We start from the raw sequence: 576,716 nt of genomic DNA, 5'->3' as shown, positions 1-576,716 counted from the left end.
GTGTTGGTAATGTGCTAGACAATATTGACCTCCCATGGGCCAGCAAATTCTTCCATCCGACACTCTGACGAGAGAGGTTCAACCTGTACTTTATTTTTTAATTCTCTCTCCAACACTGAACTACTCTGAAGAGTTTGGGGGTTTTTTTCACCACAGCGCTACTGATTTCAGTGTAAAAACTGGAATACTGTAGTGTTGAATCAGGACCTTTGTATCTTTTGGATTTTTGAGGGTTTCTGAAAATGTTGCCTAGCAAGTCCACAGATACCTGCTTTATATCCGCAGATCAGTTTTACAGGTCACGGACTGAATGCAAATATAAATGCAAATGTAAAAAGTGTGCATGAGTGGCTGGAGTGGGACAGATAGACTTTTCTCAGTCAAGAATGCCACAATAAAGCTAGAACTTTCAATAATGGGAACATTATTTTGGCATCCCTGTACTCCTTGTTGCAGGAGAAGGAAGGGATGCTGTGAAATAGCACATTATTTCAATGCAGAACCAAATGCCGAAATAGTCTATTTTGAAATAAACTCAAAATAAGATACACAATTTGATATCTTATTTTGAGTTTTGGTTGCCGTGTAAGCGTAGCCTAATAGTCCTACTTCCAACAGCTTCATTAATATGTAAATTAAGATGCAGAGCTTTAATGTTTAGGTGGTGGTGTTAGCATTAGCTGGCTTTTTGTCAATCCACAGGTGGCATGGCTTTGAGCAAGCTCCCGGCTGCACAGGGGAGGAGGGGCAGGACCGAGCTCCCACCTCATGTGCCACTGTGTGCTGGGAGTTGCTGACTCTGCATGTTAATGCCATAAAAGTTTGAAGGAACTCATTCATGTTTGCAACAGTAGGGTTGAATGATAGTGTATGAAGAATATGCTCTAGTTTTTTTAATTCTTAGAAAGAGCATGACCATGAAATTCCTTTTACTGAGACCAACTCATCACTGCTAACAGGGTGTGGGCAGTTTTGTTTTCTGGGTACTCTTAGTGCCCTGCCCTACAAGTTTTCAGATGTCTTCCTGATCCAGTTATGCTTAGTTTGATTTCAGACTTTTTCGTTTCTTGTTAAAATCGTTCCTCCCCAGTTTTCTATTGTTGTGCTGCCCCATAACCATTTGCTACTAGCAGCAGTGCCTGGATATCAGATGGGCTCCATTTGTTTGGTGCAGCATTCCTTAGTCTTTGACAGAACAAAACATGCTCGCAGCCCTTAGAGTAATATCAAACAGGGACCTTGGCGCTAGGATTTTGACAAGTTGCCTGCCCTTGCTCAAGCTCTATATCTCTGTGAGTACAAGGCCTATTGGAACTATGGAGGCTGTCATTTTCTTCCCCTGGGCAATCATGTGTACAATCACTGGGAACGCTTGCCATTACCATTACTGTACCTTCCAGAACACAGACACACACTATGTTACTCCACAGGAAAAAATGTAACTTAACAAACAGTGCCAAGGCCTGGAGCTGGGTCCTCAGAAGCTGAGAATTGCTGAGCCACTAATTTATCAGAAATGTCTCTGTCAAAAAAAAAAAAAAAAAAAAGAAGCCACAATATATTGACATCAGCATGATATTTCCTGAAAGCATCTTGAAGAGAGAGTCTCTTTTAATATACTTTGATGCAGCTGCTCTTGTAAAACTGAAATTGAATCCCTCATTTAAAAATAAAAGTGTTGTGTTTAAAAATACATTTTGGGATTAAAGGGGACAAAATGTCCACTTTTGTGACTTTTGAAGACACAAAACAAAAAAAAAAACACAAAAACCCACAACTTTTTAATGTGAGTAGTGTCCTGTGTTTTTCCCTTGAATATTTTCTTTTGAATTTGCCATTTTGCTGTTGCAGCTGGGCTTGTCAGTTCGCAGCACTAATGGGTTGTGATATGGTGTCAAGGGAAGTCAACAATCAACATAGGAGAAAAGGGCTATCTCTGCAGACATGGCCAAGGATGGGAACACAATGGTCTTCATTTGTAGAGAAATAGAAGAAAAAGTCTCAGTTTGTCTTGCTTTTTAATATTAGGAGAGATTTACCTCTTGATGACCAAGCTGTTGCCCCTCCACACCACCAGCAAGCTGCTAACCCTATCCTGCATCTTGCTCCAAACGATAGATTTTTCAGTTTAATTTTTAAAAAAAAACCTTTTATAGCCAAGTTAATAATGTTATAGTTCACATTTATGGCTTATAAGTATTATTTTCAACTGAAAAATGCTGGGCGCATACAGTGTATACTTAACCAGAAAAAGCAGTATTAGATGCCTTGATTTAATGCAGTGGCCTGATTTTCAGAGGCGTGAGCCTCAGAGCTCCAGGTGAAGTCAACAAGAGCTGCAGGCACTCAGCACTCCTCAAAATAGATCCTGCAGGTCTCACTGAATGACAGGCTTACAGCAAAACTATAGTAATCCTGGGCACTTCCGTTCTACCTTTTATCCAAAGATCTCAGCAAACCTTAACTTCAAGTCTCTCAGTACATTTGTGAAATAGATATGTGGTCTTAGGGAAACTGAAGCAGACACATTACTAAAGGTCTCACAGTAAGCTACCAACAGAGCCAGGAATGGAAACTGGGAGCTTTGGTCCTTAATTCACATCTTAGATATCTAGGCAATACTCAAAGGTGACCATCCGTCCCATATTGGCCAGGACAGTCCCATATTTAGGGCACTGGGAAGGCATCCCGATTTATTTCTAAAACAGGGCTAATTGCTCCGTATTTGCTGGCTCCTGGCTCCCCGAGCCGTGGGGAGCCAGAGCCCAATCAGCATAGCTTCTGCCAGGTTCCCAGCTCCCCATGCCTGGGGGCGGAGCTGGGAATGCTCTGACGTTGCTGCTCCCTGTGGCTTGGGGAAGCCAGAGCCAGATCAGCGCAGCTGCTACCTTGGCTTCCTGCTGCTGGGGGGAGCCAAAGCCCGAGCAGTGTGGCTGCTGCCTGACTCCTGGCTCCCCACAGCTTGGGAAGCCAGGAGCTGCTGTAGCCAGGGAGCACCCCTCCCCAGTAATGCTGCAGTCCCCACAAGGAAGCCACTGCCTGACTGGTAAGGTGACCATCTGTCCTGTTTTGGCCAGAACACTAGCTCATCTCCCTGTCCTGTATTTAACCTGAGGAGGTATGGTCACCCTACAGTACTGCCTTCCCACCCAAAAATGTAGTGCATCTAGTTTCATTACTGAACTCCTGCAACCAATGAACAAAATGTAAATCAGTGCTTTCTTCATCCTTTGTTACAGCTTTGTTCATCCTTCCAGTAGAGGAGCCAAAGATACCCAGGTATAGGCTGCACCTCTCCCCAAGCCTGGTGGGGGGGCAACTCCCTCTTACCTCCTTTTGGCAAATAAATTAGCTATTCCGAAAAGACTTTGTCCTGAAGCTTCCATCTGCACATTCCCACCATTATTCTTTTTCCTTGGAGCAACCCTCAATGTCAACCCACTTTCACTCCTCTACATATGAGCTGCCCACATCAAAAGCCAGAGCTAATGTTAGCCAGAGACAGTTAGAATGGGCAAGTATCCCTGTTCGACTAACCAATGTGGGATGAAAAGGTGCTGTGAAGGAAATGCCTGTCCGCGGGAGGAAGGGAAGACTGGAAAAAACACTGCGAAAGAATAAGCCAGGCTAGGCGTAGCCTAGCTTTGTAGCAATTTTGAGAACAAAGAGGTCTGCTTTTCCACAGAGCCTCTGGACAAAGATGGTAGCTGAAGCTGCTGCTTGGAGAGGCAAGATCCCCAGCCTGTAGCCAAGCTCACACTCCAACCCTGCTCTGACCAGTCCCACCCCCTCCCTGTTCTCACAGCTCACCCACCAAATTCCTGGACCCACATGTAGCAACTGATATTTGAAGGAAAAACATTCTTTTAAAATTTCTTTCTAATGGAGCATGTTTTCCACCGTATGCCAGATTATGAAGACTGAACATGCAGAAGGTACATAATTAAAAGCACTAAATTTGGGAATAAAATGTCAGTCACAGGTTTTTGATATACTTTGAAATTTGTCAGATATTTATTTGCAAAAACCTTGTAGTGAGGGAAAGTCAGTTGTCCCACTGAATATAACATTAAACATTATGCAATACACGATGCACCCCGTCTGTGTTTTACTTTTTGTTCATCAGTATTTATAACGTGATTCTATGTTTTAAATATACTCTTTAGTCTTCATAAAGTATTCATTCCAGATTACTACATATTTCACACACTGAAACAAAGGTTTTATTTTAAATTAATCAATCACAGCAGTTTGGTGTGTTCATAACAAAGTTCATTGCTTTTAGAAAAAGGGAATGCTAATTTGTGTGATTTTCACAACAAGAGATGTTTATGAAAATTCACTAGGGTCACGTCTACACGGCCTGGGGTCGTCAGCTCCGCTGCCAGCAGAGCCATGCTAAGCAGGTTTCTGGAAATTGCAAATGGCTTTCCATTTGCACACTCACACAGCTAATTAGCATAGCCATGTGAGATTTCGCTCTTGGCAGACGGGTCTGCTGGCCAAAAGAGGACGTGTGGATGTGCCTCTGCCAGCTAAACCCCTTTCCCCTTGCCAGTCCCTTATGTCTGACTGGCTGACAAAGGCACGTCCACACGGCCTCTTTCCTGCCAGCAGACCCCTCTGTAAAGAACAAAATCTCGTGCGGCTATGCTAGTTAGCCATGTGAGTATGCAAATGGGAAGCCACTTTAAATTTCCAGAAACCTGCTTAGCGTGGCTCTGCCAGCAGTGGAGCTGATGACGCAGGCCTTGTAGATGTGGCCTATACGTTTATGTTAAAATATGTTTCCAAAGATATTAGGAATATCAAAGGATGTTATATCTTAGTAAGATGGAGGGTCCTCTTAAAACTAGTTATTCAAGTAGTCAGAAGTAAAAGGGAAACTCATTTATCTGCTATCTGGAAGAAAAGAAATGTTGTCCCTTTAAGGACTCTCTTCAGCAGTGGGGAGAAAGGAAAGTAGGGGTGGTTAGAAAGGACAGGAATACTTTGAAAGCAAATTTTTGTACTATAGTAATAGTATGGTCCCTTTTCATCTCAAGAGATGGTGGTTAGCAGTGGCGGTGAGGATCTATGGGCAGTGTTTGAGTCTGCAGCTTCTCTCATGGCTTATCCATCCAATATTGGATTTGCACAGTTGATTGCAATAACCGCATGTCAGTCTATTTCCGAATTCTTGAGTCTGAAAGCTTTTCCTTCTAAGACGAGGTCCTTTTGTGTGGCTTGCACATACACTATCAAAGGATGATGTGCCCTGTCGTAGCAATCATCGCCAGGTATTTCAATCTGATGTTGTAGATTCCCAGGATTGTGGATCAATGTTGAACTTTTTCATGGCATTTTTGCATGTATCCTTGAATCTTAGCTTTGGTCTTCCTCTTGTTCTCAACGCACAAGCCAGTTTACCGAAGAGGATTTCTCTGGGAAGATGTTCGTCGCCCATTCTTCTCACATAACCAAGCCATCATACTCTTCTGCTGCTGAGGATCGCAATGATGCTGGGTATGCCAGATCTTGACAGGACATCTGAATTTGAAACTTTATCTTGCCGGTTGATAGTCATAATTCTGCGCAGGCAGTGAAGATGGAAGCTGTTCAGTTTTTTGCTCGTGGTTCGAGTAGGTGGTCCATGCATCAGAATCATATAGCAGGATGCTCAATGCACATGCCTGGGAGATTAGTATCTTTGTTTTCACTGTCAGTTTAGGATTGCTCCATGCTCATTTCATAAGTCTGCCAAAAATAGTAGCTGCCTTCCCCATTCCGATGTTCAATTCTTTGTTCATGGATAGGTTTGTAGTGACAGTAGATCCAAGGTAAGAGAATTGGTGAACCACATCTAATGGGCTGTTATCCAGAATGACATTGTGTCGCTGAGGTATACCTTGAGTGAACACAACAGTTTTCCTCATGCTTATGTCAAGGTAAAACAACTTGCAGGCTCTGGACAGAGAATCCATCAATGACTGTAGCATGTCATCATTATGAGTCACGAGAGCTATGAAAATGCATATCTTAGATTAGGATGGTCTTTTGAAAAATTTATTTAAACAACTGACAATCCAAACATTTGAGCTTAAAGCTGAATACTCAGATTGTGCATCCAAATATCTACAAATAGATTTCTGAAGATGTGATTTTATAATCTTCAGCCACAAACTAATGAAATATTTACAGCAAATTTTAAACTTAGGTCCCATTGGCATAGTAATGTACAACTGTTTTTGTCACTAAATACAGGGTTGGCACATACCTGTTAAATGGTTGATTTTACCACTTACTGGCTCTTTCACAGGTTCAGTGTTATGCTAGTAAGTCCGGCAACCTGAAAGCCTTTAACAGATCCACTTTGGGAGAAGAATTTTCAGTCTTTAAGCTGCAACAACCTGCCCTGGGAGCCTTCAGGAACTGTCAGAACCTGGGTAAGAAGAGACGAGCGGTTGAGCACTAAGACACAGGGGAGGCATTGCCTCCCCTTGCCTCTTATACCCACCACCCATTCTTCTGAAGTCAAGGGTTAATGCACTGAGAACCTGATCCAAAATTTGTTCAAGTTAATGAAAAGATCAGGCCATGAGTCAATCAAATGACAATACAGTCTACAGTGCTATTTTGTAATACTTTTGTTGCTGAGGTGACCATTGGGACCAACAAAAGCATTCCAAACTTGACCCATTTTATATGGGCCACCTAACCATCAAATGAGTTTTGATAACTCTTGTGATGAATTGGGGCTATGTCTGTACAACTTATGATTTCCGTTTGCTATTATAAAGTCGTATTATGGAAAACTGCTGAATGATGAATGCCAATATATATGTGGATTCACTGTCACAGAGAGGTTCTGTAGTAGGGACCTACAGACATGGACAATGGAAAATATTTAAGGTTAAGAACAGCACTTACCCCTCACAAAGAATATGCTAAAATGCATCTAAGGCCATGGAAATTCAGTTTTATCTTCATTCCCTGAAGGAAGGGGGAAGGTAATAATGATAGAAGCTTAACAGGAACCGAACAAGATAGACCAGGTGGCCATGAGCAGGTTAAATAATTAAACCTGTAGGAACTGGGGAACTAATACGGAAGAAGAAGAGTGGGGTAAGAGAGAGCAAAGGCACAGAAGCTGGGTAAAAGGCTTCAATGGGGAAAGGTCACTCGTCATGTAGAATCCGCATGGAGCATGAGGTCCCTGCTTGCTTTTCTGAGTTCAGATGGCTCCAAGGACTCTGGACAACCAAGGGACAGAACCTCCTCTCAAAGAATGCTTGGGAAAGCTGAGAGAACAAAGGCAGGGGTATTAATTTAGTATTTGTTGTTTTGTATGATCTGTACTCTCCTGTACTTTATATACTTAAGAATGAAAGAGCATAAAGGTGTCAAGCAGTGCAAAGGTAAGTGTGTGTGTGTGTGTGTGTGAACTTCTTCACAGCTAGTTTTGTGCTCCTTACAGAATTAACTGTAACCCAACGTTTCCCACCTTTCGGAGAGTACTGTGGAAGAGGGTAATGGCTTAAGTACTGGGGAGTCTGATGGGTCAGTGATATGCCCAGAGGGGGTAGGCAGCTGGACAATGGGTTCCTACATGTCAGGGGGTGTCAGACAGAAAGCATGCACCCTTAGAATTTCCCTAGGGCCCCATGATTGGATCAGTGGCTATGCAGACACCAAAGGTTTTACACAACCCAGGGAATCCAGAGCAGCAGAGGCTTGAATTCCCTTCACAGCAATCCTCGTAAGAGGCCAGGAAGGGGTCTAGAATCTGTCACAATTATGAATGTGTTCTAAATTTACACTAGTGTCTCCTGTATAATTTCATTCTCTGGTGATTCTTCGGTACACTTTCACAGCCTACAATGGAGCAAAAGATTTCTTCCGTGGAGTAGCCCTGGCACCACGGATCAGGGATCAGAAAAGTTTTATGAGAAAGCTGTGACTATATCCTTCTCCCTACAACTGCCATGTGTCAAGGTGCTGGCAGGAGCCAGAGGGACCAGATGGCAAAATGGAAGCCTACAGATTCCCTAAGATAACATAGAGGAGATTGGATTCTCTAGAGCTCATCCAAATCCCATTCTAAAGAAAAAGGTTTGGTGGAAGGAGGTAGGAAGAAAGTTGGGGAATTTGAAGAAGTCTGGAGAACTCCCATTCATTAGTCTGATTTTCTTTTCTAAAAAAAAAGAAAAACAAGCAGATTCAACTTCATGAAATGCTGCTCAAAAATGTCAAGGTTAAAAAGCCCTCCTGTTGGAAACAGGGAAAGGGAAAATAAAAAATGCAGCCTGTTGAACCTTGCAGGGAGGAGAGAAATTGGGATAAAAAATAAAATCAGGCACTAACAGTAGCCAAAGGAGATAAGGAAAATATGAAGGGCTTTTATAAATATCCAGATGGAAAAAGCAGCATCAGAAAAAGGAGACCCATTAATCAAGGAGGCAGTAGGAAAGGAAATTACTGATCACTTAAAAATTGATAGAACAATAACGAGTAGAAGTCATCTCTGAGCTGCACATCCCATTCTGTCCTGCTTGTCAATCATCCAGAGACAAACAAATATCTCCCCACTTCTTCCTCCTTGCCTATTATGAGAGAAGTGGCTTCTCTGGCTCAATCCCTGAGAACAGAAAGGAATAGCAAGTAAAATGTAAAACTCTAAAATTGTAGAGAAAATTGTAAAGGAGCCTCTCATGAAAAATCTAATTTAAATTGACTTGGACCGAGTACTATGACATGGACTGAAAACTGGTTAAAGGACTGTGTGCACAAGGGACAGTCCTAGTGGAGGGTGATATATTGAGGTGGGTTGTGCAGGGACATGTTTTAGGTCTGATTTTACTTCACACCTTGACTAATAATCAGGAAGAGGAGGGAAATGGGACATTAATGAAATTTGCAAATGACACTAATTAGGGGGAAGAAGGCTGGGAATATCAGTGCGGACAGCCGTAATACAGAAGGAACTAATGAGATTAGAAATGTAGGAAGGAAATAAAGGTGAAAGTCAAACTGGAAAAATAAAAACTAATGTGAGGAAAAATAATCAGGAATGTAGATATTCACAGAGAAGGAGAAACCTGGAAAGAGGTAATGCTGTGAGAGACCTAGAGGTGATAGTGAACAACACATCAAATATGAGCTTACAGTGAGATGTTTTAGTATAAAAGACCAAAGCAACCTGGGATGGTATATGCAGCCTCTCTCTCTGTGAAGCTGGTGAGACTTCACGTGGAATATTGGATTCATTTCTGAACACCTCCATACAAGAAAGATGTAGTAAAATCGGTCCGAGTTCAAAGAAGAGCAACAAAACTGATTAGTCAGGTGGAGGGACTGATTTATAAAGACAGGTAATAAAGGCGAAATGATAACTGTCCACAAATATATGAAGGGTGAATGGAGAGAACAGAGAGGAGTTTAATGGACTTTTTCAGAGTAGTAGAGCTCAAAGTAATGGGATGAAATTAAGAAAGGGAAAATTTGGGCAAAATATCAGAAAACCTTCCTAACAGTTGGATGTACTAGACTGTGGAATAATCTTCCAACAGAAATGATAGAAATCCCATCAAGGCTACGTCTACACGTGCACGCTACATCAAAATAGCTTATTTCGATGAATAACGTCTACACGTCCTCCAGGGCTGGCAACGTCGACGTTCAACTTCGATGTTGGGCAGCACCACATCGAAATACGCGCTGTGAGGGAACGTCTACGCGCCAAAGTAGCACACATCGAAATAAGGGTGCCAGGAACAGCTGCAGACAGGGTCACAGGGCAGACTCAACAGCAAGCCGCTCCCTTAAAGGGCCCCTCCCAGACACAGTTGCACTAAACAACACAAGATCCACAGAGCCGACAACTGGTTGCAGACCCTGTGCATGCAGCATGGATCCCCAGCTGCGGCAGCAGCAGCCAGAAGCCCTGGGCTAAGGGCTGCTGCACACGATGGCCATAGAGCCCCGCAGGGGCTGGAGAGAGAGCGTCTCTCAACCCCTCAGCTGATGGCCGCCATGGCGGACCCCACTATTTCGATGGTGCGGGACGCAGATCGTCTACACGTGCCCTACTTCGACGTTCAACTTCGAAGTAGGGCGCTATTCCCATCCCCTCATGGTGTTAGCGACTTCGATGTCTCGCCACCTAACGTCGATTTCAACTTCGAAATAGCGCCCAACACATGTAGCCGTGACGGGCGCTATTTTGAAGTTGGCGCCGCTACTTCGAAGTAGTGTGCATGTGTAGACACGGCCCAAGTGAGACATTTAAGCAAGGCTGGATTAAGATGTACTGCAGAGAACAACTGTCCATTTGTATGGGGGTAGGTTAGATGACCTACCAGGTTTTTCTATTTTTAACTTTGGTGAATTTATGATTGCCTTGATGTGGTGTTCTGTAGTACATTTTCTCTATTACTACCAGCATAAATAGGAACGTACTTTGCAAGAGACTACTCCACACAACACATCATATATGCCACAGTCCATGTGCAAAGTACAACTCTACAGTTAAAACTAACTGATTTGAATGTCTGTGCTAATTATACTACTTGACAGAGAATAGATTCATGAGCTGCTTTCATACCAAATTATGACCTTTTAAACTATATCTTTTAGTATAAAGCATTTGGTTTACTGTAAGGAAAGTATGTTTTTCATTTATTTGCTTTTTTCACACAAACCACTTATGTTGGTTTTCACATTCTGCGTACTCTTAAACCTTTATTCATTAAACTGGAATACAATGGAACTTGTTTATAGTGAGTGAACTTAGGCTATGTCTGCACTGCATGATAAAGTTGATTTTCAGGCAATTAGCTTGATTTTACAATGTCACTGTCTTCACTAAATACCTAAATACCACTAGGTTGACCTTAGAGAGTGTTAAGGTCAATATTATTACACCCCCAAAGCGAATTAATGTAGTGTCAAGTTTGAATTTAAAAGTTCAAATTAAGGCTAGTGTGGAAATGCCATGTCTTTAAATTGACTTTATTAGCCTCCAGAGGTGTCCCGTATGTATCCCACAATGCCCCATGGTTGTCTGCTACGGCTGCTTCCATCTCCGCCGCTCTCCAGGTGTGCAGGAATTAGGTAACAGGAAGCCTGCGAAGTTGAATTTGGCACCAGGAAGCCAGTGGTGGCTAGGCTATGGGGGTCATGCTTTTATGAGAGGCTAAGAAACTTCTCCCTTTATTATAAGCGTGGTGATTGCATCCACCCATGAAAAAATAGCCCCATCACAGAGTGGTGGCTTCTTCCCTGCACAGGATATAGCAGGAGAGGTTGAGATTTTTTTTTTTTCAGCGCTGGAGGCAAGTTATAGTGAAGCTCCATTTAGAGTGAAATGGAAAGAAAGCTCTTTCTTGGTTTAGTGCATTGCAGTTTACATATATTATAGCAGGGGTCGGCGACCTTCCAGAGGCGGAGTGCTGAAATTTGACCTTTTGACCTCTCTGTATGGTCCGAGTGCCAGTGATACTTTTTAAAGTCACTAATAGTCCTACTTACAACAGCTTCTTTAATAAATAAATTAAGATGCAGAGCTTTACTGTTTAGGTGGTGGTTTGTAGCATTAGCTGTTCTTTTGTTAATCCATAGCCGTCATGGCTTTGAGCGAGCTCTTGGCTGCATGGGGAAAGAGGGGCAGGGTTGAGCTCCCACCTTGCATGCCGATGAAAGTCAGTTTATGTGCCACTCTTGACATGCGTGCCAGAGGGTTGCTGACCCCTGAAGTATAGCATTTGGTGCCAGAAAGCAATAGGGGGAAAAACATAAATCAGTGAGTAAATTAAGAAAAAAAATCACAATATTTTGTTTTCTTGGAAAAAGTTACCTTATTAACACACACTGCAATACGCTTTTAGCAACTTGGCCATCAAGGCAGAAAAAGGTCCCCTCTTCTGAATATTTAACTTGGTCTTCACACACAGACACTGTTCCCAGATTCTTCCAAGGAGAACAAAGGGGTGAAAGGTTTTTCAAAGTTTCCTGTCCTTCTCATATCCCTTGGGGACAGATACACAGCTGAGGAAGGAGAAGAGCTTATAGAGAAGAAAGACACTGTTTTCCTTTAATAAAAAGGTGGCAATCTTATCATGTATAGATGCTCAAATGATGTATAGACAAAGGGTGTTTGCAGGGAAGATTGCCATAGGCAAAACAGCAGATCTAATCAAAAGCTCTACACGCATGGATGTAGCCTGCCTCTGGGAAAGGAGAGCACTTGGCAGCACAGAACCTGGATATTTTATCTTCGGTCGTTCAGTGAGGAAGACATTGTAGCACAGAAAAAATGTAGATTTTTTTGTACTTTGGGAAGGAGGGGATCTAAATACCACTGTAACCCTCCTTGGCTATGCCTGTGATGTTACCCTTTAGGAGACTGTGTTTTTACATTAGTTTTCTGTATTAGTTCACAAACATGTACCACCCACTGTCTGACATTACTGAAGCTAGGAAAATCTTATGACTTTACGGTCATACGAAAACTACTGCAAAAACAGGTTGGTTGTATAAAATAAATTACATAAACACATAGGTTAAAAAAATACAATTAACCTTTGGAACACTGGCATTTGCAAAAGGGTGAGATGAATGAATGTATATATGTCCTTGAGTGGCAAAAGATTAATAAAAGTTGAGACACAAACTAATAAAAGCAAAGATATTTTCAGTTACAGTTGCTACAGAGCTCTTACCTCACTCCGCTACACACAGTGCATTAGCCCAGGTGTCTCAGAATAGCTGGTGTTCTCCCACTCGCTGCACTGCAATAACTGGAAACAATGAAGCCCTGCTAAAGGTACAATGGCAGCCATAACTCATTTTGTTAATTTGTTCTTCAGCCTTTGGGGGCGGAGGGGGGGATGTTACCTAGCTGCATAGGCATTTATGCTGCACTCATTGCAGGAGCAGTAACAGAACACCCCCCAACCTCTCCTGACTGATAGTTGCACTGTCAGGTTACCATCTAAAAAAAAAGGGTGCCCCTGGGAGGGAGTGTGTCTGTATCGGTATCTATCAACTCACATTGCATTAATGCATTATAGCAGTGGTGCACAAAGTGTGGGGGCAGGCCTCTTTGGGAGCGTGTGAAATTTCGTAATGGGAGAGCAGCACGACTGGCTGCAGGTCTCAGGCTCACCCATCTCATTAAAAATGTTGAAATATGCTACTGTTTTATGTATGTGTATTCACATTTATGTACCAATTAATGAAGTTTTAACATGCTACAGTCTTATTTTCTTACACGTGCCAAAAGGTATTTTTTCCATATGAACATAAGCAAAATATCTGTCAGTTTGGATTACATTAGACAGATGGGGGGCTGCTAATTGGTGGGATGAAAAGTGGAGCCCAACATAAAAAGTTTGCTCCCTCCTGTGTAATAGTATATTTACTACATTAATGCAAAGATACTGAAATATACTGAAAGAGATACACTGCCTCTCAGGGCTGTCACCTTTTTTGAAAGGTCAAATATGGTAACCCTAGGTTGCAGTCTTTCACCACAGTCTCCTTTTCTCCTTAATGTTCCCACTGGCAGTCAGTGCACCGTGCTTGAGGCCAGGTCCACACTAGGAGACTAAGAGAGGTAGCCGTGTTAGTCTGTATCTTCAAAAACAACAAGAAGTCCCTATAGACTAACAGATATTTTGGAGCATAAGCTTTTATGGGCAAAGACCAGCTTTGTCAGATGCACGCGAAGACTTATGCTCCAAAATATCCATTAGTCTATAAGGTGCCATAGGACTTCTTGTTGTTCACTAGGAGAATAAGTCAATTTCAGATACGCAATTCTAGTTACGGAAATTGCGTAGCTAGAATCAACGTATCGGAAATCAACTTATCTGACTGTCTTCACTAAGGAAGGTCGACAGAACTGCCAACACCAGACAGACTGATTTTGTGTGTCTCTACCAGATGCGTGAAATGGAATTCCAGAAGATTGACCCTGACCAGGTTGATCTTCCACATACTATGGACAAGCCCCCAGTGTCAGCAGGACACAGCTCCTGTGATTGCTCCCTGGCTTTGCAAGTCTCTTCTTCTTCCAATCAGGAGCCAGTTCATGTTCAAGTGAGCAGAAAAAGAAACCCCACCAACAGATACGCTGCTGAGGCCAAAAAAAAAAAAAAGGCAAAAAGAGGGAGATCTTCAGAAAGTGAGAGGAGGACTGATGAAATGTGCCTATGGCCAATGGTAAAACAGGCATGCAGTGAGTGATAAGGCTGAATAAGGGCTCAAACAAAACTTCCAAAACCCTCATGAGAAATGTGGCTTCAGGAGGGAGGCAGGAAGGAGCAAGCAGCCCCAGATGGTGTGCTCTTGGTAGTCAATTTTCTTTTCCATTTTCTCTATCGATTGTGGTATCTAGATTGAAAACAGTGGTGAAGACTGGGGTACAAAATAGCCTAGGGAATTGTCATAGAACCTTTTACTTCCAGATAATCTAGTCCAAGGTGGGAACAACAAAAAGTAGTTACCACTTGAGGTTATTTGCTGGCCTCTCAGAAATGAGTCAGTGTCTCATTCCTGTTCCTAGCAAGTTCATATAAAAATAAAATACTAACCACTATAACTAGCAACCTTGGGACCAGTCTCACCAGGTACTCCAGGACATATTGAGACTCTGGGTATATCCACATTTGCAACTAAAGACTTGTGAGTGTAGGGCTTAAATTCAGCCACTGCCTATTGGAACATAGTTCTAGTATATAATTTTACAACTGAAGGAGGCACAGGAGGTTTGGACTCAGGGATTTGATCCTGCTGTAAGTGTTGGGGCTTAGGTGCGCATCAGGGCTGGCACCTGGATGTGTGCCACAGGGGCTGAAGTGGTAGCTCAAACACCTGCCAACTCCCACAGGCATAAATCCTGGAGCCCTGAATGGGGGAAGGGGCTCTGGGAAATAATCTTAAATAATTTAAACCCATGCCAGCTCATTTAGGCTCAGGGCAGAGCTGGCCTGTTCACAGGGTGGGTCAAGGCAGCTGCCATAAGCCCTGCCCTTGGGGGGGCCCCATGGTGGTCACCTCAACCAACCTATGCATGGGACAGTCTCCCATTTTGACGGAAGCCCACAGACTCAGAGTGCCTGGGTGATTACCGGGGGTACGGGGAACAAACTGATGTGGGTCCCGCCCCCAACTACAGCAGCATGCTGCTGTGGCTCTCCAGCTCCCACTGCCACAGTGAGTGTGGGAGGGCAGCCCTGCTGCCACTCTGTGCCTGGTCCCCCAAGTAATCACCTAGGTTGTGCAGCTCCAGGCAGGGGGCTTTGGGGATGGAATAGAAGGCAGCACATGGGGGACAGAGCAGAATTAGGAAGAAGTTTGTGGTAGGCATGAAAAGGAGGCCAAGCAGTGGCCTGAGGAGGTGAGACGGGGGTTTCCCCAGGCACCACACTCCCACCCCAGGGACAGCCCTGCTCAGGGACTTGGACTAAGAGAATGTTTAATTGAGGTATAGGTGCAGGCGTGGGTTCCAGCTTGAGCCTGAATATCTAGTATGCAAATAAACAGCCTGTTACTCTGCAGGCTTTTAATTGCAGTGTAGACATACCCATGGAAGCCTTCTACGGCTATTGCACTGACCCTGCAAAGATTTACAGGCTTATCTTTATGTACTTCTGGAGTCAAACTGGTTTCTCTAGGACTGCTAGCCGTATAGTACGTTAAGCAAGGGGTAAACAGTTGCAGGATTGTGGCCCAATTGTGTTTGCTCAAAAAATGGTTTGAGACAGTGAGGAGAAAGCTAGCATGTGGGAAAGATGCCTCTGTTAAATCTGCTCTGTGGATAAAGGAAGCCCTTCATTCTGTAGTACTATTAATCCGGCACCTTTCTTGAGCACTAAAATGGGAGGGAAGTTTAAAAAAATAAATAGTTCATTTTCTGCTGCCTACCACTTCTCCATAGTAATAAGTGGTCTTTAAATCTAGTTTTCTATGCGTTTGTTAATAAGTGACAATGTCATCTCATTATATCCTACTTCAGTTTCTTTTGCAGAGAGCACCAATTATTTATTCAAGTGTATTACTATTGTCATCATCATTTTAAAGAAAAGGAATTACATGTACTAGTTCCTCCCTTCCTTTGTATAAGTAAATTACTGTTACCCTCAACTATAGTATATCGTGCTACTTAACAATGTCCTTCCTGACACAAATTCTCAGTAAAGATTTATTGATATATAGATAAACATTGTGTGCAAGCAGGGAGGGGTTTAATAAAACAGGTGGGAAATGCAGCCTCTATAAACTAATGAGTGGGCCACACGAGTGATCCTCCATTTCAGTGGCTGCAAGATTGTTGTAAACAAGATGGTCTCCTGGCATAGGGTAGTTTTGCTAACTACGCTTGAATACCTAGAATGTGCGGTGTATGCTGACTGAACCGCAGATGTGCTTTGATTGGATTCAAAGAGAGCACGCAGCTCTCTCACAGTCAATGTTGTGTGCAATCGATATGCACCTCACATCATATGCCCTTGGTTTTCCTGTGTGTCACTTTAGTAATACCAGTAGGAAGAAAACTGTGTGGCTGGAAACCAGCGGACCCTGACAACCCTGCATGGGCAACAGTAAACAAAATGTCTTGCAGGTTACGCAGAACCCTGAGGGCTCCAGGTTGCCCATCACTGCTCTACAGCACTAAGTGGTCTTTGTATCTAGAAAAAAAAATGTTAGAGAAATTGAAAGAAATTAAAAGTAAAAACTAACGTGTGCGATCACCAGTGGGAACGCCAGGAGGTGTGCCTGTAAGCAGGGCTGCTGGCGCTATTTTTATAGAAAGGATGCTGAAGTTATTGAACCAAGCAGTGACCCCCACATATGATAGAAACTGTTTCGAGCCAGAGTGTTTGGCAGCACTTCCAGCACTCCTAGTTCTCCCAGCTCCAGTGCCCAAAATTGTTCTTGGTAAGAACGGACTGGCAAAAATTGTAAAGTATGAAGAAAATGGCCTGCTATATATTTTTCCAGGATGACTATCACAATTACTGCTCCAGGCAATTGATAGGAATGCTCAAAAAGCACTCATGAAGCCATGTGGCCTAGTAGATGTGGCATTAACCGAGAACTTGGGGAGATGGCTGAACTCTGCTGTGTGACCTGAGACAAATTGCCTCCCCTTTTTCCTCTTTCTTCCCTCTGTCTGTTTTGTCTGTTGTAATTGTAAAACTGTCTCTTGTGTGTGTGTTACAAACATGCTAGCACATTTAATACAAGTAATTATTAATATGTGTATTACACTAAAAGTAATGCAAATAATTATTAACCATGTTCTGAGTTAAACTAGTGAAGTCTTAGCAGAGGGTAACTAGAACCTCAGGAGAAAAAGACAGCAAAGATTATTGATCTAGATAATTATTTTTACCTTACAAGAAAACTTTCCCTTGGGATGAAATGCAACCTCAGTGGGACAACAATCCCCTCTCCCTGTGACTTCAGACATTATGTCCTACTACCAGTCAACCCTCTGGACAACAATTTTTTTCCACTGTTAGTTTCCATTTCAGTTAGAATGTGTGTGCATGCTGGTACATTGGCCCTTTTAATTGGGGGTTCATTTTTTTTTTAATGCAGAGGCAGGTGAATTCAGTCTGAGTTGAGGGTGACTTAGCTCTTCCTAAACATTGGCTGTTATTTTAATTCCTGCTGGGTTTTTTGTTTGTTTGTTTGACTAGGTCAGGCAATTTCTGTGCCATCATTCAGCTCAGTGTTTCCTAAATAGTCATAAAAATTCTGTTCAGAAAGTTTAACTGTAAAAACGTGTGAATGGAACAAAACACACGACTTCCCCCTTGTGTCAGTTACTGTGGTCTCCTGCGGCTTGGAGGTGAGGGGTGGGTAGCAAGTTGTCGTTTTGTTTTTAAATAATGCACAAGTAAAAGGGTAAAAGTAGAAATGCATTTGCCATAAGGATTTATGATGTCGTTTGGAGCTGACTGCTTTAAATTTGCGCGCTGTAGCTTGAAGCATTGCACAAACTCTTGGTCTGCTGACTGCCTTCCTATCTCTGAAACCAAAGCACACAGAGTGATTTCTCAGTCCCTTTCCTCTCTTTCTGTTTTGCGAGACACTAGCTTTTGGTGTTTTCGGGTTTTTAAACGAGGCGTGTACAATAAAAAAATCACATAGCATTTTTAATCAACACGTATTTCCTTCTAGGACCCTATGATCCTCTATTGATTCCCATTAAAATGCTTGTCTTTTCTTTGCCCCCTTTGCCGATCGAATTTCAGATCAGCCAGGATATGCAACTAACCTTCCGGCACAACTGAACCCAAGTGACTCAGAGAGATCAAAAGGCTTGATGCATTCATTAAAATTTAGCACAGGCTAGGCAGGATCTTTCATGCAGGCGCTCCTTTTCCACTGCAATTAAAGTGGGGGGAAGGGATCCTTATTGTTTTATTTTTATGTTTTGCAAATGTTCGTGCTTTTGATTTGCATGGGGGGACGAGAGTTGGGGGGGGGAATGAGAACAAAAGAGACAGTTTTTTTTTAACCCAAGGATGACGTCAGTTTGATTTTACTGACAACTATTGATGCATGTGGAGCAATTGCAGGCAGATCTCCCACCCCCTGCCTCTGAGCACTTTAAAGGGGAAACTATTGTTAACAGTGCGAAACAGGCACCATTGCAAATCTTGGGGCTTCGACACTCAACTCGGTCAACTCCTGGTGACTTTGTGAGGGGGCTTTAAAGGCTTATTTTTCTGTGTGATCTTTATCAGGGCGGAAAACTAGCAGCAGAGGGAGGGAGCTGGAACAGCTAATAGGCACACAGCAGAGAGAAGGCTTCAACCTAGGAATGTTGTTCATTACACCAGGCTAGGAGAGGACACAGTGAGAGAAAATAGTCCCTGTTTCCCAGCTCCCCCAGGGTGCCCTCCTCTCCCTTTTGCCTGCCAGGGCAGGAATGTTTTTGAGATGCAGGGAGTGTCGAGGAGAGCGCCCTGGACTGTGGGGAGCGGGGGAGGGGGCGCTGAGTCCTCCCAGCTCGCTTGGTCTGTGCCTGTGAGTTAATGGTGTAAGGATCCACTGATCCTGTGATTGCGTGTGATTCTGCCTCAGTCACTCTCCGGGGCTGCAGCAGAGAAATAGATTGAACTAGAGGAGCAGCCCAGCAACGCGCAAAGCCCGGCCTGGATATCTCTGGCACACGGAGCGCAGGACTGGGCTGCTCTGTTCTCTGGCAGTGAAGTGGGTGGGGGAATTACTCCCTCTGAGTTACCGTGAACTTTTTCATTGACCTCAGGGCGAGGTGAGGGAGAGGAAAGCTTCGTTTTTAAAAGGGAAACTAGCCCAACTAAAAGCAGGAACAAATTGTGTCTCCACCCATTGAGAACCCGCAACAGCTTCAAGAAGGGAGCCCTTATCCTGCCAAGCCAGCAACTTTTCCCATTCATTCCTTCATACTTAGGATTCCTTCTGCACCACAAAAGGGACCACACTCCCCCCATGTGCTGAAAAGGAAGTAATTGACAGCTGAATCCACTGGCCTTCCCCCCACTTGACAAAAATAGTCTGAGCATGCCAAAAATAATGCTAAAATGATGTTTTAAACACAAAGTCAGATGATGTAAGCTTTATCCCCATACAGTGCACTTGTTAAAAGACATCTAATGGCTGGAAGGGCAGTTCTGTCTAACAGTGGGACCACAGGGCGACAAGATATGTGTTCTGTTCCCACCATGTTGCTGACTGACTGGCTATGTGTCTTTGGGCAAGTCACATCATCCTTCTGTTCCCCACCTACCTTATCTGTCAAGCTGGGATCATTTTACCCACCTACTCAAATTGCTTTAAGCCTTTGGCTGAAAGATGCAGTGTAAAATTCCAAAAATTATACATCTCTCTCTCCAGAGAGAGACAGAGAGAGAACAGAGACATTCCTATTTGGATATCATGAATTGTGTATTTTTACAAGTTGCGTAAAAGATCTGAACTCCCACTGACTTCAGATAAGGTCACTCATCATCTCTCAGGATCAGGCCTTTTGTGCTTGTAAAAGATGCAAGCTTCATAACTAGGGCCTTACCGAATTCACACTCCATTTTGGTCAATTTCACAGTCATAGGATTTTTAACTGGTAAATTTCATTATATCAGCTATTTAAATCTGAAATGTCTGACCCACAAAGGAGCTGTGTATGAGAGGGCTGGCAAGGTTATTGTATGGCTACTCTTATTTCTGCACACTCTTGTAAGAAGCATTGCCTTCGGAGTTGGGCATTAGTAATGCAAGCAATCCCACTGTCTTGCCATTCTACCCCATATCCAGATGCCATCTGGAGGAATTTCCTTCAGGAATAAAAAAAATTTCAGTCTTTATAGCCTTATGCTCCTTATTTAGAATGCAAACAAGAATTCCAGTTAATGCCAGTAAGCTCTGTGACAGCAGACATCTAACCACTACAGCAATGGGTAACATAAGCTAGTGGGTGGGCCAGATGAGCGACCCTCCTTCATCTCAGTGGGCTGCAACTACATAGTAACCAAGGTAGTGTCTGGGGATAGGGTAGTTTTGCTAACTGCACCTGTGTATCTTGAATTTGTAGCCGCACTTTGGATGCAGAGGGAGCACACAGCTATCCCATTCAATGTTGTGTGCAATCAGCACACACCTCGCTTCACATGCCCTTGCTTTACATATATGCCAGTTTAGTTACACTTGTAGGGAAAAAAATTTACAGATGGAAACTAGTAGAATCCAGCTACTCTATGTATGGGCAATGGTAAACAAAGTGTCTTGTGGGCCACACACACAACTCTGATGGACAGCAAGTTGCCTGCCACAGGTCTACAGGAAACTGTAGCTAAACTACCAGAGCCATGATCCTGCAAAGACTCATGCACATGCTTAACAAAGTTAAACACATAGACATATATCTCTGTCATACTGAGTGGCCTTCCTGATTTCACTATAACTTCGCAAGTGGGCTTGAGGTGGTAGCCAGTTTCAGTCACCACTGCCCTGTGCTGCATCTGAATTAGAGACCTAAGATGTGGAACCTTCACCTCTATTACCATTCACTTGAGGCATTCTTTGGTTATGCAGCATATTCTACATGAACTGACAAGAGACCGTGCCTGGTATTTTACCACTTTTCACAGCTAACATATGTGGGTCACCTTGGATCATGTGTATTGGTGATTTTGTCAAAGGTTAATTTTACTAATTATAAAGAAATGTTATTTGTCCTAATTTTCTTAAGCAGTACTGCCATCTCTCATGATTTTATTGTGATTTTCATTGTATTTTGTGATTTGGTTTGGGCTCTCCCCCCCCGCAAGCTTCAGCTGGGAGAAAAGTGATTACTATGAGGGAATCTCAATTCTCATTTAAAAGAAAAAAGTACATTGCTAGCTCTTATGGTTGCAGGAAAAACTTGAAATGTGTAATATATAGGCTCAGAAACTAAAAACACTCCAAATATATAAAGATTTTAAAATCTCATTTTTGATGCCTGACTCATGATGGGACTGACAATTTTGCATATGAGGTGGGCACAAACTGACTTGCACAATTTAAATAAGTCCTTATTCCGCTCCCTATAAAAATGCACCTGATGTATTTTCAGGGCTTACCAAAGTACTGCTATGGCTGGCCATAAGTAATAGAGGGAAGAATATATCTGTCTTTACTAAATTACTGTTTTCTGCAGTGCTCCGTTCCACTTTTTTGCATAATATAGATGTGGTTTTGACCTTTTTGTGCTTCCATAGTCATTTTATTCATAAAGTATACATATTTTATCCAAATTATCACATTTGTGCAAAATATGTATTTTACAGGATTTACAGACCAATGATTTGATAGAATAATATGTTGTAAAGGAAAGACCCCATTTTCCCTTGCTATTTGCAATAGACTTCAGCCGTTTCAATTCTTTGCAGTAAGGGAGATCTCCCAGAACTTTTTGATCTCTGTTTTTCAGGCTCGTCCATGCAGAATATGTTGTTATTCTGTTCACTGTGTGAAGGAGGAGTTAGCTGTTTAAACAGGTAAACTGTGTTTATTGTTAGTTGCCCATCATCACATACCCTATTATTTTTTCTCTCTCTGTTGAATGAATTCAGTTCTCCCTGTTTTCACCATACAAGCATATCCGTCCCGTACAGAGCTGCGTCCACAGTCTTGCTGTCAGAGCCACAGCAATGATTCCCTCCCCATCAGGTCTTTCAGCACTTACTTGCAGAGGGGATGGAGAGTGAGGATGTTCCTATACCGTAGGCTTGCACTGCTGACATAAGCAGTTTGAAGCATCTGTCTATTGACCACCTGGAGCTCTCTGCCATTGCATTCATATTTCCCACTCTCTTGCACCTCCTTATTTACCTGTTTGCAATTTCTTCTTTTTAACAGGTCAGCTAGTTTTGTGATAGGCGTTCCTTCCCTTGCTGCCATAGCAGCAATTTCCAAAGGTGCAGTAAATGGGTCCTGTGAGTTTTTCAGGAATGCTATTCCATTTCAGAGCTCTCCTGCTGCAGTCTTACTTTTCAGAGGTTTTGTCCATCCTGTGAAAAAGCCCTGGTGTAAGAAAACACATTAACTAACCCAGTATAAATGCAGGTTTGCTCTTAGCCTGGATGAGAACAGCTATGCTTAAAACAAGGAGGCTGCTTTTAAATATTTTAAGAGCTTGAGCTCTAGAGAAAATAAAACAAAGACCCCAGAAAGGGGTCCCGTAGTTCATTTTATTTCTGTTGATGAGGAATTGTGTCACGTTAAAAGGTCATAATATTAAAAAACAAACATCATTACCTATGTTACAAGTAACACCTTAGATTGCTAAAACTGAAAGAATATTTTAAAGTTGTAATGTACTTTTCTCTCTTTTAGTGCTTGTTTACTTTTTACTGAAGTTGTAGTGTTGACCCCAAACTCCATACATGAAGACCTACAAACCTTGGGGAGGTTTTCATGCTTATTCAAACTCTTTGGTTCCTTAGCCTTCACTCATTAATAAACCAACCAAAGTCTCCAGTTCTGTTTTCAACTTTTGGAAAAGTCCAGATGTAGATCTGAAATTGTATTTGTACATTCTAATATTATTTAAGATTTCATAAGTTTTTATGAGAACTAGAAGTATGTGAGATAAAGCACATATAATAGCACAAATAAAACATCTTGAACCAAAGAGATCTTTCAGAGGAGGGAAAATACTAAAGCATTTTAAGGCCTCATCCTGCACTTACTGAAGCCAATAGCAGAACTTCCATTTACTTAAGTGGTGCAGGATCAGTATCTGTATCATTCATTAGATATTAAATCAGAAGGATCTAATACTTTGGACTCCTGGCAGGATATGTCAAACCCTGTGGCTACAGTTACACTACAGCAATCTGTCTACAGAAGTTACTGTCGGAAGAGATGTTCCGACAAAACTTCTGTTGACAGATCATGTCTACACATAAAAGCAGATCAATCTTTTGATCCGCTCTGTTGCCAAAGAGGCTCCCGGAGAGTCTATTCAGCTTTTTTGTTGACCGTTTCTGTTGACAAAATGCATTTTTTGTGTAGATGCTGTGCAAGTTTTGTCTACAAAACTCGCTAGTGTAACCATAGCCTGAGGCTGCAAAACTTGCGGTGCATCTACACACAAAATGCATTTTGTTAACAGAAACGGTCTACAAAAAGCTCTGTAGGCAGTCTGGGAGCCCTTTTGTCTACAGAGTGGATCAAAAGATTGATCCATTTTTATGTGTTAACACGATCTGTCAACAGAAGTTTTCTCGGAACATCTCTTCGACAGTAACTTCTGTAGACAGATGCTTCTAGTGTAGACATATCCGAGATGTGTATGTATTTCCTGCAATTCCCAGACTCTGAGGATTGAGTCATATCTCTGTTTTGAATTTCTCTTGAGTTGGACAATAAAAATACATTAATGAGTTTAATTTATTTCTAATCTATATTCTGCTCAGATTTTCATGCAATAACATAATATGCAGACTTTGCTTTGCAGGCACTACAGGGAAAGATTTCTTTCTTAATAAAAATTGTTTCCATTAGAATTTTTTTTTGAATGGAAACATTTCTATTATATTTAGGTTCTGTAATGACTTAATTGATGCGGAACCTACATTTTGGGCCATACTTAAAATAATTGCAAAGAACTTAGGTTATCAAACATGTTTTCAGCTGTTAGAAATAGGAGTGTTTTTTGCCCTCTCATTCAGATTCTAAAACACCAACTTATTCAGGTAAAATGCCCCTTGTAGTAGCCAATACCATTGCTAGCTTACTGTCTGGTAGGCTAGAGATGTGGCTCATATTGATTATTTCTGCTATAACCAATTTTATATATATATATATATATATATATATATATATATATATATATATTTTAAGTAATAAAGAGAATTTGTTTTGTTACTATAGTGCATTTCAGATTTCACCTAACTTGTCAGTTTCCATAAATCTCATTATATTCATCAGCTTATTCACCTTTCATGAGAAAAACAAAGTTAAACCTTGTTTTCATTTTATAAAAATGTGAAGATGTTATAATTGGTACATCTTATAGTTAGCCAATACTGTGACATTTATTTTTTCAGTTTTCACATCTCTCTGTTCAGGATCACCATGTCTCTTTTAAAAAACAAGGATCCACTTATGTGTGCTAGGTTGCCAGGGGGGCTCTTGAAAGAGAAATTACCTTTTAAGGCCTTTCCAAAAGCTGTAACCAGCTGTGGTGTACACTGGTCATATCTAGTTCAGATGCTGTGTTTTGTGCATCGTGCCCTTTAGACATACTTGACTACCAGCCATGATTTAATAGGTGTCTAAACACCTTCAGCTGGGTTATTGCAGCAACAGACCAAATTGTAAATGTTGTCAGCATCTGCATTTTCATCTTACTGGTTTTCTATGTATGATGTGATGCTCTTTATTTAAATCTTCCATGCAGATGTCATCTTGGGTTAATTGCAAAAGCAACTGGATTTGATCATAAATACAGCACGAACATTCATTGGTTCCTGGCACTGTGCACATGTAAATGCCGTAATCATGGTGTTATGATTCTTGATGTTAAGGGATGAGTAAGTCCCTTGCACACAGTGTAAATTTAAGATGCCCAGGCATGAGTTTTACCTTATGTGCTAGTTTTGTCATTCTTTGTAGGGATGGAATACGATTGGCTGTGAAAAGGTTCTCCATGTATCTGAGTTGTTTTGGAAGAGCATGGTTTTATGTTGAATTAACAATATACTATTAGAATCAATACCAGTGTAAATGGAACCCACACACCTACTGGGTGTGGTTCACTGTCCAATTTAGTGGCACCTAGACCACTTACACAAAGAAAAAATCAGTGTTGTCTACAGTATGGGTTTATAGGTAGATGACTTTTAGCTCAGACTGTAGAGACCCATGCACTAAGCTCCAGGGGTCCCAGGTTCAAGTCTGCCTCTAGGTGGTTGCAAGTAGGGACTTGGCCTGAGATTTCCAATCTCAGAATGCACTTTCCTCAACTAGGGGAAGTGCATAACTCACACACCTAGGGTGTGGTTCACTGTCCTGTGTAGCAGCACCTAGACCACCTACATAAACACAGAAGATGATGGCTTTGCATTGCTGACTATGTTATGTCCTGTTTCACAGTTGTTGAAATCATTTCATTTTTAATCCAGTTGCTTTGGCTTTGTCAGTCTACCAGCTAAGAAAAAGAGAAATTCACAGCTACTCCAAATGAAAACTTACAACTACCCCAGATTCTTTCTATGCAGACAGAATTCAGTAACGGATTAATTAGTTGTTTGCTATTTTCCTTTGCTTCTGTTGCTCAGAATTATATGACGAAGTTATTTGAACATATGCCAGTCTAAAATCAGAGTAAGAGAGTGAACTGTGGAGAAAAGAGAGAAGGGAGGGCATCTAATGAAGAAAGAGGACTTTAAAAGATGGAAAAGACCAAGTAGTAAGGAGAGATGGGAAGGCTATAATGAGATGAGTTAAAAAGTGAAAGAAGAAGCACTGGAGGAGCAAGATGTGAAAGAAGATAGAGAGGAAAAAAGAAAAGAAATTGTACAGAGGAGACAACAATTGGAGCAAGAGGGAAATAAGAGTAAGAAATAAAATGGGGACATAAAGTATGGAAGAAAAAGGAAAAACAATATACTAGAAGTATCATTCATTTCTTGTAAGAATATGGTACGCTGAACTGTAAATCACCGTGTTGGACTTACATCTCAGAAGTGCACCTCTCTATAATGAGTTTTCTCCTTTCATTCTGGCACCTGGATCACACTTGGATAGGACTAGGCCTCCAGAGGTCACTATGGAGAATTGGTGTCAAATAAAGCTTCCCCATACATAGAATCGTGAAGCACTCACACACAATATAGAATACAATGAAAACTGAAGCCACCAAATGAATTTCGTTTCGCTTCCACTTTTTGTATTGTTTGCTTTCCCCAAAGCTTTTAATCAAGACTGGCTCTCATTCTGAAAAATCAGCTCTAGGAATTATTTGAGGGGAGTTCTATGGCCTGTGTTTCACAGGAGGTCAGGGTGGGTGATCACAGTGGGCCTTTTTGGCTTGGGAATCCATGCTTCTATACAAGGGATTGTTTTCTGCATTACATTAAACACACAATTTGAAAAAGTAAACTGAAAAGATACGGTTAGTGAGGTAGAAAAAACATACCACATTGTACAAACAAATTGTTCTGCATGAGCGTAAGCCCTCATGTAGCCTTTCCACTACTCTAAAGAATTACATGAGTTGCGTGGTCAGAGGTGTTTGGCACTGAAATGCAAGAGGAGTGGAAAGGGAGGAAGCAGGCAGATTTATTCTTGTTAATAGTTTTCTGAACTGGGAGCAGAGCTGATAAGATGGGAGGAGTGGCATGAAAACCCACTGGATTTTATACAGTTATAGAGACACTACTGAGGGAGCAAGCAAGAATCTCTCTATAGCTAGGTCTACACGTGAATGCTACATCGAAATAGCTTATTTCGATGAATAACATCTACACGTCCTCCAGGGCTGGTGCCGTTGATGTTGGGCAGCACTACATCGAAGTAGGCGCTGCAGGGGAGCGTCTACACACCAAAGCGGCCCACATCGAAATAAGGGTGCCAGGAGCAGCTGCAGACAGGGTCACAGGGCGGACTCAACAGCAAGCCGCTCCCTTAAAGGGCCTCTCCCAGACACACTTGCACTAAACAGCACAAGATCCACAGAGCCGACAACTGGTTGCAGACCCTGTGCATGCAGCATGGATCCCCAGCTGCGGCAGCAGCAGCCAGAAGCCCTGGGCTAAGGGCTGCTGCACACGCTGGCCATAGAGCCCCGCAGGGGCTGGAGAGAGCGTCTCTCAACCCCTCAGCTGATGGCCGCCATGGCGGACCCCGCTATTTCGATGTTGCGGGACGTGGATCGGCTACACGTGCCCTACTTCGACGTTCAATTTCGGAGTAGGGCGCTATTCCCATCTCCTCATGAGGATAGTGACTTCGACGTCTCGCCACCTTATGTCGATTTCAACATGTAGACGTGGCGGGCGCTATTTCGAAGTTGGCGCGGCTACTTCGAAGTAGCCGGCACATGTAGACGCGGCTTATATGACTTAAAAAAATCCATACTCTACTTCCGATATAATTATGATAATGTCCCGTTTCCCTAGCAAGGCTCTAGTTCATTGTTCTTCTGGTTTAGCTACTTTTGGTTATTACCTAGGTAAAACAGGCTAACTCCTCTGCCATTATTCCCTACACATATATGAGCCAATAAATTTTGATGACAGAAACACTCAAGTGTGAACTTTAAATACGAACTAATGAAAGAAGTAAGTGTATTGAAACAAAGAGACATCCACAATAACAGCAAGTAAAATAAAAATGATCTGACATATTTAAACATTTACATTTCAAAAGCATAACAAGAGTGTAAAGGATTAACTTCCAATAGCCCCGTCTGTTGTATTTTTAGCAATTAGCATTTTGGCCTCTCCTCTTTTTGTAAACCAGGAGGGCAGAACTCTTGTCTGGAGAAGAAAACAATTTCAGCCATAAGTCAGGACTAAAATACTAAAGTGTCCAAAGGTGACAATTCGTGAGCTGCCAATTTGAGTGCTTGGCTCTGCATATCTTTAAAGTCAAAGGAATTCTCAGTCTGAAGTGAGAAGGTTTGGCCCATTTTGTGGGCAGGGCACCCAACCTGCCTGAGTGCTCTGACAGTAACTGCATGTTGAAGCATGAAGGTTTTCAAAAGTCTTATTAGATCATGCTACCAACCTACTGCTGTGCAGAGTTGTTGCTATATGCAACATTGTTCTTGGACCCAGTCTCTCAGCTGAAAGACTTACAGGGCTTATTCAGTGACAGTTGGGGAACACAAAAAAGCAACATGGACCCAGGTTAATATGCAAGATACCACACCTGCAAATACTTTTTGGAATATTAGGCCTGCTGAGAATAGCTGCTGGAGAAAGCCTGCAGGAGGGGACCATCACCATGTAAGGAACCAGTGTGGCAGATTTTCACCATTTGATTTAAAATGACTGACCACATCAATAAATATTCGTGGCACTGGCGTTTTAGAACCCTGAACCTAGTATTGGGCCAAGAGACATACTCATCTGGAGGATGGTAAGTTGTTCTGTGCAATCTGCCAGGGGATAGATAAATGGTGCTTTCTGTGAGATACCCACTTAATGAGGCTCATGGACACCCCAACAGCATTAATCAGATACCTACAGAGAACTTGGCTCTGTGGTCCCCTATCTATAAGAAATCAACCTGGTGCTGTTTACAGTGCGCTACCCAGTCATAAGTACCCCGGAATTGTTTAAGAAGCTGTGGCAATCCATGTCAGAGCAGAACTCAAGCACAATGCTAGCTAGCACCCAAGGCAGCATAAGAAGGAATACCCTTACCAATGCCATGAAATATCCGTTGGCCATCAGAATATTTCAGAAGTTTACTTATCATACAGCAGTGAAGACTGGACTAAGAACAGAAAGAAAACCAATGTGTTTTTGAGAAATTACATAGTTGCTGTGTCATTCCCCGCAGTAAAAGAACTGCCACACACCCATGTGTAGCAGCCATTGGCCAAGAACAGGATGTGGCAGGGAGCTTTTGGTTGAAAATGCATCAGATTGCTCCTCCAGAAAAGGGCTGCTGAAGAAACAGTCTGTAAAAGCTGCTGATGTTACGATATTGCAGTTCATATTCTGCTATCCTTGTGAATTTGGAACCTCTGAAAGGACTTTACATAATAAACAAGGACATTATTCAAAGATGGAGTTTAGACTGTCTACGCCACCAATGGAAAAGGATAGAGTAGTGAGTGATGAGAAACAAGGATTTTTATTGGTAAATCATGCAAAATGGAGGCCTCTTTATTTTGGAACGTAGTGGCCTGGGAAACTAGAGGCCAAACATATTTTGTGGTGTCTTATCACAGAATGCATGGGAGCTCAGCTTTGCCCTGGAGATCCGTGCCAGATCGTTACACTGCTGTCTCTTTCAGATGTTTTGTTGTCCTCAGCAAGCACATGGTAGGTTCCGTGGTGATAGCACTCTTCCTGCTGAATTTCACATACCTGCCTGTCAGAAGCCCCTATGTTGCTCTTGAAAGCGCTGAGACACAACTGCCCCCCATTAAGCTGGTGCATCAGACCATATTATACCACAGATAACCTTTTTCAAATGAGAAGACAGCTCAGATAGTGGCCACTGCTCCAGGGCATGCAAACATAATCAACACTAAAGATATGCTGCCAGTGCTACTGTGTCGTGGCTGCTCAGCTAGGGGAAGAGCACTGAAATATGTATGGCATTTTTAAAGCTAGATAAGCAAATACTTCTGGAGTGCCATCCTGCACAGTTCTGCTCTCATTAACCCGCTTTGCATATGTAAATGCCCGTTGCCATATAATAATGAGGTCTGCTCATGCAGAGGTGCACTGCATACAAAGGAGGGGTTTACAGTGACAGTGTGAGTGTTTTGGTTAAAGCAGCTGGTGCAGGGCAGGAATATGGCTAGGGCAAGGCCTACAGCATGGGAATAGGAGCAAGGTCCAGTGGTAACACTAGTGATGGGAGGCAAAAAGAGGTGACCCAAGAAAATCTAATTTTACAGATGCCTGGCACTGCTGGTAATTCTACATAATCATGAGCTGCTGGCTCCCGCTGCCAAAGAGCTCTGCATCAGCAGTGGGGCCAAATCCCTAACAAGATCAATGCACTAGAGGTGGGGGGCAGCTGGAGGGCAGTAATAAAAGGGAAGAGGCCTGTGGCATAGAGCTAGACAGCCTGACACCTGGCAACCTTGCAAAGAACAGCCAGCCAATGCCTTTGTATTCATTTCACAAGATAAAGCATGCACACAGGGCATCTCCTGGTGTACCATCTGTTCACCCTGGCAGTGGCCAGATAGACAGCAAATGAGTATCCTCCACCTTTCATTCACCACCACTGCTGGACAGACAGGTCCCCACATCAGCAATCTCTTTTAGGGACCGCTTGCCAGTGGGTCCATCCTCCACTATGAACATTGCTGACTGTGACACAGTCTTAGCAATGGTGTGTTGTGAAGGCTGAGCCCTTACCCTGCATGTATTAGCGCTGTGAGGCCAGAATTCCAACCGTGTTACTATCACCCTTTGCTAGTGAGCTGTTTGCAGAGACATGACTGTTTTTCACTTCAGACTTCTATGTTCTTATTTCCCTTTGGGGCACTCAGTTCATTCACTCAAGGGTCTTCTGATCCTGGTACTCAGGTATATGCAGAAGAGGGGGAGGCTGTCATGCTGGGATCAGTAGATATACCAACTGTTCAATTAGATGGTCTTCCCAGGTACTTAACCTCTCCAAACCATATCATGAGTACTGTGGGGCTTGATCAACACCACTCAGATACCCCCTGCCCATCTTCCCAGCAGGGAATGTACCTATTGCTTTATGCAGTGGAGGCCAGATCTCCTCATGGCCACCCAGGAGTCAGTGTTGCCACACAATCAGTAACTACTCTGAACTAGGAGATAAAATGAGTGATAGTGAATTAACTTGTCTACACTAGATTTTTTCTTAACCTCCCATTAGTGCTTCCCAGTTAACTCAAGATAGGTCCAGATTCACAAAGGCATTGAAGGATTATAATGTCAATTGATTTTAATGGCAGTTAAGAGCCTAAATAGCTGTGTTGATCTGTACTAACCTTTTGTGATGGCTAATGTAGACTTTCTCATCTGTTCCTTCCAATCTATTATTGTTTTTTTCTTTTACCTTAGGGTTAATGTTTCTAGTGTGGGTCAAACTTACAGGGAATGTTCACGCCAGTCTTCACAAATTGGTTAAATACTTGAGTTAATTAATGGAGGTAAAAGTCTAACTCACATGTATCCTGGGAGACCTATTCATCTCAAAGGGACATTTGGGTCAGTATGGGGGTAAAGAAAATGCGGATTGGACATAGAGGCTACATCTACACTAGATTTATTTTCAAATAACAGCACTTATTTCAAAATAACTTTGCTAGCATCTAAATGACACATGCAAGTGTGTTATTTCAAAATTGGTAACCTTCAATGCAGGAGGAATAATGCCCATTTTGAAATTGCTGTTTCAAAAAGACACAGAATACTGCTATTTCGAAATAAGCCATAATGGGCTCCAATGGCACTATTCTGAAATAGCGCGATGTGTCCAGAAGTGCTATTTCAAAATAGATTTTGGCTGCGTCTACACTACAATGATCTTTTGAAAGATAATCTTCTGGAAGATCATCTTTCAAAAGAGCGCATCCACACACAAACAAGTGGATCGAAAGACTGATAGGCTCTTTCGACAGTGTCCATACAGCCTCTGCTCTTTTGAAGGAATGGGCCAGGGATCAAAAAATCTGGTGCCAGGAGGACTGCATCTTTTGAAAAAAGGTCCACAGAGCATCTACACACACTATTTTTCAAAAGAAGCTTTCAAAAGAAGGCGCTTTTCCTGATGAGGGACCGGAAGAGGCTTCAAAAAGAAGAGCCGCATTCTTTCAATTTCAGATCAATAGAGGTCATTTTGTGTGTGGGTGCAGTGTGTGTTCTTACGAAAATGGGCCTGATTTTCCAAAAGAACTTGCTAGTGTAGATGCGGCTTTTTTGTGTAGTTGTGTTATTGTGAAATAACTATTTCAAAATACCTTATTTCAAAATAGGGCTGCAGTTAGCCATAGCCAGAGAAATCTAGCTGTCTCCCACTGCATTAACGGGTGTGTGGCTGGTTGAAGTGATATGCAACACATAGTCTTCAGTGGGCCCATACCTCAGATTGAGTCCAGGATTTTCAATGTCCTTTCTGCCCACAAGCAGGTAGTTGCTGGAGCAGCCATTGCTGCAGGTCCTATTCCCCCTCTATCCACCTTTCCTGTTGTGGTAATAGACACAGGTTTGCAGACAGGCAGAGGCATAATCCTTCCCTCCTCCCCATCAAATCCAGTTCCATGCCACTGCTGAAGTGAAATCCAAATGGACTTTTCCTGTGTATGACACTAGCCAGGAGTACCAAATAAACTCATCTTTTCCGCACCCAAAGAATCTCCAGAATTTGACCCAACCCCCTCTGACTCTCCCATAGCCACATCTCCAGGGGTTGTCACCACTGAGCTGCACAGTGCTTCCTTTTCAGCATGCACAACAGAGTCCTGTATACACTAGGGCTGCTAATATCCATTATTTAACAAGGCAGGGAGTGAATGATGTGCAGAGCAATCAATGAACAAGCCTGAATTAAGCCTGAGCAGCTTAATCTGTGCCTTCTGGTTTATTCATGTCCCTGACACAAATAAATCAGTAGCATCTGGGTGAACACAGGGGGGCCTTAGTACTTCTGTATATCCTGATAGTTCAGGCAGCCCTTTAACCATACCATTGATCCTGGTTCTGAGCACACTTAGTCAGTTTGGGAGCAACTAATAACCTGTCCTAAAGATCTACTGAGCACCCCCCTTGTACCTCCTCCCCCACCCCAAAAAATGTGCCAAGCCCCATTTGGAGACTGAAGCTGCCCAGTTGTGCCCAAAAGCTTAGAAGTATTCCACCTTTAATTCATATCCAATGCCATGTTTAGAATTGCACACCCTTAATTATCTCTTCAGCTCTTTTGTTGGCATATTTTATTTTCTTGTTTATAAGCCTTTTAGTCAGAAGAAGAGAGTCTGATTTTGTTCATGCTCTTCTATTAGTCTTTAATTATTTCCAGTCTTTCCTCCTCCTTCCTCTTCTATTCAGCTTAGTTACACTGTCTATTCATTATAAAAGCAACTGAGAGCAGGAATCCTGCAAGGTTTCTGAAAAGCCTTGCTCAGATCACAACAGAGCTGAATCATGTACTCAACACTACACGTTTTCTAAACTGGCCTCGTTCCAATCTCCGTAGCATATACATGTGTGTGTGGTAGGAAGGCTTCAGAATATGTTAAGGTTTCATTATGGGCCTCATTCTCATGTTTCTTACTATTGCTGCTGCTCAAATTGCAGCATATACATATCACTTGTTGCAATATACATGCCACTCTGCAGATTTCCAAGCCAACTCCCGTGAAGACTTTCACAGCTGACCCAGATTTGTTGTCATGCATTTAAATCTGATGCAAATTTATCTGCAAAACTGAGAACACAATGCTTCTTATTTTCTATAGTCCTTGATCCATGACTTTTTAATTGACTTTAGGCCTTTACATGGCTCCTTCCGCAAAATCAGGTGACTTGATCCTTCACCATGTCCACATTGTTGAGAGTTTGTCTGACCTGTATGTAAACCATGCCTACCATTAAGAACCACAAAAGTCAGTTTTGAGGTCCCTAAATCATAAATAAACATACTGTATTCCCTTCAGGTTCTCATTAATAATCCCTGAGGATGTTGAAAAGCAGTTTCTAACATTAGACCCTTTTGAATCAGCAGATCCAGACACCTTGCATCCATGAGTTTTAAAGAGCTGGCTTTGTAGTTTGATGGACCATTCATGTGGATTTTCAATATCTCGGAACACTGAGGAAGTTCCAGAAGATTGGATGAAAACTATTAAGGTGCCAGTATTTAAAAATGTGGAATGAGATGTCCTGGGTAATTATAGGCCTGTTAGTTTGACATTGCTACTGGGAAAAATAGTAGAGCAGCTGATAATGGGACTCCATTAATGAAGAATTAAAGGAAGTTAATATAATTAATGCCAATGAATGGGATTTTATGGAAAATAGATCCTGTCAGACATTGTTTTTGATGAAATGACAAGTTTAATTGATAACGGTAATAGTATTTCAGGTAATATATTTAGACTTCTATACGGCATTTGTGTTGAAACTTCATGACACTTATTAAACTAGGAAGGTACAAAATTATCATGGCATATATCAGTGGTAGGGAACTCATAGTCCATGGTCCAGATCTGGGCTGCGGCTTGCCTGGATCCAGACCCCGAGGCTTGGGAATCCCCTTCCCAGCATCTGGCTCGGGGTTGGGTGGGGAGCCCTAAAACTTGTGGGTCAGATCAAGTAAGCACTCTTTGGCTGGATCTGATCCATGGGCTTTGTTGGGGAGTCAGGAAGAGGCTCCATGCAGTGCCACTGCCGCTCATTGGTGTTCTCCCAACTGGAGAAAGGGAATTCCTGCCAATCAGAGCAGCAGAAGGTGGTGCCTGGGAGCAGTGGGGGAGGGCGCAAAGCCAAGTGCATCCAGAGGTGTTGCACAGGCTAGTACCCCCTCACTGCCCAGACCCCATGCCCCCAACAGCACCTCCACCCCATCTCAGCCAGATCCCCCCTCCTGCACCTGCCCTCCTGCCCAGACTCCCTAGCCCCATCCTGTTCCTTTCCCTTCCCTCCAAGACTCCTCACCCCCCACCCTGACCCCCCCCTTCTAGACCCCCTCTCCAAAACCCTTCTGTACCCTTCCTCCCACGCAGACCCCGCACCCCTCAATCCACCCACTCAGCCCCAGCTCACTCCTTCACCCTCCCTCTCGTCCAGACCCCACACCTCAAGCCCAACTTCCTGGCAGCCCTCTCCCACATTGAACCCCTAATTTTGAGCCCCACCCCAGAACCTAGAGGAGTCCACAAAATGTAATAGCCCTGCTCCCTGCCAGACTAGTGTGTGAGGAGAATGATGGGAGTGTGTCCTTTTTTTTTTTTCCTGAGTCAAGAACCACATCAGTGAGATGAGGGAGGTGGGGTATTTTTTTGTTTGTTTGTTTGTTTTGTTTTGTCTGTGGGTCTGTGGCCTCTGACCCAAAAATGGTTCCCCATTGCTGGCGGACATTAAATAAATTAAAAATTGGCTAACCAGTAGGTCTTAAAATGTAATTACCAGTGGGGAGTCTTCATTGTTTCTAGGCGGGGGTGGGGGCGGGGGGCGGGCCCTGCAAGGTTTGGTTCTTTGCTCAATGCTATTTAACATTTTTCTCAATGACTGGAGGAGAACATGAAATAACTACTGATAAAGGTTGCAAATATTGGGGAAGTGGTAAATACTGATCACAGATCAATAATGATCATTGGGGAGGTCACTGACATAGAGCGGTTTGAATTGCTTGATAAACTGGGCACGGGCAAACAATATGTGTTTTAATGTGGCTAAATGTAAGCGTACACGTCTAGGGACAAAGCAAGTAGAACAAGGGAGGCTGACCCGCGGCTCTCGAGCTGCATGCGGCTCATCCAGGAAAGAAGCGTGGCTCCAGCTGTGGAGCCTCATACCAGGAGTGCTTTCCACCGCCCTGCGCACATGCCCTGCTTTTGAAGGGAGAAGAGTGTGGTGGTGGTGGCAGTGGCAGTGGCTCTAGTGAGTTGCCGACATTAGGTTAGGGCGGGGGCGGGTGGGGTTGGGGTGCCTGGGTCTGAGGGAGGGGGAGGTTTAGGGTTAGAGCTAGAACTGGGTTGGGGGTGCCTGGTTCTGGGGGAGGGGAGAAGAGGAATATTGGGGTAGAGTGGGAGCTTGCGGATGCCTGGCTGTGGGGAAGGGGGAGGGCATTGAGCCACATATGATATATTTATTTTTATTTATCTATCTATTGATCAATCGATTGATAAAAATAGATATATAATACCTGGCTCTTTCCACTTTACCCACAGGTACTTTGGCTCTTCTCCTCTAACTGGGTGTCCACCCTAAAGTAGAACATACAGGATGTGGAACTCTCCCAGGGACCACTGACTCTGAAAGGACTTGGGGGTAATGGTGGACAAGCAGCTGAAGGAGAGTTCCCAAGGCAGAGCTGAAGCCAAAAGAGCTGAAGAGATCCTTGGATGCAGAAACAGGAATCTTGTTTAGAAATGGGGGGGTGGTTTTTTTTTTTAATATCTCTGACGTTTGGCACTGGCTTGAGTGCAAGGATATTGTGTCCAGTTCAGATATCTACAGTTCAAAGGAAAGATGTTGATAAATTGGAGAGGGTTCAGAGAAGAGCCATGAGATTATGGCATTATAAAGGGTTAGGATAATTTATAGGGACTGAATTTTTTCCATCGATCTATTTAGCTGAACAAAGAGAAGGTTGAGGGGTGACCTGATTGCAATTGGTAAGTACCTAAGTAGGGAGCAAATATTTGTTAATTGGCTCTTCCTTCTGCCTGGCAATGGTGTAACCAGATCGACTGACTGGAAATTGAAGTTAAACAAATTCAGACTGTATATAAGGCACACTTTTAGCAGTTAGGGTAATACCAGTTGGAACAACTTGCCAAGGACGATGGTGAATTCATTACTGGCAGTTTAATTTGAAGATTAGTTGTCTTTCTTGGAGGAGTTCTATGGCCTGTGTTTTATAGGAAGTCAGACCAGACTAAGATCAAAGTGGTCTTTTGTGGCCTTGTAAGCTACTCTCGTACCCTATATGTGAAGCTACTTGCTGTAATGAGGTCATAGAAAATATGGACAACCAAATTCAGTACTGGCCTAACTCTACTAAAGTCAGTAGAGTTACCTCTGCATAAAACAAAGTTGTGTTTTGACACCTATTGAAGAAGTCATAGCCATTGTGCCAAATTCTGCTGTTAGTTTCATGCATGGAAGCCTGCTTATGATACTGTATAATCATAATGTAAACTGCCATTTGACAGGAACTACAGTGTCTATTGATGCTGTGTAATTGTGATGATTTTATTACAGATGCTATGATGAGCTATTACTGCCCTCTAAATTGTTTTAAATTTAGTTTAAAATGTTGCTGATAACATAGATATGTCTCTTGAGAAACACTGCATTTTAATGTTATTGACTTTATTCATTTATTCATCTAGGGGCCAGCTTCTGCCCCTCTTACATTGAATAGTATTGAGTAATCTTTTTGAAATGTGTAGCAATACTGGTGGAGTAATATACAGTATCTGGACTTTAGTACTGGTGACAGTTGAAGGACTTAGCCTATTAATGGTTGAAATCTACAGCTTATCTAAAGGGCAGGCACAGAGGAAGAGTCACATTCTGATCTCATTTACAACTCTGTAGGTCTCAGATTTTCACATACTGTACTTTCACAAGATGTTATAACATAACTGCCTCATTTATAGGCTCCATTTAAATTCTAAAGGCATTTCTCCTTCCTGAGTTTGGTGCACATGTGGGGGAACGTGGTCAAAAAGAGAGATGAGAAAAGAAAAATAGACCCGGCATTGGTCATAAAAGGAGCCAATTACAGATGCACTCCTCTTCGGACATTGTTTAGAAATCTTGGGAAAATAGGTTTTGTATCTCAAAACATTCCACGAGTACCTTTTAACTTGAGAAACCAGCATTTCTACAGTACATCACCACGTCTCACTGTCCTTGGCAGTTTTAGGCCGTGTCTACACGTGCCCCAAACTTCGAAATGGCCATGCAAATGGCCATTTCGAAGTTTACTAATGAAGCGCTGAAATGCATATTCAGCGCTTCATTAGCATGCGGGCGGCAGCCGCGCTTCGAAATTGACGCGCCTTGCCGCCGCGCGGCGCGTCCAGACGGGGCTCCTTTTCGAAAGGACGCCGCCTACTTCGAAGTCCCCTTATTCCCATGAGCTCATGGGAATAAGGGGACTTCGAAGTAGGCGGGGCCCTTTCGAAAAGGAGCCCCGTCTGGACGCGCCGCGCAGCGGCAAGGCGCGTCAATTTCGAAGCGCAGCTGCCGCCCGCATGCTAATGAAGCGCTGAATATGCATTTCAGCGCTTCATTAGTAAACTTCGAAATGGCCATTTGCATGGCCATTTCGAAGTTTGGGGCACGTGTAGACACGGCCTTATAGGACAGGTGGCTCATACTGTTGCTATGACTAAGCTGTACTTCAGTTTCTCCAATGTGATAAGCCCAAAAAGGTAATTCATTCTTCTTCCCCTCCCTACCTCACCATGCATACACAATTTTTATGATAATAATGATTCCACATATTTTTACAATGTCTTTTATCCGAAAAGGTCCCAGAACACTTTACAGGCGGTGTACAAGAATCATTTCCCCCAGCGGTGAAATGTGGTCAACTCTGCCATTGAATGTAGCATCTGTTTAGGACAGGAAACAAAGAATATTTTATCCAATTTGAAACTGTAGGAGGAATTTGCAGTCATTAGGCAGGATGCAATTCTTAAAGTGGCATTGAATTAGAACACTGGGGCAAAAAACTCCTATTCTTGCAAAAACATCTAGAGAAACTTTAATGACCACAAGTGGTCAGGAATAAAGCTGTGCGAATAATTAACATTTTGGTTCACTGGTCCTTCTGAAAAAGAAAAGAGCAATTTTTTTCACATTGGCCACAAGCATTTTTTTAAATTTCTCATAAATTGAAAGTTTAAAAAAAATCATTTTCAAGCCCTATTTAGAAAATTTCAGCCAGTGTATAATACTTTAATATATTAAATATATATGTAAGTCAATGCTGTACTTAATAAATATCATCTCTATTAGTTAACTAATAAGTACTATTTCAGCTGGCCAGGTAAATGTTTGCTTTTTGAGAGCTAGCATTTTTTTTAAAAAATATCCCTAGATGATTTTCACTTGATTGTTCAGGTACACTTGACCTGATAGAAATGTGTTTGTACTTAGCCCATTGGATCTCTGTAGTTAGTTTATACTTGTGCCACTTACCAATAAAAAAGAATCTGCATGAATCACTAGGTTTCTTTGTTGTAAGTTAATTGATAGTGTTTCTGATGGAAGTAAAAGAGCCTCTGTAACCAATTAACTAGAATTAGATAGCAGCTCAATCACACACAACTGATCTATATGTATGTGCTGGATTTTGTCACCTTTGACCTTTACCGTGCACCCCACTGCACTTAATTATAAATCAGTAATAGCTAGGGTGACAGACCTAGAGTTCTTCTGTAAGAACTGATGAGACTGTACCTTGACCTGGTTATTGTGATGTTTACTGAGTGAATATGTTTATTTGAATACCAGACTGTAACAAGCACAAAGAAAAACAATGATAGAAGCTAACCCTCAGTAAAACACTTACACATTGTGTCACCATTCATGCTGGCTCCTTCTCTGGGTCATTCTGGGACTTAGCCCTTGAAGCCGTCGCCCCCTTCCACAGCTCTGCTTGGTGGCTTCTCTCATGCAAGGATCCTCAGCATCCCTTTTGTGACTTAGCCCTCCAGCTAGGTTACTTAGCATGCCCTCTGCCAAAGTTCAGTGCATCAACATTCCTGGGCAGTTTTCCATCTGCCTGCCACTTCCCCAGTGGCTTGAAGGGAAACGTGGGCCTGCCCTCTAATCTGGACCAGATATCCTCAGTTTAGCAGCCCTGGGCTTCCTCACTAATCTGTCCCTGAACTGCTTCCTGCACTTCTGGTTCCCCTTCTGTCATGGGGTATACCAGCCCCAAGAATCCTCTTCCCAAGGAGTGACTGCCTTTTAATATTTTTCCACACAGCCACCTCTCTCTGCAGTCAGCTACCTGGCTTTGTTATTGCACAGGTTAGCCAGTTTCTCAAATCTGGGCTTTCTTCTTAGTCTCCAGGCTACTAAGGGTCAATTGTCCCATCTAGCCTCCATTAACTCATTTTATTCCTGTGTGGAAATCCCCTCAAAGGTTGTTAAGAGACAACGTTAGATAGAAAAAGACGTGGGAACACAGGAAAATCAAAAGGACTATAGGGCTACGTCTACACGTGCCCCAAACTTCGAAATGGCCATGCAAATGGCCATTTCGAAGTTTACTAATGAAGCGCTGAAATGCATATTCAGCGCTTCATTAGCATGCGGGCGGCAGCCGCGCTTTGAAATTGACGCGCCTTGCCGCCGCGACGCGTCCAGACGGGGCTCCTTTTCGAAAGGACGCCACCTACTTCGAAGTCCCCTTATTCCCGTGAGCTCATGGGAATAAGGGGACTTCGAAGTAGGCGGGGCCCTTTCGAAAAGGAGCCCCGTCTGGAAGCGCCGCGTGGCGGCAAGGCGCGTCAATTTCGAAGCGCGGCTGCCGCCCGCATGCTAATGAAGCGCTGAATATGCATTTCAGCGCTTCATTAGTAAACTTCGAAATGGCCATTTGCATGGCCATTTCGAAGTTTGGGGCACGTGTAGACACGGCCTAGTAGTTTAAAGAGGGAATGTCTCAAGAGAGAGCAAGTTAGTTGCTGGGGAGTTGTTCAAACTGACACAGGCACCCACTGGGATATCTGAAGATGTTAGGTCTGCTTAGGCTATCATCAGGGAATGGTGAGTCTTTATGTAAGACAGACATTTATTGATGTTAGCTGCTTTAAAATCCCTTCTCTCTAACTGCTTTTTTCCTCCAGATAATATTAAACAATATTATGGTATGGAGGAGGCACTCTATGCCATCAGTCAGAGATTCCTGAAGGGAAAAACCCAGCTGTACTTTCTGGATTAGGAAGAATTGCAGAATTCCACCTTGGGACTGGTAAAGGCATGAGGGATTGCATTCAGAGAGACCAGGAAGATGACAGAGGTGCAGCTAGCTTTGCAAACAGGACACCTGGTACTCAGTTGTGGTCTCCATGGAAATCTCATTATCCCACATACAATTTAGGGTTGTTGGCCTGTTCTCTACTGGCAGCTTACTTTACTTGGTATTTAGGCAGATGCTCAAAGGTCTGGTTTAAAGAGATCCAATTAATCAAAAAAAGGCTTGTTGTTTTTTGGGTTTTTTTTTCCAAAATATAAAACAGAAGCTGCCTGGGCTGGCTGCTGTATGGAGTATTCCAGCTCTGTTCATCAATAAGGGGCTTGCTAGTTTCTTTTTTCTGAGTACCCTTTTGAGACTTCATAAACTATAATAATGTTTTAACTAAAAAAAAAAGCAGCCCTGTAGCACTTGAAAGAGCTACAGGACTGCTTTTTTGTTTTGTGAAGATACGGACTAACACAGCTACCTCTCTGTGACTAGTGTTTTAACTGATGAACAAACCATTCAGCCTGTGGAGGGTGGATGTCTGGGGCTGCAGTTAATGTGTGATTCCTTCTGACATCATTAATTCCTAACATTCTGATTAGGTAAACTTATGGGGATGGGAAGTAAGTTTTTCACCCTGCTCTGGGGTCTCAACCACTAGACCATGCCCAGACACCACCCCTGTCCTCCCAGGTTCCAGCTGCCAGCTCCAAGGGGTCCTGGTAACTGCCTACTGCCTATGGGGAACCCAGCTGCCAGCCCCATGTTCTCTGCTGTTGTCTCTGGGGCCCTGGTTGCTGGGGCCTCTGATGCCACCTGGAGTCCCAGTGGCTCCACTGTTGACTCCAGGACCTCGACCGTTGGGCTCATGCTTGGGTCTTTGCAGCTGCCCCCCCTTGTGGCCCCAGCCAGGGGAAGTGAGGCTCAAGGACAGGGAAGGACTGGGGGCACAACTCAGCACCTTGATCTAAAAATTATTCCAGCATCACTGATGAGCTGCTCTAGGAGACCAGTTCTTACAAACAAGATGAATGTTACTCCATCGTTGTCTGGTGCTATCATTAATAAAATGCAGATTCCTCCAGCCATTTTGTTTGGCACCGATCTCAGTATAGCACATTTAGCCTTAGAAGGATCCCATGAAATTTGTTATGTTAGTGGAGCTACACTGCCATAAAGCTGAGTAATACATGGTACCTTCCCTCGGTGCCAAGAATGGCTTTGTGGCTTTCTCAGCCCTTCCACATATGTGCTAGTGGGCACCATGTGACAGAAGCACTGGAGACAAATATCTTTGGATAATAGCTATAATCTATGCATAGGCTTTCATTTTTCGTATTACTGGTGCTATGAGCATGCTCTACTGTCTGTACCTCTTGCTTCCCATTGGGCGCTAAAGGGATTGCATCTCTGTTATCAGTTAAGATAAACTAAACTGTTTTAGCTTTTCTATTATGATTTCCAGTCCACACAGGATTCATTATAAGGATTCAGGGGTTCATGACAGCTAGGCATTCTGTCAAGCCCCAGAAAGATCATCAGTGCTAATTAAAGTACAGCTTCACAAAATGGCTGCTTTGATTTGGGAAGTGTTAGCCATGTTATGTTATTTAGGAATCCACCAACAGGTACATGCATGTGTGCACACGCACACAGAGTGAGTTTTGAACTAACTTTATTAGCACCAAGCAGAAAAAGTGGTTCAAAAGAACAAGCAGTTTCATAGCTTTCCCCCATTAGAGGAGCCCCATTACTCATTCCCAGACATTGTACATAAAATGGTATAATACAGAAAGCTTTGCAGAATCTTATTCTTCCTTCGTGTCTATTCCCTTGGATGAGATTCCTCTTCAGGTGTTCATTTCTCCTTTCCAGCAGTATTTAAAAATAGATTTTTGCCAGATGCAATGAGAAAATGGAAGCTTTTTCCCCCTCCTTTTTGCACATAAATATAGGAAGTCAGCCATGGTCCCATTTCTCATGCAGAAATTTAAATCTTGAACCATGGGAGATCTTTCTGGGGGACACTGGTCCTCTGTTCGGAGAAGGGTTGGAAAGAAAGTGAGAGAAATATTATTCTTCATCGAGTGTCCCCGTGGGTGCTCCACAATAGGTGTCGGGCTCGCCCGGCGCCTCAGATCGGAAACTTTCCAGCAGTTTCTCCTGGATCGCGCATGCGCCGGCGCACGCCACTCCCTTGCGCGTCCCCGGCCACGTGCGCGATCCGGTCCCCGCCAGTTCCTTCTCAACCGCCATCAGCTGCAGACGGAATCCGCTCAGGCTACGGCCAGAGTCAGCTTAGTTAGAGTTTTTTCGTGTAAATTGTTGGGTTTTTTTCTTGCAAAAAAAAAAAAAAAAAGAAAAAGAAGAAAAAAAATATAAATATATAGTAAAAAGAGAGAGAGGAGCGGAGAAGACGCGGGGACGTGAAGGCCAGTAGGCCTCCTGCCACGGCGGGCTGGGGTCCGCGAAAGGGGAACAAGCACGAATCTAGTGCTAAGTACCCTATTAACAGCTCAAAAGACTCACCGCGATGTCCTCTTCAGGATTCAAAAAGTGTGAGTCCTGCCGTGAAGCTATGCCGGCCTCCAATGGGCATAGTCAATGCATTAGGTGCCTGGGGGAATCACACGTTACCCAGAAGTGTTCCCATTGTGCTAAGCTCACAGCCAGGGCCAGGAAAGACAGAGAAATGCGGCTGAAAATGCTGTTGTTTGATAAGGCCCTCCAGCCCGACGTGCCGGAGAGGCCTCAACCGGAGGGACCCCCTGGGCTCCATAAAAGGAAGGCGGCTTCCCTCACCCCCTCGGTGGAGAAACAGAGGAAGCTCTCTCCAGCCCGATCCCTGCCAGCAGTCACAGCGAGCAGGACGGGCGTAGCACACAGCCCCCAGCCGCATACCCAAACAAGCGGCAGCGCAGCAGCGCACATGGCAGAGTCTGAGCCTCCGATTACTAAACAGCCAGCACGCGCAGCACTCAGAGTGGCGGCCAGGCAAGCGCCGGAACCAGCAGCACCGCCACAGGCGGCACCGACCCCTGCGGCGCCAGCGGTGCAGGGCCAACAGGCACGTAGCCTGCAGGCACTGGAGGATGTTATCCGCGCGGCACCGCAGTTGAGCGTGCCGAGCGCGGCGCCGACAGCAGGGCCGAGATCCCCAGCACAAGAGAGGGCGGTGCCAGCCCCGCAGGGGAGGGGAAAGGCGAGAGCAAAAACCCGGCACCGCAGCCCCTCTCCGGACAGGGCTGCAGTGCTCCTTTCAACAAGCCCTCCCCTTATGCTGCGCACGCCACCCAGAAGATCTGGATCTCTTCCAGCCTATCCAGAGCCTCCTCCTCCATTCCTCCAACCAGCGTCACCATGGCTTGGACCACCTTCGCCCTTTCTGGGATTGGATCCCTTGGAGTACTATCACAAACCAGTTTCACCACTGTCTGAATCATCGCAGAGATCTTGCTCTCCCAGACATCAGGGGTACGCACCCCAAGAGTGGTCCAGGTCTCCATCCCCGGACCCGTGCCCGTGCTGCCATGGTCACTCTTACCATGCTGGACACAGACACCCCAGGCATACACCTAGGGGCAGGTGCCCCCCGACCGTCCAATACCCCTGTGGACACTCTCGGCTGGGGACGGAAACAGCTGTCTCAAGGGGAGTTAATTTTGGAACCCCGAGACTTTCCTTCGCAAGCCTCTAGCGAGCGGGTGTACCATCGACCGCAGGAACCTGAGAGTTCGAGGGAGGCTTACCCTAGTGGTTCTTCCTTGTCCTCCCCCAACAAGGCTACGGCCCCCGGGGACGTTGCTCCCCCGGACGACCTCAAACAGTTTCAGGAGCTGTTTAAAAGGGTGTCTTTCACGCAAGGCATCCAAACAGCAGAGATACAGAAGCATCACAAACTCCTGAAAAATCTGAGACCCCCAGCTTCATCCAAAATTGCTGTTCCGCTCGACGAAGCCATCATGGAGTCAGCCACCACCATATGGCAGACCCCAGCTTCCGCTCCACCTATAAACAAGAGAGCGGATAAGAAATACTTCGTCCCGGCGAAGGGCATGGAGTTCCTCTTTAGTCACCCACAACCAAATTCATTGGTGGTAGAATCGTCTCAGCAGAGATCAAAGACTTCTCAGTACAAATCGGGGGGTTCAGACAAAGATGCCAAGAAGCTAGAGCTGTTTGGCAGAAAGGTATATTCCTCCTCCACCCTGCTGTTGAGAATGGCAAATTATGCAGCACATTTAGCAAACCATAATTTTGACAATTACTCCAGGCTTACTTCTCTCATGGATTTGCTTCCGGAAGATAAGAAGCTGGTGTTGAGGGCGATTGTGCAAAAGGGCTACGCGGCTTCGAGGACAGGAGTCCAGATCGCCTTTGACGTGGCGGGCACGGCAGCACGCTCAATGGCTACAGCAGTGGTCATGCGCAGAGAATCCGGGCTTCAGACATCGGGTATCCCGAGGGATCTGCAGGCGAAGATTGTTGATCTCCCCTTTGACACGCAGAAGTTGTTTGCAGATTCAACCGATTCGGTCCTTCACTCCAGTAAGGACTCCAGAGCTACACTTAGAACCCTGGGCATTTATACCCCTCCATATAGGAAGAAAAAGTATTACCCTCAGCAAAGACGATACCCGTACCAACCACAGCGTACTCAGTACCAACGGGGCTACGACCAAGGGCGACATCAACAGCAGCGACAGTACAGAACTCCCAGGCGACGTTCTCAACAAAGCCGCGCATCCTCGGGGCAGGCCCAAAGGCAACAAGTTTGACGGGCAGGTCGAGGGCTGCACTATCACTACCATCGTGCAATGCCATCCACAGCTAATGTTCCATCATCGCCTCCGACCGTTTCACCCCCAATGGCAAAAGATCACCGCAGACAAATGGGTACTGGAGATCATAGCCACGGGTTATGCGATCCCCTTCCAGTCGCTCCCACCACCAAAACCTCCGCCCAGGCCCCACCTCAGGGACGCTTCCCACAAGGCGAGACTCAAACAGGAGGTGGACCATCTTATGTTCATAGGGGCGGTGGAAAGAGTGCCGGAGCGATTCCAGGGGAAAGGTTTTTATTCACGCTACTTCCTTACAGAGAAGAAAACAGGAGGCTGGAGGCCCATCTTAGATCTTCGGGGCCTCAACCGGTACTTGCACAAACAGCGTTTTCGGATGATCACAGTTGCCTCTATACTCACGACACTGGACGATGGAGTTTGGTTCGCAGCCCTCGATTTACAAGATGCGTATTTTCATATAACGATCCACCCGGCACACAGACGCTTCCTCCGTTTTATGGTCGGCAAGGAGTATTTCCAGTACAAGGTTCTTCCGTTTGGCCTCTCCTCGGCCCCCAGAGTCTTTACCAAAACCCTGGCAGTGGTGTCAGCCTACCTGCACAGACAAGGGGTATTTATATTCCCATACCTGGACGACTGCCTATTTAAAGGGACCTCGAAGGCAGAGGTACTACGCGTAACAGCAGACACGTTTTTTTCACTGGGCCTGGTCATCAACCTCGCGAAGTCAAAGACTGACCCCACACAAGACATAGAGTTTATAGGGGCACGTATAAACTCTATTACAGCAAGGGTCTATCTACCCGACGCCCACTTTCGCGCCATCAGTTCGCTGGTGCAAGTCATTACATACAGCCCCAAGGTGCCAGTCTTAACGTGCTTGCAGCTGCTAGGCCACATGGCAGCGGCAACATTCGTGGTGCAGAATGCCAGATTGCATATGCGCAGCCTGCAACATTGGCTGGCGAGCGTCTACAAGCCGGCATCCCACACAGTCCGCAGGGTGGTGTCGCCCACGACAGAGGTGCACAGATCCCTGCAGTGGTGGGTAAACCCCAAGAACATGCTAACAGGGTACCCTTCCACCAACCACAAATCTCTATTTTTCTTACTACCGACGCTTCCCACATAGGATGGGGAGCACACATCGGCGACAAGGTGACGCAAGGACTATGGTCCCCTACGGAACAGTCACTGCACATAAATATACTGGAGCTCAGAGCAGTGTTCAACGCCTGCAAACACTTTCGAGACCACATACAAGGCAAAGTAGTCGGGATCAATACCGACAATACCTCCACCATGTTTTATATAAATCGACAAGGAGGAGCTCGATCCCGTGCCCTACGTGCGGAAGCAGTCCAGCTGTGGAACTGGTGCGTTGCCAACAATATAACTTTGAAAGCCTTGTATTTGGCGGGCGCTCACAACATGAAAGCAGACCAGCTGAGCAGGCGCTTTGCACTCACTCACGAATGGCAGATCCGCTCTGATCTGCTACAACCGATCTTTCACACTTGGGGGTTTCCTCAGATAGATCTGTTTGCCACTCACCACAACAAGAAGTGCCCCCAGTACTGCTCCAGGGCAGGATTGGGGCGTGGGTCCCTGGGGGATGCATTCGCAATTTCATGGAAGGGCCCCCTACTTTACACGTTTCCCCCCACAGTGCTCATCCACAAGGTCTTGCAGAAAGCCAGAAGGGAGAGAGCCCGCATGATTCTAATAGTCCCAACGTGGGATTGACAGCAACGGTTCCCCTTACTTCTGCGCATGTCGGACCACCCACCGCTCCCGCTTCCGGTGGTGCCAGACCTACTCACGCAAGCCCAGGAGTCCATAGTGCACCCACACCCTCAAGGCCTGCGCCTACAAGCATGGCTAATCCATGGCTCAGCTCCCTGGAAAGCACATGTATGGAGGGAGTACAACAAGTCCTGGAGAGTAGCCGAAGGACCTCCACCAGGAAGACCTACAAGCAGAAATGGACTCGATTCACTGCATGGTGTTCGGCCACGCAGCTAGCTCCCCTTGACGTTCCTATACCTGTAATACTAAAATACTTATTGGACCTCAAGAGGGGCGGGCTTTCCCTATCCTCGCTAAAGGTCCACCTCACCGCTATATCTGCTTTTCGGCATGAAGAGGAGGGGCCCACGGTATTTGCCCATCCTATTGTTACCAGGTTCCTGAAGGGGCTGGTAAACCTGTACCCCCCTCGGAAACCGCTTCCACCATCGTGGAACTTGGACCTGGTGCTCAGTGTGCTAACAGGCCCACCATTTGAACCCTTAGCCATGGTTCCCCTACGTCTCCTTATGATAAAAACAACCTTCCTCCTTGCAATTACGTCAGCTCGCATGGTGAGTGAGCTCGCAGTAGTTATGGCAACACCGCCCTGCACAGTATTCTCAAAGGAGGCGGTAACTTTATGGCTGCACCCAGCCTTTGTTCCGAAAGTTTCTTCAGAGTTCCACCGTAACGAACCCATAGTTTTACCCTCGTTTTACCTGAAGCCTCACAGCTCCAGCAAGGAGGCACGCCTGCACCTCCTGGACGTGAGGAGGTGTTGGCCTTCTACATAGACAGAACTAAGTCCTTCCGGAAAACGAACAGACTTCTAGTCTCTTTCGCTCCCAGGTCAAAAGGAGAGGGTCTCTCTTCACAGAGAATCTCGAAGCACATTGTGTCCTGTATAAAAATGTGCTACGAACTTCAAAAGACTCCTTTGCTGGCCCCACCTAGGGCTTACTCCACCAGGGCGGTGGCGGCATCAACAGCCTTTTTCAAGAGCATCGCGTTAAAAGACATCTGTAGAGCGGCGACCTGGTCATCCTATGACACCTTCGCCAAGCATTATGCCCTACATTGGGTATTCCAAGAGCATACCCGCCTCTCAACAGCGGTCCTTTCGGGGGCAAGCTGCACATAAACCGATTACCTACCTCCTTACTTGGGTTACTGCTGGGTAGTCACCTATTGTGGAGCACGCACAGGGACACTTGATGAAGAAAGAGAAGTTACTCACTGTAGTAACGATGGTTCTTCGAGATGTGTCCCCGTGGGTGCTCCACCACCCGCCCATCCTCCCTGCTTCGGATCTCTGTTTAGCGTTTTTCAGGAGCTTCCGAGGCGGTTGGTCAAGGAACTGGCAGGGACCGGATCGCGCACGTGGCCGGGGATGTGCATGGAAGCGGCATGCGCCAGCGCATGCGCAATCCAGGAGAAATTGCTGGAAAGTTTCCGATCTGTGGCGCCGGGCAAGCCCGACACCTATTGTGGAGCACCCACGGGGACACATCTCGAAGAACCATCGTTACTACGGTGAGTAACTTCTCTTTTTTTTCTGGAAACTACTCTCTCTTTTCCATTTCTTCTTGTGAGAACAAGTTGTATTCAGTGATTCCCGACCCCCTCTCAAAAATGTGCATTAGCTACAGCAGAGCGGATGTGGAAGGACTTTGTAGAGTAAGGAGGAACCAGGAATCACCTGCACTTACCCTTATACTAAAAGCTCTGCACTAGGTTATTCTAGTTTTACTGCTTCTCTCGAACAAGAAAAAAATTAAACAGAGTTATCAGAATTATGATGAAGCATATAAAGATTTAAGAGTGTGAGGGAGACATCAGGAAGAATTCATTACTTTAGGGCAGGTGTGTCCAACCCGCAGCCCGCGGGCCGCATGCGGCCCTGGACAGGTAGTAATGCGGCCCCACAAGATCGTAAACTTTTAACATTATTATGTGATTTATATACATTAACTATATTATATATTTTATATGCGGCCCAAGACAATTCCTCTACACTCAATGCGGCCCAGGCAAGCCAAAAGGTTGGACACCCATGCTTTAGGGTTTGCTCAACCTTATTCAGCAATGTAGATGCTGACTTTCTTATGTTGCTTTAACCCTCAGCATTCTGCTCTAGTGCTCATTCCTTCTCTGTTGCTTTGGATTTCCTTAGTGTTTTCATTTCTCACATAGAAGTCGAGACAGTAGCCATTTTTTTTAGCTTGCGCTGAAAATAGCAATAACTTAAGAATGAACTTTGATATCTTACGTTGATCCATTGTCCCTTATTCTGTCCAGATTTTCTCTTTCAGAAGGGTGTTGTAGAGGAGAGTGTCCTTGTGACAAATGCTGAGGAGATCTGGACTCTGTTTCCAGTTATTATCTAGACTTGCTGTGTGATCTTAAGAAAATCATGTAATTAGTGCACCATATGTGACCCTGTTACAGCCTTGGGGTGACCCTCATGATTTTCCCATGGGAGGCCTGCCTCCAGTGTCTGCCAGCTCATGGAAAACCATGATCTTTCATTCAGAGGCCCTTTGTTTAAGGGTTTCACCTTGCCATTTTTTCACTAGCCTGGCTGGCTTGTGTACTCCCTTACTGGTTAAAAGATTTAATGTGCTGACAGGTATTTTTTTACTCGGAACTCATTAGAGCACTCTGCAGTTCACAACCCTGTAGTCCACATTGCTGCCCCATAGTAGGATAAGGTGAGAAAAAATGGTAAAATATGATAAATATAAATGGTAAAAAATTGTGCATATATATATATATTGTGCTTTGTGTATGTGTATATAAAACTGGTTTCTAAAACATTTTAGTAATAGTTAGCTATAGCCAGAAGCAGAGCCCTTTTTGTTGGAGCTTAGAGGTGGCCAGGGGTTGGTTTTTATGGAACCAAAACATTGAACCTTTTTTAGACTGTAAACCTCAAGGCAGGGCTGTGTTTCTTTGTGTTTACTTGTGAAGCACTGAGCACACCGCAGGCACTAAACAAATAATGGCTGCCTATCTTTTAGTCACACTATAGCAAGACTGAGCACCCAGACATTTCTGAAATAGGAAAAACAGAGTGATTAGGCACTGAGAAGTTGGACTGAATTTATCTACTGGCCTCTCTCCTTTCTTGCTAACACACTGTCTTGTTCCAAGCTACTGACTATTGGCCACTGTAACATACCCCATCCTGGGGCCAGGCATTCGGGGCTATACACAGAATAGCTACGTCTACATGTGAATGCAACATCAAAATAACGACATCAAAATAAGCTATCTCGATGAATAACGTCTACACGTCCTCCAGGGCTGGTGCCGTCGACGTTCAACATTGACGTTGGGCAGCACTACATCGAAGTAGGCGCTGCAGGGGAGCGTCTACACACCAAAGTGGCCCACATTGAAAGTGGCCCACATTGGTTATAGGACTAATGAGAACCACCTGACTCTTCAGTAGTACAGTAAACTCTTTCACATCCAGCATTCTGTCACCTGGAACTCTCAAGTAACTGGCATTTTAGCCATAAGTTTAGTTACATTTTCCATAAGTACAGTAGAGTGAAAGTAAATACAAACAAATACAGGAAATACAGTGTACACTACAACTGTTGATAAATGGTGTACTCTGTATACATTTTTGTTTGTTTCATAATATCTGATCTTGTTTTTCTTTGGTGTTATGCATTGCTAGGTATACAGAATCACAGAATCATAGGACTGGAAGGGACCTCAGGAGGTCATCTAGTCCAGCCCCCTGCTTCAAGCAGGATCAACGCCCACTAAGTCATCCCAGCCAGGACCTTGTCCAGCCAGGACTTAAAAACCTCGAGGCATGGAGAATCCACCACCTCTCTAGGTATACCTCTCTATTATCCAGAATATTTGAAAACTTGGCAACCTCTCAGTCTCAGGGCTTCTGGATATAAAAGAGTTTACTTTAGAATGCCAGTTGCCTGCAACTTGAGATGTCTTCCAGAAAGGTGGGTCCCTGTGCAATTTGCCCAGTGTTGCAGGCATTCAAGGCCCTGCTTGAGAGTCGCCCAGAGCTGTTGAGGAGCAAGAGGTCCACTTGAGCTACGTTGCCTCGTGCTCAGATAGAGCGTCAGATCTCCACCTCGCTGCTCCTCTTGTCTGAGCTCTACGCCCCCACCATACATCTCTCTGCTCTTTAACACATGCACACCCTCTTCTCATTTTTCTTCATTTTCTCCAAGAGCTACTCAAAATGTGTTGTATTTTCCTTCATGTAAGTGGTGTGAAAAAGTGAGCAAAGGCAACTTTGGCTCATGTTCAACAAAGATCCAGAAAAAAATTAGCAAGAACTTCAAACCTAAATTAGACAATAAAAATCAGGCTATGGATTGTACTTCAGCAGCATACACCCAAACTTATCAAGATGTCATTTACGATGTATTAACTGTTGAGTAACAGAAAAGGCATAAATAATAACAATGGCTGCTTTACTACATTTCTTTTTTTTGGGTGCACCATCTGACAACCTGAGATATTTAAAAAGGATGTTATAATTAGAACTGGTTGGGAACTTTAAATGGAAATGATTGAATTTTCTCAGTAAGATTTCTCAGGATCAGGATGGAATTTCTGCTCAAAACCAGAGACTAGGAGACTCATCCCAGAATCCGCTGGTGGTCAGAACTCTCACTTGGGATGTGGGAGGCCCAGGATTGTATTCTTGCTCTGCTTATCTGAGACTTAGGACAGAAGTGGGCTCTGCACTTCCTAGGAAAGACTCCTGCTGAGTTGGCTATTGCCTATTCAGTCACAGTCTCTCTCTCTCTCTCTCTGTTTTTTCATGAAATGGAATTATTGTTTTCTGGCAAGCCTTGGTTATAATCAGACACTTTAGGCTTCCTTAGCAATGTATTTTACTGCAGAGTCTGGAAATACTCAAGTTAAGCCCACTAAAGCCTCAAATAAATGTGCACAAAAGAGAGAACTTTGCATGTGGTACTTCAAACATTAATTTTTTAAGAAGGTGTACGTGAGCCAATAATATTTGGGAACTGCTGGTCTAGATAGGTAGCAGTAATGATATTAGGGTAGCCCATCCTCTAAGAGTGGAAGTCACCTCTATTTGACATGTGCATTTTTAAAGAGTCAACACAGGGCTTACATCCCTACAGTGAGAGCTTTGTTATACATTCCTGCTAATGATCTCAAGGACTATTCACTTGCTGTGCAAGAAGGGAAAATTAATCTTCGCCACAATTGTTTCATTTCTCAAACTTTTTTTTTTCAAAGATAGAAATTGTGCCAAATATCTATCAGTTTTATGATGACAAGACCATCAAACTTGCTTCATTAAATACCCTCCCCACTCTTACAACTGTCTAAACAGCATTTTCCCATTCAATGCCCTATCAAGTCAGAGTTATGATTATTTAGTAATTTGTGGTATCTCTTGCACTTAAATATTAATGTTTGTGTAGTTATTATAGTATTTGATGATTTATCCAAGGGCACTATAAAATTAAATATGGCATGTCATGGTAATACAGGTAATAATAAAATATCTTTTTAGTTCAATTTTGTGGCTGTTTCCATATGCTCCTATAACTCCTTATTGGATGGTTTGGGGTATTGCATGTTTTTCAGTCCTTTCAAATGTAAGGTGTCAGAGCATATTGTGAGGGCCAATAAAAGATTATCAGACTGAATATGACCTTGTGTTTCTAAGTAAGAACTGTTTGGGTTAGCAACAGTAATAAAGAAGGCACCAATTCAAAAATACTTACGAGATATAATAACTAGAGATTGGGCAGTGTTCCTTTAAATAATTGGTGAGCCCTCTAGTGATCCTCACTGTCTTCTATGCATGGCCCCCACCCTCACCCCCACCCCAGGACTGCCCAAGCTTCAAACCCCAAATGCTTCAGGTGCCTTTTAGGGAGAGCAGAGGATTGGAAGGTGGCTGAAGTTCACCCTCCCCCCCACATTCATACAGGAACATTGCCAGGTCTGTGTGCAGGAATTTCTGTGGGGAGTGCTTTTTTTGTAAATGTGGACCACAACTTTTTAAATATAAAAGAGTTCAAAACAGGCACGCAACAAGTGTGCATAAAAGAAGGTAATGAAAAATTTGAGTGGAAACAGTGATTGGTAAAATGATTTTGCTATAACATACTAAAATTGTACAGTAATAAAGGTTTTATAGAAATTATCTTCTGGGACCTTGCTGTAATATTGTAAGTGAAAAACAATATTCATTCATTGTCCTCCCTTTTCTGTTGCTAGCAGCCAAGGGCATGCTGGGAAATGTAGTCCCTTCCCTACTCCAGAGCCAACTCTCTAGTCAGGGAGCAGGCCAAGGAACTACAGTTCCTAAGGTGCCTTGGGATCGCCCATCATGCCCTGCAGGTTCTCCCTGCATAGCAGCAGGGAGGAAGGGAGAGAAACCGGGCATGGAGGGGTGTTTGCAGCCTTTGCACACACCCACCTGTGTACAGGTGTGATTGATAACTGTTCTTCTTTGTCAGGATGCTAGGGACAAGTGCACAGTTTGAGGCATTCTTCGCTCTGGTTGGGAAGCTCAGGAAGCAGATGAACTTGAACTTGCCCCAGCTAGAGGACATGCATCCATCCCCGGCTGTGCCCACTGGAGTGGCAGCGGCCATGGAGATGCACTTCTTACTTGGCTCCAGGTTGCCAGAGTGACGGGGGCTGAAGTAGTCCTCTCTCGCTGCAGCAGCCTGCATACTGAACCCCACATCCCCATTTCCACACCAAAGAAGTGGTTTAAATAAAGGATGTACATTTTCATTTTATTTTCCAAAACCCAAAAATTAATTGAGTTACAGGCCCGAGCAACCAAGTGAATCTTCTAGTAGCACATACAGTTGCTGAGACCCGGACCAGGCTCTATCCATTAGGCTATCCCATTTACCTGATGTTGAAATGTAAAATTAGTTCAAAGTCTTAGAATCACCAACTTTACAATGAAACAGGAAGGACTTTTGATTGAGGTTTTTTCTTTGGCTTTTTGTATAGGTCAATGTGAAGAGAAGCTGCTGATAATAAAGGGCATCTGTCATGGCATGTACAACAATGAAGCAACGTACAAAATATTTTAAAAAATATTTATTTGACAAAATGAACACAGATGGCCCAGTACCCATAGTTAAGGTAGGGTTATTATTTTCAATCTGTTTCTCTTTTTAAAGTGGTTTATAACTTGCTGAATATATATATTTAATGGAAAAAAATACAGCAAAGCAACACTGTTGTTAAAATTGCATACATGTAAAACTCAAGAAATTCGCAGCCACCGGGCTAGACCCTTTTGGGAATACACAATGTGTTGCATATTGTACGTGGCACTAACTGGTAGTGGGATCCTGAGTGTCCTTATTTCTACTGGATTAATAGGAGACCAGTATGTAAACAGAAAGGGCTACCACCCCATGGTGCTCCAGGTCCTGGTGGCCAGCAGGGGCCAGTTTCAGGACATTTACATGGGCTGGGCGGGCCACATGCACAATGCACGCATATTTAGAAACCCTGGCCTCTGCCGGCACATGGAGGCAGGCACCATCATCCCCCAGAGGGACCTCCTGCTTGGGGACACCACCCGTCAGCCCTGACTCATGCGGCCCTATGCTGGTCACTCCAGCCCCAGCCAGGAGCTCTTCAACTCCGGGCTCAACCACGCCTGCAACATGGGTGAGCGCATGTTTGGGCATTTGAAGGGCCGGTGGCTGTGCCTCCTGGCATGCCTGGAGTGGGACTGCACAACGTACCCCGGCTGGTGGGTGCCTCCTGCACCCTGCACAATATTGTGGAGAACAAGGGCAAGGCATTCAGCCAGAGATGGGTGGCCGAGTCTGGCCTGGGGTATGAACAGCTGGCTGCTGCCCCTAACTGCCAGGCCCACTGGGATGGGGTCCACATCAGGGAGGCCCTCTGTGAGCACTTCTCTCAGGGGCTCCACTACCCATGTCCCCGGCCACCCCCAGCAGGCTCCCCATCAGCGTCCCCTGCACACTCCCCGTCCCAGTCACCCCACCCCCCAAACACACAGCACATGGGGATTAAGATCAAATAAATTATATTATGTAAAAGAATAATGTGTCTTTTTAAAAAACTATGCACAAGACTATCTAAAGTGGGGAAGGGGGCTGAACTGTGTACATTGGGGCAGGGGATATGGGAGTACCTTAGCTGGGGGTAGGAGGGGCTTACTGCAAGGCAGGGGTGGAGAGCCTTGAGCCCTGTCGGCCCCAGGATCCCCTTCTGCCCCTGGTTTAGGGGCCCTGGTGGGGCTGGGATGGGGTGGGGAGGACAGGGAGGTAGGGCCGTTGGGGAGCCATGTCAGGGGGGTTGGCCTCAGCAGGGGGGACAGCTGGAGGGGGAGTCTGGTCCAGGAGCTCCCAGAAAGTGCCTGCCACGTCCTGGAGGGTTCCTATTAACTCCCCCTAAGGGGCTCAACACCAGGTCAAGTCCTCCTCCTCCAGGCAGAGGCACACTTTGCCACCTCCACCTGGCGACGGATGTAGGCTGTGTGGAGGATGTCTTCTGTGCTCCGCCCCCATGGCAGCAGCCCCCTTGCGAAATCCGGGCCTGCCCAATCCCTTGCCCTTGAGCAGCCTGTGGTGCTGCCCATGGGACGGGTGCTGAGTGTTGCTGGTGGCCGTTACAGCATCCCAAGGGCCATGGCCAGCTGGGCTGTGTCCTGCCCCGAGTGGCCCTCTCGTGGTTGGGGTGCCCCCACCCAGTGACCCAGGGTGTGCACCCCACCAGGTCCTTACCAGAAGGTCCCGTGTTGAGGTCTGGTGATGCGTGGCTGGTTGAGGCATGGCTTCAGGACCAGGTCAATCACCAACTCAATCACCAACTCCCCATCATCGCTAGACCAATCACCAACTCCCCATCGTCGCTAGACCACTCTGTTCCTGCCTCCGTGCCTAGCATGGTGGGGATGGCTGGGGGTCCTGGCTCCTCCTCGTCCCCAGGGTGTGGCTTGTCGGCCACACTGTCAAGGAGAGAGGGCAGTGGGGAGCTGTCCCTGGACCCCAGGAAGCTCTGTAGCTCTGCCCTGCCACATCTCTTTTACTTTACTCTTGACTTGATCAAGTGTGTGGGCAGGGTGTCCCCAGGAGGCCAGTCTGTTGGTGAGCCGGACAGAGGCAGCTGTGTTGCAGCACTTGATGCCTATCTTCTTCAGGACCTCCTCCTCCTACCAGAGGCCCAGGAGGCCCCTGAGCTCTGTGTCGGTCCAGGAGGGGGACTGTTTTTTTCATTGCCTGGCTGGGCCCCTGTGAGCATTGAGAATGCTGTGGTGGGAGGAGAGGGGGACTTGGCTCCTTCAGTAACTGGCTGCTGGCCATACCTGGCTGTTGTATTCGGGGGGTGTCCCTGTGGTGTGCTGAGGGAGCGTGTGCGATGGCTGCTCCTGGCACACTCTCAGCTTCCTGCCACGGGCTTTAAGGGCTGCTGGACACACAGGCCGTAGAGCCCCACTGCTGCCGGCCAGCACATATCCGCGTCACAGTTGGCTGGCACCATAGAGGACCCGCTCTTTCAAAAGGGTGGTGCACAGAGCATCTACACACACTTTCTTTTGAAAGTCCCTTTGGAAAGGGGGAGCTCTTTCTGCTATGGGTTAGGAAGACCGAATTCAAAACCTGCGGTGCATTCCTTTGATTTACTTTTGAAAGGGAGTGCTTTGTATGTAGATGCTCCACACTTTCTTGTGAAAGAGGGCCAGAAATTTCAAATGTACTGGCTAGTATAGATGTGGCTTGAATGTGTGAATGAGGTCTCTTCAGGGAATTGTAGGAATGTCAGAGTGTGAGGGGAACAGGGAGACTGAATGGGAGTTCTAAGAGGGGGTGGTCTCCATACAGTCTCTCCCTCACTCTGCATTTTGACTGGCTCCAAAGGCACTTGGGCAAATACAATGAAGATATGAGTTACTTGAACATTCACACTTTCCTTTAGGCTCACATGTGCAAGCAAAAGCACCATGGGGCAAGTTGTGTGTGCCAAGAAATGAAGGAACTGAAGAGCAGTGTAATTGCTTTGCTTAGGCCAGAGCAAGTCAGCACAAGAAGATGCTGCACCTATTGGCTACGTCTACACGTGAAGCCTACATCGAAGTAGCCTATTTCGATGTGGCGACATCGAAATAGGCTATTTCGATGAATAACGTATACACGTCCTCCAGGGCTGGCAACGTCGATCAACATCGACGTTGCGCAGCACCACATCGAAATAGGCGCAGCGAGGGAACGTCTACACGCCACAGTAGCACACATCGAAATAAGGGTGCCAGGCACAGCTGCAGACAGGGTCACAGGGCGGACTCAACAGCCAGCCGCTCCCTTAAAGGGCCCCTCCCAGACACACTTGCACTAAACACCACAAGATCCACAGAGCCGACAACGAGTTGCAGACCCCATGCATGCAGCATGAATCCCCTGCTGCAGCAGCAGCAGCCAGAAGCCCTGGGCTAAGGGCTGCTGCACACGGTGACCATAGAGCCCCGCACGGGCTGGAGAGACAGCGTCTCTCAACCCCCCAGCTGATGGCTGCCATGGAGGACCCCACAATTTCGACGTTGCGGGACGCGGATCGTCTACACGGTCCCTACTTCGACGTTGAACGTCGAAGTAGGGCGCTATTCCAATCCCCTCATGAGGTTAGTGACTTCGACGTCTCGCCGCCTAACGTCGAAGTTAACTTCGAAATAGCGCCCGATGCGTGTAGCCACGACGGGCGCTATTTTGAAGTTAGTGCCGCTACTTCGAAGTAGCATGCATGTGTAGACACAGCTATTGTGTGCTAAGGAACGTGTACCAGTCAGCCACACAGAGAGGGAGCTTAGTAGAGGGCTGCAAGAGAGATGGTGTTTGGTTAATGGGTTTGCAAATTGTATGGCTGCTCCTATAGCCTAGAAGCTGCAGTAGTGGCCATGGACTATCTTTACAGCTACACGGCTTGTCACTTCAGTCATATCCCTCCACTGGCTCTGTCTTTCCAGCCCGTCAAGCACAACTAATTGTCTTCCTTTTTAAGACCCTTCAGCCACGTCTACACGTGCCGGCTACTTCGAAATAGCCGCGCCAACTTCGAAATAGCATCCGCCACATCTACACAGGGCGAGCGCTATTTCGAAGTTGAAATCAACGTAAGGCGGCAAGATGTCGAAGTCGCTATCCCCATCAGGAGATGGGAATAGCGCCCTACTTCGACATTGAACGTCAAAGTAGGGCACATGTAGCCGATCCGCATCCCGCAACATCGAAAGAGCGGGGTCCGCCATGGTGGCCATCAGGTGAGGGGTTGAGAGACGCTCTCTCCAGCCCCTGAGCTCTATGATCGCCATGTGCAGCGGCCCCTTAAAGCTCCCCGCCCCCTGCCTTCCTGTGCAGGAAGCTGAGAGTGCGTGCAGGCAGCAGCATTGCCACACAGCTAGCCTGCACACGCCTCTGCACCCCAAGCCACCCCCCCGCTGCAATGGCCACCCGCCAGCCCCCCAAGTGCCCCCAGGGCACCCCCCCCAAGGGGAACCAGGGCTTCCAGGCATCCAGCCAGCCTGGGAAAAGGCAGCGGGGCCCCTCCTGGACGGAGGCCGAGATCCAGGCCTGCTGGGGCTCTGGAGCGTGGAGGAGGTGCTCCAGGTAATGGGGAGCAAGAGGCGGAAGGCGGATGCGTTCACTTGGCTTGCCGAGGGCCTGGCCGCCCAGGGTCACCCTGCCTGCACTCCTGACCACGTCAGGCGTAAGGTCAAGGAGCTGCGGCAGGTTTACGCCCGGGCCCAGGATGCAGCCAGCCGATCTGGGGCCGCCCCCGCCACTTGCCCCTTTTACAGGGAGCTCAGGTCCATCCTGGGCCCCCAGCACACCTCCTCCCCGCCGGCCACTCTTGACACCTCGGCCAATGAGCCCCAGCAGGCCCCGGAGGCGGAGTCCGCCACGGAGGCAAGCCCCGCACTCCAGGGGCCCCCTCAGGAGCCCACCCCTGGGGCACCGGAGGAGGAGGAGGGGGAATCCTTCTCCAGCGACAGGGGGCTGCAGATCGTCCTACCGTCCCAGAGCTCCAGCAGGGCGTCTGCCCAGAGGGTGTCCCCCGACCGTGGGAGCGGACTGTCAGGTATGTACCCCCCCGGTGCACACCCCGGGGGTTGAGGGGTGGGGACAACAGACATGACCAGGGCTCTCCACATGCCCAGATGACCATGGCCCCAAGGACAGCAGTGGCATGTCCCTCAGAAGAGTGCATCAGCCCCTGCCCCCCAGCACGACAGTGCCATGCCCCATCCCCGGGGCTGGGGGGAGCAGAACCTCTAGGGTCCCCCGGGGGGAGGGGGTGGGACACCCATCAGCATCAGCAGCAGCATCTCCCGGGGACGGGGATGGGGAACCAGCAGCAGAGGGGTGGGGGGACAAGGGCCATGGCTCTGGGCCCACACTAACGGCTGTCTCCACTCTTCTTCCCCCCTGTGCTCCGCAGCTGCACCATCGGAGGGCCCGGAGAGCGCCGGCGAGGTGTCCGTGGTCCCGGAGAGCCCACCGGGGCCATCCCAGCAGGTCAGCCCCTCGGCGGAGCACCAACCAGCCCCAGGACGTGGCCGACGGCAGAGCCACCACCACCAGAGGACGGCCACGCACCCCCTTATTTCGATGTGGGCTGCTTTGGCGTGTAGACGCTCCCCTGCAGCACCTACTTCGATGTGGTGCTGCCCAATGTCGACGCTGAACATTGACGGCACCAGCCCTGGAGGACGTGCAGACGCTATTCATCGAAATAGCTTATTTCGATGTCACTACATCGAAATAAGCTATTTCGATGTAGCATACACATGTAGATGTAGCTTTCATGGTGTATCCCTGCCCTACCTACCACCTCTGATACAGCAGTTGATTAGAACCACTGATTCCTACCTCTGCTCTGCCAGTGGTACAGCTTTTATTGCCCATTAGTTCAGTTTTCCCATAAGCACTTTCTCCTGTGCCTCCCATGTGTGTGGGAGGTGTTCCCTGTGAAATTCTGCCAAGCCGCTACATTAAACTCTTTTAGCTATCTCCTTGCTGTGATGCCCACAACACACTTGACAATGGCTAGGCAGCTGGTGTGCTATGACCACAGCTTATTATACTAATCATAATCATCTCTCCATTGCCTCATACTCTTCCTGTTTGCTTGTTGCCTCTATGTGTTCTCTCTCATCATATACTTAGATTGTAGCTCTCTGGGGTGGGAGCTGTCTGTTTTATTATACGTGTGTATAAGCCTAAGTACTACCAATATGAATTTGGACTACTGTGCCTTGCACAGTGGGGCCCTAATTGCTGACTGGGGCTCTTGAGTACCACTTCAGTAATAATAATAATAATAATAATAATAAATACATCATTTAGGCTAGTTCTTGGCTGGCAGAGAGGATTACACCTTCCCCACCTCCTCTTCCTGCCAGAGATGTGTGTAGCAGATTTATGTAAAACAAACATGAATATACAAACAATTCCAGTGTATCTGACGAAGCGAGTCTTTGCCCATGAAGGCTTATGCTCCAAAATATCTGTTAATCTATAAGGTGCCACAAGACTTTCCTTTGTAATTTCCTGTCTGGTGCAAATGTTTTTTGCCCCTCTTTCAGTTCCTCTGCTCAGACATCTCAGAACTGATCAAGTAGTTGTTTATCTGGCTTTAGGTGGAGTATTAAAGAAATGGAGAGTCAAAAACTGAAAGCCTTCAGCATCTGATTCATGCTAGTAATCTGGGCTACGTTAAGGGTTAAGCACCAGTGAACATCACTTGCAACTCCAGATATTGGAGTCACATGATGAGTTCAGTGTCAGATTTAATTTTTTTAAAGAGAAACAGTGGCTGGCCCCACAGCAGATAGCTCTGATGGGGATGGGCATTACTACTGCGACTCCAAGTGGGAAGATGGCATAGGGCAGGGTCACAATGATTCTCTTGCCATGATTTTGTAGGGCTGTGCATTGCTTCAATATAGCCTTGGTCTCAATCTACATGTCACTGCAGGTTTTTTGGGCACTGGCTCTTGGGCACCATTGTGTTACAATTTTGAGAGGCCTCAACTACAAGAGTTTATTCATTATGAGGAGGTCATGGGGTTGGAATTCTCATTCCTCAGCCCCACACTGGAGGCATTGTCCAGGACATACATTAGCTGGGTTCACCTAGGTACAGCGGAAGTACTTAGATGCTTTTCCTCAATGTTCCAACATAGATTTTGGCCCATCTCTGCTCAGAATGTGCATGAACCATTTGTTTCAACCCACAATCCCATCTCCACCCATCGCAGAGACTCCATCCACAGTGCGAATGGTATGCACAGTCCCAGTGCAGGTTCTCCATTGCTTTAACACCCTGTGCCACAGAGACTCCATTTTAATTGCCTTTGTTCCATATTAATTTGAATAATGTTCCATAAAATGAAGTGGTAAGAAACTAAAAAAAAAAAAAAAAAAAAAAGTAGATGAAATTTGCCTCTGACGATGTGCCGACCTATTCTGGGTCCCGTGCGTGCGTGTGGGGTTTGATACAGCGGGGGGAGTCGGGTGGCCTGGGACCAACCACCCCACCTCTATAGCAGCCTTATATAGTGTAGCAGCAATATGTGATTCAGTGTATCTACTTTAAAACCTGAGCTTCCTCAGTATTATGAGTACCAGGAACAATAACACTCTGATTGTGAACACCACAATGCCCTGTGGCTGTTCTAAGTCCCAATAATTCTCTATACAGCCCCAGCTAGTCCAGCTAGTGGTATTTACCGATAGTGACTGATTCATTTATTCGTAACTACAACTACTTAACACTTGTCTGAAATATATGTATTTATTTGGCATAGGCTAAACACTAGGTTACATACAGCTGTATATGATTGCATGTGATTTACCAATAACATCCAATGCTCCCACATCTCACCAACAACTACGTTACAGCGGCCCTTCAAGTCAGAGATACGGCTTGGATGGGACCTTTCGTGGTGGTGACATCCGGGTGATCAGGCCGGGGTCTGCTGTCTGGACTGGAAGTCGCTAGCCTCCGCCTGGTGTCCAGGAGCCCACACCCTTGTCCCTGCTAAATCACCTTTTATAATGTTTCTTAACTGGGGGTTCGATACCTGGCCAATTAAAGCGTTTGTTACCTAATTTGGGCTTTCTATCCTCCCGGCCTGTCAGAACATGTTACAAGATTTCCTCTGTCCTTGGTCATTTTCCAAACCTCCCCCTGGGACCCTCTGATATTGCACAACCAAGATATTCTCTTTGGGGGGCTTCCAGCTACTTGCCTCAGCTGCTCTCTTTGGGGACTTACTATCTACTTGTCAGGCTGTTCTCTTTGGGGACTCTCCAACTACTTGTCAACTTTCTGATTTCTTTCTCCTGGCCTGGCTTCAGACCTTCCCGCCGTTGTATGATAGCGTTCCAAGATGGAGTGTATGGTCATTCTGCCTTGCGAGTGAGGCCCGGCCACCAGGTGCTCGTGCTCCCACAGCGTCCACAAACAGAAATCTACAAAAGACAAACAAATATAGGATGGGAACAATGTAGTTTAAGGACTTGTTGAAGACAAATTTAGAAATTACATATTAATCTTCACATGAACAATGAAAAGTATATTGATGACCTAGTAAAGGGCCCAATTGAGTAGTCCCTCTCTCTATGCAAATAGACTCAGTAAGAAGCATTTCATGCATAACAAAGCCAGGGGTCTGCAACCTGCAGCTCTGGAGCTGCATATGGCTCTTTAAGGACTTCTTTGTGGTTCCCAATGCTATAATTGCAAAGTAAAAAAAAAATCCTGACTATTTTTAATAAACAGTGAATATCTAAAACCCCTAAAATAAACAACTGATATAGCAAATAATATGTGGTCTCAAAACGATGAATAACTCCCCCCTAGCATCCTGCAGAGAGAGAGAAATTTTGAGAGGGAAAGTCAGGAAGACAGTGGTACAACCACACATGTAAAGTGTGAGGAAATAGAATATGTAAAAATTTGCAAACTTCCTGCGGTAAACATGTATTGCATTACAAATCATTGTGTGTGCGCCGTTCTTAAAATAGGGGTTACAAAAAATAAGGTTTGACATTAATTATTAAGGACCATCTCTTATTCACATGCATTGCAGTTCTTGAATTATTGAGTTTTTTCCTACCAAATTTGAAAAAAATGTCTCTTCTTGTTATTTTGCTTGCCAACCTGTGGACAAGGCCAAGACTGAACTGAGACATGCATTATTTTCAGTGAAGTGTGTCCAGCAAAGAATGAGGGTCAGTGAGGCATGTAGGAATTCCATGTGGGACATACGTCTCGCCTCTGATTGCATTTAAATTCTAATGAAAAAAATATGTGGGACCTCTATCCCCTTGCTAGACTTTGGATGGAACTTCTAAGATAGTACATTTTACCATGTTATTCCATTATTTAACTGGGTAGCATTTGGTATCATAAGATATCAGTAATCTACTCTAGAGTACAGTTCAGTGCTGAAAGAAGCTAATGAAATAAAGTATATGGATTAAAATGACATATTCTGTCTTATCACAAACATATCAGGACAGGATTATATTGTAATTTCCATTCATAGGCATGACACACACATACTGCCAAATAGAAAGTTAGAAAACACATTGGAGGGAAGAAATGGCTAGATAAACCAAATATTGGAGTGAGGACAGAGCAAATCATACCAGATGGAAAATTATGGATTGGAATGAAGAAACAGCCCATTTAACATTCAGAAAATCTTTGGAATATATATAAAATCAGCAACTAGCAGATGTTTTGTGACACTGGACATCTGCATTAAGTTGAGACATATTCCATTCATATTCTATTTCACAGGAGCAGTGGGCCAGGCAGGAATAATGGCAGGGCCTGGCCCACCAGCTAGACGAAGGCGACCTGCTCGCCATATTACTCTGATGAATGATTTGTGATACGGAGCCCTAGGTATGGACAAAGACCTCTGTATGCCAGCAACTGTAAAAAGCAAGTACAGTGAAAGTATAAGCATTCATTTGATTACAAATAAGGAACAGCTGTCCCATCTATAGGATAGTTTGGACTGGTTGTACCAGGTCCCACGTTGTGGTAGCCCTATAGAGGCTGGCAGTAGTGCCACAGTTCCCACTCCTCTCCCTCCTGCCTCTGCCTCAGAAGCACACAGGGTCTGAGAGCTCAGGACCCAGAGCTAGTGCGACCAGTCCCACATGGCTCAGCACCACCCAGCTTCAGGGGAACATGGGGCCTGGGTGGCACAGGGGCAAAACCAGCGGTACTGGTCGCACTCTGCTTCACTGGCTCAAGGCATCGCTCGTGAGAAGAAGGGGCAGGGGCTTGAGGGAACTGACAGAATAGGGACAGAGCCGGAGTGAGGCCTTGAGAGAAGGGGTGGAGTGGGGACAGAGCATCATGTCGGGTAAAAGGTATCCCAGGCCCCATGCTCCCCTAGGGACAGCCCTGAAATAATGTCAGGTAACAAAGCAGTTCCAGTGACAGTTTCCGATTTTCATGCATTCATAATATCTTGTGAGAAGTTCACCGTTGGCAATAAAATTTTTCCATTCTCAGTCTCTGGTCAAAGGTGACCTTTTCTTTTATACCTAAGTAAAATGCCCTCAGACATTTTAAATCTGCCTAGGAGGTGGAGGGTCCCCACCCCCGCTGGAGCACCCCAGCCCACAGGGTTGCCAGGGACACCATGGACCACAGCTGGTCTGGCGAGACTGGAGCACCCCTACCCACAGTGGGCCCCATGGGGCTCAAGCAGCCCGCCCCACCCACCATGGCTGGAAGGCTGCTCCAGTCCGCACCAGTTAACTGTAACTGGTAAGCCTCATCCATTTGGGGCATGAGTGGGCAATAATTTTGATGGGCAGGGCCACTCCAAGATTATGGTAAGTGGTCAGGGGGCCACACTTTTCCATAGAGGGAGTCATGACCTGGGGGAGAGGGAGGTGCAGAGGCAGGGAATTGCGGGGGAGGGAGAGACTGGGGTGCCAGCAGCAGGCTTTGGCCAGGAGGCACCTACCTCGGTGGCTCATAGCCAGCAGCTCTCTGAGGCAGGCTCCCTGCCTGCTGCAGCCCCAGGTGGATCAAGGCTGCTCTGTCTGGCTCCGTGCTCCAGACGCATAGGGGTGGGGGAGACTCTGCATGGTGCACCGGCTCACCAGCACAGTCTCTCAGCTCCTATTGGCAAGAAACCAAAAAATCAACCATTAGGAGCTGAGAACTTTTTACTGGGGGATAGGGGCAGCGCATGAAGCCTCCCCCTTCCTCTGAGGTCCGGAGCAGAGAGCTACATGGAGAAGGAAGCTGTCTAAAGCAGTGTGTGGACATGGCCTAATCAAGGGTTCCTCAACCTGTGGGTTGGGAACCAAAGATGGGTTGCGATTACATTTCAAAAGGGTTGCCGGCTGGGCTGGGCAGCTCCACAGGTGGCCATTAAGAAGCCATTCACACTCCTGAAGTGGTTCTCAATTTCTTAATCCTTTAACAGCTGTCAGGCAGCTAAGCCAATCAATTACACTGACAACCATTTCAGGTTCAGGGCAGAGAACTGCATGTCTGAGGAGCAGCCCCCAGCTCAGGGAAGGTGGGGGCCTGAATCCGAGGTTGGGAGCGGGGGCAGAGCTGATCAGCTCCCTGGCTTCCAGCCTCTGCAGGAGATGGGGTTCCCTGAGACCCCAGCAGGGTTCCTGCAGGCCGGCTACCACCTGCGGGCGGGGGGGGGTCTGGATCTGCCCCCCATCCCCAGTCAGGGTTCCTGCAGCTAGCTGTGCCAGCCAGGGCTCTGCCCCAGCTGTCTTCCAGCTGTGGGGATGGGGGTTCCCCCCCATACTGGTCAGGGTTCCCGCAGCTGGTGCTGCTGGTTGGAGCTCCACACCCCAGCCAACTTCCAGCCGTGTGGGTCCCTGTGCCTCCCCTAGCTCCCTCCAGCCTGTGAGTGACTCTTAGCCCCTGAGTGTGACTTCCCTAGCCCCCTTCAGCCCGAGTAACTCCTAGCCCCTCAGTGAGACTTCCCTAGCCCCCTTCAGCCCCTGAGTGACTCCTAGCCCCTGAGTGACTCCCCTAGCCCCTTCTAGCCCCTGAATGTGGAGTTTAAACTGTGGGGAGCAGTTTGGGGATGAGTGTCTTTACACAACCACAACTCTGACTAACCATAGTAAATGTAGTGTTATTATTTTATTAATATATTTCCCCTTCTCGATGAAATAACTGTTATGAATATATAAACCTGAGGGGACACAATTTTATATTCTTGCTTCAGGCACAAAATTAGCTAATTATGGCTCTGGTTCCCCTCTCTTCCCCCCATCCTGTTTTTGAATTGCCTTGGGTCATCAAGTCTTCCTGAATTGTCAAAATGGGTCCCTGTCTGGAAAAGGTTGGGAACCACTGGCCTAATCAATTGCAATAACTACAAAGGCATTAGTTTTATAAACACTCCTAGCAAGATATTCTGTAGAGTGATTCTCAGCTGAAGGAAAGGGAGAGGCTAGGAAATTCTTTCTGAGTCACCAGCTGGCTTTAGACTGGATGTTCTACCACACATCAGATATTTGGTTTTTGTCATATCTTAGAGAGACACATAGAGTTCAACAAATCCCTGTTTTGCACACTCGTGGACTTGAAGAAAGCATTTAACTCTGTTAACGGAGAGGCTCTGTGGAACGTACTCAAACAGTACACAAGTTTAGCACCATACTGATTTAAATACTTTCGAGTCTGTATAGCCTAGCTTTGCATGCCATACAAGTCAGTGGTGAGCACACAGAGTGGTCAGAAATGAAATGGGGATGCATATTCAACCCAGTACTTTTTGCTCTGTATTTAAATAGTATCTTGTCAAACATGATGGAGGTTATATGATGTTGGGGGAAATTATCAATCACCCAGACTTTGCAGATGATATTGTAATGATAATGGCTATGGAGGAACACTACTGAAAAGCAGCAACTAACCCATCAACAGCAGCCACAGAATGTGGATTTAAAAGGAGTGAACAAAAGATCAAATTAATGGTAACATCAAAAATCAAGAAACAGGCATTAATTGTGTATGTTGGGCAAATAGCTTCTGCTGCTTGTGTTCCATCACAGCACATGACAAGCATTGTGAAGATGACATTCCGAAACTGATAGCTACTGCCAACAGAACATTTGCATTCCTGAATAAAAATGTTTGGAATCTTAAATAAGTGTCTACAACAGCTACAACCAGATTACATGCAACACTTCTTGAACCCACATATCTTTGTAGTTGTGACACATGGATAATGATCAATTGTCTGGAGCACAAGCTGTAAACATTTGAAATGAGGGCCTGCACCATAGCCTAGGCATGAGAAGGCTGGATAGACTAAGGATAGATCTACACTACCCAGTAGATCAACCTACTCAGGGTTGATCTTCCAGGGTTCAATTTCACATTCTTAGTGGGGACACATGAAAAAAAATTGTGTCCTGTACTCCTCAATCTTGCAAGGAGTAAGGGAAGTCAATGGGAAAGTTTTTCTTGTTGACCCTCCTCAGTGAAGACAGCCAGGTAAGTTGATCATAGATAGGTCAATTCCAGCTATGCCAATACATAGCTATGATTGACTTTAAGGTCTAGTGTAGACCTGGCCTAAGAAATTACAATATCTGTAGATGACCAGAAGTGTAGTGCATGACTGCAGTGCTATTTACAATGGTTTTCCATGTTGCTAAATTGACTGCACAGCAATTGGCTAAAACTGTTCTCTATGGAAGAGTACCTGGTGAAAGAGGCTGTGGACATCCGAGGAAACAATGGTATAATATGACTTATAAAAGCATCCAAGTAACTCTCTCACAGGCTACATCTACGCTAGCCCCAAACTTCGAAATGGCCACGCAAATGGCCATTTCGAAGTTTACTAACAAAGCGCTGAAATGCATATTCAGTGCCTCATTAGCATGCGGGCGGCCGCGGTGCTTTGAAATTGATGCAGCTAACCACCGCGCAGCTCGTCCCAACGGGGCTCCTTTTTGAAAGGACCCTACCAACTTCAAAGTCCCCTTATTCCCATCTGCTCATGGGAATAAGGGGACTTCAAAGTAGGTGGGGTCCTTTCAAAAAGGAGCCCCGTCGGGACGAGCCACGTGGCGGCGAGACGCATCAATTTCGAAGTGCCGCGGCTTCCCGCATGCTAATGAAGCGCTGAATATGCATTTCAGCCCTTCATTAGTAAACTTCGAAATGGCCATTTGCGTGGCCATTTCGAAGTTTGGGGCTAGTGTAGACATGGCCACAGACTCAAATGGAAGCTCAGAACAGATGTGAATAGAATCTGGTCATAACTAGGATCTATCTAGTCTTGAGTTTGGAAGAGGGAAGTGGTGGTGATTATGATGATTATATGACCTGCTTTCTCACTGCACCGTTAATGTTTGCAACAATTCTTTAGTAAGACTTCTTTCTAATTGCCAGGTGGTTTGCTGATAGAAAGTGGGAATGATCTTTACTGGAGATATTTTATTACTATTGAGTTGTGATTTACTGTAGTATTATTGATAGGAATTCATTGACATGTAGGGGAATTTAATAACAACCAGTGAAATGACTGTCAGGGAAAATGTTTCTCATCCTGAGCAATATTTGGCAACATAAGCAAATTAGTTAGTAATGAGTAGGTTTTATTATTTTGCAAAAACAAAAAAAATTACCAGTACAGGACCTGCCATTATTGATAAGGCCTTTTATTAGAAGTTCAATAACCTCACCTAAACATTACAACTTGACAAGAATAGCATGTTTGCACATAAACTTAGGAGTTAAAGGTTGCATTTAAAACATTTTGAAATATAGTGGTTGAAAATTCAAAGTGGAAGACCACTTGTGACCAATGGAGAAGATGGGTATTTTTCCTGTCTTGCCCTGTGCAATCAAACTGATTTCATTGTGGAGCACAGAGAGACTATTACTAAAGTACAAGTAAAGCAGCAAGTCAGCTGAACAATCAGTTGCACCATGGAATGATTGAGGGGCTAAACAAACACTCAAAGAAGATAAGGCTATTGCAAGGAACTACTGCAGAACCTCAGAGTTATGAACACTTTGGAAAGGGAGGTTTTCCATAACTATAAAATGTTCATAAATCTTAACAAAACATTTTGTTCTTTCAAAAGTTTACAACTGAACATTGACCTAGTACAGCTTTAAAATCTTACTTTGTGAAGAAAAATGCCATTTCACTTTATTTTAGTAGTTTACAGTAAAAGCAGTACTGTTTGTTTTTTGTTTTTTTGTTTTTTATTTCTGCTGCTGCCTGATTGCATAGTTCTAGTTACAAATGAAGTGTTTGGTTGACTGGCCAGTTTGTAAGTTTGGTGTTTGTAACTCTAAAGCTGCGTCTACACGTGCACGCTACTTCGAAGTAGCGGCACCAACTTCGAAATAGCGCCCGTCGCGTCTACACGCGTCGGGCACTATTTCGAAGTTAACTTCGACATTAGGCGGCGAGACGTCGAAGTCGCTAACCTCATGAGGAGATAGGAATAGCGCCCTACTTCGATGTTCAACGTCGAAGTAGGGACTGTGTAGACGATCCGCGTCCCGCAACGTCGAAATTGCTGGGTCCTCCATGGCGGCCATCAGCTGGGGGGTTGAGAGATGCTCTCTCTCCAGCCCCTGCGGGGCTCTATGGTCACCGTGGGCAGCAGCCCTTAGCCCAGGGCTTCTGGCTGCTTCTGCGGCAGCTGGGGATCTATGCTGCAGGCACAGGGTCTGCAACCAGTTGTCAGCTCTGTGGATCTTGTGTTGTTTAGTGCAACTGTGTCTGGGAGGGGCCCTTTAAGGGAGCGGCTGGCTGTTGAGTCCGCCCTGTGACCCTGTCTGCTGCTGTGCCTGGCATCCCTATTTCGATGTGTGCTACTTTGACGTGTAGACGTTCCCTCGCTGCGCCTATTTCGATGTTGGGCTGAGCAACGTCGAAGTTGAACATCGACGTTGCTGGCCCTGGAGGACGTGTAGACGTTATTCATCGAAATAGACTATTTCGATGTTGGCTGCACGTGTAGACATAGCCTAAGGTTTTACTGGAAATAAATTTATTGTATCAGTCTTCACTGCAGAAGATGTGAGGGCATTTCCCACACCTGAGCCATTCTTTTTAGGTGATAAATCTGAGAAACTGGCTCAGAGTAAAGCATCAGTAGAGGAGGTTTTGGAACAAATTAATAAATTAACATTAATAAGTCACCTGGACCTGATGGTATTCACTCAAGAGTTCTGAAAGAGTTCAAATATGAAATTACAGAACTACTAACTGTGGTTCATAACGTGTGTTTTAAATCATTTTCTGTACCAGCTGACTGAAGGATAGCTAATGTGACACCAATTTTTTAAAGAAAAGTTTAGAGCATGAGCTTTCGTGAGTTAACTCACTTCTTCAGATGCATCTGAAGAAGTGAGTTAACTCACGAAAGCTCATGCTCTAAACTTTTCTGTTAGTCTATAAGGTGCCACAGGACCCTTCGTTGCTGCTATAGATCCAGACTAACACAGCTACCCCTCTGATACTTGACAATTTTTTAAAAAGACTTCAGAGGTAATGGCAGCAATTACAGTCCAGTAAGCCTAAATTCAGAAGCAAGCAAATTGATTGAAACTGTAGTAAACTACAAAATTTTCAGACATAGAGCTTGGCATGATTTGTTAGAGAGCAGGCAAGGTGGTTTTATAAAGGAAAATCATGCCTCACCAGTCTATTAGAATTCTATGAGGGGATCAACAAACGAGTGGACGGTGGTGATCCAGTGGATGTAGTGTATTTGAACTTTCAGAAAGTCTTTGACAAGGCCCCTCACAAAAGACTCTTAAGCAAAGTAAGCAGTCATGAGATAAGAGGGCCCCACCCCCAGCCCCGGTCTGTACTGAGACCAGCCCTCTTCAATATATTCATAAATGATGTGGAAAAAGTGGTAAACAGTGAGATGGCAAAATTTGCAAACAATAAAATATTATTCAAGAGGGTTAATTCAAAAAGTAGATGGTGAGGAGTTACAAAGGGGTGATAGACAACAAAATAGCAGATGAAATTCAGTGCTGACCAATGCAAAATAATGCAAATTAGAACATACAATCCAAACTATACATACAAAATAATAAGGTCTAACTTGGCTGTTACCATTCAAGAAAGAGATCCTGAAGTCATTGTGGAACAGCTTACCTATAATACTGGGATTTTTCAACTTGGAAAAGAGACAAGCAAGAGGTTTATGATATAGCTCTATAAAATCATGACTGGTGTGGAGAAAGTGAATAGTGTTATTTACTCCTTCACATATCACAAGAACCAGAGCCATCCAATGAAATAAATAGGCAGCAGGTTTAAAACAAGCTAAAGAATTTACTTCTTCACACAACATACAGTCTACCTGTAGAACTTGTTGTTAGGGGCTATTGTGAAGGCCAAAACTGTACTGGAGTGTTAAAAAGAATTAGATAACTTCATGGAGAATAGGTTCATCAATGCCTATTAGGCAAAATGTTCAAGGATGCAATCACATGCTCTTGTCTCTGAATTCCAGAAATTGGGAGTGGATGACAGGAAATGGATCACTCAATTATTACTATTTCCTGTTAATTCCCTCTGAAGCATCTAGTATTGGCCGTGGTCAGAAGACAGGATATTGAGCTAGAGGGACAATTGGTCTGACCCAGGTATTGCCACTCTTACGTTCCTTCAACTAAAACGAAAGTTGACTCTTTTGTAGTCATTTACAGCTGTGCAAAGTGGCTATCAAATACCGCCCAATCAAATTCTTTGCTTGTGACAATATTTTACACCCATTTTATACTCATTATGCATTAGATTATGTGACTACAGAAGATAAAAAGCAGCAGAGAATCAGACATGAGGCCCAAAAACAGGCATTCCACATCTGGCAGGAGCCACAATAAAGAGATACACTTTGATTTGAACGGTATAACAGTGCAACATACGGCGCAAGCCTTCAGAAGAACATCTTGGTGTTGATGTGTTATCTTGAGAGACATCACAAGTAAAATCAATATTTTACCAGAAGACCTTTGCATGACAACAAGATGGAGTGCTTTGAAAGCTAAGAAAGACATTATTAAGGCCTAAGTAGTGTAATGTAGTTTTTTGTGGATGGCCACATCCTATAGCAGAGGAAGGGTTTGTTTTTAATTGTCATTGAGATAGTTATCAAGTTTTAAGTTCAGAATGATTGTTGTCTCTGGAGTATATGTGCGGCGATACCCAGTGACTTGCAGGAGAGGAAACTGGTTAAATTCTGCAAACACCAAGGCATAGTAAAAATGTTAAATGTCGATATATGTTTGGTGAGCAGACACAGACTAGGATACAAAGGGAAAAGAGTCAGAGTGAATTAAGTAGTTGCTGAAACATTCCAGAAATTGATTAACATCATCTATGGAAGTGAGCCACTAAACTCTGACCTAAATTGATTTGAAGAAAAAAATTATAACAATCATTTAGTTGTGAGTTGTTCATTCTATTTTCTGGATCCTGTATCTTTAAATGTAAGGGAGCCTTCCTGCTTGCTACAGGAGCTGCTGTGAGGTAGTTGCAGCTTTGTGTTTCAGTTCCAGTGAAGAAGGCTACCTGGAGTCTCTATTTGTACTTGATTGCTTTCCTAAATAAAAATATTATAGACTAAAAACAGTTTTTGTTTTTCATAATTGGGAAAATATACTAAAATCCAGGGCTAAACAGACAGCACAGAGAGCTGAAGAGGATGCCTCTCACATACAAAGAGAGGAGAGGAAATGTTTGGCCCTGGGAATACATGAAGATGAAGTAGAATTTTATCAGCCAAGCATTCTTCATAACACAAATTTTTCTGGAGCTAGAAAAACATCAGGTCCTATCCCTAAAAGAAATAAAATAATATGAGACTAATGTATATAATATATAAAAAAAATGGATTACTTTGAGATTGGGAGAGAGAAAAGATTTAAAAGAAGGACAAATGTTCTTTGTAGCACTCCATTATTTTCAGGATGGCACAGTCTCTGGGTTGACAGTTTTCTTGCTCCAACTCTAGCTACTGATACTAATTCACCACCCAGCCACCACCTCCTTGTTTTTCCATTTTTGTTCACTCCAGCCATTAGCCATTATAATAGCTGTCAGAAAACATGAAGATATTCAGGGTAGAGAGAAAAGGAAAGTGCTCATGAACTATCTCAATATGCAGATGACTATGTGTTGTTTTTCTGGTATCGGAGTCATTGTATCAGCTGCCTCACACAGTAAGTCACTTTGGATCCTTCTTGAGATATGCAATGCAGTGACACAGATCAGATTCTTTTCTTTTGTGGGTTTGCTTCCACCTGATCATGCAAGTGGAGAGTCTTGCTGACATTAAATGCTTCAGGACTGGAGTTACATATTTAGAGGATCCAGACAGGTGAACTACCTGAGATGATCACAAAGAAACAAATAGTTAGCTCCATTAAGTATCTGCTACTTAGTTGCAATTCTCTGCTGTTAGCTGTACATAGATAGATCTCAGCAGAGCAAATGATGTGGAATCTCTGTACTGCCTCAGTTAATATATTAGAGAAAAAGTCATTCTCCTTCCTGTCCCACTAACCTTATTAAAAGATCCCTTCTTGATTGTTTCAGTGTTTATTTGCAATTGGAAAGCCTCACTTCTGCAGCTAGATGTTGGTGTTTTTCCACCTGAACTGATACAAGGTGAATTAGAATGCTAGCTGTAAGCGGTGTGGTTGCCTGTCTCCCCTCCAACTACAATCACCATCAAGCAGAAGGTTCTGATACAGAGGAAAATATGGGAGTTCTTTTTGTTTCAGGCATCACATGCCATATCAAAGATGCCTTCACTGTACATTACTTATCAGCAATATGGTAATTCCAGGTGTTGTAGGAAATTCAGTGTGGGTTACAAGTCTTTTTTTCAATGTGTAATATAAGAGGAATCAATATGGGGAAGAGGGATTTTGCTCCAGCTCTTAAACGCACTTGCAAAGGTAGAATTATAAAATGTAAGGCTTCTTCGGGTGGCTTTTTTATTTCTTCTGAGCAATGAAGAAAAAGCTTGAACTTATTAATTTTTTTCCAATAAATGTAGTCAGGAGTTGAATGTAAACTCAAGGAAGTAGTTATATTTCTTAGCATATTAAGAAATGAAGGATTATTGTAAATATTTATTGGCATAAACTTATATCTAGAATCTTTTTGATCTCTTTCATTCTGGGAATGTTTCTCTTTTTGCACGTTCAGGTATCTTTACATGAGGTTTTGGTTCGAGCAGTAGATAGACCTAATACTGACCTGACATCACATAGGTGAATACCTGCATTAGATGGAACAGCTATATCTTTACTGTGCCAGGAATTCAGGCTTAGTCCATATTTTCTCTGGCCAATCTACCAATACCAAAATAGCAGTGGCTATTCAGGGTCAAAGAATGACTGCTGCCTCTCACTGGCCAACGATTGGCATAAACTAGTAGCTGACGGTATTGCCAAGCCAATGCTTTCAAAAACTGAGAGTTGTGTGCCCAAACCACATTATTGGCTTTAAAATCATAAGATAAAAATCAAAAACTTTAATACATTTGGGTCCTTTTAATTTGCTTTCTGGCTTTTAAGCCATTAAGGTGCACGCAGGTTGCATTTTCATGCTTTTTCCACTAGCATGGAGGCTAGACACTTAACTTTAAAAAAATGAAAGCTGCAATTTTTACTTGATGTCAGAAGCTGGGACATTTTAGAAGAATTACCAAATATCTCAATAAAATGACAAGGGATGACAAACTGAGCAGTTTATTTCCCCCTGAAGTCGCTGGAGAGCTGGGTAGAGAAGTATGACTTTCAGAGTCACGCTTCTTTCGCATGTTGGCTCCTGAGACGGTGCTACTAAACAGTATCACTCATCTGGGGCATGTGGCACAAACACCTTTTTTTCCTGTGGGAGTAGGGGGAAAAAAGGCTCTGTTGGGATATGGCTGGGTGGTATTTGCAGAGATCTGATAACTGAATGAATGAGGGGCATGTCTTGTTTGTACAAATAGAGGATACATAGAATCATAGAACAATAGAGCTGGAAAAGACCTAAAAAAGCCATCGGGTCCAGCCCCCTGCTCTAAGCAAGACCAAACCCATCAGATCAGCTCTGCCAGGGCTTTGTCGAGCTGAGACTTAAACACCTCCAGGGATGGAGACTCCACTACTTCCCTGGGTAGACCATTCCAATGCTTCACCACCCTCGTAGTGAAAAAGTTTTTCCTAATGTTCAACCTGGACCCTTCCAACCACAACTTGAGACCATTGTTCCATGTTCTTCCACCCGCGACCACTGTGAACAGCCTCTCTCCAGCCTCTTTGCAGCCTCCCTTCAGTAAGCTGAAGGCTGTTATCAAGTCCCCCCTCAGTCTTCTCTTCTGCAGACTAAACAGTCCCAATTCCCTCAACCTTTCTTCATAAGTCATATGCTCCAGCCCCCTAATTATTTTGGTCGCCCTCCACTGGACCCTCTCCAGTGTATCCACATTCTTCCTATAAATTGGGGCCCAGAACTGGACACAGTACTCCACATGTGGCCTCACCAAAGCTGAATAAAGAGGAATAATCACTTCTCTGGATCTGCTGGCAACGCTCCTCTTGATGCAACCTAATATGCCATTAGCTTTCTTGGCTACAATGGCACACTGTTGACTCATGTCCATCTTCTCATCCACTACAACTCCCAGGTCCTTTTCTGCAAAACTACTACCGAGCCAGTCGGACCCCAGCCTGTAACAATGCTTGGGATTCTTCCGGCCCAAGTGCAGGACTCTGCACTTGTCCTTATTGAACCTCATCAGATTTCTTGCAGCCCAGTTTTCCAATTTGTCTAAGTCAGTCTGGACCCTGTCCTTACCCTCCAGCATATCTACCTCTCCCCCTAGCTTAGTGTCATCCACAAACTTGCTGAGGGTGCAATACAACCCCTCATCCAGGTCATTGATAAATATGTTGAACAGAACAGGACCCAGAACCGAACCTTGGGGCACTCCACTAGAAACTGACCAGCATTCCGACATCAAGCCATTGATCACACTACCCTCTGGGCCCAACCTTCTAGCCAGCTTTCTAGCCATCTTACGGTCCATTTATCCAATCCACATTCCTTTAACTTGCCGACAAGAATATTGTGAGAGATCGCGTCAAAAGCTTTGCTAAAGTCAAGATAAATCACATCCATTCATTTTCCCCTATCCACAGAGCCAGTTATCTCATTGTAGAAACTAATCAGATTGGTCAGGCATGACTTGCCCTTCATGAATCCATGCCGACTATTCCTGATCACTCTCCCCTCTTCCAAGTGCCTCAAAATGACTTCCTTGAGGAGCCCCTCCATGATTTTTCCAGGGACTGATGTAAGACTGACCGGCCTATAGTTCCCTGGATCATCCTTCTTCCCTTTTTTAAAGACGGGCGCTACATTTGCCTTTTTCCAATTATCCGGGATCTCTCCCCATCTCCATGACTTTTCAAAGATAACAGCCAAGGGCTCGTCAACAACATACACCAACTCCCTCAGAACCCTAGGATGAATTAGGTCCTGGCCCATCGATTTATGGACGTTTAGCCTTTTTAGATAGCTCCTAACCTGTTCTTTCCCCTCCAAAGTCTGTCCACCTTCATCCCACAATGCATCACTTACCGCATTAGTCCAGGAGCTGTCTTTGTCCGTGAAGAAAGAGGCAAAGAAAGCATTAAGTACTTCAGCTTTCCCTACATCATCTGTCACTGGGTTACCTCCCGCATCCAGTAGGGGTCCCACGCCCTCTCTGATCACCTTCTACTTGTTAACATGCCTGTAGAAACTTTTCTTGTTATCCTTCACATTCCTCGCGAGTTGCAATTCCAGTTGTGCTTTCGCCTTCCTGATAACTGCCCTACATTCTCAAGCTATACGTTTATACCCCTCCCTGGACATCTGTCCCAGTTTCCACTTTTTGTCAGCTCCCTTTTTGTGCCTAAGTTTTCCAAGGATTTCCCCATTAAGCCAGTCTGGTCTCCTACCCTATTTACTTCTCTTGCTGCGCATTGGGACAGTTTCTTTCTGCACCTTCAATAGGGCTTCCTTAAAATACTGCCAGTTTTCCTGGACTCCTTTTCCCTTCATGGTAGCATCCCAGGGGATTCTGCCCATCAGGTTCCTGAAGGAGTCACAGCCAAATCACGACTGCCTTTATTTCTCTACTTTTTAAATAATGCCATACCTTGAACATTTCGCTTTTGTGCTCTTCTGGGTCAGTCACCGGCACCAATAGGTGACCAATAAGGGGAGGGGGGAGGTCTGGCTCTGTGCCCCAGAAGGGGAGGTGCTAAGGGCAGAAAGGGCAGGGCCTCAGGCATTCAGCCCTCAACACTGCCTGGACCATAGTGCTGCTCCTTCCCCAGACACTTGCAGCAGGACTGCTCTGGCAATTCAAAGGAGTTGGAAGCTCTAGGGCCCTCTGAATGCTAGGCTGGGGGACAATTGCCCCCTTTGCCCTGCCCCCTGTCAGCAGGCCTGGGGTCAGCGGTTCTGCTGTTTCCTGTAAGCTGAGTGCTTGGGTGGCCAAGCAGGAGAAAGTCTAATGCTGCCCAGCTGATTAGCATAGCACCCACAATGCCAGCAGCAGGTGTTTCTACTGGTGCATTTCTTCTGAGCAGTGAAGATAAAGCTTGAACTTATTAAATGCACATCCACCCATGCAGCAGTGCACATAACGAATTTTTTTCCACACACAAATAAAAAAATTATAGGAAACGTTGATGGCATCCTGAGTCAAGATGTAACTTAGACCTTTTATTATTTTTTTTTACTATAAACTGCCTCAAAATGAATGTGAGAGCAATTTAATATGACCCTTACTTCTAGAAATCTTTTTCTACGTATAACAAATTTACAGAGTCCCATGATGTGTAATTTAAATTTCATATATTTTTTAAAAATGGGTATGGGGAGCAGAATGATAGACAACTTTTGGTATGGGGGAAAGGTATGTAAAAATGAAAAAAATAATGAGAGAACATCCTCAGCTGGTGTAAATCTGCATAGTGTCATTGTCTTTAATGGAACAAGTAGATCTGCCATATCTCAGGATCAGGAAACAAGGCACTAATTTAGTACTAGAGGATTATGATAGTTCTTTGAACTAGAGCAGGATGAGGATTGTGTAAAGTGTGAATAAATCACAGACAGAAGCAGAGACAGATTGCACACGCAGAACTTCTTTCCTGTTTCTCACACACCCAGAGCTTCATGACATGGCTGTTACTCCCAGCATGCTCTTCAGTAATTACCTCATCTGAACAGAAGGTGCTATTAGAGCAATTAGGTTATTCAGCCACTAGATGGCACTTGACAGGATATAAAAGTACAGAAGTCAAGTGCACTATAAACTTTTATAACTGTGATTGACACAACTGTTTCGGTTAATTGATTGGTTTCATAAAGTGGTCTTGGCTTATGAAAAGCACCATATTTGGTGTTTTTATATTGCACTGTATTGAACTAATTTAAAAATACATGTTTACATATACGTATTTTTGCGTATGCTCGGTATATTATGTCAGTTTGGACTCTGTGCTGTGCATGCCCCCACAATCTATTGCTGAAGCCCTTCTGACATTTTTCTTGAGACAATTTACTATAGACCCCTCAGTTGATATTAAAATGATTAATTGCCTCGGCTGTTGTTACATTTTTTTTAAATTGTGGCTTTTGTAGTTATGTAAAACATGTACAGTTATAACAGCATCAGAACTGTTACACTGGTTGTACTGCCCTGGTCCAGCACCCATGGGACCTGACCGGTTCTGAACCTGGGAATTTACCGGACATGGGGAGGTCAATGCAAGCCCCTCTGCTGCTGCCAGTTGTGGGGCTCTGCTCTGGTGGCAGCAAAGGGGCCAGCATTGACCAAGCAGGGGCATGAGGACACTGAGTGGCTTGGGGGAAGACACCAAGTGGCTGCTAAACCCCATAGCCAGGGGCCAGGTGTTTAGTCCTGTGGGAGTGAACTGAGCCCCACGGCCGCTGGGTTGTGCTCCTGGTCCCTGGCTTCAGGGATCTGCAGCCACTCTGCCGCTTCCCTCCTACTCGAATGTCCCCTGCCACCCTGCCCTCTGTTTCCCACTCCTCGCCCTCCCTCCCAGAGCTCAAGCGATCTATCTGCAGTGCTCTGGAAGAGTAGGACTGGTGTTGCTGAGTGCGGGGCCTGGGTTTTCCCTGGGAGTGCTCCAGGCCAGGCACACCTAACAGGATGCCAGACCACAGATGTTGCCAGGCAATGGAAGTTCAGACTGTAGAGGTCCAACCTTGAGTTAAGATAGAGCCTTATATTTTGTTTAGAGATGGATTGTTCTAAGTACTTTAGAGTCTGTATGCTGATTTAGATTGTCTTGGTGTTTGCTGTGCTTCCTGGGAGGGCTGAGTAGAGTCAGTGATTCAAATTTGGAGTCACTTGACACAGAGGATTCCTGAGATACAACCCCCCATTAACAAAGCCAGCATTTTACAAAATAATGTCATTGTTTTGACTTTTCTTGCATGCACCCAGGTCTCACGCAACAGCTGTGACCCTCCTCAGACTGATCTCAGTTGTTCAGGATTTATCTTTCCTAGTGACAGCACCCGCTGCTCATGTGGGGAAGTAATACTGAAAATGTTATTAGGAGTGAAGTTTCTAACTTCAGGCTGGCACACACTACACTTGAGCACACAATAAATGAAATATACGTGTGCAAGAAAACTAGGGTCTTGTTAAAGTGAGTGCTCTCAGACACTCTACTGTCACAGGAACTGGTAGCTGACAATGCTGTGATCAATGAACATCAGCTGCAACCAGGCAGAGGGCTTTTGAGCTCTACCCTTGGCAGTTTTCAGGGTGTTGTGATCCTTTGTTTCTTTCTGCTTTCCTTCTCCAGACTCCTACTCTGACAGTTTAGCCTTGAGACTAAAATTTCTGGTTTAAGAGCAATATTTTAAAGTCCTCTAAACACCACCTGCAGACTCTGATTTTATTCAGTAAGGATTGTCAAAGAAATTTTAATGAAATAGTGGGAAAATACTCCAGTAAGCAGTTAGGATGTAATAATGTTTCCCGAATAATGGATCTGAGCAGGATCAAAGAAAAGCAAATCATTAGGCCAAAGGGTTACTGATACCCTGCCCTCTTAATATGAACTGCTCATAACAGTTTCATATTCTTGCAGCTTTTTCAGTGCTGAGCTAGGAAATATGGGGCTGATGGAGTAGTGAGCGGGAATAGAAGGTAGGATAGGAATAACACATTGGCCGTGTCTACACTAGCCAAAAACTTTGAAATGGCCATGCAAATGGCCATTTCGAAGTTTACTAATGAAGCACTGAAATACATATTCAGCACCTCATTAGCATGCGGGTGGCCGCGGCACTTCAAAATTGATGTGGCTCACCGCCGCGCGGCTTGTCCAGATGGGGCTCCTTTTCGAAAGGACCCCGCCTACTTCAAAGTCCCCTTATTCCCATCTGCTCATAGGAATAAGGGGACTTCGAAGTAGCTGGGGTGCTTTCGAAAAGGAGCACTGTCTGGACGAGCCGCGCGGCGGCAAGTCGCATCAATTTCGAAGTGCCGCGGCCGCCCGCATGCTAATGAGGCGCTGAATATGTATTTCAGCGCTTCATTAGTAAACTTCGAAATGGCCATTTGCATGGCCATTTCAAAGTTTTGGGCTAGTGTAGATGTAGCCATTGGGTATGGAAAGTAGGAGGGTGCAGGGAGGGGAGGAGTGATGCGGCAGAGGTCAGATCAGAGGAGTACGGGGGAGGTATTGGGGTAGTGGTAGAAGGATGAGCTGTTAGGAGAAGAGTTTCATTGGGGGTTGGGGTGGAGCTCAAGTTCAGGGAAGGTGGTGGAGCTTAGGTGGAGTGGGAAGGGAGACATGGGAGGTAGTAGGCAGGGTGAGGAGTAGTAGGAGTCAGCCCCACATTTTTCCCTCCTGTTTGAAACAGTGGCATGGTGAGGAATGGAAATTTGGGTGAGCCTCAACTTCTGACCTCCTTGTGCCAACTCAGGGGACATAACCCACTCCTACTACAGTAATTGCAAGGCAGGGATCTGCACTGCCCCACAACCTGCCACAGTATAAGCCTGCTGCCCATTGCAGGGACATAGGAAGACCCATCCAGAGACCCTGACACAGTGTGGGCGCAATGATTGATATAGACACCCCCACATGAGTGTCTGGAGGGGACAGGCATCAACCTTAGAGAAGTGTAGATGCTTCTTGCATAGCTGACCCCATGTAGAGGTCAATGAATTTTGAGATCCCTTGCGCAAATCTACAGACTCAGCTTGCAAAAAAAGTATGCATATACCTCCCCTCATATCATATGGTCACCATTCTGCCAAGCTGCATCATCTTACTTTTCCCCCAGTCAATATAGACACACCTAACTCAGTGATTGCAGCTGGAATGCATGCAGATAGCTGCTGCTATCCAAATCAATGGAACAAACAGGGAGCCTTCTATCAGTCCTTCCTCAAAGCTACGTGTCATAGACTCTTAGAACTGAAGGTCAGAGGGTTCAGTTAGATAATTTAGTCTGTCTTGCAGAACACGGGACAAAAAAATTCAGCCTTTTACTCCTGTACTGAGCCCAACAACTTATGATTGACTAAAGCATCTTCCAGTAAGACATTCGGCCCTGCTGTCCTTCGTTTCCCTTACATCATTCTTACTAAACTTTCAGTGTTTTTACCAGCTTTGAGAGAGGAAGGGGAAAGAGTTAAGGTTGTGCAGTGGGAGTGGTGTATATCTTACCTTTGTATTTCCTGGTTTTCAGAAATCAAAGTTTAGCCACTCTCCAGATACTGGAAGGGTACAAGACACCAATGGTAAGCCCTTAACTCTGAGCTAATGAAGTTTTGGGACATTTACTATATTTCAATCTTGATAAACTTATTGCAAGATAAAGCAAATGAGAGTTGTTATTGTTTCCATGCAAGCAATTATTTATGTGTCACTTTAAATCCATTTTACTAAAGTTGATAAGAGGCGTTAGAAAAGTAGCCTTAAAAAGAAGACACCGAGAACAAAAAATTTTGTGTGTAGTTGGGGGTGGGAGGCTTTGTAATCCAGTCCTTAAAGCATTGCTGAGTGGTTCAGTTCACGTACTCCTACTCTTACTAAGTAATCAGCAAAAGAACATATTGTATATGCAATTACAATAGACACAGATTTCCACGGTACAGCTGAGCAGATTTAAACAGATTTATAAGGCTCCAGGCTTGCCAGACCCATTCCAATATTTAAAAAGTCAGAATTTTCCAGCTTGTGCAAATAACTGTATGAACACCCAATAACAAAACTGTATTAACATTCAATTTTCTGTATGTTTAAACCTCCATGTTCAAATGTCCCTATGTACAATATTCTAGAGTACTTAACATCAGAAAGCAAGTAATTTTCTCAATGTGATATATAACAAGTGACTTTTATTGGGATAATTTAGGACAGGGACTGGAGTACATGTAAAAGCATTCTTTGCTGGGAGCAATCTCCAAAATCTATCTGAGAAATGGCATGCAATCTTACTCAGTTTCACAGTTGTTTGGTGCTATTGATTTACAATTTTATATTGCAATTCTAGCAGGTTAGTTGAAATAGAACATACACACGCGAAGGACATTATGAGTCCAATACTTCCAGCTCAAGAGAATGAGATAGTTCCCTTTCCCATTTAATCATAAATGTTTCTTTAGTGGGCAATAAAGAGAAGGCAATGGCTTTATACAATCACCCCACAATGTTCTGCGATTCATTGCTAAGGAATAAGATTTGCTCAGATAAATAGGTTCTCTTACACAAGTAGACTTAACATCGGATTAAGTAAAGGAACTCCTGAACTGGAAGTAAAGAAACAAAGGGTAGTCTAGCATATTCCACTTTTGTTGTACTTCTGAGAGAAATGTGTATTTGTTTTTAATGAATAGTTAAGATAAATATTGCAAAGCAAGTGATCTCCATTCTGTTATTCCAGTCCTCCGAGACAGCCACAGTAAAATGCACATTGGACCAAATACATGTGAAAGGAAACAGATTACAGTTAAATTGGCACATACCTTTCTGCAGAACAAGTGTCAGAGCTGGGAGTCAGATATTAGATTCAGTCTGGTCCAAAGAAGCTTGTAAAGGTTTCTGACACCAAGCAACACATCAATCATCTATATTCAGATGTTAACTGGAATACCCGTTCTCACTAGTTAACACATACACAAGTCTTTCTCTTACTGTAACAGTGACCAGCTTACTTGAGTGGTTATACATATAGCACTTTTCATTATAGCTGGATTACCTCTTTTGCCGAAAGTTAATAATACATCTATTAACAAGAAAAAGCTCCTGAATGGTGACTATAATGGTAAGATTCAAAACATGAATAAAACCAGTAATTTTAATTCATTTAGGTTGGACCAGATTTATTAATCTGTGGTACCCTTCCAATATACTTCTGGCTAGAGTTGTGCAAGTATGTCAGGGAAGTTTCATTTATGCAAGGAATGCACATTAAGGTGGAATTTTCAGAAGTGTGTAGTATTGGCCTAACCATTGAAATCAGTGGGAGATTGCCTTTCATTTTAATTGGAGCAGAATTAGGTCCCCAGTGAGCGGTTTTGAAAATCTCAATCATTATGGGTCACATCTTGGAGCCACAAAGAACATAATTACCATAGTGGGTCAGACTAATAGTGCATCTAGCCCAGGATCCTTCCAACAGGAGTCAGTGGTAGGTTCTTCAAAGGGAATGAACAGAAGAGGGCCATTATTGAGTGATTCATCTGTCGTCCACTCCTGGTTTCTGGCATTCAGAGGCCAGTGACACCCAGAGTATATGGTTGTGCCTCTGACCATTTTGGCTAAAACCCATTGATGAACTTATCCACTGTGAAGTTATCTAATTCTTTTTTAAAATCCAGTATAGTTTTGGGCTTCACAACATCCCTTGCCTACAAGTTTTACAGGTTGACTGTATGTTGCATGAAGAGGTACGTCCTTTAGCTTGTTCTAAACCTGCAGCCTATTAATTTTTGTTGAGTGACCTCTGGTTCATGAGCTATGTGAAAGAGTAAATAGCACTTCCTTATTTACTTTCTCAACACCAGTCATGATTTTATAGAACTATATTGTATCCCCTCTAAATTGTCTCTTTTCCAATTTGAAGTCACAGTCTTTATAATCTGTCCTCTTAGGTAAACTGTTCCATACCTGTAATCATTTTTGTTGCCCTTCTCTGTACCTTTTCCAGTTCCAATATATCTGTTCTGTGTGGGCAGAGAGCAACCATAACTGCTTATAGTGTTCAAGGTATGGGCATCTCATAAAATATAATGTGAAGTGGCATTATGTCTTATTGTCCATCCCTTTCCTAATGGTTCCTAACAGCATTAGCTTTTTTTTGACTGCTGCTGCACATTGAACAGATGTTTTCAGAGAACAACAATGACTCCAAGATCTCTTTCTTGATTGGAACAGCCAACTTATACCCCATCATTTTGTATGTGTAGCTGGAATTATGTTTTCTAATGTTCATTATTTTGCATTTATCAACACTAAATTTCATGAGCCATTGTGTTGCCACAACTTCTGTTGTGTGAGATCCCAAATACCCAATAAGCTGTTGGCCAGAAGTTGGTGGTATGGAACTGCTGTGGGGTTCTTCAAGGGGCAAGAAAAGTGAGCTTCTGTGCACTTCCAGAGTAGTAGAAGACACTTGTAGCTGGATCAAGATCTGATTGCATGTCAAAAATATGCAAATATTTAATTCTGAATAGAATCCATTAAAAGGAGAAGTCAAAGCCGGGGTGTCTCAGCAGGTCATGATAATAGTTGAAACAGTTTTCTGTTAACCCACAATTTTTCTAAAATCCATATTAGGAATGGAATGTTCGAGATCAGTAACTAAACCAAAAACAAAGGAAGCTTCTTGTCAGTTTTCAGTTCATTGATGATTTTGATCATAGCAGCTTGATTCATCATTACAGTTCAAGGCATTGTTTGTTTGTTTTCTTATATAACTAGGTGATATTCTGGATTAGTAACCTGGTAATTTATATTTTAAATCAACTTCATTCTAAGCTTAAATATGAAAAACAATCATTCTAAGGGCCCAATCCTGGAAAACCTTATTCCCACTCAAGTTCTCTCAATTACTTTAATGGAACAACTCATGGGACTAAAAATTGCCCACATAACTAAAGACTTGCAGGTGTTAAGTTTGAAAAATTGATGTTTTAAATGCCCATGTTGTAAAATTATTCACTTCCATTATTTAAAAGCGCTTTGAAGTTTTGAAACAAGGGACCAATATCATGGAGGATGCTTTTATGGAGAAACGTATTGCCCCTCTAAGAGTGGTTTGCTTGTTGGCTTTGAGAGACGCTTATGATGTGACAGAGGGAATGTAAAGGGACCCATTCTAAGGTCAGTTGGTCGAAGCTCTCTGTAGAGGAGAGAGACAGGCAGAATGCCACCTTGGAGAATACAGACTTACCTGATAACTACAGCACCCTTTAAAGAGCGTATTGTGCTTTAGTGCTGTGCCAGCTTTCATTTACTAGCAGGTGCACAGAGGACAAAGCTACGACTATGCTTTCTCCATTGGGTATGTGGATTCTCTTCACCCACATTGAACTCTGCCCCCTCCCCATATATTTAGAGAATGCAGGCATCAGCATTTTGACTGCCTTTTATGTAAGTGCACAAAGCAGAGTGAAAAATCAGTCTAGACTTCCCATCTCACATACTTATGGGAGAACTGCCACAACCTAGTGATTGGATTCCACATTTAGGGAACCCAGCTACTCCATAAGAGTAAGAAGGATTGTCCAGTGATTGGGGTACTAGTCTGAGATTTGAGTCCAATTTCCCATGTTATCTTGGGCAAGTCTGTCTGTGTCTCAGTTCCCTATGTGTAAAATAAGGGATAAGACTACTTCTCACAGAGGCGTGGTGAGAGCAAATACACAAAGATGGTGGGCCAAATAAGAACCTACCATACCTAGAAAAGGCAATCTGAGGTGGCACCATAATTGTGTGATATTCTGGCTTGTGGTTCAGGAGTGGTTACTTCTAAAGATAGCCAGAAAAAAAAAGTCTCTAATTTGTGAAAGTTAAGATTTGTTTTCTTCATTTCAGATTTAATTTAATTCCAGGAATTCATGGCTTTAGAATATGGTACAACCAGAGGAAATTTCGTAAGTGAAGGTGTGGAGGTTACAATAATATCCTTCATGAAACAGCAGTTCATAACCCTCATGTAGAGCAAGACTATTTATGCTACTTTGAAATATTAAATCTGATGACAGATTTAATATCAGGTTAATGAAGAATGAAAACTATGCTTTGACCAGGAACTCTCTCGTGATCCAAAAAGTTTATGACAGAGGGGAAATATGTTTATTCTCTGACTAAGGGCCTGATCCAATGACCAGTGAAGTCAATGGGAGTCTTTCAGTAGTCTCTAGTGATCTTGGGATCAGGCCGTAAGCCAGGAGGGGTGAAGAGCTGTGAATAAGGTCAGACAAAATGATCACAATAATCCCTTTTCGTCTTTGTAATCTATGAATCCATGTTCAGTTTGGAGTTATACTTACCAGAAGATTGATGCGCTGGCATTGATCTTCCAGAGTTCAATTTAGCATGCCTAGTGTGGCAGCGCTAAATCAAACCATCAGGGCACCGCCATCAACCCCAGTAATCGCCGCAGTCACAAGGAGTAAGGGAAGTCAATGGGAGAGTTTCACTGGTCAACCTCCCGCTGTGTGGACAGCAAAAAAAAGTCAGTTTAAGATACATCAGCTCCAGCTACACAATTCTCATAGCTGGAGTTGCATCTCTTAAATTGCTTTTTTTCCCCTAGTGTAGAACTGACCCCAGTAAATGTTGCTATATGAACTTTAACATTTTATTACATTATTTTTGTCTTTAAATTCTTAATTTTAACTTTGCATTACGATACCTTTTGGTATTTACATATTTGTAAACTTGAGTCATACATGGTTTTAACCTCTTCCATTCTTAGTTAATTACTCTCTTTACCTGGGTGTTGCTGATGGGAATGGTATACATCTTTTTCAATGCACCCAGGATTACAAGAGTTTATAGTAAAGACATGCCTAAGTCCCATTCCTATAAAGTGACGCTTTCCTGAATCTGAGCCTTGCACTCTAACGTAAGTACAAAGAACATAAGAATGGCCATACTGGGTCAGACCAAAGGTCCATCTAGCCCAGTGTCCTCTCTTCTGACAGAGGCCAAGGCCTGATGCCCCACAGGAAGTGATCAGAACAGGTAATTGCAAAAGCAATCCCTCTCCTGCCATCCATTTACAGCCTCTGACAAACACAGGCTAGGGACATCATTCCTACCTGTCCTGGCTAATAGCCATTGATGGGCCTAATCTTCACGAATTTATCTTGTTCTTTTTTGAACCCTGTTAAAGTCTTGGTCTTCATAACCTCCTCTGGCAAGGAGTTCTACAGACTTACTATGTACCGTGTGAAGAAAAGCTTCCTTCTGTTGGTTTTAAACCTGCTACCCATTAATTTCATTTGGTGACCCCTAGTTCTTTTGTCATGGGAACGAGTAAATAACTTTTCCTTATTCACTTGTTCCACATGAGTCATGCTTTTATATAACTCTATCATATCGCCCTTTAGTATCCTTTTTTCTAAGTTGAAAAGTCGCCGTCTTTTTAATCTTTCTTCATATGGCACCCATTCCAAACCTCTAATCATTTTTGTTGCCCTTTTTTGAACCTTTTCCAGTGCCACTCTATCTTTTGTGCAATGAGGTGACCACATTTGTATGCAACATTCAAGATGTGGGTACACCATGGATTTATATAGAGGCAATAAGATAGTCTCTGTCTTATTCTCTTTCCCTTTTTTAATGATTTCCAGCATTCTGTTTGCTCTTTTGACTGCTGCAGCACATTGAGTGGCTGTTTTCAGACAACTATCCACAATGACTTCAAGATCTCTCTCTTGAGTAGTTATAGGTAAATTAGTCCCCATTGTTTCATATTTATAGTTGGGATTATTTTTTATAATGTGCATTAGTTTACATTTATCAATATTAAAATTCATTTGCCATTTTGTTGCCCAATCACTTAGTTTTGTGAGATCTTTCTGAAGATCTTCACAGTCTACTTTGTTCTTAACTATTTTGAACAGTTTCGTATCATCAGCAAATTTTGCCACCTCACTGTTTACCCTTTTTTCCAGATCATTTATAAATATGCTGAATAGGGTTGGTTCCAGTACAGACCCTTGGGAGGACACCACTAGTTACCTCTCTGCAATCTGAAAACTTACCATTTATTCTTACCCTTTGTTTCCTGTCTTTTAACCAGTTTTCAGTTCATGAGAGAAGACTTCCCTCTTATCCCATGACAACTTATTTTACTTAAGAGCCTTTGGTGAGGGACCTTATTAAAAGCTTTCTGGAAATCTTAGTACACTATAGCTACGTCTACATGTGAATGCTACATCGAAATAGCTTATTTCGATGTAGCGACATCGAAAAAATAACGTCTACATGTCCTCCAGGGCTGGCAACGTCGACGTTCAACTTCGACGTTGGGCAGCACCACATCGAAATAGGCGCTGCAAGGGAACGTCTACACGCTAAAGTAGCACACATCGAAATAAGGGTGCCAGGAACAGCTGCAGACAGGGTCACAGGGCGGACTCAACAGCAAGCCGCTCCCTTAAAGGGCCCCTCCCAGACACAGGTGCACTAAACAACACAAGATCCACAGAGCCGACAACTGGTTGCAGACCCTGTGCATGCAGCATGGATCCCCAGCTGCAGCAGCAGCAGCCAGAAGCCCTGGGCTAAGGGCTGCTGCACACGGTGACCATAGAGCTCCCCAGGGGCTGGAAAGAGAGCGTCTCTCAACCCCTCAGCTGATGGCCGCCATGGCGGACCCTGCCATTTCGATGTTGCGGGACGCGGATCGTCTACACGTGCCCTACTTCAACGTTCAACTTCGAAGTAGGGCGCTATTCCCATCCCGTCATGCGGTTAGCAACTTCGACGTCTCGCCGCCTAACGTCGATTTCAACTTTGAAATAGCGCCCAACACGTGTAGCCATGACGGGCGCTATTTCGAAGTTGGCGCTGCTACTTCGAAGTAGTGTGCACGTGTACACGCGGCCTATATCCCACTAGATCCCACCTTGTCCACATGTTTATTGACCACCTCCAAGAACTCTAGTAGATTAGTAAGGCAAGATTTCCCTTTACAGAAACCATGTTGACTTTTCCCCAACAAGTTATGTTTGTCTATATGTCTGGCAATTTTATTCTTTACTATAGTTTCAACTAATTTGCCCAGTACTGACATTAGATATACTGGTCTGTAATTGCCAGGGACCACCTCTAGAGCCCTTTTTAAATACTGGAGTCACATTAGCTATTTTCCAGTCAGTAGGTACAGAAATTGACTTAAAGGATAAATTACAAACCATAGTTCATAGTTCAGCAATTTCACATTTGAGTTCTTTCAGAACTCTTGGATGAATGCCATCTGGTCCCAGTGACTTGTTACTATTAAGTTTATCAATTTGTTCCAAAACCTCCACTAATGACACCTCAATCTTGGACAACTCCTCAGATGTGTCACCTCAAAAGAATGGCTCTTAAGCTTTGGGAATCTCCCTAACATCCTCAGCAGTGAAGACCAAAGCAAAGAAATCATTTAGTTTCTCTGCAATAACCTTATCATCTTTGAGTGCTCCCCTTAGCATCTGAATCATCCAGTGGCCCCACTGGTTGTTTAGCAGGCTTTCTACTTCTGATGTACTTAAAAAACATTTTGCTATTACTTTTTATGTTTTTGGCTAGCTGTTCTTCAAACTCCTTTTTGGATTTTCTTATTGTGTCTTTACCCTTAACTTGACAGAGTTTATGCTCCTTTCTATTTTCCTCACTGGGATTTAATTTCCATTTTTTAAACTATGCCTTTTTATCTTTTCACTGCTTCTTTTATGTGGTTGTTAAGGCCCGGTGGCACTTTTTTTGGTATTCCTAGGGCTTGTCTACACTTGACCCCAACTTTAAAGGGGGCATGTTAATCAGGGTGATGGGAGATTTCTGATGAAGTGCTGCGGTGAATACGCAGCACTTCATTAGGCTAATTCTCCCCTGCAGCAACTTTGAAGTATCAAACTTCAAAATGCCAGCATGCATGCAGCCACGGGCACTTTGAAGTGCCCACACTACTTCAAAGTGCCTTTACTCCTCAAAATTTTGGGCAGCAAAGGCACTTCGAAATAGCTCTGGCACTTCAAAGTACCCGTAGCTACACACATGCTGGCACTTCGAAGTTAGACACTTCATTGTTGCTGCGGGGGAGAATTAGCCTAATGAAGTGCTGCGTATTCACCACAGCACTTCATTAGTAATCTCCTGTCACCCTTTTTAATCTGCCCCCTTCGAAGTTGGGGGCAAGTGTACACCGAGCCCTATTGTGTTTTCTAATTTGGGATATACGTTTAAATTGTGGCTCTATTATGGTATCTTTGAAAAGTTTCCACGCAACTTGCAGGGATTTTACTTTTGGCACTGTACCTTTTAATTTCTGTTTAACTAACCTTCTCATTTTTGTGTAGTTCCCCTTTCTGAAATTAAATGCCTTAGTGTTGGGTTGCTGAGGTGCTTCACCCACCACAGGGATGTTAATTTTATTACCCTGTGGTCAGTATTTCCAAGTGGTCCCATTATATTTATCTCTTGGACCAGATCATGTGCTCCACTTAGGACTAAATCAAGAATTATGTCTCACCTTGAGGGTTCCAGAACAAGCTGCTCCAAGAAGCAGTCCTTGAAGGTATCAAGAAATTCTATCTCTGTATCCTGTCCTCAGGTGCTGTGTACCCAGTTAATATAGGAATAGTTGAAATCCCCCATTATTATTGATTTTTTTATTTTGGTAGCCTCTCTAATCTCCCTTAGCATTTCATGGTCACTATCTTACTTCATTTGATTCTACGTTTTCTTTTACGTATAGGGCCACTCCCCTACCAGCACAACCTGTTCTGTCTTTCCAATATATTTTGTACCCTGGTATGACTGTATCCCATTGATTGTCCTCATTCCATCAAGTTTCTGTGATGCCTATTATGTCAATATCCTCCTTTAATACAAGGCATTCTAGTTCACTCGTCTTATTATATAGACTTCTAGCATTTGTGTATAAGCACTTTAAACATTTGTCACTATTTATCTGTCTTCCTTTCCAGTTGGCTTGTTTCTCATCAGATTTTACCATATTTTATCATCTTCAATCCTCTCCTCCTTAGTAGAACATAGAGAATCCCTATTTATAGGCCCTCCTATAAGGTATGCCTCTGTCTGATCCAGGCACTCCTCTGTGTTCATTGGCTTTCCCCCAGTCCTTAGTTTAAAAAGTGCTCTACAACCTTTTTAATGTGAAGTGCCAGCAGCCTGGCTGCATCCTTCCTTCATAGGCTCCTTCTACTCCAGTTGAATGTTCTCCTTCCCTGAGCCTTTCACACGCCTCAACAACACAGGGCCTGTCTGAGTGGCGGTGGGCAATTCTACAGTGTCCCAGAAAGCCTGAGGTGTGTACCTCTCTGCCTCCCTTAACTCCTTCAGTTCAGCCACCCTACCCTCTAAACCCCATAAGAGGTCTCTGAGGACCAGGAGCTCCTTGCATCGAATGCACACATAAGCCACCAGTTCATAAGGCAGGTAACTGTACACGCTGCATTCAGTGCAATAAACAGGAAAATCCCAATGCTGCTGCTGCTGGGCTTCTGCCTGCTTTCCTCCTATAGAATATTGGATTTGATAGGGTTTTTATTTAAATCATATAGTTTTTGTTTTAGTTTAATTTGAGATGTTTTAAAGAATGTGAAATGTATCTAGCCCCTTTCAAAACTTCTCTAAACTCCCACAAGAACTCCCTGTTAGCAGGTCCTGTTGGCACAGCCCCTCCCACATTTTACTAGCAGGCTTTATATAGACCTGGCCTTCCTGATAGCCCCACCCAATGGTTCAGGCTTGATAAATGAACAATGGGTTGGGCTTCAAAGCACCATTAAGAAACTCACAGCTTTCAACTGCTGGAGTCGGCACACAGTCCTTCAAACAAACAGCTCAGAACATGGATCTCCAACCAACAGACAAACCCACGCTCAGCACACAGTATCTTTAAGGCAACCAGCAAGTAACCCCAAGCACACATACCACAGACAGCCACTTACCTCAGGGGGCTCCTAATTACTCCTCCTTCACCTGGAGAACTTCCTGTTGGAAGCTCCTGTTAGCTCAGCTCCCTGGTCACAAGCTAAGTTCTCTAAATCTTAAAAACTTTAACGCACAGTATGATCCGGACAGGATACCAGTGTTCCATGTAAGCTGAGCACTTGGGCAGCCACCCAGCATAGATTCAAATGATAGCCAGCTGATTAGCAGAGGGGTTATAGCTCCTACGGCCTGATTCTACTGGTGGTGCATATCTACACTTCTTGGTGCACATAACAAAATTCATTCTGCACGTGGATGGAAAAAATTAGGACTATAGCAGGATGCACTCCCTTTTCTCTTTCTGTCTGATGTAGCATATGTATTGTAATGTTTATGACCTGTTTGTTACCATCCTGCAAAGTATAGACTTGTTTAAAAGATATTTTTACCTCTGTTTAAAACTAAAAATAGTGGAGTGAAAGTTTGCATGTCAACTTTCAGCCTGGAGCAAATTCATTTTGTAAACTGTGTTAATGCACCAGTAATTACAGTATCAAAAACCCTGAAATGGACAGGACAGCTGCAAATTATAAGAAAATCTTCAACAACAAGAACTAAAATCTATAACCAAATATAGGGAAAATAAGAAAATAATCAACATAAGAATGATTTTTGTGATGAGCATCCATGGCATTAACACTGATTTATGTTTTTTTGTTTGTTTTTGTTTTTGTTCTGTTTGGAAGGTGGTGGCCTAACTCTGACACCTTTAATCAAATTGGATACGGCTACACTAGAGAAATTTGTCGACAAAACTGGTGGAGCGTCCATGCACAAAATGTGTTTTGTCAACTGTGTCAACAAAATTTGACACTTTTGCCAAAAATCTTTTGCCTCTCCCAGATGAGGAACAGCACCTTTGTCAACAGATTCTGTTGACAAAAACGCTGTGTGAATGCTTTGAGAGGCCTTCTGTTGACAAGGCTTCTGGTTCACTGGGCAGCCTTGTCTGCTGAGCTTCTGGTCTGCCATTCTGTCGAGAGGGGACCAGGCAGTGCAGCTGTTCTCCGTTGATAGAGTGGATCAATCTTTCAAAATCCCCTTTAGTATATGGCTGAACTCCATCAACAGACATTTTGTCGGAAAATCTCTTCTGAAAGAAATATTTGTTGATAGGTGCTTCTACTGTAACTGTAGCAAATTAGTCCCATTTTAATTAAATCTGCTCTCACACTCTACCTCCATCAACCTTGTGAGATCTTATCTACATGGGAGGAAAACTGACCAACATAGTTATCTACCATGTATTTTTGAGTACATCTGTCTGTCAGTGCTACATTTGTTTAAGATCTCTTTTTAAACCATAACAGCTACACCCATAACATTTGGTACGCCGCTGCCACTTACCCTAACTTAAACCAAGGTCAGGGTTTGGTAGTGCCTGGAAGGTGGGAAATGCCTGAAATCACACGATTTCTCAGACAATGGAAAGGGAGTGGAACCAACTGGAGGGATGACATATTTCAGACTCACCAACAAGGGTAACAAGCGCGGAGAACAGCAATATTACACAGAGGCCATTGCAGGCAGCTGCATCAGGAAAATGGTGGTCATGCAGAGACAGGACACCTTAGTCTGCTGGGAGAAGTAAGTACCTCTCTAACCACACCCCCACACCCCAGTGTCATGCATGGGGAGCCCTGCCTCCCATGCCCTACTCCCCCACACAGTTATCCCCCCATGAGATGCTGCAGCCATGAACCACGTCCCTCCCCCTGCAAGCTCATGCTGGGGCTGGGAAAACTGCTATGGCTACAGACCAGGTTGCCTCTTGCCTCTGGGAAAAAAAAGCCACAGCCCCGGCCTCATCTCTGGCCTTGACCCCTGCTGCTGCTGTGCCAGGGCTGGGGAAAAAAGATGCAGATGTGACCCCGGGTCCCTCCCACACCGCTGCCAATATGCTGGGGCCAGGGAAAAGAGTGTCTCTCCTACCAGGAGCTATACCTGGGGCTTCTGAAGCTGACTTGGCCCACTCCTCCCTTCTTACCTCCCCCAAGATGCTCGGGCCAGGAACTGCGACCAGGACCCCCACGAGGATATGCCAGAGCCAGGCAGTTTAGCCTTGCCACCCCCAATGGAGCAGCTCCTTCTTCCCCACTGTGGCCAACCCTGTAAGCCCCTTGAGAACTCACAACTCACTGCCTAAGTCTCTTGCTTTGTGACCCCCTCCCCACCAATCCCTCTGTTCTCAACCCCCCACCCTCTGCCCTGACTCCACTACTTTCCACCCTCTGCCCTGAACCCCTCCCAACAAAACTACCATTGTGACATCTGCACCCCCACTTTCCACCCTGACCATCCAACACACTGCCCTCAGCCCCATTGCCTACCCCTCACCACACCAACCCCATATTTATCGCTAGCTTATTAACTTAAATACCCAAGAAATGCTGGCTCAATTTGCTAATTCTGGTGTAATTTAGCCATTCTGGAATAACTCTCCCATATGGACAATATTCAGGAATAAAATCCACTCTGTTCTGGAACACTTTATTCTTCAATAGGTGTGCTGGTCAATTTCCCTTTCTCGGTAAGGCCTTAATTTTAAATCTGACTTAATATTTTCTCATTAATGTGAAACTAATTTAAAAGCAAAACTTATCTGAAACGGTTTAACTTATTTGCTGGACATAACGTACAAGTTTACTGTAACATACAGGGATTAGTGAAAACTATTTTTGTTCCGATTCTTTGTGAGTTCAACATTGGGTATAGTTCATTTGTTTTTTTCACTGTGCATCAGTCAAACCCTGATTCTGTTATTGGCTCTATAGAAGTGGACTCCTGAATCTGCATGAAGGACTTTGCAGCCTTTTCCCCCTTTTGTTTGTTTGTATAGGAAAATGGAAAACAAATGACAAGGGGATTTGAGGGCTGATATAGTACCTCAATTGCTTTCCACTTAACATAAATAAATAAATAAATAAATAAATAATCCACCAGCCCTGATTAAGCTAACATGACCATAAATTACCATTCTTTTGAAGACAGGATGTATGGCCTTCTCTTACACTCCCAAGAAATACAATACTGTTTTCAAACAATGGCACAGGAAACAGAATTCTTGGGGTGTTTTATCAAATGGTCATAGATTTCAGAGTGAGTGAACTCCGCAGTCAGTTATGTCCAGAATTACTGCAAAATGTAAGAATAGTAACAGAGAGGAAGCCATGCTAGTCTATATACTATCAAAACAAAAAAGCAGTGAAGTAGCACCTTAAAGACTAACAACACAATGTATTAGGTGAGCTTTTGTGGGACAGACCCACTTCTTCAGTCTGTTCTGGCATGGCTATGGTCTGAAGAAGTGGGTCTGTCCCACAAAAGCTCACCTAATACATTATGTTGCTAATCTTTAAAGTGCTACTTGACTGCTTTTTTGTTTTGCAAAATCTAAGACTGTTTTGTTTTTTAAAAATTGTTCATGCTGTTTCACCAAAGTACAGCACCTCAGAATCTGTTCATTATAAAGGCCTCAGTTCAGCAAAGCCCTTTAACCAGGCTCTTAACTTTAAACAAGTGAATAGTCTTGGCGATTTCAATGGGATTATTTACATGTGTAGAATTAAGCACATATTCAAATATGGTACTGTATTGGGACTTAAATCTTTCAGGAAAACAATTGGTCATATAAAATTTCTTTAGTGAAATAATGAATGAATGTCTTGAAATGAAGATGGTAATGTTTTGAAGTCCTTTTTTGTTACACACAGCTAGAATAAATTGATTAAACTACTCACTATGGCTAAATCTACACTAGCCCCAAACTTCGAAATGGCCACGCAAATGGCCATTTCGAAGTTTACTAATGAAGCGCTGAAATGCATATTCAGCGCTTCATTAGCATGCGGGCGGCCGCGGCACTTCGAAATTGACGCGCCTCGTCCCGATGGGGCTCCCTTTCAAAAGGACCCCTCCTACTTCGAAGTCCCCGTATTCCCATGAGCTGATGGGAATAAGGGGACTTCGAAGTAGGCGGGGTCCTTTCGAAAAGGAGCCCCGTCGGGACAAGCTGCGCCAATTTCGAAGTGCCTCGGCCACCCGCATGCTAATGAAGCGCTGAATATGCATTTCAGCGCTTCATTTGTAAACTTCAAAATGGCCATTTGCGTTGCCATTTCGAAGTTTGGGGCTAGTGTAGACACGGCCTATCAGTGGCATCTGAAGAATGGATTTTAATCAAATGCAGAATGTGTTACTCTCACTCAGTAGGCTTTTGGTAAACACTGTATACTTCACAGCTTAAGATCAAATAAGATGGAGTTATTATATTAAAGTAAACAGGTTATTCAATATTGGCCGTTACTCAATTGTAGTAGTTCATTCATTCTATTAATTACCAATATATAAAATCAATATAAGTAATAAAAATAAGTGATGTCTCATTGCATTTATTCTGACTTACAACACAGCCCTCACCTTGAATGTCATGTAAAGCTAAATCCAAAGCACTATGCTAGCTCTGTACAGTACTTGTGTCTGTGCAAGTGTGTTTTAACTCCATTTTTTTTTTTTAGGTTCTGATCTGTAGCCTAGTGAAACCAGTGCGTTGATTTCCATATGATTTGGATAGGGCCTTTAACTAGTGAAAGAAGTGATAATATAAGTCTGAATTTTTAAATTTTGGTTGTTTATGGTTTTCTCCCCTTAAGTCATCACAAATCTACAATAACAAGCAGAGAAAAATATGGTGAATTTGTGAACTGTGTAACCTAGATGTGTACTAGAATTAACTAGAAAGCCAAACTGTTAAATCCAAACAGGGACTTTATGTAAAATAATTGAGCAGAGTACAGTGGTTAGCTGGGTAAAATACATGGTTGTAAAATTCTGGTTAGGCCAGAGAGTTTTAATCATTACTTAAATAAAAAAAAAAAAGTGTGGGGGGGGGCAAAAGAAAATGGCTATATTCCCCTCCCTTCTCTAATAGCAATAAGACTTTACACTGTCAAAATATTGGTTTATACACTGTATATCTGTTTACTGCTACCTTTTATGACATTCAAAAGCCACTGTTCTGACCAAACAAAAAGATGGCTGCCTTATTGCTGTGAAAAGTATATGGCTTTCATACTGGACCAGCTATATTTAGATATCTTATGAATCTATACAGATATCATGGTGTAATGAACTGTATATTTAGAAAATTATTTTGTTAATCCTGGATATTGATCCCAAAAAAGGAGTTTTTAATTTATCAGAAAAATCAACACCAGCATATTACAGAGCAGTAATATGAAAGAGACACTGTTAAATTGGTAGATTTATAAAAAATTCAGTTGAAATATAGCATTGAAAAATGCATTTGTAGTATTAAACATTAGCTTTCATAATTTTGTAACTGACTATGCATGACAATTACAGCTTTTTATATTATATGCATATATATCTATTTATAATTTATGCACCAGAGAGAGGTTTTGGAAAGGATCATTTGAATTTAACATACAGTACCACTCATCATCTGAGGAAAGATGGTACAAGGTATTTCAACATTATTTGTGTTCTAAAAAACAAAAGTGAACCATAGTTGCTTTGTGTTGTGCTTCACTTACACAGACTGCAGTGCCTTCTGTCTGCTTTCGGGTGTGGCATCTGCCATTGGGGAGGAAAAACTGGCATGTGTTGCCTTTTATAGCAGACTGATTTCATTGTGTTGAGGGCCTCTATTTTCGAGCCATAATTCCAATCTTGTAGTTGAGTTGTTAAAACAAATGTTATGAAAAAGACTGAATAGTATAAACTTTTCATTTTGGGGATTTATAATTTTCCCCAGGAAAAATATTTTAAAAGTAAATCTGCATTAAACTTTATAGTTTATTTTTCTGTTCAGAACTAGTGAAATGTGTAAGAAAGTATTGAACTTGTCAAGGGAGCTTCCTTCAATACATCTTTTATAGATATATATATATCTATATATATTTAGATATATATAGATATATATATATATATTTGCTTTAATATAAATGCCCAAAAGCATAAACGTGTAATTGATTTTATATTTTATTTTAGACTACACATATAAATATCCACAACTAGACATCTATATTTATATTTGCATATGAAAGCCTTAAAAATCAACCTATGTGGTTTAATGTGTATAATTAGTATGTGTTTGAATTAGAAAAGAAAAAAAATCCAGGAGAAAATGTCAAAAAGGCTCACTAACAAAGATGTAGTATTCTCTTGGCAAAAGCTGATGAATGATTTGGCATGAATTCATTTTACAGTTCTGTTACTCTCTCTTCTACAAAGATGATATACCCCCTTTCTAGTAGTTTGCATAGAACTGCAATTTGTTGTTGTTACAGTCTGTAATGACCCTTGGGTACGCACCTGATTCCCCCCACTAGAATTACTCACTGATTTTTTTTCTACTCTATCAGTTTCTATTAACTATATACCATTTCTGCACTTGCACAGAGTGCAAAAAATGCCAGTTGAAGTAGAAGCAATATCAACATGTAGCTGAAAAATGTTAGGACTTTTTACAAGTTAAAGCCATACTGGAAAATTCAGTAAACATTGGACTCTCATTGTTCATACATTTATCAACATGATGTCAAGAAGTGTCTGTTCTTTAATGTTTTCACAACCCAAATATAAGAAAGCTCCACATCCTACTCATTACATCTCCATTTTTGATATGAGTGTTTTATGCTTTGTAAAGCTATTTAGTGAGATGAAAATCTTAAAATGCTGCTATTTAGCAAATTTTAATGAAATACTTATTTCAAATAATCAGTTTTATATTCATATTAAATTACCTAAATATCATTAATATCCTATCCTGCTTGTGTCCCTGGAAGAATATTTATCTTCCAACTGCATTTATTAGCTGAATGTTGTGTTTGACTGTTACATTTGCATGACCAAGTTCTTAACTTGTATTATGACAATTATTTAAAAAGATTAACTAGCAATCGGTGCTGAAATCTGATATATGTGTCATTAGGAGTCATGGCTGCTTTGATCATATATTTTATAGTATGACAGTTTTATAAATGTCTTGGATATACTAGAAAATAATGTTGTTTGGGGACACAATTATAGGACTTTCCTTGGGAGCCTCCTTGATGCACATATAAATACAAAACCATGTTCCAAACAGCTCCATATGCAATGCTTACAATAAAAGCATCATTAGCACAAATGATCATTAGAATTTTGAGACAGCTGGACACAACAGACAATTGCAAAAATGATATTACTGTTGAATTTTGTGTTAATTTTTACAAGCTGCTCCACTTGAGTCTTTTTAAAAAGTATTTTTATTTTTCCATAAAACAAGTTGCAGGCTATGCATTTGAGTGTCATAAAATTAGTGCGCCTCAGACTGTTGCATACTGCCTTGAAAAACAAAGTATAGATTTTGAAAGTGTGACCAATTTATTTTTAATCCAATAACATCTCTTACCAACAATGCACTGGGATTTCTCTCTTTGTCTACTAAACAGACACAATAAGCATTTAGACCCCCTCAACCCAGGAATACATACACAGAAAGCAAATTCATCCCTGATGTAGCAACTTTTACTTCAGTTGATTTACACCAGGCCTGAATTTGACCCACCCAGTGATGCTTAGTTGGCCTTTTTGGTTGATTTGTGACACCCAGCTTAATATTTCATTCTCTGAATTTGAAAAGGAGTGACTTATAGGTTTTCTCCATCTGTACCCACTACCATTTTTGACGGGCAAAATATACTACAAAAGGGGAGAGTGCATCCTTTCGCATTATCAGAAGCAGCTGCCCTGGTTCGGGACTGTTGAACATCTCGCTCTCTGACTCCGCCACCGCTAAAGCTGCTGCAGGAGGAGGAGGAGGAGGGGAAAGTCCAGTCCACGTTTTCCAAGTGCACAGGAGTAATCAGAGAGAAGTGGATAATAGTTGTTAGAGCTCGCTCGCTCTCTCATGCCATGCTGGGCCAGATAGGCTCAGTCAGACGTGTATTTACCCATATCCGGGTTAGAGAGGAAAAGAAAAAAAAGTTTCATTTAAACCTGAACAAAAAACTTTCAACATGCAATCACACAGCAGGAACAGGCACAGAGCGTAAGGCATTCTTACCCTTTCTAATCTCAATCCCGGACTCGGGGAGGGGGATTTTTATAGCTGTATGTTTTTGTGTGTGGAATGACCAGGAGGGCTGACTGTTTGATCAAATAAGTTGATTCGTCCCCCGTTTCTCCTTCTGCCCCTCTCCTCCCCCTCCGCGGCCCCCTCCCCCCGTTTCGCTGTGAGTTTATTTTGGAGGGGGGCGTTGGATATTTTTCCCCCTTTCGGACTGGCAATGTTGCCATGATCATGGCCGCGCAAGTAGCAGCGGCTCCGGCGGGGGCGAAGAACAACAAGGGCAAAGCCCCGAGTTTGCCGGGCAGCTTGAGCCAGGATCTCAGCGCTGGGGGAGCAGCCGCCGCGGCCACCGGAGCAGGCTCCATGCTGGGGGTCGGAGATGGGACGACCGGCGGCAGCCTGAATAATGTAGATCACCCTCTCCTCCACCACCATAATGAACTGAACATGGCCAATAGTGCAACTTCTGCTGCTGCTGCTACTGCCGCCGCCGCCACCGGGAATAACAGCACCAACGCGAACCCCAGCGGCGGCGGCGGCTCTTCCTCGGAGTCGGCTCTGAAGGAAGGTGGGAGCTCATCGGGGTTACCTTCTTCTTCTCCTTCTGCTTCTTCCTCCGCCTCCGCCTCCTCCTCCTCCTCCAAGCCGGGCTCGGCCATGGAGACGGGGCTGCTCCCCAACCACAAACTGAAAGCCGTTGGAGGCGATCACCCCGCCGCACCGCCCCACCACCACCATGCCCACCACCCTCACCACCACGGCCACCACCACCACGGCCACCACCACCACCATGCCCTGCAGCAGCCGCTGAACCCCTTCCCGCCGCCGCCTCAGCACCATCCGATGCAGAATAACAACAGCCTCGGCGGCGGCGGCGCCGGCAGCAGCAGCAACAACAACACCGGCGGTGGCGGCGCTGCTCAGCCCAGTGCAGACATGGAGCAGCAGCAACATGGAGGAAAAGACGGTGTTTTGGGGAACCAGGCCGAGCCCCCGCCGCCGCTGCTGAATAAAGGGGGCGAGGAGGAAGAGCTGCCCGGCAAGTTGGGCGAGCAGGTCGGCGGCCGCTACGAGCACCCCAGCCTGGGACCTTTGGGCGGGCAGCAGCCGCCGCCGCCTCAGAGCGCCGGGAGCGGCGGCGGCACGAGCAGCCTCGGCGGCGGGAGCGGGGGAGGCGGCGGCCCCTCAGCGGTGGGTGTCTCGGAGTTTAATAGCTATTACGGTAACCCTGCCCCTGCCAGCAGCGCTACCGCCAGCCGAGCCGGGCCTTGCTTTGATCAACATGGCGGACAACAAAGCCCCGGGATGGGGCTGATGCACCCCACGGCCGCCCCCAACAGCATGGACCCCCTGCAGAACTCTCACGAGGGTTACCCCAACAGCCAGTACAACCACTACCCCGGCTACGGCCGGCCCGGCGGCGGCGCCGCAGCGGCAGGAGCGGGCGCGGCGGCGGCGGGAGGAGGTGGAGGAGGAGGCGGCGGCGGCGGCGGCTATGGGGGCTCGTCCTCTAGCTACGGGGTGCTGAGCTCCCCCCGGCAGCAGGGCAGCGGCATGATGATGGGCCCGGGCGGAGGGGCCGGCCTCGGCAAGGCTGCCGCGAGCTCTGGGGCCGGAGGCTTCCAGAGGTTTTCCGGGCAGAACCAGCACCCGTCCGGGGCCACCCCTACCTTGAACCAGCTGCTCACTTCCCCCAGCCCCATGATGAGGAGCTATGGCAGCAGCTACCCTGATTTCAGCAACCCCAGTGCCCCGCCACAGCAGCAGCCGCAAGCCCAGGCAGGAGCGGCGGCCCCAGGAAGCCAGCAGGCAACGGCGGGCATGGGCATGGGCAAAGACATGGGCGCCCAGTACGGATCTGCAAACGCAGCCTGGGCAGCAGCAGCACAACAAAGAGCTCACCCAGCTATGAGCCCTGGAAGCACTGGTCAGAGCATCAGCAGAACCCAGGTAATCACCAGAGGCCCCCCGCCCCAGACAGCCCTTGTGTATTTGAAATGCGTGTCTAGAGCTTAACTCCTCACCAATTTACTTTTTTCCTCTGCTCCCACCCCCACCCCCGGGCCATCTAAACTCCTTGCTGCTTCCATAACAGGGCTTGGGTAAGGCACAGTGTCCGGCTGATTAGATGGGAGGCATCCGACAGAGGGTTTCACTGTATAAAAGGACACGCGATTCGGGTGCAGAATTGAACAGCATAAAGTTTTCCTCCAGTTTGAAATAGAGATTTTGGAGATAACTGGCCCCGAGGAAAAGCAGTTTGGGGTGAGGAGGGAGGAACTGCTTTTGTAACTACACTGGCAGATTCTAGAAAATAACATTGACTGTCCTCTATTAGATTTTTTTTTTTAAAGACAGAGTGGTTAACTTTGATATCCTTTTAGTCACTTTGTGTTGCTGATGAAGATAGTGTGGTGAAATCCCACCAAAATAAGCCAGGTTGCTTTGGCTAGTTGAAGCCAGAGTCAGGAAGGTTCATTTGATAGGCGTGGAGAGGCCTTAGCTATGCCTCATTCTTTTTTGTATGTCCCAAACATCCAGCGAGAATGACACATAAGTAAATGTTATGTTTAAAGTGAATATAATACTCAGATATTATTATTCCCTCTTTGAAATAACCCATACTTGGATGAAAGAGACTGCAAAAGCCCTTTTTTTTTTTAAAGAAACAGATCCAGATATTGAGGGTACTGATTGTTTTGACTAATATATACACATCCCTGATAAATTAAATCCACTACGTTACAAATCAATATCAGATCATTGTTGGATTATGTTTATGTAGATTGCTTGTTTGCCATCATCAAAGTTATAGGGGTTGGTTAGGAAATCGTCTGCACTCCATCTTTCTTGCTAGCAGTCTAAGCCTAAAGAGTGACTTGATCTCCTTTGCAAGGTTTGGAATTTGAATTGTGGAGGTAAACTGGCTGTAATAGTCTCCAGACAGCTGCCTCTGAGTTGACATCTAATCTGCCATCTGATTGGCTCCTCTCTCACCATTGGGCATTTAGCACTGCTGATGTAAATAGAAGTGCTGAGCAGTACAGTCACAAAAATTCTTGCCACAAATAATAACTGAGCAGTATCACTCGCAGATGCAAAAGTTAAACATTGTTAGAAGAAGCTGAAACAATGAACAACCATATTTATACAGTGGAGGTTTTATGTGCCTCAACAAAAATAATGCTTGTGAGCAGTATAGTGAACAGCCAGTGGTGTCTTATTTATTTTTTTAATTCAACTGTGAGGTGGTGTTTTTTCTGGGTGTTGATTTTAGATTTAATATACCTTTATTTTATAGCAAATCCAGACTTGCATACAAAAATATAATAGCATGGCTTGGATGAGGATTCAGTAATTTCAAGTGGTATTTATTTGAACCTTTATGCCTCTTACTAAATGTATTTTAATTTAAAAATGTTATTCTAGTTATGAAATGAAACAAAGTACTTTTGTGATTTAATCTAAATGTAAAGATCAGTTTACATTCTCAGTTTATTTCAGTGTCTAACCTTTATAGTGGACATAGACCTGTGTTGTACGTTGGGTTTATTTATTTATTTGTGGTACCTTGTATCTGACGATAGCATATTATCCAAAAGGGAGAAGAAGCCATTCCCACTATCCGTGTTTTTCTATCACTGGTGTGAATCCAGATATTTTAGAAAAATCTGTTTTACATTTGAATTGTAGGTAAGAGATCTCAAGAATAATTTTAATCTAATTATTTTGTGTACACATATAGAATGAGCTTATGTGTGAATTATACATAAGAAAGTAAATTGTATTTAAAAAGGAGTGATAAAGCATTCACGTTTTTGGGGTTCCTTCTCCCTCAACAAGATTTTGTTTTTAAGAGCTGTTAAGTCTTTTACTAGGTTTTAATAATTAAGACTAATAGAAAGACGTATAGGTGTATACTTCTGGGGATACCAGTCAGTTGTATTTTATTGTAAATGAAATTTTAAAATGAGCATGTCCTACAGCAGACATTAGTTTCTGTAGTGAATGATGGGGCTGACCTTAATAATGTGAACCTTGGACAGACAGAAAATGTTTGTCTCTTGTCTACGGACCATTACTGCAGTGTTTTTACTTTCTATTGCATTTTTGTCCTTGCTATTTCTGATGGACAAATAAGAATTTCACAAGTGTTTAAATTTTTTCCCTTTTAAAATTTGGACTGGTAAAAGGGTCATAAGAAGCCATAAAATAACTAAGCTTCGTATGCATAACCTCTCACAGTTAGTTCAACAAGATTTGCATTGTCAGCTTGCTTTTAAATATAGGTAGTTTAAAATTTATAGCTTTAAAGAGTAGGAAAAATGTATTGGGACAGATGTAGGCACATGGTACTTCTAAGTGCAATTTTTTTTTAATGGCAGAAATTGTCCAGGTTTTTTTAAATTGTAATTGAGATTGAATTCATTATGTCTTCAGTGTGACCCTTGTTAATACTTTTTTATATTTATGAGTCTCTTGTTCCAGTGTTACACATTATTTGTTTAATTTTGGTATTATGCACATTTTGTAGCAACATACCGTTCTTTGATATTTCCTATAATATTTGTAATGCAGAGAAGACCTTCAATAATATTTTTCTTCCTTTTTAATTACAGTTTTTTATTGTATGTGTCCTCTGATCTGATGGTAAAAGCAAATTTTCTGGATTGAATTTTTTTAAAGGAAAATAGATTATGTTGAGTAGAAAATTTTAGTTGTTGATAGTTATTTCATTTTATATATCCTTAATTCCCTTGGTGTCTTATTTTAAAAAGAGTACATTTTTAACAAGTGAGAAATAGAACCTTTCCTCTATCATTTGTATGTAGTGTTTCTTTGATTTTTTTAAACAATACTCTGATGCATATATGTGTATACTACTAATATGTGAGTGTGCCTTAACAGACACAAGCTATTGCTCTGTGAACAATGGGCTACAATACCTGAAACAGCATGCTGAGGAAATTATTGCCTATAGAAAGGTACTTCTTGTAGTGTCTAGGGCAATAGATTTCCACTATGAGATGAAATGTCTGCCTGTCTAACCTATTGAATCATTAAGGAAATTTTTGCTTCTGCTTCATTTAATCTACTTGCCTGAAACGGAGATGAGACATGCGGCTTGAAGTGAAGGCCTCTCATTGCAGATGAAGGAAAGAAGCACAAATATTTAAAGCTTCTGGATACTGTTAACACAAAATTAATGAGTTATGAATAATAATTTCTATTGTATCACAGTTAAGGGGAGTGATGACATTTTGCCAGTCATGTGTTTAATTATTGACCAGTTTATTGACAGTATAACTCAAATATTTGTAGTCATATGACCCTATTTATACTATATTTTGAGTTCCATTACAGGGGTGGTGTGTGTGTCGGGGAGGGAGACATCTCTCTCTCTCTCTCACACACACACACACACACACACACACGTTCAGCCCTAGCTTTCTCTTTGTGTGCCTATATTAAAATATACATATGTATATGGAGAGAGACGGAGAGAGAACTTGGCCTTTACAGGATTATCTGGGTTGCACTTGATACTTCCCAGTTGTTAGGAAAAAAAAATCCAGTACAATGGAGCAGCTGATTGGTTTGAAGATTACTAATTTCTCTGTCTATGGGAAATTTTTCCCTAAAAACTCAGAATGAGCCTGAATCTTCAGCTTCTTTATGCCAATTGCATTGTCTTTAAGGAGGAGTATCGTCTGAGTACGGACTGTGGCACGGGGCTCTATGTCTGGGAGCCATTGGACAAATGTTTGTGTAGTGCATGGATTCCCAGTTCATTAATGGATGAATAGATTTCTTTCTACCTGTGTGTTTATTGACAAACAGTATTCTGTTAAATATTCTCTACTAGAAACAGAAGAGAGCAGCTGTGTGAATTAGTAGCATCTTTTTGTATTGCAATTGTACATTTGACACGGTGTGGTTTGGTGTTCACTTATTGGTTTCTGTAGTGGTCATTATGCTTGCAAATTAAAAATTAGGACTCCGTATAAGGTACGATAAATAAAAAGTGGTGCATACCAGTAAACTCTATTACCTTCTCCTTCACATTAGGCTTGTACAGCTGAACAGTCAATTAATGCGTTTCTGGCATTTTAATCCAAGTCTGTGGGAAACAAAGCTAATACACACTCTGCTGTATTTTTATTTCTGTATACATATATAATTACTATTTGAGATTGCCAACTGAATGGATTGTTGATGGTCAAACATAGAATACCTGACATTCTCATTTAAAATACATTTTTTTAAAAATAAAGTTAAAACTAAATTAATTCTGATGGCTAAAATAAGTTTTTGGTAATCCGAAAGTTCTATTTTTTTTCTTCTTTTTTTATTATTGTATCTGTAGAGCACATAAAATCCAGTTTGGGAATCCTGAAATTCTTACCAGTAATATTTTAGGAGACTATTTTATTTATACTTCAGTCCATATAACTGTCCTCAGCTTGTTAGAACATGGGTACAGTCTTACATTTCAATACTTTTTAAAAAATGTGCCATTTATCAGGGACTTTAGAGGTTCTCTATGGATATGTAAAGCAGTGTTACTACACTCAGTGTGTATGCACGCTCAAGACTTGAAGATTTCAGGTCCCAGTTGTATTTAGCTGTGGTGAACTAACTTTCTAGAATATATTTCAGCATTGTCTTTATGGGAATAATCAGATTTTTTCTGGAGGGAGGTATTTACATAGTACTAAGTAATTTTTGATTGGAGTGGATGAGGCCTTAAATGAATTAAAATGTAAGTTGCCATTTACCTAGGTGGTTTTCAAATCCGTTTTGAAAACTGATCTAAAAATAGTGTGGGTATCAAGCTCTAGTTTAGTATGTCTTCACAGACACTGTTCAAGCAATAGGAAAGGAAAATGACTTCATGTCTGTATAGTCACCTTGAATTCTAAATAATAGTGCCTGTATATCAACTATTTTGTACTTTTTATGATTGTGCCCGTATTCATGTCTGTGCAAAACCCTAAGATTGGAATGGCTGTCACAGAGGGCAAAATCTGGGGAAATTTGAGTTGAACAGGTATATTTTGAGGGTTTAGTTTGGCCTATAAAACTTCAGTTTTTTTCATGATGTGAAAAGCAGAAAGAATCCAGTATACCTTTCAGAGTTCCCAGTGAGTTTATGGGCTGTTGGTTTGAAAACTAAAATGTAAAGTGAACAAACATGGTACAGAAATTAGTGAGAGATGGTTTACTCGTAATCCCATCTTCTAAGTTATTTTTCAGTTGCTGTATGTATTGTAACTTGGTTTGCTGAAAGCCTGACAGAGAGTTTTAAGTTGTAGATAATACATGTTTTTTCAAAGGGTAGCTTTTATTTAATTCTTAACAACATCCACGGGCATCTCATTATGCAGATGAGTTTTCCTTTCTTCCCCCTCTGCCTTCTACTCTAACTTCGGAGATTCCATCTTTTTGTACATACAAATTGCAGGAGCTTATTTCATATAGGAGCTTTACTTACCTAAAATGCTGTGGTCCTAGGTACCTTTCCATCAAAAAAAATCAGTTCTTCCATTTAAAGATCCTTAATCATCTGCAGATGCTTAGGAAAGTGTGAATTCATATTGCACAGTCACTGTCCAGAAGATAGTGCTCAAGGGTTTTACCTTTACATCTTTATTAATATTCTTGTTAAATCTTTGCTTGATATTTTTGTGTTCTGGAAATGCCAGCTATTGTATCTTATACCAGACCCAGAGATAGCAGTGGTGATGCTATTAGCACTAAGTTTCTAAACAGAAAGTCTAATCTGTGATATGAATTTAGTTCTTGATTCTCCAAGTATTTGAGGGGGTCTGTATTTAGTGCAGAGTTACTAGCAGTTAGTGTAATTTTCATATAGCATCTTGCATAGTGATTTTGGCTGTACTCATCGTTTTGAGAGAGTGAATATCTATAGACAGATGCAACTTCTTTCCCACTTTCCATTCTTTCTAATTTGGGCATTTTTGGTCAGATTAAACATATGTTTCTGGACTTGGTAAACAGCATTCTGCACAAAGGAACTAATTGCTGTCCTTTTTTCTGCACCTCTCTCTCCTCTTAGTAACATAGTAGCTCATTTCCTTAAATCATTTTGCATGGGATTTTTTCCCTGAGAACTGTTAGAATTCTGTTTAAGCATCTTCTTATTCATAAGCATATCTATCATTGTAGGGGTATGTGTGTACAGGTTGATTCTCTCTAGTCCAGTACTCTTGGAACCTGGCTGGTGGCAAACCAGAGAATTTGCTGAATCAGAGGAGGTCATTGTTGTTTAGCTGCATTACCAACACTTCCACTGCTTACTGGGCTGTTGGAGGCTATTTAGGGGTAAATTACAGCTAACTAACATGGAGAGAAGGAGCTGGTGGTGTAAACGGACTTTATGGAACCACAGGAGACTTGGCCACACCCATGATAAGCAGTCATCTGGTTAACTAAAACCATGCTGGACCATAGACATTGCCTGAAGAGAGTCTGTCAGACTAGAGAGGTTCAATCTGTATTTGGTTCTGTGGTAGACAGAGCAGGGGCTGAACTACTGTAATCATTTAAGAATGGCCAGTGCAGAAGGGCAGATTGCATTCAGTTCTGATATAGCTCTTGGTGTGAGACAGTAAAGAGAATCGGGTCTGAAAAGCCCTGCAAGCAACCACCATTTTAAAACATGAGGTTGTGTTATTACAGTTTCATTACCCATGTGGAAATAGCCTACTTCTTTGTTGGCATAAACCAGTGAAGTTCACATTGATGTTACTGGAGTAGTGCTGATTTACATGAGTAATGAATTTGGCTGATTTGAACAAGTTCTTACAATTTTAGAAAGGTGGTAGTAAATAGAGATGGAGTCAGATGTCCTGAGTTCTGCTCTAAATTCCCCACGTAGGCTGTGGCCACACTAGCATCTCCTTTTGGAGGGGCTATGCTAATGAGGCACTCTGGCAGATGTTCATGAGGTGCTCTCATGAATATGCATCTCCCCATTAGCATAATGACAGCCACACACTCTTTGAAAGTGCTGCTTTCGAAACACACGCCGCCTGTGTAGCCAGAGGCCTTTTGAAACAAGCCCCTTCTTCCCATTCGGTTTTGGGAAGAAGGGGCTTTCAAAATCGGGGTCATTTTGAAAGGCCCCCAGTTACATGGGCAGTGTGTGTTTTGAAAGTGGCACTTTCGAAGTGCACGCCGCTGCCATTATTCTAATGAGGCACTGCATATTCATAGCAGTGCCTCATTAGCATCTGCTAAAGTGCCTCACTACCATAGCCCCTCCAAAAGAAGGGGTTAGTGTGGCCACAGCCTTGCTGTCTAAGGAGAGCTGGGTTAACATCAGCCTGCCTCAGTTTCCTCAGCTATAGAAAGATATTTACTTGCTTTTATGAAATGCTTTGAGTTCCTTGGAGTAAAGGTGCTATTTAAATGTAAAATGTTACTTATATAAATATTAGCATAATCTAGCCAAATAATTTCATATTTTGCAACAAGAGACAGAAGCTGGGTTGCGGACAGGACTCTTGCTTTCTTGAAAATTATCTGCAGCCAGTTGTTCCACACAAAGTTATTGTATTAGTTGGTTAGATTGTCTGACTTATTTGTGACGTTCTGAAACATCATCTCTGAGTATTTATTTTGAAAACAAGACTGAGTTGTACTGCCTAAATTGTATTTTTAAGTTTTAAAAATAGAGCTAAAGAGGTTTGTTTAGACAGTGTTTAAGGAATTTTCTGGTTTTATTGGAAACTTCTTGATTCAAATGGAAATATGGATGGAGCTGTGTATTTTGTGTTTCTTGCAAACATTTAAATAGTCTTTGTTTTATCTGAAATACTAAGTACTGTGGTTTTACATTACCTTCAGTCAGGGTTCTTTGTAGAAAATCTGCTTTTCTGATCCTTCTCATTATTCTTGACTTAAGCAAATAAGAAAATTCCTGACTAAAAGAAAATAAAAGTAGCACAGACCATTTTACAGTATTTTTAACTTTATTTTCACTATTATTTGTGGATATAGATAATACAGCCTCAAATATAAAATTACTTTGCATAGCCTATGAAAAATAAATATATTTGTCACTGAAGTTCAGCAAATTTCAATGGAGTACTAGTAATGAAAAATTAATTGTGCTTGCCCGATTTAATTTTATTTTATAGTTCTTGTAATAGATGAAAAGGTGCAGTAGACTTCATAAATAGTTGCTTGCTTTCCTGTGTTTGATGGAGATGAAATCCACTAATTACGTGTAGTTAATAGTCACCTAGTTTTAAAGGTTTGTAATATGTGCTGTTAATATGATTTTTTTTTTAACGTGGCTTCAAGATTGTGTATTCTAAAATCATGCTAATACAACTTACAGTTTTTACAAGTAGGTAACGTAGCCAAAGAAAGTAGGCTGGAATCTGGAGCTGATTCCAAATTTGGTATTTTGTAGTGTACATAAAAGTTTCACACATGAAGCAAACCAGCTAGTTTGTATGGCATCACATGATCAAAATATTTTCCCCCTCACTGCTGCCAGAAGCTATCTATTGCTTTTCAACAATTTCACTTGTTGGGCGCTGCGCCAAGATGTTTAAGACAGCCCCTTACGTGAACTGTTCCATTCTTAACCTCTTTGACTGAAGTGCCATGACCTTCACATATGTAGATTAGCCATGTGCTCTGTGAATTGAAACTTGCTGCCTCAGGAAGAAAGGGTTTTTCTTTTTATTCCTCAGGGAATTTGACAGCCATTCATCCCTGACCTGGGCAGAGGTAATGCAAGGAAATTGGATTCAAATGGAATGCATATAGATAACACACAGAGGCAATATATACAGAAAGGCAGCTTTCTTACCTTGTAGAGAATGAAAAAGTACAGTGGTACCGATAAACTGCTGATTTAGATGCTATAAATAAAAACAAATGTAAAGAGATAAGTTTGGGAAATATTTTATTTTGAGCATAATAAAATTTTATTTTATTATCTTTTACTCTTGTTTGTTCCTTCTTTGTATTCTATGCAGAATTTGATTTTAATTGTTAAAATCATGAATATTTGAGTATTTTAAAGATTTTTTGACTCTCCTTTAATTTTTAAATTTGTAAGTATTGCCTTCCCCATGTAAAAAAAAAAATAGGATAGTTTACTACCAATTAAGAGATACATATGCAATTGCTTCGTGTCAGGAATAATTTTCTCTCTCTCTCTCTGCTTTAAAACATGAAATTAACATGTATTGTATAATTTGTGATCTCAGCCTTATGCATTGTGTAAATTAAATTTCCTGTTAATCAGGCAGAGCTGATACTGCACAATAGAGATCTCTGGGATTTTGGTTGATTGCACATATAGCTCAAGTGCATGTTCCAGCAATATGTAAATATAATGAAATATTTTAGTACAAAAATTTACTATTTGGTGTTTTTAGTGTTTTACCTTGCTAATAAGCCCCATAATCAGACTTTAAAATAAAAGTTCTGATAGGATCCTGGTCCAAGGCTAGGGATTGTAGGTGCTATAATAATGCAGATAGTAAATTAATATAAATAGCAAATACAGTAATTGATGTAATAGTGAAAAAGGAAATACTTTGGGCTACTAGTGTTGCTCTCTTAGGCTGCAGCTGCACTGTAGCTGTAACTTGAAATAGCTTATGCAGTTTGAGTAAAGTATTTCGAGTTTATTTCAAACTTGATGCTGTCCAAACAGCATTTAAGTCTGAAATAAGTGGCTATTTTGAAGTTTCCACTACCCCTCTCATGACAAGGGGTAGCAGAAATGGAATGCTGCGCTTGAAATATAATATTTATTCGGTGTTTAGCCTCGGAGTTGCTATTCTGGGATGTGGTTGCTATTTCAGGATACATATGTATTCCGAAATAGTAACCACAGTGTAGCCATAGCATTAGAATGTTGTTTGTGATTCTTTTTTTTCCTGGTGAATATTTGTTTGGCAAATGTCTTGGTTCAGAGCTCCAGAAGATTATAGGTTTAGATAAGTATTTGTTCTTATTTGTAATGCAGTTATACCTAGGAACTGTAGCCATAGACCAAGATCTCCATTGTTTTAGGTTTTGACTAATCATGTGACAAGAAGTCATTCCCTTCCTAGAGATCTCACACGTTTGGAGGCATAGCCCAACCCATGGGTACTCTCCCATTCTCTGGACTGATCCATTTCCATGACTCTGAAGGTTCCTGCCTAAAGCTCTTTATAGGGGAAGACTTGTAGTTTGTTACGTTCATTTACTGTGTTTGGGGGAAAAAGTGGTGTGTCCATTCCTCTTGTTGGCATTTTCCAGGAACGCTGCTGTCTGCCAGCCTTGCTGTGGGTTGGGCTGGCACAAGCCTTCTCCCTTGATACGTGTCCGTTTCCAGGGATTTAACTTGTTGATTGTCTTCATCTGTCTCTTTCCTTTCCTTCCCAAGGTCATGCTATTTTTCTCCATTTTGGAGGCTTATTTTTCATTCCCCTTTGTCTTTCCTAATTTTACATCTCTGCATTTCTAACCCCACTTTTTTTTTTTCTCCTCTCCCCCTTGAAATTAATAGGAATGGTGAGCCCCTTCTCATACTCCACCTGCATGATGCTTGCTGTTATATCTTTGCAGTCATGAGTTGCGTTAGGTAACCAAACCTGCCATTAAAGTATCAGGCAACGATGGGGCAATAAGTCTGTATGACTGAGAGGGAAATATGGTTTGTGACTGTTCCTGAACACCTTTCCTGCCTCTGACCTGCCTTTTGTCTATGCTCTTCCATACTACAGGGGAATCAGCAGGGGGCACAAAAGCGGCTGAGGCATGGAATTAGTTTTTTGAGGCAGGGTATTTGCGACCTACCTTCTTACAAAACTCAATAACCACTTCTAGTGGTGGGAGGTCTTAATGACATCACGGAAAGGCCCTCAGGCAGCAGGAGACATAATGCTTGAGATTTCACTATGGCAGGTGTCTGAAAATGTAAATAGTCTTAATGCATACGGGTCTGTCAGTAGGTCTGGGCTTCTGTGGCTCCACTGTGCCTGTACTGGCTGTGACAGAGTGGGAATCGGAGTATTAGAGTATTAATTACATGTTCTTTGGACGTGTAAGCAGACCAGGTGATATGATTCAAATACAGGTTAACCTCTCTACTCTGGCGCTCTCTTGTCCAGCAGCATCCATAATCTGGCATTATTTTAGTTAGCCAGACAACCACTTACCATGGGTGTGGCCAAATTTCCCACAGTCCCATAAAGTTTGTTTACATCCACCACTTCTGGCTTTCCGTGTTCTGTGCTGTTGTTTAGCTTTAATTTACCCCTAAATGTCTTGTAAGAGCCCAGTTAGCAGTGGAAGTGCTGGTAATTTGCTAGAAAGATGACATTGACCTCCTGGGGTCTGTTTCAAATTCTCTGGTTCTGCACCAGGGAAGTCCTGAGGGTGCTGGACTAGAGATGTGCAACCTGTAGTTAAGAAAGTACATATCTGTGGAAGTATGAGTGGGATGAAGATTTTTGAGAAGACAAACAATGGAATGAAGAGAGAAGGAAAATAAAAGGAAATGAGGGGAGAGTGAAACAAAAATCAAGGATAGATGTGGATGTGAGAGAGACATTTAATTTTATCACAAGTGGCAGTGTGTCATTGACACTTCTTGTCTACATATGTTTTAAGGAGAAGTTAAGAAAGGCAAGAAAAGCTGAGCCTAATTTAGGAAAATTAGGAAAATGTTGCAGGGGGAGAGAAGCAAAGTAGTGAGTCTGGAAATGAGGAGACTAAAAGACTGATGCATGTTTTCATTATTATCTGAGTTTCATAGTGTCCACAGTGTGTTTTGTATTCCGTGCATGGACATACCTTCAGAAGTTAGGCATTTAAATGTGACTGTTTCTGCAGAGGGCTACTGGATTTCTTCTCTACTTTCTTCTTTATATCAGATTTGGAATTCAGAACCTTAAGCAAAGTCATCTGCTTCTCACTCTCTCTTTTCTTCACTCTGTTCCTTAAATAACAGTTGCCTAGATTTCTGAAAGATGAGCAAACTGGCCAAATATGTTTTGTGTTTCTCTGTTCTAACTTTTTTTTTTGGAGACCCTAGTTAAGTTGCTACAATGCACAGAGTTTATCAGATTATTTTGTTTCTCGTTGTGTGTCCAGGGAATACTAGTAATAGTAATAATAATAATAATAATAAAATAGTTCCAGCTGTATAATTAAACCACAGTTTCCTCTTACAATCCTAATTTCTTTGCAGGACTCAATACTCTTCCATTGTACCCTTACACAAGACAGGGAATTTTAAATGTACTTTACAGGAACTCTTCAGATAGTCAAATAACAATGAAAAATTAAAAAAACCCCAGTTCTCATGGTTTGTTTCCTAATCTTTCTCAGATTCCATCTCTTTTTTTTTGGGGGGGCGGGGAGAGGGGAGGTTTACAGGAGGCAGCAATTATTGTACCTACACTCAGTCCCAGAAGAAGTGGCCTTTACCTTTTGATGATGATCAATCACCTTTACTTCCTTTTTTTTGTGTGTTTTCTGCCTGCCTCTGCTTTCAGGAAAGGTTTTCCTGATTTGGTCACATAGCTGGATTGGTGTCAGGGAAAGATGCAAGGTGGTTTTTTGTTATCTCTAGATCTCTCTGCTGTTGAATACCCTACTTACAGGATTTGCCCTTGCTCTTAAAAATCAGACATTGTCTTCAAAATTTTGCTCATATTAATTCTGTTTTTAAGAGTAATTCTGTGTCTTTCCTCCTCTCATTTTGTGCAGTATTTATTTTTTCCCCCTCAGTTATGGCTCAGAATGTTTCTTTCAATTTATATTTCCGGTAAACTTTATTTTTGTAATGCGTTTGACTCTTCAAATGTTATACAGTCCTTTTTGATCTCAGAATGCTCATGGACAGGGATTCATTGAGTAGATGAATTACTCGCCTTTTGGCCTGAAGTGTCTAGTCATACTTCTCTTCTCTTTTGTTAGTTGTAAATAATAGAATTATGGACACTGGTGATTAAGTGCAGTGCTGTCGTCATATTTAGTATTTATCATTTTCATCGCTTCACTGGAGTCCTGAAAAGGAGGAAGAGTAGAAGGCTGGACTGCAAAATGGAGCTGTCTTGTGGTGTTGAAACAAATGCCTTAATTAAATCTAGCCTTTTGGTGTTTCTATATTTTTGCATTTAATCTTTCTTGAAATTTGTAGGTCAAGGTGACTTTAACACAGTTGCCCCCCAGACAAGGTGCCAAAGTTGGGAAAATTAAGCTGAATTTCTTTTTTCAGAAGTTAGGCTAGAGCCAGCCTTTCTGATGCCTGCCATGCTGTCTCTATCCCTCACCTCTTTTTAAATCCTTTCAGTTGCTCAAACTGTCAGCCCCTACCTAGCAGCCTGTAGCATGTGTTGGCTGTCACTTTCAAATTCAGTGCTTGGGAAAATGTAAGAAATCTTGAATGTGTTTGAATTTTTTTAGCTTGCTGTTCAGACATTCCGCAGAAGATCTAAACATCTCTTTTACAGAGTCGGCAGCTTTGTTTGACTTCCTAGATTCAGCATTTGAGCTCGTGGTAGCAAACCTTCTAGTAATAGGAGGCCAGCAATGGAGGAGCTGAATCAAGTGAATGTCCTCCATTACTAATCAGTGTAGAATATTTATTTGTGAACAGTAGCAAATACTATTAAACTAATTTGAAATGTATGCCCTTTGTGTGGTATCAAACTACAGTCCACCAGAAGAAGAGAACTTTTGTGGGGCAAGATGGATGAAGCAATATCTTTTATTGGATCAACTTTTGTTGCTAATTAGAGATGAGGTTTGATGATGCATGTAGGCTTTGTCTACATTATGCAGCTTTTGTCACTACAGCAATGTTGTTAAAAATTGGGTAGCATAGCCACTGTTGTATACTTTTTTGCCAGCAAAATATTTCCACCCCCCCGCCCCACAACTAGTGGCGTTAGCTTGGCTGACAAAACCCTGTGGCACTTGTTGACAAAATGTTGCCTTTTCTGGGTGTTTTGTTGCTCAGTTGCCGGTGTAGACATAACCATAGCTCTTTTTCAGCATATGTGGGGTTTTGTTTCGATAAATGTTAATTTTGCTTATCTTTGTGGCCTTTTGCCACAGTATCTGGGTGCTCAGTAATAATTCTTTGCACTGTTATAACTCCTTATATCCAAGATTCTAAAAGAACTTTACAAATGTCAGTGGGCTTAATCTTCAAAACTGCTGTGGGGAAGGGAGTTGTTATCCCCATTTCATAGATAAGAAGGCAAGGTACAGAATGTACAAGATCCTGAGCACCTGGAATTCTCATTTGCTTCCCTGGAATTGCACGAATTAAGGATTTTGGAAAATCAGGCTCAAAATGACTTATCCAAGGGTCACAGAGTAAGTCTGTGGTATAGCTGGCATCAGAACCCAAACCTCAATCACAGTTCACAAAGCTAACCTTCCTTTGAACAGTATCCTCTTATAACATTGAAATGTATCTTTTTTTTTTTTTTAATGGCTGACAACGCTTCAGGCTTTCAATAAAACTGGTATAAAAAATCTCCCTCTTTATAATACCCACTCAAACACACCTATTATTTTTTCATCCTTTTTAAAATTTCTTTCTTTGTTTATTTTTTTAACCAGCGGTAAGCAAATTTTCGTTTTTTAAAATGCAGAACACCACAAGATGGACACTTACAGCTTAGAAAACACAGGTTTTTGATGAATTTACTTCTGGATTTGTTTACATGCATTGCAAGATTTAAACTTGCAAGTGGTGATAGAAAAACTGTTTCACATCGCATATAATTCATTGCTCATTCTTCATGTAACAATTTGTTGGTCCACTTCTACTGGCTTTAACAAACCATTTTCAATGGCATTAGAGATATTATCCAAACAACAAAATCAATATACACAATGTATTTCCTAAAGATAAAAATATTCATAACATAATTATTAAAATGAAAATAAATCTCTTTGGGGTAGGCATTTATTTTTCTGCAAAATGGGTCTAATAATGCTTAACTACCTTACAGCTTATTGTAAGACTTACTTATGTTGCTTGCAAATAAAACCCCTAAAATTCAAGCATCATTATTCATTGTAATCTCTCTATATATATATTTCATAATTATGGTGAAAGTAATAGGTCTATGCCTTTCCACATTGTAGCTGGAATTACTGTTAAATGGTGACACATTTAATTTGGTTTTAATTTTTTTGATTACCAGATAACCATCGTTGTTAGAGATGGCAGAATTCTGTAAAACCTGTTTATTGGTTATAATCAAAATTAAAAAAAGAAGCAGTCATGTAGCCCTTTAAAGGTGAACAAAATAGCTCATTAAGTGATGAGCTTTTGTGGGCCAGACCCACTTCTTCAGATCGGTCTTTTAAAGTGCTACATGACTGCTTTTTTGTTTTGTTAAGATACAAACTAATACAGCTACCTCTCTGTTTCTAGTCAAACTAGCAATACAGTCCTTAACAATATATGTCTTCTCTGTGGGGAATAAAAAAGGTTGGGTTCTCAAGGGTGACTGAAATATTTTAAATTTGGTAGCAAATGAGGTGTGACTCAAATTGTCAAAAAGATGGAAACCAAATTATTGCAGCACTGACTGTTTAAACTAGCTGGCAATGTACTTCTGTAGGTGTTAGCCTAACAAATAAATGTGTAAACGGCACCTTCCTCATTCACTTGTTTCTCACCATTTGCTCTTTGCTATGAGGAACTAAATATGTGTAGGGAAGATCACAGTCACTCTCTAAGTGTTAGTTTATGATGATGCAACCAGAGGAATAATTTAATACTGCAAGAAATGGCTTTGGAGGAAAAAAATTGCAAACAGTAAGATTAATTTCAGTAATTCATCCTTCAAAAATAAAGTATATCAAACAAGGGTAAACTGTGTTTTATGTGTCTGTTCATACTGTTCTAATTCCTCGTGGTAGCCCATTTATACCAGAATGAGTGTGGCTTTTTCCAGTTAACTTACTTTGCTTCCAGAGCAACAGAATCTAAACTGGAATAAGGTCTTTTTATACCCAAATAAGAGTTTCCATACTGGGAGTTAAACTGGTATAATTATACCAGTAAATATCACTGTGTAGAAAAGCCCATAGTGATACCGCTGTTTTGAAAGAATTTCTTGGTTATAAAAAGTGTCTTGGAATTTTGGTAGCATATTATCACAGTAAGACTTCAGTATTTAACGCAGGAAGCCTCAGAACAGTAGGTGATAGAGAGGGTGCTTGAGTGGTATTACAGCCTTTCTGTAGTGGAAGAATGCTTTAAGAAACCCAGTATCCCAAACAGCAGGCAGAATAATCTGTAGCAGTGTAATTAAGCTTTGTCTTATTGGACATTTGGTCTCCCCTTCTGTTCCTCGCTATCTCCTGAGTTTCTTGCTGTGGCTATTGCAGCTATAGTTTTTTAGACCTAGCTGTGCAGACATAGCAAGACGACTTCTCTGATGAAACAAACCAGCAGAAATGTAGCCCTTTAAAGACTAACAACATTATTTATTCGGTGATGAGCTTTCATGGGGCAGACCCACTTTTTCAATCTGAAAAAGTGGGTCTGCCCCATGAAAGCTCATCACCGAATAAATAATGTTGTTAGTCTTTAAAGGGCTACATTTCTGCTGGTTTGTTTTGTTGGAGCACAGACTAACACAGCTACCTCTCTATTACTATTCCCTGATGAAGTAGTTTGCAGGGGGTGTTCATTGACCCAAACCTGTTTACATCTTGCCTAAACTAATCAGGGCCCAGAACCACATGCAGGAGTATGTTTGTTTGTGGGAGGAACAAGAAATGCATAAAACTGACTGACTGTCTGTGGGTTAAGCCAAGTGTAGGTAGGTGCAGGATGTTTTTGGGGCCCTGTGTAGTATGGTGGCATGGAGTTAAATAAGTGGGGGAAATCGTGTAGAGTCCCCCTTTCCTGGATGCTCAGTGCAGTCAGACACAGTAATGTGGAGCTGAGCCCTTAACCAGTCAGGTAACCAGTGCCTCTGCTTAGTGACTGCTACTCCTCACAGCGCTGGTTCCCTCTTGATCTCTCTCATGTACCCTGATTAGGACGTGGTCCTGCTCCTACATTTGCCTAGCTTCCCACTATCTCTTCTCTCTGCTTTTCTCCTTGACATGGGCTTCTAATTGTGATGGACGCTGATTGTTGCTTTGCCTGTTGGAGAAAAAAGTATTTGCCCTTCATGCCTACTTCTGATTATTTATAAAAGCACAAGAAGGACCCAGGCCTAGCCCTGAACTTTCAATCTGAGTTTTTGTCCCTTGAATGGAAAATAATTGAACATGAGAGAGAGAGAGAGAGAGAGAGAGAGAGAGAGGACAGTTTGGAAGGAGACAGAACACTGGGACCAGCTGGTTGGGTGGCAGCTGGACAGGAAGAGGAAGAGGGGTGTGGGAAAGGAACAAAGACACAGTTCAAAATGATATACATTCTGAATAAAAGACCTTGTGAAAATGGCATTGTGAGATTCCATATTAATTTTGTTGAAATTGAAATCGGTAAGGTGGAAGATGCAAAGGAGAATAAAGATGATATGTTCTGCTCTTGTATTCTTCAAATAAATATATTGTGTATTGGTCTTACATGACTACTTAAATTGTTCGGTACGAAAACCAAACAATGATGATATTTTGAGAATATTTAGAATGTAGTTGCACAGAAATCATGCCATTGTTAAACAAAGGGGCAGAGTTGCAAACATAAGGTGTTAAGTTTTAAGCCTTGTCACTAGCTAAAGCCCATGGGAGTCACTGGTGAAACCTTTGACAAATCTCTGGAAGTAGGCTTTTAAAAAGATGTCTTTTTGTAATGTGACATGTCTGAGTATTACACAGGTGAAATATCTCTTTAAGGCAAAAGAATCTTGCACTTTTGCTTCCATTGTTTTTCATGGATTTCACTGCATGCTACAAGTGTTGGCACAGTGAACTGTAAGCTTCTCTGTTTTAAGAAGAAACTGTGATTTGAACAACTCTGAAAAAGACCCCAAGCTCTTTAGATGTTTAAGTATTGCCACGTGTGTGTGTCTGAGTATGTATGTTAGTATATACAAGATACTGTAATTGTTTTGCTTTACAGTTATACTGATAAACATAACCCCTCTTTCTTTTTAAAGGGAAATTTACAACTGTATATTATTAGTTCTTTTAATTTTAAAATCCAGATGAAGTATAATCCCCAGAGTGTTGTTTCACTGTTGCAATGTAATCTTTTCAAATGATACATGGTTTAGTTGGAAACAAATTAGCAGCTATGCATGCCTAAAGAAAGCAATTTAATAAACAAGATTTTAGTAAAACCTAATCAGATTTGTAAAATGATACTTAGAAATCAGTTACTTTATATAAAAGAGCTGGTGGGAATGTAGCTGTCTTTAAGTGTGAGTGTAAATTCAAGGTTTCCTCTCAGTGTGCTCTAAAACAGTTTAAAGACTTGATTTTCCTCAGTGTTTTCATTTGTTCAGATTTATTACTTCATTTTAAAATGTGAGAAATTAATACTGAAAATCTCCTCTCATGCCCATTTCTCTTCACTCTCATGATTGCCTTTGGTTTTTGAAGAAATCCACTTCCTGTCTATAACACTTTCAACCACAGTGCAATTTGGTGTGATACTTAGCTGCTTTTGATGTTTTTTGTTCTTTGTCTTTGAAAGTTAGTTTGATAGCCATGGCTGGTGCCAGCATTGACAGAGTTAGGAAGAACATGGGAAGCGCAGTCAACAATATCCAGTGCTTAAACATTGCTCTGCTGGGCCTATCTTTGGAATCATTATCTTTGCCCATACAGTCTCTCTCAGCTGAGACTGCTAGTATAGTTAATTGGGTCAATAAGGTTTAGTGATATGATAATTTGTTCACTAGAAACTATACTAAGATCACCAACATATTATTATAGGGTACAGAACAGCCAACAATCGGTGAAATGTGCCATCTCACCAGTTTTGACCTGGGCCAGATATGAACCAAGGACAGATAGCAAACACTATTTTAAACTTTAAAGTTAGAGGGGCAGCCCTATTAATCTGTAGCTTCACAAAATTTAGCAGTCCTGTAGCATCTTAACGACCGTGAATCAAGGAATTTAGCAGCTTTATTCTTGATGTTTTTTTGTTTTTTTTTAAATATAGTGTTTAATCTTCTTGAGTGAAATAGTAGAATATATATCCATGAAAGTTTAGGAAACTTCCTGAAAAATCACAGATAAGAGATTTTGTGAAGGAAGAGTTGTAAATTATATATCTGTTCTTTGTGTAATTTTTCATATTCTTTGTTTAATTTAAAACAACCTTGTTAGAAAAATTGAATATGCACAAATCTCTCTACATTTGAAAGTTACATACTCTGTACTCCACAAACAAAGTACTGATGCCCTTATTAACACCCATATCCACCAACAACTCCATTATACCCATACACAAAACCCTTACTAAGGCTATGTCTGCACTGCAACCTAAATTTCAATCTGAGGCACTTAACTGTATTTTAAATTGTGACTCTTCACACATCAAATACCATTATTTTGAATTTAGGGGACACTGTGGCTGATATTCTTACTCTGGCAACCCCAGCAGGTTTAACAGGAAGTTCGAATATAGACATTCAGATTAATGGTAGTGTGGAAACAGCTTCTGTTTAAACCAGTTTTGTTGGCCTCCAGAGGAGCCCTACATGTATCCCATAATGCCCCCGCAGTTGTCTTTTCTGGCTGGTTGCATCTCCAGTGCTCTCCAAGTGTGCAGGAAGTAAGGTAACAGGAAGCCTGTGAATTTAACATTTTGGGGGCTGGCTGTCCCTGGGGCAGGGGAAGTCTCCCCCTTGTAGCAAAGATTGTGGGGACTGGCTGTCACCCGGGGATAGTCTCCTGGAAAAATGGTCATTTGCTTTCCACGGGAGGGGAATGAGGGCAGTGCAATGTGGAAAGATGACATCACATACCCACAACCACTTGTGGGGCATTTTTTCCCCATATTGCACTAGTGAAAATACCCAGAATGCTACGTTGCTGAGGGGACTGTGGGATAGATTCCCACAATGCACTGCTGCAACAGATGAAGTTTGGCAATCTGGTGGGGCAGCACTAACTCAACTTTGTGGGGAGGTGAGATACTCAAATTCTAATTTATAAAACCCAGCATTACAGAATCGATTTTAATAAAATTGAATTTATCTCATAGTGCAGATATAAGCATAGTTGACTTACATAGATGTTGCTCCTGAATACGGAGTGCTGAAGCGTAGTTATAGCCCATTAATTCATTGGAAGGAAGTCTGGGAGTCAGTCTAAAACTGTCACAGAATTTTTTTTTTATACTGTCTTTCAGACCAAAGAGAAACTCTGTGAAATCACTGTGTTTGTTTTCACCCCCGCCCTTAACTTTTAAATAGAAGTGCCTTTCATACTGTCAGAATTCCATGTTGTGACACCCCTACTCAAAAGTTATGACAGCAGTGTAATGACAGCTACTGCCTCTTGAGAATCAATCAGGCAATTAATTTTGTAAATGAAATGCTGATTATACAAAGCTTCACATGAGAAGCCCAGTGATTAAAATCAATTTAACAAATTGTTTCAGGTGGGACTTGATTAATAATTTTCCATAAATGCTGAGGATATATGACCAGCATACTTTTTTGTGTGTGGTAGTAAAGAACTACATGTAACACTCAAGAGTAGAAAATCTGCAGATAACTGTGAACTTGAGGTTTATGACCTAGTTACTATAGCAGTACCATCACTTATGTGGGTGTGCTGTTCTCCCCACTATTGATGTCATCATTTCCTCAACTAGGCTTGTTTTTTATTTCCCTTAGTAAAAATACATTAACCTTTTACATTTTCCCCAATAAGACCAAATTGTTAGGCAAATACCCCAGATGTGTTTACATATCATTTGATTATGACAAGGGTTTCTTTAAAATGTGATATAGTATTTTTTTTCTGCACCTCTCATTAGCTGGTCAACATTTGATAAAGCCTTCCTTTTATGCTACTTCTTCCTTGTAGGATCTTCTCTTTAGAGGGTATGAGTTCCTTTCAGCCTATGGTAGGCTGCTGTCTACCTAGCAGCCATCACTCTTAGGGTTTGTCTACATTTGCGGGAAGATCCACCGAGTCAGTGTCAATCTTCCAGAGTTTGATTTTGTGTGTCTGGTAAAGATGTGCAAAATCGATCTCTCTGGGGTCCACAGTCAATTCCTGCACTCCTCGCTATCATGAGGATTAAGGGAGGTTGATGGGAGAATTGCTCCTGTAGACCTCCCTGAGAAAGGACACACCTTATAGTTGACTGCAGATACATTGATTCTAGCTACGCAATTTCCATAATTAGAATTGCATGTCTTCAGTCAGATGTAAGGTCTAGTGTAGACGAAGCCTCAGTAAATGCTCCTGCTTCCGTAGCTTCACTGTGCAGTAAGTGAAGTAATTCTAAGTTCCAGATAAATTTGCCATTTTTGGTTGGATCTGTTACTGGAAATTTCATCACATGACAATCTTTAATTCAAGATTAATCTTTAATTCCTGGAGGCTCCTGACCAATTCTGGAGGTTTGGCAACCCTAGTTCCAGATACCAGGCAGAGAGCACAGAGCAGGCTTATGTAGTGGAGAAGGCATTTACTTGGTGGAGAGGCTGAGAACCTCATCCGCAAATCAGCTAGAAAAAATAGAATTATCAGATGAATTAGGCCACTGATGTCTTCCATGAACCCATTTATGTGGATATGCTGGTAGCAGAGAGAAATATGATGCCACAAGCTCCAGTTTAGTCATTGGAGTCATTGGCCAAGAACTGTGTCATTGGCCAAGAACTGAACATTACTGTTTATATTACTGTAGAGTTTACGATCTTCCCCATTGGGCTAGGTGGGGATGAGGTGCTCAACCTCTGCACCATGTAAATGCCTTCTCCACTATACAAGCCTGCTCTGTGCTCCCTGCCTATCCCACAGGTCCCTGACCCCTGTACCATTCTGGATATTTTCACTTGTGCAGCATGGGATAAAAATACCCCACAAGTGGATGTAGGTATCTGATGATATTTTCCCACATTTCATTTCCTATACTTCATTTCCCTCATTCCCCTGCCGTGTTAAACAAATGTCCCTTTTTCCATGCAGTTTCTGGCTTGCCTGTATAAGAGAGATGCTTTTTATAACTGAGAGGATGGGAGGGATAGTGAACCGCTTAGGAATGGTTAGAAAAAGAGATGTTTGGTTTCCCAAGTGACAGGATTTCAAAATGAGATGCAGAAGCACTGGATCTTTGCAGGCTTGGATTTGGATTTAGACCTCCTGGCAAAGAAGATCCTCAGATCAATAGTTTTGTCTCAAAGGCCCAAGAGTCAGCCTGGCGCACCAAGCGGCGGGTCCCTCCTGGACCGGGTGAAAGGTGCAGACCCTCCTGGCTCTGTGGGGTGGGGAGGATCTACTGCAGTACCATAAGGTGAAGCTCTGTAATGCCCAAGGCTATGATGAATGGCCACCACCGGCTGCAGCATGGAGGAAGTCCAGGTGAGGGTAAAGGAGGTCCAGCAGTGCTACATCCATGCCCCTGATGCTGGCCGATGCTCTGGGGCAGGACCCACCAGCTGCAACTGGATTTGGACCTCGTGGAAAAGAGGACCCTCAGAATAAGAATTTGCACCTGAATTGTATGTTCAAGTAGACACGTATGCTGCACTGAAAATGCAATGGATCATTGAATCAGTGATGTCTGCTTTGGTTGCTTGCCAACACTCCAGGGAAGGAACCACCACCTGCCCCTGTTGTCAGTGGGCTCAGGCTTGGATCTGGCTCTCTAGACCTCCTGGCAAAGGAGACTCTCAGAACAGGAATTTTCATCTTTGCAACCACTGCAAAATGCTTGCACCCAATCCATAATCTAGAAGTACCTATGGGCGTTACACTGAATGTCTGCCTGATCACTTTCAGTGGCACTTTCTGTGCCTGAGGATAACAGGGAACCGGGATTTAATTACAGAGAGGGAGCCCAAGAAAGGGCTGCCACATTGGAATGAGTATAGTTTAAATCCTTTAATGGTGATCCATTGGAGGGCAAGTCTGATTCCAGCCCCTGCCTCTGGGTGCTTGATACTCTGCTACCCCCAAACCCCGACTGCATCAGCCACTGGAGACTTTCCCCAGGCAGCTGCCAGCCCTGAAAATCATGGCCGCTGATGGAGTCTTCCCCTGGATGGCTAAAAGAACCCATACTACAGCCAGCACCAAAAATTGTGACTGCCCAGGGAGACCCACCACCTGCCTATATTGCCCGCGTGCCCAGGCTTGGACCTAGGTTTGGACCTCACAAAGAAGACTCTCAGAACAAGAATATGTATCACTGCAAGCCTTGGTTCGAGAACTGAGATAATTTATAGAGCTGCTACATTGCCTTCAGTGGCCTTTGTAAAAAGACCACAACTATAGCCAGCCCCAAAAATTGTGACCACCCAGGGAGACTTCCCCCAGGTGGCTAAATCAACACCGGTGCTGCACTGAAACTGCAATGAATCATTGAAACACTTACGGCTTGGGGCAGCTAAAAGACCCCCACTAAAGCCAGTCCTTGGCCTTTGGATGAAGGTCATACAAGAATTTCCTCTGAGAGGACAGCCACACTAGTCACAGAGAATTTTCTTCTATTGCCCAAAAATCGTGACCACCAGGGAGAGTTCCTGTGGCTGGCTATGGAACCCATACCACGCACAAGTTGCCTGACACGTTGCACAGCACATTCTTTTATTGGTTTGGGTCAAGACACGTGAGGTGGCTGGGAGCTGGAGAGTTCCAGAGTCTGTGGCACCTCCAGGTGGACGGAAGGGAGGGGATGTGGGGGTCAGGAGAAAATGTAAGTGTCTGAAAAGAGTTTCTTGTCCAAGCACAACCCCCGCCCCCCCACAGATTAGCTGCTATATGATGCGAGCAAGAGGAAGTTCTAGAATACATGGAGCCTCTTGGGGAGGGAAGGAAGGAGATATTGGTAGGTGGGGCAACATGTAAACGGCTGAAAAGAAGTTTCTCACGACCCCCACCCACAGCTGCCACATGATGCTGGGGGTGGGGGTGGGGGGAGTGCAGCAGCTGGCACCAGGCACTGCAGGAAAAAAAAAAAGGCAGCCTCAGAGGTAGACGCAGAAGCACAGATCCCACAGCCCTGCTACTAGCAAAGAAAAAGAAGACTTTTTAGCCTCTCATGACCCTGCAGCTACGGGCTTCCGGGTGCCGAACTGAAATGATATTCCTGTTGCTTATTTCCTCTGCACCTGAGAGCAGTGGAGATGGAAGAGGTCAGAGTGGAGAACTATGGGGCATTGTGGTGCACTTATGGGACATGTCTGGAGGCTGATGAATTTGAGTTAAAGACATGGCACTTCCTCACTACCCTACATTTGTAATTTTAAATTTAAACTGAACGCTACACCCGTCAGGTTACTGTGGTATTATGATATCGATTATTACGTTGATTTTAGTGCACCATAAATTGCGTTAGTGGAATTTACAGTGAAGACAGGCATTTGGTAAAATTGGGCTAAATGACTTAAAATTGATATTTTCTTGTAGTGTAGACACATAGCCTAAGAGCTAAAATAGTTGTGGACAGAGTGTGAAGAGATCTGTACAGCTAGATACAAATAAGTATATAATACATAGCTCAGTGCCCTCCTTCAGAGCGAGGCACCCCCACCCTGCTGCTCTAACCCAATCGCCCTCCCCACCCGAGAGCCAGGCACCCCCAGCCCCAGTATAACTCAGTTCCCATTATTCCTGGGACTTGCCAGAGTTGCAGCAGCTGCTGCAGCCATGTGCTTCTTCTCCCTTGGGGTGCTGGGGTGTGTACGCAGAGCATCAGTGGGCAGTCTAGGCTCGAGAGCTACAGGTTGGCCGTCCCTGCTTTGGAGCAAAGAAAATCAGTGTTTAATTGAGGAAATATGGTTATAAGGGGAGGAAGGTAATTTTGGGTCCTCCTGAATGCAAGGTGGAGGTGATGAGGTGATTGGGGGTGGGGAGGGTGAAATGCTGAAGGGAGAAGGTAGATTTCTGGATTTTGAAATCTTTGCCTCATTGAAGCTAGAGGTAAAACTTATATTGTCTTCAATGGGGCCAGGAGTATGCTTATTGTTAAGAGTTGGGGTGGTGTGTGGCTTTTTTTTTTTTTTTTTTTTTTTTTTTTTTTTGGGGTAGCAAACAAATTAAAGCCTACCGGTGCTGAGCTGTGTTGTCACATGCACTTGTGACAATAGGATTGTCTTGGCCGTTGGGTGTGATAAATGTATATAATTGCTTTTTAATGTTGTTTTAACCTTTGCTTACACTTTCAGTGACAACATGAAGAGGCAACTCATATGTGATTCATTAAAAACAGATTTCTTTTCTTCGTTGTTGCTGTGATTTGTTCTCTCAGTAGGCATTATAGCTTTATCTGCCTCCAAAATAATAGCTAGGAAATGGTTGAACCCCCTAACCCTCCTGTAATATTAAACGGTTTTAGGAGAATGTCAGGGAAAATCCCTGTAGCCCAGTGTAAGCAAATGTCCTGTATTTTAAACTTATATGATAATTTTTTGAGGTAGCAGAGGATTTTGTGGGGTATGTTTGTATTGGGGTGGGTATCAGTTTTTCCTTTACTGCCCCCCCCCTTTTTTTCTTCTGCCTAGGAAGAAGTTTGTGGATGGACCTCTGCAACTGAGATTGTGCAGTAATCAGAAGGGGCAAGAGACATGAAATAAGATACTTTTGATTATCTTACTGATTTGCCTTCACTGATAACCATTGGTGAATTTGGTCTCTTTTTCTTTTGAGTGACATCTAAGTTTCTGTATGCACCTGAGATTTTTGTACTTTTTAAAAATTTTAATAAGGGATTAAATAAGATATTATGACACATAAAGAGCAGATGTTTTCCTGCTTAAGTAGTTTAAGAATGTAAAGTCAAATTTTTAAGGATGTACATAAAAATATTTTTGCAATACATTGCATTTTCCAAGCTTAATTATATAATTCTAAACGTTAACCTAATTTTTAAACGCCCATTTAAAAAATGCACACTTTTATATTTTGAGATCTTCCTCGCTTTAGATATGTTATTTGGGAAGTCTTCATAAGTAACCGCTTGAGGTCAAGCCATGGTCTATGAATAGGCTACCTTTTCCCCATTTGCCTCCTCCTGCCTCCTGTGTTATTTTTTTTGTGGTGAATTGTTGTAATTCTCACTCAAGGGTTGTAGCTGGGACCTTCATGATGGCTTATCTTGGAATGTTGGTAGCTGATTGGCAACTGACTTCACTGTTAGGTTTTGCAGCTTCAAGTTCTGTTACAAATGGAGAAGCAGGTTCTTTTTAGTACAGAGGCAGAGGTTGTGGCTACAGATCAGTGGAGACCAAAGACTTAGCCCATGTCTTCACTCCAGCGTTGAAGAGCAGTTTATATCAACAAAACACTGAATATGTACATGCTGTGATGTGCTTTTTGTTAGCAAAAACACCCTGTCTCATCACCAAAATAAAACTAGCCTGATGAGAGACATAAGACTTTCCATACAAAATTTTGTGACAACGTGCCAGTATAAATACCATGCCTGAATTTATTGCTCTACTTGGCTTCAAGGAGGTGTTCCATAATGTCCAATCTGACTGCTCTCATCAGCAGTTTGAACCACATTGCCCCGCAGCCAGGTAAACAGCCATCCACCTTTCGCCTTAGCATTAGTAATTCTTGAGATTACGTTTCCTGTTGGTTTATTGTGGACAGGTCTCATTCCATTTTCCCAGGTGACAATGGTGTAGCAAGCATTCTCCTCCTTGGACCAAGGCATAGTTGCTGGATCTTCTCAGTACGTGGGGAGAGGAGACTGGGCAGTCCCTGCTGTGCATGAGCCATAGAAATTTTGATACCTCCATGCATCTCTCTTGAGACTAGTTTGTAAAGGGCTATGGTCGGGGAAACACTGCAGTTCATAACAAAGATAAAGGAACTGAGGAAGGCATACCATAAGGTGATGGAGGTAAACCTTTGGGCTATATTTAGATTGCAAAGAATTGTCAGTAAAAGATAGGCAAATTGCAGTTCTGTCAGGAGAGGCATTTCCAACATTTGGCCCATGCACATGGGACCGAATATCGGGGGAAAAAACCCTTTGCTGAGACATCTCTCCTTCCTCATTAAACAAGGTATAAAAGGATATCAACAGAATGCTCTTGACCGGCAGATATCTGCTGACAGATCTGCAGTCTTGGATGTGTGTCCTGTTGATAAAACTGCTGTTGGCAGAAGCCTGCAGTGTTGATGTAGTCTTCGTGCTGCACTTTATGCCTGCCAGGTTTATAAGAGGCTGGACACTGTCCTTGGTGGTGAGCCCATTTCCACTGCCAAGCGTCCCTTGGATATTTCATAGTAACAGAGAGGAAGCCTTGCTAGTCTATACACTATCAAAACAAAAAGCAGTCAAGTAGCACTTTAAAGACTAGCAAAATAGTTTATTAGGTGAGCTTTCGTGGGACAGACCCACTTCTTCAGACCACAGCCAGACCAGAACAGACTCAGTAGTTAAATATTAAATGCTGAGTCTGTTCTGGTCTGGCTGTGGTCTGAAGAAGTGGGTCTGTCCCACGAAAGCTCACCTAATAAACTATTTTGCTAGTCTTTAAAGTGCTACTTGACTGCTTTTTGTTTTGATATTTCAGTAGCCTTTGTGGGAGCAGGAAGAGAACCTAACTAAGAAGATAGATGATAATGTGGAGCTACCAGTGTGACAGGCAGCCAGAAACTTGTTCAACACTCTGGACTTGCCTCGGCAGTTCTCTGGCCAGTAAGCAACAGGAGAGAAGATGACTGATAAGTGGCTGTGGTTTGTGTAGAGCAGAACTGAGTTCAGAGTATAGAAATGTACAAGGCTGGCTGTATTTCTGTGTCCTGGAAGTTTGCCATGCATCTAATCAGTACAGCAGAAGAGGGCATTGATGTATGCTGAAATCTCATGAGATCTGTCTGGTGGAATCCCTAGGAAAGTTTGCTGGAGGTACTTGGCAGTCCTCTCCCACTGGTTCCTTAGAAGAGCTGCTTTTTTCCTTGCTCCTTTGTAGGCAACTTTTCCACCCTGTTTGATAATTACTCATGCAGGGACCTGAATAGAATATGGGTGAACAGCACATGGACTGGCTGGGGGCCGCAAGTGTGTACTAGAGTTAACCTCACTTCCCTGCTTCCCCTCAGCACTGAGGAGTGTGCTACGATGACCCTGCCTGTGGAAAAGTTTGGGAGAATTTAGTATTTCTTTTCCCTAGCTGGCTGCATCACAGCTTCTTTTCTCTATCCAGAGCTCTTTCCCACTGCCTGCCAAAAATCGCCATGCTTTGGACATTTGGTGAAATATGTGATTACCAAGGGTCTGTGAGGAAGTGATTATGTTATTAGAGGTGTATTTCACTGAAAGGTTTCCATCATGTACATGAACTTAATCATGCTTCTGAGTGAACGTGGAAAAGCAGAATAAAAAAGTGAAACAGTAATTTGTGAAGGATACTACTGGGGGGCGTGATTTAAGTAATGTAGGAGCAAACACAGAGACTGGAGTCCTTAATAATACTGCAGACTAAGCATATGCACGCCTGCCCTCCCCTGCAGCGTATTTGGAAAAACTCCACACATAGATTCCTTTCTACTTTCCAGGACTTCTCAGTTTCCCCTTCACTCCAGACCTTGGGCAACTTTTAAACCAGTATCCGAGAGATAGCTGTGTTAGTCTGTGTCTTCGAGAACAACAAGAAGCCCTGTGGCACCTTATAGACTAACAGATATTTTGGAGCATAAGCTTTCGTGGGCAAAGACCCGCTTCATCAGATGAAGATGAATCTGATGAAGCAGGTCTCTGTCCACGAAAGCTTATGCTCCAAAATATCTGTTTAGTGTATAAGGTGCCACAGGACTTCTTGTTGTTTTTAAACCAGTAGCTGGGCATACATACAGCTTGGAAGGTCTGCCCTTCCCTGGTACCTCCCTTCCAGCAAAGCTTGTGTGTCTGTGCTATTTCTTGTTTAATATAAACAGAGTTTTTGAACAGTAATTCATCTTTGTTTTCTACAAATTGAGATAGCAGACACCAACAATATGTACACAGGCATTGTAATTATTTGCTTACTGGAATGTAAGGCCCCAACTGTCACCATTGCTTCCTAAGGAAACTACATGTAATGTAAAATTGCAACCCCAATCACAGAGAGATATGTTGCTGGTTCTTATTTTCAAAGTGTTGTCTCAAAGCTTCTCTGATTCAAACAGCCCAAGCAGTCAACTTCTAGACTCCAAATTGATTCACGTCCGACCAGTAGCAAGTCTGGAGTTGTTTCAAAGAAGTACTCCGGATTATTATTATTATATGTGCTCTTGTTGCAGTTGAAGTCTGGAAGTCATGTACAAGCACATAATCTGACACTGACATAAGAAGGACATTATAATAAAGCTGCTGTATGCTCCACTACCTCTGAAGAAGAATGCAGAGAACAAGATTTTACATTATGGTGTGATGAGTAGCTGTGTAAATATCTAAGGTTTAAAAGAAACCTACACTAGAAATTGCAAAGAGGATAGAGGAAATTTAAAAAATGCAGTCCATGAAGGCTTGCAAGAAGCGTGGGCAGTAGACAAGCAGAATGAGAAAATATTAGCCAAAGCAGTAGAAAGGTGTAAAGGTTGTTTTTATTCCAAGTATTGAGTGGAAAAGTAGGCTCGGAGAGAAATTAGGTCCATTGATTGTGGAGGTGAGATGAGATTAATGAATGCTAAAATACTGTATTTTCATTTATAATTATTATTATTTTTATAATAAAAAAGAAGATGAGTTTAGCCAGTTGAGAAGTAATGAAGGCTTTGATGGAATGTGAGTGAATACTTAGAAAGTGTGAAAATGCATACCTCTATATCTGAGGCTACGTGCTCCTGAGTATTTGGAAGAAACAGATAAACTTATGGTATAACTGACAATGACTTGAAAAGTGTTAGAGAACTAATATGGCTAAGAACAGAACTTTCTCTGGTCTTTGGAAAATGAGTGATATATGTAATCGTTTTTCTGGTGCTGTAACTTCTGTCTTCAGCAAACCAATGGGATAAATGTTAAGTTGGGTGTGGGGTGGGAGACAGGGACTGAACACCAAGAGGGTAAAGGAACCTTCAGTATAAGTTTGTAAATGAACAAATCTTGCTGGACAAACTAGGTATTTTATATTAGTGGAAGAAGGGGACATGGACTTTAGGTACATCTAAAAGCATATTAATAGAGCGAATGCTTCATTTTGGACCATTACAAAGACAGACAAAAATCATTTTTTTATTAATTAATTTTCTATGGCATTCATCATAATCGTATCCTAAGTGCTTTACATACATTAATTAACTGATCTTTACAACATGCCTGTGCAATGACAGGGTAATGTTATTTGGGTTTTTATGTAGGGAATTGAGGCAAAGGGATGCCCACTAGTTTGAGGAGTTCAGTTTAAGAGGCTTGTAGCCTGATTTTTCTGCCCCCACCCCACCCCAGAGAGTGTATCTTTACATAGCACTTTATGGGTTCAAAGCCCGGTTCTCACTGATTTTAGTCGCACCAGTGAGCGTTCAGTGATTTTGTAAAGCAGAGCCCAGGATTTCACATCACTCAGATTAAAAGGTACATGCAATTATTGACCACCTGGGAAGAGTTTGATTTAAGTGACATCACATTGGAACTCAGTGTCAGGGGCAAGGTTAGATACAAGTGTGCAATTTAATGTGGTAGAAAGACAGACTAATGTACTTTGAAAATAAATGTGTAGGGTCGCGTATTGTAAAGAAGTAACAGGTCCCGTCTACACCACACAAAGAATACTGCATTCAGTTCTGGATACCTCGCTGTCAGAAAGAAGCTGCCAAATAGGTGGGATGTTAAAGAAGGCCAGTGATAAAAATTAAGGGTTTGTGTGACTTATTAATGAAGAAAGAGTTGAAAGTAACTAAATATATATGGTTAGCTAAGCAATGACTAATTTAGAAGGGGCATACCCTGCAGATTTTTGCTGGATGTAGAAGGATGAAAAAATAGTGTTTTACCAAACTGTAAGTAGCCATAGTTGGATAAAATTATTAAAGAAGTTTAAATTGAACACCAGGAAAAACTTACTGGTGTCATAGCATAGTAGGCTATGGAATTGTCTTCAAAATCCCCCATTTCATGAGACATTTAAAACTAGATTGGGCAACATCTGCAGAGAAGTCCTACACACACAGGGAAATGAGCTAGATAAACTAATAGATCTTGTCCTTTTCTAACTTGTATGAGTGTGTGAAAACCCTGCTTTAATTAAGCTACTATTATGTTAGGCTTTTTTTTTTTTTTTTTTCTTGAAGTGTAGCTTGTCTGTACCTTGGACTAATGCACTTTGGGGGTAGAGGATAGTTGCTGTAGCTCAGCACTGTAAAAACATAATAGGGCTATACCTGACAGTTTTTAATCTTGTTCTGATTCAGTTGGTCGCTCCTTAAAAAGCTGAGAGTAAGATGTCGCACACTGGTTGACACCAGTCATGAAACTCTTCAGGTGCATAGTACATCCTGCCAAAAACCAAACATTTCCTCCCCCTACCCCCATCTTCCCAACAATAACTAAATAGCCATTCCAGTCCTGGATTTTCTGAGCTCTGGCAAGGAAGCAGATTGGCTTTCATGTGAAATGTGGCTTATGACTCACATTATGATTTGGAAGCTTAATGTACATGATTGCAGTGCAAGGGCTCTGAAATGTAATGTACCATACACTTAGTGCTCCTTCAGAACTTTCTTTTTCTTTCACTATTTCTTTTATTAATTTGAAAACTAACCAGCTTCTCCAGGCTAAAGTTTTTGTGCAGGACAGTGTCTTAACACTTAAATATAACTGGCGTAGCTGGAAGAGTATGTTAAAGGCAGTATTACTAATCATTATGTGTATGTTTAGTGTGCTTATTGATTTTTTCCCCCCATCTCTTACAGCAGTAGAAGAAAATTTGAATGCTATTTCTCTCTCTCTTTTTTGCTGACGGGTGCAAAATCTTTTTGTCGTATATCTGATTTTAAGTCCCATTTGCATATTTCAAAACACATTTTTAATTAATAGGAAGTTTGGAACATGCTGCATTTTTTATGTAGAATTGTTGTAGGATGACTTCAGAATAAAGGTCCACTTGTGCTGAATAAATGCTATAATAAGGTGTGTCTGATTTCTTGCTACAGTATGTTTAATGCAGATTTTGCTTGTTTTTGATAACAGGGCAGCCCAATGGATCCAATGGTAATGAAGAGACCTCAGTTATACGGAATGGGTAATAATCCTCATTCTCAGACACAGCAAAGCAGTCCATATCCAGGGCAGTCATATGGCCCTCCAGGACCTCAACGATATCCAATGGGAATGCAGGGACGGACCTCGGGAGCCCTTGGAGGAATGCAGTATCCACAACAACAGGTTGGTGGAGGATTTTTCTGTGTTGCTTTGGCTTGCTCGTTCTCTCTTCCCCTGTGCCATTCTGCTTAATGCTCAGGCCAGAGGAAAATGCTCAAATCAAGAGCATTCAGAATGAAGGTAAGGGGATGTTTTAAAAGTTAATAAAGAATGATGATAATTTATTTCCTTAAATTTCACACCATCTCTAAACTATTTAATGTGCTGCAGGCACATCTTTTTAGAGGAACATACTGAAAGCGAAGAGTTTTCTTTGGTTGACATCATGGAGCTCTGTACTTTTCTTTGGGTTTTGGGGATTTTGTTTTGTGTTGTTTTTTAGTCAGCATAAGTACCTATTTCTCTTCCTTTCTCCCTTCCTCTAGTAGATTTTCTCATCCAAAAAAGAAAAACTCCGGGCTTACACTTACACAGTACTAGTTTACTGGAGCGAGACCAATATTGTTCAGTGTGTGAGTCTGTCATGTCTTTGCATCAGGGTTGATTTTTATCAAAGCTTTTTGTGGTTTATTTCTCTTCTTTCTCAGTCTCTCTTTTAAAGTCAAAGGTGGTGGTGGTGGTTGTTGTTGTTGTTTTTCTCTTTGTATCAGAGGACATATAAATGTAACAATCTCCTCTGGTCTAGTTGGATTTCATTGTTGATGGTGACCTCCTATGCCCTTTACCACCCCTTTTGAAAACAATTAATTACCCACATTCTCAACAGCTATTAGTGGGAATGAAGTATTTGTTTTCTGAAGGAGATAATAGATTAATGTTATCCAAAAAGCAAGTTTGCAGATTTCTGCCAGAACTCCAATAAAAGATGTTACTTCAGACTGAGAAATTTTATATTCAATTGCAAGCACAGTGATTTTTTTTTTTTTTTTTTTGGATAATGGAAAACAGTGCCCACATGTAGGGTTAACTAGTTTCAGCTTTCTTTTAGTTTATTTTATGTTAAATATGGAAGAGGACAGAAAAAATGATCTACAAAACAAAAGTATTTATTTTAGTATAATCCTAAACACACAAGTGTCTTATTAGTTTAGAATTTCTAATGCACTGTTCTGATGCATTCTCAGCAACTTCATATAACCATGTGTTGTAGCATTTCATCATCAGACTTTATTTCATTGTCCTTATTAGATTATTTTTAAATCAATGTTTACTTGTTTGTAAGAGGCAATTTGGTTTAAAGATGGCCACCACCTTGCTTTGTTGCCAGCTTAATACAATCAAGGCATTTTGCCAGTTTAATAAATGGTACTCAGTTAGAATGGGATGTGGAAAAAAGGAGCTTTCAGTTTTCTGTGTAGCTGCAGCCGAAGCAAAGTTATTAAAACATATTTTTTATTTTTAAAAGAATTCTATGTTATTGAGAAATGGGTGTTTGAATTTTTCACTTCATTTACTAATTGCTTGATAATTGTACATTATCTGTCAACAGGCAGTGACCTGGCACAGTGATTGGCTGCTGGCCCTATCTGTCTTCTCACAACACTAATGTAATTGGCTGAGCAACATTACAGTTATGATTACTAATACTCTTCAGGGAAAAAAAATGAGAGGCCAATTAGGATATTGAGTTTTTATTGAATGGACATCACCACCTAGGCACAATTTTATTTTGGGCGACCTCCAGAGCTTCATATGTTTGGTTTGTGAACCTCTAATGATTTGAATCCAGTTCTCTTCATATTGTGCTTGTATTACCATCTTTCTTCTAAGGATTAAAATACAGGAATGCAGGTTTGGCAAATGAATTGCCAACTTACCAACTGAGTGGTAAGTTGGCTTTAGCTCAGGGTGCCGCATTTTCATTTGTCATTTTTTTTTCCAACTTCTGTGACATAAATATGAAGCAAGAGGACCCCAGTCACGCTTGTTAAAATTGACTGGATGGTAATTGTATATAAATATATATTATGTAATAAATAATATGGCCAATGTTATCAGAGGGTGTGTGCTTAGCACTTAATGGAAATTGGAGCACTTTACAACATCTCTGATTGAACACCCAGCAATTGAGGTACTCGGCAATACCATATACTTCTGAAAAGCTGATGAGTTTTGAGGGATTTTGACCTAAAACCTTTGAGTGCTGGTCCAGTTTGAGAGAGGGTGTGTGATGCTTTGGAGGCAGGGAAAAAACCATGTCTCTGGGAGATTTTTTTTTCTATTTTGTTTTGTACTGAAGTGTTGATTTTATGCTGTCCAAAGGTTTTGGAATATTAGAGTGAATCACAGGAGCAATTAGAAAGTAGAGATGGTTAAAGGTGCACGGTAAGTGCTTCTTCTCTAACAGTCTATCCCTGTGCAAGAATCTTACTTCTGAATCTCAGGTCCATAGCAAGAGACAAGCAAAAGTCCTCAAAACTTTAAAGATTTTAGGGACTTGAAGGAGAAGTCCTTGGAAGATAAGCCTGAGTTGACTTCAGCCATTGGATGACAGGGCTTGGGGTTAGAGCAGTCTGTACTGGCAGATTTTAACTTGGTGTATTTCTAGATGCTGCAGATGAAGACCAAAGAGGAAAAATTAAAGAGTAAAAATCGACATTAATGAAGACGTTTGGTCAGACATGAGAAATGATCCTGTAATTGGCTATAAGCATACATACAAAAAAAAAGTGTGTTCCTGTTGAATGCCAGTGATTCTGTCTCTTTTAAGAAACTGTAGAAAGTTGTACGTATATTGATGATGCTATCCACAGATACGGAGAAATGTATGACAAGGACGTCTCTGCTGTTTCTTCAGACAGTGAAGTTAAAATGAAAAAGATGAGAGAACTTAATCTGGCACAGGCAGCCTAAATATCTGACATAGAGGTGTTCAGCATGTCACATAAAACTTGTGAAGAAATCTAATGCAGCAGAAGTGTTTAAAAATCTTCCATAGCTACCATCTGCTTCATGGCTGGTTGATTTCAATGTGAGAATGATGTACCTAGCTTTCCCACAAAGGCTGGTAGAAATCTCGGGGTAATAGTGTGCCTAATAGGGTTGCTTGGGGTGCATTCTGTGAAACTGCTAGAAAGGACGACATAGAGAGAAACTGAACTTAACAGTGCTTGAGAAGGTTTTGAAGAAACTTGACTGGTTACATACAGAAGAGGTGGGGAACATTTTTTGGGCTGGGGCCAGTGACCTACAGACAGATGAGTTGGGGCAGGGGAAAGAAAAACAACCCCAAAACCCTCACTAATGCAGTCCCCTTGACTGAAAAACTGAAAAAAGAGGACACGCCGCTCCCCTTATTCCCTTACACACCATTTTGAGGGCCAGTCCCTTTTGTGGGCCTCTCTAGGCCCTGGGGTGGAGCCAAAAATGAGTGGTTCGATGTGGGAGGGACTGCTAGGAAGTGGGCTTGGGGTGTTGGGTCTGGGTGGGGGGAGGCTGCAATAGCAGAATGCAAATTGGAGGCTCTGGGTGGAAGGGGCATGCAGGAGTGGGCTGGGACTGGGGAAGTCTGACTAGGAGGGGGTGCAGGAGCAGGGTGGAGGTTTGGGCAGGAGGGGGTGCAGAAATGGGCTGGGTGTATGGGGTCTGGTTGGGAGGAAGGGTGCAGGGTCTGGCAGGGAGGGGGCCAAGGGCAGGGTGGGGTGGAGAGTTGAGATGGGAGGAGGCAGAAGCAGGGTGGGAATGGGAGTCTGGGCAGGAGGGAGGGTTCCGAAGGAGGTGTGATGCGGTCTGGGTGGGAGGAGGTGTAGGAGTGTTGGGGGCACGAAGTCAGAGTGACAGAGGTGCAGCTTACCTGTGTAGCACCCCTGGATGTACATGAGTTTCCCCCCACTTGCAGGCATTGCCCTTCACTGTTCTGATTGGTCAGAATTCTAGCCGGTCAGAACAGTGGGATAAAACCTCCAGGCAGCATTGCTTCTGCAGCTGCTACTCTCTTTTTTTCCTGGGGTGGAGGAACAGTAGTGAGCATTAGCAGCACCATGCGGAGCTGCTTCCCTTCCCTCCACCCTGCCCCTGCTCCTCGACAGAGCACGTGGGCTGGATCTGGACCTGTCTTGCTTAGCTCTGTCTCACAAGGCTCGGCCTCCCCACCCCACCATGGGCTGGATGCTGGGGAGGGGAGCCCTAATCCTTGCAGTCTGGATCCACGCAAGCTGCAGTCTGGATCCACAGCGTGGGCCGACGGATTCCACAGCCATGAAATACAGGATGATGACATCACTGTCCCAGTCTTGGTGAAAATGTAGGTTGAATTAAAAAACAAAACCAAACAAACAAACAAAAAAAAACCCTAGACCCATACAAAGGACAAAATTTGATATATAACACAGAGGACCTCTGCATTACTTGCCAGTTTTAGTGATCCTGTATCCAAATGTTGAGTGTAGGCAGAGCCCAGAGCAAGAGGGAAAGCAGAAGTAAGGCTGAAGGAATGTTAATCTGATTTCCTGGCTCACTTGACTTCTAGATTTCTAACCCAGTTTTATGTTTATAAAGGAGGTTGTGTCACAGATTTTTGCATAAAAATGATAGAAAATTGTGGAAGTAAAATCATAAAAAGGCAGGTCATTTTGATTGATAATTTTATCAAGTTTTGAGAGACTCCTCAGTCAGCTTCGCATGAATTGAGCAGATATTTAGCACATTTGGGCTACGTCTGCACTAGCCCCAAACTTTGAAATGGCCACTCAAATGGCCATTTTGAAGTTTATTAATGAAGTGCTGAAATGCATATTCAGTGCTTCATTAGCATGCGAGCAGCCGTGGCGCTTCGAAACTGATGCGGCTCGTCCCGATGGGGCTCCTTTTTGAAAGGACCCTGCCTGCTTCAAAGTCCCCTTATTCCCATGAGCAGATGGGAATAAGGGGACTTCGAACTAGGCGGGGTCCTTTCGAAAAGGAGCCCCGTTGGGATGAGCCGCGCGGCAGCGAGCCGCATCAGTTTCAAAGCGCTGCGGCCACCCGCATGCTAATGAAGCGCTGAATATGCATTTCGGTGCTTCATTGGTAAACTTCGAAATGGCCATTTGCGTGGCCATTTCGAAGTTTGGGGCTAACGTAGACACGGCCTTGGACTGGTCTGGTCAAATAGTTATAGTAAGACAAAAAGCAGTCAAGTAGCACTTTAAAGACTAGCAAAATGGTTTATTAGGTGAGCTTCACCTAATAAAGTGCTACTTGACTGCTTTTTGTTTTGATAGTGTATAGACTAGCACGGCTTCCTCTTTGTTAGTTATAATAAGGTGAGTGCTGAAAAATTAAAAAGGTTAGTTTTAAAAAAACCCTGTACTTCAGTGCGAATATAGAATTGGGAAGTATTACTAATCAGTTAACTGGGGAGTCAATTGTGTTTTGCTTACCGAATTGTGAACCTTTCATTTTGGACAGTGTGTCCCTCTTTTATGCTTGAGGAATAATTAATATAACACGAATTGTGTAGGGCAGGGGTGGCTAACCCATGGCTCTAGAGCTGCATGCAGCTCTTTGAGCAAAGAAATATGGCTCCTACTCTGAGCCACATGTCGGGAGTGCTTAACACCGCTCCCGCTTGGAGGGAGAAGCTTGTGGCAGCGGTGGAGGTGGCGGCTCCAAGAAATTGTTGGCATTGGGTTGGATGGGAGAGTGGGGGTACCTGTCTCTTGGGGAGGGGGAGGATTAGAGGTAGAGTGGGGGGGGACTGTGGGGGTGCCTGGTTCTGTGGGAGAGGAGGGGAATTTGATTATATTGGAAGGGAAGTGGAGGTGTCTGGCAATAGGGGGAATGGGAGGGCATTGAGCTGCATATTTTATATTTGTTTGATATATGAATATATAGATATATAATACGTATCTCTATAGATATATATTATCTATATTTATAATATCTCTACAGAATCTTTACATTCTGTCCACAGCTATTTTAGATATGGAATATATATCTCTGTCTCTATAGAGATATTATAAATACAGATAATGTATATCTATGGAGAGAGAGCTATATGTATAGCTCTTTACATTCTGTCCACAGCTATTTTGGCTCTTTGACTCTAACTGGTTGGCCATCCCTGGCATAGGGTTTTCTGTTTTTTTTTTTTAAATACGTTTTTGGTGTTTTTAGTGGGCTTCTTAACCCATCATTTCAGGAAAGGAGAGCTTGTTGAGAGCTGTCAGCACAGTCTGAACACATTGGAATCTTAAGGCTGAAGTCTGTACCCCAAGATTATGAAGCATTCGCCATAAATATTGGTCTTTATACTGGTATGCCTGATGCTTCGCGCACTGAATGTCCTATGCAGTCGGTATCTATGCCTTTTTGAACCCGAACTGATGCTCTAAGCTATCCTGTCAGTATACCATGAGCAATTAACTGTGAACCCTGTTTTGCTGGTCTTCATACCATCCTCCAGCAGGGAGTTCCAAAGGCCTATCCTGCACTGCATGAAGAAAAACTTCCTTTTGTTTGTTTTAAAGCTGCTACCCATTAATATTAATAGCTAATGCAAGATTATAACTTCAGAGAAGCCTAACGACAAGTAAATAATTTTCTCATCTCATATGGATATCAGAATTACTTACTCTTCTGAAGTTCCAAATATCTTCAGTATAAACACGCAGATGATGAATTTGTATCAGATGGACACACACGAGCCCAAAGACTGTAGCATTTGAAATTCTGCTTATATTACATACCAAGACTTTAAAAATACCTTGACTAAAATGTTTTTAAAAAGCTAAAAATCATTTAAAATAATTTTTGGATTAAATATATTCCTACAGGAAACCGTGACAACAGAGTCTGCAGACTTTGCTATCTGTAGTTTCAAACTTTTTTTCTTGGGGCCTGATTTTCTACTTCCTTGCACTTTTGTAGATGCAAAGCAGGTGTACAAGGCTACCAAATCAAAATAGTAATGTTTTTCATATTAATTTTTCACAAGTGCAGACTGGTTCGTAAAGTACAAGCAATAGAGGAGACTGCCTGTTATTTTTAGAACTCTTGCTTGATTTTGTTCCATCTCCTTCGAGACCTCATTTCTGAGCTGTCTTCTGGGGTGTCCTGTGTGGCACCTTTATTCCTTCACACAATCTCTCCATTCTTGGGGTGGAAAAAATACACCTGTGCTACTTGCACCATGCAGAACAGACCCCTGTGTCTTTGTGACTAGCAGTTTCTCTGTGGGATTACAAATAAAGGAGAAGTAAGTTTTGTCTTCATCTAGGCTTGCTAAATAAGAATGTGATTGGTTTATAGATCCTGTGCTTTTTAAAAAAAAAAAAAAAAAAAAAAAGGCAGTCCACAGATAAATATTTAATGTGTGCAGCAGCATGTTTCATCCCCAGTTCAGGACTAATTTGTGTTTTGAGTAAAGTTGTAAGATGTTTGCACAATTTGAGCCTTAACCTAAACACCATTTTAGATACCTAAGCACTAGTGGAATGTATTTAAAATTGCAATGTAAATTCATTTTGGAACAGTCTTTGACATTTTTTGTCTTTTGTTTACCTAGAAGAACCTGAGTTCACAGTTTTGCATTTCTGCTTGAGAGAGAGTGAGTGTACTGGTGTCATAACCTACTACTAGGTCTGTATAAAGAAAAGCTTTTGCCCGGATATGATTTATTGATTCTAATGTGATAAACTGTTCCATTAACTCCCAATTCAGGCCCTGGAAGATCAGTAGAAAAAAGAGGTGATTTTTCAAATACTTGAATTTAAAATGTACTTATATATCAGTTTTTAATTCCAGCAATTAATTTTGTAAATGTTTTGGAGTCTTAATAGATTTTTATTTATTTAAACTGATTGTACCTCATTATGAAAATGACATGGGTGAATTTTTTTAGTTTAAATAACATTTTCCATAACTTCAGTTTCATGGTTCTGCATTTCTTATTTAAGTGACACATGAAAGTAGGGACAGTTTTCTGTGTGGGACAGATGTAATTTTAAAAACATAGCGATAGGTCTGGTTCGGCAGGACTTCTGAGAGAGATTATGTTGTACATTGGAAGACATAATAAGAACTTTTTTTTGTCTTATGTATTTCCTAGGATTGTAAAGGGACAATATCAAAATAAAATTAATTGGTCTGAAAGTGGTTTTTCCAAATATGAAGTCCCAGGCCAAATATGTTGATAGAACATATTTTTAACATCTGATTCTTGTGCAGTTCTCTCCCCCCTCCCCCCTTTAGCACTTTGATAATGAAATTATGCTGGTCAGTTTCACTTTCTCATTCCCATATATTTGCAAATTACTGTCTGGCTTCCAAGCTGAGTAGGAAAATGTATAAATTAAGTTTTAATTGAAATAAAAAACATACGGACATTTCTATTAAAATTAAGTTATGTTTTATTAACTAAGCATACAGATACACGCAGAGTAAAATTTACCTACTACAGTGTCACTCAGTCTTATATATCTATAATACCTTGCATTCTTTGGCTTAAAAAAAGGGAAATAACCTCTCCCAAAAAACTAATGAACCATATAATAGTTTGAATGGCTGGCTATAAGAGTTTTCAAGCAAAACTGAAAGCCTGAATTTATAGGTGAATATTTTGAAATAATTAAATGGTCCTTTCAGTGCAGTGATGGGCATTTATAATCATTGGATAGTTGATGTTTGGATGTGTTAAAAATACTGATGTACTTGATGGACTGGAACATCTTACGGGGAAAGTTGGGGGCTGGGGAGGGAAATGGAGAACACAGGAAACCCCTGCCAGCTCTTGAAGACAGCCACAGGTCTCAAACAGCTCTGTGGTTGTCTATGGATCGCATAACTGGTTGAGGGCACCCATTAACCCCTTCTAGCATAACAGTACCTCTGTTTCTCTCTCCTCACCCTTGCCAATAGAGTTTAACATATATATACCCTGAATAATTTCAGTCAGAAAGCAGATTAATGATGAGGAGAATGGGACACACACAAACCTGGAGAGGGGATTGAGGAGCCCTGTTATAGTGGGAAGGGTACAGACAGATCCTCTAGCATGGGGAGAATGTAGAAACAAGAAGGAGGTAATGAGTTCACATATAATCCTTGCCATGGGACAGGAGAGGGAATGAAATGCACATGGAACACATGCTATGAGGGATGAGAGAGGGTCTTTGAAATGGGGGGAGGGATTAATGGGAGGGCACACAAAGCCCTGTCATGGGGAAAAGAATGGGGTTCCTGGTATGGGGGGGAATAGGAGCCACTAGAATGAGGGGAAGGCAGAAGAGAGCATCCAGCCCTTGTTGGAGGGGGATGATTGGGGAACACTGGAACGCAGGGCGTGATTGGAAAAAGGAGACTAGGGAGCATACAGAGTTTCTTCCGTGGGAGGGAGAATGGCAGAACCTGGTGTGAGGGAAGAGAGCTCCACACGTACACACAGCCTTTGGTATGTCAGTGTGTAGGTGGGGAACAGATGGCGTGGGAAGTGAGCAGCACACAGTCTCTGTTATGAGGGGAGATAATAGGGGATTCTGCTATGAGGAGACGGGTATGGGGAATTCACCTAGCCACTGGCATATGAGTGGTTCATGACGTTGCAGAAGGACTTTTTGAAATACAGTCAGGTGACAGAATGGTACACAGGGAGCTTTTGAGGAGAAGCAGAATGGAGGGATTCAAGGAGCCCATGTTGTGCAGAGTAAGCTTAGCTTATACAAGGTGTCTGACCCCCTAATACTTAAAAAGGCAGAACTTTAAGCCTTCTGAGACCAACTTATTTGTTCTGGTGTATATACTTTTTTTGGGTGGAGTAGGAAAAAATTGTTTCTGGTTGACAGGGTTCAACTTTTGGAGTAAATTTTAACTGCTCAGGAAACGTTATCAAACCTCTGGGAAAGTACAATAAGACTAGTATAATGGAAATTGCAAGTCAACCTGAACTATTGCAGCGCCAATATGATTACCTGTTCACACTGCTCACATTGGATAATGTGCCTGTGGGGTACCTGGCATGGGCCACTGTTGGAAGACAGGTTACTGGGCTTGATGGACCTGTGGTCTGACCCAGTATGGCTGTTTGTAATGTCCCAGGTAGAAATTATTCAGTTTAAGCCAAGGAAATCACTTCGCTCTTGACTTGGCAGGTAGTTTTTTTTAAAGCTAGCAAACACTAGTGTACTAGTTGCTGGGTGACTGGTATGTATCTTACTGTGTGGAATTATTTTAATTCCAGAAGACTGAAGTTTGCCAAGAAGGTGGGGTTCACAATGATAATTTGCTTCAACATAGTAATAGGAAGCTAATGCATATATACAAGGAAAACTAGTTCAGATATATATAAATTTCCTTCACTAGTGTATGTATTGTCTTTATCCTTTGACAGAATTGTAGCTCGATTGCAATTTATGTTCTGAAGTTGTTTTAGTAGATATAGTGGTGGAGATGTAGAGGGAATGAGGGAAAAAGAATTTTTGCTGTTGCTTTTTTGGAAGAAATGTAAGAATGACTGTAAGGGGATGGGACATTCTGGTTCTTTATTTTCTATACGTAATATTAATTCAAAGGAATGTGGTCAAATCTTTAAGAAGGTGACTTTTCCTCCTTCCCTTTGTTTGCATTTGATGTCTATTAAAATCAAAGCATTGTGAATAGTTTGAGTAAAAATAACTTCTTCACTAAAGATTTCATTTCCATGGCATCTCAGTCATTCTAGTAATCCTTTTTTTGACTTCCGGGAAATGCACGTCGTAGACAAAATAATAAGTAAGGGGGAGGTTGTGGGAGGGAAAAACTTCTTTGATAGGGGAGTCTTGCAGATTTCCCTTTATGCATCTTAAAGAGAGCTGGGGGAGTGCCTGGCCCCATTTGTTTTCCTTTTCAGGTCATATTTCAGGGTAAATCTTTTGATATTCAACCATTAATCATTGCAAAATCAAAGTTTCCGCTTTCTTTGTCTTGTAAAGAAATAGGATTTTATATTTTAGGCTTGTAGAAACTCTAAAGAGGGTGTATGTGTGGTGCAGACTGCTGGTAAGTGTTCAGTGTTTTTCTTTCTTTCTCTCTGGTGCTAAGCCTCATTGACTAAATTGAAAAAAGGCAGCTACTTTAGTTCATGGTGGGATAAGGCTTTATGTGCTATTGTCTTCTTTAGAATTATCCCTTCCATTGAATGTAATTCACTCCATAGAGGGAGGTGAGCATAGATTACAGATAATCGTGGAATCAAATTTGACATAAGTTGTGGTCTTTATGGTAGCTTAGCTCTTCATTTTAACACTGGTCATCTGACAATGTTTACTGAAGGAAATCCCGTAAGTAGCAGAATTGCATTATCATGGAAAATAGAAATCATTGAAATGTTTCTGTCATTTCTTTAGAACTGTGTAAAAAAATTGTAGGTTAAGGAGAAAGTGTCAGCTGCTTCAAGCAAATAGAATTGTTCTTTCAAGTGGAGGATAGAATCCTGTCTTTGTAGGGAAACAGGGTCCAGAATTTCAGTCTCACCACTTCTTCAGAGATGTTTGTTAAATGCTCATTTTAGTTGGGATCACTGAGAGAATGGCAGTTGAAGGTATGAGTATAATAAATATATTTTCTAATTGTTTTGCTTACAGTACTGCTAATTTATTGTACTTTCATCTGAACACCTTGATGGATAGAATAACATTTGTTATGCAGCTAGGGCAAATTTGAATTGGTGCTGCTTATGGAAAGTGTGAAGAGGGAAGAAAACCTGCGGAAGTGTTTGTTGGGGATTTGGAAAGGTTGCTCTTTTTGGAGAACGCAAGGAACAACTCTTCCCTAGATATGCTATTTTGTTGTTGAGAATTTTGTATATGAAAAGAACAAGATGTCAACCAAAGACGTATTTAGCTAGTAAACATGAGTTTTGATTATCAAGCAGTAGGGGGCAGGTCAGTTTTCTTTCTGCTGCGTGAAGAAGGGGAAACATTTTTGCACAGTTTGAGACATGAATTAAAGTATTTTAATCCATAGGCTATGTCTGCACTTGCCCCCTTTGAAGAGGGCATGGTAATCAGGGTGATGGGAAATCCCTAATGAAGTGCATTAGGCAAATTCTCTCCACAGCAATTTTGAAGTGCTGGCATGCCATGAGCACTTCAAAGAGCACATGCTGTGGTGAAGTACCTTTACTCCCTAAAATTTTGGGAGTGAGGGCACTTTGAAGTAGTGCGGCCACTTTGAAGTGTGTGGCTACACGGCATGCCAGCAATTTGTAGTTTGATACTTCAAAGTTGCAGCTGGGGAGAATTTGCCTAAGAAATGCTGCATATGCATCACAGCACTTCATTAGTAATCTCCCATCACCCTGCGGGGGAAGTGTAGACATAGCCATAGTGAAAGAAGTATCTTGTTTTAAGTATATTCTGCTATGGAATTATGTGTAATAGCTGTACATTAATGGAGGTTTAGGTTAAAGATAATTAATTAGCTGTTACTGCTTGCATTTTTAACTTTAGCTAACAGCTCTTTGTTGATCTTATTTATCAAAGGAAAATTTTGTACTCATAGGCTATGTCTACACTACAGCAATCTTTCAAAAGATGATATTCTGGAAAATCTCTTAAAAAGTCTTTCGAAAGAGCACGTCCAGACATAAAAAAGCAGATTGAAAGATTGATCCACTCTTTCAATAGAGCACGTCCACATAGTCCCTGCTCTTTTGAAAAAACAGGCCAGAGGTTTTAAAGAAAAAAAAAAAAATTCTGCACCATGAGGACTGTGGTTTTTTTCCGAAAGTTGCTTTTGAAAGGGCGCGCTCTTCCTGATCCAGGAGCAGAAGAGGGATTCCAAAAGAAGAACCACATTCTTCTGATTTCGGATTGAAAGCACATTTTGTGTGTAGACACTCCATGTGTTCTTTCAAAAAAGGGCAAGATTTTTTGAAAGAACCTGCTAGTGTAGACTCAGCCCTAATGTTTGAACTAAGTACAACCAATATATAGGTATAAGTTAAATGCCTCTAGTTCGCATCCTAGGGCCCTGACAAGTGTGGAACAAGAGAATTTGCTGGAGCACAGGAGGTCAATATTGTCTGGCACTATAACCAACACTTTCATGGCTTGCTGGGCTCTTAGAAGACATTTAGGGGTAAATTAGAGTTAAATAACAGCACAGAACTCTGAGAGTCAGGACTGGTGGCTTTAAACAAGCTTTATTGGAAACTTGTCCACATCTGTGATAAGTGGTTGTCCAACTAGCTAAAATCATGCCAGATTACAGTACGAGATTAGAGATATTCATCATATTTCGATAGTACCCAGTTATAGCTGAAACATGTTTTGAAGATGTTATATATAGCTGATTAGAAGTTTATCAACAGATTATCAACTGTCCGTAAATCGGAACTAGTGTTGGGGAATCATTGGTGTTTGAGTTTTAAAATGAGGAGAGTCTGTTTCCCACAGCTAAAAGTTGTGAACTGTGGCTAAGTGGTGAAATCCTGAAGTCATTGGGAGTTTTGCCATTGAGTTAAGTGAAGCCAGGATTTCACTCAAGGGGCCTGATTCTGATCTCATGATGTTGGAGTTTAGTCAAGTTACGCTTGATTGACATTATTGTAAGCATGATCAGAATCAGCCCCTAGAGATCAAGTAGGCAGAATTCCAGTCTGGCAACAGTAGAGCAGGTCAAATGGAGCCTGTAAAGCATTTGTCATTGTGCTAATTAAATGCTGTCTATTCAAAAGGGAAACAAATGTTGTTGTTTTTTAAAAAAAAAAAAGCAATTCTAAACTCTTCTGTAATCTTCTTCTGATTTTTAACCTATAAATTAAGATTATTTAAAATGTAAACTGCTTGGCAAAACTTTTTAAAAGCATCCTAAGTGATTTAGGAGCCAAAACTGTATTTTTGAATATAGATGTTGAATTCTCACTGTAATTCATTGGGATGAAGGCTCTTGAGTGTGTAACTCTTGAAAAAGGACCTCAGCTCCTGTCATTTGGGTAATATTTTCAAAAGCACCAAAAAGCTAAATATTGCACAAAATAAGCGTATCTTTTCCCTTAGATAAACATACAACTTTAAAGGCAATAATGTTGCTATTTCATTGTACTCTGAGAGGAGTGGGATTATCCAGATATGTGCAGGGTACTCTTGGGACCTAAAAATGAAGGAAATAAATTTATATAGCAAAATGTAAGTGCTATGGCTCTTTTGGTGCTGAAATGCCTTTTCTACGGAGTGTCTTCTGAAGTACTCCAAGAGTTCACTGTATAGTTAAGACTACCATTCCCTCCACACCCCTCTCTTGCCTTTAAAAATAGCCTATTCACCTAGAATCAATTAAATAAAATTCTTTTAAAAATGAGACCTTTTTGATTTGAAAAATAGTGTGTGGTGAAATGATAAATGGTACAGAAAGTAGCAAATCTTTGCCAACCCTCTTTTATGCAGCTGATTTTGAAGAGCATGTAAATTCATGAAGTAGAATCAAACCTGCTCACCAACTTGAGTAAATGCTTTATTAGACTTCATTTATTAAGAATATAAAATCTGTGTGTGTATTGGGGGAGAGGGTTGTTTTTATTTAAGTTCCTTATTTCTTTCACTTGAGTAAATTTTTTTTTTTACCACAGAATTTCTATAGCTTTTATCAGCTTTGTCATATATTGCTTTGCTGCTTTTAACTTTCACTAAATGCTGGTATTTTCCCCCCATTTTTTTGGGCGGGGGTGTTGTTTGCTTCTTTTTAAGGAGTACTGTTTAAAGCCTATCCACATTTTACAGGCTTTTGTTGCTTTACAGGCCTGAGTGTGACTGCTTCTTTCATTGGAGGTGCACTTGCACTTGCAGTATTTACTTTTTGTTTAAAATAAACCAAGAGTATAAACTTATGTATTATTGGTTATAGTCACTGACTGTATCAATATTCAGGTACTTTAAAATAAATAAGGAAGAGTGTGTGGGGAAGAATCCATGTCTTTTTCATTTTTTGTATATGTGTTATCCCTTTTTCTCCTTTCTCTCTAGTTTTATTTAGCAATGTTGTATTTGGACTGATGCTTTTAAGGATAAGACACACAGGCATTGATAACCAGATTGTTATGTCTGTCTTGTTTAGTAACTCCACTTCAGAAAATAAATTCAAATTTATTCAGTAAACTCTTTCATATCTGGCTGCCCCGGGACTGGGAGGTTGCCGGATATTGAAATATTCTGGATAATAGGAAGGTATACCTAGCAATGCATAACACTAAAGAAAAACAAGATTAGATATTAAGAAACATACAAAAATATATACAGAGTACTTTATTTACCAATATTAGTATTATTGGACACCGTGAACTTGTACTGTATGTGCTGTATTTGTATTTACTTTCACTGTACTGTACTTATGGAAAAGGTACCTAAAATTTTCTGATGTTTAAAATGCCAGCTATTTGAGAGTTTTGGACAATAGAATGCTGGATGTGGAAGAGTTTACTGTAGTTTGAAAGGTGCCTTTCTGGGGAAAAATACGTGACCTCTGGCTTTTATATTTATGTCAAAGGGGCAAATCGCTTTCCTTGTTATCCTTTTATTCCATAAAACAGGGGTAGAGTTCCCATCTAGGTTTTGGGAATGTTCTGTTTTGATACAGGATTCTGATCAAAATGAGCTAGGTTTAGGTTGCCAGTTGGGGAAGATGATCTTTTAACTATAAAAACAACTAATTTTTGTAGTGCTCTTTTCTGCCTCTTTGAATAACGTCTTGTGCTGCTGCTCCTGACTTTCCCAGTAAGGAGCATAAAACATTAACATGATTTTTGTGAGCTGTGGCTCACAGCATTCTAAAACAGGAGTGAGCAAACTTTTTGCATTAGGCTGCACCTTTCATCCCTGCTAGCAGGGCTCCCCTCCACTGTGTAACGTAATCCAAAATTAAGGAAATTTCAGTTATGTTTATATGAAAAAATGATTAAAAAACCCTTTCAGCACATGAAAATAAGTATGAAGAGTATAAAAACTATTAACCGGTATATATACATACATAAAAACGATAATGTATTTCAACATTTTTCATGAGATGGATGAGCCTGAACCCAGCAGCTGATTGGGCTGTTCCTCCTTATGAAATGTCATGTCCCCCCAAGGGGGTCTGCCCCCCACCTTGCACACCCCTGTGCTGAAACACCAGTGAAAACTTAGCGGGGTGTATCTAGTCAGTTTTCACTTTAGTTCTGCATGGCATATCCATAAGTTAAAACAAAGGGAGAAATGTATTCAGGAAGACAGTGTGTGATGTGTTTACGCTCCCTTTACATTTGGAAGTATCAGAGAGGTAGCCGTGTTAGTCTGTATTTTCGAAAACAACAACAAGTCCTGTGGCACCTTATTGACTAACAGATATTTTGGAACATAAGCTTTCATGGACAAAGACCTGCTTCGAAGCAGGTCTTTGCCCATGAAAACTTATGCTCCAAAATACCTGTTAGTTGACAAGATACCAGAGGACGTATTGCTGTTTACATTTGGAAGGTTGTCTTAGTTAGAAATTTTATATTTTACAGTGAAAGCTTAAATTCTGTAGAAACTGATTGCTTAAGCCCCATGCTCATGAGGGAGAAATCTTGTGTGCTGCTGAATAGCAGGTGAATGGAATTCTCAAGCACTGAAAAAAGATGCTGTGAGAAATCCCATATATCCTCCACAAATTAGAGATTTGTAGATTCCATGATCTCAATAAACACATAATCTTGGACCGAATGGTAAAAAACACACTTGATAAATGCCATCTCTGTGCAGACATTTGGTCTTTATTTTTGCAGGTTTATGACATTGTTATAAGAAATAGTACTTTATGCTGTCGTGATGATTCTGTCTTTCCCCATTTCGTTAATCTCCCTTTTACAGCTCTGATACCTTGTTGAATTATCTTTTGCAATTTAATATTTTCTGTTTTCTGTATTCTGATTTAGTTTTTCCACAAGTGCAAAATCAGAGATAGTAGTATTTGTCCACCTTTTGTACAATGCCTTTAAGAGCCTGTTAAAAATAATATATAACATTGTAATTGTTTCTGCTTGAGTCAGTTTCCATGTGCTTACAGGGCTTCTGTAAAATTAGAGAAAAGAATACTCTTAAATTCAGAAAATAAAATCAAACATTATTTTCAAGTAGTTCTCACTGTTTTAAAGAATGTGTAAAACATGGAAGTTATGTTTGATGCTTTCCTTAGTGAAGAAAACACATTTTTTAGTTGAAAAAATATTTTTAAAATCAGCTGTAGCTCGATATATCCCATTTACAGCAGTAGACAGAGGTGTCTGAGTTTTAGATCCTTTTAAAATTGTTTATAAAAAGTACCTAAAAATGTATAGACAGCCGCTGTTGGAAAAGACAAAACATTTTAGACCCCACTAATCCATAAAGTCATTTAGTAGTAGAGTGCTGTAAAATATAGCTTGCATTTTTACCAGATAATTTTTCCTGTCTGTGAAGATAACAGAACTATACCAGAACATTTGCCATATTCAGTCTTGGTCCCAGTGGAGGGAGGTAAAAAATCTTCAATGAAGAGGTTAGGAGATGTGTAGAAAGGATTATGGATATCTAGAAAAGCAATTATCAGCTCTGCTGACAAAGATTGTAGTAGGAATGATCATTCACTTCTTGTGTGTCAATAAAAATGCAGGAGAGCACCTTCCTTGACACGGGGTTTGCTGAAACATCATTGCTGTCTTTTTTTTTTTTTTTTTTTTTGTAATACTCCTGTGGATGTTTTCGCACAAAGTGGTATCTGTCAGAGCTTGAAAGATTCTTGTGCAGTTACCTTTTGAACAGGTAGCACAGGACAAGTTCCAGCATATAGTTACTTGACATGGGGCCACCTACCACCGGGAAAGAATGTCTTGCTTACGTATATCTAAGTTGATGTGCTAAGATCTTTGCCAGTCATTTTACAGTTTACATACTGAGTTGTAAATAATTACTGAGCTTCCATTTTGAATCATTTTTGTTTTCTTTGAATAAAAGGGGAAGGTAGCAGTGGGACATCTTGAGGATGCTAGAACAATTTGTGATTAGCCTGGAGATAGTTTTATAGTGAATCCTGTATAAATCTGCACATTTTTATTATTGTACTGTCTTGATTTTGGACTAGTATTTTCTTTCTGTGTGTTCAGCACTATGACTTATCCAATAATGCACACAATGTGCAACATGTAAAATTGCTTTTTTGTAGATGAGTGAAAATGGTTCAATGTCTACAAGAGTCACATGAGAATTAACGCTTTCCTTTATGAGAAAACTTCTCCCTAAAATTCAATCATTAGTTCCATATAGTTGGTGCAAGTGTATCATAAATTATTTTTGAACAGTGGATTTTATAGGTTTATGAAACTGTTATGATTTATTTTCACTCCCACACTGATCTCCCCAACTCTACTAGTTGATCCAGAAAGAATAAGATGCTCTAAATCAACCTTGCAAAAATGTCATGAACATTTGCCACCCTAGGCACAAATATATATTAACTCCCCCTTTCACCAATGGTGATGACAATACTGATTTTATTGTGCTTGTCTATGAAAAGTACAAATTGACAAGTAGAATTTTGAAAGGTTGTCCTAGCTGCTAGCACATTTTCACTCCTTTTCTCTCATTTCCCACTTGCCACCTCTGTGGGGGTAGCATTTGCCCTGGTCATTATAAAGAAGGAGGAAGAGTTTTTGTTTAGGAATGTTATTTGTGGTCATTAGCTCTCCTATTGGATCTCTGAGTTGCAGTGGTGTCAGTCTCAACATTTTGGCCTCTGTGGCCAGCACTTTACAAGTAGATTTGCAGGAGATGTCCTGTTATTTGAGGAGTGCATTATTCACAGTTATGGAAGACACTAGTACCTTCTTTTTGACATCATCTCCACTCCCTAGGTTCATCAGCGAAAGGTTCTGTTGGTTTAAAGCTGAACAGCCTCAAAAGGACACATGATCTCCTTTTCATCTCATTGACAGTCTAATTAGAAATAAAGTGACAGAATATGCAGTGGAAAATGTAAATCCATATTTGACTTACATGACCTGGCTCGGAGGCAGAACCTGAATCATTTTATTGTGATGCATTTTGACAACTGTTTAGAAAATGAAGAATTATCTAGGAACAAAGGAGTAAATATTACAGAAGGGACCAGTGAGCCTTTTCCTCAATGTAGTTGGTGTCAATAAAGCCTTTTGACCCTGTTTTAATGGCCTTGTGTGTGGGCTGTACTCTCATGCTCTCTCTACATCTTTAAATCCCTACTGTGCCACTGGTGTCAGAGTAATTGATTTCCTACCACACTCTTCTAAGTATTGAGAGGGTGACTTTTCAGAAGAGTACAGAACAATTGAATGTCCTGGCAGGGCTATTAATAAGACAGTAGGGTAAGTAGAAATATTGGACTGAGTCTACTATATAGGCTTGAATGCCTTCTTGAAGGTACATTCCCTAAATATCCGTTCTGGCGAGTGAAGACAGAAGGATTGGGGAAGTGGTAAATCAAGATTGCTTGGTAGGTTGAGTTCAAGCAAACAGTGAGTGTTTTAATATGGGCAATTTTAAAGTCATACTTCTTGGATTAAAGCATGCAGGCCATACTTAGGGAGTACAAGGCTCTGTAGTGGGAAGTACTGATGAGAAAGACATGAGAGTCATGGAGGAGGAACTGCTGCACATGAGCTCCCATTGTGACTCTGGCCAGACTTACTAATTTTTGTTTATCAACTGTAATCAATTTACTCTTGTAGCAGTAAATTGGTTATGGTTGATAAGCAAAAATTAGGGAACAGAAATCTGATGACAGAGAGAATCTTCACTCCAGTAGACAAGGTATGAAAAAAGATGCAATGGCTGGAAGTAGAACTGAGACCCTTCAAACTAGACGAAAGGAATCGGACTATATGGTCACAGTAGTCCTTTCCGACTTGATAATGTATGAATCTCTGCTCTACACTGAAGCCTGTACCAATCATGAAAATACTGACTCTAGAGCTGAATGCTAAGTGTAGGCCAGTCTCTACTAACTGGTGTTGCACGTCAGACCTGAGAAGTTATCACTGGGTACGAATGTGAACTTCTTTCTGAAAGAAACTGACAGAAATGTTATAGTCTGCTTTTTTTAGTTCTCATTTATACCATCTCAATTCCAGTAGTTCCAACTGAAATGTGGTCCAGATGTTATATACAGTTTTTGTCTAGCAGCCAATTTGGTAAGGTCTAGAAGTGATTTTTTTTCTTCTCTAAAACCTTTGGTTCTGCAATTGGCATTTCATTCCTTTTGAACCCTTGCCATCAGGGTACTCTTTCCTCCTGCTTCCTACAAAGAATCCCATTTTGTGGCAAGATGTTCAGCCTGAACTAGAAAGGAATCTTGTGCCTTCAAAACTGTTCATGATGTTTCATAAAGGTAAAGTAATGGAATTCTTTTCATTTTGTTGTGCTAAGGAAAAGGGTTTTTTTCCATTCCTTAGATGCCAGACAGTTAAACTTATATAGAAGGGATCAAAATGACCACAAATAGAGTAACTGTTCTATCATCTACGGTGTTTTATAATGAGAATTCAGATGACATGCAAAAGTAGTTGTGGTGTCGTTTTGTGTTTGGCTCATAACAGCGAGGAATTAGTAGCTTCCTGGGAAGAAGCTTGTCTCACACAACTGTAAAGTTGCAGCTTGGTCTTTGTGTCCTTTACATCACTGTAAAGCAATAAACAAAAATCCTGATTTTTAAAAGTCATGAACACCTGCCTGTTGTAGGAGGGTCAGCGACAGCTGCATCTCTGAAGATTGTCTCTTGAATTCAACGTTTGGGCCCTGTTGACTGTGTCTCAGGACACATCCTTTCCTCTTCAGTGATTTGGTACAGAAGATGGAGAGTTTAAAAATGTATGACTAGTACTTGGGGTCCTTATTCTGACAAAAGACCTGCTGAAGTTAGTGGGAGTTTTACCTCAGGATTTCAGGATCTTAATTCCTTCAGGTTGTGCTGTGTGAACACGGGAAGTTTTCTTCTGGTGATTATGATAGTTTGTAGATTATCTGATGTGGAATTTAGCCCACTGTATTTCTTAGAGGCAGTTGTTCTAAGAGGCACCAAAGAGCATGCACCACTAAGTTGTGGGAGAGGAAAGCAAACCTCATGTCCTTTTCATGCAATGATATGTGCATGTTTTATTCTCTCAATTTTTTCAATTTCTTTTTTTTTTTTTTTCAATTTTTTCATTGTTTTTACTAGGTTTTTTTTTGTTAATCAAAACCATTCCAAAACTGACCACAAGGAAACATGTTACAGTTAACTCATAAAACTATACAGTAGATTAAATCAGGATTTAATTATAACAGTTTTCTCTGGGTCTGTTAAGAGCTAATGTCTTACATTATATTTTTTAATGCCTGGGAGCCATGTTACAATATACTCCAGTTTTCAGATATTGTCCCCTACTTTCTCCAGACAATGGAGCAGACAGTTAAAGTCCTGTCTCCTGTGTGAGATGTAAATTTTCACATAAAACGTCTTCCTTTTTTGCTTTGGGGAAGAAATCAATTGTACTTAAAATTCACAACACTTGTTCAAATAACTATTTATTGCAGTTCACTTACTGCTTTTTTCAGAATTCCTGCAAACCCCACTAAGTCTTTAAGAAAGCTATTTATGATAATCCCAATCTTCAGAAATTATAATGTGTTACATAATAGGAAGAAAATGTCTCCCAGAAGCAGGTTAGAGTGTGGAACATGTGACCATCAGAATACCTGGGTACTAGACCTGGCTTTGCCACTGGCTTGCTGTGTGACCTTAGGGAAATCATTTAGCCACTTTGTGAATCAGCTATAAAATGGGACTAGTAATGCTAATGGCGAAATAATACTTCCTTCCCCCTCTGAGCTCATGAGTGCTTAATTAATTTTGTAGAGCACTTTGAGATCCTTGGAAGAAAGATGCCATAGGAGTGCTAAATATTTTTAATTTATTACAACCTCATGATTGCTTGCAAATAACTAAGTACAGTGTCTGCTTGGTATTGACTGTTCAGTACTGCTTAATCTGAGAAGGTTGTTCATCCATTGGGAAAAATGCTTTTAGAAAGTGAAGTGGAAGTGGAGTAGCCTTCTTTTCTCCATGTGTTTCTTTTTAAAAGAGGTCCAACACAGTACCTGCTAACAAAGGTGAACATCAAGTGCAAGTACTTACGAAATTTATGATGGAATGATTAGTGGTAGCTTATCACAGAGCCTCCTTTGACTTTCCATACAATCCAACCAACAAAGTCGTACCATCTCAAATAGAATGACAGATGATATTTTCCATCACATTTCTTTGGGAAAGAATGAGGGGCTACTTCTTCATAGCACAATGATCCTCGATTAGTTTAGTTAGTTGGCTTTATTATATTACATGTACATTAACAGACAGTGTTGGCTATTTTTTCTTCACAGTATTTCTAGAATGCATTATTTGTGTGTATTATAGCAGCCCCTAGAGACCAGGGGCCTCTTGTTTTGAGGCATTGTATAAACACCTAACAGTTAGACTGTCCCACATGGAAGACCTTATAAACTCAATGCGAGACTGTAGATAGCAGATGGATACAACAAAGAGGTAGGGGAGCACAAGAAAACAATGAAGTGTTACTGGTTAGGAATGAAAAAACAGTAGTTATAGATAACCAACTGCCTGAAAAACATTGAGTTGTTCAGCAGCATCAAAGCAGAGCAGTGTTGAAAAGAGGGATTTGAAGGAAATCAGCTGAGGTAGTCATGCAGATATTTCTGAGGAGCTTCTCCAGTATGTAAGGGTTCAAAAGATGCCTGTTGGAAACAATGTTCAAATGGACAGTCAGTCAAGATTGGCATGATTTGAAGAACAGAGATGATGATTGCTGTCCTGATACCATCTATGCAATGATAGATAAGCCACAAAAGGCCTTAAAAGCGAAGATGAGTAGTTTGTTTTTGATGTGTTGCAGAGGAGGAACCCAGTAGAAAGATATAGAGTGAGGGTTAACAGGATCAAAGAAAGTGGTCTTTGCCATAGCATTTTGAATTGGTGTACAGTAAGTGTAGGAAAACAGATCTGTTAATGCCAGAATGGAGGATGTTATAGTTGTAAAGATGTGAGGCGATGGGGTCTGGATGAGAGACTTCGCAGTATTGAAAGGCTGGATTTTAGAGATGTTATGTAGGATGAAGCATCAAGATTTAGACATTGTTTAGATGTAGGTACCTAGAAAAGAGAGTTAGGTTACATATTTTTCAGATTTTTTGTATTTCTGTAATTGCTTATGTACTTTTAAAGGTATCGGAAAAGGGACATAACTAGTTGCCTTGGGCCATGTCTATGCCAGCAGGGTCTTTCAGAAAATCAGGACCTTTTTCAGAAGAACACATGGAGTGTCCACACACAAAATGTGCTCTTTTGATCTGAAATTGAAAGAATGCAGCTCCTGGATCAGAAAGATCACCTCCTTTTGGAAGCTTCTTTCGGGGGAGTCGGGGCCCTCTGTGGGCCCTTTTTTTTTTTTTTTTGAAAGAGCAGTTCTCATGAAGCTGGATTTTTTTGATCCCTGGCCTCGTCTTTCAAACAAGTGGGGCTGTGTGGACGTCTTTCAAACAAGTGGGGCTGTGTGGACATGCTATGTTGAAAGAGCAGATTGATATTTTGGTCCATTTTTGTGTGTGTGGATGCGCTCTTTTGAAAGATTGCTGTAGTATAGATGCGGCCTTGGAGTGTAAAAGTAGAATGCTACGACTACAGTTACAGTAGTAAGTTTTGCCGGCAAATCCCCAGTTTTGCAAACCAAACTCATGGAGGATGCACACACGAAATGGGATTTATCAACAGTATCTCGACAAAACATAGCACTTTTTCCACCAGCATTCTGCTCCAAACCTTTGAGGCATAACGGTGCTGTTGACAGAGGCTGTCAACAAAAAAGCTGTGGAAAAACCCCCAAAGGGTCTCTCTCTACAGACAGGGTATCCACAACCATGGGCAGCCCAGTCTGCTGTGCTTCCAGGTGTCTGAATGTTGAGAGTGCAGCCGATTTGCTTTTGTGTGTGGCTGTGCTTGGTCAACAGAAGATTCGCTGGGAATCTCTTCTGTTGACAGAGCACTGTAGTGTAACCATAGCCTATGTGACAAATATCAGAGGGGTAGCTGAGTTAGTCTGTATCTTCAAAACCAACAATCAGTCCCGTGGCACCTTATAGACTAACAGATATTTTGGAGCATAAGCTTTCGTGGGCAAAGACCCACTTCCTCAGATGTGTCTATTTCACTCATAGGTTATGTATGCACTGGAAGCATTTGTCTACAGAAGTTATTGTTGGAAGAGGTGTTCCAACAAAACTTCTGTCAACAGATCCTGTCTACACATAAAAGCGGATCGAACTTTTGATCTGCTCTGTTGACAGAAGGGCATTGCGGAGCATCTACACAGCTTTTTTGATGACAGTTTTTATCGACAAAATGTATTTTGTGTGTAGACATTCTACTAATTTTTGTCGACAAAACCACAGTTTCTTCTTTGAGTGGTCCCCGTGGGTGCTCCACAATAGGTGTCGGGCTTGCCCGGCGCCGCAGATCGGAATTCTTCTAGCAGTTTCTATTGGATCACGCATGCGCCGACGCGCGCCGCACCCTTGCGCGCCCCCGGCCATGTGCGCAATCCGGTCCCCACCAGTTCCTTCTCAGCTGCCGTCGGCTGCAGACGTAATCCGCTCCGGCTGAAGCCAGAGACAGATAAGATAGTTGTTTTTACATGTAGTTTGTTTGTTTTTGTCACTATCAAAAAAAAAAAAAAAGAAGAGAAAGAAAGAGACTATTAGACAGCAGAAAGAAGAGGAACGAAGGAGAGAGGGGCGGACAAGAAGGCTAGTTAAGCCGTCCGCTGCCCTGCAGGCCGGTGAATGTTATTTTGGGTTAGAAAGCACTGATTAGTGGCTAAGTACCCTATTAACAGTAAAGACTCACCGCGATGGCCTCCTCGGGGTTTAAGGAGTGTGAGTCATGCTGCGAGGCTATGCCGGCCTCTGATGGGCATAGTGAATGCATTCCCTGCCTGGGAGAGTCACACGTTACCCAGAAGTGTTCCCACTGCGCTAAGCTTACAGCCAGGGCCAGGAAAGACAGAGAGATGAGGCTCAAAATGATCTTGTTTGATAAGGCTCTCCAGCCGGAACTGCTGGAGAAGCCTCACGCAGAAGGGCCCTCTGGGTTGCATAAAGGAAGGCAGCCTCTTTGACCCCCTCGGTGCAGAAGAGGAGGAAACTCTCCCTGGCTCGATCCTTGCTGGCAGGCCCAGCGGGCAGGACGAGCGGAACACAGAGCCCCCAGCTGCGAGCTCATGAAAGCGGCAGCGCAGCAGCGCACGTGGCAGAGGCTGAGCCTCTGATTATACAACAGGCGGCACGGAAGGCGCCGCGAGCGCCAGCAAGGCAAGCGCCGGAATCGGCAGCGCCGATGGTGCAGGGGCACCCGGCACAGAGCCTATCGGCACCGGAGGAAGCTACCTGCGCGGCACCGCTGCTGACTGTGCCGAGCGCGGCGCCGACAATGGGGCCGAGATACCCAGCACGGGAAGGGGCGGCGCCCACCCCGCAGGGGAGGGGCAATGCAAAAACAAAAACTCGGCACCTCAGTCCATCTCCAGACAGGGCCGCGCTGCCCTTATCTCCTAGGCCCCCCCCGAGATACACACGCCACACCGACGGGCTGTAACTTCACCGGCTTATTTAGGGCCTCCCTCTCCGTTCCTCCAACCAATTTCGCCGTGGCTTGGGCCACCTTCACCATTTCTGGGCATGGATCCCCTTGAGTACTATCACAAACCAGCTTCACCACTATCTATGTCGTCGTGGAGGTCCCGCTCTCCCAGACATCATGGGTACACTCCCCAATCGTGGTCCAGGTCTCCATCACTGGGCCCTTGCCCATGCTGTTATGGTCGTCCTCATCATGCTGAACACAGACACCTCAGGTCTAGATCCAAGAGCAGGTCCTCCCCTGCTACTCGTCAATACTCCCGTGTACACTCTCGCTCTGGGACGGGAACACAGTTGTCTCAGGGGGAATTAGGTCCAGAATCCCGAGACTTCCCTTCACAGTCCTCCAGGGAGCAAGTATATCACTGAACTCGGGAGCCAGAGGATTTGAGGGAGGTGTACCCCAGTGGTTCCTCCTCATCCTCCCCAGATGAGGCCATGGCCCCCGGGGATGTTTCCGCCCTGGATGACCTTAAACAATTCCAGGAGCTGTTCAAAAGAGTAGCTTTCACGCAGGACATTCAAATAGCAGAGGTGCAGGAGAAGCATCATAAATTCCTGAAAAATTTGAGACCCCCAGCTTCATCTAAAATCGCTATCCCGCTGGACGAAGCCATTATGGAGCCAGCCACTAACATATGGCAGACCCCGGCCTCTATTCCGCCTACAAACAAGACAGCGGATAAGAAGTACTTCGTCCCAGCCAAGGGCATGGAGTTCCTCTTTAGTCACCCGCAGCCCAATTCTTTGGTGGTTGAATCGTCCCAGCAGAGGTCGAAGACGTCTCAGTACAAGTCGAGGGGGTCGGATGAAGATGCTAAGAAGCTAGAGCTGTCTGGAAGGAAGGTGTATTCCTCCTCTACCCTATTATTGAGAATGGCAAATTACATGGCACATCTATCAAACCACAACTTTGACAATTACTCTAGACTCACTCCCCTCATGGATTCACTCCCAGAGGACAAGAAGCTGGTGTTAAAGGCGATTGTCCAAGACGGCTATGCGGCGTCGCGGACGGGAGTCCAGATTGCCCTGGATGTGGCGGACACAGCGGCACATTCAACAGCTGCAGCCATGGTAATACGTAGGGAATCCTGGCTCCAGACGTCTGGTATCCCCAGGGACCTGCAGGCGAAGATTGTGGATCTTCCCTTTGGTAAGCAAAAGCTGTTTTCGGACACAACCGACTCAGTCCTCCACTCCAGCAAAGACTCGAGGGCCACACTTAGGACCTTGGGTATTTATACTCCACCATACAAGTTTGACAGGTATGTCAGGGGCTGCACTATCAACACCATCGCTCAATGCCACTCTCATCTCATGTTCCATCATCGCCTCAAACCGTTCCACTCCCAATGGCAAAAGATCACCACAGACAAATGGGTGCTAGAAGTTATAGCCACGGGTTACACGATCCCTTTCCAGTCACTTCCACCGACGAAGCCTCCCGCCAGGCCTCATCTCAGGGACCCTGCCCACGAGGCGAGGCTCAAGCAGGAGGTAGATCACCTCATGTTCATAGGGGCAGTGGAAAGAGTGCCAGAACAATTCCAAGGGAAAGGTTTTTATTCACACTACTTCCTAACACAGAAGAAAACAGGAGGCTGGAGGCCGATCTTGGATTTACGGGGCCTCAACCGTTACTTGCGCAAGCAACGCTTTCGGATGATCACAGTTGCCTCCATACTTACGGTATTGGACAATGAAGACTGGTTTGCAGCCCTCGACTTACAAGATGCTTACTTTCATATAACAATCCACCCGGCATACAGATGCTTCCTCCGCTTCACGGTCGGCAGGGAACATTTCCAGTACAGGGTTCTTCCGTTCGGCCTGTCCTCGGCCCCCAGAGTCTTTACCAAAACCCTGGCAGTGGTATCAGCCTACCTGCACAGATAGGGGGTGTTTATTTTCCCATACCTGGATGACTGTCTGCTGAAAGGGGCCTCAAAGGCAGAGGTCTTACGTATGATATGCGTCACCGCGAACACGTTTACTTCGCTAGGCCTACTTATCAACCTCGCAAAGTCAAAGACCGAACCCACACAAGATATAGAGTTCATAGGGGCACGCATAAACTCTATCACAGCAAGAGTATACCTGCCCGACGCCCGCTTCCGCTCCATCAACTCCCTGGTGCAAGTCATGACGTACAGCCCCACGGTGCCGGTCCTAACGTGCCTGCAGCTGTTGGGGCACATGGCGGCAGCGACATTTGTGGTACAGAATACCAGGTTACACATGCGAAGCCTGCAGCATTGGCTGGCGAGTGTCTACAAACCAGCATCCCACACTGTCCAGGGGGTAGTGTCGCCCATGACGGAGGTGCGCAGATCCCTAGCGTGGTGGGAAAATCCCAAGAATCTGCTAGTGAGGGTGCCTTTTTACCAACCATAAATTTCTATCTTTCTTACTACCGACGCCTCCCACATAGGATGGGGAGCACACATTGGCAGCAAGGTGACGCAAGGGCTATGGTCCCCCGTGGAACAGACACTGCACATAAACATACTGGAGCTCAGAGCAGTGTTCAACGCATGCAGACATTTTCGAGATTACCTGCATGGCAAAGTAGTCGGGATTAGTACCGACAATACCTCCACTATGTTCTACATCAATCGACAAGGAGGGGCACGATCCCGTGCGTTATGTGCGGAAGCAGTCTGATTGTGGAACTGGTGCATTGCCAACAACATAATGTTGAAAGCCTCGTACTTGCCGGGCGCTCACAACGTGAAAGCAGATCAGCTGAGCAGGCGCTTTGCACTCACGCACGAATGGCAGATCCGCTCCGACTTGCTACGGCGCATATTTCGTACATGGGGGTTTCCCCAAGTCGATTTATTTGCCACCCAGTACAACAAGAAGTTCCCCAATACTGCTCCAGAGCAGGAATAGGGCGGGGGTCCCTGGGGGACACATTCATGATTTCATGGAAGGGCCCTCTACTCTACGCGTTTCCCCCCACAACGCTTATCCACAAGGTTCTGCAGAAAGCCAGAAGGGAGAGAGCTCGCATGATACTCATAGTCCCAACTTGGGACCGGCAACAATGGTTTCCCTTGCTTCTGTGCATGTCAGATCGTCCACCACTTCCCCTACCGGTGGCGCCGGACTTACCCACACAGGCTCAGGGGTCCATAGTGCACCCGCACCCTCAGGGTCTGCGCCTACAAGCATGGTTAATCCATGGCTCAGCGCCTTAGAGAGCACATGTACGGAGGGAGTACAACAAGTCCTGGAATGTAGCCGAAGGACCTCCACCAGGAGGACTTATGAACAGAAATGGACTCGATTTACAGCCTGGTGTTCCGCCAAGCAGTTAGCTCCCCTTGACGTTCCTATAACTGTAATACTAGAATACCTATTGGACCTCAAACGAGACGGGCTTTCTCTATCCTCGCTAAAGGTCCACCTCGCTGCTATATCTGCTTTTCGGCATACAGAGGAACGGCCCACTGTATTTGCCCACCCTATCGTCACAAGGTTCTTGAAGGGGCTGGTAAACCTTTACCCCCCTTGAAAACCGGTTCCGCCATCGTGGAGTTTGGACTTGGTGCTCAGCACGCTATCGGGACCACCCTTCGAACCATTAGCCACGGTACCCCTCCGACTCCTTACGATGAAAACAACCTTCCTCCTTGCGACTACGTCAGCCCGCAGGGTGAGCAAGCTCGCAGCAGTGATGGCAATGCCGCCTTGCACAGTATTCTCAAAAGAGGCGGTAACCTTTCGGTTACACCCAGCCTTCGTTCCAAAAGTTTCCTCGGAGTTCCATCTTAATGAACCAATAGTTTTACGCTTGTTTTACCCGAAGCCTCACAGCTCCAGCAAGGAGGCGCGCCTACATCTCCTAGACGTGAGAAGGGTGTTGGCCTTTTACATAGACAGAACTAAGTCCTTCTGGAAAATGGACAGGCTTCTAGTGTCTCTTGCTCCCAGGTCAAAAGGGGAAGGCCTCTCTTCACAGAGAATTTCAAAGCACATTGTGTCCTGTATAAAAATGTGCTATGAGCTTTGAAAGACTCCTTTGCTGGCCCCGCCTAGGGCTCACTCCACCAGGGTGGTGGCAGCGTCAACAGCCTTCTTCAAGGGCGTTGCGTTAAAAGACATCTGTAGAGCGGCAACCTGGTCATCCTATGACACCTTCGCCAAGCATTATGCCCTACATCGGGTATTCGAGGAGGATACCCGTCTGTCGACAGTAGTCCTCTCGGGGGCAAGCTGCACATGAATCAATTACCCACCTCCTTACTTGGGTTACTGCTGTGTAGTCACCTATTGTGAAGCACCCACGGGGACCACTTGAAGAAGAAAGAGAAGTTACTCACCTGTAGCAATGATGGTTCTTCGAGATGTGTCCCCGTGGGTGCTCCAGCACCCGACCATCCTCCCCGCTTCGGATCTCTGTTTAGTGTTTTTCAGGAGCATCCGAGGCGGTTGGTCAAGGAACTGGAGGGGACCGGATCGCGCACATGGCCGGGGGCGCACAAGGGAGTGGCGCGTGTTGGCGCATGTGCGATCCAATAGAAACTGCTAGAAGAATTCCGATCTGCGGCGCCGGGCGAGCCCGACGCCTATTGTGGAGCACCCACAGGGACACATCTCGAAGAACCATCGTTACTACAGGTGAGTAACTTCTCTTTTATCTACAAAACTCTCATGCCCATAGGCTACAGTTACACTGCAGCGCTCTACCAACAGAAGTCACTGTTGGGAGAGTTTTCCTGACAAAACATGCACAAAAGCCAATTGTGATAGTGCTCAGCTCCCTTGACAAAGCAGACGGACGGCCTGGCTGCTCTCTGGGCAAAACAGGCACCTGGAAACATAGCAGAGAGGGCTGCTCATCGTTGTGGATACCCTGTCTGTGGAGGGAAGGCCCCCCCTCCCCGCCCTCAGAAGACCACAAGGCTTTTTTGTTGACAGACTCTGCTGGCAACAGTGCTGTGTTTTTGTCCAGATACTATCGACAAATCCCATTTTGTGTGGGCACGCTCCACGAGTTTTGTTGACAAAACTGGGGTTTTGCCAGCAAAACTTGCTAGTGTAACCGTTGCCATAGTGTTTTGTACAACAGGGCAGTGTAAAGTTTTGTGTTAATTTTCGCAGCAGGCAAACCATTTTCAGCTTTAAATTTTTACACAGTTTTCTCCTTTTGACAGAATAGTACCTTAAAAAATGGTTTCTAGTATTTTGCACGGTTTTAAATGGCACTTGCTAGATAATCCATTTCAAAATAGACAACAACTGTGGAAGGATGACCAGGCAGGAAAATCATCTTGACATAAAGTATATTCTGTGAGCGTTGGCAAAATTTGATTTTGATTATTTGTTATAGTTTTGAAGGATGATATTTATAAGGTATATTTTATTCCTTTTTTATCAATTCAGCTTTTTCACAGTGGAACAAAATTATGTGTTTCAATATTTTAATTGTCTTGATTCACATTTTTACAGTTCCAGGAAATTATGAGGAGATCAGACTATGGGAAGTTACACCATAATTATTTAATGACCATAAATGTTGAGAGTGAGGAAGTTAGTTTTATAACCCTTAAAACAGAAATTTTAAACACAAAATGCCAAGATATAGGAAATAAATATTAAGTGAAACTCCAATACATTTTCAAGAAACCATTTGTCTTTTTTTTTTTGCCTGTCTGTAAATTTCATTTATCATTGATTGAAATATTTTTTCGTTGTTTGGAGCGTCTGTGTATGGTGGAATTGACGTTTACTGACATTTACCAATAGACGTTTAATCCTTCCAAGCGTAAGTATATACTTTGTCGTGACAATCAGAAATAGACTAAGACCCTACAAATCCACCTATTTTATGGCCACAGACAAGTGACTCATCTGCTTGGACAAGTGGAAAACCGCCTAGAGTCATTTACGGAGCAGGCAACGGTTTTGAACAAACAAGAAGATTTAAAAAAAAAGAAGAGCCCTCTCACTTTTAAATCTCATTACCTCTATAACTATTTAGAGTTTCAAGATAAGCTTGATGTCATATTATATCTCTAGATTATCACACTATGCAAATAAATAAGTACTGTGTCCTTAACTGCTTCTAATGAGACAAATTTTCAGTCCCTTTGGAGGGAAAAGGGGAAGATGGAGGAAAATATTCAGAAGAACTAATTCTAAAAGCCACTTCTCCTGAAGGAACTGGAGTCATTTTAGGTGATGAAGATCACTGTACTCTTTCGGCTGCAAGTTCCTTGGAGTTGTTTATTAATATCAATAAATGTTAAATAGGTGCTGGCCAAAGCGTCTTGACCATCATGTGTCGTTTTTGCATAATTCCAAAATTTAGCAAATCTAAAACAATGTCTGTTCATGTCACATGTGCTGTTTGTTGTTTGTTTTCATATGTAAGTGTCTTGAAAAACCTGGTCTGAATGTACTTGAAAAGTACCATCTGTTCCCCCGCAGTATGGATAGGGCATAACACTACTGATGTGAAGAGCTGTCATAGCAAATATTTTTATTGTAACTTTCACACCTTTCATATCTAGTTACATAATTGCTTGTAGTTCAGTGCAGCCATTGATTCTTGTCCTTTCAAAAAAAAAAAAAAGTGATCTCCATCACTTGCCTGCTGAGAATTTATGTCCAGCACTGATGCAGGTTTGATACAAGTCTGATGAGCCAGGGGGAATAAGGGGTCTGGGTTCCACTCCCTGATAAGAAGACTGCTGTTTTAGGTCAGAGTGTAAAGTTCAGGGAGATGAAGAAGGAAGGAGAAACAGTGCACATTCATTCCACAGTTACAGTGCCCCATGTGTATTATAATAATTTGCTGCTGATGTTGACTGTCCTTTTCTGTGTTATTCCCTCTGTTAGGCAAGTGTGCTACTTCAGCCAAATAAGAACTGCAGCTCAAGTTTAAATATATATCTTGTGTTATTTAGGATTCATTGGAGTAATATTTTTTTTAGGCTTTGCTTTTGTGTTTGTGTGTGGGGAGGAGGTTGATTCAAGGAGTAGGGAAGATGGAAATTACCTTCAAAATGAGAATATTAAAAATGTTGGACAGATCATCTTTATTCACGGTGATGGTCTGTGCTGGGTTTGATTGGAAAAAACTGACAAAATATGGTGTTTGGAAATGAAACATGACAGAAAGCAGTTAGAGGCTGCGCAATAATTTCTCATAAGTAGGAACAAGAAGCCTGTTAGAAAATGGGATTTATGCCAATAAAAAGGTAGTAAGACAAACTGATGGTCTTCCTTTAGGACTGGGCTGTAAATTTGGCTCCTGGTAAATATATCTACAATATTGTAAGTACAGTAGGGTCTCAACATTCACGAGGGTTCTGTGTTCAGAACCCTCGTGAATGTTGATTTTGGCTAATACGGAGCCACGGGGAAGCGGCGGCTGCTGGTAGTCCAGCCCTGGGGAAGTGGCGGCTGCCGGCACTCTGGCTCTGGGGAGGTGGTGTCTGCTGGCGCTCCGGACCTGGCACCTCAGGGAAACGGCAGCCACTGGGGCTCTGTGTCCCGGAGAAGCAGGGGCTTCTTGCGCTCCCCCTTAGCCTTAGGGAATCTGCATTTGCGAATAATTGAATTCATGAATATCGCACTCGCAAATATTGAGGCCTTACTGTTCCAGGTCCAGGGTTGTAGATTTTACCTTCTCCTTCCATTAGGAGGAGACAGACAAAATGAAAGTGAGAAATCATAGACCTCTGGTCTCCCAATTTCACTACTGTTTCTATTTTCTTTATAGAGCATTCTTTTCTCTGTATACATCTAAATGTAATAGAGCCCCATTCTGTGTGTCTCTCACCTCGGGTGTGTTACAGTTCAGGATTTTGGTAGCTCGAAATGCCATCTCATTGGTCAGACTATCAGAAGGAAGGGTGCATTTCTTAAGCAAGTGTTTGACTGCTATCCTTGATTCCTGTCTCTGAGAATGAGATCAGAAGTTCTGGCAGCTTCAGCCTTTTCCACCCAGGTAGAAAATTGTAGTGTTCTTTGTTTTGGGCTGTTTGCTATTACCTCTCCCTGAAGTAGGAGAGGTAATAAACACATTTAATTTCTTCAGCACAGTGACTGATGCATTATTGAGTGTAAATTCATGGCGCGAGGCATTTTAGCAGAGACTGTTGCTGCGTTTTCTTAGTTAGCAAGAGAAATAAAAACTGTCAAAGTTGTCTTTGTCTAGCTATAAGTTGTAATAGATTAACAAAAGGAGATGTGGAAGATGGCTTGTATTGCTTCAGCATTTTTTCAAGTAGTGTTGCTTTGAGCAGTTTTTCTGGTATCGTTTGCCTCTAGCTCTTTGAAATCTTCAGCTCTACAACTGCAGATTATTAAAGACTTTTAGAGCTTTTCTTGTGGATGGGGAATGACATTGATCTAGAGTCAAAGCTTTGTTCTCTTATGGAAGTTCTTCAGAACCCACCAAAGCTGCCATTTCGTTTGAACTCAGTTCTAATTTCTGCTATTTGTCACTTACTGTGGTTTTCTTTGTAGTGGAGACTTAGCTATCTACACTCTTTCTCCAGTCTGGAGTTACTGTTTCAGCACCACGTGAGCATCATTTTGCCTAAGATGTTGCCACATTCTGTCTCAAAGGTTGTTGTGTACTTGCAGTACAAGCCATGAACGTCCTGTCCTTCTGCAAGAGGAGCAGAGTGGAAAAATTATGTGTTTAGCCACTGTAAATTGGAAACCACATATGAAGATTAGTTTTGTTTCCTTAAACCTGATCTTCCACCTTCTAGCAAGGCCTTGTGTACTAGTAATAATTGAATGGGCCACAGGGTACACTGGGAATTGTAGTTTTTTTCAATTTTTTTGTACTCTGAAGATTAATAGTCTTGCAACCCTCTGTGGGAGATAGAGAGCTTGCTTTCAGACAAACTTGTTACCTTGGCTTTCAGAAGTCTGCCTTGAGCACTGAGTATGCCTTCAGTTCATCCCTTTTGGTTTTTACCCTTGATCCATAGTAATGACAGTATATTGTTGTTTTAAATATGGTTTGGGGGTCTTTCTTTATAACAGTGAAGTTGCTCTGATAAATTGACCGTATATTTTATGTGGTGTTTCTAAAGTGTAAAAGCATTAGGCAATAAATATTTAAAATGGATTGTTTTGTTTTAACCATTTAAATATACAGAAAGAAAATTGGGGTGGTGAATGTCCACTTTGATTTACCTTTCTTTACATTGACATGTCAGAGTACAGATGGTGTCCTAATGACAAAGTTTGTAAGAGTACTTTTTGTAAGCTCTTTCGTACCTTTCAAATAATTTCTAGTTTTTGCTCTGCCCATGGGTTTTACAATCGTTTGTTATGGAGCCACGCTTCTTTTGTAGACTTTTTGGCTGTGTCTACACTTATGAAATCTTAGAAATGGCCATGATAATGGACGAATTGAAGAATACTAATGAGTCACTGAAATGAATATTCGGCACCTTATTAGCATGCCGCCAAGTGCCGCGGTTCGCTCACCCATGGCTTGTCTACATGGGGGTCCTTTTCGAAAGGACCCTGCAAACACTGAAATCCCCTTATTCCTATCATCGGATATGTAGAAGGAAAATTCGGGTGGTAAATGTCCACTTTGATTTTGCTTTCTTTACTTTGATATGTCAGAGCTGATAGGAATAAGGTGATTTTGACAGGCTGCGTCTCATTAGTATCTTCGATTTGACCATTAGCATGGCCATTTAGAAATTTTTCATAAGTGAAGACATAGCCTTTCTATTTAATCTAGTGAGGTATACTTTTAGTATCAGGTTAAGCACCCTAATCCAATTGGCAAGAACAATGTAACTACTCCACGTTTTGGACATTTCACTAAGAGTTTACACTAGCTGGATGCGTAGAGCTGTTACTGCATAGTGAATAGCTAAAAATGCAAAAATATATTTCTTCTGCTTTTATGTTACATGTATTGAGAGGAAAAGGAAATTAGCATTAAGAATATTTACAAGAATGAATTAAGTACCCACAAAGTAATTTTACTCTAAGACTTGCTGGCTTTAGCAAATAGTATAGCTATTTTTAATTTAAATAATTTTTCACAGCCCCTTTCACAAACCTAAAAGTACAGAACTGCAAACCGCATTTTTATATACATTATATAAATTATATATAAAAATAGGCAGGGATTACTTAAATTCACCATCTGCTCATATGTGAAGTATAGTGCAGCAGCAGTTACAGTGCAACAGAGTTGTTGAAGGATAGGAAGTGAAGGCAAATGCCTCAGCAACCTAAAGTAATACAGGTTGAACCTCTCTTGTCCAGCACCATCAGGGACTGACCTGTGCTGGACGAGAGAATTTGCCAAACCAGTGGAGTTCAAAGTTGTCTAGTAGCATTATCAACACTTCCACTGCTTACTGGGCTCTTGGAAAACATTTAGGGGTAAACTGCAGTTAAATAACAGCACAGAACACAGAGCCAGAACTGGTGGCTGTAAACAAACTTGTTGGGACTGCTGGATACTTGGCCACTTCCATGATAAGTGGTTGTCTGCCTAACTAAAATTGTGCCGGATTATGGATGTTGTGGGACGAGAGAGTACCAGACTAGAGGGGTTCATTCTGTAGTGGAATTGAGCTAAGTAGTAGTGTGGCTCTGTTATAAATTAATTATAGTATGGCACTGACTCTAGTCTTAGCTTTGGTGCTGCTTTGGCAAGGAATTTAACCTCCTTGTTCCTCAGTTTACACATCTGTAGCATGGGGCTTGTTTAGTCTACCGCCTTCATGGATACATAGGGCGACCATCTGTCCCGTATTGGGCAGGATGGTTCCGTATTTGGGATGCCAAAAAGGCGTCCCGACTTATTTTTTAAAAGGGACGAATTGTCCTGTATTTGGGCCATTCTCCACCCCACCTTTTCCACCAGCAGCTGCGCAGGCACAGCTGCTGGCGGAAGTCACTTCCCTGAGCCTCGGGGAAGCAGGGGGAGCATGGGCAGCTGTCCCTACCTCGGGGCTTGGGGGAGCACTGGCAGCTGCGGCTTCTCTAGACTCCCAGGGAGGCTGGCAGCTACAGCTGCTCCAGGGCAGGGCCAGCGGCTCCAGCTTCCCCCGGGGTTGCAGGGGAGCACCGACAGGTACCGCCTCCTTCCTGGCTCCCTGGGACTTGATGGAGACAGGAAGAGCTTCCACTCCCCCCATATCACCCTATGGATACGTTATAGCTTAATTAATACTTTTGAATTACTTGAATATTTTTAAATGGAAGTTTATTTATTACTACAGCTATGTGTGTCAGATATGTAACAGAATTTTTCCAGGGAGAACTAGATATTGTCGTTATCATCTGCATCAGTTAAGGTAAAACTTCTGTGAAAAATGCAAAAGAAACTTTTGACTGCAAGTGTTCACTGTCTTTTACAACCAAGCCAAAAGACAGTACTCTAGTGTACTGTATTGTCAACTAGCATCATGATAGGGTGTTAAAATCTAACAAGTACCACATATTGTGTGCAATGCAGTTTGCAACATACAGGATTTTCTTTAGTAAATTGTGTTCCATTTGCGAGAACTAATGAAATCGCAACACAAGATGTTAGGGCCATACTTGGCACCTTGTTAGCAGTCTTAGCAGAAGACTTGGTTTTGTAGGCATGCTTATTTGTGATGCTAGCAAACCGTTCTGATTCGTAAGCTGAATGTGCTCTGTCTGTGCTTATTTGAGAAGAATCCTGAGGCCTTGTATGAATTTTGAGCTTCCATATGGAGCCATGTTGTGCACTACCAGTCAAATTACTTGTCTGCATCTGTACTGAGGGGTTTCTGAAAGAGAACCCTAACATAGATCAACTGGGCTAGATGACATGATGGTAAAAAAAATCCAGTATCTGGACCAAAGTATGACTCCCACTGTTTTCCAGGGCTTTGAGAAAGCCGTGGTGGGCCCCCAGTAAATAAAATCTCTGACAATATTTGATGGTAATAGAAATTACCAATTGTGAGCTCACTTAGACAGAGATGTACTTCTTCCTGACGTGTAACATGTTATAAGCACTACTACACAATGTTTGGAAGACGTAAGAATATTTGGAAAATTATTTAATTTCCCCCTTCAATCCTCCTTAAATATCAGTGTGTCTGTAGAGGTTAGGCGTTGGAAAAAGAGAATGCTTTTGGTATTAATTTGTTGTAATAAATATTCCAGATCGCTCTTGTAATTATGGCAGAAAGTTACTTCATAAAGCTGCCTCTTGCTCCTCATTTGTTTTATTAAATGGCACCATTTGAAATGGAGTCCAAAGCATGACTCATTGATAAAGCAAGTTGTCTTTTCAGAAAAGACAGATGGAGAAGTTAAATGTCTTTAAAATGTAATGTCCAAAAGTAGTGTATGCATTAATAGTAGCTATTTTTTATTTTAATTAAATGGTACAGCTTTTTTTTTTAATTTGTTCTATTTTGTTTTCTGCTCCTCAGTGCTCCTTTGGAGGAGGAGAAACTTGCAGTCTTGCAATTCTGTTGTTGTGATGGTACCATAACAGTATGTTGTCATAGAACATCTCAATTAAATAGCAAATCACAAGGCAGCAGCTTTTTTTAAAAAAAGGATTGGAGCAATTTTTAAAAAATTCCGGGTATCTCTGGATATGTTGAGAGACAGACTGTTGTATTTTTACTGTACAGTAAACTCTTTTTTATATCTAGCAGCCATCGGACCGGAAGGTTGCCAGATATTCAGATATTCTGGATAATAGAGAAGTCTACCTAGCAATGCATGACACTAAAGAAAAACAAGATTAGATGTTAAGAAAGAAACAAAAATGTATGCAGAGTACTTTATTTACCAATAATAGTTGTATTGTGTGCTGTAAACTTAAACTGTATTTATTTTTATTTACTTTCACTAGACTGTATTAATGGAAAAAGTGACTAAAATTTACTTATGGTTAAAATGTTGGCTGTTGGAGAGTTCTGGGTAAGAGAATGCTGGATATGGAAGAGTTTACTGTGTTTTAAAATTGTAAGTCTATAAAATGCTGGAGTATAATTAAATTAATGGGTACAACTAAACATACTGAGTTGTTAATTGTATACTGAGTAGGCCTCTGAGAAGTCACAATGCATATTTGAAGGAAGGGCTCATTAGTGGGACTTATCTATATAGCCAAAATATTATTGCTTTCAACCAGAAATATTTTCAATAGCTATTTCCAATATATAAGATAGTATCCTGCTTTTATATTACTGTGTTTAAACACATTAAATTAAAAATAGGATCAGATTGACTGAAATAATCGTTTTTAATACAGATAGAGGCACTTGTGCACAGAGACTGAATCTTTTATCCACCAAAGAGGAATACAGATAGATCTTTATGGCGTGTGAGAAAATACATTTTACTTTTATTTCCCCGGAGAGATTTCCTTCAGCTTGGTTGAAGTAAGGACAAATATGTGCTTTCCTGTAGATATTAAACCTAGTGTCTCACCTCTAGAAAACTGTAAAGTTATGTCTTTTTAAAAGAATTTCAGATACCAGTCTTTCAGAAGTTTGCTTCCAAAAAACAGGGCCTCCCTCCACCTATTTCTTTGATTTCATGTGTATTCAGGATCCATCAGAGTGATATAGAATTTAACTCAGTTTGGAGGTTGGGTGTCATATGAGAAGTGTCAGTTTCTAATTTCCCTACAAATTTATACACCATATTCATCCCAATAACATTTTATATATTTTAACTTTAGCTAAATACATGTGCAAGGATAAGGAATTTGTCCTGTGGATATGAATTCACAAAGTCCAATCCAGAATGACTTAACTTTTAGAGCCTTATTTTAAGTTTCATAGTGCTTAAGGTTTCCATTTTAGCATAAAGCTATGTGACAAACAATGTATAATACACGACAGGATGAGCTCTTTGCAAACACTGTTTAATCTGCAGGTATATCCAGTCGTTCATCATGATGACAATTAGTAGCTATTGAAATAGGAATTCAGGTAGTTCATTCGTTTAAATAATCCCATCCCAGCCTTATGATAATAGCCAGCAATTGCCATCTAGCCAAGTGTTCTTTAATCATGTCTATCAAACTATCATTAACTTTCTACATGTCCTGTGTTTTCAATGTAATTCTTATATCCTGATACCTGAAACCTTTCTCCTTCTGAATAAATGCCTGAGATTGTTCTCTTCCTCAGAGGGCTTTGGTGTTCAACTCATTAATTTGAGAACCATAAGTATAGTATTTTTGGTCCTATTCCTAACCTAGAAGCAGTAGTATTACCTTTGTTTAGATTTATGATTTTTTTTTAAATTAACAGGACATCATTTTCTGAGTGATAATTTATTTAAGATAATGTCATTACAATTCCCATGTTCAAAAACTGTATACCGGTCATTCCATTATGTACAGTGCAACTACCAGTGGAAGAAGCAGGGGAGATGAAGGGCAACTCACTCTTTTATTCCTTTGTTCCTTCAGATCATGGACAAAGGAAATCAGTCATCAGAGTAAACTTTCACAAGAGCATTACACAGCTCTGACCATTTTAGACCAATGCAAATTGAGACAAAGGGCAGGAGAGGATGTCAATGAGCGTCGCTCTTAAAACATAACAAAAACTCCAACCCACTTTTATCAAATGCTTTAAAATGTACATTGGTGTGTGTTAGATAAGCCATATTTATTTATTGTAATTTCTCTTTGGTCAAGGGGAGTTCAGCTTATTTACTTTAATGGACTTGCTGCCTTGTGGGGATGAGCAATTGCTTATAAGTTTTTGCTTCATTCAGAGTTCAAGATTTGGTTAAAATCTCTTCATGGAAAAATGCTGAAGCATTGTAGTTCAAATTTTAAGTGTTGGACTGACCTGAAAGTGCTTTCCCCAGTATTTTCAAACTTCCACTTTAGTTTCCTGAATCATTTTAAACAAAAAGGCAGTTTTAGTATTATAGCCATATCTCAGTTTTCATTCATTTTATATAAAAAGTAATGATAGCGAGCCTCTCCCTCTTTACTTGTTCATGTTCTTGAGTAAAAAAACAGTGTCTTGGAGAAGTGCAAGAGCACAGTTTAGAATTCTGAAGGGTGGGGGAGATAACATACTCTTCCTTATTAAAATCCACTTCATATCAAAGAACACTACTTTGGACTTAGTTCAGTTCTCTCAAGGTATACAAAGACCCAATGAAACAAAAGATAAGTTACCAAATATTATCTATCTCAAAATACTTGCTTGCGTTTTCCAAAGCTGCAAGAGTTTTAAACCCCTATTAATTCAGAGCACTTGTGTACTTCATTTGTTCTGATTTACAGATCCTGTGATTCATTTGCATACTGTGACATGATCACATTTTCTGAAGAGACTTTTTCAAAACCAATAATAACCCTGTTTTCGAAAGACCTCTTCTTCCTATTTTATTTAAATTCTTTTTTTTTTTTTTTTTTTAGAAAGAAGGGTTCTTTCAAAACTGGGATTTATTTTGAAAGAACCCCCATCAACATGTCTGTTTTTAATTTCCAAAAAGTATCTTCTGAAAATGTGATTTTATGAGATTAAGCAAATGAAGCATGGGATTTGTAAATCACCACTTCACTTGCATTTTGACCTCCCTCATTTGCATTCCCCTTTGGAAAGGGGAATGTAGTGTAGATGCAGCCTTTGTGTGTATTTATTAGTTCAGATGATGTTGGAATGTCTTGTTTTTGAAATTTTCAGAACAAAACATATTGTTCCATTCAAAATGATTCCCGCCCATAGTAATTGTTTATTTTGTATTATATATTACAAAAAGTGTTTTTTTTTTCCCCTGGAAAAAAATTTTAGTCAAATGGAAATTAATTTTTTAAACAGAATTTTCTTCTGTAGAGAATTCTGAAATTTTCAAATTCCATTCCAAATCCAAACTAAAACAGGTTTCAAAATTTCAAAATCCTCTGCAAAGTGAAATTTATTTTCTCTGCTCTGTGCTGCTATTGTGTAAAAATCCCACCCAAACCTTCAGAATTCCTCTTACCTTGAAAACAAGCAGTGAAATCTATATCTATATCTAATCCACATGATTGTTTTAGCTTCTAAGACACATTCTGATTTCCTAAAAGTTGACTTTATCAGCCATAAATGTCTGTTTTATTAATTTTTTCTGGTCTCTGCCAAATGCATAATCATCACCACACTGTCATCAGGAGAGTTTTCATGCAGATTTACTAAACCCTTTGGAGAGGTTTCTTGGGTTTTGGTTTGTGAGCTTAGCCTGAGTTCGCCATCTGTTGTAGCATGGAAGAGACTGGGAATAAGGACAACTGTTCCAAAGAGACTTGGGGCATGTCTGTACTTCAAACTTAAGTTGACCTGTTAGCATGACTTACAGCCACTGCAATAATTACTGCAGTGGTGCATGTCAGCACTTTTCTCTTTCCATTGATGGTGTGCATTCTTACCAGGAGCCCTTCCACTGCGGTGTGTGTGTGGGGGGGGGGGGGTGTTAATGTCGACCCTCTCAGCTCTGTGTGAAGCTCTGCTCTGCCTCCGTCCCCCATCAGTCTACTCCCTGATTGGCCAGCTAGGCTTCTGACTCCCAGCTTGGAGCATAGCAGCCACCAAGAGTGGGGAAGAGGGAGCATGGGCAGTTACCCAGTGGGGATCTAGAGATCCCAGGAAGCAACCCAGTGGAACTGGGATTTGGGGACCTGGATAGCTGCCCAGAGGGGAGCTGGAACCACTCAGAGTGGGGCCCATGGGTAGCACCTGATTCAGAGTGCTGAGCTGTGATCATGGAAGCAGAAGGACTCACTGTAGGGGTTGGTGAGCCTGAGCAGCAGCTTGGGTCAGAGTGGAGAGCTGGGAGTCTGAGTGTCCACATGGCAGGGAGTGGGGACACCAGGCAGTAGCTCTGCAGGGAGTGGGGAGCTCTGAGGGCAAACCTGCCAACAGCAGTTCTGGGTCCCAGGGCAGAAGAGTCCCTGGGCCTACATGCATGCACAAGCTGCACCCGCACGGATGCAGTCTGCCTGGCATTTGGGCAGTGCTGCATCCTTGCTGGCTAGTGCCTAGCAAGCTGCTGTCTGTGCTGCTGTGTCCACTTATAAAGCATGGCCAGGGCATGTCTATGTGGTAAGGTTGCCAACTGTCTAATTACACAAACCCAAGGGTCCTTGCCTTGCCCCTTCTCCAAGGTCCCATCACCACTTGCTCTCCTTCACCCTAACTTACTTTCACCAGGGTGGGGCAGGTGGTTGTGGGACAGGATGATGGGGTTGTGGGGTACAGGCTATGGGAGATTGTTTGTGTGTGGGAAGGGGCATAGGGTGCTGGCCCTGCAAGAGAGTTTGGATGAAGGAGGGATGCATGCTGTGGGAGGGAGGTGGTGAGGCCTGAGGGAGGGGATTAAGGTACAGAAGGAGGTTGGCGCTTACCTTGCGCAGCTCCCAAAATTGACCAGCGCAGCCCTTTGGCAGAGGCTCCTAAATGGGGGGAGGTGTCTGGGGGTCTCCATCTGCCCTGCCTGTAGGCACTTACCCTGCAGCTCCCATTGGCTGCCGTTGCCTGACCATGGAAGCTGTGGAATCAGTTCTCAGGGAAGAGGCAGCGTATGAAGACCTGCAGCCGCCATCAGAGGATTCAGAGATGAGCTGGATGCTTCTGGAAATGGTGTGGAGCGAGGGTGGCTAGGGAGTATGACATATCCCTACTGAGCTGCCAGTGGGAGCTGTGGCAGTCGGGGCCTCAAGGCTTTTTTAAATCACCATGGGCCCTGAATGTTTTCCCTGTTTGTCTCCCTCAGCAGTGGGCCTGCCCAGGTGTGTCAGGCCTCTAGCTGGGGTGATAGCAGCGTTCCCTGTAAGTTGGGGGCTTGAGTGGCCATTCACGAGAGATGCAGGTGCCACCCAGGTAACTCATAGCACGCCCACGTTGTCAATAGCTAGGAGCATGTGATTTTACTCTGCATGTGCCTCAATGCACATAACCAAATTTGTTCCACACCCAGATGGAAAATATTAAGGGATCACTGGGTGACAGCCTAAGCTGTGAACTTTCTGAGCAATGTTTTAGCTCTGGCAGTGGCTGCTAAAGTGACAGGAATGACTGCAAACAGCCAGTGTGAGGAATTCAGTGTCTGCATGGACACCATGCCACCCTAACTATGCTAACACAGCCCTACACCTCTTGTGAAGGTGCAGTATTATGTTGATTTAATTGGGCACTTACATCAGCGGAAGTACGGCTGCAGTGTACACACTGACATAGGTAGGCCCATGTAAGATACCATAGACTGACCTAACTCTTTAGGGCTGTGGCCACCCTTGGCCAAACCGTCTCGAAGATTACTAATGAGGTGCTGAATTGAATATTCAGTGCCTCATTAACATTAGGATGCTTTCAGCTGCAGTGCTCCCAAAGCGCCACTTTCGAACGCACAACTCAGCACGGCTACACAGGTCTTTTTCGAAAGGACCCTGCACCTTTTGAAATCCCCTTATTCCTCTCAGCGGAGGGGAATAAAGGGATTTCGAAAAGTGCTTGGTCCTTTCGAAAAGGGTCCCCATGTAGCCGCACTGAGCTGTGCACATTCGAAAGCAGTGCTTTCGAAGAGCCACAGGTGGGAAGCATCCTAGTACTAATGAGGCGCTAAATATTCAATTCAGCGCCTTGTTAGTAATCTTCGAAATGGTCATTTGCATAGCCATTTCGAAGTTTTGGCCAAGTGTGGCCACAGCCATGGATAGGTGAGGCTGTACTCTTCCTATGTGTCTAGGGACTTCTGTCACTTAATTTGGCTGCTTTCATTTTCTTTGACTGAGAGGGGAAATCTTTGATGGATGTTTTAATATGAGGGTCTAAACCTCCAAGACAGAGAACGGGAATGGATTATCCTAGAGGGCATGGGAATGATACTTTTAGTATTTTGAGAGCATCATTGACTATTCTGCTTTCTTCACCCTTTTCCCCCAATCGTGTGACATCATCTTGCATTTGGATTAATTTCCCTTGTATTAATTACATTGAAATAATTTGTGCAATTAGTCAGAAGTTAGCTGCCTAATTCTCAAGTTTGTGGGTTGACTTTTTTAATTAAAACCATTTTCTTAAACTTTTGAAAATTAATTCCATTTTCTTAAATTGGAGTTGTGTGTGTTCGGCAGGACTTGGGGGTTTTATTGGTAAGCGTGTGTTTTTGCAACAAAAGTAGGTTGTTTATTCTCTCCTTTCTTTCTTTTTTTTTTTTTTTAAAGAGTTAGACTTACTTTGTTTAATATTTCAGTGTTGCTAGTCCAGAAAAGATATCCCTAGTAATTAACCACAGAGATAAAGTTGGGAAAAAGATTGAGGTGATCATTTTGAAAGAATGCTAGAATAAAAAGTAACCAGAGAGAAACGAATGAAATACTTCTTGATAAAACTTGGGGCATAACTCTTGTGGCAGTTTATGCCAGCTGAGGATCTTTGCCATGGAGTTCATGTATATAGATAATGTGTGTGTCCATGTGTGTGTTCCCTCTAATTTTTTCCATCCATGTGTGGAATAGATTTTATGTGCACCAGTGTGTGTGAATATGCCCCACAAAAAGAGGCATGTGCTGTCCACTGTGGGTGGCTGTGAGCAGTTTGCTAATCAGCTGGGCAGCACCTGAATATCTCTTGGGCAACTGCCCAAATGCTCATCTTAAAGTGAACACTGATAGATATATAAAATTCTGTTTCAAACCAATATGATGCACAATAGATCAAAGTATAAATAATGTTTACTGTTATCCTCTCCCTTCCTTATAGTCTCTTTCATTACTCTCAAAGCCAAATAAATTCTTCAAAAATTTAATATAACCTTTTGTTCTTTCCATTATTTGCATGATAAATAAAACAAATAGGGAGAGGCTAGAAGAAAGGGTGGAAGAAAAATGGAAGAGATGGGGTGGGGGGAAGAAATCCCATGTTCTATAATGACATGAAAAAAACCATGTATAGAAAGACATCTGTAATGGTAGAAATGGCCATAGTGAGACGTATAAATCTCTTAGTTTGTCAATTGAAGGAGTTCCTTGGTTCAGACTGTATCTTTAAAGTCCTTTAGCAGGTTGCAACTCAATGTGTGGTGACAAATTCCAGTAGATATACAGTGAAAAAGCTGTTAAATGCATAACCTTGATGCTCTAAAAATGGTTTCTTGTAATGTTTGTTGATACAGGATACGCTACAGTAAGAAAGCGCATGCCAGGTTACCTCTTAGAGAGTTCTCTAGTGAAAATTTGCCATAATGTTAAAAAAAGGATTTTAAGCGGTGGTACATAATGCTGGTAGTTTCTTCTTGTCTTTACTTCAGTGCAGGCTGTCTATTGTATAAGTTCAGCATTCATTCTGCAAAATTAGGTGAAGAGAGAGTGTATTTTTGTGTTTTGATGTAAGTTTTAAAAGTGTTAATTGAGCACCTTATGCTCCTGAATAGCCAAACTGTTCTTCCAAGCTGCTGGCTTAGTCTGGTTCACTCATCATTCATTGCTTCACAAATTGAGAGGATAGCTCATGTTTGATATGTTTATTATATTTAATAATGCTGATTTCTACATGAGATTTTTAAACAAAATACCTGGGCTGTGCTGTGAATGGCAGTGCACTTTATGTCTCAGTATCCAGAGAAGGCCAATTAGGACTTCAATTGTCAGTTTAAATGATCACCGTACACGTATGCCAGCTTCAGCCTGGTGAGAGATTGGGTTTTTTGGTATTGCCCAGCCTACAACCTGCCCCCAGCCTCTCAGGGTGATGTGTAAACACAGTGCCTCTTCCACCTGGTTCTGCCACTTCTTTGCCCAGTCCTTTGCTTCCTATGTGCTACTTTTCTTCCTGCTAGCCAGACAAAGGACCCCCCGATGCAGTGTGGTTCACACATTTTTGCATGTATACTGATGATGGGGTTTCCCTCTTAAGACAAGAAACCAGAACAGCCTGGAATTAAAACAGCAACATTTTCCACTAGGGAATTGCTTTTTAAAATAAATCCGTCTTTTTTAAGATCTCTGAGTTGTTCAGTGGATTTTTCTTTCTTCTTCAACACGCGTGGCTTAATGCCACTTTTTGTTAATATTACTGAGGTGTTTTACAGCAGCTTTGATGGTGATTACAAGACTACTACGTTTTGGCTAACAAATGCAACAGAAATCCCCTGTGTTTTACATATCACTGCATAACATGTTTATATAACAAGTTAAACACTTCTGTCTTAGGAATGGCTTCCCATTCAGGCAAAATGTATTTTATGCCTAGCTTCTCTACTGTAACAGCAAAAAACTGTACTGAAATCCCCAGCTTCTAAATGTACACACTTTTCAGCATTTTAAGACTTGTATTTTCTTATAGTATTTTTTTCCCTTCATGGTTTCATTTCTCAATGTCTTTCAGTTTTGTGAAGCCAGAGTTTGTTTATTTGTAAGAGGTAGTTTTCATAATACTACAGAAAACTTGAAAGTGTAGTGAGGAAAAAATTGAGGTCTGTATCAGAGTATGTGGTTGTGTGAGTGGTAATTTGGCTTTTTGTATTCTTGTCCTGTCAGTCTGTGATATTTAATGTTCAAACATCTCTCTGGTTGGTTTAATCCATATGTCATTCAGATGGGGACCCGTGCTTTGGCACTGGCCTGACAATCAGTCAGCCATGGAGTAGAATAATAAAATTATGAAAACTGTGTCTCTGTTCACTGGACCAGTGGAATTTACAAGCATTTTTCCTAGATGTGCCTAAACACTTTATTGATACGCCTTGGCTCACATGCAAGGGTTTTCTGGGATATAAGCCTTGTCAAGAGACTGAAGACTCACTTTCTTCTCTGTGTCTCTTTCTTGTTTGCCACCTCACCCTCCCTTTTTAAAAAAATTCATAGATGTTGTTTTCTCCCTGCAGATGAAATATTTAAGTCAGCCCCTGAGTGCTTTGATGCTTACAAAAATAACAATGTGTTGTTTAAAAAAAACAAAAACAAAAGCTAAGAAAAAGGGAGAAGTATTTTTGTGATGGCACAGCATTTTGTTTCTTCTGTGTTCAGTCACTATTATAACTGAATGTGATGAGAAATTTTGTTTACATGCAAATTCTGGTTAATACAGATTTTTTTTATGTAGCAATTTTACATGAAGGTAGCTTGAAGGCAAGACCCTGTTTGTTACATATGTTACTTTTTGTGACATGACGTATTCTGCATTCGTACAATTATAGTACACATTTTATATTTGACGTAAAACAGAGGAATAAAACTATTTTTGAATAAGAAGAAACTTTCTCATATGCATGTAGGTAATTTGCAACTAAATATTGCTCAAAACTAGTGAACTAAAAAAAATTCCTCAACCCAATTTTTCAGCAGATTCGCTAGCAGTGAAGTCATGTTATTAATAATCCATTACTTTTATAACATTTTTACTGTTTGCAATACTCAACTTTCCAGTGTTGTTGTAAACTAAATTAGTATTCTTAAAATAGCATAACACAGTGTATTTTGTGGTGACATATCCTTGATATTTTTCTTGTTTGCTCTGTTGCTAATATGCACACTTCACTAATTCATGATAGGACTCCCAGACTTCAGTGCAAATTAGTAAGATTTTACTGTACATTTGTATTACAATAAAATTTTCTGTGGTTTCCACGTGTGAGGTGTAAATCTATTGCTTCAGCATAAAAAATGGTTTTGATAGTGTTCTGCTGTGTATGCGCTAGTGTAGCAGAGCAAAAGCTGTTGAAGAGTTAAGGAATTGCTTGATTTTTCTGAATGGTGGGCTTGACAGAACTGCATAGTTCAACTCTCTCCTCCAAATTTTTCTTCTTTTTATGAGTATGTGCGCACCACAAGAAAATGAGGCTAAAGAAAGAAGGGCTTGTTATCTCAGTTGAAATGGCAGTACTCTGTTATAACAATTTTAGGATTCTACTTTTATTTTTCTTGGAATCAGAGCTCTGCTTGCATGCTTTTTGTAGTAAATAAGATACAGACTGTGTAACTTAAATGTTCTCTGACATGAATCTTATGAAAGAAAGACAAGGGGGTCTCATTTGTATTTGTTTTCTCAGAAGGGCTAGCAAGAAAAAGCAGTGTCCTGGGTTCTGTTGTTCATATATTCTTTCAAAAGTTGCTTTTTTGTTGTTTTTTGTTTTGGTAGCCTGTAGAGTGCCAGACCTAACTTTACAGTCATCAGAAAGTGTTTTGGAGATCCTTCAGTTTGACTTTGTCTCACAGCTTGAGCTATACTTATTGCCATCCTATTTGAGCTCTGTGGTATTGAGAGATGACAGTCCATTAGTATGAATGGTGAGCAAGCTCACAATTTTGAAGCCTGGATGATTGTTTGTGTATAATATTGCATGGAATATAAAAAAAAATGCATAGTCCTCACCTTAAACTACAAGTCTGTAGTCCTGCAATGCTTAGCTGTACTCAATCAAATTAGTCCCATTGGCTATGTCTACAATACAAGGTTTGTCAACAAAACTCGTGGCGCGTCCAGGTTCCCAAGGCATTCTGTCAACAATAAGTCAACAGAACGTGGGATTTTTGTTGACAGCTGTATCCTGCTCCCCACGAGGAGTAAGGCCTCTGTTGGCAGAGATCTGAGGGGCCCTCTGTCAACAGATGGGGCTTCCAGGACACTGGGCAGCCTTGTCTGTTGTGCTTCTGGTTGGCCTTTTTGCTGATATAGCGGCCAGGCAGTCTAGTTGCTGTGTGTCAACAGAGCAGGTCACGCTTGTGATCTGCTTGACAGTCTGGCTGCGTTCTGTCGACAGAAGTTTAGTTGAAAGTTATCTTCCGACAAAAATTTCTGTTGGCAAATCACTGTAATCTAGACATAGCCATTGGTATCAATGGGATTACTTACATGAATCCAGTTAAGAATGCGTGATAGTGTTTGCAAGACGAGAGCCTAAATAACAAGTAACTTGTGGTGAAAGATGTAGATATTTAAAACAAACAAAAGGTAATGTAGGGTGAAAAGATTACAAATGTGCCCACGAGTTAGTATGGTTGTGCATCATCTTCCTCACCCCTTGTTTCTCATTATGCCATTGTTTTATTGCAGTTGATAGAATTTTCACCAGCTACTAGGAACAGAAGCTGAAGAAGATCTTTAGAGAAGCACAGTAGCTGTCATTTTTAAATGCATAAATATCTACCTCCCAAATGAGAAAGTGAATGATTTACAATGTATCATAGGGATACATTTTTATTAATAAAGTGAAAATCTTCTGAGTTCCCAAAGCTTCTCTCCATGAAATTTGGCCGATGAGCCTCTCCATAGTGGTAATGTAACATGGTGTTTTCTCTTTACCTTAAAGATGAAACAAAATTATTTTCAGGCCTGTTGCAATTAACAAAGTGGAAAAACATGCTCATATTGTTTCTCTCTTCGGTAATGGCAAGTGGTTAGATTAGGTGTCAATTATTGCAAGTACTGAGTCAACTGCCATTGCCTTACTTCAGGTGGCTGTTTGTTCCTCTGACCTCAGTGAGAGTATGCAAAGGAGTGCATTGAGCAAGGTTTAGCCTACTGTCACCTGAGCTTCTAAATACCAGTCACCTTTTTAAATTTTGCCATCATAAGGATATACAGCATTGTGCCCAAACTAGCCCAGCTCAAATGAGCACATACATATAAATTTAAAGATGGCATCTCCTGTTAAATTGGCCATTTTAGGGCATTCAGCAGGTATCAGGACTGTTGATAGCAATGGATTGTAGTGGTAGGTCACCTTTAACAAAACAACTGTTAATTTATTTTTCCTTTTTGCATTCCTGCTGCCTTGAAATATTGCTTTATGAAATGTTGTGATATTTTATCAGGTGTTTCTGCTTTCAGTGCAAAAATATATTTATTACTGCTTCCTCTCTCACAGTTATGTGATCTTGTTGGCTTCTGTCATTGATTTATGTTAGGAATAAAGCAAAAAGGATACATTTTTGCATGCCTATCACTAGATGAGGTCATGGGGGGAGAGGTTAAGGAGGGGAATAGCAGGGTGTTGGTAGAAGTGGTTCATATCCCCACCAAATTTAAAAATCTCTGTCATTTATTTTTTCCAAGTGAGAATTTCCCTTTTAATATTTTTTTATCGGCGAGACCTTTAAACTTTGTTGTTGTTGTTGTTGTTGTAATACTAAATCTTAGTTTGAAAAATATAAGTTTTAATGTGGTACCATGGCCTTGGGGGATAAAAAAGTATGATATACAAAGTACATGCTATTGATATTTAATTTAATCCTCTTTACATAAAATCAGGCAGTGAAAGATTCCTGATAATTGTGAATTGCAGAAAGTGTTGAAATGGAAGAAATACACAGCCCAATGCACTTGAAAGAATATTGTGCATTTAAAATTGCTGTATTTTCTAATTTTCTGAAAGTTGTAGTCTTTAAAAAGTTGTTCCAGGGTTCAGTTTGATCCTATGGGTTTAATGTCCTGTGCAGTTAATCATGTTTAAATGACATTATAATATGCACATAAAACACCACATCAGCTTTGTGAGAGTGGAAGTGGTTATAAATAAATATCCAAATCAAAGGTAACTTTCTCTACAGATCTGTTCTTTCAGAGTGAACTTGGTCTGTTTTTTGAGCCTTAGTCCTATTAACATCACACAGTAACGATTTCAGTGTGTGCTGTTCATGTTTTTTCCTTTTTCTTTCTTCCAACTCCCATAGCACAATTTTTTCAATCCAGCATTCGCTGCACATGTTCCAGTCATGAGGTTACAAAGCTGACATTGCAGTCTCAGCAGAGGTTATCTCTTTAAAATTCCCTAAAATTCCCCTTTGGCAAATCCAGTTTGGCAGCTGTGTTTCTGTAGGAGAGTGATGGAGCCACCTCCTCTACTTGTGTCCTTTATAAAAATAGAAATCTATTAAAACTCTGGCCAGAAAGGCAGATGGGCAAGTGGCTTCCTCCAAAACAGACATAAGTTTTTCCTGAGCTTTTCTCTTCCTATTCCATATTAGAGAACAAAGTAACGTTACTATCAGGTCAATTAAGTAGTGAACATTGCAGCTTTAAAATAGAACATTGAGGTTGCCTCTTACTTCTAAAGACTAAATATGAACCTTCTGCTTTTAAGTGTGAATAAATCAATAAAAAATACTGACTCACGCTTTCAAATATTTTAAATATTTTTTAAGACAAAAATTAACCTTTTGCCCCTTGTCTGGAAGTATTTTGGATAAATAAAGGAACAGATCTGGAAACAATGCAAAAACCAAGCTCAGTCCCAAATGGTGCAGTAGCCAATGAAAAGAGAATTGTTATTTTGAATGAGAGTATTGTTAAACCATACTAGAGAGAGGTATCTGTGTATCTATAAAGTTCACTGCTTATTGATAGTGTACAGAGCAAAATAAAGGCTACATCTACACGTGCACGCTACATCGAAATAGCTTATTTCGATGAATGTCTACATGTCCTCCAGGGCTGGTGCCGTCGACGTTCAACGTCGACTTTGGGCAGCACCACATCGAAATAGGCGCTGCGAGGGAATGTCTACATGCTGAAGTAGCACACATCGAAATAAGGGTGCCAGGAACAGCTGCAGACAGGGTCACAGGGCAGACTAGTGCTTCCGGGGCAACAGCTAGCCGCTCCTTTAAAGGGCCCCTCCCAGACACACGCAGCCTGCACAGCACGCGGTCTGCAGAGCCATAGGCACGCACACCTCGAGCGACGCAATGATGGACCCCTAGCAGCAGCAGCAGCCAGAGGTCCACACACCCACCCCTGTAGGAACAGTGCTCACCCTGCACCATGCCATGCAGGAGGCAGCTGAGCACATCCTTGCCACAGAGGAGGAGCTGCCCGCAGGGGAGGAGGATGCAACCCCCAAACCTGCAGCACCCCGCCCCCCCTCGCCTCATACACCGCCGGCTGTGGAGCTACCCCACCAGCACCAACTGGTGGGAGTGACTGGTGCTCGGAGAGTGGGACGACGACTGCTGGCTTCAGAACTTTCGCATGAGCCAGCAGACATTTCTGGAGCTATGCCAGTGGCTCCCCCCCGCACTGAGGCACCAGGACACCGCCATGCAGCATGCCCTCACTGTGGAGAAACGGGTCGGCATCGCTGTCTGGAAGCTGGCCACTCCAGACAGCTACCGATCCGGGGGCCAGCAGTTTGGCGTCGGCAAGGCCACCGTTGGGGCTGTCCTCATGGAGGTAAGAGGACCCACGGGGGGAAGGGGAGGCAGCCCTGGCAGGGGAGGGGAGGGGAGGGGAGGGGAGGGGGCCCTGGCAGGGGAGGGCCACACACACCCTGCACACCCCTCATTGGTGCTCTCCCATGTGCTTCCCCTGCAGGTCGTCCGCACCATCAACGCCCTGCTCCTCCACATGCTCGTGAGGCTTGGGGACCCGGATGCCACCATCACGGGCTTTGCCACCCTGGGCTTCCCCAATTGCTTCGGGGCTCTGGATGGGACCCACATCCCCATCCGCACCCCGGAGCACAGTGGAGGACGCTGCCTAAACAGGAAGGGCTACCATTCTGTGATCCTCCAGGCCTTGGTGGACAGCCGGGGCCGTTTCCTGGACATTTATGTGGGCTGGCCTGGCAGCACCCACGACGCCCGGGTAGTCCGCAACTCGGGCCTGTGCCGCCGGCTGGAGGCGGGAACCTACATCCCCCAGCGAGAGATCCCTGTGGGGGACACCACCATGCCCCTCTGCATCATTGCAGATGTGGCATACCCCCTCCGGCCCTGGCTCATGCACCTGTACACGGGCCACCTGTCAGCCAGCCAGGAGCGCTTCAACATGTGCCTGAACCACGCGCGCCAGGTGGTGGAGCGCACATTTGGCCGCCTCAAGGGAAACTGGAGGTGTCTCCTCACCCGCCTTGATGTGGGCCCCACCAACATCCCCCAGATTGTGGGCGCGTGCAGCGCCCTCTACAACCTGGTGTAGAGCAAGGGGGAGGCCTTCTTTCAGGGCTGGGCTGTGGAGGCCGGCAGGGCCGATGTGCAGCCACCCGCTGCCCCCAGTCGCCAGGTGGACCCCGAAGGGACCCATGTCCGGGAGGCCCTGCGGGCCCAGTTCGACGAAGCCGCAGGGTGACTGCTGGCAGACCCCCCACTGCACCCCCCCCCCCCATCCTCCACAACACTCCCTGCCCCTACGCCCACACCACAGAGCACCCAAGAGCACAGCCCCCCACCACTTTTCTTGTAAATAAAAGCAGACATTTGTTCGTCAAATCAAATATCTGTTGAACTCTTATTATTATGATCATGACTAACTATTTACAGGCAAAATCAAAATTATATATGTGTATTATAAATAAGATAAGATGAAAGGGGAAGACAAGGAAGGGGAGAACTATGTACATGGGGGGGCAGGGATCAGCATAACAACAGGGGTCTAATAGAAACTATTTACAAAAGAAGATTAAACAGAAGGGGATATATACAAAGGGGGGGGGCACGTCCTGGGCCCCACACCCCCTAATGTTCAGCGCTGGGGGTGGGTGGCCGCGACCCACGCCTCGGCCTCAGCCCTGGCTGGGGCTGGCTGGGGGCCAGGCGGACCGGGAGATAAGGCCGGCGGGTGTCAGCTGGCCCCAGGTCCCCCTCGGTGGAAGGGCCCTCGGTGGTGGGTGACGGTGCGACGGCGGATGGCGCAGCGGGTGGAGCAGGCGGGGGGGCACAGCGGTGGCCAGCGCGGCATGGGGGGCCAGGTAGTCCGCGATACGGTCGAATGTCCACATAAACGCCCCCCATGCTTCCTGGCGCCAGGCCAGCGCCCGTTTCTGGAGTTGGAGGCGCTGCTCCTCCACCCGCAGCCGCTGCTCGGCGACCTCCAGCTGCCGACGATGGATGGCCAGCAGCTGGGGGTCCGTCACCATCGGGTGGTGGTGCTGGCTCCACCGTTGTCCCCGCTGTGGGGCTGGTCAGTCCTCTGCCGAGGGGCTGGCCTGGAGTGATGGCCCCGGTGGGCTCTCTGGGACCACTGACACCTCGCTGGCGCTCTCCGGTCCTTCCGATAGTGCAGCTGTGGAACACAGGGAGGGAAGAAAAGTGGAGACAGTCATTAGTGTGGGCCCCGAGCCGTGGCCCTTGTCTCCCCACCCCTGTGCTGCTGGTTCCCCATCCACGTCCCCGGGAGATGCTGCTGCTGATGATGATGATGGGTGTCCCACCCCCTCCCCCCGGGGGACCCTAGAGGTTCCGCTCCCCCCAGCCCCGGGGATGGGGCATGGCACTGTCATGCTGGGGGGCAGGGGCTGATGCACGCTTCTGAGGGACATGCCACTGCTGTCCTTGGGGCCATGGTCATCTGGGCATGTGGGGGGCCATGGTCATGTCTGTTGTCCCCACCCCTCAACCCCGGGGGTGTGCACCGGGGGGGTACATACCTGATGGTCCACTCCCACGGTCGGGGGACGCCCGGCTGGCAGACACCTGGCTGGAGCTCATCGAGGCCATGATGATGTGCAGCCCCCCGTCACTCGAGGAGGACTCCCCCTCCTCCTCCTCCGGTGCCCCGGGGGTGGGCTCCTGGGGGGGCCCCCGGGGTCTGGGGCTTACCTCCGTGGCGGACTCCGCCTCCGGGGCCTGCTGGGGCTCATCGGCCGAGGTATCAAGAGCGGCCGGAGGAGAGGAGGTGTGCCGGGGGCCCAGGATGTCCCTGAGCTCCCTGTAAAAGGGGCAAGTAACAGGGGCGGCCCCAGATCGGCTGGCCCCATCCCGGGCCCGGGCATAACCCTGCCGCAGCTCCTTCACTTTACTGCGTACATGATCTGGAGTGTGGGCAGGGTTACCCCAGGCGGCCAGGTCCTCGGCCAGCCGAGCGAATGCATCCGCGTTCCGCCTCTTGCTCCCCATTACCTGGAGCACCTCCTCCTCACTCCAGAGCCCCAGCAGGTCCCGAAGCTCAGCCTCCGTCCAGGAGGGGCCCCGCTGCTGCTTCCCCGGCTGGCTGCCAGCCTGGGAGCCCTGGTTCCCCTTGTGGGGGGGTGCCCTGGGGGCGCTTAGGGGGCTGGGGGGTAGCCATCGCGGCGCTGGGGGGGTTTTCTGGCTGCAGAAGAGCATGCAGGCTGGCTGCGTGTCTGGGCTGCCGCCTGCACGCTCTCTCAGCTTCCTGCACAGGAAGGCAGGGGGCGGGGAGCTTTAAGGGGCTGCTGCACGCAGCGACCATCGAGCTGAGGGGCTGGGCAGAGCGTCTCTCAACCCCTCAGCTGATGGCTGCCATGGCGGACCCCGCTGTTTCGATGTTGCGGGACGCGCAATGACTACACATTCCCTACTTCGACGTTCAATTGCGAAGTAGGGCGCTATTCCCATCTCCTGATGGGGGTAGTGAGTTCGACGTCTCGCCACCTTACGTCGATGTCAACTTCAAAATAGCGCCCAACACGTGTAGCCGTGATGGGTGCTATTTCGAAGTTAGTGCCGCTACTTCGAAGTAGCCAGCATGTGTAGACGCGGCCAAAAACTGATATATGTGACCTGTATTTCCCACAGTAATTCTGCTCACAGCTAAACACAGCCCCTCTCCTCAATATGCATAGTTGTTTGTTACCCTTTTCTGGGAAGAAAGAGAGAGTGACGGTTATTGTCTCTCTTTAATTCTTGGGCTGCACTGATATATTCTGGTGATGGGCACCATAAAATAACCTAGACACCCAGACTGCTATTTGAAATAGAGTCTGCTGTGTAGTACATGAATGCTACAAAGTATTTTAAGTGTTTGATTATTTGATGTTGGTTTCTGTAGAGAAAAATTTAGTTCAGCAGGCCAGAATGACCTGACTAGACAGGAACTTGAAAAAAAGTTTGTCATTTACTTCTATTCATACCATGACTACTTAGCAGTAAACCCCTGGCCTGTTGTGTGATCTATATTCACACAATTCCTGATTTTTTTTCATTCATCCTCACAGAGATTTTTACGTTGTTGTCGTGGAAAATAAGTCTGAAATGCTAACACTTTACCATACAGACTGCTGTAGGAAAGTTCTTTTAAATATTACTTTAACATAAGCACTGCAAGACTGTGGCACCTTTTAACATTACAAGAGTTGCCTTAGTTTTTTATATGGCTTTGACTGACTTTATTTTTCCCACCATATAGTTAAGTTTTCGAAAGCATGAAGTTTTGTCACTTGTGTTCCTAATTGATCCCCATTTTCTTTACTAAGGAAATAGTGTTATACTGGTGCTGTCCCCCTGCGAAAGGATATATTGTGAAGGAAACAGACTTGTGTTAAACAGCACTGTTGCCGTCTGGGTCGCAAGACAGCCTCCTAGTCTAGATGGCAGGTCATGAAACCTTGTAGAACTGACGTTCTTAGACTCCTGTGTGAGAGGAGAGGGAGGGAATTGTGTAGTGCCCCAAAGTTCTGGCACTACTAACGTCTTGACCAGTTTGTTTTACCAGAATTAAGCATGAAGATGTAGGATTGAAACAACTGAGTATTAAAAACTATGGAGAGGGTTAATGGCGTCTCACAATGAAGGGAGGAAGCAGTTAGAGCCCTCTCTTGTATGGGTAACATCCTTAATCACTGGTATGAGGGACTTACGGCCTGTCCCAATGTTAGGTCAGTTAAAAAGGGCAAAAGCCATGCTTGAAAGTTTGGGTCAATTTCATTGCACAAAAGAATGAACATTTCTTTCCTCATCCTACCTGTTCACTTACCTCTTGTATGGTGGAAGTATTGCTAATTCTTACAGCTTCATATATGTGCGTATCTATTAATGATATAGCAAAATAAAATGATCAGTTTCTTTACTCTTAATGGAAAGATTTTCCCTTCATACAGTTGTCTTGTCAAAAGGCTCTATGTAGACTTTATGGCGCTGAGTATTGAATGCCCCGATGGATTCTTGTAAAGTGTTTTAAAGTGCATAATTGGGGCACTTGAGCATAAAACTACAATTATATGCTTCTCTGTGTTAATTTTGTGTACAGTTAAACTTGAATTTAGCACTGGCCATAAATGAAAGGGAAGCCCTTTATTATGAGTGTCAAGAGAGTGTTTAGTGAGTGCTTTAGCAAAAATGTTATTCATGAAATGACCTGAAATGTGAGGTAGAAATATTTCTGGTCAAGAAGTGGGGAATAAGGAAGGAAAGCATGTAGTTGCACAATAAATAAGTAAATGCACATTGCATCAAAAGAATAGTAAATACTCTAAACATAAATAATGATAGTGTGTGGTAGATGACTTAAAGCTAGTGTAAGTACTTGTGGGGAGAAGTCCTGCTAATTTGACCTTGGGTAAATGGACTTGATGATTTACATTTCACTAATTGGAAAAAAAAAACCTATAATTTAAGAACAACTTGGGAATGGCAGGTTTTTAATGAGTAATATTTTGACTGTAATTTGTCGTGTGTGTGTGCATGTTCTGTTCTTGTGATCTCTCATATCTTGACAGTTTTTCTTTATTTATAGGTAGTTAAATTCATTAGTTGGTATGCAAGAGTTATTTGGGATAACTAATATGAGGAATAATATACTCTTAGGATAATATGACTATTGAAATAAAACACTGAAAGTTGTTGTAATTATGCAAGGAGTGATTATTGTACGTTAGCTAATAAATCTGACTTAAAAGGTGTTTGTTTGGAATTTATAAGTGTTAATAAGTTTCAATTAATAAATAGAGTTTGGATAAATCGAAGGGCAAAATTTTGAAATTACAAGGAGTGTGGGCTCTTGGTTTAAAAAAAAAATGTTCTAAGTGGTGGTGGGATGGGGCAGAGGATCTGGGTCCTGCCAGGGCTACAGTCCCGCTGCCCCTGTGGGGCAGTGGCTGCTCTAGGCCAGCTCTCTGCATCTGGTTATCCACCAGAATGGTTAACAGGTTACTCAGTAAGCATTCTGATAAACCTAGTACTTACTGGGTAACCAATTAACCTTTTCATCCCCAGTGGTATTGTTGTAAGATGCAGTGTTTCAGATCTGTAGCTATGTACTCTTAAGATAAGATAGTCCTTCTACCCGCCCCCTGTAAAGAGAAGAGTTGGGAGTGTGAATATAGGAAATGTACTTTTTTTTCTCTTCTTATTGCTGATGTTGTGTGGCCTAACCCGGAGGCTGTGGCCACACTAGCCCCTCCTTTCAGAGGGGCTATAATAATGTGGCACTTTGGGATATGCTAATGAGGTGCTGCCATGAATATGCAGCATCTAATTAGCATAGTGTGGCCACACACACTTTGAAACTGCTGGTTTCAAAACGCAGCTACCCGTGTAGCTGGGGGGGGGTGCCTCTGAAACAGACCCCTGATTTCGAAAGCCACTTATTCCCAAATCCAGATGGGCCTAAGGGGCTTTCGAAATCAGGGGGATGTTTTGAAAGGCCCCTGGCTACACGGGCGGCTGTGTTTCGAAATCAGCACTTTTGAAGCGCACGCAGCTGCCATTATGCTAAAGAGGTGTTGTTGGCCTCAGAATTCCTGCTTTGAGGTATTTTTAATCTGTCACAGCATGAAAAGTATGTTTTTTATCTTGACATGATTTTAGAAGTGGGCAGAATTTGGACTCTAGAAATTACCAGATCTGTCACAGAGATCACTAAACCTTGACATGGTACTCAAGAAAGTAATACCTCTTCCTTTTGTATGTTGACTTCCTGTGCTGTTAGAACTAGCTGGTAATTGAAATCCATAATGAAAGCACAGAGATTTTGTAGCTTTTTACTTTTGGTTAAACATGTGGCAGGTTCTCAGTGAGTGAGTTTAATATCTCTAAGGTTGCGTCTACACTAAGAAACAAATTCGAATTTAATTCAGGGAGCTTGATTTTTACTACGTGACTGTCTTCACTGTAAAGACCATTAGCTCAATTTTGGGTGCACTAATCTCAAGATTACAGAATCACAGTTACCTGACGGGTGTAGTGTCAAGCTTGAATTCAGAAGTTTGGAAGCGCCATATCTTAAAAGCGAATTTATTAGCTCCAGAGGTGTCCCGTATGTAACCTGTAATGCCCCTCTCAGTGCTCCGCTGTGGCTGCTGCTGCTCTCCAGTAACAGGAAGAGCCTGAATTTCCAAGTGGGAGCAGCAAGCCTTTAGCTGTGGGCTCATGTTAGTTTATGACAGCCTCAGAAATGGCTTCATTCTTTCTGTGCTGTTAGTGGTATGTATACGTCTATCCATTCAAATAGCCCCTACAAGGAGTTCGCAACTCCATCTGTGCTCTTGCTATTTTTGTCTGCGCTGCCTGACATCAGCCCCTGCCCTGCCATACCACGTGTCAACACGGCTGTGCTGGGGGTCATGCTTGCGTAACAGCTCAGCGGTTTACATTTGTGTTTGAACCCCCTTCCCTCACCACAGGTGCCACAAAGTCTGGGTCTTTCCTGCGCTCAGCCACATCATATGGGTAGCCCCTTACCCAACCCAATAAAAGAATGTGCCCACTGTTCAGTGCTGGCAATGCAGCCAGTCATGTGGGAAAGAGAGGGCTTTGCTGCCGCCATGGGGAAGTCTCCCCTGTGGTTGAGATACTGGGGGCTTTGCTGCTGCTGAGGGGAAGGAATAGCTCAACTGGTCATCCACTGACCCCCTCTGCCTTGGCCAATACCTGGGCTTGTTGCTGCCACCAGGGAAAATTTTCCCCTGGTGGCGAAGGGGCGTGCTGCCAACGGAGAGGAAGGCTACTTCAACTGGTTATCCAGCGATACCCTTCCCTTGGCCCATACCTGGGCTTGCTGCTGCCGCCAGGGAAAAGTCACCCCCAGTGGCTAAGGGGCTTGCTGCTGACGGGGGAGGATCATTTCAGTTGCTCAGCCAGTGATGCCCTCATGGCCCATACCTGGGTTTGCTGCCACCAGGGGAAAATCAACAATTCTTTTTTTCTGTGATGATGGGAGGAGGAATGGATGGCCAATTGAGAATATAGTCACTGCACCCAGGTTGGCAATGTAGTGTAGGGGGAAACCAAAAATTCTTTCTTCCTACATTCTTCTCAGTGTAACAAGAAACATTCTGGGCCCCTGCATTATTTTCAGAGATCCCATTTCGGCAATGATGGGAGGTGGGATGGATGGCCAGTTGAGAATACAGTTGCTCCACGTGTGTTGCCAATATAATGAAGTTGGAAACTAAAAATTCTTTCTCCCTACTTCTTTCTCAATGTAGGAAACATTCCGGGCCCCTGCGTTGTTTTCAGGGATGACATTTTGGCAGTGATGAGAGGTGAAATACTCAGTGATGGCTAGTTGAGAACAGTCGGTGCACAGAAGCCGTATAGTGCACTGGAAAGCCAAAACCCCCTTCCATTAACAATAATGTATGGGGAAACCAAAAATTATTTCTTTCTTCCTACATTCTTCCCCCTGCATTATTTTCAGGGATCACATTTCTGCAATGATGGGAGGAGGGATGGATGGCCAGATGAGAATCCAGTCACTACACCCATGTTGGCAATATAGTGTAGGGAGGAAACCAAATTTTTTTCTTCTAATTTTGAGTGTCTTCTGCATTATTTCCAGGGATCAACATATTTTCAGGGATCAGGAGGGGAATGATGAAAATGCAATGGGGAAAAGTGACATCAAGACCAGCGAGTATACCCAGAATGCTATGGGGATGAGGGAACTGTGGGTTAGCTTCCCACAAGGCACTATTGCAACAGTCGATATTAGCAAATGTGTGTGTGGCAGCAATGACTCGACTTTGTGAGGAGCGCGGTGTGAAGTGAGAATGATCAAAATTGAACTTTTGAATTCCAGAATTAGAAAATCGATATAAATAAATTGGAATTTATCTCATAGTGTAGACTCAGCCTTAGGCTATGTATACACTACAAAATAAAATCAACTTTTAATAAATTTGACTTTTTAATCTCAGTCTTAAACTCAAAGTTGGTTGTCCACAAATTGTCTGGAAAGTCGATGTTGGAACAAATGTTTACTCATGCTAACTGGTTCCTGTATTATAGGATTATAGGCCTACTCCGGACTTTAGGAACTGAATAGGGGGTCTTTAGCACAAACCCTGGCCTGCCTCAGGAATTTTCACCCTTCAGTTGACCTACCTGGTGTTGACTTACCATGTCTCCATTGTCTCATCCAAGTTCCACTGCATGAGCAGTGCATTATGGGTACCTATCTCGCAATGCTTTAGCCCTGTTGCATTCAGGGGGTTTTGTACCACTGGGTTGTGGAGGAAAAAATATTGCTGCAGTTGCTTGTGGGTATTTGAATCACTATCCTAGAATTCAGAGCACCCACTAACCACATGAAAAATGAACGGGAGATTGCGCCATTTTCTCCAACATAGTGCTAATGCAAGCATGGATCCTTGAATCCTTGTAACTGTTACACAGACCATTATGGCAACTTCCTGAAATGTTGTATAGTTTATCTTTCGACTACGAAGGCACTGAACTGAAGTGATGATTGAGGATGTTGATGAAGATGTTGGAGAAAAAAAAATCACGCAACTGCAGGCCAAGAACTTAGAATTGTTGGCCACCCTGGGTGCAGTGCTTACGGTGGAGTGGCAATTTTGAACTTGTGAAATCAGCACGCACTGGTGGGACCACATCAGTTGAAGTCCTGCGACAACCAGAAATGGGTGCAGAACTTTTGCATGCACAAGTCCACTTTTATGGAACTTTCTGATTTGATGGCCTCTGCCCTGAAGCGCAGCAATACAAGAATGAGACTGGCTTCTAATGGTTCACAAGCGAATGGCAATCTCTCTATGGAAGTTTATAACATACGACAGTTACCAGTCAGCAGCAGATCAATTTGGGATGGGCAAATCTGCTGCAGGGGCTGTGGTGATGCAGATTGCCAGTGTAATCTGTTGGCATCTCCTGAGGAAGACTGTGATCCTGGGAGATGTACAGGCCATAGTGGATAGCTTTGCTGCCATGGAGTTTCCTAACCGTGGTGGGGCTATAGATGGCATGCACATCCCCATAATGGCCCTGGACCACCTGGCCTCTGAGTATATAAACAGAAAGGGGTACTTTTCGATGGTGTTGGTAGATCACACAGGTGGTTTCACTGACATCAGTGTGGGATGGTCAGGGAAGGTTCATGACAAGCCAGTCTTCAGAAATTCTGGTATGTACAGAAAGGTCCTGGGTGAGACCTTTTTTCCCAGACTGAAAAACCAAGATTGGGGATGTGGAGATGCCTATAATAATACTGGGTGACACTGTTTACCCTCTGCTTCTTTGCCTCATGATACACAGGTGCCCTGGACCGCAGCAGTTTCAGACTCAGCATGCACAGACTGGTTGTGGAATGTGTTTTTGGCCATTTAAAGGAGAGGTTCAGGTGCCTATTGACCTGTTTGGACCTTTCAGAAAGTAATGTCCCAACCGTGGTTACAGCATAACCTTTGTGTATCCAGATAGGAGAATTTCACGAGTGCCTGAAGTGCAGAGGCTGATGCCATGAACAGGGCTTATTCACAGCAACCAACAAGGACATTCTCCAGTGCGAATGCAGAAACAGTGGCAATCAGGGAGACTTTGAAAAATAGCTTCATGAATGATTGGACACACGCGTGATTCTGCTGTATTTGACTGTTGTAATACCACCCCCCATTTCCCAAAATGATTTGAGCACCCCACACTGATCAGTAACACTGTGGAATAACCAGTAAATCAGAGCATGGCTTTCACAGGAAGAAGACTTTTATTTGAGGGACAAGGGGGGTCAAGGTGCAGGAAAAGGAATTAATGTAAAGGGAGGGTTGTTGTTACAAAAACGATGTTTGTACTTGGGGGGTGGGGGGGATCGAAAGGCTAATGTTGTTGTTTAGCTGAGGCAAACACATGTGAAATAAGCCATGTTTGGCACTCTGGGCATTGCCTCCGGGGTCTCACCAGCCCCATTGGCTTTTGCAAACCCCTCCCCCCCACCTGAGAGTCTCTGTGGACTTTGGCGTAGGAGCGGGCAGCTGTGCCGTCAGCCCTCTCCACCATCTCCTGGGTCCCTCTGCCACAAGTCATCTGTGGATCTTGATGTAGCAGCGGGCAGCTGTGCTGCTATGAGCCCTCTCCACCCAGGTCCCTCCGCTGTGAGTCCCCAAAATGATTTGTGCACCTCACCACACTTGTGAAACGTGGTTATCAAAAAAGAATATGTTTATGGGGTTGGGAGAAGGTTAAGCGGCAGGGAAAAGAAGGGGTGTCAGGGCACGTGGAACTCTTTGCAGTGGGTCTTGGGGTGGAGCAGCAGACTGTCCTTGCTGTCCCACCCTGCCTTCGGGGACTGTGATGAGCAGGGTGGGCAATCTGGATTCTGGGGAGTCTGGGCAGCAGGAAGTGTAGCCTGCAAACTGGATGCTGCTTAAGGAGTCCTTGAACAGCTCCATCATGAAGAGCAGGACCTCTGTTTGGTCTGTCACAGCCATCATGAGCTGTGCCTTGTCTTCTCTCGGGTGCGCCGATTACTCTCTTGAACTCCAGGACAGTCTGCCACCACTGTGCTGTGTCCCTCTGGCTGGCAGTGGATGCTGTTTCAGTTCGCTACAGGTGCTTCAGGATAAGGTCCTGTTTGGACCTTTTTCACTTTCTTGCCCTGTCTCCCACTCTGAGGATGCCTGTTGGAAATGAAGGTCAAAACTCAGATACAATTGACACAGAGTGCTCACCCATGTAATGAATGGGTCTCTATCTTTACGATCAGTTAAACTTTCTTTTTGCAAGGCTGCTTCTGCCTTCTTAAGGATGACAGGGAATCAAATTCTTCGTTGCCCAAGTCATCACTTATCCAGACCATTTAATTGTGGACATGGTAAGCTATTGTCTGCTTAACTAGAGGCAGGGCATGGAGTGCAAAGCATGGGAAGCTGACTGGTGTGCGTGAGCAGTGGAAAAAGATTTTTGGCTGTTCCCTGGAGCAATCATCCTCAAGGAAAACTTGCCTGTGCTGGGTATGCCTGTGTCCAGGAGCAGGGTCTGTAGAAGATGGCAACCACTTGGCGAGGGGGAAGGGTTCGATTTCAGCCACATGGATGGCTGGGTGGGGAGGGATGTCTGTAAAGTGCAAAGAAATATGGGGGGAAAGTTTTCCAGCTACATGATTTGGGGGTGGGGGGAGGAGGTTTTTCAGCAGTCCCCGGAGCAATCCTGATCAGGCAAAAGACCATTTAAAACAGGGAACGCCAGCGCTGGACATGCCAGTGTGCGGGATCAGAGGCTGCAAAGCCCGGCAGCTGCATGGCGAGGGGGAAGGGGTCAGTTCCAGCTGAATGAATGGCTGGGTGCAGAGTGATCCCTGTGATGTGCAAAGAAATTTGGGGGGAGGGAACTTTCCAGCTGCATGGTGGGGGAAAAACATTTCTTGGTGGCTCCTGATCAAGCCAGCTGCATGATGGGAGGGGAGAAGGCCAGGGGAGCCTGCCAGTTGCACAGAGGTGGGGAAGATAGGGCACCTGCCATCCACATGGTGCAGCAGTGCTGTCCAGGAAAATGTAAAAGGACAGCAATCATTGCAAAGAAATCCAGTGCAAATTACCGTCCTGTTTTAGGTTGCCAAAGAAGACATCACCCTCCTAAGAATAACAGATAATGAAAAAAAAAAGAGTTGTTCATCTTGTATGAGCATAAGCCTGAAAATTTTGCTAAAATGCTGTGTGGCGCCATGATACCAGATCATTATTGGTTGTCTGGCATGGCAAGGTGTGCTATCATAGAAGTCATAGTAAGTCAGGCCTTCCCAAAAACCTTGTGCAAAAGATACAAGAGTACCTGGATGAGGCCTTCCTGGAAATCTCCAGAAAGGATAAGCGTGCCATCTTCTGAAATATTAACATGCTGTTCTGAGGGGCATAAATCCATAGAAATCCTATACTCAGCCGCAACCCACTTGTAACATTAAAAAAAAAATTACTCACCAGAACAGCTGGGCCCTGGTATTTTGGGGATTAGAGTAGAGGGGACTGGTTCAAGGTCAAGGATGAAGAGCTCCGGGCTGTTGGGAATAGCTTCCTCGGGCCCCTGCTAGTTGCCCCTATCCTCTTCTCCATTGGACTCTTCCTCCTGCCCTCTTCTAGGCTCAGCTCCTCTCAACTCACCCTGAACTCCAGAACAGGGCCTCCTGAAGAGTCCCAATTAAGGTTGGGCAACGTGGTCAGGCCCCTCCCAAGAATCATACTCAGCTGCTCATAATACTGGCACATCTTTAGAGGTGACCTGGACCACCTGTTTGGCTTCCTGGACTTTGTGAAAGGTTCTGTGTGTTCTTTCATCTTCACCCAGCGTTGCTGAGCATTCCAGTAGTAACTTCTGTCGATCCTCCCACATGAAATCTTTTCATAAATGTCCATGTTTCACTTGGACACTTGAAGTCTGCCTGCCACTGACTCCTCTCCACAAACAGCAAGGAGATCCATGATTTCCTAATGGGTCCATGCTGGAGCTCTCTTGCGACCCTGAAAACTCAGATCACAAGCCTGAGTACTCGTGATGGCAAGAGATGGCTACCAATGTGAAGCAATGCTACCAACACAATGGCTAAAAGAAGTTCAGGTTTCAGGGTACCTTTTAAATTTCTTGGGCTTGCTGCTGATGAATTCAAATTTGCGGGCTTCCTGTTACTGACTTCCTGTGTACCTGGAGAGCAGCAGAGATGGAATCAACCAGAACAGACAACCATGAAGCATTGTGGGATACACGGGGAGGTATCTCTGGAGGCTAATAAAGTCGATTAAAAGACATGGCATTTGCACACTACCCTTAGTTTGAACTTTTAAATTGGACCTTGACTCTGTCTAGAGTCGCTTCTCACGGTTTTATATATCAACCTAAGTGCTCCCTAAAATCAACCTAATGGTTTTTACAGTGAAGACAGCAACATTGTAAAATCAAGTGAAGTGCCCTAAATTTGACTTTATCATGTAGTATAGATATAGCCTTAGAGAAGTAGAGGATGAAAACCCGAGACAGCCTACTCTGCTCTCAGCAAGTCACATTGTGCTCCATCAGATTGAGGCACAGATGGCAGAATTAGGGGTGTTAGCTAGGACATGTTTCTATATTTGGGCTTGCTGTGGCAAAACCAATAAGATTTTTTCTTGCCTTTATTTTTAGCCTTGAACCTGTATATTGAGCATGAGTTTGAACTGAGTGTTTGGATTGTTTGACTCCTATACTTCTTTCTCCTTTGCATTTCCTGTATTTCCCAGGAGTATATGGCCCGTGGGCTGTGGAAAAGGCAAAACCACCTTCCTCATGCACCAGAGAACTTGAAGCGACCCCATAATATTGGAAGGCTATTCTTTCAAGGGCACAATCAAGCACAGTCTTCCTTGTATGAAGAGGAAAACTATGTTTTGCATATAATTTTTATTGTCATTTTATTTAAGCAGTAATAATCAAAGCATGGGTCATTTTCTGGAGATTAATGATTAGCTGGGAGGAGTTGATAGCCAAAGGTTGTGCCTTCAGCTGTTAATCACAGCCAGTCATTAACACCCAAGAAATGCCCTGTGTTGAAATCTTCTTGCTGTCACCAGAGAAAAATGAAAATAAACAGAATTTTTATTAATTTTTAAATGACTGTAGTTTTGTTGGATGTGCACATAATATTTCTAGAAAATAAATGCCCTGTACTTAAAACAGGCAGTTTTTGACTCTTCTTCATCTTTCCATTCAGCTTATTAATAAAAATAATTAAAAAAAAAAGTCATCACAGGAGTGTGTAGGAGAGCTGATATTTTAGCAGAGTCACCATGTAAAATCCATTTTAATACACAAGAAAGTGAGTTTTTAAGATGTGGTTGATTGTAATAGCTTTTCCGAAGGTTTTATGAGGGTCTTTGACAGTATTGCTCTAATGAGAAGTATTATATCAGTCAGATGGATATGGGCATAAAAATTATGGAAATGCCCTGCTATGTTTGATCTGATTTTCAGTAGTTGGTAACATACAGAAAGGAAGCAAAATTTCTCTTTCAGTAGTATTAGTATAAACGGCAATACAGCCCATGAAGCAACTATGTTAATGGTCTTATAAGAAAAGGATTTTCTTCAACTGTTTTTAGACTCACCTGCTTTTCTTTCTCTTCCTAAGTAAGTTTCATAAATAGTCAAAGGTTTTTTTCTGGTTTAAAAATAATAGTTCAACTGTATGTCCCTGTGGGTGCTCAGCCATAGGATGCTTACATGCCTTGATCAAAGAATGTAAAGCAGTGTTCATGGGGTCATACCAGTGCCGAGGAACACTTGTGCTCCCAAAAGAGGGCATAGAAGTAGGCATCAACTGGCTGCCACTCAACTCCTTCTCAGTTGCCTGAAGCTTGAGATGGAGTAGTTGTGTGTCTGCTCTTCTCAGCTGCCAACCTTTCTTATGCAGACAATTCTGAGTTTTTTCTGTAGTTTATCCAGGTGTTTTATTTCTCTTTTAGTTCTAGTAGTATTTGGCGGGGCGAGGGGGGGGAGGTATATCCCCCCTTTGATTTTTCTGACCCTGAGTTTTGGCCATTAGCACATACCTTAAGCCTTTCTCGGCCTGCCCTCTAGTGAAGGACATTCAAGCTGCTTTGGAGAGATACACCTCTTGTGAAAGGATAAGGTCTGCCTGGGTTTAAAAGCAGCTCTACTAAAAACAGGCTAGAGGGAAGCTCCTTCTAATGGAACAGTCACAAGCCCTGTTGGCATCCATTTCTCCCCCTGAACATCAGCCTCCATATCCCAGCCTTCTCTACTAGCTATTGGAGCTCCAGCAGCACCTCTAGAGGCTAGGACTTCAAGGAAGAGGGAATCTTGTTTCTCCTGCCAAGAAAACAAGGAAAAGGGATAAGTGACCATGTAAAGCCCACTCCAGGGAGACTTGGATCCTGAAGAGGTACAGCTTGAAGCTTTGTCTTGATTCTGGTACCAAACTGTAGGTGCTGCATGAAAAGCAGCATGCGGAGAAGCCCTCTTATAGACAGCACAGGGAGCCTCCAGTATATTCCCCATCTTTGCCTTCCCTCTCTGTCCCTCATCAGTCACCCCCTCACAAAGAGCTCCCTAATAGCTGTCTAGTCTCCCTTGCTCTTGACAGCAATCAAATCTCTTCTCCCTGAGTTTGTCAGAAGTGGATGCTATTTCAGCTATTTCCTAGTCTCCAACAGGGGCAGAGGAGACAGACGAGTCCTCAACTTCAGAAACCAAAACAAATGCCTTTGTCCTGTCACAGTTTTTCATGGTGGTGGTACTACACGTTCTTCCTCGAGTGTCCCCGTGGGTGCTCCATGATAGGTGTCGGGCTCGCCCCGGCGCCGCAGGTCGGATTTTTCCAGCAGTTTCTGCCGGACCGCGCATGCGCCGGACCGCGCCGCTCCCTTGTGCGCTCCCGGCCACGTGTGCGATCCGGTCCCCGCCAGTTCCTCTTTAACCGCCATCGGCTGCAGGCGGAATCCGCTCAGGCTACGGCCAGAGTTTAGTGTATTTAATGTTTTTAAAGTGTTTTAGAGTTTCTTTTTCAATCTTTTAGCTTAAGTTAGCTTGTTATTGTTTTCAAAAAAAAAAAAGAAAAGAGAGTAAAAAGTAAAGTTTTACAGCCTTAGTAGCAAGCGGAGCAGCGGAGGCCCGGGGACGTAAGGCCATTAGGCCTCCTGCCGCAGCAGGCTGAGCCCGAGAGGGGAACAGGCACAGAGAAGGTGCTAAGTACTCTATTAACAACTCAAAGACTCACCACAATGTCCTCTTCAGGATTCAAAAAGTGTGAGTCATGTCGCAAAGCGATGCCAGCCTCCGATAGGCACAGTCAGTGCATTAGGTGCCTCGGGGAATCTCATGTCACCCAGAAGTGCTCCTTCTGCACAAAGCTCACAGCCAGAGCAAGGAAGAACAGAGAGATGCGGCTGAAAATGCTGCTCTTTGACAAGGCCCTCCAGCCAGACGCGCCGGAGCGGCCTCAGCAGGAGGGACCCGCAGGGGCCCATAAAAGGAAAGCTGCTTCCCTAACCCCATCAGCGCAAAAATGGAGGAAGCTTTCACCAACCCGATCCCTGCCGGCAGCCACAGCGAGCGGGACGGGTGGAGCGCATAGCCCCAAGCCGCAGTCACAGCTGAGCGGTAGTGGCGCGGAGACGCATGTGGCAGAGGCTGAGCGGCCAGGCAAGTGCCGGAACCGACGGCACCGCAGCTAATGGCACCGACCCCCGGGGAACCGGCGGTGCAGAGCTTGCAGGCACGCGGGGGAGACCACCTCAGTGGAGCGTGCCGAGCGCAGACAGCGGGGCCGAGATCCCCGACACGGAAAGGGGTGGAGCCAGCCCCACAGGGGAGGGGAAAGGCAGCACAGAAAACCCGGCACCGCAGCCCTTCTCCAGACAGGGCTGCAGGGCTACTCGCTCTAAGCCCTCCACTTATGCTGCGGACTCCAACGAGGCGGCAGGGGTCACCTCCAGTATACCCTGAGCCCCCATCCCCGTTCCTACAGCCAGCATCACCATGGCTCGGACCATCATCGCCCTTCCCGGGCTTTGAACCCCTGGAGTACTACCACAAATCAGTCTCTCCATTATCTCAATCACCCAGACGATCTCGCTCCCCCAGACGCAGGGGATATGCGCCTCCAGAGTGGTCCAGGTCTCCATCTCCGGAACAGTGCCCGTGTTGCCATGGTCGCCCCTATCACGCGGGGCATAGACACCATAGGCATACTCCCAGGGACAGATCCCCCCCCAGACGGTTCAATGTCCCTGAGGGCAATCGTGGATGGGGACGGAAACGCAGATATCTCAGGGGGAGTTGATTCTGGAACCCCGAGATTTTCCCTCGCAAGTATCTAGCAAGAGGATGTATCACCGTCAGCAGGACCCAGAGGGGTCCAGAGAGGCTTACCTTAGCGGTTCCTCACTATCTTCCCCCGACGAGGCCACGGCCCCAGGGGACGTCCATCCTCCGGACGATCTCAAACAGTTCCAAGAGCTGTTTAAAAGGGTGGCCTTCACACAAGGCATCCAAACAGCAGAGGTGCAGGAGAAACACCATAAGCTCCTTAAAAACCTGAGACCTCCGGCCTCTTCCAAAATAGCTATTCCGCTTGATGAAGCAATCATGGAGTCCGCCAGCACAATGTGGCAGACCCCTGCATCCACTCCACCTATAAACAAGAGAGCGGATAAGAAGTACTTTTTCCCGGCGAAGGGCATGGAGTTCCTGTTCAGCCACCCGCAACCAAATTCTCTGGTGGTGGAATCATCTCAACAGAGATCGAAAACTTCTCAGTACAAGACAGGGGGAATGGACAAAGATGCCAAGGAACTAGAGTTGTTCGGCAGAAAGGTCTACTCCTCCTCTACCCTACTGTTGAGAATGGCTAATTACGCAGCGCATCTAGCGAACCATAATTTTGACAACTACTCCAGGCTGACTTCCCTCATGGACTCACTTCCAGAGGACAAGAAGCCGGTGCTCAAGGCCATCGTGCAGGAAGGCTACGCAGCCTCGAGGAGAGGAGTTCAGATCGCCCTAGACGTAGCGGATACGGCAGTACGCTCAACAGCTACAGCAGTGGTCATGCGCAGGGAGTCCTGGCTCCAGACATCGGGTATCCCGAGGGATCTGCAGGCGAAGATCGTTGATCTCCCCTTTGACACGCAGAAGCTGTTTGCTGAATCAGCCGACTTGTTCCTTCATTCCAGTAAAGACTCAAGAGCTACTCTCAGGACCTTGCGGATTTACACCCCTCCATACAAAAAGAAAAAGTATTACCCCCAACAAAGATGATACCAGTATCAACCACAGCGTCCCCAGTACCACAGGGGCTACGAGCCAGGGCGACATCAACAGCACCAACAGTACAGAACTCCCAGGCGACGTTCTCAACAGAGCCGTGCGTTCTCGGGGCAGGGCCAAAGGCCACAAGTCTGACACACAGATCGAGGGTTGTACTATCACTACCATCGCGCAATGTCATCCGAAGCTACTATTCCACCATCGCCTCTGACCATTCTACCACCAGTGGCAAAAGATCACCACAGACAAATGGGTACGGGAGATCATAGCCACGGGTTACACGATTCCCTTCCAGTCGCTCCCACCGCCACGACCTCCACCCAGACCCCACCTAAAGGACGCCTCCCACGAAGTGAGACTCAAGCAGGAGGTAGACCATCTTATGCTTATAGGGGCAGTGGAAAGAGTGCCGGAGCTACTCCGAGGGAAAGGGTTCTACTCAAGATACTTCCTCACAGAGAAAAAGACAGGAGGCTGGAGGCCCATCCTAGATCTTTGAGGCCTCAACCGGTACTTGCGCAAGCAACGCTTTCAGATGATCACAGTCGCCTCTATACTTACGGCACTGGACGATGGAGATTGGTTCGCAGCCCTCGACTTACAAGACGCGTATTTCCACATAACTATTCACCTGGCTCACAGGTGTTTTCTCTGGGTTATGGTAGGCAAAGAACATTTTCAGTACAAGGTTCTGCCATTCAGCCTCTCCTCGGCCCCCATAGTCTTCACCAAGACCTTGGCAGTGGTGTCAGCCTACCTGCACAGACAGGGGGAGTTTATATTCCCATATCTAGATGACTGCCTACTGAAAGGGGCCTCGAAGGAGGAGGTACTTCGCATGATACGCGTCACAGCAGACACGTTCTCTTCGCTGGGCCTGGTCATCAATCTGGCAAAATCAAAGATAGACCCCGCACAGGACATAGAGTTCACAGGGGCACGTATAAATTCCATCACAGCAAGGGTTTATCTACCAGATGCCCGCTTTCGCGCCATTGGTTCCCTCGTGCAAGTCATCACCTTCAGCCCTACGGTGCCAGTTCTGACGTGCTTACAGCTGCTGGGCCACATGGCAGCAGCAACGTTTGTGGTACAGAATGCCCGATTGCATATGCGCAGCATGCAGCACTGGCTGGCGAGCATCTACAAACTGGCAGCGCACACCGTCCACAGGGTGGTGTCGCCCACGACAGAGGTGCGCAGATCCCTGCAATGGTGGGTGAACCCCAAGAACATGGTAACGGGTGCCCTTTCACCAACCACAAATATCTGTTTTTCTCACTACCGACGCCTCCCACATAGGGTGGGAAACACACATGGGCGAAAAGGTGACGCAAGGACTGTGGTCCTCCATGGAACAGTCAATGTACATAAATATACTGGAGCTCAGAGCAGTGTTCAACGCCTGCAAACACTTTCGAGACCATATACAAGGCAAAGTAGTCAGGATCAGTACAGACAATCCCTCCACCATGTTTTATATAAATCGGCAAGGAGGAGCTCGGTCCCATGCCTTATGTGCAGAAGCAGTCCGATTGTGGAACTGGTGCATCGCCAACAATATAACCTTGAAAGCCTCGTATTTACTAGGCGCTTACAATGTAAAGGCAGACCAGCTGAGCAGGTGCTTCGCACTCACACACGAGTGGCAGATCCGTTCCGATCTGCTACAACTGATTTTTCACACATGGGGATTTCCCCAGATAGACCTGTTTGCCACTCACCACAACAAGAAGTGCCCACAATACTGCTCCAGGGCAGTACTGGGACGGGGGTCCCTGGGGGATGCATTCACGATCTCGTGGAGGGGCCCCCGGCTCTACGCATTTCCTCCCACAGTGCTTATCCACAAAGTCTTGCAGAAAGCCAGGAGAGAGAGAGCCCGAATGATCCTAGTAGTCCCAACGTGGGATCGACAGCAATGGTTCCCCTTACTCCTGCGCATGTTGGTCCGTCCACCGGTGCCCCTCCCAGTGGCGCCGGATCTGCTCACGCAAGCCCAGGGGTCCATAGTGCATCCACACCCCCGAGGCCCGCGACTGCAAGCATGGTTAATCCATGGCTCAGCTCCCTAGAGAGCACGTGTACGGAGGGAGTGCAACAAGTCCTAGATAGTAGCAGGAGGACTTCCACCAGGAAGCCCTATCAGCAAAAATGGACTCGATTCACTGCATGGTGTTCTACCAAGCAATTAGCCCCCCTTGCTGCTCCTATACCTGTAATACTAGAGTATTTACTGGACCTCAAGAGAGGAGGACTCTCACTATCCTTGTTAAAGGTCCACCTTGCCGCCATTTTGGCGTTCAGACATGAAGAGGAAGGGCACACGGTGTTCGCCCATCCCATGGTTACCAGGTTCCTCAAAGGGCTGGTAAACAGATACCCCCCTCGGAAACCGCTTCCACCTTCGTGGAGCTTGGACCTGGTGCTTAATATGCTAACGGGACCACCGTTTGAACCCTTAGCCACGGTTTCCCTCCATCTCCTTACGATAAAGACGACCTTCCTTCTTGCAATCACGTCAGCTTGCAGGGTAAGCGAGCTTGCGGCAGTTATGACGACGCCACCCTGCACAGTATTTTCCAAGGAGGCGGTAACCTTACGGCTGCATCTAGCCTTTGTTCCCAAAGTTTCTTCAGAGTTTCATATTAACGAACCTATAGTTTTACCCTCGTTTATCCAAAGCCTCATAACTCCAACAAAGAGGCGCGCCTACACCTCCTGGACGTGAGGAGGGCGCTGGCTTTCTATATAGACAGGACTAAGTCCTTCCGGAAAACGGATAGACTCCTAGTCTCTCTCGCTCCCAAATCAAAAGGAGAAGGTCTCTCTTCGCAGAGAATCTTGAAGCACATTGTATCCTGCATAAAAATGTGCTACGAACTTAGAAAGACTCCTTTACTGGCCCCGCCTAGGGCTCACTCCACTAGGGCGGTGGCAGCATCAACAGCCTTTTTCAAGGGCATTGCGCTAAAAGACATTTGCAGAGCGGCGACCTGGTCATCCTATGACACCTTTGCCAAGCATTATGCCCTACATCAGGTATTCCAAGAGGATACCCGTCTCTCGACAGCAGTCCTCTCGGGGACAAGCTGCACATAAACCGATTACCCACCTCCTATCTTGGGTTACTGCTGGGTAGTCACCTATTGTGGAGCACCCACGGGGACACTCGAGGAAGAAAGAGAAGTTACTCACCGTAGTAACGATGGTTCTTCGAGATGTGTCCCCGTGGGTGCTCCACCACCCGCCCATCCTCCCCGCTTCGGATCTCTGTTTAGTATTTTTCAGCAGCATCCGTGGTGGTTGGTCAAGGAACTGGCGGGGACCGGATCGTGCACGTGGCCGGGAGCGCGCAAGGGAGCAGCGTGCGCCGGCGCATACGCGGTCCGGCAGAAACTGCTGGAAAGATCCGACCTGCGGCGTCGGGGCGAGCCCGACACCTATCGTGGAGCACCCACGGGGACACATCTCGAAGAACCATCGTTACTACGGTGAGTAACTTCTCTTTATAATGCCATCTCTATATCTGGGAGACTGGTTGATCTCCAGGATGCCTATGTTCATGTAGCCATCCACCTGTCCCACAAATGGTTCCTACATTTCAGAATAGCCTGAGAACAACACCAGTGCTGAGTTCTTCCCTTTGGGTTCTCCAGGGCCCTGAGGGTTTTTATAATGCTTCTCTTAGCAGTGATGGCCCATTTACATCAGCATTGCCATACCTGAACAGCCGGTTCCTTTAAGTTTGAGTACTCTACAAGTTGAGTTGGCAGCCACAGAGACTCTAGCCATTTTTTTTTAAATTTGGTAAAAAAAAATTAATAATGTGGCAATGCATGTAAATACAAGATGTTACTTTATAAATAACCTCAAACCATAGATTCTGTAACCCCTATTTTAAGAACAGCACACACACAGTGATTTGTAATGTGATACATGCTTACTGCAGGATGTTCACAAACTTTTTACATATTCTATTTCCTCACACATCATGTGTGTGTTTTGTACCATTATCTTTCTGACTTTCACTCTCGAACCTAATTTAATTATGCCAACTTTACTTCACATTTAATTTCCGTTTTCTTTCTTAAAATGTGTGGTGCCCTTCACAGCAGGTATGTTGTAAGATTTCTTTTGAGAAAATCAAGACTTCATTAGCAACGTGACCATAACACAGATACAATATCCTTTCCCACACATATTAAAGGGGGAGTTATCCAGTGTTTCAAGAGCACATATCCTTTGCTTTTGAGATATGAGTTGTTCATTTTTAGGCTTTTAGACATTCACTGTTTATCAAATAACAAAGAGAATTCTGGTTTTTTATGTTTAAAATTTTGCAATTATAGCATCGGGAACCACAAAGAAGTCGTAAAAGAGCCACATGTGGCTCTGGAGCCACAGTTTGCAGACCTCTACTTTACTCTGTTTCGGTCTCTGGGCCTTCATATCAATCTGAAGACATCTTCATTGATTAACTTCAGTTAAAAGAATAGATTTAATCAGGGTGCTGTAGACACCCTGATTGTCAGAGAAGTTCTCCACTCTGTCCACTCTAATTTTAATAACCCAGCACAGCTTGAAAACAATTGAAAACACTGCCTGCAATTCTTTGGTCTCCACATTCATTATGTCTCACATAAGACTGCACTTCAGGTTCCTTTGACACCATGACTAAGGAGAGCATACATCCCAAACTGACAGTTGGTCCAAACTCTTCCAGGATTTCCACTCAGACTGTTGAAGTGGGTTTCAGGTTGCATTGTAGCCTATTATGAATTGCTGGAATGCATTGTGACAGCTCACTCCATGATGGCTCAGTTGATATCTGCAGCTCTACAGACAGATGTTCCAGTTGCAAAAATATATAGGACTGCAGCATGCTCTTCGATTCACACTTTGGCCCAGCATTATGTCATCATACCAGGTTCCAGGGATGCTACAACCTCCGGTGATGCAGTGCTCTGAACCATCTTGTACTTGCTTCTTCAGTACCCAGATGTGTTTTGTTACTACTTCGGAATCTCCTACAGCAGGAGCACCCACAGGACATGTACTAGATGAAGTAGAAGATACTTACTTTACAGTAACCTCAGTTCTTTGAGATGTTTTGTCCTTATGGATATTCCACCTCCTCCCCTCTTTCCCATCAGCTGCGGAGGCTCTGCTTTACAGTTGAGACTGAATTGAGTGGCAGTGGGTCCATGCTTCCTGATATGCCATTGTTTCGGAAGAGTAAGGTGCTGCAGATGCTTCTTTGCATTTTTTAGTCGAGTCTCCACAAGTGTGTGCACATCTTGTGGTGGAACAGCTATAGGGTCAAAACATCTGGAAAAACGCAAGTTACTGTAAGGTAAGTAACCTCTTATTTTTAACAGTGATGTAGATTATATTTAGCATTTATAGAAGAGGCAGTTTTCATAAATTCATGACAAGTGTGCTTTTTAGAAGGAGAAAGATTTCCTTTCTATAGACACGATTGATTATTTTGTGGTGGTAGTCTCCCTCTGATCATGAAGTACAGCGAAAGTATTCAGAATCTCAGTACATCAACAATATGTCAAGTGTGAGTAGTATTCTATAGTATAAGGACATGCACAAATAGGTTAATATGATATGAAGTTTTTGCATCGTAAGAATTAAAAAAACATAAATGCTCAGGTTCTGGTGTGTGCATTAACTCAGTCACATTTCAGATACTCTGTATTTTATGGAATACATTTTGCAACATAAATCAGGAATAGAAGTACTATGTATGTGGAACATGGCCCAGTTAATGTGTCACTTTGAACGTTGATGTTCATATGTCTTGACTGCACATTTTTTAGCTTCAACCTTGATTTTTTTTTGACCTCTAATTTTTACAGTTTCTTTTTAAAAGAGGAAAACAGTATGTACTAAGAATAAGTAGGCTCAGGATATTTTGATTAAAAAGAGTAGGGAAGATTACATGACTGCACGTAGGAAGTACTTTATGGCCGTGTACATGTTCAGTGCAGCATATAGTCCTCTAGCACACTGGGCCCTGAACAGTTTCTTTGGAAGCAGGATGAACACCCAGACTGTCAAGGCTCCATCCTGTCTCAGCCACTTGTGTAAGTGACCCTGCCAACAATGGAAGCAGCATAATGGTTCACCACCATAAGGGACTGCCTTTTACATCTGTAGTTCCTTGTGCTGGTCAACAGCATGGGCCATAATCTATCTGAGTGTTAAAATTCGAATGGTTCTGATGAGACTTTGAAGCTCATACCTCAGAGAATTAAGGAGTGGCAAATTCCCACTTTTGGAACTACAGTTTATTTGATGGCAATATCATATTTGGCTGGTCTAGAAATACAGACTCCCATTAATTAATATTGTTACTAGTTTATTGTCATAATAAAGGTAAAATTTGGAATGAAAGGTTGGCACTTGTAGATATTGCAATATACAATGAAAAAGTTACACAACCTTGATCACTATTTTTGGTTGTCTGTGCCTTAAATATTGAGTCTGTTCTGGTATGGCTACGGTCTGAAGAAGTGGGTCTGTCCCACGAAAGCTCGCCTAATAAATTATTTTGTTAGTCTTTAAAGAGCTACTTTACTGCTTTTTTGTTTTGATAGTATATAGAATAGCACGGCTTTCTCTCTCTTACCTGTAACCTTGGGGTGTGAGATTTGTTTCACGTACCACTGATGTCAACACAGAATTTTTAATTAAAACTATTTTTAGGATTTTAGTGTGTGTTCTTCAATGAGATGTATTTGCAGCCTTTATGAAGTCAATACCTGTATCTGCCGTCATGGATTAGATATTGTGAGGTCACAAAAGAGACTGACTGAAACGGTTTTAGAGTCTAAGGGTAGGTCTACACCACGAAGTTATTTCAAAGTAATAGCTGTTATTTTGAAATAACTACCCTGGCTTCTAAACAACACAGCTGCTATTTCAAAATAGCAGTTGGCTTATTTTGAAATTGGAAAACCTCATTCTACGAGGAACAGCTCCTATATTTAAATAGCTATTTTGTAATAAGTGCTGTTAAGACAAGGGCTATGCCTGCACTAGCCCCTTGTTTTCAAAAGGGGCATGATAATGAGCGAGGTCACAATATGCTAATGAGGCACTGTCATGAATATTCAGCACCTCATTAGCATAATGGCAGCCTCGGGAATTTGAAAGTGCCACTTAAAGGACCTCCCCCCAAGTCTTCTAAAGCCCCTAACTCCTCTTTGGTTTTAGGAATAAGGGCCTTTCAAAGACTGGGGGATCCTTTTGAAAGGCTCCTGTCTGCATGGAGGGTGGGGGGACTTTTGAATTGCTTTGGCAGCCAGTGTGCTAATGAGGTGCTGCATATTCATGGTAGTGCCTCATTAGCATCTTCTGACCTCGCTCATTACTATGCCCCTTTCGAAAACAAGGGGCTAGAGTAGACATAATCAAGGAATAGAGCTTATTTTGAAATGAGCCATAGTGCATCCAGTGGTTCTATTTTGAAATAGGTTGTATGTGTGTAGACACTTACTTTGAAATAGCTATGTGCTATTTCAAAATGCATTTTTGTGTTAAGCAGCATTATTCTGAAATAAGCTATTCTGGAATCCTTAGTATCCTTAGTAGATTTCCACTGAGCATGTTTGTAAAATTTTTTTTCTCCATAGTAGCTAATTGTTTTACTATTTATATATAAATCAAGTGAAGACACAAGATCTCTCTGCAAGGCTGTGCTTACGTTGATTCTCAGTTTTGAAATATTATTTATTCATGGTATAAATAAATAAAATCAAAGTAGTTAATTTTTTTTTCAATTTTCTTCTTTCTTTACTCAAAATGGACAGTTTGGCTGGTGCTCAGACTTTTAGGGAAAAAAATTCGTATTGGCAGGTTTCAACACTGGAAATTTTAGTGTAAGGAAGATTTCAGAACACTACCAGTATGTGAAATCAGAGGTTTATAATGGAAATTATTTGAAAATCTTAATTATAATTGTCACTATTAGTGGGCATTGTAAAATAAAAAGAATGAACATTTTGTTAACCATGGAAATGTAGCAGTGTGAAATAATTGGACATAAACAGAATTTTCCTTTAGTATACTATGGTTAAATTATATAAATGTATAATTCTGGTATCCTAGAAAATAGGAAAATAGAATATTTTGATGGGTTTATTTCACTGTTCCTGAGTCAGACGCTGAATCAGTCACTGGCACTCCTTTCTTGCTTGCTACAGCCCTGTCTTCAGGATTGAGATTTTCTCTTGCTTCAGAGATACCTGAGAATAGCTAATTGTCTTAATTTATTAACCAAAAAGTCTTACCCGACAAAGCAGAAAATGTACAAGTTGGAAATAACCAAACTGCACCACCATTTTGAAACCAATCTGTTCATCCAGTAGATCTGTTCAGCGTCTGAAAACACAACTCCTAGTCATTGAGATTCTGCTAGAACTTCCTCTCCATTGAGCACCCAAATTGGAATTCCATGTGAGATCCAAGAGAAGAACAATGCCTGGTCTTACTAGGCCACATCAGACACCCTCAGCGTGGGCATTGGTTTCAAGACAGGATGAGACATTCAGGTAGAACTCACTGTCTCTGTGGACAGGACTTTATGATGACGAGGCACTGAAAAGACACTTCCACTGTAAAGAGGGGTGAGAAATCTAATAACGCTTGGCTAGTACTGTTACGCTATTCTATTAATTCCTTTACGTTTATTTTATAAATAATATCCATACAGCTGTCTAATTACCCTTCACCTACCACTTTGATTTCAGCTATGGATTGTGCACACAAAAATCTCTTGAAACTTCAATTACTCTCAAGGTATTGCCTGGACAAAGAATGCCTGTCACAAGACCCCTTGTTCAAGCAAGGATGAAAGATTATGGCTGAGTTATTGGTTTAATTGGATTTCTCCCACCTCTTCATTCTAGCTGTCAATTTAGTTTATCTTATATTCTCACTTTTTCTTTTCTAGCAGCCAAAGCAGTTTAATCATTGATGGTCAATCACACTCCTCCAAAAATAATGCTATTTGCACTGTGCAAGTCAGATAAAAGGGGTCATAGTATAATTATTACAATGTCTGTGCTCCCCTACAAACAGATTAAAGTGCTGATCTCCTCTCTCTGTACCTTCCCAAGAATTCATGTGCCAACGTAAGAGGAGAAAAGCTTTTCTGAATTTTGATCTCCTGAGTTGTGAAGGCACAAAGAATGTGAGTCTAAGAGTGCAAGATAGGGGCTTCACTGGAAAGAAGGCTGTTGCTTAGGTCATTCACTGCAAGCAGAGCAAGTAATTGGCTTCGGCATTGTTTTGTTCTGGGGAGAATTTAATTACATTTTTTTTAATGTGTTGTTTAATAAACATTGGTCCACAAGCAATACCTTGTGATCCCTATCTGTTAGGCAGGGGAATTAATTTCCATGTTGTTGTTGTTGTTGTTTGTTTATTTAAATAGCAACAGAAATGTTGCTAAGCATTTAACAGAACTTAGGGCAGTCCCTGATCTGAAGGGTTCAAAGCTTAAATGATTATGCTGTGGAGAGGCGAAATAGAAGTATTGCATGAGTAAGCTCCTGGGCTTGCATAGGTTTGTTGTGTGTGCAGGTGGGGTAGGTCTACACTGAAATTAAATACCTGTGCCTGGCCTGTGCTAGCGGACTGAGACTCGCCAGGTTCGGGCTAGGGGGTTGTTTAATTACAGGTAGATGTTCAAGCTTGAGCTGGAGTCTCGGCTGTAGGACTCTGGAGGGAGTAGGAAGACCCTACAGATGAAGTCTGAATGTCTACACTGTAATTATGGCCTTCAGGACTGAGCCATCTGGGACAGGCCAACTGCAGGTATTTCATTGTTGTGTAGGCATATCCCTTGATGACTGTAGTCTTGTTTTAACTGAGGTAGTAAGTATACATTCTGAGGAGGAGGGGGAAAGTATGTGAGAACATAGATTTAAAAAAAGGGGTGATTGTGTAGAAATGGTGAACAAAAGCTGAGTGCAAAGGTAATGGAAAAAATGAGGAACAGGAGCGTAGGCACAAAAGCACTGGTTACACTGGTACAGTGCAGTGGGGATGGCAAAACACAGTCATATGGCAATGTGGACAGAACATCTTCTAGCAAAAATAACAGAGTTTGTAGTTGCTTTCATTGCCTACCTTAATCATATTGCTGCATTAGTGTTACCGCTACTGATCCTGATGTACTAATAAGCTCAGTAAGCAAACAGTATAGCAGAGAAGCAATGCATGGACAGTAGTATGAGCTTGTTGAAACTCTACCTATTCACTGCAAATATATCCTCAATGTTTGCAAGAATCCTTACACCTCAGAGCCTACCGATACAGGACATACAAGTTCAGTGGTGGTAACACGGAAATGATACCTCTTGCACCAATCGTTTGGGGAGGTGTAAATGACTTGATTTAGTTTGTAACAAAATGTCTGCATAGGCGTGATCTGTTATGTGCAATGCTTTGTTTATCATAGCACCTGTGACAAAGTTGCTGGTGTATATTTATATATTTTATATTGCCTGAATCTGTGTGGGTTTTTTCCATAATTTTACTAGATCAGAACAGTTCTTGCAGTATGTTAGCTTTGTGCCTAGTCAGAGTACATGCCTTGTATAAAAACAATTTCTGTATTTATTTATTTTGAGACAAAACATTATAGAATTTTGACAATCACAACAGGATATGCATTACTAAATTGTAATAGTTGACATCCGTGCACATTCTTTTAGAAAAAACAATTCCATTTGCAAAGTGTCTTGGGTATTAGAAGTGATACTTTGCGAAGTGTATCTGAACACCTCTGCTAATTGCTTGCTAAAAAGATTGGTAATATTGAGCAAGGTTTATGTGTGTGGACTCCACTTCTGTTCAGGTTAGTGTGTGACTCTTTACCTTGCTAGATTTTATATGATTCTACTTCCTGACTCATATGTCTGCTTTGCTTGGCTCTTCTAACAGATGTTGCTTGGCTCTTCTAACAGATGCCGTCTCAGTATGGTCAGCAAGGCGTAAGTGGCTACTGCCAACAGGGTCAACAGCCATATTACAACCAGCAGCCGCAACCTCAGCATCTGCCGCCCCAGGCCCAGTATTTGTCGCAGGCCCAGCAGAGGTACCAGACACAGCAGGTAAGCGTAGTCATAGCGACAAAGTTGCTCTAATTTTTTTAAAAAACGCAACATGTAGAAGACGGTAGATTGAAAAAACGATCCCTTCCTCTCTCCATCCCCATACTGTGCAGTGTCATCACTCTGCATTTCACTGGAGTATGATCCCTGAGGCATGGTTACTAGCATACCAGGAGAATACTGGTGCTGGGAAGAAATATTTGCTGGTGATAAATATGCACCATGAAACAAACTAACAAACTCCAAACTAGGTTGCAGTGCTCTTGCAAAATGTTGTCATAGACCGGTATGCTTGTTTTAAGCTTTTCTTGCTATCTGTCTGAATTGAGAATCAAGTCAGTCATGCATTCCCCTTCAGTTGTGCCCCCTTTTTAAAAAGAGGTACAGTAAACCCTCAGAATGCATAAAGAGAAGTTACTCACTGTAGTAACGATGGTTCTTGGAGATGTGTCCCCGTGGGTGCTCCACAATAGGTGTCGGGCTCACCCAGTGCCGCAGATCGGAAACTTTCCAGCAGTTTCTCCTGGATCGCGTATGCGCCGGCGCACGCTGCTCCCTTGCGCGTCCCCGGCCATGTGCACGATCCGGTCCCCGCCAGTTCCTTGACCAACTGCCTCGGATGCTCCTGAAAAACACTAAACAGAGATCCGAAGCGGGGAGGATGGGCAGGTGGTGGAGCACCCACGGGGACACATCTCGAAGAACCACTGTTACTACGGTGAGTAACTTCTCTTTCTTCCTCAAGTGTCCCTGTGGGTGCTCCACAATAGGTGACTACCCAGCAGTAACCCAAGATAGGAGGTGGGTAATCGGTTTATGTGCAGCTTGCCCCCGAAAGGACCGCTGTCGAGAGGCGGGTATCCTCTTGGAATACCCGATGTAGGGCATAGTGCTTGGTGAAGGTGTGATAGGATGACCAGGTCGCCTCTCTACAGATGTCTTTTAACACGATGCCTTTGAAAAAGGCTGTTGAAGCCGCCACCGCCCTGGTGGAGTGAGCCCTAGGCGGGGCCAGCAAAGGAGTCTTTCAAAGTTCGTAGCACATTTTTCTACAGGACACAATGTGCTTCGAGATCCTCTGTGAAGAGAGACCCTCTCCTTTTGACCTGGGAGCAAGAGAGACTAGAAGTCTGTCCGTTTTCCGGAAGGACTTAGTTCTGTCTATGTAGAAGGCCAACGCCCTCCTTACGTGCAGGAGATGTAGGCGTGCCTCCTTGCTGGAGCTGTGAGGCTTCGGGTAAAACGAGGGTAAAACTATGGGTTCGTAAAGGTGGAACGCTGAAGAAACTTTCAGAACAAAGGCTGGGTGCAGCCGTAAAGTTACCGCCTCCTTTGAGAATACTGTGCAGGGCGGCGTTGCCATAACTTCTGCGAGCTCACTCACCCTGCGAGCTGACGTAATTGCAAGGAGGAAGGTTGTTTCTATCGTAAGGAGACGTAGGGGAACCGTGGCTAAGGGTTCAAATGGTGGGCCCGTTAGCACGCTGAGCACCAGGTCCAAGTTCCACGATGGTGGAAGCGGTTTCCGAGGGGGGTACAGGTTTACCAGCCCCTTCAGGAACCTGGTAACAATAGGATGGGCAAATACCGTGGGCCCCTCCTCTTCATGCTGAAAAGCAGATATAGCGGTGAGGTGGACCTTTAGCGAGGATAGGAAAAGCCCGCTTCTCTTGAGGTCCAATAAGTATTCTAGTATTACAGGTATAGGAACGTCAAGGGGAGCTAGCTGCTTGGCAGAACACCATGCAGTGAATCAAGTCCATTTCTGCTTGAAGGTCTTCCTGGTGGAGGTCCTTCGGCTACTCTCCAGGACTTGTTGTACTCCCTCCATACATGTGCTTTCTAGGGAGCTGAGCCATGGATTAGCCATGCTTGTAGGCGCAGGCCTTGAGGGTGTGGGTGCACTATGGACCCCTGGGCCTGCGTAAGCAGGTCCGGCGCCACTGGAAGGGGGAGTGGTGGGCGGTCCAACATGCGCAGAAGCAAGGGGAACCATTGCTGTCGATCCCACGTTGGGACGACGAGAATCATGCGGCTCTCTCCCTTCTGGCTTTCTGCAAGACCTTGTGGATGAGCACTGTGGGGGGAAACGCGTAAAGTAGGGGGCCCTTCCATGAAATCGCGAATGCGTCCCCCAGTGTCCCCCGCCCCAATCCTGCCCTGGAGCAGTACTGGGGGCACTTCTTGTTGTGGTGAGTGGCAAACAGATCTATCTGAGGAAACCCCCAAGTGTGAAAGATCGGTCGTAGCAGATCAGAGCGGATCTGCCATTCGTGCGTGAGTGCAAAGCGCCTGCTCAGCTGGTCTGCTTTCACGTTGTGAGCGCCCGCCAAATACGAGGCTTTCAACGTTATATTGTTGGCGATGCACCAGTTCCACAGCTGGACTGCTTCCGCACATAGGGCACGGGATCGAGCTCCTCCTTGTCGATTTATATAAAACATGGTGGAGGTATTGTCTGTATTGATCCCGACTACTTTGGCTTGTATGTGGTCTCGAAAGTGTTTGCAGGCGTTGAACACTGCTCTGAGCTCCGGTATATTTATGTGCAGTGACTGTTCCGCAGGGGACCACAGTCCTTGCGTCACCTTGTTGCCGATGTGTGCTCCCCATCCTATGTGGGAAGCGTCGGTAGTAATAAAAATAGAGATTTGTGGTTCGTGGAAGGGAACCCCGTTAGCATGTTCTTGGGGTTTACCCACCAGTGCAGGGATTTGCGCACCTCTGTCATGGGCGACACCACCCTGCGGACTGTGTGATGCCGGCTTGTAGACACTCGCCAGCCAGTGTTGCAGGCTGCGCATATGCAATCTGGCGTTCTGCACCACAAATGTTGCCACCACCATGTGGCCTAGCAGCTGCAAGCACGTTAAGACCGGCACCGTGGGGCTGTATGTAATGACTTGCACCAGCGAACTGATGGCGTGAAAGCGGGCGTCGGGTAGATAGACCCTGGCTGTAATAGAGTTTATACGTGCCCCTATAAACTCTATGTCTTGTGTGGGGTCGGTCTTTGACTTCGCGAGGTTGATGACCAGGCCCAGCGAAGAAAACGTGTCTGCTGTTACGCGTATCATGCGTAGTACGTCTGCCTTTGAGGCCCCTTTCAATAGGCAGTCGTCCAGGTATGGGAATATAAATACCCCTTGTCTGTGCAGGTAGGCTGACACCACTGCCAGTTTTTTGGTAAAGACTCTGGGGGCCGAGGAGAGGCCAAACGGAAGAACCTTGTACTGGAAATGCTCCTTGCTGACCATAAAACGGAGGAAGCGTCTGTGTGCTGGGTGGATCGTGATATGAAAATACACATCTTGTAAGTCGAGGGCTGCGAACCAATCTCCATCGTCCAGTGCCGTGAGTATAGAGGCGACTGTGATCATCCGAAAACGCTGTTTGCGCAAGTACCGGTTGAAGCCTCGGATATCTAAGATGGGCCTCCAGCCTCCTGTTTTCTTCTCTGTAAGGAAGTAGCGTGAATAAAAACCTTTCCCCTGGAATCGCTCCGGCACTCTTTCCACCGCCCCTATGAACATAAGATGGTCCACCTCCTGTTTGAGTCTCGCCTTGTGGGAAGCGTCCCTGAGGTGGGGCCTGGGTGGAGGTTTCGGTGGTGGGAGCAACTGGAAGGGGATCGCGTAACCCGTGGCTATGATCTCCAGTACCCATTTGTCTGCAGTGATCTTTTGCCATTGGGGGTGAAACAGTCGGAGGCGATGATGAAACATTAGCTGTGGATGGCATTGCACGATGGTAGTGATAGTGCAGCCCTCGACCTGCCCGTCAAACTTGTTGCCTTTGGGCCTGCCCCGAGGATGCGCGGCTTTGTTGAGAACGTCGTCTGGGAGTTCTGTACTGTTGCTGCTGTTGATGTCGCCCTTGGTCGTAGCCCCGTTGGTACTGAGTACGCTGTGGTTGGTACGGGTATCGTCTTTGCTGAGGGTAATACTTTTTCTTCCTATATGGAGGGGTATAAATGCCCAGGGTTCTAAGTGTAGCTCTGGAGTCCTTACTGGAGTGAAGGACCGAATCGGTTGAATCTGCAAGCAACTTCTGCGTGTCAAAGGGGAGATCAACAATCTTTGCCTGCAGATCCCTCGGGATACCTGATGTCTGAAGCCAGGATTCTCTGCGCATGACCACTGCTGTAGCCGTTGAGCGTGCCGCCGTGTCCGCCACGTCAAAGGCGATCTGGACTCCTGTCCTCGAAGCCGCGTAGCCCTCTTGCACAATAGCCTTCAACACCGGCTTCTTATCTTCCGGAAGCGAATCCATGAGAGAAGTAAGCCTGGAGTAATCGTCAAAATTATGGTTCGCTAGATGTGCTGCATTATTTGCCATTCTCAACAGCAGGGTGGAGGAGGAATATACCTTTCTGCCAAACAGCTCTAGCTTCTTGGCATCTTTGTGTGAACCCCCCGATTTGTACTGAGAAGTCTTTGATCTCTGCTGAGACGATTCTACCACCAATGAATTTGGTTGTGGGTGACTAAAGAGGAACTCCATGCCCTTCGCCGGGACGAAGTATTTCTTATCCGCTCTCTTGTTTATAGGTGGAGCGGAAGCCGGGGCCTGCCATATGGTGGTGGCTGACTCCATGATGGCTTCATCAAGCTGGATAGCGATTTTGGATGAAGCCGGGGGTCTCAGATTTTTCAGGAGTTTGTGATCCTTCTCCTGTACCTCTGTCATTTGGATTCCTTGCGTGAAAGCCACCCTTTTAAAGAGCTCCTGAAACTGTTTGAGGTCGTCCGGGGGAGCAACGTCCCCGGGGGCTGTAGCCTCCTCGGGGGAGGACAAGGAAGAACCAATAGGATAAGCCTCCTTCAAACTCTCAGGTTCCTGTGGTCGATGGTACACCCGCTCACTAGAGGCTTGCGAAGGAAAGTCTCGGGGTTTCAAAATTAACTGCCCTTGAGACAGCCGTGTTTCCGTCCCCGGCCGGGAGTGTCCACAGGGGTATTGGACAGCCGGGGGGGATCTGCCCCTAGGTGTATGCCTGGGGTGTCTGTGTCTAGCATGGTAAGAGCGACCATGGCAGCATGGGCACAGGTCCGGGGATGGAGACCTGGACCACTCTCGGGGTGCGTACCCCCGATGTCTGGGAGAGCGAGATCTCTGCGATGATTCAGACAGTGGTGAAACTGGTTTGTGATAGTACTCCGAGGGATCCAATCCCAGAAAGGGCGAAGGTGGCCCAAGCCATGGTGATGCTGGTTGGAGGAACGGAGAAGGAGGCTCTGGATAGGCTGGAAGAGACCCAGATCTTCTGGGTGGCGTGCGCAGCATAAGGGGAGGGCTTGTTGACAGTAGCATTGCAGCCCTGTCCAGAGAGGGGCTGCGGTGCCGGGTTTTTACTCTCGCTTTTCCCCTCCCCTGTGGGGCTGGCACTGCCCCCTCCCGTGCCGGGGATCTTGGCCCCGCTGTCGACGCCGCGCTCGGCACGCTCAGGTGCGGTGCCGCGCAGATAACGTCCTCCGGTGCCTGTAGGCTGCGTGCCTGTTGGCCCTGCCCCGCAGTGGTCGGTGCCACCTGTCGCGGTGCCGCCAGTTCCGGTGCTTGCCTGGCCTCCGCTCTGAGTGCTGCACATGCCGTCTGTTTAGTAATCGGAGGCTCAGCCTCTGCCACGTGCGCTGCTGCTTGTTTGGGTATGCGGCTGGGGGCTGTGTGCTACGCCCGTCCCGCTTGCTGTGACTGCCGGCAGGGATCGGGCTGGAGAGAGCTTCCTCCGTTTCTGCACCAAGGGGGTGAGGGAAGCCGCCTTCCTTTTATGGAGCGCAGGGGGTCCCTCCGGTTGAGGCCTCTCCGGCACGTCGGGCTGGAGAGCCTTATCAACCAACAGCATTTTCAGCCGCATTTCTGTGTCTTTCCTGGCCCTGGCTGTGAGCTTAGCGCAATGGGAGCACTTCTGGGTAACGTGTGATTCCCCCAGGCACCTAATGCATTGACTATGCCCGTTGGAGGCCGGCATAGCTTCGCGGCAGGACTCACACTTTTTGAATCCTGAAGAGGACATCGCGTTGAGTCTTTTGAGCTGTTAATAGGGTACTTAGCACTAGTTTCTTGCCTGTTCCACTTTCGCGGACCCCAGCCCGCCGCGGCAGGAGGCCTACTGGCCTTCACGTCCCCGCATCTTCTCCGCTCCTCTCTCTCTTTTTCCTCTATATTTATATATACACACACATATATATATATATATATTTTTGTCCTTTCTTCTTTTTGTTTTGTTTTGTTTTGTTTTGTTTTGTTTTTTTTGCAAGAAAAATCCCAACAATTACATGAAAAAACTCTAACTAAGCTGACTCTGGCTGTAGCCTGAGCGGATTCCGTCTGCAGCCGATGGCGGTTGAGAAGGAACTGGTGGGGACCGGATCGTGTATGTGGCCAGGGATGCTCAAGGGAGCGGCGCGTGCCGGTGCATGCGCGATCCAGGAGAAACTGCTGGAAAGTTTCCAATCTGCGGCGCCGGGCGAGCCCGACACCTATTGTGGAGCACCCACGGGGACACTCGATGAAGAACTTCGAGTTGTGCTTAACTTACATTAACGTGAGTTAAGCGCAATTCAAAGCTGCTCTGCAGCTGTCTGCCCACTCGGCTCCCCCAGCAGGGAGGAAGCCAGGCAGGCAGAGAGCCCTGCTGCTGGGGGAAGCCAGGGAGAAATGGCATCTGGCTCTGAGTGGTGGGGAGTTGGGAACTGCCTGGTTCCCCGCTCTACACCACTCTGGGAGCCAGGAAACTGACCTTCCCACCAGGGCTGGTCAGTTTCCTGGCTCCCGCAAGTGGTGGGGAGATGGGAACCATTCTGCCGCCTGGTTCCTGCTCCTTGCTGCTCAGAGAAGCTGGTCAGTTTCCTGGCTCCTGCAAGCCCAAGAGCCTTTCTCCTTTCTCCCCTGACTTGCATGAAATTTGAGTTACGGGGGGTTGCAAGGAACACAACCCCCACATAACTCGAGGGTCTACTGTAACATCTTCATGTAAAGATGGATCATAAACATCCACATGTCTTGTTTGAAAATTTTTGTAGTGGGGGTCTGTTCGTGCCTCCTCCGGTTGATGCGATCATTGTTGATTTTAACGAAAGAATAGGTGGAGCAGCTTCTTCAGGCGAATTGGTGGGGAAGTGACTACATTTCAAACAGCACTTCATATTCCTCGTTCTGACTATCCATTGAGCTGTGCTAAGTAACCCTGATTTCCATGCCAGTGACTGTTTTGTATTTATTGCCAGCCACGGCACCCATAGGAAACATTTATTTTCATCAAAGCTGCTGCAAACACGGCATCATTTGTTGGCTCTTTTTTTTTTTTTTAAAAGACAGTCTTGTTTTAAATTAAAATCAGGAGCAATAATGGATGGCTTAATGTTCACAACTTGAGGAATGGCTGTGTGAGGCCTCCTGGACTGAAGAGACCTTGGGTGCTCTTAGTTCCTGTATCTGCATTTGTAGACTTAAGTTCCAAATGTAGTCCTAGCAGTGTTAACCAGGATGGACTGCCTGCCTGGGAAAGGAAGGAAAACGTTCGGAAAATGAAACCAAAATATATCCTCAGTCCTCGGGGATCTAACTAAATTGAGCTGTTAAAGACTAGGTGCCACTGGAAGAACTGTGCAGTATCATCACTCTTTGCAGTTCACGGGTGGACGATCCCTCAGGCACAGTTACTTAGCATGCCAGGAGAATAATGATATAGGGAAGAAATATTTGCTGGTGTTAAAAATAAACTGTGAAACAAACTAACAAAGGAAGTCATATGTAGCTCTACTGCTGTTGTCCTCAATACTCAGATTTTAAAGTAAGGCTAAAATACTTCACTGGTTTATTAAACTAGGACAAACAGATTGTTTAAACAAATTGCATTGGAAATAAATTTATTTTAATTAAAATATTGCCTCATTTATGACCTATAATTCTTTCTTTGTCATACCAGTTGTGCAGTTTTAAGCAGCCCCACCCCTGTATCATTAAGGTTACTCCTAAATGTGTAACTGTGGTTTCAAATATGAAATTATAGTTCTGGGTTTGTTAAATTTAATTTTCCTCTCTCTCTCCATTTTCATTAACATTTAAAAGACCTCTGGTGGGAAATTGTGTTTCTGTTAGGACAGTTAGGAGGCAGAGCTGTGGTAATACAGTTCATAGTGATGTGTGTCTTGAAGTTAATAGGAACACTGCCAAGAAGGGCCCACAGTTCTGCATGTCCACAAAGTCTCCAACCAGCCTGCCAAACTAAATCACTTTGCAGGTACCTAGACACTTGATCATATGTTGAATTGATATCACTTGTTTATATAACTTGAATATTTTAACCTGGTTTAAAATTGTGGGCTTGTTGACTGTCTTACAAAGTGCATATGCCCAATAACAAGTATTATGGTTATTCGGAACGTGCATGGCCTATTGATAATCCCTATCACTCTGTCTAGTGCCGTGGAATTTGGTGCACTTGTTTTTGTATACCTCAGTAAAGTAAGGAGGTTACAGAGAAGAAGGTTGTAGGAATGGGATGCGTGGAAAGAGGAAAGGCATTCAAACCAGGATGATGCTTCTGAATGAATATTTGGTTGCAGTGGGGATTCAAACTGCTGTGTAACTCAACAGCTTGGGGCAAGTTTTTCCAATATGGCTTCTGTGTAGAACAGTAAAGTGTGTTTATGTTTCGATGTGGTACCTACTTCACACAGAAGTTAAGAACTTTTGCCTTGAATCACGTAAGGGATTGATGCCTTTAGATAAAGTGATAAAGGCCTGTGATTTTGGTACTGAAGTTTGAGGATTCTGTCTTCACTGAAGACCTCAGGTGGGTTGTTACAGATTCTAGCAAAACAACTTGAATGATGTAGTATAAGCATTCCTGGAAAAACATCTCAGTAACTAATTTTTTGAAAGTGTGACTTTAAAGGAAGAAATACAGCTTTTTTTGTTCTGGACCCTCCATTTCTTGTGCATATCCTTGTGCATGTATTCTACGCTCCTAAGAACAGAGATTTCTAACAAGGAGTATCTGTTGGTCAGCTCCTGCGTGGTTGCTCTCCTCATGCTATGTTGTAAATTGTTTCTTTTAGTGTTCTTTGTAATGTTATATTTAGATCTCATTACAGTAAACCCTTGATTCGTCAGACTTCAGAAATAACAGATGCTGTCTGACGACCCCTGTATCCCCTCCTAAGTAAATGCTGGAGACGCTGCTGGAGCTGCCGGGGCTGGAGGGCCACTGTAGGCAGGGGTGAGGCTGAGGTGAGGCGCAGGAGCTCTCCTCCCCCAGCCCCATGTGCGTGGAGCAGGTCGGTGCCTGGCTGCCACTTCGTGCAGTGGTGCTGAGCAGCCGCCATGGTGTTGGAGGCTGCTGCCCGCTGGCAGGCTGGGGACAGCTATGCTCTACCTTCGTGGAGGCAGCTAGGAGCTGAGAGCTGCAGGAGGTGGAAGAAGCCAGGCCGGCATTCAGCTCCTCTTCTGGTAATTGGGAGAGGGAGATGGAGGTGTGAGGGGAAGAATGGGCTAGGAGGGGGAAAGGGAGGAGAGGAATCAGAGGACAGGAGTGAGTGATGGGCTGGGAAGGTCAATGCATCATTATACAACATAACCATTTGGATCCCTTCCCCTGCCCTGTACAATTTAAATGAATGGTGAAATATGACTTTTACAGATTTGAAAAGCAACAAACTTCTTTAAACACAAGGATATATCGTAAAGAAATACTTTTATTGCCTGTTAGCAGGGAGGAGCCATATCCAAGAATCTATTATATAGAAATTTTAAAAGAAAGGAGAATAGGAAAAAATCCCATTGTTTGTACCTAGCACCTAAAACTTCTATCAGTGAAGGAGCTGGCTTGCAAACCTCAGGTAGGCATGAAGTGTCTTGCAGCATGCCTAAATGTAAGTTAGGCCTTGGCAGAATATGTCCTGATCAACTGCATCAGATTCTGTGACTTGCATAGAAAGAACTCCAGCTTTAGTGGATGACATCCCTGTGTACATTAGTCTCAAACTAGAAACTGCAACTGCTGTTTGCAACAGCAGTCTTCCATTAGCTGTAGGTATATGGGTGTTTTGCATTTGTGAGATGGTAAATAAAACTGTGTTTTAAATTGCACCATTTGCAAATGTGAGTGTGATGTAAGAGTTAGGATGGGGAAAAAGAGAGACTTCAGGTGAAAAATAATAGCTATTAATTTGGTTTGTTGTAGTCTTATTTTCCCTGTCCTACTTCCCTCTCTTCCTCCTGTGTTCAGTTATGTAAACATATTTATTTGGCAAATCCTCAAATTGTAAAGGGTGAGTGAAGCTAGTATTTATTTTGGCTAGGTGGTGGATATTTTTCCCCTCTTGTTTGCTTCTTGGTGGAATCTTACAGTACAGTTAATAATGTTTTATTGCAAGAAGGAGAAGAGAAGAAAATTGATCTGAAATTACTGATAAATATTTTCTTTTTTTCCTCTTCCAATCAGAACACAGCTGAGCCAGGTTTAATGCTTAAGGTTCTGCTTTGGAATTTTTTCTCTTCTTCACTTCTCACATGTTGGTGTGAAAGCATTGATCCTTTGCTCAGGTGTCAATTCACTCATATGTAACATGCAATGTCATTGTTAAAAGTAAGTGGTTTAAAATAACTGGAGAAGCATCTTCATGAATGGTGACTTTGCGCTCTCTGGCCATGTCTACACGGCTCTGGTCATCAGCTCCACTTCCAGCAGAGCTATTGCTAAGCAGGTTTTTGGAAATTGCAAATGGCTTTCCATTTGCATGCTTACATGGCTAATTGGCTTAAATGCGTGAGATTTTGCTCTCAGCAGAGGGGTCTGCTGACAGGAAAGAGGCATAAGGGACTGGTGGCAGAGTGGGGTTTATCCAGCAGAGACACATCCACAAGGCCTCTTTCCTGCTGGCAGACCCCTCTGCTGAGAGCGAAATCTTGTGCAGCTGTGCTAATTAGTGGGGTGAGTGTGCAAATGGGAATCAATTTGCAAGTTCCAGAAACCTGCTATCATACTTCTGCCGGTAGCGTAGCTGACAACCTGGGCCATGTAGACTGGCCTCCCTCTCTGTATGAGGAGGGATGTCGGGAATTTTTCTTAACCGTTTAAGAACAAGTTAGTTAAATCTTAGTGAGGCTGATTCCTTTTGTTTGTTTGTGATGAGGCAGATGATTTGAAAGTAATATCACCCTAGTTTGTTGTATGGCGATAATGTAAGACAGCATCTGAAATGAACAGGTAATGATGATGCTCCAAGGAAGTTTTTTGTTTTAATCCAGTTTATTGTAGGTAACAGTTTCATTTATACTAGATATTGCCAGTTGGCACACAGGAGGTCTATTTTTACGTTTAGTACGTTTTAAAAAATATGGGAGGGGAGAGAGGAATACACTCAACCAATACAACTGTTGCTCTTGGCAATGTTATTTGTTTTGAAATGGTATATAAGTGAAAAACTGCTGCAGCTGTTTATGCGGCATTAAATCATTTGAAATGAGTAAAAGTGATATTTTGCTCAAGAATGCCTTGTAAATGATGGTTTAAACTCTAGCAGTTAAGCATTATTTGGTTAAGGTAGTGCAGTGTATATTTCAGATTACTGTGGTTTACAGCTAACTTTTAAAACCTATTTTTATTTATATATATATATATATATATATATATATATATATATATATATAGATATATATTCTTGTTTATGTAGCATGTGTCTGTGGAAGAGATCATGTCTTTGTTGTGGTTTAGACTAATATTCTAATGAATTGGGTGGGCACTGGGAGGGATAACATTTGACAGAGGGAAATAGAGCCATGAATTAGTATTAGACTCACTCTTATTTGAGTTAAAGCAACAATTTTATTTTACACTTGTTGGCATATATAATGTTGTATTTTGGCAATGTATGTGAATTTCTAAATAGAATAGAAGTAAATTGATCCTTTTTCTCACACTGAGTCTTATTATTGTCAAGAAAAAAAGTGACAGGTGTACACTATTCTTGCCAGACACACTATACCAGTGATTCTTAAACTATGTTCCACAGAGTGCTGGTGTTCTGTGAACAACTCGCAGGTGTGCTGTGAACATGTGATACTTTTTGATATCATATACTGATGGTATATATGTTGTTTTATTAAAACCAGTTACAATGTTACTTCTTTACTGCTGTGACACTGGATTAAATTACTGCATTTGTTTTTGCTGTATCTGTTTTAGTTTGTTGAAGGTTTGTTTATGTTTGTTTGTTTTGGTGTGACAAGAATTTTGGAAGAAAATGTGCATAGGTGTTCTGCATAACAATTCGTTTGGTGTCCCATGGTCTCAAAAAGTTCAAGAAACATTGCTTTAGATAATTAAAACCAGCTGCCATTTTTGTTCTTATGATCATTGTAATTCAAAACCTTTAAGGTACTAATCAGGCTCAACATTAGGCTGTTTATTTTAAAAAGGAGGAAATTATAAAATCTAATTTTTTCATACAAGTTTGTTTAAATTTAAGCAAATACAGTTTTTCCCCACATTTTAAAAACTCTTATGAGTTTATAACTCGTTTTATGTTTTTTTAAATCCAAATTTGCAATATTGTCCTCTTGCATGAGAACCAAAGGGTCAAAATTTCATATTTATACAAATACATTGTAAAATGGCACTTGGTTTATCCTTGCAAGTGTGCTCTATAAATGTACACATGCGTGTGTAGACACCTTTATTGTGTATGGCATGAGTGTAAATTGGGCACAGAGAATATTGTCCACTTTAGCACCTATTTTTGAAAATTTGTCCCAGAATGTGACATTGCATATTCCATTCTAATGCTCAAGCTGCATAATTAAAATAAAATAACATAAATCATCAGCAATTAAAATGTAATTGGTTTTAATACTACATGTTAGGAAATGCTTGTTTTTAAATATTAGTTTTAATTTTTCTTGAATTGTATAATTTGTGGGATGTTTAACTCTGTTTTAACTCTTTCAGCTGTTTTATGCATGTGTGTGAATCGGGTGGTGAACAGGTTGAACCTCTCTGATTTGGAACTCACTCATCTGTTAAACTGTAACCTACCATGATTTTAGTTAGCTGGATAACCACTTATCATAGTTTCCTGTGGTCCCATAAAGTTTGTTTACAGCCACTGGTCTTGGTTTTCAGTGTTCTGTGCTGTTGTACAGTTGTAATTTATCACTAAATGTGTTCTAAGAGCCCAGTAAGCAGTTGAAGTGCTACTGATGTACTAGAAAATATTGACCTCATGTTGTTCAGCAAATTCTCTCGTCCAGCACCCTTTAGGTCCTGAGGATGTCAGCCGAGAGAGGTTCAACCTGCAGTAGAAAGGTTTTGTTGCCAGGAGTTGCATTACTCACAAGTGTCAAACCCATGACTGAGTTATGCAGCTCATTCCAAAGAAGTCCAGATAAAACCTTTTTACACCTCGTCATGTGTTTTTTGTTTTTTTTTTAAAAATCCTCTATTTTTTGTAATTATTGGAAGTTATCACAGAAGTTTCCAGTCCTTTGCACTGCCTGAGTTGTGCAAAATTTTGATTGTTTGTTTCAGAATACAGTGGGGCTGTACATGTACTGTATCATTTGAAATCGTCATAAAATCAGTTTAACCCATTGCGCTTTTCACTCTGCATGTGTGTGCATAAAATCATCAACTACAATGTGTATGGTTGTATTTCATATTTGGTGTGGTGTTAACCACAAAACCTTCATGGTTTTGCTTACTTGTTAAATGCAGGTATTTAAAATAACCACAAACCCTGACATATATTACTGTTATGAAATGTTGAGGTTATACATAAGAGATTTTGTTAAAAAATAAAATCCGTACACAAAATTTTGTTTAATTTCAGTATAGGGATGTACGGAGTAAGACAAAATAATTCCTTTAAGGTATTCATTCTCACGTGCAAAATATTCAACGTTCACTTCTTCCATACTTTCTTTGAGTTGTTTTTGTAAATCATCTCTTCTGGTTCAGGGGTTCTCAACCTTTTTCTTTCTAAGGCCTCCTCCATTACTCCCCAACCCCTGCTGTCAAAAGTCCCTGGCCCACAAGTGCCACCACAACTACTTCTTTGCATGTAAAATCCAGAGCTGGTGTTAGGGGGTAGAAGCAGAGCAAGTGCCTGGAGCCCCATGCCACAGGGAGTCACATGAATCTAAGTTGCTGAAGCTTTGGCTGCAGTGGCAGGTAGCAGGGCTTGGGGTTTGGCGTTCAACCCCATGTGGCAGGGCTCTCTGCCCTGGCCCCAGTGAGTCTGTCACTGGCACTGCTTGTTGGACCCCCAAAGCCCTGCAGTCAGCCCCCCAGGGATGCCTGGATCCCTGGTCGAGAACTGCTATTCCGGTGCCTAACAGGCAGACTACTGTCCAACAGCTGAGTGGCAAGGTGAAATTCTCACGGAGATCTTTATACTACTGCCAGTGTTCCCAATCTCACTTTTGTGGAAATTGAGCTGAAGCAATGAAAATATGGTCAGGAGAACTTTTTATAGAAACATTATTGTTGCCAGTCTAATGTTTTTGCAGTAAAGGAGAGGTATGAAACTCTGGATGAAACTTCAGCTCTGTTGAAGTTAATAGTAAAATGCCCACTGAATTCAGCAAAGCCTGTGATTTTCTCTGTTGACTTTTATATAGCTGCTTTCACATGCCTCTGATTTTGCTTACAGAGAAATAGGGTTGGAAAAACCACTCTTAATCAGAATCTTTGAGCAAGAGCTGTCACCTTGGTGCTGACTGGCTTCCTGTTGGCTGAACATTAGCAGTCCTGTTTTTTTTTCAAAAACTAACCACAGACTTTTAGGGGTCACATTAGTGGCTTATATGTGACATTAAGTTAAGCTTTTTTTTTCTTTATGTTCTTGGGAGAGTGTATTGATTTCAAGGAGGACACATTTTTCTGTTGAGTTTAAACTCATTCAGTTTGATTTTTTTATCCAGCTGGAGGCTTTGTCTTTCAGTCGAATTTCTCGTTGTGTATTACCTGTTTCATAAGTATTGGAGGACTTGTAAGGCTATCTATTAATGTCTGTTTATTCCACTAGCTAAAGTTTTCTATTGGACTCCAGTTGTGCTGGGACTTCCCTTGTTAGTGGAAAAGGCTGACTCACTATCTATTTGGGGTTGTTCTTTTTAAATAACATTTTCAGTACAAGTATCGGAGGGGTAGCTGTGTTAGTCTGGATCTGTAACAGCAACAAAGGGTCCTGTGGCACCTTATAGACTAACAGAAAAGTTTTGAGCATGAGCTTTCGTGAGCACAGACTCACTTCATCAGATGCTGGTCATGGAAATCTGCAGGGCCAGGTATAAATAAGCCAGAGCAAGGCTGGGGATAACAAGGTTAGCTCAGTCAGCAAGGGTGAGGCTTACTACCAGCAGTTGATCTGGAGGTGTAAACACCAAGGGAGGGGAAGCTGCTTTAATATTTAGCCAGCCATTCACAGTCTTTGTTTAAGCCTGAGCTGAGGGTGTCGAATTTACAGATGAATTATAGCTCAGCAATTTCTCTTTGGAGTCTGGTCCTGAAATTTTTTTGCTGTAGGATAGCTACTTTTAAGTCTGCTACTGTGTGCCCTGGGAGATTGAAGTGCTCTCCTATGGGTTTTTGTATATTGCCATTTCTGATATCTGATTTGTGTGCGTTTATTCTTTTACATAGAGACTGTCCAGTTTGTCCGATGTATATAGCAGAGGGGCATTGCTGGCACATGATGGCATAAATTATATTGGTAGATGTGAAGCTGAATGAATCCACGATGGTGTGGCTGATCTGGTTAGGTCCTCTAATGGTGTTGCTGGTGTAGATATGTGGGCAGAGCTGGCAACGAGGTTGGTTGCATGGATGGGTCCCTGAGTTAGAGTGACTGTGGTGCAGTGTATAGTTGCTGGTTAGGATTTGCTTCAGGTTGGCAGGTTGTCTGTGGGCAAGGACTGGTCTGCTTCCCAAGGCCTGTGAAAGTGGGGGATCATTGTCCAGGATGGGTTGTAAATCCCTGATGATGCGCTGTAGAGGTTTTAGCTGAGGACTGTAGGTGATGGCTAGTGGTGTTCTGTTGGTTTCTCTCCTCGGCTTGTCCTGTAGTAAGAGGCTTCGTGGCACACGTCTGGCTCTGTTGATCTGTTTTTTCACTTCCTCAGGGGGTTAGTGCAGTTTCAAGAATGCTTGGTAGAGATCCTGTAGGTGTTTGTCTTTGTCGGAGGGGTTGGAGCAAATGCGGTTATATCTTAGTGCTTGGCTGTAGACAATGTACCATGTGGTGTGTCTGGGATGGAAGCTGGAGGCATGAAGGTAGGTGTAGCGGTCAGTGGGTTTACGGTACAGGGTGGTATTGATGTGGCCATCGTGTATTAGCACCGTGGTGTCCAAGAAGTGGATCTCCTGTGTAGACTGTTCCAGGCTGAGATTGATGTTGGGGTGAAAGTTGTTGAAGTCCCGGTGGAATTCCTCCAGAGTCTCCTTCCCATGGGTCCAGATGATGAAGATGTCATCAATGTAGCGCAAGTAGAGGTGGGGTGTTAGTGGATGAGAGCTAAGGAAGCGCTGTTCCAGGTCAGCCATGAAAATATTGGCATGTTGAGGGGCCATGCGGATACCTATAGCTATGCTGCTGATTTGAAGGTATATATCGTCGCCAAATCTGAAATAGTTGTGTGTGAGGATAAAGTTACAGAGCTCAGCCATCAGTTGTGCTGTAGCATCATCAGGGATACTGTTCCGGACAGCATTTATTCCATCTTTGTGTGGGATGTTGGTATAGAGAGCCTCTACATCCATGGTGGCTAGGATAGTGTTTTCTGGTAGGTCATCAGTTTTCTCAGGAAGTCAGTGGTGTCTCAGAGGTAGCTGGGAGTGCTGGTGGCATAGGGTCTGAGGAGAGAGTCCACATAACCAGACAGTCCTTCAGTGAGAGTGCCAATGCCCGAGATGATGGGGTGTCCAGGATTTCCAGGTTTGTGTATCTTGGGTAGTAGGTAGAATAGCCCCAGATGGGGCTCTAGAGGTGTGTTGGTATAAATCTGTTCTTGTGCTTGTGTAGGGACAATCCTGAGCAGATGGTGTCGTTTCTTAGTGTATTCCTTGGTGGGATCTGAGGAAAGTAGCCTGTAAAATCTGGTATTGGAGAATTGTCTGGAAGCCTCCTTCTGGTAGTCAGACCTGTTCATGATGACAGTAGCTCCTCCTTTATCTGCCTCTTTGATTATAATGTCAGAGTTGTTTCTGAGGCTGTGGATGGCATTGCGTTCCGCACGACTGAGGTTGTGAGGCAAACAATGCTGTTTCTCCACAATTTCTGCCTGTGCACCTCGGCGGAAGCATTCTATGTATAGGTCCAGACTGTTATTTCTACCCTCAGGAGAAGTCCACGTGGAGTTATTCTTCTTGTGCTGCTGGGAGGGTGTCTGTGTAATGGTGTGCTGGTCAGTGTTGTGTTGAAAGTATTCTTTGAGTCTGAGACGGTGAAAGTAGGCTTCCAGATCACCGCAGAACTGTATTGTTTGTGCGGATGGTGGGGCAAAAAGAGAGTCCTCGAGAAAGAGCAGACTCTTCTGCTGAGCTCAGGGTGTAGCTGGACAGATTGACCATATTTCTGGCCGAGTTAGTGATACCACTGCTGTGGCTCTTTGTGGCAGGCAGGGGTTTAGACAGCTTGCAGTCTTTTTTCCTCTGTAGAGTAGTGAAGTGTCTAATGTAAATCTCCTGCCTTATTTGAGTAAAGTTCAGCAGTGTGGAAGTTTGTGTTGAAGGTTGTTTTTTTATGAAAGACTCCAGATTTGAGAGCTCTTTTTTAATGTTCTGCTGTTTGTTGTACAGGATGCTGATTAGGTGGTTCCTCAGTTTCTTCCAGAGTGTATGGCATAATCTCTCACTGTAGTCTGTGCAGTATGTTGATTGCAAAGGATTTGTCACCTTTAGTCCATTTGGTATGATGTCCATTCGTTTGCATTTGGAGAGAAAGATGATGTCTGTCTGAGTTTGTGCAAGCTTCAGACAAACTGGACAGTTTCTACGTAAAAGAATAAATGCGCACAAATCAGATATCAGAAATGGCAATATACAAAAACCCGTAGGAGAGCACTTCAATCTCCCGGGCCACACAGTAGCAGACTTAAAAGTAGCTATCCTACAGCAAAAAAATTTCAGGACCAGACTCCAAAGAGAAATTGCTGAGCTACAATTCCTCTGTAAATTCGACACCCTCAGCTCAGGCTTAAACAAAGACTGTGAATGGCTGGCTAAATATTAAAGCAGCTTCCCCTCCCTTGGTGTTCACACCTCCAGATCAACTGCTGGTAGTAAGCCTCACCCTTGCTGACTGAGCTAACCTTGTTATCCCCAGCCTTGCTCTGGCTTATTTATACCTGGCCCTGCAGATTTCCATGACCAACATCTGATGAAGTGAGTCTGTGCTCATGAAAGCTCATGCTCAAAACTTTTCTGTTAGTTTATAAGGTGCCAAAGGACCCTTCGTTGCATTTTCAGTACAGTAAACCCTCAGTTTTTACAGACCCCTATTTAGCGGATTTCATGAAGAATGGATATCTGCCAGACACTCCTGCCCCATAAAATCCTAAATCCCACCCCACCATCCCCGCTAAAAAGTAAGGCGACTTGAGCTGCCACTGCTGCAGCTGGAGGGCTTGTCGCTTCCAGCTGCCATTGTCCACCACAGCTGAACCCTCCACCATTTCCTGGACCGCTGCTGCCAGACCTGCCATGCGTTCCTCCCACCAGAGGTGGAGCACGTATGCGGGTACTTGGCACTAACATACGTGCCCTGCCCCTGGTGGGAGGAGCGCATGGTGACTCCTCCAGGCTACAGTTGTGGGGCTTCTCCAGGCTGCACAGTGAGCTCTGGTGGCTCCTCCAGCAGCAGCAGTTCTGGTGAGTCTCAGGCATTTTTGGAGGGGGTGGGAGCGGGAGCTAGGGCTGGGGGAGCCTGGTGGGGTGGCTGGACAGTAAGCCCTCATATTTAACAGACTTTGAGGTGTAATGGACACCTCTCCCCCCATTAGTCTGTTAAATCGAGGCTTTAGTGTATATCCTGTATGATTTTAGTTGTGTCTCAGTGTCTGCATTACACCCCACTTGTACTTCAGTGATTTATATCTCCATTATAACATCATATCAATTGCTAACGTACTAGACTCCACAGGCAATCTTCCGGAATCAAGTAACCTAAAGGAGTACAAGCAGGAAGAAGTCAGAGTAGTGAGGAAAACCTTCCACAGATGCAAACCTGATCTTAAAGACAAGATTGCGGTGATATTATGGAACAGTAGACATAGTAATGGAGGTTTGTGGCAAAGTTTTCACTTTGCGGAAGGCGTGGTGTGCAATCTGCTGCTTTTATAATTAAAAAAAAAGCTCAGGTCCACACTGACTGATTAAACAACTAGGAATTTACTCCACAATGTTCTTTCTTAAATTGTTTGTACCAGTATTGAAAGAAAATTGAGCTGTAGGATTTTTTTTCTCTATTAGTTAATGTCTGTATACTGATTTGAAGGAGTAAATTATTGTACGACTGAACATGTTATTATTATGTATTATTATTTATTATTGCTATTGTTATTATTAATTGGAAAAGGCAAAATATTCTTTATCTGTGCCAAGAACTAGGAAGTGGAATCGGTGGATGCTTTATAAATTGCTGCACCTTAGTGTCCACTTAACTCTACATTATGCTCATTGAGAAAGTACTGTTGTCAGTGTAGTTAATAACTCAAGTTTAATTCTACCAGATTTTTTTCAGATCAGGGTCCCATATATGGTTATAAGTTGCTTTCTTAGCCTAAGTTTTCTTTCACTGTGTTCAATTATTAATTCTTACTTAGTAAAACAAGACATTACTTCTTGGGACTTGAAAGGAGGAGTTTAACAGGGTTGTTCTGTTCTGAGAAAGTAGCTGATAAATTTCTCCAGACATCTATTAGTGGATGTGGGTTTTATTAGATCTTGGTGGATAGTCTCAGATAAGACTGATCACAGCAGAATGAGAGCCTGTCTAGCAAGGATTGTTCGCCACATAGCTGTATCCCAGTGATTTTTTTTTTTAACTTTATCTTTTACTCCTTTTTTCGTGTGCCATTGAAAATGGGGATAGCGATACTGCTCTTTTCTTGTAAAACACTTCGCCTGTGGCCACACTTGGCCAAACCTTCGATATAGCCATGCAAATAGCCAAATCGAAGAATACTAATGAGGCGATGAATTGAATATTCTGTGCCTCATTAGCATTAGGACGCTTCCGGCCAAAGTGCTTCGAAAGCGCCGCTTTCAAATGCATGCTGCTTGGTGTGGCTACACAGTGGTCCTTTTGAAAGGACCCCACACATTTCAAAATCCCCTTATTCCTCTCAGCTGGGGGGAATAAGGGGATTTTGAAATGTGTGGGGTCCTTTCAAAAAGGACCCACGTGTAGCCACGCCAAGCTGTGCACGTTCGAAGCATCTGGAAGCGTCCTAATGCTAATGAGGCACTGAATATTCAATTCAGCGCCTCATTAGTATTCTTCGATTTGGCCATTTGCATGGCTATATCAAAGGTTTGGCAAAGTGTGGCCACAGCCTTTGAGATCTCCTGGTGAAAACTGCTATTATAATTGGTATTATTATAATTGAATGACAGCTTTTGGATTGTCTCTGGTGCAAGTCTAGATAGTGCTTGTACTGTGGCTTAGTACAATGGCACCCCAATTGTGATTAAAGTCTTTGGGTACTACTGCATATAAATAATATTAGGAAGCCTTGATACTGTGAAGCTGTTTGGAGTAGAAGTTCTGTTGGCTCAGAAATAAATAAAGACAGAGGGGAAAAATATCTGAAAATTCTTAACTGGTGCATTTTCCTTTATGGATATGTAGATAGATACTGTTTATTGTTTGTAGGTTCAACAGACAGCAAATGGTCCTAACCTGACTAAAATGTCTCCTCCTGGTGTGTGTTGAAGCAGAGATCCAGGGCCACTGTATTTGATTACTTGCCTTTAGAAAAGTATGGAAAATTTACAAATGGTTTAGTATGGTGCACTTAGAAGAAAACCTTGTTACAAGTTGAAACATCCAGTGAAAATATAGTCATCCTAAATTTTAAGAAAGCATACAAATGTATTTCTCAAAGGTCAGTAAATTAAAGTTCTCAAATCATGTTGGTGATTTGGATTTGATCCAAAAGCATTATTGTTGTTATTATGGCATTGTTGTTATAAATTTCTAAACTCTGATTCCCAGTATTTAAATCACAGAAGGTTAATTAAAACAGCTCTTTATTCTGGAACTGCTTGAGCGTATTAACCTTGCAAAGGCTGTGTTAAATCACTGAAGTGATAGAATTGCATTTGCTTTATAAGATTTTGCTGCAAGAGCAAAGACAGTGCCATTTATAGTTCAGTGCTGTTAATTGCTTAGCATTTAGATATTAGCACAGGAGTCTATTAATTAACTTGATAATAAAACTATTGGAATGTAGGCTGATAAAAATGATTTTGTTTTAAAGAAGATTACCAATCAAACCTACTTCTCCCTTCCTTTGTCTCTCCCTCTACTTCCTTTCTTTTTTCCCTTTGGCAGTAGGCATCAGTGGTACTGTTTTTGATTGAGTGCCATTAATATCTAAAAAGCAACTGTAAGTTAATTATTGATAGAATTTGAAGGGCTTGGTAAACAAACTAGTGAGTGTTGAAAGGTTGCTTGCCCATATAATAATAATTTTATTCTACTGTCCTGATTCACTTATCTGATTGTGAAGTACAGCTATAGCTCTCTCTTTTTTCATCCTAAAACAAGGGTGTTTAACACAAATCACAGATTTTTAAATATAATTTCAATGCTGATAAAATCAGATCATGGAATAAATAGTAAAGAAGGAACATTTTTATCAGCTTATCTACATCATTCATTTTGTGAGTTTCAGATTTCAGTGGTCTTGTAAATTATACCTTATGGTCAGCAACTGCATAATATTCTTTTAAGATCTTTAAATTAACTTTCACCATTTCCTCAAATTCAGAGATCCCGGTTAGGGGTTTGTCTGCTAACCTTGCCTGGCATAAGACTTACTACTGCCGTTTCCCTGTCTTTATTTCATGTCTAATTGGAGATATTCAGTGAAAAGATTTCTTTTAAGTTTATTTTTGTATGTGGAATCAAGTTCTTGGTTGCTAATACGCAAGGTTCTGCCGGTATATGGGCCAGCATACATCACATATACACTCATTTCCCACTGACTTGGCTGCAATGTACATGTGAGTACATTTCCAAAATGTCCTTGTCTTTTGTTAACAGTTGCAGTTAAAACTAAACAGCAACAATTGAAATGGAACAGCAAATTAAGGCCAATAATAAAAGCAAATTTGCTTACAGAAATTATTGTGAGATGACTAACCAAATGTTTTCATGTGTTTTTTAATGTAGAGAGCGAGGGGTCGCCTACTTCTTGTTCTTTACAGTTCAAGCTCTGGGAGAATGATGATGTAGTCTGTGTCCCTGTCCTCCTCTCCCTCACCACCTGATCCTCTTTCTCCAACCCTCTTCAAAATAAAAGACACAAACCAAACAAACCCACTATTTCTGTCTGCAAATAGAAAATCAAATAACTTGGTATAATTAAGAAATTTGCAACTGCAAAGGGAGTTGGAAGGACCAAATTTGCATGCGTTCCCATCTTATAAGATGGGTAGGTGTTCTGCTGCCTTATTCAACAACTCTTCTACCCATTTTCAACAAAAAGGCTGTGACCTAGATTATCTACAGTGAGGATCAGTGTCACAAGATAGCTCTTGCCTGGGGATAGACTAAATACAGCTCTCCTGGACCTGGGTAGGAGAGCTCTGTCTTGCTGATTAAAGGGAGCTGGGCTGCACTGGGGTGTACAAGGGGATGCCAGTGTGCTGCTGGAAGAGAAGGAACTGAAACAGACTGAGCCCCTGGGGTGGGAAAGCCACACTAGAGTGGAGGTAGCTCCTCTTTTGGGCCCTTAGAGCAAGGGGTTAGAGCTGTGGTATTCAGCTAGTTCTGTAGCCAGTTAGCTACATGATTCTGAAAATAAGTGAATGAAAATGCTCAAATATATGGAAGTTTGTTGTGGCTAATAGCTAATGTGTTGGACACCCCAGGGATAGAGGCTCAGGGAGGCAGGCCTGGGACTGCTGCTCTAGGAAGGGAAGAGAGCTGACTGAGTCTGGGAAACTGCTGGGAGCAAGCATGCCAGAAACCCCTGTGCACATTGGCCCTGCAGCCTGGGGCCAAGGTTTGAGCTGAGACTTTTCTCTTTGGTGTGCGAAAAGACTGGCAGTAGCGGCATGTGCTTTGGAGCTGGGGAGAAGCATGGCCTGTAAAAACCAGTAAAGATCTTAGATTATTTTAAAGTTTTCAAACACCACATCACATCAGTCTTTTCCCCAAAGATCTGAATGTTTTAGTTTGCATATATAAAGGAGGTGGTAGTGATGATAGTGAACGACTCTTCGGCTATGTCTACACTACAAAATAAAGTCAAATTTATTAAAGTCGCCTTTGTAACACTAGATTTTATAAAGTCAAAGTTGAGCATCCGCAGCTGCTCACAAAGTCGACATTGTATGTCCCCGCTAAAGTGCCAGAGTTTGACTGTGGCAGTAGTACATTGTGGGCACTTATGCCCCAGTTCTTTCAACCCTTTTTCATTCTGGGGTTTTTTGCTGGTGCATTATGGGAAAAAATGCCCTGCAAGTGATATCATTTTCCCAGACTTCATCACCCTCATTCCCCTCCCATTGAAAGCAAACAGCAGTTTTTCTGAAGGAAGGAAGGAAAACTAGGACACCCCAGTCGAAAGAAAACTAAACAGGTGGGCTTCAGAAGTCAGCTCTGGGAGCACCCAGCTGACTGCACCATGGCACGCACCCAGCTGTCAACAGATGCTGATCATGTCAGCTGGTAGCTCAACTAGCTTTCTCCTGGGGACTCCTAAGGGGGAAACCACCAAACAGGTGGGATTCAGAGGCTGAAGTGCCCTTCACAAATGTGCTCTGGGAGCACCCATCTGATCATGCCTTGTCAACAGGTTGCTCAGCTGGTCTCCACCATGAAGCCCATGCAACTTGGGAAAGAAAGAAAAGTAGGGAGCGAATGAGAAGGTGAAGCACCGAAATGAGCAGTGGTAGCACTTATCTGACTGTACCATGAACCCATGATGCCCAAGTAGAATGAACTGGCTCCATGCAACTCGGAAAAGAGCTGTGGGAGCACCCAGCTGACTGTGCCATGTCAACAGGTTACTCAACTAATTCCAGAGGAAAGAAAAAACAGTGACTTCTAAAAAATAACCTTAGCTGACTGTGCCATGATACCCATGCAGTTTGGGAAAGACTTTGTATAATTCTCAAGCAAAGCAGGAAGGAAGGAAAGGAGGGAATCTGAGGGGAAAGAAAACCAGTGACGTTTAAAAATAAGAGAGCACCCAGCTGTCTGTACCATGTCAACAGGTCACTCAGCTACTCCCCCACCCAGTGAAAATACAACAAACAGGGCATTGCTGAGACTGTGGCTCCCCTGAGCCACATGCTTTGGGAATGGAGAGTACTGGAGGAGGGCATGGGGGCCAGCTCCCCAAAGAAACCAGCTGACATGGTTCAATCTGTGGGTGCTGAGGTGGGGGGGGGTGGGTGAGCCCTTGGAAATATTTGTTGCTGTGGGAGCCATCCCCCACAGTGTGTTGCCTCTTAGGGGCCAGCCAGCCCCCGGCGATTGGTGAGCCCTGGAAAATGTGAAGTGCGGAAGCCTTCTCCCCATGCATGGCAGGACATGCTGTTGTCTGCAAGGATGACCCCCACAGCCCAGCCACCACATGAGGTAGTGGGTTGGGAGCTGTGGCCCTCCAGCTGCGTGGCACCTGGGGGTAGGTGGATGGGTGGGGACTGTCCCATACAAATGTGAAATGCAGAAAAGAAGTTTCTCAGCCTCTCCCACTACATCCTATGCAGGGATGATGCCTTCACCATGTGCAGGGCAGGGCATGCCACTGTCTGGTCCTCGCAGCAAAGCCAAAATGTGGTGTGATGGGATGGGATTTAGCCTGCCAGCTGAAATGAGATACTGGCTGTCCTGATGGTTCCACGCTGGGGATCTCCTTCAAATTGCCAGGCTTCCTGTTGCTTACTTCCTGCACACCTGGAATGCAGGGGAGGTGAAAGTGGACAGAACAGACATGTTTTGGGCGTTTGTGAGATACCTCAGGAGGCCAGTAAAATCGATTTAAAGTAACACTGTTTCCATATTACCATTAATTCGACCTTTTAAATTTGAACTTGGCATTACGTCATATTGGACAGTTGGAGAGTTGAGCTTAGTGTCCGTTAAAATCACCCTAATGGTATTTTCTGTGAAGACAGTTGCACTGTAAAATTGAGCTTAAGTACCTTAAAATCGACTTTATGGTATGGTGTAGACATGGCTTTAGACTGGGCTCATGTGTTTCTCATTTTACACGTGCCTTGATGCGCAAAAGAAAATTTATTCCACCCACGGATGTTAAAAATTAGAGGGAACTCTGCCTGGGGTGATCAGTTATTTCGTGTCAAGGTTCAAGTTTCCTGGTCAAAGTACAGTCAAGATTCAGACTCCAGAGAAAAACAACAACAATGATGAGTAAGTAAAAATATGTCATGGTCCAGTCAAAAGATATGGCAGTCTGCATTTGGTCTACCTATTGACTACCTCTGTCTTAGACTCACAGGCTATGTCTACATTATGACATCATATCAATTTTACGTCAGTTAGCCTGATTTTTCCAAGTGCCTGTCTTCACTGTAAATTCCACTAACTTGATTTATGGTGCCCTAAAACTGACATAATATCGAAATTATCATAGTAACCTGACAGGCGTAGCGTTCATTTTGAGTTTAAAACTCCGAATGAAGGGTAGTGAGGAAGCACCGTGTCTTCAAATGGAATTCATTAGCCTCTAGATGTGTCCCATATCTGCCCCACAATGCCCCACAGTTCTCCACTCTGGCCTCTTCCATCTCCACTGCTCTCAGATGCAGGGGAAATAGGCAACAGGAAGACTGTTTCAATTCAGCACTGGAAACCCGTGACTGTAGGATCATGAGAGGCTGAAAAATCTTCTTTCTTTTTGTTTGCTAGTAGTGTGGCTGTGCAGTCTGTGGTTCTGCATATACCCCTGCTAGCTGCCTTTTTTTTCTGGCAGCTAGGCTGTGGGTGGGGATTGTGCTTGTCTGACAGGACAAGAAACTTCTTTTCTTTTCAGCTTTTTACCTGTTGTCCTGCCCCCCACATCCCCTTCCTTCCCTCCCTGAGAGGCGCCACGCATTCTAGAACTTTCCCTTGCCCGCATCATGTTGCAGCTAGTCTGTGGGTGGGGGTCATGCTTGAACCAGAAACTTCTTTTCAGCTGCTTACATTTTGTCACAATCCCCACATCCACTCCCTTCCCTCCTCCCCACCCCTTTCCTGCGTCCAGTCACATCACGTGGCTTGACCCTGAACAAATAAAAGGGTATGCTGCACAAGGTGCCAGGCAGTTTGCGTGTTGTGAGGGTCTGTAGCTGGCCAGGGGAAGTCTTCATGGTTAGTCACAATTTTTGGGCGACAGAAGAAAATACTTTCTTACTAGCATGCCTGTCCTGTGAGAGAGAAAAAATTTGAATAGGCGTTAGGCAAAGGCCAAAGGGCTGGCTGTAGCCGGGGGTGGTCTTTTAGCCGCCGGGGGGAAGTCTCCCTTGGTGGTCACGATTTTCAAGGCTGGCTGTAGTTAGGGGGTCTTTGAGATGCCCAGGGGAAGTTTCCCTCAGCAGTCACGATTTTTGGATGCTGGCTGTAGTCTAGGGTCTTTTAGCCGCCCCTAGCCGTAACTGTTTCAATGATTCATTGCAGTTTCAGGCAGCACTTGCGTTTACTTAAACATATTCTTCTAAGGATCTTCTTTTCCAGGAGGCCTAAATCCAGATGCAGGTCCAAAGCTAGATCCAAGTCTAGGCACTCTGTTAGTCGGGGCAGATGGTGGGTCTCCCTGGGTTGTCACGATTTTTGGGGCTGGCTGTAGTCTTGGGGTCTTTTAGCTGCCCCAAGCCGTAACTGTTTCAATGATTGATTGCAGTTTCAGTATAGCACCTGTGTCTATTTAAACAAATTTTTATTCTGAGGGTTTTCTTTGCCAGGAGGTCTAAATCCAGATCCAAGCCTGCAAAGATCCAGTGCTTTTGCATTCTGTCTTCAAAAACCTGTTGGTTGGGAAACCCAAAATCTTTTCTCTAACCATTCCCAAGCACTTTACTACCCACCTCCCCATCTCCTCAGTTATAAAAAGCACATCACTTATAAAGGCAAACCAGACCCTATCTGGAAAAAAGGGACGTTTGTTTAACCTGGCAGGGGAAAGAGGGGGTATGAAATGTGTGAAGATGTCATGAGATACCCACATCTACTTGCAGGGCATTTTTTTCTCATGCTGCACCAATGAAAACAGCCAGAATGCTATGGGGCTCAGGGAACTGTGGGATAGATTCCCACAATACACTGCTGCGGCACTCGATTTAACTGCTTGTGCGTGGCAGCAATAAGTTGATTTTGTGGGGAGCATGTGGGAATGTGAAGATTCTCAAAATCAAATTGATAAAGCCCAGCATTAATTAATCAATGTTATGAAAACCGATTTTTAGCACATAGTGAAAATGCAGCCATAGGCTTCAAGGCCAGAAGGGATTGCTGTGATCATCTAGTCTGACCTGCACATTTTAGGCCACAGAAGCCATTCTTGTAATAGACGTTTAGCTTCAGAGAATGAATGTGCTTTTTCTGGTTTAAGGTTTTATTTATACAGTCTATTGAGAATGTGTCTGCATCTTGATATTTTTTCTTCACATTAATTGCACTCTGTTTCACTTTCTTGAAATAAAATATCTCCTTTTTTGATTGGTGGCTGGAGTAAAATATTCGTATGCAGCAGTAACTGTAACTTCATTGGTTATACTGTTAAAGGTAATGATGGTCGTGCACCTTCTTCACTGGCCCAAAAACTGAGTTGCCAGTCGCCCCCCACACCTGCAATTAAATTACATCAGATAGTGCTGAGTAGTAAACAGGGCCTTTTGACCAAAGCTAGTGTATCTTCGCAGATTTGTATGAATCCTACAGAAGAACTCATTACCTTATGCAGTGATTACCATATCACTGAGTAGTGGATAAACCATATTCCATTTGGTTTAGTTAGACTCTTTGGTAGAGTAATAACAAATGGAGTTGGGTACTTCTCCCTGTGCCGTGTCTTGAATGTTGTCTGTAACGTTCTGTTTTGTGTGTGTAAACAAACAAACAAAAATCCTCACAATTGCCTTAGTCCCACTGAGTTTGTTTTGGGGGGAGTTCAAAATATGTTTGCAGCTTTTCTTGATCCTTTATGGAGTATTTCCAACAATAGTGTAGTGACAGTGAGGCTCCCCTCTTCTGGATAGTTAGCTAAAGAAGGTGCAACTGAGAAAATGCAGACAAAGTATTTCCCAGTCTCAGTTGAGAAGTACTGTCTTTTGGTACCCAGTTTGATTTGCTTAGAGGAAGCAGCTGGTCTTGGTGCAGCTTTTTTCTTTATTCAGTAAGCTATCTTCAGAGTTTCAGCTTGACTGTAAGCTTGGGGCATTGCTATGACCTCATTTAGGTGAGTAGGCCCTATGCTTCAGAGATGCTTTTCTGCTGGTGGTTGGCAGGGGATTCTGCAGTCTGGAACACTGAGATGAACAGACTCACTGCCTGTGCAGCAAGAATCCTTAAAGAAGCTGCAGGTTTTTAATTGAGGCACATTCAGATATTTTGATTTTTTTTTTAAGCGAGAAATGATGAACTAGTGCAGCCTAGCGTTGACTCTCAGATGTGTCAGAAGGAGGAGGAGGTTTCCTCCAAAAAAAATTCCTGAAGGGTGCGGGGGGAGGAGGAGGATGCAAATAGAGTAAATACCCAGATTAATATGATGATTGGATAAAAAGGAGAGTAGAAATGTAGGTTTTGTTTTTGTGTTTTTTGTTTTTTTTTAAAAAGTCAGGTTATAATTTATATCTGTGTTAAAGAATGGTCGGGAGATTGAAATAATGGGCAGACAAAATGAAAGATTGGTCTGTCTGCCAACCTTGTAGGCAAGGATGGGGAGCCATTTTTGGGTGGGGGGCACTGACCCACAGAAAAATCAGTCACACAAATGAGAAGCAAAAAAAATAAATAAATAAAAAAAATAAAACCCCATCTCATTGATGTGGTTTTTAACTGAAATGCAGGAAAAAAAGACATTCTGCTTATTCCCCTTGCAGAACAACCCCAGAGCCTCAGGGGACCATGGCTAGTAGATTTGATGGGCCTCCCTCGTCTCTGGTGTGGGTTCAAAAACTAGGAGTCTGGTGTGGGAGGGGGCTGTCAGGAAGCAGACTTGAGGTGTGAGGCCTGAGTGAGAGGGAAGGTGCTGGAACAGGCTGGGGGTGGGGGAGTCTGGCAGGGTGCTGGGGCGCTTACCAGAAACAGCTGCCTGGGAGCACACGGGTCTGTGTTCCCCACCACTTTCAGGCACCAGCTCCCACTGCTCTGATTGCTCAATCAGAGCAGCAGGGGAAAAGCGTCCAGGCACCACTGTGCTGGCATTCTCCCGTTTGAAGGGAGCAGCATAGGTGGCAGCAGCTGCATGTGGGGCTGCTGCTTCCTCCTGCCAGACAGATCCCATGAGACCGATCTGGCCCTGGTTTGCTTGACTCTGGCCCATGAGGCACAGTGTCTTGGCAACGGAGGGCGCTTACCTGGCGCAGCTTCCTAGGGGCACATGTGGCTCTGTGTCCCCCCACACTCCCAGACACCACCGTCTGCTGCTTTGATAACCCACCGTTTCAGCAGAGGCAGTGAAGAGCAGGGCTGCTTCTTTCCCACTCAAGGTAGAGCCCGTGGGCCATATGTGGCCCTGGCTTGCCTGATTCCAGTCCATGAGGCTTGGAGCTACACACTCCCCACCCTGCAGCGGGCTGGATACTGGAGGTGGTGGAGCCCCAATCTTGGGTCCAGATCTAGACCAGCCATAGGCCAGATATCCAGACTGTGGGCCATAGGTTCTCCACCCCCGTGTAGATCTTTGGGACAAACTTGAGAAGCTTTTAAAAGTTGCAGGATGGTGTGTTTGGAATGTGATGCGCCTTCTGACAGGTGGTTTCCAAATTATGCTTGCATTTCCTCATGCTCCCCTTCAATGTCTTTGTCACCCCTTCCCAAATAAGTCTTTGATGTATGAACTGATTTTGTCAAGAAACCACTCTCCATTCAGCTGTTCTTCTTTTGTCATTAAATTAGCTTTTGGCAGGTGTGCATCCAGCCTGTGTAGTTAGAGCCCTGTTCCTTCCCAGTATGTTTTGATGCGAGTACCAAACTTGCACATTTCTCTCTACTTTTGCCACATGTTAGGAGAGCACAACAGAAAAAAGACCGATAGAAATTGCCTTGTTTCTGATCAGATCAAATATTGCTGCCCTCTTTGATCCATGGCATACAATTGGGCTAAAGCACTCTTTCTTAAAGTATGTTCCACAGAACAGTGGTGTTCCGTTAACAACTCACAGGTGTCCCACAAGCATTTGGAAAAATAACTGGTGGTATATATTTTCTGTTATTAAAACCAGATACAATGTTACTTCTTCATTGCTGTGATACACAATTAAATTACTTTGTTTTAGCTGTATATGTTGCTTTTAGGCTTTTTGGACTGACAACAATTTTTTTGAAGAATATTTTCATAGATGTTCTGCATAAAAAATATTGTTTGGTGTTCCGTGGCCTCAAAAAGTTTAAGGAACATTGGCCTAACAGAAACACAGCAACAAAATAAATACTTTGGAGAGCAAATTTTATCTGATTCTGGAGGCATGTGAATATAAAGAAGGCCATATCTGTATCGAACAAATGAACTAGAATGCTCTGTAAGAATGGTCACATCCTGGAAAAACAGCTAGCTGGTTAAATCAATGATTTGTCATATGCTGGTCTGTCCAAACAAACAGAGATGGGAGGATTTAAGTGCCCCACCCTTTGTATAAACCTGCTACTACAGAGACATTTTCTGAAGAAAATAGGGGTTGGCTGATTCTAGTAACGTCTTTGAATGCCTTAAGGGATTTTGATGGTACAGAGTTTGAGCATGTTAATATTTTAACATTAAAGAACTTCTGGTTGCATTCAGTCATCAGAATATTGAGGTGCAGCTCAGGCAGAAAGTTTTGTGCTGACTGTCACAGTATTTGTTGCTCTTATATCAATTTTTTGATATTTTTCTTTGATATAAAAAGATTCACCCACTTTGATCACCAAAAAGGTCCACCCCACAGATCATTAGATATATGTGTGTTTGAGGGATGAAATGGAATTACTGCTTTAGTAGCTACCATGTAGTACATTCAACAAGAAGTTCTATGCCACCTTTTAGACTAACAGATTTTTTGGACCATAAGCTTGTGTGGGCAAAGACCCGCTTCATCAGATGCATTTGGTCTTTGCCTACAAAAGCTTATGCTCGAAAATCTGTTAGTCTATAAGGTGCACCAGGACTTCTTGTTATTTCTGCAGATACAGACTAACACAGCTACCCCTCTGACACTTGTAACCATGTAATACATTGCAGACTATAGTTTTTATTTACACTCTAGACCAGGCGTGTCCAGCCTGCAGGTCACATGCGGCCCTGGACAGCTAGTAATGTGGCCCCACGAGATCGTAATCTTTTAACATTATTATGTGATTTATATACATTAACTATATTATATATTTTATATGCGGCCCAAGACAGTTCCTCTTCACTCAGTGCGGCCCAGGCAAGCCAAAAGGTTGGACACCCATGCTCTAGACCAGTGGTGGACAACCTGTGACCCACAGCTTGCATACAGCCCACTGGGGCTCTGCCTGACATCCACAGACCGCCTGTCTGCTCCCCTCCCCCACATGCCTTTCGTGCTTTGAGGCACCAGAGCCCTGCCCTTCCTCTGCCCTCCCTCCCCCTCAGCAATTTAGGAGCATGCAAATACCCTGATTTGTGCTTCTTCCCACTCCTCACACTCCCTGCAAGAGCTGGAACAGCTGCAAATCAGCTGTTTGTGGTGTTCCAGCTCTGGGAAGGAGCGGGGACAATTACGAATCAGTGGATTTGCAGGGCTCCTAAAGTTCTGGGCCCACTCACCATCCGTTATTGCCCAGTGCTGCTCTAGATGATAAAAAGACCCTGGCACAATTTTCCCAAACTCACTTAAGAATTTTCTTCTGTGGTGAAAGCCTGTTAGCTTGCAATCCCCTCTTCTCTGTGACCCAAAAGTAGGTAGCTTATCAATTTGTGCACCAAAGAATGTGGGGTCCTGAAGCCATAGGGTTCCAGTCTTCTTTTCTTCAGATCTTAAATGTATTGCTTCAGGTTAACCCAAGTTTAATATATCAGTCATGTCCTTTTCCCCTTGACTGAAAGTCTTCTGCAACCACCTGTCCACAGGATTGTCCTTCACAGACCATCTGCTTAGTGTTCTAGTCTCCTTTGTGGCTTGTTCCCTGCAGGATGGACTCTATGAGCCATTCATTTTGAGACCTTACCCAGGGACATCTGCAAGAGCCTAACTACTCCCTGCAATTCAAGTGAGATACTAATTGGATAGTATGAAGACACCGAGCTTGATCTTTAAGCTGTGATCTAAACCCTGGCCTCACAGCATCAGCTTGGATTGGGTAGAGCCCTTAAAGGACCAGTGATTGGGTCCTTGGGTGAGAATTTTGGAAGGCTTCAGTTTGCTCATTTTGGCACTTTCATCCAGCAATTTAGGTGGAATACCTCTGCTTCTGAGGTTACAGTATTTGGCCAACCATGATCAATGACTATTCCCTTTTAAAGCTTTCCTGTTCACTTAGGCTGTGTCTACACTTGCATTCCTCTTTCAAAAGAGATATGCAAATGAGGTAAATCGAAAATCCCTTTTTTATGGGAAGAAGGATTTTTTTGAAGATGGGGTTTACTTTTGGAAGAGCAGTGTCTAGACTGGTTTTCTTCTTTCGAAAGAAGCTATTTTGAAATAAGAATATGCAAATGAGGTGTCAGATGTGCAAATTTGTACCTCATTTGCATTTTTATTTACCTCATTTGCATACCTCTTTCAAAAGAGAAATGCAAGTGTAGACACAGCCTTAATGTTTACAGAGATTTCTCCAGAGTGGTGTATGAAAAATAATTTATAGTTAGTTTTGCTGCTGATACAGTGATTTGCAAAGTTCACTTTGCCCTGATTTGAAATGCATTCTTGCAGTAAGAGCAATGTTTTCTGCCATTCTTTCTCCTTTCCCTCTCCCCACTCCCAATTTTTGAAAGAGACTGTCAGTTAATAGGTTCTTTGGTCTGTCCCTGGTTTGTTATCCTTTTGTGTTTGAATATGGTTGAACTTTCATCTGGGAAAAGAAGACAGAAGAAGAAATGAGAGAATCTTTTCAGTTCCAGATTCCTTTGGTGAGAGTTATAACCCATCGGTCTTGCTTCATGTGGCAGACCCAGAAACTGTTCATAACAGTAAAACTTACAGGTATAATGGAAGAAAAAATTGCATATGGGATTTAGTTTGTCTTCCATATTCTTAAGCAATATTACTTTTAACTCCTTATGTGGCACTGTGTAGATATAAGCATGTCTTTTTTTTTTTTCTGAATACTGCCGTATCCCACTCTACTACTATGATGGCTTTGTTGTAATCAGTTGGCTGTCTCTGGATGTAAGCGTGATTGGGCAGGTGAATCTGACATTCCTGAGTTGGAAAATGGAGCGATGGGAATGTAAAAGTATATGTATACTTCTACGGTTTGCTTTGTTGTACAAAAAGAGTGAATAAATATCTAAAGCAGTACTCACAGTGGCTACGTCTACACTCAAGAGTTTTGTTGACAAAACTCAAGGTGCATCAACACACAAAATGCATTTTGTCAACAGTCTCTTGACAAAACGTGGCACTTCTGCTGACAATGTTCTGCCTCTCCTCGATGAGGAATAACATCTTTGTTGATAGTAACAGAGAGTAAGCCGTGCTAGTCTATACACTATCAAAACAAAAATCAGTCAAGTAGCACTTTAAAGACTAGCAAAATAGTTTATTAGGTGAGCTTTCGTGGGACAGACCCACTTCTTCTGAGCTGTCCCACGAAAGCTCACCTAATAAACTATTTTGCTAGTCTTTAAAGGCTACTTGACTGCTTTTTGTTTTGATCTTTGTTGATAGTTTGTCAACAAAAAAAAAAAAGCCGTGTAGATACTCCAGGGAGCCTCTGTCAAGACACAGGGCTTCTGGTTCACCGGGAGGCCCTGTTTGCTGAGTTTCCAGTTGGCTGTTCTTTCAAGAGAGTGGCTGGGCAGTCTGGCCACTCTCCGTTGACAGAGCAAATCACTTTTTCGATGCACTTCTTTCTGTAAATGTAATCTGTTGACGGAAGTTTTGCCGGAATATCTCTTCTGACGGTAACTTCTGTCGACAGATCACTGAATATATTTCTGTAGCTGCTAACACATCAGCTGCTCTGGTTCTGTTCTCTTCAGAGCTGAGTGAAATGACTTTGTATAGTAGAGTAATATACTCCTCTCAATGTTATGCTGAGTCCTGACCTCCATACTAGAGGGGACCTGGGAACACATTTTTTACTTTTGCTTTCAATTTGTTGGCACATTACTGTTGCCACGATACATTTGAAATATTTTAAAGATCAACCATCTGAATCGAAGATATACATTGAAATTGTTGGTAATGAGGTTTTAAAATGGAAACCTTCCACAGTATTTCTAATATATTTTTCAGGTCTTTTTTGAATATAATGCAGTTATTTTAATTGAGAATTTAATACTTAATATGAATTTTATTATTTTATAATTTGATTAATAGTTCATAAAATTTGGTGTGTAAAATTATTTGTTCATATATAATAATTTTAAAATTAAACATAATAGGTACTCCACTCTCCTGCAAGCTCCCAGCCCCAGGACTTCTGGGGTTCCCCCAACCTCATCTGGGTCCCTTAGGCTTGACGCTGCTCACAGGGCTCCATGCCCCAGCTGATTCCTAGGCCCGGGGCAGCAAAAAAATTCAATGGGGCTGCATATGGCCTGTGTGCTGCATGTTTGACGTGCTTGCTTTAAGTTATCCCTCTAAAATTTACTTCAGTAGAAAGAAACTGAAAGGTGATGTTGTTTTCTCTTTCTTACCCATCTTTTCTTGTAAGAGGGATTCCCTTGCAGCTTAATGATGTCACCATCATTTCGTTTTCTAAAAATAAAAATACTTTAAGCTGTATCATAATTAGCCTCTCTCCTTCTACAGAACTATATGGGGAGGACTGAATTACAACTAAACTGTTTTGAGCAAAAGAGTTCTACATTAATTAAGATAGAGAATAAAAGAGACATGTTCCATGTAGGTATGAGCAGATTTCTCTGAATGAGATCCAGTTAAACAGTGGCATATTTTCATTTTTTTTTCCTTATTAAAAAAACCAACACTTTCTGTTTCCAAAATGTTTCTTGTATATCTGCACTGCAAAAGCTGTGCATGGGCTGGCCTACCTAGTTTAAATTCAGCTAATGTGGATAACTAGGCCAGTGAAGACAGTTTAGTGAAGGTTTCAGTGCAGATTTCTTGGATATGGCATACTAGTCTGCTCTGAAGCCTTTACAGTAGTCCCTCAAGTTATGTGAGGGTTGTGGTCCCACGAACTCTCACGTAACTCAAATTTTGCATAAGGTCAGGGAAGGCGGGGATGGGACTTTTTTCCTCAGCAGAACGCACATTCTGCAGCTGGGGAAGCAGCAGGAGCACCTGGAGCTCCCTTTGAAAAGTAGGTCCTGGGGTTGGGGGGGGATTCAATTGGGGTGGGTTAACCCCATGGGGGGTTTTGAACCTGGGGCCATGTGGGCTGGGGAGGGGTTGAAGTGGGGCCCTGAAGGCCGTGGTGGCCTGAGCCAGGTCTGGTGGGAGTGGGATTTGGAGTTGCGCTTAACTCGCATTAATGCGAGTTAAACACACCTTGAAATCGTGTATTTAGGGGGATTACCTTACTGTTTTGTCTGCTGGGCACTTGATACCTATCCTATCTCGGGTAGGCTAGCCCATACACATCTGCTGTATAGACCTACCGCAAGAGAGATCTCTTGCTGCATTGTTGTGAAACAAAGATCTTTCGGTAGGGTTATGTGATTTTTCATTCTCTTATATTTCATCTTCCTAATTTGTCTTCTCTTTACAGTTATAAATGCTCACTAATTAATTTCACTAATACAGTAAAAGCCATGTTATCCAGCACTTGGATAAGCAGCAAGTTCAGTTAACCAGCATCAGCCATCAGCTGCGTGGCTGGGGCTGGCAGCAGCTGGGTTGGTGGCTGCAGCTCAACTAACCTCAACATTTGATTATCCAGCAACCCCCGTTCCGCAGGTATACTGGAAAATCAAGCTTATACTGTATAGAAATATGTTCAAACACAAACTAAGCTGTGTATTTTTGAAATCTCTATATCTCAACTACGGTTGATGTACATACTTGACAGTTTAATGGCTTAATCTGCAGCTTTTCCTAAAGTCTTACAGAAAAGTTTAACTTTCAGGTACTTTAGGATTTTGCTGATAGTTCTTGTTGTTGCAGCCACTGGATTTCTTCCAGAATTTAAAAGGTTTTAGTGAATGAAAACTTGTAGCCTGCTATTTTAAAATAAGCCCTTCTCTCCCTAGCACGAACACTATAAGAAGATACTTTGTTGTGATTTAATAAAAGTCCTTAAGCTTTGTTTAGAAAGCTGAAGTTGTCAGTGATTACAATTTTGTGAATGAAAAGATGGAAAAAATAATCAGGAATCTTTAAAGAATATTGCAGTCTCAGAGATTAAAATGAAAACTGCAATTCCACGTGCGTCTGTAGTGACATGACACGACATTCCTTTTGAATTATAATTTTTCTCATGTGGTTAGTTGCAGAAACTTATTATAAGCATTGTGAATGTTCTGTCTATTAAAACATTTTGCTGTAACGGAGAACACTTATCTCATCAGTACTGTTGCTTTGGGAAAGAATAACCGTGAAGCGCTTTCCTTTCTTTATAAAGCCAACACTTTGGTAAATTTGTGTGTTAAATTGTTTATAAAGGTCCATTGTCATAATTTAAAACACGATTTAAAAAAAAAAATTGAGAGCACTGTATCTGAAATTCTTAGAAAGCTGCTGATAATGTATAGAGACAAGGTGGATGAGGTGATAACTTTTCCTGGATGAGCTTATGTGGAGCTGCTCTTCAGACAGCTGTGCAGTTTGATCCACTAAAAGGTATCACCTCACCCACCTTGTCTCTTAGATGTCCTGGGACTAATATGGCTACAACAACCATGTGCAGACACTGAGACGGTCTCAGTCCCAAGAATGGCCAGGCTGGGTCAGACCAAAGGTCCATCTACTCCAGTATTCTATCTTCCAACAGCGGCCGGTGCCAGATGCCCCGGGGGAGTGAACAAAACAGGTAATCATCAAAACAGTCCCTCTCCCGACAGCCATTTCCATCCTCTGACAGAGACTAGAGACACTATTCCTACCAATCCTGGCTAATAGCCATTTATGAACCTGAGCTTCATGAATTTATCTAGTTCTTTTTGAGCCCTCTTAAAGTTTTGGTCTTCGCAACATGTCCTATCAGGTAGGTCCACAGGCCTCCTGTGCGCTGCTGAAGAAAAACTTCCTTTCGTTAGCTTTAAACCTGCTACCCATGAATTTCATTTGGTGATGCCTAGTTCTTATGTTATGGGAACAAATAAATAAGTTTTCGTTATTCAGATTTTCCACACCAGTCATGATCTTATAGACCTCTATCATATGTCCCTATCACCTTCTCTTTTCAAAGCTGAAAAGTACCCTCTTAATCTTTAATTTTAATCTTTCTTCATATGGCACCTGTTCTAAACGCCTAATCATTTTTTGTTTCCCTTTTCTGAACCTTTTCCAATGCCAGTATATCTTTATGAGATGAGACGACCACATCTATGTGCAATATGCAAGATGTGGGCATACCGTGGATTTATATAGAGGCAACAGGGTTTTCTGTCTTACTGTCTATCACCTTTTTAATGGTCCCTAGCATTCTGTTTGCCTTTTTGACTGCTGCAGCACTTTGAGTGGATGTTTTCAGAGAATTATCCACAGTGACTCCAAGATCTCCCCTCATGTTGTGGGTATCGTGGGATTATTTTTTCCAATGTGCATTACTTTACATTTGTCATTAAATTTAAATGTACATTGTTTGATTTGCCATTTTCTGAAGCTCTTCACAGTCTACTTTTTTCTTAATTATTTTGAACAGTTTGATATCATTAGAAAAGTTTGCCACCTCACTGTTTAGCCACTTTTCCACATAGTTTATAAATAGGTTGAATAGGGTTCAGTACAAACCCTGGGGGACACCACTAGTTACCCCACTCCATTCTGAAAACTGACCATTTATTTCTACCCTTTGTTTTCTGTCTTTTAACCAGTAATCAGTCCATGGGAGGACCTTCCCTCTTATCCCAAATCCTAATTGCCACAATTGTCTGAAGTATCCATTTCTATGTCTTTCCTCCCATGCCTCAATTTGGTCTCTTCAGGATCAGAATGGAAGTGCATTGGTGGGCCGTTATCTAGGAAATCCTGCTTTTCTGTTACCTTTTAAAGTAATCTGTGGCTAAATAGTGCATTTAAGGTTATAGGGCTGTCATTTCAGTCTTTCCTGTACTCTTCAGTATATGGAAAGATAGCCCATGGACAGTCTCCAAATAAATAACTAAGAACTGATTCAGTTCTTCCTTCTGTGCATCTCATGCAAACACATGTTGCCTCCCCCCAGGACATTTTAGTAGGAAATGAGTTTTTAAATAAGACCCAGCAAACTTTGGGAACAGCAATGCTTGGTACTTCACAAGGGGTTAATAACTCTTATTTGATTTTTCAAACCATAAAACATCTTTCATTTCCCAGGAAAATTGTCCTAATGCAGCAGTGTTGGTTTGGAATGAAGAATAACTTTATTTCTGAGTTGATGTCTGCTAAATTGAATATCCCATTTATCTTCCTCAGTGGTGGTTTTGTTTTTGTTTTTTTTTTTCATAAAGTGGTTCTTGTTTGTTGGCTGTAAAGGGAGAATGAAAAGGGACAGAATGCTGAATGCACAGTTCGAATCCACTGTTGCTACTGTTTTCTAACTTTAAAACAGGTTTATTACAGATGCCTGTGCAATGACCACAAATAGTGTATGACTGTGTGTGCTTAAACAAAAAGGAAAGCAGAGGTTTGCTCATTTGTTTGCCTATTGTGAAGCTGTCCAGCACCTTTATGGTCCTTTGTGAGAGGGTGAAGGCTGCTGAATGGAGGCTGAATGGAGGCCTTGTGCCATTTGTTGATTTTAAACCTCTCTGTTAATCCACAGGAACCTGCTGGTCTACACAGCAGGAGAGCTGTGTGACAAGTGGAAATCTGGGAGGGGCAAAACTGGGGTGGGAGTGTGTGTCACAGCAGATAATAGTGATTCAGCCATCAGCCTTTGTCACCCTTAAGCCTAATTGTTACCCTCTGCTGGTAACCAGATTGAAGTACTGGCCTTTTTAAGTATTCCTTGGTTTTACTTGAAACATGCTTATGATGGATAGACCAATTTATTTTTGGTTTACATACTGCTATCAGTTGTGTTAGCTTTTGTTTTTAAACCTTGTTAAATTTTCTCGTGATCTTATTTCTTATTCCTGTAGCCATTTTTGCAGTACAGCTCAAAATTAGGGAGATGGCTGGGAGAAACCAAGAGGGTTGATCGTATAGTTCCCTGTCTCTGACATTCATTAGAGCAGGAGCAAAAAACTGCTGTTCTGAGAGCTAATTTTTGTGGAGTCATTACATTTGCAATAACTGCTCTTGGACCAGGAAATCTTTGTTGTAGGAATAGTCGTTGAAAAGTAGCAGACATGTAGTTTTTAGCGTGTGGGAGGTATGGGGTGGAGAGAAGCTTGAGGTACACTTTCAAGACAAAAAATATTTGTTCTTTTAGGTGTTTTTCAAAATGATAAGATGGGGGTCAAAACAACTCAAGCTGCAATCTGTTGTACAAATCGGGGAGAAATAAAAAATCAAAAATGCAATGAAACAAAACAGAAAACCCTTAATGGTGTGATACTTTTCCCTTGTACAGTCAGAAACTGGTTCTTCTACTTTCCCTGCCAGTTATACATGCTAAAATAAGCATTTCACATTCTTTCCTCCTCCTCGACTTTACGTGTAGAAGTTGGTAACCTGAAGTATAGTAGCTAAGATTATTGCTGCATCTAGAAAGGGTTTGTAGTTATTTTTCCCTCCCCTGTGTGGTATGTGCGATCTTACGGCGTTATGTAACTGCTTTGGTTTGTGCAGTGAGGATGGCCTCTTGACTTTCATGTAAGTTGCTGACATAGATATAGATGTGTTTCTGACCAGCTATCGTTCTTTTCTGGAAAGTTAGGCTTCATGTATTTCACACTGTTGCTGAGAGGCTTTTGTGGGTTAACAGCTTATGTTAGGAAACTTTTGGGGGTGGTGTGTCAGCAAGATTACTGGAGTCTGATTACATAGCATGATTATAAAGCATTCGCAAATCAAATATTGTAAAATCTTCCAACTGGTCCAGTTTTCACCAGAAGATTTGCTATTGTATATGATCATTTGGAAAACATTTTGGCTTCTTGATAACTCCAGTCCCTCCAAAAAACAAAACAAAAACAGAGACAGATTTATTTAATTTATTATTTTAACCTATTCCATTGGAACACAAATTGACACACACCTCTTTTTGTTTATGGCAGACTTCGCCATTCTTATTTCAAAATCATAATGGCATCCAAACGGGGCTGATGATTCCATTGAAAAAATAATATTTGTCCTGTATAAACTTCTGATCAGCAACAAAAACAGATCAGAAATCATCTGCTAACTCTTCACCTTTCCTTCACATGGATTAGCTGTGACTCTTGTGTCATATGAATAACCGTAGTGTTTTTATGATTTTGTTTTTGCAGGACATGTCTCAGGAAGGCTATGGAACCAGATCCCAACCCCCTATAGCCTCAGGAAAGCCTAACCATGAAGATTTAAACCTAATACAACAAGAAAGGCCATCAAGCTTACCAGTAAGAAATTAATGTGCCTGTTGTAGAATAGTAGTACATTATTTTAAAATGAAAAATAATTTTATAAAGATCTTACTGTCCCTTGATAAATTGATGAGATTTTTGGCATAACAAATATATAACAGTTTTAGTACCACATTTGTTTTAAAAGCATAAGATAAACTTAAGCGATCAGTATATTATCTAGGGCAGTGGTTTTCAACCACTAAGTGTGTCATGGAAATTTCTTCAATTTCCCTTCCCCACAGCTCATTGCAGTGTCCAGGGGCAAAGGGAAGGGAGACTGGTGAAATTTCACGGCACACCGAGATGATTCCGTGCCAGCGGGGGGCTCAGCAGCCAAGATGGTTGGCCAGTTACCCCCTCCCACTCTGCAAAGCAGCAGGCAGAGGGGAGATTGACCAGCCCTGGGCTGGCTGGCAGCTGAAGCAAGAAGGCTGCCTGATTCCCAGCTGGCACGGGGTTGGTCAATTTCTCTTCACAGAGGCTTTGCAAAGCTGCTGCTGGAGGGGAAAACAACCAACCCTGCACCAGCTGGAGGGTCATCCTTTCCCCCTCCCCTCTGCTATGGCTCTGCAAATAGCAGGAGGAGGGAAAATTAACCAACTGTGGCTCAAAGGGGCTGGCAGGGAGGGGAATCTGCTCTCTGGACCTGTCTTCTACCCCCCCGCCCCCCAAATAATCAAGTAACCACTGAAATTTTCAGCCATTACTCCTCTCATGGTGGGCTTCAACACATGGGAAAAATGGATGTGCTGTGGAATTGTTTGTCTCATTGAAGTGTGCAGGGTTATTGAAGAGATTGTGATTCACTGCTCTAGGGTAATCCCTTAAAGGAAGTCTCTTAGTCATGTAATTCATTTGCTATTAATTTGTTTAGTGGTCACCACACAATTTACCATATTAAATATACTTTATTCTATCACTGAAAGGTTCAGATGTTGTGTTTGTCTTCAGAGCTTGAATTGGTTCAGGAATGAAGCTGATTCACAAATTTGTACCCAGACTTTTGTGTGGCGAGAGAGGAAAGAGAGTAGCTCCTTCTTAGTTTTCTTGATTTTGCAGTCATACGTAGGAGAGTATTCTGGGCCTTTTTAACTCCTAACACCTCTTTGGAGGGTTTTCTCCCCTGAAATATGTTTTGATTTTATTTCAGAGACCTTTTGGGCTTCAGTAAAAAGAAACACTGCCATGAGTTATTTCCTCCAAACCCCATTCATTAGTTGTCTATAAGCACAGTATGAACACTTGCAAAACAACTGGATGTATCTTTTGACAAGTTTAATTTTGTTTTATTCTATTGAAACAGACTAAAGAATTTTATTAATCAGATTATAGCAATATTTCCTATAAGTCTAGATATTATCACTTGCTATTCTGTGATCGATGATCATGTTAAATTAATCTTGCCTAGTTGTATTAGCTTAATGCATAATTGGAAATAACAAACCAACACGAATAAATTAATACATTTAGCAGCGACACTAGGCCTATCTGCACATGGAGGTCTTCAGTGACCTGATAAATGCCATCTGTAAGATGAATAATATTTTGTCTGAGTCCCCATTTACCTGTGACTATTTTATAAGAAGTAAATCAGCTTCATGTACGCACACAGACTTAAACCAGTTTAAATATTTTCATATTGAAAGAGGCAAATTGGTTAAACCAAGTGATTTGTGGCTGTGAATATGCTTCCATTGAACTGTAGGATGTTTCCGAGAGAACTCTTACAGTTCAGTGGGCATGTAATCTTTTTAAATTAGTGGAGGGACCCATTCGGAGAGCAGGTATATTAAGTATGCTTAACTTATCTAGACACTGAAGTTATATGTGAAATCTAAGAACTTACTGCATTTTTCCAGTGACATATCCATCCATTCCTAAAAGCACAAGAAGAGTTCACAGCCAATCAATCAAATATTCAGAACTAGAAAATTATCATAAAATTGTTTCATGTTGTGACAACTCCACTTGGAAGGTTGATCAAGCTTAGTCTCTCTCCACTTTGTAGGTTTTTCTGTTGTTCAAATCACTTATCTGTCCTGTCTACAGATGCTTTGAAGCCTGTGTTAAAGACAAGGCTTTGTGTGATCAGCATTTTTAATTCCATTTTGTAAACCGAGGACAGTGACCAGCACTATGTGTGCTATAAATTCCTTCCACCTGGTTTTATATACAAAGACATCTGTGCGCTTTTTGAAAGCGCTATGAAAATTGGTTTAAACAGCACTGTCCACTTGCTTTTGGCCTGGCTTTAGTATCAGCATTTTTCCAATAATCCATTTTTGAGACTGGCTATACATAGCAATACTGTGGACATGAACTGTTGTGGCAACAGTTAAACAGATTAAAGATGTGAATAGGGGCAGGTCCCTTTTCCCCCCTCCCTGTGTTTGATTATGTCTATATTCCCCACACAGAGGAGTTACCAGCCACATAGTCTAATACTGTAAATTGGGTACAGTTTTGTTATGTGCTTATGAAAGCCTAGTAGGGATGTGCTAAATCAAATTCACAGGGCACTGCCATCGAGTAGGGAGTGCAGGCTCCCATTGATCTACCTCCCTTAGTGGAGATGGTGTGGAAACCTGAATTAAGGTACAGTGACTTTCACTATGTAATTAACAACTGAATTTGTGTATTTTAATTTGACTTTTCCCTAAAGTGTAGACCTGCCCTCAGTCTTAAACACCTTTATTCATTAAGTTCACCACTAAAAACTTTTGATAAAAATCCAAAGTCTGTTTCATCCACACAAGAATCCTACTTGTTTAAAAAGGTGGAAAAGGGAGATTACTGAGACTAGCGTGGAGTAGACCCATTCCATTTAAAAATAAAAGCAACCCTACATGTATAAAGACATTGTTTCCCATTTTGTAGACGAACTATCCTCCACCTTCTTAATCTCAGAAAGAGTATCGTTCTTGTGGAATTAGAAAAATGCTTATCCGTCTGAAACTGTGTTGGGATTAAAATGACACAAGCCCATATGTTATTTCACATAAGAACAGTCAGTGACCAAATGATGCTGGAGCGACAAATACTGCAACGTTATTCTTTATGGGGCTAAGAAGTGATTGAATATGTTATTTCACCTTTCCCTGCTCTGTCCATTCCTTCCTGGGACAGCAAATTTCGTTATCCAGTTTTTGTACATCTATCAAAACCTGAGGCCAGCAGCTCTTGTGTAGTATGCTTGAAACTCCTCTACTTTAAAACTGAGTGTTTGGGATTTACTTTGGGGTATTAAACAAATATTTTGAGTGTTGTTTTAAAATCTGTTTTGTAATGCTGGGTTTGATAGTAGTCAGTAAGTCTCCAGGGGCTATTTTAGTATCAAAGTATGCCAAGGTTGTGTTTTTAGTAAAAAAAAAAAAAAATTGGTTGTGTTTTAGTTCATGATAATCCTCTGTAGTGTACAAATTTCTTATTATAGATTACTTCATAAGGGTGTTAAATGGCATCACTATTCATTCTAAGTTACGTAGCAAACTGATATGCATATCTAAAAGAACAGAGAAACCAAGTAATAAATGTTGGATGGTTTTTCCTGGCATGGGTAAAAGGCTACCGCTTTGATGGCTCTCAAGAGGAGTTACCCACCAACTGCAGCTCTGAAAGCTGATTTGTGCCATCCTTTTGGAAGTTGTCCAACAGGTTAGTGTCATAGTAAGCATAGTTACACAAGTCAATAGTTGTTCCATTTCCTTCACACGTTGTATATAAAAATCCTGGTATAAATGTTCCCATAAAGTTCAAAGCAGACAAATTTGCAGTGTGGCTTGGTAACAAATGTCGACAAACAAAATATAGTTTTATTGGCTACTCTGAATAGCCCCATCAGGTCCTATACAAAGCTTCCTTTCCTTCTCCTAAATGTTCAGCTGTCTGAAGGTTTGCCCTGAGGGTTTTGACCATGTGGCGTCACTAAGAGTCCAAGTGAAATGTTGCGTGGAATAGTATTTACAGCACTTTTGTTTTGGTCACAATTAGAAGGAAATGCCAGGTTTTTGAGAAAACCCTGAGTATTTGGTTTTCTGTGAAGCAAAGGAAGCAATAAATGGAAACTGTTCCTTATGAGGTAGAGGGAAAGGATGGCCCTGGGTTAGGGTGGGGGTAGGAAGGAAAGTGAGAAACTTGGATGAAAATGGGAGAGCAGCTATTACCAAGGAGATTTCTTTAAAGTTGGGGAATAGTGGCAAAAGATACACAGTTCTGTGATCACTGTGAGGGTGAAAATCCTTTACCTTTCTTCTGGCTTTACAGGTAAAGCTTCTTACAGATACATCAGGAAAGTGGTTGTTTCAGAGCTTAGATTAACTCTAGGCGCTCTGTGTGCCTCTCAACATTCATAGCTGAGGAGGTCACTAGGATGAGGGGTGAAATGCAGAGTTTTCATTTATTATTTGTTTGTAATTGATTTCCACAGGAAAGTTCGCAAGTGTAGCCTCTTATTGTTCAGTAAGGACTTATTTTTGTCTAATTTCAAGCTTGATTGGCTGAGTACAAGATCAACTGACTCTACGAAGATCACCCTGCCTTAACACACTAGTTTCTCGTACGTTAGCTACAAGTCCCTTGCACTATACTAGGTCCAGAGGAAACTAGATGGCTTCCCTCAGTTCATTCCAAAGTGTAGCAGGTCAGTAACTTGTATTCTAAAGCAAGCAGCCTTGTACCCCGTTTCTTAATCTTTTAGCTAAAGTCAGAATTAGTTTAATAGCAGCTGTTTCCTTAGGTTGAGTGGGGAAAGATGATAGCAGTCATTCACTGTGCAGTGGAATAAATGCTGTACTAGGTCTTCTCTGCCTTTAACTTGTATTTGCTCAGGTTAATCCTGAAATCTGATCTCTTTATTGTTTTTTTTTTTTAATATATAAATGCCCAACAGTTTTGTGAATAAATGAAATTAGGAATGAACTATGTAATTAGAATGCTGTCCGTACTCTGTGTGTGATACTGTCGTCTTTGAATCATGTTTCAGTTAGGGTGCACAAACTTCTATGGAGTAAAATGGGGAGCTACAGAGTGAAATGAGGCGTTGGTTTATTACATTTGACAGTATGGAGAACACAACAATTATTCCAATGTGGTTTTGTTTACTACTTAATTTTTCTGGTATTTTTCATATTACCTTACTTACTTTGTCTCCAAAGGGCATTTAAAAAGCTGAGCAGATATTCTTTTGTATGCGGAGTATTATTGAACTGGTCCTATTATTGGGAAAACTAGATTTCTATGATTTCCCGTGTAAGTCAGATAGTGAATGGTGAGGCATAAATGAAAAGTTAGATAGATTTAGACCATGGAGCAGTGCTTCAAGTAGATGCTTATCTGATGTAGAGCAGTGACAGCAACCAAATGTCTTGTCTACACTAGGGATTAGCATTACCACTGTAAATCCTTTTCAGCAGCAGGTTTCCACAGTACAAGTAGAGCAAATGACTGAAGTCTTGTGTAACCCAGACAAATGCTTTTGAGTGTTATTTCATATATGTACTTGAGACTTGATAATCATGATCTGCTCTCATTTCCTACATGGTAAGCTTTTTTATTTTGTTTGTGCAGGATTTCATGCAGTGGGATCAGGGCATCTGGGCACTTCCATAATATAAATAATTATTGCTAGGGTAGATAGGCTACAGATGCATAGGGAAAGAGGAAATTAGCAGCAGTAAGGGAAAGTTGATGGTAGAGACTCTATCATATGGTAATCAAGACGGATACTTTGCAAGTAAACAAACACACAACCCTAATAAAAATTCAAGAGAGGATAAGAAAACGTAAAATGTTATTGCTGATTTGGTCAGGAAAGGGAAAGGTCAGGAAACTGGTTCTTGGTAATAGAAGGTAAATGTAGCCCGTGGCTGATAAATGGCACGGATAGTGCGTGGTAGCAATTGTAGCCTCTGGTTGTTTACTTTTATTCATCTCTTGAGCTGAAAATAACTATTTGGGAATATGTTAAATCTGAGATAGCAGGGTGGCGGGGAGATTGGAGAATGTAATACTTGTGAATGAAATTTTCCTTTGTTTTTACACAGTGAGGGATGAAAGTGATGTCTGTCCCCCACTTTCCCTTTTGCTTCCCCCTGCCGTGTTGTAAAATAACTGAATGATCTTGTTTTCCTTTGTTTGGGTCAAGAAATTTTAGCTGAAAATTGTTACTTTGTGAAAGAAGATTATTGACTCAACAAGCCTTCAATTTTCAGTGAATAACACTCCCACCCTCTAGCTTCAAGAACATGTTGTGCATGCATTCTATTTTAAAGTACAGACTGTAATTTAAAACTGAGGTAGTTTGATGCCCCACTGAACTTTGTTTAAGACTGGAATAAAGGGGAAAAAGCTTTAAGCTACAAAAGAAATGCCTAAGCGCTCTCAAATGCTTTTCTCTGCCACTGTACCTCAGGTTGAAAGGTTTCAGGGTGCTACTTTAAAAAAAAAAGTTATTTAATTCTGATTGAACTTTGTTGCTTCTTTTAATTTTCTTCTTCCACTGCCACTTAACATAACAAAGATTAGAACATGTTTATACATGCACGTGGGTGCACACATAACTATAAATAAATAAAATCTTGTCTGTCGTCTTGTGTTTCTAAAGCAGCTATCTCCGTAATTTGGTACTGATTCTAGTATGAATTCAGTTTTCAGGTCAGCATACTGGGTTCTGGTGTGAGTGTTCTCAATTTTATTGAATTTAAAGGTATTATACTGAGAATTAATTTGATTCACTACACACTGTTACCTCACATTTGTTTATATACAAAGGGTAAAATGATGCCTATTGGAAGTTTTACCACTGATGTCAGAGGAACCAGGATTTCACGCAGAAAGGTCAAACTAATTTCTGTGCTGAGAGGTCCACTCAGTTTATGACCTGCGGTTGGATTAAGTGGATTTTAAATGTATGCCTGAGCATCTATAAGCAAGTCCTCTGTAAAAGGGTAATTTTTAAAAAATTGGAACATTTATTTTTCAAATAAGTATTCTTGCTATAAAATAATCATAGCTGTTTTATTCTTTTATTAGTGATTCATTTGTTTTCCATGCTTTTCACAGATGCCTGCTTTCATTTGATGGACTGTCCATGTTTGTTTAAAATATATAAAACGCAATGTTATGCCTGCTATACAAGTACGGACAATAGCTTTTAGTAGCAGAACAGTGTAAAATAATAATAATAACCAATTCCTTAGCATTTCATATTTTCAAGGCACTTTAAAAAAGTATCCTCATAGCAATTCTGTGTGATGGGCAAATTGTTTTTCCCGTTTAATGATTGGGAAAGCTTAGACACAAAATAGCTAGGTGAACTGCCAGTCCACTGGAAAGTGAGACTATTTGAGGGCCGTGTTCCCTCCAATTTTTTCTGTCTATGGGCAGAATATATTTTGTTACGTGCACCAAGGCATGTGCAGATATGCACCGTCATTATACACACATGCTACCCGTGCTCTGCTGATCAGCTGGGCAGTACCTGAATCTGTCCTGTGGTGTCACCCAAGCTCTCAGCTTATAGGCACCACTGAGAAACCTGACTGGAATTTGGGGATAGTTAAAGCTTACAGGCATAATGATCTTTATTTATTTAGGACACCATTTTGAAAAGTTCTTTGAGTGATTTTTTTCAGAGAAGCTGCACATTCAGTCATTCCCAAGGGAGTTGCAGACATGTGCTTCCTTCCTCTCAATATCAGGGCACTTAGGTGTCCTAAATATGGACTTAGAAGTTGTGTGGTTGTGCATATTTTCCTTGTCTCTTTGGTTACATGCAAGTTTTGAGTAGATAGCAGATGCTAAATTCTGAGACTTACTGCCTTTTCGTATGCCCTACCTTTGTTTATTCCTGTGTGCATGTTCAGATCGCTTTATAGAAAAACAGGATAAAAAGGTGTTAGGCATTGGAATAGCAGGACATACCTGAGAGACTCTTAGCAGTTTTTTTTTCTTTTTTTTTAATGTCTGCTATAAGTATGTGTGTAAGAGAATATCCTGTGGAATAACTGTTTTACTGATGAGTACCAACCATTCTGAAGGGTGACCTCAGCGTCAGAACCATGAGTAAACCCAGAATCTCATTCTTAACAGCAACAGCAGAAGTCAGAGAGCAGATTTCCTTTTCTTCCTCTTCCATCATCTACTCTTAATTATTTGTATCCATCAGAGTTCCTACGAGCCGTACTCATGGACCTAGACCCCATTGTGTTTGATACCATAGAGGCCAAGGAGAAAGAAGACAGTCCCTGTTCCACAGAGTTTATTGTCTGAGTATAAGACGAGAGGATGAAAGGAGGATGAAAGGACCCAGCAGACTGGAGGGTGGAGGGGTGGGATAAGACTGTATTGGTCAGCATACTAGACAGTGCTCTGTTGTTGTCCAGTCCTCCTGATCATGATTGAGAAATTTCTTAGGTCTCAATCCTGAAGTGGTTATATATCGGAGTAGTCCCATTGAACTCAATGGCTCTCTTTGTGTAAATGCTTGCAGGATTGGGAACTAAGCTTGTAAGCTCCAGATCAGAAAAGGACTGAGTCATTTCTTGTGCCTGTGGAACACTTTAGCCTACTGGTGTACTGATAGTCTGAGAGGGGTAGCTGTGCTATTCTGTAGCTTCACAAATAACAAGCAGTCCAATAGCACCTTAAAGACACACGCCCATTTACTTCTTAAGTAATCAGCTTTCAGGTATAAGACCCTGAAGCCTCCATAATAGAAGTGGTAAATATGAACACATTGCTATAGTCCATTTTATATTATGGTTATGCATAGAAACCCTGATTAAGAACCAGTCTCTTTCTGCTTGAACTATAATGAGTTCTGTTGGCCACAGTGGTCCTTGAATTGGGTCCTAGATTTCTCTTAACTTCCCTCAAATTTGTTTCTTGAAATCTAATATCTTTGTACTACTGCATTCTCAGAAGCCATATCGTACTTTTTTGAAGTCATATATGTTGGATTCACTGTCAGCAACCTTCCCTTCTCCCCAGTTAGTAAGGAGATCCAAAATGGCTTTTCTGCTTCAATAGCAAAATATATTATAGAAAGATATTAGAAGTACATATGCAAAATACTCTGTGTGGCTGACTAAATTACCTCAGTTCAGTGACTGCAAAGATGCATCCTCTAAATTAGGGGTTCTCTGCCTCTGTTGTACTAGGCACTCCGCATTTTGCCACATGCAGTAGATACACTTAGGTACAACAACAATACACTGTGCCAGTCTAACATAATTTCATCAAAGGAGTTGCTGCCGGAATGGGCACGGTGCTGTACTGTGGTACACAGTAGCACCTGAAATTGGGTTGTGAAAGCTTCCCACTTCAGCAAAAGGCTAGGGACAAAGAATTGAAAACAGGCTTGTGATCTCCTTTCTCTCCCCATTGATAACTGCAGATGGCCCTTTGAGGCATCCTGTCCCACAGGTTGAGAACTGTTATTCTCAATCAGTAGCAAGAACTGAATTTGAGGCACATTTGAATAAATGTATTTGCATAAGAAAATGTGTTGTTCTGGATTCTCTTTCACATCCTGATTGATTAAGTGACATGAATTTATAAGCTGCATTTCGTGACGTTGGATCTTAACTGTTTCTGAAGGTGGCAATTATGTGAGGAAAAAAGTATCCTGCTGATTGTTAAAGAAATTAGTATTTTATGAAAGACATGTAGCATATAACACCCTAGTGGAAGTCTGGATATGTATACTTGTTTGTACTAATCCACATGCAGCTGTAAGTGATGAGTAAGTTTGCTGTAGACATAATAAACGGATCCAATAAAGACAAAAAAGCTAGCGTTGTTTCATGTCATAAACTCATAAATTGCATTCCTGCACATATACTGGTATGCTATATCAAATGATTAAAATATTTTGGCTACCTCTGGGGCATTTTAAAAAATAACACCAAAGAAACGCTAGCTGCACAAAGCCCAGTACGTTAATTAACAAAAAGTTCTCGAGAAAGTTAGAATATGAAAATGATCTGCCTTGCACAGTCAACCTTCTAATTTTGCAGCAGCCTGTATACTGTTTTAAATACAAATTTTCTACGAACATGAATTAGTATAGTATGAGGCTTAAGTTGCTGCAGAATTTGGCCCCTTTAGATTTTTATTGCTGTCCTTGGAAGTAAGGTAATTTTTCTCATTCAGTTCTTTTTATTTCTTTGTATTACGGAGAACCTCTACAATCTCTCAATATATTTTATTTACAGGATTTTTCAGTATTTTAACAACAAGACTAGTTACTGAATGAAAACACTCAATTGTTTTTCTTCTTGCATATGTATTTTGAGGTAAGTTTAGTTAGGAAAATACATGATAGTGGTGCTGAACTTAGCTTTCAGGGAAATCATGAAGCATTTTGTGAATCATTTATTGATTTATAGGATATAAAACAATCTTGAGATGTGTGTGTTTTTTTAAATAAAGAATCTTTCGTAGCTGTGATTTCACAGTAGGGAAACACAACCCTCAAACTCTAATCCTAGAGAGTATGGAGTGGTTCCCCCACTGCCTTCATTTTTTGGTAGCTTGAAAAGGAATTTTTGCTCATAATTTTTAAGAAAATGACAGAGTGGAGAGGACTATACACACGTGATTTTTGTATATTTTAAAAAGTGTTAATTCTCTTTACGTGAGTTGTTAGCTGTTTTTCCCAGTTAGAAGTAGTATAGACTATTAGAGATTTTAGGTTCCAAAACTTTTCAGCTGTTCAAAAAAATTCTGTTTGCACTGCACAGCCAGCAGCTGAATATGAAAGAAGACAGTTCTCACTGCAAGCTGCTCTCTGCCTATGGACTTTCCACTCCTGCCTGCAGCAAACAGAGTTCAGACAGGAAATTATATACTTTAACATATTTGTACTAATCTGGCTGCAGTTTCTGTCAGAGCCAGAACTGACAGAAGAGCATAGATTCTTTACTTTTTCATTCTCGTTCTTGTTTTCCAAGAACTGTAGATCAGACTGGAAAAACAAGGTAAGGGTTTTAAAAATTGACATCAAAGAAAACAAACTTTTCTTTGTGGTATAATAATTTTGCTCTTCTGACCTCTGACCACTTAGGCTATGCCTACGCTACATTCTAAGCCTGGGTTGGGTGTCAGGTTTGAGCCACACACACCCACACACACCAGTCAGAGCTGATTTTGACAAATGGGGAGAAACTGGTTGAGAATTTGAAAGCGGCAGGCAGCTTGGGTGAAAGTGATCATGAAATAATAAACTTCATGAGTCTAAGGAATGGTAGGAGGGAGAGCAGCAAAATAAAGCAATGGATTTCAAGAAGGCAGGGACTTGGTAAGATCCCATGAAAGGCAAGTCTAAGAGGAAAAACGATTGAAGGCAATTGGCAGCTTTTCAAAGAGACATTAAGGACACAAGAGCACACTACTCAACTGCATAGAATTAGGTTTGTGTCATCTGGAAATGAAAAGAGGGAGAGGGGATGTGATACCAGCTTCAAGTACCTAAAAGGTTGTCACATGGGAGAGGGGGAGGAACTATGCTCCCTAACTTTTGATTATGGGCAAGAAGCTTAAATTGTAGCAAGAGAGATTTAGGTTGGACATTAGGAAAAAATTCCTAACTTTCAGGTTGGTTAAGCACTGGAATAAATTGTATGAGGAGGTTGTAGAATCTCCATCCTTGGAGATTGAGGAGGTTTATATAAACACATGTCAGGGGTGGTCTAGAAGATGTTACTTAGTCCTGCCATGAGAGCAGTGGACTGGACTTGATGTCTTGAGGTTCTTTCCAGTTCTGTGTTAGTCAGCTGGCCACTCAGGTAATGTCTAGGCTACATTCAGAGCCTGCAAAATGGCTCAGACCTGAGTCAGAACCCAAATACCCTTTTCACACACACAAAAATCAGTCAGTCTTGGGTCAGCAAGCACTCAGACCCAAGGTCCTAGGTTCTTCTTAGGGCTTGGTCCCTGACTCATGTTCAGCCTGTGTCATTTTGCAGTGTGGATGCCATTCAAGTTGTAGGTCTATGTCAGAAGTTCTGCATAATATGGACACATTAGCATGGCTCTCCTGTCATCGGTTGTAAACCAGATTTAAAGTGCAGTGTGGATGCTCAGGCATGGGCTTGTAAGCAGTGAGCGCACAAGACCCATGTTTACAGTGCATGTAGACACAGCCTTAGAATGAGAACAGTCCTTGAATGTTTTGTTGCTGGTTGAGCCCTGAAAACATTGATTTGTGGAGACTGGGTGGTTGTGGGGATGGAGAAAGAGTTATGGATCTCCATGCTTCCTCCCCCCTTCCACAGCTAAAAAACTTCTATACTTCACAAACAAAAGCTATGATTAAAAACACAATAAAGTTTATTTTTTAAAAATTTGTTTAAAAAACTTTTTACATTTAACCCCCATTTAAGTGAAATACTTCTGAAACATGGTTTACCCTCTACTCTTTCTAAATCCTTGGAGTTGCTCTGGCCCAATTCTTCTTTTCTCATGCCTTCTGTAGTTATTTAGTGATCCATCCTGCAAGAAGCTTAATGCTTTTGTCCTGATTCAGTGAAACATTTACGCACCTGCTTGACTTTAAAAGCATGTGTTGTCCCATCTAGGCTTAAAGCTAAACTAGGGTTCTGGATGAGAACCAAAGTGCTCAGCAGCCTGCAGGATCAAATCTATATGCCTGTAAACAGAGAAAGGACAGCCCCCTAAGAATGTTTTTTACATGCCTCAGTTTATGTAGACATAAATGGTGATATATAAGGCGCAAGAGGGTGGAGAGTCAGGCCCTCCTTTCTCTTAAGGCTGATGCTGAATCTAAGGGCAGGTCTATACTGTAGCCTAAGTTGCTCAGGCATATGTAAAGTTTCTGAGCAATAGGAGTTTTGGGCTTTCCACACTGATGCTATATTGGCAGGCAGCTCTCTCCAGCTGATGTAGATTCTGCTTCTCACCAAGGTGGAGTAATTATGCTGATGGGAGATCATTCTCCCCATAGCGTAGAATATCTTCGCCAGGTGCTCTGCATGGGCAGCTTGCTGCCCCAGTGTAGCATTGTAATATAGACATGCCCTGAGCCTTCTGTCTGGTTCGTGTATTTGCTTCCATGAAGGGTTACCTGTAAATGCCTTTTTTACACTTTAAAATGTAATACTCAAGAAGGTCACTGTGAATTTTACAGCAATGTGTTTGTGTGCAGGTGCTGGTTAGAACATTTCCTTCTTGTCTGGGAAGACATGGGCTTTGGTTTTTTTAGCTGGTTGAACCCTGCAAAGCTGTACAGAAATGAGAATAGTAACAAAGAGGAAGCCGTGCTAGTCTATACACTATCAAAACAAAAAGCAGTCAAGTAGCACTTTAAAGACTAGCGAAATGGTTTATTAGGTGAGCTTTCGTGGGACAGACCCACTTCTTCAGACCATAGCCAGACCAGAACAGACTCAATATTTAAGGCACAGAGAACCACAAACAGTAAGCAAGGAGGACAAATCAGAAAAAGATAATCAAGGTGAGCAAATCAGAGAGTGGAGGGGTGGGGGAGAAGGTCAAGAATTAGATTGAGCCAAGTATGCAGACAAGCCCCTATAGTGACTCAGAAAGTTCCCATCACGATTTAAACCATGTGTTAATGTGCCGAATTTGAATATAAAAGCCAGCTTGGCTGTTTCTCTTTCCAAAACGGTGCGATAATTCCTTTTCAGTAACACACATACCTTTAGGTCATCGACAGAATGTCCCATTCCATTAAAATGTTGACTAACTGGTTTGTGGATCTGGAGTGTTTTGATGTCTATTTTGTGACCATTGACCCTTTGTCTAAGGGAGTTAGAAGTCTGTCCAATATACAAAGCATCTGGGCATTGTTGGCACATGATGGCATATATGATGTTAGTAGAGGAGCATGAGGAAGTGCCCGTGATTCTGTGAGTAACCTGGTTAGGTCCAGTGATGGTATTTCCAGAGAAGATATGTGGACAAAGGTGGCAGCGGGCTTTGTTGCAGGGAAAGGTTCCAGGACGGGTATTCCTGGGATATAGACTGTGGCTGTTAGTGAGGATCCTCATGAGGTTGGGAGGTTGTCTGTAGGAGAGAACAGGCATGTCACCCAGGGCCTTCTGCAGTGTGGCATCCTGATTAAGGATAGGTTGTAGGTCTTTAAAAATTCGTTGCAGTGGTCTGAGTTGGGGGCTGTAGGTGATGACCAGTGGTGTTCTGTTCTTGGCTTTTTTTGGGCCGATCTTGGAGTAGCTGGTCTCTGGGTATTCGTCTGGCCCTGTTAATTTGTTTTTTTACTTCTCCTGGTGGGTAATTCAGGTATGTGTTCATACATACATATGTGAACACCACTGGTCATCACCTACAGCCCCCAACTCAGACCACTGCAACGAATTTTTAAAGACCTACAACCTATCCTTAATCAGGATGCCACACTGCAGAAGGCCCTGGGTGACATGCCTGTTCTCTCCTACAGACAACCTCCCAACCTCATGAGGATCCTCACTAACAGCCACAGTCTATATCCCAGGAATACCCGTCCTGGAACCTTTCCCTGCAACAAAGCCCGCTGCCACCTTTGTCCACATATCTTCTCTGGAAATACCATCACTGGACCTAACCAGGTTACTCACAGAATCACGGGCACTTTCTCATGCTCCTCTACTAACATCATATATGCCATCATGTGCCAACAATGCCCAGATGCTTTGTATATTGGACAGACTTCTAACTCCCTTAGACAAAGGGTCAATGGTCACAAAACAGACATCAAAACACTCCAGATCCACAAACCAGTCAGTCAACATTTTAATGGAATGGGACATTCTGTCGATGACCTAAAGGTATGTGTGTTACTGAAAAGGAATTGTTGCACCGTTTTGGAAAGAGAAACATCTGAGCTGGCTTTTAGATTCAAATTCGGCACATTAACACATGGTTTAAATCGTGATGGGAACTTTCTGAGTCACTATAGGGGCTTGTCTGCATACTTGGCTCAATCTAATTCTTGACCTTCCCCCCCACCCCTCCACTCTCTGATTTGCTCACCTTGATTATCTTTTTCTGATTTGTCCTCCTTGCTTACTGTTTGTGGTTCTCTGTGCCTTAAATATTGAGTCTGTTCTGGTCTGGCTATGGTCTGAAGAAGTGGGTCTGTCCCATGAAAGCTCACCTAATAAACCATTTCGCTAGTCTTTAAAGTGCTACTTGACTGCTTTTTGTTTTGATAGAAATGAGAATGTTCTTTACAAATGAAGATACTGGAGCACAAGGTTATTTGTGATCCCCTCAGTGCACAGCATGCATCCATTTCTGAAAAGAATAGAAGATAACTCCATATTCATGGTCAGTATTTGTCCCCTTAATTAAAAAATAAGCAAGTTATGAACCTAAGTTCATCTAGATTTTTTTTAAAAAAAAAGTCAAGATGTTGCGCTGTGATAGATCATTGTCTGTAATCTTTTCATTTACCTACACCTACTTCCCTCTCTGAAAAGGCTCCACATAAGGCTGACTCAGCTCTCCTTACCTCTTACCCATACTAGTCTACAGGAGCTAATTGCTCCTATCTTACCTGTAAGAGACCAGCTGTACAGAGGATCAGACTGAGAGATGAAGCATCTGCCCTTCTCCCTGTGGAAGAAACACATGCCTCCTGCTGACCTGGGGAATTAGTCAAAAATGGACCTAACTTGGATCTGTGTCTTCCTGTTAACAACTGTACTATTGCTAGGACAATTGTTAACAGGACCGGTCTTGTGCGTATGCTGTTGAGTGGTTATTTTATTTTGTTTCATAGGAACATACTAAAGAGACAGTAATGTAGCCTAAACTAATCTGTGTGCTTTTATATTATCATTGTTTGCTGCCACAGCCTAGAGACTGGCAACATTGAAAAGTGAACTGAAGACTATTTCCCTTCCTTCTCTTCTAGTGCTTTCTTCGTCTGGTCTTAAAATATTGCCATTTTCTTCATTTTAATAATGTTTTCTTGTTCTAACTGCACTGAAATTGTGAGAGTAAAATATGTGTTTGATTTTGAAAACTCCAAGAGGCTATCGCGTTGTTAGGTTAAATAAGTACTGTAAATGGATTTTGCTTCTTAGAGGACTGCTTAGTGTTTGAAACAGTTTTTGATAAATGCTGGCGTTAAACAAATATAGGAGTAGCAGTCACAGAGGTGGTTTAGCAAGTCCCTTAGAAGATTCATGCAGATCCTGCAGCTGATCTATTTTGAACGAAAAGGACAGTACCAGCTATTTTTACTTTTGCCTGGGAATGAAATAAAAGGATGGCAGGCCTCTGTGCTATCTAATTTTTGTTTAATCTGATTCCATTGAGATTCTTTCCTGTTTACTTCTTGACTTTGCTGTCTCTGTGTATGCATTTGATTAATGCAAAGATCTCCCCCAGGATTGTGAATGCTGTGGTTCAGTCCACCTCATAACCTTCCTGGATATTTTTATAATTTATCATCAGCTGACACAGCCTGGGTAGAATATTCTTACCACTCCCTCTGGCTGCTGGAAGTCTGAAATTACATCTTTGTCTTTGAAGTCAGGCACACTGTTAGCGTTGCTATGGTGACAGGGAGGGTAATGGCCTCCACAGAGAGGAGATTGGTATTTAGCGTTTGAACGCTGCTGTACAGAAGGCCTTGATTTTTAGAGTGGTTACTGAACTATCCCCTTTTAGTAAATGTTTAAAAACTACATTTTTACATGGTCTTACTAGATTAGTAGTCATGCTTTATTTCATTTTAACTGCAGGGATAAAAGCATTATTCCATTAAATGGGTAGCATTTCTCTCCTCCTTTGGTTTATGCATTATTAACACAAGCTTTCCTGTTTTGCTTGTAACATTTTATAGGCTTTTTCAAACATGCAGTCAGATTTGCTCCATTGCTCTCTTGTTTTCGGGACTTAACCCTTTCTCCTTCATCTTTTCTTTAGCAACTCAGAAATGAGCTTTGAACAGTTTAGAATGCTCCCATTTTAAAGAAAGAGGCTTAATATTTGAGGCATTGGAAAAAAAGTGGTAAGTCTTTTTGTTCACTGAATACAAGCGATTACTGAACCCCAGGTAATGTGCTTTCAGTCACCAAGTGGAAGCTACTTGCTTTCAGTGGGACAGCCTGGGGTTCAAGTCAAAGCAAAACTTTGTTCACTAGATCTGTGTCAAGTTTCACCTGTGGACTCCTTTTCCTCAAAGCATTTGTGGAATGAGATTCATAGTTTGTTGCCAGTCTTCCTTCTCCCAGCTGGATGGTAAAAGGGGTTAGGACTGTAGACAACAGGAAAAATCTTTTGGAGGTGATGTTTCACTCCTTTTGGATTATCTTCTTCCAGCAACCAAATATAAAGCTATAAACACTCAATTTAATGGACTAATGCAGGGAAGGAGCATCCATTAATGCCAAAAGTCTATTATAGCTGAATTGGTTATACTGAATAATGGTGCACTGACCTTCCCAGCCCATCACTCGACCCTGTCCTCTGGCCCCCTTTCCCTCTCCCCCCTCCTGGCCCATTCTTCCCCTCACACCTCCATCTCCCTCTCCCAATTACCAGGAGAGGAGCTGAATGCTGGCCTGGCTTCTTTTACCTCCTCCAGCTCTCAGTTCTGCAGCTCCTCCAGCCCCTGCCTGTGAGCTGCCTGTGCAAAGGTAGAGCATGGCTGCCCACAGTCTGCCAGAGGGCAGCAGCCACTGACACCGTGGCTGCCCCTGAGCGCCTTTGTAGATGGCGGTGGCCAGGCGCCGACCTCCATGTTCACAGGGCTGTGGGAGGAGATTTCCTGCACTTCGCCGCAGAGCCCCCAGCAGCCCCAGCCGCTCCGGGAGCTCCACCAGCCCCAGGAGCAGCTCTAGTCAAGTCTCCGGCATTTATTTGGGGTGAGGGGTGGGGCAAGAGGGCTGTCAGACAGCATCCATTATTTCTGAAGTCTATTATATCAGGGACCTTTAAATCAAGGATTTACTGTATCATCTGAACACTTCAGTTCACTTTGTAAGTCTCTTGAGGGTATCTATATCATTTCTAAGGCTTGGCTGCAAGGTGGGCACCTGCCGAGGTGTAAATTCTTACTCAAGTACAATGTGGTGCATGCTAATGTGTTACTGGCTGAAATGGTAGTACATTAATGCACATTAGGTCACTTATATGCACCAGCAGAGTCCCTGTAGTCAATTGGTGTTGTCTAGAATTTATACAATAGTTGGAGGGGGCTAAAGCACTGCATAGGCAATCTCACAGGTTGGATCTACACTATAAAATGATATCAGCAGAATTATGTTACTCAGAGGTGTGAAAAATCCACACCCATGAGCGACGCAGTTTCATTGATTTAGCCCCTCATATAGACACCAGCATTTCAATCAGAGGATTTATCCTGTCAGCATTGCTACTGCTTTTTGAAGAGGTGGGATAACCGCTGGTTCCCAAACTGTGCGTTCAGACACCAAAGTGGGCCCCACGCTCATTTTAAAGGGTTAATGTTAGACCAGCTGTGACTTGGGGCTGAAGCCTGAGTCCTAACACCCAGGGTTCATGTTTCAGCTTCAGCCTTGGGCATTGTGTCTCATTTTACAGGTCCTCCATCAGGGATGAAGTCCTTTGGCGTCAACTTTGTCTCCCTCAGCCAGGATGATGGGCTTGGGATTTAGTTTTGGAGTCAGTGTTTAGATGGGCTCAGGCTTCGATCCCCCTTCCTGAAGTCTCACAGTAATTTTTTTTTTGTCAGAAGGGAGTCACAGTGCAATTAAGTTTGAGGACCTCTGAATGACACCGATGGGAGAATCTCTCCTGATGCATAATAGTACCAGCATTGTAAGTGAAGGCTTGCTGATAGTCTTTACCAGGAAACGTGTATTCAGTGTAAATACTTAAGATTCACAGATTCGTGTATCCCTTCAGACACACACACAATTTCTGTCTGCAAATATTGAGGTTGAAAAGCAAATGTAGACTTTGTTTTACCTTTTTTCCTTCATTTTAACCATACATTTGTTGTACTTGTTGAAAGGTGCTTGACTGACTCCAGGGAAGCAGAAGACCTGAATTTATGCACAGATTAGGTTTAGCACAAGCAGCAGAGGTGCAAGCCTCTTCATGCCGTCACCCCACCTCCATTCCTCCTCAGTCTTGACTTTTAAAAGCCCGTCTCCAGGGATGACAGGGCTGCTAATTTTTAAATATATCACTTCTTGGCCTTTTTTACTGATCTTGCCAGCAGGCTTCAGTGGTAATGATGGCTTATATGCAATGGACACTTGTTTGCTGGGAAATGGACTGAGATCACTACATTTATGTCACATAGGGGATCCAGGTTGAGGTCAAATTCATGTGTTAGAGGTATACATTTATTACCTTTAAGCCCTCCAGCCCTCCACACCAAAAAGAACCCTGGGGATGGAAGGGGAGGGGAAGAGAGGTTTTTTTTTTAGTATACATGCAACGCATCATAACAGGTGGAAATACATCAAAGAACATGTATGTCTTCCTTAGGGAGGCTAAAGAACTGACTGTCCTTCTCTCCATGACAAAGGATAAGTGAACAATCAACACAATTTTCTGACTGGCAGAGAAAGTCGTCAAATTTATTACTTCAGTAGCATTTCTTGTAGGCCCTGCAACTCTGTGTATTAATGGTCGAAGCTCATATTACCCTATAGAACAGTGTATTTTGCTGCCATTAGAGCGGTGAACTCACCAACGTTACATGTTTTTTAAACTGTCACTCTGTATATGCAAGTTTCAAAAGATCATTTTAAAAAAAAAGCCAATACATGAAATTAAATTCTGAGAGAGGACTGAAATTCCATCTATTTCATTATGCTCTGGATGTTGCAGAGAACTCCAAATAGTGTTCATTTTTGACAACCTACTGCATATACTGCACCACTGGGCACATTAATGAAAGAAGGACCACAAATTTAATCTGGCTTCTAATTTCCTAGTTTTGTAGTTTGAGATAGGTTCCTGTTACTTTAGCCGCATTTGGAAAAAATAAATTACAAACACATTAAAAAGAATTGTTTGGGTTTTTTTGACAAAATATTAAAATTACTCATGTTAATGTGTCTTTGGAGTAAATACTTTGCATATGTTATGCACATTGTATCTATTTAAAGGACTACAGAGCTGAAACCATAGATTAATGAATTATCGCAAAGCAACCCCTTGACTAGACATGAGGGTAATCTTCAGATTCTGAGGAAATGCTCTGTTGTGGAGTCAAAAAGCAGCTTGAGAAGTTTTATATTCAACTCAGACATACTTATTGATACTCTTACAGAAGTGTGCTTCGGATAGAAATTGCAACCTGTGTTTGATGCATCTCTGACATAAGTAGCATTTGCTAAGTTATTCATTAAAATTGGTCTGCTACTTGCATCTCAGGACATAGAATGTATGAATGAATGTATAAACATTCAATATCTTTATCTGCACAAGGCTCTTTTAAATTGCTGTTTTTTAATAACTAAATTAAAAAAAAATCTAAACAAAATATCAGTATTCATTGCATGGGAAAGAAAAATCTACTGTACTTGAAACCAAAACCCATTTCACCAATTTTTATTAATCTGTTCTGTCTCCTAGAACATTTAGTGTTTTCACCTATCTGTAAATTAAATTTACACATGCATCTGACTGATATTTGAACTGAGTGTTTGTAAAATAACTCACTTCTTTGAGAACCCAGTCCTCAATCTTCCAACTTGAATATATTATGGAGGTGCTAAAGTAGGATCATACGTAGGGTTGAATTAAGTTTTCCACTTAAAACAGGGTATAAATCCCTTAATTAAACATGAAAATTTGTACAAATCATTTTCAAAAAAGGAATGTTTCAATATAGAGGATAAACTAATTTCCGGCGTATTCATTGCACTTCTTAGATCCGTATTTGCAGAATTCTGAACAAAGTAAAATCATTCCTTTCTGAAGCTTTCCCTAGAGGTCACTTTGTTTTCAGGTTTCTAATCTCTGAAGTCCTTGGGCTAGATCTTCAGCTGGTGTACCTTGTCAGAGTTAAGCTCCTGACAGTTTATACTGGCTAGGGATGTGGCTATAACAACTTCAGATTTCACCTACAGTTTGAACCTATGACAGTGCCAGTATAGGTGGAGTGTCCATGTGTAGAAGAATGGGGGAAAAGTGGAAACAAAACTAATTATTCCAAAAGTTATTCATTTTAATTGCTATAACTCTCATTTATTTATTTTTGCCAAGGAGGCTGGCAACACATGGATTTTTTTTGTGGACCACTTCAGTATATGGCACTGCCTACCTTGAATGAAAACATTAGATAGACAACAGAAGAATGTACAGTACAAGGAGGGACATCCAGATGGTGTGTCCATCTTTAAGCCATGCTCAGTCAGCACTAAGGCCTTGTCTGTATTGGGGATTAGCCCCAATTTCAGCAGTCTAAGCCTAGCAACTATTACAGCTGCAAACTAGTGTAAAGAAGGAAAGCAGCAGTGTGTACCAGTAAACCTTATCTTTGCTTGAAACTGAGGTGAATTCCATTGGTACAAACCATGGGTTTGGTGTTTTTGTTTTGTTTTGTTTGTCCAATTATACTGCTTGCTGGCTCCTGAGATTAGACATTAATACAGACAAGGCCTAAAATTTTTATAAAAGCAAACATAACTGTAACAGAAAAGTATACAAAAGTGTCCCTTTGTATTAGCAGGACCAGACATAATTATACAAGCAAATTAAAAATTGCAATCTGAGAAAGTAAAGAATCTGATAAATTTATAAACATTAGGAACACAACTTCAGACAGTATCTTTATTAGCAGAAAACTCTTTTAAGGTAATTTATTTGATTTTAAGAAGACTCACAATTAACAATAAAACACACCATAAAATGTGAGGAAGTTCTGCTTTACTAAAAACACATGGACATATGAACAACTTTATATAGAGCTCTTTAATTAAAAAAGATATATTATCAGTAAAATATTTACACAGTTAATAAAGTTATTTAAAGTAGAATCTAATTTCCTCTCTCAACAGCTTATGTTGCCCAATAATCTTTCCAAATTACTTTCCACACCCTCCTCTATATTTTATTTGCTAACTTCATCTTGCTCAGATCCTCTATGGTCAGGGCTCTTCACCTGTTTCCTGTCCAAATATTCTCTGTGCTTTTCTTCTTATCTTCCACAAAAAGCTTTTATTCCTCAGCTTTTTGCTACCTTTTCTCTTTGTTCCTTTACGGCCTGATCTAAAGATTGCTGAAATTAATTGAGAATTTTTCCATTGATTTCAATCAGTTTTGAATAAGGCGCTCTGCTCTCCCTCCCAGTTCCTCCGTTCCTTCCTGACAATCATCATCCTAATCCTCCATGTTCTCATAAATTTTTCTTTGAGTAGTGCAGTCTCACCGGCTTTAAACGACACATTATATTTCGAACACTATTTCTAGTGTTCAGAGAATCTAAAAATACCTGTTATTACTTTCCACATCTTCATTATGATCTGCTGTAAAACTGCTGGGCCTCAACAACTTTTTCTTCGGCATGTGTGGATGTTTCATTTGAAAGAGTGTGTGTGTGTGTGTGTGTGTGTGTGTGTGTGTGTGTGTGTGTGTGTGTGTGTGTGTGTGTGTGTGTGTGTAAAGATAAATTTAGAAAAAATGGCTTTTAAAGAGGCAACACATATAATACTGGTGTCTAAATTTATATATTGACATACACACAGATACACACTCAACGTTTTATGTACTTGAGTATATTTTTGGGATCTATATTCAAGGTTAACAACTTTGGTTTGGTTAATGCAGCCATTGCTCTGTATTTCTGGAAGAATGGCTTCCATTAGCCCATCTAAACTTATGTTCTGCATGAAGCTTCTTGTTTAAATACTTCCATTCAAGATCTGGGCTCTATTGTTTTCATTGTGTTTTCAGTTGATAGCTCTTACATTACATTGCTCCAGACTTGTTCATTAGCACAGGTTGTGTTGACCGTTAAAATATTTATGCCTCCAATTTTTATTATTTCTAAAATTAATCTCTGTTTCAAGCAGGAAATAAGGCCCTCAGGAATATTTACTAAGAAAATACCCCAAAAATCCCAGAAACCTGCTGTGCACAATACACTCCACTTATATGAGAAAGCATTATTAATAAAATAGTTTAACAATGTATGCCTGGAAAACACATACTCAGATATATCTGTTTATCACATACCAAAAATCTTCACAATTTTTTATTCCTTTAAACACTTCAGTGAAAAATTAAAAATCTCACAATTTCTTTTAGTTTTAACATACAAAGGGGCCTAGTGCCCACATCTAATGGAGGTGTGTCTATATGTTGCAAGTGAAGGGGAATAGTTTGTGTGGGTGAATGCACTTTGAATATCAAAATGCTCATGTGAGCTGAGGTTAGTAAAGATTTAAATGTTGCCTTTATTGGTGATTTCTGTGATTTTTTTAAATGATTGCACTGCACTTGTGCTATGCATAGTTGTGTGTATCTTTTTCTGGCTCTGTTGTGGAGTTCATACACCTTAAGATCAGTTGAGTCTGAACACTTAACAGGCAAATTGGAGTAAGTGGAAAGAAGTGAGAAAAGGCAGTGAAGAGGTTTAATTTAACATTTTAGTTCTTTGGCAAAATATACTGGTGATAGTTGTATCTCTCATTAGCACTTCTGTAGTCAACTGCACAAATGCCTCCTGTGTCTTCATGGGGAGAAACCATAAATGTAATCCGGGGCCAGTTTATCCATCTGATCACAAGGGGTTAATAGAGGTATAGCTATGTATTCATCTGAAACTACTCTGCAGTCACCCAGACAGCAACAGTTTTCCAGGATAAAAGGTCAGATCCATGCATCCATTTTCTCATGTTTGTTTTCTTTTATGGCTTATTATACACTTCGCTGATAGAAATAGAAGAATGAATTATTGCCTTTTGGTGTGTATTATTTACAATATAACTTGATCTCTTTGCTTTATGTTAGTGGCAGAAGGTGAATTTGTGGGTTTACTTTCTGAAGGAGTTCTGAGTTACGCTGGCCCTTGCTCTAGTTTGTGTATCCCCAGAAATGATGAGCATCTCTGTCAATACTGTCTTGTAGCTAGGATTTACCCATCTTGTTTCAGAGGATTTGAGTTTTCAGTCAGTTCATCACTCAGTTCATCTCCATGATTCTTCATCCTTTGCTTAGAACAATTATTAGAAATTGAATATTATGGTCACTATTTCATGTTGACTTTTTGGTAGAATACTAGGTTAATGTTCCTTACAAACAACTAATTAGCTAAGGTAACCGGGGAGAAACAGACTTCTGTAGCTGTGAGCTGGTCCCATTGAGTTTAACAGGTGTAGTGTGAAGAGGCAAAGTGCTTTGGAACTGTTACAGTAAGAAAGCAGAAGACCACTTGAAATTGAATGAGACATATTTTGAGTTTTAGTTATCTATCCATTTCCATATCCCTCTATTTTCACCCTTCTTGGCATCTAGTTGGTGTGCCAGCTCAGTGAGTGGGTATTCATGGTACATTCTGCTTTTAAACAGTGTTTTTTCTCAACTATACTCAGGTTTTTAGAAGACTTTTATATTGTACATTTATTTCCAGTAAAACAGTAGTAAAACTTTTCTGTGATACTTTTTGTATAAAGTGCGGTAATGTCCCAGCAGTTTAAAAGTGTTCCTTATGTCCCCCCACCCCTTTATTTTGATTTAACATGAATATGATTTGGCACATCACTGTCCTATCCTCCTTCACCTTAAAGATCACTGACATCCATTTTTGGCTGCAAAAGGCTCATTTCAGTGTCGTCTGGGAGTGGGGAGAGTGGGCTTAAAAATTTCATGGTATATGTTGGTGCAGTTTCTCACAGTAAGGACTCACTGAATAAAAATCTTAGCAATCCATTCAGTAGTTTGAGGGTCTTTTGAAAGTGCAGCATTAGAAAGCAGTCCATAGAAAGGATGGATAACTATTTCTTCCTGTCCTTGTAAAGTGCCAATTTAAAATTATTGATTTATTTCCTGAAGCAAAATACAAGTTAACTTTCACCTCATTCTGGCTTTTTCTCTCATCATTGCTTTTTCATTTGCTTTTGCTGTATTTGTTGTTGTTTTAGTTTAAATGTACTCAACTGAGAAAGAATTGCTATAAGCAGGAAAATAAGTTGATTAATGTATTTCTTAAGACTTTTGGCCTTTAAAGGTTTTGTTTCTGTTGAGGTTGAACTATGGTAAGGACTTCACAGGAAGAGGAAAGTATAGATGCGAGTAATACTTTCTGCCTGTGATAGCTCTTTGTTGATCTAAGAGAGAGCACTTAAAGAGAGCTAGGTCATTTATGCGATTATGAAGAGCACTTGGTTCTCTCCTATTCAAGAAGGAAAAATAAGAGTTTGTGAGTAAGAGTTCACTGTCAAGATGACATTGAATGTGACTTCCTTCCCTCTTTTCTTCTCTTCATTCCCTCCCCCATTGACCGATAAAGCAATGTAATTATACAGGGCTTCATTTTCCAATTTCAGGTGACATGTTTGATAGCCTTTGTCACTGTATTTCTTGGCTCTTCTTCAGTGTGCAATACTGTATTTCTGTCATCGTATCTGGACATTATTGGTAACAAAGTTTAAAAATACTTTTGGTTTTACTTGTCGTTTTGATTCCTCTTTTCCACTTGAAGAATTGGACTGTGAATGTATATATGATATGATATTTGTTTGGGAGATAGATGCCCATTCCTGAAAGTGGCTGTCTTCTGTTGTGTTTTGTTGGTGGAATGGTTGCTTCTAAAATAAAGTCCTTTTTTTGCAAGCTAAATTTATATGCAGAAAAATAGATATAAATAGGTAGATATATAAAAATTTGCAACCATTTTTGAACGAAGCAAAGACATATGAGGTTTTTTAAAGTCCTGATTTTAGTGATCTGTTATTACCGGGATATTTGGTGAGTTAAGTCTGTCACCTCTTTTTCTTTTAAGCATTAATTCCCATAATAGTATTGTAGTAAAATGATGAAGACTTAGATAAGATGCAGGGAATTAGTCTACCAACTTCTCTTCCTTTTGAATTTGGGCTGGTTTTAGGTATAAAAATGTCAGTCCCTAGATAAAAAGCATTCAGTGGGGTCTAGCGCATATTAATTTTTAATTACGCTAATCATTAAAAGTTATTTTTAAGTTACTATTCAGTTAACTTACCTAAACTGACACAGGACTTAAGTGAGTGTTCCACTGTGTTACAATATGGATATAAATTCAGGCATGAGTCACAAAATTCAGACTTTAACTTAGAGTGGAATTGTGTAGTTGATGCTAATGGAATATGAATTTATAAATCCAGAGGTCATGAAGGACCTTTTATATTTTTTGAAGTGAAGCTTAAAACTAAAAAGAGTTGTTTGAGGTCTGCCCTTCGGTCATACAGTTACGTTGATGGTCATGGCCAAGTGTGAGTATTCAAATTACAGTAATTTAGCATCCTTTATTGAACATTCTACTTAAGAATGTAGAGAATACTTTCAAACCATCATTAAGGAAGGACATTCATTAGCCAGAGCCTATCTCAAGTATCTTTGGATGCCGTGGATGCTTTCATTAGATCCATCTCCATAACAGCTGTCATAAACGGCACATCTTGGCTCCAGCCGAGATTCCCAAGAGTGCTTTAGAATATAATTGAGGATCTGCTCTTTGATGGTCAGAAGGTCTTCTCAGGAAATACAGACAACTTCCTGCATGTGCTGAAAGACTCAGGGCTATGTGGAGATCTCTTTAGATTTACACCCCCAACAGAGAAGAGGAGATTTAATAGTTTTGTACTGCCCAGAGACTGCAATGAGCTCACTTGTCTGGTTTTCACAGACCTTTCAAGCCCACTAGAAAAAGACAGCAACGAAGGGTCCTGTGGCACCTTATAGACTAACAGAAAAATTTTGAGCATGAGCTTTCATGAGCACAGACTCACTTCATCAGATACTGGTCATGGAAATCTGTAGGGCCAGGTATAAATAAGCCAGAGCAAGGCTGGCGAGAACAAGGTTAGCTCAGTCAGGAAGGGTGAGGCTTACTATCAGCAGTTGATCTGGAGGTGTAAACACCAAGGGAGGGGAAGCTGCTTTTGTATTTAGCCAGCCATTCACAGTCTTTGTTTAAGCCTGAGCTGAGGGTGTCGAATTTGCAGATGAATTGTAGCTCAGGAATTTCTCTTTGGAGTCTGGTCCTGAAATTTTTTTGCTGTAGGATAGCTACTATTAAGTCTGCTACTATGTGGCCCGGGAGATTGAAGTGCTCTCCTACGGGTTTTTGTATATTGCCATTTCTGAAAAAGGCAGACATTCCAGAGGAAAAGAGTTTCCTACCCTTTTTCGTCTAGTGTACCCAGTCGTCACTGAAACGGTGATTTTCTTGAGCTGGTCATGGGCTTGACTCCTCCCTCATCTCTGGCTCACAAGCTGCAACCTTTTGCCCATCTCCTGAATTTAGGAGACTGATTTTCCTATTTCCCTTGAGTTAGGAGCAGTGAGTCCTATTTCTTCATGGGGGAAAGGATTCCAGGCAAAGTATTTTTGCATGTCAGAGAAGGATGGAGAGTAGAGGCCAATCTTAGACCTAACACAACTGAACAAATATGTAAAGTGATAGAAGTTCTGGGTATTGATTCTGATCGCTGTAATTCCTACTCTAGAGGCAGGAGATTGGTTTTTGGCCCTAAACTTACAAGACATCTATTTCTGTACAGGAGTATACCCCACAGTGTGGAGATACCTGCGCTTCCCAATGGGCCAGAACCATCTTCAATATCAAGTACTTTCTTTCAGTTCCAGGGTATTCTCGAAGGTTTTAGCCATAGTGGCTGCTTACCTTCAGCAATTCTTCCAATGTCTCAACAACTGACTACTCTGAGGTCAATCTGTTGAAGCAGTATTAACTCCCACCCTGACTGTTTGTGCTCATTCACTCTCTCTTAGCCCCTGGAGAGAGAACACAATTCACAGGGGCTGCTTGGATTCGTTAAGAGATCAGTGCGACATCTATGTGGGTGTACCATTTGTCTATGCATCTCCAAAAATAGCTGTGGCAAAGGAATGCAATGTTGTGGGTCGGGGAGCACACCTCAACAGACTCTTAAGTCAGGGTAGATGGTTTCCTTAGGAAACTTGTCTATCAACTTGCTGAGACTTGAATGTGTGCCTTCAGTTCCTCCCACTCATTAAGGGAAAATCAGTCACAATCATGTGGCTTGCAGTTTCTCCTGTTGGAATTTTGCAAGGGTACTTTGTCTCGATATGCAACAGTTGCAGAATTCCAACAGGAGAATAATATCAACACACAAGGTGAAGTAAGGTCCCCCTCCCTGTATGCTGAAGCTATAAAGGTATAGAGCTGATGTATGTCACATCAGATTGAGATCTCAACTAATTACCTTCCTGGAGTCCAGACCATTATATTCTATAGGGAACTGTTATATTCTTAGCACTTTTGAAAATGAGACCACTGATTTAGAGGACCAAATGAGTACAGTAGGTTCCCCGCATTCATGAGCTTAAAGTTTGCAAATTCAGTTATTTGTGAGTGGCCACTGCTTCCTGGGGCTCTGGGGTGGGGAGCGCTGGCAGCCGCCACCTCACCAGGGTCTTGGGGTGGGGAGTGCCGGTGGCTGCCATATTTGCGAAATTCAGCATTTGCAAGGGTTTTCAACACAGAACACTTGTGAATATTGAGCCCCTATTGTATTTAAGAACGTTGAAAACCTTGACCTAGATCAGTGGTAGATATTCAATTAGCTCAATATCCAAAACAATTTTCTTACCATTTTTCCCTTCCAACTCCAGCATTTGACCTTACAAAATTAATCTGTTTCTTCAATTAGTCCTGATTTCTTTGGTTATCTTAAAACTACCTTTGGATGGCTTCTGTACTTATTTTTGTATTACTCAATAAAGTATTCTCACATTATGTCAAATTATAAGGTCTGTAGTATTATTAATACCAATTTCATTGTTTTGTCAGAACTAGCACACACTTTGGTATTTATTATTTTTTCTTAAATATATAGGGTCAGAGTAACAGAGAGTAAGCCGTGCTAGTCTATACACTATCAAAACAAAAAGCAGTCAAGTAGCACTTTAAAGACTAGCAAAATAGTTTATTAGGTGAGCTTTCGTGGGACAGACCCACTTCTTCAGACCATATCCAGACCAGAGTCTGTTCTGGTCTGGATATGGTCTGAAGAAGTGGGTCTGTCCCACGAAAGCTCACCTAATATAGGGTCATAGCTTCAGCTGTGGTAAAATGGCATAGTTCCATTGACATGATATGAAGCTAAGCCTTGTTTCACTTCTGTGTATTATTAGAACTGTTTAATGTTGCAGTTTATTATTTTATTAGTACATATTTTGGGATATGGAGGGGTTTCTTTGAAATAATATTTTACTTTAGAGTTAATCATTCTAGAAGGTCTGATTCTACTGCATCAGTTTTATTCAACCTCTGTCTAACTGCTTTGAAATCAAGGGAATTGTGCCTTTGTGAATTTGGAGGACTAGAATGATGCTGAATCAGAATCATTGTTTTCACCTGATCTTTGTAAACTGCGTAAAGTGCTCTGCTCCTCCAGGTAAATATGAAATGTACTAGAATATGAGACAGTGTATTGATTTGTAATCATGCTGCTTATCTGTTAGTTCTGCAGTTTTATAAAATTGTATTTAACATGACTATTTTATTTTGGTGTTCCTTGTAAAGGCAAAGAAGTGTCATCATCTGAGAGGCTAAGACACACCCGGTGCCTTTTTGTAGAAAAAGATGAGCCAGTGCTCAGCCGGCTCCCTGCTTCCCTTCCCAGCCCACCCCACGGCTGGGGCTGCAGAGGTGCCAGTACTCGCTACTGGCAAAAAATAAAACAAAAAAACAAAAAACAAAACACAACCCCCCCCCGCAACACTGACTACATTAAGCTACCTTGATTTTCCAGTATGTACAAACAAATGTAAGAAAAAAGTTGTTCTTACACTGGTTTCTAGGAACAAGCCCTTACATAGTCTTTCATCTTCCAGTGCAGCTCTATAATTAAAACAAAATAAAAAATGACCTTCTTTGGACTGTTTTCATGTTTCCACTGACACTGTCTTGCTCTTGTGCTGAAAGATCTGGGTAAAAAAGAAAGCCGTGGTTGGGTGCAATTATGACATGGAATGTGTTGGGAAGCACTGGTGGCACTTACAATAAATGATATCCATTTACAGGGTAGGCATGTGCTTTGTGTTTTTATTATTAGTTTTCAATCTCATCATCTAAATACAGATGCTGCGAAGGAGATGCACTGATAGCCTTTGAATAAACCAACCCTTCACACCCCTCTTTTGTTTCATTTTCAAAAACTCCTCTATCAGAAGGAAACAGTCACAGAGATTCTGCATGCTGTCTTGCGGATGTGTGAAATATTGTTTGATACCCAAGCCTTGTGTTTCCATGGTCTCAGCTGCATGTCTTATTAACTCATCTTGTGACCTTTGACTTCCAGCACTCTGAGTTTTCAAGGCCGTGTATGACATCAGGAGAGTGTATGACTCAAATGGATGCTGTACATCCGCTGAATCAGCTTTTTTCTCTTCCCTTCAAGATTAGAAAAGCAGGTGTTAAGTCTCATTTTGAGAATTTATTGTTATCTGTTGGTGATGCTTTAGAGACTGCTCTGCTTACCCACCTAATAACCAAATGCAAGCTAATAGTCTGTTCAGGCCATTGAAGCCTAAAATCCTGCTAATTCCTTCCTCTAATGAATAATCCCTGATCTCTGTATGTGCCTAGACTACAGAGAGGCTAATTATGAGATTTAGTGTGAGGAAAATTTCAAATGGACTATTTCAAGGACTGTGGGGTTGACAGATACAAAACACATTTATATGTATACAATTTGCAATGTGTATTTTTGTGTGTAGGTGTATGTACAGGTGACTATTCTTGGAGATATTGATTAGCTGAGGTGAATGGAATTGTAAAATTGTGTCTGCTTGATGGGTTAATCACTCATAGTTTGGGAGATAGAAAATCAGTTCTGCATGAGAAGGTCACTTATCTTCAGCCTTTCAAGACAGATGTCATCATTTGTGTTGTGCTGTCAAGTAACTTGTTTTGAGTAACTAAAGTAAAGCTGCCTTACGCTGTAAAATCAGCAATAACTGGGTAGTCTTTTGTTCAAATAAGCCCATTTTAAGTAATGCTTTAATTACTTGGGAGACAATTCCTCCTCCATTATTCGCCTATCTGAATAACGGCGGAGGAATCTGGCCCTTCAGTTTGGGGAATGGTTCTTGGAAGAACCGATCTTGATTATTTGTTGTTTAAGCTTTAAGAGAAAGGGATAATATATAAGCCATACAAGTATCAGCGTGGATGAGATGTTACATAAATTGTAATGAACACCAGAGGACACAGAATGCGTTAATCTCCAAGCTGCATGATTATTTTGTGTTGTGAAAGGTTAGCTTTTCAATTGCAGGGCTTAATTACTTTTCAAATGAATATTTCATAACAGTTATTTTTTCATTGAATATAAAACTGCATGCTTATTTTGTTTCTCGTGTGGTAGACATTAGTTTTTAGCAGCTTTAAATTCATTTATATTCCCCTAACTTTACCCCTCCCTGTTTTTATACACGGAACAGCAAGATCCTATTTCTAATGTGTGGCTAATACTGTGGGGAGGGCATTGTGAAATCCCACAAGTTTTAGTAACACATGTCACAAAATTTTTAAACAGTAAAATTTAAGTTTACGGGAACAGAACTCAGCGTACATAACTGATATTAAAATATTTTAAGCTTAATTTTAAAATGATGAAAACAGGGCTGCTTAGTGACTTTTATCCATTCTAAGGGAATGCTTCATAATATTGCAACAAAATGTTTACACCTGCATACCTGCCTTTGTTGCATCTCCCTCCTAATCACCTTTTTCTGAGATGTAGGTTTTGGGTTCCAGCTGTTTGCTTTTTTCTTAAGCCCTGCTCCTGCTCTGAGATCTGCTGTCAGTAACTGTGATAGTTCAGTCCCAAAAGTCCAAATCCTATAGAACAATTCACAAGCACAAACGCGTATGGGCATGGGAGCATGTAACTCATTTCATGATACTTAATTATTTCAGCTTTAATAATCTAAAGGAGTTAGAAACAAGATAAGGAAATTATTTCTCAAAATTAATTCTTCTACACAGCAAATATGTCATTCAGTTGCCATAGTGCCTGGCTCCCACTCAAGGATCCATACGTCTTCTGAAAGGGTCATATCTACAAAAAGTGACTTTTGACCCAACAAGTCCACTTTTAAGACCCCAGATCTGTCTTGGCTGTTATGAGTGAGGAACGCTGCACCCCATGAACTCCCACTGCAGCTCTCTGGAAGACAATGGGACTTCACATGGATGCTGAAGCTCTGGCTTTCTCATACTGTTTCTGTTCCTGGATGGTGAAAATACTGTGAATAGACAATGGTCTGAATTATTCATTGTGATACAGCCCGTTTGTGCTGGGGGAGCAGTACAAAAGGGCTGTAAAGTCTGTGTATACAGCTACTGAGGAATTCTCCTGGCTTAGTATAAATTTCTTGTCGGCAAAGAGGTGGTTTAATAGCCTCACCACACATTTCTGCCAGCCCCCGTGATGGTGTCATTTCTAGAGCCCTTGCTGTGCTCTGGCTGTTGGTGACTGCTAGGACAGTCCTTATGGGCTGCTACCAGATGAGCAGAAGTTAAATCTGCTCTGAAGTTTCAACTTTCACCAAGGGCCCATGCTTCACCTTGACAGCCTCAAGAGCAAGAGACATTCAGAAGTGATATAGAGCCACCTTTATTTCTCCATTTATTGTTAGCCCAACAGTTGCTTTGGAAGTCCCCTATATAACCAGCACTTCAATATGACAGACAAAGCGCCCCTTTGAAATATGTGGGGCAGGACAGGTTTTCTTATAAATTAACAAGTGTCATTCTGACGAGATGTTCTGCTGGCCTGGCCTGGCCTGCCCTGTCCTGCCAGTAAAGTCTTCTGCTCCCCACCTTGGATGCTACATTTATGTCTCTCTCTCTGCACTCATACAGCTTTTCTGATTGCTTTGAAGCCTGTCAGTGTCAGAGATGGGAAAATTTAAAACTCACTTTACCACTCCAGTAAGGCATAACCCAGTTTTGAAGTACACAGGGTTGAATTATATATATATATATACATCACATAAAAACTGTGTGCATTCTGAATTAATGGTCTGAGTATTATATTTAATTTCCCCTTGACTGCTCTTTACTGGCTTTGTCTCCAGATCCATGGAGAATCTCTAGGTCTTCTGGTGTGTGTGGAACAATAATGTTCAAAATTGAAGCAAGCTTTCTACTCCCACTTTAAATCATAAACAAGCCACTTAACTGCAGTATACCTCTGAGAATGTCTGTCTTTCCCACACTTTTTGCTACCTCTTTTCTTTCTACCTATGGCATGTTCAGGGGATATCACGTGTGTAAGGAAGGGATAACAACATCGTTTGTTTACATCAGCTCAGGGACTGTAAACTCTCAATGGTTCAGTTGCTATTGGTTTGCTTTCCAGTAAACATGAATCATTTTCTTCTGACCCATGCTATTCTTTGGTCATTTAGCATGATTGACTTTTTTAAAACAGGTGCCATAGTCACTTACTTCCTGTTTGTTTAATTTGAGGCTTCAGAGTATGCTGTTCAACATGTATAAAGACAGTGTTAAATCGTGGTATATATTGAAATATATAGGCTTAGAAATAGAGATTTCTCTTGTTTTTAAGTGATCTGGAGAGCAACTAAAGAATATTTTAGTAGGCCTCTTTTATTTTTTGCCTATATATTTTAATAACAAGTAAGTGTAAGGAAGTCTAGTAAGTTGTGATCACTAGTGTTTGCTTGTGTGTGTTGCTGTATGGTTATTTTGTTAGCTTGGATTATTTTTTAAGTTTTTAAATTTTAGTTGATTAAAGCAAGTTTATATATATTTATAAAAGTGCTCCATGGGAAATAAATGTTCTTCAGATGCCTCAGACATAAATACATTTATGTTGAAGTGCACAGATATCAGATATAGGCTTATAAATTACTGTCTGTTTCAGCCTCATATTTTACAGTGAGTGGTCATGTGCTGTAACTACACAATATATCATTATGGGATAGTTTTGAACTAAGAAGTCAGATTTGTTTAGAGGAATTTCAGATTCTGTAAAAGTAGTCAGGCTTGCTTTTCTGAGAAGCTAGAATGTTGTTTATATTAGAAATTAAATTTTTTTCTTGCTGAAACCCAAATATGATAAATGAAGAATGTATAAACCATTTATAGTGCAGGTGTATGCTTACATGTCCCATCAAGGAGGTAGCCGAGCACTTCACAAACATTAATGAATGTATCCTCAGAGTAGCCTGTTAGGTAAAAAGTATTATTATTACTGATATTGCTAGGTGTAACATGGAGATTTAATGATTTGCCCATGATAGAATTGCCATCTTCCTGATTACTGGTGACCAGAACCATGCAGCCTCACCCTACTCTGCCTCTTCCTCCCTAAGGCCTCACTTCCATCACATGCTTGCTTATCTCTTCCCACCTCCCACCCGCAAACTCTGCTCCCTCTGCTTCAGAGCTAGAATTGGAGCTGCTGCTGCCTGACAAGGAACCTATCTTCAGGTAGGAGGTGCCCCTGCCTGAGCAGGGACTGGCATGAGTTAATGCTCTGATGCTTTCTACCACCCAATGGTAACCGGGCTCTTGATGTCCAGTCAGTATATCTGACTTAATACTGCCAGGTCTCCTTTTCAGACTTTCCCTGAATGGCACCTGGACATAGAAGCCAAAATCTAGATTATCCTGGTAAAACTGGGACAGGTGGCAATCCTATCCTTAGATAATGTAGGTGGTCTTTTTGGACAGCTGAAATGCAGTCCTGATAGCACGTCTGCGTGCATAGGTGTCTATATTAAGCCATTTAGGTAGTTTGTACCCCATTAATTGTTCTGTTGGGTAGGCTAGAGTTTTAAAATGTGATAAAACCAAATGAATATGGGCATTTTTAATGAGCACATCTCAACATGCACCCCTCAACATGGGTTCATCATTATCTTTTGGAATAAATTCTTAGACAGCTGACAGACTAATATTAATTGTCTCTGCATGGTCAATTCACTGGATATTTTTCCATATTCTGTGTTTTATTTGTTCCACATTGAGAAGGAAATGTGGTTATTCAGGGGAAGTGCTGTAAAGTCCATTAGCCGTCCATCAAAAGAGAAGTAGGGAAGGATAAGCAAACAAGGATTGTCCATAAATTATGTCTTTCTAGTAAGTGTGTTAATAAAGTTAAAGAAAGCTTCATACTTGTTCATTTGGGACTTTAAAATATCTGAAAGTCAAGATGTGTTCAGTAATTCTATTGTAGGTTCAGTCTCTTCTGTCCAGAGCCTGGAGATTTTTTTTTCCTGGTATGGAGAAACCTGCAGCTCCTGGGCAAAGTTGCTTTAAATCACGAGCCCAAGGTGTGTTCTTAATATATGGAGAGCCTTGATGTGGTGCCCTGCTTTACCACAGAAGCTTTTGAACCTCAAAGAAATTTCCTGACTCTATAGATGTTAAAGAACAATAATGTTGAATGAATTTTCTTCATTCAATATTTATATGCCGTTTCTTTTTATACTAAAAAGAAAGTGCTGAAAAGTTACATGAAGTGAATTCTAGTCAAAGGTGTTTAAGGTATGTGAAGGAAATGAAGCTTAGATTTCAAGCAGTGATCAATGAAGTATAGTATTGTGTGATCATTACTGAGCAATAAAGCGGGGAAGGAATTATCACAAGGAGGTATATGCCATTCATCGTGCCTTTTTTTTTAATACTACTTTTTCGTGCTTTCTTTCTTTTTATTGTCTTCTGTGTTTTATGTTCTTTGATCCTATATATGGGAACCAGTTCCCCTCCCCCTTTCTCTAACACTTTCACCCATCGTTATATAATCCTGGCTTCAAGCAGAATTTCAGGGGAAAAATTAGGTACCAGGTGCTTTAAGACTTAGAATAGCCTTAAAATATCTGCTGCTTCTATCAAAACAAAAAGCAGTCAAGTAGCACTTTAAAGACTAGCAAAATAATTTATTAGGTGAGCTTTCGTGGGACAGACCCACTTCTTCAGACCATAGCCAGACCAGAACAGACTCAATATTTAAGGCTCAGAGAACCAAAAACAGTAAGCAAGGAGGACAAATCAGAAAAAGAATCAAGGTGAGCAAATCAGAGAGTGGAGGGGTGGGGGGAAGGTCAAGAATTAGACTGAGCCGAGTATGCAGACAAGCCCCTATAGTGACTCAGAAAGTTCCCATCACGATTTAAACCATGTGTTCATGTGCCGAATTTGAATATAAAAGCCAGCTCATTGCTTCTAGGTTTTGTTTGGCCAGAGATAGTGCTTTGGTACATTCATGCAGAGTGTTATCAGTAAGATAGCAGCTTTGCTTGGTGAGAAACAAATGGATTCAAAATTGTATTAAGACCTCAGCATTGCCTTGTTTTCTCTAGATGTGTTTATTTTATATATAAAATGGTGCGTGTGAACATTTTAAGTGAAAGTGGAAAGGTATTGCAGGTTAATTCTTAGTGTTGCTCATTTGCTGTGTGATTTAGCTAATGACAAAGATTACTTCTGTGTGCCTCAGTTCTCTTTTTTTGTCTAAAAAGTATTTCCCTCAAAGGGGTAATTTTGGCGGTAACCTTGAGAGGCTTGGATGAAAGACAGTATCTGAAGTGCATATTTTAAATAATGTTTTGAGAGCATGTCAAGGAAATGGCCAATATCCTGTTTGTCCCTGTGTGTTCAACTATGTAAAGGTGAGGAGGAAAACCAAAAGGTCATACTCCTTCTTCTAGCAGGATTTTCCAGGATATATTGTTGGTTGATGCTGAAACTTGGGATGTCAGCCAGACTCTTCGTAGGCAATCTTTCTGCAGTATGAATCCAGTTGATGAAGACAACTTTAAGAATTTGTAACTTATAATATCATTTTAAAACCACAGCAGAACAAATTGAGAGAAGTGCTTCATGTGTTACTTTAGAAAGTACAATGCACCACCTTTGCCTTATTGAGTCATTTCAGTCACATGATCCAGCAGTGCATTTCCTGCAGTAGTGCACCCAGACATCAGTGACATCCTGACATTTGACAGCTGGCCCTTTTCTGAGGATCTCTTAAGAATTAAAAAGACACAAGTCTTTAGCATGTGTTTGAAGCGGCAAACATGGAAATAAGGAATGGAATTTTACTATAGTGTATTTTTATGTAATTTCAGGATTGTTCAGTAAAAAAATTACCGTTTTCACTTATGAACATCATCATCATCATCTAAAAGAAGGTATTTAAAAGAGTCATTTCCAACAGCCATCACTAAGGAAATGCTTGAAATGTACCAGCAGCAATGGTTTAAAGAATCAACCTGAATGCATTAAATATATATTAACCATCTTAAGTGTAAAATGGGAATTGGCTGATTAATTATATCTTTCCAGATTTAAATGCAAATACTATATAAAATTAAATATTATAAAACCTGCCCTCATCAAAAAACAGCATACCACCCCATAACAATTCTGTAATTGTTGGGCCTAATTTATTAATTGCCAAGGGAATCATGTCAACCTATAAAGGCACACAGTACTCCTTTGAAAAGAACAATGTGTTGTAATTAAAATGATCAAGTGGATCTAATGCTAAGATTCTGAGCTTGTTTTCATCCCTTGCACGGTTGCTTCAAATTGAACAAAAATGGAGATTATCATATATGACCTATCATGCTGAGCATACATCCCTAGATAAAAAACTTCTAGTAACAGGTTATTGCAGGGAGAGAGTATTCGTCTAGTGTTCAGGTCAATCTGTGAGCTATTCACAGCTTTGCCCTTGGCTTTCTGGGTGACTGGGGGGAAGTCATTTGAAATTCTGTGTCAGTTTTTCCACCTGGGCAGTCAATCCAGTTATGCTTCTCATGCACCCATCTTTGTGATATCTCAGTTTACAGGGCATTAAATTGGAGATATCACTTCTCTGTCTCAGAAGGTTGTTTTGAGGATGAAGTGAGTTGCAGGCCTGATCCTTCATTCTTCCACAGACAGTTATTCCTGTACATTAGTTGGATGTAAAATGCTATCATTCTGACTTAGTAAATGTTTTATACCATCATTCTGACTTAGTAAATGTTTTACAACCATACTGCATTAACTTTGCACAACTGTGAATGATTTCACATGTTGCAAAGTAATAGAGAATCAGGTTCCATGTTTGCAAGGTGCCTTGAGTTTCTGTCATGTGCTATTAGTCAGTATTCCTAAGATTTCCTTGTTGAACTTTTGTGAATGGTGTATTTTTAACACACCATACACACTTAGTTCTGTCTGGGGAAAACATCAAGACAGGTCCAGGAGGTATGGTTTCTATTTTTTTGTTTTTTGTTTTTTTGTTTTAAATACCACTTGCCTGGACTGTAAGCCGTGGCATTGACCAGAGCAAAGTTCTAGTTTGATTATTGAACAGAATTTCCTTGTGGCACCTTTTTTCTGCCATGTTTTGCATGGCTAATTTAGACATGATATTTCCCAGAGGATACCTAACTTGTAAAATTTGATTGTTCATACAGGGACTCCTGATAACTGCGTCTTTCTTTCTTTCGTCCTTTCTTTCTGGTAGCTGAGGGGAAAACATTAGAGCTAGGTATAGTGCGTTCCATGTTTTAAACTCCACCACGAACACAATTATGATACACATTTAAAAAACAAAAACCGAATAATGCTTTTTTAATGAGAACACTTTCAGACTGGCTACTGTAGGTTTGGTTTGGTTTTGTTTTTTTAAATCATCTGGGAGCTTTATTGTATAAAACCCTGTAATAACAAAGCCATATGAGCCCTCAGATTATTATTCATACTCCTTAGTGCCTCACAAGGGAGGCATTATGCACTCTTCCCTTTTACAGAATGTCTTATTTTAAAACACAAGAAGTTAAGTCTATCATATAGTTTCTCTAGTAAATAGTCCATGTGATTAATGTACATGGAAGGCTAGATGGGAGTGGGAATGGCTACCTTCTATATAAAACTAGATAATGGGGTGATTAAACTGTCCTTTAGTATTGCTAAATAGCCCTTTAAAACAACAACAAAAATCCTAACAGTGCTCGGCCCTCTTCCTGATGGTTACTCTGTAGTTTCATAACCCTTTGAATGCTGTAGGGACAAAATAAAATGTCCAAAAGGTGCTTCCATCCATTGTTGTTTTATCTGGAAAGACTCTTAATTCTGTAGCCAGCTGGCATCACGTGGGAGAGCAGAGGTTAATGTTGATGTTGCAAAGCAGGAGGAAAGGCTACTTGTTTTCAAGTGACATAGAATATTTTAATACTCTTTGTCAATGCCATGGAGTTATACGCATGTTTCATTTTGGCTGGACCCCTTCTGAGCACCAGTTGTCCATACTAAGAATAGGTAGCAGAAATCTGTACTAACAAGTGCAGTACAATTATGTTCCTCTTCCCTCTCACACACAGTACAGCTTTTGTGAAATTAGGTCTATAAAGGATTTGTTCACCGTAAAAATTTTGTTCATCTTATGTTTTTCTTGGCAAGCGATTCCTGTCTGTTGCAGTCTGTGGGGTCTCAACCTTTTTACTGCTGATAGTACTGATCATATTAAGGATCAGTTCTGTAATTCTTACTCACACTGATAATTTCACTGGTATCTGTGGAACAATCAGCATTAGTAAGGGTTGAACGATTGGGCTCTGTCTTAAATTTCTGTTTGCCTGTTGGTTTCAGACAGTGTTAGCAAAGCCATTTGCTATGGGAAAAATACATCTTTAGCACAAGCAGTAGATATCAGAAAAGGGACATTTATTCTACCCATATGTTATTCTTTCTTGACTTTGTTTTCACTGTACTGTGCACAGAAAAAGACACAGCTATGGAAGCATTGATTCCATATCTATATACATAAATCATTGTTTTCTTACTATTTAGTGAACAGCAGACGTAGGCAGCCATGATAAAGTAAGACTAAATTTGGAGAATATTAGTAAACGCGTAATTCAAAGGAATGTTTTGTGACTGCACCCAGTATCCATTTCCAGAGCCCTTTAGTATCTGAGGTTGCTCAGAGTGTTTGTGAGACTGGGTTGAAAAAGAAAAAAACGTATACAGATAGGACAGGAAAGAGTGACATCAACGTTGTGTGAGTGCAATGCAAGCTTAAGTTGTATGACACTTCCTTTTTAGTTTTTAATTGTTCTAAATATGTGGCACCTTTGTCGCATTACTTTTGTGTACTAGAATACTAACGAATCATCAGAGTAGTGGTTGGAACTTAATTTTTAAAGACTTAAAAGACAATAGTTGCTTTTTTCTTAAGGGACAAGAAACATTCTAAAACAATTGGATTACAGTAACACTTGAATTTATTTTTCTTTTTTCCTCTTTTAATAAGTCCATCCAACTGCTGAGCTAACCAGGCAGAAATCTTTATCCTTCCTAGGTCAGATTCCTGCAAAGTCTTGTTGATTTTACAGTATTATGCCATACAGCAAACTGACTCAGCTTTAACCATTGCATATAGTCCCAAGGGGAGAAATTACCCATCCACATGACAGGTGGATGGCAGGCAGGCAGGCAGCAGGGTTGGCTAAAGCTGAAGCATGCTTATATTCTTTTTCACCAGGGCTCCAGACATTCAGACCAGCTACTAGGTGTATTTAAGTTTGATCTCTGTAATGGTTAGGAGCATAAGGGGATTGAGAGGAAAATAAAACCAATAGCTATTCCTCCTTGTGGTGGTTCTGCAAAGTAATGACAATATGCTGAGGAGAATGAAAATCTTTGGAATGGCTTTACTTCATTATTTTTGTCAGAGGAGATTTGGCAGCTGAATTGGTATCAAATGTAATTTTAGTAGCCCATTTCCCTTGTCTAAATAAGATTTGGTATGCTGCTCTCCTTATTAATGCATATGTCCTAAGATTCTCAACTAGCATCAGTAAATGCCAGGTACAGTAGGCAAGAACTCAGAATATGACTTTATTATTTTTGTGTCTTTATTGAGTAGTGGTCAGAGGTTTGCTGTAGGAACCTTACAGGTGACACAGTCCTACCCTTGAGATCTTACAGCAGGATGAGCAAACATTTTATGTTGGGTCCCACTTTTCATTAGCAGGTGCCCTCTACAACCAGTCCAACCCAAAGGAAATTTTGGTTATGTTCATATAAAAAAAAAACTTTCAGCATGTGTAAGAGAATAAATACATAGAATTTACAAATTTTATTAATTGGTATATAAATGTGAATACACAGACATAAAAACAATAATATATTTCAACATTTTTAATGAGATGGATGAGCCTGAGACCTGCAGCTGATTGTGTTGGACCCCCCATTATGAAATTTCATGCCTCTCAAGGGGACCCCCCACACACAAACACACTTTGCTCACCCCCATCTTACAGTCTACTTTAAAATGACTGTACTAATGTTGACCAAATCTATCTAGTCCACATGTTACTTGTAAGGAAAAAAAAACACTCACTTGATACCTGAAAAATTTGAGCAGAAGATATCACAAATTTTGTAGGTCATACAGAAAGGTATGTGTTCTCCAGCTAACTTTACAGCATAAAAAAATTCATTCCTAAACTTTGCTGAGATTTTGGAGATGATTTTGATTGAAGAGTTTCTAAAAGTTAAGTTGTAAGAAAACCAGTAATGACAATTTAGGCTCTGTAGAGAAGATGGTTAGAATGGGTTCAGGAGTCACAGCTGGCAAAAAGAAAGGGTCATGGGAAACTGTTTTCTGTAGGAAAACTTTTTTTTTTTTAATTTTCAAGAGTTTACAAGGGGCATTCCAAGGGTTTAAAAAATAAAAATATATAAAACTATTTTTTTTTGCCTGAGTGGTGTCCTTTTAATATTTTGCCTTAACAACCTTGAAGTCATAAATAAATAGTAATGTTGCTCACTAATTTCATTAGCTAAAATGCATTAGAAGTCCTGCAATCTGAAAACACTGAAACATATTAGCTATTGAACCCATTTACTGGATACTTCTTATTTTGAGACAGTCAAAAGAGCAAACCAGTAGCTATTTTGGTCAGTTCTTACAATACAACAATAGTCTAGTCAGGTGTTATGTATAATGGGTAAACTGAAAGGCTCAGTGTCGAATCCTAACCACAGGGTTGCTCTGTAGACATTGGGGGTAAGACAATCATTCCAGACAGTGATGGGGTGGTTATTGTGATCCAAGCTGGCTATTGAAGCTTTCAGGCTTCAGAAGCCCGTATCGCCTACTCCTGTCTGTCTGGTATGGATGACTGGCATATCAGTTTCTGTTCATCAGGAGACCCTCAAGCCCACCTGCAGGCTGCTGGAGTTTGTTCTTGGTGGGGCTCTTGAAGCTTTGCTTCTGTGTGTTTTCCCATAGATTGGTTCCAACCAACACAGAATGAATGGATAGTTTCTCTGTGTCGTCTTTGACAGCAGGATGGCAATCAATGAGAAGGACTGGTTTGGGTTTCCAGTTGACAATCAGGGAGCCATCTTTTATTAAGAATTGTCTGTAGTTTGATTTATCTGTTTTTTTCCTATCTCATGTTTTTATTCTGAATTACCTTTTTGTGCATGTCCATCAACAACAGAGGTTGGAGGGGGAGAATATTTGTATCAGTCTGTTATGCACAGTTCAGGTTTCAGTCCTTGCATCCTCTTTTCAGATTTATTGTATAATTTCTTCTACAGAATATAACAAAATAGTTTTTTGTGCAAACTTGAAATGTTAAACTTGTTCATAAAGGCTACATTTACACTGCATTCTGCTTCCAGAAGTGGAATACAAATGAGCAAGATTAAAATGCAAAAGAGGTGTAGATTTACATATCTCACCTCATTTGCATATTTTGCACGATTGCGCTTCTGGAAGAGCTTTTCTGGAAGCAAAAACAGCCATATAGGTGAGGTTCTTTCGAAAATGGGATTTGTTTTCAAAGGAACACTACCTCCATGGCTGGTTTTGCTTCCAAAAAGGCCTCTTCCATAAGCACTATCACGTGAGATCATGCAAATGAGACATGAGATATGTAAATCTGTGCTTCATTTGCATTTTCAATCTTGTTCATTTGTATTCCTTTTCTGAAACTGGAATGCTGTGTTGCTGAAGCCAAAATGTCTTGGTTAAAGATGGAAACTTGCATTTGACTCTTCCAGCAATATCCCCATGTAACTTTCTGGCATTGATCAATGTGCAGGGATGTATGTATCTGTATGCATCAGTTGCTGTCCTCTGGTGACATAACTGTGGTTCAGGTGTGTCAGCCCCATCTCTTGTATATGGTCCATCTTTCAGTATGGTTACTTTCTCAAGATGTAACACAGACTCGGGACATTATAGCAGCAAACTTCTAGAAGTAGGAGGTTTTTATTGGTTTAAATGATAGGCTTATTGGGACCTGCACCTTTGCTGTTGCACCAAGGAAATTATGAACCAAATTGTCTCAACTTGGTGTTAAATGCAGATAAGAGCTGTCTTGTTGCCTCTCAATGGATAACTTGTCTGCTCACTTCTTGTTGTGCTTCCTAAGGTTAATATTATCTTGCAACGATGTGGTACTTTGGTCTGTGCGTCACCTTAGGCACATGCTGCAGATCCTTTTACTTTAGAAAAGGACTTTTATGAGACATCTTTTTAATGAGTCCCATTGACTAGAGTATGAATGGATCCTCAATTGGTGAAGAGAGAGAGAGGAAAAAATGCCTTGAAAGCCATGCTTACAGAGTCTGTGGTTTATGTTTAGCTGACATCATATTCCATTCTTTTGGGCAGAAGAGCTAATTCAGGCTAACGAATGATGTAAGTTATTTGGAACACATCAGAGAATTCCACATCAGTGTGCTGAAAGCTAAGTGCTGTTTGATATTCTTTCCCTACCTTGAAAGGCTGATTCTGCTACCATGTTCTGCACGGACTTTTTAACATGGCTGTGGTAATCTACTATAACCAGCTGGAGGGGTTCAAAGTACATATCTCCTAAATGGGCTGCTGCTTCTGTTTCACTGGATGGATTTTAACCTCCTGTTTTGTCAGGCCCTACATGTTCTAGGAAAGGAGTATTTGGAGGCCAATTAGATAGTGGGCTTTAAAGTCAAAGTGTTGTTCAGATAATGCTTTTCTGGGGAGAGACAGAAATAGACCTCTTTTCCTGGGGGCCAAGATGAAAGAAAAATAGCCACATAGTTATTTAAACATGGGCAGCTTGAAGAACTTAAGGCCTTGCACATGAATATAGAATGCTGAAAACTCCAGAAATTTCCAATAAAGTCCTTTCCACACTGCTGATTCCTTTAAAGAAAGGAACATCAGAAGACTACAGCGTGACACATTCCCTTTTAATTTAAAACAGGAGATAGTCCCTCCTAGCTGTTTCCTCACTCCTAAAGCGCTAAAGGAAGATTTTCAGGCAGACATGATGTGTGTGGGGCCCTTAAAACATGCTGATTTAGAAAATCTGAATTTAGAAAATCAGAATCCTTTAGTCATTCTCTTTTGATGGTAAAGGATGTCTAGATTTGTGTTATTTAAACGGATAAAACTCTCTATATTAGAATCATACAGGCTGATGGGTCTTCCTTGTCCTGTTACCATAAAAGACCAATCAACTGCATCTTCTTCACATCCCTCAGGCTGAAAAAGAGAGAGGCTTCAGTTAAAAACTCTGCAAAGCTGTCAGTTGCTGATCACACCATACATCTTCTAAGCAATATTTAACTGTGACATTCTTTCCTTAATGATGATTTTTGTGGGCAGCATGTTCTGTGTGAGTTCCGCAGAGCTTTTTGGATCTCGCCATTCCCCACCCACTTTTTATCTTTGTTGGAAGTGCCAGGGAAGTTGTTACTGTTTTTTAATCAAACTCTTTGTTTAATAGTTGATATAAATACTTGTATGGAATCTTGGCACTTGTGCCTTATTTACAACTTCTGTATTATTAATTTTTGGGCCCAGGGCTCTCTTTATAAATTGTATTCAGCCCATACTAGTGGGAACTGGGATATGTCTTAACAAATAATTTCTTTTTGGGGCCCAATTCTTTCAGTGTGAGAACCTGCCCTTCTCGTCAGTGAAAACTTTCATATTTGCACTTCTTACTTGTTGCATCTTGTGGTTTTTACCAAGAGTTTTAAGTTTTGGAATTCTTCAGATTGTAGTGAAGGAGTTGGGAGTTGTTTCTTGTTTGGCTAGTGGGGGACACCACTTGAGATCATCATTGCCGACCTGCTAGTCAAGAAGTGATAGAACTGATGGAAGAGACAGAAGTAAATCTTAAAACTGTAATTGCACTTCGTCTGTTCCCACAGTTTAAACATTGGCAGGAGTGGCTTGTTTGCCTTTTAGCCAACAATAAAAATCTCAGTTGTGGGGGTTTTTTTGTTTTTTCTTTTTAAATATATTGCACCGATTGGTTTATTTTACATTAATATCATTTTAGTGATTGGGTCATCATGTAATAAAGTTTGTATTTTTTGGCAACATAAACATCTGACATGCCAAATCACTATTTTGCTTTAATATTAAAACTTTTACACAGACTTTTGACATAGTTGTTTGTATATTTATAACACGAATAAAACAAACTGTATTGATAGTAAATCCTAAAAATTGGTATTGCATATAGATGCAAAGCCTAATGGGCAAAATAAAAGTTCCAGCTATATCGACTGTGAGTTTACCACCATGCCTTAATGTTGATGGAATGCTAATACAAATGAGGCTATATAGTAGTTCTTGCGGAGGGCTACTGACAGGTATGTGTAAGTCAGATTGCTTACCTTTCCTGGTTCTGGCATGTTTTGAGATGGTAGGTGTATTTTCATCATGTAAGAAAATTCCCATGGAAGGTCTTTTCATGGCATGTTAATTATGCTGACCAATGTGTCAACCTATTACTTCAGCTTACACTCAGCATCAGGATCTTGTGTTGCTAAATGTTAAATTCAATGGGAATGGGTGTTCAAAAGGCAGTTTCTCTGTGTTGTCTGTATTGCCATTCAGAGAAGCCCAACATGACCCTGCACCTTCCTTCCTTTGTCCTAATCTTTATTTTTTCTGCTGAGTGGATCCACTGAGAGCCTCAGTACTGTTAGTACTTCATTTTTCATAAATTTGTAGGTTCCTATGCCATTTCTTCCAACTGTTCTTCGCTTGTTTTTCTTCTTTTTCCCCCCGAGTGACCATGGTCAGAGCAACAGTAGAGAATAACTACATTAGACGTTGTCTTCCCTGCTGCACAACAAATACGTATGTTTGTAGCTGAACTCAAATGGTGACTTATGATGAGAGATGGAGCATCAGTCAGCATACTGTACCTGTCTTTCATTGTCCAGTTTGAACTAAGATGGGAGATCTGATGCTATTGCCATGTGATAGAGGTGCCTGAAGAAATTCTGATATCTGCCACCTCTCTTTTATGTACAGTAATGTGAGCATAAGCAAGCATTTTAATTTGTCTGTTACTTAGTATGATACAAATGGCACATCTTTACTCCAGAAGGCATTCAAACATGAGAGCATCACTGTTCTAGCATGTTCTGACATGCTGAACCAGCTGATGTGAAGGAAAATGTCATGCCCTTTTGCTTTTCTGCCCATTCATGTAAATCATGGGTATCAGACATCTACAGGCCTTGAGAGTGTGATATGTAGAGGTTGAACCTCTCTAGTCTGGCACTCTCATCCTGCAACATCCATAGTCCAGGATGATTTTAGTTAGGCAGATGACCGCTTATCATAGGTGTGGCCAAGTTTCCAGTAGTCCCAGAAAGTTTGTTTACAGCCAGCAGTCCTGGCTCTGTGCTGTTGTTTAACTGTAATTTACCCCTAAATGTTATCCAAGAGCCCAGTAAGCAGTGAAAGTGTTGATAATGCTGCTAGACAATATTGAACTCCTGTGGTTTGGCAAATTCTCTCACCTAGCACTGGTCAGGGCCTGATGGTTCCAGACAAGAGAGGTTCAACCTGTATTACTTTAGGTTGCTAAGGTATTTGTCTTTACTTCCTATCCCTCCACAACTCTGTTGCACTGTAATTGCTGCTGCACTGTACTTCACATATGAGCAGGTGGAGAATTTAAGTAATTCCTGCATCTATATCATGCGGTTTGCAATTCTGTAAAGTACTTTTAGGTTTTTGAAAGGTGCTATGAAAAATTATTTAAATTAAGAATAGCTATACTATTTCCATAGCCAGCCAGTCTAAGAATAAAATTACTCTGTGGGTACTTAATTCAGTCTTTTAAATATTCTAAGTGCTAATTTCTTTTTTCTCAGTAAGCAATGGAAGTGTTGGTAATGCAGCTAGACAATATTGACCTCCCCTGGTCTGGGAAAGTCTTTGGTTCAGCACTGGTCAGGTTCGAAGGGTGCCAAACAAGAGAGGTTCAGCTTCTACTGTCACACTTCAGTTAGGACCCTTGTTAGGATGACAATAGAGCATGTGCTGGGCTTGGAAGATTGAGAGTAATACAACTTTGTTGATCAAGTCTATGCATCTTTGAAGTGTTTATGGATGGCATCTACTGCTAGTTTCACCCATGTGTCCTAATGAAAAACTGTGTGTCATTTCCCTATTTCAGTTGTTGCCAACATTTGTCATCCTTCTCATAAACTTCACTAATTTCATACTCTAAATACAAAAGTTTAGAAGGCCTGTGTTCTAGATGTCTGGCTATCAGTCTCCGTCACTTGAAAATGCCACTTTGTTTTAAGTCTTTTGTCAGGCATCATAGATACACTCCAGCAAACTCTTAAGTCCTGTTTTGTGGTAGAAATGTACAAAAGCAGTGGATAACTCGATTATACAAATAACGGAGCACTTCAGAAGATGCTATACAAAAATATATGACTTCCACTTGGTTCCAGTTGTAGCCTTGTAGGTCTTAATGATCCTGAAGTGAGGGGGTTCACGACATGAATTGCTGGTGGTACGGTAACATGCCTTGAAGTTCAAAATCCTGAACTATTGTTTGCTTCCTTCTCTGAATGCTGGTCCTTGTTGGCTCTTAACAGTTGATTCCTCCTCTAAATTAGACTTTTAAAACACGGATGACATCTCCTTCCCTGAGTGAATAATATATGTGAAACCTCCTTGACAGCTTCCATACTGCCACTCTTTCATATGTGACAGCACCTCATGTTGCAAAGAATTTATAGTTATAGTAAAAGCTCTGTATCCAGCACTCTGTTAACCAGAAAACTCAATTAATCCACATTTCTGATATCCCCCAGTAGAAATCTTCAACCTGGTAACCAGGAGTGGTATACTGCCCACAATCTTATTCAGTTGCACGTTCTAAACTCTGCTTTTATGCAAAAGAGGCAGAAGACAAGTAAGCCAGGTGATATCAGGGATTTATTCAAAAAAGCAGCATCCAGAGTGTGTCATAGGGTCATTACAGATTCAGCCCAATCTCCTACATCTTCTACATCTACAATGATAATTGATGTTTGTAATGATAACCCTGAGGCATTGCAAGATCTTGAAGTGCCTTCTGAATCAGCAGAGAAAGATTAAATTATGTTTGGTATAGTTTTAGCTTTTAAGTGTATAGGGTGTACACCATGCACTGCCTTTAGGGGTATGGAGTGAGTAGCATAAGATAACCTACTGTATAGAAAACCTTACCTGTATGTGCTCCAAGAAACCAACCACTGTGTACTGTAGTACTACTTATAACTGGAGTGATGAGTACCTGTACGTGCACTATTTTATACTTTATTAATTGTATTGTATTCTAATTCTAAATTGGTGTTCCAGTGCATAAAGTATATCTCGCAGTTAACCAGAATATTCATCTAGCTAGTATCCACCATTTCTTCAGCATGTCAGATAAAAGAGCTTTTAATATAATTGGTTTTGTGTATGCATGCAGGAGAGAGAAAGGGAAGGAGGATATTGTGTTGCGTTTTTGTTTTTTTGGGTTTTTTTTAACCACACGTGCTTTGTTATCTAAATGATCTTTAGGTCACAGGACTTCTTTAGCTAAAATATTTTAAAATTTTATTATTTGTTTACTACTTAAAGTTCCTTTTTTCTACCTATGCAGTGCGTGAAGGCATGGAATAAATTCAGATATAAATTTCAAAAACTCTACATACAATGGAACAGCATTCCTTAAATAGCATATTTTGTGTGTAGTCTCAGAGGAGTTAGTCTCTAGCTTCACAAAAAAACAAGCAGTCCTGTAGCACCTTAAACACTAATGAATACATTTGTTAGATAATGAGTTTTTGTGAGTAAGCTTTAGTTCTTCAGAAGTTCCGAATCTAAAACAATCTGAAGAAGTGGGTCTTAACCATGAAAGCTCATTACATAATAAATAAATTGGTTATGTTTTAAGGTGCTAAAAGACTGCATGTTATGTGTATGTACCACAGACTTTACCCTGTCTTAAAGTGTTGGTTTTGTACATTATGAACAACACATAAAAAAGTGTGTATGTCTAGGTTGAGGTGCTTTAAAATTTTATTCAGCTCTATGCTGTTTTATCCTGACGTTGTTATTAATTGTAATCCGCTGTCAAAAATCACTTTCATGATTATGCAGGAGTTCACAGCCAAGTTATTCATTAGGATATTGATATAAATCTCATTAATATGATGGAGCAGTGTAGAAATCCATTCACGTTTTGAAGGCATAAAACTATAGTTGAGATGTTTGAAAAAGTTTGGTTTTGAGGGTAGGGACTTCTCAAACTTCTTAAACACTTCTTAAGTGTTTCCATTAGTTTTGATAATAAATTTCATTATCTGTAGGAGTAAATAAAATAGTCCTGCTTCAGCTTGATGAATGACCCAAGTATTCTAAACATCTCCAGTCCACGGAAGCTCATCCAGATTTAAGTGTGTTAACTTTATCTGGAATGATTTGTTATTTTGACTTCACTCTTATAATACATTTATTTGCTAGTTCTAAGTCAACAAAGCAATTGTCCTATGAAGGTTAAATGCAATAGGTAGACTGAGTTATGTTAGTGGACATGGAAACATATTTCAAAGATTATTTTTTGACAAAAATATATAACCGTGTTGCAAAGAATCAAAACTTGTAACAAAAGTTATCTCAAAAGCAAATTAATGTTGACCCCCAAGCAGTGTGCTAGTGTAAATCGGGTAAATGGGACTCTGCATACTTAGTTTGCATGGAGACTAGTCAGCCTTGTTGAGCCTTGAATTTGTATCTTCCAAAGTGAAAATTTATAAATTTATAAATTTAAATTGGAACATGCTTTTATGTGAAACCCACATCGGAGGAATGAGGGAGGAGGAAATATGGTGTAGCAGGTTGTCGGACTGTTTCATATGAATCTTAGTCACATTGGTGCCCATGAATAAGGAAATTACATGTAGTTTTGTAAGTTGTACTGTGAACTTAATTATATGTATTTTTGTGGTCAGAACCCATTGACATCAGTAAAAAGATGCCAGTTAACTTTGAACCATGTGCATATAACAATCTGAGTAAGATATTGTCTTCTATTAAACAGATGTAAGCTTATCTGCTATCTTGTATTTTTCATGGCTTAGTGGATAGTAAGTTTACTGGACTATATTCAGGTGTCATTTTTAAAATGTTAGTAATTTTCTATTTATGTGGCATCTTGTGGGGTTTCTTTTTAATTTGGATGAATCGGAAATTTCACCAATAAAGTAGTGTAATACACATTTGCCTTTGTTGCATGAAGTTGTTTCAAATAACAGATCAGATTGTCCTGAGGGTGACCCTGAATCTCACACTTCTTAAGTAAACACACTATATCTGCACTTCTCAATGTACAAAAACCCCATTCTCTAACTTCAGTAGAATAGAAGCAGCTATCCTTTATAAAGGTAAACTATCATGCAGTAGATCAAAAAGAGAAAACAAGTTAAATTTATCTCTGTTATTCTTTTGAAAGTCTTCTGTCTTTTTTATATCCTTTATTACTCATCCTGTGCCTCATAGCTATAAGCGTCGTTTTAGATTTAAAGAAAATAACACTAACTTCTTATTGAAAAATCTGAAAATCAGAATGTGATTGAAAATTCAGCAAAGTCTAGTATTTTTAAACTGATCGACTCCAAAGCTGGTGAAGTTTAGTAATACAACAAATCATTGTCCTATAATGTATGTGTTTTAAAATATATATGTGCCCCTTTGTATATCTGTGCCTGCTTTTCTGTTAAAAAGAAGCCTAGTGAACAGAAGGCCATCACCAGGGCCTTGCTTACTGTAGCAGGAGGCTTTTAGAATTAGTTCCCATCTGTTAGGCTTGTGCACTGATAACGCTTGCAACAGCTGGCTTGGCTTGTTGCTAAGCCATTCATTCCATCTACAGATCAGAAGGTGGCCTGTTTCTTCTCAGAGGCCATTGGACCTTGGAGACTTGCCTTAGTCTTGTAGAATTCCCACTAGACCTACAAGCAAGTATAATGATATGGAACAAGGGCTGGCAACTTGAGCCTGGGGTGGGTGTGGCAGTTGTAAAGTATTGTTCAGAACATCAAAATAGCAACGCTTATTGCAAGCAACCAGCTGTATTTCAGTGTTCCAACAGATGAGAGGCTGGCTAAGGCTGAAGCAAAAATCATTAGTGTCTGACCTGAAAATACAAAAAAAATAAATAAATAAATAAAAAATTGGAGATGGGACTTTTGCCTGGTTCCAAATAACTTCAGAATATAGCATATTGTCCACCACTCCCACGTAGCCATTATAAATCCCACGTGGCAATGAAGATGTAAGGAGATCAGCACCAAAGATGATGATTACCAATGGCACTACGTTTGCCCATGCTCATTTTACATGGAAATGAAATACATTCCTTTCCTTACGTGAAACAGAAAGGTATTAAAAGTATTATGAAAATCACTTTAGTATTTGACCGTGTTTTTGAGTGATTGCTTTTTGGTGTAAATTTATTATTGACATTAATATGATTTGTGTAGCATCATGGTTATATAGCTTGTTTGCAAATGCAGAATGAGACACACTGTCCTTGCCCTAAATGTGTATAGTCTATCAAATGTAAAGAAAAGACAATGGACAATAGCTCATGCAAAGGAAGGGGTTATTTTAAATAAGTGAGTTTCAAGGTGGTAGAAGGAGGATGCTAATTTAGATGAGGACAAGGGGAGAAGGCACAGAGATAAGAGTAGGAAAAGGCTGAGGAACTGTAGAGTGCCTAAAAGGGGCAGAGAGAAGATGAGAGCTCACGTGTAGGTGGGGGCCTGATGACATAAAGTGTTTTACCTTAGGATATAGAGCTTGACCTATTTGTGATTCTTCTTGGCAGTCACTCAATAATGAGTTGGATGCCTTAATGTCACCCTCCTGTTTGTGAGTCTGTTGAGCTGATTCTTGAGCTGTAGGTCTTATCACAGAAGGGGCAGGGGTTGGTAGCTGTTGGAGAGGAGTGGGGCAGTTTTTGACGCTCTTTTCTTCTTCTCTGCATCCCCTTCTCTGCACTGCGGTGGCACCTCTCAAATGGTGCCATTGCCTCCTGGATTGGCACTCTCCACTGGGGATGGATTTGTTATAGGAGTGAAGAAAACAGTGAAAAGATGGAAGAATACAGACATGTGGATAGAATCAAGAGGCTTGGGAGATGTCTTTTATAGCAGTGTTTTGAATAGACTTGGAGGACAAAGGCATGATAGTCAGGGAAACCGAAGTGCAGAATACTCAGTAAGAAGTTGTCATTAATCAAGAAGAGTTGATGACCAGGGGCACAAGGAGCAATTTTAGTGGTGGCGACTGTGCATGGGGTCAGTTTGTTTTAGCTGTTTTCATAAATGATCAAAGTAATCCTTGGGTGGCCATTTTTTAACTCTTAGGTGACTAGCATTTTCTACAACTGCCTGTTACGCTAGCTGTTGAACTTTGCACTTATTTAGCAAAATGTATTGCATGATCTCAAAGCACTTTAGAATTAGTAAAGTGAGGAGCAGGTGCATTTACATGGCTTGTCCAAGTTTGCACAGTAAGTCAGATGCAAAATGCAGACCAAGGCTGGAGTCCTGACTCACTTCTCTCATCTCTAGAACAAAAGCAGATGCTTAGGTCATATCCTCCAGACGCAAACAGTTAAATCCTTCAGGGGACGGCATACTGAATCTTTTCTGAAAAGACTGCTTTCATCCCAAAAAATATTGCTTGCAGGTTGAACAAAATCTTATTGTAGTGACTGGCATTGGTCTCTGGAGTGTACCAGAAGAGTTAAAAATGGACACACTGCTTCTTGTTTCTGTTTCCCTGTGATGACCGTCAGTGCATATGACTTGTCAAAAGATGCAATTATAGATTTAAACTGTCGTGGAAAATGTAGATATAAACAAAATAAACACAGTAGAAAGCAGTGTAACAAATAGCAGATGTTCAAAAATACCACCTGAACTGAAAGGTTCTTCACAGATTAAAGGATGACATATATCTATGTTTTGCTTGGTGGCCTCTAAAATAAAGAAGTTGCTCCAGAAAGACATTTAGTTGCTAGACGCCACTTGAAAACACCTGTCATTTTGTGCATTCAAGGTTTTTGTGTGTGAATTCATTCAGCTGTGTGGCATGTCTTCAAAAGTATTTGAAGGCTAAACAGCCATTTAACACAACATAATGTTTAAAAGGTTTGGTTATTTTAGGACTGTGGGACAGTCATATTTTCTTGTGGAGGCAAAGATTTAGATTCAATCAGGTCACTTCAATATATTATTTTAGCTTGTCATTAGGGTAACAGAATTGCCTAAGGTTTGTACAACATTTTAAAAAGAAAATCACTTTGTGAATGGCTAAATGTTATAACGTTTCCATCTTATATAGGGGCAGATCCTTTACAACATAGAGGCTACGTCTACACGTGCAGCCAACATCGAAATAGTCTATTTCGATGAATAACGTCTACACGTCCTCCAGGGCTGGCAACGTCGATGTTCAACTTCGACGTTGCTCAGCCCAACATCGAAATAGGCGCAGCGAGGGAACGTCTACACGTCAAAGTAGCACACATCGAAATAGGGATGCCAGGCACAGCTGCAGACAGGGTCACAGGGCGGACTCAACAGCCAGCCGCTCCCTTAAAGGGCCCCTCCCAGACACAGTTGCACTAAACAACACAAGATACACAGAGCTGACAACTGGTTGCAGACCCTGTGCCTGCAGCACAGATCCCCAGCTGCCGCAGAAGCAGCCAGAAGCCCTGGGCTAAGGGCTGCTGCCCACAGTGACCATAGAGCCCCGCAGGGGCTGGAGAGAGAGCATCTCTCAACCCCCCAGCTGATGGCCGCCATGGAGGACCCAGCAATTTCGACGTTGCGGGACGCGGATCGTCTACACGGTCCCTACTTCGACGTTGAACGTCGAAGTAGGGCGCTATTCCTATCTCCTCATGAGGTTAGCGACTTCGACGTCTCGCCGCCTAACGTCGAAGTTAACTTCGAAATAGCGCCCGACGCGTGTAGATGTGACGGGCGCTATTTCGAAGTTGGTGCCGCTACTTCGAAGTAGCGTGCACGTGTAGACGCAGCTAGAGTGAGCTCAGCACAGTTCAGGGAGGACTGTGCAAAGATGGTCTTCACCCCTCTCCTTGTCAACTATGGGCCTTGCCATTTCTCTGACAGAGTTTAAACCAGGCTTCAGGAGACTCTGGCCATGTTCCTTTTCCCTTGGGTATGCCCCGCCTCCCCATTCTGGCAATGTGGATGGCACAGAAATGGATATACTGCTTCCACACCTCTGCGTTCCCCCACAGTGGATTATCCTTCCATGTCAGTCTATATTAGTTGTAGGCCTACTTTGTGTTGCAGTGCAAAATGACAGTACACTCATCCCTCGCTATATGAGCACAATTGGATCCCAATTTTCTGCTCCTAGGCGAAAACTCATAAGAGGGACACAAAATTACCATTAAAATATATGTAAAAGTCTCTGATTGGTTCCTAGTGCTCCTAACTTGATGAAGGAGTGGCAGCACGTGGCACTGCTTTTAAAAAGGTACGTGAACCTTGGGTAGGGGGTGGGGATTGCTGAGGGTTAAAGGCTGGGGGCAGTTTGGGGTCATGAGTGGGAAGGAGGGCTAAAACCTGGTGGTGGCTCCAGTGGAGGAGGTGGTGGCCTGTTCCTCCAGGCTGCAGCATTGGTACCTGTGGAGGGTGCAGCAGCCAGGGGGTTCAGGGACAGGACGGGGTGGGTGTTGGGAGTGTGCAGAGCCAGGGGTGCATGGGGAGCTGCAGGCCGGGGGAGTGTTGGGAGTGGGCTGGGTGGGAGGGCGGTGCAGGGAGTTGCCACACAGGGAGTGTTGGGAGCGGGCCAGGCTGGGCCTGCGGATCTCCCCACTCCCTAGCCAGGGACTCCGCGGCTTGAGCAGAGCCAGCCACGAGGCTGCAGGTCTCCCCAGCCAGGGACCCCACGGCTGGCTCATATAAGTGGGGGAAGTTCACTCACATTGGCTGTTTCTACACAGGCCATTTCCTTTGGAAGTGGCATGCTAATACAGGGAGTGAAAGATGCTAATGAGGCACAGAAGCAAATTCCCCGTGCCTCATTAGCATAACGTCACGCGATTTGGAGTCCGGAAGACCGTTCTTCTGGACTCCAAAACACTGTGTAGAAGCACAGCCCCGGGGGGGACTTCCGGAAGGACGTACTTCTTCCGGAGGCCCCTTCTTCCCAGAAATTTTTGGGAAGAAGGGGTCTCTGGAAGAAGGACTTCCTTCCAGATGCCCCCATGGGGGCCACGCTTCTCCACGGCGTTTTGGAGTCTGGGAGAACGGACATTATGCTAATGGGGCATGGGGAATTTGCATCCATGCCTCATTAGCATATTTTGCTCCGTAGAAGCAGCCATAGTGAACAAAGGTAAGTGTGTTTCCCTCTTTTTAGCGAGTGCTGATAAGTAAAGTACTCGTTAAACGAGGGATGAGTTACTGCATTGAAAGATCTGATCCAGAGCTTTCAACAGGTAGACATGTAAGTGAAGGAACATTAGCATGGCAGAGCATCTTACCCATAACTGCTGGTCTCCCCTTCATCATGTATACTTTTATACAAACTAACCATTTGCTACTGATTTCAACACATTGATTACTAGTAGTTTATAGGGCTCAGCTCTCCACTGTGCCCAATAAGCACCAAAAGTAGGAGAGGAGGAGACAGCTGCCAAGGACCTCTTTACTGGTCCCAAATTGCTGATGTCAGTTATACACGGCTTAGTGCCCTTCTAAACTGTACCTTTTGGCTAGGCCCTCAGGGAAAAGTGCAGAAGTTGAGGATTGAGGGTTGACCAGTCTCAACCCTTTCTATGCCAGCACCCCTACATCCACCATGCAGTTCTGAAGCAGCCAGCCTGTTGGCTTCCTGCATCCCTGGAGGAGAAAAGGAGGCCAAAATGGAGCTGAAGATCAGGCTTTTTATCTAGCTTCTCATTTTTTTCTCATGGTCACAGAATTTCTCTCCAGAGGAAGTGAACATAATTATTATGTAGAGACCTTATTTTCCAAAACGTTTGTCCAATGGTGGTGCATCCTGGGAAGTTACTTACGTACATAAAATATATCAGGCTGCTTTTGCTACTGATTAGGGATAGCCCTGTGTGCTGTAATAGCTATGGGAATTACTCAGAAAACAATATGCAGTATTTTAAAAGTGATCTCTTCTTTTCATCCAAAGCAAACCTTGTTGAATGCACTCTGTAGAGAATCTGAATTCCTCTTTCTTCCAAATGACTGAATCTGGGGGACAGCCATGGGTTACATTTCAGTAAATATTTTTTTTCTTTTGAAAATGTCTGTATTCAGCATGTTTTCCCCAAGGACCATAACAGAAGTGTTGCTTGTGTTCGGATTCTAACTTTAAGTGAATCTGTCATCAGCTGTTAAAATTCTACTGACGGGTTTAAAAAATAAGTTCCTTTCCCCCACACATATACAGAGTCCTATTTACTTTAACGCTTGCAGTCATGTTTTCAAGCTTTGTTCATGTTCCTCTAAATGAAAACGTCACACTTCCTTCTCCAGTGAACTTGTGAAACTGGTCAAACTAGACTGACACAGCAGCATAAGATTACATTCAGTACTCCTTCAGTTTTGTAGACAAAATGCAGCCTTAATGATACCTGTGACTGGTTCAGGGTAGATTAAAGCATGTACTTTCTTGTAGGATAAATGATGTGGAAATTTAATTCACCTTGATATGTCCTTTCTGTGTCCCCTCCCTTTCTCCACCCCTCCCCACTTTGAAAGTAGTGGAGAAAAATTCAAAGAAATGAAATTCTCTCTTGGACCATGTGTAGTGAAAAAGGAATAATAGCTGAAGGAATGAAGGGTGGGGAAGAACATAGCTACAATGCTGATGTTTAGTTATGCACCAAACGGCTGTAGATGATTGCTTTCTCCTCTCAGTTTTTGAGAGAATGGACACCATATTCCAGAAAGATGTGCTGATGTAAAATCCATCTTATTCTGACATAATATGGGATTTTTAGCTTGATTATGTTCTCACTACTAGTATTTGTTCAGTTTCCCTTTTGGACAACTTCACTCAGCAGGAAGAAGCTCATCAGTACAGAGGAGTGAGTATCATCTGCTGCATCTTCTTCAGTCCTCACTTGTGTGATAAAGCAGAGAAGTTAAACATATTTGCTGCCAGATTATGACCATAGTTACACTGACCTGAACCGCCCACAGCAGTATGGAAAAAATTAGGCATAAGAGGCAGCCGACAAAGGGAGGATTTGTCCAGCAGACCTACATTTACACAACTTTTTTTGTGCCGCTGGCAGCATCTGCCAGCAAGCAAATATGCAAATGAGCACCCATTTGCGTTTTCGTGACCTCCTATTTGCATATTGCTGCCATCAGTTTGAGTCAGTGTAACATAGCCTATGGGTATATTGGGTTCCTTTGTACTGCTGTCTGCCTTCTTCTGCCCTCTCTAACCCAGTTTCTTATTGGACATGCCCGAATCCCACTTACATACACATACAGAATACTACATCTCCCAGTGTATTTTTCAAATAAGCATTACCAGCACAATGATAAATTGAGATCAGACAAGTAAAGTGAGCTATCTAAATACAAAAGCCCAGTGCAATATGAGTATTTCAGACTGTCAAATTTTGCTTGGTTCATCTGAAGTGCGTGAATTTAGGGAATGGTATTTATAACACTGTAACAATATGAGAAGGAAGTGCAATATTTTTAGAATGGAAGAAGTTGCACAGAAAGTTGTGAAAACAAAAGTAGTAATTGTGCGTGTGAGAGAGAGAGAGATGGCGATGATGAAACATCTTACTGACATTCACTGATTTGCAAATTAGAGGCTGATCAAGGAATTTTTGTGTAAGGTTGTAAAGGCCACTTGGGTACATATTTCCTTAATTTTCCTCTCCAAGGCACACAAAAAAGTACATAAGTGTCTCCTAATGACCATCCTTGAAAAAAGAAAAAAAAACATGGCTTGTGGAAAGGTTAAGACAAAGGTTGAGAAACCAGTATGTTGTTATATTTTACATATAAGAATAGGGAAGTCTGTATCTTCCCCTCACCTTTTCATTTATCTTTATTTTGAGGGGGGTGCAATGTTCAATCCTGTGTTTAGCTTTTGAGAAGACTTACAGAAGTCAATCCTATTCCTTTTTGTTTGCTTCAAGTGGCTCGGATTGGCTTGTTCCTCTCCAGGAAGAGGTGGGAGTATCCCCTGGGAGGCGAGCCCCACAGTCCAAGTATGGGAACAAATTCATTCAGCACAGCATTCCAAAATTAGAAAACGTGGCTGAAAAGCTATGAATGTTGGTGGTAATGGAAACTGATTCTTCTTGGACAATTTAGTGGTTCTTTTAAGACACGGCAAAGAATCTAAAGTCTGTATAGAGATTATTAAAGGTGGGGGCTGTTAACATTTCCTGTTAGTAAGGTTGCCCAACACTTCCTATTGGAGGACCCTGTTTTCAGGAGCTTATTTTCAGCCAACATGGTTCAGCAATTTGCAAGGTCAAGGCTGTGGAAAAGAATATGTTCTTTTGCTGGTGTAAACAATTACTCTTGTTTTTTAACAGCTTTAGTGCCCCTGTGCTTTGGATCATGGTCTTTGAAACTTGGTGTGGCTGGGCTAGCTTTTGTGTCAGGGATGGATCTCAAGACTAGCAGCAAAGTTCTGTCCACACTGGGCATACTTCAGGATAAAGCTAAAGAGGATTTTCCTCATAACTGCATGTCTAGATACCTGAACTGGGAGCAGGTAAACTGTCTCTATCCTGCTTTCTGTGATCCCTCTACTAGGTCCAGGCAGCTTGTAGGAGAAGTTGCCTGATGCGAACACAGAAGGGACAAGGGGCAGGGATGGGAAGGAGATGGATCCTTGGGTGGCAGGAATTAAAGACCATGGCTGGATGCTAACATGGGATGAAGAAGGAAACTGGGACTGGGAGTTCGTGTAGTGGGAGAGTGGGTCTGGGAGCCAGGGAGAAAAACTGTTGGGAAGGAGACTGGGACCCACTAGGTAGTGGGAAACTGAGGCTGGATGAAAACTGATGGGACTAAAAACTAGAGCACTGGTGTCCAAAAGAAATTTAACAATCGCCCTAGGCCTCTTCCCACCCCCCCCCAGCCAGGTGCCACTCCCTGAGCCAAGTACCCTAACGCCCCCCAGCGCAAACTGCCAGTGACTCACCAGAGCCACTGCCATGAGCTACACCGAGCCTCGCTGCCATTATGTGCCGCGTGAGCTGTGCCAAGCCCCATCATCCTGAGCTGCCTTGAGTGAGCCACAGGAAAAGCTGCCTCTGCCACTGCCACCACATTTGTCCCATCAAGTGGTGGGGTGTGGAGGGTGCTCCACATGTGCAACTCTAACAAGCTGCTTCGCCACACCACGCTGTCCAGTTCTCAGTGGAAGGGAAGATGGTTACGTGTGGGAAAGATCAATATGATGAAGCACGAGAACTGATGAAGTGGAGAACTAGCACTGACTGGAACAAGGCATAGGGTGGGTGTGGGTGGGTGGAGACCAGATGACGAGCTTGGGAAGGAGTTTGATAGTAGGAACTGCAGGGAATTGTGGGTAGTGGGGTATCAGGGGATTGGGACAAGTGGATGCTAGAGTCAGGGAGAGAGGCAGATGAGATGAGGATCTGGAAGGAGGAGACCTGGGATTGACTAGGATTGGGACTCTGGAGGGTTGAGACTAAGGCTTGCTGAGCAAGGACCTTAGGACTAGCCTGAGGAGTGGACTCTGGAACTGACTACCTGTGGAGCATAGGACTGGAATGAGGAGCCAGGAGTGGCCAAGAGATAGGATGTGGACCCAGCAAAAGGCATCATGCTTGTGGGGAAATAGGCAGAGGACTTTGTGCCCACTACAGCACGCTTCCCTCCAGAGCAGAAACCAAGATCCCTGTGTCTCAACATTCCCTTTAAATCAGCTGAGATCTGTGAAACCCGCTGGTAAAGTGTTTTGTCCCTCTTTAGTGCAGGTCTGCATAGAGGATTACAGTTTATTAGTTGTGTCAGTTCAAATATTACAAGTTTGTGAGGTGGGTCTAAAGGTTCCGATTTACTGATGAATCTGATCCGTGTGAATGTCAATGTGATGCCACCTTATGGAACTTCTATTTTCAGTTTCCTTGTCAAGAACATAGGAAGTTATGTATACAAAAAGTTAGGCATGAGGGCACAATTGAACAAGGGGTATAAAACAAAACTATTGAATAACTGCTCACTGAACACTGCCCATGCTGCGTACTGAATGAGGCTTGGAGACTGTGAAGGCCATAGTATTTGATCATGAAATTAAAGACTGTATCATAAGGCATATCCACAAGGCGTATGAATTAGGGTTGCATAGGCAACCTTTATTTTGTCATTTCCTAACTTTCTAGTGTTGGACTTTGAAAACATTAAGATCTTTTCAGTGTATGTGTGCCCGCGCATAAACTTGATACTCAGGTTAACACACGTGTGTATTTAAACATGCATGACTTTCCTCATCGTTATGTGCATATTATAATGAAATACCTTATTCATAATACTTCAAATATCAGTTTGATTCTATAAAAGTTCTGTGTTGTTTGGCCCTTTGTATTATGGTACTTGGAAACTTTCTTAGGTACTTCTATCCTGATGGTAAACATGATTAACTGAAAGGCTGTATTGGGAGGTCAAAATTATTAGAATGATTGATAATGTTTTGAAAGTTGCATATGGATTTTATATTTTGATCCCATGCCTCTTCACCTTTGATGTGGTGTTTACAACAGACTTCCGTGAGTGCATCAGAGGCAGGATTTCTTTAAGGATTTATCTTTTTCTCCAAATATTAATATGACATTCTCCATTTAAAAGTATTTTAACATCTTTTATATTACGTTGATAAACTAGAACCAAAAAACTCATAGTGGGAATCAAGTTAAGTTGCACCAGGAATGAATTTAGACTGAAGGTTTGAATTCTGCCCCCTTTATCATGTCTTAAATGTAGCAAAGGGAGAAAAACTTGATCAGTTTTGACTGCAACCTGCTAGCAAGAAACTCTTCACCTTTTTGCAAATCCCTTTACCTTTAAAGTACCTGACTTTAAAGGGGATAGTTGAATATCTCTGTGTGGAGACTTGAAGCAGTCTTTGCGGAAGTACTTTGAACAGTGATAATAACAATGGTTTCTGGCAATTGCAAAATGGTATCTGACCAATTTTTGCAAAATAGTGGCACTAGTAGACCACAGAGCTCACTTTTGAAATAGTATTTCAGTTTGAACTGAGTGAAAGTGATGTTTTAAGAAATAGTTTTGCACCTCTGTAAATGATAGACAGCTGCTAGACGAGGTAATGATCTGTCTTCGTGTTTGATGCCTCCTTTTATCAGTCCAGGGCTTTTCACTGAGCCAGATCTATTGATTAGCATTAGTCTACTTCCCAGGAAGCCTGCTTTACATTGAAATGTCACAGGCTAGGGATACTAAATGTATGCCAAGAAAGAGCTTGAACTCTGTCAAATGCTGCCTGGTAAATTATATGTTTCCTGAGTGTTTAGCAAATGTAATAGCTTTGCAGCCCCAAAAATGTTAAATGAGGTCATTTTTATCTCCTTTGAACAAATATTGGGGGAGAAAATTATGGGGTCAAATGGAAGATACCCTAAACTTTCCAACTCTACAGAATACAAGCTGGTGGAGTGATGGAATGGAACAGAATATTATTCCAAGACATTTTCAAGTGAGGTAAAACATCCGCTTCATACTATCTGGTGTGTATTTGTTCAAAATAGCACAATAGGGGTTAAAAATAGTAATATCCTGTATCATTAATACAAATACAGTTATGTAACTAAACAGCGTATTTGTGCCAAAATGAAGGAAGACAGGAATTTGAATGTCTATTTTCTTTTTGCAGCTAAAATTTAATTTTGGTTTTTTGTGGGCTTTGAGGGGTCCAGGTGCAACCCTTTAAGTATAAATGGTCACTTCTGAGCTCAGTAATTATGATAATTGCAAAGCTGGAGGTTAGCAAGAAGCTAATTGTAACCTTGGGGATGAAGAAAACAAACTTGGATATATAGAACATACTTTAAACATCTTTTGGTTCAAATTTATTTTAACTTTATTTTTTTACCTAAATAAAAAATTAAATGTTTTACAAGTTTTTGCTTTGTTCTGTTTTCAGTACAAAAGGAATGCATGTTATGAAGCAATTTGATGAATGATAGAAAATATGAAGTCTAAGTTCCATCTTTTGCTCCACTGTAACAGTTTCACCTTTTTGCACCCCACTGCCACCTGTCACTTCAAACCAGGTTTTGTGTTTCACTAGAATGGATGGGTCAGTTGTTGCTACCTGTGGAAGATAAATTGTGCCAAAGGTCTGTGGTTGAGTAGGCCAACACCTAACATGTTTTCTGATTGCAGTGGTAACATATTTGCTAGTTGATCTTCTCTTATAACCTCAGCCTACATTTCATTTTGTGGTAAGAAGATTCCCAGGTTAGGCACGGCCCATCATATTGATTCACCGGTCACATAAAATATTCTCTGATACCTTTTTTCTTCATAGTTAAAATTGTTAAAAAAAGGTTTCCAAAAGAGAATGCACAGTGGATTTAAACATTTATAGCAAAGGGATTATTTTAAATAAACTACTGTTTTGTATGTGCATGCAATCTTGCTTTCTCTGTATCTTTCTCAAGTGCATGTGTATGTTTGTATTTTTAAAGGAGTTTACAAAAAAGCAATTTATTGTAGTCTAACATTATGGAAAAGTAGTAACAGCATAACTGTGCAGTTCTTGCCTGGAGAAAAAGCAACCCAATTTTAACTAGTATAAGACTATATAATTGAAGTTGTAATGTCATTTAGCTCTTAGGGATAACATCTCCATCTCAGGAAAAGTCCTTCAGCATCTAGAACATGTAATCAAATAGCGTTTTCTGTACAAAAGAACCATCTCATGAAAGGTGCATGGAGAGGAGAGCTGCTCCTAGTTCCGTATAATCCGATGGGGAAATGAGCAGCAAATGTTGAAATTTGTTAGTCTACAGATTTAAAGTAGAATCAGAGTGTGTAAAGAGTTAGCAAGCTGTATCTTGCCATTTCTTTCTCATCCTCTGGCACCTGTCCTTAGCTAAACCGCTAAGATGCATGGGTTCAGTGTTCTACTATGCCATGGAGGCTGTACGGATGCATTCCTAATGCTAACAGAACACCCCAATATTATTAGAATTGTAAATTGGAGGTAAAAAACCTTGGATAATAAATGCAACAAGAAAAAAAAAAGCTCAATAAATGAGCCTTATGGACAGCCTGCCATATCTACATTCAACGCCTGCAAATGATTAATAGAAAAAAAGAGACTTTGCCCGATGAAACACCATGCAAGTCTTAACACCCTTAATTGTTTTCAGTCTGGCCAGGATATTAAAGGCCATATGGTTCTATAACATTTTACTAATGTACTTCCAAGTCTTGATAAAAGCCTCTCTTTCTAGCAGTGCCAGTGTCTTGTCTGAATAAAATTAAAATTTAGTTCCTTTACTGGCAGCTGTGAGAATTGTGTTACATTGGTAAGATGTGACATATAGAAGGCCTTCTCTTGCAAGTGGTGTTCATGAGTCAATATGTGACAGTCTTTTCTCTGAGCTAGTGCTGAATCAATGTCCCATCATGCATTCAGGAGGAATTGTCTTCTTGGAGGCGTCACGTTTGAGATGAAATGTAAAATGGATGTCTGTCTGTGTTAGGTGACTGTTAGCCCAGCATCCCAATTAAATGTTCTGTTGGGTAAATGTGAAGGGAACTTAGGACAGAGTTTAGTTCGGCACAGTATTCTTCATTTCATGTGAGAGCCCATTGCATATTTTGTAAAGTGTTCTCCACAGTCATGAGCCTATTTCAAAATAGAGCCATTGGACCTCCGACTGCTTATTTTGAAATGGGCACTATCCCTTGAAATAGCTATTTTGAAATAGGCGCCATTCCTCATAGAATGTGAGGTTTAGCAATTTCAAAATAAGCCAATCTAATTTTAAAAATCTTTTCTCGCTTGTGGATTTCCCATTGAAGTCAATCACTGAAGCTATAATCTGTGAAGCATTTTGGGATTCTCTAGGCTAGGAAGTGCTATATAAATGTTCAATGATATTAGTTTAAGACATTCAGCAGTAATATTTCCTGATGTACAATACAATAGGTGTGTATTTTTAAGTATGTCATAATATACTCAAGTAGTTTTTGGAGACAGTTTGCATGACACAACTGAACTGTATCTTTTCTTAAAGTGCAGTAGGAATAGACTTAAAAGTGAAGCACATTTACACAACCAGCTGTACAATGGATAAGGTCAGAAATGTAGAACAATCAACAGTTTAGAATGGAGATTATAGCTAAAGGGTTTGGTGGTGTTACAGGTGCATATGGCAGCATTTCTTGTCACGATAGATCTTGTTCACAAAGGTCTACACGTATTTTGCAATGTGAAACACAATGTATGTACCATATATAAAGCAACAATATCAACCTACTAAAGTTTACTTCGATATGCAGATTTCCCCTATCCTGAAGAGGCCGTTAGAGCTGAACTTGGATCCTCAAAATTTCCCTTTCTCTCTCTCCCAGTGATGTCACTGGAACCTTTCCACAAATAGAGGCGGAAGACTGAACTCAGTTTCAGGTGAAGCCTGTCAGTGGAGGTGGCATGAGGTGCTCTTGCCTCTGCTACGGGCTACAGTTGTAGGACTAAGCATGGATTCCCCCTTCTCCTTGTGGCAGCATTGCAGAAATACATTTATCAGGTCGCAACTAATCTGCCTCCCTCTCCCTCCAAATCTATCACTGCAGAAACTTAACTGCATTTGGCAATGAAAAAATTAAGAATTAAAAGCAAAGTGTGCTGTGGTGAGTTCAGTACCCACTTCAGAACTTCAGTTGTTTGCTTTGTTGAGATCACAGAGGGAAAATAAAAGGGCCACAGAATCAAGCCATGCCCTTTTTTCTCTTCCACACGTGCACATCTATGCATTCTACTTAATTACCTCAGTCATAGTATGGCTAAAGCGATCTTTTAAAAGGCAATCTTCCAGAAGATATTGAGCCTTCAATCCACCCTTTCAAAAGACCGGCCTGCTCTTTCCAGAGAGAGTTTCCACATAGCTCTGGGAGCTCTTTCAAAAGAACAGGCCAGGAAATGCCACAGATGGGGGTCACATGGCTGACAAGCCCTTCTTCCAGGGGCTGCGGTCACCTGCTCCCTTAAAGGGCCCCTCCCCAACACCCTTGGCTTGTCCATGCTGAGGGCTGCCAGGCTGTCCACAGCACAGCAGACCCCATGCACAGAACAGAGCCACTGTGGAGTCCCCATGGATCCCTAGCAGCTCCCCAATGAGGAAGTCCCTGACACCATCATCTGCCTGCTGGCCACAGTGGTTGTTGCTGCCCTCTACCTCGTCCAGCAGCCGACACCTCTCATGGTGGTCATGCAGGCCACCTCCACAGGGCACTGTCAGCACCGCATCCCCCGTGCGATCCAGCGCCTGCGGAGCTATCCCATGAGCTCCAACCCCACCCCACACCCTGGGGTGTCCCAAGCACTGGTTAGCTACCAAAGGGTCCCTTGAGGAATTTGGGTGGAAGCCCAGGTGAATGGTGCCTGACTTGAGGACCCAGATGGGATGGCAATCACCAGGGTGCCATCTGTGGGTCCCTCTTCCTCAGACATTGCCTCTGAATCCAGCTCCTTGCCAGTGGTGTGGCCTAGCTTGTCCTCAGGCTCTAGGTTGGGCCCTGCAGTGTCCACTACCACTGCTGTGAGGACTGCCTCCTTCAGCCCAAGGAGGCAGTTCAGCTCCTAATAGTGGGGGCAGCTGTTGGGCACTGCCCCCAAGTAGCTGGCCACATCCTGGGCCCGGCATTAGCCTGCTGTAGCTCCTTAACCTTGGATATTACTTGATCCAGCATGTGAGTGAAGCATCCCTGGGTGGTCAGACCTGTGGAGAGATGTGCCACAGTGTTCCTGCGCTGGCCAGTGGTTTGGAGGAGGACCTCCTGATCCTTCCAGAGTCTGAGGAGATCCTTCAGCTCTGCCTCAGTCCACAAGGGGATCCTCCTGGGAGTCTTCCACTGGAGGAGGAGGGGGGCTCTTGTGGGGCACAGGTCTTCTGGCCATTGGTGCGGTGGGGTTGCTTGTAGTGCTGGAGCATTGGCGGCAGGGCGCACTGCAGGAGGCTCATGTCCTCCCTGCTGCGAGTATGTTCTCAGCTTCCTGCCACCGGGTTTCTGGGTCCCTGCGACTTTAAACACTGCCAGTCACAGAGACCATGTAGCCCCAAAGCTGCTGGCAGGGGCATCTCTGCACTCCAGCTGGACAATGCCATGGAGGACTGCTCTTTTGAAAGAGCGGCCCATGGAGGGTCTACACACATTTTCTTTTGAAAGAGTATTTCAAAAGAAGGTGCTCTTCCTGACATGGGAATGAAAGTGGCAGACTGCGTACTTTCTAAAGTAGTAGTAGGCATCCTTCAGTCTGCATAGACTATGGATCGCGCCCTTTAAAGTTTCAATTGAGGACTTCATTTACAGCGTCTATTGTGACTAGAAAGAGCCACATGAGAGTGACAGTCTTTGCTGCATCTCTTGCAGATGTAGTGGGTGTCTGGCGAGTCTTTATTGTGCTTTCTGTGTGCTCGCTTCTCCTCTGCTAGCTGTCTGATCTTCAGCTCGCCCTTCTGAAGGCCCTTGTGTAACCCCTGCCTCCATCTGCTGCGGTCGTCTGCTAGATCTTCCCAGTTGTCCAGCTCGATGTCTGCCTCTCTGAGGTCTCTCTTGCAGACTTCTTTGTAACACAACTGGGGGCGTCCGGAAGGTCTTTTGCCAGAGGCTAGCTCACCATACAGGATATCTTTTGGAATCCTTCCATTGTTCATCCTGTGGACGTGGCCAAGCCAGCGGAGTCGACGCTGCCTGAGGAGGGTGTGCATGGTTGGGATTCCAGCTTGCTCGAGGATGGCGGTGTTGGTCACTCTGTCCTTCCATGATATTCCAAGGATGCGCCTGAGGCAGCGCAAGTGGAAGACGTTCAGCCTCTTTTCCTGGCGGGCATACAAGGTTCAAGTCTCGCTGCCATAAAGGAGGGTGCTGAGGATGCAGGCTCTGTAGACTTGCATTTTGGTGTGAGTGTACAGCTTGTTGTTATTCCACACTCTCTTGCTGAGTCTGGACAGAGTTGTGGCCGCTTTTCCGATCCTCCTATTTAGCTCAGTGTCCAAGAACAGGGTGTCAGTGATGGTGGACCCGAGGTAAACGAACTCGGACAACCTCTAACGTATAGTTGTCAATGCTGATTGATGGAGATTCAGCAACATCCTGACCGAGTACGTTCGTCTTCTTTAGGCTGATGGTAAGCCCAAAGTCCTTGCACGCTTTGGAGAACTGATCCAGCAGTTTTTGAAGCTGGTCTTCTTTGTGAGACACTACAGCAGCATCGTCTGCGAACAGCATGTCTCTGATGAGGACTTCTCGCACCTTAGACTTAGCTTTCAGCCTTGCAAGGTTAAACAGTTTCCCATCAGATCTTGTGTGTAGCAAGATGCCCTCTGTTGAAGATCCAAAGGCATGCTTCAGGAGGAGTGCGAAGAAGATCCCAAACAATGTTGGAGCAAGCACGCATCCTTGTTTGACGCCGCTCCTGATTCTGAAAGGATCCGATAATGCGCCGTCATATTGGATGGTTCCTCTCATGTTTTCGTGGAACGACTGGATCATCTTCAGTAACCGTGGAGGACAGCCTATCTTGTGGAGCAGTTTGAACAGACCATCCCTCACTTTCTAAAGTACTTTCAAGAGAAGCACATTTTGTGTGTAGAAGCTCTGTAGTCTGTTCTGAACGAGCCCCTTCTTTCAAAAGATTTTTCGAATGTACTTGCTAATGTAGACACAGCCTATGTGTGTGATTATTGGAAGTGATGAATAAAGGTAAGGTTGTTCTTCCTTGATCAGTGTATAGTCTGATAGTGCCATCAAATTCTAAGCAACAAGCACGCAGGAATACCCTCTAGTCCATGAGAATAACCATGTATTTCAGCTGCAGCCAGCCTTTCTGTCAGTTTAGTCAAAGCAGCTTGTGCAAATTTATCTAAACCAAGCTTGTGCATAAGCGTGTGCATGTGTGAAAATGAAAAGTCTTTTCTCTGAGCAGCTAATCCTCAGTGGTGGGGGACTTAAGCATGGTTTCTTTTGTTTTTCCTATGAAAAATAATCAGTACAGTTTTCCCATAGGCCATTTTCCAAATGCTGGGGGTTTGTGAGGAAAGCAACTATAATATTCCTTCTCCACAACCCGTTCTCTTTCTGCATTTTTCAGACATAATTCAGGAAATCTATACATTACGATCTATAATATCCCACCACGTCTGCATGTGCGTGCACACACAAACACACCCACATCTGGCGGAGAGAGAAAGAGAGAGACCAAGGTTAACTGTTAATCTCTGGTGTTTTCCATTGCCTGAAGAAAGCCCCAAAGCTAAAGTGCCATTTATGATCTCACTTTCTCTTTACAGGTATTATTATAAACCTGCCTTCCCCTTTCATTTTCTTGTTTATATGCCGATGCAGCAGAACTACTGAATTTGTTTGGGGGCCATTTGTTGGGTGGGAGAGTAGAGGTAACATTAGTTGTTCTTCTTACTCTTTGTAAAATAACAGTGAAAATTGTCCTATTGGGGAATACATTTTTTGTGTAAACAGATTGTGACTACGGACAGTTGTGGTTTCCTCTGTGGTTTTCGGGAAGGGTGGTGGAGAAAGCATAATGTGGTCCTCATATGGCACCTGTCTACATGTCATAGGAGATACCTGGAATATTTTTAGAAAAAGATATTCCTCAGAAAGGCTCCCTCCTGCACACACTACTATTAATAGTGCTTATTCCCGTGATTGGTGCCATTGAAGTCAGTGCAGTCACTCATAATAGTAATCACTACACCCGTAGTCAACATTTGTAGAAATTAGACCTAAATAATTGATTTTGGTGTTACTTTTCGCTAAAAAGTGGATGATCAGAGAGGTTTTCAAAGATATGGTAGGTAAAAGAATAAAATGGCTTGGGAATGTTGTTAATTTTGCGGGGGTGGGGTGGGGAAGCAAGCACTGGGGTATGAAATTCAGAAGAAAATTACTGCTAACGTATTTTTTATATATTGTGTGTATTTAGCACCAAAAAACCATAATGATAGTATAAATTCCACAGAAAGACAGAACTGTTCAATAACAAACAATAGCTAGATGACACATGATTCCAGTTTTTCGCCAGCCGTGTTCTCTTGCATAAAATATTTACACTATGCAAACTGGTTACTGCTACAGCGAACCTAAGTAAACTGCCCTTATCCTCAAATTATAACACTTGTTGCTTTGCTGCATACTCTACCGTTTATCTGGACATTCACATTCTGAAAGGCAGAGCCCGCTATTTATTTCTGTCTTTTAAATATATATTACGAGTTTTAACATTGTTCCCTAAGTAGGAGTGGAGGGCCTATTGGTTAGACCCAAAAAAAATGTGCAGAAATCAAGATTTTGTACAGTAAAAGCCTGGTTATCTGGAATCCTGATAATCACCACGTTCAGTTAACCGGCATCTGCTCTGCTGGCGGTCCTCTTGGCAGGGTCATCAGAGCAGGGCTGGTGGCTGTGGGGCCGGGGCAGACGATCACCCAGTCATGGCCAGTGCCTACAGGGCCAGCTACTTGGCTGCTGGTGGTTGCAGTGGGGCCAGGGGCAACATCCAATCCAATATCCAGCTGCGCAGGGATGCCGTATAATAAAGCGTCAACTGTATTTTTCTCTTAAATGACTGGGCATACAACTTTCATCATCATTCTGCTTCTGGGAGTACTTTTTCTTCCAAATGCTATTGATTAGTATGTGAAGGAGATGTTTTTCTGTATTTTTCTTTCTTTCCTTATGTTAATAAAGTTTCTGATAGGCACTACCCGGTTGTCACATGAATGCGCCAGCTCCAGTATGTGTGCAATGAAAGTTGAAATGCTGATGGTTTAAGGATCAGAGCAGATCAGTGTTTCATCTGAAGAACTATAGATTTTTTTCCTTCTCTTTTTTTTTTTTCTTTCCTTTTTTTTCCTGAAGCCTATAGTGTTCAAGCTGAAGGGCAAAGGTGGCATCTTCTATGGGCCTGGCTTGCTGGACCACCTGTAAAAATATCAGCTTACAGGCCGGGGTGCATGCCTGGATGGAGAACAGGTTGAATTCTGTTTTGGCACCTTTCACAAAACTGAATTTCATAAGTGTATTATATACCAAAAGTATAAAAGCAATGAAAATCTTTAAAGAGTTTAACAATGTCTCATATATTGTGCCTTTCTTTAAAAATCCCCATAACTTGAAACATAACAACTTTGCTTTCCTAAATAGTTTTTGAACGTTACGTTTTGTATCTCTAAAATATGATTGACATATCTGGTATAAGGAATGTTTGATTAATTAGAAATGTGTCTTCCTGTATTTTTGGAACAAGAATTGTTTTTACAGACATTTGGGTTAAGAGAGGGAAAAGTAAATTTTGGCAAACTGAGAACTGTGTTGGCTATTTGTATAAAATCGAGCAGACTGCTGCAACCACCCTCATCTTTAATACATAGATGTGCAGCCCATTTAGATGAGGAAAGAGCACTGCATGCTGGGACCTGTAGTTTCCACTGGCTGCAGTTCATTAATAAAGATGACCATGGCTGTATTGTAGAATTTCATGGGTTTCATTGTGATCCTTTTGAGACTTTTGAGCAGTGACACACAAGTCTAGGTGTTTTTTGCTGTACAGTAACTTAAGAGTTCGGCAGTTGATACTAAGGGGCTAAAGCATACAGAACAGCAATTCAATTTTAGTTCCACAGGAGAGGGATTTTGCACAGCAAATTAACAAAGGGGTCAATTTAGGAAAAAGACATTTTCATTTAAATGAAAAGAAGTCACATTTGTTAGCTATTGTATTAAGAATGTAAATGCTCATTATGATGTGCATTAAAAGTGAGCTCAGATTTGGGATTGCAAGAAACGTGGTGTCAAAAACAAAAAAGTATTGGTCAGGCCCATTTTGTAAAATTTAGAGAAACTCCAGTACCTTTCTCCCACCCCATTCCTTCCCTTCTTCCATGCTGCCTTCCATCCAGCTGTTTAAACAGCGGTGCCTGTCAAAGCATTGCACCAAAAAATGTAAGAAATATTTCTACCCAGTCTGAGTAGGCATGGCAACAGCATCTTGATAGTCCCAAGATACCAAACTTGGACCAACAGTTTCCAAGGAAGAGCTGGCTTGCATTTGGCTCCTGTGTCAAAGAGCTTGTTGAATGCAACTGCTCATGAACCAAGCCAGTCTAGCTGAACAGTCGAGTTGTTATTTTACACCTTTATAAAAGTATTAATTTGAACCCATTTTTTAATTATTAGCAGGCGTCCTGAAATGAAGCAGATCTCAGAGAGCCAGAGAAAGCTTTTTGTCCTCTGTTCTGCATTGATTTGCCAGATTACTATAGTTCCCCTTGATAAAAGAAAAAAAAATTGCAATTTTTTTGCAAACAAATAAATATTGTGTCCGAGAATGGAGGAAGGCAACAGCAACCTTTCTTAACTTCTAATAGGAATTTCTGCATTATTATCATAAACCCTTCCAAAGGGTAGAACTGAGAAACCCATTCAGTTTTCTCTCTCAAATTTCTGAGATATCCAGAAAAACAAAATGCAGAAGTTTTCGTGATATATTGCCTTAAAATGAGACTTGCGCATCTTATAAACAATGCTGAGTAGAAATCTTGGAAATCTGATGATCAGATTTCTGTATATCATGAACTAAACTAGTTAAATATCTGAATGTCTTTGAATGCATGGTACAACTGCTCTGAATAGACCAACCACCACAGTATTGTTACAAATGCTCCACCACACCCTCCAAGGCTAACAGTGACAGATTTTCCTTTTACCCCTGTGCCTTTGAAAGGAAAGAAGTATGGCATGCATTGTATTATGGTTTAAAGCCTTTAAGTGGTTTTGTTTATTGAAAATGTTTGACTCATGCCATTGGCTCTGAATTGTTTGATTTTTTTTTTTTTACCTGCAGCTACTCTGAAGCAAGAATTAATTTAAGGATACTGTAATGACACAGAATGTGCATGTGATATTTAATATTACATATACAATAAAGTAACTTAAAATTTAAAGTAAGAACCAAATACAACAGTACACAATGGCATAGGAAAAAACCCAGTTTATTCTGAAGTTTTGTATTTGCAAAACAAGGCAGAAGTCGCAAGAAGTCGCAAAAACTCAGATTTTTTGTTTTGTTTTTGTTTTGTTTTGTTTTCTAAATTATGTTTCTGGCCATTATGACAATAGCAGTAACCTTAAAAACCTGGACCAAGTGATGCTTGCTAGTGTGTTCAGCGGGATCTCTAATGGTTGTGAGCTGTCCGTTTCACCTTATTCAAGGCTTGTGGTTTCCACAATTCCATGGTTGTGAAGTTTGACATTTTCCAAGATTCCGCGGAATTTAATATTTGAGATAACTAGATGCCTGGCACTTTGTTTTTCATCTCTCTGCCCTGCCAGGACTTGCTTACAACTACAGGTTGAACCCTTCTCATCCGGCATACTCTTGTCTGGAACATCTGTAATCTAGAATGATTTTAGTTAGCCAGATGACCACTTACTTTGGGTGTGGCCAAGTTGCCCATGGTCCCATAAAGTTTGTTTACAGCCATCAGTCCTGTCTCTCAGTGTCCTCTGTTGTTATTTAGCTCCAATTAGCTAACAGCCCAGTAAGCAGTGGAAGTATTGGTAGTGCTGCTAGACAATATTGACATCCTCTGGTCTGGCAAATTCTCTCATCCGGCACCCATCAGATCCCGTTGGTGCTGGACAAGAGAGGTTAAACCTGTAACTCTTTTTCTTCAATATTCCCTGCAGGGTGGTGTTAATTATATCACACTGCATGAAGCTAAGCAGCAGGATATTAGGAAAGCTGCAGCCATATAGGGGAGGGAGTGTAGCTGATGAGTAAGCAAGGTGAAGAACAGCAACTTCATTATCAGGGAAGTTGGTTGAAACTATAGTGAAAAATAGATTTATCAGAAATAGGTGTGCAGAGTTTGTTGAGGAAGAGCCAACATGTCTTTGTAAAGAAAATCATATCTCACTAATCTACTGCAATTTGAGGGGAAGGTCAAAGGTGGACCCCTTTTAGATTAGGGAAATTCAATGATAGATTATACTTGAACTTTCAGAAAGACTTTAACAAGGTCTTTGCTAAAGGCTCATATGCCGGGTGATCAGTATTGCAATAGGAGGGACCATCCTTTCATATCAATAACTGTGTAAAAGATAGGAGGCAAACAGCATGAATGAATAATAAGTTTTCATAGTGGACAGAGGTAAGTAGCGGTGTCCGCCAAAGATCTGTGCTGGGACTGGTGCTGTTCAATGTATTCGTAAGGGATCTGGAAAAAAGAGGTGAAGAGTAAGGTGACAGTTTGCAGGTGATACTAAATTACTTAAAATAAGTCCAAAAAGAGACTGAGAAGAGTTACAAAGAGATCTCACAAAACTGGGTGAGTAGACAACAAAATGGCAGATGAAATTCCATTTTGATAAATATAAAGTAATGCATTTTGTAACACATAATCCCAAATATACACATAAAATAATGGGTTCTAAATTAGCTATTACCACTCAAGGAACAGGTCTTGGAGTCGTGGATAATCCCTCTGAAAACATCCGTTCAATCTGTGATTATATATCATAAAAGTTTCAAACTTCCTCCAAAGGGAAGCAATAATCCTCCTTTCCTTTGTTCTCTAATCTATTAGAACCCATCATATTTGTCAAATTGTTTCCTTCCAACACATGTTCCACCTACAGGACTGCATTATCTCGATTTGTCTCCTGCATAAACCTGGCATTAAATGTACATTGATGATATTGGGATTGACAACCTGTTGACAACAGCTTCATTTAGTGGTGAAAGGCGATGGATGGATGGCATACTCATCTAATCACAGTGAATGTTTGTCAAGGTGGCAGTTTGTCCAGGCTGCTTCTTTAACGTGTTCCACTGATTCTTTTTTTATAATCCATAATCCACTACCTTAAAGGTGCCAGATATGCCATATTTTCCAGTGTCCCATTGTTACTTCCATAAAATATAGAGTCCTGAAAGGCACTCTCCCTCAAAATCTTAACAAAACAAAAAAGCAGTCATGTAGCACTTTAAAGACTAACAAAATAATGTATTTGGTGATGAGCTTTTGTGGGGCAGACCCACTTCTTCAGATCTGTTCTCTTCAGTGTAATATATTTACAGGGTGGTGAGAAGAATGTATTTAACTTTATCATTAGATTTTGGAAGATATGCTGGCAAGAGCCTGATAACAGACATGGGGATTTTCATACAACTCTAGGGCTGTGTCTGCACTACAAAAATAACTTCAAAGTTGCTTCATTCGAAGTTGAGCATCTACACACACACGTGCGCGCGCGCGCACACACACACACACACACCCTACTTCAAAGTTAAACGTCGAAGGAGGGCACTACTCTGTTCCCGGGAATGGAGTAAGGACTTTGAAGTTGGGCTCCCTTCAAAGTAAGGGAAATGTGTGTAGATTCAAAGTAAGGGAAAAATGTGTGTAGACTGTCTGCTGGCTACTTCAATGTGGTACCCAACTTCAAAGTTAACTTCGAAATTAGTTCCTAGTATAGATGCACCCTAGTTGTTTGGATAGTTGATTTTTCAGGGAAAGGACACTGAAAAGCATATAATTTCCTATTTTGCTTTATTTGTGCAATATTAGTCCAGTAGGTGGCTGAAGAAGTATCATGTATGTGAAGATGTGTCGTCTTACGAACAGAGACAGGAATCAGCTAATATACTTATGCGCAATATACTAGACATGTCTTTCACGTACACATTGTACACATTTTATACATTTCTTTCTTAAGTGTAGTCTTTCTGCTGGAAACCAGTGCCATTTGATTAATTCAGAAAATTAGATGGGTCAAGCCTGACAATCTGCAAATGTTGCTGGTGTCCATCCGTCTCCCCCCTCCTCCCCACCACCCCAAATACTTACAGTGCAGTAAGTGGTACCAGTAGGAATAGCTGATGTAAAATATGTAGCTTTCTGCATTGTATTGTAGCTTTCTTCATCATTGTAGCTGCAATGGCAAGAGGTTTCTTCAACCAATAAGTATGTTCTGTCCCTTCTCACCATTTTCCTAGTTTCTCAATAATAATGCAGTTATTTGGATCGAACCTAAACTGATAGCTTGGCTCTGCCATCCCCCCCCACTCCCACATGCTCCTTCTTTTTAAACATACTGGCTAAAGTTTTCAAATCTGGCTAATTAAATTTAAACATTGAGATCTATGTTTAGGCACCTAAATAAATGGCCTGATTCTCTCAGGGTTGAAGTTAATTGGGTATGTGAGTACTCAACACCTCAAGAAAGCAGGATGCTTTTTAAGTGCTTAAATATGAATATAAGTGCTTAGGCAGTCATGTTTCTGCCTTTCGTGCTTCTTGCTTGTCTTCTGTGTTTTTGAAACATAAATGTCAGACATTAGTTTATCTTGCAGTTTAGGCACAGAAGGATGTTTCAGTCTTTAAAAATACTTCTGAAGTTGAAAAGTTTTGACATTTTCAGTAATAGACCAGCTAGAAAAAGCAAAAATATTACCACTTCTCCCATCCACCCACAGACACTCAGTCATGTACACCTTAAAATTGATTAATGAATAAATTTTAGTTTCTATGTTTGTTCGATTTTAATTTAATGGTATCAGCAAAGAGTTTTCCCTGTTCATACTACTAGGTTTTTCCTCTTCATCTCTTCTTCTTTTCATCTTGCCAGGAAACCCCCATGCCTTAAAAAAATGAAGGGGATTTCTTATTTTGAAAGTGTTGAACTAATTTTTACATAAAAAATTCTGTTGATGCTTACAGGGTTCATTTTTTGGGAAATAGTATTTGCCCCAGAACTTGTAACTTGTAACTTCATAGTGCTTGAGAATAGAGGTAGCACATCCTGAACTTAAAGAATTACATGTAAATATAGCTCCATCTCTTATCACACCCCTCGAAGAGGAAAAGCATGATTCAGAAATGAAAACTGTTGTTGAACTGGAACCTCCTTGCCAGGGCCCCTTTCTCTCCCTGTGCATGTGGATCTGTATATGTCTTTCTCTCTTGCTCTCTGGCTTGTGTACTCTCTCTCCTCCCCCTTCTCCTCTTTCCATTCTGGCCTGTGTGTCAGCTTCAGAGTTAATCATTCATCAGCATGAGAATTTATCTAGTTTTATTGGTTGCCAGGGACTGGTTTTGAGAAAGGATCCTGGAAATGTGAGCCAGAGAAAGGGAACAGTCACCTCCCCAAAGGAGCTCATCCCCTGCAAAATGGTTTCATGTACCAGACCAGCTTGTGTATTGAAATAATTGGAATGTATTAAATTAACCACTCATCTTGCAAGTGACTGACCCAGTCACTAAGTGATTGAGAAACATTGGGAAATTTTACAGGAGAAATGCAAAAATCCATTGAAAGGTGAAAAAGAGTGAGTCTACTAGATAGTTAAGCTCTCTCGCTCTCACCCCCCGCTTTTTTTTCTCTGTAACTTGGCAGGACTGGAAGCATTTTTTGTATGTGATGTGAAACATCCTCTTGCAGTTGGGAACCCCAACTGCAGGAGCCCCACACACAAATGCAGCAGCTGCAAGAGAACTGCAAAGGTTAATTTAGGGGAAAAAAATCCCATGAAGTAAAAATTGCAACACAGAAGAGAGATGTTGGGAAAGAAAGCACAAGAAAATTCCCAGCAGGCTCTTCTTCTAGTCTTCCCCTCCCCCTTCTGAGCTCTGGAGGTTTTTATTGCTGCTCTTTCTCCCCCTCCCCTTTCTTTCCCTTCTCCCCCTCCCCCGCACGTAGGCTCTTGGAAAAAAAAATCTTCCAGCCTGACTAGAAAATCAGCCTTGTTTCCTCAGAAACCGCAGCTGCTGCTAGCAGAAAACACGTCAGGCTGGCCCTACAACAGGCACAGATATGCCTTTGTAAATCCATATAAATGCTGCAAAGGATTGCGTGCTGAAGGCAAACACCCTGGGCCAATGCAAATGGCAGGCCACTGCTCTTTTCTTCAGGGCCCACCACTGCCCCTGCACTCTTTCTTAATTATTATTTTGCTTATTGGATTAGTGTGGGTTCATCACCCCCTGCCAAACGGGCAGGCAGCCAAACATGAAAACTTATCTTCAGGAGACTAGCCCACCCTAAACAGCTCAGCAGTGTGCCAGGCTGACATGGCCCCAGGGAGTAGGAGCTCTGGGAGATTTTGATCCCTTTTGGGTAGATCTTTTATGATGCATTGTGGGGTCAGGCACTGAAGTTTCATCTTCTTCAGATACTTGGAAAGAGGGAGGGAGGGAGGTGGGCATAAGTCAAAGGAAAGAAGTTTCCGCTTGCCCGGGAGACCCCTAAAATAAAATGTTTCATGACAACATAGTGCAAGGCAAGAATTGTTGTTGATCAGGCCCTCTGTAGGCACAACTCCACCCTCCACTGCTTTTTTTTCTCTCCTGCCATTTCTCTCTCTCTCTCTCCTTCCCCCCCCCCCCAGCTTTTTAATATAACTTCCAAGCTGGATGAGTTGCAACTCGTTCTGCGTAATTAAAAAGAGTGGCTGATGGTTGAAAGGGGATGGAAAATAAGGCTATGGGGGGATGGGGGGGCTGAGGGAGGAAGCTAAGAGGGTTGGAGCGCTACTGCTGAAGCAGACAAAAACAGGTCTGGTTGAGCTGCTGTTGGGGGATGGGCAAACTTCCTGCCATTGGCTCTTTTCTAGGCTCCAGAGCAGCTGTGGGAGCAGAGCGCAGGATGGCAGTTACTGCTTAGGCACTTTGGTTCCATTTGTTTAATAGCTGCTAGTCAGAGCCAAATGCAGGCTCATCAACCTTGACTGGCGGGAAAACCAAGGCAGGGTTTTTTGTGTGTGTGTGTGTGTGTGTGTGTGTGTGTGTGTGTGTGTAAAGTGTAAAGTAGACTGCAGGTTAAGACTGCAAAGTTTCCCACCCACCCCTCTTGCCCACTGCTGTTTATATCTCTCCCTTAACAATAGGATTATTGGATGTTATTTAAGCACAGAAGGATATCTCCCCCCACCTCATTTTTTAATACTGTACGTCCTGGATACAATAAGGTGATATAAAAAGACCAAATACAGTCCACTATTTTAGTTTAATTATAAAGTATGTTGATTGTGTTTTTTACTTTTATAGCACAGTTCAGTTGTTGTTTGTCACTCCAGCTAAAACTACTCATCACCTAGTATTCCACTATGCGCTGGATTGGGATACTTTTTCATGACACCTAGTTGGACTTTTAGTTCCATTAATAACAGATTTGAGAGTATAGCCAAATAATATTTCAGTATAATATGAACTTGTGCCAGCTTATTACAGAGGAAAAGTTGAGAAGTACTAGGGTAAGAAATGTGTCCACGTGTACAAATGCGTTATATGCTTAGGGAGAAGCAGTGAATGTGTATGAGATTGTCAAGCTTGTCTTTTTTATATTCTAATAAAATCTGGAAAGACCAAAGTCGCATGTGTAAAACTTCAAACACATATCTCTTATGCATCTAATTACACGGAGTAGAAACTAGGGTGGATGTTGTTATGCTTGTTTATTTTTATTGTAAGTAAAAATAGAGGATTTTATCACTGTGACAGCAGGATTTGATAGATGTAGAAGTGTTTTTTGTTTTCAGAAAGCCATTGCTTACTGCTAAGTAAGAAGTTTCTTTTTAAGTTGAAAGCAAGTACATATTTTTGTTTTCTTTTCCAGAAGAGATGTACACAAAACAAGTTACAGAACATCCAGATATACATGTGTGTCTTTCTTAGACTGTAAAGAGTAGGAGGAACAAATGTTGTGACAGGGCAGCTACTGATTAGCTGCTGTCAGTCTGCAAAGATTAGATCCTATTTTTAGATTTCTGAACCTCTTGAGTAATACTAGTTAAATTGGCACAGGTTAATAAGTTGCAGTCCGCAGAGCCTCTTAGCTCTTCACTGTGAAATCCGAATTAACAAGACAACCTCACCTTCTCTCTTTTTGGAAGAAACTTAATAATATGCATTGCATCTATCTATCTATCTATCAGAGAGATAGATAGATATGCACGCTGGGAAATGAAACTTGAAACCAGATCTTCAGGACATAGTAACACAAGTATGTGTGTTAGGTTAAAAGAGGCTTCAACAGCTTTTCAGAGTACACTGGCAATGGAATAGAATGCTGCTGAAAAGAAACATGTTGCCACACAATTCATATGTACATGTGGCATCTAAAACAATCAGACTGGATTTTTTAAAATATTTTTGCCCTCCCCTTTTCCATCATATCATTCTACTGTCACACTGACCCCCATGGGTAACAGTTGGTGTGAGATGACTTTTGTACAGCAAGTTGGTTGAAGAAGACACAACTGATGTTCAGAGAACACAAATAAACAAATAAGTAACATGTTAAAAACAGCAAAATAACAACCTGCCCCCCCACCCGCCAAATGAAGAGAAACCTACTGTTTGAACACCCAGAAGACATATAATTCAATGGCATAAAACTGTCTTCCATGGCATGCAGTCTAGGACTCAAGAGCACAGGCATGAATACAGAAGATGGTAATAGCTGCTGTGCTGAACCCTGTTTCACAGATAAATAATTTTAAGGAAAATGGAAATAATGGTCATGCTAGAAATATATTTGTGTAGGCACTGACCTGAACGTATTAAAGCAGAGATGAATACCAATACTGCGTAATGACATTTTAGTCTGTTGCCCATTTAATGCAAAGTTGTCACTGATCTTGAAAGCCACTTATGTTAGAGGAACAAGGCTCATTTTATTGTAATCCACCACAGCACCAAAATCTGGTTTGTGAGACTATCGTTCCATAGCCGTGCCTAGCACAAGAACAATACCAAGCAATTATACTGTTTCAGGCTCTGAAGTAGGCTTGCTTCCAAAACACCCTCCCCATATATTATTAGATGTGTTCCTATCAATGAAATGATTGATTTAAAATCTTGCTATGTTTATGTTGTTGGGGCAGCAATAGCTTGGATTTCCCTTGTCTAAACTAAAATTGCATCCTGTGGAGATGCATTGGGACAGCTGTTTGTAAACTCGTTGCAAGACATAACAAATGAATTACAGCAAAAACTGTCAATGACTGACTTCCTTTTAGGTTTAACCCTGCATTCTTCATTTGAAAGAAACACCTTTTGTGAAAACGTGTGCAGAAACGAAGTGCGCGCCACAAAATATGAAAATGTTGAAAGGATCTGCCGGGTCTGGGTAGTTTAAAAGATTAAAGCTGTAGCCTTTCACTCTTGCTATTGCTTTTCTGAGTCTTCCTTACATTCCATGTAAATCAAGCGTTATGCTGTAAGTTGTCTCCAGTGTTCCCAGCCCACTGCATATAATTGGTACAGCCTTGCCAATTAGAAAACAAGGCCGGCTCTGGGGTTTGGTCCCTGAAGAAAAGTTATGGAAGGAGTCTTACCTCATGTCCATTTTCGTCAACATATGCTTTATCTATGCAAAGTACGTGTGCGTTGTATGTGTGTGATGTGTGTGCATGTTTTTACATATAGATGGAAATTATTCATGGAGAGGTAGCCATGATAGTCCGTGTCTTTGCAAAACAAAAAAGCAGTTGTGTAGCACTTTAAAGACTAACAAAATAACTTATTAGGTGATGAGCTTTCGTGGGGCAGACTGAAGAAGTGGGTCTGCCCCACAAAAGCTTATCACCTAATAAATGATTTTGTTAGTTTTTAAAGTGCGACATGAACACTGTTTTGTGACATGGAAATTAGACAGTGATGAAATCTCCAATAAAATACTAACCAGAACTTTAGTTAAAGGTTGTGTAAAGCATAGGTGGAAAAAGTACCCAAAAGGTTACTTGAGTAAATGTGCAGCTGTGTTCATTTCTGGATACCTGAGTACAGTCTAGATGGGGGGGGGGGGTGGAGTTTGGCATGAGTGCTTTTACTGAAGTAGTTTTCCAGAGAGACACTAATAATTTGTACTTAAGTACATCCCTTCCCCCAAACCAGCTGCACTTTTACTCAGATAACTTTTTAGGTACTTTTTCCACCTCTCGTGTAAAGTACTCGTGCATGAATTTGAATTTTGGGATCTGATACCTTGTCTACTTGTTAGAGTTCTTATTTGCTGAAGTCCTCATTAAAGTTTTTTGAGCGATCTTGCAAAGACATAAAGTAATGTTATTTAAAAAACATATCAGACAATAAATGATTGGGTTGTTTTGTTTTGTTTTGTTTTGTTTTTTTTTAATTTTTGCTTATTTACTCTAACCTGGAATAGTAAAAATATGTGAGGAAGGAGTTAAAGTTCACATATACAAATGTGTGCCCCATATTTATCCAGGAGCACCCCAGTATATCGGGAACAACAACAAAGACATCTATAAAACACAATGAAGAATGAAAAATTGTAAGGCAGTGGAATTACAGTAAGCTTCTTCGTCCTTTCTCTTTTCTCTGTCTCCATGAGTATTCTTCTTTTCCTATTTGTGGAAAGAAACTGGAATTTTATAATAGAGAATTTACATATTTTATTATGGTATCCAAATATTAAAAATGCCACAAACAGTTTATAGTGATTGTTTGTTTTATGGACTGCAGATACGTTCATATTTTAGTGTGTCACTGAAATCGGTAGGCAAGACTCTGCACTTAGTCAGGCTGGTATAAGTGAGGAATAGTTCCTCTGAAATAAATGATAGCAAAATTTGGCTCTGAATTTTCCTGTTTTGGTGGATGCACTGTTAAAGTAAAATTTTCACATTTCCTGCAGAACTGCATATTCCCTCCTGACTGTATGTAAACCTATATTTGTGTAAGGAATTCAGGCATTTTACTATTTAACTATCTGATTAGCATATGTAAATTCAGGTTTTGTGTGGTGAATCAGGGAATATACATTTTTGGAGACTGCTTATTTTAATTTTACTGCCATTAAAAACTGTTGAGTGAAATGAAGACACAGATTATTCCTTTATTTATTTATCCAGACTTTTAACATTACGGGGCCTGTTTAGAATGTAAAGTGACTAGAAGTATTAAAATGTGTAGTGGTGCTGATAGTGTCCGTTGCTTGCATGGTGGTTATGGTGATAATGGCTCATCACTGAGGTTGACTGGGCTACAGAAAAGTTTTCTTCTTCAGATTCATGACTGTATTGGTACTGCCAACTAGAAATCCATGGAGTAGTCATGGTAGTAAGCAGGTCCACGTGTTCCCTCCCAAAAAACCTTTAAATCCTGGTATCAGAAGGGTCAAAACTGGCCTCTAAATTTTTTCCATCCATGTGCAGAACAATTTTATGTGCACCAAGGAATGTGTAGTTGTGCACCACCAAAAGAAACACATACTGCTGGCTGTGTGGGAGGCTATTGTCACTCTGCTAATCAATGGGGTGGCGCACAGGTGCACAGCTTACAGGGAACACTGCATCTGACTAATTTTTAGGGCAGATAATCCAGTCTGAATATTAATCAATCTTTGTACCTTGAAAAGAAAAGGCCCAGCCATTAACAAAGGAAAATAGTTTAGTTAGTGAAGAGGCACTCCATAAATTTACCCTTTCAAGTTTTATTGTACTATAGAGCACATCACTCTCTTGTGCAATAACTAAGAGATGTAATTACACATGTGTATGATACTTGGGCAGCTCACCTGAGCCACCACCTGCACGGGCTAGCTGAAGCAGAGCTAGCACAGGTATGTCTAACCAGGCAGGGAATTACACTGTCCTTTAAGACTGTTTGGCAGTGTGCACTTTGGTAATTTGATGTGGAAACTGTTCCTTCCACCCTGTACTGTCATCTGACAATCCTTGATAATGCCCAACTGAGTTTCCCGGATATTGTCACTAGTTGCTCTTTTGTTGTGTATGGTTAGATATTGGAAAGGACAGTGTAGGACAGTGGTCTTTAACTTTTCCATTCTACGTGGGCCACATTGTAATAGAGATATTAAGTCTCTCTGTAATTGCACAGGCCACTTCCGCATCTGTGATCACACAACGTTCCTGTGCAGCTACAGCACTTGCTTGCATTAAAATGTATATACAAGGTATGTATTTAATAGTTTTAGCTGTCATTACAGCTATATATTATTGACCTTTCTGGGGAAAAAAAATCAAAGTTGTGGAGGATCAAAAGCAGAGGATGTCATTTCATCAATTCTTCTGTCTGGTCTTTTTCTTTACTTTGGAATGAGAATGTGCAGCATGTGAGCAGACAGCTCTCCACCAGGCATACTGCAGAAACTTCTAATCTAGGGGTCCCACAGGAATGAAGAGAAAGAGGTAGGAGGGAGGTTTAGAGATCACATGCTACAAGGAAGAGACTGTTTTGTCTTCTGAATCAGAATGTGGATGACCAAAACCCTAGAAATCTCAGGAAGAATTCTTAATTTATTAAGCCTAATGTAAGGCAGGTCTTGTGAGAGGAAATGTATCCCTGTCTCCAGTTTTGCACTGTTTGCTTATGAAACAATGAGGTTCTTCAATAGCAGACTAACCGCAACACATGGCTTTTGTATCAAAAGAGCAAACTACTTAGAATTTGACTTAAATTTCCAACAGGCATGTATGCAAACACGTGCACTCTGTCACCACCCAAAAAAAAACAAACCAACTCTGTCCTGTAGCACCTTAAAGACTAACAATACCATTTATTAGGGGATGAGCTTGAGACTTCGTGGGACAGACCCACTTCTCTCCCTAGTCTCCTTCAGTCCATGGGGTGCACAAAGTAGCCATTCCAAAATGATTTAAAGGTAGGAATAAACAGTGTCATTTATAATTTGAGAAGGTTAAGAGATACGTTTTGATAAAGATTCTGAAATTTAAACTGTGTCTGTGAAGTAGATTTCATAAAAGATATAGTCAGGAGGGAGAGTGGGCAAAAGGAACACACACACACACACACACACACACACACACACAGAGGCAACTGTTCCTAGACATTTGTTTAACACGCATATGCAAAATAATGAGATAAGTAAGTGTTGTCTGAGAAGCAGGAAGCTTTTTCTCCCTAACACAATAGGGATTTGTTGAATCTTTTGAAAACAGTTTCTGCTTTTGAAACACCTTTTCTTTCTCAGCGTAAGTAATTAACGCCTTCTTCACGTTGCTTCATGCCCTTGATACATCTGTTACCTTTGACAGATCCTTTTTGTGTTTGCCACCTCTGCCTAATATGCCTACAATCTCTTCAGCACAAAATACCTCCGCATCCTTGATGTTGGTTGTATATTGGCTCAGTTAAACAAAATGGCATAAAAAGTTGTTGACAGAAAGGCATACAGCTGAAATTTAAATTTCGTGTTTCTATGCAGATTTGTCCTTACTCATTTGTCTTTCATTTGTGCTGGAAATTGTCTGACTGCATTTAAGTTAAGGTTATTAGGTTGTTTGAAAAGTACAGTTTGATCTAGGATTTTCTTCCCTCTTTCATTCCTAAGAGTTTCCTGTACAATAATTAAAAGTAAGGAGGAGTTGGGGTGGGACGGCTTATTATTAAGCAATTAAAGCCCTTTTTTCACCCTTTGCAATAGGAGCAAGAAAATAAGTAAACTCTTTTATATCCAGCATCCACAGGACATGGACATTGCCAGATAATCAGATATTCTGGATAAATAGAGAGTAGCTGGGTGGGAGAGCAGAGGAGCCTGCTGACTCACTCACACACAGCACAGAGGGATGAAGGGCAAAGCTGAGTGGGCTGCCCTCTTCTCCCCACCTCCCCCAGGGGTGGGGTGTTGCTCTCTCACTCCTTACTCAAACCCCAGCCCTGCTGCTGCTCCTCCTCTGCTCAGCAGACACCAGACAGGAGTTCAGAGAAGCAACATCAGGGCTGGGGTGTGTATACAGTGCCCTTAGCCTGCCCCTCGGGAGGGAGGAGGGGGATGGGGGGCAAGTGTGCTCAGCACTGCCTTGTGTCCCTCCATGCTGTGTGTGAGTGCAGCTGTCAGACTCCTCTGCTCTCTCCGCACTCCCACCTGGTGTCCTTTGACCAGAACTACTTGCCTGCGCACTATGCTGGTTGTTTGAGTGTGCTGGATGCTCAAATACCAGGTAAACAAGAGTTTACGTAAGAGGCTGTCAAGTGTGTAAAAATGTGCAGTTGAGGCATGGGGATATCTGTATTGCAAATGTGGTTGATGGGCCCTAGATTCCCAGCATGAAGAATTCACTACTTGCCCACCTGTTAAAATGCACAGGTGCAGGGACACTGAATTAAGAGGAAAATAACATGTCCACCAAGCACGAGGAACAGGGAGTATGAAATGGACAAGAAAAAAAATGTGTGTGCACTATGTAGGGTAAGTGAAGGCTTTTCAACAGGTAATTGCCACCGTATGTGTGTCAAGGTCAAACAGCAGTTCTTCAGGAGAACCCGTGTGTCAGAAGGTCTGAGTACAGTAGGAAAGGCAGGGGTGGGGAACTCCTGGCCTGCTGACTGAATCTGTCCCGTGGCTTGTCGGGGTTCCCCTCGATAACATTTAGCTCATGGTGGGGTGGGGCGTGCAGGGCCCTGAGCCTCGAAGGCTGGGTCAGGCAAGCCACGCCTGGATCTAGAGCACAGGGACTGGGGGGCAAGAAGCAGTTCCAGGCTCCACTGCTGGTCGCTGCTGTTCCCCCAGGTGGGAGAAGGGAAGTGGAGCAGCAGCGGCGTGGGCAGCCTGCCCAGAGGCTTCCTGCTGCTACTCTGATTGGATGATAGGAATTCCAGCCAGTCAGATCAGCAGAGGGCGGTGACTAGGAGCAGGGGAGAGGGAGAGCAAAGCCATGTACGTCCAGGCGGTTCTGCAAAGGTTAAGTGCACCCCCATCACTCAGACCCTGCGCCCCTAGACAGCTCCTGCACCCCTCTCCCATCCAGACCCCCATTCCCAGCCACTTCTTTCACCCTCCCCATCTTCACAGCCACATCCTGCTCTTGCATTCTCCCTCCCAGACCCCTCACCCCCACCCTGATCCTTTTCTCCCACACCCTGCCCTCCAACCCTGCCCCTGCCCAAATCACCTGCTCCCACCCCTCTCCTCCTCACTGCCTCCTGTCCAGACCCCGCAATTCCCAGCCTGCTTCTGAACCCTCCCCCCCAGCTAGACCCTGGCCCCTGTGTAGTTGGGGACTACACCAATGAGGTGGGGTGTGTTTTTTGTTTCTCACTTGTGTGGCCCCCAGCTGATTTGTGTGTAGAACAATGGCCCCCAGTGTGAAAAAGGTTCCCCATTCCTGATGTAACGTGTGAATACTGTTGTTATACTGCTTTCCACTCTCCTAGTAGAATAGCCACTTTAGGTTTTGGCTAACTCATTTTGATCACTTTTTTCCATCAAACAAATAAATTCAAAAGGCCAGACTTTCATGGAATTACACCAATTTGCACCAGCAGACAGAGAGGTTCTGCCTCCCCAAACAGAAAGGAAGAAAGTGAAAAACTAATCAGACTCCACCAATCTCTCTCTATATGTATATGTCGTGTATACAAGACTGGCTTCCTACAGAGACAATTAGGAGGCAGTTAAATAGAATTTATACGCTAGTGTGTATGTGTTACAGGAACAGAATAACATCCTTTTGTACAATATAATGTTTCTTGTATTTCATCCTTAGATGAAATGCACTGGAGCTATTCACTTTAGGCATAAACGAACAGCCATCCCACATGTCAGTTTAGCAAGAGTTCCTGGGTAGCTATACCTTAGTAACCAAAAATATGTATTTGTCTGTCTCTTATCTTTCTGGGTTGGGGAACTGTCACGTTACCGTGTAGCCTAAAATTCTCTGTTATTTTCTTGGGTTATTCCCACTCTGTTATTCTGCAATAGCTGTGACATCCCACCAAGTTGATGGTTACCACTTTTACTTAGCCAATATCTAGAGTCTAATATCTTTTTGCTTCTTAGGGATTGGCCTTGTTCCTAGCATTTTCAAAATGTTTGCAATGGGAGACTAAAACAGTGGGTTAGTCAAAATCATGTCCAAGAGTATGTTTTATCAACATCATTAAAGCTCTGAGTGCATTTTTCCCTGTAAATTAGATTCCCAAAGTTGTTGTGATATTTTAAGTTGTTTTTAAATATGAACTGGGCAGGTCTATTCTACTAAATAGCATTTAACCATATGAAACATCATCGTATTTTTACTGTAATTCTGGCTAACCAAATACAGAGCTGTTTCAGCAGGCTGCGTCCTTGAGCTGCTGTGTTGTCTGTACATGCTAATAAGGAGAATGAGGAGAATTAATAAGCAAGCGTGGTATGCAGACAAGGTTTACATGGTTTCTTGAAAATATTTCCAATCCTCTATTGCACAAAAAGAATTCAGAGTTAATACATTATTTGAAAAGAAACAAAGTTGATTATTTAATTTGTATATTTGGTGTATCCATTGTTAAACATCTGTCATACTCTGCAAATTAGAACACTAATTCTAATTATTGTTGAACCTGTGGCTGATGGGCTGGGCAGAATGGCTTTAACATAACAAAGAAACAGGCAAAAGTGAGGTCTGGGGGAAAAGTGGAAACCAACATCAAAGCTGTAGTGACCCTGAACAAAAAGCTCTGACACCACATTTTCTATATGGCTACAGAGAGACATCACACTTAGGGGGTATAGGAGTTCCATAGATGGCATTCCCTGAATGAACGAAGCCTTGATCAACACCATCCAAGTATAGCACTGGGGTGAAGAGCAAAGAAATCACAGGTGATCTCAGCTGCCTTTGTAATAGTCACACCTCTATTAGGTCTCAAGCATTAAGATCATATGCTATCAGTAAGTCCATGAAGGTTCACCAGAACTTAGTACAGATCTGAGATAGCACTTGCTAATCTACTGTCCCTGTATCAAAGAACAAATGGGTAGGCATACCTTAGTGATTGAAGTTTTTGAATTGGTTTTGAGGGAAGCTCAAATAAGTGGGAAATTACAAATAGCTTATCTCGGCTTCGGAAAGGTGTGAATGATCATAGCAAAGTTCATGTATAACAGAGGAAGGGAGACTTTTCGGAGATGGCAAACATGGTAGTGGACACTTTAAAGTACCTGCCTTAGCATGACCTTCCATGCTAAATAATCAAACCAGAGTACATCTCCTCCAGCAGCAGCAAACCCAACTCATTGGCCAGAACTAGTATGAAATTGTACTACTCTACTCAGTTTCATTTAGATGGCTTGGTTCCATCAAACATGAGATAGACCTCAAAGAGAGGATGACAGTCTGACTCTAATGCAGGACAGACTATGCATATTTCCCATTCTGGTCTGATACTTTTATCGTGTAAGGGCACCAGAGGCGAAGGCATCTCCTTTCTAATCTTATTTAACTTCTCAACAAACTGAAGACAAAAGTAACACAGTAAGTGATTATTTAAATGTTTCTTAATTTTAATAGGTAAGCAAGTGGAAAAAATTAACACTAAGTAACAGAGAAGCTCCCTAGCACAGTTGACCACCAGATGACAAAAGAAAGAATGGACAATGTGCAGCCTGCAGGGCAAATTTTGCTCACAGAATTCTAGTGTGTGGCTCATAAGAATTATAGGCGCCAGTCTGGAGAGCCTTACCTTAATCAAAGTGGCAGCAGTCTGCCCCATTACAGGCAGGTAGACATAGCCTTCTACATAGTGATTATACAGCTCCAGCAGATAATGTTTGGGCACTGTTTGGTCTGAGAATGATGTTCCTTTTTATGCATTAGACATTTCCATCTGAGCAATTAATTGTAGATAAATAATCTTGCTTAACATTAGTAACAACAGAATATTGTTTGGGAATTTTAATGATCCAGGAAGTGACTATTTTTGCTCTTATTGGGTCTCCATGAGAACAAGAGGAGTGCTACAATCCATCTCTTTTGTATGAGTATGTTATTTTGTCTTTACATTTTAAATATTTTGTCACACAGTCTTCATACTGCTTTGTCCAAGTAACAATCCAGATGTGAAGTGATTCTGGTTGTTTTTCTTAGCAATGTGCTATATTCTTGGTCCCCATTCACTTTTTAGATGATATTTTCTCATACGTACTTCCACTGAATCCAAGAGGAGTTATGAAAACTCTGAACAAGGACCAGGATTTGGCCATATTGTAATAATTTCCTTATAGCATTTAAATGTTACATTGCTTGCTTGTGAAAGGTATTATTCAGTATTATCCCTGATTACTTTTGGTGTAAGTTTCAACTCTCTAAGTCTTTGAGCAGAAGCTGAAAATTATATATCTTTTGCATAGTTTACAGAAAGTTGTTTGTTTGTGAAGTAATATTGTTTCTGGTGTTTGTAATCTACTGTGTGACATTCTTACTTAGTTTGAAGCAAAAGGGGAGAAGGATATGGAGGGCTACTTACTCTGTCACTTGTGGGAGTGCCACATGTTGGTCAACAGGGACTTCTGAATGACCTAAGGAGTTTCTAGATTGTCTTTCTTTAATATAAAAAAAAACAAACAAAAACTCAAGCAGTACCTGCAGTACTCTTCAGTTATGGCTTTGTACACCACAGCTGCGTCTACATGTGCCGGCTACTTCGAAGTAGCCATGCCAACTTCAAAATAGTGCCTGCCACATCTACACGTGGCGAGCGCTATTTTGAAGTTGAAATCGACGTAAGGCGGTGAGACATCGAAGTCACTATCCCCAACAGGAGATGGGAATAGCGCCCTACTTCGACGTTGAACGTGGAAGTAGGGCACGTGTAGATGATCTGCATCCCGCAATGTCGAAATAGTGGGTCTGCCACGGTGGCCGTCAGTTGAGGGATTGAGAGATGCTCTCTCCAGCCCCTGTGGGGCTCTATGGTCACTGTGTGCAGCGGCCCTTAGCCCAGGGCTTCTGGCTGCTGCTGCTGCAGCTGGGGATCCATGCTGCATGCACAGGGTCTGCAACCAGTTGTCGGCTCTGCGGATCTTGTGCTGTTTAGTGCAAGTGTGTCTGGGAGGGGCCCTTTAAGGGAGCGGCTAGCTGTTGCCCAGGAAGTGCTAGTCCGCCCTGTGACCCTGTCTGCAGCTGTTTCTGGCACCCTTATTTCAATGTGGGCCACTTTGGCATGTAGACGCTCCCCTGCAGCGCCTACTTCGATATGGTGCTGCCCAACGTCGATGGCACCAGCCCTGGAGGACGTGTAGACACTATTCATCGAAATAGCTTATTTCGATTTTGCTACATCGATTTTGCTACATGTGCAATAGTGGTCTAAGCCATTAATCACATCAGATCTAGCCATAGAATATAGTTTATTCATATTTACACATGCATAATTGGATAAGGAAAGAGCTAGAAACTCTGCAGATCATTTGGAGGAGACACCGTTGAGCAATGGATGGAGTTTGTGCGTACATATATATAAAATATTGGTGATGTATTTACCCTTGACTATGTTGTGCTGTGAGGAGTGAAAAACAGAGGCATATTGAGATGAAGAGGGCATTCAGCAGCCAGTGGAACCATCTGCAAGGGAGATATTAAAGACACGTGAAACCAACAGTGTTCATTTGAAAATCAAGCCGGCTTTTCTTCAATGAGGTACTGAATTATTCACTGGGAGCTTTTCCCTTTCTTTTAGAATGGAAGGGAAACACGTTAAAGTCTGTGAATAACCAGAACAATGAACTAAAATTACAAATGCTTAATTGTCACAAAGAGATATTAATTGATTCCTGATGCCTGGTTGCCTCAAGGTAGTAATGAACCCAGTTATCCCCTCTTTGTCAGTGAAAACCAGGTGATATATTCTTAGAAGGATGCAAACAGAGGTGCCCTTTCCTTGATTCTTTGAAAGAGAAATTCACTAATTTTTCACTTGAACAATGTGTGTGATGATTGAAGTACCCACTCATTCCCACTAGAGGGGAGTTCATCCCATGCCAGGCAATAAAAATTTTTCAGAAGAGGATGGAGACATCTCACATGATTCTGTATCTTGTTTGAGCATTATACAGCATTTGTCTTACAGTGTCTGCAATACCCCGCCTCCGAGAGTATGGTGTATCATCTTAAACTTGCTTTTATTGTTTGGGGTGTCACAGTTGTTGCCATTTTTGGGCCCATGACTTGTAAGGGGGATTGAAACTGGGGCTAATGGGGTGTGTGTGTGTGTGTGTGTGTAAACTTGGACATCAAGAATATTGTCTTTTTCTTCTGAAGCGGGTGGGGGAGTGTGGGAGAAAGAGAGGATATGCTTAAAACATTACTATACTGTAGAGCCGTATGTATTGTAGGGGTTTGAGCATGGTGCTTGGTTCCAGTCCTGCATTTAATGCTTACTCCTTGTGTAGCCTTGGGCAAGGCAGTTAACAACGTGTGTCAGTTTCTGCAAACTGTACTAGGGATATTTAACAGACTCACCAATATTGATTAGTCTTCATAAAAATCCTCTGAGTATTAAGAGCTCAGAATTATTATTTGTTTGATTTTATTTATGTAGATTTTTCTTCCTCTGTTCCTTGTCTGCTTTACCACACCTCAGGATCTGGTTTAGGAGCCTGCCAGAGCCATTCTTTAATCTGTGGGACAGGTTACAATTAAGGAACGTGTTGCACATGCTCTCTTCTCCATCCCAGGTTCCATTAAAGTGCTGCCCTCCCCTCCCAGTGCTGCCATTGTTGATAACTTGTCAACAATTCCAGTATAAAATATATTTTTGGAGGTCTATAATTCTGGCATTAAAATTGGCTCCAGGCTGAAACTTACTGTTTTTTTCCCCCTTGACTTGCTTGAAATCCTTTTTTCCTTAAGTTAAACTGTAGATTAGATACATTAGTTTTTCAAGGAGTGTCCCTGTGGGTGCTCCACTTAAGGTGTTTATGGCGCCGCTTCATTTACAGTCAGAAGTCTTTAGCAGCAGTTCCCCAGTGCGGTGTGCACACACAGTGTGCATCTCATGCGTTTGTGAGCCATTACCAGCTGCGCATCGTCAACCATCCTTTAGTTCCTTCTCTCCCGCCCTTGATCAAGGTCGGTATTCCAGCAGCTCTCAGTTTTTCATTAGAATAGTTTACTATACCAAAGCTAGATAGTTTATTACCCCAGTTCTTCCATCCAAGTTTATATCCCTTTGTTTTCTCTTTAAAAAAGAAAAAGAAAGAAAGAAAAACCACCTTTTTCCTGAACCCAACAATGTCAGGCTCACCAGGATTTAAGAGATGCTGCTCTACATGCAGACTCTCAAGCCCGGTATCAGATGTCCACTGTCAATGCATCTGTTGGCCAGGTGAGGCCCACAATGTAAAAAGCTGTCAACCAGATAGCTCAAAGCGAGGGACCTACAACTGAAGGTCCATCTCATGGAGAAATCATTGAGAGCAGCCGCAGTCCTGGAGCACAGGTGCCCCAAACAGCGGCATTGAAGCAGGGGTTGGCTAAAACCAAGCCACTAGTGAAACACAAGCTGTGGTTTTCACCCCAGAGAGAGAGGCCAAAAAAGCAGCCTTCTTCCGGTGGGAAATAATGCCAGTACCGTTGGCATAGGCAGCACTGAACCATGAGGCACCAGGAATATCGAAGGCACCTGCGTTCCGAGGGAAAAAGGCAACTGCTAAGCCATCCCCTGCCACCATGCAGCTTAAGAAATATGCCATCATCCACACTGAAGGCACTGAAGACTAAGGTGCCCATGTTGACCACTGCCACCTTGGCAGCAACAGCATCCATGGTGCATGCCACAGAGGCACTGACCTTGCGATCTACAGCATGCGCTCTGGTACCGACACTTGCCGTACCACTGCCTCTAACAATGCATTCACCTCCCAGGCAAGCACAATGTAGTTGCCAACAAGCTCTGCAGGCATTTCCACCACAGCCACAAATGGGAATTAGACCTGTAGGTCACAAATATCATATTTCAAACTTGGGGATACCCATCTATAGATCTTTTTGCAACAAACAACAATGCAAAATGCCCCAAGTACTGCTCTCAAGCAGGACTAGGCAGGAACTCACTGAGGAACATGTTCACAATCACCTGGGACACTCCATTGCTGTACGTCTCTCCTCTAATACCCATAATCCAGAAGGTGGTATACAAAATAAGACAGGTCAAAGTTCAAGTCATAACAGCTCCTACATGGCCCAGACAAGCCTAGTAGCTATATCTCAAACAAAACAGATGTTGCTAACTCTCTCTTTACATCTCCCACAGACTCCTGACCTGTTGTTGCAAGACAGAGGAGCGATTCATCCACCCACACATCAAGGTTCTGAACCTCTGAGTGTGGCTCCTTCAAGGCTGACAACTCTGGAACTGCAATGTACAACAGAAGTGCAATCAGTTCTCATTAATAGCCACAAGTCTAGACATACGACCAAAAATGGTGCAAATTCTGGGCATAGTGCACTCATGCACTCTCCCCACACTTGGCACACCTGCCAGCACTTTTTGATTACCTAGTGCACCTAGATTTTGATTACCTAGATCAGGGACATGCTGATGCATCCAGAAAGGCCCATTTAGTGGCACTCTCTGCTAAACACGACCAAATAGGTGGACATTCATGGTTTGTGCACCTGCCAGTGCATCAGCCCATGCCGATGTGGGACCTAAACATGGTACTGCCCACAGTCAGTAGGAAACCATTGGAACTGCTAGCCACATGCTTGTTAATATACCTCTCCACAAAGGTGGCCTTCCTCATGGCAGTTATATCAGCCTGAAGAGTTAGAGAACTAGCAGCCTTTATTGCAGACCCTCCATTCTCAGTCATCTACAAGGGCAAAGTAATCCTGAAGCCACATAGATTTTCTTACCAAAAGTAATCTTTTCTTTCCATCTCAGTTAGCAAGTATGCTTACTTGTATTCTACCTGAAACAACACTCAGACTTCACACAGGCAGCGTTCCATATGCTCAGTGTCTGCAAAGCCTTCACCTTCTATCTGCAAAGGACAAGGGCTTTTAGACAATTTTCATGACTCTTACTCTCCACTACAGAGAAATCATAAGGGCAGACAGTATCCAAAGACAATCTAAATGGATTTCACAATGCATAAGACTATGCTACAAACTCAACAATCTGCCAACACCAAGCATCATTCAAATGCACTCCCCAAGAGCCTAACATGTGTCTTGCGCTTTCCTCAATAATGTCCCTCCAGAGGACATAAGTAAAGCATCTACCTGACATCTGTCCATAAGTTTACAAAGCACTGTGCAATAGACCAGGATGGAATGCAGACCTGCTGATTTGGGCAATCCATCCTGGGCATTACAGACAGTGCAACACCAAAGCACTGCCTCCAGCAAAATGCTACTGCTCCAAAGTCACCTTCAGTGAAGCCCCCATAGGGACACTTCTTGAAGAAGGAGAGGGTTACTCACTTTGTGAAGTAACTGAGGTTCTTCAAGATGGGTGTCCCTGTGGTTGCCCCACACCCCTCCCTCATCCCCTCTGCTTGAGATCAATAACTGTTCAGGGTGGAGAAGGAACTGAGCGATGGTTGATGGCACGCAGATGCATGAGATGCATACCACGCACACACACAACACAGGAACTCCTGCTAAAAACTTCCAACTATAAATGCAGGGGTGCCATAAACTGCTTAAGTGGAGCACCCACAGGGACACCCATCTCAAAGAACCTCAGCCACTACACAAGGTGAGTAACCCTCTCTCCTGGTCATACTAGTTACATAAATTATAATGCAGCATTAGCATTTTAAAATAAATTGTAAATCAAAGGAAGTGTGTGTTTTCTGCTGTTTAAAGCAGGCAAGCTTCATATCCATAGTCCCTGCGTTCTGTTCGGGCTCTCCCACTGATGTAGTGCCTGACCACGGGAAAATCACTTAACCTTGCTGTGCCTCTTTTTTCTCTAGATGTAAAACTAGAGGATTTTCATGGCATTATTTGGGTGCTTGTAGGGGGGCTCAGGGCAGAGGGTGGGGGGGTGCAGGACTCACAGCTGGTGGTAGGGAGGGTGGGGCTTCACTGGATCCTCCAGAAGTGGACAAGGTGGTGCTGCTCCATTGAGGCAGCTCCCTGAGGCCCCTGTGTCCACTCTGCCTGGCTGGCAGCTGCTCCCTGGGAGGGCTGGCAGGGTGCTGTGCTGTTTGGGCCCTGCCTACAGCTCCTGGGGAGTTGCGCTGTGCTGCCTAGCCCCAACCCACAGCTCCTCCAGGGAGGAGGCTCTATTGACTAGCCCCGGCCTGCATCTTCATGCTTTAAGTTAGGATAACAGGAAGCTGCATACCAAATTGGGTGGTCCTAGTTCTTATCGTTTAGAAGGAGTCCTTGAATGGACTCACAGAAGGATGGACAGACTCACAGACACACAAACGCTCTAAAATGGATGAGGATGGATGGATGGGATGAGGACACTTCCCAGTCTCAAAAGGGTCTTGTGGGCTTAATTAATTAGAAGCTATAAGACTACTTTGAGATTCTCAGATTAAAAATGCTGAAGTGTTAAATCTTAACAAGAAGCTGACATTTTCAATAGAAAATTAGGTACTGTGCCTGTTTTTCCATTCTGTCAGCTCTCTTAGTCCAGATTAATAGGTTACCAACTCCAGGACCTGTAAGGTGCAAGGCAACCAGTATGTAATTTCATTTTTGCTCCATAACAAAACTGCTTGCCTTGAGCTCCCAAACCTTGCAGTCGGACAGAAACAGTCTTTGTTGGGAGAGCTCTTACTCTCTCAAGTCCAGCATTTCCAAAGAGCTGCTCAGCCTAACGCAGGATAGGGGTGTAGAAATGAGACTTTATGCTGCTTGCTTTCCAGTTGCAGGGGTGTTTTTTTCACTTCACTTGTGATGCAAGAGTCTTAGTCCTTGTGGGGAAGGGAGAAGGGGGGTAGAGTTTTGGATCCCTCTGATCTGCTTTATTACCCTGCCAGGTGATGCTGAATGTTCACAGGAAACTTTTTGTGCTGTGACCCAACTTCTGTGGGAAAACATTGTTCCAGCTGTATTACAGAAAAGTGTATGGCACTGGAAAATTTTAGTCAGCTCTCCTGCATGGCTTAGGCAGGTAACCTACTTTGTGTGTATGTCTTAAAGAACGATTGTGGAGCTCCCTCTTTCTCCTCTGAGGATTTCTGTGGTCGTTTGTTAGTTTGGTATAGCCAGTTTTCTATCTAGGTTTCCATGTGGTAGGTGCCCCCACTTTCAGGAAATTTGGTTGGCCTGGATTCTGGTAGTGTGTTCAAGGAAAGTTAGTGGCTAAATTTGAAATGATCTTTCTCCTTATAATTTCAGGTTGAAGTCTTGGCCTTGGAGGATGCTGCATTTGGACTGAAGGTGTGTAGTTTGATGCAGTTTTTTTATATAGGTCCCATAAATTTAGATTGGTGGATTCGATGTCCTAGAAAAGAATAATATTCTTCCTGAGATTTGGGGGCTCTGTGGCTCAGATCCACCATTTCAAAAATGATCACATAGTCCCAAAATGCTGAGGGTGGAATGTGGGCCATTTGGTGGTATTATTTCCTTTTGTTTACTCAGGGAAATTTTATTTAGGGGTGCCAGGAAGGAAAAGCAGAAGGTTAGTTTTTGTACTGACTTTTAAAATTGCAGTTGACTGGATGTTGGATTTGTTCAAGTTCCACAAATTTGTAGCTCTCAAGTTTTAACAATTAAGTATCAGTAGCCGTTATTTGAGTTGCATCTGTTAGTTAACTCATTTGTTCATGGCCCTTATTTACAATGCACCCCAAGCAGCAACCAGTTTATTCAGCAGCTGTTTCATCCTGTGTTCAGTTGTAAGTGTATCCAGGGCACACTGGATACGTGTTCCAGAGAATACTCCAGAGCTATTCTGCAAACTGATCGGAGAGCATCCTAGTGCTTATTGGTTGATGTACCTTATGGTGTTGATCACAGTTCTTAATTGAATGCTAGTAGCAGATGATTTTAGGCAAGGCAGATTGTGTGTAGGCTATAGCCAGATAGCTGAGAAGGGAGAATAGATAAGGGAGGGGAAAGAGATTGTAGGAACATTAGGGTAAACCATGACAATGAAGAGTCCCCTGCTGCTGAAAACCCACATGCTGTGATACCCCTGCAGGTGGGAAAATAGTGGTATTGCTACCAAGGTAAAACAATCAAGAGAAGATAAGTAACTTCTTAACGTTTATAAGGAATACCATAAATAAAATTATCTGAACCAAAAAAAAATCTAAAAATTAATACTTTAAAAGTATCTAAATGTTTTTAATAATATGATTTATGGCTATGTCTTTGGTGCAGGCTTTTGTGTTATGATAATTGATAAAAATATTAAAAAAGAAATATTGCTACTCCAGTATTATTTGAAGTATTTAACATATGGTAGTCAGCAGCATTTTCTATTTTCTATTTAATACCCAGCATGCATACAGAATATTCGTTGAATATTTAATAAACCTGGAGGGTCAACTCTTGTGAACTCATCTCCATAATCCTTCATACTAGCTGGGTAAACAGAAATATTACTGAAGATTATTGTGGCAATAGCTCTCTCAGCCTAACCCACTGTGGAAAAGGCTGTGCTCTTGTTTTATGTCCTATCTGGCAGGTTGATTTCAGTCTTAAAATCAGCTTCATAGAGATCTCAGTTTGAAGCTCCTTTTTGCATCAATAATTTTAATGATTTTTCATAATCTTTTGGATTTTGTAAGTCTGAATCTGTATAAGTGTTGGTTTGATTATCACCTATGAGAAATATGAGTGGGGTCTTTGTATAAGATTTTATAAGACCAAGAGGCTTGGCTCTCCCCCTGCCTCCATCAGAAAGTAGCTTTACTAATAGCATGTCCGTATCTATATAAGGAATACCATGGATTATTTTATTGGGAGATGAATAGCTCTTGGTATTTTTAGAGAGAGAGAGAGAAAAGAACAGATACACTCACAGTTCCTAAAATCCAACATTCAGCTAATTGACTTAACATTTTTTCTTACATCTGTTTCCAAAGTCTACATAACTGTTTTCTTTCCCCTAAAACTAAGTGCTTTCCCTTCCCTTCTTCTGAAAGTAAAATAAACGTGCTGCAAACTGGTGTTAATAAGCGACATTATGCTAACAAACCTGCGTACGTGCCCATGGTCAATGAGAATAAAGACTGTGAGGCGGAACAATTTCAGATTTAAGATTCCAACAATGCTTCTGAAATGTTGTGAAAAATAGTTTGTGTGGATTTAAATAAATTACACATAGAAGATGTCTTAAATGAAGGGACTTAAAAACAGAACTTGCATGACAGTATAAACCTGGATTACCAATTTTTAGGCCACATTTCTTTGTAGATTTAAATCAGGCTCTCTAGGGGCTGGATTTTCAGCAGCAGTTGCAGTAAGTGCTTCACATCTGGGGGCACCAGCAGGCCTTTGCATGTAAGTGTATGTAGATCCAGTGGGTGCTGATGCATTTTTGTGTGGGTTCATCCATTGCACCTGTTGCTGAACATAAGAACAGTCATAGTGAATCAAACCAAAGATCCATGTATCCCAGTATCCAGTCTTCCAACAGTGGCCAGTGCCAGGTACCACGAAAGGAATAAACAGACCTGGCAGCACCAAGTGATCAATCCCAGTCTTTCCCAGCTTCTGACAAAGAGAGGTTAGGGACACCATTACTGTCCATCCTGGCTAACAGTCATTGGTGGACGTATCTTCCATGAAGTCATCCAGTTCTTGGTTGAATCTTGTTGTAGTCTTGAACTTCACAACATCCTCTGACATGGAGTTCCACAGGTTGACTATATTCTGTGTGAAGTATTTCCTTTTGTTTGTTTTAAACCTGCTAGCTTTTAATTCCATTTGGGAACTCACAAAAGGTTGTCTTTTCATCTCTGTGTTACTGAGAGGACTGAATATTTGCATTTTCTTTAGATTTTGTGAATAAAAAAGAGAAAAGATATTTAAAGAAAGAGCTTATAGTAATATGTTTTTGTTTTAAAATCTGTGTCATTATCCCATTTAACACATAAACTGGGAATGATTAGGAATTTGTAACTTACCCAAAAAACACCTAATGAGGGGAGGGAATAGTAAACTACTGTTCTTTACAGCACTTGTGGTCTTTCTGTTAAAGGTCTAGTGAGACCTTTGTTGGATGGATGGGGAGGGAGGTTCCCCCAGTAAATCATGAAACATTGTTTCTTTGATGACACTAGGACTATTTCAGAATCTTTAAGATTTTTTTTATGTAAAATCCTCACGTGATCTTGAAAAAAATAGTTGATGTCTTTAAATTTGGGGGGGAAAATATTGATTAAAACAAAACTGTTGATCCACATGATCAGCAAACTCCAGAGGGGCAAATGAACAGCTCATTAAGGTATCAACTTAAAATTGAATTAAATATTTTGTTATAGCATATCTAAATGCATTGCTTTAGAACCTTTTTCTCTGAAGAGAGATCATTTTACCCATATAGATGTGGTTGCCTGTGTTAACTCCCATTACAGTCAATGGGAGATTTGCTCTTTGAAGGCCTTTATTATCTCTTTGCCTTCCAGTAGACTTCCTTTGCTCTGCTCTAGTTCTGTGAACTTTTTCCTTTTAGAATCAAGCATTTTTTTCATTAGGGGTTAACTTAATGGAAGAGTCCAAGAAAATGTTTGGTTTTTTCCTAAGGCCTGGTCTGCACTAAAATGTTGTGTTGACCCAGCTCTGTCACTTAAGCATACGAAAAGTCCACACTCCTGTGTGACATAGCTAAGCTGACCTAGCCCCCTGTGTCAACTGCAGTATTCTTTCATCGACCTAGGTCCTGCTTCTCAGGGAGTTGGATTAGCTAGGTCAACAAGAGAACCCCATTGGATGGGATTTAAAAAGAAATTATTGAGGTTGGCTGGTGAGATTAAAAGAGACCAAGTATTATCATATGCTCTTTAAACCTCTCCCCTGTGCTGCTGATAAACAGAATGACTAGATGTCCAATTTTTAAAGGCACAGTCTCGTATTTAAGCTCTCCTGCAGACACCCTTCCTTTTTTAAAAACCTGGGCTAATTGTCCTGTGTTTTCTGTCTCTCCCCTCCTCTCTGTACTGGTGGATACTACTGCTGGCCAGATCCTTGCATGCCAGCTGCCCATCCCCCAGCGATGAGTGGTGGGGTCCGTGGTTGATGATGGGGTTGGGTATGCAAGGCTGGTGGTTGGGTGAAGCTGTAGGATGCAGGGCTGGATGCTTCCCTTTCTGACCTGTCAGTGCATTCCCTGTTTGGTGCTGGTTCTTGGCCACCAGGCTTCCCTCATCCCCTGCTCCGTTTCCAGCTGTGGTAACTGGTAAGTTCAGGAGGGTGGTGCTTTTGAAGGGCCTGTGTTTGCTACCTTCAGTTCATCTCTCTCTTTCCCTCTCTCTCCTCCCATGGCCTTCAATGTCAACAGCTACCTGATCCAAGTAACACCGAGTAAAAGATTGTGTGCTCAGTGTTTTCGAGAAGGGTGAGATCACCTCTTTCACATGTCTGAGCCTGCAAAGTGCCAGTACTGTTTGCAGAGGCAGCTGCACCTCCTGCCTTCTCTCGCCACTGCTGAGATACAGTGATTCTAGCTTAATGTGGCATTAATTTAAATAAGTTTGTTAATGACAGTCCCGCATCTACACGTCAGGAGGCACACAACTTTGTGCAAAAGGAAAACAGACACTTAAAGTTGTGCAGTGGGGGAACTCCATCAAGAACTGGGGCTCTTGGGGTTTGGTTTTGAGCTCTCATCCTGCGTCTGTGAGTAATTTTAAGACGTCATGTGATGTAATTGGTTTAATCATGCCTATTACGTTACCTTGTATGAAATTAATTTAGGATTATAGTTTGCCATATAAAATAAATGGCAACTGGATTTGTAATTTACAGGTCTCTTCAAAAAAAAAAAAAAAAAAGGAGGGGGGGGAGAAAGCCTTTCAGACTGTAAGTGGAAATTTTTCTCATTATTCAGAAGTAGAGTAACCTATTCAACTGCATCCCTTGACGCTGTGCAGTAAGAGAGAGCTCCGCCTGTTCAAATTTTTTTGGATTTGGAGGAATGTATTGTTGCCTTTGGGAAGAGGGAGCCATTTTATTTCCAATAAATATATTCATCATGAAACTAATATTATATTTCTCCCATTAGGAAAAAATATTTGACATTGTCCTTTGATCTACAGTTAGGCAAAATAGAGGCACAGTTCTGTTCAAGTGTAAAAAGGCTGATGTTTTTGATGGGGTTGGATCATTGCAGTGGAGCTTTGGGCATTAGTGATGGAACCAGCCAACATTAGGGTTTAGTGACATAGCATAACCTGATGATCTCCTCTTAATAATTTAGTAACTGCAAGAATTAAGAGATGCTATATGTAACTTGTTTTAAATATGCTGTTAGCTTGCAGATGTTTTTCATGCTCTGATTTTTGATACAGGATATCCAGTTTTGCAGAAGTCAAGTAAAGTTCCTAAAATAATCTCCTACCACTGCACTAAGAAGGGATGACTTTTACTCCAATACGCTGTTTTAACTCCAGTTGATGTGATTTCCTTCTCCCTCCTCCACTCTGCAAATGCTGTTACAGCAATATCACAGCATGCTACAGTGCATCTTCTGTAGCACATTCACTCGTGTAGTCTCACATACCTAAGTTCAGCTCCTGAGGGGAATTTAGATGGACAGTGGATCTTGTGCTGCAGCTACCTGATCTGATATATGGAGTCCTGAGAAGTGTATTTTCAGCAGTCATGTATGGATAAAGCTGTGATTTAATCCTGGGTATTTTTAGTAAAGCTCGTCAATGGGTTATGGACAAGAACAAAACATCACTGCCTGTGACCTAGCCATAACTTATAACATACATGCCAGTGACTGAACTTTGAAGGGAGTACCGCAGGCCTGTAGCATCAGCTGCTGGTGGGGTACCAAGGAGGACCTGCTGCTGCTGCTGAGGGTGAGCCCTGGGAGGCCTGCTGCCATTTTGTCAGCTACTTTTGCGGGGGAACCCCACGGAACCCTCAACCACTCTGCCTGCCACTGGGCAGAATCCCCACAGAGGCCACCTCTGCCAGTAACCACCAAGCTCAGGCTTCCCCAGGGCCATCCGCATCGGCCACTGCTTCAGTGGTCCTTAGAGCTAGTCACCAGTCACCAGTGGCTGTGTGGCTGGTCCTGTGCTGTTTCAGCATTCCAGCAGAGGCAAGTGTGGATGGCTGTGGAGCTACGCAAGCAGCAGGCTGCAGGGCTGCTCCTGCAGCAAGCCAGTCCGAATGTCCCCAAGGCCGGATGCTCGCATGACCCTGAGGTCAGCCATACTGGCCATTGTAGAATTCATGGAGGTTACAGGAAGTCACGGAATCCATGACTGCTGCAACCCCCATGGCAGACATGGAGTTTTATTTATGAATTTAGTTGTCCTGTCCTGAGTGGAAGCTCCAGAAAGGCATGTGTTGTTGTAGCAGTATTCAAAGTAGAAGTTCAGAGGTAAGAGGAGCAGAAATAACATTTGAGAATATTTATGTCAAGACAGAATTTTATATAACAATTTTTTTTAAATGTTGTAAGTTTGCAGGCGAAAAAAGAAATTATTTCTTGGAAAGAGGACAGAAAAGAGCAATGCAGGAAGCAGGAAAAGTAGCTGTTAATAATTCTGTTTTGCTTAAGAGAGCTTTCTTTTGTTGAGGCCTTTAAGTAGTCTCCGCTTCTGCCATCTGCTGGTTACTACTGACTCTTGCATCTTCAAAGAACTGAAATTTATTTCAAAGCCAATTCATCCTTGTTAGCAGAAGAATTTTTTCATCATCTGAAGTAATTCTTTATTGATATATTTACACTTGATGTGTGCATGTGAAAGTGCATATATTTATATGTAGAAAAACTATGGGGAAGTGTGCTCCAAGTTACATCTTTGTGACCAGTGATTTTTGTAGAAATCTGGGAGTTGTGCAATGGACAGGTGGGTTCAGTATAATTTAGCATTGATGCTTGGTCAGATTACCCTTCACTGACTTCAGCAGAGTTACACAAGAATGACAGAACAGAATCGGGTTTATGCTTGTTCTAACCTATGGTGTTATCTGAGGCTGTGAGATGTGACAAATATGAAGTTTCTAGTTCATACATTTTCTGTATAGTTGCAGTAAATATATCACTAAGATTTTCAAGTTGAGGTAGGGTGATTTGAATTAGTGGATGTAAATACATGTTTTCTTCTGTTTTCCAATATGTAGTTGAAAAAAAATCTTATAATAATAATAATTAGTGATTTGTATTTTCAAAATGTTGTCTAAATAATCCTCACAATTTTATTGTGTGCTAGGTAAATTAGTACTATAATCCTAATTTCACAGATTGAGAAATTGAGGCAGATAAAGGCAGATATGTTCAAAAATGTGCATGACTGAAAATGTCAGTTGTGGTGGCTAGAAGGATCTTTTTCTACCTCTGAGCACGTACAGCATTTTCAACACTGTGGTTTAGTATCAAAAGTCCCTGAAGGTATTTGTGGTTTTAGGTGGGTCCTTTCTCCAGTTCCCCCAAGCACTCTCTCTTAGGACAAAGGAATAACTGAAAGCAACTGCTGTGTAGATGATCCTGGGTGTCCTTCTGTTGACAGATCTCATCTACACATAAAAGTGGATCATCCTTTTGACCTGCTTTGTTGACAGAAGGGCACCCAAGACCATCTATACAGCTTTTTTGTCAACAGTTTCTGTTGACAAAACACATTTTGTGTGTAGATGCTCCACAAGTTTTATTGACAGAACCCCACTTTCGTCTACAAAACTCTCTAGTGATATTAAGTCCTCTGGAGAAACATCTTCAACCAGCTATTATATATTTTAGAGTGTTTGTCTATTTGACTAAGAACTCATCTTCAACAGTAAGAACTAGAAGCTCCAGATTTGGTACACGGCTTCCTCTTAACTTAAAGCAACATAATGGTATGGTTTTGCCAGGAAAATGGAATGTACCTGGAATGGGATTGCTTCTCATAAAAATAAACAGAAGAAAAGACAGAATCAGTAAATGAAGAACTGTCCTCAAAATTGACATAACTGAGCAAATTTTAAAAGACTGAACCAAGATGAGCCAGAAAAATAACATGAACCCAGAATAGGATTGCTTCTCAATAAACCTGACAGAAAAGAAATAAAACAGAGAAATTTGTAGTATTGCTCTGTTTTGGCATAGTGTTTAAGGTCTGAAAACTAGAAGAAAATGTTACTGGAAACCAAATTGGTTAAAACCCTTTTTTTTAATGTTAAAACATTGCAAATGATAAGAGTTTACAAGAATGAAGAAAAATACACAAATCGAAGGGACAGATTATAACTATCCCTTTTTAAAGAAATCCAAGCTAAAAATTAACTTAATTAAAAACCTGTTTTTTAAAAAAAAAATAGTCATTTAAAGTGTGTACATTTTCCTTTGAATTAAATTTAAAAAACCTTTAACTGACGTAAGGACCGGAGCAATGCCAGGTAAATCTGCAGGGCTGAGGCCGCACTTGGCCAAAATTTCAAAATGGCCATTTTAATGGCCAAATTGGAGCATACTAATAAGGCCCTGAAATGAATATTCAGACCCTCATTAGCATGCTGCCAGCCGCAGCACTTCAAAAATGCCGCTCTTGATCGTGCGTGGCTCGGCTACATGAGGGTCTTTTTGGAAATGACCCCGCAAACTTTGAAATCCCCTTATTCCTATTCAACTGACCATTTCGAAATTTTGGCCTAGTGCGGCCACAGCCCTAGTGTATAAAATGGAAGTGGTAAGACAGAGCAGAGACATCAGTGAAGAAAGAGTATAAGCTCGCTTCTCAGTCCCCATCTTAATGCATCTACTTCCTTGCAGTCATCTTTCACTCAATAGTTGTCTCGCTCTTACCAGATGATTTATAGAGCCTCAGAGAGTTCCCTAGAACATAGGGACTGGATGGGTTGCATACAGGGCCCTGATTGCTCATGATCCCAAAGAAGATTGACCCAGACAATTCAAAGTGTGGGGTCCAAAAGGGCTCTCTACAGAACAGCAAGAAGCAATGCAGAAGATAACAGAACACAGCAAGGGCGCATCTACATGGAGCTGTTCTCCTGGCAGCTCCATGCTAATGAGCAATCTTGCAATTGCAAATGGTTGTTCAGTAGCATAATCACATGGCTAATTAGCATAGCAACATGAGCTCTCACTGCTGACAGAGGCTGCTGCCAGCAGTAAACAAGCTGTGTGGACATACCTCCCTGAATTTTTTCAGAAATAAGGGACTGGCAACAGAGGGGGTTTTAGCCAACAGAGGCACGTCAACATGGCTTATTTGCTGCTGGCAACAGCCTCTGCCATCAGTGAGATCTTGTGCGTTTATGCTGATTAGCTTTGTGATTATGCTAATGAGCAGCCATTTTCAATTGCGAAACTGCTTATTAGCATGGAGCTGCTGGCAGAACAGCTCTGTGTAGATGTTTCCCAAGAGTGCAAATACAGCCTGAAAAAGCAGAGCACCAAGGGTTGGGTCTTGCCTCCTTGATCTTTGTAATCAAAACTTTCCTAACAGCTGAATAACATCACAGAACACTGAGAGTCAGGATTGGTGGTTGTAAAGAAATTTTATGGGGGCTGCGGGAAACTTGTCTGCACCCTGTATAAGTGGTTGTCCAGCTAAGTAAAATCATGCCAGATATAGAGATGTTGCTGGACAGGAGAGATCCAGAGAGAGGTTCAGCTTGTACCAGCCTTTTCCTTAGTCCATTAAACTATGTTGTGTCTCCATTAAATATTCATACACAAAAGAAAAATATATCCCTGCATAAACAAGCAAATGTATGCTATGTATCTCCACCTCTGATACTATAGAATTTGCTTTTATCTTTAATACATAGATTGTACCAGATTCTGCTCTCTGATACATGTGTACAACTCCCACCTACTTCAAAGATTGTTTTATATTGGATTATTTGTGGACAAATTTTGGTGTTTAGTTTATGTAATTCAAATAATCATTGACCGTTTCTACACAGGAAGTGGCATGCTAATACACGGAGCGAAAGATGCAAATTCCCCACACCTTATTAGCATAATGTCACATGATTTGGAGTCCGGAAGACCATTCTTCTGGACTCCAAAGCACCATGTAGAAGCGCGGCCCCGGGGAGGCTTCAAGAAGGAAGTTCTCCTTCTGGAGGTCCCTTCTTCCCAAACGTTTTCAGGAAGAAGGGGCCTCCGAAAGGAGGACTTCTTTCCAGAAGACCCCGCGGCCACGCTTTTACACGGCGTTTGGAGTCCAGAAGAACAGTCTTCCGGACTCCAAATCATGTGACATTATGCTAATGAGGTGTGCGGAATTTGCATCTGCACCTCATTATCATCTTCTGCTCTGTGTATTAGCATGCCACTTCCAAAGGAAGTGGCCTGTGTAGAAACAGCCATTGTGTCCTCAGTTGTCTGGACCTTACAAAGATATAATAGCAAACACTGCTTGGTAAATATTTTTTCCCTTTGTGGCTGATTTATAAATGTTTTCGTTGGTAAAAGTTGGTAAAAAGGGTAAAAGTTTTGCCAGGTGAACAGCACTGGTTGCTGACATCTTTTTTCTATGTAACAGTAATATCAAAGGAAGCAGTTTATGCATGGCCCCATTGCTTTATTGATGTGCCTGAATCTTGAGTTGGATAGAATACCTCAAGGATGAAAGGGACATTCAGCTCTCTGTTGAGACACTGGAAAGATGCAACATGGGATATTCATTTTTGTGATTTGGGACATCTGCCCAGCATGAATTGGATACATGTAGGCCACCTCAGTCTCCTTATAAATGAGTTATGACAAATGAAAGTACATACCCATAGTCTGTACTTTTGCTGTCATTTGTCTCCGTACAACATTTGTAATCTGTAAGATCTTTTGTGTTTTATGGCCTCTTGTTTCCAAACTAGTTGTTTACATTTCATATTCTGTTAATAGTGCCCTGGCTTCTAGTTGAACTACAGGCTGTTGAAATATAACCAGTACAATTTACGTATGATGCTGTGGGTCAGTAACAAGTCTGTGTGGCCTGTTTGACTTACAGCTTATTCATGATGATCTTTTGTGTATTGGTATCAGAGTTTGCAGGTGGAGTACATTTGTTTCTTTTTTAAACACCTGGAATTTTTAAATAAATATTGAGGCAGGTAGTTTGTGTTGTGTGTGGCTGGAAGAGGGGAGAATAGAATGTTTGCAGAGTTCTATTTGCAAAGTCCTCACATTCTATTATAGTCTTCATTGTCTGGAGTAAAGCAGGTTAGACCACATTTGTTTTTCTTCTGTAAATTGTGCTGGATTGCATAACTGATGTGTCTAAAGCTACTTCCTTTGGCAAGACACCTCACCTTGTTAGGGAAAACAGTTTCCCATTAATGTTGGGATTGAAGATTCTTTTTTTCAGCCTGTATGATTTCTTTTGTTTAAAAGAAACCCAAGAGAACAAAAATACTTCATAAGTGACAATAACATAGATATACCTCTTCTCATTAGCTATTTACATTCACTTAAGGGGATAGTAAATTGAAGTGCACGGCTTGAAAAATACAGACTGCCAAGAGGGATGTGAAAACATTTTTTTAGGTGGGCAGGCTGATTTAGAATTTTCAGGTTGGCTTTTTATGAGGCTTGAGTCAGGTGTGCAATGGCTTAGCTTTGTGAGACATTCAAAACCTTTTTTCCCTAAAATATTACTAACATAGATGAAAAAATCACAATATTCAAATGATTGTTTGGTAATAGATACATTCCTATTGCAAAAATGACCTACAATTCAGCAGCTTTATTTACTATGGGAAGTAATTCAGTTCAATGCTCGGATTCAGAATGTGCCCAGTTTCTTTCAGCTTGGAGTGACTCTATAAGCTTGCTTATAAACAACTAAAAAGAGGAGTTTACAAAGGAAACACTGACTCTTTGCCAGCCTCCACTAGAATTGTGTGAATGTGCTGCTATAGTGTGATATAGTGTGGTGCATTCTGATAGGTATAAAGGGCTGGTTGTTTTAAGATGGATTTTCTTCTAGGGCTTTACGTTATAACGTGTGTTTCGGATGGTACAATAATAATAAAACAGACTTGCATGTACCTGTGATGTATTTGATTCCTCCTTGCAGTGACTCATTGTGGATCTCTCTCCACTAAGTACTTGTTCCTTGTGATCAGAGGAAAATGCTACACACCTTCAGCTTCATGCCTGTTAAATTCAAGTTTCTACTGTAGACCAGTGTTATACAGCTATCTTTGAAGAAAAAAACATTCAAGCCCAGTAGCTGTAGCAAAACTTAGAACCACTTGCTCCCCCAAAGACCTATGTATGTTTAATATATTTGTTTCAGTGCTCCCCTCTCTCATTTTCCTTCCTTCCTTCCTTCCTTCTGTGCCCTATTAAAGTTGGTGAGCCATAACGCCAGCTGAAGCTTTCCTTCCAGTACAGCCTAACTGGTGTTAACCAGCCTTTTAAATATATTACATACATTCCATCATTTGAAACCCATATTCGTAGGTTCTCTCTGTGTTCTTTCTCATATAGGGAAATGACCCAGGGAACCTACCATATGTCTTGTGTGTCCTGAGACATGAACAGAGTGGGGTTCTCCAAACACAGTACAGCAGTCCATTCCTATTCAGCCAAACACTTTAGCACAAGCCTAATTTTACACAAATGATTAAATCTCATTGACTTTGGTGGGACTTAAGCCTATATTTAAGTACTTTGCTTAATTGGCACTTCTGTTCCTGACTGCATCACTGCTTTCCTCAAATTCAACTTTTTATTTGAACTAGTTTTTACTTGTTTTCCTAAAAATACAAAAAAAAAAAAATTAAACTTTTTTAAGTAAAAGAGTCACAAATATAGCCAGTAGGGAAAAAACAACAGAACCAAGGTCTGTCTCAGTGTGCTGCATCTTGCTAAATGTTCTCCCTGAAAAGGAAGTAGACAGAAAAAATTAATTAATTTGCAGATTTCAAGTGAAACCTTGTCAGGTGTGAATTGAAAGAGTATTGTGCTTGCAAGCAGTGTGTGTTGAATAGACACTGAAAGGCTTTTTGCCCATCTTTTCTCCATTCCTCTTCTGCTTCATCCACCGTTTTTTATCTCCTCTGCTTGAGAGTTGACTATCACTTGGAGTTGACAGATTATGTTCTGAATGTTTAATGAAGACCATGGTTCAGCTCAGCACACCCCTTCCCTTTAACAGAAAATTGATGAAGACCTTAGAATGGGCATTGACAAGAAGAGGCAAGGTGTGAAATCAGGAGGTGTGAGGGTGTGCAAATTACAGCTTTTTAAAAATAAAACAAAAAGTCTTCTCATAAGCATCCATCCTCTGTATTGCTGGGTACATTTTTGTTCTTTGGAAGATACAAAATATAACAACAAACATGGAAAAATTGGGGAGTGGTAGTGGAAAAGAGAAGACTAATATTAATTCATTATGTTCTGTTAATTACATTCGTGGCCTTAGTTGCCATAAAATGCTATTGGAGCACTATGGTTTAATAAAACTGTTGTTATTCCTAATTTATATATACAAGTATGCTTCTGCTATGTTTCTTACTCTGGATTGATCTAAACTGTAAGAATTCTGTATTACATGGCCATTCATATTTACTGACTATTGTAGAATAGCAGAGGGAAGCTACTTCAATGGATGAAAAGAAACTGTTAGATAAGGCCAGAACCTGCTCTAGTACAGTGTATGACTGCAGTTCTTTTACCTTCTCCAACCCTCATCTAATTTTATGCTGCTGCTCATACATAGTTCTTACCATCATTCTTTCAGTCATGCTGCTTAGTGTGGTTTGGCTCGTGTCGACAGAGTGGATCTCTGTATAATTCAGAAATCTGTTGTATGCTTCCATGTGCCTGTGCAGTATCAGATTTGTTCAAATAACATAGAGTTTGACAAATGAGGTTATCTCATGCAAATGATGCCCCTAAAACTTCAGAAGTTTTACTTCCTTATTTAACATGGCCTAAAGGTTCCTGAAGCTGTAGTGGGGCAGAAATGTGCCCTTTTTACTTGGGAGATGAAGAAACTGGGTAATTGTTAGGGTTATGATGATTAATAAATAATAAAATTAGTTACTGTATGGGGTCTCCAGCATTTTGAGAGGCACATTTGAGCGATCTCCTTCCTGCTTATGTGAAAATATCTGGATAAATGTTTATGCAAATACCATTTTATAATTTAACTTACCTTTCTGCTTAACGTGGGCACAGTTTTGAAAGTGGGTCTTAGTTGCATACATTACAGCTGAAGATGTCCTTTTTGGGTCTTTGTACTAAATCTACTCTTAGTGCATGTGACATTTTTATATGCTCACATTTTTCCCTTTTTCTCCTGATAATGCCATCCCAGTCCCATGCTGGCTCCCAATTGTGTACATGTGCAAAATTGCAAACTAAAAATATATTCGGCTTTGGATTTTAAATTCACTACAAATTCTAGTTCATGCTTTTAGATACTATTTCTATCACACTTAATTAGTAATACATACTTACTTGCAAAAGAAAAAAAACTAGCTAGGATTAATGCAGCCTTTGAATTGCACAATCTGTGATTCCAACAGTGGGTTCCAACAGTAACTTTATCTGGACCATGTTGCTCATCCTGTGTATTTCATTTTGTATCTTTCAAGAGAATTCACACCTCTCAGTCTCCTCTACAAAACTGTTACTCAGGGTGGAGGAGAGACTGAATTCACTGTCACTCCAGCCTGCAATCAGGCAGCCCCATTCCTCTATAGCATCTGATCAAGATTTTGGGGCCACTGGGTATATATAGTGACAACTGAACTAACTATGTTCTGTCCTGTCTTCACTGTTCTAATCTGGGGCAGAGGATGTTTGGGAAGGACTTCAGAGAGGTGCCCTTTGTATTTGCTCCATCCTACTTCCTCCCACTTGAGCTATGTCTGTACAGCACCTGAGAGCAGCCTCCCAGCCCGGGTAGACTGAATCATCCTAGCAGGATTTACACTATTGTGTAGACTTTGTAGCTCCACAAACCCTTCAGCTAGTCACTGGAGCTCAGACCCAGAGGATACGTGGGCTTGAGACCATAAGCTGCTGCTTGAGCTGCAACATCCACACACCTGTTTTTAGTGCATTAGCTCCAGTCCTGCCAGTGCATATTTGTCCACCTAAGAGGGGAGGCTATGTAGATATATCCTTCTCACTCTGTTGCCTTTTTCTTGCACTGGATAGAAGCTATGGCAACAGCTCCTCTGAGTCTCTGGAAGTCCTTTCAAGAAACTTAGGATACAGCTATACTACAGGGAAGATGGACCCTCCCACAGTCAATCTTCCAGATTTTGATTTAGTACGCCTAGTGGGGCGGCGTTAAATTGAACTTACAAGGTACCCGTGTCAACCAGGGTACTCCTCCCCACTACTGCCGTCAACTTCCATTAGTAGAGATGGTGCAGGAGCCCAAATTAAGCTATGTTCATTCTTGCTACGTAGTTAACATAGCTGGAATTGCCTGCCTTAATATGACAATCCCCTCAGTGTAAGGGTGGTAGAATTGGGTCTTATTTAGTAATTTATACAGCCACAGTGCATCTGCCTGATTCTGCAGTATTTGAAGTTAATGTTAAAATACCAAAAAATTGCTTTCAGGGAGATTGGGGGCAGGCCTTTGGTGTACACCAGGACACTAAAATAAATTAATTGTTCGTCAGGGCAGGGACTGCACCTTCCTTTGTTTGACCAGTGTCACAGCTGAATGCAAGGTGGGACAGATTGTTAAGCGTAAGAGCTTAACTCTTTGTCTTAAGCGATTAGTTGTGACACTCTGGTTATATTTTCCATGCATGAAGAAGAGCTCTGTGAAGTGTGAAAACTTGTTTTGTCCATTGAATAAGGTGGTCCAATAAAAAGGTATTACTTCACCCGCTTTGTCTCAGCTATACCCATTGTATGTTTCAGATTTTTAACTGTTTTGCTCTTGTGCATCTATGGGGCGGGGGGCCAGGGAGAAGGTGGATACAATTTTTTTGTAATTGCATAAATGCATTTTTTAAATTTTTAATATCTCAAAAGACTCAATGGGGTTTTAGTTCTGCTTTCTGACAGGGGAAAGCGGAGGCGTCTTCAAAGGCCAAGAGTAGAAATCACAACCCAAAGTGTAAATATTTTAGAAAACTGTAATAGGTTGTTTTGTTGGAAACTATTTTGAAACTTCAATTATAGCAGTCCTTATCAAGTGACCACTAAAGTCAATACAGTGTAATCTGTGTATATTTCTTTTTTATGACAACCATTTCTGTAGTATTTGTGCATCTCTGCGTAAAATGAAAGACACTGCTGATTGGGATGCTTCAGATTTGTTTAGGAATTGCATGTTAATTTATATATGGGCAGTGAATTCAAAACCTTTTCAAAAATATTTCTTTTGGATTCAGATTTCTCATGCTTTCTCTTGGCCTAATGATGAGTTTTTATAAAATTTCAATGCAATAAAGTTAACTATATTTGTTGTATGAATATAGAAAAATAATATTTTCTGACTTTTTTGCATCCTGATAACTGGGAAATTATTGTCTTTTAAAGCTTGAACTTACCATAACATTTTAGGGGTGGCCATAGTTAAATCTGAGAAAACTTTTTGGAATGTTATGTTACAAAGTTTAAAACCCGTAGAAGAAATGTTTTGAGTATAGCCTGTGTACCACTTTTGTAACTATACGGCAGAGGTTACAGTTTTAAACTAGGAAGGGTTTTGCCCAGGTGATCTCTCTTCTCCTGGATTCTTCCTTCGTTCTTAGCTGTCTTTTATATGATAATTCACATTTCTATGAGTTCTATTTCATTGGAATCTATAATTGGTAGCTAGTGACTCCGTTCTTATTGTCTATGTCTTGGGGTTCCGTATTCTTCCTTCAGATAATGATCCTGAAAACACTTACGCATTTGCTTAACTTTAAGCACCTTAGAAGTCCCTGTCATCAATGGGACCTCTCTGATCCATGAAATACATTTTTTGCTTAAGTCTTTGTAGTACCAGGGCCATTTCATATCAAGTGCCTCATGTAAATGGTAGTCCCCCCCACCTTATTAAATACCATTTTTAAAGGCCTTTAGACCAGAGGCATTGATGGGAAAAACAACTTCTTAGAGTGTTTTGAAAGTTTTTGTTACATGTTAAAGTGGTGTTTAGAACAGTGTCTATGTTTTAAGAGTATTTTTATCTGAAAAAAAAACCTTATTTCTACTACTTGAGTAAACAGTTCTCTAGTAATATGTAAGGATTTCACTGAGTTTGTGTGTGACTGCACATGTTCATATTTTACTTAATGGGGCCTTTGTTTGCAAGGTAGGACGTGCAAAGTTTCGTATAAAATTGAAAGAAAGTGGCATTTTAAAAGAAAACAAAAAGTTGTTTCTATTAACATTTTTGGTCTGCAAATTCAGGTAATCTTTACTGGATAGTGGATACTGCTAATACTTGTTTCCAGTTTGCAAGGAATTATAAAGGGGGCATGTGTAATTAAAAAACATGTAATCTCAGAAGATCTTTGTAAAGCTGTGGCATTGTGGTATGCCTTGATGGCTGTTTTGAGAGTGTCAAAAATGGCATCTGATAGTTACACCATTTTTCTGTGATTATTTCTTGGATTCAGCTACCCTGTTGTTATCATAGTTGTCTCATTCATTTAGATAGCTTGAACTGGTAAATCAAAATGTTAGAACTTCTGCTTAATCTACCTTTGTTTAAGAAAATGTATATTATTTACATCACTCACACTTTGCAAATGCTGGTTACCAGAGGGTATCCAATTTCCTCTTTTTACTGTACTCAGAATTGGAATAAACATACATATGCTCATGCACACATAGAGTATGAGATAAGACAAGTTTAATATGAAGGAAAAGTGGAGGAAAAAAGGTGTCTACAGCTTTGGAATAATGGTATAACTCACCTTCAAATGATTGCACATGTGATTTCCACTGTAGGCCTGTGTGCACCCTGTGCACAGGTGTCAGAGACTTTTTCCCTTTAGCACTACCTGTTGGGATGGCTGGAGCACCGTCTGTCACTGCATGCTGGTATAAAATACAAGAGCTGCCCCTCTCCCCACTTGGTTCCTTCATACAGTCAATGATGGTTGTCAGAGCAACTTCAGGCTGGATTAGTTCAAGTATTTCCCTTTCTTCTCTTTGCATATAATTGTAAATTAGTAGTTTGTTACTTAGTTTTAGGGCTAGATTTTTATTTAGTCTTTGTGGTTAACTACAGCCCCATGCTCCAGTCTGGCCAGGTACAATGCAGAAGAGAATGAGGGGGAGCTAGGTTCACATACTACTTTGGGTCACTGTAGCAGCAGTCTTGTTCTGCCCTCCTTCACTCCCCTTAACTGACCTCAGTGTTCCCTGGGCCACTTCCTCATTAGTCTTGTGCCTTCCTGGCCCTTGTATCAAATGAAGGTATTAGGTGGGAGTTTCTCTCCAAGTCCCCTGAGCCCACCAGTCCTACCTGTACTCTGGTCGGGAACCAACTGCATTCTGCTCTGCAGCCTCAGCAAACCCCCTTTGATTGGCTGCCTATGAGCCTCTCTCTGATTGGCTGGGTTTGTTCAGCTCCTTTTAGCGTGCTTTTCTCCTCTCCCCTGCCACATAATAAAGAGAAGAAATCAAGTAAATGTCAGTTTTAGAATAATATCTCAGTAGGGCCATCACTAGTGAAAGCTTGAAGAATAACCATTGAATATAGGATTGCTTAGCTCAACAAATACGTTCTGCATGTAGTCCTTCAGTCCCAATTTGGACAACCGGTTGGAGTTCTCTTCCAGCAAGTTGCTTCTGGCTCCTGCAGGGAATCTGAAATCAAACTGGAAATTTCCATTCTTTGGTCCTGTCTTCGATGTGTCATTCTAGTGAGGAGTAGTGTCTTACCTTTCCTTTTGCAGCTTGCTGTAGACTATTCCTTTTGGTCTTTAGCAAAAACACCTGATTTACATAATTCATCATCTTTGCTGCGGAGATGTTTATGGTCTATTTATCCTTTTTTTTTTTTTTTTAGTAAGTGCTTTTGCTAAGATGTCATGTAGTTTGTTGTACCTGTTTTATCCTTATATTTTGGATGAACGGGCATTGTCCAAGAATATGGAAACATGTTTCATAATGTGCAGTCCACTGCATATTATTTGCTAGCATCTTAGAAAATCCATGGTTGGATGAGCTCTGTTTGAGTGCACTCGTGGAAGCTTGTTTCTTTGCTGGTCTTCTACCCTGGCATGGAAGGAGGCAGCACAAAACTGGATAGTCTTTTGTTCTCTGTCTTGTGTAAATGGCAATATTTTAAGCTGTTTCCCTTCCCACCTGTCACTAACAGATGGGTAAATGTCACTTTCTTTCAGCCTATCACTGATGAATTCTGTGCTCAGACTTACCTTTCTTGTATTCCTTTTGTAAATTCTCTGGCTGCGTCTACACGTGCACGCTACTTCGAAGTAGCGGCACCAACTTCGAAATAGCGCCCGTCACGTCTACACGTGTTGGGCGCTATTTCGAAGTTGAAATAGACGTTAGGCGGTGAGACGTCGAAGTCGCTAACCCCATGAGGGGATGGGAATAGCGCCCTACTTCGACGTTCAACATCGAAGTAGGGACGTGTAGACGATCCGCGTCCCGCAACATCGAAATAGTGGGGTCCTCCATGGCGGCCATCAGCTGGGGGGTTGAGAGATACTCTCTCTCCAGCCCTTGCGGGGCTCTGTGGTCACCGTGGGCAGCAGCCCTTAGCCCAGGGCTTCTGGCTGCTGCTGCTGCAGCTGGGGGTCCGTGCTGCATATACAGGGTCTGCAACTAGTTGTTGGCTCTGTGTATCTTGCACTGTTTAATGAAAGTGTGTCTGGGAGGGGCCCTTTAAGGGAGCGACTTGCTGTTGAGTCCGCCCCGTGACCCTGTCTGCAGCTGTGCCTGGCTCCCTTATTTCGATGTGTGCTACTTTGCCGTGTAGACGTTCCCTCGCTGTGCCTATTTCGATGTTGGGCTGAGCAACGTCGAAGTTGAACATCGACGTTGCCAGCCCTGGAGGACGTGTAGACGTTATTCATCGAAATAGCCTATTTCGATGTCGCAACATCGAAATAAACTATTTCGAAGTTGGGTGCACGTGTAGACGTAGCCTCTGTGTTGCGTATTTCTGGTGTTACCTTGCTTTCAAGCGTAATCTGAAATCAGACAGGCCTATTTTGTTAGGCCAAGGCTGCCGTCTCTTCCCCTGGAGAATAGCATTGAAACATGGAGATATACACATCTTGTAAAGCTGGAAGGGACCTTGAGAGGTCACAGAGTCTCGTCCCCTACACTCACAGCAGGACCTATCACCATCCCTGGTGACTTTTTTTTAAATCTCTCTTGTCCCAGATCCTTGAAAAGCCCCTTCAAGGATTGGACTCATAACCCTGGATTTAGCAGGCCAATTTTCTAACTACTGAGCTATCTGTCCCCCGCATGTTGTTGCTTGTGCTAATGGGTCAGAAACAGTCCTCCTTTGATGGATTTTTATGATGTTATCCACCACTCCTTGTAGTCCACTAGATAGATCAATCTTGGTATAGCGTGCCTTTGGAGAATTTGAGGGTTTTTTAGTGGGTGTGTAAAGGTTGTTATGGTACCCTACTATGTGTGGCTTAGACATAGCTGGCTAGCTGGCTTGTCCAGGGTTCTACCTTGATACCTGCGTATGCTCTGGTTTTCCAGGATGGATCATACCCTGGCTGACCAGGGTTTGCAGTAGTTTGTTGTCTATGAATTAAGAATAGGTAGTATTTCGAGGTTGATAGAACACAAAAGGCTCTCAGCATTCCAGGGTTTCTGTTCATGTGAACTCATGAGTCATTGATCAATACCAAATAATCAGCAAAGGCCACCACTGCAGGGTTTACAAATAAACAAATAGAAAAGCTGCTTCCTTCCGACTGTAATAGTTAGAGTAGTGGATCTAGAATTAGATTGAATAAGAAGGAGCACATTGGATCCCTTTGTTTGGCTCCCAGATGTAATAAAGTTATGTGGAAGAAGCTGATTTCCAACTTACCCATGTTTTGTTAGATTGTTGTATGAGTTTTTAGTTGGGTTAATCATATGCAGGTCCCGATCTCTGTCTGGTAGAAACCCCCTAGACATAGACGTGAGACATGTTCCCAGTAGGAGCTTTGCCTTTTTAGCATGTTCCATCGCATGTGATAGGGCCTTTTTATCTCAAAATTTAAAAGTTCTATCCTTGAGGTTGAGACAGCAGGATTGTGCAAATTGGAGCAATTACTGTGTAGAAGTATAGTTTCTACACCATAAAACCTGAAGTATCTTCTCCCCTCTAAGGGTCACTTTCCTCAGAACACAGTTAAAGAACTTGGGCAGGGCAGCGCAGTGCTAGTGTCCAAGTTAGGTTGTGTGGATAAATGGAGAATTGCAGTCTCCCCAAAGCTATCAAACTTCCTTCATGTGCAATAAATTCACCAGAGAAAGAAAACAATTGTGGGCTTTATAGGTTCCTGTGGCAACATCAAGTATACTGGTTTCCTCAACACAAGCTGCTCTGGTGCAATTAACCAGACTTACTGCAATTTACTGGGGTTGATATGGGGAGAGGAGGAATGAAGCCAGTCATCAAAAGAAGGGAGGAAAAAAAGCTGCTGCCTTTTTCTTAAGTCTTTTTTATCTGTTCAAAGCCAATATTTAAAGCCAATTTTTCTAATGGCTTTTTTCCCCATTGCCTGGCTTCTTCCCAAGCCACATCAGTTTCAGTGAATGTGTTGAGAGTCGGAGAATGTCTGGCATCGAAAGAGCCAGAACTTTGGAAGCTGCAATTGGTCTTCGGTGCATTTGTATGAATTACGTAAATTGGGAGAAATAATGCGCTGTTTTTAAAACACATTTTTCATATAGCTCACGTACACTGATTTTTTTTTTAAACAATAAATGGGGAAAGTGCCATAACTCAGTCTGATGTGATAGGAGTCTAGCTGTGTTCCCCAAAATCTGCCCCCAGCACGCATCCTAAGTAGAGTGCTGGCCACTGGGGAGTTCTCCAGTGGCAAAAGAAGGAATCCTGCCCTCGTGCTACAAAAAGGGGCGGGGTCAAGGGCAAAAGGGGCAGGGAATTCAGCCCTGCCCCCCCACATACACACACACCCCGCACACTCCCTCAGAGCTGTGGCCTTTCAGAGGGCCCGGAGCTCTTGTCACTGCTGCTTTGAAAGGCCGACCCCTGAGGCATCTGCTCCTTTTGCTCCCGTCTCTCCCCTGTCAGCATGTGTGAAATTACTTTATACCTACATAGCGTAAGTTGTTAGTAGAGTCGTAGCCATGAGTCCAGGAGCCCTGGAAGCCACAAGCAGTGTTCTAAATAGCCTACTTGTGCCCCCAGTGTTCAAATGTTTTTAAACAGGCCAGGGGAGGAGCTCATTTGTGGGGTAAGGGAGGGACACATGTCCTTATCTACAGAGATCTCTGCTTTCAGAAGCTGGTATAATGGCTGTGGGAGACATCAATGCCACTTTTGTTTGCTCAACAGCTCAGGTTGAGTATAAAGGACACAGATTTGCTGCTGAAAGATTTTTTTTTCTTTTGGGCTAACACTGGAAATTTTGATTGTATTCTGTTTTAAGGCTTCAATATATAAGGAGTTTTTAATTATTTTTTAAATATGTTTGGAAAAAACAACAACAGACAGGTACCTATGGAAGTTGTTGGAGAGCAAAAATAAAAAGAAAGAAACAAACACAAGAGCAACCAAATGAAACTTTTAGTTGGCAGGGCAAGGGGGTAAGGATGGGAGAAAGAGAAAATGACTAACCTGTACTACCATAAAATAAAATTGTATAAATTGCCACTCAAGCAAAAACCCTCCCAAAAAGTTTCTCTAAAACGCCAAGACTTCTAGTTATCATCTGAATGTCATGAAATATACATCATGTAAGTGTACACACTAGATAGCAAATAGTATTTCTTTATCAGTTTGTCTTATTTTTTTTTACCTGTTGTGTGTTTATTGAGAAATTTATCCTGAAGAATAAGTTTGAAAAGGCAGAAGGAAATAGGGACCTGCCAAGCATGTTGGCTAGAGTCATGGACAAGAGCAAGGCCTGTCTGAACTGCCACTCAGTTTTTATTCTGCGAGTTTGCAGGGTTGGTGATTAGAGTGGCTTTCGCCCAATTATGCTGTGATTATTCCGCTGCACTGTAATTGACTGGGGAGATATGCTAATACCTGTCATTTGGGATGATAAAAGATGAGCGGAGGACGCAATGCATTATTTAGCTGGCTGTGTGATAGATGAGGGATGCGCAGAGTGCTTTAATTGCTGAGAAGAGAGGTTAAGCTGAACGAACGGATGAATTAGAAATGAGGTGTTTTTTTTTATGGCTTATGGAAAAGTGAAATAAAGGAAAATGTGCTTTAAAACTGAAGCTGACGATGGAAGCAAACACAACAAGGCTAGATATCTTAGGCAGCTTATGCTATTAATTTAACTGTGTAAGACAAAAATGCAGTTTAGTGTTGAGGAAATAATAATAAAAATGTTTGGTGGATTCAGGTCTCTGCCCAAAAATCACTGTTAAAGGAATTGCATTAATTTCAGGTGACACTAGTAATGTGGACCTTCTTCAGTGGCAATTTATATATACTAAAAAAAATTGTTTCTAAAGACTAATTCACTACTGTTAAATTCTGTGTTTTGTGTACATAGGTTTGATTTGGATTTATGTAGGTGGATTTATTTTTTCCCTGAATGCATGTATATCTAAGCGCAAATGGAGAGAGGTGAGATAAAATGAATATTCATAATAATTGGGGTGGTGTAACAATAAAATTAGCAGGAGTATACAAATAACTTACAAATGACAAAGCTCTTACCCTTTGGAAGGGAAGGTCATTAAGTACTGTATCTCATTTTAAATAAGAATTTACTTAGCAAAAATAATGGCGGCTACATAGTAATTTTCACTTAAGGTGTTCTTTCTGTTCGTGATATTAATAAATGATCCTTTGCCTACACTTCCTGCAAATATTTGAAGTTTTGCCATCGTACCCACATGTGATGTGGCTATGTGTGCGCGATTTTCTCTTTGCATTGTGTGTGGTTATGATGCATCCTGTTAGTAAAGAGTTCCTCCCTTTAATTTGAAACTGCAGTCAAAACAATAATTCTCTCTTAAGTCTGGTGAAGAAGCATCACACAGGGTGAAGCCTCTTGCAGATTGTGGGGGTTTCTGGAAGCTTCCTGTTGCGGTTAGATACTGATACATGGGAAATGTTATCTTAAATTTTATTGAGGTTTAGTGAGGACATGATGGAAGAAGCAAAGTTTATAGGAGGGTTGCAGTTTTATAAAATGGGGGAAATGACCCTTTAGGATTGTTATTGTCAGCTAGTCAACTATGAGACTGCGACTTGCCCTGTGTAGTACTGTTTATAAGGAAATAGCTCTCAAACAGGTTAGTCAGTGGTAATGGATTTCTGTAGAAGAACATGCCTGTTGAAATGGATGTCAACTTCAGATGAATGCAACACCCTTGTTATTGAAGTTGGTTCTGCCTGAGCTGGTCACTTTCTCCAAATATACTAAATAGAATTGGCTCCTTGCTTTCACCTTATTTTTGCAATGCGCTGAAGTTTCCTTATGGCTCTTCATCACCATAGTCAGAGACTGGCAGCCTGTTTTATAGCTGTGTGGCTCTTTGTTAACTTAATATTTATTTTTTGTTGTTAGTTTTAAAAGAGCAATTTATTAGGCTGTTTTCTATTTTTATAGAGCAATTGATTGTGCTATGTGCTGGTTAATGTAATTTTTGTCAAATGACTGCTTCGTTCTCAAAATGCAAGTTCCGCTAGTTGCACTTTGGCACCTTTCCATTGCTTCAATAGATGCAGCTCTCAAAATTGTATATCTTTGGAGAAAGAAGTGGTGTAATAGTCTAATGTGATTGTTTTATATAATTGGCAGGCTAAAGCTAACTTGTTAAAATCCCTAGTTAACTATCTTTTTAAGCTGCTATAAAACAACATTGATTTAATATAACTTAATTGTAATAATATATTTAATGTACATGGTGACTTCCTCCTGATAGACCCAAATGGCTTTGCAGTTACATATGTACAACATCTCTGAAATGCAGCCACCTCTCCTGCATGTGGGAGACCTTTGGCACACAGCAAACCACATATTAGTGCTGAGTTCAGTACTCTCGGCCAAACCGTTATGCCAGAGGATCATTAATGTCTATGTTGTGCTGACAGAAAATACATTTTTGAGATGTAGTTCAAAGGATCCCAACACATTCGTATTGCTAAACCTAAGGACAGCTAATAGTGTTAGAAAAGAAAACAAGAAGTAAGGATTTCTTTTCAGTGTAGGTAGTACAGCAGAAGTGGGTCTTTTAGAGGAACTTAAATGAGGCTGTAGGAATTGTTTTAACATAGCTGAAATTTAATAATTTTCAGAAAAATGAGTCAAAATAATTTCAGCTACTGTATTTGCCCTTAAATCCTCCTGCCAATTTTTGTGATTAAAAATGTTGACATACTTAATTTCTTCCCAGCCCTTCCCACCCAGCTCACCTAAAAAGTTTTATGGCTGCTCTTCTGCCCTATTTTGTTATACTGTGAAGGCTCGCTTTTTTGAGAAGCCCCTCTGCCCTAACTGCAGGATGAGAAGACTAAAGTTACAAAAATAGAAAAGCTCTAAAATCTCTTTCTAAGATCAGTGGGAAAGAGGAATAGAGAAAGGAATGCAATGCTAGTTCACATCAATTAATCTTGTGCTACACTCTCTACTTAAAACATCGATAAGTTAATGGTAATATACTTATCCTCATTTGCTGTTTGGGTTAGAATATGATTTTTTAACCCAAATTTAAATGTCTTTAGGTCTAGTCAAAAATAACTTTATTTTGCAGCTGATAAAAGATGTAACGTATTTGACTGACAATGTTGGAAATAAGCGATAAGAATCTTTAACGGATCTATCAATCAAAACAGCAGTTTTATTTCTTGTGTTATTAGCTCCTGAGGCTTTGCTGCAGTGTGTTAGAGGTAATTTCTTGCTGTAGGCTTTTCTTACTGTGCACTTGATGTAATTCTGGGGTGGGCGGTGATAACTGTACATTTTATTTTTGTTTTCAGTGTTCCAGTCATAAGGTTTTGATGATCTCAGCTTGTTCCTTCAATAGTTATGTCTGGCTCTGATCTGAGAAATCTGCATAGTCCTCTCGGGTAATAGGAAGACAGTGACAAAGCTCATGAATTTTATAGACTTAAAGAAAAAAAAAAGGGGGAAAACTGATCTTATAATGTTTTATAAAGTGGAATAAAATAAATAAATCTTGACAATTTCAAAGTATCTTTTCCTTTTCATAGCTTCCCATCAGGACTCTCTATACATTTTATGGAACAGGCTCTCTAGGCTGAGTTTATTATATTGATTTTGAATTTTGTATGTTGTGTTGTGATCCCTAGATCAGTCCTACTTTTTTCAGTTTATTAAAATCTCTAGTTGTTGGAGCACAGAACAAAGAACCCAGAGCTACTGAGTTTTAAGTAATCCTGGTTCCTGGTATGAAGTCCCTCTGTGGTGCTTAGTAACTGTTTTAAAAGCAGTAAGTTGCATCATCCAGAAAAAAACAATTTGGGAAACACTGAATGCAATACCAGAGAGCATTTTTCTCAATCCACGCAGTGTGAACATGTCACTAATATTAATGCTTGTACACCGAGAAGTCCCCCTTCCTTCCTCAGACTTCGTATTTTGTAGAGGGTAAGGGCGTTTAGGCCCAAATCTCTGAAATTTTTATGTGCTTGCTTAAATTTGCATAGCCCAATAGAAAAATAGATTTTTGTAGCAAGAGCTAGTACATTGCAGCAGTCTGAAATAATCCTACTGAACTCTTAATAGCAAACTTTTCTTTATGTGTTGACCATTTTAGATACTTGCATGCCCTAGATAATGCAAATCACAAATGATAATGAAAGTAATTTCAGAAAATCAATATTTTATGACCTTATCTGATTTTTGAACAATGCGGTATATGTAAATCTAGTTTTTTGACAGGTAGGCAGAACTGAGTTAAAATATAGTAGTGTTAAAAGTACACTGTATGTATCCATAATATTTTTATAATATTACTTTTTAAAATAACTGAAACTATTAGAAGGGACTGCTTTTTAAAAATCTAATTTTCTTTGCATCACTAGTAGTAGTCATTTTTTTTATATGACATTCACTCGGAATGAAAATAGACCAGTCAAGTTCACTTTCCAGTTGCCTTTCATGAACTGGCATGAAGCTACAATATTCAGGTGGCAAACACCGGGCCAGGTTGTCATCTGCAGACAAGCCATTGAAGAGCCAGTGGGAGATGAAAACTTCAAGATTTCCTGCACAGAGAATTACTACTGAAGTGTTTCATCAGGGATTATTAGAAGGTCTCGTTTGTTCACCCAACCTATGAACTGGCTGGAGGTGGCTGCGTACACAGTGTACAGATTCTGCCCAGCTCCATGCAAAGAACATCTCATTCACTTTGCTTCCTGGTTTCCTGTGGTTTTCCCTCATCCCTTATCCGGATGGCACTGAAGAAGCTATGTTGACAGTCTATTCTATACAGAGCGGGTTCCACAGCATGGGAATGCTCCATGCAGAAGGTCATACCACCTGAGGCTGTATTGTCCTTTGAATAATTTCTCAGCTAATTTCTTTGTGAGAGAGAGGAACAGCCCTACAGCCCTACAGCCTCAGTTTGTCCTGTCCTTACAGACAGATTGTGCTGTGGGGAAGTTGATGAACTTGCACTGGGAGAAGATCCATGCACAGAGAGAATTTTTGTTAGCATTAATTTGATTACTGGACATTCTTGTTATCTATATAAATATCCAGTTCCTCTTTGAATCATCCTAATTTCTAGTTTATTGACCAGTGTTGCTATCCTGTGACTTTGAAATATTTGCATAGTGTCTTCTCTGGAATTTACTCTTATGTTAGTTAACACATGACAAAAACACAACTGAAAAGTCAGGGAAAGAATTGTCTTCTGCATTCTCATTGTGGGATGAGCAGCCAAGTAGCGTATGTTGATATGATGCCATCTGAAATTAGAAAGTTCTGTCCTTTCATTTTTTTCTTTTGGCAGTGGTCTGTTAAAAAGTGGTATGAAACAGAGGTAGAATGGGAGGAAGGTTGTCTGTTAATCCTGAAAGTCCATTAAACCCAAGGGTTTATGATCCACTCATCCCCACTAGGCTCCCCCAGTCCCAGTCTCCCCCCGGCGCCGCCCCTCCCCCCCCAAAAAACAAAGAAAAGTCAGGGACTCGCCAGACTACTGCCGTTGGAGCCAGAACTGCCAGAGTCTGTTGCATGTCTGGAGCTGCCAGACTGCTGCTGGGACCCCGCCACATGCCATGTGCTGCTAGAGGCACCCTGCTGCACATGGCTGCAGGCGCCCTGCTGCAGGTGGCTGGACCTGCTTCGCCGTCTGCGGCTGGAGGAGCTGCCGTCAATACTCGACCTGCCATGCACTTCTCTCACCAAAAGTAGGGTGCGTATACGGGCAGATGGCACTCACATATGTGCCGAACCCCTGTGGGAGAAGTGCATGGCAGCTCTGGCATCAGTGGTGGTTTCTGCAGCCGTGTGCGGCGAGGCAGCTTCAGCTCTGCACAGTGAGGTCCCTTTAGCCATGTGCAGCTCCAGCAGCGACTCCTCCAGGCGGCAGCGGTAAGTCCCTTAATTTTTTTTTTTTGGGTGGGGCTGGAGGGTTAGGATTTAGAGACCCCAGCAGACTTCGGGATCAACGGGGTTCTCTGTTGTTTCCAAAGTCCACTAAATTGGGGTCTGTAAAATCAAAGGTTTACGTTATATGGTTGGGAACATTAGAATTCAAAAAAAGAAAACAAGCTGGCTGCACCTACACTAGCAAGTTTATTTATTTATTTTTTTAAAGCCAAGCCTTTTTCATAAAATGCCGCTGAACAGCTATACGCAAAATGCACTCTTCTGATCTGAAATCCAAAGAACTGGTCCCCTTTTTCTGTGGCCCTCTTCCCCTCCCAGATCAGGAAGAGTGCCTTTTTCCGAAAGATTTGTTCGAAAAAAAAAGCATGTGTAGACGCTCTGTTGGCTCTTTTTTCAAAAGGGCAGTCCTCATGGCACCGGATTTTTTGATCCCTGAGCTGTTCTTTAGAAAGCTTGGGGACTGTGTGGATGCTCTCTATTGAAAGAGCAGATTGATTGATTTTTTTCAATCTGCTTTTTTGGATGTGGATGCACTCTTTTTGAAAGATGTTTTTTCAGGAGAGATCTTTGGGAAGAACTTCTTTTGGAGGAGGGCTGTGCTGTAGACAAAACCACAGTGTTTCTAGCTGGAAACATTTAAATATACTGAATGTAATGGGCAATGTATTATCTGTATTTAGTTAAGAACCTGTTGTTGTGGGTGGCTTTACTTTGGGCTTTTTTGTCTGTATTCCTTGTTTTCTACTGAGGCTTGTTAAAAAGCTGTCAAGGAATGCTAAGGAATTTGGGATTCACTGACTGTTGTCTACAGGCAGTACAAGCTGAGTCATTGATATGAGAATTAGCATTTTGGTAGGAGAATGAAGGGTAATATTAACAATTTTATTTGCAGTTTTTTTATTTGCTCTTCTTTGTTAACCAGGATAACTGAGACTGATGAATAGAAAATATTGTGGCTGTGTGTGTTTGTGATCTTCTGCTGTTTTATTCATTTATTTATTTATCAATCAGTGTTTCAGAGGTAATAAAACACACTATTCAGGAGCCTAAATGTGGTGTAATGAATTTGATTTTAGGGGAGATGGGAATTTATTTCTGTAGTTGTTGCTTAATCAACATCTACTCTGCCACTTCACATCAGCTTCTGTCCTTTCCAACTGAATTAGTTCTTTGGGCAGCACGTCAAGAGGAAGTGTATTGTTCTTGGCAGGGCACTTGAATTTCTAATTACCAGATTCCTGCCTTAATTGCAATTACCTGGACACCCAGGCAGGGTGAACTTTTGGAAAAGAATGTAATTAGTGCAAAAGAAACCTTGCTGCCAACTGCTTGTCTGGATGCCTACACTAAGCAAAACCCTGATAAGTTCACATCTATAAAGACGGCCTATCAGTCCATACAAAAAGCAGCTGAAAGTGTACGTGTATGATGTAAACATATATTATAATTGTGCAGCCACAGGCATAATTTTGAAGTTAAAAAAAAACCACACTTGCTCTTCTATTCTCCCCTCTCTTTGAGAGTGGAGGGAGCTTGCATGCATGTGTTGGATTGAGGGGATGTGCGGGAAAGAGGGATGCGATGAGAAATGACATTGAAACATGTTGTTGGATACAAACTACCTAGTAAATAAGTTCTTTAGATGTAGGATGTATTCGGGTGAACTGTTCTAGTGTGTGATTGTCCATGTTAGGGCTATCAAGGACCATACAGAATAATTTAATCCAACCAGAAGAGAGCAAACATATTAGATTTATTATTTGTTTTGAATAGTGGTATGAGTGACCCTCAAGACATCAGATGGACACACCTTCTCTTCTTGGTGGCAGACGATTATGGCATACATGTATCTTCTGTTGGTGGACTGAAAATATCAGATAAAAGTGTTTTTATAGCAGGAGGTATAAAACTACTTTGTTCTTTAGAAAACCAGTTAAGAGCACTTAAAGTGGAAATCCTCGAGTGATAGATTCCCGAAGTACAGGTAATTGTGAAATTAGAAGTGCTGTGATGGTCATAATAAATTGTTCCAGCTGTTCATAAACAATGAGGGGGCAAAAGACAGGGAGGTAAGCTGAATTTGCAAAATATAGTCCCACTGAACAGTTACTTGGTTAAAATTCAATTTAATTGTTTTTAGATCATCCACCAGTACATCTATTTGTCTTTTATTAACAAAACCTTGGCTGTCATGTAGCAAATAGTTGGCTATTCTAGCCTAGCCTGGCTGTGTATACAAAACCAATTAAATTAGAATTGAGGGCTTGTTGACTTCTTTTCTACTTTGCCAGAATACAAAAAGGTAACAGTGAATACATCGTGAAGTTATTTGTGAGAATTTCAAGACTACCCATCTTGAGGGTCTTCACACTGGGGTTTTAATAGTTTTTAAATTTGGTATTTGGAATGAAAGGTTTTAAGTGTCAGAACATCGGACATTATTTTCATAAGGAATTTTGGTCTCTTCTTTTTCTCATCCAAATTTAGCAAATAATGGGTTATACCGTATTCTTGATGCAGTAAAAGGAATAACAACTATGGTTTTGTTTGCTTCTCCTTCTGTGCATCATCAATTATAATTTTGTTTAAGTGCAACATGAAGAGGGTCATATGCATACCACTGGTCTCCATATATACATGTTCTCACATACTGTATATAAATGCACACACGCATGCAGTATGTCTGTGTTTTTAAAATACATCGTTTCTGAGTGTGTGTATTTAAATATATAATTTATATATATAAAATAAAAAATTATACATGCATGTGTATGTGTTTTGTACAAGAGAGATTGATGCATGCACGCTTATTTGCCCAACATTTTTAAAAGTGACTTGTAATTTTTGGGTGTCTAACTTGAAACATCATAAAAAGGTCTTATTTTAAGATGCAATTTGCTCCACGCTTTCTGAAAATTAAGCTGGCTTAAAGTGTCTCAAGTTGACCACCTGATGTCTGTAGTCATTTTGGAAAATCTTGGTCCAGGAAAATAGTTAGCAAAAAAAATTGGAGGTAATTTCCTATCTGGTAACCAGATTTTACAGTTTTCTTTGAAAATGTACAGAGTAGACCCCTTCTTGGAGGTGTAAAATGGAGAAGGGACAACAGGATTTCTCCCAAGTTTTAAATTGCTGCTACTGAGAAAAATAAAGACCAAGATAGACTGTAAGGGAGGATATTTTGCTTTCTTTAGTTCATGACCTTGCAACCTTAAATGAACTAATTATATCAGACCACAGATGGTACAATCTATGGTTATAGGAAGCCATTCCAAAGAATTCCTTGGCTTCCACCAAGTATAATACATTCTCAGAACTGCACTCAGTTGAGTAATCTGATCTCTTGTATGAGGAAGCTACTCTTCATTTAGGCAGCATCCCATCAAATGTTTGTGTGTTATGGATCTCATTTTGTTGTAATTCTCACATACAGAGGAAATGGTAATTCATTTTCCTTTCTTTTATGAGCAGACAGCTTAGTAACACTTGCTTTCTCAATATCTTCTGAAAATTTTCTGCCCACCTCCACCATTCAGATGTTTCTACTCCAAATTAAAATCGTGTAACATTCAATAAGGCTTCTGGAGAAAAATAAAATAAATCACAGGTTGCATATATTAAAGAATTCAGTAAAGGAAGGTAAACAACACCTTTCAGTGACATTTCTACCATTTATGGCAATAATAAATTAAGACACGGAATGAAGAAATGAAAGTGAAATATTATTTGGATCATCCTTCACTTCTCTCCCTGTGTTTCTAAACAGGCAGCCTTAAAGTTGCTGTTCTGAATTAATGATGTTTCTAAGCTAAATTGGTCAAAAATAATGAAAAATTATTGAGAGTCAAATGGTGAATACTGCCAATTTCCCAGTTATTAAAAGTGATGGAACAAAACTAACCCTTATGAAAGTGAACCAGAACTGTTTGTCCTATAGGAATTGTTGGCTCTGGGATTGTCCTAGAAAATCTCTTTTTTAACCATGGTGGTGTTTGCTAGCTTGAAGGCAGGATACTATACAATTTGCACTCTTTCCTTTTATATTGATTTCAAAGGCCAGATCTAATTGATGGAAACTTCATTTATGATGCACTTACTTTCAAATACATCAGGCACTGCTTGTGTCGCCTCTTGTCTTTGCAGATGTGTTGGTCTTTGACCTAAAACTGGTAAATGAACCCTGCAAGGGAAATCATTGTGGTGGGGGAACCAAGGGTCAAACCATTACCTCCCCATAGGTACTTCTACTTAAATTGGACTTCTTGCTTTCTGAAAGCAAGTCAGGTGCCAGTGATGTTGAAGTGGGCAGGTACAAACTAATATAAATCATGGACAGAATACAGTTCCTCAACTTTGGTCTTAAAAATAATTCCCACACCAGTTGGGGTTGGTTATTTTAGACTAATGGCCTTTTTTTAAAAAAAAATCATCCATTAATCTCCTGACAATTCCACAAGAATCAACACTGATGACAAAAATGTGCCAGTTTGAAATCAAACAATTTTTATTGTTTTCCTAGAATAGTTTATACTCTTTGTCTTCTGAATCTTTCCCTATCATTCTCTCTCACCATAAAGCAATTAGTCAAACATCTCAGTTACTTTTTATACTGGAAATGTACATCCCATTATAACCCGCTCCCCCATCTTTCTCCAAATGTTACTTTTTATACATGATACGTAAAAATTGATTATTTTTATAAGTAAATAAAAATCAATTTTGTGGAATTTTTTACTAAATAGATGGTTATATTTCAAAAATAAACTTATTTAAATTAAATTTAAAATTGACAACACATTTTAAGACCTAAATTTACTATAATTAATTGAAAATTTTAAATTTCACGTACAGAATAATAATAAGAAATACATGTTTGCTGTCAGGATTTTAAGCAAGTTAATCCAGTACATGGGTGGAAGTCACTGGCTAAGCCTCTGGAACCAGTTTGTTAAAGAGCTATTTCTTAATTTCAGTTTATTCAACTCGTTCAGTTCCATGACTAGTTCATTCAAACTTCAGAAGCCAGCTGAGAAAAGGAAAAAACAGGAAAGTTTGTTAACCTCTTTTAATCTATTAATAAAAATGAGGTAAGACTAGGAGAGGTCTGCTAGTTCTGAAATTTTCCAGGGCATGGTAACTACAAACAGCTCAGTTCCTTAAACTACAGATCCCTTCTTTGTATAGTCTCCATCGCAAACCATATTTTGATGCTTTTTAATTTATTTTTAAAGTCATTTTTTAAAAAATTCTGAGATTGTGCACATTTAATTGAATTTTAGTTTCCAACCAAATAATATTTGATACAAATCACAAGTAAAAAACCTAAGGCTGAGGTGAATAAGAAATGGATCAGTGGCCATTTATTATAAAGTCAATTGCAAGTCTCAGTAAAGACAAGCTATGTTATTGCTCAAGTAGATATATATACATATAATGAACCCTCCTAGGCTATGGTTACACTAGGAAGTTTTGCTGTTAAAACCCTCATTTTGTCAACAAAACTAGCGGAGCGTCCACACAAAAAATAGTATCAGTATCTCAAAAAAACAGTATCTCAACAAAACCTGCCACATTCACCGACAACCTTCTGCCTCTCCCAGGTGAGGAAGAGTGCCTAGCAGGTTCTGTAGACAAGAAAACTGTGTCGACACTCAGGGGCCTGAGGCTTCTCTCGACAGACAGGGCATCCAGAACAATGTCTGCTGCGCTTACAGGTACCTGTTTTGTCAAGAGAGCGGATGGGCAGTCTGGACACTGTCAAAAGAGCATCACACTCTCCCTATTGGCTTTTGTGTGTGGCCGCACTCTGTTAACAGAAGCTTTGTCAGGAAATCTGTTCTGAGCACTGTAGTGTAACCACAGCCATAGTTAGCAAGAAGCAGCACCAAGTTTAATGAAAGGCTCTACTTAATTGCAAGTCAGCATGTTTTAATGATTGCCAACCAATAAGAATCAACTATTCTTTAGAAATAACTAAAAAATACAAATACAAAATACAGTTAGAACTGATCGTTGAAATCAAGGTTTTCTGCATGCTGATTTAACATGATTCAAGTTATGATTTTTGTATAGCTTTGATTTAAATCAGTCCATCCCGTTTCATTCTCTTAAAAACTGATTAAAAAATGTAATGGCCTTGTACATAGGCAATAGAATCTGGTATGTGCTTAGTATGTGGGATGGAGAAGTTCTATAATGGGTCTTAGAAGTTTTTGAACCATTAAAACAGTTTTTTTTCATCCAGAAAACGTCCAGGGGAGACAATGTAAAATATTGGAAGAAGTAGATATGAAAAACTCCAAAGCTGTGACTGATGTAATATTAAACTTTGTCTGAAAATTGGAGAGTAAAATAGTTTGTGCTAAAAGAAAACTAATTTATTCTGGTAAATCTGGGACCTGTATCACTATTATCTAAGTACCAAATTCACCAATATTCCTGTCCCTTCATAGATATATACAACAGGAGTTTACAGGATAAAGACTCAGTCTGTATTCAGACATCTTTGCTTTTTTACTGTGATATAGTACACAAAGAAATAAACACAAATATGCACTTGGAAAAGGTGTTTGAAACCCAGACCTGGCTTTGAAATTAACAGCTGCATAGCGTGCCTAGAGAAATGGGCACATTTTAATCAGTAAAGATAACACACTGCAATGTTACTAGCTGGTAAATATTGCAAAAAATTAAAAGGGGGAAAGATATAGGTTTTATTTTGCTTTAGGTATTCTGTTTTCAGAAATACATATACTTGGCTTCAAAAAGAAATAAAAAATATCAGGAGCTCAAAACTCGATGAGAAACTATCACATTCAACTGCATAGGGACCCATCATTTGATGAGAACTCTGCTAGATCACAGATGGTATATTTCATGGGTTTTGATTTCACAAAATAGGCTGAATTCACAATTTGGTTGTCTTATATCTTACTTTTGGGAATGCTGTGGATAAGCAACAAACAGAATGTAAAGGTTAGTGCTTTATTCTATAAAATTGTTTATTATGGGCTCTTTGTTTTGTGGTTTCAACATTCATCTTTTATTTATGTGAGAGTTTTTATTGTAATTATGTTTATCAGTGAGGAAGGGAGGAAAATTTGTGGTATGGAGACAGAGAAGAAACTGTGCTGTAAAACAGAACCTTGCCTATTAGGCCGTCTTTTTATTGTAAGCGCCTCTGGCCAAGGATTAACTCTTCTTTGGGCCCCGTGCAGCACTGAGCAAACAGTAGGCATATAACAAAACAATAAGTTGGTGGTTGCAGTTATATGATATCTGCCCAAATTGAGTATGTTGCCCACTTTAGATAGCTGCAGTGTGTTTACGTTATTTTAGTTAAGGATCCAGGCGCAGTTACTGTCAATAAATATGAAAAAGTGGAGTATCAGGACTGAAGCAGTGCACAAGTTTAAGCCAATGCCAGAAATTGAACAAATTATTATGATGTGTACACTAGCTCTCCGTTTCGGAAGGGGTATTCAAGTGACACGGATTGGAACTGGTTAAACATGTGCTGATATGAATATTCAGCACCTTGTTAGCATAATGGCAGCCACTCACAATTGGGAGTAAGGATATTTTGAAGTCGGGGGTTTATTTCGAAGCACCTGCATCTACACAGCCAGTTTGCGTTTTGAAAGCAGCACTTTCGAAGCACGCCTGGCTGCTTTCATGCTAATGAGGCACTGAATATTCATATCAGCACCTCATTAACAAGATCCAAGCTGTGTCATTTAAATACCCTATCTGAAAGGGAGGGACAGTGTAAACACAGCCTACAAGAGACGTTAAAGAGAGGACATTAGAAATAAAGTGATAGCTCAGTTTCAGTACTCCAAAGAAGGCATTAAGATGTGACCTGCAATTAATCTAATTTTTTGATGAAGGAAAACAGAAGGGGACCAGCCAGCAGCATTTATATTCGATTTGTGCTTTTTTCACTTCAAGGAGCTCTTTCCTATAAAAACAACTTGGATCTAAGAAGTACTTTGCTGCTGCCACAGAAAGAATTCTTCTCCTATAACAACTTCAGTTTATGAAATGGGACGCATGGTCTGTCGTGACTCTTAACTGCTGTCCAGCATTTAAGTTGTCTTAAGTACAAGGCCTTCAGAACACATTTTCTACAATCAGCGAGTGTTTCCTAAGTGGTGATTCTAAACCAGGAGTGCTTGTAACCCTGGGGATTTGCAAGCTCTTCCAGAAGGTACATTACCGCAGTGTTTCTCAGCCTTTTTTATTAATAAAATAAATGGAGTTATTTTATGTTCATCTGATTTTTTTTATTTATTCTTTTTGCACAATCATAAGTACGATGGGAAGTTTGTTGCCTATTGGCAAATTTCTTCCAATCAAACAGTTATTGTTACGTTGTTTAAACAAATATGTTGCAATGGTAGAAAAAAATTTGTATGTCTGAAAATTGTAGATACTGCGGGTTCTGTATTAAAAAAAAAAAGTTGAGAAACACTGTTCTAAAGGACAATGTGTGTGGACTGATTTAACACTCTTTTAAAGTAAACGTAGAATTTTCACTAAGAAAAGGTTGAAACATGGAGAGAAGCAGTTCGATGAACATGATTCCTTTTGTAACACATCAGTACTTCCAGCCTAACTTCTTTGGCGGGAGGATGTCTGGCTAAATGGTCTAGCAAGGCAAGAGAGAAGCAAAGGGAAAATAAAGTTGGCTTTAGGTAAACCCCTGACAACTGTATCTGTATTTTTTTTTCTGAAATTTTTCTTGACAGCCAAAAAATGCGTATGTTATGAGACAAGGTATTTAGAAGAGGGCAGCTAAATTACAACCATGATACTACAGGTTAAACTTTAGGGCTATGTGTACACTAAAGTGATCTGTCAACAGCAGTTACTATCAGAAGATCTCTTCTGACAAAACGTCTGCTAATAAATTACAGCTACACGTGAGAGCAAATCGCTCTGTTGATCCCCTCTATTGACAGAGAACGGCCAGACTGCTTGGCCATGCTCTTGATAGAACAGCCAACTGGAAGCTCCGCAAACAGGACTGCTGCATGACCTGGAAGCCCTGTCTGTTGACAGGGGGCCCCCCAGAACACCATATAGCCTTTTTGTCAGCGTAGTCTTTTGAGAAAAGCGTTCTGCCCCTTGTGGGGGAGAGGCAGAAATCTGTTGACAAAAATGCTGACTTTTTTCGATTTCCTGTTGACAGGACACATTTTTAATGTGGATGCTTTGCAAGCTTCGTTGACAAAACAAGGGTTTTGTCAACAGAATTCTCTAGTGTAGACATAGCTTAGTCTTTTAAAGGTTGGCATGTCCTTTAAAAAAAGTCTGTCCAGGAGAAAACAAAACAGTTAGTGGAATGTTAGATATCATTTGCGGGGGGGGTGGGGGTTGTGTATGTCATTCTAGCAACTAAGTGATTGCGTTCTTTATCTCTTCTTTAGAATGGGGTGTTATTGAGCAGCATCCTTCCTGTTGCCTCCCTGATATCATAGGGAATTTTAATAAACTATGGCTGTATTCAAGAATCAGTGGTGACTAGCATCAAGTCTATGTAGGTTCTTTTAAAAACATTTCAGTTGTGCTTGTGAGTATGTGTGCTTATGGGGTTTCTTCTCTGGGGTCCTTACATCTCTGCTCCAGAATAGTGAATAAAGCTAAATAAAATTCTGTTGCTTGTCTCAGATTTTGATCTGATTTTCTGGGAAATATGTCCATGCACTCTGAAATCAATGCAATTATATCACATTAAGCCTACCAAATAACTGATTTCTTTGAGTTATGAAGTTTCCTGCCTACCCCAAATCTCTTGTTTGGCTGCAAAGAAAAGATGTGGCCACTTAAGTTTTTCACATCTCCTTTAGTAGCTAAATAGCTAGTACATAAGGCTGAGAGATTTTTCTGTTTTCTCCTGCTGATGTATCACCAGTACTTCTGTACCTTCCTCTCCCTTTTTTTTGAACTCTGCAACACTAGAAAGTTAGCACTAAATGTCATTTTATAATTGCAGTAATGATCACACAGCTGTGCTTTCCTGGTATTATAACACACGTCAGGATCAGTTTAGAGCTCAGCTTCATTTCCTGCCCAGACATAATTCTGTTGACTGTTGTTCTAGTTGTTCTAGTAAGAATGTACAGTTTCTCATTCATTATGGCTGGAGTTTGACAAAGGCCTGTGAGAGATAACGAAGGCCTAGGTAAAAAGGATGTTGCAGTTCTGGGCTAGCTTTGCCTAAGCTTTTGCTCAGTCTTGTATGTAGATGTGTTTATGTATGTGCATATGCAGGGGTTTTTTATGTGTGTTTTTCCTTTCTTGAGTTTAGAAACATTTTCTTTATTTATGAGTATGTGGAATTCTGAGGAGGAGTTCTTACACTTAAATGAACCTGTGAGCAGCCCATAGAAAAGCAAGTGCCCACAGCGCTAATAATGAGAACTGACAAGGCAATCCTGCTGTGTTTATTTATGACCTTCTGCCTTTGTTAGCTCTTGTGAGAAATTCCTTTCTAACCATAACAATATTGCTAGAGTTTGGCACTGTGCTGAGAAATCCTATGGAGCCCTGAGGTCCAATAACTGGCAGTGGTTCAACTCATAACAGATTGGCGTGATTGTTACACTTCTTACATATTTAGTTCTTTTTACTCCTTTGTCTAGTTCATAAGTCTGTTTGTTAGCTTCATTCTTGATTTTTTTTTTTTTTGTTGTAATCTTATCCAGTGAATTGGTCAGGGAATAGGATGGCAACTAAGTTTAATGTGATGGTTCCACAGTCAAAGCTATTTGTAGTCGTAAGGCAAGTACCATAAAAAGAGGGATGGACAAAAACAGAAAAATCAAATCTTATTTGTACCTACTCAGTCCCTTCAATCTGACAGACCATCGGGGGCTAGTACAGATACTCAGGCTACACCTGTATAAAACTAACAGCTAGGTTGTGAAATACACAATGCAACTTGAATAGGATTAGCTGAATATGGTGTATTCGTCATTTGCAAATATTGTATACTGAAGCACCTTCCATTGTTTTCTCTCAGGGCATAATTATTATTCTTCCATTGTAATAAAGTTGAATACTCCCCTCCTGCTTTCCTGTCCCTTTCCCCCCAAGCCAAGATTATACAGGCTCATTGGAAACATTATCTTGAAGAGTTTTGGATACTTTCTATTCTTCACGTTAAGAAGAAGCAGCTGCAATTTTCAAGGGTTCCATTATGCTAGGGCGCTCAAAGAGAAACAAAAGGTTGGTTTGTGTATTTCACCACTGAACATTTTTTTCCTAGAGATTATTTATTTATTAAAATTTGCATCACTATTGTGAATGTAGTATTTTTACTCCTGTATATTCTGTATTCTTTTTAGCTTAACATGCTTCAGCTATGAATCTGCATTTCTACTTTCTGTTCTCTAAGTGAGATCAAAGAACACAAGTAAACTTTGAAACTCTGGAACAGTGATTAGGTGAACAACCTAAGTGATGGAGTGGACTGCTTTCTGTCTCTTTTCTCCAGGCTGCTGCCATCATTTTCTCCTGATAAAGTTTGTAATATGTGGTTGAGAAGAGCACACTATACGGCATTGAAGGTCGTCTTTTGGTAACCATTGGTTTTTTGCTTTTTTAAAGGTGTAAGTTATAAAAGGAAGCATTACAACACAACCCTTCTACTAGTCTATTCAAGATGCTGTTTAATATCTGAGCCCTGACACACTTCTATAGGATTTCAGAAACCACTTAAAAGTTGCAGAGGAATGTCATAGGTTTATGAATTTTACACCAATTGACTATAATCATGTCATCTCAATATGCTAATTGTCCTTGTAGTCAAATGATTTTTCTGAAGAAGAGAATATTTGTTAGATAGAGATGTGTTTCAGAATTCTGGTTGATTAATGCAGGTGTCACTATTGGTCATTTGAGAGAAGATATCTTAAAGTTCATTTTCTATTGTTAATATTTTGTTTGATTTCACACATGCTTTTTCTCCAGCTTACTTGATAATTGAAGGTTGGGAGAGTCTGAATGAACAGATTTTGAGGTATAACACTTTAACTTTACTGATAGGGCCTCATAAACTCCTTTTAACATCCAAATTAGAAGAGTGAAAGAGACAGAGAGAGTATTTGCAGCAGAGCTTAATTAAAACTACCTCAGCCCTTGATTGTTTGAACTTTATCAGTTATTCAACAGCACACTCAATTGTGATCACACATGCTGAATGCACAGAAATGAAAAGAAAAAGATGCGGGGGTGGAACCTTGCATGAAGAAGAAAACACAAATATGAATTGATGGTAGCAGTTCCTTTAATATTTATGGTTGATTCTTCTGGGGCTATTATCAAGACAGAAAGCTGAATTCTACAGTCGTGTTGTAGCTGCCACATATTCCTTGCTCCTCTCAAGTGCTCAGTGTATGGCATTTTACTGCTTATTGCTGGTTTTATACAGTTCTCTGATACATTTTTGCTTATTTAGTTTCCTGGAAGATTATTCCCTTCCTGTTATTTTTCTGGGGTATTTTTCTCCTAATGTCTCTAGAAATGAAGAGTTGAAGAGACAACTTTTAAAAAATCCAAACCAGTAACAAAAGGTGATCCTATACCATGAAGTCATTGATGTTGTGTGTGTGTATTTATATTGCAAGATTTGTCCTAATATACACTGAAAATACTCCAATTATTCTGGCCAAAATCACCTATCCAGTTAGCGGCCATGGCACAAGTGAATCCTCACTGGTATTGAACCTGAATCTGATTTTTCTCCTTATCATGGCCATGATATCCCAATAGTGTGGTTTAACAAATTGTTGAAGCTGCCCTCATTGTAAAGTATTCCCTGTAAGTGTTGGGTTGATGACTTATTTTATTGAATTGTAGCATAATGGCATGCGTACTAGAACAGTACTAAGGGCATGTCCACACTAGGGGAAAAAGTAGACCTAAGATAAACAACTCCAGCCATGAGACTAGCATAGCTGGAGTCGACATACCTTAGGTCAGCTTTCTACACCGTCCTCAGAGCAGGAGGTTGATGGGAGAAACTCTCCCATTGACTTGCCTTTACTCCTTGCAACTGCAAGATGTACCAGAGTCAAGGGGGAAGCCATGAATGCTTCACCCACCTAGGAGTTGCTCTACTGATAAGTCATGGGCCCAAGCTCTGTATCATTTTCACTTCACTCTGATCGACTCCCTCCAGTTTGTCCACATCCTTCCACCAGTGGGGGCCCCAAAACTGGACACAGTACTCTGAGTGCGATGTTACCAGTGTCTAATAGCAAGGAATAATCATTTTCTTTGATCTCCTGGAAATGCTCCTGCTAATGCAGCTCAATATATCCTTAGCTGCCTTGGCAACACAGGGACACTGTGGACTCATATCCAGCTCTGCATACACTGTACTCTTTAGGTTCTGTTCTGCAGAATTGACATTGACCCAATCAAAATAAAACAGCAGTCATGTAGCACTTTAACGACTAACAAAATAATTTATTAGGTGATGAGCTTTCGTGGGGCTGACCCACTTCTTCAGGTCTGGAGGTAGTGCTGAAAGTGAATTAGCATGACTGTTATATATTGGAGAGGTACAAACAAAAAATAAAGTCTCTCTGTTATGTAATCATCATGCCAGCTTGCTTTCAGCACTACCTCCAGATCTGAAGAAGTAGATCTGCCCCACAAAAGCTCATCGCCTAATAAATTATTTTGTTAGTCTTTAAAGTGCTACAGGACTGCTTTTGTTGTTGTTGTTTTTTGAGATACAGACCAACAGGGCTACTTCTCTGTGACTGTTCAGCCAGTTAGTCAGTCCTTAGCCTGTAGCAGTGCATGGGATTCTTTTGTCCTAAGTGCAGAGCTCTGCACTTGTCGAACCTCATCATATTTCTTTTGGCCCAATTCTCCAATTTATCTAGTTGCTCTGGACCCTATTCCTACTCTCCATCTCAAAGAACTGTGAATGAAAAATAGTGTCGAGACAGCTATGTTTTAGTAGATTGCCCTTGTACAAATAGAACTTTTCTGTCTTCCTAGTAGATTTAAGACTTCTTTTGTTCCTTTAAAAATGCTGCTAATTTATTTGCTGTGCTACAGGACTTGCTGGTTGAGAATAATTCATCGCTGCAATAATAAAAGGTACAGATGGCTCCTATGGGTTTGTGGCTTTTTGGTTTTACATTTTATTTTCAGAATTTCTCCGTGCTAAGCATTCCATCTTGGAGAGAAGCAGAAAAGTTTGTACCTTGAGAGATGTTGCATTATTGTTTTTCTTTTCTAAAGATTTATTTTTCATTTTCAATTGTCAAAAATGATTGGAAGACCAGCCTTATTTGTACAAGATTATAGTTCTCGTTAAACTTTATCAGTTTGCTTTGAGCACAGTGGGTCATAGTAGTCATGTATCGTTTCATACAGCTGATGTTTGTAAAATTGACATTTTTGTGCCATTAGGAGGGTTTCTTGATGCACCTGGAAATTTCAGGTGTCCTCTTCTCATTAATTATCAAAGAATTATGCATCATGTTAGGGGTGGTACTGAATATCATCACTGAGGTGTACAGTACAGTTGGCCGTATTTCCATGTTGAGCTACTAGGTATTATTGGTAGTTTTGATAGTCATAAAGTTCTCTTTCCTGTCAATGGGTACGTCTGCACTAGGCACTAACTTCAAGTTAGGCACTACATCCAAGTAGCCAGCAGAGAGTCTACACACATTTCCCCCCGCCACCCACCTTACTTCGAAGTGTAGACTCTCTGCTGACTACTTGCATGTAGTGCCTAATTTCAAAGTTAGTTCCTAGTGTAGATACACCCATTGGCAGGGAAGAGAGCTTTATGACAATCAGAACTACCAAAAAAAAAAAAGTTAACTTTGAAGTAGGGAGTCCAACTTCAAAGTCCTTGCTCCATTCCTGGGAATGGAGTAGTGCCCTAGTTTGAAAATTAACTTTGAAGTAGGGTGTGTGTAGACACTCTACTTCGAAGTAGTACTTCAAAGCAAGCAACCTCAAAGTTATTTGTGTAGTGTAGACACAGCCAGTCTATTCTTAGAGCATCCATGTAAGACTGCCTTCTTGACCAGTGCAGGTTGTTGAAACTACAAAATCATTACATTCATTCCTGCAGCCTCTTGTTTCTTCTCCAACTTGTGGCTAGTGGACTAGAGATTGGTGTATCAGATTACGTCTGGGTTATTATAACATTGGTCATTTTGTTTCATATCTCGAAATTCACGGCTATATGTGCAGCAGTAACATCTTCCTCTGGGGAAAAAAAAGTTGGAAAAGAACAGCCTGCAAACATGTATTTTAAATAGGCTTTATGATGCTGAGGAGTTTGTAAGGAATAAATTGTAGGAAATAAATGATTCCTTGAAATTACAAAATCTACAGGCTTGAACAGCTGTGGTTCATCTTTATCCACAAAAGAATTATGAAGAACTTACTACCATTGCAGACGTTTTTCTCTTAATCACCTGAATAAACTGAACAAGAATTATTAAAATATTCATAAAATAGATACCTTGCAAGTACAGAACTGTTGCACGTTAATCAGGTTCTTTTCCTTTTAAGAATCAGCGATTGGCTGCTCCTCTAGGCAGGATAGGTCAGTGAAATCTTATTTTCCTAAATAATCAAAATGTGGCTCCAAGCTGTGTGGGCTTCCCTTAGGGTTGTACAGATTACCTTTGGTATCCTTAGGGCTCTGCACAGATGGTCTATGTTTGTGGATCAAATTGCGGGTTCAGGACCCATGTTTGGAAACTAACAGGCATGCTAGTTTTGTTCTGGCTTTGCATTTGCTCAGTTTAGAATCCCTTTATGTTTACTGCCTGGAAATGTTCCCATCAGGTGGAGACATGTTGGTACCGGCTCCATTGAAGTCAGTGGCAAAGCTCACATGGACTTCAATGTTACCATAGTTTACCCTTAGTAAAGGGAACTCATCCTGTTCAGATGGAAGCCAAATCCAGTGCAGACAGTTAGACTTTGCATAGGTTATAGCCATTGTTGGTATCACAAAGACTGGGGATTATAAATTCTAAATAAAAACAAGACTTTAAAAATATTGCTCATGTGTTCCTGCTTGCTGAATTAATACTGGACTTTGACAGGGGAAACAATTCTTAATTTTGGAGAACCTTTTCTGCATTACTTTTCAAAATTAGTATTTGACCCTACAAGAACAAAGCGGCATGTTAGAGACCGTAATTCATTAGATGGGGTAGTTTAGGACAGTGGTTCTCAGTCAGGGCCATATGTTTCCCTGCAGGTTTGCAGGGCTATGTCTAGACTAGAGGGCTTTGTCAGCAAAACCAGCATTTTTTACAGTAAAACCTGCAGAGCATCCAGATTTCCAAGGTGTTCTGTCGACGCTAAGTTGACAGAACCCAGGATGTGTGAACGGCTAAATTCAACTCCATAAGAGAAATAATGTCTCTGTCAACAGAGATGTTTTTGACAGAAAGCCAGTCTGGATGTTACAGGGGGCTCTCTCTCAACAAACAGGACTTGTGGGGCACTGGACAACCCTCTCTGCTGTGCTTCCAATTGGCCATTTTGCCAATAGAATGGCCGGGCAATCTGACCACTCTCTGTCGACGGAGCAGATTGCTCTCGCAATCTACTTGGCAGTTTGGCCACGATCTGTCAACAGAAGTTTTGCTGGAAGATATCTTCCAACAAAAACTTCTGTTGACAAATCCCTGTAATCTAGACATACCCCGGATGTCTTCAAAATGGACACATCAACTCATCTAGGTATTGGTACAAAATAAAATTTCATATAAACAATGAGTTTATACTACTCTATATACTGTATGTGACATATAAGTACAATGTTTATATTCCAATTGATTTATTGTATAATTATGTAATAAAAATTAAAAGTAAGCAATTTTTCAGTAATAGTGTGCTGTGATATTTTTGTGTTTTTATATCTGATTTTATAAGCAAGTAGTTTTCAACTGAGGTGAAATCTGGGGTATGCAAGACAACTCAGACTCCTGTGAAAGTATTCTGGAAAGGTTGAGAGCCACAGGTTGAGGAAAGCCCATAGGTTTTTAGACCAAAGGAAATGGGTTTCCTTACCCAACGGCCCACATTTCACACCACTTTATTTACTGTCACTAAAATTAATACAAGACGCTATTATGTTGCACAGAGTGAGCAACTTTACTTTAGAAGGTTCCATGAATAGCTTAGTGTATACAGGTGCAGTTTTGAGAATGAATGTGTAATAAGTGGAATAAAATACAACTGTCTGGATTATCATGACTAACTGCAAGTGAGAAGTGTCTTTAACGAAATATTAAGGGGCAAAGCTCAGGTTTGTCCCACACACAAATTTAGTATAGAACAGATTCTGTCACTGTAGAATTTTCTGAGATGGAAAGTTAGTATATCAGGCTTGCAGTCAAAAACCAAAGAAACTGTTAGTAATAGAAGTAATTGTGGGTACTCTGCCTCGATGAACCTTGAATTAACAACATTTGTACAGGTTGAACCTCTCTTGTCCAGCACCCTCGGGACCTGACTGGTGCCAGGCGAGAAAATTTGCTGGACGACAGAAGGTCAGTAGTGTCACACATTACCAAGACTGCCACTGCTTACTGGGCTCTTAGAAGACATTTAGGAGTAAATTACAGATACATAACAGGACAGAACACTGTGAGCCAGGGCTGGTGGCTGGAAAAAAATTTTATGGGACCACAGGAAACCTGGCCACACCCATGATAAGTGACAGCCCAGCTAACTAAAATCATGCAGATTATGGAGTTTGCTGGATGAGAGAGTTCTAGATTAAAGAGGTTCAGCCTGAAGGCTCCATGTCTTTTGGCCAGGGACATGTTATTTGAGCAAGAAACCTCACTATTAACGTTGAAAGCCACTTGCACAGCCTCACTTTTAAAGAAATAGGTTGGCTGATTTGGTTTCTTAAATTTATATTGAGTAGAGAGTTGTGGGTGGGAGGTACACTGTATGTGTTATCAAATAAGATATTAGAAGATGCATTTGGGGTATTTTTGGCATCATTGGATGGATTACAATTTATATCCTTTGGAAAGTAGATACCTTCTGGGGGGGAGGTAGCAGTAGTACATGGAAGCTTTTTCCTCATGGGTCTCCATCATTCCTGTGACTGTGTGTTTTTCCAGTTGCACAGGAAATCTGAGGCTGTTAGCTCACTTGCTGTCTAGACAATATGACCAGTGGGGCCTTTGGAAGGTTTTTTGAATCACACTATTATAGGTTGCTTTGTGATGAAAAGAGGTCTTGCAAATATCTTGAAATTCAAAGAGAGCTGTTGTGGTTTTTTTCTTTGTGCATTTGTCAGCCAAATAAATGGCTCAAAGTTAATCTCAGTTACAGAGCATATTGTTCATAATCCCCTATATGCCAAAACAATAGTGAAGTGTGCGTATCTACTCGTGTATATTATGTGTGGATCTGTATTTGCGTATATTTTATACAGTGTGTGTGTGTGTAATACATGCACTTTTTAATTTGTTCAGGTTATGTTATACAGCATTCTGTTCTTCTTAGCAATGTCATCTTTAATGCTACTAAAAACACTGTGAGGAGCTCTGAGTTTATTTAGTGTGGCATCAATCTCAGTCCAGCCTGAATCTAAAAACCCACACCACAGTTTTACACCCTTGCATCATGAGCCTAAGTCAGCTGAGGTGGGCCATACTTGGGTGTTTAACTGCAGCATAGCTATACCTTACGTGATGTGTTTTTGTGTTGAGCCGTGAATTACCTGATGCTGTCAAATTAACAGGCTAGGTGTACACTGCCGAGATCTTTTGAAAGAAGCTCTTCCGGAAGATCTCTTCTGAAAGAGCTTCTTATGAAAGAGTGCATCCACACACCAAAAAGTGGATCAAAAGAATGATCTGGTCTTCTGAAAAGGAGTGCCCACACAGCCCCTGCTCTTCCAAAAGAACAGGCCAGGGTTCAAAAATGAAAACTGTTCTTATGAAAGAAAGGCCCTGTGGATCGTCTACACGTGTTTTCTTTCAAAAGAAGCTTTTGAAAAGGGGCACTGTTCCTGAAACGGGAAAGGAAGACCGATTTCAAAAGGAGCTTTTTTTGTGTTAGACGCTCCATGGGCTGTTTTGAAAGAGCCCCGTTCTTTCAAAAAATCTTTCGAATTTGCTAGTGTAGACGTAGCCGCTGTGTTTAGAACCTTGTCTGCTTCCAGGGTTATCGTCAAGTTATTGCATTCCTATTTTTATTGTTGGATTTTTACATTTTTTGGTTCTAGGAATATACCTTGAGATGGATTATTATGTAATATATATCTGTTTATATGTTCTGCTGTTTACCCTGTGCTTCAATGATGAGTAACCTTAGGTTTCCTAGTTCTTCATGATTAGTGTATAGTAAATTCTTTCATACCCGGCATTCTATTATCCAAAACTCTCGAATGACTGGCATTTTAACCGTAAGTACTTTTTAGTTATGTTTTCCAAAAGTACAGTGTAGTTAAAGTAGATACAAATAAATACAGCAAATACAGTATGGTTACACTGTACAATTCTACTATTGTTGGTAAATAAAAGCACTCTTCATACATTTGTTTCTTAATATCTAATTTTGCTTTTCGTTTTAGTGTTACACATTGCTTGGTATACTTCTCTATTATCCAGAATATTTGAATATCCAGTAACCTCCCAGTGCAGTGTCTGCCAAATATGAAAGAGTTTACTATACTTCCTGCCCCTCTCCCTGCTAGCTGCATTACAAGTGTGAATCAGAATCAAGAATGGCTCTCCTGTCAAACTCTGATAAGCTTGTACCATCAGGAAAGCATATCATCATAATCCTAAACACAGTAACTATGTCTACACTGCCGAGATCATTCAAAAGACGCTCTTCCGGAAGATCTCTTTCTTAAGAACTTCTTTTGAAAGAGTGCATCCACACACAAAAAAGTGAATGAGAAGAGGGATCTGCTCTTTCAAAAAAGAGCGTCCACACAGCCCCCACTCTTTCAAAAGAATGGACCAGGGATCAAAAATGAAGACTGTTCTTTTGAAAGAAGGGCCCTGTAGAACATCTACACACGTTTTCTTTTGAAAGAAGCTTTCAAAAGAGGGTGCTCTTCCTGCAATGGGAGTAGAAGAGTGCTTTTGAAAGGAGCACCACTTTCTTTCAATTTTCTTTCGAAAGAACACTTTGTGTGTAGACACTCTGTGGGCTCTTTCAAAAGAGCCCCCTTCTTTCAAAAATCTTTCAAAAGAACTTGCTATTGTAGACGCAGCCAACATGAGCCTGTCCATTTTAGCTGTTGTACTTGCTGCATGGACAAGAATAAAGGTTGTACATAGGCAGAAGATGAGGGGGAAAGAGAGGACAGTCATAGATAACACACTTCTATGAGGTACAAATCCTGCACAGGGACAGCGAGGCTTGTAATTACATTTTATGTAAAAACTAGCATTGAGGACTGGTTGGGATGTCTTGACTAATAGACATACAGATATAGATAATGTAGCATTTTGGCATGGTTTGGCTGCAGATGAGATACAGAAAATTGCATTTCACCCTTTATTTTTCTTTAAACGTGGCACCAATTCTAAAACTAAAATTAACTGCAGATAACACCAATAAGATTATTCTCCAAGACACTAACTTGGGTTGCAAAAATTTTTGGCAATTAAGTTTGGTATGCTTTATTCCAGGAAATTAGAGCCTTGCCAATGAAGCCTCTGAAAAAAGAGGTAGAATTTAAGGCATGGCTTGGGGTATGGGGACTTCAGCCCTTTAAAAGAATCCCTACAATTACCTAACCTGCCAGTTTTCCAACAAGATAAATGGAATCACTGTAGCTTGAAGGTGCCTTGGTTTGAATGAGATGCAGTAAGTAAGGTCTCTCTGTTCTTTACAGGCATCATAGATCTGATAGTACTTATAAAAGAAGAATAGAGTTGGTGCCCTGCTGACTAAATTGTCCTCCAGAGAAGTATTAGTTACAGAGCTTCTTTGTTAACTAGACTGCATGCTTAAACCACTGTGGTACTTCTCTTAATAGCTGTTTTTTAAATAGCTCTGCATACGTGTGTGTGTGTGTGTGTGTGTGTGTAAGTGTATTTATATAATTTACATATAAAAATGTATGTGCACACATAATGTGTTCATAATGCCTGTAATATTGAAATTACAGACTTCTTTATTACTGTTCTGTTATTTGGAAGAACAGGAAATATTAAAATGCTGCTGACATGAGAACAATAAGAAGACCTCTGCTCTTACTTTCTAGATCCTGTATGCATTCTGTTTATGTGATTTCCTCGTTACCTTTTTTTTTATGACAAGGCTGCACCTACTTTTGCATCACATGTAATTGGTGGGTGAGCAGAAGGGGGTGACAAGGTTCACATGTTTTGGTATATATTTCTCTGAAAAGCAATTATCAAATTAAAAGACAAGCTCATGGCAAGTTAACAAAATACAGAAGGCTGACTTGTGTTCCTTGTTTGCCCGCTGCAACCTGGACATCCCTCTGGATTATACAAGTCTACTCAGTCTTGTGTGAAAGCTTACGTGTTTACCTGTTTTCTTTTGCTTGGCAAAGCACGCATTGTTACTATGATAATGTCCTAAACAGTGTGTGGCTAAATGAACTGTGAGGTGTGCAGTACAATTTCCAGCTCTGGAAGGAAATCCTGCCCTTTGTTCATTGTGTGTGGATGATGATGTACTGGGAGGGGGTCAGTCAGGTCAGGCTGAAGTATTATGCAGTGCAGTTGAAGCCTGTCTATTATTTGTGCTCGCTCTCTCTTTTTGGAAATAGATTAGCTCTTTAAGCAAAGTGGCATCCCGTGAGTTCCCCCTCCCCCTTTGCTTTTATGAATGAGCTGCATCAGGTTAGTAAGGAAATCCCTTGAAGGCATGCACTTGAGGAAATGCCTGGGACTTGTCACTCACTCCTCCCCCATGGGGGATTAACAGAATGAGAAGTCATAATGCGACCTGATGGAAAAAATGAACTTCACTCCAGTCTCCCTCCTTCTTCCCCCTACACATACACACTCAGCAAGCCAAAGATAAATGGTGATATTATGGTGAAATCTCTAGTTTCACCTTGATCCCTGAACTACAAATCATTTTATCATGCATGGCATTACCCATTTAATACGTGTTGGGTTTTTTTTCCCCTCCAAATCCCAACTGGCTTCAGGAAACAAGTGATCTTCAGACGAAAAAAATGTCATCAAGTCTTAGCTCTTGGCTTTGCAGAATGGCCACTATAAACACAGATTTGTGTATATACCACCAATTGTGTGGATACCAGGATCTGTGTTCATTGTGAATTGCTTCTATTTTTCTAGGTTCAGTTTTCAGTTTTTATTATATGCTGTTCAGTAACATTTGTTTTATCATCAGCTTTTGCCACTTTCGTTACACAGTATGATAGTAATCATGTGCTTCTCTTTAAGGGTGCTCTATATTGTGAATGGGAAAGCAGTAATTACTTACCTGTTTGTCAAATAAATGCCTGTTTGAAAATCTCTATCATTACTCTGTGCTAGATGACATACCTTCATTACTTGCTTATATTTTGTGCAGACATTAATAGTTTTTAAAACAGACAAAACAAAAACAGTTTATTGCCAATTACACTGTTATACTGCTATTTTCAGGGGGTTGTAACTTTACTGTAACGTTAGTGTAGTGTTGACATACAGGGTCAGATTATGAGTATGGATTCCCATTTTTACATGCACAATGAGTTGCAACTCCAGTTTTGTGATCACAGGAAAAAGCCTTGTTTGAATTGGAAAACAGGTCTGCAAAGTATCATGCTGGCAGCAAAACCAGAGAGCCATGCACAGATACTAGTGCTCATTATATTCAAGCAATAATAGAGTCCAGCATTTGGGCTCTCCCCACCCCCCCACTGGTTTGAGTTTTTAAGATGCTTGTTTACACTTACACTCACACAACTTGGAAGTAAACAATAGTTGTCACTTTTTTCAGAGGGTCTTTTGTAAAGGGGCCAGTAGGCATTTTGTTATGTTTATGGTGCTCCTTTAAAAATTGGCCCAAAGATCGTAAATTCAACAAATACATTGTTCAAATCTTCCTTTGTGTGTGAAAAATTTGGCTGATAACATGAATGATTTCTCCCTTCATCAATTCTTTCCCAGGCAGAGCCAGATTCTCCACACAGGGTGGATTGATTTAAATCTCCCAAAAAAATCATTGATTTAAATCAAGTTACTAAAAAAGCTAGGACTAGCTGTTCTGAGAGTGCACTTAATTTTTGAGTAAGCCCCATTGAACTCACTGGCATGGGTGTTTTTTGAAAAAAAAATGTAAAATGGGGTTTCTTTGTAAAAGCTGAGTTATGCTGAAGGAAAATAGGGAACAGAATTATGGCAGCACCATTATGATCTGTGGTGATGATGTTGCAAAATAAAGGGCATGTATTATGTAATATAAAATATAAGAAAATTACACTCAGTAGCAACTTGTAATGTGCAAATAGAGAAAGTCCAGGTCAGTAATAGATAATACCTGGAGCTGTCAAAGGGCCAGTTTCACTGAGCTAAGTGCATTTATGAGCTATATTAGCCTGGAAGAATAATTTAATTAGAAAAAAAAAAGTTGAGGATAGTTGGGAATTGTCTACAAATACTTTACTAGAAGCCTAAAAAACTACAACTGAGGAAGGAGGTTGTATTGGTTAAAAAGTTAGAAACTGTACACAATTTATAAGGGAAACAAATGGAGAAATTCATGGTCAATAAAGTTAAAGATGGTAAGCAGGAGTTATTTAAGAGTATTAGAAATGAAAGGCTCATAAAGTGATGTTGGCCTGTTACCAAAGTGTTAGATGGAATTGTTAGAATTATCGATAATAATGCAGGAAAGGCAGAAGTGGTCAATAAATATTTTTGTTCTCTTTGTGGGGAGGTGGAAAAGATTATGATGTCACATCATTGATAACTCTTTGCATTCCACTAATATCTCAAGAGAATGCTGAAGTGCAGCTACTAATATTAGATGTTTTAAAATCCAGATAAGCATATCCAAGAGTTCTAAAAGAGCAGGGTGAGATACTTGTTGTATATCAGAGCATTATGGAAATTCCAGAAGACTGGGAGAAAGATGTGTGTTGTATAATCAGGATAATCAGATAATTGTAAGTCCCAGGCAGGATAATGGAGTTGCTGATATGGGACTTAAAGAATTAAATGAAGATAATATAAATACTAGTTAGTATGGGTTTATGGACTGTCAAACTAACTTGATGTCTTTTTTTATTTATTACAAATTTAGTTGATAAAGGCACTAGTGTTGATTTAATCTCCTTAGACTTCTGTAAGGCAGCTGACATGGTGCTGTACAACATTTGATTAAAAAATTAGCGATATAAAATTAACATGGAACACAGTAAATGGATTAAAAGCTGGGTAATTGATAGGTCTGAAAATATAAGTGTGTACCAGCAATCATCATCATCAAGCATATGTGTTTCTGAAGGGGTCCACAGTGTCTGGCTTTTGGTCATATACCGTGTAACATGGACACAGAGCAGACATCAAGAAACTCAGTACACATAAGCCAGTGAATGAACACTTCAATCTTCATCATCATCATCAATAACCGTGGGCTCAGTGCCTGTTGGTGTCTGTCTCTCTCACTATTTCCTTCCATCTTTCCCTATCCAGTGCAGAGTGGCTTAGTTTCTATAGACTAGCTCCACACCAATCTACTACATCATCTATCCATTCTCTCTGGGGTCTGCCTCTCCTATTCGAACCATCCATTATGCCGAATACTAGGGTCTTGATTTTTCAGTCGTCGTTCATTCTGCAAATATATCCAAATAGTTGTAGCTTCCATTTTATAACCTTCTGCAGCAGGTTCTCTTTCAGCTGTATCTTCCTATATAATTCCTCATTGGTGACGTTCTGCATCCATCCTAATCTCAGAATCTTTCTATGACAACTCCTTTCGAAAGCCAATATTCTTCTTCTCAAATCTTTCGTTATCACCCATGTCTCACATCCGTCCAACATGCTGCTGAATACACACATTTTCAAGATGCCCAGCTTCAGAGTGGGCCATTCTGGTAAAGACCTGAGAATTTGTGTCCTAGAACAAAAGAATTTAACAACAGATTAGAGGGAGAGATTTGTGAGTTAGAGTACATCTTTAAATTCAACACATTAACATGTGGTATGAACAGAGATATCAATTACCTCATGCATTACAAGGACTGTTTCCCTTCCTTTGATGCTTGTTACTTTCTCAGACAGGACAATTAACATCCCCCGTCCCACTCACCCCCTTCCTTCAATCCTATTTGATTTGTCCTTTTTTTTTTTTTTGTCCTCTGTATGTATAAATGTCAGTCTGTATTGGAAATTAAATTGATCTGATGAGGTGGATCTGTCCCATGAAACCTTATCGCCGAATAAATCATTTTGTTAGTCTTTAAAGTGCTACATTTCTGCTGCTTTGTTTTGTTGCAGTACAGTACAGTTGCAGTACATGCCTACCTCTCTGTTATGATTTAACATGTTTATCTGTCATCTGAAAGAGAGCACAAACTCCTGACTAATAAACTCATAAAAATTGGGAGAGTGGCAAGTAAGGATGAGAAGACAGATCACTAATACAGAGCAATCTGGATTGCTCAGTAAACTGGGCACAAGCAAATAAGGTTGTGTCTACACTACAGAGTTTTGGCAACAAAACTCAGGGAGCATCCACACCTAAAATGCATTCTGTCGAGAATCAGTCAACAGAACATAGCAGTTTTCTTGGGAGAGTTAAATTGCTTCGATACGAGGCATAACACCTCTGTCGACAGATTCTGTTGACAGAAAAATAGCGTAGATGCTCTGTGGGGGGCTGTCTGTCGACAGAAACGGCTTCCAGTTCAACGAGCAACCCTGTTTGCAGAGGTTCTGTTTGGCTGTTCTGTCAAGGGAGGACTGGGCAGTCTGGCCACTCTCTGTCAACAGAGCAGATTGCTTGTTGAAGCAGCTTTTGTGTGTGGTCGTGCTCTGTCAGAGGTTTTGTCAGAAGAGATCTTCCAACAGTAATTTCTGTCAACATATCACTGTAGTGTAGATGTGGCCTAAGTGTTTTAATATAGCAAATGTAAGTGTGTAGGCCTAGAAACAAAGGGTGTAGGCCAGGGTTCCCCAAACTTTATATAGTTGGGACCCCTGGTTTTTTTCAGTGCCTTTTTTTGCGGCCCAAAAATATGAACACACATAGAAAAATGAATAAATTTTCACTCTTTATTTTTATTCACAATAATAATAGTACATATCTTTAATTTGCATATTTTCTAAGGACCAGTTTTTGTTTCCAAGGACCGGTACTGGGCCACAGACCACACTTTGGGAAACGCTGGTGCAGGCCATACAGGATGGGGAACTATATCCTGGGAAGTGGTGACTCTGAAAACAGTTTGGGGCTCATGATGGATTGGCAGCTGCACCTGGATTCCCAGCTTAATTCTGTGGCCAAAGGACGAATGTGATCTTTGGATCCATAAACAGGGAGATCTTGAGTAGGAGCAGAGAAATTTATTTTGTCATTGTTGTGACGCTGCTAGAATACTGTGTACAGTTCTGGTCTCCATAATTCAAGAAGGATGTTGATGAACTGAATAGGGTCCAGAGGAGAGCCACAGAAATGATTAAAGAATAGGTAAACATGCCTTATAATGACAGACTCATGGAGTTCAAATCTATTTAGCTTAACAAAGAGAATATTAAATGTGACTTTATTACAGTCTGTAAGTACCTACGTGGGGAACAAATGTTTCATAATAGGCAGTTCAGTGAAGTAGAGATGGTATAATATGATCCAGTAGCTAGAAGCTGAAGCTAAACAAATTCAGATATAAAATAAAATAAAGCATAAACTTAGTGATGAGGGTATTTAACCTTTGGATAAAATTACCAACAGTTGTGGTGGAGTCTGCATTGCTGGACATTTTGAAATCAAGATTGGATGTTTTTCTTTATGGTACAAGCTAGAAATTATTTTTGGGGACTTCTGTGGTCTGTGTTATATTGGCGGTCAGACCACATGATTACAGTGGTTCCTTCTGGCCTTGGAATTTAGGAATCTAAAATTTTTGGGGATGTATCCAGCCTTTGTACAATGAACAATTTTAGTTAATCAAGGCTCAGATAAGTGTGGTTGAACAGGAAGCACTTCATGCACCAGTGGAAGTGCAGCCCTTTGTGAAGTGAAACACACCAACTCCATGCCATCATGTATTAGTTTAGGAAAACAAGCAAAGAACAGATACCCAGCAAAAACTAGAGGGGGATTTTACGTAGGAATTTAACCAACAGACCAGTGCAAACTTATTTACTGTTGCAAAGATCTCAGTTGGATCTTGCATGAGACAAGGAACCAGGGCCTGTCATCACCCTTCTGCATGAAATAACATTTTAAAAATACAGTGAACTCTTTCATATCTGGCAGCCCTGGGACTAGGAGGTAAACTTATACTGTATTTGATGTATGTATATATATTTACATTCATTATACTGTACTTATGGAAGACGTAACTAAAATTTACTGATGGTTAACATGCCGGTTATTTGAGAGTTCCGGATGACAGAAAGCCGGCTATGAAAGAGTTTACTGTAATAATGATTTCTGCCCAAGTGCAGAGAATTCCTCATCATCTTTCTACATTTTTGGTAGTATATCTTGGCTTCTAATTCACACTCCTACTCTTTTTTTTTTCCCTCCACTCAGGATTTATCCGGCTCCATTGATGACCTGCCCACTGGAACTGAAGCAACACTGAGTTCAGCAGTTAGTGCATCAGGCTCTACAAGTAGCCAAGGAGAGCAGAGTAACCCTGCACAGTCACCCTTCTCCCCTCATGCTTCCCCACATCTCTCTGGAATACCAGGGGGTCCATCGCCTTCCCCTGTAGGCTCACCTGTTGGAAGCAACCAATCAAGATCTGGTCCAATTTCTCCTGCAAGTATTCCAGGTAAATTTGTGGCTTTTTAAAATAATTACCTCTCTGGCTTGGATATTTAAAATTAATTCTGGTAATTGAAATACTGCATTTGTTTGGCCTTTTGCTGGTAAAACTCAAACTTACCAGAAAGGGTTCAAACCAGAATTTTGAATCCAGTACCCCTGAAATCTGGTACTTCTGGTCTAGATCCAAAATTTTGTTTGCTGGTATGTGTCATCATAATGGACTGGTCAAAACCTTTGGTCCATATTTTAGACAAGTACTGTTCAGAGCTTTTCACTTGGGTTAATCCTCAGTCTATCAAAAGCCTCACACTTCTTAGAATAATTACGGGACCCTTTTTTATTCTACATGTGAGTTTTTGTAGTCTTTGGTCCCTGAAGGTAAAGAGTACCATAAGGCAAGGAAGGGAACATAATACATGGGGCTGTATTATAAATATATAGTTTATGACCTCAGTGTAAACTAGCAAAGATGGTATTTTCCACCCTGGAAGAGGGGAGAAGAAGTCATTAAGATTCCATCCCACCAGTAATAGTTAAAATTAAATTAAATGTTTACTACTCGTTCTCTAATGCTGCTCAGCACGTGGTACAAGGTAGTTCCCTGCAAACAAAGGTATTCATGGAGCTGTGTTAAGCTGCCCAGAAGAAAAGTAATATTCATTTTTTGGGTACCTTCTAAACTGGTCATAACCTGTCTAGTAAGATAGAGGTAGGCTGAAGTCATACACTGAATTTTGTGGTTTGCAATGAGGGCCCAAATCAAAAGGTATTCCTGGAAGCCCCGAATTTGTCTGAAAGAACCCAACATGAAAAAATGGGAAGTCAGTTCATTATGTTTGGTGTACGTCCAAATATGCATGCCCAGCTAATTATGTGTGTTTTTTGTCTACCTAATTAATTTTTGACCAGGAAGTGGGCAAAGTTTTGAACATCACTCATGCTATTCTATAGAATGATTTGCCATTCCTGGGAGTGTTGTCTTTCAAAAGTACTATTTTGAGGAATGACCCATTAATAATATTGGCTTCCTCCTGACCTAAGTGCCTCCAAAATCAATTTTTTCCAAATCTTTTGGTAGATGTTGAACTTTCAGGTACAAACTAGGGCAGTTGCTGTCTTCCTGAATCTACAGACAGCTGTAGTGCCTTTGCTGCTGTTTATACCTTTACAAGCAACAGCAACAGAGTGACATTCACAAGAGGACACTCCAGTGTAGATGAAGCAGCACCACCTGCCCCTTGGAGCTGAGATATTCAACAGCAGGGCTTGTCTGACCACACATGCACACCCTTGTCCCTGTCTCACACCCTGAATGGGTTGTTTATATAGCATTGTGTGTTCCAGCCGGCCCTCCAGTTCTTTCTTAACCATCTGTAGTCTGGGGCGGAATTCTCAGCGGACCCCTATTTGCCTGTTCTTACCCAAACTTATCACTGTTAGATAGTGCCTTACGTGTTACCTCTTAGTGTGGTTTAGTAGTTACTTCCTCCCTTTATGTTCTGTCCCTATTAAAAATAATTGGTTTTACTCCTTTTTACATCCCTTTTAATTTGTTACTTACATTTTTGTTTTCCTGCTTCCTGCCCTTCAGAACTGGGATTTTTTTTCCCTTCACCATTATGCCCAGATCTCCCAAGTTTAAGAGGAGCACTTTCTGCTGAATCACCTGGGAGAAGGACACATCCCCCGAAAGTGTGCTCACTGCCACAGCCTCACAGCCAGGGTCAAAGAAGACCAGGACATTTGGTTATAACCAGTGTTCCCCGTAAGCTGAGTGTTTGGGCAGCGACCCAGGAGGGATACAAGTGCCACCTGCCAGAGTATCCACAGACATCCGCAGTGAGCAGCATGTGTTCCTGTTGGTGTTGCACATCCTCATATACCTTAAGTCACATAGCAAAATTTATTCCCCCAAGCATGGAAAAAACTGGTTGCAACTTCTCTTTATGGGGGAATCACTGAGTCCCACTTCAGACCCTGCTCCAGACACTTCCACCTGCAGCTCTCATAGTCATCTAGGCCATCTGCCAACCCTCATTCACCATGCCCCTATGGAAGAAGATACAATCCCCATTCTGATGAGAATAAATTGTCTGCCTCATCACCTTCTTAGATATCACCCACCAGAACACCATCCCCTGTGGGGTCAGTTGGTTCGACATCTTTGAAGAAGAGACATAGCTCCAGGGCCTTTTGGACTACGTGCAGTACTAGAGCTAAGCAAAGGCATACAGTTCCTGACTGGCCAGACCTAGAAGAATGTTGCCAGCCATCCCAATCAGATCAGGTATTATGACACTGACAGCACTACCAATGCTGATGTCCATTTCAGCACCAAGCAATTCCTTGGCACCACACACATCTTTTGCTCCATTGGCTGGCTGCTCAGGAGAGTACGCTCCCTAGGACTAGTACACACACTAGTGCTGATAAAGCCCCTCCCTCTGCCGCAAGAGTCCAGATACCCCAAAGACCTGATGTGCCTCCATCACCACTGGTCAGGGATGACTTCCCAGTATTTCTGTCCTTCTCTCCGGACTCTCACTCTTCCTCCTTTTCCTGTCTCAGGACAGCAACACCTTTCCCTAGCAACAAGTAGGACAAAATGGAGGAGGAGTACTCCATCCCACCCTCTTACTCGAAAAACTTCTTCTTCCTCACTGCCCACAATCCTCAACCAGACCAGGGCCCTGAGATGGGCCATTGTGGATGAAGTGTTCTGCTTTCTCAGTGTTGGCTGTACTAGGATCCTTGGGCCAGGTACAGAGCACAATTTGGGAAACCTCACATGGAGTAAAGCCAGAAGCCTATACCTTCGCCTTCTTCCTCCATCTCTGGATCACCAGAGGCAGAGTCTTTCCCTATAGAAGATGAGTAGGAAGAAGAAGAGGAGGAAATTCCAGGCCCCATCCACCCACAAACACACACACACTTGCCTACTTTTTGTCCTGCTAAAGCTATCATCCCTCCACCTCTTACTACAGCTAACAACTTCAAATGTTTCCAGCAGTTATTTTTCAGGATTGTAAACTCCCTCCGGATTCCTTTGGAGGAGGTGAAAGAACAACATAAGAAGCTCAACATACTGCACATCTCCTCCTTCAAAATATGCTTCCCTGACAATGAAGCTGTCTTGATCCTTCCAAAGTGCTCTTGATCCTTCCAAAGTGCAGAGACCAATGTCCATCCCATCCACCTGCAAGAAGTGAATAAAAATATTATGTTACTGCAAAGGACTTGCAGTTTCTTTTTCCTCACCCCATATCCAATTCCCTATGCTTCAGTGATATGTAAGAAAAAGGACACCAATACCAACCGCAATCCAGGCATATTGACAGAGACTGGAAGCAGCTGGATCTATTTAGAGGCAAGGCTTATTCGTCCACTGTGCTCCAGTTCTGAATATAAAACTATGACACAAGTACAAATACCTCAATTATCCTAAAATACAGGAGGTCTGCTATGACTTCCTGATGGCGAAAAAAAACAAAACAAAACAAAACTCCAGGAACTCATATCTGAAGGACACATTTTGACCCCATACATTTTTACAAGCCTGTTTGGACTCTATGCATACCAGTTCCCATTCTGTCATTACTACTGTAGTCATGAGACGAGTGTCACGGCTCTATCTCCTTTGTCTTTCTAAGGAGGTGCAAGCCACTGTCCAAGACCTATCCTTTGAGGGTCCTAAATCATCTGTATGCTCAGTGAATAAATCATTATGCTCCCTTAAGGATTCCCAGGCAACTCTCAATGGCACCAGTGCCAAAGAAATGAAGAGACCAAAGACCTGGGAAATACCAACTTCCCCCATGATCCTGACCACGACAGTACACTCCCCAGCAGCAATACAATTTTCAGCACCACCATAAAAAGCCCTGTCTCAAATGTAGGCTTATGATTCCTCAAGGGGCTACCATGCACCATCATCAAAACACCAATTCTGAAGGTGTGGTTTGGGTTCCAAGAAGCCTCTCCCTGTTACAGTCACACAGTCATCTCTGACATCCACCAGTTTGGTGACCATTTAACTCCTTTCCTTCCAACATGACAACTGATTGTTACCTCAGACAGATCAGTTCTAGAGAACGTCAGGGAAGGGTACTCCATTCCTTTCCTCTCTATCCCATCCCAGGGCCCATCCTCCCCATCCTTCTTCAAGGACCCTTCCCACAAACTCATCCTGTGAAAAGAATTAAATCGTCTTCTGCAAATGGCAGTCCCATTATTTTCTGATCCAAATTAGAGCTGGCAGAGGGAGACCAATCTTGGACCTTTAATACCTAAACAGGTTTGTCAAAATGCAGCACTTCAAGACGATTAGCCTCTCCCCCATTACCCAGCACTGTTACAGGGGACTAGTTCTCGACCTTCAACTTCCAAGGTGTGTATTTCCTTATCACAATGCATCCTACTCACAGATCATTTCTCCAGTTTACCGTGAGGACTGATCGCTGCCCTTCAGACTGCCGAGGGCTCCTGGTGTATTCTCCAGAGTCCTTGCAGTAGTAGCTGCCATCTACTGTAGCAGGGGGCTTACGGCCACTCCACCTACATAAATAACCTAGCTGGAGTTGCATGTCTTTACTAGGCCCCAAACCCCCATTCTGTCCACAAACAAAGCAGAGACCACTCCACAAGTGTAGACCTGGCCTTGTACATGAGATTTCCGCACATCTTAAACTGCTGGGGATTCCCCACCATAGACTTCTTTTGCCTCACCTGAGATCTTACACAGCCCTCAGTTGGAGCCCATACAGCATAATGCCTGTACACAACTTTTCATAAGGCCAAATCCAAAATTTTTACCCTAGGTGCCCTCCTCCTCTTTTCATCTCCATCAGCCTATCACCCATCTCTGCTTCTTTCCAAAGCCACACAGCAATCAATGGGAGGCAACATTGCACACTCTGGACATCAGATGAGCATTAGCTTTCTATCTAGACAGAACTAAACCTTTCCAAAAATCACCATGCTTATTCCACTTGATGGTTGATAGATCAAAAGGCATGGTCATCTCTAAGCAACACCTTTCAAAGCAGATCTTGCAGTGTATCCTGATGTCCTACCAACTGTAAATTGACAGTCTTCTCCTGGAACTAGAGTATATTCCACTTGCTCTCTCTCCTCCTCAGTTGCCTTTCTCAAAGGTGTCCTAATTGGTGAAATTTGCAAAGTGGCCACATGGGCATCAGCAGACACTTTTCGTCATTGCTATGCCATTACTCATCCCACCACAGCAGACATAGTGCTAGGAATGCTTTTTTTTGTTTAAAAAAAAAAAAAGAAAGAAAGAGAGCGAGAGAGAGAGAGAACCCAGTACTCAACCGGCTCCCCACTGCAGGGCTGCCAGTGTCCTCCCACCCCTCTGGCCGGGGTTCCCACAGCTGGAGCTGCCGACAGGGCTCTGTACCCCAGCCAGCCCCCAGCCATAGGGTTAATGGGGTCCCCACCCTGCCGGCCGTGGATTTGGGGCTGGGGCTGCTGAAGTGCCAGTACTCCCTACCCACACAAAGAACCCCACCACCTCTAGAACGCTCTGTCATATCCTTGGCAGTAAATATCACTCTGAAGCGCCAGCCTTCCAAGTAAGGACACTTTTTTGTAGTCGCCACTAGAGCACCCGTAGGGGCATCACTCGGAGAAGAAGAGAAGGCTGCTCACCCTATGCAGTACATGACATTCTTCAAGATCTGTGTCATTATGAGAGCTCCATTACCCACCCTCCACTTTGGAGCTGAAAAATAGGCTCTGCAGCTGAGAAGGCGATGAGACTGCATTGTGTTATGTATACCTCCTGCTGCTGAGAGGAGATAGGGGAGGTGTGTATGTGCAATCTGACAGGCGCAGGTGATGAAGATCTCCGATCCCAGGCACAGGTGGGACTGCCACACCAACCACAAGAGTTGCTATGAAACATGCGTACTCTAGCTAGAGTTCAGGGAAAGGACCCTGATAGAAATTCAAACACTTTCTGCATATCCAGTAGATTGGAGTGGGTAGTGGGTGTTTAACCCTCTGGCTCACAGCCTTCTAAGATTTTCAAGCCATATAAATGTTCTTGTCTTCTTCCCCTTCCACCCCACCTGGACTTCCTGTATGTCGCACTGCTGGTTATTGACTATCTTCCATTCAGCCCAGTGATAGTCAAGGGAGAAGAAAAGTAATAGGGAGGTTTTTTGATTTTTGTGACCTGTAATGCTCAAGTTGCCATATTTTTGAAACAGATACTCTTCAGTGTGCTCTCTCTCTCTTTCTTTTCCTTTTGTTGTTTGTTTTTCACTCCTTCCTCTCCCTATTCTTGTTTGCTGTGACCTCACTTCTCTCCTCTTGCCTCCTGCCATGTCTCTCTGCAGATTCTCCATGTGACATAGATTGGCTCTTTCAATCATTCTCTCTCCAGCAAGTCATTGTAAAACGAGCAGCTGTTGTGTTGCTGATAGCTATGACCATGACAGCCAAAATGTTGCAGGGGGGTCTTGCTGGGAAGGCGGTTACAAGAAAGGTGTTACTTTCCCAGTGTTTGCTGGAAAAGAACCTTTCTTTTCCTCATTCCTCCTTTGTTGAAACAAAATCAACAACTAATGAAACATCAAAAGGGCAAAGAAACAGCCCCCTATTAAGCCTCCCAAATGGCTGATTCCATTCCACAATCTATTTAAACCGTTTCTCCACCCTTCCTCTCCCCATAAATTTCCCATCTCATATTGCTTTCTGTCACATATTGTGAATTCCATGGGAATGGACTAGGCACAGACAGCCCTGACAGCAGGAAAAATAACCATTGAGGGCAGAAAAATCAAACTGGATTTCTTTGAAATCAAAAATGCATATTTTCCCCCAAACCTATATCACTTCTTGCCTAGCTACACTGATACCACAGAGCTTATTTTTTATTCTTGAATGATTAAATATTGTCCATTTTTTAAATTTCTATACTATGGAATTATTTCTAATTTTACTTAATTAGAAATAATGTTCTCTTTATTGTGTAGCTTTTCCAGTATTAGGTTACTAATCTGGAAACAAAAACAAAACATGATGCCCTGCACTGTGTTTAGGTCTTGGGCTATACCTAATTCAGCCTTAACCCAGAAGTGGAAGCTGACACAGCATAATATCAAAATGTGCTGCCGTTGCCATAAGACGCAATGGATGTTAATTTCACTTTTCTTGCTTCCTGTGCCAGCCATTTCAGTTTACTAACAAAGCAAAAATGTAAATAAGCTTAACAGTTTTTGGTTTGTTTTTGGGTTGTTTTTTTTTTCAAATTTTATTTCATTGGCCAAAGGCTTTCATCAGCTTTTTCTTCTCTGCAGTGTGAGCAGCAACAGTGTTTAAATATTTACGAGGGCAAGAGTACCATGGAAGATTGCTGATAGACCAGGAATATGTTAACTCTTTTGTGTTTAGGCAGATTACAAGAGTTAAGCAACATTATTTTTTTAAATCCTCTACAAGAGGTTTACTCCTTTAGACAGAGCTTTGGCATTTTTGACAGTAATTCATTCATTGTGGATGTTGTGTTCAAACCTATTTCAGAACCTGTTCACAGAAATATTTAGTGCATGGCAAGTTGCAATGTAAAACTACAGCACAGCAGTCTGCTGCACATTAAGTGGCTGTGTGGGCCCTGTTTGCTGTTTATTAGGTCTCTGTGAAGGCAAGTCCTAAGGGAAGACAGTAGCTTTTCACATCATTGAGTGTTTTCATTTTACCTCTCGGCATTTCTTTTCATATGAGGTGAAAGCTGTTTATCAATAGATGTCACTGCTACACAGCAGGTTATCGTAGAAAGTGAACAATATTATGTCTATTCGGTGTTACAGAAAGATTGCAACAAGCTAAACTGGAATTTTGTTGGGATTTTGATTTTAATAGTCCTAGACCATATCTTCATTGCCAAGAAAGATGGCATTTGTTTTTTATCGACAAATACAGTGTTGACCCTGCCGGGTTGCCTCATGGTAAAAGCTATAGTACCTTATCTCCATTAAGAACTTGTCTGCATGTAGTTATTGAGGAGCTGCTGCCTTTTTCAGGTTTAGCATAATCCATTTTGCAAGATCTTTAATGACCACAGTTGATCAGTATCTCAGAATTACATCGCAGCTGTACAGCCATTGCACATGTCACATGTAGGAATGGGTAATTCCCACTGTGTAATCAACACTACTTCACAAGTTTTTACCTTGAGGTCTTCTATACATGTAGGCTATGACTACATGAGAGGGCTTTTTCTGGCAAAAAACAGGCTTTGGGCAGAAAAACTCATAGAGCATCTACATGCAAAATGCACTTCATCGGCAGTTTGTTGACAAAACCCAGCACCTCCACTGGCTGCATTATACCTCTTCCCATTCAGGTATAACGCTTCTCTCAACAGTGTTCTGTCAAGAAAACAGCCATGTAGATGCTCCAGAGCCCTTTTGTTGTCAGTCAGGGCTTCCAGTTCACTGGGCAGTGCTGTTTGGAGAGCTTCCAGTCAGCCCTTCTGTTGAGAGAGGGCCAGTCAGTCTGGCTGCTCTCTGTCAACAGAGCGGATTGATCTTTCAATCTGCTTTTATGTGTAAACATGATCTATTGACAGACGTTTTGCTGGGAAATCCCTTCCAACAGTCACTTCCATCTGCAGATGCTTCTTGTGTAGACATAGCCATACTGACCAACCCAGATTCACTTAACTTCTAAGACCTGGCAGAATTACAGAGCAAAGTGATACAGCTGCACAGATGAAGGAGGGAACGGTGATGGGCATGCCTGTGAAGAGTTGTGGTTGGAAATCCAGCCCAGCCTCCTAATTCTATATACAAATTAGTCAGTGGGCAGTGTAGAAGGATTCACTAGGCGAGCAAGGAAAGTGTTAGTTTGTCATAGGTCCATTTCTCCTTGTCCAAAATATGGGACAGGGAGATGGGGGGTGTGTGTGAAGGGCAGCTCCTCCCAGCTCCACCAAGTCCCAGGGAGCCAGGAAGGAGGCAGTAGCTTCCAGCTCTCCCCAAGACCCAGGGAAGCGGCAGCCGCCAGCCCTCCCTGGGAGCCCTGGGGAGGTGGCAGGGATGTGGCAGCAGCCCACGTTCCCCCTGCTTCCCCGAGGCTCAGGGAAGTGACCTACCTGCTCTCCATCCAGCAGCTGTGCCTGCGCAGCTGCTGGTGGAAAAGGTCAGTGGGGGGGGAGGACCCAAATAGGTGACAATTAGTCCTTTTTAAAAAATCAGTAGGGGCGCCTTTTTGGCGTCCCAAATACAGGACGGATGGTCACCCTGCATAAGATAAAATGAGATTTTCAGAGTGAGAATCAGGGCAAAATGGTAGTCTTTTTCATGTCTGGCAAAAATTAAGGTCTGCAAAATAAAGCATTTCTAAAAGCATGACTAAACTAAGAGAAGTTGATTGCAGAAGACTTTTAAACTACACTTCAGAAAAATCACAGACTTCCTTCGCCAATGCAACAATGTCTGTGGTCTTTACTTAGGGAGAAAAAAAAACTTGCTTTACTGTTGCTGTTGTATTAAAGCATTTGTTGTTTCAGCAAAATTATTTCAGAGGGTTGATTATCTTAAGCGTTGAATTTGACAACCTTTTTTTTGCAATAAGTTTACAGGAGCCTCATGGTATTATTGCATGACAAGACGGGGAAAATTTCCCTTTAAAATGGACATGGTGTTCCTGCCTAGACAAAGATTATTTAAACACATCCATCAGTATTTCCCTCTTGGCTTCTCCGGAGGCAAAACTCCTGCAACAGCTTGTTGCAAGTAAGATGCATGCTGTTTATTGGCAAGCAGACCAGGGAAAAAAAAACAAAACAAAACACAAAATGCCATTGACATAGCCATGTTTTTAATCACTAGCCATGCACAAATCACCTATTCAGCAATTTTACAACCCTAGAGTGCTTGCAAGGCTGTGGATTTCACTTACAAATGAAATGGTAGAATGTTTCACATATCAGTAGTTTTAAATCCATTTTCCTATTCCTCTTAACAGCTTTAAAACTTTATACTGCAATCCACTTTCTTCTGAGAAGGAGAGAAAGAATAGTTAGTGTTTAGGTACTGTAGCTCTAGGGATTGGTTTTATTGTGTGGGGTATTTAACCTCTCTTACTCAGTAGCCCACTGTTGGAAGTTAAAATACTGGGCTAGTTGGACCATTGGTCTGATCGGGCACGGCCGTTCTTATGTTTGTGTCACTAGCTAAAAATCAAACCACTTCAGTGATTACCATCTGAAAACTGTTTGGCCCAAGTGAAAGGAGTTAGTGCCTTGGGCACAATTGTCCATGCCACAAAAACTCTGTCAGAACTGTCTGCTTGCTTGCTCTCTCAGCAGAGAGGTCAAAGAACTATCCTCATTTCTGGAGGAGATCTCTCCAGGATGGAGTTGAGGCAGGGGGCAAGAAAGAAGCCACAGCCGTGTTGTACTTTGTTGGTGATAGAAAGCTTCAGTTTCCAGGACTGTCAGTCTGGTACTTTTCATCATCGCTAAATTAAGTTGAACACATAGAAACAAGTCGTTAACGAGAAAAAAATATTTTAAATACTTTCTCTTCTTTGTTTGTTTAAAGTTTTTTCCATTATTTAACATATCAGATGTGTCAGTCCACCTGAACTTTTGGTCATAAGGTTATAGAAACCCAACTGAAGCACAGGTTAGACCTCCCAGATCTGGCACCTTCTGGACCTGACTGGTCCCAAATGAGGGGATTTGCTAGACCAAGGGAGGTCCTTTGGCACCAGCTCGTAGCCCACCTCTGCCTGAGTCAGCCCTTTTGTCCAGCCCCAACCTGGATGCTGCCTCCTGCAGCCCCCTGCCATCAGCTCCACTGCTGGCAGTCCTGGTTCTGGCCCCACTGCCACCAGTCAAAGGCTCTGGCCTCAGCCACAGCTCCACTGCTGCCACTGCTGAGGGCTCCAGCCCCAGCTATGGCTCTACCAGACCATGGATGTCCCTGGACCAGAGAATCCCCAGATTTTAGAGGCACAATCTATACCGCATTTTGCAAATACAGCATTGCACATACAACATTCAAATACACATAGGGCTTGTCTACACCACCACCCTCCTTCGAAGGAAGGATGGTGATTAGGGTGTTGGGAGTTTACTAATGAAGTGCTGCTGTGCATAGGCAGCACTTCATTAAGCAAATCCTCCCCCGCAGCAACTTCCAAGTTTTAAACTTCAAAGTACTGGCATGCCTAATTTTGAGGAATAAAGGGACTTCGAAGATGCCCCGGCACTTCGAAGTCCTGGCAGGTGCGCCGTGGCTAGACGTGTGCCAGTAGTTCAAAGTTTAAAACTTAGAAGTTGCCCCGGGGGGGGAGGTGGTGGGAATTTGCTTAATGAAGTGTTGCCTATGCACGGCAGCACTTCATTAGTAAACTCTCAACACCCTAATTACCATCCTTCCTTCGAAGGAAGGTGGTAACGTAGACAAGCCCATACTGAAGCTACCAAGTATAAGAAAATCATTCTTGTCATGTCTTGCAGCTGTGTATTGCTTCCTGAGGTCAACCGTAGGGTTAGTACAGTTTGCTTCTAATTTTAGCATTTATTATATGTGTTCCTTGATTGTAATCCGATACTTGCAACCTACTCATGCCTCAACCAAAGAACACATTACAGTCCCTGTGCTTACTTTATGGAAAATTTGAATTTTTACATTTCTTTTTCGTATTCTTATATAGACAGATCTTTCCATACCTTTTCATGTATTACCATGAGAAAAGTCTTAAATAGAAAGATTACTTTCTCCTCCTGCTTTGTCAATTAATTGTTGTTGTTTTCTAGTGAACGTACCTTGATAAAACAAAGCAGCATGAATGTAGTACTTTAAAGACTTACAAAATGATTTATTCAGCAGTAAGTCTTTAAAGTACTACATTTCTGCTGCTTTGTTTTATTGGAGTACAGACCAACACGCTATCTGTCCATTACTATACCTTGATAAAGTCTTCATAAATCTAGTTCAAGTCATATTTTGTTTTCTGAGGTGGCGTGGTCTGTCAGTCCTTACTTTCTGTGTAGGCTGCTTCTCCTTGAAATGGTCCTTTTGGGGGTTACTTTGTAATTAGCATCATCATCAAGTTTAAGGAGATACTGTGTGTCCTTAGTTGGTGCAGGATATTAGAACAAAGGTGTGGAAGCTTTGATGAGTTAAATTTAGGCCAGATAGTAAAATGGGATTTGTCAAGCAAATAAATTGTTTTTGCTATGGCATACACACCTCCAGTTTCAGTCATGGCTAGCATTTTTGAGAAATGCATTTAAAACAAGAAATACCTTACTCTGTTGTATCAAAATTTGTGCGGACTATGCGGTTACCTTGCAGTATCTATTTGGAACGTTTACAGTTCTGTTCCATAGTCATATATGGCTCTCAGACATCAGACATGGGTTTTTTTAAAAAAAAACCAAAATGCTCACTGATGGTGAGTTTTTATGTTCATTTCCTCATCCCCAGACAACTCAAATTATTGTGATGTGTTGATTGATTACACCAGTTAAGTTTCTTAGTAATCAGTTTCATCACTTATTCTCAGTTCACATTTGCACCTTTGATTTCTCTTCCACAACATAGTGATGTGAGTTGTCGTTGACTAATGAAGAACAGAATTGGTTTCGGCATGAGACAAACGGAATGCCGACACCAATCCCAAAATGCATTAATCTTTAATAATCCACATCTGCATGTTTATAAATGATATAACCAGGGATTGCTAATGTTGATACGTCCCCTTCCAAACAGAAACTGACAGAGAAGTTTGTATTTGCAAACTATATTAAAGGCATATGGCTGAATGTTTTGTGTGTGACCTTGCAGAGGGTACTAAACTGATGAAAGTTTTAAGTTGATTAAAAATACATCAAGAATTGCTAGGCACCAGCACTAGTCTTCAGGGTTTCCCATGGTTGGCCAAGCCTAAATGTGTCATGATAGAGCCTGTCTTGAGGAAAGTTAGATTCAGAAAATGCTGTTTGGAATGTGCTTTGCTTTCTAATGCTTCTACTCAGTGTCTGTGGCTACACTAGTGAGTTTCAACCAAACTGATGGAACATCTACACACAAAAATGTCTTTTGTCAACAGCATATTAACAAAAGTTGGCACTTCTGCTGACAACCTTCTGCCTCTCACAGACGAGGAAGAGCACCTTTTGTCAACAGGTTCTGTCGACAGAAGCTCTGTGTGGACACCCCGGAGGGCCTTCTCTTGAGAGACAGCACATCCAGGCCAATGGGCAGCTCTGTCTGCCATGCTTCTGGGTGCCTGTTTTGTCAAGAGAGTGACTGGGCAGTCCAGCCACTCTGTCAACAGAGCAGAGTGGTCTTCCAACTGGCTTTTGTGTGTGGCTGCACTCTGTCAACAAAAGATTTGTTGGGAAATCTCTTCCAAAAGTGACTTCTGTCAACAGCTCTCTGTAGCGTAACTTTAGCCCTAATGTCCGAGACTTGCTTTTTTCTCGTCCTAAGCACTTTTTTTTTTATTCCTTTTGAGCACAAGTGTTTGTTATGGTGCTCGTGTTATTTGCAGTAAGCTCTGTTTGATGGAGTTTATTACAGCTGGGAATGGAGTGGGATTAATGTTTGGACTGATCTTTTTTCTAACAAAGTATTAAGTGGAAGTTGCAAAGTTAGAGCAGATCACAGAACAGCAGCCACACATGTAAAGTGCTTCGGTTCACCACCGTTCCCATTTCCACCTGCTTGCCAGAACTTGGAAGATGGATGGTGAGAAGGAATGAGGGAAGAAGAGTTGGTGGAAGAATGGGAATAGCTTAGATTTAGCAAATGGTGCCACTTCACTCATCGCAGGCCACGAGTGCTGGCCCCTAAGTGTATACAAGAACATGTCTCTCCCCCACACCTTGTTCGCTTAGTGCTTCTGCTCAGTTTATTGTGACTAACATGGGAGGAGTTACTGTCAAGTTAGACGGGTACTGCATGAAAAAATGCAATGGGGAATCTAAGAACATTTTTTACCTTGTCTTTTGTGTCCTATATGATTTTTACGTGGAACATGTTGTGAACATCCAAAGATTACAGGTGAACTACCAATATATGCCTTTTGTTGTGTTAAAATGGTGATATAAGTATGTCTTTGTTGGGAAGCAAGTCCTTTGAATTTATACCTAGCTATCATAGATAATGCTTTTCAGGCTCTTGAATATAGCATTTAGTAGGGCGAAGCAAGATTGGGGTCAAGAATACTTCTCATAACTTATACAATGTCTCTAAAGCAAGGTCATTAATAGTAAAATTGCCTTCCCTTAGAACTTACATTAACTTCCTAAATTAAATTCTTAATGTTTTCTCTTTTAGGAGTGTGAAGGGGAAGGTTTCATTTTAGAAAACAGTGAAGTTGAATGTAACATCAGGAGGCAAGACAACTTCCCTATCTTATTTTAAAAGCGTTCACTTGCTTACTACTTGGATCAATTGAAAATTAATTTTTTTTATTAATTGAAATGTAGAAAGCAATTAAAAACACATTCGTTTTCACACATAGTTTACCATGTTAACAACGATGTAAAATAATGTCTCAAGTACTCCTACAGGGCTAGCCCTTGAGGTCTCTGCTTTGACTCATGCAAATCTCACTGAAACCACTAGCAAAAAGTGCGGAGTAAGAACTGCAGTAAGGACTTCAGGACATGGCTCAAGCATTGAACAGATTTGTACACATTTTTTTATATTTCATCTGTGAGATGTAGTGCATTATGAATGATTTTCTCTCTTCTGTGTTATTCAGGACAATATAATAATTTAGCAAATATAATAATTTAAAATCATTATGAAGGTGTAATAAAATGTGTCAGCTAGGCTGTGTTTCTTGGTCCCCTTTCTCCTCCTACCCACGCCCCACTCTCAGATTTGCACAGTGGCATTGGATGGTTTTGGGCACAGAGAGAAAAACCAATGAAGGGTGCTTTTGCTGGAGAGGCTCAAATGAGACTTCTAAAAAAAATGTCAGTGGGTTGGCTTTGAAAAGACCTACCTAATATGGAGCAGTGCTTGAGTGAGAAAAAAGGGAGCAAGCACCTCCTCTAATCTTTCTCCTGGAGACCCAGGTGGACAAATTGGCAACCCTGTTCACAGCCTTTCTTATTTCCCCGCCCCTTTGTACCATAAGAACTGCTAATCGGATCCATGCTGCTGCAACTGTGGATAGTTATTAAGAGAATAAAAGCAGATTTCTTCAAAAGAACGGATGAGGGGAAACCACTATACAAAATTGCAAGCTTGTTAGAATCTTAAATGCACAGCAGTCGATTTTTCCCCTATTCTGAATTATACGATGAATACAGTCTTTCATCTGCCACTGTTCCCATTTCTTCAGAAGGCAGCCAAATATTAAGCTTCTCAAACAAAAAAAAAATGGGGGGCGGGTAAAAAGATGTTGGAGGAAAAGCATAGGAGAGCCGGAAGAATAAGAAATGGAGAAGGAGAAATCATGTTTTATTTATTTATTTATTTATTCTTAATTTAGTCTGGTGGAAGAAATACGAGCTTCCCGACTCAATTCAATCTCTGTTCCTCCCTCTCCCCAGCCACCATCTCTCTATGCAAGGATTAGGAAAGATTTAACTAGTTGCTCTCTTGAGCTGTGTGATTCTGGACTAGTCTCCATCACAAATATCTTGTGCTGCAGTAGCTTTGTAGTTTAATGGAAAGTACTCATGGAATGAGCAAAGGTGAAAGGGAAGAGAACCAGATCATCCAAAAAAAAAAAACTTCTCAGTATCTCAATTACAAATTTCAAGTTGTTATTGTTACAGGGGAAAGATGGTGATTCTTAGGTGTAAGTTACTTAATACTTTACTCCCTGTTGTTAATACTTTTTCTTATAAGAAGAAAAAAGTCTTATGACCATCTTTTGAACTGCTTTGATACCTCCTAGATTTGCAGCAGGACTTTGAAATTTGGCAGCAAGATAGGCCTCTGGCGGAGTGGTGCCTCTTAACAATCTCAGGAAAATCCATTCAGATTTGGCTGAGTTGTAAGCTGCTGAAAATTGCAGTTGGCTATCTGTATTTCACACAGCTCAGCTTGCTTGGGGGTTGTGCCAAAAACTCTCAAAATTCCCTGAGTCATGTATTGTAGTTGTGTCTCGTTTCAGCAGTCCACACCCAGAGTGCAACCTCTGGATGGGACACATACAAAATGCATCCTTCTGCAGTCACTTTCCTTCCAGTGGTATACATTCTGGCCTAAGAAAACATCCTCTGCACTGGCATGCCTGCCGAGGAGTCCATGAGTGCCTGGACCAGTGGTGTCCAAGAGAAATTTAGCTTATCGTCACAGTCTTCTCCCCCCGCCCCCCCCCCCCCCCCCCCCCGCGCAGCCAGGCAGGTGCAAAAAGGAGTTGGGGGAGCACAATGTTATTGTAGGGACATTGAAGTACTGTTATTTTTACTTCTGCACTGCTGTTGGTGGCAGCGGCCTTCAGAGCTGGGTAGCTGGAAAGCAGCAGCTGCTGGCTGAGAGCCCAGTTCTGAAGGCAGAGCTGCTTCCTTCAGAGCTGAGCACTACACCCACACCCACCACCTTCCAGTCACACATCTGTGAAGGCAAGGAGTGGCAATGCTACAACCCTTACAGCTCCCTTTGTTGTCCAGGACACTCTGCTCGGTATCCCCCTGCAGCTCCCTTATTTTGGCCCTTTGACCCCCCACACGTGTTCCTGTTCTCTCTTTAGTTGTCCCCCATATCAATTTGAGAACCATGTTATTTTAATGGATCCGCATCTTGAGGGGAACCTTTTAGCTCCCTCAGTTATCCCAATAGGAGTTCTCTCCTGGGTCAGAACTCCCAATTTGAGAAACATTGGTTTCCCCTGAGAAATCTGCATAATATAGGATTAAAGCAGAAAACTGACCAGATTTCACGTGTGTCCATGACATGTTTTCATCGCTGTGAATTTGGAAGGGCCTACTGGGGGCATGGAGAGAGGTCAGAATTAAGGTTACACAGGCAGTCTTAATTCTACTATTCCGTAGCATTTGAGCACTCGACTTCTCAGCCTAAAGAATGTTCTTTTAACACAGGTGGTTTTGGTTTGGTTTGGTTTTTATACTATAATATAGTGTGACTCAGGCCCCATTCAGTATCGGAGCCCCATTATTTTGGATACAGTGGGAAAAAAAAGTTTATTCCTTGAAACTCTTATAATCTAAGAACTATACATTGTTATGAATGGTAAAATAAGTCTTACTGGTTGTTTTTACATGATTTGTGAGACTTGTTATATATATTAGAGAATCCTGCAGCTTTGAAGGGTTAATGTGAGAGATTCAGGGCCCAGATCCGCAGATATTCTGTCTGCTTTGCATTGTTCCTGTAACTCAGGAGAGCAATAAATCTGGCGGAAACAGCCAGATAAACCAATTTTACAGCTACTTTGCATTGTTAGAACAGCACAGAGTAGCCAGATAGATGTCAACAGGTAAGAGGGACCCGGCTTTATTCTAGATTTAACCTGGCCAAAATGATCAGTGACTCACCTAAATTGAACACATTAACACTTGGTATGAGCAAAGGCAGCAATTATCTCACACATTACAAGGACTGCTTCCCATCCTTTGATGTTCGAACTTATCTCAAACAAGACCCTTCACCCGCTCCGGCAGTTCTATGTATTTGATCGGTCAGTATTTATTGCAGGGTTTTTTTTTGTTTTGAATCTCTGTGCTATATAAGTGGTTCTAGACTGGAAATGCTATAGATCTGAAGAAGTGGGTCTGTCCCAAGAAAGCTCATCACCTAATAAATCATTTTCTTAGTCTTTAAAGTGCTACATGAGTGCTGTATTGTTCTGTTAAAATACAGGTTAACAGGACTACCTCTCTGTTACTACCCACTTTGTGGTGAAATTAAAGTATTGATCTTGTGCATTCCTGTTTATGGATCATCTCAATGTGCGGCAGATGGGTCTGTGTCACAAGGCATTCAACCAGTGTTTGCTCTCTTACCAGTAGAGTTATATAGTGTGGGAGAGAGCATTAGGAGCAAAGATCTGAGATATGGAAAGAAGACAGTGTTTTCACAGCAGCCTTGCCATAGCAATAGTTAGTATTTCCATTATAAAAAACAGCACTTCTTTTTGTTAAAAAAAGAGGAGGCATTACTCAGCCAGCTTCCAGCCATGGGGCTGCTGGAGTCTCCCCTTCCAGGGTTCTCAAGGCTGGGGCTGCTGGCAGGGTTCCTTGACCCAGCTGGCTGACAAATGCAGAGCTGGCAGGTCTCTCCACCACTGAGGTGGGGATCCTGTGGCTGGGGCTGCCGATAGCACATACTGGCAAAAAAAGCACTGATCAAAACGTATTAAAGGGTAAAAAGTCTGACTTTTTTCATCCAGAGACTCCTGCAGGAATAAAAGTTTGAAATTTTTGCAGAGGCACATTCTGTGCACAACTCCCATGGCCCTGCACTGAAGGAATTTGTTCTCCCCTCTATGGCCCCAACACCAGAGACGCTCTCTCTTTTCCCCCCATTGCCCTAGGGTAGCTCACTCTCACCCCCAAGCCCCAAGGCAACTTGCTCTCCATCTCAAGGCAGAGGACTTCTCTGCTCCACTTGCCTCCCCATTGTGTGCACAGCTTTTTCTCCTCTAACTGTGGAAAGAGCATTCTTAGTCACGATTCAGATTTCTTAATAATTATTTTTATTTGGTTTGATTTTGTTTATAGAAAAGAGCATAATTGTACATTATCAAAAAGCCATAAATTCTTCCCGTGTCTTTTGTACACTTGTCCTTAATGATAGTGCAAGAAGCATTTGTCATTTGATTGTGCAAAGCAATTCAGAGTCCCTGACTGCTTGTAAAGGTAAAACAAGGGAACCACTTAGTCATGCTGGGCTGCAGTTGAAACACTCTGCTTTTTGCCTCAGCTAATGAGGATCAAATAACCTGGGCACTTTGTAGCAACCTGCCAGTCAGTGAAAATAATGAATAGCCATTTGTTTACATTATGTACAAGATCAGAGAACATATTAAATAAAAATTAATTTTACAGAAAGTATATGAAAGAAAAATAGTTTATAAGTTTTGTTAATAGGGCAGGGAACTTAGTTACAAAGAAAAGAAGGTAAAGGGAGAAAACAACTCTTTTGGGGTGAGCATGGGATCTGACCAGAGAGAGTGTGAGTACAAACCAATGTCAAGGCATCCATTATATTGCCCTTAAAATATTAGAATACATCTTTCTCTCTGAGGTCACGTCCATTTGCATCCCACTTCCACTTCTTTCTGCTACCACTGAAGCATCTGTTTAGGAGAGAAGCCCTATTTAGGAAAGCAGTGGAGCACATATTCAGCTTTAAAACAAGTTAGTACTTGCTTACACACTTTGCTGCACTGGTTCAAAAGAGCACAGTCCTTTCAGACACTCCTGCGTTCCCATTGTATCAGTGAGCACTTAGTGTCCCACAGAATTAAAGTGACCAGACGTCCCATATGAGGTGGGATGGTCCTGTATTTGGTACACCTAAAATGCGCCCCTACTTATTTTTTAAAAGGGACTCATTGTCCTATATTTGGGCCATCCCCCTACTGACCTTTTCCGCCAGCAGCTGCGCAGGCACAGCTGCGGGCGGGAGTCACTTCCCAGAGCCTTGGAGCATGGGCAGCTGCTGCATCTCTGCCACTTCCCCAGGGCTCAGGGGAAGGGCCAGTGGCTGCCCCTTCCTCAGGGCTCAGTGAGCACTGGGGGCTGCCACTTCCCTGGGCTTCAGTGGAAGGCTGGCAGCTGCCACTTTCCCAGGGCTCTTGGGGAGAGCCAGTGGCTGTTGCCTACTTCTCAGCTCCCTGGGGCTTGGTGGAGCTGGGAGGAGCCACCCCTCCCGATCTCCCTGTCCCTTATTTGAGACGGAGAGATATGGTCACCTGACACAGAATGTGCATGGCACAGGGTAAGCTTGGATCCTAGTCCACGAATCCCTGTTCCTCTCCTGTACTGGATCAAAGAAAGGCCCTTTCTTTCTTTTTGTATATTTGCTCCAGGGAAGTTGCACTCCTTGTGAACTGCAAATTTAACCACTCCCATCTTGATACAACCTTCTCTTCAGTACTTTTTCAGCATATGTTCTGTGTCCCAAATTTGTTCCATTCAGCTTTCTGAAAAATACAATTCAGCCCTTTCTGCCTCTGTATACATTTAACCTTACATGTTGCGTATGCAGAAAAATCATAGTTGGTCATATTAGTAAGTCGTTAAAATGCATTCTGTTTCTCTTGCTGCACATTTTTCTAATGAAAGGTTGATTTAAAAAAAATAATGCAATCTGATAGCTATTTATAACATAATGGCTACGTCTACACGTGCCCCAAACTTCGAAATGGCCACGCAAATGGCCATTTCGAAGTTTACTAATGAAGGGCTGAAATGCATATTCAGTGCTCCATTAGCATGCGGGCGGCCGCCGCGCTTCGAAATTGACGCGCCTCGCCGCTGCGCGTCTCGTCCAGACGGGGCTCCTTTTAGAAAGGATGCCGCCTACTTCGAAGTCCCCTTATTCCTATCTGCTCATAGGAATAAGGGGACTTCGAAGTAGGTGGGGTCCTTTCGAAAAGGAGCCCCGTCGGGACGAGACGTGCGGCGGCGAGGCGCGTCAATTTCAAAGCGCGGCGGCCGCCCGCATGCTAATGGAGCACTGAATATGCATTTCAGCCCTTCATTAGTAAACTTCGAAATGGCCATTTGCGTGGCCATTTCGAAGTTTGGGGCACGTGTAGACACGGCCAATATGGGTTCCCACTTTTGGTATTTAACAACGAAATATAGTTATTCAAGTTTTAAAAGCTTCTATTTTGTATGCACCAATAGTTTCATAAAGATTTTTACAGGCACTGCATTCCACACTATGTATAATACAGGATGGCTAAAGCACAGTGCTACTGATTTGAATGGTGCTCCTGCTTCCAAGCCTTATGTGTGACTGTACTAAACCTATGGAAATGGTATGACATGTCATTGCCTCAGATTTTCATATGTTACTCTATTTGTCTGTTTGCTGTGCTTTTACATAATACAAATTCTGTGCAACATACACAGCAGTGTTTATCCTGTATGCATTCTGAAAAATGGAATATCTTGTCAGTTTACCAACAATACTACACAAAAGCATCGGAAAAGGTTAACTCTGCAAAAAAATCCATTTGTATTGCATTTGGGTCAAAAGGGTGCAGTAGTTTCATTGAAAAAAATGGGGGTTTTTTTCCTTTCAAATAGATAGGTTAATTTACAAAAACACTTGTTTTCATTTTTGCAACTTTCTTTCCAAAATTAAAGAGAAAAGTCTCTTAGTATCGTGTTAAAATTAGATTCTAATGGAATAGGGAAGGTTTGTGCCCATTCTTTCTTCTTTTCAGTGTTGTCTGAAGGCCAGAAAGGGTGGCTGTGCTGGCTTGGTAGGTTATTTTAATAGCAGTTACTTCTTTTGATTGTGTGTGGGATTTTTTTGTTGGTTTTTTTAACCCTCAGAAGTATCTGGAATGTCTGGTGTTCCCTAACTGTGTTGAAGAACTCCATATCACAAAAATGCACAGAAGGAGGGTTCATAACAAAGACCCCAATCATGCAACACTCAGTTGACACAGGTGGACCAACTATGATTGTGCACAGCTTCATTAAGTGCAGCAATTTTTCTTAGTAGTGGTCTCATTTAATTAGTGTTATATAAACAATAAAACCCAGAGTTTTAACCCATTTGAATATAGATCAGTTCTCGGTTAATTACACTTTGCCTCCTAGGGTGTTTAAATTGTGAACTTTTTGTGGCAGAGACCATCTTTTTTATTCTGTTTTTGTACAGCCACAAGCACAATAGAGTCCTGCTCCATGGCTAGAGTTCCTAGGTACCACCACAGCACAAATAGTAATAAAAACCAATGATCAGAGAAAGAAAAAGGGTACACATTTTAAAGAAGCAAACAACTTTGCAAGTCATCTTTATATATGCAAAAGAAACCGAAAAAGCACCAACTCTTCCCTTGTGGATCACTGTTAAGGGTTAAATAGCAGTCTTAGGCTACGTCTACACGTGAAGCCTACAGATGTAGCAACATCGAAATAGGCTATTTCGATGAGTAACGTCTACACGTCCTCCAGGGCTGGCAACGTCGATGTTCAACTTCGACGTTGCGCGGCACCACATCGAAATAGGCGCTGCGAGGGAACGTCTACATGCCAAAGTAGCACACATTGAAATAAGGGTGCCAGGCACAGCTGCAGATAGGGTCACAGGGCGGACTCAACAGGAAGCCGCTCCCTTAAAGGGCCCCTCCCAGACACAGTTGCACTAAACAACACAAGATACACAGAGCTGACAACTGGTTGCAGACCCTGTGCCTGCAGCATGGATCCCCAGCTGCCGCAGCAGCAGCCAGAAGCCCTGGGCTAAGGGCTGCTGCCCACGGTGACCATAGAGCCCCGCAGGGGCTCGAGAGAGAGCGTCTCTCAACCCCTCAGCTGATGGTCACCATGGCGGACCCCGCTATTTCGAAGTTGCGGGACGCGCAACGACTACACGGTCCCTACTTCGACGTTCAACGTCGAAGTAGGGCGCTATACCTATCCCCTCATGGGGTTAGCGACTTCGACGTCTCGCCGCCTAACGTCGAAGTTAACTTCGAAATAGCTCCCGGCGCGTGTAGCCGTGACGGGCGCTATTTCGAAGTTAGTGCCGCTACTTCGAAGTAGCGTGCACATGTAGACACGGCTTTAGTGTTCTCCTTCTTTTTGTTGATTTTGGTCTAACTTATAAATTTTGCAGTCTATTGAAATTCAACATGTGAAAAATCCACAGCAGCACCAGATAAGTGAATCTTTCTTCAAGGCTCACAGTGTTGATCTGCTCATTGTTTATAGAAATAATTTTCTCTTGTGACACTGCCAAATTTTGTTTTAAAGCTTGTGTTTCATACAGGGAAGATTTCCAAAGTACCCTCTTTATACGTACATACATAAATGCACAAGCAAATGGTTATAGGTGCCATTCATTTTATTTGAGAAACTCCTGACTTCACATTTCTGGAAGATGCAGATGAAATTGATTTCTGTAGTGCATCATTTACATACCCTTAGTTCTAAAGTTTGATATTGCCAGTGCTGCACTTGCACAACTGTACATGCAGCATAAGATTCTTGCTCAACAATTGACATTATCATCAGTGTCAAAAATTAGAAAGCTAGAATGATTTAACAGGCTTGTGGTAAAATTGATGGAAAAATAAACTACAGAGTGTACACAGACCTTTTAACAGCTCCTAATGGAATTTCAGTCCATGCCTCTGAGGGAGTAGCCATCTTGTGGCTGTATGGTGCAACCAGCGGTATCCCCACCTCTTTTAGTAACTGATAAAGTTGTAGATGGTTTTGATAAAACATGTTTTAGGTTGGCTTGAAAAATTCTATTTGATTGGAATGCCTCAGGCATACACAGTGTTAGTGCTAGTGCCGTGTGTTAACGTGGAATTACTGTTTATTTACAGTCTTGAGTCACTGAATCCTTTCTGTCATGCAGAAGTCTTCATTATAATGTAGGCACTTTCTGTTTTGCTACGGTCCTTTCTAGGATGACATTAAAAAGTCAGTATTTTGTTCTGATACGTTTTAGAGTTCCTAAATGGCTGTGGAGCCAAGGCCCCAGGCACTGAATATTTCATAGTAGTGCCACGTATGGTCATTTGGAGAAATAACTCTGCCTCTAAACCTGCATTTGCATTCTCTTGCAAAGGGCAGAAATGAGGCAGTTGTCATATCCCATCATAGTACTGCACACTATGAGTTTTCGTGCAAATACTTTCTATCCAGAAGACTAGGCAAGGTTTATATTTTACTTTAAAAATTATAGTTTGTTTCTTCGTATTATATATAAATCTACTGTACCTTTCAAAATCAGCTGCTGTAAGTTTGTCTGATTTCTCTGACACAGCGCACGTGGAGCAGAAATAATACGTAGCACTTCGCTTGCATTCTGTGGTGTGTCTATAACGTTTAGGTGTTCCGTAGTTCTACAGAACGAACAGCTGTTATTGAAGCTTTTGGGGCTAAATCCTTACCACTACAGAAATAAGCACAGGATATTTTCCTCAGACAGTAAAAAAGAGTGGTAACGAAGCAAGAAGAAATGGTGGTCTGCGTGCACAAATCTATTTTGCGTTATTTAAAAAAGTGAACCAGTCTGAAAATTATCTGTTAATTTTGATGAGTTTAAATTTTGTCTGCTGCTATTTATACCACATTTGTTACTGCTGTGTCTGACTCCCTAAAATGTATATTTTATTGGCTAGTCTGAGCTGGTATTCCAGCTGCCTTGGCTGTCAAGAGCAGCCACATCTGAAAATCAGCTGTGAGACCCAGGGCACAACAGAGACTTGCTGTCCTTTCTCCTTAGGCTGTTGCAATCCAATTGCTTGGGGTGAGACAGTCGCCATTTTACAGCAGCACAATAGATGGTGCTTTATCCTACACACTAAGCTCTGTGTTGAGGGTTGAGATATGTCCCAAGGAAGTGGCTCATTAGTCGTCATCGTCTTCTTCTTCTTGTCCGTCACTTGATAACAAGTAGGATGTCTTCATGTCACCCCCCTGCCATTTGTCAGTCTGTTGATGGCTGATCAGCCCAATTCTGGAGCCCCAGATCTTATCACAGAAGGGGCAGGTGTTAATAGCTGTCGGAGGGGCGTGGGGCAGTTTTGTATTCGTCAGTACAGGAAACATGGACAGCAGGTGAAGCTTCCCACAGGGGAGCCTGGGTCCCTGTCCTCTCTCTTCCACCCATGGCTCCACCCACACTGTCCCTTATTCAGTTAGCATTGCCACTTAGCACATCCGTCCTTTCCTCCTTCTCCACTGTGAGGTCCCCACCACCCACTGTGTCCCTCCTCTCCTTTACCCTCTCCCGCTTGAGGCCACCCCACCTGCTGTTCCCCGCATCCCTCCTTTTCCCCACCCTTCCTCCCTCGGGCAGGGGAGGGGTGAGGAGTGATGGGGACCTCAGGAGAGGGCAAGTGGTTTGTTTGAGAGGGGGGACTCACCAGGCAGCATGGGGGAAGTCGGGGGGACATGGCTTGGGGTAGGTGAGGGGTGGGTGAAGCTTAGCTTGCTGTACCCATCAGCCTCCCCTGGCCTAGTTTACAGCATCACAGTCTGTGTTGTCTGTGCTCTTTATCCTTTCAGGATAGATAAACTGCGGTGTGTGCAGGTTATTGGTTGCAAGGTTGGGGTTTTTATTTACATCAATTTAAAATTGGGTCATATCTGTGCTTTGTGTGTATGAAAGGTACCATTTTGTTGTTAATAAGAGTAAATATTTGCCTTTTCTTTGAATGATAAGATACCCCATATGTATCTGATCTCACACACATCATGCCTTCACAGTACATGCATGCTTTCATTATTTTCATTTCTGCCTCACTCTTGCACATTCAAATATATTAAGTCCTCCAATTCATTGAAAGATTTTTTTTTAAAGAAACTGTTGTTGGTAGTCATTTCTGTATTGACTGAATATTTCATTGGTTATATTGTTGGCAGCAGTCCATGTCTGCCTGGCTGGAGGCCAGTTTAAACTCGGCAGGGTGAACCCTATTGTTCAGCACACTTGGATTTTGTTAAACTATCTAACAGAAATATGTGTCAGGAGATTTGCAGCTGTAAATTGGATCATGTCAGTGAGGTTGAGAACTCGCTCAATACAAAATTGAACATTTCGGCATGCCTCTTGCTAAATATGTTTATGCACACTGTTGCCTTGAGTTACCCAAAAAAAAAAAGTTGTGAAAAATCCTTGACCTGTTGAGCTGTGTCTTTTAATATGTACAACTGGTACTTTCTTGGATCAGTAGTTTTTTTTCTTAAGTGCAGTGGGTTTTGGCTTTACATTTTGGGTGATTTTTTTTTAAATAATCAATTTTTTTTTAAATTATCTGTGTGTGTTGCAGGTAGTCAGATGCCACCTCAGCCTCCTGGTAGCCAGTCAGAGTCCAGCTCCCATCCTGCCTTGAGTCAGTCACCAATGCCACAAGATCGAGGTTTGTTAGATTTTTTTATTTATTGTTTAGTTTACTGCAGGTATATCTCTTGTTCTCAGGAGCACATCAGTGGGGGAGTGGGGAGCTTTCTCCAAGTTTGTTTCTCTAAGCAAATTAATGACAACCTTCATTTACATAGAGTGTGTGGGGTTCTTTACTCACTTGTGAGAGGAACAGATGAATAGGGGGATTTACCCAAACAGAGTTGGATCCACGTCTTTTTTCAAAATATTGTAAATAGCAGTAATTGTAAAAGGGATTCTGCTTTAAATCTAAATGTTCTTCAGAATTCAAATACAATAAATTTTGATTATAAATACCTAACTTTTAATTTGATTTGTGTAAAGTTGAAAGATTTTCTGCTTTATAGATCACGGTTTACTCACTTCAGCAAAACTCATATATATCCAACGTCTTTGGTTGTAGGCCATGGCTGGTCTACAGCCTAACTCTAGACAGAAATTTAAAATCACTTTAAAAAGGAGGAGGGGGAAACAAATTAGTTAGGTCAAGTGGTTCTGGGTCTCCAACCTACTCACCCTTTACCTGCAAAAAGTGTTGTATCCTATTCACAATGTAATGGAAAGCTGGCTTGCAACAACCCTATTCAAGCAGGACTGTTGCTGGCTAGCAGAGATTCATTCACCAATGTTTTTTTCCATTACAACTGTATTATACCAGTTTTATAAAGTGATTATGACAGAATAACGGTGGAACAGGAGGCGCTGTCTGCACTGGGGTTGAAATGTGTTAGCAACAATTTTATAAAACAAACGTGCCGACTGAGATAAGCACATAATTGTGTTAAATGCCACTACTACAGGTTGAACCTCTCTAATGGGGAACTCTCTTGTCCAGCAACATCCGTAATATGACGTGATTTTTGGTTGCCAGACAACAACTTATCATGGATGTGGCCATGTTTCTTGTGGCACCATAAAGTTTGTTTACAGCCAGTCAGTGGCCCTGGTCCTCCATATTCTGTGCTGTTATTTAGCTGTAATTTACCCCTAAATATCTTCTAAGAGCCCAGTAAGCAGTGGAAGTGTTGGTAATGCTGATAGACAATATTGACCTCCCGTCATCTGGAAAATTCTCTCAACCGGTCCGGTCCCAAGGGTGCCAGACGAGAGAGGTTCAACCTGTACAACAGTGTTGATACTGAAGATATCCCAGATTCCGTTAAGTGACTCTGCAAATACTTTTAGAAGTCTGATTACACCTGGCGGAACCCATGGTGGGATTGAAGTTACTGAATGATGCATTGTGCCATAGCCTCCTGAGAGTACTAAGAGAATTTCAGACAGAGGGGAAAAAGGTTAGTTGAAAAGGTTTTTTCCATGATGAAGTTTGCCTCCTCCCTGAGATACTGATTAGCAAAGAACTTTAGCCCACAATACTGGACTTAGCTCAGTTGTTATGTTTGCCTTACAGGTGACATTTAAATACAATCCACTGCTAGGACAGAACCTCAGTTCCACCATAAAAATTGGTTGAGACCAGTGTTTCTTAAACTATGTTCTGCCAAACGCTGGTGTTCTGTGAATAGCTCACAGGTGTGCCTGTGAGTGTTTGGAAAAATATACTGATGGCAGATATTTTCTGTTATTAAAACCGGATAAAAAGTTACTTCTTCATTGCTATGGTACCTGATTAAATTACTTCATTTTGGTTTTGCTTTATATGTTGATGTTTGTTTTTTGTTTTGTTTTCGGTTTGTTTTTTGGTCTGACAACAGGTTTGTTTGTTTGTTTGTTTAAGTATCAGAGAAGTAGCCCAGTTAGTCTCTGTCTTCAGAAACAACAAGAAGTCCTGTGGCACCTTATAGACCAACAGATACTTTGGATCATATGCTTTCATGGGCAAAGACGAAGCAAGTCTTTGCCCACAAAAGCTTTCCTGTTGGTTTTTATGTGAGAGTATGTGTTTGTGTTTCTTTTTTTCAGAAAATTTTCATAGATGTTCTGCATAAAAATATTATTGTTTGGTGTTCTGTGGTCTCAAAAAGTTTAGGAAACACGGATTTAGAGCAGTCGGTATGGTGGAGAAAGAACAGCTTCACTAGCCACACTAATGCAGTGTATTGCATTTGATGGACTATCATAAAATAGTAGGACTGCTTCAGGCAGGGGCTTCAGAGGCCCAAGCATCTCAAAGGATGTGTGCATTTCTTCGATGTTTGGTTCTCAGACTAGCATGTTGCACTACCCAAAAAAATGGATTCTTGCAGTGTGGGTATACTATTATGATTTTAGAGGATGGATTAATGATTCTAAGGACAAATGGGAAACTAAGACTTTATTGTGGGGAAGAATCTCTTTGATAATTTTTTTAGAAAGAAATTAAGTGACACTTTGGGTGAAGTTTCCAGGGAGGGGTGAAGAAGAAGAAATTTGCCAAAACTAAAAAGCCAAACTGGCAAGCAGCAGTGGGGAAACCAGAATGCACAAACCAGTGGAGTTGGTGAGCATTTCTTCCCACTACTGTTATGAAAAAAGCTTTTCACTGAGAGAAGCTGAAAGTAATAGTATGATGGTGGTTGTTTGTTGGGTTTTTTTTAAGTATGTTAAGCTGTAACTTTGGGGTTTGTGTTTTTGCAATTTTATTTTAGTAATTTTTGCATTGTGTAATGTGGAAAATGCTTTGTTTCTCTTTGATTGTACAATGAGACTTTTAGCGTGTTACGTGCAATCCATGTGACCCAGCTTGTACAAAATGCCCATTTCTTTCATGCAGCAGGTATGAAATTTGTAGCCAGCTAGGTTATATTGATTTTGCAGAACATGAGCCCCAAAGCTCCTGTAAGGGCCGTGCAATACACACACAAACATGCCTGCATTCCCTTTTGCTCTCTATCATTGATTAGGGGTTCCTTTGAAATGGAAAACTTCACCTTTTAAAAAGGCTGTTACATTAGTTGATTCCTTTGCTTGCTTGAACTGATTTCCACTCACTTGGAGAGGGAAAGAAGGGGGAAAGGTGGGGCTCAAAGGGAAGGTGCGTGTCAATTACTGATAAAAACCTAGCAGAAAATCGTTGCCACTGAAGACACCTGATCCGCAGGCATCTGTTACAGTAATTTAAGTACTTGGCTCACTGATATGAATGTTTTCCAGCAAAAAACACTGAGTGACCCTCCAATTTAGGATAAGGTGCTAGACAGAACAAAAACACATCAACATAACTTTTCTTTCCGTTAGAGAAATGAGTGAATGAACAAAAAGCTTCTAATGGCTTATTGAATTGAATCCTATATCCTCCACACTTGAAAAAAATATTATTAGTCAGATACACTGCAGCTTGATTGACATGGTAGGATTTGTGCTACAACACTTTTGAATCCTTAAGCCCCACACTGAACCATTATGTTTACACTTAGTTATTTTACTTTGAAAGTGTTTGATAGTATTTCATCCTTCTTTCCATGGTTACTCAGCACCCAGCTGGGATTGCTTATGTTTGCCAGCCTAAGGCAGTACATCCCATACAGTAGAAGTGCAGTATCAAGAAACCAAGCTTTTTTTTTCTTAATATCTTCTCTCTCATGTGTGTTCATGTATACAGTAATAGAAATTTTTACTGCTTTTGAATTTGTCAGCTCCTTCAAAATGCTTCTACTGTTACTTGTTTATTTCTTACTTTTTTACAAATAGTGTAAAAAGTTACATGTATTTATAAATGATATAGAACACCTTTCATATGCTATCTAGACTGTAGTTCCTTTGACCTCGTAAAGTATCAGTGGAAACACTTGGTTCATGCTGCTCACTTCCATTCACATTCTGTTTGGTTTGGTTATTTTGATTTGATACATAGCAAATTGAACCTCTAAGGGATTTATCAAAATATTTACTTTATGTAAATAGGGCCATAAAATTATATAAAAGTGGTTGCTTATATTTTTCTTGCAATATCTTTTTAACTTGAGGATGCAGATTCAGTCCTCAGGTACATTACTGATTTTAGTGGAGTCACCCCAGATTTTATGTTAGTGTCATTTTCTCTTCTTCAGTACAATGAATTCAAATTATTTTACAAGCATTAATTACTTAAGCCTTATAGTGCCCCTCTATGGTAGTGAAGTAAATATTATTGAACCTGCTTTTACAAGTAGGTAAATTGAAGTATTTGGAAGTTTAAAGTCAAAATTTCCAGAATTTCCACCACTTCTGGGCTTTCCAGTTGTTAGGTGCTTTACTTAAAGAGGTGCTGAGTCTCCACTATTTCACAGAAACTAATAGGGGATTGTGGATGTACAGCACCTCTGAAAATCATACCATAGGTATTGCTGCAAATTAGCTGCACAAAAACTGTCACATCCAAAATTAACAGACACTTTTTTGAAAATATGGCCTAAGAAATAGATTTTTAAAGTTGTTTATACTCCTAATGCCTTTTGAAATCAACAGAAGTTGACTAGACAGCTAAATACCTTTAAAATGTGTTTCTTGGTGGCTTGTTCAAGGTCACAGCAGGAATTAATGCCACATCTAGGAACAGAATCTGTAAGTCCTAACTGTATTCCCTTGTCTAAACACTAGATTACACTCCTTCCCTTATTATAGTAGCCTGATCAGTTTGTTTGTTTCTTTTAGAAATACAAAGGTATATTTTACAATAAAGTTGAACATTGATTTTTTTTTACTTCAGAAAACCAGAATTTCATTTCTGCATCCTAAAAAACACCACAAAACTATCTATTCCTATCTATGTAAATTATTTTTAAATGCTTCTCTGGGCTAAAAATTTGTATGTCAACTTTCAGTCTTATTTTTATTAATATATTGAATTGGGAACTTTTCAGAACCACTGAATTTAATGGAAACAGTAAATGAACTCATAGTCCTACCTTAGCATACAATCACATCACCAGGATACTTGAAGATGCCTTATTTATTAGAGCAAATGAATATGGGTCAGAATTAATTTATAAAAATCTTTAATTGTTTTCCCCTTATAATTTTCACAGCGGTATATAGTTAAATATTCATGATAATGCTGATAGTATGCTAAAGGTCTTGAAATAGATCAGGAGTCTCAAAATCAACACAGGTTATTTAACCCTTTTCATCTAATGCACCATCAGGGACTTGCTAGTGAAATCCCAGAACACTGGAATAATTAGAAGATTGTAATGAGGATTTAATTAGTCCTTGAGATATACTGAAATGGGACCACGGAGAACTTTTCTGTTTGGACATAGATAGCAAGCAGAATTGATGCCAATGCAGTTGCTGTGATGTGCTGGAAAATGTATTCCATCGCTGGAGGCAGTTTCATGGCACCGTTCTGTGCTTGTCAGATCTGCATGGAAGATGCCCAGAGTGAGAGCTTCCGGAATTGTTGAACAGTAACCATCCTCTTCTCCTCCTCACAGTATCTTTTTGGTCATCTATCCCACTTCTCACTTTATTTCTTTTCATTGTTTACCTGCTCCAGCTTGTGCAGGGGGAGGAGGGAGAGCCAACGACAATACTATAGTATATTTTTTCTTAAAATCATACCGGAAAGCAGAAAAGTGGGTAACAAATAGATTCCAGGTGTTGCTCTGAGCAAAATCTGGATTTGTTTGACACAGCATTATCTCCAAATCTTGTCCTTATTTATTATTAGATCTTCACAGAAGTGATATTTATCACTAGATGCAATGTAGTAAATTTAAATGGCTTTTTGGCAGCCGAGATGTTATCCAGCAAGAGCCAGTAACAGATGGGATGTGATCTGGCATTTTGATGTTTTCTTTGTACTTCCCTACAAAAACCGAAACAGCAAACTGAATTTCTGTAATCATGTAACTACAGGGTTACCCATTAGATTTCATGAAGTTTTTGTTACCCCTTTCATGGTATTTTCTTTCCTCATCCATGCACTGTCACTGCACAAACTTCACCATTATTCAGTTTATGGTAATAAAATATGAACATTTTACTTGCTCAGATGGCATAGCTTCCAGTTTGGGAATTTGTCCCTAAATTTGCTCCAAAAATCCTGATCTGACGTTTGATGATAGCAACGCTTTCTCCTGAAATCTATTCCTCATCTTTAAAGAAAGAGAAAGAAAGAAACCAGAAGAAAAAAATAGAGCAAAGTCTGAGAAGGTAGTTTGTATTTAGATCTTAAAAGGCTCCCCCTCTACTCAGAGCACAGAGGAGCCAGACAATGAAATGATTCGTCTCATTAAAATTCTTATGTGTGCCATGTTAACGATGACACCACTTAAGGTTAAATCAGACTTGGTAATAAGCTTACTTGATGTAGGCTGAAATGTTTCACGCTCTTTCTTAAAAGGGAGGGCCCACAAGCTGTGCACCAGAGTTCAAAGCCACAGGTGTGTTTGGGTGCCCTCTGCATTCACCCCATCCTCCAAGTGGGTGAGTGCAGCAGAGCTAGCTCAACCTAGCATGCATGAACAGCATGCCAACGTGGCAGAAATCTTCGCGTCCAGCAACCAGTGTTCCCCTTTAGCTGAGCGCTTGTGTGGCTGCTCGGGGGAGATTAAATGCTGCCCCACTTATTCACTGAGCACCCACAGGTAGGTTTGGTTCTACCCTGGTGCACATTCACTCATGCCTCAGTGCACATAAAAATGTAGTCCACACATAGATGGTAAAAATCCACACAGGGATGGAAAGGATTAGAGGGAACATTACCAGCAACCTAGAGTTAAGTAGAGTAGGCGTCCTTCAGTCTGCATAGACTATGGATCGCGCCCTTTAAAGTTTCAATTGAGGACTTCATTTACAGCGTCTGTTGTGACTATAAAGACCCACACAAGAGTGACAGTCCTTGCTGCATCTCTTGCAGATGTAGTGGGTGTCTGGCAAGTCCTTATTGTGCTTTCTGTGCGCTCGCTTCTCCTCTGCTAGCTGTCTGATCTTCAACTTGCCCTTCTGAAGGCCCTTATGTAACCCCTGCCTCCATCTGCTGCGGTCGTCTGCTAGATCTTGCCAGTTGTCCAGCTTGATGTCTACCTCTCTGAGGTCTCTCTTGCAGACATCTTTCTAACGCAACTGGGGGCGTCCGGGAGGTCTTTTGCCAGAGGCTAGCTCACCATACAGGATATCTTTTGGAATCCTTCCATCGTTCATCCTGTGGACGTGGCCAAGCCAGCGGAGTCGACGCTGCCTGAGGAGGGTGTGCATGGTTGGGATTCCAGCTTGCTCGAGGACGGCAGTGTTGGTCAGTCTGTCCTTAGCGTCTCCTTGAACTGTGCACATACCACAGTCTGTGCATCACAAACACATTCTTCCAAACAAAGCCACAGCACAGAGTGTCGTGGAGACACCCACGCTCGAAGCACTGGCATCAACTAGATGTGGTCATCAGTAGGTGTAATAACTTCAAAAACGTCCTTCTGACACGCAGCTATCATAGTGCTGACTGTGATACAGATCACTTGCTAGTTTGCTCCAAGCTCAAGCTGAGACCCAAGAAGCTGTACCGCTCTAAACCTGCTGGAAGGCCCCTCATTGACACCAGAAAGACCGCAAACTCGGAGAAAGCTGAAAAGTTCAGAGACCCTCCAGGAAAATCTGCGCAGTGGCCCTGGGGGCGTTGATGCGACATCCAAATGGCAACATCTGAGGGGTACAGTTTACAACACGGCCTTGTCGGTGTTTGGAAGAAGAGCTAGAAACACGAACGACTGGTTCCAAGCTAACTCTGATGAGATGATTCCAGTCATTGAAAAGAAGCGCGCTGTACTCCTGGAGTACAAACGCTCACCGAGCCAGAGTACCCAAGAAGCACTTAGAGAGGCCAGAAGAACAGTACAGCAGACAGCCAGGCACTGTGCCAACAACCACTGGCTCCAGCTATGCAGCAGCATTCAGACCTGTGCCGACTTTGGTGATCTCAGAGGAATGTACGAGGGTATGAAGAAGGTATTAGGACCCACCCAGGACAAGATGGCACCTCTGAAATCCAAATCTGGTGAAGTCATCACTGACAAAGCCAAACAGATGGAGCACTGGGTTGAGCACTACTCCGAGCTGTACTCACGCGAGAATGTTGTGGTTGACGCAGCCCTCGATGCCGTCGAGCTCCTACCATTAATGGACGAACTGGACCAAGAGCCGACTGTGGATGAACTGAAGACAGCCATCGACAGCATTGCAGCTGGAAAGGCCCCAGTCAGGATGTTATACCACCAGAGGTAATCAAATGTGCCGCGGACACACTCCTGGAACCCCTGCATGAGCTACTGTGCCTGTGCTGGAAAGAGGGCGAGATTCCACAGGGTATGCATGACGCTAACATTGTAACGTTGTATAAGAACAAAGGAGACAGAAGTGACTGCAACAACTACCGTGGAATCTCCCTCCTAAGCGTCACTGGTAAACTGTTCGCTCGCGTCATCCTTGGCAGACTTCAGAAGATTGCTGAGAGGGTGTACCCCGAATCGCAGTGCGGATTCCGCGGAGAGAGGTCTACCGTTGATATGGTCTTCTCTCTAAGGTAGCTGCAGGAGAAGTGCAGGGAGCAGAGAAAGCCACTCTACATAGCCTTCATCGACTTGACCAAGGCTTTTGACTTGGTCAGCAGGGATGGTCTGTTCAAACTGCTCCACAAGATAGGCCGTCCTCCACGATTACTGAAGATGATCCAGTCATTCCACGAAAACATGAGAGGAACCATCCAATATGACGGCGCATTATCGGATGCTTTCAGAATCAGGAGCGGCGTCAAACAAGGATGTGTGCTTGCTCCTATATTGTTCGGGATCTTCTTCTCACTCCTTCTGAAGCATGCCTTTGGATCTTCAACAGAGGGCATCTTGCTGCACACAAGATCCGAGGGGAAACTGTTTAACCTTGCAAGGCTGAAAGCTAAGTCTAAGGTGCGAGAAGTCCTCATCAGAGACATGCTGTTCTCAGACGATGCTGCTGTCATGTCTCACACAGAAGACCAGCTTCAAAAACTGCTGGATCTGTTCTCCAAAGCGTGCAAGGACTTTGGGCTTACCATCAGCCTAAAGAAGACGAACGTACTCGGTCAGGATGTTGCTGAATCCCCGTCAATCAGGATTGACAACTATACGTTAGAGGTTGTCCACGAGTTCGTTTACCTCGGGTCCACCATCACTGACACCCTGTCGTTGGACACTGAGCTAAATAGGAGGATCGGAAAAGCGGCCACAACTCTGTCCAGACTCAGCAAGAGAGTGTGGAATAACAACAAGCTGTACACTCACACCAAAATGCAAGTCTACAGAGCCTGCATCCTCAGCACCCTCCTTTATGGCAGCGAGACTTGGACCTTGTATGCCCGCCAGGAAAAGAGGCTGAACATCTTCCACTTGTGCAGCCTCAGGCGCATCCTTGGAATACCAGCAACCTACTAGTGGGTGAATTGTGTTCTGGACAATCAGAGATGTGTTTCATGCAAAACACAAAGCAGATTTTATCTGAAGCCTTTACAGGTTTTTAGAAGTAGGTATTCATTATAAGGATGGTCTCACAATAATAGTTTTTTTCAACTTGAAGGGCGTTTCTAAGGGTCTCAGCACTCTCCTTCCTCCCCACTTCTTCCAAAAGGGAGACAGAAGCACTTATAAAAGTGATCGGCTAGTTGACAGAATTGTGCTGGGGAAGACTATGCTAAACCTGAAGCCTGATGTATGCTCGGGATCAAAATCGATCTCAGATGCGCAATTCTAGCCACACCATGAGCATAGCTAGAATCGACATATCAGGGTTGACTTTGTTCCCTGGTGTAGATTAGGGCCTTTCAGGCTCTCGACGATGTCACTTACTCCATGTAGCGGTGTGGAGTACCAAGGTCAACAGCCGAGCCCAGAGAGGTTGGTATTGCTGCATCTTCACTAACGCGGCAAAATCGAATTCTGGCAGATCAATTGCAATGTGTCCAACATGCAGAAAATATAGCCCTGAGTCCCTTGAGGAGCAAATTCAGCCTAGATGTAACTTCCCTTGTAGTGAACATGGGCTTTGCCTGCTTGCCCTAGGGAACTGTTTGGTTCTGTGTATGACTCTGAGCAGCACTGTTCATCTTTCATGTTTGTGAATACTAATTTCACACAAACAGCATTTAAAGAGAGAAAAGTCATCATTAAGATGTCTGCTTGTTTTATCATTACGTTTTTTTCTGGAATGATGAAAGTCGTATGAATATTCAGGGGGGCTGGGTTGCAAAGTCACTGCTTTCTCCTTTGGGCCATTAGAGTCTGAGTGGCCTTTGGCCCATTGCATAGAAAGTGTTGAAAGGAGACTGTCGCTTTACTTGTTTTACAGTATTTAATGTGATGTCATGGTGCCAAACCAAGTTAATTCATAATGATCCAAATGCCAGTTTTAACAGTTGATGGACGAGAGCTTCAGATTGCATTTGGGTATCATGCGTATTTGCCTTACCAGGCAGCTTCAGCTTTGGATTGAACTGATGAGTTGTGGCATAATGCTATATACACAGCATGACAGAATTGCATTTTTGTAAGAAGAATTGAAAGGGGCTGAAGTATTTTTAGGAGAAATAATAAGCCTAAACTGCACATCCACAGAAGTGGGATTCTAAGTAAATAATAAGATCAGTATAATCAAAACTGGAACCAAATCTCCAGATAATAAATTCTGTGCACTACCAGCTGGTCATTGCTCTTTCCTTGCTGGTGTTCAATATAGTTATACTTGAGAATGAATCTTTATTTCATCTTTTTAAATTAAATTGGTGTTTTTGAGATTAGGGGAGGGGAATGAAATTAGTCTGAGAGAATGTATACAGTTGCTGATACAGACTCCTCTATAGAAAAGTTTCCACTGACTTCATTGGACAGTTGCTGAATTTTCTGTCCCTTGGGTCCTGGAGTGAAATCAGCTACAACCAGTCATTGATGAAGAACTTGACAAAGTGACAGTCATTCCTGTCGCCAGGCTTATTGTAAACTTACTGAGTCTGATCGCTGTCCTTGGGACAGCTTCCCATCATGGCCTGTAATATCTGAGCTGTCTCTCGTCTGCCTATTGAATGGTGTTACACATTTCAAAGAGGTTTTTACATTACTTTAGTTACCCGTTATAGGAGGCCTCCCTAAAAATAATGAACCATTTAGCTCAGCTTCTTCATTTCTTTTTAGGTCAATTCTTCAATTACCTGAGACCTAAATAATATATTTAACAATAGCCTATATTTATTTAGTTTTTTTCATTCTAAAGTATCCCAAGGGGCTTTGCAAACTACAATATATGCATTTATCACTGAGGAGCTGTTGCCAGAAATGATGAAGGAAAGAATCAACAGACCACAGTATGTGGCAAAACTGTATGAGGACAGGAACGTTTTGGGGCTGGAGATAATGGGCTAGTTTTTCATTTGTGAGGGATGTCGCATAACACTTTATGTCCATGCAAAACCGACAGAACATGCACTGTATATGTGATCTTGACCTCAAAACACTGCATATTTCATAGAACACTAGAACAGGATGGGACCTCAATAAGTCATCAAATCCAATCCCCTGCCCTCATGGCAGGACCATGAACAGTATAAATCATGGCAGCTAAATGTCTATCTAACCTGCTCTTAAATATCTCCAATGATGGAGATTCCACAACCTCCCTAGGCAGTTTATTCTAGGCTGTGTCTACATTGGCCCCTCCCTTTTGAAAGGGGTATGCAAATATGGTGTATCAAAAATGCAAATGAGGCATAGCGTCTCATTTGCGTTTTGATCTGCCACGTTTGCATGCCCCTTCCAGAAGGGAGGGGTACTGTAGACACAGGCCCACTGTTTAAACACCTTGACAGGCAGTTTTTCCTAATGTCCAACCTAAACCTCCCTTGCTGCCATTTAAGCCCATTGATTCTTCTCCTTTTATTGAATTCAGTATATTTACATCATAAGAAAGAAGAGCTGAACAATCCAGAGATTTGATCCCATGTCTCCAGGACACTAAATTTTTCAAACCTGAAGTTCTCACCATAAAGCCTACAGACCCTACAGATTAACAAACTGAAAAATGACATTACTTCTGCTCTTGCATTTTCATAAATATGCATATTACAGGGGGGAAACTTAGACATCTGTCAGTTGTAGAAAGAAGACAGACTATTCAGACCTTTCACATCAATGCTCAGAAGTTGTGGATTTGTTTTTTTTAACTTCAGTTTACTGTTGTTCTAGTATCCTGTGCACCATGACCTAAGACATCTAGTACCAAGTGTGCTGCAATAATATATTGTTTGCATGGGACATAGTCTTTTAAGGACCACATGAAAATGTGACTTGGCCTCTGTTAGTGTGTTGAGGACTTCATGAATGTCTTTGCTTCTCTGTCCTCAGTACCACACTTAAGCTTTACCTAAGAGCGCATTAGGCAAGAGTAGCAAATGGAAAGGTTGGACTTTCTTCCCAAGCTACCATCTCAGTAATGGCTGAACCTTCCCCTGATTCGAGTCTGTCAATGACAGGTTATATGCATTTCAAGTCTAATGTATAGCTGAGGAGGGAATGGGCTGGGAAGAAATTTAAATATTATGCACGCCATACCTCATAGGGTTTTGTAGTATCGGATGATATGCATTTCAAGGCTAACAAGTAGCTGAGGAGAGCAGGGGCTAGGAAGAAATTTAAATATTATTGCATGCCATACCTCACACGGTTTTGTAGTATCAGAGAGAGAACAGGGAGAGAGTCAGCCACTTAACCTAATAGCACGGCTGGTACAACACTAGGTGGTCTGAGTTAAGCCTTAGCTAGGTCTTTGTTTCCATCTTCTCCAAAGCTACTGGCATTGTCAGGAGAAACTGGCTGAAAAATAAACAGTGAAGATATTAAAGTGTAATTGGAAAATGTGTTTTAAATAAATGAAACAAACCCAATATCCCCCTCCCTTCCAAATAGAAAGTTGGCCTCTTTGTGAAGAGGAGCAATAGCTCTAGCTGTCTTTGCAGAAGGAGATAATTTTGCTAAGGTGGTGTGTTGTGTGATGATTTCTTCACACATGTAAAGAAACATCTTTTGTTGAACTGGTGCAAAGAAACAAGGCAATCATTCTGCAAATAATAGCAGATGTCAAGATGAAAATAAATTGTCAAGATGCCAAAGAGAAAACATGTTGTATTTTGCTGTGGCCCAAAGAACCTTGAATGTTTTTAACGATGTCCTGATGCACTTGTAGAGAAAGTTCAGGTTCATGCTAGCTAATGAAACAGCGCAATGTAGAAATTTGATTTCTGCATAGTTGGTGTGACAGAAATAAAGTTTTTTTTTCCAGAACTCTTTAGAATTGTTTGTAGAATGAATGATGAATCAGAACATGTATCAACTGTGAGTGTTTTCCCTACCGAGAATTTTAAGTTCCTCCAGCAGTTTTTAGAATATAAGATATTTTAGGATAAGGAGAAAGATGTCTTTTTTTTAAGGGTCCATTAACTGAGCATCCTGGCTTCATCATTGCTCTTTTCAGTCTGTTTCTAACTGATTTTATAATGTTTCTACCCTTCAGTTGAGGGTTCCAATTCTCAAATGTTTATATGGCTTGTTCTAGTAATCGTTTATTGAATCACATACAAATAATATTTTATACTTCCCCTCTTTTGAACCCCAAGCAACCTACACCTGTGCCCCTACTTTTAGCTTTTAATTAAAAAATCAGCCAAGATTTGTTCAAAATATGATTGTAACCATGGTCTTTTACATAGCTTCGTGTGTCACTCTGGGGTAGGTAGGGAGCTCATCTAAATCCTAGCTGCCTCCCATCTCCATGATAGGAGTTGGACTCACACCCTGGCTCTCATCTAATTGCTCAGAGCCTGGCAACTGCTCCAACTCCACACACACAGTGCTATCTTATGGGAGCTTGAGCGGCTGCCATGTTCCTCGTGGGGAGGTGGGAACTGAGAGCCTGGGTCAGGAGGAGCTAGTCTGTCAACAGGGAGCTGCATAGAGCTCAAAGCTTAGCCTCTCAGCCCCCTCACCACCCCTCTGGAATCAGTGGAAGCACTTCTGTTGAGGACATACACCACTGGCAGAAAGAAGAAAGTGAATCACCCTACTAATTACTCCTGTGACTCTAAGTCAACCTGTGTTAGGTTGACATCAGTTTGTAGTGTAGATGTGCCCTGAACGTCATGTCGTGGAAGGAGGCCCTCCAGACTCCAAATCACAAATACTAAACTTTGAAAGAACCCTCCTCACATTTTAAAGGAGTACAGGAAGATCCCAACTTACAAACAAGTTGTGTTCCAACAGTTTGTTTGTAAATTGGTTGTTTGGAATTCTGAATGCATTTTCCCATAGAAAAAAGTGTTCTAAATGGTAGTTAAGTTCCGAGGCTGGCCCACAAAAGCCTATTTTATTTAACCCATAATGCAGCTGCAATACTCTATATGCGAAGTGAAAAACAGGAGAAAACAATACTCTTGCAATACTAGTAATTAAAACAGAAAAACAATAAAATTAACTGAGAGAGTGCTTTATTCAACTTGGGTTGCTGGTGCATGAGGAGAGGCAGGTTTAATTAGAGGAGGATGAGGAGGGAGGTGGAGATTCTGAAGGGGAGTTTGGGGCATCCCCTGGCCTGGCACCTTTCTCCTCACCCACAGGCTCTGGGCTCTGCACTGGCTCCTGCAGCCAGCTCCATCCCCGAGCCAGTGAGCCGCGTGAGGGCAGGAAACTCAAGAAGATCAAGGGGCGGCCGCACAACTTCCAGCTGGAGAGAAGCAGCTGTTTCTCTCTAACCGCTGGCTGGGTGACCACTGAGTGCTCCTCCAGCATCCTCTCACTGACACTCACACCACGCGCTGCCTCCCGCTCAATGCAGAATGAGTGCAGCCCTCCAAGAATGGGACGTGAAAGGCAGCCAGGGGATGGGACTGCCTTCAGGACCCATCACTGAGACTACATGGGGTACAAGGAAGGGACTGTGGGCTGCCGGAATCAGTGCCAAGCTCTTAGTGGGGGACAGGGAGTGCAGCTGGGAGTGGGGCTGCTTTCAGAAGCTAATGCAGAGTACGCAGGGTGAGAAGAGGACAACCAAGGTACAGGGGTGGCTACAGTCTTCCAGTCAGTGCTGACGCCGATTGTTACCATTGGCCCCACCTAAGGCTGCAGGTGAGCTTTGGTCTGTGTAGGCAGATGTTCATAAGTCAGATGTTTTTAAGTTGAGGAGTGCCAGTACGTACCAGGATGGCAGTTTGGAAACCGGTGGATGCTTGATAGATAGCCCTGGATCTAACATATTCAGTGAACAGCGATGAGCAGCATTGCACAAATTATGTACAACGTTTGGCCTACGTTTACAAGTTAGGATGGCTGTAATGGGTACGACTCACTGGCAATGGCACCTCCTGCTGGTCACGTGAGAATTAGCTCTTCCAGCCTCTGGAGTGCCCTCTTCTGGCCAATGTCTCACCCATTGTTGCCTATCAGTTTGTTCTTCCCCTTCAGGAGGGACACCCTTCAGTCAGGATGTGTGTCTCTCCCTGACCATGGAGCCCTTCTCCTCCGGTAGTGTCCTGCCACAGTGCCCCACCCTCTGGAGTCCTCCCGTCCCAGGGAACCCCACCATCCTACACCCACCTTGCCTCAGTGACCCACTGCCACTCTTCATTTAGCAGCTTATTAAGGAAAACTGCAGTTTGAAAATGGTCACTTGGCAAGGGGTTGGACCTACTGCCTGTCTGCTGCCCTAGTACCCTCAGGCCTTGTCTCAGGCCCTGCAGCCTGGGACTTGCTTAGCTAGAGTTCCCAGGTTTACCCTGCCTTTCCCCAGCAGTGCTCTGTCCATGGTACCCAGCTGTAGCCAGCAGCTATGTCCTTCTCCCTCCAGGGCTGAAGCCAGAGTCTGTTCACCCTGGCTGGCCAACTCTTTTATATAGCCCTCCAGGGCTTTGATTGACTACCACAATCCTTCCCCCAAGTGGCTCCCAGGACAGCTCTCTCCCAGGAATGTTTTTAACCCTTTCTTCACCAGTGCAGGGTAACTGTTCTGTCACACCGGCATAGTGACAACATTCGGTGGCAGTGAAAAATTCACACCCCTGAGCACCATAGTTGTTTTGGTGTAACACCCAGTATAAGCACATCCATGTCAACGGGAAAAAAAATTCTGTCAACCTAATTACAACTGTTCAGAGAGGTGGACTACCTAAAACAAAGGAGAAAAAAAAACCCACCTCTTCTGTCATTGCAGGAAGCATCTACACTATGGCACTACAGTGCCATAACTATGCTGCTGTAATACCTGTTGGCTAGATGTGACCTAAGGGAGTCTGACATGCCTAGTTTGTGTGTGTGTGCGTGTAAATTTTAAATGTGTGATAAACCTTTCAGGCACAAGTAAGTATCAGTGATGTGCAACATACTGTAAAAATGTAATTTAATTTTTCTAGCCCTTTGTGAAGGAAAAAGAATATTTTATTGTCAATAGCAAAGACTGTGTGTTTCATTTTTTCATTTTGCTAAAAAGATAGCAATTTGTAACTAGCTAATGTAAAACTTCGTATGTATGCTTTATTTGAATGTAACAAATGTATTTTATCTTAAGTTCAGTTGATAGCTGTGAATAGATAATCTACCACAATTTCATTTGTTTTCTTCAAAATGCAAAGGTAACACCAAGGTCTTTATGGATTGTATATTTAATAGGAAGATTATTTTAAAAAATTAAGTAAAACAATTCCGTATATCTTAAAAATGTGGCAACATACTCCCAACCGCCTCGCTTTATTCAGCTACTCTTTAAATATCTCGGCCTTACCAAATCCCACTTGAGTATTTTCCTGTGGCAAGTAATTTCTTATTTTGATGGCTAGTAAAATATAATTTGTTCTTCCAGTACCTCCATTGTCATGAAGATAGATACATAGATTTTTTTTATGGGTACACTTCTATGATGATTTTTAAAGCTAAACCTAGTCCAGTTTTACAGCAGTTTCCTGAAAGCATATTACATAAACTGACACAACTGATGTAATCTACTTATTTGACCCCTCAAATATAACCATAATGTAATTCTATTTCTCTTCTTTTTAAAAAAAATCAAAAATCTTTTATCTTAAATCTAATTGTTAGAATGTGTGGGGTTTTTGTTTTGTTATGAAATGAAGCTGAACATTGGTGTGCAAATGTACAAGTAAGGAAAAATGAGTGTATGCCAGCTGCTCCTTGCTGGTTTTGATGATTCCTAAAATTGATGTAGTTTTTCTCTTCTTGGTGAGAGAACATTAATTTCTTGATCATAAACCCTGTTCTTTTCTGAAATATTTGGGTTTCCAGCAGGTATTTGGAAGGTTGAACTTCACTATGGAGCCATGGAAGCATAGTCATGCTCTAAGGAAAACACAGTTCAGGACCCAATCCAGTCCTCCTTCCAGTCCAAAACCACAGTGAGACTGAAACAGAGCCCGTTTCTCTCCAGAAATAAGTCTTAGACAGCAGGGTATCACACTTCTAAGGGTATGGTTCTAATTGGTCTCAGACAGGTGTGAACAAAAAGATAATGTAGCACACATGTTCTCTCTGCATCTGTAGGCTCCTGAAAGAAATCTTACACCATTTGAAACCAGAGCCAACAGAACCAGTCCCTCAGCTCACAAGCTGATGAGGATTCCACTTCATTTGCTTTGTGGTAAAATAAAAATTAGGGGAGCTGTCCAGTTATTCCAAAACCTGTAGAAGCTGAACATGTTGGTGAAGAAGAAATCATTTGGGAAGGAAATTCTTCCTTCCATTGTTGTTGCAGTGTCTTCCAGAGACCTTCCAGCCTCACTGGCTTTGGAAGAAATATACCTGCATGTATCCATCAGTCCGTATCACAAGTCTTTCCTTCACATCACTTTTGGAAACCATCACTAGCAATAGAAATTATCTTCTAACGTGTCCAGGGTGGCAATGAAGGTATTAGGAGAAATAATAGCTTGTCTGAGGAATCCTTTTGGACAATGCAACATTTTTAAAATTAACCGTGTCATATAGATTAAAAGGTCCACTGTGAATAGGAAGGCTGTGTACTTTATATGCTTACTGGCTATAGAGGTGAGTTTACTATCTTTATAATAAAAGACTTACAGTGCAACGAGTACAGAATGTTCCGTTGAAATGGATCCCAGGAGTGTAATAATGGTGAGGTCTGTTGGAAATATTAACATTTAGTTCATGCAAACTGTTATGTTAGGATTTAAATTAGTTACAGTGATGTCCTCAGACTGCAGATCTTTTGTAATAAGTTTTGTCTGTATAATAAAGTAAAATATTTTCCAGTGTAGGACTCTTATCTCAAAACAGATGTGAATATATAATGTATGTAAGTTTTTTCCCTCAGTGGAAGTTCCCAATTGGTATTACCCTGTCTTGAAAGCATCTCTTTTGACCTTGACTACTGTTATATATGTCTTGTTGCACATGTTGTTTTGCTTCCACTAGAGGGCTTGCAAACTGTTTAAAGGGCTTCTCTCCACTTCCTCACACTATAGCTACGTCTACACTACAGCAATCTTTTGAAAGAAGTCCTTCTGGAAGGTCTCCTCCAAAAAAGCTTCTTTCAGAAGTGTGTGTACACACGCCCAAAAGCACATCAAAAGAGTGATCTGCTCTTTCAAAGAGAGCATCCATGCAGACCCCACTCTTTCGAAAGAACTGGCCAGGGAAAATCAGGTGCCATGAGGGCTACTCTTTCAAAAAAAAGGCGGAGGGGGAGGTCTGTGGAAAGTGGAACATTTATGCATTTTCTTTCGAAGGAAGCTATCAAAAGAAGGCAGTCTTCGTGAAATGGGAGTGGAAGAGCGCTTTTGAGAGGAGCACCTCATTCTTTAGATTTAATTTAGGAAGCACATGTTTTGTGTGTAGATGCTCCGGTGGATATTTCAAAAGAGCCCCTTCTTTTGAAAAATATTTCAGAAGAACTTGTTAGTGAAGACACGGCCTACAGTAATAGTTTATTGACTATACAATACCATGTCACACTCAGTATCACTCAGTGGGAACACATGCTTACAGTTAGATTCACTCCACTTTTTCCCCCTCTTCTTTCACCAAACTCCTTTCTCTGTTTCTCTCCCACTTCCATATCTTTGTTTCTCATCCTTTCTTCCTTCTGCATTTCCTTCCTTGTAGCAACTTATAGATTCATAATACTCATTTACAGGCTTCATTGTTATCTTCCCCACATTTCCCCACTGGTCAAAGCAATAACATAATAGTGCTGACATTTAAGGTGGTATTAAGGTTTACTATTAAACCTCTTTCACAGTTAGATTAATGGAAAGAAGGGGAAATCTTTCTAGAGCATTTGTGTCTGGTCTCTCCAGTCTCAGAAGACATCACTGCGTGAGTTTATGCCTCATTTCCATGTGGAAGGTTTTGTTTGCTGTCACGAAGGACAGAAACTTCCTGTTAATTTTATTCATGAACACTTACATTCCACAGATTTTGAGTATGACACGTGGGCAGGCCAGATCCAGCATTTTACACTGTGCTGTAGAATTTGAAAGTGCTATCTCTCCACTGCATTAAAATTTGCCAGTTTAAACTGTCTAATCGACAGAGTATTAACCAAATTTTCTGCAGTACTTGAGAAAAAATGGTCTTTCCTTTTTTTACTTAGCTTCATTGTCTTGCTTCCTAACATTTTTATTTGAACTGTAGCTTTTATTCAAATAGAACTTCAAGGCTCTTGCCTCAATATGTGTAGTTTAATTTGTGCTTTAAGAGTAGTGAAAAAACTCTGTTACTCAAAACAGTTGTGTTGAGAAGGCTTTTTCAGACAAATATAAAGACAGATCTTCACAAGCAAACAGGACAGGTAAGGAGCTAGATATCCTTGAGGCGATAGAGGATGACTTGCCATCTCCTCAACCCATCATCACAGTTAAAAGCAGAACTGAATACGCATAGAAAAAAATCTCGCAAGCCTAGCAGCTGTATGCAGACATTTAGTGGGCTGCATTTTGCAAGAGTTTTCTCTCTTTTTTTAATTCTTATAAAAATAATAGTTCCCTGGATTTCGTTCTCTTCCCTTCCGTTTTATGAAGTTAGTTTGATGAATTTATAGGGCTTTTAATTTTTAATGAGTTTTACCAGACTTCTGATTGTAACTTGAAGTATACAACAATAATGTCATTCATTAATACTTTTCATTTATGGAGGGAAAAAGAAGGAGTGTACTTCAGATCTGTTGATGACAATATAGATGCCTCTGAACTGCTAGAACAGGGGTCAGCAACCCCCAGCACAGAAACAAAGAGTGGCACATGAACTGCTTTTTATTGGCATGCGAGGTGGGAGCTCAGACCTGCCCCTGTAGCCACTAGCTTGCTCAAAGCCATTCTACCTGTAGATTAACAAGAGACCAGCTAATGCTACCAACCATCACCTAAACAGTAAATCTCTGTATCTTTGTGCATTCATTAATGAAGCTGTTGTAAGTAGGACCATAAGTGACTTTAAATAGTATCACTGGCACTCAGCCCGTACATTATTCAAAAGGCCAGATTCTGGCACTCCACCTCAGAAAGGTTGCTGACTCCTTTGCTAGAATATGGATTTGGAGCATGAGTGTGGAGCTTTAGGTAAACTTTGTATGGCTCCTATATCTTGATTCTCATTTCAGTGATGCTTGAAACTATTCAATGTGGCACAGGTAACACAGGTATTGATGGCAGTGGTGCATTACTGGCCAAAAATTGCTGTATTATGGTAGCAAAGAGCCTGATGCTAACCACCTTACATGATTCATTTTTCTACTTCCCTACTCTGGTGAATTTAGTTATTTGTGTTCCAGTGACTATAAATGGCATTAATTCTACTTCTGGAGACTTTCAGTTTTTGAAATTTGTTTTTCAGCTGAGTTTATTAAAAAGTAGGACTGCACTGCCATTCTTTGGAAAATAAACATTTGTGAGCCTTATCTCTTGACTTTGGATTTTGAGTCAACTTCTTTACTGACTAGTAACAGAGAGGAAGCCATGCTAGTCTATATACTATCAAAACAAAAAGCAGTCAAGTAGCACTTTAAAGACTAGCAAAATAGTTTATTAGGTGAGCTTTCGTGGGATAGACCCACTTCTTCAGACCATAGCCAGACCAGAACAGACTCGATATTTAAGGCACAGAGAACCAAAAACAGTAAGCAAGGAGGACAAATCAGAAAAAGATAATCAAGGTAACAGAGTTATGCCAACAGGCATTTGACTCATTGGTTCTGTTTGTTTTCTGACATGAGCGATTAGAGCTTTCTGTTTTCTAGGAGTCTACTTTGAAAATGACTGAAAAAGTTTTCTTCATAAGGAAAGGGGATCGCTTAAAGAAAAAATATTAATGTCTTCATCAATATAAAAGTGAAAGTTTTGTATTGACATTTTTGTTTTACTTTTTATCCCTCTAGGTTTTATGGCAGGTATACAAAGGAATCCACAAATCTCCCAATATGGACCTCAACAAACTGGGCCTTCCATGTCACCTCATCCTTCACCTGCAGGCCAAATGCATCCTGGGATTGGTAGTTTCCAGCAAAGTAATTCAAGTGGTACTTATGGGCCTCAGATGAGCCAATATGGACCACAAGGTAAAATAATCAACAAACCATGAGACATGTTATTAATCTGTAAGATAAAAACCTGATAATTTTGCAGAAAATTGTTCTTCAGAGAAGGCCTTTTTTTAAAAAAAGGACTCAAGAATACTGTTTTGTTCTAAAATACAGTAAACACTTGAAATGCACAATTTTGTTTTGCTCTTGGATTAACGCAAATTAAGCGCAACTCAAAATCCCATCTCCCCCCCAGGCACTGGCTCAGCTCCTAGTGCCCCAGCTCAACCCCTCCCCAGCCCCGCTCGCCACCCACACACAGGTCCAGCTCACCCATGCACATGTCCAGCTCTAGCTCCAGCTCACACACCCTCCCCCGCACATGGCCCTGGTTCAGACCCCCAACCCCCTTGCACAGATCTGGCTCAACCCCCACCCCCGCCATGTGTGGCTATAGCTGAACCACCACCCCTGTTCAACCGCCTCCTGCCACAGCTCTGACTCAACTGCACCCCCTGCTCCCCCTGCATCCCTAACCCATCCCAGGCTTAAGCCCCCCAACCCCTGCCCCTGTCCCGCAGCCCCTACTCACTGCCAGGCTTAACCCTCCCCAACTGCCCCCCCCAACCACAGGATTTACCTTATTCTGCGTAGCCTAAGACTGAAACAAGGGATTATAGGACATTAATAAATCATTTGGGGACATACATTTCTGTAATTTTTCAGTGGTCCCTCATCTGACTTGGTGACTGAAGAGAGAACTGAGCATACATATAAAAATACAATAATCCAAGACAGGGCCAAGACATAATGTTAGAGGCTTTGTAAAATTTAAAGTAGGGTTAAGTCTTCTTGGACTGAAACTTAACCAGTTATATCCCAGAAAGGTAGAAGCACATATGACCACTTATTTTTATTTTCCTTTTAGACTAATAATAGATACCATTTCTAATTAAATCTATGTGGAATTTAGGAGTTTCACTTCACTTTGGCTTGACAAAACATTTTCATTGGTTAAATCTTTCGGATTTAACTTACCCCCAACCCTGGAGTTTTGGATTTGAATAAACACATAATTTCAAGCAACATGAATCTGAAACTGCCTACTTTCTCCTGGCTGTTCCATGATTTTTCAGAAATGGCTATGAGTAAGTTAATTAGCAGATTCACTGACCAGTCTAGGATGCAAATCTCTGAGCCCCTCGATCTGTACATGTTCATATTTTCCCAATATTTCCTTAATTGTTTTTTGTCATCAGCTACAGTACATTGATAAGATCTTAATTACTTCCTAATTGTCCATATCGCCTACTGTTTTTATTTGTTGCTTTCCTGTCTCCTTTTAATGGAATTTACAGTATGAAGAATGATATATTTTGTTGTGGATCAGAACATAAGCTGGCCAAAATTTATCTCCTCACTGTTGTTGCGTGTCTCACTGTTACACTACTCAGCTAGACCCTTAGGCAGAGGTGACAGCATTTCAGCCCTGTGCCCTATTGTATATGTAAGTTGATGAAGCTATTATTAATTATTGTTCTGCTTAAGTAGGTTGTTCTCTTCACTGGTTTGGGTTTTTGACCAAGGGAGTAGTAGCTTCTTCTAGATTAACACCACTGTTTCTCTGTAAGTGTGTCGTCATAAAATACATATGGAGCATTGGATCTGTAGTGTTACCTGTGTCATTCTTTGGGAGGCCAGGCCTGTCATCCCTAGGCTGTGCTTTAGTTCTACCAACTCGGGGAACAACAAACATAAAAGTGATCCCAAAAGAGGACTTCTCTAGATATGGGGAGCCCTCAGGCCAGTTTGAAATTTTGTAGTAACTGTGGGGGTTAAAGTCTATTAATGAGTATCATAACACATGGGAACATAGTCTTTGAACTCTAATGTATACTGTTTGTGAATTTTAACTCACCCTTCACATTGAGGGAGGCTGGGGAGAAGGTCCTTTCATTTTGCTTGTTTGACAATTAATGAGCTTTTTAAAGAAACAAATTCTACCCCTGAACATTTAATGCACGTTAACTTTGAGCTAGTCTGTTGCTTCGTCTTTAATAGATAACCTTTAAAGTATTCATCTGTTTAGAATTTAATGAATTCCCAGCAAAGCCACAGAGTATATAGGGATAGTATTTTCTTTCAGATTGGATCACAAACCTTGTCTGTTTCAGCAAGTTCTTCCCATTACTTGTTTAATGAAAATAGCTATTCTGTTGAAGACGGACTGTATCTTGATCCAGGAAATTCTGTCAAAGGCTCGGCAGAATGCTCTTGGAAATGAGTTCTAGCAAGGATGATGATTTTAGTATTCTGAATTTTATCAGAATTAATCCCCTTGCTTGTTTTAGTGGCTTGTCTCACACCATGCAAAATCCGTTTTCCATTAATCTCTATGGTGCATTTATTCTAGTGGCCTTAACAAAAGGGTATGAGCGAAGAACTCCTGAATTCTAATTCTAACTCTGCCACTGAGCCAACTTCTTCTTTCAATTTGAACAAGTCAATTAATTTCTCTGCTTGTTTCCTTAACTGTAAAATGGGGATAATAATGCATCACAGAGATGTGTGAAGATTAATTAGTTAAGTCCAATTTGGTGGTGCCTTCCTTTGGTTATAAATCATTTTTAAGTTGTAAAATATAGGAGTGCCTCCATAATATGAACAAGTGAGCAGCTAGTAAAAATCCAGTGGATTTATTATGTACCATCATGACTTCCAGCCACATTGATACTGTTAAGATTCTAGATTCTAGTGACAGTGCAGTAAAACATTAGCTGAATGAACCCATGCTGATTGAATGGAAAGGTTTTTATGCTCCTCATATATATATATGGCCCCTTTTCGTCTCCAGAGACGGTGGTTAACAGCGGTGTTGAAAATCTATGGGCAGTGTTTGGGTCTGCAGCTTCTCTTGTGGCTTGTCCAATATTGGATTTGCATGGTCAACTGTAATAACCGCATATCAGTCTATTTCCGAATTCTTGAGTCTGAGAGTTTTTCCTTCTAAGACGAAGTTCTTTTTCAGGGCTTGCACGTATACTATCAAAAGATGGTGTGCCCAGTCATAGCAATCGTTTCCAGGTATTTTGATCTAATGATGTAGTTTCCCAGGATTTTGGATCGATGTTGAATTGTTTCATGTCGTTTTTGCATGTATCCTTAAATCTTAGCTTTGGTCTTCCTTTTGTTCTCAAGCCACGTGACAGTTCACTGAATAGGATTTCTTTGGGAAGACATTCATCACGCATTCTTCTCAAGTGACCAAACCATCGTAGTCTTCTTTTCAGGATTGCTGTAAGGCTGGATATGCCAGGTCTTGACAGGACATCTGCATTGGAAACTTTATCTTGCCAGTTGATACTCGTAATTCTGCGAAGGTGGAAGCTGTTCAGTTTTTTCTCCAGGTTCAAGTAGGTGGCCCGTGCCTTAGAATCTTTTAGCAGAATACTCAGTACATGTCTGATAGATTAGTATCTTTGTTTTCGCTGTCAGTTTAGGATTGTTCCATGCTCGTTTCTTAAGTCTGCCAAAAATTGTAGCTGCCTCCTGATTCTGATACTCAGTTCTTTGTCTATGGATAGGTTTGTGGTGACAGCAGATGCAAGGTAAAAGAATTGCTGAACCACATCTAATGGGCTGTTATCCAGAATGACATTGGGTCGCTGAGGTATACCTTGAGTGAATACAACACTTTTCTTTGTGCTTATGTCAAGTGAAAACAACTTGAAGACTGTGGATACAGAATCCATCAGTGACTGTTGCGTGTCTTCATTATGAACGAGGACAGCTGCATCATCTGCAAAGAGCAGTTCCCTGATGAGGACTTTCTTGACCTTATTTTTGACCTTGAGTCTTGCCAGGTTGTAGAGAGAGCCATCTAACCTTGTGTGGAGAAATACACTGTTGAGTGAGTTTTGAAATGCACAATTACTATAACTGAGAAGATTATGCTAAAGAAGGTAGGGGCAAGAACACACCTTTGTTTGACTCCGCTGTTCATTGCAACAGTTCCGATGTAGATCCATCATATGGCACTGTTGCTTTCATGTTTTCGTGACGGGAAGTTCTGAGCTTGAGTAGTGTCAGTGGGCAGCCAATCTTGGTTAATACTCTGTATAGTCCTGATCTCTGACTATATCAAACGCCTTTGTTAAGTTCACAAATGCTATGAATAACAGCTTTCCTTGTTCTCTGCATTTTTCCTGTAGTTGTTGAAGTGAGAAAATCATGTCCATTGTTGACCTGCCAGCCCTGAAGCCACATTGTGTTTCTGTATAGACTCAATCTGCAAGTTTTTGCAGGAGTTTGAGAATTACACGGGCAAATGCTTTGCCTGTGATGCTCAGTAACGAGATGCCTCTCTAGTTGTTGCAGTCACCTTTGTCGCCTTGTTTTTGTACAGTGTGATGATGTTTGCATCCTTCACATCATGTGGAACATCATCTGCTCTCCAACATTTTAGGAGTAAATCATACAGGAAGTGGAAGAGCACAGCCTTGTTTGCCTTCAGGACTTCATCTGGAATTCTGTCGTTTCCTGGTGCTTTTTCATTGGAGAGAGCGTCAAGAGTTTGAGAGAGTTCCTCCACTGTAGGCTCTGCATCTAGCTCAGACATTTCTGGAAGAGTTGGGATGAGGTTGTCAAGTTCAGTTTGTATTGTATGCTCATGGGAATAAAGACTTGAGTAGTGTTCCACCCATCTGGACATCTGCAGCTTTTTGTCTGTGATCACTTGTCCATTTGAATGCTTCAGTGGGGAGACTTTGGTAACATTTGGTCTGAGAGCTTTCTTCAATCCGTCATACGTGGTTTTCAACTCACGCAAATCAGACACCTGTTGAGTATTAGAACATAGGTCGGCCCAATACTGGTTTGCACGCTACCTGGATTCTCTCTGAAGAACAGATCTTGCTCACTGAAGTTGATCTCTTGTGCTCTGAGATGGGTTCTTTATGTTATTCAGATCTGCCTTGTGTTTTTCTTCAAGAAGAGACCTAAGAAAGTCAACATTTTCATCAATCCAGTCTTTGTTAGAGAATTTACATGTTCCAAAGGCAGATTTGGCACAATCATATGTTGCATCTCTCAGCATGGACCATGTTTCATCAATGGTTTGTTGGTCGGGTTTGTGTTCCATTTTACAAGTGAGATCGTCTGTGAAGACAGAGCATTTCAGTGCATCTCTGGTATCGAGGGTATTGATTTTGGGCTTATTGAATTCCTTTGTCATATAGAGTTTCTTTGGGATGATTTTCACTCTACTCATGATCAAGGGGTGATCAGTGTCGCAATCTGCGCTGTGATATGTGCACGTAATTTTGATGGCGTTGAGATGTTTCCTGCGTACCAGTACAAGGTCAAGTTGATGCCTGTGACCGGAGCTGTGGTGGCACCGTGGAACCTTGTGACACTCTTTCAAATTGAAGAAAGTATTAGCGATGCAGAGCTGATTCTGAGAGCTGAATTCGAGACACCTTTGACCATTTCATTGATTTTTCCCAGTACCATTATGACCGAGGCAGACAGGCCAGGACTGATGGTCACATCCAACTAGATTGATGTCGCCAAGGATGTACAGTTGTTCGCCAGTTGGAAAGGAGTCGATAACTTTCTGAAGATTACAGTAAAAGTGGTCCTTGTCTTCGGTACATAATGCCAATGTGGGCGCATAAGCACTGATGATGTTGACGTATCCTGACTTGATGCAGAGCTTCAGGGGTATAGTGTGTTCCAATTCAGATGTGAACGTATTGATGGATTTCAGCAGATAGTTCCAAACAGCAAATCCAACGACATAGAGGCAGTGTTCCTTGGAATTCAAGCTCTTCCAGAAGGAAGTGTAGTTGGTTTCTTTCACTGACCCAGCATCTGCTAGCCTGGTTTCCTGGAGAGCAGCGAAGTCAACATTCCATTTGTGTAGCTGTTCATCTATGACTGCTGTTTTGCCTATTGAGTCATTGTTCATAAGGTCATGGGCAGATTCAAGTCCCAGACAGATGGTCCACACATTCCAGCTACTGAGCCAGAGGCAAGTTGATTTATTATTTAGGTTTTTGGCAGGTACATCATTTACATCTACTTTTCAATGTTTGGTCTATCCCCATGCACCCAGTGAGGAAGACAGACGTGGGCCGCGTCTACACATGCACGCTACTTCGAAGTAGCAGCGCCAACTTCGAAATAGCGCCCGTCATGGCTACACATGTTGGGCGCTATTTCGAAGTTGAAATCGACGTTAGGCAGCGAGACGTCGAAGTCGCTAACCCCATGAGGGGATGGGAATAGCACCCCACTTCGAAGTTGAACGTCGAATTAGGGCACATGTAGATGATCCGTGTCCCACAACATTGAAATAGCGGGGTCCGCCATGGCGGCCATCAGCTGAGGGGTTGAGAGACGCTCTCTTTCCAGCCCCTGCGGGGCTCTATAGTCACCGTGTGCAGCAGCCCTTAGCCCAGGGCTTCTGGCTGCTGCTGCTGCAGCTGGGGATCCATGCTGCATGCACAGGGTCTGCAACCAGTTGTCGGCTCTGTGGATCTTGTGGTGTTTAGTGCAACTGTGTCTGGGAGGGGCCCTTTAAGGGAGAGGCTTGCTGTTGAGTCCGCCCTGTGACCCTGTCTGCAGCTGTTCCTGGCACCCTTATTTTGATGTGTGCTACTTTGGCGTGTAGACATTGCCTCGCAGCGCCTGTTTCGATGTGGTGTTGCCCAACGTCGAAGTTGAACGTCGACGTTGCCAGCCCTGGAGGACGTGTAAACGTTATTCATCGAAATAGACTATTTCGATGTAGCATGCACGTGTAGACGTAGCCGTGGTGGGTCAGTACCATACTCACCAGGGACTGCCTGGCTTGAGGCAGGCAGTAGCTGACCAGTGGAGTGCGATGACTCTTCCCACCAACAACAGTGACACGTGGCGTCCTCCTCTTCACCAGTTGAGGAGGGCTTATAACCCGTGTTGTTTCCATGCCATCAGCAGGGATGGAGTGTCCTCTCCATTTGGCACCCTCTTACACAGTGCATTGCCTGGGCTAGTGTTTGGAGAAGGTGCGTTGCCCAGGCGGTGGTGCCCCCCTCTCGGTAGCCCCAGTTGGATCAAAAGGAAAGACAGAAGTCAGTACATTTGGAACTGAGATGACTACAAGGAGATGCTGGAAAGCAGGTTTGAAGAATCCTCCCTGCTAACCGCCTTAGGGTCTTCACTCTAGATTTTCTGTTTGGGTTTACTCCCATAGCCTTTGGCTCTCCCAAACCTACCCATAAGGCAGTGGGGAATTTTCTGAAAATGTTGTCTTCCCTGGGATGCCAGTGACCAAATCGTGGTTCATACGCCATTTGGATTAACCGCAGTAATCCAGGAACCCAAGTATCCCAGACCCTCATGTCATGCAGAATGAGGGGGCAGAAACCGCTCAGTCCACCCATCCACCGTCAGGCTTGAGGGTCTGCACAGCCCACCCAGCAAGAAGAAATAACACGTGGCAAATGGCAGAGAGCATCGGGCCAGCTTGATTCTTCCGCCTCCCACTCACAGGGCCCCCCCACAGCGTCCAGCCCGGCCTGCTCCCAACACCCCCTTGCCAGCAGCCTGTACCCCAACCCACTCCCAACACCCCCTGGTTGCAGCCCACCCCCAAACCCCCAGCCCAACCCACTCCCAATCCCCCCTGGCCCAGTCCCCTAATCCCCCCACAGGTAAGTTAAGGACTTAATGCTGCTGTAGCCTGGAGCAGCCTCCATCTCATCCACCAGAGGCGCCGGTACCTCCAGCTGGGCACGGCAAAGTGGCTCCCACTGTGTGGTGGGGCAGCCACGGCCGTGTGCCCGCAGCCATGTTGTCAGGCACCTCCAGCCATGCTCCACAGCTCCCCCCGCACCCTCCGGCCTGGCCCAGCCTGCTCCCTCCCTGACACCCTCCAGCCCAGCCTGCTCCCAGCACCCACCCCCTGGCCCACAGCTCCCCCCTACACCCTCCAGCCTGGTCCAGCCTGGCCCACTCCCAACACTCCCCCAGCCATCAGCTCCCCCCTGCATTGCCCAGCCCAGCCCAGCCCACTCCCAACACCCATCCCGACCTGGTCCCTGAAGCCCCTGACCCCCTGCCCCCCCCAAGTGCCCCAGAGGAACAAGCTACCACCGGAGCCACCATCTTCACCCCCCATGAAAATTAGCAGCAACTACGCAGGGAGTCTGGCTCCGGTTTTTACACTAAATCAGTGCATTTAAGGAACGTGCCAAATATTACTTTGTTTTTCTCTTGACTCCGGTTTTTTCTCCTCTTTGTAGATGAAAGTGCCTATGTAATAATTTTCTGGGTCATGGTCTGAGGAAATGCTATTAAAATGTTAACTTGAGGAACAGTAGATGAATGAACGTTAACAAATAGATTCAAAAGGGTTTGGTGAATAGTGTGATGAACAGAGTGTGTTTCTGTCAGATCGTAGAGGGAACTAGTGATCCTGTCCTTTGTCAATCTTTTAATTTAGTACTCTGCCGTGTCTGCTAGATGGGTGACAAGTGGAGAAGAGAACCAGAAATTTGTCATCATATTGTTTGACCAGTTATGAAACATTGGCAATAATAATAACAACAACAACAAATTCACAATAATAAATTCACAATAATAAACTGTCTTGTGCCTTTTAGTTTGAATGATTTTTTTAAAATTTTATCTCTTTATAGAAAAAACTTTAATCAGCATAACTTGTACTTTCTTCTCTAATGCTTACTTGCTAAACTTTGATACATTATGAATAATGTGACAGAGATCTGTATAAAAAGTCAGAAAATCACTTTTTTAAAAATTACAGCTATTTTTTTTTATCAGTTACCACTTTTCATATACAAAGACCAAATGAATAATAAATCTGCACTGAAGGGGGTGCATTTTACAGGATTGTAACACTTCTGAAATAAATCAAAGTTACAGTCAAAACTTTTGGCATTGTACACAAATATAGTTACATTTAAGGATATAAGACAGTATTGCTCCACTTGTCTTGCAGCTGTCAAAATATAAATGGTATTTTAAAAATTAAAATAATTCTCTAGAATCATATTCACTTTTCACTGTTTTCTTTTTAGCCTTTATCCAGCAAAGCATTTAAATCCATGCTTAATTTTAAGCACACTAGTAGTCCTGATTAACTCAACCAAATAACTTGTGTACTTGATAAGCATATGCTAAAGTGTTTCTTTGAATCAGGTGCCTTAATTTACTTTATCTTTGTCACTCATGGACCAGTCCTGCAAACCCTTTCTCAAGGCAGTGTTATTCTGTGAGGTAGGGTTTGCATGAGTTAGCTTTATAGATTAGAAATTATCTGAGCTGCCTATTGTCAAGTTCACTTGCTTGTAATGCATTTTCACAGTATAGTGAAACTCATTTCCATAGAACACATCTCCCTCGGGCCAGTCCAAGACTATGGGACAAATTCCGATAAAATAAAACCATCACAAACCTTGCCATCTTCTGTTCCAAATGCAGAGAGCGCTTCTTCAATCTTGCTTTTGCTAATATACAAAGTACGTGTATTACAATTTTGAAAACCAGCAGTTGATCTGGAGGTGTGAACACCAAGGGAGGGGAAGCTGCGTAAGCTTCCTTGGTGTTCACACCTCCAGATCAACTGCTGGTTGTAAACCTCACCCTTGCTGACTGAGCTAACCTTGTTATCCCCACTCTTGCTCTGGCTTATTTATACCTGGCCCTGCAGATTTCCAAGACCAGCATCTGATGAAGTGAGTCTGTGCTCACGAAATCTCGTGCTCAGAACTTTTCTGTTACTCTGTAAGGTGCCACAGGACCCTTCGTTGCTGTCACTTGATTGTGTCCCCTAATCAAGAATAGCCTTGTTTATTACTTAGTCATTTAAATATGGGCCTCTTTTAAAAGTCCTAAAATCTGTGAAGCAAAGCACCACTACAGTTTGATAGATAAATGGGAAAGTAAACAGTTTTTTAAACATTTTTGTGTATATTGTTTTCAATACCATGAATCTGAAACTATAGTTAATTCAGAAACTTATCTCTTCACACCTCTCTAGTTGCCTAAATTGCCAGGTATCAGAATGTTTAGTACAGTTCCATACTGTGCTGCGTGCACATCAATACCTGAGCAGAACAATGAACATGGGACTAAAGTTTCAACCTTTGGCAGGTTGTCAGTATCTTAATTGATTTTATGGTCTGTCTTTGCATTTATCTAATTCCAGTTATCATTTTACAAGTAACTGATTGCTTCCCCCTCCATTTGAAACTTCTGGATTTCATTCTAATTGGCTGGGGTGAGCTGGAATTGAAAACCATTGGCTGCAGAAGGTAGAGGTTGCTCACTACTATCCCAAAGCTGCTGTGGCAAGCTTGTACCCACTCGAAAAGTGTGGGCTCCTGGATTTGGCTGCCTGACACGTCCAGCTGATGTGGGCTGGCCCAGCATCTGCTGCATTCATTGTGTTTAATGCTGCATCCATCTGTTTTCTGTCAAAGCCACTGCCAGCAAATTACTAATCTATTAGAGAAACATGGAAATAAGATTGCACTTCTGGCTTTTTCTCTTCTATTTTGTTTGGCTGCTTCTTTTTTTCTTTGTGGCCTGGGAATGGAATAAGAATAGCTGATACTTGAGGTATTGAGGAAGTGTTTAACAATTAACAAAGAATAACCCATGGAAAAAGACATGGAAACGTGTTTTCTTTTTTGGAAGGATATCATTTTCCTGTACTCTTGGACTAAGATGATTTTAGCTGAGCCCACATGTGTGTCTAGAGTTGATTGATTGATTGACTGATCTCCATAAACCAAAAGGAGGCAGGAGAATTAGAAATATTCTGTTCCTCATGCAGAATATAGTATCAAACTAATAATTCCATCAATGTCTGCCCCTCCATGTATGCTGCTAAATGATATTTCCTAGAGCTTAGTTGATAAAATAGTGAAAAAAATAGGAATTCAGGGCAAAATTTGACCCTGGCATAGGCTGAAATGATCATAATTACCATGGACTTCTGTGGGATTAATACTTGCTTAACAAAGGGCTCAATTTGCTCCTCACTGGAAAGTACCTTATGTACAGTGTGAATATACAGTATACTCTTTCATATCCAGCTTTCTATCACCCAGAACTCTCAAATGACCAGCATTTTAACCATAAGTAAATTTTAGTTACGTTTTTCCTAACTACACTACAGTGAAAGTTATTGCAAAAAATACAGCAAATACAGTATAATTTTACAGTGCACAATACTATTGTTGATGGCAAATAAAGTTCTCTGCCTCTATTTTGTTTGTTTCTTACTGTCTAATCTTGTTTTTCTTTAGTGTTATGCGTTGCTAGGTATACCTCTCTGTTATCCGGAATATTTGAATATCTAGCACTCTCCCGCTCCCACGGCTGCCAGATATTCAAGAGTTTACTATAATACATATTATCAGGCTGTACTCTCTCTCTCTCTCCCTCTCTCTCTCTCTCTCTCTCTGTGTCTGTGTGTGTACAGGCAGCCCTCTTGTACAAGTCTATCTAGTACCAAGCAGTCATAAAATCAGGGCAGTAGCTGAGTTGTGTGTTACTAGTTCCAAGGTAAGCAGAGCTATGGAAAGCTTTTATGAGCTCTCATTTGTAGGCCACATATTTGGATTGGAGAGGTTTGACTGAAAGAGGCATCAATAATTGGCCCTCTTCAAGAATAGAAATGGTTAGTTGACAATGGCTATGACTAGAAGAGGATAGAGAATAACAGGGCACAGTGTTTGTAGTACAGCTAAATCTGGACGCTTTCATCTCTGTTAAACCACATTGTGGGGATCCTTCTATGAAGCAACCACTCATAGATACTAGGTTTCTAAAACAAGAATAAAGTGTTTTTCAGTTCCTTCGAGAGCATAGGTCACGTATGTTTCCGCTGAAGAGAACTTGTAACTGAATGATTCAATTAAAAGGGTCCGGGGCTCTGAGGACAAAAAACTAGACACTGTAAAATGGGATGAATATATGAATTAATTACACATACAGTCAAATGATAGATTAATATATTTATTTTCAATATAAACAAGAGCAGACAGAGGACTCCTTATATTCTAACCATTTCTCTTTCTGGTAGCTTGAGGGGTGTAGAGAGAGGTGTCTTATTTCTTCATTTCTGAGAAGGACCTCACTGGCTGTGCCACATAAATAGGCGTGGGAATATTGAGAAAAAGTAGAATATTCCACTCTGTGTCATCCAATTTGGGGGTGTGGGGGGAGGAAATGAAGCTGTATTTCTTTTAAGTGGTGTGTGATGGGGAAAGAAATTGAAAAACAGTTGAGCAATCCAGGACAATGTGGATATATATTTCTTTCTGTCAAATCTCCCTTCCTCTCTTCTCCTTTCTTATGCTCTTTGGGTTTTATTGGGTTTTTTTATTTCTTTTTTGGTTGGTTGGTTGGTTGGTTTTGTTTTTGTGGTGGTGGTGGTGGTGGTGGTTGTTTTTAAGCAAGATTATTCATATTCCAGAAAAAATGAGTACTCACATTTGAAGAAAAAGGTAAAATGCAGCGACTTACGTAATGTTGAGGAGTCTGTAGGAAGTGTTTGTAAAGTAATCTGTATATGTGGAGAGCTGGTTTAAATACGAAGTACCACTGTTTCTCATATAGCTGTGAAAGACTCCAAATGAAGGCAGAGGTGCTGGTACTTTGATGTAGTGATGTGTTTGAGCTTCCCTCTCCAGTTCAGGGGATGCTTGGTATAGTTAGAATGTCCATATACATGTTTTGATGGGCAGCTAGTAATCTTTCAGTGTTTTACAATTCAGGAGTCATACCCCACCTCTCCTGTATTGAGTACTGCCCACAGACCCACAGGCTGTATCTGCAGCATAAACACAAATGGCGGGGCAGGGTTGGGGGGCGGTGTTGTGAGCCTGCATTGATGTTTGTGCCTGCAGCAGCTGGAATATGGACTAGGAGGGCAGTGGGAGAAAGTTCGCAGTGTGATAAATAGAACTGTTTGGGAAGCAAAAAGAAACTTTGTTGGACACTGAGTTCTACTAGGGTCAAAAGGTATTTTTGAAGGGAAGATAAAAGATTCATAGTCCTAGAATCTCAGGCATATCTGTATTGTAGATTTACACTGTGATTAGGCGCAGAAGCCTTAGGAGCAAAGCTCCAGTGAGAAAATTTTGGTGCTGGAATTACAGAAGTATGAAGTGAGGAAAAATAAAAGGAATTTTGTGTAAGAAAATAATTTATATAGGGAGTTTCTTTAACCCTAGGTGTCTCTTCAGTGTTCAACACATCTTTGAATATCAGTGGTTAAACCTTTAGATTCAGTGCATTTCTTTATTCATAATACCCTATGCATTTGTAGGGCTATCAGTCTAGAAAATACCACAGTTCTAAAGGTTAATAGAAATTCAGACTCATGTCCTGTGTTGCTCAAATTATTTGACTACCTAAATATTTTCCAGCAGGCAACTTGCTAAATGGAAACATCAAATGAAAAGTTTTATGTTTTTCTCTGTTCTTTGTTCTGTTTAGGAAACTACTCCAGACCGTCAACATACAGCGGGGTGCCTAACGCAAGTTACAGTGGCCCAGGACCCGGCATGGGTATGAATGCCAATAGTCAGATGCATGGACAGGGGCCAAGCCAGCCATGTGGTACCATGCCCCTGGGACGGATGCCGTCAGCTGGGATGCAGAGCAGACCGTTTCCTGGAAACATAGGCAGTATGACCCCCAATTCTCCTGGCATGTCTCTGCAGGGTGGTCCTGGGATGGGCCCACCCATGCCAACCGTGAACCGTAAGGCACAGGAGGCAGCTGCTGCAGTGATGCAGGCAGCTGCAAACTCCGCTCAGAGCAGGTATGAATCCAAATGAAAGGATTTTAAACAAGTAGAAACTTGCTATTATTTCAGAAGCTTCTAAAGTAATAGGGATGTAGACGTGTGTGTTCATTTATGTGTGCTCTTGTTATATGTCCTATACGTGTTAGGGGTAAAAAGGAATGTGAAAGAACAATCTTAACAGGGAAGGGAAAGCACAGTACAGCCATATATGGTGTGAACTGCCCTTACAAGGAGTGAACATGCAAAGGAGAGGACTTGTCATGTCCATTATGATTCCTGGCACTGTAAGTTTTTAGAACAGGAAATCTCACAGAGCTATGGTGACACCAGGAGCCAAAAACAAGTTCTTACAGTTTAAAATGGAGAGTTTTAATATTTGAATTAGAACCCTGTAGCTTAGGGCCAGATTGTGTCCCTGGCTGTGTGCCTGTGCAGGGAAGTAACGGGGCACCAGGCTCCCCTTATTTTCCTGGGCTTCCTGTCCATATTGAGGTAACAGCGCTGTGGGGGCCATTTCCATTGGGACCACACTCCCAGTAGGCCGGGATGGGGAAGGGTGGGAGAGACTTGGCTCCTCCCTAACACACTCGCCAGCACAGCTGTGCTGGCTAGAAAGCTGCACTGGGTAGAAACGGGAGGAAATTACTTCCACCCTCTAACAAGGGAGGAACTGGGGTCTAGATTGTGACTCTGAGTCACTAGCTCATTTCTTGTCTGCTCCTGAGAGCAGCACATCTACAGACTGCCACTTGTTCATTGTGGCTTGTGGCAAAGCCATCGATTAGCCCTTGAGTATTTTTAATGTATGAGAGCTGTGTGTTCCCTCTGCATCCAGTCAAAGTCCTGCTACAGTTCATTTGGCACACTCTGCAAATTCTACGTACTCAAACGCAGTTAGCAAAACTACCCTGTCTGAGGAGACCACGTTGATCACGACAATCGTGCAGCCTACAGAGATGAAGGAGGGCCACTCATGTGGCCTGGCCACCAACCTACGTTGCCTATGGCAATTGTAGTCTGTTTTGCTATAATAAAGGAGTTTCATTATATCTAAGGTTACTACAGCCTGGTTCCCCTCTTACGTGTATGAAAGTTTTATGCATGTGCCTGTTAAGCGTGCGTGTTGCGCGCCCACAGGGGCACATAAGCATGTATAGATATTGAGAAAATTCTAATATACATTCTGCAATGGTACTTTTGAAATGGGAGATACCAGTAATTTTAAGACAATGTCAAAAGTAAATAGGAAGCTACTATATTTATGTGCATGTTGCTTTCTTGTTTGATGCTTTTGGAGTGCAAGTGGCCCCTACTATTAAGTGTTAGTGAAAAGCTCTCATGTTCCCTTTTAGTAAAATAAGTCACACCCCCGTTCAGCAAAATAGCCTAGATCCTTGCAAATGTCTGTGGACCAGCAGGCTGTGGTTGGCTTGGTTGTTTTAGCAAACCTATCAAGTAAAATTTACAGAAGTCTGGCTCTGTCTTTCTGGTTTAGAGTATAATCTGTAGGTCAGGCTAAAAGAAATAAATTAGCCATTGTTGCAAATGCAGAAACATTTTCTTTATAATAGCACAAGTGGGTGGACAAAAAAACATTTTAATTAAAAGTGAAAGAATTAATTGTAATAAATTGAATGTATGTCATTGTGATTTGTCTTACAGTTTGGAGATAATGCCCGTTGTTGATTAATAGCTAAGATAATTACTTCCTGCTTCCACCTCACACCTCCCTCCCAAATTAGTTTTGTAGACTTGCTTTCAGTTTCAAGCTTTGTCTGGTCAAAAATGCACCATTTCAAAACCTTTTCATCACGTTGCCAATTCTAGTCATCCAACGTCTGTAGGAAGAACTATGCACTAAGCAGGTCTTTACTGCAAAAAGGAACTTTTACAAGCTACAAATTGGGGGAAACCTGTCAACCCTTTCTTATTCCAAAGGGTTGGAAGCACAACATTTCTTCCCTTGATCCCAGGTTAAGTGTATCGGAGACAGCATTATTGCTTGTGGCCTTATTCTGCAAGCCCTCCATACCTATATGTGGAAGGAATGTAGTTGACAGGGTGATTCATACTTGTGATACAGAACAAATCCAAAGAAGCTGTTCTTTTGTTCTGCTTTAGGCCACCATACATTAGGTCGCCTGCTTATCCCAGCCAGTCTGGGGCTGGCGGACGCCCCATGTTTTCTTCACAGCACCCCAACTATGGCAACGCTCAGGCTCCCATGATGCACCAGCCTGACCAGTACGGGTAGGTAGCAATGTAAACTGGACTTGCTGTGGGACCTTAGCAATTTTTTTAAATGTTTATGAACATGCCATCTGGCTGCTGAAGGAATTCAAAAATCAAGTGAAAGAATTACAGATATTTGCATCATAGAGGGGGGTTTTTGTTCTTTTGTTTTTATTTTTACTAACTCCACTGTGACAATATGATGAAAATCTGCATGTCACTCACTTATACACACCCTGCATGGCTTTTGGCATGGCTCTGTTTCCTTCATGCCTGAGAGGGAAATTAAAAACTTCATCACAGAAAAAGAAGGAAACCCACCACAGCATACACTCCAGGCGTAATTTCTCCCCCCATTGTTGACATTGTTTCATGTAGAAACACTGCTTTCATGCCTGTGATGGTGTAATTGTTGGCATTACTACAGCTGCAGTAAGCTACTCTCACATAATACAACAACCCCTTTTTGACAGAAGACTTATTTACAAGATTCATTAATGGGACTTAAAAGGTTTCATTGCGTCATGGCTGTAAGGGTATGTGTTTGAAAAATTTCTGCTAGTCCCTCCCTACAAGGAGTTTTACACATGCTGAAGTGTCCAATATGAAGTATGAGCTTCAAACACACCTCTAATGTTTTTTCCACCAGAATTCTTCATGTTGTGATTTCTGCAGCACTGTTACAAATCACAGCATAGAGGGTGGGGTAGGGTAGGAAATATATACAAACCTACTTACACCCAGCACCCTGCTTGATGATCTTTCACAGTACCAGAATTCACCTTAGTTTCATGCATCTTGCAATTCCCTCTGTGACGTTATCTCCATTATTAGCCAACAGGAGATACCAAGTCCCATGTTTCCAGTGCCTTCACAATCGTCAGCAGGTTTTAATTTCAGTTTTCCCTTGAACTTTTTATTGGGTATATAACCATACGTACAAAAAAAGTCAAGAAGCTTCAGAAGAGAAGCCTGAGAAACTGCTATCAAAATCAGTATTGGTTCTCTTTACTTAAAATGGTAGCAGCTGCAAAATAGCCAGATTTGTCCCGTCCAATCCCATCCCTCCCACCCCCTGCCATTAGCTGGAATGGAAAGATGGATCCTGGTTTATGCCAGGGTACATAACACCATGTTTCCTGTTTCCATATCTATGTTCAGTTTGTAGGATAGATATGTGGGGTTTAAAAGTTATTTGCTCTTTGTAAGTGTGAAAGATATTCTTGTATGGAGAAGTAAAGGGAAACAATGAGAAAGTTATACAGTAGTTTTACAGCCTTCTGTTTGTATCAGTTGGTTGTGGTAGCATTCAAGGTCAGTGTCTAAATCAGTAGCAACATATCAGAGGGGAGAAACATTTATCTAGCTGCTAACCCACAAGATCTGTCCTTTATAAACTCAGGAGCCCCGTTTAGATGTAGAAATCTGGACTGTCTGTGGCTTGCCAAGCTACATTAAGCAGCTGTGGAAAATGAATTTAAATGGCATGCATCAGAGTAAAATCACTTCCCCTGTGGCAGAAAAATCAGTGTTACCTAAGCAAAGTTGGATGATCAAGATGTGAGATGCACAGTGAGTTATAGTTAGTCATCGTTCTCCCAGAACACCTTTAAATTTAATAAAAGATAAAGAAAGATTAGAAGAGAAAGAGAGGTTATAGAGGAATGTTCTAGGAATGCATCACACAGTTTGCATGAGAGTTTGACCCAGCCTTGCAACCTGCCCTATGTTATCTTTGGCTTGCATCCTGTCACCCACAGAATGCTTGCTTTTCCTATCAAATGAAACCTTATAATGTGTTAGTCCCTGTCATGTACTCAGCCTAGTTTTTTCTGAATGAAAACGGAGATCCTGGAGGTAAAGGAAGGAAAGTTGTGTCCAAGCCCTTTGTGTCTATGAAAAGCCAGGATTTGAGGAATCTACATAGCTAAGAATGTTTATGCTTGACCTACGTAACAACTGACAGTAAGCAGTGCAAAATAACTCTCTAATACTATATAAAGTTATTTCCCCTATGCCGAAGAAAATAATAAGGAGGGATTACAAAGAGGTATCTTCCTTTTATATCTCAGTTGCTTTAAAAAAACAGATTATTATCGTGGTAAGAATTCTACATGAAGGGTCTAATTACATGTGCAGTGAAATCAAGAGAGAGACTACTGTTCACTTCAATGGACTTTGGATCAGGTTCCAAAGGACTGGGAAGCTGGGAGTAGTGGATGCCTTTGCGGAAGAGACTGCTCTAAAGAGTTAAGTCTTTTTCTCAAGCTACAGTTTTAAAGACTTGATAGTGTGGATATATCTGTAGTGTGAATAAAATCAGGTGTGTTTGAATCTGTGCAGTTGTCATAGATGGAGTCAATGAACTCACTATAAAAATGAATTTACATTTTTAGACTTTCTCAAGTGGATGCACATGCAAGAGTATAAAAAGGGAACAGATACATTTTGATGTGTCCGCTAAACGTGTGCTCCTCAATTTGTGGGTGCCCAGCTTGAGATACTTACAAGTACTGATTATCACAGCTGCTGAGTACCGAGGGTTCCCACTGGCTTTTGGTGGAGTGGTAGGTGCACAGCATTCACAAATGGAACACAACCTGTTTGAAGTTTGGCACCCAAAATTAGTGCAAGGAAAGGCCAGTTCACCCTCCTGGGTCACGGAAGTGCTAAAACTATGGAACTGTTGCTTTTTCTACAATGTCATAATATCTGCAGCCTACTTATCAGGAGCATATAACACAATGGCAGACGCCTCAGCTGCAAATTCCCCCACAATCAGAAATGGGACATGGATTGGGTGTTCCTCCACAACATTTTCTGACAGTGGTGGACACTCACAGTATTGCTACTTACTGGTAAAGACATGACCACGGTACTGCTCCAGAGCAGAGGATGGGCAGTATTCCGTGGCAGATGCTCTCCATTCTCTGGGACATAGGTCTTCTTTATGTCTTTACCCATTCTCTCTCATACTGAAAGTCCTGTTGAAAGTGAAAAGATGAAAAAGCAAGCATCACACTGATTGCTTCTACCTCACCAGACATAGTACCCTTGCTTGTCACGACTGGCACCGTGTTTACCCATGACCCTTCCTATCACTACCTACCTGCCATTGTAGAATGAGACACATCCTCACTGTCTCAGTCTGCAGATTCTCTGACTGAGAACCTGGCTCCTTGCTGGATCCAGCACCTGGATACATCTTGCTTTGAGATGGCATACGGGGTGTTATGACATTGTACAAAAACGAGCTATTGGTCGTACCTACCTACAAAAGTGGGAAAGGTTTCAAAACTGGCATCAGCTCAAAGGCATCTCCACAAATGCAGCCATCTTACCGGGAGTCCTGGGCTATCTCTTGAATCTCAAGATTTTTTTTTTATTAGCTCACCTGAGAAGCAATTGCACCCTTCCACCAGCAAGTAGAAGGATACTCAGTCTTCTCCCATCTGACTATGAAGAGGTTCCTCAAGGGCATAGTTAACTTCTTTCATCAATCCAGACTTCCCACTCCTGAATAAGATCTTAATCCAGTGTTAAAAGGACTACCATGTGAAGCCATGACCATGTTTATTAATCAATCTTTCCATGAAGACAATGTTCCTGATTGCCATCACTTCAGTGAGCAAGACAGGGGAGAAAGTGGTTCTAATAGTTATCCCCTTTCACTGTGTTTCTCTCCAACAAAGTTACTCTTATATCACGTCTGAAATTTATTCCCAAGGTGACTTCTGCATTTCATAATAGTCAGCTTATTCAGTTTCCAGCCTTTAATCCCAAACCTCATCAGGATAATAGTCAGGCCATCCTTCGTATGCTCGATGTGAGGAGCTGGCCTTCTATTTAGACAAGAGCTTTTAAAAAATGTCTTGGTTCTCTTTCTCTCCGTTGTTGGTAGGTCAGAAGTTACAGTGATTTTAGCTCAGAGACTCTTGAAGAGTTTTGAGCTCTTTTACCAGATGCACAGAGTAGCTCCCATATCTTCAATATATACTCACTCTACAAGATCGGTCTTTGCTTCTTTCACCTTCTCCAAGGGCATTCATATATCCACATGGGTCTCAGACTCCCAGCTTGTGGGCCATGCCCAGACAGAGCAGTTGCACAATCCGGCCCTGGGGACCTGTCCATTAACGTTCCCCAAGCCCTGCCCATTTCTGCCGCTGGCTTGCCCCTTTCCCCCATCTCACTCCATCCTCCAGGGATGCAACCTCAAGAACTCCTGGGGGAACTGGCGCGGGGTAACAGCAGTAGTTGGGCCCACCTGCGCTCCCTGGCTATGTCTGGACTAGAGGGATTTGTTGACAGAAGTTTTTTTGGAAGATATCTTGCAACAAAACTTCTGTTGACAGATCACATCCAGATTGCCAGAGCAGATCAAAAGAGTGATCCACTCCGTCAACAGAGAGCAGCTGGACTGCCCAGACTCTCTCTCGGCAAAACGGCCAACTGGAAGCACAGCAGACTGGGTTGCCCAGTGTCTCAGAAGCCTTTTCTGTCAGCAGAAGGCCCCACAACACATCCAGACCGGCTTTTTGTTGACAGATCTCTGTCGACAGAAGTGTTCTTCCTCCTCGCGGTGGGCAGGGTACAGCTCTCAACAAAAGTGCTGCATTCTGTCTACTTACTGAATGACCTTGGGAATCAGGATACTCCGTGAGTTTTGTTGACAAAATGGTCATTTTATCAACAAAACTCTCTTGTCTAGACATAGGCTCTGTGGCAGCACTTTGACAGCTACTGCCACCCTGTGCTGGGCCCCCAAGTAACTTCCAAGGCTGTGTCCATGAGACAGGATGCCATGGGGGTGGGGGGGTGGGAAGGGTGATGTCAGAAGGAGGTGGAGTTTTGGGAACGGTAACAGACAGCACAGGATTGTGCAATTGTCCTGACCAGGGATGGACCTCTGCTACAGCATAAATCTGCCAGGCCAGTGCCTGGGCATGTACTCACACCTTTGCAGAACACTATGCTACCCTGGGAGACTTGGCTGCAGAAATCAGTTTTGGTACAATAGTACTGTCGTCTGTACCATACTCAGTGCGTATGTCCCAGGCTCCAGTGGTGGGCACTATTCAGGAGTCATCTACAATGGAGAAGCCATAGGAACACTACTCGAAAAAGTTACTCTGAGTAACGATGGTTCTTCAAGATGTGTGACTTTGTGTGCTCCACAACCTGCCCACTTTACCCCTGCTTCAGGGTTCTTGTCAATGATTTTGCAGTAGAGAAGATCTGAAGTCAGTTCACACATGCACACACAGACAGTGTGTATATGGGCTGAACAGACCCTGCTACCAAAGTTCTCCAATCAATAGCACTGGTATGCAAACACACTTACTTTGGAGCACCCATAGGGGGAGTGCCGTGAAACCTCCATAAGGAGGCACACCTCAAAGAACCATTGTTATTGCACAAGATGAGTAATTGTTTCTGTGGTGTGTGTTTAGTATACAGCAGGTAGATATCTGAGCATCTATATGTGACACAGAGACATTCTATCCGCATTTCTCCCTTGTGGTGTATTTATAATTCATATTTCATGTAGCTAGTGCCAGCACAGCACTTTTCCCATATTATGTTCTCCACAGCCTGGATAATACAAGGCTACTGATGGACTAGAAGCCATTGGTGAGGAAATATAGTAACGGACATGATGCATTAAAATGTCAAAAGGAAGAAATGGGGAGGAGGGAGGAAGAGTAGCAGTTTTTTAAAAATGTGAATTACAACCAAGTGTATCTTCTGAATGTTTTAAGTCTTAGATACAGTAAGTTTTGCCATAGTGGGTTCTGTTATTCGGAAGGATGAGTCTTGTAACTGCATTGTCTGCCAGTTTAACCCTTCTGATCTTGGAATTTAGGTTTACAATTATAATCAGGATATTTAAAAGCACATTTGTGACATGCAGTGCTAGCATCACACAAAGGTTTAAAGTGCCATAATAAAACCTCTTCTTATTACTCCTGGGGTGAGATGTAGGGCTTCCTATTGTTTCCCATCTTTCCCCTGAACTTGGAGGTGCTGTTTTTCTCAACTGGGAAGTGGTGTGGAGTTCAGGGAGGTTAAGTACTCATTCAAGTTTCTATGCTTATTCAAACCAGGCCATTTTTAGATGTAAGGCTGCCAGCTGTGAAATCCCCAAAGTAAACTAAGCTAAGACAGCAACTAGTAGCTGTAATTGGAGCCAGCACTTGGAGCATTTCATCTATTGCCTTTGAAATAGAATCCTGCTACAAAAAGCGTCCCTCTGCCCAGTCCTCTCTCTGGCAGAATTCTTTTTTTTTTTCTTTTAGTATCATTTCAATGACTTATATCTGTTTATTTTAAGCATTTTTAAATTTGCACTGGTTTTAAATTCTCTCATTTACACAAAAGGATTTTTCCTATTTTTATCTATTTAAATTTTCATAGTTATGGGAAATTGTGGGGGGAATCAAACACTAATTATTTTATGATAGTAGACATTGAGATCCAAAAGGTTAAAGCTTTATAATGGTTAGCACACAAATTGTCATCCTCACATGTGAAAATATATAAACATATTTACCTTAAACTGTAATAAGTTCTCAAGCAGCATTTGCCATACCTTGCCTATCTATAATTATTGTAAGCATTTTTGTCATTGTTGGAATGTTGTCCATCAATTTCTGCATGAGCAGTGAAATTGGTGGTTAGCGACATTTACTCATAAAAATCTAATCATTCGAAGCCTATTAGCATTAATAGACAATTGTTGTGTAAGATGAAAGCTGCGAAGTAGTTACTGTACCTGAATTTCAGAACATCCACATAGCTTAAACCTCAAGATGGTCCTTCCCCTGCCCTTCCAAAGACTCCCAGACTGGATTTCCAAGAGGAGCCCTAACAAATCTAGTTGAAATAAGCCCCACCTTGCCTTCTATTAGTAAAGCTTGGATACCCAAGCAGTAATTTCAGCCAGGGAGAAAGCATTCTGCATCCAAAAAAATCTCCCTATAGTTTCAGTTGGATAATATGGTATTTGCTTCTTGGCCTAAACAGTTGTGCGGGTGTTCCTGTGAACTGTTAAACATCTGCTACATTTCAGTGTTTGGTGAAGTGATTTCTGTGTATACAAAGTTTCTTAAGTGAGTCTGGGATCAAAGGAAAGATATTAATGACAGTTGTAATTGTGCTTTCTAGCTGATCTGCTAAAACAAGGTTGATGGGTTTTTCTTTAAAGACACCTTTCCCCTCCTCCTTACACCAAGAAAGAGTCATTTAGGTCAAGCTGGCAGTTTTTCTTTCTTTCCTGCCCTGCCCCCCCTCCTTTCCAATGAACTTCCTTTGCTTATGTTTTGCATTTGGGAGCAGATCCATATACAGATTTTTCTTGAAGTAAGAAATTTAGCCTGTGTATACTTGTCAAATTGAAGAGAGGCAAGAATCATCTGCTTTGTGATTTTTATAAAGATGCATATTGCAAATCATCTTAAATAGCGAATAAAAATGGGTAAGGACAGCAGAAACTTCACACTGCACACAATTGTTTCTTGTGCCAGAGTGAGAGGAATGCATTTTTATCTGGAATTTTGTTTTACCGAAAAGCAAATCCATCATTTTTGAGTCCTGGGTGTCTGTAGGTTGTAGATTCCACACAGGAATATGGAGCCAGTGATTTGGGAAGACACTTTTTTGTTACTCATCCATCAAATGGACTGCTGTGTGCTGTTCATGCCATTAGAGATCAACCACATAACTCAAGAATAAACAGTCCTTCCCTCCTTTGAAAGTAACCATTTTTAATTTGGGAAAGCCAGGGTATATTGAGTAGGGAAGAGGTGATTGATTCTCTGATAAAACCTCCGAATTGTCAGAAATCTCAAAGATACTTTGATTTGATTACTCACTCACTTCCAATTTTGGCTAAATCCCTTTAGTTATTTAGAAGAGATGATGTTCTCTACATAGGAGTTATAGTTCTGTTAAAACAGATTGGTAGTATAGGAATTTGTTTAGTTTAGGAACCTGCTGCCTCTGGACTGGATTTAATGTGAAGCACAAATTAACTTATGCATTTGATGGAAAGCTAAGAATATGTATCTTCCTAGAGTGCTTTACTAGGACAGTCACAAAGCTTGGCATCCGCAGGAGAAGGGGAGATGTCATTTTGGACACTGTTTTTCAGTGATCAGAAGTATTTCAAGAGCCAGATAACAAGCTTTTGTAGCTAGAATCAGCCCATTGGGCATAAAAACTAAAGTTTTGCATCAGTACATGATTGGAGATACATATCTCCTAAAGCTGGAAGGGACCTCAGGAGGTCATCTAGTCCAGTCCCCTGCTCTCTTGGCAGGAGCCAGCACTATCCCTGACATCTATTTGCCCCAATCCCTAAAAGGCCTCCTCAAGGATTGAACTGACCAGCCTGCATTTAGCAGGCCAATGCTCAAACCACTGAGCTACCTCTGCCACCCCTTAATTACCTTACTCTGGAGTACTGGAAGAAAATGTGTGAGATGTACATGGGGGCCATAGGACTCAAAATAGCATGAAGAGTCTCTTGTTCCTAGTGGGCAGAATGGAAAAGAGGCTTACTCCAGTGAAAGAATGATCAAGACTCAGGCAGTGTGTGACTCGTAGAGCAGGGGAAAAAGAAGGAAGGGTCCTATACTTTGTGCATGGGGTTGAAATACTGAGGATGTTCAGGGAGGTTAAAAGAAAAGAATGCCTTTTTCATAAACTTTACACATTTCATGGCATGGGCCTCTCTTCCTATGTAGAACTGCATCAATTTTGATTGGACCACTAGGTGCCAATATAAGATAAATATCAATAGTAAATACATAAGTACAGCTAATCCTGAAAGTTAAGAGTTTGTTTTGTATGTTTTGAGAGAGCTACCTAACAAACTTCTCTCCTCTATAGCTGTAGATGTGTCTCTGTATAATAGTGACAGCAGAGCCACTAAAATGATCCGTCAGTTCCTCAGTGAGTTTTTGGTGTCTTTTGAGCAAAAGATTCACAAAGAGCCTGCTGGAGATTTGTATTGGCATATGAGCTGTGTCAGTAGCATGAGAATGTCTGAATGTAAAAATGCTGCAGCTGATAATTATATTATTAATAATATTGTTTTATCATTGGTAAAATAATAATAATAATAATAATAATAAGTCCAGGCAGTTGGGCAAGAATGCAGTGTAAAACCTGCTCATCTGGAAATTGCATTTCAGGACCTGCTGTCTTGAATTGCTTTTCCTTGCCAAGTTGCTGTACTCTGCTCTGATGTGCTGGGAGACAAATTAAATTTACTCTGAAAATCCTGATCTTTGAAGTGCTGGCATTAAGTCGTCAGGATTTTACTTAGTTGCCAACACACTGCGCTCAGTCAAGCTAGGCAGTGCTCTCAAAAGCAATGCAAAAATCTGACAGACACATCATAAAATTTTGGTGGAGGGAAGTGTGAGAATCACAGGGCAAGATCAAAGGGGCAGAGGAAGTTGAGGATTCTGGTTTCTTTTTGTGGCAGTAGCACATGAGGGGAAATTGGATCAGTTTTTCAGCAATTGTACATAGCCATATGAAAAAATCTCTGTCTATTTCCTATCCTTTATATTTTTAGTGCCACACATTGGTGACCTTATGGCTGTGAATGCACCAGGAACAAATTCTCACCTGCTTTCAAGTAATTCATCCTGGAATTGGAGTTTATCCGGCATTCTGCCTTTTTAATAAAGCTATTTATAAAGCTACTCAAAAATAGAAAGTACATAGTGAGAGCCATGAGTCACTCCTCCTTTTGGTTTCATGTCAAAGCAAACTAAACTAGCCCTCTTGGCATTCTGATTCAGCTTGTCTGACTCCTCTGAGGCCCATGCTGTAAAAAACAACTTGGTTTTTCTAACAAACTGTTTGACTTGTGAATGAGTGGAGCAGGACCTTGCCTAGTGGTTGTAGTAGCAGTTTGGAGCAATGGCAAACATAGATCCAGGATTCAAGTGACAAGCCAAAAGGCAGAAGTCAAGATCAGGAACCCCAAGCGGAAGAGTATGCCCAAGTCAGGGTTGAGGACACCAAGCCACAGGTTGCCGGTGAGTAATAATCACTGCAAGGAGGCAAGGGCTAGGCTGAAACAGTTGGGAATCAAGGCAAGAACAAGCTGGAATAAGGAAGCAGGCTGGAATCAGAAGTAGAAGAGAATAGCAGGACAGGCTCAGCTATGGGCATGATACGCAATGAGCAGCTGCTGTGCTTCTGCAGCTGCAAGGCTCAGTTAGCAAGGATGCTGACCACCCTGCCCTCTCAGGAAGCATGGCTATTTGGAGGAGGCTCGTTGAGCTCAGCTGAGCTTGCTTGGTAGTCTAGCGACCAGCTGCGCTCCTGACATTACTGTTCCAAATGTAGAACCCTCTTTGTCCCATTACATGCTCCGCTAGTGCCAAGAAATGTATCTCCTCCTTGGGCTGACCATACTATACGTCATAGGGAGAGTAGACAAGCAGCTGTCTTCAGAACTTAAGTTTAAATCTGCCTTGTCAGTAAGGTAGCCAGGGGTCACTAAAAGAGCATAGCTTCAATGTGATTACAAACAGCTTGATTTGGTCAGCTTTTCAGCAGCCCCATGTTCTCTGTCACAGAACATTATCTTGTTTATCTAATATAGGCTGCAGTTGTCTACCATTGATTTAGTTTGTTTTAAACTAAAAGATGTAAGAGTAGAAGCCTCAAAGCACATGGAAGAAAGGTGTGTAATAAAACTATTTTGGGAGATTGTTGTGAGATAAACATTAGTAACTGAATATCCAGTCATTCTACTAAATTTAGGCACATGTTTTAATACAAGATCATAGTTCACAAATATTCACATGGGCTAGGTCTATACACATCTGTCGTGCTGGCAGCTTCATGCTAATGAGCAGTCTCGCAATTGCAAATGGCTGCTTGTTAGCATAATTAGTATAGTCCCGCAAGATCTTGCTGCCAGCAGAAGCTGGTGCTGGCAGTAAACAGGTCGTATAGGCGGTCCTCTGCAAGGAAAAAACCCCTCTTCGGGCATAAGGGGCTGGGGACAGAGAGGGTTTTTGCCGACAGAGGCACGTCTACATGTCCTGTTTACTGCCAGCAGCAGCTTCTGCCAGCAGTCAGATCTCGTGCAGCTATGTTAATTAGCCATGTGATAATGCTAATGAGCAGCCATTTGCAATTGCAAGACTGCTCATTAACATGAAGCTGCTGGCACTACAGGTCCATGTAGACCTAGCCATGGTGCTTTATGCAGGGTTTGTCAATGCAATAGAGTAATATACACTAATAATATTTTGCACAGCACTTGGTCCATGTAGGTCTTGCTCGTGCAAACTAAATGTTCCCTAATGTGCTTTAACATGGTACTATATTAAACAGCATTAGGTTTAGGGAACTTTCATTACACAGCAGGAGTATCTGTGCAGACCAATTAAAGTGTAACATATTAATATGCTTTTGAAATCATGTACACAAGTCCATAGTGGAATAAAACAATAGGATAATAGGATAATAAAGTCAAACAACGTGTCTTGCTAAATATCCCCATATGTGATCAGGAACAAAGGAGATTAGTGATGTACTTCTGTGGATTAGCGCTACAAGTGTCATGGATATGTCTCTTTGTGGCCATCTTTTCAAAAGCGGCCTCTAATTTGGATCTCCAGCTTTAGAAATCTCAGCCCTGTTTTTCAGATATGTTGAGCACCTGCTGCTCCAATTCACTTCAACTGGCGTTGTCAGTGTCTGGCTAAAGCTGAACATCAAAATATGCTGCTCCTCATTTTTCCTTATTCATGAAATTGGGGCAGATCCCATTTTGTCAAAGGCTTACACATATGTAATTTTTTTTAAAAAACTGTGTAAATGGTATCAGGTGGTGATGTTAATATATTCATGAATTAGATGCATATCTTTCGTCGCTTTTTCAGTGTTTGATATCACTACAATTCACTGGGATTTAGATCGCAATGGAAAATGAGTAGGTGGCAGATGAGGTGAAGCATTTAGCAGCAAAAATTGCTAATTTGGTGACAGTAGCCACTAAAGTAATAGATAAACACATGGCCACAATTGTCAGAGTTACTGAACCGCCATAGCTCCAAATCAGGCAAACAGAGAACAAAATTCTGGGTTTCTTTTCTCTCTTGACTGGCATCCCAGTATAACCTGGAATTACAATAACTTGGATAGGAGATGCTGAGTACTACCTATTCCCTAATATTGTATCAAATCATTATACGTTTCGTTGTTGCCTTTCATGCATGATGATTGTGCAACCTCTGTGGGTTGATTCCTTTGACATGTCGATACATCCGTGCTGGTACTAACCTGTATGCTTTGGTCATTGAGATTTCATAATGTTTCTTCAAAATCATTTGCATTTCAAAAGCATGGCCCCTCTTTGCCAACCAACCCACTCAAGCATATACTTTTCTTTTCCCTCCTCTCCTAAAAAAAAGTAATAATTTTACCAAGAATCTTGTTTTGGTCTCAGCAACCATCTCATCAGAAGTCTTCTTGTTTATTAATTATTATCGTTATTGTGACTCAGAGTTTCTCCACTAAACAAGGGAAAGGGTAAATACATGTTTGGTGAGTTTTATAGTAAAAGCTAATAACAAGGGGAAGATTAAGGTATAACGTAGTATTACATTTGATTTTTACACACACAGATTACCATTAAAGGCCACTTGAAGCCTTGCGTAACAAGCATCCTGGTCACATACAATTATGTTCTGGCCTAAATCACTATTCACTGTTAATATTATGGTCAGAACATAGCAAACAATTGTATTTTTTGTTTTTCTTTCCTTTCTTCCAATTCACAACCTCCTCTCATGTTGGATTACAGCTTCATTTCTCCAAGGAAACACATAATATGGCAGGAGGGAAAACCCATAACAAAAGTGTGTGTGTGTGAGAGAGAGAGAGAGAGAGAGAATCCTTCAGGGAATATGTGTTTGTAGATCTCACTGCTGAATTATTCTCATTATAGTAACCCATTTGATGTCAGAGCATGACAGATTATAAGCGTTTATGACTAGCTCTCACTTAAGACATTTAAATAAAATACTTCTCGTTATTGTGCAGGTCAGTATGTTTAAATAACAACCCCCCAAATCATACTTTGACATTTAAAAGAGAGAGGAAATACTGTCGCGCTGCAGACCTAGCAGAGATAAGCACAAAGCAATTTGGTCAATACATTGTGATTTGTGAGCACAGTCCAACATACTCATTTTCACAGCTTGTAATCAAGTAGCCACCTTAGCAATGTGTCAGCATTAAAAAAAATACTCCTTTTAAAATGTTTACACAAATTACCCCCCTGAGAAACTACAGTGCATTCACTGCAAAACCAGTGTAGGTTAAAGAGGGGAAGTAAATACAGTAAACTCTTTCATATCCGGCAGCCCCAGGACCTGGAAAATGTCTTATATTCAGTTATTCTGGGTAATAAAGAGGTATACCTAGCAATGCATAACACTAAAGATAAAGAACGTGAGATATTAAGAAACAAAAATGTATTCAGAGTATTTTATTTACCAACAATAATATTGTACACTGTAAACTTATAGTGTTTTTATTTGTATTTACTTTCATTGTACTGTACTTACGGAAAACATAACTCAAATTTACTTATGGTTAAAATGCCAGTTATTTGAGAGTTCCACATGATAGAGTGCTGGATACGAAAGAGTTTACTGTATATGCCTAAAGGCCTACAGAAAATGGGGGAACCTGGTCCCCAGACACATGCACCACAAAAAGATCAAACACTGTCATATTTCCTTGTGAGAAGTAGGGTTTTACTGTGGTCCTTCAGGGAAATTAAACCACGTTCATCATTCTGAGTAGCTGATCCTGACCCATGTCTGGAATTTTCTGATTTTGTGCGTAGTGTTTCTGATACTCATTTTGTAATTCATCATCTGTCCCAACCTGAGGAAGATGCCAGAAGAGAGAACTTGACATTATAAAGAAACATTTTATAGTGGATACTAACCCAAGATACTAGTCAGCACTCCATAAAGTAGCTCAGAGCCATGAAGTGGCTTCACTGCAACCCTACTAACCTTCTGGTGATTTCAGGCCCAGTTAAGTAGTCATGTCAGTTTAAAGCACAGAATTCTTGCTCACATACCAGTGAGCTATATTATGTTACAGATTCCTGATATTGTGTTTTATGTATTCTCTCTTCTTTCATAAGTTTGTGTTTTGCATTGTTGTAAGAAACAAATCTACCATTGCATGCCCCCTTTTTTATTGGAGGGATCAGTACTTAGAAGGCAAGGCTAAAGGAGATCTCTTTTGCAGAGACAAAGGGTTACCATCCAGTTTGACTGCAAATGAAGGACAATACCCCTAACTTTTTAAAAAAGTAATGTAAATGTGGACAAAAGACTGACATCCTCACAGTCTTTAGTGTGTCCACATGTTTCTTACATCCAGTTTTGTGTAAAAACTTTTGTGAGAGTTGTTATGCCCCCTGCTGATACTTATATAGGCCTTCTCAGCACGGGAGAGCAATTGAGTCTCACAATAACAGCATAAACATGCTCAGCTCAGCCCTTCCCCCTTCTCTGAACCCACCTTCCTGCTTACCACTTCTCTAACTGTGGCAGCTGCATTGAGGTAAGGCCACAAAGAGTCTTAAGCTCTGTCCCTGGATCTGTGAAGTGGCTGCAAGGAATAAAAACAATTTGCAGTTCCATACAGAAGACTGGCCACTGAAAAAGGGGGCTCCTGCCCTGCTCCCCAGGTTTTCCTCCAACTAGGGTTGCAGGGCTGGGGAGGGAGGAATAGGTTTTTTCCCAAACTTGAGGTGCTTCATGATAGGTGTCTGGGGAGGTGAAGAAATGGGGTTCACATGAGTACCCCCAGTCCCTGTCACTTACCTGCTCTGTACACAAGTCTTGAAAAAAAGAGGCACTTTAGTGTTCCAATGTTGTACACAACATTAGCCATCCAAAAGAGCCATGCTCAGGGACCTTGGCCAGTTGGGAGGCCCCAGAAAAACAGGTGCCTCCACTCCCTACCTCGTTCCACTCCCTTGCCTGGAAGGAGCAGCAGGGCAGGAAGCTTAACCTCCTTCAGCAACTCTGATTCTGTGTTCCTGGTATATTCCTCATCAGGCGTAGGAAAGAGCAAGAAACTAGAAATACACAAAGTGCTGCCAGTTCCACAACGTAAATAAATACACAGAATTTATTCCTGATCTCGCTCAATCACAGTACTCTCAGGGATTCCTTGTATCAATAGGGTGTTAAAACAAAACAGTAGATATAAGTCTGGTTTTTTTAAGCTAATGGTGTCGTTTTATAATAGCTCAAGTGGCTATACTCCAAAATGGAAAGAAAACAGTACACAAAGGTGTTATAAGCTTATAGATGTTAAAGATGGAAGTGACCTGGTTTGTCATCTAACTGGGCCCCCTGTAATTGCAGCATTGTTCTCTATGGTGCATTTTTAATGCCTTTAGTAGTCTATTTGTAAATGTATAAAGGCATGGTATTTCCGTCATTTCCGTTGAAAGATCAATACTTCTCAAGGTTAGGATATTTTCCAGTGCATTTAGCCTAACTTTTTTTTCTCTGAGAAATGTCTTCGTGTTATTCCTGATTATAATTATTTTCATTACCATTAACCAGTTCCTTCCTTGGTGATCACACTTTTAATGCAACATACAGCTGATTAGATTTCTTCAGCAATATAGTATACAGCTCATTAGGTGAGTCCTCACGAGTAGATATCACTCCTTGTACGAAAAGTTTTTTTAAAAACTTCAATAGTTAATTTCAGTTTTGCCTTTTAAAACAAAGAGTTTTGTGGTCATGTCAGGAGCAGATTTGTAGTATATTTTCCAATAACTCTGACTTAAACACTATGTCAAATACTTATTTACTGAAACAACACAGAAGGAAGCATAAGATTTTTGACTTTATTCCAACAACCAACAGATGATGCTATGACCTTAAGCATATATAAATATGTTTAGCAGCTGCTATGTAACATATTTGTAAGTGTTTAGTGACCTGGAGGTTAATCAAAATAAGTTTGGTGATCTCAGCTTAGTTTTTAATGGACTCTACTGCGTATTATAGCACACTGATGCAGCACAGTTTGTCAATGTCAGCAGTCTTTACTCAAAGGGAGGCCCACTGTGAAGTGACACCTGGAGGCAGAAGTAGTACCCACTTTTTCCCACTACTAGAAATTGTCCATTCCAGGCCATCATAGAGCAGTACAGGACACCTGTGATCAGCATTGGACGCTGCACCTGACCTCAGGATAAAGTTGTCTTTAGTCTTACAAAATTTTAGCAGTGAAGATCTCTCAATTGTGCCATATGTAATATAATTCAGTATTGGGCACTTTGACAGGAGACTACCAAAAACACATAGGTTCTACAGGAACCAGTGCTCGGTGATTCTATTTCATTACTGAACCTTTATGCTATGGAACTGGATTACAGTGAAAACTGAAGTTATTCTCTGAACAGTTCCCAGATGATACTCCACTTCAGGGCCACAAATGCTAATACACCTTTGATTGCAGGTTTTGGTATCAGTGCCCTTTCTGATAGGACATGCACCCTAGGTAGCCTTGTTTCCCAGACCAGGGCTGTGTTGAACTACAGAGGTGAACTGCCTTCACTTCTTTCAGGCAGAGGCAAAGCCCAGCATGAACCCATTTGCAAATGCCTGGTTCCCCCCTGCTTTTATTAATGTTGTCATATCTGTAATGAGTTCTTAGTTGTAGTAGATTTAGTATCTTGTAGGTGGTATGTTTGGTTCTCTTGTCTTAAAAAAAAATTTTTTTTTTCATTTTCTCCTCTCAAGGGGCTGGAAAAACTTTTTCTTCTGGTGAGCTCCCACAGATTTAAAATCTGTTTCTCATCAATTAAGCAATCCGTGTTAGTGACAGATGTGCCCAATTCATTCATTACTTGAGACACTCATGTTCTCAGCAAGTGTAAATGCTCTTCTTTCAGAGGAAAATCCTATAAAACCCAGGAAATTAAGTATAGACTATTAATGAAGCAGGGTTTGAAACTAGCTTTGAGTGTAGGGACAGAGAAGCCACCCCCCATGTCCATCAGTGCCCCATCATCATTGTGATCACTACGACAGAGAGCTTCCAAGAAGAAATCACTCTTGAGTCCCCACCACTCTCTTTGCTTGAGTATGGATAAACACACCACCAGTACCAAGAGCTTTCCATTCCAAGTACAGTAGAGACTCAATATTTACAAACCTGTGGTTCTTGAATTCAATTATTCATGAATGGCTGGAGCAGCTGCTTCCCTGGGGATCCGGGGCACGGAGCTCCAGCAGCTGCCACTTCCCCCATGGGGCTCCAGGCAGGAGCGCCAGCAGCCGCCACTCCCCTGCAGGGCCCCAGGCAGGAGCAAGAATCAAGGCTAGACAAGTAGCCTTCTTACAGGTACTATGTCCTATTGCATCCCTTCTTCCCATTCTGAACCAAGGGAGACCTTTGAGGAGCAAGAGGCAAGGCTAGACAAGTAGGCTTCTTACAGGTACTATAGCCTATCACAAGCCAGGTCCCTGTCAGCTCTTTAAATAGCTCCCTGCTGGCTTTTGCCACAGGTCAGGCAGCTCTTGCCAGAGCTGTGCAGAGGGGCGTACTCTGTGACTTTCACCTCTGCCTGTACCTTGAAAAGTTTAATGTCTTTATTGACCATTTACCACAGGAAGTTCAAGAACATTTAAGTGCCATTAGACAGGAAGGTTGTTTTTTTTCACAAAAACGTCACTGCAGGCTTCATTTGAAGTGGCAAACACTAGACAGAGGTCTGTTTGTGCCATTGTAGGGAAGAGGCAATCTTTCTGAATTTAATTGTCTAGGTTTCTGCGGAAGAGGCAATCAACTGTGAAAGATTTACCTTTCCATGGCCAGAAACTTTTGCAGATTCCATGTGTCTTGCAGATTCCATGGACAGGTCACTCTTACCCGAAGGGACTCTTGGACTGCACTTAGGTCTTAGAAGTATACATGTCTGCAAATAAAAGGAAGTTGAGCAGTTGACAGTCAACTCAAAAACCATGCCTTGCTCAATTTTCCACTTGAACGACCAGCTAAGAGATGAAACTGTAACACTGGACAAATGAGCATTGGAAGCCACTACTTCAGGTTATATTATCCAATTTACCTTCATCCCACCCTTCCCATCCTCTTCCCCATTCCTCTTCAGGGACAACTCTCACAAGAAGCTGCTGACACAAGAGACCTCATCCCTCTTAAGTCTAGGAGCCATGGGGCCAGTTTCTCTTCAACACAGACAAAGAAAGGTTCTGTTCAAGATTTTCTGATACTCTTAAGAAAATGGGGGTTGGAGGCCAGTACTAGATCTCAGCCAAATGAATAAGGATTCCAGACATCTGAAATTCAAGGTAGTCTTCCTAGCAACTATACTTCCCTCCATGGAATAGGGGAACTGGTTTGTGACCTTTACTACTTCCATGTAATGATTCATCCATCCCACAAAAGATTTGTTCTTTTCACTGTCAATGGCCAACATTACCAGTAACGGCTCCTTCTTACCCTTTATCCAGTCATGTGTCCCAAGATTATTCTCAAAATCAAGGTCATCATTGATGCCTACTCCTGTCATAGGGGAGAGGGATAGCTCAGTGGTTTGAGTATTGGCCTGCTAAACCCAGCATTGTGAGCCCAATCCTTGGGGAGGCCATTTCGGGATTGGGGCAGATAGATGCTGGGGATGGTGCTTGGTCCTGGCAACAGGGCAGGGGACTGAACTAAATGACATGCTGAGGTCCCTTCCAGTTCTAGGAGATGTGTATCTGGGAATAACAGTTTTTCCCTGTTTCAATAAGTGGCTCCTCTAGGATCAGAAATATCAGGAGCTGTTCAAACAACTTCATTAAGGCGAAGTCTAAGCCTGCAGGTAAACCTTGAGAAATCAACCTGGACCCCTACAAATCAAATGTTCTTGATCCTGGAGTGGATACAGGGCAGCAATTATCTTCCCCTCAATAGGTTCCTTGCACTAAAGAACCTTATATAAACAATATATTTCAGCCAACAAGTTCCAGCAAGAGCATGTCTGAAGGTGCTGGAATACATGGGCTACATCTACACTACAGCAATCTTTCAAAAGAAATCCTTCTGGAAGATCTCTTCTGAAAGAACTTCTTTCAAAATACTGCATCCACACACAAAAAAGCTGATCAAAAGTGTGGTCTGCTTTTTCAAAAGAGCATCCACACAGCCCCCACTCTTTTGAAAGAACAGGCCAGGGATCAAAAAAATCAAACACCATGAGGACTGCTCTTTTGAAAAAAAGGGCCTGTGAAGCATCTACACACACATTTTCTTTCAAAAGAAGCTTTCAAAAGAAGGCACTCTTCCTGAAATGGAAGTAGAAGAGAGCTTTAGGAAGGAGTGCCATGTTCTTTGGATTTTATTTCAAAAGAACGCTTTTGGTGTGTAGACGCGCCACTGGATATTTCAAAAGAGCCTCTTCTTTCAAAAAATATTTAGAAAGAACTTGCTAGGGTAGACACGGCCATGGTGTTTGGCATTTTTTGACACATAACACCAGGTTGTACATTCAGTGTCTCCTGTGGGTCTCAGGGCTATTAGGACTGCAGTCTCATTTGGTTTACTTAATTGCCACCTGCAGATTTTGACTGGAAATAGTTTTGCACTTATTGTTGGATAGGGCTGTTGCGCACTGCTTAATAGTTGTCATGTTTGATCATTGTGGTAGATGATGCAATCCCCATACAGTTTGTATGTCAACTTAAGACCCCCATCCTCAAGTCTACGATTAGATCTTTATGGAAGGATCCTTACACCTTTCAAAGAAACCTATAGTTAATAAAACAATTTGGCTATGGAAAAGACCAGGTATTTTTGTAGTATTGTTACGTTATTGAACTAACACTTTCAATTTGCTTATAAGATGACAATCTACATTGTTTTTTTAAAAGCAAATGGAAAACTTGAGAGAGACATTGGTTTATAAAACTTATTTCCTATCTCTCCTCCTCATCCCACCCCTTGAAATACTGTTTTAGAACTTATGTTCTGTGTATTATGCCCGAAAAAGAGAAATGCAGAGTTTCGCCATGTTGTTACTATTTCCAGCCCTTAATGGTAAGGATTTAATTTATTTAGAATAAAAAAAATCTTCCACCAGATAGATTTGCGGTATTTAACAGTTTTTAGCGAAAACTTTGACACGTGTTTTTTAAAAAGTCACAATAGTTGCGTAAGAAGAGTTTGATTCATAACACTGCATTCTATTTTAAGTTGTTGCTACATGGCCCTATTCTTTATTTCCCTTTCTAATTTTCCCTTGGAGATTTGCACTTCTATGCATTTCTTACAGAAAAAAAAATCCCTCCACAACTCATCGCAAGCTTTGTCAAAGACATGACATTGTACGGCAGTTGTGTCCTTCATATCAAAAGAAATCCTTTGCTTCTTTGCAGGAATGAAGAAGAGTTGTCTTCTACAGTGCAAAGGACAAAACTGACTTTGGGGGAAAAATGCCTTATTTAGATAATACGTGCTCTGCTCCTTTAAAAAAATTCACAACATATCTGGAAAAATTAAGCCACATGGTGTTTTAATGCTCCATATTCCGCTCCCAAAGAAAAAGATCAATTCTCATGAAGGATCTTGGAAATGTAATATTATTTTGCAAAAATAAAAAATCCAGAAGTTAGTCCAGTTACTCATAGGTTGTAGGTTTGTTTTTAAATATTGTGACTAGATTGTTTATTTTGTTTGTTCTGGATTTTTTTTTAATACTACATAGTATTAAAAATAAGCATTTATACCAATACTGCAGACCACCACCCAAAAATTCCCTTTTTGGCTATGTTGACACTTATAAACAACTTCAAAATGTCCATGCTAATTGCCAAATGGAAGAATACTAACGAGGTGCTGAAATGAATATTCAGCCTCATTAGCATGCCAGTGGCGGTTCGCTCGCCCATGGCTCGTCTACATGGGGGTCCTTTTCGAAAGGAATAGGAATAAGGGGATTTCAGTCTTGGCAGGGTCCTTTCGAAAAGGATTCCTGTGCAGACAAGCTGCGGGCGAGCAAACCACAGTACTTTTGAAATGCCATGGCCGGTGGTGTGCTAATGAGGCACTGAATATTCATTTCAGCACCTCATTATTATTCTTCAATCTGGCCATTAGCTTGGCCATTTCAGAGGTTTTTTTCAGCACCTCATTATTATTCTTCAATTTGGCCATTAGCTTGGCCATTTAAAGTTTTTTGTAAGTGTAGACACAGCCTTTGTGTTCTTTATAAGATAGCTAAATGTACTATTGTAGAAGGGACACTAACCGTGGGTTTGTCACTGTTGTTTTGTTTTTTTGTAAACCACAAAATAAAATTTACGGGATGTTTAATGGAGAAACTCTTAGGTTTGGGGGTAGTATATTCATACATATGATATGCGTATAGAAATATACTTGTATATGTGTTTGTGTGTGTGTGTCTATATATATATATATATATATATATATATGTATAAAATGAATATTAGCATGTATGTGTGCAGATATAGCTTTACTGATGTATGATACACAATTACACTGTAGATGTATGGAATAAAGGGACTATTTTTCGAGTGGAATGTACATTGTGTTTATGAAAACAAACTGCAAAACCAGTAGATTAGATAATTATGCGATTTTCTTTTGTTTATGAAAATTTGCTCGCCTAGGCACAAAAATTCTCCTCAGCCTTTTCTAGATCAGTCATATTTTTTTTAAAAATTGATATTTTATTTATTCCACGAAAATATTACTAATGCCTAGTGAGTGGAGGTGCACCATGTGGCTAGGCTTTAGTCAGAGAACCTTATTGTTCAAACTAAGATCCCAGTGATGCAAACGTGTGTACACACACATATTTGGGGAACTTTTAAGCATAGGAGTAGTTCCAGTGAGACTTCTTTTGTCAGTAAAAAGACATACATACCTGTTTGTAGAATTGCAGCCTAATGAAGCATACAGTATCTGGTGTACGTTTTGTGCCCGGTGCTGTAATCAAGTCCATTATCAGGTTCTTTACCTTGATTACTTTGGGTCGTCCATGGAAGGACGGATTCCATAACCCTATCAACAAAGTTAGAACTGACAAGAGAAAATTTGCTATGGTGTAGGCGCCTGGTTTGGAGGACATGGGGTAAGAAGCAGAAGCAGCAATGTGTGACCTTCACATGGCTTGACTTAGAAATTCCATTTAAGCCACTTTTGGCAATTAATATTCTCAAAGAGCCCATGTTGTGCTGATACCTTTTCATATACAACTAATATGCACTCACCACCAGAGGTATCTGAAATCTTATTGTAAACAAGACACCTCTGATAAGAGTAAATGAATAAATTTTCTAAAAATGGCGCGCACACACACACACACCACTTGGTTTTCTTTGGGTTTAGTTTTGTTTGTGTGACTTTTGTGGGAGACACAGAATCAAAGGAAATTTGTTTTTTTAAGCAGAGTTAGCCCCAGTTGCTTTTCTTATGTTAATTTCAAATTCTGTTTTCTCCCTCTTCTGCGTCCATTCCTCTAGTCCCTTGGAACAATAAATAATCCCTATCTCCTTGTGTGGTGCTGTGATGTATCAGTTCAAATTAGTAAGCATAGACATTTTTTGAGGTTTGTGTGCTATCAAATTCTTGTCTCAGATTATACAGTAACTAATTCACTGCTAATAGTCGCGCCCCCCTCACCCCCCAGTGCAGGTAAAAAACTAATTGCCTGACTCTTCCTTAGCTACCCATGAACGCTAAGAGATGAACACTGTGATGAACTGTAAAACCCTCTGCAATGAGATACATAATGAGAGCCTGTGCGTGTGCTTTTCTCTTCACACAGGCAAGGCAGTTTTCCTGGCATGAATCAAAGTGGTATTATGGGATCCAGCTCTCCCTACTCGCAGCCAATGAACAACAGCTCTGGCCTGATGAACGCACAAGCTCCTCCTTACAGCATGACACCTAACATGGTGAACAGTTCAACAGGTAATTGTGGGTAACCTTTCAAGGAGTGACTTTCCTCCATGAATCTCTTTAAAGGCACAAACTCTGAATGATGGCACAAGCATTGTCCTTTATACAGGTTCCCAGCTAAGAGCATGATTCTGAATAGTTAGGACAGCCCATTTGAAGTTGGGTCCAAACTTGACCGAACTTGTGGGGAGCACAGAGGTGCAAACAGAGAAAGACTGCTAGATTTTCAAAAGTGACTAACTGATTTTGGGTGCCTCACTCCTTTAGGTCCCATTTACAGACACTGAAAATAAGCCTGAGTTTTAGAAAGCGCTGTGGCACCTGTCCTCTGAAAATCAGTCCCCTTCAAGTGCTATAAAGCTGGACACCCACAATAACTGGTCACTTTTGAAAATGTGTACCATATACATTGTGTTTGCAAAGTCAGTAGATTCATATAGTGCTTCTTTCATTTACTTGTTGACATGTTTCTCTATGAAACAATTGGCTTTAGTCATAACTGGAAAAAAGTGTCAAATACAAACATGATATATTTTAAATATCCATTAAAATTGTGTTTCGGTTTTGCCTTGCACTGGTGGGAGTTTAAGATTATTATTAGGACAGTTATTTGTTCTGTGTATCGCTTGCACGTCACATAACACCTGTGAAAGGAAGCCTACTTAATGTAATTCTCTGTTGATAATATGCTTTTGTGTTACATGTAAGTGCACAATATAGAACAGCTCCTCACCGTCTCTGAAATGTTAACAGCTGCATTTCAGCAAGATCACATCCGAGTAAGAGTTTATCCTTTTGATTCTCCAAGACACAAGGGAGTTTAGATAGGGTTTCAGTTTCCCTAAAGCAGTGATACTCAGACTGAGGTTCCCAAGCCGCAGGTGGCTCTTTAATGTGTCTCCTGCGGCTCTTGATATCAAAGCATTTTGTGATTGAATGATTAATCAGTCTGTGTTATTAACCACTCTCTACCTTTTACTGTGTCGTTAACCAGTTGCAGTTGAAAAAATAATAAAACTTGGTCAGTCGTTTTGCTGTGAGAATACACATTTTTATGTCATACTTTATTTCATGGTAAGTGAAACAATGAATTCACACTAATGTGGCTCTTTTGAGAATGTTGATTGCTAATTTGTATCGTGAACCTCAGGACTGAGTCCTGCCCAAAAGCATAACCAGAAAGCTTGAGTCCAAACTTTTGAGTCTAGGTCTGTGCACTTGCTATTTGCAGTTATTGCTCTTAGAAAAGCTTTGGGTTTCATGGGGCTACCAGGGAGGTGTTACAAAGCCAGGCAAGTGAATGGGATTTCTCTCTTCACCTTGTACAGTACCTGAGATACCTGTTGTTTCTGAAGCAGTACGGCAAGTCCAGTACAAGATAAACTGTATCTTACCAAGACCTGAGGCTTTTATACCTTTCTCCTTGCACTAACCTCTCTATTTCTTTCCTCCTTCCTTCTCCTCCTTCCTGATTTTTTTCTTTAACTATCAGTTTTCTTTTGTTTTCAGAAAGAAAATGGCCACTGACTTCACAGTACCTCATTATGTCTAGGGCAATGTTTTTTTCCCTTGAACACAATTAAACAGAGGTACTCTCAGCTAGCTTATTTTTCAAGCAATGGTGGAATGTTTTCTGTTAGTGGAAAGAAGAGAATGAAATCAGAAATGAATATTTTAAAAAGAAAATAAATTTGCTTTTCCTTAAAATTGTCTGGTAGGTGGTTTATTTGTCCAGGCAGCACACTTACATGCTGGTCAAAATGGGAAAAGCTTTTGAACATGCCGTTAGTTAATGCCTTGCATTTTTCCCCCACCACATTGTCCCAGGTAATGCTGTATTTGGGTTGTATAGTTACATATTTTGTCTGGCTTGCTGAAATAAAATTACTTTTGAGCACTGAAAGTGCACTATAAATTCTGGCTTGCCATTAGCAGCAGTAATTCCCCCCCTTTTTTTTTTCTTTGGCCCCTGGAGCTGCAAAAATAACCAACAACAAACAGATGGCAGAGTTCCCTGCCTAAAAAGATTTATGTATTTCTAAGGAATAACCAGTTTAAGGGAAGATTCACAGAGGGTTTTTTTTTTTTTTTTGTTCAGATAATTCAGCCATTCATTATTTGGTACAGTGGAAATCTGTTCAATGCAAGGCCATTTATCCTAGCAGTCTTTTGTATGGGCTAGTCATATTCTTTTTATTGTGTTATGCATTCTGAAATATTGGATTTTGAATAATTTAAACATTTATCAGAAGGGTGGTTTTTTTTTTTTTGCTTCTGTATTTGTGAGGTTTTTCTTTTGTTCCAGTCTTATTAATTCAGAAGTTATGCAATGGGAAGTGAAATATGAGATGAACTAGAGGAGTTGAGACTGCCATTTTACTTCTGAATGTGTGCACACATACGTATGCTATACTGCTTCTTCAAGCAGATCTACAAGAGAGCATATGCGCTGTGTCAGAGCAGGCTAAAAAGAAAAGAGGATCCTTATGTAGAATATGCTCTCAGTGAATAGTGGGAATTCTCCATTTTTCCCATTCTCTGAAACAGGGGTAGCCAACCAGTTAAGGACTAAGAGCCACGCATTCTATATTTATATTTATCTATCTAGCTATCTAGATATAAAATAAAGCAGGAAGCCTGGGGGTGCCTCGCTCTCAGTGAGGTGTAGGGGATTGAGGGATTTTATATCTAGGGATTTTATTGGGACATTTTATATCTAGATAGATAAAAATAAATGTATAATCGTGGCTCAATGCCCTCCCCCAGAGCTAAGCCCTACCAGCCCCCTGCTTTAACCCAATCCACCTTCCCTCCTCCAGAGCCTGGCACTCCCAGTTCTCCCACTTTAACCTGATTTCCCACCCCTCCCTGAGATCCAGGCACCCCCAGCCTCCCTGCTTTAAGTCAATGCCCTACCTCTCCCCCAGAGCCAGACACCCCCTGTCCCTCCATTGACACTCAATGCTGCCAACTCACCAGAGCCACTGCCACTGCTGCCACACACTTCTCCAACCAAGCACTGGGGCACATACACAGAGCACTAGCCAGTGCTCCCAGTGCACGGCTCCAAGGAGGAACCACATTTAATTGCTCAAAGAGCCACATGCAGCTCAAGAGCCATGGGTTGGCCACCCCTGCCCTGAGACATCCCCATCCCCCCCAGTCCACACTCATCAAGCAAGTAAAAGGTTGAACTTCCAAGATGCAAAATGCTCTAAATACAGTAGTTATGAAAGCTTTGTGTTGGGTAGAAGACAAATTCAGGGTTGCCAGAAGGCTCTGTTCTTGCTGAAGGGCAGCATCTGAGGAGGTAAAAGAGTTTGCAGATGAAGACTGTTAACATGACTGAAAATAGGATTTATTGTGCCATCAACACCAGCTTAGTTGAGTGTCACTTCATTCATTGTTCTGCTAAGTTAAGACAACATGGCAGTTCAAAAATGTGTTTTAGGTGGTGTACAAGGCCAAAAAAAAGCCTCTTGTGTAGTGACAAATTGTTACAGGCTTCAGTGAGCAAGTAATTATTTAAATGGAGCCAGCAGGAATAAGAATGTGACAACTCTTTCTTCAGCTAGAATGCCAGGGAAAAATTACAGTAAGCAGGAGGGGATTTTTTCTTTAAAAAATAAATAAATAAGATTTTTACTGCATATGAGAGAGGGATTTTGTGCTGAACTTATTAGGCATTATTTCTACAATGGTTTTATTGAAAATAGAGTTGCATTCTTGCTCAATATGACCAAATATTTGTTTTTGCAGATTGGATTTTTATTATTAATTAATATTTATCATTTCCAGCCAGCCCTTGTTTTTACTTTGCTATTTTAAAATAAACATAAGCCATAAGTTCCAGGAAAGATGGTTTGCTGTTCTACATCTTGTAATTTAAACAGTCACCGTGTGTAAAGCAAAGCGCGTTCACAGTTTCTGCTGACACAGTCATTTAGGAGCATAGGAATTGTGAGTCTGAATCAAACTAGTGGTCTTTCCTAGTAGCATGGCCCCTCTATGACAGTACCAGATGCTTCAGAAGAAAGTGCTGGGGTTCCCTGTTAATTATTAAATAAATTGCCATAGAGGAAGCATTTCCTTTTTCCATGCCACCATGAGCTTGTATGCTGAAACACAGGGCTTGCTTGCTCACTCTCTCAAATCCTATTTCAGTTGGCCCAATATTTTTGCTTAAAAAGCATAAAAGAAATTTTTCACAAAACTTAAGCTCAGAAATGTTTTCATGACATGCTTTTAAAATTCTGCTGGAAATTAATTTAAATAATCAGTGCTGCGAAGCCCTTGCATCTCAAGTGCCTCAGTATTGAGCTGCTCCATGAGAATCAGAAAGTGACATTGAGACCAAGTCTACCTTGCAGGGCCTGTAGCAGCATAGCCGCTGTGCCATTGCTATACTAACATAATGTAAATGCACCCTACGGTGACAGAATTTTTCCATCTCTGTAGCAACATGTCCCCCCTGACTGTGAGGAGGTAGATTGATGTCTTCAATCAACCTGGCTGTGCCTACACTGAGGATTAGGTTGGCATATAGAGCTCAAAGGTGTGGATTTTTCACACCACACATGCCATAGCTATGTCTACCTATATTTTAAGTGTAGACCAGCTCTGATTTCCTTTGTACTTCCACAGATGCAGAAAATACTAAGCAAAACTTATTCTCTCTCTCATTGCAAGGGACAGTCCCTGTTACAGACCCAAGATTTCTTTCTTTGCCACACAAACCTGGCATTTTCTTTTTTTTTAATTAATCATAGTAAACTATTTACCATAGAAATGCTAAATTATGGAAGTGAAGTATTGTCAGAGGGTATGTTTGTGCCAAAGAAATTGAAGGGACACTGTCAAGTTAAAAATAGTACCTATTGTTTTAATTGGCCAGCTGCTTGATATGGATAACAGCTACATTATTTAAAATTAGACCTTTTTTAGACAAGGAACTTATTTTCCACTATGTTAACTATTTAGTTACTTTGTTATTTTTCTGATCTCTTATACAGTAGACCCCCCAGCTATGTGGGGGTTGCATTTTCGCAAGTCCTGGATAAGTCGGATTTCCCACGCAACTCGCATGGGAGCCAGGAAACTGACAAGGGCACCAGTCCTGTTCAGTTTCCTGGCTTCAGAGAGTGGAGAAGAGCTGGGGACCAGGCAGCAGCCTAACTCCCAGCTCCCCTCCACTTGCAGAGCCAGGAAACTGACCAGGGCTGGGGCCCTCATCAGTTTCTCCACTCCTGTCAGGGGAGGCAGCTGAGATCCTGACTCTCAACTGCTGCCACTGGAAGAAGCTGCTGCTGCCACTGACAAGAGCAGTTTGTTGCGCGTATCTTGGGGATTTACTGTAATGAAAATGTGCCTCGTATTTCTCACCTGTAACTCCTTCGGTTGGTAAAGCAGCAGTGCCTGTGAGTGTTCCAGGGTGTCTCACTTTCTCAGAGGGATGAGGCATAATCTTCTTCCTTCACTGGTGAAAAGGGGCCTATCGTTCACGATCAGATTTTGAAAAGTTATGGCCAAATGGTTGTCAGCCTGCCAAAGTATTTGCCCTCTTCTTAGTTCTGAAGATTTTGGACTGTTTCTTCATCTTGCAAATACAGGTTGAACCTCTCTCTTCTGGCACTCTCGGGACCTGACCCATGCCAAACAAGAGAATTTGCAGGTCTGTGGAGGTTAATATTATCTAGCAGCATTACCAATACTTTCATTGCTTACTGACCTCTTACAAGATATTTAGGGGTAAATTACAGCTAAATAACAGTATAGAACACTGAGAGCCAGGAGCAGTAGCTCTCCACAAGTTTTATAGGACAGCATGAAACTTGGCCACACCCATAATAAATGATCCTCCAGCCAACTAAAATCATGCCGGATTACGGATGATGCTGAACTAGAGAGGTTCAACCTGTAACAAATTTTTAACCCTGTCTCCAGAGTCACTTTAAACATTTCACTGAGGTCGTCATCTCCTGCCATGTGATATGCTTTTCAAACCAGTCCCTGTATAACACACATTGAAATTACTGTGGTCCCTACAGTTCTGAGAGGACTATATGACTTAAGAAATTAGTAACAGTGTATAGGTTATAGGTCTGTTCACCGCTAGGCCATTGTTGGTAGTGGCTGTCATTCTGTGATTTGTGTGACCTCATGTCTTGCTTGTCCTTAGTGGACAGACATCCACATCACAGAAACCAAAGTTGTAGTTACCAGTGACAAAGGTTAAGGCCCAAAATCCTGCAAAGACTTGCACATGAGTAGTTTAATTGGAGTTGATGAGGCTGCTTGTAGGTGTTTGCGCTATCAGGGCCTATCAGGTTATCTTTTCACTTGTAGAGTGAGGCACATTGGCAGTGCTGCTGTTTGTACCTCTTTTGTGGTTGTGAAGAATGCTTGAGATTTCAATGCTGTCAATCAGACACAAGCATTAAATTCATTTATGAGTCTGTGCATGCTCTTGAGAAAGAGAGAAGCTGAAATATTCTGTTTTGTAGGGGGTGATTTGTTATTGCGCTAGCAGTAAAGGGAAAAGCAATGTTTGTGTATTGCTTATCTTACCATATTTCACCATCTTCCAGACATGATAGTCAGCCTTTAGCGAAAGAATAGCTGTAGTTTTACTCATGTCAGATATGCCTTTAAGCATATTAAATTCACCATAAAATAGCTAATTCAGAACCTTGACCCATACTTGTTTTATGAAATCATTCTCTTGTAATCTTACAATAAAGCCATAGGGTAGAACTTGAAACCTATTTACAGCATATTGCAACATTTTTTGAGTCACAAATTTTCGTTTTATCCTCCCGTTTTTATTTTTTTTTATTTTCTGCTCTACACTTTACATGCAGGATTATTAGTGTCTATATAAAAAAGGCTGATGTCTTAATTTAGCAGAGTTTTGTGACAGTGATGTTCTTCCACTGCTTGGAAAAGGGTCAAAATAATGCCCCTAGTGTGACATTGTACTAGAAAGTGAAGGGATGTCAGTTGCAAATCACTGGGGAGCATTCTTGCAAGAAGTTATGAAACAGCAGAGGATGGAGAAGTGCTTTCAGAGTGCTGGAAGGAAACTAGACAATCTTACAATCCATTTAGCAAAGCCCTTGCAGTTCCCATTGCAAGCTAGATGAAATGAAAATAAGTATAGAACAAAGACTGGTAACCTGAATTCAGAGCACATTATTAAATAAAAAAGGTTTTCATAGTTGTCTTCAGCTCTTGACGGTGTCATTGTTACCAGCAAAGTGGAAGTGTCTGTACGAACAATGCAAAGCAGACAAAATCAGGAAAGTTCTAAATAATTTACCATCCAAAATAATTATTTGATTTTTAAATAAACTTAGGAAGCGGCCAGTACTATGGTAAGTTGCAGACTTTGTTCATTTGCCTTTTGTTTAAAACCTTTGAAAAAGAGGATTTGTAACAGCAATCTCTTACGTGAACAGAATTACAGAAAAAGAATATTGCTTTCAGTTATAAAAGAATATAATTTGCAAAAAGACTATTAAATCAGCAAAGGGTTTAGCCATGTGATAGTCTACTGCAGAAATGTTGTTCGTAGTTAGTTGATTTTTCCACCTCGCCAAAATAATTTTTGGGGGATGTGTTTGGTTTGGTATTAAATTAAACACTTTCTGTTTTCAGCTGGCATAGCATGAAATTCTGGAATAGTTGCATAAGTTGGCATTATGTGTCAGTTTGGAACCAAATGTTAAGAGCCCATTTAATGTTTTCTTACATAAGTGTGGATTTTCTATTCTTTGGTTTGTTTGGGTTTTTTTTGTGTGTGTTGGTGATGACCATGTTGTTTTAGAGAAGCAAACTTATTTTAAAAATCTGTAGGATTTAAAAAAGAAAAAGTGTCAAAGTACTGTTCCTCAATTCATGCTGGGCTGAAGATGCCCTGTTTCTTAAACGGAATTTAAGGGCAATATGTCATACAAATCAGATGTTTAGTACAGACAGGCTTCTCAATGTAATGTTGTTGGCTGTTTTGTTGAGGTTTCACACACATTCATAAAAATAACAGCTATTTTAGCTGATCTCAATAGATTTTTGCTGCAGCTGCATCATTGAGAAAGCCTTTTTGTTCCCATTCTTAAAGACTTTAAGTATCTGCAAGTAATTTTTTTAAAGTGCCTCAATTATGATTTCTGTGTTGTGTTGTCTTTAAGGGGTTGATTGGGCTACAAACATGCTTCAGGGAGGGGGGGGAAAACGCAAGAAAACATGACTATGAGCATCACCAGTAGTTCCATGCAAAATATGAAGCCTACAGTTGTAAAACTCATATGGCACATAGTTGGGTAGATTTTTTTGGCAGCCCCATAATCTCAACCTGCAGTAATGCTAAAGGTATTAGCAAATTAGCACTGCAAAGCTTGCCAGCTTATTCACCAGAGTCCTGCTTGCTCTCCGACTGCTATAATTAAAACTAATTATTTTCTAAAACATAGTAATACATGAAAATGTGGAATAATCATTTTGCAGTGCAATCTGTGAAGTATTTTAAAGTTTCTTCTGTTCCCCTTTACCCTCCCCCCACAAGATTTTTTTATTCCATGTGTGTACTGACTAGCCCTACATTGCCATTTTGCAGAAAAGCAAAGAACCCAACAACCATCTTTATTTTATTTAAAGAATGGTGCTTTTCTAATTCTTATGATCATTATGTTTTACAAATAATTGCTCCACTTTCTTGCCTGACTGTTTTATCTGTGCTTCCCAGCTTTTGCTCATCTGGAATCTCTAAAAAAATAGTGATTGTCTTGTAGGAAGTCTCAGTTTTTAGTGAACGCTGTACACATAGTTTTCAAACAGTGTCAAGCAGCTGCTCTTGACTATTTACATTGATTTGATGAGATGACATCTCTCAGAATCTGCTCTGTCATGTGTTACATCTATTTTTACCTGGCTATAACTTCTTGCATTTACATTAGATATCCAGAAACTGAGCAGCACTGCTGCAGTAATAATATACTTAGCACTTGCATCGTCAAACACTGAAAAAAAAATTAACTAACCTTCACAACACCCCAACAGAGATGTGTCTGTAAGTATTATCTGAACATGTCATCTGAGCACTCTGCTGTCGTGCATCCTGTTTATTTCAGGAGAGAATGCCTATTTCTCCCTTCAACTGTACAGCATGTGATTCAGCAGTTGGGAGATGAATGTGTTGGCTCACCAAGGATTTTAGAACTTAAATAATAAAGCTCATATGACGAAGAATTCCAGCTTCAGATAGTGGTGAGAAGTAGCAGCATGATCTGCTGGCCATCAAATCACTAAATTCTAGTTATACTCCTTTTTTCCAGTATTTACTCAGAGAATAATTTTCACACACACTTGTGGCTTATGTTGTCATCTTGAACAGTAGAACAGCCCAAGCATGTTATATGAGCAATTGCAAACTTGCCAACAACATCAACTTTTAGTTATACTTTTTAAAATGATTTTGCTGTGTGACAGTGGTTTTCCTCCCTCTGTTTTCTGTTTGTTTGTTAGTTTTTGGTTTTGGTTTTGGTCTTCTTAAATCTAAGAGACTTCCAGATTTCCAGGTGCTATAATAAAAGAAGGAAAGAGGAAGGTGGAATACATATGGGTCACATGCCATCAGCATTTGACAGCAGGAAATGTTTTCTTGAAAAGCCAAACCTGTAATGCTAAATTGTTTCTCCTGTTTTCAATTAGCACCTATGGGTCTTGCAGATATGATGACACCTGGTGAGTCCAAACTGCCCCTTCCTCTCAAAGCAGATGGCAAAGAAGAAGGACCTCCACAGCACGAGAGCAAGTCAAAGGTATTTCCTTCCTCTGCACGTGGTGTGGGTTCAGCCCAGCAGAAGTCCGCTACGTTGTCCTCCATTCTCTGGTTTTTGGCCTACCCTCTTTTGTTCTTTCCTGCATGCCTTTTCCATTCATGTGCATTCTGTTTGTTTCTTTTCTTTCTTATTTTTTTCCTCCATTGTGTGGATCTGAAAGTTACTAGTTCTTATGGCATTTTAACTCACGGGGGCAAAGCAACCCACTCAAACATTTGCGTGGGGATTCGGCTACGCCAGGTGGGTGGGAAAGGAGGATCTTGCCTGGTTTCAATACTTGCAGCCATTTTTCTCTGCCTTTAGTTATAGCTTCCTGTTTTGGCCGCCTCAGCAGCAGCAACATACTTTAATATTTTGCTTTCCTGCCTTATTTGATAAAATAAGGTCAACAGCTTTTTTTTTCTTTCTTTCATAAGGGGAAACCCATGCTTAGCATTCCATTTGAGCTTGAAAGTAAGCATGGTGGCTTAGTGACTTTAGCCAAGCATCCAGCAAATTTTCCAAATTATACTAATTAACAATGTTGTTTTAATTATCTTTATATATATATATATATATATTACATATATTTCTATGTGTGTGTGTTTTCTGTATGTGTCTCTCTGTTTATATATTTTATATATAAAAAAGAATTGGTCCGTCTGTTAAACTGGATGTATTTTTTTTGTTTTTGTTTTAAAAAAAGTTTGCCCTGCCTTTGTCATATTATTTTTTTTTATTCCTCTACCACAGGATAGCTACAGCTCTCAGGGTATTTCTCAGCCCCCAACCCCAGGCAACCTGCCAGTCCCTTCCCCAATGTCCCCAAGCTCTGCTAGCATCTCCTCATTTCATGGAGATGAAAGTGATAGCATTAGCAGCCCAGGCTGGCCAAAGACTCCATCAAGCCCTGTAAGTGGCTCTGTTTTTTTGGGGGGTGGGGTTGTAATTAAATAATTATATTTTAATGCTTGCTTGTTTGTTTTATAAATTCTTTTTCTTCATAATTTATCCATTAAAGGATTTTCTTTCTTTATAATAATATGGCCAAATTCAGCTCTCAGATATGTGCATATGACCCCCATTGGCTTGGCTTCTGTGGGACCTAAGCATGCGTATCAGAGGGTGAAATTTGACCCAGTAATAATTTTTAAAAAAAGTAAAATTGACTGCATCATGTAAGTTTACTGTCTGGTAATACAGCAGTTGTTGTGAAGAAGGTCTCCTTCCCATAATGCATCAACTTACAGAGCATGCCAATTGTGTTGATAAGGACATTCCGTTTCTTTCATTGGGTCCAAACTCCTCCACACCACTGACTTCACTGTATGTCCCACTGTTCATTAGTATTACTAGTTAACAAAATAAACCGAAATCTCTTCCTGTCTGTGGATAGTAGGAACAGCCACAGTCAAGATTACAGGCTCTGTGCCACAAAAGGCACCTCAGGCAAGTCTGTCTTTTACCGTTCTGAAGCACTTTTATTTCCAAATTTGATATGTGGAAATAACAAATTCTCAGGCACACTCTAAAATAGTATCAGTTGTGATTTGCTTCACTCGGTTAGCTGAAATTAACCCAAAGGTTGATGAAAAAGTTAATGGGTGTATATTTTTAGAAAGCTAATTTTTAGATGAACAGTGTGTACTCACACTAGAAACAGGTTATGCAGAAAAATCTGGATCCGGAACAGCACAGAGACATAACATGTAAGCAAAGTTAAATTTCCAGATGAGATGCAAAGAAAAAAAAAATTAAGTGTAAACATGAGCAGATATGGGGAGGTAATAATTTTTTGACCATTATTGGCTTGTTTCTTAAAGTAAGAAAATATTTGTTCTATTATTTAAAAAAATAAATGTAAGCCAAATGCTATATTATATTTATATAAGAAATATAATGCTTTATCCAATTTTAATACATAGCTTAGCAATTAGTTTTCAGTAACACCTTAGTTTGCACAAGATAAATTGCAGACCACCTCTGAAGGCCAAAGCAATTTGGAGAAAGGAGAAAAAGGCTAACCATCCCAGAGCCTGAAAATATACTTAACATCCCAGACAGAGAATATTATTAATCACTTTTGTCTTGTGGCAGCAGGTAGAGCCAGACATTAAAGTTGTCCCCAGAAATGTTTATAGACCTCAACTGTCAGTTCAGAGTTATTAACTCTTTTCTCCTCTGAGAAAAGTGGTTAAGCTCATAGCATCTTATCTGCAAAGACAGTTTTCTTCATGAAAGGTAATGCTCTTGCCAGTGTTAGAGTGTTCATACAAGACCTGCGAGCCAAACTTAATAGGCTCAAGTGTATTTTCAGAGTTCTTGTGTAATGCCTCTGCACTGGTATGAATTTAACCTTAAAAGGCCTGAGGAAGTATGTATAAAGCGTAAGCTGTGCAGGGGAGAACAGGGGAAGTATAGGGATGAAGTCGACCACCTTAATTTTGGTGTCCGTATGACATTGGCTTTGTGTCTCAGAAGGCAGCTGGTGGTGTTTGTGCCCTCCAGGTCCCATCCTGTCTTTACTTTAATAATATTTCTGAATGGACAATACTATTAACTGATGATAGCAAATTTTCTTTATTTCTTTTTTTTTTCTTTCTTCTTTCTTTTTTTAATGATTTTCTTTTTTCTCTCTCTGGAAGATTGAAAAATCTTTTGGTTAGTTAACATGCATTCCTGAGTTCATTTTAATAATTTGTTAATTGATCCCAGGGACAATCACAAGCATATATATATACTTTATTTTCACTTAAAATTAACACAGAATTAGAATATTTATGTGAAGGATGTGAGAGGCATCATGGCTTTATTTTCAGGGTACGCTCTCCCTTTCAGAGTTCTTACCAAGGATTCCATAACTTCAGATAGCTTTTCAATAGATACTTTTAGGCCGTGTCTACACTAGCCAAAAACTTCGAAATGGCCATGCAAATGGCCATTTCGAAGTTTACTAATGAAGCACTGAAATACATATTCAGCGCTTCATTAGCATGCGGGCGGCCGCGGCACTTCGAAATTGACGCGGCTCACCACTGCATGGATCGTCCAGACGGGGCTCCTTTTTGGAAGGACCCCACCTACTTCGAAGTCCCCTTGTTCCTATGAGCAGATGGGAATAAGGGGACTTCGAAGTAGGCGGGGTCCTTTCAAAAAGGAGCCGCATCAATTTCGAAGTGCCACAGCCGCCCGCATGCTAATGAAGCGTGGAATATGTATTTCAGCACTTCATTAGTAAACTTCGAAATGGCCATTTGCATGGCCATTTCGAAGTTTTTGGCTAGTGTAGACATAGCCTTAGTGACTAGAGTAGTACTGGTTTGGAGAGCTACAAGATGACAGAAAAATAAGGGCTGTCCACCAGTTGATCTCTTTTATTCTGTGGAAGCCAAACTGTTGGATAACTTCGTTCACAGCTGATATTGACAAAAGTAGTCTGATGCTGATAGAAATGGTGATTGGGATTCCCCTTTCTTTCCAGTGAGGTATGAAAACAAGCTGTGCTGGCTAATGTATTCATCAGATTATCCAAGCGCTAAGGTTTTGATAGAATTCTCCTGTGTGATTGGGGACAAGGATGAGCGTGGTCTGTGGTAGTATTGCAGTACCCCTGCATTAGCAGAGTGGATCATTTGTTCAGTGATTCTTTTATGCAACTGTGGCTGGAGAAGATACAGAATGAGGACTGGATAGTGATAGATACAGTGGGATTTTGCAACTGCGTGATTATAGGGCCTGGCTGTACCAGGCATGTAAGGAGCAAAACGATTTAAAAATGCATTAAAATAGAATATAAAATTATGTGAATGTCTTAGTATGACTGTGATCAGGGTATTGTGACCCAAGTTAAAACAGTAAGGTTGTGAACCCCCTTCAGATGCTATGAAACCTCACTGTATATGCAGTTAAACTCTTTCAAATCCAGCAGCCCCAGGACCAGGAGGTTGACAGATATTCCAGTGTTCTGGATAATAGAGAGGCATACCTAACAATGCATAACACTGCAGAAAAAGAAGTTTAGATATTAAGAAACAAGCACAAATGTATGAAGAGTAGTTTATTTACTAACAACAGTAGTATTGTACCCTGTAAACTTATACTGTATTTGTTTGAATTTACTGTCACTATACCATACTTATGGAAAAAGTTACTAAAATTTACTTATGGTTAAAATGCCAGTTATTTGAGAGTTCCAGATGATAAAATGCTGGATATGAACGTTTACTGTATCTATGTATGCATATTATAGTAGAGATAATTGAAGGGTACATTTTTCCCCATAGGGCTTTCAGAGAGAGATTTTCAATCTGTGGGCTCTTCAGGCAACCAATAAAAAATCACCATGACTGTGCACTGTTTCTTGAACTCAGGAAATAGTCTTTTGCAAGCAGTCTTTTGACTGTCATGCACAGTTGTTCCTGTGGGTGCACTCGTGGATGTATAACAAAATAAGGTCTTTATTATGACATAAATATTAACAAACTCTTAGGCTGTGTCTACACTGGTCTTGTCCCAAGTTAACTTCGAAGTTAGGCACTACTGCGAAGTAGCCAGCAGAGAGACTACACACATTTTGCCTTATTTCAAAGTTGGGCTCCCTACTTCAAAGTTAACCATGAAATCCTTACTCCATTCCCAGGAATGGAGTAATGCCCTACTTCGAAGTTTGGCTTTGAAGTGGGGTGTGTGCAGATGCTAAAATTCGAAGTTTGCGTCAAAGTTATTTTTGTAATGTAGACCCAGCCTTAAAGTGGAAGTATGAGGCTGTGCTTTACACATGCATGCTTGTGTAAGTGCATCCACAGCTGCAAATAGAGATAACCACCTACAACTATGTGCAGCTGAAATCTGCAAGGAATTGGTGCAGGAGGCAATAAATTACCAAGCAGATACCTTGAATTGCCTGCAGGAGTCTTGCAGAATTGCCACAGGAAGTGGTAGAGTATTTTTCCATAAGGCTTCAGTGCATGCCTTGGTGCAATGTAAATAATATATAAGATAAAACAAATGTGGAAACATGTTTATTTTGTCTCATCTTGTTTCAAAAGCCGCCACCCACTTTGGCATGACAGGTCATCTCTTCACAGGAGAGTCCTGGGCCTGGAGTAGCAGCGTTTAGCTTTATGGGGGGATTGAAGCAAGGCAATACAGCTTATATAAGCCTTATTTGTTACTTTAATCAGACAGCAAATGCAAGTTAGTCAGTAGTTATCCTGTAATAAATCTCTAATTTCTAAAATTTAAAACATACCGAAATTAAACATACTCTCCAGGCTGAATCTGGCCATACCAGACTGCAGCTTGTGTAAAATCTGTCACTTTGATATTTTTGAGTGCAGTAAACTCTGTCATATCCAGCATTCTATTTTCCGGAACTCTCAAATAATTAGCATTTTAATCATAAGTAAATTTTTGTTACATTTTGCATAAGTACAGTACAGTGAAAATAAACACAAATAAGTACAGCAAATACATATAAGGTTACAGAGTATAGTACCACTGTTGTCGGTAAAGTACTCTTCATGCATTTTTGTTTATTTCTTAATATCTAACCCTGTTTTTCTTTAGTGTTATGCATTGTTAGGTATACGTCTCCATTATCCAGAATATTTGAATATCCGGCAACGTCACAGTCCCGGGGCTGCCAAATATGAAAAAGTTTATTGCATGTAGGAATGCAGGAGAGAAAAAGACAGTTACTTTTGAGGAAGTTGGTTTTGCCCTGTGCATTTTTCTTAAATTAGTGTTTCATTGTAAAAGAAAATGCACCCATTTTGCAAAGCATAACAACCTGAAAGCTTCAAGAGTGACAAGCACTTCTTACCTTCTGCCAATTGTGAAAAGTGTTCAGATTTTACTGTCATATTGGAGCCTTCTCTCATGCTGTGGAAAAGTAATACAATTTGAGAAACAGATAGCGTAAGAGCTCAGTCTGAAAGACTGGAAACCAGTTGCCATTTTGTTATGGTACTGATTTATAAGAAGAATTTTATAGCGTAAAGCCTTTTCATTTGAATATTAAGCCTGAATATATCTGTACTGGTGAATTTGTATAAAAGCGTGATTGAAATCAGTTTATTACCTCCTACATTAGATGCGACTGGAGATAAAATTTGCTATATAAAACCTTGTATTTCCTGCCCAGGAAGTGGATAAAGATGCCTCTGACATCCCAAATGTGAGACTCTGAAATTAACACTGGTTAAGGGTTGAATCATTTTGTTCTTCACTCAACTGGGTATCAGTGTAGCTCCACAGTGCTTTGCTGTTTAAAGTTATGTAATTTTCTCTATGTTCCTAGTTGAGAATAAAATATTTAGGATTATGACTACTCTACTTACTGCCCACCCGCTTTTTTCATTTTTTCTTTCCATTTTAATAATCTTTGAAGTGAAAAACAGGTCATGCTTAAATAATGTTTAAAAACAAAATGCTCCTAAATGTGCAGACTGAAGCAATTTCGGCTACAGAACTGACATCACAATCACATACAGAATCATTAAATTTGTGCTTTCACAGCCCAATCCACAGGTTCTATGCCAATGTACACTCCTCCCTCCATTTAAAGCCAGTAAACCACGTTCAGCTTTTGCCTTTACTAATTTCTGGGAGAATTGTACCACAACTGAATTCAGTATTACACCACCTTATTTCTGAGTATGTGAGATAATATTACATACTTATCAGTAGGGAGAATTACAGCTGAAGAAATTCAGTTAATAAAATGGGGAGCTTTTCAGGATGCTATTTATTTAATTAAAATTAATACCCATTCACTGGAAATCACCGCCACCACCACTGAACTGTAGGGTCACATGCTTTTGGCTCCGATTCTCTTCCCTCCTGGCTTTTCTCCAACATTGTCAAATTTCAGCCTGAGACCAGAGGGAGACTCGGAGCTCTTCAGATTTTCCAACCCAAATAGTACAAGGTGATGGATGGCAAAGCTTTATGCAAGCTGTCATTGGCTTTCTAAACATCACAGTAATCAACAGGCTAAAGTCATTGGACGTTGCTTGTCACCACATTACATGTTGCTTCGTGCCACAGTGCCAAGCGCAGATCAGAACCATGTGATCTATAGAAAGCTCGCTCTGGACTTGTCCCAAAGTACATTTTTAGGGATTTTGTATGGAGCTGATCAATCAAAAATGTTTTTGCTTATTTTAAAACATTATACCCTAAAAGGCAAAAAAAAAAGGGGGGGGGGTGTGGAGGGAGAAGTAAAATTAAGCAGGGCAAGGGCAGGGTGTGGACACCAGGTTAATAGCGTGTTTGCCACAGCAGGGACCACACCTCTGACACATTATATAAATAATACAGTTCCTTCTCCGTATACCTCCTGGCTGTGTTTACACTAGTGAGTTTTGTCAACAAAGCACCTTTTGTCAACAAAACTCGCAGAGTGTCTACACACACAATGTGTTTTGTCGACAGTCTGTTGACAAAACTCAGCGCTTCAGCATTCTCCCTCTCTGCAATGAGGAATAACTCCTTTGTCGACAGTTTTTCTTGTCAAAAAAGCTATAAAGGTGCTCGGGGGGCCCTCTGTCGACAGATGGCTTCTGGTTCACCAGGTAGCCCCTGTTTGCTGAGCTTCCTTTTGGCCGTTGTGTCCAGAGAGCGGACGGGCAGTCTGGCCTCTCTCTGTCAACAGAGCAAGTTGCTCTTTCGATCTGATTTTGTGTGTGGATGTGATCTGTTGACAGAAGTTTTGCTGGAAGATCTCTTCCAACAGTAACTCCTGTCGACAGATCGCTGTAGCACAGACATAGCACTGGTGAAATTCTCCTTCCCACATGCCTTTGTGTCCACATATCCCAATCACAACCAATTTTGAATAACCCCAAGTTCATGAGAGGGCAAATCCTCTTCCTTCCTTTCTAGGGACCCTTATTGCAGCAGAACCAGAGCACTTGTACTGTGTGGAAGGGAGACATTATTCAGAGAGCTGCACATGATGAGTGAGTGTGATGCAGTCCCTGTAAGTCACAGAGCCCAGCTCACAGGGGTCTGTACTTGCTTAGCAAAGGTATGATGAGAGGGGCCAGGGAAGCTGGTGGATGCACTTCTACACTGATTCACCAGCTTTTTCCTCTCCCTCCCCTCTTCTGCCTTTTTTGAAGGTAGCCATATTAAGAAGAGTAGGTAACACATAATCACCTATTCCTCCACACACCCCACTTCCCCAATTCTAGCACTGTTCTTAAGAAAGTTTGGTTGTCCTAACTTCTGTTCTAAGCTGTTTCTTTAGACATTCCTCTTGTGAGGGAGCATTTTGGTGCTTGTTTTCCTTTAGGCTGTTCTTTGTATTACCATTGTATAGAAAAGACTGATTTTAATGTACTCTAATTTAAAATTGTATATTATTATTATTATTATTATTATTATTATTATTATTATTATTATGAGGCATCATCAGAAACTTGCCTTCTGGGATCCAAAGTCAGATCAGTGAAACACAAGCAAATAATGAAAATGGGGAGTTTGGGCCCTTTATTTAAAATCATGTAACTTGCAGTATATGGACAGAATGTCCTGTTTGCGCCAGAACTAGTAGCCTTCATTCCTTACTGTTGTGTGATAGCTTTAGTTTGTTTGACATCTTCTCTTTTTTAGTGTTATGAGTATCTTACTTTCTTTTCCCTTCCCTCCCCACCCTTCCCCCAACTCTTTTTTTTTCTTCTTCTTCTTCTTTTTGTGCTCTAGAAATCAAGTTCCTCCACCACAACTGGAGAAAAGATCACAAAAGTCTATGAGCTGGGAAGTGAGCCAGAACGCAAGATGTGGGTGGATCGGTATCTCACCTTCATGGAGGAAAGGGGCACGCCTGTGGCCAGTCTGCCAGCTGTAGGCAAGAAGCCCCTGGACCTGTTCAGGCTATATGTCTGTGTCAAAGAGATTGGCGGTTTAGCACAGGTGAGAGGAAATGGATGCAGCTAGACAGTCTAAAACTTAGCCCTGCGTTCCTGTTAGAATATTTTTGGCTAGTTGCAGCATTACAGATTCTTGCCTGAAAACAAAGAGGAGAAGGCATGGCCCCTCCTCCTTTCCCAGCAGTGCCCTCTCTCTCCCCTTGCTTCCCGTCCCCGCCCCCCCACCGCCTGCCAGGGCTGGAGCACCCCCACCACCAGTAACTGGTACATCTCATGCATTTAGGATAAGGCTAACCAGTAGGTGTGTGAGTTACACGAAGTGCGAATAAGAAGAGAAGAGTTAGAAAAGATCAAAACAGGTGATAGAAGATCAAAACGGGTGATGGAAAACAGTTGTTCTAGAGATGGAAGAAGAGAGAGAGCCTGAATCCATTCATCTCAGACCAGAGCAGTGCCTCTAGGGAAAGTCAGTTCAAATCTCGTAGGAGGTGTTGGAGTATGTAATTTGCAAGCAATCACTATCCCAAACCATTCTTCTCTCTCTGTCTGTTTGGACTGCACACTCAGCTGGGAAGGGACTGTGTTTTTATCTCTGTAAAATACCTAGTACATGTTTTGCACTGACTTAAATCTAAATACAATAATAACCAATAATGGGAAACCTAAATTAAAGGCAGGAAGAAGGGTAGGGAGAGGTTGAAATTAAAAAAGGAATTGGTAGCAGTCGGAGGGAGAGTTTGCTGCACTGAATCTTGTCTTTCCCACTGAGAGTAAATATGAAGCCTGTGGTGTCACAAGTAAGAGAATATCAGGTAAATTTTCCCACATACAGATTGCGGTTAGTAATAGTTGCCTAAGTCACAAGGATGTAGTGAATATTGATTTACATAGGCCAAGTCTATATTAGACCAAAAAAATTGATCTCAGATGCACAGTTCCAGCTATGACAATTGCATAGGTGGAATTGATGTATCAAAAATTGATTTTTCTGGCCGTCCACACGGAGGGAGGTCAATGGGATAAACCTTCCCATTGACCTCCCTTACTCTTTATATGAGTGAGGAGTACCAGGGCTGGCTTGGAGCCCTGATGGTTCAATTTATCCCATCCCCACTAGGTGCTCACAACTCAAAGGCTACATCTACACGGCAGGGCTATTTCAGGATATCAGAGGTATCCTAAAATAGCTACTCCATATCTTTGACACACAACCATCATTTCAAAATAGTTTTTGAAATAACGGGAGCACTTTTTTGGCATCCGTGTAGTCCTCATTGCAGGACGAGTAAGGGATGCTTCAAAATAGTGTGTTCTTTCGACATTTGGTGCTGTTTAGATAGTGCCAAATGCCAAAATAGCCTATTTTAAAATGAATTTGAAATAAACTACACAATTTACGTAGCTCAAATTGCATAGCTTACTTCAAGGTTAGGCTGCCATTTAGATGTAGCCCAGCTGAATTCAGGGGCTTTGAAGGTGACCAGCCCTTTGCAGGATCAGGCCCTAAAATACACACATCTCTCTACCATAAAACATACAATCTAAGAACAGCAGTGTGTTAAATTGAACTGGGCTGGGGAAAAGTGAGCCCTGGGTAGTTCTCCCGCTTCACCAGTTTGGGTAATCCGCTTCCAGTAATGATGACAGCTGGTTTCAACACTTGTGCTCCAGATGGCGTGATACAGCATATTGAACTATAACATGGCCATTCAGTAACATTGGTGATGTTAACTGATGCCAGAAAAGGTCAAAAATCCATGTTGCTTGTTAAGTGCTGTATGTGATTGAAAGGTGGGATTCCATCCTGACTTTTGCAATGACCAGGTGATGTGTGCTCCAGAGTTTCCCTTAACTTGCAACCTTTATTACTGGTCATAACACTCTGCAGCTCTCTTTTTAAGTCCAGCTACAGCAATTGATTGTCTGTTGTTAGAGCCCTGCACAGATATAAAAGTAATATCCACATCCATGTCTGCAGAAATCCACATCCATATGTGCAGATGCACATTCCCATGGATATAAAGGAGATATCCACAGATTTGCAGGATTCCATCTACAGTGACTAAAATGCTTCTACACAATTGGCGAATACTAAAGTGGGAGATGAAGTTTGAACCCCTATAAGGACCTGAATTTTTGTTTATAGCAAGAAGGTTCATTTTTTTATTTGTTTTTAAAAACCACATTGTTAGCCCAAGCTTACTTTCTGATATGAACCAATATAGATCACAAATGAGGAGATGCTGTCCCACTCAGACAGTTTTGAAAGGAAAGTGAGTTGTAGGCTGCAAAGGTTGATCATTCACTGGGAATGTGTTAACATTTGTTCTCTCATTAGGGCTACAAAGAAATGCACTGTGATCTAATAAGATTTATTTAAATATAATTTGAATGGTGCCCACCTGCAAAGCATAGTTACCCCTCTCACTGCTCTCGGCATTTCAGGATCTCTTCCAAGTGAGAGAGAGGGCATAGATGTGCAATGGTGGTGTGTATTTATCCTCCAGAAGCATTTTATTTCACCATGCATCATAATGCGTTTTGCTTCCCTCTTCCAAAGCCATGCGGAGGCCTTCTGTAGGAAAGTCTTGTTTTACATGCCAATAGACTGGACATTTAGGTAATAAATACTTCTGGGTGCATAATGCAGTATAGTCATTGTATACCATGTAGTGCTAAGTAAATAGGCAAAAAAAGAACAATGTGATGGGGTTTTTTAAGCTTCAAAAGTGCCAATTTATGAAAATCACTTTCTCTGTAACTCTTGGGTTGCTACCAGATGTGCCCAGAATACACAGAGAAAATAAAACTCTTCACATGGCCATGCCAGTCTGCATGTTATTAACTCTTTTTCCAAGAGATACATCCTATCTGGTAGCTGTAAAGGGGTTATTGAACACAAAGAAAAAGGATACAGACAGACAGATAGATAGATAGATAGATAGGTATCCTTAGTGGCATATAGAGTTGGCAACTAGTATGACCAGTAAAAAACTTCATAGTTATTTATGTGATGAGAGGGTGATAAAAATCTCATGCTTTCAAATATTAGCTGATCATCGTAGCATTCATGGTGTAAACTACCTATTCCTCCACTGCAGACAGCTACACATGCTATAATCTTAAGAGATGCTGAGCACCTCAAACTCCCGTTTACTTCAGTGTTGCTCAGCACCTCATAGAATTGTGCCCAGCGCTGCACATCTAGCCTGATGCATACTGAGTAATTTTCACCTTTGTCAAATGGAAAGATACTGTTCGCTACTAGAAACGTTGCTGGGATGGATAGTGGTCAGACATGCTGTGGCAAACCCAGTGTGCCTCAACTGAGAGCATAGTCTGAACAGTCCCTACTCTGTTTGAAGTCTGTCTTAATTAATAAGGTGCCTCATTTGATTCAGCATCTCCTGTTGCAATGGGATCATTGAATCACTCCCACAAGAAGCCCTAAAATGAACGAAGTTGACCCAAGAATTACAAGCTAAGCTATCTGACAGCTGGTTGGTAGCTGTTCTAGAGGAAACATTTTTCATTATCAGTGCTAAAAACACTTAAATTGCAGAAGAACATTGTTATTGCTTTTTAAATTAGTTTTTAGAAGCGGCTTTTTTAATTAGAATAGGGTTAGTGTATGTGTTGTGTTTGTGTGTGTCAGAGAGAGAGAGAGAGAGAGAGTAAGAGAGTGCATTTGAATGGAGATAAATAGCTAACTGAACAGCACAAGCCTTGAAAGAGTGCAAGACATTTAGAAGATGGCAGCATGCAGAAGACTCTCAACGAGCTGTTTATGTAGCTATCAGCAGGTTCCTTAATGGTTTTATAACTGTAAACGCTGTTGTGCGTTACTGAGTGAGGGAGTAATGAGCATTAGTTAAAAGAGGCAAATAAAAAAGTAAACCAAGACATTAAGTGCAGTGTGCAATGTGTCTTGGCTTTAAACAATCTGCTCTGCTGCAAACCAATACTTCTGACGTTTATTTTCTTAGGTTAATAAAAACAAGAAGTGGCGCGAGTTGGCAACTAATCTGAATGTTGGCACTTCGAGCAGTGCAGCCAGCTCCCTGAAAAAACAGTATATTCAGTACCTGTTTGCCTTTGAGTGTAAGATTGAACGAGGGGAGGAGCCCCCTCCAGAAGTCTTCAGCACTGGAGATACTAAGAAACAACCTAAGATTCAACCGCCATCTCCTGGTACGTAGAAGAACTGTTGCCTCTTAGACAATTGTTTTAATTTAAACAGTCCAAAAAAGATATTTGCTAGACTGCATCCTGTGTCTCCCAAACCTCCTGTCCCAACAAACATTTTAGAAGTGTCCCTAGCAATCCTTAGGTAAGCTAGAAAAATAATCCTATTTGTGTTCTTAATTGGCTCCAGATCAGAGTGAAAGTTAACACTAAGGGACAGACTGCAGATATGTGTATATGACCACATGTTTATAAGCATTTATTTGTGTGGAAAATACAAGCATTCTGATGGTTAAACTGTTAAATAGAAAAAAATAATAATGATGGTATTGTACAGTGATTTCCTATCCCTAGCATGTGCTCTGTGTAAGAGATCAGGTACCCTGCACTGAAAGAAAAAACGTAAATTGAGCAGTTCAACCTGTATTGACTATGAATAAAGATGGCACCTTTTGGCCCTATAAACACAACTCATCCTGCAGCTCCAGTACTGCTAATTTGAAATGCCTGGCAAATGAAGAGGGTTGAGAGATTATAGCCATAGCACAATATTGAGCTTTGTAGTTTAGAATAATCACTTTCCTCTGCCATTGTTGCTTATCATTTGTATTAAACTGAGTGCTTGTGGCCTCGTCTATATTCTGTTGCCAACTGTAGGAGAGCATTATAGTTGGAAATGCTTGATTTTGGTTAGTGAGTCCTCCTGTACAATATGGTGCTTGAAATAGCCAAGAGGGCAAAGTTTGTTTTTTTCTGCCGTCTTTCTACTCACGACTTGTAAGGAGACAGCTGCGATTGACATTCAAGCTAAAGAAATTTAGAAGAATAACATGGCAAGCATGTGAAAGAATAACTGGAAGGTATCGTTGAGTGTTTAACTTCTTGGGTTCAGGTAGAAGTGGAAAAGAAGTGTTTTCATTGGTATGCACTATTTTCTGCCTTTATGATATCGCAGAAGGGCAAAGACTTCTGAAAGTGTGAATCAGAAAGAAGGATTCTCAGACTTTTTGACAGTGTACAGTACTTTTTCATACACAATAGTATCCTGGATACATAGTGGATGTGGGGGACATTCACTATTACACAGGCCACTGCCTCCCAATATAGTATCAACCTTGTGATGAGAAGAGTTGCTTACATGAAAACATGAAATTAGGTAAATAGTTAATAGAACAATTTCTTGTATTGCAATTTAGCAGCTGAATATAAGGAAAAGAGCCAGGAAACAAGCCAACTCTCCCCTGAAATTGCGATCCCTCTGCCATAGATAATAGAAGTAGTAAAGACCTGTTAATCCAGACAGTACATTCTCTTGCCAGGTAGAGTTGTTCTTGCTGGTGCTCTCTCTCTGGGGCTTTGTCCAGTATCATAAATGTTCCCAGTGATAGGGTTTTATATTGCTTCCCTTTAGAAACATTCCGTAGTCTTAACAGAATTCAATGTTAAGAATTTTTCCCTCTATTCAGTTCAAATTAATTTCTATCACCACTATTTTACCCTTTTATAATACCCTAAATGTTTGTACACACAGATACTTTGGGTTATCGTAGGCCGGCCCCATCAGTAGGTAGTTAATGTATCAAGCAAGCAAGTTATTCTGAAAAAAAAAGCTTAGGAGCAGGAAATGACCTATGTATTCTTATAAACAAGAACAGCAGTCAGAGTGTTTGACTCCCTAGAGGTAGTTTAGATTAGCCAGCACATGCACTCTTATTAAAAATTGCAAGCTGTTGGATGTGGCTGCATTACATGCAGCAAAGGCCAGTAAATGGAGCTGAAGCCATTAGACTCATTAGGGAAAAGGAAAAGAAAACATATAATTTCTTTTTAAAAAATTAAGCAGCAGAACTAAAATTAGGGAAATCTTTTGCTTCCCTTTCTCTCTCTGCAATTTCCTTCTTACAGTATAGCATTCAGTCATTTTGGTTAGTGCTTCAGGGACAATCATCATAAAATGATCTGAACTTTGAGTTAAAGAATCTTGATTTAAATATCCAAACCTTGAACAAAAGCAGAGAAATGTCACAGTCTGCCCTGCAGATTCATGTGCACCTTGAAACTGTAAATGAAAATGGCAAAGTCTAGCTCTGAATTTATCATAACATTACGTTCAATTCAAAAACAGGCTGTCTGGGAAGAGAACTGAAACTATTTTTCTGAAATAAAAACACAGCTGGACATAGGGCTGGGGGGTGGGGGGAAATCAAGCAAAGACCTCCAGGTTTGTTTTGTTTGCTGGAAGAGAACTTCTGTCACTGAATGGGCAGCACTTCTGTGTGGAAAAAGACTTTCCCAATGTGTATCAGCTTTAGTACATGAAATCCTGCTGAGGTGTAGACTCGCTTGAGGTGCAGAAAGTACAAGACCTGTTCTCTTTAACAGTCAGGTTTTTCTTTTTCCTTCAGTTTATGGAAACATTAACTGCAAAAAAGCAATAGGATTATAGATGTACTTAAGGTAATCTATCCATCTTTGTCTTGCAAATGGAACAGCCCCCGCCCCGCCACACCCCCAAACAGGAAGCAGTATGCTAAAAGGATTGTGCTTTTAAACATTAACACCCCTGTCATGAGGTTGGTTCTGTCTAAGCACACCTCTGCTCCTGCACATAAATACCTCTTTGTAGTCTGCTGTATGTAAATAATAAGGCTTGGGTTGCCCTTAAGGGAGCTGGGCTTAATCCCCTCCTGCAACAAATCATCTTTCTCCCAGCTGATTCCGTGAGGCTGAGGCCCAAGTGGTTGCTTCTGGATCACATGGTCTTTATGAAAACCAACAAGTAGCTCCATTGCAAGGAAGAGACTCAGGCAGTAGAAAGCATCCTGCCAGTGCCTCAGAAAAAAAACCAAGGACTAGATCCATAAAAGTACCTGGGCACCAAATCCTAACATTGAACTTCCACTGACTCTCAAAATGGACACTTAGTTGCCACCTTCGTTCTAGACCCCTAAAGTCTGGTAGGCACCACAGTTTCCAGCAGTGGGCAAATGTCAAGCGCCCTATGGCTTATAGCTAGCCCACAGTTGACAAGGTGCTTAGTGCTTTAATGCATACCTAAGCCCCAGCAGGATTCTCAAGCGAGTCATTTGCATGTAGGCCCAAGTTGGTAAGCATATCTCAGAGCATTGCTGCTGCATCAGATCTTGCACAAAATACAAGTTGGGGCACATCAGGAGTTTTTCAGATATGTGCAAATCAGCCTGTCCTCAGAATACCCAGTAGCCCAGTGGCTAGGGAGCACTTCCCTGGGATGTGCAAGCCTGAGAATCAAATTGCAGGTCTGCCTGATTTGGAGCAAGGACTTGAACTCAGGTCTCCCATATGAGGATCCTGTTTACTGGGCAGTCATAGAATCACAGAATACTAGAACAGAAGAGGCCTCAAGAGGTCATCAAGTTCAGTTCCCTGCCCTCATGGCAGGACCAGACACCATCTAGACCATCCCCAATGGAGATTCCACAACCTCCATAGCTAACTTATTCCAGTGTTTTTCCACCCTGAGAATTAGGAATTTTTTTCTTAATGTCTAATCTAAACATCCCTTGCTGCAGTTTAAGCCTATTACTCCTTGTTCTATCCTCAGAGGCCAAGGAGAACAATTTTTCTCCCTTCTCCTTGTTACCCTCTTCGAAGTATTTTAAAATCAGTATCATGTCCCCTCCAAGTCTTCTGTTTTCTAAACTAAACAAGCCCAGTTCTTTCAGTCTTCCCTCATAGCTCATGTTCTCTAGAGCTTTAATCATTCTTGTTGCTCTTCTCTAGACCTTCTCCAGCTTCTCTACATCTTTCTAGAAATGTGGTGCCCAGAACTGAACACAATACTCCTGTTGTGGCCTAGTCAGCACTGAGTGGAGCAGAAGAATTACTTCTCGTGTCTTGCTCGCAGCACTCCTGTTAATGCGTCCCAGAATCATGTTAGCTTTTTTTTTTTTTTTGCAACAGCATCACACTGTTGACTCATATTTAGCTTGTGGTTCACAATGACCCCTAAATCCCTTTACACAATAGCCCTACCTAGACAGTTGCTTCCCATTCTGTATGGATGAAGCTGATTGTTGCTTCCTACGTGGAGTACTTTGCATTTGTCCTTATTAAACTTCATCCTGAAGTATTGGGGGTGGGGGTCTCTTTTCCCCTGTTGGAACTGCTCCAAATAATTAAATGCTCTTTAGAGCAGAGACTTGAATCCATTTCCCGGGTGAGAGCCCTAATCACTGGGCGATTAAAGTCAAACTCTCTCTCTTCCTTCTTTTCTTCCTCACCCCTCCCTTGAGAACAGGCTGACATGGGATTGGTAGGTAACTTGTGGAGTGGAAAACTGCAGAGAACAGGCTAGGAAGGAAAGTAAGAGTTCTGGAGAGTAGGTCAGCTCTTGCAGAAGGATGCTGGGGATAGCACAGGATTGAAATGGTGAACTTCTATCAAACATTTCTGTTTTAAATGAATAAATATGAAGCTCTGAAGTAAAATTCTGTGGCTGAAGAGTGTTTATCAGTACATAGGCTGGTGACTTAGCCCAAAGGTGGAGGGTGAAATTCTACCATCTCTTACACTGCTTATAGCTAGTGTTCCCTCCAATATTTTCTATTCATGGGCAGAATAAATTTTATTATGTGCACCAAGGCAAGTGTAGATGTGCACCACTATGGAAACCCATGCTATCCACTGTGGGGGCTGTGAGTGCTCTGCTAGTCATCTGGGCAGCTCCTGAATCTATCCTAGGTGGCTGCCTGAACGGTCAGCTTCCAGGTAACATTGCTTATAACCCCATTGACATCAGTGAGGATGGGCAGAGGATAACAGAAGATAGAATTTAGTTGTCTGTGCTGCACATAACCATCCAGGTTATATCACAACAACTGCAAGGGAGGAGTTGGACTAGTTGAGCAAAGAAGTGAGACCTTGTTCAGTGGAGGCCAGAATCAACTACACCTCAGCCAACTTCCCTTTGTTTCTGTTTTAATAGCCCATTTGAAAGCATGAGTTGGATGTGTGCTACTGTCAGAACCGCTCCAATGCACTCAGAAATCACGCGAGAAAAGACAGCCTTGAACGTGCTACGGTGGTGCTTCTTGCAAGCAAACAAGCATTAGGGAACAGCAAGAGCCTCATAAGTGTTCTATGCAGGATGTTAATGCTTTTTGGAGAGTTTTGAAAAGAAGACAGTATTCCACACAGCCATAAGCTCGTTAGTGTTTTGATATTCTTATCCACAATATATATGAGAGTTGTGGAAAATTCTAAATGGAGAACACAGAGTGGCCATTATGATAAAACACTGCTGGTTGTCAGGAGGCAAACTGCAAAAAAGCTTCTGACATATATCACCTGTTTTCCACTTGACACTATAGACTCTTTTATTGTGTGGAAAAGAAATGCTGTTAGCCACAATAAATAGACCAGTTGGGGAACCGCATGAATTTCAAGGTTAGCACTGTTGTTAGTGTATTTGGGGTTTATTGCTCATTATTGTACTGGCTCAGAACTGGCTGTGAGTCAGCTCATGGATGGATGTAGGCAGTGTCAGAAAGCAGCATAGCATTGAAAATCTGAACAAAAATGGGATATAAGGAGGACCAGGGAGCAGTTTTGACAGAAAAACAAAAGGGTTCTCTATGTGTAATACATAATAGCAGAATATATAACCATATACATGGGACCAGACATTCCTGTCATGCATAGCACTAGTGCATGTTAGGCAGCAGTAGACTGGGGGTGCTCCTGATGGTCTCACTGAGATGATATGAGAGCCAACCTGTGAAAGTTTGTGCCCGTATTGTAACACGGAGATCCCACAGCCCGTTCTCTGTGTTTCCTTGGCAGCAGAGAAACAAGGCTTGGGGAGGCAGGGAGTGAGGGGGACGAGGAAGCCAGTCATTCAATTAGTACGTTTGTAACCAAAAACCCATCCATCTTTACTGGCAGGTGGCTGACTGCATTTCTATTATTAGCTGACAGGTGATGTCACAAAACCTGTCATGTAGCCAACCGGGGAATCCCCAGTGGAAGATAAATGAGGAAAGGGTCTGGGTTATAAATAAAGGTGCCCTCTGGTTGACCTCTGTTCACTGTAGACCTGTGGCATATCTGGCTAACGCTCCCCTCCCTACCCCCACCCTAGTCAGAATTAGGGCACTGGGTTCATGCTGTGTAAATTATCTTCCCAGCGTGGCGTCTGGCTGTTCAGTCTGAAGTATGTGAATGTACTTAACCCTCGGTAACCTTTCCATTGTTTACTTTAGCGTATACATTTGTAGCTTCTGGCAAAAGGTAGGGATCTCCTAGAGAGCATGTCAGGCCTCATCGTCACAGAGTTTCTAGAGGTTGCATTCTTTTTTTTTCGTCCCCTAAAGGAAAAATAATACTGGAAGGGGATGATTTTTTTTTAACTACTCATTGGAACTCTTTTAAATAAAGGGTCTTTCCTGAAACGACACTCCCTAGTATTCAGACCTTTTAAAGAAGCATCCACCGATCAGCTAGCAGCAGATTGGTCCATACAGGAGGCTGTGAAGGATGCCATGATGAAAAGGATGCTTTCAGACAATTTTCTTTCACTTTTTAAAAATTGGAGTGTCACCTATAAAGCAGGTGTGACCACTCAGGCTTATATGTATGTTGGAAAATGAGCTACTATCTGAGTGCCTCACAAATGTTAATTAATTTGTCTTCACAAAACCCCTGCGTGCTGAGGGTGCTATCCCATTTTACACCTGGGGAGACTGAGATACAAAGAGATCATGCTCAAAAGTATTCAACAGGGACCCTAATTTGAGACACCCAGGATCTTGATTTTTCAGAGTATTTAGCATTGTACAGTAGTTGATATGTTCAAAGCACACCTCCCATTGACTGGCATAGCAATCATTTGTACTTAGCATGTCAGCAAATCAGACCATAGGTTCTCACATCAAGTAAATGAAGAACATTGTGAGTGACCACCTATGAAAAGTTTGGTGTAAGTGACTTGCTTAGCAGCACATAGGAGCTGTGTAATACAGGCAGGAATAGAATACTGTGTCCCAGGCAGCACTCATTTGCCTTCCTGTAATCCCTGTCTTTTTGACAATATATCTTACAACTTCTATGGTAAATGAAGCAGGAGTCCCACAGACAGCAGCCTCCTTTACTACACAGTGCCGATTCATCCCCAGAATACGTCAATCCTGTGCAGTACATGAGGAAGGGGTCTTGTGTGAAAAATAGTATGTGCCCATGTAATTAAAGACTGTACCCCAGTGCAGATGCGCAGAAGGCTGATTCTGGCTTTTTCTAAGTTCTGAGAGCTTGAATTTACAACCTTTAAAATGTTCTTTTAACATGATTTTTGTGTGTAAATCCTAAGATTTAAAAAAAAAAATCTGAAAAAAAGAAGGTTTTTTGTGTGATATCCTGTTGACACCCACCTGGTTCATTAGCAGTTGAAACTTTTAGATCCATCTCACAGACCTCCTGAGCTAATGGAATAACTGAGGGTGACAACCTACTAGTGCTGTCTGTGTGGGCCCAGCACTAGGAGGTGATGAGTTGTTTTGCCAGTTGCTTTCACATATATTTGCCTACAGCACAGCAATAATGAGACACAGGAGTGTTGGGTCCATTTCAGTTTCTGGAGAGGAATGTTCTGTAGCAGACACAGACTTCAGTCTTGCCCCTTTCTGCCATATTCCCTCTGCCATGTTCCTGTCCCGTCCCTTCCTTACCCTGGGCTTCTTGTCCCAGTTCCAGTCTTCTTATTCAGACTAGTCTCAATAACTTCACCTTGGGTTTCTCATCCCAGTGTGGGTGTCCTTTTCCAGCCTCTCCCAGTTTCACCTCTTCCAGCTCCTCATCCAGTCGGACTCTCATCTCCTTTTTTCTGATGTCCAGTCACTCCACATTCCCTCTAGCTGCCAGTCCCTCGGCAATCTTGGTGTCCCCCCAACAACCAGCTCCAGTTCCCATTTTCTTTTCCTAGCCAGTTGTAGCTAGTCCCTCAAACTCTCATCAAATGCCTCCCACCCAACTCCACCAACAATTTCTCTCTGCCTTATTGTTTCCCAGTCGCAGTGTCCTTATCATTTTATTCCAGTCTACCCCACAACCCCCGAGACCAGCTCAGTCCTCTGACTTGCTGGTCACCAAGCCTCACATCCCTGCTTCTTCCTAGGTCTCAGTTCCAGTTTCTTTGTTCAGCAAGTTCTAATCTGCCCCCCAGCTGCCAGGCCTTCCTCTCCTCTCCAGCCTCCAGTTGCAATCTTCCCTCTTCTAGGCTCTTGGTGCCAGTCTACTACCCATTCAGCCTTTCAAGGTTAGCTCTTTTCCTTTCTGCTTTCAGTTCAGGCAACTTCCTCATCTACCTGCACCCAGCAAGGGGAGCACTCAGCGCACAGAAGAGATGGACTTGGTCTTTGTTCCAAGCCCAGAACCAGATCCAGCACAGTTCAGAGCTAACAGAACAGAAATTGCAGGGAAAGTCCTGCCCAGCCCCAGACTGGAGCATGCTCAGTGCAGGCAGGAACTTGTGGGAGTTAATCTGCTGAATATATGTAAACTTTTTCCAAAGACTTAGAAGTAGGGTGGATTTTCATAAAGGCAGCAAGAAGGCACACAGCTGACATAAAGACCACCTCACACCAGATTTAAAGTCCATACTTCTCAATGTAGGAGTGCACTAAAAGCTTCTCAAAGAATACTTGTCAGATTTTTTTGAATGGGTAGAATTAGTTCTTTTCCCTAGTTTTATTCCCAGAAACAACTAAACCATTTTCACTGAAACTTGCTAAACAATGTTCAGAGAGGTAATTGTGTTCATCTGTTTTGGCATAAACAACAGGGAGTCCGGTGACACTTTAAAGACTAACACATTTATTGGGGCATCAGCTTTTATGAGCTTTCATGAAGCTTCCTCAGATGCTAGAAGTGGGAAAAAGGCTGGGATACAGAGATGGCAGTGTTACATCAGTGCTAATTAAATCAGGGTAGATGTGGTCACCTCCAACAATGATGACAAGGTGAGAGTACTTGAAGGGTAAATTACTTACTGCACTGAGAGAGCCAGTCCATATCTCTAGTCAGACCCATTCTGGTGGTATTAAATTTGTGTATCAATTCCAGCTCAGCAGTTTTGCTTTGCAGTCTGTTTTTGAAGTTTTTTGCCTTGGAGTGGCAACTTGCGAGTGTGTCCTGTGCATCCAGGGAGGTTTGTGTTTGGAATTTTTTTTCCAAGCAAAAGCTTCATCCTGAAACAGACACCTGGTCTGGAAAACCTCAGCCCAGAGGGTTATTGTTGGGCAGAGCTATAAGCAGCTGGAAACAGGTTTGTATAATAGTCGGAAGTGTCAGGCAACCTTAACAATAGATACTTCTATCTGCCTTGCCTTTAATAACCATTGTTTTGTGTGAGGAACTTAGATTTTTCTGCATTGAAAAATGTGTTTTATACACTAACACTGTTCAAAAACCATAGATTAACTTTCTGGTATCCTACCAGTTGTTGTTCTCTGCCCATTTCTTAATGTACCTGGATCCATATCAAACAAAATCACACACACTTATGTTCTTGTAGGCACCCCACAACCTAACAGGCACAGAAACTGAAATATTCTCATATTTCTAGCTGAGGCACACTGACAAAGTAGTTTCAGGGAACTTGCATTTCCTATGCTATAACTGGTATTTCTATGGTACAACACATTTTTCAGCTGTTTATTACCATTCATTTTAAACAAAAAAAAAACAGCCAGCAGGTAGAAATTTGGCTTGCAAGTTCTCAGCTGGATGTCTCATTTTGCTTTCTGATTTTTTCAGTCAGACATGTTTATATAAGGAAATACTATAAAACAGATTATTATTATTTTATAATAAAAATATGGTGTATTTATGCAACCCATAAATACTGCAAATATATTTTAACTGCTGTCAGCTTTATTTTTTAGGTCTGAATTAAGTTCTTCTTGCCTGGGGTGGGTTAGGGAAAAATATAATTGGCACTTAATGGCCCATCATAAGAGAAACTTGAAATTTACTAGCTGAAGCAATTTTGTATTTTATAGTAAATAGCATGGAGCTGTGCTAGAATGCTAGAATGCTTGGTTCTAGTATATTGAGTCTAAGATCCGTATAACTTAACTCAGAAATTGTTTCAATTTCTTTCACATTTCAGGGACGTGATAGAATTTGCTCTATGTCAGTGTGTACCTTGAGATGTAATAGGGGCAGTTGCAGGGAGAGGTCTGACACCTGACTCACTAGACTTCTTGGATATAGTCAGAGGTTTTGTTGTGTATGTATATGGTGGCTTTCATTATTGTTATTATTAAAATGTGTATTGCAGTACTCTCCAAAGGGTATATCTTCACTGAAACAAACACACATATCCCAAAACAGGAGTTTTGTGTTGTGTTTGTTTTGTGGATTTCTTAATGTATTAATGGGATTGGTGATTTTTAAAAGGTTTTAGAACATCATGGGCATAAAACAAATACAGTTGGGAAAGTTGAGGACCAAGAATGGCACCATTAGGACTAATGAAACAAGCTGCACAAATGCACTGATGTTTCAGGAGTAGGAATGGTTTCCAAATACTGGCAAGATGCAATGCAGATGTGACTAAAACAAACAGGAAGGAGGCATCCTGCAAGAGTCACCTGCATTCATCGATATGATGTGATTCCTGGGCTTTGAGTCCAAATCTGACCGTCTGAACCTTCCTGGAAATCAGACAAGATCAACCCTTGCTGCCTCCTTCTGGATTTGTCCTCTGAGCAGCAACGTACACAGTTTTGTCATTTAGCCATTGAACACATGTAGAGATGCCAGGCAGTAGACAGAGATTACATTTCAGACCATGGCCAGCTAGGAGGAAAAGAAAAACAGGAAATACAAAGTTATGGCTAAGATTTTTTTTTTGTAATATATATTCTCAATCACTGTATTTTTCCTTCTGGTGAATCCCTGTTCACAGCAATTACATTAAAGGTTTTGATCCCACAGCCCCTCCTCCAGTGGTACTCCCACTGAAGTCAGTAGGGGTCCTGAGGATGGAAGGCATGGCAAATCAGATCCAAAGCTTATACATGGATTTATATAGTCTTATGCAGCAGATTTCTAAAACTAAATTATTTGGGAATGTATTCTAATACAGATGCCAGCTACCATTCCAAGGCGGAGTGCCAAAATTTGGCCTTTTGACCTCTATGTACAGCCCAAGTGCTGGTGATACTTTTAAAGTCACTAATAGTCCTGCTTACAACAGCTTTGTTAATAAATAAAGATGCAGAGTTTTTCCATTTAGGTGGTGGTTGGTAGCATTAGTTGGTCTTTTGTTAATCCACAGGTGGCATAGCTTTGAGCAAGCTCCCAGTTGCAGAAGTCGGGGCGGGGCTGAGCTCCCGCCTCATGAGCCAATGAAAATGAGCTCATGTTCCACTCTTGGCATGCATGCCAGGGATTGCTGACCTCTGATCTAATATCTCATGCAGTGAATGTGCCTATTTCTTCACATTAACAGGGTATCTGTAGGTTTACTTGAAAGGTACACTGGGAATAAATTCCGTCGTCAGCATTGTATAATATACTCAGTTAAGTGAGCCGTATCTAACCACTCATTCTCATTGGAGGAGAACTCTTCATAGAATGCTCTCTTTCTTTGTAATTTCAGTCAGAATATACCATTTAACAAGGTGAAAAAGTGCCAGCAATGCAGATGCTTTCCATCCATCTTTGAGATGTCAGTTTAAGTGCAGCTGCCAATGAAATGGGAGGCTACTAAGGATGGGCATACCTTTACCTTGAAATAAATGGTTCAGTGGGGCAAGAGGAAGACATCTGCAGAATACCACCTATGAAAGTTCAGAATAGAAGCAAAAAAGTCAATGTCCTCTCAGACTGGACTTTGCAGATTGCTTTACCTATGTAATTTTTTCTAGCTCTAAAGATCATTGAAGTGTATTCCACTTGCAGTGATCATGTTTGAATGACGTGTAAAACCAGGGTCCTAACTACTTGTTAAACATTCCTTTGCCATTTTCACAAGAATGCAGGGCGTTACCAGTGTCCTGTTCAAATTTTGGTTTTGGTAATTGCTTTCTTCTTACCTAAAGTTCCCTTTGTATTTTCAGAATGATACAGTATTCTTTCCATTGGGTATAGTTATAGTAAACTCTTTTTTTATCCAGTATCTGAGTAATTGGCACACTCAAGTAACTGGTATAACTCACAACTGAAGCAGTGGCACAACTCACAACTGGGCAGTGGACATCGGGCAGGTCCCAGAGAAGTAATGTCATGGCTGGGGTTTGTGACTTACAGAGGAATGCTCTGCCCCTCAGGGCTGGCCCACTCAGCATCTGCCCTGCATCCCTCTGTGCTGCATCTGTGTGCAGCCAGCGGGCTCCTGCACTCTCTGACCCAGTGTCTGCCACCCAGAGCAGCTCCCTGCGTGGTGAGCCCCCTGTCACCATCTTCAAGCAGCACCACGCTGTCCCCACCAAAAAGGGTAGGGGCAGCAGTTGAACAGGAGCCAGCGCTGGAGTTGAGGGAGAGCTGAACTTTGTCATTGAGGGGCCACTGATTCCCACCTGTGCCTCTTTATTATCCAGAATATTTGCATATCCAGCAACCTCCTGGTCCTGGGGCTGCCAAATATGAAAGAGTTTACTATTTTTTGCTCTGGTAAATGGCTGCCACATTTTACCTCTGAGATGTATTTCAGTAGTGGATGAAATTGTGACGTTATCTTGATGTTGGGTTTATATATCAGTTTGAGTTAGTAAAGTTATGCTTCAGGTTGAAAGTTAATATATCAACATCTGTATTGTACTGATTATATGATGAAATGAAGTCATTTTGTGAATAGGGTGCTAGTTAAACTGATGTTACACTATAGACAGCTAACTTTGCTTCTCTGACCTATTATTTAAATTGAAGGTCTTCCTTTGCAAAGATGACTCCCATTCATGTTGCTTTAGGGCAGGGCTCTGCAACCGAAAGAGCGAGAAGAGCCATTTTTTTCAAATTCAGTTACAAAATCAATACTCAAGAGCCACAATGCGTGTAAATACAAGACAGTCCTTAATAAATAACATCAAACCGTACTTTTTCCAGCCCCTTTTTTTAAGAACAGCAAACACAATGATTTTTACCAGTTAGAAAGTTAAGTTCCCTGATCTCCTGGCTTTACCCACCTCAGCCCCCAGATCCAACCCCCTATCCCCAAGGTTTACCCCGCACCCACAAACCTCCCCCCAACCCCAGGATTAACCCTTCCCAGACCCCAAACACCTCCATCTCCAGGCTTTACCCCTCTCAGCCCCAAACCTGCCCCTTGATCCCCAGGATCAACCTGCCTATCAATGAGCTCTGTGTGATGCCACCCATCCTCCACAGCTGCCACACCCTGCCCCCACGCACTGCTCCCTCTTGCCTCCTCCTTCTCAGCACAGCTCCAGCAGGGTCAGGCTCAGCGGTCCCTCCCCCCAGCTCTTCTGCAGGCTTAGATTTCCCCCACATGCAGTACGCAGGCAGCTCCATGCCCTGCCAGCGTCCTCTTCCGGGGCTCCATGCCCTGCCGCGGCTTTCTCTTCTGGGGCTCCCTGCCGCAGCTGAGTGCTCAGCCGCACTGGAGGCTGCTGCCTCTTAAACACAAAAAACTAAATTCAGTTGGTTTAATCACGAGCAACTGAATTTAGTTTTTTGTTTAAATGGCAGTAGCCTCCAGAGCTGCAAGAGGAGTCAGCAGCAGCACGCAGAGCCGCCAGTGGCTCCTCAAAGAGCCGCATGCAGCTCTGGAGCCTCAGGTTGCCAACCCCTGCTTTAGGCAGTGGATTAAGTTCATAGTTCTAGAAAAGATGGCGGGTAATGCAACAATGCGTGAACCAATCTCAGGGAACGTGAAGGAAGCCTGACATTCTGAAATGCGTAGTGTGTAAGCAGAATAGACAACACATTTTAGAATAACTCTCTCCTTGATGATCGCTGCTTCCCCAGTACTTGGTTTGTTATATCTAATATTTCTTTATTTTAAATCTGCTAGCTAATTCTGGTTCCCTGCAAGGTCCCCAGACTCCCCAGTCTACTGGTAGCAATTCCATGACAGAAGTGCCAGGCGACCTAAAGCCTCCAACACCAGCATCAACACCTCATGGACAGATGACACCCATGCAGGGCAGCAGGTATTGAAAACTCATTGCTTCGTTTGACCTTTCTTTGGCTTGCTCGATGGTTATTTTGCACCAGTAGTCTTGGCTTGTCGAAGCAGACTACTAGCTCCTCTTTTTTTTTCTACAAATAAAGCACAGGGCCTGCTATGTAGAGTAGACCAAGGTGCCCTAAGTGTGTCAGGTACATTTTAAAAAGCAGCATTCAGAGATTTTGTTTGTTCTTTCCAAGGGCATCTTTGTGTGGTCATTTTGCATCAGAATATCTTGCTCTGCAAAGGTTGTATATTTATGGTTATCAGGGCTTTGCTTTTTACTTCCATCATAATATAGGTTTGGGGAAAAAAAGAATTCCTGAGTTGATACTCAGTGCTTCACTTGTCAGTGATAAATACTGTCTAAATTTGAGAAAATGGGGATTTTTCTGAGTTAAAAGTGGGATCATGATCATCTTTGTAATGGTTAGAGCAAGAATTAAGACCTGTGGTCCTTCACATACAGTCTCCTGCCCCTAAGCTACAGGGATAATTCTTATGGTTACCAACTATCGGTAACTGTGAGAGGACTGTTTTGGCCTATAGAGAAAGACTCTGGTGTTTTTATTAAGCAGCAATCAGCTGGCCAATGGCGATGTTCCAATGCACACACAGTGCCTTATCCTTTTGCCACAAAGTCCGTGACGAAAACCTCTCAGCACAATCAGTGAGAACAAGATTGAGCACCACAGCAAAATCATTCACAGCTTTGCTTAATTACAGTTGCTTGTCCTCGGCTGTAATTGGTGCACAAGTTTTCAAAGAGATCTATGTGGAGAGATAGATGGGGTAGTAGCAAACCTTTTTTAATTACTTCTAATTCAGCCAGTTCAATTAATGTTTCTTCTTATTTGTAAAAACATTTTCCTTTGTCTTCAGAATAAATGTGGCAGTTCTCAGAGCAGCTCAGTTTTTCAAGTCATGTTTATAAGGGCTTTATAGTAAAGCTAGCTGAAGCCACAAAGGTTACTGCTGCTCCATAATATTGAATAGTATTGAGAAGGTAAATCAAGAGCTGCTGTCTGTTCTTTCTCATAATATGAGAACAAGGGGATACTTAGTGAAATAGAAAGATAATATATTTAAAAATTATAAAAATAAATAATTTTTGACACAGTACATAATTAGCCTGTGAAATTCATTGCCTCAGGATAATGAGACAAACAGTTGATCTGGATTCTGAAAAGGTGAGGACTTCCTTGTGATTTATGGCAATACACGCATTTATGTTAGATTGGATAAAAAAAAATCCCTCATGCTTAATTAAAAAGCCAGAGGCAGGAAGAAACTTTTCCTGTGGGCAGGTTATTCCGTAATTGTCTATTATGGCATTTCTTACACCTTTCTCTGAAGTGTTTGGTGCTGCCCATAAGTGAAGACTGGATACTGCGCTAAATGAATCATAGTCTGGTCTGGTATAACTGTTTCTCATATGTTCTTATTACAGTGATATCTCCATTTTGTCTGTCCATTTAGGAACAGTGCAGTTAGTGTGCACGATCCCTTTTCTGATATAAGTGATTCGGCGTTTCCGAAACGAAACTCCATGACGCCAAATGCGCCATACCAGCAGGGGATGAACATGCCAGATATGATGGGGAGGATGCCCTATGAACCGAATAAAGACCCTTTTGGTGGTATAAGAAAAGGTATGTACTGAGTTCTCAGTGTGTTTCTTCCAGGTTTTATCCAAGCAGTGTATTTTGTCCAGGTGTGTTTAATGTGGCTCTTTTTGCATAGTCTCCCTGTCTTTTTACATATGCTTCCGTCGTTGCCACCAGCCACACTATAGCTCCACAGCAACAGAAGATATGTAACAGCATCTCATTCTCCTCTGGTCATTTTTCCACTTGCAAAGTTAAATTATGTAAGTGTAGGCTTCACACTTCACCAAGAACCCAAAATGGTTGTTCACGAATATTGCACAGTACTCTTTGTTAAGGGACTATACCATTAAGGATTACCAGATTAAACTAGTTGGGCCTGGGTTTTTTAAAAGTTCTAGTAACATCTTTGAGTATAGTAAACCATATTACAACTTGGGATATCATTTCTAATTATTAGAGCAGGAAATTGGAAGTCATAACTTGGAGGTGTTATCATTTGTTTCAGATGGAAATTCACTGTAGTCTTAAGCAAGTCTTCTAACCTCTTTGCCTCAGGTTACACAGCTGTAAAATAGGTATACTTAGCATACAGAAGTGTTGGAAGGTGTAATCAGTTAATGTCTGTTAGAAAGAGAAAGTGATGCAGATGAGAACATTTAGAGCAGCAGCAGAGAAGAGGCCTTTTGTTTCCTTTAAATCAGGGATTCCCAACCTATGGGTCGGGACCCAAACATGGGTTGTGATTAAATTTGTTAACGGTCGCCAGCAGCTCAGAGCTACATGTGGCTCTTAAAGAAGCCATTTGCAGCTCCATAACATTGTCACATCCAGCAGCTATCAACAGAGAAGCAATTATGCATTACAAAGACAGCTTTTCCAACTTTGGTATTCGTAGCCATCCCAGGCAAGTCACTTAATAGACTCTTGCAGTAAGCAATTTTCTCCTCTTTTGCCCCCCTTCTGTTCTATGTAGCTGATCTGACAGTTCTCATTTTTTGTGTGTGTCTCCCCCCAGTCCCTCCAGCCTCTTAGAGTGACTCCCCCCATCCCCTCAGTGTGGGGTTTAAGCTGGGGGAGCATAGGAGCGGAGCAGTTTGGGGATGAGGGTCTTTCCCCCACCACAACTCAGATCAACTATAATAATAGTTAACTATAATAAACGTAATATTATTATTAATGTAGTTTCCCTTTTTCTGTGAAATAACTACTATAATATATAAACAGGGGTGCAATTTTATATTCTTGCCTCAGGCACAAATCAGCTAGTTTTTTGAATTGCCTTGGGTCACTGAGTCTTCCTGAATTGTGAAAATGGGTCCCCATCTGGAAAAGGTTGGGAACTGCTGCTTTAAATCCTGGGCCTTTTGTCCTGGACCTTCTGCAGCAGAACTGTAGGAGAAATAACATCCCTTTCTGCTTAAGTTTATTGTGATTTATTTGGCCACCTTGAGGTCAGATTGGTTACTGAATATGCTCGTTTATTTCACACTTAGATTAGGCCACAAGTGAAAATTATTTTGGTCATATCCTCTCAGGCTTTTTGAAAAGATGATCGCATGAAAGTCAGATCTGTTCCTTCACTCAGATCTCTTCTGTTGATGGTGTTGCTGCGTCTTATATACGAGTTTGCTAAAATGGTGAGCTGGGGAACAATTCCAGGGTTTCCCGTAACATTTTCAGATGTCCTCTTATCATGCATATAAACCAATCTCTACCTCCTGCAATTAAGAGAACTGTTTCTTTGATCTTTTGTTTTAAGGGTCCCTAGTTCTCTCATCTACTATTCTTTCCAATGCTTTAGTTGCAAGTCTGGCTTTCTCTATAGCAGAAGGTGGTAGGACGTGGAAAGCTTGGTCTTTGAGGAGTCCTTTTCTTCCTTTCCAAAACAAGCCTTTGCCTCCTTACCTTCACCTCTGTTTTTTTGGGTTAAATATCTCAAACTAGAGAGACGAGATGGGGCCACTTCCTTGAATCTTTTGTTACTAAATGATATCGTCATTGGTGCAGATCACATCTCTTCCTGGAGCCTGGAATTGTACTTACCTTTGTGCAAGGGGCTGTTTGCAGTGGCTACAGGATCCTCTGCACAGAGATCAACTGTGTGTGTGTGTTCAAAAGAAAACAGATACAGGGTGCTAATTAAAGTTCCAAGGCTAGTGCATAAAACTTTCTGATACCTAAAGGTTTGAGTTTGACTCAACGTTTGTCCGGCTAAGAAGAGCAAGTGTGACGAGAGTCCAGCTGGAGTATTTAGGACATTAAGGAAGAAGATAGCTATCTGCCTGATGGGTTTCATTTTCTAACATAAGTTCCAAATCTGAGATGTTTTCATTTTGAGTTATTTGATATTGCTGTTGCATCTTGCCAGTAATGCTAATTCATGTGCTTTCATCATTCTCCTAAACCTAGTAGTTCTGTGTGGAAGGATGAGGGCTTCTGAGATTGAAAACTTGTGGAGATCGGGATAGGTCTCGGATGATTGGAAAAAGGCAAATGTAGTGTCCATATTTAAAAAAGGAAAGAAGGACAATCCAGGGAACTATAGACCAGTCAGCCTTACCTCAGTCCCCAGAAAAATCATGGAGGGGATCCTCAAGGAGTCCATTTTGCAAAACTTGGAAGAGGGAAAAATGATCAAGAGTAGTCAACATGGATTCACCATGGGCAAGTCTTGCCTGATCAATCTGATTAGCTTCTATGATGAGGTAACTGGTTCTGTGGACATGGGGAAGTCAATGCATATGATATACCTTGACTTTAGCAAAGGTTTTGATACAGTCTCTCACAACATTCTTGCCCATAAGTTAAACAAGTGTGGATTGGATACATGTCCTATAAGATGAATAGAAAGCTGGCTTGATGGACAGGCCCAACGGGCAGTGGTGAATAGCTCAAAGTCTGGTTGGTGGTCAGTTTTAAGTGGAGTGCCCCAAAGATCAGTTCTAGGGCTAGTACTGTTCACCATCTTTATTAATGACCTGGATGAGGGGATGGATTGCACCCTCAACAAATTTGCAGATTTCACTAAGCTAAGGGGACAGGTAGATACGTTGGAGGGTAAGGATAGGATCCAGAGTGACCTAGACAAAATGGATTGGGCCAAAAGAAATTTGATGAGGTTCAACAAGGAGAAGTGCAGAGTCCTACACTTGGGGCAGAAGAATCCCAAGCACTGTTACAGGTTGGGCGCCAACCAGCTAAGTAGTGTGCAGCAGAAAAGGAGATGGAGATTGCAGTGGATGAGAAGCTGGATATCAGTCAACAGTGTGCCCTTGTAGCCAAGAAGGTTAAAGCCATATTGGGGTGCATTAGGAGAAGCATTTCCAGCAGATCTAGAGAAGTTGTTATTCCCCTCTACTTGTCACTGGTGAGGCCACATCTGGAGTATTGCATCCAGTTCTGGGCCACCCAGTATAGAAAGGATGTGGATACCTTGGAGTGGGTTCAGCAGAAGGCAACAAAAATGACTAAGGGGCTGGAGTACATGATCTATGAGGAGAGGCTGTGGAATTTGGGCTTATTTAGTTTGCAGAAAGGAAGACTGAGGGGTGATTTGACAGCAGACTTCAGCTTCCTGAAAGGGGGCTCTAAAGAGGATGGAGAGAGACTGTTCTCAGTGGTGATAGATGGCAGAACAAGGAGCAATGGTCTGAAGTTACAGAGAGAGATGTGTAGATTGGGTATTAGGAAAAACTGTTTCACCAAGAGAGTGGTGAAGCACAGGAATGTGTTACCAAGAGAGGTGGTGGAATCTCCATCCCTAGAGGTTTTTAAGTCCCGTCTGACATAGTCATTGATGAGATGATTTAGTTGGGGTTAATCCTGCTTGAAGCAGGGGGATGAACTAGATGACTTCCTGAGATCCCTTCCAGCCCTAGAATTCTATGATTCATGCATTTTTTTTTCCCCAAAAGATGTCATCTATCAGACCTTGGAAGCTTATCTTTGAAACCAAAAATGAAATGTTGCGTTTTCAGTTCTTCAGTTTTTATTTATTATTGCAGTGCCTGGAAGCAATGAGCCCTTCATGGCCCCTGGACAAATGCCCAATAGTGGAATACAGGATATCTATAACCAGACTCCTTCTGGAGCAATGTCCACCATGAGCATGAGCCAGCGGCAACAATTCTCTTACGGAAGTGGCTATGACAGGAGGTGAGTCATTCTTCAGCAAAGTTAGTGGAAATAATCCTGTGCTTTACTCCATTGCCCTTTTGTCCATTATGGAGAACCTCGCAGCCCTCACTTCCTGCAGCTGCTTACTAAATCACTAGGAGTCAGGCCACAGGTAATGAGAGGATCTAGCGATTTGCAGAAATTAATAAGGATGGCATTGTCACACTTCAGAAGTCACTTAACTTACAGCTGATTAGCAAGTGGCTCTTCTTGACAGCTGCTTTTGGCAGGCCGTTGTGTTGTGCTGCGGCTTGCTAAAGTAGCACTTGTGTTACTCCCCTTACCCTGTTTGTATCTACAAGGTGTCGGGATTTTGTTTTTACAAAAGCCAAAATGTACATCTTTAAAATGTTTTGTTTGGTGCACTGGTGACTAGAATGTCATATGGAGCTTTTAGGGTCTATATTTTCTGCGTGCTATAGGGACACTGCTCTTCAAGAGTGTGACCAGAGTGAAGGTTTAGATCCCCATAGGTCCAAATTTCAGTCAAGTGAAAGCAATTCCCCCTCCTCCCCACCTTCTCCCCCCTCCCATCCTGTGAGCCTGTTTAGTTTTGTTTCGTTTTGTTAGTCATGGAATCACTGATGTCTGAGTCTTGGGAGCAGACAGAAAATCTGAGGAGTGTTTGGATATGCTGAGTTTTACACTGTTTTGCAAGCTAGAGCTGTAGAAAGTTTTAGTTGTGCAGTTTTGCTTCATTGTTAACATTTCGTGATGGCAGCCAATGTGGTACGCTGTATGGGCCTCCTAAATCAATAGTAGGTGAGTTTTCACAATCCTAGGCTGAAGCAGTAGGAAGAGAATAATATAACTATAATCACGTGGTTCAACAAAACCCACGTTGCTGTGTTGTCAGGGAGATTGAAGGTCCCGGAAGAAGGTCTTAGGCCAGAAGAATCCTTTCTTCTTCGAGTGTCCCCGTGGGTGCTCCACAATAGGTGTCGGGCACGCCCGGCACCGCAGATCGGAAATCTTACAGCAGTTTCTCCTGGATCGCGCATGCGCCGGCACACGCCGCTCCCCTGCGCATCCCCGGCCACGTGCGCGATCCGGTCCCCGCCAGTTCCTTCTCAACCACCATCGGCTGCAGATGGAATCCGCTCAGGCTACGGCCAGAGTCAGATTAGATAGTGTTTTCTATGTGTAAATTGCTGTTTTTTTCCGGGGGAAAAAAAAAAAAAGAGGACAAAGAGAATATAATATATATATATATATATATATATATATATATATATATATATATAATACAACGAGAGAGAGGAGCGGAGAAGAGGAGTGGACGTAAGGCCAGTAGGCCACCCGCTGCCCCGCAGGCCAGTGACCGCGATTCGGGTAAACAGGCACGGACTAAGTGCTAAGTACCCTATTAACAGTAAAAGACTCACCGCGATGGCCTCTTCAGGTTTTAAAAAGTGTGAGTCCTGCCGTGAAGCTATGCCGGCCTCTGATGGGCATAGTGAATGTATCCGATGCCTGGGGGAATCTACATGTTACCCAGAAGTGTTCTCACTGTGCTAAGCTCACAGCCAGGGCCAGGAAAGACAGAGAAATGCATCTCAAAATGCTCTTGTTTGACAAGGCCCTCCAGCCAGACTTGCCGGAGAGGCCTCACCCAGAAGGGCCCTCTGGGTTACACAAGAGGAAGGCAGCTTCTCTGACTCCCTCGGTGCAGAAACGGAGGAAACTCTCCCCAGCTCGATCCTTGCCAGCGGTTTCAGCGAGCGGGACGGGCGGAACACACAGGCCCCAGCCGCATACTCAGGCAAGCGGCAGCGCACGTGGCAGAGGCTGAGCCTCTGGTTACACAACAGCCGGCACGCGCGGCACCTGGAGCGTCAGCCAGGCAAGCGCCGGAACTGGCGGCACCGCCACAGGCATCACCGACCCCTGCGGCACCAACGGTGCAGGGCCTCCAGGCACGGAGCCTGCAGGCACCTGAGGAAGTTACCTGCGCGGCAGCGCAGCTGAGCGTGCCGAGCGCGGCGCCGACAGCGGGGCCGAGATCCTCGGCGTGGGAGGGGGCGGTGCCAGCCCTGCAAGGGAGGGGCAAGGCAAAATCAAAGGCCCGGCACCGCAGCCCTTCTCCAGACAGGGCTGCGCTGCTACTGGCAACAAGCCCTCCCCCTGTGCTACGCACGCCGCCCAGAAGGCCTGGGCCTCTACTGGCCTATCCAGAACCTCCTTCTACGTTCCTCCAACCAATGTCACAATGGCTCGGGCCACCTTCACCTTTTCTGCGATTGGATCCCCTGGAGTACTATCACAAGCCAGTTTCACCTCTATCTGTGTCGTCGCGGAGGTCTTGCTCTCCCAGACATCGGGTGTACACACCCCGGGAGTGGTCTAGGTCTCCATCCCCAGACCTTTGTCCGTGCTGCCATGGTCGTTCTTATCATGCTGGACACAGACACCCCAGGCCTACGCCCAGGCCTACGCCCGTGGACACTCCCGATGGGGGATGGAAACACAGTTATCTCAGGAGGAGTTAATTTTAGAACACCAAGACTTTCCTTCACAATCCTCCAGCGAATAAGTGTATCATCGGCCGCAGGAGCCTGAGAGTTCGAGGGAGGTTTACCCTAGTGGTTCCTCCTCATCCTCCCCAGATGAGGCCATGGCCCCCGGGGATGTCGCTCCCCCGGATGACCTTAAACAGTTTCAGGAGCTGTTTAAAAGGGTGGCTTTCACGCAAGGCATTCAAACGGCAGAAGTGCAGGAGAAACATCACAAACTCCTGAAAAATTTGAGACCCCCGGCTTCATCCAAAATTGCTATTCCACTGGACGAAGCCATTATGGAGTCAGCCACTACCATACGGCAGACTCCGGCCTCCGTTCCGCCTATGAACAAGAGAGCAGATAAGAAGTACTTCGTCCCGGCAAAGGGCATGGAGTTCCTCTTCAGTCACCCACAACCAAACTCGTTGGTAGTCGAATCGTCCCAGCAGAGGTCTAAGACTTCTCAGTACAAATCAGGGGGATCAGATAAAGATGCCAAGAAGCTAGAGCTGTTTGGCAGGAAGGTATATTCCTCTTCTACCCTGCTATTGAGAATGGCGAATTATGCGGCACACCTAGCGAACCATAATTTTGATAATTACTCCAGGCTTACTTCTCTCATGGATTCACTTCTGGAAGATAAGAAGCCGGTGTTAAAGGCAATTGTGCCAGAGGGCTACGCAGCATCGCGGGCGGGAGTCCAGATTGCCCTGGATGTGGCAGATACGGCGGCACGCTCAACAGCTACAGCAGTGGTCATGCGTAGAGAATCCTGGCTCTAGACATCGGGTATCCCGAGGGACCTACAGGCGAAGATCGTGGATCTTCCCTTTGACATGCAAAAATTGTTTGCAGACTCAACCGACTCTGTCCTCCACTCCAGTAAGGACTCGAGAGCTACACTTAGAACCTTGGGTATTTATACTCCTCCATATAGAAAGAAAAAATATTATCCTGAGCAAAGACGCTACCCGTACCAACCACAGCGTGCTCAGTATCAACAGGGCTACGACCAAGGGCGACATCAACAGCAGCAACAGTACAGAACGCCCAGGCGACGTTCTCAGCAAAGCCGTACGCCCTCAGGACAGGCCCAAAGGCAACAAGTTTGACGGGCATGTCGAGGGCTGCACTATCACTACCATCGCTCAGTGCCACTCTCATCTCATGTTCCATCATTGCCTCAGACCGTTTCACCCCCAATGGCAAAAGATCACCACAGACAAATGGGTGCTGGAGATCATAGCCACGGGTTACGTGATCCCTTTCCAGTCGCTCCCACCGACGAAGCCTCCCTCCAGGCCTCACCTCCGGGACGCTGCCCACGAGGCGAGGCTCAAGCAGGAGGTGGACCACCTTATGTTCATAGGGGCGGTGGAAAGAGTGCCGGAACAATTCCAGGGGAAAGGTTTTTATTCACGCTACTTCCTCACAGAGAAGAAAACAGGAGGCTGGAGGCCCATCTTAGATCTTCGGGGCCTCAACCGCTACTTGTGCAAGCAACGTTTTCGGATGATTACAGTCGCCTCCATACTCGCGGCACTGGACGATGGAGATTGGTTTGCAGCCCTCGACTTACAAGATGCTTACTTTCATATAACTATCCACCCGGCACACAGACGCTTCCTCCGCTTCACGGTTGACAAGGAGCACTTCCAGTACAGGGTTCTTCCGTTCAGCCTCTCCTCGGCCCCCAGAGTCTTTACCAAAAAACTGGCAGTGGTGCCAGCCTACCTGCACAGACAAGGGGTATTTATATTCCCATACCTGGACGACTGCCTATTGAAAGGGGCCTCAAAGGCAGACGTACTACGCATGATACGCATAACAGCAGACACGTTTTCTTCGCTGGGCCTGGTCATCAACCTCGCGAAGTCAAAGACCGACCCCACACAAGACATAGAGTTTATAGGGGCATGTATAAACTCTATTACAGCCAGGGTCTATCTACCCGACGCCCGCTTCCGCGCCATCAGTTCGCTGGTGCAGGTCATCACATACAGCCCCACGGTGCCAGTCTTAACGTGCTTACAGCTGCTGGGCCACATGGCGGCAGCAATGTTTGTGGTACAGAACGCCAGATTGCACATGCGAAGTCTGCATCATTGGAGGGCGAGCGTCTACAAACCGGCATCCCACACTGTCCACAGGGTGGTGTCGCCCACGACAGAGGTGCTCAGATCCCTGGCGTGGTGAGAAAACCCCAAGAACCTGCTAGCAGGGGTGCCCTTTCATCAACCACAAATTTCTATCTTTCTTACTACCGACACCTCCCACATAGGATGGGGAGCGCACATCAGCGACAAGGTGACGCAAGGGCTATGGTCCCCCGCGGAACAGGCACTGCACATAAACATACTGGAGCTCAGAGCAGTGTTCAACGCCTGCAAACATTTTCGAGACCACATACAAGGCAAAGTAGTCGGGATCAATACCGACAATACCTCCACTATGTTTTACATAAATCGACAAGGAGGAGCCCGATCCCGTGCCCTATGTGCGGAAGCAGTCCGACTGTGGAACTGGTGCATCGCCAGCAATATAACGTTGAAAGCCTCGTACTTGCCGGGCGCTCACAACGTGAAAGCAGATCAGCTGAGCAGGCGCTTTGCACTCACGCACGAATGGCAGATCCACTCCGATCTGCTACGGCCCATTTTTCATACATGGGGGTTTCCCCAGATCGATCTGTTTGCCACCCAGCACAACAAGAAGTGTCCCCAGTCCTGCTCCAGGGCAGGAGTGGGGCGGGGGTCCCTGGGGGACGCATTCATGGTTTCATGGAGGGGCCCCCTACTTTATGCGTTCCCCCCCACAGCGCTCATCCACAAGGTCTTGCAGAAAGCCAGAAGGGAGAGAGCCCGCATGATACTCGTAGTCCCAACGTGGGATTGGCAGCAATGGTTTCCCTTGCTTCTGCGCATGTCGGACTGCCCACCACTCCCTCTACCGGTGGCGCCGGACCTACTCACGCAGGCTCAGGGGTCCATAGTGCACCTGTACCCTCAGGGTCTGCGCCTACAAACATGGCTAATCCATGGCTCAGCTCCTTAGAGAGCACATGTACGGAGGGAGTACAAGTCCTGGAATGTAGCCGGAGGACCTCCACCAGGAAGACTTACAAGCAGAAATGGACTCGATTCACAGCCTGGTGTTCTGCCAAGCAGTTAATGCCCCTTGACGTTCCTATACCAATAATACTAGAATACTTATTGGACCTTAAGAGGGGCGCGCTTTCTTTATCCTCGCTAAAAGTCCACCTCGCCGCTATATCAGCCTTTCGGCATACAGAGGAAGGGCCCACGGTATTCGCCCATCCTATCGTTACCAGGTTCTTAAAGGGGCTGGTAAACCTGTACCCCCCTCGGAAACCGCTTCCACCATCGTGGAACTTGGACTTGGTGCTCAGCACGCTAACGGGTCCACCTTTTGAACCATTAGCCACAGTTCCCCTACGTCTCCTTACAATAAAAACAACCTTCCTCCTTGCAATTACATCAGCTCACAGGGTGAGTGAGCTCGCAGCAGTGATGGCAATGCCACCCTGCACAGTATTCTCAAAGGAGGCGGTAACCTTAAGGCTGCACCCAGCCTTTGTTCCAAAAGTTTCTTCAGAGTTCCATCTTAACGAACCAATAGTTTTACCCTTGTTTTACCCAAAGCCTCACAGCTCCAGCAAGGAGGCACGCCTGCATCTCCTGGATGTGAGGAGGGCGTTGGCCTTCTACATAGACAGAACTAAGTCCTTCCGGAAAACGGACAGGCTTCTAGTGTCTCTCGCTCCCAGGTCAAAAGGGGAAGGCCTCTCTTCACAGAGAATTTCAAAGCACATTGTGTCCTGTGTAAAAATGTGCTACGAGCTTCGAAGGACTCCTTTGCTGGCCCTGCCTAGGGCTCACTCCACCAGGGCGGTGGCGGCGTCAACAGCCTTCTTCAAGGGCATCACCTTGAAAGACATCTGTAGAGCGGCGACCTGGTCATCCTACGACACCTTCGCCAAGCATTATGCCCTACATCGGGTATTCCAAGAGGATACCCGTCTGTCGACAGCAGTCCTTTCGGGGGCAAGCGGCACATAAACTGATTACCCACCTCCTTTCTTGGGTTACTGCTGGGTAGTCACCTATTGTGGAGCACCCAAGGGGACACTCGAAGAAGAAAGAGAAGTTACTCACCGTAGTAACGGTGATTCTTCGAGATGTGTCCCTGTGGGTGCTCCACCACCCGCCCATCCTCCCCGCTTCGGATCTCTGTCTAGTGTTTTTCAGGAGCATTCAAGGCGGTTGGTCAAGGAACTGGCGAGGACCGGATCGCGCACGTGGCCGGGGACACGCAGGGGAGCGGCACGCGCCGGCGCATGCGCGATCCAGGAGAAACTGCTGGAAGATTTCTGATCTGCAGCGCCGGGCGAGCCTGACACCTGTTGTGGAGCACCCACGGGGACACATCTCGAAGAACCACCGTTACTACGGTGAGTAACTTCTCTTTCCCTGATGTTTTATTGATTTGGCGATTTTGGAGAATAAGTACTTTTTACAGAATGAGGTTTCCTTTGTCATTTTTAGGTCGGATCATGGGCTGGGTCCTGAAGGCAGTATGGGACCAACTGGTCAGAGCAACATGGTGCCTTCAAACAGTGACCCAAGCATGTACTCTCCTAATCGTTACCCTGGCCAGCAGAGGTGAACATTGATTTCTCTCTTTATAATATCTGCATTAACCACATAATCCTTAAGCCTAGCAACTACTGATTGTGTGTAAACAGAATATTCAGCACCTTGGTGTGTTATTTGTGTGTCTGTATCTGTGGAGATTTTTTGATTGGATTTGTTTTTTGGGTTTGAGAGAGCTCTTTTTATTTCCGTAGAACTATAGAGGCCTGAAAAGGAAAACACACAGCCTTGTGCCAATACAGGATATACACTAGCTTATAGTATCAAATTATCCATTACAAATTTAAACTATTCTAACTTTGAGGCATACTCAAATTTTTAGGCTCGGGTAGTGGCTATGCTGTGGTCTATGTAACAATTACAGTTAAGGAGCTTTTCCTTAGCTTCCATTATCCTTTGCTCAGTTTTATCTCATAACTTTGTTATGTTATTTCAGACAACTCCTATCAGTTAGGTCGTTCTTTTGACATTTTTTAAATCACCTCTCTGTGTGACCTTACTTTCAGAGATATTGAACACCTACCATGCCCACTGAAGTGGGTGTGAACTGAGGTGTTCAATACCTTTGAAGGTCAGGTACAATTATTTCTTTTAATTCTTTCTTAAAAGTCAGATCTGGTAACCCCTTAATAATCTTCTTTGATCCTGTTTCTTGAATTGCCCTTGAACATATTTTGGTGGCCAGAGCTGCATTCAGTATTTTAGGTGTGGTCTCTCTTGTCCTGTAAAGGGACTCCTAACATTTTGGCGTGTGACAGGATGGTTTCATGTATACTGCCCAAACTGATGTTGATTTTTGTTGTGTCAGACTGTATGACACGGCAAGCCCGTATCCAGTTTGCTATCCACTGTCAGCCCTGGGTATTTATCATCTTTACTGCAGTCCATAAATTTCCCTTCCAGTGATTGTCTGTTTCATTTTAAAAAATTAAAAATATGCACAGGTAAGTTTGTAAGTCAGACCTTAACTCTTGTACTTTGTGACACAGTAGTTCACTGAATGCTATAATGTTCCTGGAAAAAAAGAACAATTTGTCATCATTGAGGCCATACATAAAATGTTGGTTTTAAAACAATTACATCGCTATCAAGGGTGAGCATTCAAATTTCACATGAGGCAGGACAGGTATGTTTCATTCTGCCACTAGTTCCAGTCCCAGCCACTGTGGCTGCTTCCGGACTGGCCAGCCAGGAGAGATATAAGGTGGCAATGACAATACGTGGCAGATAGAAGCCCTGCCTTGGTCTACCCCACAGCAGCCACCAGCATGAGGAAGATGCAATGGGCACTGGGACAGGGATTCATTGCATGAAGCACAGGTGGGTGGGTTAAGACTGGAATGCATTCCCTGCACTGCAGGGGTTCCTTACCCACACAACAAAATCCCATTGGTGGGTCAGGGCACAGTTCAGCACTCTAGATCCTTGCTGGGCATGCCACCTTACCATCTGCTTATGTTCCTAGTAGTGGATTCTGGTCTCAGTTCTTACAGTGTCTCTCTCACCCAGGCCTTCCAGTGGGGCTCCTAGTCAATGCATATTGTCATCATTTCTAACAACCTCTCTATTGGTTGGCTAGACAGGATACAGTTGTGGCAGCCTGAGCTAAATGACTAGCACCATATGGTCACACCCACACCCACACGCCCTGTCTACCTCAAGAAGCTAAAATGGCCCAATCCTGTGATTTTTTTTTTCCAATATGCCCTGGGCAGCCCTACTTCCACTTTCCCACTGTTGGGGAAATCACAGTATCGGGCTAATTTTACTACTTCCCTGCAGTCTGTGAAATCATTATTTACACAGGGTCTTAATTCTCATACTTTTTTTTTTTTTAACTAAAAGCTCCAGTGTCTAAGTGCAGCATCTTGAAATATTTTTAATAATTTTACACTTTGTGCCACTGTGGGCCAGCAAAAATGACAAATTCTGAATAAACCAAATTTTTAAATGTTTGTTATATTTGGTAGCATCTTTGATGTTCTATAAAGGGGGTTTCTTGATGAGACCCACTCTTTAGAATTTGAATGCACCCTCTTTTTTGCTGTAAGTCGGATACTTTATTTACTAGAATATATAACCTGCTTCACTCTGTTAAAACGATGTTATTTTAAATTCTGTGTAATAATTTCTTCTGGTACATACTTGAGGTTAACTTCCACCAATAGTCTTAATGCTGAATTAGTATAGCAATACATGAGAGCTCCTAATGGTTGGAATCCAAAAAATGTAGCTGGTTTTGTGCAGGTCACATACACTCCAAAAGGGGTTTTGCTGGCTCCCTTAATTTGCCTCTTATTGACATCTTTGTAGGGAGTCAAACAACCTTGGCACCATGCCCTAAAAGGCATCACCATTCTTTCTAAAATTTAAATTATTGTCATCATGCTAAGAGTCTTAATATGGAAATTAGGTCATGTGGTAAAGAGAATGTTTTGTAGTGCTGGACATCTTTAAGGTATAGAATCATCAGAGCAATTTCATTTTTCCAGTGGCTTGGAAGTTCCAACAGTACTAAGTGCTGATTTGAATGCATCATTCTAGGCATGAACCATATGGGCAGCAGTATCCAGGGCAAGGACCTCCTTCAGGACAGCCACCGTATGGAGGACCTCAATCTGGAATGTATCCACAGCAACAGGTAAAAGAGGTGGAATCATCTGTATTCATAACATTTATTTTGTAGATATAACCATCCCAAAATATACTTTACAATATGAAATTAAACCAAATTCTTCAATGCATATAGTTTATGCAGAGGTGAGCAGCATAATGTGGGCCAAAATCGGGGCCCATTTTAGCAATGGATATGTGAGAACAAAGCCAGTGTACTAATTATGTTGAAGGGTGTGGTTCATACTTGAAATTCTGTGGTGTGGAATTCATCACAGCTGAAGGCTGTAGGCACTGTTAGCAAGAAGATTAAAACAATGCAGATCATAGGCTAATAATATTGCACCACCCAGCTTGTGGAGACAGATAGGAAAGGTGCTGGCTGACTGGAAGAGCAGAAAGCACCCCTGTCAAGGAGGCAACTGAAATAAAAGGAAATCTGGTAAGAAAAGAGGCCCAAGCCTCATAGTTGCTAAGGCTGCCATAAAGTGTCACACAGATAATCCAAAAGCTGCATGTGAAGAAACATACAGTTTGAGTATCTAGCAGATGATATATTCCAAATACATTATTAACACTGAAAGAGTATTTTAAACATTCAGATGCTTGAGCCTTCTGTAAAATATAAAGGATATATTTCAAAATACCAGCAACATTTCTAGACACAGGTTTTGTAAAATGAGTTGGTGATATGTGCCGAAATCCTGGCCCCATTAAAGTCGTTGGCAAAAATCCATTGACTTTAGTGGAACCAGGCTGGTATTAATTCTTTAAGTAAGCTGGTGCTAGATTCCTAAAATAAGATGCATTTCAAACATGCCATGATTCCCCAGAAATAGCTGTACCTTCCTAAAATGTCACATGCTGCGTCTCATTGTGGGGCAGAGGTTTTCTAGAACATTCAACAAAAATGAGAAATGAGGCTGTAAAGTTAAAAAGTTGTGAAAATCTTTTGGAATGTTATATCTCTCTTTTTCTCATACTGTCTCCAAAATGTTGTGGTCAAAAAACTCTACATTTGTTTTGTTGCTTTTCCTGAGGGAGCAGCATTTTTAATAGTTTTGGATGATATAGTGGAAAAATTACAAAAATCAGAAACAAAAATAGCATATGCTATCTCAAACCACAGTATCCAAGGAATGAGTTAACAAGATTCTCATTAAAGATGGGAACTCTAGAAACGTTGCCAAAATACAAACTACATTATTCAGAATATAAAAGCTCATTTCGTATTTTAGGTATCCATTTTGAGTCCTCTTGTAATAATGTATTGTTTTGACTTTTCTGTTTATTTTGTTACGTATTAGAAGACAGAGTTAAGCTTACGCTAGTGGTGTGACAAAGGATAGGGTTGGAGTTAATAGCTGGATTACCATTCTGGTACCTGCAGTTAGAGATGCCATTGAGATGCTCTTTTTTTGTTCTGGCAGGGGACAGGGTTAAGACTGCGATTCATTCCCACCAAGCCCCCACATGGCAGGGCTGTGCCCCTTTTTACCTCTGTATCCTCTCTCTGAGTTATCTGACTGAGACCCCAATCCACCAAACACAACCATGCTTCTTGAATCAATTCAGAAGTACCCTTGGAGTGGGACTATACACATGCAGGAAATTAAGTATATGTCCATAAGTGTTGCAGGATGTGGGTTTAAGTGGATTTGTTCATAACCATTGAATTTGAAAATGTGATATAGATTAGACAACTTTTTACATGATTCTGGATTTTCTGTGTGTCTTGTGTTAGCGTTCTTTTCACAGACCCAGTATATTACATAGATGTGTTGAATTTAAAACAGGCCAGGGCCCCTTTTTTTCTGAAAGAACTTGACAGCTCAGTGGCAAGTTAAAACATTCATGCACCTCAGTGGTTAGGATTTTACATGAACTGAAGTCAGACAATGAGAGTTAATGGTTCCCATAGCAATTCTAACTAGCCCATATTGCATGCATATAGAATTTTATATGATGTTAACTTTAGTACATTAGTATACATTATGCAATGTGACTGAGTTACAGTTTCTGTGGGAGCCATAAGTTTGAGTTTACCGTAGATCATATATTCAAAAAGTTCACATTTAATTCTAATTTTTTGCCTCACAACATTTAGTGTGTCTCAAACTGTGGAACAAACTCCCCCAGGAACTAAAGCCAATTGACAAACCTCTCTGCCTTCCAAAGTGCAAGGCGTGGTTCTTTGCCCTGCCTTCTCCAACATAAACACTGAGCAGTGTATACATTTGAAAACAAAATACGTAGAATTTCAAAACAACAGACTACACTGTGTCCACAGTTCTCCCCCTTCTGAGGGAGGATGAGACAGAATGAACCACATGACAGATGTTGGTCATGTCACTTAATGTACGACTAGAAGGTGTTCTGATCCTACAGTGATCAGCCCCATATAAGCACCTATCTATAATTAAATAGAGTGTTTGAATTTAACAACTGGAATAATCACACATGACATAATTGGGGGTTCAGGGAGAGGGATTCATCTTCTTCGCAGGGATGTGTAATGGTTTGGGAACACCAGACGTAACTGAGATGGGTGTGTCTTGCACCAGTTAGCTTGGTTAGCCTCCGATACTCCATTTCAAACTCTGGTGTCGTGGATCCACACTTGCAGAAGCATCATGCATTGGGTTGCTAAAAGTCTTTCAAAACTTGTCCTCCAACATGACGAAGTTTGTGACAAGTTTGAAACTTTTAAAAGATTATTTTTGGTAGTTTGAGCATAAAGGAAAATATGTTGGCTGGCAAAGGTCGTTTTCTTTCATGTCTTGATTTGTCCTAAGTGAGGAATAGAATTTTATCAAACTCACAAAAAATTCACCTCCGGATTGACAGGTGGAATGAAAAATTTTAGCCAGAGATTTGTTTTTTAAATATAAGTTAATAAGCATATCCAAGTAGGGTCTTAAAATGCACGCTGGCTCAACCATAACCATGGCATTACTAGTTTGCGTCTATAAGCAGCATCCTGTTCCATTCTAAGAATCTTTCATGTCTAAAATGAGCTTTCTGCCAGTTCACATATGTTTTGCATGATAGGAAGAGAAACAAACTTTTGTTTAAAAAATAATTACCACCCTCTGTGTAACATGCTCATTCTGAAATTTTTCATTTGTCTTAGTGACCTGGAAACTGAAGATGTCACTAGCGTTTAAAAATTGCATATTAAATTTCATTCCTGACTCTTGATATGATTGAACTTTTTCTTTAAAACGGTCTTTTTTTCAGAACTATAAGCGTCATATGGATGGCATGTATGGGCCTCCAACAAAACGCCATGAAGGGGATATGTATAACATGCAGTATGGCAATCAGCAGCAAGATATGTATAACCAGTACAGCAACACTTACTCTGGACCAGACAGGAGGCCTATCCAGGGACAGTATCCATATCCTTACAACAGGGAGAGGATGCAGGGCCCTGGACAAATGCAGCAGCATGGAATACCCCCGCAGATGATTGGTGGCCCCATGCAGTCATCATCCACCAGTGAAGGTCCTCAGCAGAACATGTGGCCAACACGAAATGATATGCCTTACCCTTACCAGACTAGGCAAGGCCCTGGAGGCCCTGCACAGGCCCCACCGTATCCAGGGATGAACCGCACTGATGATCTGATGGTACCTGACCAGAGGATAAACCATGAGAGTCAGTGGCCTTCTCATGTCAATCAGCGTCAGCCTTCTTATATGTCATCCTCCGCCTCCATGCAGCCAATCACTCGACCTCCTCAGTCGTCCTACCAGACACCACCTTCAATGCCAAACCACATCTCTAGGGCTCCAAGTCCAGCATCCTTCCAGCGCTCTTTGGAGAACCGTATGTCTCCAAGCAAGTCCCCTTTCCTCCCCTCCATGAAGATGCAGAAGGTTATACCCACAGTTCCAGTGTCACAAGTCACAGGTCCTCCACCCCAGCCACCACCAATTAGGCGAGAAATTACTTTTCCTCCAGGCTCTGTAGAAGCATCACAACCAGTCTTAAAACCAAGACGAAAGATTACCTCAAAAGATATTGGTGAGCAAAGGTCCAAATACAAAAATAGTAATAAAGAATCTGTTTTAGTTGTAATTTTCTTCTTCCACTCTGAGTTCATAACCTTGCTTTGAAAGCTAACTAAATGTAAAGTGATTGTTAAAACATGATAGCACCAAAAGCTTGCACAGCAGGGTAGTCATCCCACAGGTCAAATACATCTCAGAAGATGCAACATTGGCCAGCAGCAGCTGGGAACAAAAGGAGGATAGAATGCTGAGCTGCCCTGTAGTCTCCAAAGATCTATCTTTGTATTAAAGCTTAAGGATCTCAAATTCCATGTGTTAGCTGCTACCATACAGCCCCTCTCCAGAATGATTAGTACAGCCACGAGCTGAACATAGTTTGTTCCTGTGGCACAGAAAGCATACCAAAGCATTGTTGTCACATTGTTTACTTGTAGTCACATACCTTCGTTAAATGGCCTTTTGCTCTTTGATGGCAAGCCTTATATCCAGCCATTAAAAGAATGTCCCCAGTAGTTCTGATGGTAAGGCTTTTTGTTGGTGGCAGAGACTGGTTTTGTGTGTCTGAGGGGCAAATGCACTTGCAGATATCTTTTACGTATCACGTAGGGATGTGCTCTTAGAGGTAACATTTTTCAGGAAGGGGGAAACTTCTTGTTGTGAAATCACACTGGTAAGGCTCAAGAAGCCATCCTGACTTGGCATGTTATGTAATTATCTAGCCAGTGTGCGGATTTTAGTGTATCCTCAGTAACGTAAGTCATGCATATATCATAGCTGGGACGACTTTTAGCTGGGAACAGTATGGGTCTGGAACCTCAAGCTTCCTGATCATTGAGTCCATGGGCAGAGTTTAGAGGACACATGGGGGTTGCCCACCCCCCCATGCTGCTGTGCCTTACCCAGTCCTGGGGGCAGCTCCACCCTGCACTTACTCCTCTCCCTAAGCCTCCCTCAGACTCCAATATCTGGCCAGACCCTAGGCAGGAAGATGGAGTGAGCTGCTCCTCAGGCTGGTGGTGCCAAATAGTGGGGAGCCCTGGCATTCCCCATCTGCTGCTGGTGCCTTGGGTTGCAGCTGCTTCTCAGCTCCCAGCCCCCTTTGCCTGCTCATGTAGCTAGTGGAGCTCATAGGGGCAGGGTGGCCTGATGAAGTGAATTAGGGAGTGGAGGTAGCACTCCTTCCCTGGACCCCACTATGCAGTGCTGGTCTGAACCCTGGCAACCCTTGCCTCCACCAAATAGAAGCAAAATAACACCTATGCCCAACAGTCCCACCCCGGCCCAGAACTGCACCCACTCCATTGGGCCCTTGAGATTTTCTAGCCTGGGGAAAGAAGAAGGTTCAGAACCCCTGTTTTATAGGATTAACTGTGAGTCAGTGCTCATTCCCATATTCACTCTTGTGTAATTAAGAGTTTATTTTTCTCCATGTTGTTCCCAAATATTTCTCTATTTTGACTGGACCCATTTATTGCATGCACTCCACTCATTCAAGTTCCCACTGCTCTTCAGCATAGCAGTCATTGAACACTTTACTGTATGAGCTCTGCAGTGTGTAATACCAGTTAAATACACCTCTGTGTGCTAAAGATACACGCAGCATTGCTTCCAGTTGCCCCTGCACCTCCAATACAGAAGTCAAAGGCTGAAACCAAAATGATTACTGGACTCTGTTCTGTTTAATTTATTTCTTAGCTTTTCCAGCTACTCAGACATGAGTAAACATTTAAAAAAAAAAAAAAAGAAAACCTCTGTTTCAGTCAGTCACATCCATTCTGCCAAAAAGGCAAAGAACAACCTAGACCACCTGATGGCCGTAATTTAGAACCCAAACACCCCTATTTTGCGCACATTGTTTATATTCTCTCTTGAAACTCCACCAGTTCTCCACTAGAAAGCACAGCTTCTAATACTTCTTTTTCTTCTCTGACTCTTCAGTAACTCCTGAGGCCTGGCGAGTGATGATGTCTCTTAAATCTGGCCTTTTGGCTGAAAGTACCTGGGCTCTAGACACTATTAATATTCTTCTGTATGATGACAGCACTGTTGCTACTTTCAATCTTTCTCAGGTAAGTGAGATGTCCCTGTACCTCTCAACCTGATAAGGTCAAAAGTCCAAATTGAGGGACAGCAGAACATGACTGAGTGAGTCCATTAAAATAATTATTGTTAACATCAGTTAGAAACATAATTAAAAGGTTAATTTTGCTGATTGAGTACCAATGCATTACAAGAGAAACCCCAGGCTAGGGTGGGATGGGATAGATTATAAAAATAAAATGAAGAGTATCCCTTGGGCAAATGGACAGTTGAAGGCTAGGAGTATTTCAGCATTCCAAAAAGGCAAGGTTCATCAATACAGACACATCAGTACTGTGATGTGAGAGCAGTCCAGGGAAACTACAGTAGGTCAAGGGTGTAGCAAAATGGGTGTTCCAGGAAAAGGTGGCATTACAAAACTGTGTGAAGCTGATCTGAGGTATTCTTTGGGTCAGGTACAATAAAAATACACATTGGCTGTTAGCATCAAGCATATCAGGATATCAGTTTTTTAATGAACATTTGAAAAAAGAGGAATTACATTTCCATAAAAGATGTTAGGTTGATAATGCTGTTAAAACCAAAATCCACTGTTTATCTACCAACCATGTTTAACACAGGATATAACAGTGTAAGTTTCTCCTACATTACCTTCCAGTGTTTCTGAGCACCACTCTAGTAGTCAAGTTGCAGATAGTGTGGTGATGAATATGATATAAAAATCTATGCACTGCAGAATAGAATAGAATCCATTAAGTTTCTATGACCCATTTAATCCTTGGCTTTTTTACAGAGATTGTGTGCCAGTTTGGTGGCAATTTTTAATATAGTCTACTAGAATTGGTTCTAAAACCACCAATATATTTCACACAAAATACTGAATGGTCAGTTAGCTGTGATTTTGATTACTATTTTCTTAAGTTTGATTTGAACTCCTCATCAAGTTTCCATTTGATGTATGGAAATTTCTGCAGTTATTAAATGTAGATTTTTGTTTGCGGTGGGTTTTTTTTGTTTTTGTTTTTGTTTTGTTTTTAATCTTTGAGGGTTTGAAAATCTTAAGAGAACTATACAACGTGAACGTCTTTGTCCACCCAATAATATAAAACTATTGTAGAAACATACATGTTGCATGTAAGATGAGACATCCAGAGAAGACTATATATTTTCGTTTAATAGTTATCATCAGGGATCCCAGTTTTCCATGCTGGAAAAAACAGCATTTTCCAATAAAAAAAAAACTGAAATGCATGTTTTCCCATGATTAAAATTAAACACCGAACTTTAGTTTCCCTAGCCACTAAACCTATATATGAGTTGAACACAGTGTTTTATTGATAGCTTTATAAGTAAGTAAGTTTGAAGTCTACCAGGGCCATCAATTATTATATTAAATAAAATGAATAGCATTGCAGTTTGTGTTATTTACATATACCAAATATTTCTGCCTGTATTCTGTGTTTTCAGAGAGTAAGAGTTTTTTTGTAATTCACAAAAGCATTGGAATTGATCCAATCATAGTGTATTATTTCTTTACCATTGTCAATGGCCTCACTGTTTGAGCCTATTGTTTTCTATTGTCATTCAGTTTATGCTTAGCACTTCCCGTGTGTTCTACATTTGAATGTAATCTACAGCCTTGCTGCACACAGTACAGATCAACACGTTATCATGAGCGTGAAACTTGTCCTTGCCAAACTCAGTGACATGGGCTCTAGGGGTGATTTTTAAAGTTTTCAACATCTTCTCATAATTCTAATTACTCACATATGAAGGCTTAGGAGAAATTTGAGGTGCATTTAAAACATGAATGGCTTATACATCACTGAGTAACCTCAATACACCAGAAGGAGTTTATTGGAGTATGTTAATTTTAATCACATTCACAAAATCAGCCACAAGAAAGGGAGGTTTTGTTCTTTGAAAAGTGACACTGCTATTTAAGGAAAATTTAGTCTGCACAGGTTGAACCTCTCTAGTCAGGCACCCTCAGGACTTGACCGGCGCTGAACAAGTGAATTTGCTGAATCAAGGGAGGTCAGTATTGTCTGGCAGCACTACCAACACTTCCACACCTTACTGGGCTTTTAGAAGACATTTAGGGCTAAATTACAGCTACCTAACAGCACAGAACCAGGACTGGTGTCTATAAACAAATTTTATGGGACCATGAGAAACTTGGCCACACCCGCAAGTGGGCATTCAGCTAACTAAAATCATTCTGGACCACGGATGTTGCTGGATGAGAGTGTGTCGGATTAGAGAGCTTCAATCTGTACTTAATATACGTTTTTATTTTTTTCACAAAATATGAAAACAAAGGATTCTCTGTAAAAATGAAAATTCTGCATCTTTTCATGGCAAATGGGTTTCTAGGGTCCCTAGTTATCATTCCATAGTAATAAGTACAAATTAATAGATGTTTGGGACTGAATGTAGTAATAGTAATTCACCTTTGACACAAAGCCGCCAAGAGTGAACCAGCACCAACAATCCAAGTGTTCCCCTCCCGTACTGCCTTACTTATACATTCATCCAGGATTAAGCACAAATCAAAACCGCTTTTGAGGGTCTTTAATGGCATAGAGGGCTGCCTGCTGGTAACAGCTTTCAGATATGCATGGACATAATGAAATACATTCTAATACATATATCTTACTAGGGGGAAAAATATCAACTCCTAGAAGCAGCACTGCCAGAGTCCCACATATGGGAAAGCTGGTTTAGAGACAGTAGACTAGGTTCTCAGTATATGTAGATTGTGTTAGCTCAGTTGAAATCAGAGAGGCTCTGTCAGTTTGCACCAACAAAGGGGTAAATAGAAGGGGGAAAGAATTTCCCTTACTAAAAGTTTGTCATTCAAGGCTGGCTGTCAGTTTTGTAGGATGAGTGAAAATGTTCATAAAAATATGCATGTCATGTACTTGTAGCCAGGTTGGTCCCAAGATATTAAAGAAGCAAGGAAGGTAAAGTAATACCTTTCATTGGACCAGCTTCTGTTGGTGAGAAAGACGTTTTTCAAGTTTACACTGAGCTCCTCCTCAGGTTTGAAAACTAACTCAGAATCACACTGCTAAATAAAAGGTAAAAGAGATTGTTTAGCTTACATAGTTAACACATATCTCAAAGGACTATTCAAAGTGAAATGAAAATACACTCATTGCTACTAACAAATTCCATGCAGTCTAACATGTTCATCTCATTTTTTGTCTCATGTTTTATTTTTCTTTCTCCAGTTATCTGGATTTCTTGAGCTTTTGGTAGAATATTTTAGAAAATGCCTAATTGACATTTTTGGAATCCTTATGGAATATGAAGTGGGCGATCCAGGTCACAAAGCACTTGATCACAAAGCAGTCAAGAAGGATGACAGCCAGTCCTTGGCAGTAAATACTGGAAAAGAGGAGGAAAATGATGAATGTATTGACTACTTTGATGAAGAGGAGGAGGAGGATGAAGAGGAAGATGAAAATGACAAAACAGAAGAAGAAAAGAGCACTGTTTTTGCCACTCCCAGTGCCATTGCTGATCCAAGCGAGAGGCCAAAGCAAGCCAGTAAGTTTGACAAGCTGCCAATAAAGATTGTAAAGAAAAATAATCTCTTTGTTGTTGATAGATCTGACAGACTGGGGCGTGTTCAGGAATTCAGCAGTGGGCTTCTCCACTGGCAGCTGGGTGGGGGTGATACCACTGAACACATTCAGACTCACTTTGAAAGCAAGATGGAGATTCCTCCCCGAAGGAGGGCCCCTCCACCCTTGAACTCTCCAACCAAAAAGAAGGATCTGGAGGGAAAAGGTGAATCTGAAGAGCAACAGGAAAAAAGCATAACAGCTACCATCGATGATGTTCTGTCAGCTCGACCAGGAGCATTGCCCGAAGACGCAAATCCTTGTTCCCAAACAGAGAGCAGTAAATTTCCCTTTGGTATCCATCAAGCCAAAAGCCACCGGAATATTAAATTGTTAGAAGATGAGCCAAGGAGCCGGGATGAGACTCCTCTATGCACCATAACTCATTGGCAAGATTCCTTGGCTAAACGCTGCATCTGTGTGTCAAATATTGTCCGTAGCTTGTCTTTTGTGCCTGGCAATGATGCTGAAATGTCCAAACATCCAGGCTTGGTGCTGATTCTGGGAAAGTTGATCCTACTTCACCATGAGCATCCGGAAAGAAAGCGAGCACCACAGACATATGAGAAAGAGGAAGAGGAGGACAAAGGGGTGGCCTGCAGCAAGGATGAGTGGTGGTGGGACTGCCTCGAGGTCTTGAGGGATAATACATTGGTCACATTAGCCAACATTTCTGGGCAGCTAGACTTGTCTGCTTACACAGAAAGCATCTGTTTGCCAATTTTAGATGGCTTGCTGCACTGGATGGTGTGCCCATCTGCAGAGGCACAGGATCCTTTTCCAACCGTGGGGCCCAACTCAGTCCTATCGCCTCAAAGACTTGTGCTGGAGACCCTCTGTAAGCTCAGTATCCAGGACAATAATGTGGACCTTATCTTGGCCACTCCCCCATTCAGTCGTCAGGAGAAACTCTACGCTACTTTAGTTAGGTACGTTGGGGACCGCAAAAACCCAGTCTGCCGAGAAATGTCCATGGCTCTCTTATCGAACCTTGCCCAGGGGGACACGTTAGCAGCGAGGGCAATAGCTGTGCAGAAGGGAAGCATCGGAAACTTGATAAGTTTCTTGGAGGATGGGGTCACTATGGCCCAGTACCAACAGAGCCAGCATAACCTCATGCACATGCAGCCTCCACCACTGGAGCCACCTAGCGTAGACATGATGTGCAGAGCAGCCAAGGCCTTGCTGGCCATGGCTAGAGTGGACGAAAACCGCTCAGAGTTCCTTTTGCATGAGGGTCGTTTGCTGGATATTTCAATATCTGCTGTCCTGAACTCTCTGGTTGCATCTGTCATCTGTGATGTACTTTTTCAGATTGGGCAGTTATGACATAAGTGAGAAGCCAAGCATGTGTGAGTGGAGATTAGAGGGTCACATATAACTGGCTGTTTTCTGTTCTTGTTTATCCAATGTAGGAAGAAGGAAAAAAAAAAGAATCTTTGCTCCTCTGCCCCATTCACTATTTACCAATTGGGAATTAAAGAAATTATCAATTTGAACAGTTATGAAATTAATATTTGCTGTCTGTGTATAAGTACATCTTTTTATTTTATTTTTTTTAACCAAAGTTGCTGTCTAGTACATTCAAAGGTCAAACTTTTTTTTCCATAGATTATCCTTTTCAGTGTTCTTTTCCATGTTTGTATTACATACTTTTTGGGAAGCGAACTAGTGACTTTTAAAAAATTGTGGCAAACCATTGTATGATGGGGGGAAGAAATCTCACCACTTTGAAATGAAAAGGTGAAAAAAATACAACATACCAAGTTCCTGTGTGTTTTATTTTTTCAGAAAAAAAAAAGGAAAAATAAAAATAACCTGTACACCATCACCCAAAGCTCTGTGCAATAGAAAACCCTAGTAATGTAGGTATAGGGGATCAATGAGGATGTCAGTCAGTAGTCAAAATGCCAAGTGATACTGGTTTCTCCACAGGAGAAATGGTTACATTAGGCTAGGAGCAAACAAAAAAATGTTTTTAAAGTTTAAAAGATTTTAAACACAAACCTGACGATGATAAGCGTAAATTGCTTCCTCACCAGAACTGTCTTGTCTGCATCTGTTGTTTGACCTTCCACAATGACAGTTCTTCATGATTCCTTTAATCATTTTTTAAAATATTTTTTATTGCCTAAGGGCCATGATGTATATAGAAGTTGTACATTAAACATGCCCTCATCTTTTTTTTTAAGTACAAAGTTTTTAGTTTCTTTTTCATGATGTGGTAACTCCAAAGTGACAGTAGGTTTTTTTTCCCTTTCATTTGGGCCATATCTCCAAAAAAACCCGAGGGTAATGTACAAGTTTCTGTATGTATAAAGTCATGCTCTATTTCGGGAGAGCAGCCGATCACAATTTGCTTTATAAATCAAGGTGTGGAAATGGTTACGTAAGGATTGATTTAAGAAAATGGTTACCAGTCTACAAACAAAAAACATATACAGAAAAAAAAAGGAAGAAACACAACTTCAAAGGTTTTTCAGTGATGAGAATCCGCATTTGTATTTCAAGATAATGTAGTTAAAAAGGAAAAAAAACTTGATGTAAATTCCTCCTTTTCCTCTGGCTTAATGAATATCATTTATTCAGTATAAAATCTTTATATGTTCCACATGTTAAGAATAAATGTACATTAAATCTTGTTAAGCACTGTGATGGGTGTTCTTGAATAATGTTCTAGTTTCAATGTGGTATACCAAAAACAAAAACAAAAACCAAACCAGGTACAAAAAACTGCAGTTATATTCTCTTCTCACCCCACCCACCCCTTATGACTATGACTTTTTAAAATATTCATCTGTACTATTAATCAAGTGATGCAGTACTGTATTCTCCTTTTGGAAGACTTTTCTGAGATCACAGGAAATAGATAGCAGTTATTACTTCAGAAATAGGAGCTTATAAAAGGAGCAGATCTGATTAGCTGGTGATAGTGCTGATTCAGCAGGTATCTACTCCCTTTGCTAAGGTCTGGGATCATAAAGAGAATATTAGGTAAAGTGACATGGAAGATTTTTGTGAAAGCCAGAATCAACCTGAGGAAATGGTTCTATACTAACCATATGTACTTCTCTCTGATAGGGAAAGGCATAATACATCAAAGTGATGTAAGCATTCAAAATAAACGCACACACTCCTTGATATTGTATGTGCGATTGCATGCTTGCAGCACTAATTGCATCTCACGCCACAAGGTGCCAAATCCCTAAAACTCCCACCCAAGTGGATCAGCCTTTAATACAGCACATACATTCTTATAACTGATGGGAGATGGCCCCATTTAAATGTCAGGGTTTATCGGGTTTCCGATACATCCCCTCTCCACCTGGTGATCAGCTATTTGCTGAATAGTGTTTATATGATTCCTTGGTGAATAATCAACCAGAATTTTTCTGCTATTTTGTCTTGCATCATTGACTTTGTTAGTGTGGTCGTAAAATGCTAATAATAATCAGATGCTCCAGAATTGCTGCACTGTTGGTGACATCTTCCTCCCTTCTCCAATCACAGTACACACTTATTTGAGAATTACTACTCCCATAGGCCTATTCCTCATCTTCATACAGCTCACTCTAACACATTAATGTATGGCAGCACGTTTCATAGACAGGTAAAATACATACAATTATAATCCAAGTTTGAAACATAACTCCTTAGTGTCACAAGAAAGTAATTTTTCCTATATTTTTAATACAGTAATCTACCCACTCCCGCATCCCCTACTGTAATTATGTGTTTTTCTCTTGCATAACAATGCATTCCGATGTGTATGCTGAATTATAACCCACTTGTAACTTCCTCACACAAAGAGGCATACAACTTAAAATCAGGGCAGGGAGAAGCGTATCCAGTACTATGTTCCTAGCACTGATTTAGAGAGTGATGCTATCCATTGTACCAATACAGACTGTTACCGGAAACCAGAATTGATCATTCCTTTCCTGTCTCTTTTCCTGTATCAAAAAAGGAAACAAAAAACATTCTGGGGCCTACTTTACCCTAGTCTTTTCTCCCACATCTGCTATGATTGCTGGGGAAGCTGCACCAGTGCTAAAACACTGAATAGGGCATATTTTTACCAGTATCATTTTACCAGCAATATTTTTACCAGTATCATTCAGATCTGCTTGGAGCAGAGTGAGACACCGTGGTGGTAAAAGCATTGAAAGCCACAGGAGCCCTGTCTAAAGTAGTTACATTAGCAGTCCTCTTTTATCAGTGGTCAGAATGGTGGGAAGCTGAGGAAGGAATGGGAAGGTTACTGTAGAGAGATTATGAGGTTAGTAGATTTGCAGTTAAGGGAATAGGGGGAGATCTAATTCATTATATAATGTTACAACATCAGTGACAAGTTTAACTGTTTTTCATCTTCTAATGTGATACACAATTTGTGGCTTTCCAACCAATGGTGTCCAAGTGAAGCCCTTGGAGAAGAGTTTACATCAGAGCTGCAAATTTCAGGGTCCTAACGATTAGCTTGTGAACAAATCTGAGCATCTTCTTGCATTTGTTCCTACAAGATTTTTTTTTCTTAGAATTAAATACCAGACAGAAACAAAAATGTGTAGCATGCACTGCTTTCTCCCAGTGCTATAGCATCAGAAACCTTGCTTCCAATGCTGTTAGCAGTTCCCCACCCCACCCCATAATGCCACTTTGAAGCACTGCTCCAGTGGCACTAACAACTTTAACATACAGAGTAAGCCTCAGTGTTTGAACTCTTACTGTAAACAGAAAATGTTACGTAACATAAGGTGGCTGAGCGTTATTTTTACAGCAGCAATGGTAAAATAGAATTAGGTGGATTGTATCTGCTGATAAACCACCTGTTCTTCTGGCAGACACAAGCAACTAATTTTAGAGGGATTAAAAATGTAGATTCCATATCCTTGGAGTCTCATTGACCAGTGTGCTCCTGAACCATTTTATGAACCAAGATCTGACTTCTTCAACAGGGGAAAAATATTGTTCTTTTTAGTGTCTAATCCCTAGTTTCACTATTGGGAAGCAAGGAGGCAGGAGGAACCCATCCACTTCCTCTCTCCCATTTTGATGCTGGAAGCAAAGGTCTTTCATATTTTATTCTACTACCACTTACGTATTTCCTTTGTCCTTTGAGTACCCAGAGCTGGGAGAAAGAAAAGAACAGAGAGAAGTGTTACCTAGGGAAAAATAGCAACAAATGCAAACACAAATGATCCTTATTCTCATTTATACTAAGACTCTTGTATGACACTCTAGCTGTGCAATGGGTTCTATTGCCAGAGGGGTATAAAGATGGCATAGTGTAAATGAAAATCAGATGCATGCATGGATTTTGACCCACCACCACCCCAAGTAAAAGCTCGCCTACCTTAGCTGCACACAAATGTGTATCCCCTTCAGCTTGCAGCATGGCTGTTTCATTCAAAAGCTGGTGTTAAGGTTGCTCAGTAGAAACCAAGCATGCCATCTCTGGCCATCTGCTGCTGTCCATCCTTACAAGGGGAAGATTCAGAAAGTATTCTTCAGCAGTCATTGAAAATATCACAGTCACACTGTGTTGTGTTCTGCTGTTATGCAACAGTGTTTTATGGTGTTTTAAACAAGGGCAGGGCCTTAGAAGATTAAGAAGAGATGATTCTTCAATGCTGACCCACTCCTCTCAGCTCTTGGAATGGAATTTGAAACCACAGAAGATGGGGGTTCCCTAGCACTTGCATCCCCAAATTTTCCTCGGGGGGGGGGGTGGGCTTGTGAGTTTTCTGTTTCCACTATTGCTCTTTCCTTATCAGGTTTTATTCTTGAGTGGAGCCATTGAATCAGCTGCTTCTGTATTCTGTGCTGTGGATGCACTGCTCAGTAGTCCTCTGTATCACCAAGAGCCTGTCTTCCTTCTCCCTGTTTCTGATAGAATTAGTGTTATGGCTGCCTTCCACTGTGGTAATTTCTTCTCAGGTAGAAAGCCTTTGATTTATCATGGTCAGTCCCAGATGGCCTGTTGTTGCAATTCCAGTGGACCCTGTACCTATGGTTTGAAAATGCACTCCCGCTCTAAAAAGAACTGACTCTGTGAAGATAACATCTTGAATTCCAGGGGGGGTTGGCAATTTGGCTGTCAGGGATTCCAGCTGGAATGTGCTCTGTTTAGAGGCAAAGAGGATGAGAGGTGTTTTTGTGAACTGCCAGCCATGCAAACTTACTCTGAACTCTGGGTCAAGCTGATGTCTTCCCACCTCCACCTCATATAGAGTGACTCCACAAAGGGCCTTCAGAACATACATGCAACAGCGGTCAGACGTATTTTACATGTGCCATGGCATGCAGCTGAATGTGCATGGGGGGCAACAGAAGTTGCTGGTTTCACATGCGAGCACTAGTTGGATCTGCTGCTTGTGAGAGCAGAGATGTGTGCTGTGCCTCTGTCCTTAGATAGCCAAGTAGAACTAACAGTGCAGACTTACATGCTCTCTCATGGTCTTCTAGACCCAGCATTGCTGAAGCTGTCAGTGGGCAGAGGAGAAATGGTGTTTCCTTCCCCCTGGCTGAGGGCAGCACAAGAAGTGTTTTGTTTTGTTTTGTTTTGTTTTTTTTGTTTTTTGTTTTTTACAGAATCTCTTCTTCGTAAAGGAGGAGTTTCAAATAAAGAAACGTGGGGAAGGAGGGAGAAAATATTGAGGGAATGATCTGTGGAAAAGACATAGCAGCTAAGGGGAGGCCCAAGGGAAAGAAAGAATAGGCAGCTGAAAGATCATCAGGGGAAAGAAGAGATGAAAGAGGAGGTGACAGGAGATGAAGAGCAGAGTTCAAAGCCTGTTTCACTGCTGCACTGCTCCTGTAGTTTGTGCTGATATAAAATTGAGGGGACCTGGCACTGCATCAGTACTGGATGGGAAGGAAAATAGGCCTGAGAAATAAAAGAAGGGCTTCACTTTCAGAGTGCAACATTTAATTTGTATTTCGTTACTCATGTTCTTAATCTTTTCTCTTGACTCCTAGAAGAAGCCGGCCAGGGAAACGGCATTAATACAGATTTCATTGCTAAATCCAAGTTTCTTCATTTGTATAGTAATATCTGGCAATGGTTTGAATACAGGGATTCTTTTTCAAAAGTTGAGGCATAGTGGTAAGCTGGGTTTTGTTGCCAGGTTCATGCCATTAGGGACATATTGTCAAAATCTGACCTCCTTTTAGGTCTATAAATAACTGTTGAAGCATAAAAGCCTTGATGTCTCAGCCTTAGGCATCGATTGTATGCCCAATCCAGGAACCTATCTGTATGAATGATCTAAATTGTGTTCGTAATTATTTGTGCTCAGAAATTTGTGAGTGCACAGAAGTGAGGCCTTTTATGGGTGGGATGAAACTCAGGCCAATGTTTTTGTTTCAGTCTTGTTAATTGGTAGACATAGAATTGTAGTTTTAAAATATTGCTAAATCTAATATTAAAATACGACCCCAGGCTGGCTCGTCAGCTGGAGGAAATCAGGGAACTTCCATTGACTTTGAAAAGTCTGTTCTCTTGACCTCCATTTGTTTAATTATTCAAACCACTGTTATTTTGTCCATATCATATTTCCATTGTGGAAGCCAACAACTAAAGACCATTCTTTATATTAAACAGATGATGGGGTGGAATGCCTTCCACAAGCACCATGATAGCTCAACCTTTTCACCCTCTTGCTGCAAATGGCTAAGCCCTCAGGTCAGGGCTTATCTTTGTCCATAAAGACAATTCTGAGGAGCAGATGGGTATGCAGCAGAATGCAACAAAAAGCAAGAATTATAAATAAATAAATAAAATCCCAGGGAGGCTGTATCTAACATGAGATTTTCCATCCTAGTAGTAGAACGCTAGACAAAAGCAAGAAATATCCTATGGTATGTCTGTACCAGTAAATTTTGCTTGTCAGCTCTGTGTATAAGAAGAAAGAAGATTGAAAGCAAACATCTGTTACAAAAGTGCTGAGTTTTTTTGCAGACAGATGATAACCCAAGATTATAAACTCAATTGTTAAACCAACATTTCGCAAAAGGAATGAAAACAGGAATAATGTTACATAGGTTGTGTTGCATGATTTATAAATAAAATGCATAGCAAGGGTGGAGTACAGTTTGTTGTATGTAACATAAAGTAACTAAATTGCATGACATAGAGTACACGGATATCACCACAGTATCCTAATTGAACCTCTAGCAATAAAACTGGTACTGAGCATTTTATGGGTCTACATTGTAGAAGACAGTGTCTGCGTTTTAACATTTACTTGCAAATGTTTTATTGCTACTCCCAAACAGCAACCTACAGAAAAAATTTCCTCTGCTGCATCATGGTGCATATGCTGCGTCTTATGTTATGCTGTATGGCCTACCAAATATCTTTCTGCTGCATGAAGAGAACTTGTCTCATTTGGAGGTCTTCAGATGTTCTGTCACAAACACGATGTTGTCATAAAAATTCAGGGTTCACATTAAGGATTCCTGGGTTCTAACTTCAGCCATTAGCGTCCTGTGGCAAGTCAATTGACCACTCTGTGATACAGTTCCTTGATTTGTAAAGTGGTGATAGTAATTCCCAGCCTCAATGCTTTAATTAACAATTGGCTTTAATCTGCATCATGTGGCCTTGCATGATGCAACTTTAATTGTTTCTGTTCCATAGTTGGATAAAATCTGATCAGTTATTTACCTGAGGTTCAATTTGGAAATGTGTCCAACTGTTTTGGTACAAATCCTTAAAAGTCTTCGGTCTTGATGTATGACCTTAAAGTAAATAACCTCTTCTCATGTTCAGCCTCACTTCTGCATCTTTGACTAATATATTAGCACACCCCATAGTATATTTTTGAAAGAGAAAAACTGTTGCTTCTCTCTCTGAGTATTAGGGCCAGATGCAGAGTCTTGACATTTTAGATATCTCAGAAGCCTGGATCTTGTCAGCTGTTGATCTTTTATTCTACAGCAGGATTCATATAACGTACCGGAGGTAAGTTCTAGTCCTTGTCACATATATGTCTCCTTTAGAGCAATGAGACCGAACTGGCAATGCATTTTCTAATGCCAACAGGATAAGTTTACTCTGGTCTACGCTACAGACTTAAGTCGACAAAAGCTGTGCTAAGTCAATCTAATAATGTATGTGTTTTACACTGCCACGTCTCTTCTGCCAGCCTAAGTGGACTGTCTGTGCTCCACCACTGAAAGATGTGTAGCCCTTGATTCAACATTCATGGGTCAACATGGGGATAGCATAGACACTCTGTTGTTTAAGTCTAATGAATTGACCTCCAAAGGGTGTCCCACAGTGCTTTGCTATGACAGCTCCAGAGAGCTCTTTCAGCTTCACTCCTGCGTGTCAGCCAGGCATACAGGAAACAGCTGCTCCTCAGGTAAAGCCCTGGGAACTTTTGAATTTTCATTTCCTGTTTGATCAATATGGAGAGATTGCCAGCACAGCTAATCCTGGAGACCGAAGGCTGCAAATGCACTCCAGCATTCAGTCCACAGGAGCTGATGGATGTTATTGCTGTTTGAGGAGAAGATTCTATGTATGCAAAGCTCTAATCCAGCAGAAGAAATGCTGACATCTGTAACAAGACCGTGTGGGGCATGGGCAAGAAAGGCTACCCCAAGGACATGCAGCAGTGCCCCATGAAAATAAAGGAGCTTCGGCGAGCGTACCAACAGACTAGAGAGGTGAACACTCATTCTAGTTCTGCTCCACAGACATGCCGCTTTTATGACGAGCTGCACATGATTCTCAGCAGCGACCCCACTACTACCCCCAAAACACTCTTTGGATATCTCCCAAAAGCCCCAGACGACCTCAAGCAACAACAAGCAGGACGTTGTTGACCAGGCTGAGGAAGAGGTTAAAGTGAGGCAGGCAAGCAAAGGACTCATTCTCCTTGACAGCCAAGAACTGCTTTTAACCTTGTAGCCCATCCCCACACAGGACCAATTGGCAGTGGAGCATGATGCCAGGGAAGGCACCTCTGGTGAGTACACATTCCCAAACAAACTGTAGAGGTTTACAAGCCTTTAATTTTTAATCTGAGCAGAAAGTAGGTGTGGTGTTATGGGTGGCCACTCCAGTTAGGCAGAGGGTTCACAGGGTTGGCCTGTGAATGCTCCATGGAGACCTCTAGGAAGTTCACAAGGATGGTTTCTCAGTAGGACTCTTATCTGCACCACTCCAATATTAACTTTCCTGGCATCATTGCAGCACACAGCATTGCAGGTTTGTAGTGCACCCAGGTGCTTGCCACATCTACTCCCTGTCCAACATAGATAATCGTCACATTACCCTGGCTCCTTGCTGAAACTAGGTTTTAAAGCTTCACAGAGCTCTCGATGTGCTTTTCTTATTGCTTGCCGTCTAGCTGCTCAAAATTGGCTGCCAGGCTAACTATCTCAACTCCCACCCCCTGCCCCCCAGTGACAGAAACTTTTCACCCTTTGTTTAACAGATACTATGGAGCACAAAGCAGGCAGCAATAACAGTGGGAGTGTTGCTTTCACTGGGGTCTAACCTAGTAAACAAACCTCAGGGACCTTTTAATCATCCAAAGGAACATGTCTGTCCAAACTACCTGTGCACAACTTAATGAGCCATAGGAGCAAGCGATAAGCTGGGTCTCTCCAGATCATGACTGGCTTTCCAACATCACCAAAGGTTATTTTTCAGTCTGGAAAGGAAGTCCCTGTTGGCAGCTTTCTGAACAGATGTGCATCCCCAAAAATGTTCACATCATGCACCTCTCCCTCCCATCCCACACTGATGTCAGTGAAATGGCGCCTGTGATTCATCAGCACCTGCAACACCAGTATCTGGCTTCAGATCACCTTTCCAAAGGGCTACCCTTTTGGTTTGTGTACTCTTTGTCAAGGTAATCTAGTGCCAGATACAGCTACGTGTTTCATAACCCCTTCACAGCTAGGGAGCTCCATCACAGCAAAACTATCCAATATGTCCTGCTCACTGCCTAGAGTGACTACCCTTCTTAGCAGAAGTTGGTAAATGGCCCTGCAAACTTAGATCATGACAGATCCCTAGCTTTACCCATTCCAAATTGATAGTCACTGACCAGCAGTCTGGTGTTGCAAGCTTCCACACAGCTATCACCACTTGTTTCGTTGCTGGCAAAGAAACTCTCATTTTAGTATTACTGTGCTTCGGGGCTGGGGAAAGCTCTTCACACAGTTTTTAGGAAGTGGCCTTGTATCTTCGAAAGTTCTGCAGACACTGCTTTTAATCCCATTGCTGCATGATGAGGCAGTCCCACCAGTCAGTCTTTGTTTCCCAGAAAAGGCAACTGGTTAGCAGGGACCCACTAGCCTGGGGACCACTGGCCACATGTGCCCCCACAGCCCAGTGAAGGGCTGAGACAACCTCCCTCAACCCCAGTCCCTGTCTTTCCTCACCCTGCTCTGCCTTCTCCCCACCCGTACTCCACCTCCTGTCCTACTCTACACCGCCCTTGTTCTGCTCCCTTCCTCACCTCTTCCCCCAACCAACGTGGCCCTGTGGACTAGTGAGGCTGGGAGTCTAGCACTGGGAGCCAGGGTCTGTCCACCCCTCCCCTGCATTCACCATCAGTGGCGAGGGAAGCAGCGCAATATGGCATCAGCTCATTCTGCTCTTCCAGGCATGTTTCTCCACTTCCTGCTGGTGAGTGAAGGGGCACTCCCGTGCCTCCCCCCAGATGGCAAACCAGGGAAGCGGACTAAGCTGGGGCTGCATTGCCCCACTTTCTCCACCACTGCTGGTGAGTGCAAAGGGACTAGCCCCTGCAGCTGGTGCCAGTCCCCCAGCTAGCCCCTGGGCTGCCTGGGGACTCTGATCCTGCCAGCTGCTGGCCAGCCCCTCCTGCCCATGACATTTGGGGGCCATGTGCCCCCTTGTGTTGCCCCTGTTTCCCAGAGCCCAGAGGGAGCATTTGACTGTTCCAAGGTGAAGTGTGACTGTCACCACCTACTATGAATTGCTCCACCCTCTGTGTTCGAGCGAGGCTGCTTGTGTGGCATTGCATCATTCTACCCAGAGCCTCCTGTAGTGGCTGTGTCAATAATACAGGGTAAGGAGTGAGGTCTGTAATACAGCAAGGCTAGGGTTATGCTGTTGCGCAAATTGGGTAAGTTATTCTGAGCTACCTTATTTCGAACTTGATTCCAGCCGCACTGCATCAAGGTTCAAAATAAGGGGCTATTTTGAACTTTCTGCTATCCCTCACACAATGAGGGGCAGCAGGAATGAAATACTGTGCTCAAAATAGCCCAGCTATTCCAAGTGCAGTGTTTGGTTGCCAGGTTTCTACTTTAGGATACACCTGAAATAGAAACGATAGTGTAGCCTTAGCCCAACTATGTACAGAGGAGCAGGAACCGTGCTTATTATGCATAGCATCTGCACGGGCTTATGAACAAAAGGTGCAAAAAAAGACCTGGTTTGTGTGCCATTGATTTCAGGAAGTTTTTCTATTATTAGTAAAAGGTGTTTGCTTTAAAGATAATAAGACTACCTGTTTAAAGGCACTCAGAGGGATGACCAGCATAACCTGAGGCCAGTAACACTGTTAACACCAGATGTCAACTCAGCCACAGCAGATTCTGCTTATCAAGCGATTCATTGTACCTACCAGCATAGCTTATTTCCATCAGCCTCCGAACACTTGTCTTGCTTAATAAGCAAAACCAAATAGCCAATACTTTGACAAGTACCCCACCAGCTCAGAAAAATAAATGTGATACAATGAAAAATGTATGTATTCTTGTATATAATGTCCCTACCAAGCTCAAATATGTATGAATATAGACAATATTTTAAAGAGGGGAATCTAATCCTGAATGCACAGTTTGAACTATTATGTATGTCTAAGCCTTCTTAATAGCATGCAGTGAGTTATGTATTATGTACAGTTTCTGGCCAGAGCCTCAGCTTGTGTCATTATAGCCGTGTCTACACGTGCATGCTGCTTCGAAGTAGCGGCACTAACTTCGAAATAGCGCCCGTCACGGCTACACGTGTTGGGCGCTATTTCGATGTTAACATCGACGTTAGGCGGCGAGACGTCGAAGCCGCTAACCCCATGAGGGGATGGGAATAGCGCCCTACTTCGACGTTCAACGTCGAAGTAGGGACCGTGTAGTCGTTGCGCGTCCCGCAACATCGAAATTGTGGGGTCCTCCATGGCAGCCATCAGCTGGGGGGTTGAGAGACGCTGTCTCTCCAGCCCGTGCGGGGCTCTATGGTCACCGTGTGCAGCAGCCCTTAGCCCAGGGCTTCTGGCTGCTGCTGCTGCAGCAGGGGATTCATGCTGCATGCACAGGGTCTGCAACTCGTTGTCGGCTCTGTGTATCTTGTGCTGTTTAGTGCAAATGTGTCTGGGAGGGGCCCTTTAAGGGAGCAGCTGGCTGTTGAGTCCGCCCTGTGACCCTGTCTGCAGCTGTGCCTGGCACCCTTATTTCGATGCGTGCTACTGTGGCGTGTAGACGTTCCCTCGCTGCGCCTATTTCGATGTGGTGCTGCGCAACGTCGATGTTCAACATCGACGTTGCCAGCCCTGGAGGACATGTAGACGTTATTCATCGAAATAGCCTATTTTGATGTCGCCACATCGAAATAGGCTACTTCGAAGTAGGCTTCACGTGTAGACGTAGCCTATGACTGCAGTGAAGCTACAGTTATATAATACCTCCTGAGGATCTGGAGCAAGGTGTTTAGTTTTTCAAGATATATGGGTCAGACTCAGAGCCTCAGCTGGTGAAAATGGCTATAGTGAAGTCACATGAGTACATGATTTATACCAGGTGAGAAGGTGAGTGAGTGTGTGTGCACCACATTCTGCATTTTTACCAGGTTTACGCTGGTGTAACTGTTCATATGCGAGTGGACTGACTCTTGTTTATACTACATGACTGAGATCAAAATTGTTCACATGCCCAAGCTTTCCATTTAATTTTTTTGTTTTGCACTAATGACTTGTGGTGCTATTTTGAGACTGATGTTTGACATGCAGTGGTGTAAAAATCGGAAAGAAATCTCCAGTTGAATACATTTCCCTGCCCTTCTGTCTTTGGACTCTATGTAGCACCATGGAATTCAGATTTTGCATTCACTCCAGTGACCTTGGAAGTAGCAGGAATCTTTCATGTCCTTGGTTTAGTTACTTTAACTGTGACTGCCCCTCCTACAGGGAGCTCAACACCATCCTGGGCTTCTGAATTTTGATATGAGGCTCGAGGCCCTCTCATTGTAACTGGGGCTCCTGCAGGAGGAAGTGGCATCCCAGTCCCAACCCCCACCAGAGGTGGACTCGGAGGCCAGCACCTCCCAGGCATCATCGGAGCTGGGTGAGGGCCCCTTTGGTCAGTACCCACACGTCACACACCCCAGGGCATGGGAGGTGGGCACAGACAGGGCATGCTGCAAGTGTTGCTCAGCCAGCTCGGGCAGGACCTCACACCGCGTTCCCAGCAGGTGGAACCACGTGCAGGAGGAGTGTGTGCCCCTGGACCCAGCAGGTGGCCCCCAGGTACAGGTGTCATCCTGCTGCCAGGCCCATGGGAGGCTGGACAAGGCTTATGCCCCAGGCAAGGGGGCTCCCAGCACCTGCCACAGCTGGAAGCAGGCTAGCCACAAGGGCACCAGTCTGACCCCAGACACACTGAGGACTGCAGAACCCGGCACACGGGCATGCCTGCAGGCATGAGGCAGCACCCATTCCCATGGGCAGTGCTGCAAGCCGCAGGGGTGTTTGTGGGCCCCGGGGAGGGCTTGACTGCTCCCGGCTTACCCACCATGGCTTACCCACCTGGCTTAACCACCATGAGGGGACTCCTCTTGGCCACTAGCCCATCAAGAAGATGGGGAGGCTACAGCAGTCAGCATGGTCCTGGAGGCAATGCAGAGCCCATGTGCAGCAAGGCCCACTGTGCAGGCCATATACAGTTTTGCTCCTAGGATACCCCCATCTCTTAGCCCAGAGGGTGTTGGTTGCTGCCCAAAGTGGGGGACAGGGCCTTAGGGGCTGTGTTGCATGAATGACTTAACATCTCTCCTCCTTTTCTTCCTCACAGCTGGATCCATACCATCTGAGGGCCAGGCCATCCTGCCCTCACAACACCAGGCCAAGCCCACAGCTGCAGGAGCCAGTGCTGCCTCCTCACGGACTGGAAGGAGGACCACAATGCTGCCCTGTGAGTCATGCAGGGCACCATGGAGCACTGGGTCAGGGCCGACGTGGAATGGTGGTTGTAGGCCTAAGACCAGTCCATGGCCCACTTTGAAGCTGCCACCAACATCTGATGGGACATGTTATCCCAACCATCTGGGCCACCCTGCACCCGCTGGCCCTCCTGCATGGCACCCTGGACCCCCACCTGATCCTCTGGGGGATGGCCATGGCCTCTCCCCCAGCCCCCCAACTCCCCTGCTCCCCTTGTCCACCCAGACCCAGCTGCAGCACCTCTCTGCCTGTACCTGCCCCTGGTCCCAGGCCCAGCCCAGCCCAGCCCCAATGGGGGCCCCAAACCCACATCCCTCTTCATTGTGAAAGGGTCAGGGAGTGGTGAGGAGGCAAAAGGAGGGTTTGTGGTGGGGATGGGATAGGGCTGTGCAGCCAAGGCCCCTGCTGGAGGGGCCC

At 42.1% G+C, this 576,716-nt stretch overlaps 1 protein-coding gene across 16 annotated transcripts; it reads left to right on the top strand.

Moving 5' to 3' along the window:
- The first annotated feature begins 100,213 nt into the window (after nucleotides 1-100,213).
- Nucleotides 100,214-562,682, top strand: ARID1B (AT-rich interaction domain 1B). Of its 16 annotated transcripts, none has more exons than XM_074990332.1 (23): nucleotides 100,214-102,048; nucleotides 135,149-135,343; nucleotides 217,549-217,695; nucleotides 258,748-258,858; nucleotides 355,752-355,793; nucleotides 411,945-412,188; nucleotides 438,132-438,221; nucleotides 459,563-459,742; nucleotides 473,225-473,552; nucleotides 475,659-475,787; nucleotides 498,655-498,800; nucleotides 508,494-508,603; nucleotides 509,357-509,515; nucleotides 517,313-517,522; nucleotides 521,466-521,670; nucleotides 535,679-535,817; nucleotides 537,314-537,486; nucleotides 541,449-541,599; nucleotides 548,684-548,800; nucleotides 551,336-551,432; nucleotides 554,645-555,434; nucleotides 557,360-557,490; nucleotides 560,698-562,682. In XM_074990332.1, the coding sequence occupies exons 1-23, from the start codon at nucleotides 101,083-101,085 to the stop codon at nucleotides 562,420-562,422; spliced, it is 6,585 nt and encodes a 2,194-aa protein (XP_074846433.1). In that variant the 5' UTR covers nucleotides 100,214-101,082; the 3' UTR covers nucleotides 562,423-562,682. The 16 variants fall into 16 exon arrangements, with proteins under 16 accessions (XP_074846433.1, XP_074846420.1, XP_074846421.1 ...); XM_074990319.1 differs by having other exon boundaries at nucleotides 100,214-102,807; XM_074990333.1 differs by lacking the exon at nucleotides 100,214-102,048 and adding an exon at nucleotides 103,967-104,046.
- Nucleotides 562,683-576,716: the final 14,034 nt, after the last annotated feature.

This window comes from Carettochelys insculpta, chromosome 3 (genome assembly GCF_033958435.1).
Source record: "Carettochelys insculpta isolate YL-2023 chromosome 3, ASM3395843v1, whole genome shotgun sequence".
NCBI lineage: Eukaryota > Metazoa > Chordata > Testudines > Carettochelyidae > Carettochelys > Carettochelys insculpta.
This window is presented reverse-complemented; position numbering and strand designations above follow the sequence as displayed.

Coding starts and splice junctions, on each gene's coding strand:
- ARID1B (XM_074990319.1), top strand. CDS start 101,083: ATGATCATGGCCGCGCAAGTAGCAGCGGCTCCGGCGGGGGCGAAGAAC. Junction 521,671..535,678: donor GATTCAACCGCCATCTCCTG/GTACGTAGAAGA, acceptor TAAATCTGCTAG/CTAATTCTGGTTCCCTGCAA. Junction 557,491..560,697: donor CTACTTTCAATCTTTCTCAG/GTAAGTGAGATG, acceptor TTCTTTCTCCAG/TTATCTGGATTTCTTGAGCT.